Source organism: Balaenoptera borealis (assembly GCF_965194805.1).
Source record: "Balaenoptera borealis genome assembly, chromosome: 20".
Taxonomy (NCBI): Eukaryota; Metazoa; Chordata; class Mammalia; order Artiodactyla; family Balaenopteridae; genus Balaenoptera; species Balaenoptera borealis.
The window spans coordinates 35,412,038-35,950,899 of record NC_138879.1 but is presented as its reverse complement, the minus strand read 5'-3'; the positions used below and the strand labels follow the sequence as shown (position 1 = coordinate 35,950,899).

Sequence of the window (538,862 nt, the reverse complement as noted above, 5' to 3'; positions counted from 1 at the left end):
GAGTCTGACACTATTTTTTCCTGTCTCTGTGGCAGGGATTTCCCTGTTATTTGGGTCAAGTGGTTTCTCCTTTGTTATTGGGCTTCTGGTAGTTTTTCTACAGAGAGAAATTAATTTTAAAGAGGTTGAGTGACTTGACAAAGGTTAGACAATTTCATCTGATTTCTTAATGTCTCTCCTTCCTATGGCTTTTTCCTTAACAGACAGCATACCCTGGGATGACTTAGATGGCTCAGTTATTAAAGAAACCATAGTCCTGGGAAATTATTTAGAAGCTGATGTCAGGCTTCCGAAACCTTACTATGACATTGTTAAGTCAGGCATCCAGGTCAAGCAGAAAGACCGAACTATGAACCTTCAAGATATCCAGTATATTCTGAAAAATGACTTAAAGGTAAGCTGTGAAGTTGTTGGGAGTTTATTTCTGCTTACCTATCTCGGGATAGGGAGTTAGAGACCAAGAAGAAGCTAGAGACCAAGTTGTAGGATATTTTGGAAATCCTCATTTCATTACACCCTTTCTGTGTTCCCAAGAAAATTCTAACTGCCTAACTTGGTGAGGGCAGCAGGGAATTGCGGAGGGAGGCTGCGGAGTGTCAGTACGTAAAAGGGACACCCTGTTGGCACACAGTGCGATTCAGTGAATGACAGCTACTGACTTTTTAAAAATTTTTATTTTATTATTTTTTTTGTATTTTTGGCTGCATTGGGTCTTTGTTGCTGCACGCGGGCTTTCTCTAGTTGTGGCGAGTGGGGGCTACTCTTTGTTGCGGTGCACGGGCTTCTCATTGCGGTGGCTTCTCTTGTTGGGGAGCACGGGCTCTAGGGGCACGGGCTTCAGTAGTTGTGGCACACAGGCTCCGTAGTTGTGGCTCGCTGGCTCTAGAGTGCCTGCTCAGTAGTTGTGGTGCACGGGCTTAGTTGCTCCGTGGCATGTGGGATCTTGCCAGACCAGGGATTGAACCCGTGTCCCCTGCATTGGCAGGCAGATTCTTTTTAAATTTTTTTTTATTTTAACTTTGGGTTTATTTATTTATTTATTTTTATGGCTGAGTTGGGTCTTTGTTTCTGTGCGAGGGCTCTCTCCAGTTGCGGCAAGTGGGGGCCACTCTTCATCGCGGTGCGCGGGCCTCTCACTATCGCGGCCTCTCCTGTTGCGGAGCACAGGCTCCAGACGCGCAGGCTCAGCAATTGTGGCTCACGGGCCTAGCCGCTCCACGGCATGTGGGATCCTCCCAGACCAGGGCTCGAACCTGTATTCTCTGCATTGGCAGGCAGACTCCCAACCACTGCGCCACCAGGGAAGCCCCAGGCAGATTCTTAATCACTGTGCCACCAGGGAAGTCCCTGTTATTACTTTTAAATATTGGTAATTAACAGTTAATTCGTTTATTAGGACTACAGTCAGTCTACCCAACAGGAGTAACAGGGAGTTTATTTGACACCTAGATATGTTTCTAAAACACCAGTGACATTCAGATGATTGCAGATATGTCCTTGCCAGTACTTCCCTTGTTACAGGATTTTATTGGAGCCCAGAGAACTCAGCCAACCGGGAGCTCCAGGGTGCAGAGATATGAACTCCATCCTGATGTTAATGTCTGTTTAGGAGTGACTTCAGAACATCCAAAAGAGACCCCTGACTTGCAAATAAAAGAGCTGAAGAAAACAGGTATGGCCTTAACCCACAGGTTTTGACATGAATGTGTTCTGAGAGCTGCAACTAATCAACTCCTCCAAACTATACCCATAACTTATACTGGGAAAGATGGATGCCTTAGGGAAAAATCAAGATCCTTAAAATTATTAAGTTAAACTTTTTGAGCTCCATATACACATTGATTGGATCCAGAACTGTGCAGTAACAATCTGTTTCTTTCTAGTATGATTTAGGAATGTATTTAATTGTTTCACAAATAAAAATGGTGATTTTTAAAATTTAAAACTATTATCTGCTCATTATAGAAAATCCTAAACAATACAAAAAAGATTACTTAACATTTTAATTTGTTAACATTCTGATGTTTCCTTCCAACCTTTTCTCTAAAGCCTTACTGCTTTTTAGTATACTTGGAAACCTTAGAACTCTGAGCTGGAAAGGACCTTGCAATCATCTGGCTTGATGCCCTCATATTCCAGATGCGAAAACTAAGGTTCAGAGAGGTTGTGGCTTGCTCACAATTCCAGGTTTATTACACAGCTGGAACATAGGCCTTTGGATTCTAGCCAAGTGACTATTCTCTGACTCTTTGGACAGGCCTGGAAGCCTCCAGAATGGCAGTCCAAGCTCTTATTACTTTGGCTCCTCTGACCCATTCTCTGCGAGCTGTACACCATCAACCAGGGGTGGTGGGTAGTCAGTCCTGGAGTTATTTTTTGAGGTATTATCTCTCTCAGTGCAGTGGCTTCTTGGGCAGTGTCTCAGCTTCTTTTATCAGATGTTCACAAAGAGCACAACTTGAACTGACATGAATATTCAAACACCTTTTGTGTAAAGTATGAATTTAGTCCTAAGACTCAGGGGCCTGTAATTTGCTTGTCCTGAAGTTATGTATGTTTTGAACATACTATAACTTAAGCTTAGAACATTTCCTCCCGGGTTTGATCTTTCCCAAATTTTCTTTTTTTTTCTTTTACATATATATATATATATATATATATATATTTATTTATTTATTTATTTAGTTGGTTGCACTGGGTCTTAGATGCAGCAGGTGGGCTCCTTAGTTGTGGCAGGTGGACTCCTTAGTTGCGGCATGCATGTGGGATTTAGTTCCCTGACCAGGGATTGAACCTGGGCCCCCTGCATTGGGAGCACCCAGTCTTAACCACTTCGCCACCAGGGAAGTCCCCCAAATTTTCTATCTCAACCCACGTCAGAATAGTTCGAAATACCCTCTCACCCTCTGTGTGTGTATCTGGTAGTCTTCCTAACTGGAAAGGGAGTGGGAAGAAAAAAACTTTTTTCTGTGTTCTCATGCCACTTGAGCAACAAGCCAAGGCTGCTGAGCTGCTGCAATCACTTTAATCAGCTGCATGTTGCTACTCTTTTCAGCAGGTGGTCAGCTTCATTCACCAAGGGGTCACTCTGCTCCCACCGAGAAAGCAACACCAGAGCCTCTGGTCCCAGACCCAAGTCTGGAGGCCCAGGAGACACAGAACCAAGGCGCTGCTTCTCCTGCTTGCTCTGTGGGGGAAGAGGCCAGGAGCCCCAGCCCAGGTCAGGCAAGCCTCTGCAGCTTCGAAATCAACGAAATCTACTCAGGCTGCCTGGACATGGGAGATGACAAAGAGGAAGAGCCCCCAGGAACTGGTTCATCTCTTGAGGGGGCCAGACAAAACCAGGTAGATGAACTGAAGTCCATGGAAGAAGAGTTGGAAAAGATGGAGAGAGAGGCGTGCTGTTTTTGCCATGAGGACAGCAGCTCTTCGGAAGCTGACACGGAGCTCTCCTTTGAGGACTGGGACCGGCAGGATGGGTCACTTAGCTCACCCAGCCTGCCTGAGCCAGCCAGAGGAGCCAAGGGCGACGTGAGCAACAGGTCCATGACCGAGGAGTACATCAGTAAGTGTGTGCTGAATCTGAAGATCTCACAGACCTTAATGCACCAGAATGCCAGTTTCCTGAGGAATATTCAGCAGAAGCTAGATAAGCTTGAGATGACACAGAAGGAGCAGGAGGAGCGCTGGTCTCTGTGGGCCTCTTCAAGAGAGTTTGCAGACGTCTGTGACTTACCTTCAGCCCTGGGCCCCCCAGCTTCAAGCTATGTTCCTCCTGCCATGCAGCTGCCAGGGGACCTGCAGCCGGATACTGAAGGCAACTGCCCGACCCTAGCAGAGTCTCCAAGAACAATGAGGGACTTTCAAGGAGGACATTTTGGCAAAAGGTCCAAGAAAAGAAGCAGCTGTGGCTGGACACCTTTCACCCCTTTCCCCCGAGTCACTGAAGAAAGCACTAGGGATCAGTTGGAGAAGGGCCAACAGGTAAGGCCGAGAAGGGGGGCAGGGCAGCATAAGCAGGACCTGGAGCCGGGGTCAGCATCGCCCCTCACCTGCCAGCAAGGACTGACGTCAGCGCAGCCAACTCACAGCAGGGTCCTCTTGGCTTTGGGAAGTAAGGCCTCTAGGTTGGAATTCCAAGATAGATAACTCTTCACCTCCTGTTCCAAACCCAGCACACGGCCCGTGTCCTTCTCCGTAAATTCAGAGAAGTTTGAACCATATGAAATTGTTGTTTTATAGGTTAAAATAATCAAGTATTGACACTTTTATAGAGTTCAGCTCACCAAATATGGTATCTTGGGCAGGTATTAATCCCCATTCTAAATTGCTTATTAATTCATTCATTCACTCATTCAACAAACATTTATAGAGCCAGAGGCTATTTATTAGACCCTGGGATATTATGATGAATGAACCACAAGCTCTACTATGAGTATCTCAGACACCAGTGAGGGACAGAAAGACTCGATAGTCAAAGAAGATGCCTCAGAGGATGTGAGAAACCAAGGGTTGAAGAGTGGTTCCTCCATGAGCTTCTTAAGGACAGCTCTTACTCATGCTGTGTCCCCACACCTAGAAGGGGGCCTAGCACGTAGAAGGTACTTGATAAACGGTCATTGAGGGAAGGACTAAACGAGTGAATTTGAACAAGTTCACACATACAGAGCTGGCTGCCTCTTGAATCAGAATTTTAGAGGTGGATCGAGCCCATCCTTTTACAGAGTGTGAAGCTCAAGCTCAGAGACTTAAACTTTCCAAGATCCACTGGTGTGACTGAGAGCGGGGTGGAGTAGGAGAGGTCAGCACCACTGGAAGGAAGATCTTATTACTAAAATTATTTAGAGTTGCTGGCTCATGGTAATAAAAAGCAGGCTTTTGGTGAGTTTTATTATTGTTTTAAAATCCTCCACCTGCAGTGCACCCGCTTAGGCCTGCACAGGGCAGATGACTCCTACTTAACCCCCATGCCTTGCTGCGCTACTGCCAAGGCCCACAGCTGGTCAGGGGCAGGTTTCTGACTCCCAGTCTAGTGCTGTTTCACTGTTCCTTGCTGAATTTCAGTGAGGCTTCAGTCCTCACTTAGAACATTTGGAAAAGCCTTGGCATTTGTTTTTATGTAAAGAGGAGACACAAAGAATTTACTTAGATTCTTAATTTTTCTGTTTCTATTGGAAGTTAGAGTTTGCTAGAAAACCATTAGAAATACTTTTATTGTATACTGTGTTTTGATTACCTATTGCTGTCCGACAACAACAACAAAAGCCCAAACTTAGTGAGTTAAAATAACAATGTTTTATTATTTCTCATAATTCTGTGGGTCAGGAATATGACAGGGCTTAACTGAGTGATTCTTCCATTCCATGTGGCACCGGCTGGGATCACCCCCTCGACTGCATTCAGCTGGAGGCTGGGCTGGGCAAGAAGGTCCAAGAAGGCTTCACTTACCTGTCTGGTGCCTTAGGCTCCCCCAGATGGCCTCTCTCCGCACTTGGCTTTTCATTCACCCAAGCTGCTCTGCAGCATGGCAGCTGGCTTCCCAAGTGAAAGCTGAAGCTGCCAGGCCTCTTAAAAACTAGGACAATGTCACTTCTGCTGTTTTTCTGTTGGTCAAAGTCATGAAGCCAGCACAGATTCAAGGGGAGGGAAGTAGATTCCAGCTCCCAAATGGCAGGGAGGGAAGGAATTGATGACAGCCATTGTTGGAAGCCATCTACTAGTACATAAGACTATGTGGAAAACAATTATACCATATTTCAATTGTTCTTTAAAAAGTGTACCCTGGTTTTCTAGCATAATCAAGGAATAAGGCATTTTCACCTAAATGAATTTTTCAGACAATTGAAATTCATTCTTTTAATTTCTCCATTCTCAAATTTTTAATCATACTGAATGAAAACATTACAAACTTCCCATTATTCTAAATACCTATTTTGGATATATTCTAAATATATTCTGGCCTTTCCTTGGTGACCGTGACATTTTTCTGAACATCTATTATTGTGATGTTCCATGATACAATGCTGCCGCCACACAAAAGCCTGTGGAGGTTGTATTCCAGAGAGATTATGATCATTTTTACGTATCTTCTCACCTTTAGGCATCCTACTACCATCCCCAAATCTCACATTTGTTGCCTTAATAGATTAGGAAATATAATTAACTAAGTTTGTTAAAATTGGAGTAAGCAGATCCCAAAGTCTTTCTTTTGGATAAAGGGCATAGGCTTTAATTTATTTTACTTCTACTATTTCCGAAGTATTGTGGCCTTTTTTTGTTGTTGTGTTTTATTTTCATAGCATCCCCCTGGTGGATTTAGGTAGATATTATTGTCCCTGTTTTATGGATGAGGAAACTGAAACATAAGGCTCTCTTAGGTTAGTCTGAGCAAAGATCAGACTAGAGCCCAGGGCCTGGGGCTCCTGCCACAAAACCTGCTGCCTTAATATAGGGGAAAGTTTTGGGATTTTTTTTTTTTTATAAATATATTTATTTATGTATGTATGTATTTATTTTTATTTTTGGCTGCGTTGGGTCTTTGTTGCTGCGCATGGGCTTTCTCTAGTTGCGGCGAGCAGGGGCTACCCTTCGTTGCGGTGCACGGGCTTCTAATTGCAGTGTCTTCTCTTGTTGTGGAGCACAGGCTCTAGGCGCACGGGCTTCAGTAGTTGTGGCACTCGGGCTCAGTGGTTGTGGCACATGGGCTCCAGAGCGCGGGCTCGGCAGTTGTGGTGCACGGGCTTAGCTGCTCCGCAGCATGTGGGATCCTCCTGGACCAGGGCTCGAACCCGTGTCCCTTGCATTGGCAGGCGGATTCTTAACCACTGAGCCACCAGGGAAGTCCAAGTTTGGGGATTTTTGATGTCTATTTTGTCTGCTCCTTCTCCACTTGTGCCCTGTTCAGCCTGGAGTCCTGGGGACCAACATTTCTATGTAGAGGCCTCCAGCTAAGAGATGTGTTACTAGATGTGAAACATGCAAAATGAAATTGTCTTGAGGGGTCTGGTTAGTTCTACACACTTAGCGAGAATGGCTTTAAAAATAGAATGTGAAGGGACTTCCCTGGTGGCGCAGTGGTTAAGAATCTGCCTGCCAATGCAGGGGACACGGGTTCGAGCCCTGGTCCGGGAAGATCCCACATGCTGCGGAGCAACTAAGCCCATGCGCGCCACAACTACTGAAGCCCGTGTGCCTAGAGCCCATGCTCCACAACAAGAGAAGCCACTGTAATGAGAAGCCCGTGCACCGCAACGAAGAGTAGCCCCTGCTCGCCACAACTAGAGAAACCCCACACATGGCAACGAAGACCCAATGCAGACAAAAAAAAAAAAAAATAGAATGTGGGAGTGAAGGGAAGAGGAATTCCTTCATCAAAGCACTGAAACATGTCTACTGATTTTTAAGCTGCCATCTCTTTGTGGTCCTGGAAAACAGAGCAGAGGTGAACAGTTTCAGCCTACTCACGGAGCCAAGGACAGTTTGGAAAGAAACAGGAACCAAAATACCAGCAGGTGGGTTAACATTGTATTGTTCTTTGTGTCACCATGTCTTTAGACTCCCATGTGACCCTGAGGCCACTTAATGATCTTCATATGTCTAGTGACAAAGAGATTGTGAGAGATGAGGCATAGTAACACAGAAACAGATCTTGGCAAGTTCTCTCCGTTGCGTAAGTGAGAAGAGTGGTATAATGGAGACTTGCAGGGGACATCAAGTGGCTGGCAGGTTAGCCAGACAGAACTCATCTGTTGTCAAAAGCAAAGCATCCTGCCTTTCTGAAACTGCCCAGATTGTGGGGTGTTTTTTTTTTTTTGGTCATACTGCGCAGCATGTGGTATCTTAGTTCCCCAACCAGGTACTGAACCTGCACCCCCTGCATTGGAAGCACAGATTCTTAACCACTGGACCGCCAGGGAAGTCCCCAGATTGTTTTTCTTATAAAAAGAATTGCCAAGTTATTCCATGCACCAGTGCTACAGAGATCAAACTATGTGAAAACCAGTGTTGTTCAAAATAAGCATCACTGACTCTGGGGGACAGAAGGAGGGGGTTGAACGGTATCATTGTTACCTTGCGGCCTCTGATTTTTAGCCAGATCAACGAAATGAATTGGTTTCAGCACAAATCACTAGAAGGAGAGCGTATGCATACGCTGGGTTTTTAAGAACTTAGGTAAAACAAATTTTATTTTGCATAAGAGGAATTATTGTTATTTTTAAATTTATTTATTTATTTTTTAAATTTTTTATTTTATTTGTTTATTTATGGCTGTGTTGGGTCCTCGTTTCTGTGCGAGGGCTTTCTCTAATTGCGGCAAGTGGGGGCCACTCTTCATCGCGGTGCACGGGCCTCTCGCTATCGCGGCCTCTCTTGTTGCGGAGCACAGGCTCCAGACGCGCAGGCTCAGCAATCGTGGCTCACAGGCCCATTTGCTCCGCGGCATGTGGGATCCTCCCAGACCAAGGCTCGAACCCGTGTCCCCTGCATTGGGAGGCAGATTCTCAACCACTGCGCCACCAGGGAAGCCCTATTTATTTATTTATTTATTTTGGCTGCACTGGGTCTTAGTTGCGGCATGTGGACTCTTAGTTGCATCATGTGGACACTTAGTTGTGGCATGCCGGCTTCTTAGTTGTGGCATGAGAACTCTTGGTTGTGGCGTGTGGACTCTTAGTTGTGGCATGCATGCAGGATCTATTTCCCGATCAGGGATCGAACCCAGGCCCCCTGCACTGGAAGCACGGAGTCTTACCCACTGGACCACCAGGGAAGTCCCTGCATAGGAGGAATTATTAATGGAGCAATAAATGTTTTTCAAGGTAGAGTATTATATCAATTTAGTTTTCCTTTTCTGTGGTTAAATGGCAACATTAATCCACAGCCTGAAGTTAGTCCTCCTGGAAAAAAAATTTTGTTCCTACCCCCAGTGGTGACTAAAACTAATGACAAATTTGCTGTTCCATTCATTTTGGTTAAATATGTACATTAAGAGAGAATCAAGGAAAATGCCCAGACATTTTAGACGAGTGTATTTTACCTTTACAAAGGAAATTAACTGAAGAACCACCTAACTGGCATCAGAGAGTTTAGCAGTCACATCACTGACAGAGGCAGATGGAGTGACAGTATAGCCACTGGATGACAAAGCAACAGCTGTAGTTGTGGCTTCCCCTGCCCAGCTCCACCCTCTTCCCCCAGGAGAACAAAAAACTGACCAAAGAAAAGTTTAACACTTTGCTACCAATCCACCTAGTCTTTTTGTATGCTTAAAAAAATTGTAATTGTATACGTGTAGGCAATTTTGTATCCTCAGTTTTTGCTTTATATTAGAACATGGTTATCCCTTGTTATTAAAAACATCCTGTAAACTTACTTTGAAATTGTTGAATTTACCCCATTGTTGAATTTTAGATTGTTTTATTCTTTTTTTGTTGTTGTTTTCCTGTTAAGAATAGGGCTACAGTGACTTGTCAGTAAATCTTTTTTTTTTGCATTTTGGGTTATGTCCTTGATAGATTCCCAGAAGCAGAGTTACTAGGTCAGAGGGTTTGAACATTTTAAAGATTCTTGATAGCTATTGCCAAATTGCTCTTCAAAGAAACTGATTAGATGTGACCTTTCCAATTCAACAGCCTCTCTTCTCTCTGATCCAGTGGGAGAGTGGGGTATTCTGGATAAAAGGGAATTCACATATATGCCATAGATCACACATTTGCAAAGAGTTAGTTTAATAGGTGATAACATATATATACTCATGGAATATTTAAAGGAAAAAGAAACTCCCTTGTTTTGCAGATGAGGAAACCTTGGCCCAGAGAGATTGAAGTTTGCCAGAGTCAGACAGCTAGCCATTGGCAGGACATGGTCTCGAACTCAGTGAAACTAGGCTGAAGATCTCTGAATGTTCTTCAGAGCCCCTGGTGCCTCAAGACCATCTTTACAAATGCTAGCTAGCTATTGTGCTATCACTGATATGCAGGTGTGCATATTACCAGAGGATTCTGATCAAAGGGCAGGAACAGCTACTGAACCTTCACCTATGTTCTGTGGCATTGTGGCAGGGCTCTGCTACAGCCCAAGGACCAGGATTCTGTCTGGTGCAGCTGTGTTTCAGTTGTGGGTCTTCTACCTCGAGATCTTCTAACCCACTCCTTTTATTTCTTAGCCAGGGAAGGCCTAGAGAGTCCAGTGCCCGAACCAGAACGACACAGCTCAGTAGTGCACTCCTCACTGTGCCAAGGCACCCACAGGGACCACTCACGTCATCCAGCCCTGGCTGGGGCTCTTCCAGGTAAAGCCTTGTGGGCTGAACGTTGGGAAGTCTAGTGCTCCCTGGTGGTGGGTAGGAGTCGGTGAAATCTCAGGAACGGCTCAGAGAATAGGGGACAGTCCTCTGGGTGGGCTGATGGGCTTGGGGTTGTGCCAAGAACTTGAGCAAACTGATGTGTTTGTGTCCACTCGCCCCCTTCCCCCAAATCTATGCAATTCAGGATCAGTATGGAATCTGTGTCTTCTAAAATCTATAACACAAAGTCAAGAAATAATGAAGATGCTGGAGAGAGACACTTAAAATGGAAAAGTGAGTATAAAGTCATGGATTCTGTTGAACAAAATGAAATTTAAAGTATCTTTCTAACCTGGTTGTTATCTGTAAGTACACAGCCTATATTGCATTGTTCTCCCATATTCTTTTCTTTTTAGATCATTCCATTTTAAAAGCAAGACCTTTCTGATTACAAACCGCAGAAGAGAAGTGCTTTTTTCATTTCTATACTGTATAGGAAATAACTTCTATTCTACATGTGTATACATATATATATGTATGTATGTTATGTAACACATGTAGTAAAAATACATGATATAGATGTTTAATATATAACATTATTAAGGTAGAGAGCTTGCAGTGTCACTTTCACATATTCTATGGGCATTATCCTTTTGTATCAGTTTAATCTTGTAAGCTTAAAAGGATACAGCGTCTATGTTTTTTGATACTAATGCTAAGTGACATTGCAAAAGTATAGAAAATTGTAGTGAAAACACACATGAACACATACATATGTACTCCCAAAATAATGAGCTCAGTGTGGTCTAGAAAGGCTAGACAAACTCAAATAGAATTCCTTCTGTTAGTCTCTACAGACTAGGGGCTTCAGATGTCATTTTCTTTTTTTTTTTTTTTTTTTTTGTTGTTGTAACTTCTCCTTTTTCATTTCTGATTTTATTGATTTGAGTCCTCTCCCTCTTTTTCTTGATGAGTCTGGCTAATGGCTTATCAATTTTGTTTATCTTCTCAAAGAACCAGCTTTTAGTTTTATTGATCTTTGCTATTGTTTTCTTTGTTTCTATTTCATTTATTTCTGTTCTGATCTTTATGATTTCTTTCCTTCTGCTAACTTTGGGTTTTGTTTGTTCTTCTTTCTCTAGTTTCTTTAGGTGTAAGGTTAGATTGTTTACTTGAGATTTTTCTTGTTTCTTTAGGTAGGCTTGTATAGCTATAAACTTCCCTCTTAGAACTGCTTTTGCTGCATCCCATAGGTTTTGGGTCGTCGTGTTTTCATTGTCATTTGTCTCTAGGTAATTTTTGATTTCCTCTTTGATTTCTTCAGTGATCTCTTGTTTATTTAGTAACGTATTGTTTAGCCTCCATGTGTTTGTCTTTTTTACGTTTTTTTCCCTGTAATTGATTTCTAATCTCATAGTGTTGTGGTCAGAAAAGATGCTTGATATGATTTCAATTTTCTTAAATTTACTGAGGCTTGATTTGTGACCCAAGATGTGATCTATCCTGGAGAATGTTCCGTGCGCACTTGAGAAGACCGTGTAATCTGCTGTTTTTGGATGGAATGTCCTATAAATATCAATTAAATCTATCTGGTCTATTGTGTCATTTAAAGCTTCTGTTTCCTTATTTATTTTCATTTTGGATGATCTGTCCATTGGTGTAAGTGAGGTGTTAAAGTCCCCCACTATTATTGTGTTACTGTCAATTTCCTCTTTTATGGCTGTTAGCAGTTGCCTTATGTATTGAGGTGCTCCTATGTTGGGTGTATATATATTTATAATTGTTATATCTTCTTCTTGGATTGATCCCTTGATCATTATGTAGTGTCCTTCCTTGTCTCTTGTAACATTCTTTATTTTAAAGTCTATTTTATCTGATATGAGTATAGCTACTCCAGCTTTCTTTTGATTTCCATTTGCATGGAATATCTTTTTCCATCCCCTCACTTTCAGTCTGTATGTGTCCCTAGGTCTAAAGTGGGTCTCTTGTAGACAGCATATATATGAGTCTTGTTTTTGTATCCATTCAGCAAGCCTGTGTCTTTTGGTTGGAGCATTTAATCCATTCACGTTTAAGGTAATTATCGCTATGTATGTTCCTATGACCATTTTCTTCATTGTTTTGGGTTTGTTTTTGTAGGTCCTTTTCTTCTCTTGTGTTTCCCACTTAGAGAAGTTCCTTTAGCATTTGTTGTAGAGCGGGTTTGGTGGTGCTGAATTCTCTTAGCTTTTGCTTGTCTGTAAAGCTTTTGATTTCTCCATCAAATCTAAATGAGATCCTTGCCGGGTAGAGTAATCTTGGTTGTACGTTCTTTCCTTTCATCACTTTAAGTATATCATGCCACTCCCTTCTGGCTTGTAGAGTTTCTGCTGAGAAATCAGCTGTTAACCTTATGGGAGTTCCCTTGTATGCTATTTGTCGTTTTTCCCTTGCTGCTTTCAATAATTTTTCTTTGTCTTTAATTTTTGCCATTTTGATTACTATGTGTCTCAGTGTGTTTCTCCTTGGGTTTATCCTGTATGGGACTCTCTGCGCTTCCTGGGCTTGGGTGGCTATTTCCTTTCCCATGTTAGGGAAATTTTCGACTATAATCTCTTCAAATATTTTCTCTGGTCCTTTCTCTCTCTCTTCTCCTTCTGGGACCCCTATTATGCGAATGTTGTTGCGTTTAATGTTGTCCCAGAGGTCTCTTAGGCTGTCTTCATTTCTTTTCATTCTTTTTTCTTTAGTCTGTTCCGCAGCAGTGAATTCCACCATTCTGTCTTCCAGGTCACTTATCCGTTCTTCTGCCTCAGTTATTCTGCTATTGATTCCTTCTAGTGTAGTTTTCATTTCAGTTATTGTATTGGTCATCTCTGTTTGTTTGTTCTTTAATTCTTCTAGGTCTTTGTTAATCATTTCTTGCATCTTCTCAATCTTTGCCTCCATTCTTATTCCGAGGTCCTGGATCATCTTCACTATCATTATTCTGAATTCTTTTTCTGGAAGGTTGCCTATCTCCACTTCATTTAGTTGTTTTTCTGGGTTTTTTTCTTGTTCCTTCATCTGGTATATAGCCCTCTGCCTTTTCATCTTGTCTATCTTCCTGTAACTGTGGTTTTTGGTCCACAGGCTGCAGGATTGTAGTTTTTCTTGCTTCCGCTGTCTGTCCTCTGGTGGTTGAGGCTATCTAAGAGGCTTGATGGGAGGCTCTGGTGGTGGGTCGTCATTTTCTTATAAAACCTTCACAACAAGAAGGTCCATCTACAAGTTTCCTGTTACTTTGTACTCTAATTCAGCAAAAAGGGCTGTAACTAACTGAAATTCTGCCTTTCCCTTACTCTATCATCAATTCTCTCCTCTCCTCTGCTTCAGGCCAAGCAGGGCAAGCTAAGGATGATGCAATTCCAAAAAAGCAATCATTGTGACAATATGAGCTATAAAATATGACATAACTCTTTAAGAATCTAAAGCTTTTGTTTCCAGCATTCACAGTGATCTTTTAAATACTGCTTTCTCTTACATCCAGCGGAGGTGAAAGAAATGGCAGAGAAAGCAGCTACTGGGCAGCTGGCAGTACCTCCTTGGCATCCTCAGAGTAGTGTGACTTTAGAAAATGAGGCTGAAAACAGGCCTGATCCCCTGCTGCAGCCCCTCATTAGGGTCCCTGAGCACGTGGATTGGCGGCAAGCTGTAGAGCATCCCAAGAAAAATGATGAGCCAGGAGGAAATGGCAAGTGTGACAAAACAGACAGCAGTGACCACAACAGTGACCAGCATGGCAGACAGCCAGGGCCTCGAAGTTTCACCGGTAAGTTCAGTTGGACGAGTCAGGGTAGGTGAGCTCTATCAAGCTGTCAGCTCTCAAAAATAAGTAAACCTCCTAGAATATTTCCTTTGGTCTTCTCTCCTTTCCTACCTGTCTGGGAATCCTGAATTCCAGGGGAAAGCAGCATACCCTTCTAATCCCACTGTCCTTCAGACAGGTAAAGAAGTCCAGAGATTCGTGAGTTTTTCTATTACTGGAGCAGATTCCTTTGTCCAAAGGAAGTAAAATAATCTCCATGCACTGACCCTGGATCTGGGTCTAACCTCACAAAGAATTGAACCTTTTACCTGAGGGCGTTGATGGAAGGCCACTCCCTATTGCCCACTTCTTTGCGTTGCATTTTAAGCCAGAAAAATTCCACTGGCTCTCAGAGAGTCTATGCCTGAGGAACTTAGAGACAAATGACATTTACTGTCATCACTTTTAGAGATTTGTAGGTGAAAACTGAAGACTGTGTATTTCCACCTGGTAATTTGCTTGCAATCAGGGCATGGGATATCGTTTCACAGTTGTTTGCAAATCAAAGGAAGGTACATCTAAAATTATTATTTACCTTAGGTAGAAAATCTATTGGTTTGGATTTTTTTGGTATTTAAAATCTGTTCCTTGTCAAGCATCGCTCTTGAATGGGTAGGCAAAAGGGTGGCTGATCCAGGGCCACGTGCTGGGACCAGGCTAGCCTAACAGTCTCCACTTTGATTTGATATATGAAACATGGCCACTCTTGGCAGAATATGCATACATCTCTTCTCTTATGCCACCCTTTGCCCCTTCCATGCCATTTGAATATCACCGAATGACAATGATTGTGTTATAATTATTAGGTATCAGGCACCTGCCCCCCAGAAAATATGAGCAGCCAGAGCATAGTGAAGTCTTTCAAGCAAAGTCTGATGCACCTGTGGTTGTTGAGAAGTCTTACAGCGTAAGTCATACTGCCTGGAGAGCCAACTTGAACCCAAAGACCTACTAGAACTGAGTTGTTATGTATTATGACATTGAAATAATATCTATAGTAGTTCTTTTTTGTTGGAGCATGTGCCCTCATGTCTCTGACATGAACGAAGAAGTCTTTCCTCCCTGCCTGATACTTTTTGAGTTAGTTCAACTCAAAGCATTGTGTATATTGGAGCTTGGGGAAAACACAGACAAGTGTTAGATTCAGCTCTGACCCTTGAGCTTTCTGTCGAGTTGGCTAGACGAGACCAACTCTTTTTTTTTCTAATCAATTAATTTATTTATTTTTGGCTGCGCTGGGTCTTTGTTGCTGCGTGTGGGCTTCCTCTAGTTGTGGCGAGAGCGGGGGCTACTCTTCGTTGCGGTGTGAGGGCTTCTCAGTGCGGTGGCTTCTCTTGTTGCAGAGCACGGGCTCTAGGCGTGTGGGCTTCAGTAGTTGTGGCTTGCGGGCTCTAGAGCACAGTCTCAGTAGTTGTGGCGCACGGACTTAGTTGCTCCACGGCATGTGGGATCTTCCTGGACCAGGGATCGAACCTGTGTCCCCTGCATTGGCAGGCGGATCCTTAACCACTGCGCCACTAGGGAAGTCCCAAGACCAACTCTTAAAGCACGGTCAGTTACCAAAGCTCGTGACTCAGGTCAGATTGAAGTAGGAAAAGCAAGGCCAGGGTTGCGATGAGAGTACCTTCACCTGGAATGTCACCCAAGACCCAAATTCAGCTTTCAACTCAGTGGAAGGAATGTGTTCATGCCTGAAACCTCTGCCTCAGCAAGATCCCTGGGATACAGTCATTTCCTAGCATTTGCATTGGGGTTACAGCCTTGCTTCAGGGATTTAATGCATTTTTCAAGCATGCAGTTGGGCTATAGTCCAGCCAGAGCAAGGAACCAAAATTTTTGTAATCACCATTGACGTGGGATCAGGATCATTTAAAGAATATAAACAGCAGCTGAGAATGAAACAATGTAAAAAGCCAAGTGTGATAACATTTGAGGTCTTTCTCGAAGAACATACTATTGTATTAATCATAGCACACAAACCGCTCACAGGACAATTTATTCTTTCTCTCATGTGAGGGCTGGAAGGATGTGCCACATTCAGCATACTGGCTTGGCTGGAGAAGCAGCTCTGTCAGGGAAGTGGGGAAGGTATGGGAGGCCAGGCTTGTCTGAGAAATTTCAGTTTGACATGAGAGGTTAAGGAAAGCAGCTGCTAAGTGCACAGAGGAGGAAGTATGGCAAAAGCAATGTCCAAGGAAATAAACCACAAAACCTCTGCAAAGGGATGACTGAAGGTGAGGGAAGGAGCCAGTTGTCTGGCCATGTGGTGATCAGGGCCTGAACGTAGAGAAAGAGCAAAAAAGGAAGGGGTAGAGTGGAGATGCTGAAGAAATAACTTACTTTATTTTATTTTATTTTTATTTTTGAGATTGCATTGCTATTTTAAAAATTATGCTTCTTTTTTTTATTTATAAATTTATTTATTTTATTTATTTATTTTTGGCTGTGTTGGGTCTTTGTTGCTGTACACGGGCTTTCTCTAGTTGCAGAGAGCAGGGGCTACTCTTCGTTGTGGTGCGCGGGCTTCTCATTGCGGTGGCTTCTCTTGTTGCGGAGCACGGGCTCCAGGCACGCAAGCTCAGTAGTTGTGGCTCACGGGCTCTAGAGCGCAGGCTCAGTAGTTGTGGTGCACGGGCTTAGTTGCTCCGCGGCATGTGGGATCTTCCTGGACCAGGGCTCGAACCTGTGTCCCCTGCATTGGCAGGCGGATTCTTAACCACTGCGCCACCAGGGAAGCCCCAAAATCATGCTTCTTCGCTTGCCTTTAAACGGGAATACCTGAGGGAGTCCTAGTTCTGAGCAGCCTCAGCCTGGAGGACAACACCAACACATGGACTGTATCTAGGCTCTTGAGGATCAGGGTGTTTAAATTCAGTCCCCAGCTTGAGTTGTCTAGGGACTTTTTTCTTCCTGTGAATTTTAGAGCAAAAAGGTCACCCAGCCTCCCCCCACTTCCACTGTGCAGGTAAGGATGTTGAGATTCAGGACTGTCATTTGTCACATTTGCTCCAGGGGGTTCACAGCTCACTGTGGGGAAAGAGGGCCAGAGGTGCAAGTAGGCAGGAAGGTCTCAGAGAGTGTCACCCCGACCACAGAGTAATTTTTGATACCCCATCATTAACACTGCATCCAACTATAAAGGGATTTGTTTACAATAAACACCAACTTAAAAGTGATTTCTTACCTTATTAATAGGATCAGTCCGTGCAATCAACTTGTTCACCAGAGTTTTCTGAAGACGTAACAGATGAATTTTTAACTCCAGACCATGAATATTTTTACTCCTCAACTGCTCAAGAAAACTTGGCTCTAGAGGTAAAAAAATTTTTTTTTAATAAATTTATTTATTTCTTTGTTTTTTATTTTTGGCTGCATTGGGTCTTCGTTGCTGTGCTTGGGCTTTCTCTAGTTGAGGTGAGCGGGGGCTACCCTTCATTGCGATGCGCAGGCTTCTCATTGCGGTGGCTTCTCTTGTTGCGGAGCATGGGCTCTAGGTTCACAGGCTTCAGTAGTTGTGGCACGTGGGCTCAGTAGTTGTGGCTTGTGGGCTCTTGAGTGCAGGCTCACTAGTTGTGGTGCACGGGCTTAGCTGCTCCACGGCACGTGGGATCTTCCCGGACCAGGGCTCGAACCTGTGTCCCTTGCATTGGCAGGCGGATTCTCAACCACTGCACCACCAGGGAAGCCCCTAGAGGTAAAAATTCACAGTTCAGGATAAAGTACATCTTCAGCTTTCTCCGTTGCCTTATTCCTTTAAAATTATTTTTATTAAGAAAAATAGCTTACACGTAAAAGTATATAATGTCAATTTATCAGTGTTTTTGTGTGTTTTGAAAAAACATGTGAAAAATAAGATTTTTGATAATGAAGGTCATAAGCAATTTCTCCCAAAATTGTGGTTCCTGCATTTGTACAGCACTTTGTACTTCTTTTTTCAAAATACTTTCCTTCATGTTACCCAATTCACACATCCTTCCTGAAGGGAAGAGAAGGCAGCCTGCTGTTATTCCTCTGTGTGAAGAAGAACTGGTGAACGCAGATGTAGGCAATTAGCCCTGGCCTGGCCAGCTTTAGTGGTGAGACAGAGCCAGGAATAGAGGCACAGTGTCAGCAGTGAATGTGAGGCTGTCCAGTACACAGGGCTTTGTCTGGGATCTGCCTAGCTTTTGCAAGAACCTGTTTGTACAGAGTATTTTCATTTATAAAATGAAACTTATTGGATTCTCTTATTTACTTATGTTATTTTCACCTCACCTGTCCCCTAACCTGCCACTTTTTGAGGTTCTTTTACTAATATGGAAGGTACGGTAGAGGAAAGAGAGGATTGTACATGTCAATCACAACATTTGACTGACAAGAAGAATTCAGTGATGCATCAAAAAGCGTAGTTTCCACTTGTTGGCACTTCTGAAAACTCAATTAGAGCAATTTTCCATTATTAATCCTTTAAACATTCTTGGTTTTACGGTGGACTGGGATATTAAGAAAATCTTTAATAAAAATATATAAAGTATATATACATACATATGTATATACATGTAACATGTAGATGTATATAAAAAGTATAACCGAGAAAACTACACACATCTTTAGTGTACAGCTCATGAATTTTTACATGCTGAACACACTCATGTAGCCAGCACCCAAATCAAGAAATAGACCATTCTTGATCCCCCAAAAGACCTCCTTGTGTTTCCTCCCACTCCCTGCCTCCCCTCAAAGGAACCAGTGTTCTGACTTCTCACCCCATAGAGTAGCTTTCCAGTCTGGGCCTTTTTTCCTACCCTCTTTGGCTTTTCTGATAAAGCTCCCAGGAATCAGAACATCTTTGTTGGAAGGTTGTGGTGAGGAGGGGATGATGAAGGGAAAAGTCACCCGATTCCACCTCAAAATGGGAGGTGGGGGAAGGCTTGTTGTTGAGGAAGAACACATAGTACAAATAAGTTCTTAATGTCTGTGATGAAGGTTTGTTCTTTTTCTATAGAAGATGTAGGAACCTTATGAAGATTTTCAAGGTTTAAGAACATCAAGAAATTCTCTCTCCACCTTCTGATGATATGTCTGCCTCCAGTGACCCTCCTTTCTTTGCTCTTTCATTCTTTTGTAGACCTCAAGTCCCATTGAAGAAGACTTTGAAGGAATACAACATGCTTGTGCTCGACCTCAAGCCTCTGGTAATAAGCCCTCAGGGCAGATTCCTTTGAGAGTCCCTCATCTTTACTTTCTGTCAGATCACACATGTTTAGAGCTGGAAAGGTCCTTAGAAATAACCTTCCAGGCCTTCCATTTTACAAATGAGAAAACTTAGGCTCAGTGATTTCCCCTGCCCCTCACTAGTCTCATGACATCCATACATCATGTTATTTATACCTCCCCTTGCATTCTTATAGCATACGTTATAGCAGTTGCTTCTTCTTCTATTTTCCCCCTGTAGTCTCTTTCCCTAGATTTCAGGCTCTTTTGTGGCACACAGCAGGTGTTCAGTTATCTTTGCTGAGCTGACCTAAGGGATTGACCTAGGCCACACAGCTAGTTATTGACACAGTGACAGCCAGAACTAGGTTTCTGTGTCCTTCTCTACCCCAAAAGGCAGAGTTTCACCATCATTTTCCTCTGGTTGCTTGGCATCTTAGCAAAGGGTTAATAATAGCTAATAGTACAGTCAACGTAACATCCTTCCCTTGGGAGGCCTTGGGTTCTATATAACTTAGCAACTGCTTCCCGTTACATGGAAAGTTAAACTTGGATCAGCAGCTGGGGTGTGACACAAGACAAGATACAAGTGAACTACAGGTTCTGATACAGGCATTTTAAAAATTGTGCACTTTAGCTCTTTTAAGGTATGCAACATCCATTTTTAAAACCAGGGTTATCCACCTACCAAGCCATGTAGCTCGGTCCAGGGTCGTGTCTCAACAGTCTGAACCTGGGCTGGGTGGGTTTAGGTTCTGACCATACTCCCTTCCTCCTGCTGCATACTCCAGCTTCCATCTCTAAACTGATTCAGGTCCCCATCACAGGCACAAGCATTTTAAGAAGCTGTAAGCTTTTAGATGAACAGTTAAATTCTCAGGACAATATGTATTTAAAGTTCCCAAACCTGGGTCTCTGGCCACCCAGCTCTTTCTGTGGCGCCTCTGCCCATGATCACTCTCTGTGTGAGCCTGACCTGTACATGGCCACTTCACTAGTGTTTGGAAGAGAGTTGAGTAGGATAGAGAAGTTATGGGGCAGGCAGGTCAGAAAACCAGGGCTAGTTGGATACAAACATCTAAAGTACATGTAGAAGCCTCTGATTTCTACTCTGTTTCCTCCTTTTAGCCCTTCTCCTCCCCCTTTTTCGCTAGGGCTCTGATATATCAATATATCCTCTCCATACCAGGCAATACAACAGGGGTAAAAGTTGCATACATGCTGGGTTCCAAGCCCAGTTCTGCCACTGATTTTTTTTCTGCATTACCTTGGGCATGTCACTCCACCTGAGAGCCCCACTTTCCCTCCATGTAAAGTAAAGGAGAAAGTTAGACTCTAAAATCTCTAAGTTCCCCTCCAGGTCTAAATTGTGCTTATTAGGAATTCATTTATGCTTTCCAGGTGTTTACGCTTTCTAGGCATTTGAAAAGGGGTGGAAAGAAGAAGAACCCCTATGCTTCTCCACTGGTGGGGTTTCAGAGTAGCTTGGCTTCTGCTGAAGGTGGCACTTTTATAGTGGGCCTCCCATTGCCTACCAGACTACCTCCTGGACCTGAAGAATGGCAGGGGGATCATGAGCATTTGCCAACAGGGCAGGCTGGTCTGTCTGTCCTCTTCTCTATAAACCAGAGCTATGTAATGGTGGGAAGGAAAATGGATACTGGCCCCGTGTGTCCAGAGACCTTACTGAGAGTTGGGGAGGAGTGACTTCAGATGCTTGAGGCCAACGAGAACAGAAGACGGTTGAATTAGCTCCTTAGTACTCAAGACCCCATCCCCACTCTTTAAGTGGTGTTTGGTGGCCAAGAGACACAGTTAATGTTCTGGGAATGCCCAGCTAATGGTCTTTTCTTTTCTTTTTTTAAAAAAATTTTTATTTATTTATTTAATTTTATTTATTTTTGGCTGCATTGGGTCTTTGTTGCTGCACGCAGGCTTTTCTCTAGTTGTGGCGAGCGGGGGCTACTCTTCCTTGCGGTGCACGGGCTTCTCATTGCAGTGGCTTCTCTTGTTGCAGAGCACGGGCTCTAGGCATGCGGGCTTCCGTAGTTGTGGCACGGGAGCTCAGTAGTTGTGGCTCACGGGCTCTAGAGCGCAGGCTCAGTAGTTGTGGCGCATGGGCTTAGTTGCTCTGCAGCATGTGGGATCTTCCTGGACCAGGGCTCTACAGTGCTCACTCCAAACCCAGTTAGGAAGCACTTTGTTTATACAGATTATTTCTTATTCTGGACCAGACCAAGGAAAATTCTAGAGAATGAAAATAATAATCTGGGTTGGCAAAAATTCACTAAAAAATGCATGTACTTTATTCTTTCAGGTGAAGAAAAGTTCCCAATGAGAAAAAACCTTGGAAAGAATGCTGAAATTTTGACCAGGTCTCAATTCCAACCTATACGAAGGTATATGCTATTATTTTATTCACAGTTTCAGACTCATAGAAGTAATGTTAATTGATGGTAATGCCCCATATTTATATGTTGCTCTTCTTCAAATATAATAGCCACCATGTTATAACAGTAAGCTTTGGGCAGCTTAGCTTTGTTAGGACTTGTTCAGCAGAATTGTGAGGGGTCGTGAAAAGGAGTTGTTATCTGTATTCAGATCCTGACTCTGCTTTTCTAACTTGGTCAGATTTCTCAACCCCTCTCTTCTAGCTCCCCATTTGTAAAATAGCGATAAGAATCATCGCTGGACATATTGTTAATTGAAAAAAATGCATAACAATGTATGTAATTTAATAACATCTGTGTAAAAATGAGAGGGAAGGGAGATACCTCTAATCCTTGTAGCGTGTCGACATTTCTGGAAGTCTATACAGTGGTTAACTCTGGAGAGAGAGTCCAGAGGTTTTGCTTTTTATCTTATAACCTTCTTTGCTGTTGGAATGTTCTACCATAGGCGCATACTATTTTTGAAAGAAAAAGCTACTTTGTTTTTTTTTTACTTTTACAAATGAAAAAGAGAAATTCCGTCTGGTTGAGGAAAGTTTCTGTAGACAACATTGAGTTTTATTTTTTCACCTCTCTTAAATAATATATTTTCAATTCTATTGAATAAATGGAAGATTCTAAATTCAAAAAAAAAAGAATTCTTACTGGGAATGTTGACATAGAGATTAAAAGTAATAATATGACTTCTGGGCATTTACCCAGAGAAATGAAGAATTATATTTACCCGAAAACACATACATGGGACTTCCCTGGTGGTCCAGTGGTAAAGAATCCGCCTTCCAACGCAGGGAACACGGGTTCCATCCCTGGTCAGGGAACTAAGATCCCACATGCGGCGGGGCAACTAAGCCCATGTGCCACAACTACTGAGCTTGTGCACCTCAACGAGAGAGCCCGCGTGCTGCAAACTACAGAGCCCATACGCTCTGGAGCCCGCGCACCACAACTAGAGAGAGAAAAACCGCATGCCACAACTAGAGAGAAGCCCGCACACTGCAATGAAGAGCCTGCACTGCAATGAAAGATCCTGCATGCCGCAACTAAGACCCGATGCAGCCAAAAAAATTTATTTATTTAATAATAAATAAATATTAAAAAAAACCAACACATACACGAACGTTTATAGCAACTTTATTCATAATAGCCAAAATCTGGAAACCCAGATGTTGTCTAACAAGTGAATGGTTTAACAGAGTGTGGTACATCCATACCATGGAATGCTCCTCAGCAGTAAAAAAAGAATGAACTATTGATACATGCAACAACCGGGATAAGTCTCCAGAGAATTGTGCTGAGTGGAAAAAGCAACCCCTGCAAAGTTATTTACTATATGATTCCACATTTATAACATTCTTGAAATGATAAAATTGTAGAAATAAAGAATAAATGAGTGGTTTCTAGGGGTTAGGAAAGAGATGGGAGTGGGGGGGAAATAGACATGGCTATAAAAGGGCAACGTGAGGGGTACCTGTGGTGGAAATGTCCTGTATCTTGACTGTATCAATGTCGATATCTTGGTTATGATATTGCTGAATAGATTTGCAAGATGTCACCATTGAGGGAAACTGGGTAAGGTGTATTTCTTAAAACTGCATGTGGACTTTCCTGGTGGTGTGGTGGTTAAGAATCCGCCTGCCAGTGCAGGCGACATGGGTTCGAGCCCTGGTCTGGGAAGATCCCACATGCCACGCAGCAACTAAGCCCGTGCGCTACAACTACTGAGCCTGCGCTCTAGAGCCCGTGCTCCGCAGCAAGAGAAGCCACTGCAATGAGAAGTCCGTGCACTGTAAGGAAGAGTAGCCCCCGCTCGCTGCAACTAGAGAAAGCCAGCGCGCAGCAACAAAGATCCAACGCAGCCATAAATTAAAAAAAAAAAAAAAAAAAAAGAACTGCATGTGAATATATATACAGTTATTTCAAAATAAAAAGATTAATTAAAAAACTAATAATAGAGGCGAAGTGCCTGGTACAGTAGCATTCAATTTACTTTCTCTTTTCTGGACCTCAATTTCCTTATCTATAATAATGATAGCTAGTATTTCCTAAGCAGTGACAATATGCCAGGTACTCTGTTTTGTCAAATTTAATTCATATAACAACCCTCTGATTTCACCAATACAGGAAGCAGAGGGTTTTTTCCTTAGGTTGTACAGTTAGTAAGCAGCTGTATCATTAGGATAGGCTAGATTATGTTATGTAACACACGACCCCCGGATTTTAGGGGCTTTAAAACAACAGAAACTTGTTTTGTGCTCATGCTCCACGTCCATCACCAGGAGTGATCTGTGCTGTATTACCTTCCGTCAGAAATCCACACGGAGGGAGACTCCATCTTTGTGCTTCTTCTCTTACTGAGGCAGGAGAAAAGGGAACATGGTGAATTGTGCACTGGGCTTTTAAAGTTTCTGCCCCAAAGTGAATCACATCACTTTCACTTGCATTTCACTGGTTAAAACAAGTCATATGGCCATTTATGTAAATTAGGAGGGCCAAAAAGTACTGTCCTACATTGTGCTCAGCAGGAGAAACAAATATTTAGTGAACAGAATTAATAGTCACAACTCAATCCAAAATCCATGCTCTTTCCTTTATACCATTGGTCTCACAGGATTGTGCAAAGATTAAAAACGTGGAAACATTTGGAAGGATTTAGCGTGGGATCTGGCTTATAGTTTGTGTTTGAATATTGAAAATGAATCTTAAATATTGGTTAAAGTAGAAGCAGGTCAAGTTTGTCTTCAGAATTCTTTTCTGGCCATTTTTTGGCACAAGCCTCCCTTGGCCTCCCCTGATACTCCATGCCAAGAAGCTGTTTCACAGTTGGTAAGGCCCCATGGCTGTGCCCTTTGCTCCATCATCCATCCACAGCAAAGTTCCCGTGCTCCGTTGATTTCCTCAGGAGCTTGCTCAGCCAGTAGCATCGTTGGCTGGTTTCAGATGGGCTGACCCTTAGAGAGTATTTATTCAGCCTCTGAAGAGGAAACAGAGGCCCAGACATCCCTGAGAACATGTGGCTAGTCAGTAGCAGAGCCGGGATCAGAACCCTCACTTTCCACCTTGAGCTTAGTGCCCTTCCAGCTGCCTCTCGCACTGGGCCAGTAACTGGTGCCTTGTACCACGTTATTGCACTCTGCTGACAGGGGATTTATATAATTTTCTCACTTTCTCTCTTACAGTACTGAAGATGAACAAGAGGAGACATTAAAGGAGTCACCAAAGGAAATGAAAGAGAAAGACATGTATGGCCACCAAAAGTTGCCTAAGTATTCTGTGCAAAGTCTTGGTTTTAGGGGAATAGTATTTCCTTGTTTGTAAGAGTCTGTGTTCTTCCCATTTTTATGTATACATTTAATGTGAGCCTGTTTCTTTTTTCACCTAAAAACTGTTGTGATGAGTGATCTAAATTAATAGCATCTTAATCAAGGAAACACAGTGATAAGAAGAATAGAAGTTTATACTTGTAGATTAAATCTGTTTGCCACATAAATAGACTTTCACGTATGTAATTTATTTTTGACTACTGAGATATGTTTAAAGTTAGTATCTCTTTTTAAGATATTCTCTAATATTCTCTCTAAGATATCTTAAATATCTTATAGATAACTTATGGATATTCTAAGATAGTCTCTGATTTTGGCCACTTGCCAAATAAAGACTTTTGTGAAGAGCATCTTTAAAAAGTACCTCTTAGGAATATAGTGTTTGATTTTTGTAAACATCTCCCAATTACTCTGTGCTTTTAATTCTTTAGATCATTGACAGACATTCAAGACCTGTCTAGTATCTCCTATGAACAAGATGGTTCTTTTAAGGAAGTCTCATGCAAAACACCCAAAATAAACCACGCGCCTACTAGCGTCAGCACTCCGCTCAGCCCGGGTAATCACTAGCAGACGATGTTCTGGGAAAGGGACTAACAGCCCCTGCCTCGCTGGCTATGGGAAGCCAGGCTGCAGGGGCAGACCCGCAGTGTTTTCTCACAGTACAGAGGAGTTTCTTTAGGGCCAGGGCTGAAGGGGATAATCCCATGGGAGGCCAGGTAGCTGTGGTGGTGGTGATTAACCAGCTATAAGGAGATTTTTAAACTCTAGCAATAGAGACATGCAAATGCAGAGTCTACTTTGTACTTGAAGCACTGTTGAATTTAGTGCAGATACATTGGATTCTCTAGAGTTTGTAACTTAAAATAGTACCTTGTGCTTAAACATACATAGTTCTGGGTCCTGCAACTGCCTACAGCCAGCATCAAATATCCTCTCTCTAGTGCCCTTTTTTCCAGTATATTTGTGGTTCAAATAATCTCCCTTTAGTCTCTCCCAAGTTTAGAGACTATCATCAGTGATCAGTGATTATTTCAGTTATTGACAATTTGGAAAATCCTTGTTCCAGGTATAGAGTTTTGTGGGGACTTCTTTTTGTTGTTTTTAAATAATGTAAAGGATTCAGACACTAACTGCCCTCTTTTCTACAACAGGGTCAATTTCTTCAGCTGCTAGTCAGTATAAGGACTGTCTTGAAAGTATCACACTTCAGGTTCAAACAGGGTCTACCTCATTCTGGAACAGTCAAGAATCTATTCAAACTTTGTCTGATAAATTTACAACTGTCCGAGAGAAAGCAAAGAGCCTAGATTCCCATCTTACTTCCTCTGGAACTCTTCCTTCAAGACTGACTAATCTCGTAAGTATACCGACTCTGCGTTGCACACTCTTGGAGTGAGTCCAAAGGCGTCAGTGATCCAAAAGGCCAAGATTTCTCCATATCTGTTTTACAAAGAAAGCAAGAAATAAGCTGGATCCTCTCCAGGCTTCCCTGGGGCTCCTCTCTGAGTCTGTATTGTAGAATGGATCCTGGGTTTTTGTGCCCTTTTTTTTCCCCCAGAGGTAATGTTTGTCGATTTCTCGAAAGATCCATCCTCTGCGATAGCTTATGATGCATTGTTCATCTGCATTGTTCTTTCTACCTAACCATATCTTACATACTAAGAGGAGGCTCGAGTTCTGCTTCCTTCTTGACGCCGCCTCTGGTTAGTTCTCTGAGAGTTTCGATTGATCTCTACCTTCTCTGAATTCCTAAACCAATAATCTGCAGCAAAAACACTTAATGGTACCTTCTCCTTGCTTCCTTCGCCTCCCCGTGCTGTTTGTTTGTTGGTTTCCTTTCTCTCTCTCCCTCATACTTCATATGTGTAGTCTCTTCAAGAACACTAAAAGTTCCTTACTTGGTTCTGCTCATTAAAAACCTGTTGACTGACCTTTCTGTAGGCAGATTGATTACTTGTTTGGGCCTCAATGAAAAATCGACTGTCATCTTCTCTGGGCATTTGACTCACAAAAGGTCTCACTCTGAAGTAGGGAAATAAAGAATTTTATGCTCTTGTTCAACAAACTGTTAATGGGGCAGGTTCTAAGTGCCAGGCACTATGCCAGGCCCTTTTCTAGGCATCCAGAAGTGAATGGGAAAGTCCACGCCCTGAAGGAGCTCACTGCCTATTGAGAAAGACTGGCAGGATGTAACACAGAGGTAAAAACTGAGTGCTGTGGAGGCAGAGAGGGGTGGGAAGGCTTCCAAGAGGAGATAACATTTGAATGTTTGACTCAGTCACCAAAAAAGTAGCTTCTTCCATCAATGATACACAAGATTAATCTTGGAAATGATTGAGCTTAACGGGCCTTTTTAGCTTAATACATGTGTCAGTTACCATGTTTATGTCTTAACTTGTAGAAAAGATTGCCTACATTTACTGGGGCTGGTTCCTCCAGCATTGCTAAGGCACCTGACACATCATCCCGTGCCACTCAGAGGAGGAGCCTGCAGAAAGGTACCCTGTGTTTAATATTAAAATACAAGTTCATAACAGTAAACCAATTTAAGGGAGACTTCATCTCCTCTTTGATGCTATAGTAGATTCAAACAAAAATGCTAATTTCCCCTGACTTCCCCTGAAGTAAAACATACTCATTATAGAAAACTTAGAGAATACAGAAGAGCTTAAAAGAGAAAACCACGACCATTCTACCATCATTTATTTTTTAAAGTTTTTTTTGATGTGGACCATTTTTAAAGTCTTTATTGAATTTGTTACAATATGGCTTCTGTTTTATGTTTTGGTTTTTTGGCCATGAGGCATGTGGGATCTTAGCTCCCCAACCAGGGATTGAACCTGCACCCCCTGCATTAGAAGGCAAAGTCTTAACCACTGGACTGCCAGGGAAGTCCCTCTACCATCATTTTTTAACCTCTTGTAGTATTTTGATGCATATCTTTTTTATATTTTTAGAAATATACCCCCAAATATCTATATATATATCTATAGATATATATATATATTCTTTTTTTTGGCATAGTTGAGATCATATAGTGTATCAGCTCTGGCCTGCTTCTTTTTCTTTAATGATATATTTTAGGATTTCCACTTGTCAGTAAAAATTATTCATAGATACATGTGATGGCTGCATAGTAGTCCAGTCTACATATGTTGCTTAACCATGTGCCCCAATGTTGAAGATTTATGTTGTCTTCCAACTTTTGCTCTTTGTACAGAAATCTTTATCTGAACCTCTGATCTTTTCCTTAGGATAGCGTCTTAGAAGGCAATTTCCAGCTCAAAGGGTATGAGAGCCTTAACAGCTCTTGAGGTGTAATTGCCTTTGCTCCATTAATCTTATTGTCTTGTGTCTTTGGTACAACTCTTAGAATTTCGCTCAGGGGGATAGAGATATTGTGAACTATGCTGAGGGGTTTTGGTTAACGTTATAATTGAGCCCTTAGGTGAAGGCCCAAAGTATGGTCTCCCATATCCCCTGGCCTGATAATCTGTAGAGAAAGGCCTCCCACCTTTTTTTCATTTTGACGGGTCTAGAGCTTCTATATCCCTCCAGCAGTCTTGGTCCAAATTGGACCCCCAGCCTCTTAGTAAGAATTTATACCTCACCTACCTCACATATCCTTGGGGAGGGGCACAGATCAAGTGGTGCTGAGGTGAGGTGTGATGTAGGAAAGGGTTTAGAATAAAAGGGAGAGTAAAACCTTTCACATATGAAGTCTCAATTAGGACCGTTAATATAAGAGGCTTTCTCCCCGTCTTAGCTTGTTTCATCATTGAGAAATCCTAAGTCAAATCCACGTCGAAGCCTCGAAAACCTAGTTCAGGTCTAGGAAGGCAGTAAGTCACTTTCTCCTTTATCTTTTTGAAGAACTAGTAGAAGCCATCTCGCAACATCACACTGATGAACTACCACCACCATCTCAGGAGCTGCTTGACGAAATTGGTAAGGCATGCTCGATACAGAATATACTCCATGGCCCTGCTTCTTACGGTCACTGACCACATACGGTTCTTTGTCTCAGGTGAGCGCACTAGTACCGAAGGCCCTATAAAGGTTTGATGGAAAGTACAGAATTCTGGAAGAGCCAGTTTTCCAATAAAATGGGCCTCAGACTACTACTGAAGCCTGGCCAGGATAATTGGTCTGTGTCTGTTGTCATTTTGTTACTTAAAGGGTCTACGGTAATGATTCTAAGAGGAAATAACAACATTCAAGTGGTTTATTATGATGAACTTGTTTTATTAGAAGAATTCTTATCTCCTTTTTGAACCAAACTAGCCATACTTCAGCCATACTGAAGTCTGGCAACTTGGGCCAAAACACCCCATGCTTTCTGTGTTGCCATTAGCAGGAGATATTAAAGGTAGTGGCATTGTGGATGAATCCCTTTCCTGAGGGCAGGGAAGTCAGTGGCACAAGACCTAATGAGACCAGCATTTTCCATTTCAGGCAGAGACTGAGGGATACCTGCTCAATTTTAGTTGCAGCTGATCAGCTGGCCTGCCCAGCTGAGCTGATGCTGAAAGTAAATGGAGCATGGTGATAGAAACATTTGGGGCAGGTGGTTTGCTTCTCCAGGGAGGACTGACTGCTCTCTTCTTGACAGCCTGGCTGACCAGCCCCTCACTCTGAGAGGGCACATCTCATCAGAGCTCTGATGGTACAGTTCTTGGTATGGGAACACTGGGGTCTTTCCTGAGGGGCATCTCTTGATTTTCAGGGTCTCCGAGGTTTTGTGTCTCATCAGGAAGAACGAGTTGAATGACTCAATGGACAGATATGGTCTAGGCTACCCAACCCCTAGCCCCTGGCTGTTGGCCTTACGAACTTGGGTGGAGCCGGTCAGAGCTGCCAAAGCCTCCCTTGGTTTCTTTCTTTTCTGTAGTCATAGGCCCTTCTTGCCTCACCACACCCCTCGCCCAGTGCCACAGGGTTGTGCAGGTCACAGGGTTGTTGGCTCTTAGGGCTCCCACCCCCGCACCAGCTTGCCTCCCCTGGAACCCCCTAGGGAGTCCCTGCAAATTCCTCCTCTCCAGTTGCTCTCCTTCACATACTCATGGAACTACTGCTTGTGAGAGTAGAGGTCAGCTCCTTGTGTCCCGCTCAGGTAGATTCTCAGTGCCGTCTGTTTTTTGGTCACGGCTTAGGACAGTACTTGTAGGCTCCTTGGCAGTTTGACCTTAGCGATACTTTTCCTCTGGATCCTGCTCTCCTCTCTCTGCAGTCACAATGTGGACCCCCCCCACCCCATCTCAGCAGCTGTCACCAGGCTTCTGCAGCTGGCCTCTTGGCACTGCTGTACCCCAGTGTGCTCTGCAGAAACTCTTCCTCATTTCACTTACGGGAATTATCTGGGCCAGGTTTCTAGGCGATGTCTTGTACTTTGAGATGGGTCAGTAATTTTCCAGAAAGATAAAGGGCAGAGGGCACCTGAGTAGTTTCTCCTAATAATGGGTGTGCCTACCTGATTATTGTTTATCATCACTCTCGTTGTTTCCTCTCAGGAGAGCTTTGGGGAGTGACCTGGAGCTGACACCTACTCTTTTGAAGGGCACACATCCACAACTCCAGGCTTCCGTCCAGGGCCTAAAGGGGAGGGTCCTTTAGAATCTTGTAAGATCAACAAGGGACTACCTCTAACAAAGATAAAAGTGGATTTTAAAATTTCAGATTATATTAAATGACCTTATGGGGCCCCTTGATGCCCAGGGGCTGCCAGGGAGGGCTTGCTTCCTGACCTGCTAGAAGGGAAAGACCTGTGCCTGCACGCAACAGGCCCGTGCCGGTGAGCCCAGGGGTCCCGTCTGTGCTGCCTCCCAGCTGGCTCTCTGATGGGCTCTGGGGAGCGCTTTGAGGAAACTGAGCACCTAACACACGTGAAGCAGTGTACTGAGTTTAGTAGACGCTTGTCTTAATCTAATGATCAATTTGTTAGGAACTGGAAATTTTATTCTTTGCCTTTTGTCTCTCCACAGACCAAATAAAAAATGTGTAATTTAGGTCAGTAGAGATAGGGAGAGATTTGGACTACTCTGAATTTACCAACTTTTTGAGAGAGTATATAAAATAGAGATTAAGCGCATAAGCCTTAGAGCTAGACTGCCTGAATTCAAATTCCAGTTACACCTCTTAGTATCTGTGTGATTCTAGGCAAGTTCCTTAGCCTTTCTTTTTTTAAAAAAATATTTATTTATCTTGGCTGCCCTGGGTCTTCATTGTGGCACGCGGGATCTTTGTTGCGGCACGCGTGCAGGATCTAGTTCTACTGACCAGGGATTGAACCCAGGCCCCCCTGCATTGGGAGCGTGGAGTCTTACCCACTGGACCACCAGGGAAGTCCCTCCTTAACCTTTCTTTACCTTAATTTCCTCATCTGTTAAACAGGAATGACAATAATGTGATCAATCTCATAGGGTATTGTGAAGATTAATTGTGAATATTAATCTTGAATTAATGTATGCAAATTAGAAATAGTACCTGCCACTTAGAGCTCTGCAAGTGTCACCTATCATCATCATTATTTTTACTTTTATTTTTAGTGTTATATGGGATTGGATGCCTAAGGCAGTGGTTCTCAAACTTCATCAGGCATCAGAACCACCTGGAGGGCTTGCTACACCATCCCCACCCCCAGAGTTTCTGATTCAGTAAGTCTGAGATGTGGCCTGAGAATTTGCATACCTAACAAGTTCTCAGGTTATACTGAGGCTGCTGGTCTGAGGAGTACTCTTTGAGAACCACTGCCCTAGAGGATAATGTGACATGCAAAAGAAGAAATAAGTTGCTTTCTGCTCTATGTTGTGACAGAGCACCTGAAGCGGCAGCAGTCCTCATCCACAGTGTTGGATGAGAACACAGCAAGTCACCTGGGCATCGCTGCAAGTGGTAAGCCAAATCCCTAGTTCTTTTTCATCAGATTTTGCTCTAACTGTCCTTGCAAGCACAGTGGTACATTTGGGTGAGTGTGGACCTTGAGGTCAGGCACACTCCACCTCAATTCTGACTCCACTGCTTACTTTGGTATGACAAACTGTTTAATGTCTCTCAGCTTCAGTTATCCTCATCTGTAAAATGAGAATGTTAACTCCTACCTAATGATGTTCATGCATAGTGCCTGGTACGTTGTGAGATACTTAACAAATGTTAGTCTCCTTCCCTTCATAGGACTGCTGGCAGGATGAAATGAGATAGCATATGTAAAATGCCTGGCATACATTAAAGGGCACTACCCTTCCCCACCCAAATTCCTTCCCTGGCTCCAATCTGGAAACATCTAACAAGTGGGAAGAGGGTGGCCCCCCAGAATAAATCTGTACAATTTGTTTTCAGGGACTCTTGCCTCCTCTTTTATGTGCCATTTCTTTCCTCTGTCTCTCTCGAGCCTTGGCACAGGCACGGCTTCCTGCCGTTTCACCTGGCAAAGAGCTCCCCAGACCTCAGAAGCAGCTTCTGTGGATACAGGCGCCCTGCAGATTGCCACCTGGCCCCCTGCTCTTCTGGGAAGAGGGGAACTTGTGCACTGCAGACTTCAGGGTCCACTGATTAGCCTTAATTTTTTGCACTCCATTTTTTTTTTTTTGGCTGCGTTGGGTCTCCGTTGCTGCACACGGGCTTTCTCTAGTAGCGGCGAGCGAGGGGCTACTCTTCATTGTGATGTGCGGGCTTCTCACTGCGGTGGCTTCTCTTGTTGCAGAGCACAGGCTCTAGGCGCACGGGCTTTGGTAGTTGCAGCGCGTAGGCTCAGTAGTTGTGGCCCGCGGGCTTTAGACCACAGGCTCAGTAGTTGTGGCACACAGGCCTAGTTGCTCTGCGGCATGTGGGATCTTCCCGAACCAGGGACTGAACCCGTGTCCCCTGCATTGACAGGCAGATTCCTAACCACTGCACCACCAGGGAAGTCATGCACTCCATTTTAAGGCAGGTTTTCTCAAAATTTTTTTTGTTCTAAAGTTAAGTCTTTCAACTGTTTTTAGATCAAAGGCATTTAGAAGAACAAGAAACTAACAGTAATAAAGAAGACAGCAGTATGCTTTGGACTAAAGAAACTCAGCATCTAGAAGAGGATACAGAGAGGTAACAGAAAAAGCTGGATTTTTTTTTTAAAGTGTTTGAAAAAACTATAGTGTTAGTTTATATTAGTTTTTCTTCTGATATTGACAAATAAGGAAATAATGGTCTTTTGTCATACTATCCTTATAGCCCCTATTCCTAAAAGGTTTTTTTTTGTTTTTTTCTTAAAAAGTCCTTAATTGTGATAAAATACACATAACACAAAATTTTTAAGTGTACAGTTCAGTAGTGCTACGTATATTCACATTGTTGTGCAACTGATCTCCAGAACTTTTTCATCTTGCAAAACTGAAACTCTATACCCATTAAACAACAACTCCCCATTTCCCCCTCCCCTCAGTCCCCAGCAACCACAGTTCTATTCTCTGTTTCTCTGAGTTTCACTATTCTTTTTTTTTTTTTTAACATCTTTATTGGAGTATAATTGCTTTACAATGGTGTGTTAGTTTCTGCTGTATAACAAAGTGTATCAGCTATACGTATACATATATCCCCATATCCTCTCCCTCTTGCGTCTCCCTCCGGTGTTTGTTGTTTTGTCACTGGCTTATTTCACTCAGCATAATGTCTTCAGGGTTCATCCATGTAGCATGCATCAGAATTTCCTTCCTTCTTAAGGCTGAATTCCATTGTGTGTGTGTGTGTGTGTGTGTGTGTATCACATTTTGTTTATCCATTCATCTGTTAGTGGTCACTAGGTTGCTTCCACCTTTTGACTACTGTAATGCTGCTCTGAGTGTGAGTGCGCAAATAGCTCTTCAACACACCCTGCTTTCATTTCTTTTGGATGTATACCCAGAAGTGGTATTGCTGGATCATATGGTAAATCTATTTTTATTTTTTTGAGGAAATGCCATCCTGTTTTCCACAGCAGCTGCACCATTTTACATTCCCACGAACAGTACACAAGGGTTCCACTTTCTCCAGATCCTTGCCAATATTTGTTATTTTCTGTTTTGTTTTTTTTTTTTTTGGCTGTGCCAAGCGGCATGCGGGATCTTAGTTCCCCGACCAGGGATCGAACCCGCGCCCCCTGCAGTGGAAGCGCAGAGTTTTAACCACTGGACCACCAGGGTGGGGGTGTCTCTGTTTTTTTGATAGTAGCCATCCTAATAGGTGCGAGGTGATATCTCATTGTGGTTTTGATTTGCATTTCCCTAATGATTAGCGATGTTGGGCATCTTTTCATATGCAGAAGGCCATTTGTATATCTTCTTTGGAGAAATATCTTAGTCCTTTGCCCATTTTTTAATAGGATTATTTGTTTTTTTCTTGTAAAGTTGTTGTTTTTTGTTTTTGTTTTTACTTCATTTTGTGAGGCAAACATCGGTTTCAGTTTCTTTCAAAACATTTTAGTTAAAGAGAATTTTTAGATCTTTCTAGCCAAATAAGAGAAGATGGAGGCAATCATCCAGACAATTCAGTCTGAAAACACAAGTTTGCCTCAAGAAACCCGATTCCGTTCTTGACTTGGAACTCTCCTTTGACCTGTGTTGTAAGGTAAACCACTTCAGATCACCTCCTTTGCCTCCTAACATTTCTTGCTTTGTCTGAACTGTCATTCAGGGCCAGGACTGGAGGGAGGTGAGCGCAGCACACTCCTTGGGCACAAAATTGAAGGGGGCACCAAAAAACTCAGAAGTCAAGAAAAGTACTATTTTGATGCCATATTTTAAAAAATCAATACTAATGCAAAAAAAATCCATGATGAACAAAACATTTACGTTTTAAAGAAAGAGAGGCTATGAATCTACACTTACACCACTTGCCTCATCCTTATCCTGGACCAGCAAATCCTTAGGGAAGCCCTGCCGAATACTTTCAGCTGCAAACGTTAGAAAACCCCACCATCGTGTTTAAATGAGTTTGTCTCACACGACATGAAGCCCGGAGGTTGGCAGGCCACGGCTGGTGTAGCAGCTCAGTGATGCTACCAAGGACTTCGGCTCTTTTGATCTGTCTGCTCTGCCAGACATAGCATGTTGGCCTTTGTTTTCAGGCTTGTCAACTCCTGGACACGGTGCCTGCTCTCCCTACTCCAGGCAGAAATAAGAGGGTGGGGCAAAGGAATAGTCGAGCCAACCTTATGCCTTTTTATCTGGAAAGCAGAAGCTTTCCTAGAAGCCCTTCTCAGCAGATGCCTGCTTATATCTCCTTGGCCAAATGTGACGCATGGCCACCCTTGGTTGCCAGGGAGACTGGAAATTGCGTTTTTAGCTTTCAGCTGCTATAGGAGAGGAAGGTAAGGGAGGACAGTGTGATGAATAACTTTTGGGTAGTGAATCCCGTTTCTGTCACACTCTTCAAGGACTAAACTATTCTCCACAAGGAAGGAAAAGAGAGAGACCTGGACAGGAAGTGAGGAGACTAGAGCCCTGGGACCTGAGAGGAAGTGGGGAGAGGCTTTTTTTTGGGGGGGGGGGCGAGACAAAGAAAAAGAGGCAAAGGGGGAGGAAGGTAAACTTCTTAAAGTTTTATAAACCTTTTGTCTATAATGTATGATGTAACTCCATTCATTCCATCTCCCCAAAACACCTTCGGTAAATATCTAGCCATTATTTAAGGCAAAAGAAGAGTAGCTCAAGAAGGCCAAATTACATTTGGTTATACAAATATAAAGTGCTTTGCACATTATCAAAAGTTAGCTACTATTATCATTGTCTCTTCCTTTTTCAAAAGGGCTGGCTATGCTAGACACAGGTAGCTGCCCACAGATGCTCAGTCATCTCAGTCCTTGGCACCAAGCCAGAGTGGGAGATATTTTTTCAGATGGTTGGGACTTTTCAGGCCTTCTGAAAACACATTCTCTGCATCCAGTAGCCTCAGAGGCAGTTCTTAATCTGAAAAATTTGTGGGAATGAGTGTGCATTTCTAGCCTCAGGTGGAAGTTGATGTAATGACCTAGAATTGAGACAGAGTCTCATATCACACTTTGGGCTTTTTTGTCAAGAGGCTAAAGGAGGGTTCTGGTGCACATTTAAATCGGATCTAAGTGACCACTACAACTCCAGGTACAGTCTCACGGAGCTCTCACTTTCTCACGCGTACAGTGAAAGCAGGAGTTTGAAGGTCCTTTCCCGCTCTAGAGTGCTATGCCTCCTTGTCAAGGGAGAAGGGGGATGATTGCTGTCTCAATTCTCTTCACTTGCCCTTGGACAGAGCTCACTCTACGCTTGATGAGGACCTGGAAAGATGGCTGCAGCCACCTGAGGACAGCACGGAGCTACAGGGTCTCCCCAAGTGCTCGGCAAGGTTATTGTTCTCCATCAGGGGATCATTTTTTTCTTTTTCGGGAAGGGGGACTAGACTTTAGTTCAGTTTTTTGAAATAAATAGATTTTAGTTTTTTAGAAAGTACATGGACTCCTTGGAGAAAGAATGTTTGGTGATAGCATTACATTGCTCTAGATAAGCCAGCCCCGACTTCTGTCTCCCCCTCTTCCTCCAGCCACCCACAGTGCTCAAGATACTGACTAGCAGACTGATATCAGTATAGAGAGAGGCCTCTAAGATTGCTGTGTCTAGGCCCTGTCACCTTCAACATTTTCGTCAGTCATTCAAATTAAATCAGAAGAGGCATGCTTATCAAATTTTTAGATAACACAAATCTAAGGATAAATGCTAATGTGATGGGTAGATAGACTGTGGCTTCAAAATGGTCTTGACAGGTGGAAGTGTTAGATTTCTCTGAAAGATAAAGGTGAGCATTTAGATCCAAAAGTATAGAATGTGAGAGATCTGACCTAATGGAGCATTTTTTGATCGGAAACTCCTACTCTACTGTAATTTCATTGAAGACGGGAAGTACATCTTATTTTTATATGCCCAGCATTTAGCATGCATTTTGAGATGTGGTAAGAATTCAAGAAATTCCCCTTGAAGAAGACGTGGACAGCGACTCCATGAGACCTCAGTTTGATGCAGTTGCTGAAAAGGTCAATGCAGCACTGACGCTGAACAGACAGAAATGTGCAGTCCAGGCCAAGGTGATGTCTCAGGCTAGCTAGAGGACTTCTAGAACTCATGTGGGGCTCCTTTTGGGGTGTCACATTTTAAAAGGGGACCGTCAACAAATAGAAGAGGGTGGCCACAGAACAGCTAGAAGTCTGGAAACCTTGTCATGTGAGAACAGCTGACGGAGCTGGGGAGGCTCAGTCTGAGAAGAGCAAATGGAGTAGAGAATTTGATAGCTGCCCCCAAATACCTGAAATATTGTAAAGTGAAGAGAGTCGGCTTACTCTCTTCCGCCCCAAAGGACAGAGCCACTGACTAGAAACTGCAGAGTAAGAGATTTTTATTCAGTAAAGCACAAGCTTTCTAATGGCCACAGCAATCTGATAGAGAAGCAGCTGCCTCTACACTAACTTTAACAGCAGCTCCTCCCACCCAAGCGTAGGCGGCACGACTCTCTGGTCCAGGGCATTTGGACGGAGGTAATAGATAACCTCCTCCAACTTTAGAGCCTGTGATTCTATTAGTGATGAGAGGTTAGGAGGAAAAAAAATCCTTTTCACCCTAGCTGGCTTTATTTTCTCTCTCACTTTGCATATTTTATTTTGAATACCCACCAGATGAAAACAGAAGAAAAAACCCCTAAACCATGTCAGTCTGAGTCATCCATCATCTGTTGAGCACTGTCAGTGAGCTGAGCACGGTGCTAGGGGCTAGAGATGCAGAGGGATAGCATGTCTCTGCCCTTAGGGAGCTTATCGTTGAGTGCGGGAGTTGGTTTCTGCTTACTGGTTTGACAAATGTGGTCTTCAGTTATTAGATACTGCAGTTAGATATTGAGAGTTTTAGGAAATGAAGATAAGGTAATAAAAATACATGTGGTTGTAAAAAGGACACCAATTACAACATAAGTGAAATGCTTTTTTCCTTTGGGACAATACAGCCTAGTGGTTGAGAGCAGTGTCCGAGTCAGGCTTCCTGGGTTCATCCCAGCTCTAGGACTTACTGGGCATGTAATTTAACTTCTCTGTGCCTCAGTTTTCTCATCACTTAACTACCTTATATCGTTGTGATGAGAATTAAATGAGTTAGTATACATTACAGCACTTGAACTGTTCCATAGGGAAGGCACAGTTAGCTCTAGTTATTATTATATTTCCTTGGGAGCACAGTCCTGTTCCCCTGGCCATTGTGCACATGGTTTAATGACCAAAATCATTGTCATTGAAGGGAGACAAATACTAAAGATCAAGAAGTTGGTGAAAAGAAGAGAAAAGGGGAAGAAAGCATCACGCCAGAGAGAAGGAAGTCAGAGAGCTTTTTAGGGACTTCTGAAGAAGGTATGAATGGATGTTCATTTACAATGTAGCCTAGCCTGGAGTCCTTGGGCTTCCATGAGCATCAAAGTTATTTAGAACTGTTTCCCAGATGCTATACATAATCCTCCTACACTTTCCCCCTGTAGTTCAGCCCAGGTTTTCTGTTAATTCCCAATTATGTCTTTATCACAAAACAGTAACTACAGCCAATTCTATTTCTAAAGCAAGCCTTCAGCCAGGCTCATATTGTCTGGAAAGGTGTTTTCCTTCTAATGTGTCTTCAAAAGATAAGAAATCATAAATTGTGGAATTTAGGTGGAGTCTACAAGTAATGTGAAAAGTACAAACCTTAATTTCAAAACTGTTTTGATAGAGCTTTAAGGCGCCATTCACAAATGATGCCCTCCTATATTTAAGTTCCTCCTACTCAGGAAGTTAGCGTCATTAACTCTTTCAGATCATCTGGTATCCCTTTTATCCCTTCCCCAGTCCATTCTCATTCTTCTCCTTTTTCTGCCCTGCTTTGTGCCCCAGTATGCTGACCCTTGTGAACTGAATCTGCTGGGCTTCCTGGCCAGCCGGCTTCCTGTTGGCCAATGGGAGACCCCAGCAGAAGATCAGATAATTGGGCTATTACTTGCCTGACTGCCTACCTCAGCACTTCATCTCTGTGTGGAAGTGATGTCCCTCAACAAGCACAGCTTCTATAGCGCAGCCCATCCTTCCCAGTTCTAGCTCTCACTGGGTTCCAGTAACTGTTCTGCCCCACCTGTCCTCCACCCCCACCCCAGTCCCTTCAGGCTTAGGGGTGATAATGGCTTCCCACTGCTGCTAGTCGCTGGATGCTTTGCCATACCTTGTTTGCTCCCTTAATTCTGACAACACCTCTGTAAGTAGTCACTTCATTAAAGGGCCTGGGGGTGCATTCTGTTTCCTCCAGGACCCTGACTGGCACAAGGCCCAGAGTGTGTGAGCATTCAGATAGTATTGAATTCACTGAGAACATAATGCAGGGACTTTGTGAAATTAGCATCATTCGTGTCCATTGCTATGACAGGGAGCTGCAGGATGTTAGGAGTGGAAGCCCAGTATCTGTGTTTTTAGAAAGATTCTATCTCTGTAGAAGAAAACAATTGATGGAGAGAAAACAGTCCACCCTAAACTAGAGAGAGTACTAATGTGACTTCTGAATGCTCTCACCCTTTGACCCAGAAAGTAATCAAGTTGTTTTTTCTTCCTCCTATCAAGAGGAACTAAAACCCTGTTTTTGGAAGCGACTGGGTTGGTCCAAACCATCCAGGTAATGAGATGTCAGATGTTTGTAAGTCAAAATCCACTGTTTATGGACAACATGAATAGACTTTAAACATGTACCAGTATCTAAATAAACATTAATGACAAAGACTTGAATTCAGAGTTGCTCAGTTTTAAAAATGCTAATGTTTATAGTTAATTAAAATACGAGAGGAAATTAATGCCAACTTTGATTACATAATTGGTAGACAGCACAAGAATGGTTTTTTTTTTTTTTGGCTGCGGGTCTTTGTTGCTACACGTGGGCTTTCTCTAGTTGCAGCGAGCGGGGCCTACTCTTCATTGCGGTGAGCGGGCTTCTCATTGCAGTGGCTTCTCTTGTTGCGGAGCACGGGCTCTAGGCACGCGGGCTTCAGTAGTTGCAGCACGCGGGCTCAGTAGTTACAGCACACAGGCCCTAGAGTGCGCGGGCTTCAGTAGTTGTGGCGTGTGTGCTCAGTAGTTGTGGCACACAGGCTCAGTAGTTGTGGCGCATGGACTTAATTGCTCTGCGGCATGTGGGATCTTCCCAGACCAGGGATCGAACCCGTGTTCCCTGCATTGGCAGGCGGATTCTTAACCACTGCGCCACCAGGGAGGTCCCACAAGAATGGTTTTAGATGGAGGGAGTACAGAAGATGCTGCTCTCGAAATGCTTTGCATTTCCACGATGCACTAGCTTATCATAATCTCGCTTGATTACTTTGAATTCAGTTGAATAAAAAGAGGCTGTTGTTTGTGTCTTTAAGAAACATCACACCAACTCGAAACTCCCTTTTTTGTTCAGGATAATCGTGCTGGATCAGAGTGACTTGTCAGACTGACCGGAAGTGGACCATAGATGGACTCCTGGCCTGCGTTTGAGTGTCCTGCTCGTGAGCTCCCTTCTTCCCTCATCTGCTTCAGTCACCATTAGGGCAGTGGTTCCATTGCTCACACTTTGTTCAGCCGCCACAATAGACAGAACGACTTGTTTGTTTGCAGCACATTTAACCATTTGTTTTCAGTCAGATTTCTGAAAAGTAAACGGTAGTTTTGATTGTAAAGCTTTCTCATTGTGCCCAGAATGGCGTTTGGTTTTTTTATATAAATGTTCAAACACTTCAACTCCTGTTATATAATAAAATGTTTCCTTTTAATACCAGTTAGGTTTCAGCTGTAAGATATATTTCTGTGTTTTAGTTGTTGGGAGAGGACCCGCCACCCAAAGAAGTTTTGATTTCTGTTATAAAGTTTGACAAGTAAATAACTACTGCTACCACCCATCGTACAAACTGGCACCAGTCATCCATGTTTTATTACAGAAATATTGCCCTCCTCTTCACCGGGATTGCCATATTCCCGTTCCAGCTACAATTGACTTACATGATAAAAGTGTGGGTAGGAATAAAAGCCCAAAATATTTTGAACTCTTTAAGGTGAACAAACATCATCTCTGTATATTTCAGTTTACACCTCACATCCTTAGTGTCTTAGAAGAAACTATGGTAAGAAAGATCACAATATTTTCTCTAACTTAGCCTCTTGTGCGGTGCTAGCCAGCTAACATTTTATCTGTAAGTAGTAGGTCTTTGTTTGTGAAAACCGGAGAGTTCCTATTGTGGACGGTCATATTCATACAGTTCTTAGCTCCCCAAAATTTTACTCTGCACAAATAAAACAGGAAGGTACAAGTTTATTTGACCATTTTAAAGCAAGGAAACAGTTGCTTGCCATTGTAACCAGAGGAAACCCATGACAAATTACTTTACAAATAATACAAAACTTTGAGGGATACAGTGACTTAGTAACATGCAGTACTTCCTCTCAAAAAACTTTATATGGTGAGAAAAAAACCAACATACATAAAAATGTAAGAACTAATAGCAGACATATCATGATAAATGGTAAGATATGAAATTACAGCATTATCTATTAGTATTCATAAAGGCTACAAGTCCTACAAGGCTACAGACTCGCACTGATGTGGTTTGTAATCCTTTGTCTACAGAGTAGACTCTTCTCTCTGGCCAGTGACTATGTAATATTGGCCAATATTAACAATAATAATGTTGATAGATATTGTTTATTGGTTATGGAGCACCTGTAATGTGCCAGGTACTTTATATACTTGGTACTTTTCCTGCACATGGCACTCTCACTGTATTTCTTTAGCATGCTGCTTTTCCTACTCTTCAGCAGCTGTTATTTCAAACTTTTATTCTTCACTTCCCATCAACATTTAACAGATGAATTACCTCCAACTTTACAGAGAAATTAGCCATCAGATGGGAACAAATCAGCTTCCCACCACCAAAACTACTAACAAGACCACATCTGTCTCTGTGACTAGAACAGCTGTAGGTAAAGCAGTCTACCCTAAACTAGAGGTGGACCTGTTCTACATGTACTCTTTCTGTTGATACTTTCCTCCATGTTACACTGAAGGAGGTGTCTCTCTTCCTGTCCAAGGCCAGTCTCATCTCCTGTCTGCTCAGAGTTATCCTTTCAAGTTATTATCTCCCTTCTTAGTATCTCCAACCCCTTCTTTATTAGCTTGTTTTCATCACTTGACGCACTTGGATTTTTCCCATTGTTAAAAAGTATTCCCTGGATTTTCCTGGCAATCCGGCGGTTAAGACTCTGTGCTTCCATTGCTGGGGGCACTGGTTCGATCCCTGGTCGGGGAACTAAGATCCCTCATGCCGTATGGTGCGGCCAAAAAAAAAAAAAGTATTCCCTGGATCCCACGTCCCTTTCCAGCCACTGCCCCATCTCTTTCCTCCCACTGCAGTTAGAGTTCTTAAAAGAGTTGTCTACACCTGCTGTCTTTAGTGCCTCACCTCCGACTCACTCTTCAACCCACTATAATCTGAATTCTGCTCCTTCCGTTCTCAGGCAATCCTAAGGTTACCCATGACTTCCATATTCCTAAATCCCAGGGACACCCTTCTGACCTCGTTGTCCAGTTTGCTCTCTCAGACTATTCCCTTGACTCCCTTATGTTACAATCTGGTTTTCCTTCTATTTCTCTGGTTATTCCATCTTAGCCTCCTTTGGGGCCTGCCTTTACCTTTTCTTTTTATTTTTAAAATTTATTTTATTAAAGTATAGCTGAGTTACAATGTTGTGTTAATTTCTGCTGAACAGCAAAATGATTCAGTTATACATATACATACATCCTTTTTCATATTCTTTTTCATTGTGTTTTATCACAGGATATTGAATATAATTTCCTGTGCTATACAGTAGGACCTTATTGTTTACCTATTTTATATATAGTAGTTTGTATCTGCTAATCCCAAACTCCCAATCCATCCCTTCCCCACCCCCCTCCCTCTTGGTAACCACAAGTCTGTTATCAATACCTGTGAGTCTGTTTCTGTTTTGCAGATAAGTTCATTTGTGTCATATTTTAGATTCCACATATAAGTGATATCATATGGTATTTGTCTTTCTCTGTCTGACTTCACTTAGTATGATAATGTCTAGGTCCATCCATGTTGCTGCAAATGGCATTCTTTCTTTCTTTCTTTTTTATGGCTGAGTAGTATTCCATTGTATATATGTACCGCATCTTCTTAATCCATTCATCTGTTGAGACATTTAGGTTGTTTCCATGTTTTGGCTCTTCTGAATAGTGCTGCTGTGAACATAGGGGTGCATGTATCTTTTAAATTACAGTTTTGTCCAGATATATGCCCAGGAGTGGGATTTGTGGATCATATGACAACTCTATTTTTAGTTTTTTAAGGAACTTCCATACTGTTCTCCATACTAGCTGCACCAATTTACATTCCCACCAACAGTGTAGGAGGGTTTCCTTTTCTCCACACCCTCTCCAGTATTTGCTATTTGTAGACTTTTTAATGATGGCCATTCTGACCGATGTGAAGTGGTGCCTCATTGTAGTTTTGATTTGCATTTCTCTAATAATTAGCAACGTTGAGCATCTTTTCACGTGCCTGTTGGCACTCTGTATGTCTTCTTTGGAGAAATGTCTGTTTAGGTCTTCTGCCCATTTTGCAATTAGGTTTTTTTTTTTTTGTTATTGAGTTGTATGAGCTGTTTGTATATTGAAATTAAGCCCTTGTTGGTCACATCATTTACAAATATTTTCTCCCAGTCTTTAAGTTGGCTTTTCATTTTGTTTATGGTTTCCTTTGCTGTACAAAAGCTTGTAAGTTTGATTAGGTCCCATTTGCTTATTTTTGCTTTTATTTCTATTGCCTTGGGAGACTGACCTAAGAAAACATTGGTACGATTTTATTTTTGTCAGAGAATGTTTTGCCTATGTTCTCTTTTAGGAGTTTTATGGTGTCATGTCTTACATTTAAGTCTGTAAGCGATTTTGAATTTATTTTTGTGTATGGTGTTAGGGAGTGTTCTAATTTAATTGATTTACATGCGGCTGTCCAACTTTCCCAACACCACTTGCTGAAGAGACTGTCTTTTCTCCCATTGTATATTCTTGCCTCCTTTGTCGAAGATTAATTGACCATAGGTGTGCGGGTTTGTTTTGGGGCTCTCTATTCTGTTCCATTGATCCATATGTCTGTTTTTGTGCCAATACCAGTCTGCTTTGATTACTGTAGCTTAGTAGTATTGTCTGATGTCTGGGAGGGTTATGCCTCCTGCTTTGTTCTTTTTCCTCAGGATTGCTTTGGCAATTATGGGTCTTTTATGGTTCCATATGAATTTTAGGATTATTTGTTCTACTTCTGTGAAACATGTCATGGGTAATTTGATAGGGATCACATTAAAGCTATAGATTGCTTTGGGTGGTATGGCCATTTTAACAATATTAATTCTTCCAATCCAGGAGCATGGGATACCTTTCCATCTCTTTGAATCATCTTTAGTTTCCTTTATTAATGTTTTATAGTTCTCAGCATATATATCTTTCACCTCCTTGGTCAGGTTTATTCCTAAGTTATTTTTTTTTTTTGATGTGATTTTAAAAGGGATTGTTTTTTTACATTCCTTTCACCTCTACCTTTTCTTTTCTTTTTTTTTCACACACACACACACACACACACACACACACACACACACACACTGTATTTTATTTTTACAAGAGATAAATAGACTGACACCAAGCATTGTACATGGATGACCACAACAAAAGCAACAATGATTGCAATTACCAAACATGAAACACACTCATACTATGTCATAATATTGACATTCAGTCCAGTAATCGTCCACTGTAACAGCTCCTTTACTTTGCAGTGAAAATTGATTTGTATATACTTTGCCTCTGAGTCCTTGTGGGATTTTTTTTTTTTAATTCAAACAGAAAGTCACAAAAATTATACTCATCCTCATCAGTTCACTCAGTCCCATGTAATTAATTTTTTTTTATCTTGATCTTTTGTTAGCACTTTTATGAGTTTATCAGTTCTTCATTAGAGTTCTGAAAATGCTTATTCATTCAGTTCAGCAGTACAGTCAGTTACCAGAAACCTGTGCTTGTCAGAGTCTTTTCCCTGAATTTCTTGAAGATGAAACCCTTTTATAGGAACATATTTGCAAAAGCATCAGAGTACACCCAGAACTGTCTGTAAATGACAAAAGACTTAAAAATGACCACGGTTAAAGATTTGATGAAAGTTCATAATAATGCAGTTGATAAGAAAATTAGTTATTTCTGAGATATACATTTTAAAGTAATAACTAGGATTATGACTTATAACATTATACCAGAACATATAAGATTTTTAGAAATTTCATGTAATGTCTGAAACATTTATATTAACATATTTCCATACAAATAACGCAATGAAAGTTTAGTATTAGTTGTTTTGTTTGTTTGTTTTTTTATACTGCAGGTTCTTATTAGTCATGAATTTTATACACATCAGTGTATACATGTCAATCCCAATCTCCCAATTCATCACATCACCACCACCCCACCCCCGCTGCTTTCCCCCGCTTTGGTGTCCATACGTTTGTTCTCAAAGAGAAAATCTTGAAAGCAGTAAGAGAGAGACAAATAGTCATATAAAGGAATCCTCAATAAGATTATCAGAAGATAATTTCTCATCAGAAAATTTTAAGGTCAGAAGACAGTGGGTTGGTATATTCAAATTGCTAGAATAGTAAAACTGTCAACCAGGAATTCTATATATGACAAAACTGTCCTTCAAAAGTGAGGGAGAGATTAATATATTCCCAGATAAACAAAAGCTGAGAATTTGTAAGCACCAGACCTGCCCTGTAAGAAATGAATAAGGGAGTCCTGCAAGGTGAAATGAAAGGATACTAGACAGTAACTCAAAGACACATGGAGAAATAAAGATCTCAATAAAGGTAAATGCATGGGTAATTATAAAAGCTAGTATTATTGTAACAATGGTTTGTAAATGCACTTTTTGTTTTCTGCATAATTTAAGAGACTAATACGTTTAAGGGAAAAAAGAGCAGTTATTAGTGTAAATGCTAGTATTATTGTAACTATGGTTTGTTAACTCCACATCTTGTTTTCTACATAATTTGAGGGACTAATGCATTTAAAAGAATTATTAGTTTATTTTTTTGGTTTTTAAACTAAAAATTAGTTTAAAAAAATTTTTTTTTTGTAAATTATTAGTTTATAATTTTGTGTCATCAACAGCTGAAAGGAGTGGGGATGGAGCTGTAAAGGAGCAGAGTTTTAGTATGTTATTGAAGTTAAACTGGTATAAATTCAACTTAGAGAGTGTTACAACTTTAGGATGCTAAATGTAATCCCCATGGTTACCACAAAGAAAATAGCTATAGAAAATACACAAAAGGAGAAGAGAAAGGAATTTAAACATTTCACTACAGAAAATCAACTAAACACAAAAGACAGTAATGCAGGAAATTTGGGACAAAAAGCTATAAGGTGTACAGAAAACAAATAGCATAATGACAGAAATAAGACCCTCCTTATCAGGAATTATTTCAAATGTAAATGAATCAAGCTCTCCAATCAAAAGACAGAGATTGGCAGAATGGATAAAAACACATGATCATAGAGGAAAACATAGGCAGAACACTCTATAACATAAATCACAGCAAGATCCTTTTTGACCCACCTCCTAGAGAAATGGAAATAAAAACAAAAATAAACAAATGGGACCTAATGAAACTTAAAAGCTTTTGCACAGCAAAGGAAACCATAAACAAGATGAAAAGACAACCCTCATAATGGGAGAAAACATTTGCAAATGAAGCAACTGACAGAGAATTAATCTCCAAAATTTACAAGCAGCTCATGCAGCTCAATATCAAAAAAACAAACAACCCAATCCAAAAATGGGCAGAAGACCTAAATAGACATTTCTCCAAAGAAGAGATACAGATTGTCAACAAACACATGAAAGAATGCTCAACATCACTAATCATTAGAGAAATGCAAATCAAAACTACAGTGAGATATCTCACACCAGTCAGAACGGCCATCACAAAAAATCTACAAACAATAAATGCTGGAGATGGTGTGGAGAAAAGGGAACCCTCCTGCACTGTTGGTGGGAATGTAAATTAATACAGCCACTATGGAGAACAGTATGGAGGTTCCTTAAAAAACTAAAAATAGAACTACCATACGACCCAGCAATCCCACTACTGGGCGTGTACCCTGAGAAAAACATAATTCAAAAAGAGTCATGTACCACAATGTTCATTGCAGCACTATTTACAATAGCCAGGACACGGAAGCAACCTAAGTGTCCATCGACAGATGAATGGATAAAGAAGATGTGGCACATATATACAACGGAATATTACTCAGCCATAAAAAGAAATGAAATTGAGTTATTTGTAGTGAGGTGTGGATGGACTTAGAGTCTGTCATACAGAGTGAAGTAAGTCAGAAAGAGAAAAACAAATACCATATGCTAACACATATATATGGAATCTAAAAAAAAAAAAAGGTCATGAAGAACCTAGGGGCAGGACAGGAATAAAGACGCAGACCTACTAGAGAATGGACTTGAGGACATGGGGAGGGGGAAGGGTAAGCTGGGACAAAGTGAGAGAATGGCATGGACATATATACACTACCAAATGTAAAACCGATAGCTAGTCGAGAGCAGCCGCATAGCACAGGGAGATCAGCTCAGTGCTTTGTGACCACCTAGAGGGGTGGGTTAGGGAGGGTGGGAGGGAGATGCAAGAGGGAGGCGATATGGGGATGTATGTATATGTATGGCTGATTCACTTTGTTATAAAGCAGAAACTAACACACCATTGTAAAGCAATTATACTCCAATAAAGATGTTAAAAAAAAAAAAAAAGCACATGATCCAACTCTATGTTGTCTACAGGAGACTCACTTGAGATCCAAAGACACAAACAGGTTGAAAGTGAAAGGATGGAAAACGGTATTCCATGCAAATAATAACCAAAAGAGAGCAGGGGTGGCTATACTATCAGACAGTTGACTATACCAAAGTTTACAGGGGACAAAGAAGGACATTATATATTAATAAAAGGTTCAATGCAGAAAGAAGACATAATAATGATAAATATTTATGTGCCTAATGATATACTTTCAAAATATATAAAGCAAAAACTGACAGAACTGCAGGGAGAAATAGACAATTCTATAATAATAATTGGAGACTTCAAAAACCCACTCACGGTTACGGATAGAACAACCAGACGGAAGATTAGTAAGGAAACAGAGGACTTAAACAACACAACGAGCCAAGTAGATTTATAGACATATACAAAACACTCTACCCAACAACAATAACAGAATACACACTCTTCTTAAGTACCCATGGGACATTTTCCAGGATAGATCATATGTTAGGCCACAAATTAAATCTCAATAAATTTTAAAAGATAGATATACAAAGTATCTTCTTTGACCACATTGGGATGAAGTTAGAAATCAATAACAAAAGGGAAACTGGAAAATTCAAAAACTCATGGAAATTAACACACTTTTAAACAACCAATGGATCAAAGAAGAAATCACAAGAAATTAGAAAATGCTATGAGATGAATTAAAACAAAAATAACATACCAACACTTATGGGGCACAGCAAAAACTGTACTAAGTGGGAAAATTATAGCTATAAATGTTTATATTAAAAAATAAAGATCTCAAGTTAACTATGTAACTTTGTAACTTAAGGAACTAGAAAAAGAAAAACAAACTAAACCCAAAGCTAGCAGAAGAAAGGAAATAATAAAGATTAGAGCAAAGATAAATGAAATAGAGAATATAAAACAATACAGAACACCAATGAAACCAAAAGTTGGTTCTTCAAAAAGATCAACAAAATTGACAAATCTTTAGCTAGATGGACTAAGAAAAAAAAGTCTCAAATTGCTAAAATCAGAAATTAAAGTGAGAATATTTCTACTGATTCTACAGAAATAAAAAGGATTATAAGAGAATACTATGAACAATTATATGCAACGAAGAAAATTTTGTACAACCTAGATGAATGGACAAATTCCTAGAAACAGAAAACCTACCAAGACTAGATCACAAAGAAATAGAAAATCTGAGTAGACCTACAGCTAGTAAGGAGACTGAATCAGTATTGAAAAATCTCTCAACAAAGAAAAGTCCTGGGGACTTCCCTGGTGGTCCAGTGGTAAAGAATTCACCTTCCAATGCAGAGGATGCCGGTTCAACCCCTGGTAGGGGAACTAAGATCCAACATGCCACGGAGCAACTAAGCCCATGCACTACAACTACTGAGCTTGTGCACCTCAACGAGAGAACCTGCGTGCCACAAACTACAGAGCCCATGAGCCCTGGAGCCTGCGTGCAATGACTAGAGAGAGAAAACCTGCACACCACAACTAGAGAGAAGCCCATGTGTCACAATGAAAGATCCCGCATGCCTCAACGAAGATCCCACATGCTGCAACTAAGAGCAAACACAGCCAAGAAAATTAAGAACATAAATTTCTTTTAAAAAGTAAATGTTAAGGGACTTCCCTGGTGGTCCAGTGGTTAAGATTCCGTGCTCCCAATGTAGGGGGCCAGGGTTCGATCCCTGGTCAGGGAACTAGATCCCGCATGCTGCGACTAAGACCTGGTGCAGCCAAGTAAATAAATAAATAAATTTAAAAAAGTAAATGTTAAAAAAAAAAAGTCCTGGGCCTGATGGCTTCATTGGTGAATTTTACCAAAAAAATTTTTTTTGTATTTTATTTTATTATTTTTTTTGTGACCATGTTGTGCAGCATGCGGGATCTTAGTTCCCCAACGAGGGTTCAAACCCATGCCCCCTGCATTGGGAGTGTGAAATCTTAACCACTGGACTGCCTACCAAAAATTTAAAGAAGAGGGACTTCCCTGGTGGTCCAGTGGCTAAGACTCCACACTCCCATTGCAGAGGGCCTGGGTTCGGTCTCTGGTTGGGGAACTAGATCCTGCATGCTGCTACTATAGGAGCCCACATGCTGCAACAAAGATCCTGCATGCTGCACCTAAGACCCGGCACAGCCAAATAAATAAATTTATATTAAAAAAAAATTAAAGAAGAACTAATACCAAATCCTTCTCAAACTTTTCTAAAAAATTAAAGAGTAGGGAGCACTTCCTAACTCATTCTGAGGCCAGTTTTACCCTGATACCAAAGCCAGACAAAGACACTACAAGAAAAGAAAAATACAAACCAATATCCTTTATGAACATTGGTGGAAAAATCCTCAACAAAATACTAGCAGACAGGATTCAGCAGCATACTGAAAAGATTATACACCATGACCAACTGGGAATTATTCCTGGAATGCAAGGATGTTTCAATATATAAAAATCAATCAATGTAATATGCCGTGTCAATATAATGAAAGAAAAAAACACGTGACCATCTCAATCGATGCAGAAAAAGCATTTGACAAAATCCAACAGCCTTCGTGATAAAAACACTCAACAAACTAGGAATAGAAGGAAATTACCTCAATATAATAGCCATATATGAAAGCCCATGGCAAACATCATACTCAATGGTATGGAAAGACTGAAAGCTTTTCCTCAAAGATTAGGAAGAAAAGAAGGATTCTTGCTTTCACCACTTCTATTCAACATAATTCTTGAAGTTCTAGCCAGAGCAATTGGGCAAGAAAAAGAAAAGGCATACAAATTGGAAAGGAAGAAGTAAAATTATCTCTGCAGATGATATGAGCTTGTATGTGGAAAACCCTAAAGAGTCCACAAAAAAAAAAACAACATTAGAACTAATCAATGAATTCACTAAGTAGCAGGATACAAAGGCAACATACCAAAATATGTTGCATTTCCATATATGAACAATGAACCATCTGAAAGGGAAATTATAAAAACAATTCCATTTATAATAGCATCAAAGAGAATAAAATACTTAGGAATTAACCAAGAAGGTGAAACACTTGCACTATGTACTACAAAAACTATGTACTACAAAACTTTGCTGCTCTTCCCTGAGTCTGGGGTGCAGGTGGGAATCAGGGAGCAGAAGTGAGAGAAGGACCTGGGACTCGGGAGCGAGAGAAGGCCAAATAGGCCCTTGGGTCCCCACCACCAGGGACCTGGCTGGCCTGAGGGCCAGTATTTTATATATTTAAGACCTGTGTCAGTAGCTCATAGTTTCTCAATCTATTGAGATTCCTGATACATAAAAATGTGGGTTTTCTGGGAATTCCCTGGTGGTCCAGTGATTAGGACTTGGCACGTTCACTGCCGGTGCCTGGGTTCAATCCCTGGTCGGGGAACTAAGATCCTGCAAGCCACACAGTGCATCCAAAAAAAAAAAGTGGATTTTTAAAAATTTTAACTTTATGTCTCTAATCAAGGCTGAATATAAAGATCCAGAAACAGCGATTCTGAACATCCCATAACTGCCATGACCCTTCAGAGTCAACAGTGAAATGCTGGATACGGTAGGGTCTGTGTCAGAGAGTGAGAGAGAGAACCAGTGTGTGAAAGGGAGAGAAAGATGACAGTGTCTCTCTCTTATCCAAAATGGTCATCCACGTTGGAAAGTCACTCTTCAAATCAAGAAAGAACTGGAGTCCAGCTGATCATGATAGCTGAGAGGAGGGAATCATGAGAAAGGACACTAACATTTATTGTGGGACATGCACCTACCAGGCAATGGTTTCCAGATGAAGAAACCAAGTCTCAAGCAAGTCAAGTAACTTGTCCAAGGTACACAAATAGCCATTTGTGATTGAAACCAATGACTGACTCCAAATCCCTTCTACAGTCCTACACTCACTCCTGGGCCAAGAATGTGTGAGAATTTATGATTTGAGCAACCTGGATTTTCACCCCAGGACCAACCAAATCACCCATGAAACCTGTAAAAAGCTGGAGTTCTATTTTTTTGACTTATATACAGTGCAGTTCCAAACCAAATTGGGACAATTTTGTACCTTGCACCTTATTAAAACTGGGGCTAACACAGTGTGATTGATTTAAGTAGCCTTGCCTTAGTAGCATATTCAGGCTGATTCCTTCTCTCTGGATGAGTCTCTGGGAATTTCTAGAATCTGGGGAGAGTAAGGGGGGATCTAGAGCCTTCGTTATACACACCAGGAAATCCTTGTTTTGCTGAGAACTTGGTCAAAGCTTTGGTGGTGTCAGCTCCAAAGACAAATCCAGTTTCCTTGCAGTTACTGCGTAAGAGTATCTGAAGAATTGTGGGTGTATGCCAGAATATTTAACAGGAGGCTCCTTCCTTTATGACATCACCAGGCAGGTAGCTAAGGGGACTATTTGAGACACTTGGAGAACAACAGCCAGTTCTGTGGGAGTGCAAGAACAGCAGGTTTTAAAACTGAGGGTAAATATTCAGACTTCATTAGGACCCTGAATACAAGCCAGCCGGTAAAATATGGGCTCTACCCACAGAGGCACAATCTATAATATGGTCAAGACAAATAAAGTTGGGTCCAAGGTAGCAGTTTCAGCACAGAAAGGGGCCGAGGTTACTAACACAACCCCTCAGCGAGGACATGCATACGATCTTGCCTCAAGCCAGCGGAGTGGCACGGCCTCCATGATCCCTTCAGCCCATCGAAGATCAGAAGCTGGGCATTCCACCATTCCCCATTTAGCATCAGACTACCCTCGATCTAGCTCCCCCCACTCAGGGCCAGGCGTCTCTGGAGCACCCAGCTGTCGAACCGAGACCCGATCAAAATCTGAAGCATACCGCCATGCTGTCCAGATGCAGCGGAATGTTAGTACATCCAGAGAGGAAGCAACTAGAAGAGGGGGTGAGAGCAAACCAGGGCGTGATATCAATAATCGCTACTCATTAATTCCAGATGCCAAATCCTCTCGCCGGTTGAGTTTTGTCGACCAGAAAGACAACTTCACAATCTTAGAAGAAGACCCACCCTCCAAGGTCCAGTACCCACAAGGGATCAGAGTTCCCCGTAGGCCTTTGGTTTATCCAAAGGATGAAGCAGTCCAAACTGAGCCCACTCGAAAGAGTTTGACTGCTGCTGATATCAGATCTCCAAGGAGACCCTCTAGCCCAGAATGCAGCGACAGCCGCATCTGTACAGACTCTCGACCAACCCAGAGAAGGATCCCTGGCCAAGAATCTGAAATGGGCTGTCAAAACTCAATTTACACAGAACCTAAGGCCTTGCATAGAAGTATGAACTTGGAATCATCCCTCAGACTCTCCTTCCTTAAAGATTTGGATGGTGGACATAAAGTTTCTATGAGCCCAGAGCCTGAGTCTATCCGCAAGCATTCTGTCTACACCGAAACCAAGTCCTTCCCAAAGGTCTTAATATCATCAGAAGTGGAGCCCAACGTGAAGTCCTCAATCCGAGGAGACAGTGAGGGTGGCCGAAGGGTCACCATCTCCCCCGGGGGACAGTCAGCTTCCCGTGTGACATCTCGAGCCGTGTCTGAGAGCCCCCGCAAATCTTCCACGTTTGTCAGTCCAGAGCCCATCTATAAGCAGCATACCACAAGACCCTCAAAAAGTACTTATGTGTCCTCAGAACCCACACTTAGGCATCCAGAGCCCTCTGGAAAGCCCTCTGTCCATGCAGAACTGGAACTGACCCCTCGGCCCTTACCCCCTCGGTCCTTACCGAGATATGGGCCAGACTCCTCATGGTGGGCCTTACTCAACCCTGAAGTTGAAATGCCCCAAAGCCGGCCAATAACACTTGATTCCGAGCCTAAGTCCCCTTCTCCCGTAGACCTTTCAATGCCCTTTTTTGAAATGGAATCAAGCCCTTTCTGTGAGGATCTGATGTTCCAGAGAAGGAAGGCAAGTCCATCACCACCACCATCACCAAAGGAGTCTCCAAGCCCGGAACCACGGAGGGAAGTGCCACAGGTCCCCAAGCACACCTCCAAACAACCCATTCAAAGGTTTAGTGCTTTCTTCTTGGGTATGTGAAGAAGCGGACTACCCAGGTGCAGCCCCGATTTAGTGAGGTGGGATGCTGGGGTGGGCAAGAAGTTCCCCCTCTGTATTCTGGGCCTCAGAGCTGCCCTCCTGCCAGAGCCAAAGTTAGACCCATCCTTGAGCCCATTGCTCCATTCCTTCCCCACCAGCTTCTCTGAGCTCCAAGCTAATGACATCGATGACGATGCTTGGGCCAGCGTCAGGCATTGACTCTTCCAGGCAAGGCTGCTTAGCCTTTCAATGGAGGGTAGTAGAGAGTGGTTTGCAGGGTGGGAAGCTACTTCCCGAGAGTGGAGATAAAGAACTGAGCTGGTTGAGGGCTGGTAAAGAGAATAAGGCCCTCAGGTAAATATTCTGGCAACAAAGTGGGGCATAAATGAGCTGGGACTTAGACTTCCAAGCGGGGAAAGGCATTAACAGTGGCACAAAGAGAGGGTGGGGAAAAAGGGAGAGGGAGAGTGGGAATGTGACATTTAGTCTCAGGCTGGAGGAGCTTCTTGGAGACATCAAGGGCTGAGGGCACCTTTGTGTGGAGAAATGTGGAGCTAGAAAGGGAGATGTTATGTAGTGAGGGGAGGGGGCGTGTATCCCACAGAGAGAAAAAAAAAGCAACAATCTCTGTTACTTTCAGATGTCTCTGAGGAAATGTACAATCGTGTCATCTGGTGGCTAAAAGGTCTGTGCTTTTCCCTCCTGTGGGTCCACTCTGGGGGGCTGGGAGGCAGGAGGACAGTTGGGAGGGTGGCCTCTGTATCCACAGAGCTAGATCTGTTAGGATGGTACATGCTGGGATTTTGACTTGAAGGGGTAGAGGAACTTCTCATCTTGCCTAAAATTCTACCATTAGAGTCATTCCTTTGGGACTTGGAAACTTTTTTCATTTTTAAGAGTCTCCTTTTGATGGGAAGGAGTCACTTTTGGAATGGAGAACGATTTAAGCCCATGGCCTTTCAGATTAGCTGGTCTTTACCTACCATGTGATAAAAAGCAGACATCAAAAGCCCCGTTAACACAAGCTACCTACTTCATGGTCTTACTCAGGGCTAACTCCAAACTTATTCAGGTTGAGGGGGTCTCCCCATGTGTCCCTCTGCTTCCTCAGAACCCTCTTCAAGCCCCCATCCCAGGATCTGGGAGGTACTTATTGGCTGCTGCCCTGGCAGGCTCTCCAGGGATGTCTAGGTGAGGACATCAGTGGGTCCTGCAGCCAGCCAACTTGAGAATCCCCAGGGTCTGACCCCCCCCCCCCCACTCACTTTGTGCTCTTGACCTCTCTGATAGGAGGGAAGGTGGGAACCAGTCCTAATACAGAGCATCTTAGTGGCAAGGAATTCCTGCTTCAAGCGTTATGGACCAAAACATGCTCCAGCCCTGTGAGCACAAAAGAGGCCAGGGCTCTAGATGAGGACATTCCTAGAGAGGAGAGAGCCCTGGGAATGCAATCCAGTCCCCACCAGCAGTCCTGCCCCTCAGGAGAGCAAAGATCCATAAAGGAGAGGTTTTTAGAATAAGGACTCTGGAGTTATATCATTGGGTTTGAGCGCTGTGTCCACTGTTTTCTGACTGTGACCTTGGGTAAGTTATTTTACCTCTCCAATCATTAGTTTCCCCATCTGTTGTTAGGAACAATGGATTCCTCTTAAGGTTCTTGCGAGGACTCGCCGAGCTATTACATGTAACGCACTTAGCATGGTGCCTGGCAACAGTGAGCATACAGTAAATGCTAGCCGTTGTTATTTGGGCCACTTTGGACTAGGAAGGAATTTGGGCCAGGTTGTGCCCAAGTCCACTGGACATCTTTAGTAAAATTCTCTTTTTCCCCTCCTGTTGGCACTCTCTGAATTCCATTTGCTGCCCCCCTGGGAATGCCTGGCTTCTACTCTCTCCATTATGACAGATGAGGAGGTAAGAACGCCCCTGGGAAGTTACTTCCCATCTTTCCGTGCTCCCCCTTATCCAAGTGCCTCTCTCACCCTTTAATGGAAGCAGATGTGAAAGGAGACAGACAGAGGTGCTCCCTATGGTTGGGCAGGTTGTTCACTGCACAAGGGCACCTGGCAGAGAAGCAGGGGCTGACATCTAGCCTGTGTTCCACTTGCCAAGCTGTGCACCTATGGGGCTGCATCTCCCCAGAGGGGCATTTACATGAAGGTACCAGAGCTAGTTGCAACGCTGGAGAGAAAGAGTAGAGACCTTTTGGCAAACGATGAATCCTGCCAAGTGCTCTGTGGGAAGGCTGTCTGGGAAGCCATAGGTTGGATCCATCCCCGCTTGGCTCTCCCCTCTCCAGCCTAGGGCGCTCCAGAAAGGGGACACTTTTCTGGGTTACACACTATTTGAGTCCTCAACTTGGAAAGGCACAAGGTGAACTCTGCTCTCGGCAGCCCTGTGTCCTGAATTTGGCAAAGAGTGTCCTGATTTCACAGTGCGTTGTTCCTATAAGTACTTTCATTCTTCTTGGTCCATGTTTGATAAGATAGTCCAAGCTCTTTTGCCTTCGTTCTTTCTCTTGCCATATCTCTCCCTTACCCAAAGTCCAGCATGGCCTCTAATGGACTAGCCCATTCATGGACTAGCCCAGGATGGGCAGTTGACTACAGATGGAAAACAAATGAGATGTGTGCGTGGCAGGGGAGGACAGCCTGAACTCAGATAACAGAACAGCTGCAGGGGATGTGCCACAAATGCGGCTGCCACCCCCTCTGCCATGGCCGCTTATCTAGCCCTGTGCCCTGAGCTCAGCTGTGGGTGGGAGCAGCTACTTTTAGAGATTACCTCGATGCAGGACAGTAAATCCTTCTCTCCCTCCTGCCCTTCTCTCTTCTTTACTTTCTCCTCTCCTCCCTTCCTTCCATAAACAGTTTTTATGCAGATGCTTAGCACTCTGCTAGGTACTACTGAGGAAACCATTCAAGCCTCACAGCACACACATTCTTTGGCCTGGAGAAACTTACCATCTGGATGGGGAGATAAGACATATGGGCAGGAAACATTTAAACAACAATATGAAATAGTCTGTGCTCAAATGTTCAAGTGAATGCAACAGACTGAATAAGTGCTCTCGGAGGGTCTTAGGAGAGAGGGAGTCAGCAGGGAATTTGCGGGGAGGCGGTCAGGTTACCCGCTGCTTCCCGAAGCCAGGGGGATATCTTAGCCAGCCTCTTGCTCACCCCTTGATGCAAACCTATACCTTTGGGAAGGGATTAGTATTTCCCCTCATTCAGGATATGATGCTTTTGACAGAGCAAGTTCCTCCCTGTTTTTCTCCAGCTTGCCCTCTTTCTTTATGCATCTTGTTTTAGTTTAGGAAGTCAAAAGCCTTGGCAGCAGGACGGCTCCTTCTCAAAATAGCTCTTATCCTGTCTTGATAATTGCAGCTCTCCAGCCTGTTCAGCAGCAGAGCTGCTCCCCAGAAGCTGGGAAGAGAAGACTCCCAGGCGGCGGGGCCTGCTGGTCTTCTCTGGATCTCTGGAAGTGGGTGGCATGGAGGTGGGCGCGGTACTCTCCCCACAGGGTGTGCAAGAGCTAGGCCTTCCTCAGACTGTTCCCTAGGCTGCATGGCCCACAGGCAGTCCCAGGATGAAGACTCTGTGGTGCTGGTGTCCAAGGCCTCTGGTTCCTCTCATCTAGGAATGGTTGGCTGTGGAGTCTGGTGCAGATTCCATTCCCGGCAGGAATTCTCTGGTGGCCCAGCCACGGCGCCTGGCTCGTGGATGGCAGCCTGTTTGTCGCTGAGCTTCACAAGCCCTTCTGGGTCCACAGCTGGGGACGGAGTGTGATTCAGCCTCCTCCCAGGCGGCCCCTCAAGACCTTTCTGTCTAAGGAGCAGGGTAGACGGATGCTTCTCATCCTTGGATTGGGACATTAGGGACTGGAGTCTTTCCGGAGGAGGTTATGCTGGACTGAGGGAAACATTCCTGGTGGGGTTTTTTTTGGTATCAGAACTAGCAGAAGCTCAATAGGAAGGTCCTGAGGGTGCCCTATGCGGTCAGCGGGGGCTGTCTTCTCACACAACCCTGGGGAATTCCCTGGAATAAAGCAGCTCTTGTTGGGAGGGGCTGCCCTGGTCCCAAGATCCTGTGTCCTCAAGGCACCTAACCTACTCACCCTTAGATGTGCTGTCAGGGAACAAGGTGGTCTACTCCCTGCTGTATCAATTATGCACGGAATCAACTCTGGAAAACAGCAGGAACAAGAAGAGGCTGTTTCAGTGATGCCTAAGCAGACTTCAGTATCTTAAGGGTGACATGTCATTTGTCCCTGGGGGATGGGATGGCCAGCCTCTTCTTGGCTCCTGAGTCACAGGGAAGTTTTGCTCAGGTAGACTAACCTGGCAAGGAAGAACCCAGAGCCTCGGAGCAGCACAGGGAGACTCCGCATTCCTGGGGATGTTAACAGAATCCTAGGATATGGGCTGTCTGGAGGGAACCCCAGAATCATTTTCCTACCCCCTCATTTTCTCTTGCTTTGTACAGAGGCTCATAGTTGAAAGGGAAGAGGTTCTTTGAAAGGATGGAGCAGAGCTGCTGAAAATGGGGCAGGGCACCTTGGGAGGCTTTTCATAGCAGCCTGACCCTCGCTACCCCGCTGCTTTTCCTGTCAGATGGTGCCTTGTTCACTGCAGCTATCATGGGCAGTCAAGCCCAGAGCAGGATGGGAGGCTGGAGACCTCTGGCCCAGACTTGCTATTCTGGGGACAGGCTAGGTTGACCAACTCATCAGGGTTTGCCCCGGGTGTTCCTGACTTTAACATTGAAAGTCTTGCATCCTGGGAACTCCCTGAGTCCTGAGCAAACCGGGACAGTTGGTCAGCCTAGGACAGATGGTGTGGTATGCCTCAGCAAGAGCCTCTGGAAGCACAGGGCAGGGGGGTAATGTCCTACCTCCACCGGGAGACGTGGGCAGATTACTCCCTCTGTCCGTACAATGAGGGCAGGAAAATGCTATGCCTTCTTCCCGAGCTTGATGGCAGAATCCCTTCATTTTTTTGTTCTGCCCAGAATGAGCACACATAGGGAAGAATCAGCCACATCCATTTTGGACTTTCTAGTGTATTTCCAGAAGCTACTTGGTTCCCTGCCTGGAACCCATCTCCAACATTACACATTTCTATCAGAGTAGTTTGGTGCTGTTTAAAATGGTGGGTTTTTCAGGTAAGAAGAGAGACAGTGGGCCTGAGTAGACTAGGGAGCTTGGCTTCAGAGGGTAGGTGCATACTCAAATGAGGAAGCCAATCTGTAACGCAGAAGCCATCTGACAGCTGCTCAGCCAGAAGAAGGCTGTCCTGAGTGACAGAAATGATCATGTCCCTTCACCCTCCTCTGCTCAGCTGCCTTTGGCCCAGCTGCCATGAGGGGAGAAGCAAGAGACAGCTGCACCTTGGGGGCTGAATGCAGGCCTGGAGGAGGGGGACAGAATGCAAGGCAGCTCCTGAGGGAAGCTCAGACTCTGACACTGTAGATGGAAGGACTGGATCAGCCAAAGTCATTTCCTTGGCACACCTACCACAGGCAAAGTCATCTAGCTCCAGGGGTCTCAACAGTGGCTGTTTTGGGGAATTGGGTTCAGTAAGTCTGAAACCAAGACCTGTTTTCTGGAGATAGAGTGGTGTCTAGCTGGAGAAGCTGACTCCACAGTTGGTGGCAGCATGGTCATTCCAGTGTCACTTTAGACTAAGGCTTTTCTCCCATCCCTCTACACCCATTACACGTGCACATGCTCATTCTTTGGAGGGAAGGCATTTGAAATAGTCACAGTTGACAGTTGCTAGTTTGGTGTTGATAATTTCGGTGTTAGCTGAGATAATAGCCGCCATTCATTTCAGTGATTATACCAGCGCTAAGTGTATTGCCTTAGTGAATCTTCACAGCAAACCTACGAGGTAGACTTTTTCTCCCTATTTCACAGATGAAGACACCGAGGCCCAGAGCTTGCTCATCAATGCCTGGAGCGCTCTAGGGAGCATCTTGCCCCAGGGGTTCGTATGTGGTGTATAAACCCTTTTTCTGTAGTCACATATTCCTGGAAGATAACTTCGTGATATTTCAGTAGCACCGTTAGATATCAAGAATTGTGAGAGGAAAGGTTGTAGTGGGGGTAACATCTGGGTCTCTGCGTTTGAACTGAGAGGCTGGGAGGTCAGCGTGAGCTGGTAAACAGCCAGAATGAAGGGCAGGTTATGGGTCAGCGAAGCCCATAGCCTCAAGGCTCGTCTGTACTCCAAAATCAGAGTGGAAACTAAGCAATGATTCCTCTCGGTCAATCCATATTGATCAGACATCTCTTGGGGGCAGAGGCCTGATCACCCAGGCAGACATCGCGTGACAGATTCACTGAGTTGAAGTGAGTAGAGGTTAAAATAGAAAACATACTCCCTGTCCTTGAGGGGCTTGTGGTTAATTTGGAGAGAAAAGTATACAGATGGGTCACTTGAAAGGAAGTGAATATCAAAGGGCAAACAAAGTCCAGGGTAACGAGTCAGCAAAGCTTCCAGCATGGAGGCACTTGGAGGGTAAACACCAGGGGGAGACAGATTTGGGCTCAGTATAGTGAAGACCTTGGTAACTCACCACCCAAAGATTGAAGGGCAGCTGTTAGAGTCAGTGAGTTTTTGGCCATGGAAGATATTCGAGCAGAAGCTGGAAGGTCAAGGGAGGGGGACTTGAAGGGAGTCAGACATGCAGGGGGTAGTGGTATTAGGAGGTGTGTAAGTCCCTTCCATCCCTGAGCCTCCTGTGCCCTGCCCTGCCGCAGAGAGGATGTTGGAAGGGCCCTCTGGCTGGCTTCTATCACCCTGCTGGCTCTGGAACTGTCCCTTGCTGCGGCCGTTCAGCAGGTGCCAGGAAACTGCGTTCCCTGACCTTGCCACCCACATCTCATGCCTGCCCCAGAATCATGGGACACTGGGGAGCAATAAGGGAAGGCTTAGGATATTTTGGTTTCTTGCCTCTGCACAGACCTTGCTGGACAGACTGACTAAGGTTTCCTTGAAAGACACAAGCCAGTGATAGATAGACGTTTGGCTCCACCAGGGCTCTCTGACTGTATCATCACTGACTCAACACCTCTGGGGCAGAGGTACTATTAGCTCTTGCACCGCTTAAGGGGAACTGCTACCGAGAGGCAAATGTGGCCTTTGCTAGTCAGGCAGATCTGAAATCCTGATTTCTGGTGGTAATTACTCTTTATTCTTGACTTTGAACCTGGGTCCTGGCTTGGCCCAAGTGCAGCATCCTTGTTTGCCATCACTGTGCCATATACCCTTCACCCATGGGTGGGCAGGAAAGATCCAGTGGAGCGGGGGCCAGGAGGTTTTCCGTAAAGACCATGTTAGCCTGATCTAAGTAGAGGGAGCCCAGGACAGCAGACTGGGGCCGTGGTTGCTGATATGAGTTTCCCAGAAGAATCACCCTCTGTGCAAGGTATGTGTCGACTCTCCAGACGCTTGGCTTGAATACCCCACCCCAGCAGTGCCCCGGAAATTGTACCCTAGTCAAGGACATCGATGCCTGGTGGGATGTTGAATTTCTTCCTTCCTTCCTTCCTCCCTCCCTCCCTTCCTTTCTTTTCTGCCTGCATGGCTTGCGGGATCTCAGTTCCCCAACCAGGGACTGAACCCAGGCCCCAGCAGTGAAAGCCTGGAATCCTAACCACTAGGCCACCAGGGAACTCCCGGGATGTTGAATTTCAAGAGAGAACCAGAGCTCCAAGAGCTGAGGGGCACTGAGGCAAGGTTGGCCAGACAACCTGCTGGCTGGAGGTGGCACAGAGCACACAGTGACCAGTGATTCACACAAGGGCTGCTATATCTCAGCCCTGCTTCTGACCAAGTGTCAGACTCTACCTGTCCCAATATAGAACATGAGAGCTGGAGTTGAGGGTAGAACAATCCTCTCTTTCAACGGGGGAAACAGAAGCACAGGGAGGGGAAGGGACTTTCAGGCAGTGAGATAATTGCCAGAGCTGGCATGGGGACTTACTCCCAGGCCAAGTTCTCATGGAGACCCCTGAATTGCTGCAGGGCTAGCATGCGGGGTTGTATAGGTAGAGTCACCCAGAGTCTACCTTAGGCTTTTATTTTGCCCAGCCCATGCTTCATGTTGGGCCTGTGACCATCAAGACCACAAGATTCTTGGCTTGGAGATGAGTTCCATGGTCCCTTCCTCTTTTGGGGCCTCACTTCCTTCAAAGCAAGCTGGCACCAACATGCCTTAGGAAACACAGGGCTCTCTGGGGTCCGGGCAGCAGGTGCCAGAGCAGAGCTGGGATTCCAGCTGCAGCTGAGGATGAGCTGCTAGCTGAGATGTGTTTGTGTCTACACTTGAGCAGCAGCCAGAACTGGGGGAAGGAGGGACATTATGATTGTGGAAAACAAGGCTTTGTGATAGGGCCTGTCTTCCTTGACATAGGCTTTCTCCCTTGGGCCCAGCACCCACAGTCCAGGCCTTGCAGACTGAAGCATCCAAGAGGTATTCTTTTTTTTTTTAAATTAATTTATTTATTATTTATTTTGGCTGCGCTTGGTCTTAGTTGCGGCACGCAGGATCTTTGTTGCGGCATGCGGACTTCTTAGTTGCAGCATGCGTGCTTCTTAGTTGTGGCATGCGAACTCCTAGTTGCAGCATGCCTGCGGGATCTAGTTCCCCAACCAGGGATCGAACCTGGGCTCCCTGCACTTCTTTAAGCAATGACACCCTTTCTATCCTCCAGCCCACCATTGCCAAATATTCAATAGCAGCCCCATGTTTTCTGAACCTGATCTCACCTGTGGTACCCAGGCCCCCTCCCTCTCTCTGCTGAGTTTTGACGGATCCCAACCAAGACCACTGGGTCACGGATCAGACTGAAATAGTGTAGGCAGGCCTCTGGCACTTCTACCAATAGAGGGAGGGGCCCATGCCTGTGGCCTCAGTTTTGTCTAAAGTGTATTCAAGCCAGTCAGTCTGCCCTGGAAGAGGACTCTTGGAAGCCAGGGAGGGGCATGCTGCTGGAAACTTCCGCAGAAGCCTGACCAGCTCAGACCTGTATTAGCTCAGGAAATCCCCACCAACTCCCCACCCCCTAAGCATCTATCTTCTCCTAGCTGCTGCTGACCCTTCTGAGCCTCTAATGCCTCTAAAGCTGCTGGGGCATCTGTTCCCACAGCATCTCACCTGCTTGCCCAGCATGGCCTCCCCTGAGGCCCTCGCCACCTTCCACAGCCACAGGCAAGGCTTCACTGCCCCGGAAAGGCCACTCAGCCTCTCCCTTCCATTCTTCCAACAGATGATCCCAGCATAACTTATGCAGCAAATCCTCTTTAATCTTTAATCTAGGGTCCTGCACGAAGGGAACCTCCTGTCTCTTCTTCACAGCTTGGCTGGAGGTGGAGATTGTCTGACATTCCACCTTAGGAGGTGTACAGAGGGTATGGACAATCGGTAACTTGGACATCAGCTGGGTTCAACTCCCACAAACCTTGTGGGCTCTCCGGGGTAACTGATCGGTTCTCTCCAACCTGTGAGGCAAACTCCCCTCTCCTTCCAAAGGTTTCTTCTCCTGGGGATACCAGGTGGGCCCTTCCTTTTTCTTTGGGGACTGGCTCAAGCCCCCACGGTGCTGCGCTGCCTGTGCAGGCCACTCTTTAGGGGCTGAGTAAGGAAGAGCCAAGTGACCAGCGAAGCCGTCCCGAGCGCCTCTCCGCACCCTGTCTCCGGGGGTCGAGAGCTGCAAAGCCCCACGGCGGGCCGGCCGCCCCTTGCCCAGCCGCACCTTGCCCAGCCTGCGCCGGCTCCCCGCGCCGCGGAGGTGCAGGCCCCGCCCCGGGGCCGCCCAGCCCAGCCCCGCCCCCGCCGCCGGGCCCCGCCCCCGGCCGGTCCGCTCTCGGGGCGGCGGGCGGGGGCAGGCGGTGTGGCGAGGTCGGCACGCAGCTCCGGCCGCGGGTCGCTCGGGCGCTGTCCAGGCGGAGCCGGCCCGGCCCGGGCTGCAGCCATGGTAAGGCTGGCGGGCGCGGGGCGGGGCCGGGCGCGCAGGGCCCGCCGCTCCCGGGCGGCTTCGCCGAGACCCGCGGCGCCGCAGTCCAGGCTGTGCGGGGCGGGAGGCGCTGTCGCCTGCCGCGGGCACAGGCAGGCTGGCGGACGGCGCTGCGTCGCTGCTCCCAAGTTTCTTCTTCTGATGCGAGCAGACATGGAGTGGGCCCCGGCCACCGGGGTGCTGCCCCATTCTTGGACGAAGGGGTGGGTCCGTGCTGGGTGGGGAGGGGCGCCGGCTGAGACGCGCTGGTGGGCTGGGGTGAGTGAGTCAGGCAGGGGCGGAGGTGAGAGTCCCCACCCTTGCCTGGGTCAGCTGTTACCTGGGTGACTCTTCCTCGCCCACCTACCCTGGGCTCAGGGACCAGCACCAACTTCCTTGGAAAACACACACAGGAGGCCCGCAAACACTGCCTGACTCCCTAGGAGGGATGGTGAGACGCTTGGGCCCTCCCTTCCCACAACACCGTCTGCCCAGGGACCTCGGAGAGAGGGAGGCCCAGCCACCATCCTACCCCGTGGGATCAGCTATATCCCTCTGCCTCTGAGACAGGAACCATGGGGAATCTTCCTCCTGCTGCATCCTACCCCCTCCCCCGAAACCAGGTCCCTCTGCAGTGATGCAGGGTGGAGGGAACTCATTCCTGCCACCTGCCTGTGGTGGGAGGAGAAACAGTAACCCCAGCCAACCTCCCTGAAGACCCCCCAGGTAGGAAGTTTTGATGTTTGGCTGTGAGAGTGCAAGCTCTTTTCCTGCCATCATTGCTAGAGCCTGCCACAAACACATTATGCTGAGTGTCAGGGCCTCCAGGCCCTATGCCAGCTTCTCCTCCCAGTCTGGAAGCCCCCTAGCCTTTGCCCTCTGCATTGGGAAGCACAGGCTGTTTACAGCAGGAGGAGATCCGTGACCAGCCTGTGGGGCAGGATGTTGGCTGTGGGCAGCCTCCAGAAAGGAACTCCCTGGGCCCTGTGGAATCAGAAGCTTCCAGGTCTAGAAAGGCCAACCTTTTGGGCTCTTCTCTCTCAAGCTGTGTCCAGGCCGAGGCCCAAGTCTTGGCCAGGAAGTCTTGGTGACACTGTGACCTTCCCCAAAGTGGGGTTTCCTGGGAGAGGCCAAGTGGTGCCTGCCTTTATCCCTGCCCCCATCCTTCTCCTCACATGGGGACGGACAGACTGATTGTACCAGGGATGGAAGCCTGGGGGAGCACTGATTGTTCTTAGTGCCAAGTGTCCCTAGTGCAGGGGCCGAGAGGGGCTTTTTCTGCCACACACTAAGTTCAGTTCAGCTGAGGTCTTGGTGCTTCAACTTGGCTGAGGCCACCCTGTTCCTCTGTATTTAAAGGCACCCCGTCACCACCAGAGTCCTCAGCCTCAGGCCCCTGCCTCAAGCCAGCCCAGTCCTTAAGCTGACTGGGTTCATGTCAAGCCAGACTTCTCTATGAGGGTCACTTTGTGAAAGGAGATCAGGCACCCAGCTGCTTCAGAGATCAGTGGGGAGAGCTCCCCAGCCCAGGAGCCCCAGGGGTTTTTAATTGGCATGCAGAAAGAATGACTTGGCTAACATTAATAACCATCCTGTGACTTGAGATGTACCTTCTCTCCCCAGGTTCAAAGCAGCTTGAGGTATCTGTCATCTGGGAGTGCTTTCTTTCCCCAGCCTTCCTGGGAGGCAAGGAAGGGCCATTCACAACTGGACATTAAGGCCCTGGAATTAAGACACTATTCAAAATCACAAAGGGTATTTCTAGCCAAACCAGAAACACTGGCCTCCTGACTCCTAGTCAAGTGCTCCATCTGCACACTCCCAGTTAGGTCCCTCAATTTGTCTCCCACCTAATCGGCAACTTTGAAGCCTCTGGGATCCCAGTCTCTCCTTGACCTGAACTCATGCCCCTCAGAGACCAAGTGTTAGCAGCTCCCCTGCTGACTCTCTGAAAGTGATGGGGTGATGAAAGTGATACAGGTCCCCATGAGTCAGAGGTCAGGTATCCTAGGATGGGAGGAGTCCCTGCAGCAAAGGCCTCTCCGTGGCTGGGACTCTCTGCAGGGAAATCTAGGGGCAGATTTCTGAAGGCAGTGAGGTTCTCCAATGAGAGGACACAGAGGGACACTGGGAAGAAAAGTGGGGCCATTCCTAAGAGAACATACACCCAGGGGATTATAGGACACCCCCCACTACTTCAGCACTGCTTGAAGTTAAGGTGAAAGAGATTGGAATCCTTTGGGACTGGAGTCTCCTGGGTAGCTGCCCCATGTACTGATGGACCAGCTCACCTTGGGGACAGGTCTCAACCCTCTGTGTCCTTGGGGGTTACAGGAGAGGCCAAGTGGATCAAGAGCCTGTGTTGCAGACAGACTTGGGAAGCTGGTGCTGTGCCCATCGGGGTAGGCAGCGGGCAGGCATCATGGGGCAGCCAATCAGAGGAGGAGGGGACTGCAGAAAAAACGAGTGATCCTGCTGCAGCTGAGCTGTCCGTGGAGGGTGGGAGCCAAGGGAAGGGAGGAGGAGGGGTTGGGGAAGGACATTCCACAGGCTTTTTTGGCCCCTGACAGAGACAGGGGGGTCAGAGAGAAAGGGAAAGGAGCAAGTCAGGACGCTGGATTACAACAAGAGCATCAAGACCAGGCTGTTTCTGTGTGTGAGGAACTTTTCTTGGGAGATAAAATTAGACCTAGAGCTTGCTGACAGGGAGTCTGAAGCGTGGGACATGGACCGTTCACTGGGATGGCAAGGCAGTTCTGTCCCTGAGGACAGAACTGAAGCTGGGGTAAGGTGCTGCTCTGGGAGATGGGTGGACCTGCCCTGTCTTCCCCCTGCATTGGCTGGGATTGGGGGTCAAAGTCAGAAAATGATTTGGTCACTGGCGGAGCCGGGGGCAGGGAAGGACAGACAGGAGGTGAGGCCCCTCGTGTCCTGACTCCTTGTCTAGAGCCCCTGTGGGCCCCTCCGTGCTGATGAGCAGCTCCCTGGCATGGAGAGTGGTGCTGGGTTCCTGGTGACGCTACTTGAAGATTGCAAGGGCTGGGGGTCTCCATCAGTGCCTTCCCTTCTCCCTTGCTGCCCTGCTGCTCAGTGCCCCTGGGGAAAACCAGGCGGAGTGCAGTCCTCTCTCTCCCACCCTCAGCCTGACCCCCAGACCGACTGCTGGGTCACTGTGGGGTTGTGCAGAGGGGCAGGATTTCCCCGAATTCCCTAGACTCTTCAGCTGCCAGTAAACAAGACCTGCCATCCCCAGCCCCATCCCTTCTCTGTTGCCATATAATTAATCGTCCAAGCTGGGACACTTTGCAGAGTGAAAAGGGGCAATTATGCCAGAACAACAAACATAAATTGGGATGTATGGTCACCCCACCGGCCCCCACAAATACTGTGGGTAAGAAAAAGCCTGTTGGGTCAGGCTTGCCTCAGGACGGTCTCTTCTGGCCACTTGGCCCCTACCTGCTGGTTCCAGTTTCCATCTAAAAGACCCCTTTTCCTGTCTAGGCAAGCCCTGGAGACTACGGCTATCAGCAGGTATGGGGACTTGAGAGGCCACAGCCTGGAAGTAGCTCTTAGGGGACTTTCCCCTCTAGCCTCCCCCTCCAGTCCCTTCCCTCTGCATAAACCTGGCAGCGTGACTGCATCCCTCAGTTCTTCCCTTTGTAAAACGGGGGCCTGCAGGAAGGCCGCGGCCATGTTATCTCCCCTCACCCTGGCTGGGACTCCGCAGTGGCCTGGGGTAGCCCCCGCTGGCTTGGCTGATTCCCAGAGGGTGAGTCAGACTGTGAAGCCGGCCCTTGTCCGTTGTCTGGGGGAGGCACGTGGGTTTTGTGAGGCCGAGCTGAGCCCAGCACCGCCAGGCACTCCGCAACGGGGGCTGGCCCCAAAGGGAGAGAGAGGAGGCATTAGGGTCTGGAGCTGAGGGTCAGAGCAGGGGTGGGGGTGGCCTGTCTTCCCAGCTGGAGATGGAGTGGAGCAGGTCTCCACAGAGGAGCCAGCCCCCCCCACCCCCGGCCTACCACCCGTGTGGTTCACAGTTGAGACCAGACCCTCTCCTGCACTGCAGGCTAAAGCCTATCTCTGGGCACAGCGGGCAAGGGGCAGCTGCGGGTGCTTCCCTCTACACATCCCTCACAGTTGGGGGCTGTCAGAAGTGTCCTTCTGTCCTCCCTCACCTGGTCCCTCCCAGCTCCCCTTCACCCACACCCAGCATCCACTGGCAGGTTTCCCCTTCGCTCCTGGGGCCCAGGCTCAGGCTCTGTGTGGCTCAGTGTCTGGAATAAGGGGGGTCAGGTCAGCTGTACTGAGTTCTGGGCAGTGAGTCCTGGGGAGTGAGCACCTCCAGTAGAGTCTGCACCTCAGTCCCAGAGCTCAGCGGCTGCAGTGACAGGAGGCGAAGAGACCCCTGCTGGCTCCTGATTTGCCTGGGGCTGGCAGCTCCCTTCTCCCCCGCCCTCACTCCTTCCTGCCCCTACCCCATTCTGGCTGTCTGCACTCTCCTTGAGTCCTGAGCCTCATTCTCCTCTCGGCTCTAATGCCTCTGTCTGCTCCCCCTCATTCGGCCTGACTTCCTGGCCTTTGGGGCAGTCCCTGGTCCTGGCTCAAAAGGGCAGCCTCAAAAAGCACCCTGTTGAGAGGGAGCATTGGGGCTGGAGCTACTCAGTTCCCCAGAGCACTTTGCAAGGGCTCTGGGGGCTGCCCAGGGCTGCTGCGGGACCCAGGGCCTTTCCTGACGTCTTGGACTCTTGGACCCTTGGACCAGGGAGGCGTGTGAGCAGTTGCGGGAGGGATGGTGAGCGCTTCCTCTGGCTTGGCCGCCTGTGCAGTTTCTTTCCTTTCTAACCATAAGTGCTTTCCTTTCTCCCTCTTGCCTTCTCCTGTCTTCCTCCTTCATTCTTCCCTTCCTGCCACCTGCCCGCCTACCCCCCCCCCACCCCGAACCCTCAGATTAAGCGCTTTCTGGAGGACGCGGATGATGCAGAACTGAACAAGTTCGTGAAGGATTTCCCAGGAAGCGAGACCTACCACCAACCAGAGGCCAAGACCTGGGTGTCCAGGCCCCAAATCCTGGAGCCGAGGCCCCAGGCCTCGGACCTCTGCCAGGATGACCTGGAGTTCAGACCCCCTTCGTGGCCCCAGCCCTCTGACAGCCAGCAGTACATCTCTGCCTCAGCCCCTCTCAGCCCCTCAGCCCGGCCCCGCAGCCCGTGGGGCAAGCTCGATCCCTATGACTCCTCTGAGGTAGAGCCTCCAGCCCTGCCCTTGCCTTTCAGTGGGCTGGTGCAGGAGGACCCAGGGAGGGAGCAGAGGGAGCCCGAGTGTGTGTGGACGTGTACGTGTGTGTGTGTGTGTGTGTGTGTGTGTGTGCACGCACGCATGTGCGTGCTGAGCTGGAGCCCCTCTCTGTCCTGTGTTGGCCCCAACTCTGTAGTGTCACCCCCCAGGTACGTTGGAAACTGACAATATCAGCAGGGACAGGAACCCAGCTGGTAGCCCCAGATGGGGCCTCAAAGGAGCCTGGCACTGCTCTTTCAGGCTGGCGTTGGGTCCTGGGGTTCTTCTGCCTCCACCCTGATGCACTCTGCCTTCTCGTCCACTAGGATGACAAGGAGTATGTGGGCTTTGCGACCCTCCCCAATCAAGTCCATCGAAAGTCCGTGAAGAAAGGTTTTGACTTTACCCTCATGGTGGCAGGTAGAGCAGGGGCGGGGCAGGGCAGGGCTGGGCAAGAGGTGTTTCAAGTGGGGATGGTCTATATGTGGGGAGTGGGTATGGGTAGGGCAGGAGAAAGCCAGGGGCTGTGCCTTTTTTGCAAAATAGCTGGGAGACATGGGTGGCCAAAAGTATGTATACGTTGCAGGGGAGGGGGTGGTGACGAAGTACAAAGAACATTTAACCCTCAGTTTTCTAGTAGTTGCCTTTCTCTGTGTGACCTTGGGCAATCTCTTATCCTCTCTGGGCCTCATCCAAATGAGAAGGCTGGACGAGCTCTTGCCTCTGCTTCCTTCCAGCTCTGCTGTGGTTTAGTTAGTCTCTTCCCAATTAGGTAAGAGAGCAGCTGCCCCCGCAACCCCGCCACCTTGGTCTGGTGGGGTTGCCTCTTGGTTACAGATCTGATTTGGTGCCTCTGTCCTCTCTCCCCTGTCAGGAGAGTCTGGTCTGGGGAAATCCACTCTCGTCAATAGCCTCTTCCTCACTGATCTGTACCGGGACCGGAAACTCCTCAGTGCTGAAGGTGAGGAAAGGAGAGGAGCGTGGAGACAGGCAGGCAGAGCTGACTTGGGAAATCGAACTGACTGCAGGCTCTGAGGGATGGGGCCTTCCCCAGCAAGCAGGGAGCTGTGGCTTCCTAGAGAGACTGCCGGCATCTCTCTGTAGGCCTATTTAGCCTGGCAGCCCACCAGCCAGCTCCCTAAAGATTTGGGTGCCGAAGCAGGGCAGGGACCAGAATCCTGCTCTTGGAGTGAGTCTCTGACCCCCAAAGGATTCCAGGAATCCGAGAAAAGAGCCGGGAGCAGAGAAGAGGCTGGGGCCAGAGCCAACAGCCACCGGCATTTCCTGTGTTGGGAAATGTGCTCCTTGCTGGTTCCCAGAGAACAGGCCCCCAGGCAGCCCCCGGGGGCGGGAAGGGGGGCAGTGTGGGTGAGGCAGTCTGGGCAGCACTGGCTGGGGTGGGTGGTGTGTCCTGACTGGGCAGGTCCTTGCCCTTGCCCTGGCCTCAGTTTCCCCCTTCTCCAGAGCGGATCATGCAAACAGTGGAGATCACTAAACATGCAGTGGACATAGAAGAGAAGGGTGTGAAGCTGCGGCTCACCATTGTGGACACACCGGGTTTTGGGGATGCGGTCAACAACACAGAGTGGTATGTCTGACCAAGCACAGACCCTGCCCCGACCCCTACCAACTCCGTACACACACACAGGGGCGCACATAGGCTCAGACACACCCACAATTGTCAAGAGGAAGGGGTTTGTGCCCTCGAGCGTGCCACTGCCCTTTACCGGACAGCTGTCTCCTCTGTAAAGTGAGAGGGAAGGCCTTGGAACAGATGATCTCTAATGTTCCGTTGACTTGACCCACAATTCTAGAATGGGGTTGAGGACACAGATAGGAAAGAAGAGCCTCAAGAAAGCAAACACATGTGAAAACGTGTAGCACAGAGCCTGACATATAGTAGGTGGTCAGTAGTTGTCACCGTCCCTCCTTCCATTCCTTTCACCAGCAACATTTTAGTTGCTACAAGCAAGTTATTAAAGGCGTGAGAGTGCGTGGAGGGAGGGGTGAGGGGAGAAATAAGAGGCAAAGGGTGGAACTTTGTTTAAACTCCCGGGACCCTCTAGGCCACCTGCCAAAATAAAAGGTGGCTTGCCAGCCCCACCGCAATCATCCCTGACATTTTTTTCAGGAACTAGAAGGATGCTTAGATAATGGTCAGTCAGACAGACCTGAGTAGATGAGGAGGAGAATGGGTGATAAGGACAGGAGAAAAGGTGATGCCTTTGATGAGGGAGTTAGGCAGGGCGGTGCTGAGACACCTAGACTGAGAGTTCAGATCTTGATTCAGCATTTAGGAACTGCGTGATCTTGAGCAAATGACCACATTCCCATTTCTTCAACTGAAAAATGCTGGCCTTACCACCTCACCCAGTTGATCTGAAAATCAACCCAGAAAGATGCATGTGAATATGCATTAAAGATGTACAGTTTTTACAGGGCTGTGTACATTATACTCATGAATATTAAGATGATAATGTCAGGATCAGTGAAACATAAAAGTGTGGGGTCCCCTGTTCAAAATGATTAAGAATTTCAGCATGGCCACAGCAGAGAATAAACCAAATGTGGGCCTCTCTGAGCGCAGGGCCCCAGTATGACTGCACGGGTCACACGCCCAGGAAGCTGACCCTGTATAATTGCCTCACAGACTGATCAGACCCTTACGGACCTTTCTGTGCTCTGAACCACTACCCCCTCCATTTGTGCTTGATCATTACAACACGTGACTTTCGGCTCAGCACACTGGTTCATCTTCAACTTCATGATCGAAGCCTTGAGGGGAAGGCCACTTCTTACATTCTTGCCACACACTGTGCTGGTACATGGTGCATGGTCTCTGTAAGTAGTCCTGCTGGATTGAGGTGGTCTCCAGTCATCACCACCCTTCCGGATCTGGGACTACGTCTCAGCAAACTGGGCTCGCCCTGAAACTCGAGCCCCAACCGGCACCTGCTTCCTACTTTAGCAAGTATCACTCTCTCCTTCAATCAGTCTTACCTCCTCTTGCCTTCCATAATAATAATAATTTCACTTGCCTGGCACCTCACAGTTTACAGTGTACCACCACATATACTCATTTAGTCAACCAGCAGGAATTTATTGAGCACAGACGAGGTGTCCAGCCTGTGCTGGACGTGTTAAGGGATGCAGAACAAGTGTGAATAATCCTTGTCACTGGGAGGCTTACAGTCTAGTGGCAGTGGGAGTGGGGGAGTGGGGGGGGCAGCAGGTCTCTAACGTGTGTCAATCAGGTAAAAACTTAGGTTAGTAAATGAGTTGGGCTTTGTGGTGGCAAACACACTGAACTAGGAGTCAGAAGGCCAGGGGCTTGAGTGGGTAGAGAATTTGCTAGCTAAAGTGATCTGGATTAAGTCTCTTAGCAGCTCTAGATTTAGCTTCTTCATGTATAAAATGAGAATAATGATGCTCATAATGTCCACCCATCAGGGCACCTATCAGTGAGGATGAAACTCAATAACAGAAGAGCAAGAGACTTGAAAATTGAGGTTGTTGAATATATATATATATATATATATATATATATATATATATATATATATATATATATATATACCTCTGTGTGTGGTGAAGGGAAGGGGAGAGCAGTGTGCATTGCTGTAGTCACAGGAGCCTTCATGGAAGAGATGGTTCTTGGATATGGCTTTGAAGGATGGAGGGGGCTTGGAGAGGTGGAGGAGAGGATGGAACCACATGAACAAAGGCTCTGAGGCTGAACTGTGAACCTGACTTAGGGCTGCCCTGGCCTCCAGTTGGTTTTCACCTGCCGGCACCTTGCTAGTCTTATTGCTTTGTTTGGTCACCTGGGCTCTTTTCCGTTCATCAAGCTAGTATTTATTGACCTCTGTCTGTGTGCTTAGTCTGATTTTCTATCAGGATGTTTGAGATGCACCCCTGTCCCACCCAGGTACCTCCCTGAAGATGTAATAAAGCAAGTCGGGGAGTAGCAAAGTCTTGAAAAGACTGCTCGGGGCGTGGGCTCCTTGCAGTCCCAGAGCTCACCAGGCAGCCCTCAATCCCAGTTTCTCTGCTTGTCTGTCCCTGCCCCAGCTGGAAGCCTGTGGCAGAATACATCGACCAGCAGTTTGAGCAGTATTTCCGAGATGAGAGTGGCCTGAACCGCAAGAACATCCAAGACAACAGGGTGCACTGCTGCCTGTACTTCATCTCGCCCTTCGGCCACGGGTATGGTCTGAGCCTGAGGCTCCTGACACCACCGGGTGTTGCCAAGGGAACAGGCCAAGAGCACCAGGGGCAGGGCTGCCACTAGCAGGTGGTCACAGTTTCCTGTTCCCCAGGCTCCGGCCATTGGATGTTGAATTTATGAAGGCCCTGCATCAGCGGGTCAACATCGTGCCTATCTTGGCAAAGGCGGACACACTGACACCTCCAGAAGTGGAGCGCAAGAAACGCAAAGTGAGGGAAGCTGGTGGGGGAGGGGAGCAGGTGGGCTTCTGGAAAGGATGGGGTCCCCAGAACTATGGGCCCCTCATGTGTTTGCCAGATCCGGGAGGAGATTGAGCACTTTGGAATCAAGGTCTACCAATTCCCAGACTGTGACTCTGACGAGGATGAGGACTTCAAATTACAGGACCAAGCCCTAAAGGTGGGGCCACCCCAGGGCATCCCTTTCTCATCTTGTTTCTTCTGGGCAGAAAAGGGAAGTAGAATTCTATATAAGGGTGGGCTATTGGGGTGGAAGAGGACCCTGGTTTCCTAGAATGAACCAGAGAAGATGAAGATAAAGGTGGAAAGGAACAGGTGAGAATGGGGGTGTTGACAGACACCCCTAACTTCTTCCAGGAAAGCATCCCATTTGCTGTAATTGGGAGCAACACTGTGGTAGAGGCCAGAGGGCGGCGAGTTCGGGGCCGGCTCTACCCCTGGGGCATTGTGGAAGGTAAAGCACTGAGCTTGTGACCAGGGTATCTCCTTGCCCTCAGTGGTTCTCCTCTACCCATGCCCCTGGCTGACCCCTAGCCTTGCTGTGCAGTGGAAAACCCAGGGCACTGCGACTTTGTGAAGCTGCGGACCATGCTGGTGCGTACTCACATGCAGGACCTGAAGGACGTGACACGGGAGACACATTATGAGAACTACCGGGCACAGTGCATCCAGAGCATGACCCGCCTGGTGGTGAAAGAACGGAATCGCAAGTATGGCCAAAGGCCAGGACAGAGCTGGCAGGGGTGGGGTCCCAAGCACAGCCTTGGGTGAGACAAAGCCCTTCCTTTGTTCTATAGGCTCTGGGCTCAATCCAAGCAGGTGCTGGGGTCTCCCTAGCCTTACCAACCCCCCTTTCCCCTCCCCCTCAGCAAACTGACTCGAGAGAGTGGCACCGACTTCCCCATTCCTGCTGTCCCACCAGGGACAGATCCAGAAACCGAGAGGCTGATCCGAGAGAAAGATGAGGAGGTGAGAGTTGGGTGGGACGGTAGGGGTTGCCAGCCTGAGAGGACCCCTGCTTAATCATAACCCTCAGTATCTCTTGGTTTGGGAATAGGAATATCCCTGGCCCTGGTACATATCTGGATCCTGGATTGGTAGCTTAGTGGTTCTACCCAGAGACTCCATCACACCTCAGGGCTACCAAGGCCCTGGCTGAAGGGATTAGAGGTTGGGGGCACTTCTCTAAATCTATAGGACTCTCTGAAAGGCCCAACTTTGATTCATGTGCCTGTTCCAGCTGCGACGGATGCAGGAGATGCTGCACAAAATCCAAAGACAGATGAAGGAGACCCATTAGCTGGCTTTCAGCCCTGAATATTTAAACGCTGCCTCTTTGTCCCACCTATGCCGGCCCCTCCCAGCACCAGCTCTGCTCAGGCCCCTGCAGCTGCTGCCACTTCGCCTTACATCCCTGCTGCCTCCCCAGAGACTCAGAGGAAATAAAGTTTAACAAATCTGTAGGTGGCTTCTGGTGTCACTGTCTGTATCTTTATAAATTTATTTATTTTATTTATTTATTTTTGGCTGCGTTGGGTCTTCATTGCTGTGGGCGGGCTTTCTCTAGTTGCGGTGAGCAGGGGCTACTCTTCGTTGTGGTGCACGGGCTTCTCATTGCAGTGGCTTCTCGTTGCGGAGCACAGGCTCTAGGCATGCGGGCTTCAGTAGTTGTGGCACGGGGCTCAGTAGTTGTGGCTTGTGGGCTCTAGAACGCAGGCTCAGTAGTTATGGCGCACGGGCCTGGTTGCTCCATGGCATGTGGGATCTTCCCGGACCAGGGCTCGAACCCATGTCCCCTGCATTGGCAGGCGGATTCTTAACCATTGTGCCACCAGCGAAGCCCACTGTCTGTATCTTTACCATCTCATGGAAACCAAGAAGATCCTAGGACCCAGTTTTGAAAGGTTGCTGGAAGAGGGTGCTGGCTTCTGACTTTTAGTAGGGAAGGGAGAGTGAGGAAAACTTTCCCCTCCCATGACAGGGTTCAGTCCGTGCCCAGAATCCAGCCTGGCCTGTCCATCCTCCTGACTGTATCTTTCCTGACTCTGTTATCTGGAGCCCCTCTCATCTTTACCACATACAGTACTGACAACCCCACAGAAGTTTAGGATTTGATATCTCCCCCGAGAAAACATCGTATTAATTGCATGCAGCCTTCGTATTTCCCCTGATTTGGGGAAAGGGATATGTAGTACGAATTAAGTTCTGTACTCTAGGAAGCCTGTGATAGAGCACAGAACAAATGCTGAAACCCCTGTAATCACCAAACACTATAGTAAGTGCTGGGAATGGATAGAGTACAATCATCGTCCTGGAAGAATTCAGTATTCATTTAACAAATATTTATTAAGCATCTGCTAGGCTGAAGACACTGTTTTATTTTTATTTTTATTTTTTTAAAAATTTTAAAATTTGTTACATGTGTTTAATCTCCTCCTCCACCACTTTAAATTTATTTATTTATTTATTTATGGCTGTGTTGGGTCTTCGTTTCTGTTCGAGGGCTTTCTCTAGTTGTGGCAAGTGGGGGCCACTCTTCATCGCGGTGCGCGGGCCTCTCACTATCGCGGCCTCTCGTTGCGGAGCACAGGCTCCAGACATGCAGGCTCAGTAGTTGTAGCTCACGGGCCTAGTTGCTCTGTGGCATGTGGGATCTTCCCAGACCAGGGCTCGAACCCGTGTGCCCTGCATTGGCAGGCAGATTCTCAACCACTGCGCCACGAGGGAAGCCCCTGTTTTATTTTTTTTAATTTTTATATTATTTATTTATTTATTTTTTAATTTTATTTTTGGCTGCGTTGGGTCTTCCTTGCTGCACGCGGGCTTTCTCTAGTTGAAGCGAGAGGGGGCTGCTCTTCATTGCGGTGCGTGGGCTTCTCATTGCAGTGGTTTCTCTTGTTGCAGAGCACAGGCTCTAGGCGCGCGGGCTTCAGTAGTTGTGGCACATGGGCTCAGTGGTTGTGGCTTGCAGGCTCTAGAGCGCAGGCCCAGTAGTTGTGGCACACGGGCTTAGTTGCTCTGCGGCATGTGGGATCTTCCCAGACCAGGGCTCGAACCGTGTCCCCTGCATTGGCAGGCAGATTCTTAACCACTGCACCACCGGGGACGTCCCAACAAACACTGTTTTAAAACTTGGAGTTAAAGCACTGAACACAGGTAAGGTTCCAGTTTTCCTGGAATTTACTAAATGTAGTAAAAGTCCCAGTGTCCTGTAAGAGACACGTGAGGACATAATGGCCCTGGGGCCTGCTATTAAAGCATTCAGGCCCACTCCTGAACTGAAGCTATCGGTTAAGAATCTGAATCAACTGTTCTCCATTTCTGTCGGGTTGGTGGTATCTCGGGGCCACGGCGACCTCCAGCGGCCACCCACCGCCCTGCTGCCTGCTCTGGCTCCCCGTGAGAGAGAGGAAGGGAGGAGCGAAGAGCTAGATCCTCGGGAGAGTCCTATTCCTCACACCCTTTATGGACCAGAAGGTCGCAGCTAGCTCGTGGCAGTCTCAGTCCTATTTCTCAGGTGAGAGATCTTCTCAAAACTGAAGGCACCGTTCATTCAGGTCACGGAGAGCAGGGTCGGATCGCGGATGAAAAGTGAAGGTTGGAGGAACACGTCAAGGTGCGGAAGAAGGGAAACCCTCCCCCCCGCGCCAGTCGAAGACCCAGACGGAGCCTCAGGCCCAGCCCTCCCTCCTCTCTTAGCGTTCGGGGTCTTTCTCTCCCTTCTGGCTTTGGGACGGATGACCGCGGCAAAACCAAAACGGAAAATGGATGAACTAAGGTGCCACCGGAGATCTACTTGAGAAGTAACCCGGGGGCGGGGTGGTCACCGGAAGCGGCTGTAAGGTCTCTGTCCCTACAAGGCCCCGCCTTCAATTGCGCTACCAGTAGGCGACAGACCGCCCCCACTTCCGGCCCCTGGAGCCTTAGCCAGCGGCCCCCCTTTTACTGTTCTCCCATTGGCTACCGCAGGGACGCGCTGTGATTTCCCATTGGTCGCGTCTTCTCTCCCGCGCCTCGCCTCCTCCCTCCAGGTACAGTTTCGTCTTCCGGCACCCGATAGGCTAAAGGCTGGGAGGGCGTCTGCCCCATTTGACCAATGAGCGGCGTGAAGAGTGAGGGCGGTGGCTGCGTGGTGGGGGGCGGGGCGGGACTTGGTGTGGCTATTGGCCAGGGTGGGCACAGGCCAGAGATAGGATTGGCTGGGGCGAGGGGCACCGTGGTGGGGTCGAAGCTGAGCGGCCTCCGCAGCTGCGGGAGACGGAAGTAGTGAGAGCGCGGCCTCGGAGGGTCGGGCGGACGCCACTTGGGTGAGTCACCGTGCCCCGTGCACTGCTAGTTTGGGAGCCACAACGACCGCGTCTTGCCCGGCCCCGCCCCGGCCCCACCGGCTTTCGTGAGACCCGCCTTCTGTCATTCGGGGCTCCGCCTCCGAGTCTTTAGGCTCCGCCTCTAGAACCTGGGTACCTGGGCTCCCCTGTCAGCCTGACCCGCCCCCCCCCCCCGGCCCCGTGGCCAGACCACCTGGGTCCGGAAACCCTGGGCCTCCCAGGCCTGTCCTTGTCTCTCCCTCTCTCCGTTTCCCTGAGGCTGCTTGCCAGTGGGCGGTGAGGTAGCACCTTTGGCTTGCCGCTTGCTGGCTCCCCCATGGGGAGGGTGGGCTGTGATTACGGAGGCGGGTAGGGCCACAGATGGAGACTTTTATCCCCACAGCCTTCTGCGGGGCACTGCTGGACTGCCCCTGAGCTCGGATAGCAGGCATAAAGAAAAATGTCAGTGAAACCTGGGCCTGGTTCCCTAAGTGGTTCCCTAAGTGGGCCAAGGAGGCCCATCCTGACATTCCTGTTGCTTGGGCCCATTTGACAGGTACTGACTCTGAGGCCTGCACTGGCCTGATTCTGTCCCCGTTGTGTGGCCTCCTCCCACTAACCTGCACCCCACTTGGTGTCAAGTACACTCAGCAAGGCATGTCCAGCCCTGCTGCCTTCTGATCATAGGTTGTGGTCCCCTCCCTCTTGTCCTCTGCTCTGGACTCTGCCCCCAGCAAACAGGTCAGGTGGGTGCTACTCCCAGACTCAGAGGCTGGCAGAGCGCTCTTGTGGATTCATGTTCCCACCAGGGCCAGAAGTGAGCCCTGGTTGGGCAGTCTCTGTCTCTTCAGAGTTGCAGTTCTTTTGCTCTCCCACAAAGGACAGGGTTTGGAGTGTTTTACTTCTCTTTCTGGGACTGGGAATCAGGACTCTTGAGTCCTGCTCCAGAACTTGATGGCTGCCTTCAGGCCCTGCAGAGTCGCTTGTTGCCTTCTCCTTATGTAGCTCCCATTGCCTCTGTCTAGCATGGTGACTTGTGGAGAGGCTGGAGAATCCAGCCTGCGAGGAAGGCAGATAAGAATTGTGGGGAAGTTCAGGAGGAGATGTGTGGCCTTTGTTGTTTCTATGGTGATGTTAATGTTGCTCTTTGTGCTCATGTTTCTCGGTCTCTTTACAGTGAGAAGCAGGTAGCCAGGACCCTCACCACGGTAGAATGGTGAGTACTCTTTCCTCAGACCACTGTGTTTTCTGTAATCCTTGTGTCTTTCTCCATGAAGCTGCCCGCCCCTCCTGGACCTTGAGCTCCAGGCTACTCTGTTCAGCAACTAAACAGGTTCATCTGCCCTGGAGATAAATTAGGGCTTCTTTAGGTTGCAAAACATCAGCCGATATACAGCACTGGGACGGGAAGCCTCTAGACGTCTTTTTCGGCCTGTGCTATGCCGTGCTTTCCCCACACTACCACTGGCTCCCTTAGCTCTTCATAACGGCCCTTCTCTTGCTTCTCCTGGTCCCTGGGTGAAGCTCTCTGTTCTGGTCTGAAAAGCCAGGGCTCCTTTATATCAAGATCCTTGTACTTCCTACTGGGCCCCTTGAATATTGTGGGTGCTGTATCAGGAGTGACTCCACTGAAACTGTGGGGCTCCTCTAGCTCCAAGGTCCTGCTGTCTGTTAAGCTACTGTAGGCAACAGCTGACTGAATATATAGCAGGAGAGCACCCTCAAGGTGCCCAGAATATCACTGGGGGCGGTGTGTATGTGTGTGTGTGTGTTATAATGATCCCATAAATTTTCCACTAACTGTAACTGCCTTTCTTTCACCCCAAGTTCAGGGAACCCCTTAACCCCTGAGAGCTCGGAGGAGGAAGCAGTGAGATGAGAAGGGAGTGGGGAGCTACAAGCCTGGGTCCAGACCAGGTCCTTGCTCTGGCTGTATCTCTTTAGTTCTTTCACGTGTCCCCTGTGCTTAGGGACAGGTCAAGGCATTCAGTTGGTGAGAGGACTCGCTCTTTTCCTCCACAGACACGTGGGTATTTGGGGTGTGCGATATTGTTCTGGTCTCTTCTCAGAAAGCCTGCTGGTCCTGACCCCCACCAACTGATAGCCCCTTTCCTTTTTCTCTTCTGTGATACACTGAAAAGAGTCAGCCTGGTCTAATTTTGAATTCTAGCACCACCACTTAAATACTTTAGGTGAATTGCATACTTTCTCTGTAAGCCTGAAGTCTCATTTCTTTGGGAGTTGAATGGTTTTAGTGAGATAATGTTTGAAACATGTCCGGCTCATAGTAGGCGCTTAATAAAATGTCAGGTTTTTCTCCTATTCCTCCCTTCCCCCAAGACCAAAACCGAAACAAAAGCAATGGTTTCTGAAAGTTACCAGGGACAGGGAGTGTGGGGTTCCAAACGGTTCCTTCTGTGACTCTTGGTGACATTTTGAGCCTCTTATCACTGCCCCTTATTCTTTGGCTCTCTACCCAACTCTCTCCCTCCTCCATGAGTTTTGTTTTTGCATAGCTTCTGTGGTCCATAGTTCTAGCTCTTCTCTTTGCCAGCCTAAGAAATTCTTTCTCCTCCAAGAAGGACTTTCTTACCCAGAAGACACAGGATGTGAAACAAGGGGAGAGGTGGAGCTGAAGAAGTAGGGCTGGGTGGGGGCCTCGGAATAAAAAACCCAGAGAATTTCCCTGTCAGGAGTGTGTAATGACCAAACTGGCACTAGACCAGTGTCCATTCTAAGGGGCAAAAAGGGAGTGGGATTAGTGAGGTCAGGGGATTGGAGGACACTGATGGACCGGGGAATGGTGAGTGGTGGTTTTGGAGGGAAAGGAGGAAGCCTAGAAACTAGAAAGGACCTCGGGTGGAGGGAGGTGAGCTTCATCCTGGGAATCCGAGCAGGCACTGGGGGGACTCAAAGAGGAGGGGAGGGCGTGGGGACCGACGTCTGCAAGAGTGGTGTGGGGTGGCTCACGTGGGAAGATGGGAAATGAAAAGATGTAGGCGGTCCTGCCGCCCCCTCCCACGCCGTGGCGGGGGCGGGGCAGTCCCGCAGCCCAGGCTCCTGAGAGCCCCTAGGAGTCCGCGGAGGACGCGCGCCCACGCCGCGGAGGGGTGGTGGGGAGGGAGGAGTAGGGGGCTGTGGGCGGGGCCCGGGAACCCGCCCCGCCCCCGCCTTGCCGGCGCGGCGAGGTCGGGGAGCTCCCCTCGCCTGGGCGGAGCTGGGCTCGCTCCATTGTGGAGAGGAGGGGAGAGGCGCGGGCCGAGCACCGCCGCCCGCGCTCGCCTCCTGGCCGCAGCGGCTGCACCTGGCCGGCCCCGCAGCCGGGATGCGGCGGACGCCCGAGACTGGCGGGCAGCGCAGCGGCTCCGGGGACATGTGTGCTGGCCCAGACCGCCCGCGACCATGAGCCTGACCGCCCGCGTCTCCTGCTCCATGCTCAGCTGCTTCGTAAGTGCCGGCCCCGCCTGCGGCGGGCCGGGGACCCCGACGCTGGCTGCACCCGCCGCCCTGCCCAGGGCTGGCCCTTGAGATTCCGAATTTCAGCCCATCCCCCTTACCAAGGGCCCTGGCAGGGGAAGGGACATAATCCCTTTTCTTTCTTGGACTTGCTTTAATCTTCGGGTGCCGGGGATTGTCGAAGGCCGGGGATTGGAATTCTGTGACCCATCATGTTAGCCCTGAAGCCGCTGCCCTTGACTGCAGATCTTCAGGCTCCGCCCTGCAGGGGTACATCTCTTTACCTCCGCCTCTCCATCTTGGGCCCACCCGCTGCATCCTTGCTTGGGGATGTGGGATGTGGCTAGTAGGCCGTCTGGGACGTTAGGGGGCTGGTCGGGGAGCACAGGATGTCTGAGCTGTTTCCCTGGCTCCAGTCCCCTCCCCCTTCCACCACTCCATCCCTCACCTGACACGCCAGTCTTTTCTCCTTGACTGTCCCCCAGCCAGCCTCTCTTCTCCATCTTCCCTGCCTCTCTGCCTCTGCAGGCCTCCGTACCTCTGCATCATTCCCAGGCCCCCCCTCCTCCCTCTCTGGCTTAATGCTCCTCCCCAGCTTCCCCCATCTGTCCTCTCAGATATCCCTACCTATCCCCTTCCCGCCCGCCTCCCCCCCCAATATCTGCCAGGCCTCCCCTCTCTCTCTCCCCTGGCTGTCCTGGGTCCCCTGGTTCCTCCCAGGCACGTGGATCCCCTCTTCTCCCCTCCCTCCCTGGTGGCTGGGAAAGGAGTTACTTCTGCTTGCTGTGGGTATTCCTGAGGAATTCCCCTCAGATCAGCAGGCAGGGCAGGTTGCTTGGCAGGTGGCAGGAGCTTGTTAGCAGTGTGGGCCTAACTGGAAGAGAAGCTCAGCTCCAAAACGCATCCTCTTTTTGAAAGCATCCGTGAAGGCCCTCTAGAGGCATGGGACTGAATCCCATGACCCACTCCTCTTTGTCTCCTTCACCCACCAGATTGAAGCCTCAGTGGGGTGGCCTCAGGGGCCTGCGTCCCCTCCTGTCTCTGTGACCAACTGCACACCTGGTTCCTATTTCTCAGGGCAGCACTTCCCATTCCCACTTCTGTCTTACCCGTACATTCGCCTTTCTTTTCCTTCATTTTCTCTCCTTCATTTGGGAAATTTGGCTCTACAGGAGATTCCCTCTTTGAGGAGTGCAGATTCCCAGTTACTCTGTGGACCTTACTCTTGTCTTAGGCTTAAGAGGATTGAGTTCTCCCTCCACTTCACCCCTCCCACCAAACCAGGTCTCTCTTCCATTCTCCGGTGACCAGAACCTTTATAAGTGTGTATGGGGTGTATGTGGGTTTATTGAGGGGTGGGGAGCAGAATGAGGCCTAATGGGCCAGGCAGAGCCTGGTGACTTAGGGCTGAGGCCTTCCCCACAGGGTGAGGAGGGGCCCCCCAGCCTGGAGTACATCCAAGCCAAGGATCTGTTCCCCCCCAAGGAACTAGTGAAAGAGGAGGAGAATCTGCAGGTAAGGAAGAGTTGGGGGCCCAGGGTGGGTAGAGCTCCCTGCCTGGTTAAAAAACACCCTCCCTTCCCTCCCCCAACCCAAATATCTCCAAGGGCATCTAGTGTGGGAGCTCTGGCTTCCTGCTCCTCGGTCTCTGGAGGGAGGGGAGCCTGTCTGTATGTGCATTATGAAGCCTTTGGCCCCAGGGAAGGAAAGGCAGCTTTCTTGTATAGCTGTTGTCTGGTGCTGTTACCATGGAGAGAACTTTTGTCCTGCCTTGGCCCAGCTTTTCCAGAGGAGATCCTACAGATCAGGGGTTGGAGAGGGGATGGAGGGGTGACTGACTTCTGGACTGAGGGCCCCTCTGCCCCTCGGCAGGTGCCCTTCACAGTGCTGCAGGGTGAGGGAGTGGAGTTCCTGGGCCGCGCAGCCGATGCCCTCATTGCCATCTCCAACTACCGGCTGCACATCAAGTTCAAGGATTCTGTCATCAACGTGAGTTTCTGTCTTGTTCTCCCACACCCAAGCCAGAATCCCTGTGAAATTCAAGGTGGGATTGCTCTAATGCTCTACTTGATCATGTTTCCAAAGAGTTGGGGTTCCCTTCTTTTTCTTACTATCCTTCTTCTAACGGCTGGTCTATCTTTCTGTCTCTCTCACTTAATTTTCCCTTCCCCTCTTCTGTCTTTCCCTCACTCTGTTGCTGGCCCTTCTAGGGGCACAGTGGCTTTGTTGGAAGAGTGCCACTTACCAACTGTGTGACCTTGGTCAATCACCCAGCTGAGGTGCAATTTCCTCCTTAATAATATGGTGTGAAAACACCTGCCTTGTGGTTTCTTGTGATTATTAATTGGGGTCACATATGTAGAGGACCCAGCACCGTTACCAGGCACCTAGGAGGCCCTCAGTAAATGTCGGTTTCCTTTCTTCTATTGATACATCATCTGGGCAGGGGCGGGGATGAGGAGTGATGTGGAGTGGGGGGATCTGAGCGCCAGTCTGCCTTTCCTCTCCAGGTCCCCCTCCGGATGATTGACAGCGTGGAGAGCCGTGATATGTTCCAGTTGCACATCTCCTGCAAGGACTCCAAAGTGGTGAGGTGAGAACGACAGGGCCTCGCTCAGGTCCTCTGGCCCTAGTCTTGTCCAGACCTCTCTGCTGCAGGGTTTCTCTGGAGCAAGAAAGGAAAAATACTACCTCCCTTTCCCCATTTGGAAGAAACAGAAAACCCTGTCTGGGTTGGGGGGGTCAATTTCTGATCCACAGTGTCTTGACCTAAAGAAATGGGGATAATGCTTACGGGGTTTTCATAAGGATCAAATGAGAAGATGCATCTGAGAGCCCATAGGGTGATATCTGGTGCAGAGTGCTCACATTGTTGTTGGTTCATTTATTTATTCATGTAACATGTATTTATCGAGCACTCTACTCTATGCCAGACTGTTCTAAGCTCTGGGGATACAGCAGGGAACAAACAGACAAAATTTTCTGCCCTCATGGAGCTTATATTCCAGTGGGGAGGTAGGAGTGGTAAATAGTAAGTAAGTAAAATATGTTAAATCATGGTAATGTAAAGTTAAAAAATAAAGCAGGGAAAGGGGATACGGAGTGCTATGGGGGTGAAGGTTGTAGGTTTAAACAAAGTGATCAGAGAAGCCTGCACTGAAAAGGTGACATTTGAGTCAAGGCTTGAAGAAAGTGACCATGTGGGTATTTGGGGGAAGAGTGTGGCAGACAGGGAACAGTGCCTGCAAAGGCCCTGAGGTGGGTATGAGCCTGGCCCAATGGAAGAATGGCAAGGAGGCTAGTGTGGCTGGAGTGGAGGGCAAGTGGGTCAGGATAGTGGGATACAAGATCTGAGAGGTAAGAGGGGTGTCACGCTGTCATAATGACTGGCTTTTACTTTGAGGGAAGTGAGAAAACCACTGGAGGGTTTTGAGCAAAGGAGTGACGTGGTCTGTTGTAGAATCACTCTGGCTGCTGTATTGAGAAAAGATGGAAGAGGGATGGGGGCAAAAGCTGGGGCAGAAGCTGGGAGACTAATTAAGAAGCTATTGCAGTTACCCAGGTGAGAAATCATGGTGGCTGGTCCAGGTTGGTAGCAATCAAAATGGTGAGAAGTGGTCAGATTTTTGAAGGTAGAGATGATAGGGTTTGCTGACACATTGGATATGAGAGAAAGAGGAATCACTCCAAGGATTATTGAAAGGATGCCCAGACTAATAAGAACCTACTGTATAGCACAGGGAACTCTACTCAATATTCTGTAATGACCTATATGGGAATAGAATCTAAAAAAGAAGTGGATATATGTATATGCATAACTGATTCACTTTGCTGTACACCTGAAACTAACACAATGTTGTAAATCAACTATACGCCAATAAAAATTAATTAAAAAAAAAAAAGATGCCTAGTTTAGAGCCTGCTGTGCACTCGGGACTGTAGGCATTAAGAACAGGAATCCGCATTGCCCTTCCCTTCAAGGAGATTAAAGTCTAGTTGCTAAAGGAAGACTTAACCTGTGGCAATATGCTCTGGGAAAACTTAGGGTTTAATACTCCCAGCATACTAAGAATAACAGAGGAAGGGGTCTGTGGAATGGGTTAGGCTCGGAAGGCCTCAAGGAAGAGGTGGGACTGCAACTTTCTTCAGAGTATCAGTAGGACATGGCTAGGCTGAGAGGAGACATTATTAAGCAGAAGTGAAAAAACAAGGAGACAGGAATGACATGGGCAGGACTTTCCTCCCTGAAACAGAAGGTTTGTGCGGTCGGGCCCCATTAGAGGGGATCCTTACGTCTCAAGGACAAGAGTTCTTGGGAAGAGAATTGTCACAAAGACAATGTCCTTTGGGTGTTGCCCAGTCTCCCTGGTCCTCCCCAGGGTCCCCATGCCTTACCTCCTGCTTTGCAGTCTCCCCTCCGCATAGCCTTTTTGTGGCTGGGTCTTTGACCCTTATGGCCCCAGTGCTCACTCACCTCTTGCCTCACTTCGTGGCTTCTTGCCTGGCAGGTGCCACTTCTCCACTTTCAAGCAGTGCCAAGAGTGGCTCTCGCGGCTAAGTCGGGCCACAGCGAGACCTGCGAAGCCTGAGGACCTGTTTGCCTTTGCCTACCACGCCTGGTGCCTGGGGCTGACTGAGGAGGACCAGCACACCCACCTGTGTCAGCCAGGTGAGGCCAGGCTGCTCTCTTTAGGAGACTTCTTTTTGTCTCTTGCTTCTCACCCCTCCTCTGCCCTGGACCTCGTGCTCTTGGATGCTGACAGCCATGGGGGCTGTGTTGCAGGAGAGCACATACGATGTCGGCAGGAGGCTGAGCTTGCGAGGATGGGCTTTGACCTGCAGAACGTCTGGAGAGTCTCGCATATCAACAGCAACTACAAGTGAGAGGGTTTTGGGTGGGGAACCAAAACACCTGTCCAGATCCAGACTTCCTCCCTGTGTGGATAAAGCACGGTGGGCACAGCTCCTGGCTCTGTGAGGGGAGGAGGGCTCCTGGTCCCTCTTCCCACAGAGCCATCCCTGGGGATCTTGTGATCACAGGTCTTTAATCAAGCTCCATGACCCCATCTGGTCTCTTCTCAGATTGTGCCCCAGTTACCCCCAGAAGCTGCTGGTTCCCGTGTGGATCACAGATAAAGAGCTGCAGAATGTAGCTTCCTTCCGCTCCTGGAAGCGGGTCCCTGTGGTTGTGTATAGGTGAGGCGGTGGGGGCCGGGGAAGTAGGGAGATGCTTTTTATGCAGTGAGGAGAGTCAGAAGTGGAGGTCTGCGGCAGTGTGGTTGACTGGGAATTGACACTCTTCAGGGAAGTGGCTATGAAATAATTTTAAAAGAAAAACTGCTTCAGTTTTTTTTCTCCTGAGGACGAGGCTTTTGGGGAGTTTACACACTTTTCTTTCTTCCTTCCTTCCTTCCACCCTCCCTCCCTCCCTTCCTCCCTTCCTTCCTTCTTTCCTTTCTTTCTTTCTCTCTCGCTCTCTCTTTCTCTCTTTTCTTTCTTTCTTTTTAGGACCTCTGTGTGTGTGTGTGTGTGTGTATGTGAGAAACATTGCTTTAGAACAGGGGTTGGCAAACCATGGCCTGTGAACCAAATCCGGCCTGTATCCTGTTCTATGTATAGCCTGTGAGCTGTGAATGGTTTTTACATTTTTTAAAAAAATTTATTTATTTTTGGCTGCGTTGGGTCTTCATTGCTGCACGGGCTTTCTCTAGTTGCGGCGAGCAGGGGCTACTCTTCATTGCAGTGCACAGGCTTCTCATTGTGGTGGCTTCTCTTGTGGCAGAGCACGGGCTCTAGGCGCGTGGGCTTCAGTAGTTGCGGCATGTGGGCTCAGTAGTTGTGGCTCACGGGCTTAGTTGCTCTGTGGCATGTGGGATCTTCCCGGACCAGGGCTCTAACCTGTGTCCCCTGCATTGACAGGCGGATTCTTAACCACTGCGCCACAAGGGAAGTCCTCGTTTTTACATTTTTAAAAGGTTATTTAGGGCTTCCCTGGTGGTGCAGTGGTTGAGAATCTGCCTGCCAACGCAGGGGACACGGGTTCGAGCCCTGGTCTGGGAGGATCCCACATGCCGCGGAGCAACTAGGCCCGTGAGCCACAACTACTGAGCCTGCACGTCTGGAGCCTGTGCTCCGCAACAAGAGAGGCCGCGATAGTGAAAGGCCCGCGCACGGCGATAAAGAGTGGCCTCCGCTTGCCACAACTAGAGAAAGCCCTCGCATAGAGACGAAGACCCAACACAGCCAAAAATAAATAAATAAATAAATAAATAAAATTAAAAAAACAAGACAAAAAACCCCCACAAAGTCAAAAAGTGCTAGAGCAGGTCTCTGGGTCCTGCTAACAGAGTCACAGATTCTAGGACCCAAATCTTTAAAAAAAAAAAAAAAAAAAAAAGGTTATTTAAAAAAAGAAAACACAGAGAGAAGAATGTGCAACAGAGACTGGCTGTGACTCCCAAAGCTGAAAATTTATTACCTGGTTCTTTACAAAAAAACGTTTGTGCGGCAGGTAGTAAGTAGCCATGAGGTTTGGAGTTGTTCATGCTCTGGGCCCAGGCTTGTTCTCCTGCTGGGTGTCTGTACCTGGAGCAGGTGCTGTGCAGATTTGATGAGTCAAGGTCACCTTGGGAATACACAGCCCATTTGAGAAATATGTGTGACAGTGCTTTGTAAACTGTAAAGCCGTCTCGAGATGTTAAGGGCTTTTGGTTGCTATTATCATAGCCTGGATGATCTGGTGGCCCCTTTTGGCTCTGGAGATCTTGGTCTGGCCCCCTGGGGTCTCAGCAGTAGGCCTCTGGGGACTGTGAATGCCAAGGGCCTGATGGTTTCTTCTGTTTTGTCAGACACCTACGCAACGGGGCTGCCATCGCCCGCTGCAGCCAGCCCGAGATCAGCTGGTGGGGCTGGCGCAATGCCGATGATGAGTACTTAGTCACGTCCATTGCTAAAGCCTGTGCCCTGGACCCAGGGACAAGGACCACTGGGGGCTCTGTCAGCACCGGGAATAGTGATGCCACCGAGGCATGTGACACTGACTTCGGTAAGGTGTGGGTGGTGTCGGCCCCCTGGGGACTAGGCTCCCACCTTGGCCTCCTGGGCTCCCAGGGAGTCCCCAGTGAGAGGGTGGGAAGAAGACGACAACACACAGGGTGTCTGGGTCCCTGTCTTTTGTTGGGGACGAAAAGGTGATGGGGTGTGAGGGGTCTCATCGAAGGGAGTGCCCCAGGGTGGGGTGCGCCTGGGCAGCTGGCCGACCCAGGGTCTTCTCCCTGCTGTGCGTGTGTTTAGATTCCTCCCTGACTGCATGCTCTGGAGTGGAGAGCACAGCTGCCCCCCAGAAGCTGCTGATCCTGGATGCCCGATCCTACACGGCGGCGGTGGCCAACCGGGCCAAGGGTGGAGGTTGTGAATGTGAAGGTATTGCTGTTACCTCAGTGTCTGCAGCCAGCCTGTGCTCTGGTGGCTTTGGGGACAGCTTGTGTAGCGGAAAGAGCCAAACAAACCTGGCCTGGGATCAGGGCTCTGCCACTCAGTGGCTGTGACTATGCTTAAATTGCTTAATCTGTCTGAGTTTTACTTTCTCATCTGTAAAATGGAGATGAAACATGCCTTGCAAAGTTGTTGGACGATAGAGGTTACATATATAAAGTTACTGGCACAGAGCAGCTACTGTTTGTTGAGGATTTACTATATATTGTCACTACTAGTAGTACTCGAGCATCATTGTCATTAATGTTATTGTTATCACTATTAGTATATGGCACTTGAGCATCCAGAGGTAAAAGGGTATTTAGATTTCCAGGGTATATTGAGTTCCCATCCTGGAGTGTTCTGCCCTGCTGGGGAAGCTTTGCCCACTGGACTGCTCTTGTCCTGGATGCCTGTTTCCAGGACGTGCTCTTACGCTCCACTCTCCTCTTGTGTGTGCAGAGTACTACCCCAACTGTGAGGTCGTATTCATGGGAATGGCCAACATCCACGCCATCCGGAACAGCTTCCAGTACCTCCGCGCTGTGTGTAGCCAGATGCCCGATCCCAGCAAGTAGGTGTTCCCTGTTCTGATTCCATCCACCCTCCAGTTTCATCCCTTACCCAGTACTTCTCGTGCTTGGAAGGTCTGGTGGGGAGATGGGGAGTGTGAGACACAGGAAACCTGAGGGCCTAGGTGCAGTGGGCCAGTTGCAAGAACACTTCTTCCACTTCTCAGCCAACGCTTTGGAACGGCCACAGGACACTGGGTTCCTTTTGTTTGGATGAGCTGTCCTCAAGGACACAGAGAACTGGGGAGAGAAAGTGGCTACTAGATGTGCGTGTGATGCTTCCAAGTTCCTCTGTTGATACGAAGAGTGTCTTGTCCACCTCAGGTCCCATTTTCCCTACCTTCTTGCTAGACACCTCTTGGCAGAAAGGCCATGGGCTGGGCCTCTTAGCTTCAGCTCTCACTGGGAACTTCGTTAAGGTGTGGCTGGCCGTAGCTGGCGGAGAGGCTGTTGTAGCCTCGGCGCCCTTAGTGACAGACGTGACCTCTGCTCCCTTGTAGCTGGTTGTCGGCTCTGGAGAGCACCAGATGGCTGCAGCACCTGTCGGTGATGCTGAAGGCAGCTGTGCTCGTGGCTAATACAGTAGACCGGGAGGGCCGGCCTGTGCTGGTGCACTGCTCAGATGGCTGGGACCGGACGCCGCAGATCGTAGCCCTGGCCAAAATACTGCTGGACCCGTATTACAGGACGTTGGAGGTATTCGGAGGGGTTGGGTGGGAAAGAGCAGAGGGAAAGGGGCATTTGGGGAAGGTACTGGGCCCTCTGGATCCATTTGGGGGATATTTCCGTAGAGGACACGGGTGGCTTTGAGTCCTCTTCTAGGTTTGGGCGTGTTCTCTGCAGCTGCCAGCCCCCTGCTTCGGGCATCCCTGGGAGGAGCACAGTAGCCTTCCCAGAGAGGCCCTACACTGGAACCTCCTCTTTGTCGCAGGGTTTCCAAGTGTTAGTAGAATCTGACTGGCTGGATTTTGGGCACAAGTTCGGAGACCGCTGCGGCCACCAGGAGAACGCAGAGGACCAGAACGAGCAGTGCCCTGTGTTCCTCCAGTGGCTCGATTCTGTTCACCAGTTGCTCAAGCAGTTTCCCTGCCTGTTTGAGTTTAACGAAGCGTTCCTGGTAAGTCCATGAGCCTGAGGCTAGGGTGGGGGCCGGCGGCCCAGGCCCGGTGCAAGCTGTCTTGGCCGTCTAGGTAAAGCTGGTGCAGCATACGTACTCCTGTCTCTACGGCACGTTCCTGGCCAACAACCCCTGTGAGCGAGAGAAGCGCAACATCTACAAGCGGACCTGCTCCGTGTGGGCCCTTTTGCGAGCTGGCAACAAGAACTTCCACAACTTCCTCTACACATCAGGCTCAGAAATGGTAAGTCCGCACCCTTATCCCGTAGGTGCGTCTTGGGGACCTACAGGGAGAAAAGGCCGAGTCAGCGGGAAGGACTCGGGCCCAGAGGCTTAGGAAGGAAGGGGGCCCCCGAAACATCTCACAGAACCCACGTACGGGGCTGCTTCCCTAGGTCCTGCACCCTGTGTGTCACGTCCGGGCGCTGCACCTCTGGACAGCTGTTTACTTGCCAGCGTCATCTCCATGCACACTCGGGGAGGAGAGCATGGACCTCTACCTTTCCCCGGTGGCTCAGAGCCAGGAGTTCTCTGGCCGCTCTCTGGACAGGTAAGAAGAGCCCTTTTTGCTCTCTCCTCTCTCCCCTAGGAGGCAGCAACTGCTTTGTGTCTTGCCTAAATGCTGTTCTTTTCCTTTGATGAGATATTTTAAAGGAACCTCTTGAGCCAGTTGAAGGCCAAACTTGGCTCAAGACTCGTAGCTAGCTTGGAGGGCACTCTGTATTGTTCCCAAGGTCCTTTCTTAAGATAAGTGTGGTTACCTTTTTTCCAAGCTGCTGTCACCCTTTGTGACAGACCCAGGGGAGAGGAGAACAGAACAGAAAGGACTGTTTCAGGAAGGCTTGTGGGAATGGTCTTGATTGATGTTCACTGATAGAAGGCATGGGGAGCTTGCTATCTTAGTAATAACCTTTGCTATGTCCAGCATTAGCTTCCAGAAGCATCTGGCTGTCAGAGAAATGGGTTCCCAGAAGGGGAACGGCCTTCACATTACTCCCTCAGAATTTAAAGGGAGACATAAAAATTAAAGTTATATTCTGGCTGAATATTTGGGGGGAAGTAGAATGGAGATTGGTTAAGTTATAAGAGTAATATCTGTTCTTTGGTTTTAAAAAAAGCCAAGCAATATAACAGTAGAAAATGGCAGTCCTGCCTCCCTGATCCCTGTCCCCACAGGTGTCCACAGCTGGCACTTTGGTGCGTGCACTTCCAGATGTTTATCTCTACATTGATATAGCCACACTCTCACAATCTCATATAGAAACATTTTTAAAATACAAAAACAATCATTTTGCGTACCATTCTGCAAATTGTTTTCCCCACTGTGTGTCAGGATGTCACCCATGACAGCACACATAAAGCTGCTTTATTGTTTTTAGCGGCTGCATAATAGTCCAAAATTAGAGTGCATCAAAATTTATATAACCAGTTTTCAGTTGGTCATTTAAGGTTTATCCCATTTTTTAATCATTATAGGGGGTGTTTTAGTTAACATCCTTATATGTATATATTTAAAAAATTTTTTGGTAAAATACATACAATATTTACCATCAAAACCATTTTTTAAAAAAAAATTTGTTTATTTTTGGCTGTGTTGGGTCTTCATTGCTGCATGCGGGCTTTCTCTAGTTGCGGCGAGCGGGGGCCACTCTTCGTTGCGGTGTGCGGGCTTCTCATTGCGGTGGCTTCTCTTGTTGCGGAGCACGGGGCTCTAGGTGTGCAGGCTTAAGTAGTTGTGGCGCGTGGGCTCAGTAGTTGCGGCGCATGGGCTTAGTTGCTCTGCAGCATGTGGGATCTTCTTGGACCAGGGATCGAACCCGTGTCCCCCGCATTGGCAGGTGAATTCTTAACCACTGTGCCACCAGGGAAGTCCCCTAAACCATTTTTAAGTATACAGTTCAGTAGTGTTAGTGTATATGTATACCTTTGCTTTTGTGCTAGTGTTTCTGCCAGATAAATTCTCAGAAATGAAAATGCTGGGTTCAAAGCATATGTGCATTTCTAATTTTGATCTTTGTTTACTGGTGGAAGGTTTTTAAAATTAAAATATAACTTACATAATTGGTTGAATATTATAAAGGAAAACAAAAAACCCCCAACCCCCAAGTTACTGGTTTTAGGGTCTTTGGAGCTGCGTCCATTGTCAGAGGCCTATGGATAGGCTTCAGGAATTCTGTGATTTTTCTCTTTCCACAAACTATGCAGAATTTGGGTATAGGTTCATAAGTTTGCTTTTCTATGGAGAGGGGCCATAACTTTTTATCAGATTCTCAATAAGTTCTGTGACCCATTTAACAACCATTGCCTTAAATCAGTATCTAAGTTTTCAAACCAATAAATGTCTCTTAAATACCTACAAGTTGCCTAGTACTGTAATAGGTTTTATGGGCTGTACCAAAGACATAGAAGATATTGATCCTATAAGATACCTTTAAAAAGCTGTAAGATCAGGCAGAGGATAATTAGAGAACAATTCTAAGTTAGCATCTAAGCGAATAAGAATGTGTCTTGTTCAAAGCTACTAGAGAAATGAGAAGTAAGAAAGGGGTCATAGGGCTTCCCTGGTGGCGCAGTGGTTGGGAATCCGCCTGCCCAATGCTGGGGACACGGGTTCGGGCCCTGGTCTGGGAAGATCCCACATGCTGCGGAGCAACTGGGCCCGTGAGCCACAACTACTGAGCCTGCGCGTCTGGAGCCTGTGCGCCGCAACAAGAGAGGCCGTGACAGTGAGAGGCCCGCGCACCGCGATGAAGAGTGGCCCCCGCTCGCCGCAACTAGAGAAAGCCCTCACACAGAAACGAAGACACAACACAGCCATAAATAAATAAATAAATTATAAAAAAAAAAAAAAATAGAAAGGGGTCATAGGGTGACTGTTTACTCAGAGATGTTTTCGTGGAAGACCAGGCAGGAACCATGGCTTTTTAGTGTCCCCAGTGCCTGGCTCAGGGCCTGGCACATAACAGGTGATTTAGTAAATGCTTAAATGAACAAACGAATGGAATAAAGGGAGTTATGAGCTTGGTAACAAGGTTAGTGGAGAGGGGTCCAAAAGAATTAGAAGCATGAGAGAGTTTCTAATTTTTTTAAAAAGAAGAACCACCTCTCTGGAGCTGGCAGGGTTTGGGAAGAGGTATTTTGAGGAATAGAAGGAAATAAACAGGATAGTTCATTGAGGGCTTTTATACTGAGGAGTTTATTTTGTTTTTTTGTTTTTTATAAATTTATTTAATTAATTAATTTATTTTTGGCTGCGTTGGGTCTTCGTTGCTGCGCGCGGGCTTTCTCTAGTTGTGAGCGGGGGCTACTCTTCGTTGCGGTGTGCGGGCTTCTCACTGTGGTGGCTTCTCTTGTTGAGGAGTATGGGCTCTAGGCACGCGGGCTTCAGTAGTTGTGGCGCATGGGCTCAGTAGTTGTGGCTCACGGGCTCTAGAGCGCAGGCTCAGTAGTTGTGGCGCACGGGCTTAGTTGCTCCGCGGCATGTGGGATCTTCCTGGACCAGGGCTCGAACCTGTGTCCCCTGCGTTGGCAGGCGGACTCTTAACCACTGCGCCACCAGAGAAGCCCCTGAGGAGTTTATTTTGATTCAGTTGTCAATAGTAAGTCATCGTGACCTGGTAACAATGGGATTTTTCAAGAATTAATCAGTGAGCAGTGTAGTTGGAGGCACAGAGACCAGCCAGCACTGTTGTAATTCAGATATGAAAGGAAGAGTCCTTGGAAAAGAGAAAGGATTAAATTCAGATGTTGTTGAGAAGTCATTAGCAGTCTGTGGAGTTGCCTGAACATTGAAGGGTGGAAGTGAAGAGTAAAGAGGCCAGTCAAAGACAGGTCCCAAGTCTCTGAGCTTAGAAACCAGGAGGATATTAGTACCACCTATAGACACTGGAAAGTTGAGAAGATGCGTCAGTTCGGGGAGAAGGAGGAGATACAGGCAGGTTGGGATTGAAATATTTTGACAGCACACAGGAGGTGTGCTGCAGGCAGCTCGAGATGGGGTTGGATTTAGAGGAGTAGTTGTATAAGGGTTTTAAAGGAAATGGTTTCTCTAACAGCTGACCGGACTCACCTTCGGTTCTACCTTTCCCTAGATCAGAAACGTCCTGCTCTCTTTCCTCTTCTTCCATTAAAGTGCAACAACACATTCTTCTCTCCCCAGCTCAGATCCTACCCTGTCTGTGTAGCCTTCCCTGACCACGTTAGCTGGATGAGCTCTCTTCATGGTTCCAAACTCCTCAGGCATTATTGTCTCTACCAGCATTATTAATTAGACCTTTGGTGTACATAGGAGTCAGCTGTGGGGGACTGCAGGCTGTTGCTATTGGTGAATCTGGATAAAGAGTACATTGGATTTCTTCACACTCTTCTCTCTACTTCTTTTGTATGTTTGAAATTTCTATAATAAAAAGTAAAAAAAAAAAAAAAAAAAGAAAAAAAAATTAACAAGTTGCTAAGCTGTGAGATTCAAGCTGTGGCTGTGGGACTCCAGAAACAGTAATTGTAACTGTCGTTATTGTCTTCCTGGAATTTGTTAGCACACAAACACACATTGATCACGAAAGCAAAATCAAACACAAGAATACTTTTAAAGAAGTATTAATAAGTTTCAAAAACCAAACACTTAAAAAAAATCAGCTAGCTCTATTGTAACTCCACCTTTGAGGGATTTTTCAGTGTGGGCTGGGCTGACTGAGGCATCTGAAAATAGGAGTCCAGCGAAGTCTCCACTGTTTCCTGGCAAATTTCCCTCAAGTTTTGTTGCTCCGGGGACTTTAGAACTGTGTTAAAAATTAGGGCGGTCATTCTTGAAAATGTCTGTTACCCATTTGGTGTACCAGAATGCCTCTAGAACTTTGAGTGCTGTATACTAGGGGAAGTTTCTGTGGTGACTTGGGACTCAGAGGAGCACGCTGCCACTAAGTGGTTGTAAAAAGCTGTGCTGGTTACTCCTGTGATGGAGGGATAATTTATAATAAGGAAAGCTGTAAAAATGAGGAGTCGTGAGTGTAGTCTTTATGTATTTATTTATTTTGGCCGCGCCCTGCGGCATGTGGGATCTTAGTTCCCCAACCAGAGATCGAACTTGGGCCCCTGCAATGGAAGCGCAGAGTCTTAACCACTGGGCCACTGGGGAAGTCCTGTGAGTGTAGTCTTAATAAGTTTGCGGTTGGTTGCCTATATTTTGAATCCTTGTAGCATCTCTGCAAGGTAATTTATTGTCATTTTATGGAGGAGAGAAACCAAGTGTCTGAGAGGTTAAATAGCTTACTTGTAGACACATAGCTAATCAGTGTCAGAGCCAGCATCGTCAAGCTCCAGAACCCACCTTATTTCTGTCTTGCCATGTGCGATAGAGGCAGTTAGACATTAGGTGTGAGGCCGAGGTGTAGCCCTGGCCTGAAGGGTAGATTTGGAAGGCATCAGCTTAGAAGGCAGTTGAAGCCACGGGAGTGGTTGAGATTGCCAGGGAGACTGTGTGGGGTGAGACTGATGAAAGCTGAGGACAGAGCCTGGGTTCTGGAGTTCATGTCCTCCACTTTTTGCAGAGCAGACTTTTTGCAGTGAACATTGGTCATCTGTAATCTTAAATGTTGTTATTTCTTGTGAACTCTGGCTTTGATTGCTTTGATGACCCAATTCCTGTATATGGGAGGTAGCTCAGTTCCTGACCTGGAGGTGGTGTGTTGTCATTCCAGATTACCTAAAACGAGATCTATGGATGATCTTCTTTCTGCCTGTGACACAAGCAGCCCCCTGACGCGCACGTCCAGTGACCCTAACCTGAATAACCACTGTCAGGAGGCCAGAGTAGGCCTGGAGCCCTGGCACGGCAATCCTGAGGGATCCGAGACAACCGTCGTGGAATCTGGGGTAGGAGGTCTTCAGCAGACTGTAGGAGAAATGGCTCTTCCTCCATCTCTGCCCAGCAGCCAGAAAGACTACTTGAGCAATAAACCTGTCAAGAGTCACAGAAGCTCTTCTCCAAGTTACAGACTGCTTAATGCTGCGGTGCCCCAGGAAGCGAAGGGCGGCACCTCTGATCCTGAGACCAAAGTCCTAGAAGAGACTAAGGCACCAGCTCCCGACCCTCCTGCCCAGGATGAGCTGGGTAGGACTTTAGATGGCACAGAGGAGCCACCTGAACATTGTCCTGAAAAAGCAGCCGTCCGAGCACTCTCTAAAGTTGTTTCCAGCAAGCGTGATGGAGCTTGTGATTTTCCTGAGTCTTCCCAGGACTCCCTCACAGGTGCCCCCGAGCAGGCCCAGCTAGACTCTGTGCTAGGTGTGCCCTCCAGAGGTGCTCCAGCTCACGGGCTGGGCACCCTTTGCAACCCACCGAGCGCTACCTGCCAAATTCCTCCAGACCCAAGCACTGACTTTCTCAACCAAGACCTGCCAGGGTCTGTGGCAAGTGTCTCCCACCAGGAACAGCCCAGTTCTGTGCCAGATCTGATTCAGGGGGAAGAAGACATGGGCAAAAGAGAGAATAATAGGAATGGGCAGTTATTGGAAAACCCTCGCTTTGGAAAGGTGCCATTGGAATTGGCCCGAAAGCCAATTTCTCAGAGCCAGATCAGTGAGTTCTCTTTCTTAGGGTCCAACTGGGACAGCTTCCAAGGGATGGTGACTTCATTCCCGAGTGGGGAGACCACCCCTCGGCGGCTGCTTTCCTATGGCTGTTGTAGCAAGAGGTCGAGCAGTAAGCAGATGCGGGCAACAGGGTCCTACTTTGGGGGACAGTGGGCTCAGAGAGAAGGGGTGAGGTCACCGGTCTGTTCTAGTCATTCCAATGGACACTGTACTGGTCCAGGAGGAAAAAACAACCAGATGTGGTTGTCTGGTCACCCAAAGCAGGTCTCCAGCACGAAGCCCGTTCCCCTGAGCTGCCCTTCTCCAGTGCCTCCTCTCTACCTGGATGACGATGGACTCCCCTTTCCCACGGATGTGATCCAGCATAGATTACGGCAGATTGAAGCAGGGTACAAGCAAGAGGTGGAACAGCTACGTCGACAGGTGCGTGAGCTGCAGATGAGGCTGGATATCCGCCACTGCTGCGCCCCTCCAGCAGAGCCCCCCATGGACTATGAGGATGATTTTGTAAGTACTCACCTACTGCCACCCAGCCACTCGTTCTGTCCATCCGTCCAGCCTTTCGCCCATTCCATATCCATTCACTGGGTACTTGCTGTGTGCCAGAGTTAGGGGGTTGGGCTGTCGGATGAAAGACATAGTCCCTGCTCGCAAGGAGCTCACAGTCTATTGGGAGAGACAAGGAGACAGTTAGAATGCTGTTCTTAAGTGTTGAGGGAAGCATCAGGTGTTGGGGGCCTGGGTGGAGTCAAAGGTCGGGGAAGGCTCTCCTGAGAAGCTAATGCTTGAGCCGAGTGCTGAAGATTGTGTCGCTTTTAGCCATGTAGAGAGTGAAAAAGAAATACCATTTGCAGAAGCATGGAGGCAATAGGTACTCCAGCGGTATGGCTTGAATAAAGGGGTGTGTGTGTGTTCGCACACGTGTGTGTGCATGCGTGCACACTTGTGCTGGGACTGTGAGGGAGGGAGTTGGTAGTGCGGCGGGAGGTGACCTTGGGAAGTGGAAAGGGATGAGAAAGGTCAGCTTGAGTGCCTGTGTTGTGTGGATTCTACCCTCAAGGCAATAAAAGTTTTGGCTAGTGAGTCACATGATCAGATTTGCATTTAAGAGTACTACCCTAGAGGGACTTCCCTGGTGGTCCAGTGGTTTAGACTCCGCGCTGCCAACGCAGGGGGCATGGGTTCGATCCCTCATCGGGGAACTAAGATCCTGCATGCCGAATGGCACGGCCAAAAAAAAAAAATTGAGTACTAAAAAGAGTGCTACTACCCTCGCAACAGTGTGTCAAGCGGATGAAACCCAGGTGGGGAGGCTGGTTAGGACGTTTTGGAATAAGCCAGGTGAGAGATTATGAGGACCATCTAGGCTTCGCTGGGTCGGGAGGCCTTGGGTTCTGGCACAGCAGTCCTCAGGGAGCTTCTAGAAGCCAGCTCTAGGACATTCCCCCTTGCCTGCTGCCCACTTCTCTGCTGGTGGGGTGGTCAGGGCTAACAACTTCTTACTATTCAGGGTGATGGTTTAGAACAGGAGTCAGCAAATTTGTTTGGTAAAGAGCCAGATAGTAAATACTTCAGGCTTTGTGAGACATATAATCTCTTTTGCAGCTACTAGGCTCTTCTGTCGTGGCACAGAAGCAGCCATAATGACCATGTGTAAATGAATTGAGTGTGGCTGTCTTCCAACTTGACTTACAAAAACAGGCAGTGGGCCAAATTGGCCTGTGGGCCGTAGTTTGCGAACTCCTGATTTAGAATGTAACAGGAGAAATATTCTTTCCTTGCTGTGATGGAGCATATTGGTTAAGAGCACGGGTCTGAAGCTGGAACACTAGGTCCAAATCCCACGTTTACTACCTATTATCAGCTCTTAACTCTCTCTATGGCTTAGTTTCCATATTTGTAAAATGGGGATAATAATAGCATACATAAGATTGTTGTGAGGAATTAAATAAGTTCACGCATGTGATGCACTTAGGAACAGTGCCTGATGCATAGTAAACAATAAATGTTAGCGATGATGAAGATGATGGTGGTGATGCCTTTGCTTTTCCTTTAGACGTGTTTGAAGGAGTCAGATGGCAGTGATACAGAAGATTTTGGTTCTGATCACAGTGAAGACTGCCTTTCAGAAGCAAGCTGGGAACCTGTTGATAAGAAAGAGACTGAGGTATGTCCAGGCAAATATGTGGCAGGTACTTCTGCAAGCCAGTGAGTTCTCATACTTCTCAGAGATGAGTGACATGTTCTTCCCCAGATGAGTCTCTCTGTAGGGAAGTAGTAGCTGCCTAGGCCTTGTCATTTTCTTCTGGGGTGCTTTCCTTGTTGCAGTGTTGCTTTTCCACTCTGTTGACAAGGACCTGGGATTTTTCCTTGTGCCTTCTGTTAGGTGACTCGCTGGGTTCCAGACCATATGGCATCACATTGCTATAATTGTGACTGTGAATTCTGGTTGGCCAAACGCAGACACCATTGCAGGTAAGATGTTGCCTATGATTCAGTATGGCTCGTAAAACCTGCTGAGGGACATAGTTATGAACTAAACTGAATTAACCTGAAAATGGAGATATCTTAATAGGAACTATTTTTGTTTTCTCCCAACTTTTTCTTTACTCATGTAAGGCCTTTTAGAGTATCATTCATTCCCAGTATATCGGCATTTCTGATGAACTCTCCCCTCTTTGTGCTTTGGCAGAAATTGTGGGAATGTATTTTGTGCTGGCTGCTGCCACCTGAAGTTGCCCATTCCTGATCAACAACTCTATGATCCAGTTCTCGTCTGTAACTCATGTTACGAACATATCCAAGTATCTCGGGCCAGGGAACTCATGAGCCAACATCTGAAGAAACCCATTGCTACAGCTTCCAGTTGAATGCCAGAGGAGAAGACCTGTACAGTTTTAGCAGGTTTGAAGGGAGGATCTGCTTCAGGTGTAGTTTTGAAGGTTCCTTGGTGTGGCTCATGAAATCACAGAGCTCAAAGATACAGTCTTGAGAAATCCTCCTTGGTACCATGAGACTGGAGCAGAGGAATTCCAATTTGGCAGGAGGTCCTCTACTGGTGAGACCCTTACCTTGGGGTAATGGTCCTGATCCAGACCCAGAGTCTGGAAGCTTAACGTTGAGTTGGTGGCTCCAGTTTCTTTCTCCTGGGGTCACAAGATGATGATTTCATAGATACTGCCTGGTGATGTGTGTGCCCCAAACAGCAATAGAAAGGCATATGTATAACCAAACTCCAAATGATAACCAGATCCATCTCTCCTCCACCTTGAAAAAGGCAGATTATAGTATATAAGATAGGAATTCCTATCCTATTTGAAATGAACTATACCCTGTACCTCTGTGCTCTGTGTCTGTGCATGAAGGCTCAGTCTTTAGAGGCACTCCCTCTAGTTGCATTAGTTCTGTCTTTCTGTGGAGTTTGGTTTAAAGACTGGTTCAGCAAGTGGAGGTTTTGCTGTATTTTTCACTTGGCTCCTCAGCCAGCATCAGTGATTATTCAGTTTAGGGGGACAGTTTTAGGGAGTGAGACCTTTTTGGGAGCAGAGGAAAACTCTGCTGATGTTCAGTCCTGGCAGAAATCAGTTATTTTGAGCTGTGAAGGCAGGAGTCTTTGTTACTCAGTGGCAGCTCTCGAGGTATGCACTGTGAAGAATGAGAAGGGAAAAGCAGAAATTATCCTTGTGAAATATTTGCTGATTGTGCCCTACCCTTTGCGCCTGACTTTTCCTAGTTGTCCTGGTGCTAACACGGGAGCTACACCTTGATCCTCTCCTGGCATGAAAATAAAACACTGTTTTTTTTTGGTTGTTGTTCCATTGCCCACTTCCCACATGTCCTCTTTCCCTTGGCTGCTGCCTCCTCTGGGTCACACTGCTTCTTATCCTGAACACTTGACACCTTGAGGGTAGAATCTAGTGTTTGGTTTTTACCTCCTATAATACGCTGTTTGGTATGTGAGGGTTTCAGTACAAATGCTGCTGTCTATTTCTGTGCACTTAACAATGGAACCCAAACAGAAGAGAATTTAGCCTCGATACCAAAATTGGGAGAGAAAATGTGTCCATTTGGACCAAACGGTTTTTTTTTGTTTTTGTTTTTTCATCTTAATATGTACCAGTGGCACTTAACCAAAAGATACAGTGATATAGCCATGTACTGTGGTTGGGACAGATACAGTCTCCTTGACCTATAATGAAACCACTAGGATTTTCTTATATATTTTCCTTAATTCGTTGGTGTATAAAAGGTAAATTACCCTTAGGCTTAGCCTGTTTTAAAATTATGGTAGCCGTCTAACTGCTACTTGTTCATGTTTCTTCCTAGAAAAAAAATTTTCATTCGAAAATAACTAGGATCTGCATTTAGAACAAGAACTGTTATTTGTCCTGACCTTTTCTTCAGCCCTACTGAGAAGCATCTGTGCTTTTATACTTGCCATGGATGTAACCTAAAAAGTTTTGGCGTATCTAGGTCAGTCTAGCGGAACTTTTTTTCGTTTAAATGGAGTTGAATAATGGAGATTTTGTGTCCAGGAAATTCCTGAGATCATTGAAAAAATAACAAACTATTCCTTGTCTTGATACATAAAATTCTTCTAAGCATTTTCTCAGTCATTAAAATTTATTGCCAGTTGTGAGTGGCTTTTTAATTAACTTGACTTTCACTGCACTTCGATTGGCAACGTTTGAGAAGACTGTATCTGTCTACTTTGTGTGGCTGTTTTGAGGGGCTGTCCCGTCAGTGAACATACTGCATGGCCTTGGAGAGAGACTCTGGGCTCTCAGCTCAGATGTATTCATCAAATACTCCTTTCAGAGCTCTTGTGGGTGTAAGTGACACGATGTGGCCAAAAATCCAAACTGTGCAGTTGCGTTGTGACAAACATGCAATGTGCTGTAAAAACTCGATACAATTTAAATAAAATCTCTATATTAGTGCTGCTTTGTTGGGTCTTTTTCTTCATTTTCAGTTTCTAAGAAAACTTAATACTCATTTTTTCTTTGACCATGAGAAAGGACTGAAACAGTACACCCCTTCCTCCCAACCATTTCCATTTTTAAAATGGCCCTCTCTTTTTATCAGCACAACTCCTGCTATATTCTTAGTTATTGATCAGATAGGGGAGTTATGCTTACGGATCCTGTAGGGTTCTAGCCCATCTCATGTGAGGTTTATTTCTCTTTAATGTCTAAAATTTCACCAGCTGGTTGATCAGGCAACCCTGCTTCCTGCTTCCCTCCTCACAGGCTCCCTCCGTTTTCTTTCCACTTTGGGTAAACGGTCTTGGGCAAAATATTGGCTGAAGACAGTGTATTTCAAAACATGTAAAATGCTACTCTCTGAAAGGTGGATTTGTGTACTCAGGATACTATACCACCATCACCATTTTTATTTGGAGAGACAAGCAAGTCAACTGTTAGGACTAAGGTTATAGAGTTGTGCCCTTTGCTGTCGAGAAACGTCCGATTTTGTACTGCCCCACTGCACACTTGCTGAATTCTAAAGTCCCACAGGTCCGCCGGCCGCGGGGAAATATGGGTCTCAGCATTCCACCGGGGATAACCGGGCCGATCTCTTTGCAGGACGTAACACTACCTGGCGGGTGGCTGTTCCCAGCCCGTCCGGCGGGTTTAGGACGCCAAGAGAGCGCGACTTCCCGGCCACTGCACGTGGCCGGGCCGCTGGGGCTCAGGGGGCGGATCCGGCTCACGGCGCGTCCCGCCGCGCGGCGGGAACTCGAGGCCCCATTGGCCGCGCCGGCGGGCGCCGCGGGGGCTCGTGCGCCAACGGTCCCCGGGTCGTCGGCGGCGGCCTGGTGCTGGCAGGAGGGGGCAGGGCGAAGCGAAGGCCGGGGGGGATCGAGAACGGGGTGTGAGAGCCAGGCTCGGCGGGGCGAGGCCCAGGGCCCGGGCGGGGCGATGGAGGAGGCGCTGCTCTCCACCCCCATCAACCCCAACAACTTCCCCGCCAAACTGTGGCGGCTGGTGAACAGCCCCCGGTACCGCTCGATCCGCTGGGACGGCCAAGGCGAGGGGCTGCTCATCGACCAGCCGCTCTTCGAGGCCGAGCTGCTCAGCCCGACCGTGGCGGGGGTCGGCGGCTGCAGCGGCGGCGTCGGGGGCGCCGGAGCCGAGCCCGAGCTCTTCAAAACCACCAACTTCACCAGCTTCATCCGCCAGCTCAACCTCTACGGCTTCCGCAAGGTGGTGCTGGGCGGGCCAGGCGCGGCGGGGCCCGTGCCGGGGGGCGGCGGGCCGGCGGGCGACGGGCCCCTGCACCACTTCCACAGCCCACACTTCCGCCGCGACCAGCCGCAGCTGCTCGTGCACCTCAAGAGGCTCACCAGCGCCAACAAGGCCAAACTGGCGGCCGGCCTGGAGGTGCCCTGCCGGCCGCCCAACCGCTTCCAGAGGCTCCTCATCACGTCGGCCTCCGCCTCGGCCTCGGCCTCGGCCTCCGCCGCCACCTCCCCGCTGCCACACCAGGAGCCGCCGCCGCCCGCGGGGTCCCGGCCCGAGCCGCACGGTGAGTCACACCCCGCCTTCGCGGCCCTCGCCCGGCGCCGGGCGCACTGCCGTCAGGGGGCAACCGCCACTTCCGAGGGCATTTCCGCATCCTCTCCTTTGCTGTGTCGGGAATGCGCCCGGGAGCCGCTTCCCGCGGTGCTTTTGCCCGGAATCGGCTGCGGCACCGGCAGCGTCCTCGCCCGTGCCGGCGCCCCTCCCCGCCGGCACCGCCTCTGCGCAGAGCCCTCCGTAAACATTGAGGCCCTTCTGTGTCCACTAGCGACCACAGGGACCTCTGCGTTAGGCTTGCTTTCTAGTCCTCCCGGAACCCTTTGGGCCCCAAACCTGTATAGCCATTTACCTTCTCGAGACGCCGTCTCTCCAAGGCGAGCACCTCAAATAAGTAGGCCTTTGTTGGAGCCCAGGTTCTGGAAGAAACACAGAAGGGGCTCCTCTGTTCTGATGGGAAGCGGAACAGAGTTCCTATACAGGGTGAGGATATGGCAAAGGTCGAGGTAGGAGGGAACAGTCACAGCCAAGAGAACTTAGAACATTTCTGCCAACCAAGGGAAAGTGAACAAGGTGCCTCGAGTGGAAGTTTGTCCTTGAAGAGACATGCCATCTTCCACCCATTGACACATCTAAGAAATCTTGGAAGACGTGTTCTGACAATAATCATATTGTAGGTTCTGGAGTAAGGTGTAGAACAATAGGCGTTGTTTATATATCTTAAAAGCAAAAATATAATAATATATTTTGTTGTTTACCAGATACTGTTCCTATGTAGAATGAATTGGCTAAACAGTTCTTTCATTGTAGCTGATTAGACCTGATGCTTATTTAGGTGTTATGGTTAGACAAATGTAAGGCAAAAATGGTTTTCTTTACAACTGTCAAGTTCTAGTTAAACAGGATTTTAGAAAGCTCACATTTGCAGCCTTTGAATTTTTCACTGTTGCCTTTAGTCTTTCAGTTTTGGAAAAATTTTCTATGTATAAGTTTGTATTTACTCAAAGTTCCAAAACTCTCTGTGATAGAAATTTATTTTATAAACTTGGTTTCTGATGCCCTTCCCCCTCTTCCAGGAAGGTGAGGGTGGCAATATTCCCTTTTGTTGTTTAAAGGGTCCGTGACACGAAGCAGCATACCAAGAAAGCAACAGGATATGATAACGAGAATTCATTCTTTACCTTCAACTAAAAGAGTAATAGAGACATTTTCATCATGTTAACATGGATTTAACATAAAAGTTGTCGTGGTCTGAGCGCGGGTTGGAAAAGAATTTGGAGACACAAGGCAGAATGTTAAGGAAGGTAGAGTTTATTAAAGAGAAGGGTCGCTGCAAGAACAGTGGGCCGACTTCCTGGTAGCCAGGGAAAGTCGACGATGAGCATGGGTTGCTTGTCTGTTTTTATAGCCAGGGAACCTGCAAGTCATCTGCTGACTGGGCAGAGTACGTATGCTTTCAGTGTGCTGAGCGGGAGAAAAATGGGGCAAATGTCTTTCCTTATGTGGGATGGGAAAGGGACAGGGCATGCTGCTTGGGGGGGCTCTGGGACATTGCAGTGGTCACATTGTGACAGAGTGATAGGAGTCCTGTAACTTTTTGTTGTGGCAGTATTGACCATTTGAGTTTATCTTGTTCTTTGTCCTTGGAGCTCACCACAAAAGTGTCTGGGTTACTTCTCAGTTATGGAAAAACTTTAGATATACGAATAAAAGTAATACTATGTTCAGTTTAACCTAGGCCCAGGGTTATGAATGAAGCAATGTTCATTTGGAATTTAGAAGATAAGGGATTAGGTTGTGTATCTGTGCAGTTTAGAAGATAAGAGATTAGGTTAGAGTTCTAGTAACCAGTTGGAAAAATAGCAGTGGCATAGGAATGTTCTAAAGGAGTATTAAGCCGCTTACTTCCGTATAATGGTCATTGAGTTTGGTGGGGAATCAAATGGGGAAAGGCAGTGGAGACAATACCTTGGCATTCATTTGGTAGAATCTCTGACATGGATATTTGTTTTTCAGATTGCGTGTCTGGTGGGCATAAAGAGAAAAGACTGAAAATGTGTCCCTGGGAAAAATAGGATAACCACTTCAAAGAAAGAAACAAAGAAGGAAACATACATACATACAAGCCAACTCTTGCTCACTTTTTTTCCTTCTCCGATTTTCTCTTTCTCTCCCCTATCTTAAACCCAGTTGTATTCTAAGGATAGAGTTCATTTTAGTTGAAGAAATAACAGGGACTACATAGGATCTGATTTTCTTCACTTACAGTTCAGTTGGTCAGCATTTTAAAGATTATTTGTTGAAAAACATAAATTTAATTCATACTTTTTCAGTATAGATAATACATCAATCCATATATACCTAAATTATTGTAGTTTTCATGCATTTCCTGTTTTTTACCATTCTATCTATTGGTGTGTGCAGAAGCTATGTCAGGTGTGGATTGTCTACACCACAGGCTTGGTTCACTAGGCAACTGTGTTACTGGTTTGGGTGGAATGTAATTCTAAGTTCAAGAATACCAGCCCAACTTTGTTTTGCTTTAATTCCATGTTCTAAGCCCTTGGCTCTTCTATTTTTCCTCACCTAATTTTTATTCTGCTTGATTCTTGCCTTGGTTATATGCCTGACTACACTGCTCCTTCCCAGTTTCCTTTCTGTTTTCTGTGTTCTACTGCAGCTTCTGGTTTAAATACTTCTCTTTTACAGTAGAATCCTCTGTTTCCGGACCTAGTTGTCTTACCTAGATCCACTGAGCCAGCTGTCCTGTTCACCTTTTGAGAATGTACTTGATAAGAAATGTGAGGATCACATGTTTTTCCCTTTTTTGTTTGCCCACTATTGTTATTTTGTTTTTAGTGGCAGTTTATTTTACACTACTTGTTAAAGTTTTCTAAACTAAGTAGCAAGTCTGAGCAGTAGATAATCTGTTTTTGCCTGGGGTTAACAAGCTCTCAAGAGGCAAGTTTTGGGAAGGAGGCAAATTCTTTCCTGGGGATTGATTAGCTCACGTTCACTTTTATGGACGGAATAGAAAATTTAAGAACAGAAATTCAGCCTGCCTTACAGTTGCAGGATTCTGGATTTAATCTTTACCAAATATATCTTAGATGTTCTGAAGACATGTAGGTGATGTTCCATAAAGTTGGTCAGAATAGAACCCTATGAAGTAACCCTTAACAAAAGAATAAATAAGAGCTGAGCATGTTTTAGTTCTTTATTTAAAAAAAACAAACAAATTGAAAGGAATGTCCTTCGAATCCTAACGGTGTCTTTACGTTAGCAGCATCTAAAGAATATAAATATTTGGCCATCACTCAGAATTTATCGTAGTATAAGTAGAATTATATTTTAATTCAGATCTAAACCAGTATTATATTTTAATTCAGATCTAAACCAGAATTTGAGAAATCAGGGTAGAGCATTCTTTAATTATCTGCTTAAGTTATTGACAGTCTGAAAATTCATCAACAACTTAACCCTAAAGAGAGTAAAGAAGGGCACACTGTAGCAACATGAAGTTTTAGCATCCAAGAAAAAATCAGGTGGTGGGTAGTTTGGGTCCTCAGAAACACCTGTTTGTGAAGAGCAAAAAAATGTTTCTTTAGGTCTTAAAACAAAGGATTCTCAGTGGTAGTTCAAAGTGTGTATACATGTGGAATTGCTAGTCAAGTAGCATAAAAACTATTTTTGTATTTTAAAGGAGAAAAGGAAAAGTAGTTTTTAAGAGGTGTATCATTTAAATACATTTAATCTTCTGAGCTAATATTTTTTTTTTTCCCATTAGATTTAGAGCTCTTGATTTCCAGGTTCCAGAATTGTTTATATATATGTATGCGTATATTTGTTTATTTTTGGCATTAATGCTTTATTCTTTTTAAATTTTATTTTAAGAGTTTATTTGAGCCAAAATCAATTTGAATCAGGCAGCGGCAAACCAGAAGTGGTTAAGAGCACTCCCTAATGCTTTATTCTTTAGAGGAAATTAAACACTATAGAAATACTAGAACAAAGGAAGTGTAACATGTAGAATGGTTTTACAGTTTAAATATTTGGAAAAGTAGGTATTTGAGTGCCATCTTTAGCAGATGAGTAGCACATAAATTAGATTTCCCTCTGTTTTATGGATTAGTTTAATAAAACAAATTGAAAAGACTTTGTGAACTACATAATTTAGTGCATAAAGCCCTTCCTAAGAATATATTAGGCTAGCTATATGTTCAAGAACCACAGTCTTTAAAATAAGTTCAGCTTGCAACATTTATATTTTCCTTTTCCTCATTACGTAGTATTGGCCTTTTTCTCTCTTCCTCATCTCCACTTTTTAATTCCTTTCTACTTTGCTAGATAAGAAAAAGCAAATATTGGAATCTCTTGGCCTGAGTGTGTGGATTTTTAACAAACTCTCCAGGTGATTCAAATGTAAATCAGTGTTTGAGAGCCATTGATATCTAGGAAGGGGGGTGACTAGAGATACTCTGAAGAAAAAAAGACCATGGAAAATTATTGATTGACTTAAGGAATGAACAAGTCAGAGTTTTCAAGCTTGACTTTTCTGCAAAGATTGTTATTAAAATTTTAAAAAATTGAAAGGGAGCAAAGAACATTAAATTAGTTTTTGGTTTGTGTTACAATTTTTATTTCTTCCATACTTATATCTTTTATATATATGGTTGAGGGCTTATTTTTTTGCCAATTGTTAAGGTTCCTACATGCTTTGAAAGACTAGAATTTCTAAAACTTCTAGGAAGTAGTTTACAGATTGGAAAAATCTGGGTCAGTCAGTTGAGGTGAAAGGTAAGATGACATTTAACATTTGATTTAATGTTAGAGTTTGGCTACTTTGTCTCTTTATGACAGTCATATTGAGAACCAGACAAAAGTTATTTGATTATTTTTTCAGCATTATATGTGTAATCTCATATTCTGGATTGTGAACAACTTGTTTTTACCAATAAATTTCTGTTGTGTTAAAAATGGCTGAGAACTCAACATACCCACAAGTGAAGAGTAGTGCATATTTTGTGACTTTTGGTTTACTACGTCTGGTGGTGTAAGATTAGTAAATGTGCTCCTCCTCTTTTATGCAGGACCAGTGACTGTAGGACAATTCCACCGGTCGTTCCAGCGAGATAGTTTGTCTCCTTACTCCTACGTATCAGCTTCATCCCACAACCACGGTACTTTCCCTGTGAAAGGTTTAGATCGGACCCCGATTCCTCCTAGAACTTGGCAGAACTCTCTTGGAATGCACCCAGGACAAGTGGAAACGTCTCCCACTTTTTCAGATAAAGGGGTTCCATTTCCTGTACTACAGAGGTTTCCAACTGAGGTTACATATACCCTGCAGCCCAGTGCCACATCCGTACATGTTCAGCAAGGTCCTCAAACAATGGTCAGCTCCTCCCAAAAATATAGTAACTACACACCCTCAGCGCAGTACTCCCAAGCCTACTATCCAACAGGTATGAGAAATTCAAGTTCAGTGGCTTCTCTTAAGGTACTTTTAATGAGAATTTATATTTTTTTAATGTGTTTCTGTATGCCTAAACAAAAATAGGAATATGCACTTAAGAAATGTCAAAGATTTCTCATGAGTACACATGATTTAGCAATATTTAAAATTTCATTGATTCTTAAAGGTTGTGAAAATTCTGTTCGTGCATAAAGGTGTATGTTTTTAGTGAAACTTTTATATCCTCAAAATATGTCCTAGTAATAAAATTAAGACTTAGTACATCAGACCTTGGTATAACTCCTGCTCTTGGTGTAGTCGTTTTTTGTTTTTTGTGGGTTTCTTTTCTTTTAGAAAACATGCTTATATACATATTACATTGTTTATTTTTTAGTTATGTAGGTGAGACTACCTCATAACGAAATCATGTTAGTATCTCAGTAACGAAGTTTACTAAAAGAGCAACTCACCATCTCTTAAGACTAAATTATATTCTTACAGTAAAAATGTGATGGTGTGGTTTGGCAGTGCAGTCCCTGCAGTGTTAATCCCAGCCAGTGAAGAACTGGGAGTAGCAGAGAGAAGAGCCTGACAATGGCAACTGACCCAGAGCTCAGCCGAGGGCATGCAAGGCCTGCTAGTAGATCTCAAGCCACTCATTGGGAATCCTTAAGATAGTGACCCTCTATTTAGCTTCTTGGGGCTAGGGAGTGTCTTTTTTTGGGGGGGGTGGTACATTTTTGCAAAATAATAGCATTACCATTTAATTCAGAACAATTTCATTGTTTTGCAGAAGCACCACAGAGGTGATCTGTGTTTTCATGTAGTGTTTACACAGAGTGATGAAGTGGGGCAATAGAAACAAGTCAAGGGTCAAGGCTTTCAGAAAAGACCGGGAAGAGAAGAAAGGGGGCAATCCTTTGCCCTATGAATTAAGGCTCTAGGCATATTAATTAAGTACATCTGGAAGCAATTTCTAGAGGTATTTTGTTCGACCATTTTTCCCAGGCAGGACGAAATCAAAAGCTAAAATAAGTGGAAGGCATGTAAATTAGATAAGGGGGTAAATAATTTGTTGCCTTTTAAAAGTTGTAAATTTGGGAACTGTTCCATTTGTAATAGTACTCACTATTTTCTAGCTGGTAGCATCCAACCATATTGTTTTATTATTGGCTCATTGCGTTCTACCTAAATATGGCCAGTAAAAGGGATTGCTTTATTTTCTCAAAGCACTTAAGTTTAGTAATATTAAAATAATAAAACCAGAGTTTAAATTAGATTGGCTTGTATAGATTTTTGGAGCTGCTACTGTTTTGGAGGATGGAGTTGAGAAGGAAAAGGGGAAGGAATTATATGGAGTAAGATGATATGGCACTTCTAATCATTTACCTATTAGAGATAAAAAAAATTTGTTTTACCTTATTATATAAAAAAAAGTTGAGGCCTAGTTCTTTTTTCCAGATTTGCAGCTACTTCTTTGAAGAACAGAAATATCTGGGTGATCTTTAAAAACAGAAGATGACTAATTTCATGTTATAAGTTGTATATCTTATGTATAGCAACAAATAGTATCAGATTTTTATTGAGGAGTTTAATCCAATATTTTAATAAACAAATTAGGCATTTCTATCTAAATTATAATTTTGGCTGCATTCCATATATGCATAGAATATATATATGTATACACAGAGAGACAGTCTGTGCCTTTCTTACACTTGCTTTATGTTCTGTAGCCCGTCAACTGGACAATACCCCTACTTCCCCTCCTTTTACCAATAAATGTTGCTCTTTCTTTTCCGAACCTCCCTCCAAACCCCCCTCCTCACACTACTAAAGACTCAGAAAGCTTCTGGGGAGTTGAAATTTAGAAGGACTGCAACAGAGAGATGTGGAAATGTTCTTGGCCTTCTAATTTGGAATTTTGGAGAAATTTTCCTATGGATATATTAGACATAGTGGTTAGGTTCTATATTACTGTTGGTCCTTCTGTTAAGGTACAGATGGTTATAGTCTGGCTTAGGAGCCAGACTAGCCTATATGATGATGTTTCTATGGGAAAATGTATTCCAAGTTCCAGACAATCCTCTTGGAAACTCCTAGTTCTAAATTTTATAAGAACTAGTTATATAGTATTTACTAGAAAACACTGTAAATAGTTACTATGATTCCTCATTATGGAAATACTATTTGTTAAATTATTGTGATTTAAGGATATATGTTATTTTAAAATGTTTTATGTTAGCTTGGATTTAAATTTATAAATAAATTTATTAATTTGATAATTACACTGAAAATTGTCTCCAAGGGTCCAAGGTAAGGACTAGGAAAGAGACACATTAAAAGAACAAGTAAGTGCTGCTGATGTTTTGATAATGTAGAGTGCATATGAAATAGAATCTGGGGTTATCTGAATTTTTGTTTTGTCTTCTTTGATATGGATAATTGAAATGACTATGAAGGTTCTGAGGTTATGAGAAAGAGAAATCTCATGATTTCATGATGACTTCGAATATATGGAGTAGTTCTATGATACAATGTAGGCAAAATTGCTTTGAACATTCTGAAGTACTATATAAATAAAAAAATAAAAAGTTGTATTGTTAAATGCAAAAGACCTGCTATGGAAAAGAAAGTGCTAGAGAAATACTGTACAAGTACTTAATTCCTCCAAATTTTAGGTGAAAGAAGCAAAAAGTAGTGAGCAATTTAACCATTATTTAGTGAGTACCTGTTTATGAAGGGCTTTACAAATGACTTTCCCAGCGTTAAGTAAAATACTATTCTCAGAGGCAGGATGATAATCACTCCCAAATCCAGCTCTCCAAATCCTAATAAAGTAATCTTGGAATAATGGTCATACTTGAATCCTTTCAAAGTGAACTATATGACTTGAAGTTCGGATCAAATTTTAGTAAAAAACAATACTCAACTTCATTTAAAAATTAGTTATATTGAAAATAAACTTGGACCTGGTCTTCAAATGGTATACCCAGTAAAGTTTGAATTTTGTAATATTTCATAAATTATTAATTTTTCTAGTAAAGCGAAACATTGAGACTAAAAAACTGCTATCAGACTGACTCATAAATTGGCTCACCTGAATTATTTCTTACATTTGTCATTCCTCTCTTGAAGCATCTGTTTTCTTTTTTAATTAATCAATTATTTATTTATTTACTTTTTTGGGCTGCGTAGGGTCTTAGTTGTGGCACGCGGGGTCTTCATTGCGGCGCGGGCTCTTCATTGTGGTGCGTGGGCTTCTGTCTAGGTGTGGCGTACAGGTTTTCTCTCTCTAGTTGTGGCGCGCAGGCTTAATTGCCCTGCGGTATGTGGGATCTTAGTTCTAGCGACCAGGGATTGAACCCGTGTCCGCTGCATTGGAAGGCAGATTCTTTACCACTGGACCACCAAGGAAGTCCCGAAGCATCTGTTTTCTTTGCCTAGCTCGTTTATGTGTTTTCCAGTCTTATCACTTCTTCAAAGACAAAATGTTGTAGATCCAGTGCTAGTTGACTCTTTTTAGTCTTACCCTATCTTGAATTCAGTTTTTTTCCTCTAATACTATTTTCACAATGTGCTACTATAATTTAATGTCCCTTTTTTATAAAAAACTTCATTTTAGACCTTTTTATTTTACTCATTCTCTCTATATTTGAACATACATAAGAATATTAATATATTCATATTTATATATAGAGTCCTGTATTGAGGAATTGTTTTCCTTTGACTCATGTTGTAATGCTGAATTGACTCAAAATCAACTTCGATTTTTTTTCCGCATTAAGTTTTAAGCTCACAGCAGTGATTAGCAATTTGTAGCTGCCCTTTATCTCATATTTTAATTAACAAATACTTGTATAACAATCACTGTGACCAGGTACTATTCTGAGCACTTTCCAAATATTAATTCATTTAATCCTCACAACAACCTTATAAGATAGGGAATGTAGTTATCCTCATTTTATAGATTAGAAACTGAAGCACAGCCAGGCACAGGCAGGGCTGGAGAACAAATCTGGGCAAACTGACTCAAGGGTTCATTATTTTGGCCACTGTGCTCTGCTGCCTGCCTGCCTGTCATACAAAGAGGGACCTTTGTTTTGTTTTTCTTTTGCGAGAGACTGTTTCCTGGTATATCTCTTCCCCAGAGTTAGTTACTTCCAGATAGGGTAGATGACAGAGGTTGGTGGGGGGACGTCCCCTTCTGTGCTGCCGGTGGCAGCGGGACTGACCCTGGGCTATTGACTCACCCTGCTCAAGCAGAGAGAACACACTCCAGCTGCTGGAGTTGGGGGTCCGGTTTGGGGCCTCTGAGGAGTGGGGCTGTGTCTAATTCATTTCTGTGTCCCCCTGCACCTAGCATAGTGCTTGGCCATAATGGGCCCTTAGTAAATAATTTATTGAATGAATGAAATAATTCTAGTCTCAGCTTTGCAGTGAATCATCTGATGGACATTGTGACACTCTGTGGATTATTTCATGTCACTCAGCCTCAATTTCCCTTTCTGTAAAGTGGCAATAATATTTTGGGTCAGGGATTAAATGAATTAATGTATGTGAATAGACTATAAAACTTAAAACACTGTTTACATATAAAGGATAACATTTTAAAAACTGTATTTCAAGTGAGCCTAGATACTAATACTTTAAAGCCTAACTAAAGTGATTTGTAAGAACATAGCCTTCCCCTGAAGGTACATATGTTTATTGAAAAACATATTTTGTATCATTATTTAAAAGTTTTTCTGAATTGACTCTTGGGCAAAGAAGTTTGCTTATTATTGTTTTAAAGTACATTAATTAATTAATTTTAAAGATTTGATCTTTAGGCTTCTAAGCCTACATAACGTACATAAACAAGTATGGAATCTCAAGTTATAGGAGCTTTCTGATGCTCAGGTAGCCTGTATTGTCAGTTTCTCTGAAAAGGGCTGATTTTGTTCTTATGGAAAGAGGGACTTGGCATAGATACACCAGGAGGTTTTCTTTAGCTGCCAGAAGAAACTAAGCAAAAGCACAATTATATTTTCCTTTCTCTTTATTGAGGTAAAATATATGTAACATAGAATTTACCATTTTAACCATTTTTAAGTGTATAGCTCTGTGGCATTAAATACGTTCACATTATTGTAGTAGCATCACCACCATCCATTTCCAGAACTTTTTCGTCTTCCCCCAGCTGAAATCTGTATCCATTAAACACTAACTTCACATTCCCCTCTCGCCATCTTTTGGCAACCACCATTCTACTTTCTGTCTTGAAGAATCTGATAACTCTAGGGACTTCGTATAAGAGCAAACATATATTTGTCCTTTTGTGATTGGCTTATTTCACTTATTTCAAGAGTCCTTGATACTGTGGCATGAGTCAACATTTCCTTCCTTTTTATTTTTTTATTTTTTATATATTTATTTATTTATTTATTTTTGGCTACATTGGTTCTTTTTTTTTAACATCTTTATTGGAGTATAATTGCTTTACAATGGTGTGTTAGTTTCTGCTTTATAACAAAGTAGATCAGTTATACGTATGTCCCCATATCTCTTCCCTCTTGCATCTCCCTCCCTGCTGCATTGGTTCTTCGTTGCTGTGCGTGGGCTTTCTCTAGTTGCGGTGAGCGGGGGCTACTCTTCGTTGCGGTGCGTGGGCTTCTCATTGCGGTGGCTTCTCTTGTTGCGGAGCACAGGCTCCAGGCACGCGGGCTTCAGTAGTTGTGGCACGCGGGCTCTAGAGCACAGGCTCAGTAGTTGTGGCTCATGGGCTTAGTTGCTGTGTGGCATGTGGGATCTTCCTGGACCAGGAATCGAACCCCTGTCCCCTGCATTGGCAGGTGGATTCTTAACCACTGTGCTAACAGGGAAGTCCCTCCTTCCTTTTTAATGCTGAATAATTTTCTATAAATTTCCATAGGTATGGACCACATTTTGTTTATCCGTTCACCTGTTGATAGACACTGGGTTGCTTCCACCTTTTGGCTACTGTGAATAATGCTGCTATGAACTTGGTTGTACAATAATCTGTTCTGCTCTCACTTCTTTTGGGTATAGGCTAGAGCACCATTTCTTTTTTAATTTAATTAATTAATTAATTAATTTGGCTGCGTTGGGTCTTGGTTGTGGTGCGCGGGCTTTCTCTAGTTGTGAGCAGCGGCTACTCTTCGTTGCAGTGCGTGGGCTTCTCATTGCGGTGGCTTCTCTTGTTGTGGAGCACGGGGCTCTAGGCATGTGGGCTTCAGTAGCTGTGTCACGCGGGCTGAGCAGTTGTGGCTCGCGGGCTCTAGAGCACAGGCTCAGAAGTTGTGGCGCATGGGCTCAGTCGCTCCGTGGCATGTGGGATCTTCCGGACCAGGGCTCGAACCTGTGTCCCCTGCATTGGCAGGCAGATTCTTAACCACTGAGCTGCCAGGGAAGTCCCTAGAAAGCCATTTCTTTACCTCACTGTAGATGAGGAGATGTTGGGGTTCTAGTTGCTGTAGTAACTTATCTTGAAATTAAATTTACTATTTATTAGGATGTTTTTCCTTTTGAGTATTTATATTGGGTATTTCCTTACTGTTGACACTGTACTATTTGAGAGTAGATTCACGTCCAAAACATTTTAATTATAGATTTGAATTACCTCCATAGGATAAAGTATGTGAACCTGTTTTCCTAACCTATAGTGGATGTGAAAATTTTTACCTTTAGATAAATTTTTAGTAATCCTGGCTTTATTTCATTACTAGAATTGTTTTTTTAAATGTCATCACCTCTGATATTTATATATGAAATAGAAATTGTTCATTATTTCCAGTTTTTTATTCTATATGCAATTTAATGCCTTAAGTGAACACTGCCTTCAGGAAAATACTGGAAGATCTTTATGCAGATGAACGTGTCTTAGGACATAGCGATAAACTCAGTTTTATAAATGTTAGTGCTTTCACAGTGCTTTCATAATACACGCTAGATGAATTTGTCATGTATTAAGCACACAGTTGCATTTTTATAGCTAGGTTTTCATATTCAGTAAACTTATTAATACTTTGTTTTGTTCTATTTTGTTGATTATACGAAGTAGCACTGCACTGGTAAGGAAATAGCCATTTGAGGAATCTTTTTGGATTATCTGTTCAAGTCCTCCCTTTCTTCATGCAGGTACCTTTCTACTTTCCATTTGTAACTGGACACTTTAAAGGACATTCACTATTTTGCTGTTTCCTTAGATACCAAATCAGCTATCAACTATCTATTATATTCTCTGTTATATATTCTATTTCTCCAAGAAATTTATTTTAAAGTACACTTTAACAACTATTCAAAATGTGTAAACAATGGAGTCAGATCATAGCAATATCAGAAAAATAAAGCTAATACCTTTCACTGATTTATTTGTAACAGAACACTTTAATGGTGCCCTGATGGGTGAAAACCTGCAGCCCCTGACTGAGTCCTTTACTGCCACTAGGGGGCTAAGTTTTCCTTAGCTGTTAAAACTAAAGATCCCAGTTTTTTTCAGTTTTGGTGAACCCCGCAGACCCCTCCTTGCTGTATTGCTTTTTGGATTTAACTTATGTCCCAGGATATTTGTGCCTTTAAATATTCTGGGAAACCAAATTCAAATCCAAAACATTTTAATTGTGTATTTGAATAATCTCCAAGGATATTGGAAATGACAACAGCTTGAATTTTATGTGGCCATTCTAGTAATAGCTGGCTTTTTTAACCACTGGACTTGTTAAAATTATGTAATTCAGAAAACCTCAACCCTTATGTTTGTACTTGAACTAGAATTCTATCCATTATTTTAATTTTTTACTTCTGTGTGCAAAATGTAATGCCTTAAAATGCACATGATAAAATAAAATATTTATTTCTTGTATACCTTTATGAACTTCTGACATTTAAAAAATCAGTAATGAGTAATGGAGAAATAGGGAAGCATTTTAATGAATTTTTACAATCCTTAGGCTAATTTACTTCAAAGGTTACCAAATAAGATTATTTAGTAATTTTATTAGCACACTCAAAATATGAAAAATGTGGACTAAAAAAGAGAAAGTTGCCACCTTATAAAAAAGATACCTTAAAAATATTCAGCAAGTGGAGTTCTAGTAAAATTAAAATATTACATTTAGGAAGAAGGAAAGATTAGGGAAGTATTGTGACATATTAAAGAGCATGTACTTTGGAGTTTGCCTCTGTCACTCTCGGCGTTGTGACTTTCGGCACATTTTTTAACATCCCTGAGCTTTAGCTTACTTATTTCTGTAAAGTAATGTTAATACCTCATTCAATTGTTGTTTGGATTAAATGAGGCCATATATGTAAAGGACCTAGGACTGTGCCTGGAATATGGTAGGTGTTCAACAAATGTCATCCTCTGTTTAATCCAAAGATGTGATGTTATAACTGATTCTCAGTCGTTCTGGAGGGTCTGTCTCCGGAAAAGAGGAGACTCAACCTCTTATTAAGGCTACATCTGTAAGTATGACTCTACCAGTAGAAAGAGTTCAGCCTTTTCATGGTATCCTAACTATAAAGAGAAAGTTTGGAAAATGTATTTCCTTAGCTAAAATAATAGCATCGTTAGCTATTTGTTTATTGATTGCTTACTGTATGCCAGTACTGTTCTTAGTGCTTTGTGCATATTAACTCATTCACTCCTCACAACAAACACGTTAGGTAGGTACTATTATTATCCCTATTCTAACAGAATGCAGAAACTGAGGCCCAAAGGGATTAACGTTGCTCAAGTTTATACAGCTATTACAATTTTGGAGCTGGGCTCCAAAGCCAGGCAGTCTGGCTCTAGAATCTGAATTCCTAACCACTTGTCTAAATGGTTAAAACATTTTTTTCATAGATTTCACTGGATGCATGGTATAACAGTAGGAGTGTTTGGAGAGTACGTATACTTATTTTATCCTTAAAAACCTTCCTCCAAATGTTTGTTACTATTAAAATGATTGAAATAATTATTTTAGAATTCTGAATATGTTCTGATATTTTCAATAAAAGGAAATTACTACTTTCAGTAAGAATAAATGTTTGGTTAGAAGGGCAACAAAATGTTTAGGTGCTAAAGAAATCATTTATAAAAGTAGACATGACCCTTTTCAATGACTTTTAAAATTGCCTTATTACCATTTGTTTTCAACAAATAAGGGCACCTAATTGGACTAAATATATTTTATTGCACCCACAAAGGAAAACTTTTGGAATTTTTTGTTCCAGGTTGAAAGAGAGGAGTGCCTTTAATGCTGTAGAGGTTTATTTGGGTTGACGGCTTTTCTGTGTTTGGATTTGTTCCAGCTGTGCTGCAGTGCTGCTCTCCTTCTACCCACATGGACGCGCTCAGTAGTTGTGTGACTCCCACTGCCCCTTCCTATGCACATTGCAATTACTTCCAGGTAAGATGCTGGGAACAATGGACATACCCTGTGTCAGGTACAATACGATTGGCCTTGCACAATTCCAAAGTGTAATTTTATCTTAATGAGTAGCCAGAGGTAAGCTGTGGATGATGGCCTTAGTTTTTCTCAATTCTAAAAAAAAAAGAGTTGATGTAAATGACGTCTGAGGATTCTTCTAGGCCTACACTGTCTTCTTGGCCTACTCTTAGGCACTAGCCACATGTAGCTATTTAAATTTAAATGAATTAAAGTTAAATAAAATTTAAAAATCATTCCTCAGTGGGGAGGGTGGGAGGGAGGGAGACACAAGAGGGAAGAGGTATGGGGATATATGTATATGTATAGCTGATTCACTTTGTTATGAAGCAGAAACTAACACACCATTGTAACCAATTATACTCCAATAAAGATATTAAAACAAAAAAAATCATTCCTCAGTCACACTAGCCACATTTCAGGTGCTTAATAGTTTCGTATGGCTAGTGGTTACCAAATTGTATAGTACAGATAGAGAACATTTTCATCATTGCTGACAGTTAGTTGGAACAGTGTTCAACTAATTGTCAGCAGTGGTAAAATTGAATACCATGGTAAAATGAATGCCAGATAAACTCTAAAAGTATATAAATCACCAAATGCCAGATCCTTCCAAGATGATACAATTACTTTTTTTTTAAAAGAGAAAGGAAAATGATGTCAAAAACGAGAAAGCCCCCATGTTGTAAACACTGCACTTCAATTTTTTTCTCATATTTGTTAGGAAGCAATTGCTTTGATTTAAATGTTGTAGACTGCTACTTCTAGGATAAGATTAAATCCCATGTTTGTATTTTTATGCTATAGTTGCTTAAAGATTGGAATTGTTTTCCTTTGATACAATGTAGTCACGATAGCTTCTGTTCTTTAGAGAATATCTTACTATTGGCATTCCAGTACTCAAAAGAACATTCCTTTCTTCTTTTTTGTCTTTTTTCTTTCTTTCTTTTCTTTTTTTGAGGAGTATAGAATCAGATCAAGGGGACTTAGCTGGACATTTTTAATGGCAGCTGTCATCAAGCATGTTAGTCTAGCCGATTTCATCTTCACTGGAAGGACATATCTATCTCACAAATTAGATGCTCTTGTCTGTAGATCCAGGCATTCTCTCCCCTGGATCATACTGGAGATACTCTGTTGGTATTATATCTTGATTATATTTATGTTTTAAATAAATCATTTAAAACATCTTTGAAGACCTTTGATTAGTACAAAGACAATACATGTCCACTGTAGGAAAATAGAGATAAGTAGACACAAAATTTTTAAATGGAAAAAAGGGAAGTATTTCAAATATTCTGAAAATAAATGCAGTTAGTTTTGTTGGCCTGTAGATATGGTGAGAGTGTGCATGAATGGTCAGTATACTGCAGTGGTTAAGAGCAAGAACTCTGGAGTCAGGCACACCTAGGTTTGAAACCTGACTCTGTCAGTTACTTCTTTGTGACTTTGTATAAATTATGAAGTTTCTCTGAACTTCAGTTCCGTCCTTTGGAAATGGAGATTATCACATTTCATAGGCCTCTTGTGAGGAGTAAATGAAATAATGTATGTAAAGCACTTTGTATGTGCTTGGCACATAGTAAGAACTCAATAAGTTGGGCTATCAGCTATAGTAAAGTAGCTTGATGCTTAAACCACTTAGATTTACATTATTTGGCATTAGTGGCCTTCAAATCATTAACGCGATCTTTGTCAATGTGTTTGGCAATATTGACTCACTACATGTTTTATTTAATAGTAACGCTTCCATATCTTATGTTTATAACCTGAGATATTCAGCAAACGTTTATTGAATGCCTGCTCTGTGCAAAGTACTATGTATAAGAGAACACATCTTGAAGATATCAGTCTAAAAGTGACAGCTATTTTAATCTATTGTTTTATTATTAAAATAAATAATCTCAGGACCAAAGGACATTTGATATTCCATCCATTTTTTCCCAGATCATTTGGAACAGAATATCAGTACCTCCCCCCTGAATCTATAGAAGCACTGGTGGACTTGTGAGCATCCTGTGTTTAACATTTCCTTACTACATTCCTAAAACAGTATATTACAGATACAAGTGATGTTTTTGTCTGTCAACCTTTATGGAAGAATTTGGTATATAGACATTTTATCAACAAATAGGTATTTGGGTACTATGGCTTTTTTGATTTTGTGTACTTTAACCCTGAGAATTATTAGTCCATTCCAGTATTAAACTTAATATAGTGGTTGACATATAATAGTTCCTGTGTAAGTGTTAACAATAGAATCGAAGCTACCACTGCTGAAAAGCTGATTGGCATTCAAGTTTTCTTAGTGAGCTTTAAGTTTAATTTGTTTATATTTAGCGTTCATCAGCCTGAATGTTGTTGCTTTCCTCCTTAATCTCATATTTGGTTTTCTATCCAAACAGTCCTATTTTCTCTTTTCCCAGAATCCTCCAGTGCAATCTTCCTATCCAGTTGAATTTCTGCCTTCTAATTGGCCTTGCAGTGCTACTGATGAAAATAAAAAGACAGAAGTAAACCTAGAGGCTGTTTTTCAGATAGTAGATGAGTTGCATTCCTCCCCTAAATTGGAGATGGTAAAGGTGGAGCCTGTTGAGAATCAGTGTTCAACATCTCAGTCTAACAGAAGCCAACATATCCTAGCTAATTCAAACAACAGCAATCCATCTTCCACAAGTCAGGCTAGCCAGCTGGAGCCACTTACTGCTGTAGGCTCAGATATTACATCTTTTGTGGTCGGCACAGAACAAGCAATTACTTGCTCTCTACCACAGTCACCTGAGTACATCTATGCCATCCACACAGCTCAGCCTGTTGAAAATACTACAATGCAGGAGTCTGAAGCCAACCAGCAAGCTCATGTCAAACTGAAGGAGCAGCTAAGTCATAATCCATCTCCGTCTTCAGTAGTATTTGTGCAGGAAGGGCTACCGTTCAGCACACACCAGGTAAGAGGCAAAGAAAAAATCCTAATAGAGCTCAAAGGTACCTAGTGCTTCTTGCTGAAGACTGTTCTAGTGGAGACTTTGTCCAGGTTTTATTTGGGTTTAATACCAGTTCATTATGTTCTCCAGAAGGATCGTGCCCCAGTGGTTCTGCACAAAGGATTCAGAAAGAAGTAACCTTAACCCTCAGGCATCCTCTCACTACATTGTGGTCTGAAGTCAGCCTCTAGAGAGGCAGTCTGAATGAGCATTGTGGTATGACTTATTTTCATGTTAAAAGCATCCCTTGAGTTTTGCTTCCTAACTTAGTTTGGATGGACTAGGTGTGCCTGGCTGATTAAATTCCACTCCTCAGAAGGGATGGTTTACCTCATATATAATATCAGGACTTTCCTGGCCATTTGTAGCATGGAGGTAAGGAGATGGTTGGAGGTGTTTTCATACTTTCTTACAGCATCATTGAATTCTAAATTTTTAAAAAAGATTTATTTATTTATTTAATTTATTTTTGGCTGTGTTGGGTCTTAGCTGCAGCAGGCTGGATCTTCGTTGAGGCATATGGGATCTTTCGTTGAGGCATGCAGGATCTTTCGTTGAGGCATGGGGGATCTTGCGTTGTGGCATGCAGGTTTCCTCTCTCTAGTTGTGGTGCTCAGGCTCCAAGGCGTGTGGGCTCTGTAGTTTGTGGCACGCCGGCTCTTTCATTGAGGCGCGCGGGCTCAGTAGTTGTGGCGTGAGGGTTTAGTTGCCCCATGGCACGTGGGATCTTAGTTCCCTGACCAGGGATTGAACCCGCATCCCCTGCATTGTAAGGTGGATTCTTTACCACTGGACCACCAGGGAAGTCCCTACAGAATTCTAATTTGACTTGACAGCATACTGTGTTTGAATTTCCCTACTAACATTCTCATTCCTAAAGCAGAATTATGACTCTAGTTTGAGAGATATATTCTGAAGGTAGAGACTAATTCCTTTATTGCTGCTAGCTTATGACCGGGAAATGAATAAACTTTGATTCTAAAAAATAAAAGGACATCCAAATTAAAATCACTTTTGTGATTAAGTATTTTTTTTCCTACTAATTTTTTTTCTTGATCTTAGCCTGATGCATATGTATTTCATTTTGGATTTTTTTTCTTTAATGGAACTGAAAATGTCTTCATTGTTAGAGATTCCCAAGATAACTTTTTGGCAGTTTGCGTGTGTGTGGGGGGGTGGGGTGGGGTGGGGGGGGGCGGGTTCTGGCCGCACCGCATGGTTTGTGGGATTTTAGTTTCCCGACCAGTGGTCAAACCCAGGCCCTCAGCAGTGAGAGCGCAGAGTCCTAACCAAGGACCACCAGGGAATTTCTGGCAGTTTTTAAAATGCATTCTTTTCTAGCTCTAACTTTAGATCCAAATGTATTACGGCTTTTTTGGGTTTATTTATTTATTTAATTTATTTTTGGCTGTGTTCCGTCTTCGTTGCTGCGCATGGGCTTTCTCTGGTTGCGGCAAGTGAGGGATACTCTTCACTGCGGTGCGCGGGCTTCTCATCGCGGTGGCTTCTCTTGTTGTGGAGCACCGGCTCTAGGCACGCGGGCTTCAGTAGCTGTGGCCCGCGGGCTCTAGAGCGCAGGCTCAGTAGTTGTGGCGCATGGGCTTAGTTGCTCCGCGGCATGTGGAATCTTCCTGGACCAGGGCTCGAACCCGGTCCCCTGCATTGGCAGGCGGATTCTTAACCACTGCACCACCAGGGAAGCCCTATCTTAGGGTTTTTATCAACTCATTGTCCTTCTTGAGCCCAACTGTTGAGACCCGGTATACTATGTATTAATATTATAAATTCAATAGACCAAAGATAGTCCCATTATGTTTCAAATACGCCTATGAAAAGAACATGAAATTTGCCTTTATTCCTTCATAGTCACATCCAAAAGATTAGATTTCGTACCTTAAAATTGCATTCACACAGTTATTTTTTCTTCAAAAAAATTTGGATATCACAGCTTTTGAAAGCTATATTTTGAACTCCTAGCTCTACATCATATATTGTTTTATTTTAAAATAAATTCATAAACAAATAGAGTATTTGAGAAGTTGGTCAGCTTGACAAAGGGATTTGATATCCTAAAGAAAACATAGGAACTCCAAGAGAGAAATTCATATGTCATAAGCAGGGCAGATCTAGATTTTATAGGGGGTGAAGCTTATACAAATTTGAGGTCCTCATTAAGCCAAATAATACAAAATTAATAGAATAAAGTGTTTACAACCCCTCTGACATCATCCAACAGGATCATGCCTATGGCCATTCCAGTATCACCAAGAGAGGCAGGCAATCTGATGGAAGGGATGTTAGAGTGGGAAAAGATAGTGGTATTAAGCAATTGTGAATTTGTGTGATGTGAATTTTACCAAAAAAAATGAAACCTCACGGTGAATCTTCCTCTGATCATAAGTAAATATTTTAGCTCCATAGACATTTCAGTAGTTTGTGTATGGGGAAATATACACCTTACTACCGAATATTCAGATTAGCTTAACAAAATTGGGTGGTATCATTCTTAAGGATGAAAAGCCTTACTATCTTATTTGTTGGATCATGTTTCTATAGTAGAACTCCTCTGATAAAATATCTTAACTTTTAGTAGATATTTGGGGGAAACTTGGAATAATGAGTGGGTTTAATATTTTAGGTGGATGCCAGTATAAAATGCCAGATCAAAACACCTGAGAGTATCTTGCCTTCAGAACAGATGGGATTCCTTATTTCAGAAATGGGGCCTGCTAGCAAGCCTAGTACAGACGCAGGTTTATCCACTCCAACCAGATACAGAGAGCGAAGAAGCAACTCACAGCAAGGAAAGTCCCCTGGTAAGGATTATTGTGCTCTAGAATGCTAGCAGTAGAATCATAGTGTAGAATTAATATATGAGTGATAATTTTTCTGGTCTTCATTTATTATTCATAATTGTAATATACTAATCACATTGCTGTTTCATACAACTGCAATTTTAACTCTTTATTTTTTCCTTAATCATCCTTTTAAAGTATGTAAAAGTTATATTCCAGTATTGCATGTAAGAATATGAGCTTTTGAAAAGAGAACATGGTAAGTAAAAGCAAAGGAATTTGGATTATTTAACTTGGAGAATGCAAGGATGAAGGGTGATTCAATAACTGCTTCAGATGCCAAAGACTTTGTAATTACAGAAGTACTTGTTCTCTTATTAGCAGAGTATAGTACAAGAGGGAATGTGCTTAAATTGTGGCAGGAAAAAATTAGATGGACATTAAAGACATTATCCTGAGCATATTATAAAGATACTCTAAAGTATGACTCTGTATCAATGGGATTTTTCTTGTGGTTTGTAGGAGCCCGAGTGATTGTTTTAGTACAGTTGCTGCTACTCTTTCTAGGGAAATTGGAAAGAATCATTTTTTTTAAGAAAATGGTGACATCCAATAAAACATGTTTCTTGTATGATCCAAAACCAAGTCATCAAAGTCTTCAGTGGACAACTTGAATATTCTCAAATTATATGCATGTCAGAGGCATGCAATTCAGTGAATTAATGAATCAGGTTAAACAATCATTTTAACCTATAAAAATTGGAAAAATCTTGGGAACTTATGTGAGAATTTCTCCAAAAAGTACACTAATAGTAATATGATCGAGATGTTGTTTAGACTCATTGGGTTCTTTCTGCAAAATGCCTTTTAGACTAAAAGCTATCTTGATCACTCATCTTATTTGTTAAACTTAGCTTACACAGTTGCTTTTAGTTGAGTATATGATCCAATCTACGATCAAAGATTAAGATTTCTTACCACTGAAGATGTTCAAAGCAATGGCATAGACTTTGAAGGCAATTTAGAAAAGGACAGTAGCAAATATTTACTACACACTCACTTTTATGACATACAGCAAACTTGATGAAACTGGTATTATCGTCTTAAAGATCGGGAAACTCAGTCTTGGAGAGGATAAGTAACTTGTTCAAGATCACATTAATTTAGCTAATATTCTACTCACAGTCCTTCTGTTGACTGTGTCCTTTGATGCACCAAAGTTTTAAGTTTTATGTAGTCCCATTTGTCTACTTTTCCTTTTGTTGCCTGTGCTTTTGGTGTCGTATCCAAGAAAGCATTGCCAAGTCCAGTGTCATGAAGTTTTTCCACTATGTTTTCTTCCAGGAGTTTTATAGTTTTAGGTCTTTAGTCCATTTTGAGTTAATATTTGTAGACAGTGTAAGATAAGGGTCCAACTTTATTCTTTTGCATGTGGACATCCAGTTTTCCGAGCACCATTTGTTGAAGAGACCTTTCGCCATTGAATGGCCTTGGCATCCTTGTTGAAAGTCATCTGACCATATATGTGAGGGTTTATTTCTGGTCTCTATTCCAGTCCACTGGTCTATTTTTCTGTCGTTATGCCAGTACCATATGATCTCTGTTTAACCAATCAATTCTGCCATTGTAGCACAAAAGCAGTCATAGATAATACATAAATGAATGGTTGTGGCTATGCTCCAGTAAAACTATTTACAAAAACAGTTGCTGGGCCCAATTTGACCCAAAGGTCATAATTTGCCAACCCCTGAGTTAGACTAACAGTTTATTTCTGAAAAGCAACAGTGGAAGCCAGAAAGGTGTAGGATCATATTTTTAACATATTAAAAGAAATCTGCAGTCTTGGAAATCTCTACCCAGCCAAAAGATCCTTCAATAATGATGGCAAAAATGAAGACATTTTCAGATAAACACCAAATAGAGAGCATGTGCCACAGCAGATAAACAGTAAAGGAAATTCTACAGGGTGGTCTTCAGGCAGCAGGAAACAAGGAGACATACTGTAGCTTCTAGGGTAATCACCAAAATTGGTATAGAAATAATCCAAAAAAAGGCAGGAAAGGAGGAAGCAAGGAATTAAAAATAAGGAAGACAAAGAGAAAACAAAAAATGGTTGACCCAAATTTAGCCAATACAACTATTATATGTAAATGGTCTTAAAATCTCAAAGACAGAGATTGCTAGAGTAGATAAAAGGGCAAACTCCTACTATAGGCTGGCTATGGGAGACATGTAGGTTGAAAGTAAGTAGATAGAAAAAGATACAACATGCAAACAGGAAGAATGAGAAGGCTGGTATGGTTATTTTTAAATATCAGAAAAAATAGACTTTAAGACAAAGAGTGTTATAAAGAGGGCCACTTCATAATGATGAACAATTCATCAGGGAGGTGTACCAACTGTAAATGTGTTTTTTGTAGTAATAGAGCTTCAAAATACATGAAGCAAAAACTGACAAAAATTAAAGGGGGAAACACAATTCCTCAATGTACTAGGATATTTTAACACTTCTGTCTAAGCAATTGATAGAATAACTAGACAAAATATCAGTAAAGACATAGAAGATCTGAACAACATAAACACCTTGATCTAATTGGCATTTATAGTACACTGAGCATCCAACAACTGCAGAATATACATTGTTCTCAAGTGCATATAGTACATTTACCAGGATAGGTCATTCATTGGGCCATAAGACAAGTCCTAATACATTTAAAAGAACTGAAGTCATACAAAGTGTACTCTCTGAATATAACAGGATTAAATTAGAAATCAGTAACAGAGTAATTAGGAGAACCTCAAATATCTGGAAATAAAGTGACATACTTCTAAATAATTTGTGAATCAAAGACAAAATCACAAGGAAAATTAGAAAATATTTTGACAATGAAAATACAACATCACACTTTGTGGGATGCAGCTAAAGCAGTGTTAGAATGAAATGTGTAGCTTTAAATGCTAATATTAGAAAAGAAGTAAGATCTAAAATCAATGACCTGAGGTTTTACCATACGAAACTAGAAAAAGAAGAGGAAAGTAAACCCAAAGTAAATATAAAAATAAAAATAGAAATCAGTGATACGGAAAACAGACAATTGAGAAGACTAACAAATATAAAACTGGCTTTTTGAAAAGATCAACAAAATTGACAAACTCCTAGCTACACTGATCAGGAAAAAGAGAACACAAATCATAACTACCAAGAATGAAAAGAGATTAACACCTCAGAATCTGTGAATAGTAAAAGGGTAGTAAGAGAATACTATGAACAGTCTTATGTTAATGAACACAACCATGTAAATGGAATAGCCACAGTGCTTAAAAAATACACCTTGTCAAAATTCACACAAGAAGAGCCAATGAATAGCCCTATATAGATTAAAGAAGTGGGTTATCAAACATTTTCCTCAAAAGAAGAAAGAAAACTACAGACTAATAATCCTCATGAATATAGATGCAAAAATAATTAACAAAATGTAAGTACATTGAATGCAACAATATGTAAAAAGGATGATAGACGAACCAAGTAGAGTTTGTCTCAAGAATGCAAGCCTTGATTGAATTTCAAATGCTAATATTATTCACCATATTAACAGAGTAAAGGAGAAAAAACTCTATGATGATTTCCATAGATTGAAGGAGAGCACTTGACAAACTTCAGCACTTATTCGTAATAAAAACTCTCAGCAAAGTAAGAATAGTAGAACATTTCTCAAACTGATAAAGAGTATCTATAAAATATGTATAGTGAGGATCATGATTAATAGTGAAAAACTAAACTGTTTACTCCAGAGATTGGGAGCAAGGCAAGGATGCCCACTTTACCACTTGTATTCAGTATTGTACTGGTGGACCTAGCCATTGCAATAGGCAAGAAAAAGAAGTAAAAGGCGTAAAGATTGGAAAGCACACAATTGGAAAATGACATTTAAAAAAAAGTCAAACATTTATGGTAGGCCCCAAATCATAAGATACCTAGGAATAAGTTGAACAAAAGATGTCTAAGGCCTGTACACTGAAAACTACAAATTTTGCTGAAAGAAATTAAAGAAGACAAATAAATGGAAAGATGTGCCATGTTCATGGATAAGAATACCCAATATTGTTACAGTGACAGTTCTCCCCAAGTTGATGTATAAATTCAATGCAATCCTAATCAAAATTCTAGTAGACTTTTTTTTTCTTTAATGACAAGCTGATTCTAAAATTTAAAAGAAAATGCAAAGGACAGAGATTAACCAAAGCAATTTTTAAAAATAAAAAATTGGAGGAGACTTTACCAGATTTCAAGACTTACCATAAAGCTAAAATAATCAAAATAGTTTGGTATTGGTGAAAAGAGGGACCTATAGATGAATGAAACAAAATAGAGAGTCCAGAAATAGATCCGCACATATGTGGTCAATTGATTTTCAACAGGTGCAATGGGGAAAGGAAAGTGTTTTCAACAAAAATTAACATTGAGCAATACCTCGGCCCGAAGGAGCAAGATGGCGGAGTAGAAGGACATGCGCTCACTCCCCCTTGCAAGAGCACTAGAATCACAACTAACTGCTGAACAGTCATCGACAGGAAGATGCTGGAACTCACCAAAAAAGATACCCCACATCCAAAGACAAAGGAGAAGCCACAGTGAGACGGTAGGAGGGGCGCAATCACAATGAAATCAAATCCCATAACTGCTAGGTGGGTGACTCACAGACTGGAGAACACTTATACCACAGAAGTCCACCCACTGGAGTGAAGGTTCTGAGCCCCACCTCAGGCTTCCCAACCTGGGGGTCTGGCAACGGGAGGAGGAATTTCTAGAGAATCAGACTTTGAAGGCTAGAGGGATTTGATTGCAGGACTTTGACAGGACTGGGGGAAACAGAGACTCCATTCTTGGACGGCACACACAAAGTAGTATGTGCATCAGGACCCAGGGGAAGGAGCAGTGACCGCCATAGGAGACTGAACCAGACCTACCTGCTAGTGTTGGAGGGTCTCCTGCAGAGGCAGGGGGTGGCTGTGGCTCAACGTGAGGACAAGGACACTGACAGCAGAAGTTCTGGGAAGTACTCCTTGGCATGAGCCCTACCGGAGTCCGCCATTAGCCCCACCAAAGAGCCAGGTAGGCTCCAGTGTTGGGTCGCCTCAGGCCAAACAACCAACAGGGAGGGAACCCAGCCCCACCCATCAGCAGACAAGCAGATTAAAGTTTTACTGAGCTCTGCCCACCACCAGTCCCTCCCATCAGGAAACTTCCACAAGCCTCTTAGATAGCCTCATCCACCAGAGGGCAGACAGCACAAGCAAGAAGAACTACAGTCCTGCAGGCTGTGGAACAAAAACCACATTCACAGAAAGATAGACAAGATGAAAAGACAGAGGCCTATGTGCCAGATGAAGGAACAAGATAAAACCCCAGAAGAACAACTAAATGAAGTGGAGATAGGCAACCTTCCAGAAAAAGAATTCAGAATAATGATAGTGAAGATGATCCAGGACCTCGGAAGAAGAATGGAGGTAAAGATCGAGACGATGCAAGAAATGTTTAACAAAGACCTAGAAGAATTAAAGAACAAACAAATGGAGATGAACAATACAATAACTGAAATGAAAAATACAATAGAAGGAATCAATAGCAGAATAACTGAGGCAGAAGAACAGATAAGTGACCTGGGAGACAGAATGGTGGAATTCACTGCCACAGAACAGAATAAAGAAAAAAGAATGAAAAGAAATGATGATCTTTTGACAAAATTCAACACCCATTTTTGATAAAAACTCTCCAGAAAGTGGGCACAGAGGGAACCTACCTCAACATAATAAAGGCCATATACGACAAACCCACAGCAAACATCATTCTCAATGGTGAAAAACTGAAAGCATTTCCTCTAAGTTCAGGAACAAGACAAGGATGTCCACTCTCGCCCCTATTATTCAACATAGTTTTGGAAGTCCTAGCCATGGCAATCAGAGAAGAAAAAGAAATAAAAGGAATACAAATTGGAAAAGAAGAAGTAAAACTGTCACTGTTTGCAGATGACATGATACTATACATAGAGAATCCTAACAATGCCACCAGAAAACTACTAGAGCTAATCAGTGAATTTGGTGAAGTTGCAAGATACAAAATTAATGCACAGAAATCTCTTGCATTCGTATACACTAATGATGAAAAATCTGAAAGAGAAATTAAGGAAACACTCCCATTTACCATTGCAACAAAATGAATAAAGTACCTAGGAATAAACCTACCTAGGGAGATAAAAGACCTGTATGCAGAAAACTATAAGACCCTGCTGAAAGCAATTAAAGATGATACAAACAGATGGAGAGATATACCATGTTCTTGGATTGGAAGAATCAACATTGTGAAAATGACTATATTACCCAAAGCAATCTACAGATCCAATGCAATCCCTATCAAACTACCAATGACATTTTTACAGAACTAGAACAAAAAATCTTAAAATTTGTATGGAGACACAAAAGACCTGAAATAGCCAAAGCAGTCTTGAGGGAAAAAAACGGAGCTGGAGGAATCAGACTCCCTGACATCAGACTATACTACAGAGCTACAGTAATCAAGACAATATGGTACTGGCACAAAAACAGAAATATAGATCAATGGAACAGGATAGAAAACCCAGAGATAAACCCACATACCTGTGGTCAACTAATCTATGACAAAAGAGTCAAGAATATACAATGGAGAAAAGACAGTCTCTTCAATAAGTGGTGCTGGGAAAACTGAACAGCTACATGTAAAAGAATGAAATTAGAACACTCCCTAACACCATACACAAAAATAAACTCAAAATGGATTAGAGACCTAAATGTAAGACCGGACACTATAAAACTCTTAGAGGAAAACATAGGAAGAACACTCTCTGACATAAATCCCAGCAAGATCTTTTTTTGATCCACCTCCTAGAGTAATGGATATAAAAACAAAAATAAACAAATGGGACCTAATGAAACTTAAAAACTTTTGCAAAACAAAGGAAACTACAAACAAGACGAAAAGACAGCCCTCAGAATGGGAGAAAATATTTGCAAACAAATCAGTGGACAAAGGATTAATCTCCAAAATATATAAACAGCTCATGCAGCTCGATATTAAAAAAACAAACAACCCAATCAGAAAATGGGCAGAAGACCTAAATAGACATTTCTCCAAAGAAGACATACAGATGGCCAAGAAGCACATGAAAAGCTGCTCAACATCACTAATTATTAGAGAAATGCAAATCAAAACTACAATGAGTTATCACCTCACACCAGTTAGAATGGGCATCATCAGAAAATCTACAAACAACAAATGCTGGTGAGGGTGTGAAGAAAAGGGAACCCTCTTGCACTGTTGGTGGGAATGTAAATTGATATAGCCACTATGGAGAACAGTATGGAGGTTCCTTAAAAAACTAAAAATAGAATTACCATATGACCCAGCAATCCCACTACTGGGCATATACCCATAGAAAACCATAATTCAAAAAGACGCATGCACCCCAATGTTCATTGCAGCACTATTTACAATAGCCAGGTCATGGAAGCAACCTAAATGCCCACCCACAGACGAATGGATAAAGAAGATGTGGTAAATATATACAGTGGACTATTACTCAACCATAAAAAGGAACAAAATTGGGTCATTTGCAGAGACGTGGATGGATCTAGAGACTGTCTGTCATACTGAGTGAAGTAAGTCAGAAAGAGAAAAACAAATATCATATATTAACGCGTATATGTGGAACCTAGAAAAATGGTACATGTGAACCGGTTTGCAGGGCAGAAATAGAGACACAGATTTAGAGGACAAACGTATGGACACCAAGGGGGGAAAGGGGGGGTGGGGGATGAACTCGGCGATTGGGATTGACATGTACACACTGATATGTATAAAATGGATAACTAATAAGAACCTGCTGTATAAAAAAATAAATGAAATTCTAAAATTAAAAAAAAAATTGACCCATACCTCGCACCATACATAAAAATTAACTAAAAAAGGAATTAAAAAAAAGAAAAAAAATTAAATGAAATGAATCACAGACCTAAATATAAAACCTAAAACTATAAAACTTTTTGAAAAAAAATAAGAGACAAGCTTTGCTACTTTGGGCAAAGATTTCTTAGAACACAAAAAGTATGATCAATCAAGAAAAAAATGATAAATTGGATTTCATCAAAATTTAAAACTTATGCTCTTTGATAGATATCATTCAGAAAATGAAAAGGCAAGCCAAAGGCTAGGAGAAAATATTGACAGCACATATATCAAAACAAAGACATATCTAGAATATAAAAACTCTTACAGTGCAGTTCAAAAGTGGGGTACAATATGAACAGACATTTCACAAAAGATACACAAATGGCCAGTAAGCACATGAATAGATGTTTAATCATCAGAGAAGTCAGGTTAAAACTGCAATGAGATATCGGTACACACCAATTAGAATGGCTAAAATTTTTTAAAAAGGAAAAAAAACATGACCATACCAGGTGTTGATAGGGCACTGGAACTCTCATACACTGCTAGTGGGAATTTAAAATAGCATAACCACTTTTGGAAACAGTTTGGCAGTTTCTTAAAAATTAAGTTAAATATATAAAATCAAGTTAAACTTTGCCCATCCTCTTCTCTCAACCTAATGGCACCTATATTGAGATCATCTGAAAAAGAGGGTTTGATTGGGAAGATAACACCCTTAATCTCACCTTTGCCATAGTCTATCAGAGATACTTGAGAAAAGCTTGAGGCCCTCTTTAGAGGTACCTCCTACTACCGTTTCAAGTTGGGATAGTAAAGTACTTCGATGCACACCCCAAATTACTGAAAGCTAGTCAGTTGGTTTTCAACCACAGACAGAGGAATATTCCCTTCCGTCTCTGCTTGCACACTGGCTACCTCTAGCCTGAGTTCATCTCTTATTTTAGGGCTTTGCTGAATGTGTCAAGAAAACAGCCAACACATTGTGAATTTTGTCAGCCTTTCCTCGTATGGTTACATGCTCTCTTGGCATGTGGTCTGCTTTCCAGGGTATCACAGGCAATGATTTTACCAAATGTTTTGACATAGATTTCAAAGATCGCCAATGTTCTAGCCTGATGTGTCTTAACCACCTGTTGTCTGACTGCTAAGCCAGTACAACATACTTTAATTTGAATTACAGCAGCACCTCACTTATAGATTGCAAATTCCATATTAGTCCACATATAAGTTAGGCTACTGTAAAAAACAAAATAAAAAAACCAGTGTCTTAAACAATTTAGAAGTTTATTTTTTCCTCATGACACAGTCCAGAGCTGATGTGGCAGCTTCGCTTTTCTCTGCTAGCCCTCAGGTGTCACATGGTTAAAGATGGCCCACCACTCTGTCCTCATGTCAGCCAGCAGGGTGCTATAAATATCCCTTCCTTTTATGAGCATGATCATTGCTTATGCTCACATCAGTTTGACTAGAACTTAGTCACAGGAACAGGCTGCAGGGGAACTGGGCAATGTGGTCTGTAGCTGTGTCCATTTGCCTGTGTAAGCAATACAATGATTTAAAAGAAGAATAAATATTAGGAGACAACTAGCAGTCTCTGTTACATGGACTAAGAGAAAATATTTACAGCACAAAATATAAAGCATTGTATTCATAATACATAAAAGCTTCTACAAATCATTAAGAAATAAAGCAATCCAATAAAAAGAAATAAAATAATGTGTAGTTCAACTGAAGAAATACACATGACCAATAAGTGTATAGAAAGATGTTGAACCACTCAGATAAATCAGTAATCAGAGAAATGCAAGTTATAAATCAACCAAAAAAAATTTTTTTTGGCCAATCTGACAAAACTTTAAATTATTGGTAATATCCAGGTTGTTAAAGGCGTAGCGAAAAAGGAACCTTCTATACACTGTAATTGGAATGTAAATTTGTAGAGCCATTTGGAGGGCAATTTGGCATGATCTGTAAATAACTAAAATGCTTCTGTGCTTTGACTCAGAAATCCCATTCCCAGGGATCTCTCCTACAGAGTTCAGTGTAGTGTGTTATTTATAATAGCAAACATTTGGAAAAAAGCATAAACGCCTGACAGTGGAGTATTAGACAAACTATGATAAATTCATGTAATGAAACACTGTGCAACCATTTAACAAAGTAGCTTGATATGTTGTTACTTGGAAAGATAGAAAGTGTTCGTAATATGTTAAGTGAATGAAGCAAGTTGCAGCATACTGTGTCTAGTACAACCCCCTTTCTAGAACAAAAAATATATATATACTGTAAAATTATAGAAAAAGTCCGGAAGTAAATAAAACTGATACATATAACAGTGGTCACCTCCGGGAAAGTAGAATTGGAGGTGTAGAGAGGTGTTTTTTTTACTTGTAAATTTGTGTATGAGTGTACACAATGGTGGGATTATGGGGAAATCTCCCTTTTTGTATTTTTCTAGATTTTTAAAATTGAAAAAAATTTTAAAATAGTTTAAATACTGTAAAGAGTTTCCATAGTATGAATATAAAAGCCTCAAAATAATAGGAATGAGCAATTTAATGTTTTGAAAAAAAATTTATATCCCAGATACTAACCTACTTTTGAGATTTAGATATGATTGACTCAAGCTAACCTTATCTCACACCAAAAATGCTTTTCTAAGATTTCTGAGAATTTCTAGGGCTTACAGTGGCTTTTATTTTGGAGTTTCTGCTTTTGCTTAATTCTAGATTCATCCATTTCTCACCTCCTGTAGGTGTTCTGTCTGCTCCTTGCCAGACCAGATGCAGAGCTCAGCCCCCTTACTTTGATTTCTCCCCTCCCCTGAGCATTTACATTAGGTATTTGTATGTGTAGCACACTTTTCTGAAGATTTGGTGAGGTAGAAAGTGTTTGCATTTAAAATATTGCAAATAATTTAAAATGGAATGTTAGCCATTGTTCTTTTTAAAAGGCCTTCAGTCAGTTTACCGCTTTCTCACCTTTCCTTGTCAGTAGTCAGTGTGGCCTCCTGTCATGTTGTCCTCTTTCCTTGTACTAGAACCATACCTTCTCTTCTCTGATATCTTTTTTTTTTTTTTTCATGTTCTTTAACCAGGCCCTGTATTTTGTGTCTTAGGCAGAGAAGGTTAGGAATCTCTTCTGTTTCCTAATGAGGCCTTGGGACCTCATCTTGCCCAACCAAAACAACCTGTCAAGATATATTCCTCAACAGACAGTTACCTCCCCAAGAGGAACTCTGGTGCCTGCTGTTAAAATAATTTCCTCTCTTATGGTTGTAAGTGTAACTGATAAAGTAGTTAGCACATTAATTATCTTTTTTAACTCTCCTTTTTTTTTTTTTTTTTTGCTAATTAAGCCTAATCCTTTGGTCAGTGGTGTTGACAGGTGAGTCTTAATTGACCTTGGCTTCCTGCTGTGAAACAGAGGAGTTGTGAAATGTTGGCATTATTATGACATCAAATCACATTTTCATTTTATTAGGGGCAGGGAGCAAATAACTTATGCTTAAACTAGAACCTGTTTGCTAAAAAGTTAGCTTTTGTAATGAAAGTGTAAGGAGAAGTACAATTCATGAAGTTGCAAATTATTCTTCCTTGATAGAACTTAGCCTAACAAACAGTTGGTCTATGAAAACATGGCTACACATAAGGTCCTGTGGCATTAAAAGATTTTAATCAAAATTTATATTTTATAAATATAAATATATATAAAATATATACTGGTTATATTTTAACCAGTATAAAATTTATATACTATCTATTAGAGGCTGTACAGCACAGTCAATAGGAAGAAAGCTTCTGGTATTAGAAAAAACTAAATTAAAATCTGGATTCTGCTATTTACTTAACTTCACTGAGCCTCAGTTTCTTCATCTGTAAAATGAAGATAATAATAAAACATATGTTTATATAAAACATGTAACTGGCTTAGTATGGTGCCTGGCACATAGTAAGTACATGGTAGCAACAGAATTTTAGCAAAATTATTATTTTCATAATACGTACTATTTTGATGTTTATTACTGTCAAATGCTTTTCAAATGACTGGTCTCACTTTAAATTCATGTGGGCTCTTAGTGTTGCTAGCAGTTCTATAATATTTCCCTAGTCAGTACACTCCCCATTTTCCAAAGCCACTTTATCATATCTTCTCTCTGCTCCAACTTCCAACACAACTCCTCTCTTTTCATTCTCAGCTATGACCTTGTTTCTTACTGAGAAAATAGAAGCAGCTAGAAGAGAACTTTCATATCTTTCCACCAACAAATTTATCAGTCTACCGCTTGTGTAACTCTACACTCTGCCTTTCTTCCTATTATAATGGAAGAAAGCCAGTCCTCCCATATGTGTACACAGTCCCCTTTTGTGTGCTCACAGACTTAGCCCTGAACAGTTATCCCCCCTTACTCTTCAATAATTACATCTGACCTTTTATGTTAGATAATTCCCATCAGCATACAAACATGCCATCATAGGTTCTACGTTAAAAGAAATTCCTCTCACCTTCCCTTCATTCATATTTTCATCCAGCTACTCCTCCTTTTTTCTCTCCCTCTTAGAGAAAAGCTCTTTGAAAGCCTATCCTTATCTCAACCAGGTTTTCCAATCAGGTTTTCATTCTGGCTACTCAGCTGAAACTGCTCTTGTCAAGGTTTCCAATTACCGCCATGTTGCCAAATCCAGTGGTCCATTCTCAGTCCCACTTGACTGTACCTCAGCAGCATTTGAACAGACTACCTCAACCTTCCTGAAATACTTTCTTCACTTGGCTTCTGGAACATCACCCTTTCCTGGTTTTCCTTCAACCTCACTGGCCACTCCGTAGTTTCTTTTACTGAATCTTCTTTATCTTCCCTGACTTCTAAATATTGATGAGTCCCAGAGCGCAATTCTTGGACCCCTTTCCTTCTCTCTCTATTCAATTCCTAGGTTATATCAACAAGTCTCATTGCTTCATAGTGATGACTCCTAAATTTATATCTAAGCCTCTGTCTTCTCTGAACTCCAGATGTGCATACTTTTTTTCCCTTGCCACTTCTTTGTTTGGATGTCCAGTAGTGTCCCAAATACATTATAATGCCACCCTTTCCCCAGTTTTACTTATTTCAGGAAATAATACTTCTAGTCACCTCTAGTCAACCAAAAGTCTTAGAATCTTCCTTGACTCTCTTCTCTCACATCCCACATCCAACCCATCAGCAAATTCTGTCAGCTCTATCTCAGTGTAGATCCAGAATCTGACCATTTCTTATCACCTTTACATGCTATCACCATGGTCCAAGCCACTACATCTCTTGCCTAGATCTTTCTGCTTCCACTGTGTGCCCCTACAGTTTTTTCTCCACACAGCAATCAGAGTGATACTTTAAAATTATTTCCCTGTTTAAATTTTTCCAGTGGTTTTCCATCACATTTAGAATAAAATCTAAAAATCCTTACTATGATTTGGCTCCTGGCAACCGCTCTGACTTTATCTCCTACCACCTTCTATCTCTTTCATCTATTCCAGCCATAGCAGCGTCTTCACTATTGTTTGAATGCACCAAGCATGGTCCTGCCTTCACACTTGCTGTTCCTTCTGCCCGAAATGTTCTTCACCCAGGTATTCACATGGCTTGCTCCTTCATTTCATTCAGTTCTCTACTCAAATGCCAGCTCATTATAGGAACCTTCCTGATCCTACTGTCTGTAATAGCACCCTATTCTCCATGTCCTGCCCTCCTTCAGTCCCTATTCTTTTTTCCTTGGTTTTCTTCTATAATGTTCATCACTACTTGACATTTTATATTTATTATTTTTCTCCCCCTCTACAAGGTTAGATCCATGAGGGCAAGGATTTTGTTTTGTTCATTGCTGTATCTCCAGCACCTGGAGTATTACCTGTGGCACTCAATGTTTATACACTGTTATGTTACTAATATACTTTTTTAAAAAGATCCTTGGAAAAAAGCAATTTTAAAAAAAATTGTAGTAAAATACACATAACATAAAGTTTACCATCTTAACCATTTTTAAGTGTATAGTTCAGTGGCATTAAGTACATCAACATTGTTCTGCTACCATCACCACCATCCATCTCCAGAACTCTTTTCATCTTGCAAAACTGAAACTCTGTACTCACTAAACAATTCCTATTCCTCTCCTCCCCCCAGACCCTGGAAAACCTATTTTACTTTCTGTCTCAATGAACAATCTTTAATTAGCCAGTGAAAGATAAGTTTTGAACATCTGGGGAGTCAAATTCAACCCATAGGCTGCTTTTAATGAGTGCTTATTAACAACTACTCTGGGGTTGCTACAGTGCTAGGTACACTAGGGATACAAAAGTAGTGTCCTGTACAGTTCTATTCTGCTGGAACTAAGAATTGCATATGTCTTACTAAAGATAACCATCCTATGTCTCGTTACTATGCTCTGACATTGAAAACTGAGATATGTTTGGTTATGAGTTTTATTTTCTTATGGCCATTTTCTACTTTCCCCTTCTTTTTGTCCCATCATTTCAAACTGATAGGAAAGTATACATTTTTAGGGGAAATTCACATAACAGAAAATTAACCACTTTAAAGTGAAAAGTTCCATGGCATTTAGGACATTCACAATGTTCATGCAACCTCTATCTAGTTCCAAAACATTTGCATCACTCCAAGAGAAAACCCCATATTCATTAAGCAGTTGCTGTTCGTTCTGTCCTCCCCCAAGCCCTTGGCAACCACCAATCTGTGTTCCGTCTCTATGGATTTACCTATTCTGGATATTTTGTATAAATGAAATCATGCAATGTGTGACCTTTTATGTCTGGTTTATTTCACTTGGCATGATGTTTTCAAAGTTCATCCACAAGGTAACATGTTTATCAGAACTTCATTCCTTCTTATGGCTAAATAGTATTACGTTGTATGTATATATGACAATTTTTTATCCACTCATCTGCTGATGGGCATTTGGGCTGTTTCTACCTTTTGGCTATGGTGAATAGTGCTGCTATAAACATTGTACATGTATTTGAGTATCTGATATCAATTCTTTTGGGGATATACCTAGGAGTGGAATTGCTGGATCATTTGGTAATTCTATGTTTAACTACTGAGGAACTGCCAAGCTATTTTCCATAATGGCTGAACCGTTTTACATTCCCACCAGCAATGTACAAGACTCCCCATTTCTCCACATCCTCCCTAGCACTTGTTATTTTCCGCTTTTTATTATTACTATAGTCATCCTAAGTAGGTGTGAAGTGGTATCTATCTTATTGTGGGTTTGATTGCATTTCCCTCATGACTAATGATGTTAAGCATCTTTTCATGTGCTTGTTGGACATTTGTAGATCTTCTTTGGAGAAAAGATAATTTTTTGGACAACTGTATAATAATATTCGATTTGATGAAATATTCTCCTATTTTGGTTAAGTTTCTCTTGGTTAAAGCTGTGGTGTGTGCTATTAGAGCAGGAGTTGGTAAACTATGGCCTATGGGCCAAATCTAACTCACTGGTTGTTTTTATATGGCCTGCAAGCTAAGCATGTAGCTAAGCTAAGTAAATTTTTTTACATTTTAAATGGTTGGGGGGGATCAAAAGAAGAAGATTTCATGACACATGAAAATGATTCAAATTTCAGTGTCCATAAATAAAGTTGAATTGGAACACACGACCATACCATACATTTACGTATTATCTGTGGTTTCATACTGCATCAGCAGAGTTGAGTAGTTGCAATAGAGGTCATGTGGCCCATAAAGCCTAAAGTATTTGCTATCTGGCTCCTTACAGAAAAAGTTTGCCTACTCTGTGTCTTACTTCATTCTGCTGCTATGACAAAAATACCATAGACTAGGTGGCTTATAAATAACAGAATTTTTTTTCTCACAGTTCTTGAGGCTGGGAAATCCAGGATCAAGGTGGCAACAGATTCAGTGTCTGGTGAGAGCCTGTTTCCTGGCTCATAGACTGCCGTCTTCTTGCTGTGTCCTCACATGGCAGAAGGGACAGAGGAGCTCTCTGGGGTCTCTATTATAAGGACACTAATCTCATTCATAAGAGCTCCACCCTCAGGACCTAAATCACCTCCCCAGAGTCCCACTTTCTAACACCATCACATTGGGGGTTCGGTTTTAATACATGAATTTTGAGGAGATATAAACATTCAGTCTGTTGCACCCTGTATTAGAAAGTACTCATTCTTAGCTTCTAATTTTTCACAGTCCTGATCATTGATGGCCAGAGAAGCCATTAAGAGTCAGGAGGGGTCCCTGGTTTGTTCCCGGGTTTCAGCACTGAAAAAAAAAAAAAAAAAAAAAGAGTCAGTGGATACTTGTGGGAGGACTCAAAATGAACTAGTATTCAGTTTAGTTTTTGTAGATGACTAAATATTTTTTATTTTGATGTATACTAAATCCAAGTTTAAAGTATTAAAGATAGGAACTAAATGTAAAATTTCTAAAGTATCACTTAAATTTCAACTGTCACTATCATTAGGAGTACCTCCCCTCAATAAAGTTCCAACTCTCACATTATTTATGGTAAAAATAAGAGAATTTCTTGAAATCACCTCTAAAGACTCCTTTGGCCCCAAATTCTGAAGTACTATGATTCTACCGTTAACTGTTGGAATGTCATTATGTTGCTCAATATCCCATTGAACAGGGGTTTCCTGTATCCCAGAACTTATCAGTGCCCTTCTGTAACTGAATTATTTTGAAAATTTGTCTTCCCTAGGGCATCTTCTTACACTTTAAGCTTTCTTTGAATTTTTTTTCAAGTAGGAGACTTCAAGTTGGTTAGGTATCCAGATTGTACTGATTTTAATAGATGTGCGTTTTGTTAGAAGGAGGTTGTTAATCAGTCATTGCCATGCTATGTGTAGGCCTTTTGAACACGTGTTGATTTAAGAAAATACCTTTTGGATAAAAAAAACATCAAAAGGTGCAGAAAATTAGACTCAATAATGCTGCTCCAATTTCTACAATGATATTACCCTAAACCGAGATAGGGTAATATCAGCCAGATATTAATCACCCTAATAACACCCAGATATCAGTCTTATTGTGCAAGCTACACTCTCTTATGTTCTGATAGGTTACTTTATAGTTAAGGGAAACTGAATGTTTAAGAGCAAAGTTCAATCCATTCCTGAAGAAAGGACTTCTCATTTTGTAGCTATTGGATTATGGATGAGATTTCATTAAGGCAATAGCCTCCAAATCCTAGAGAGTGCTCTTAGTAGGAGTTAACATTCCCAAGGAATTTCCTGGCCATCCAGTGGTTAGGTCTCCGAGCTCTCATTGCCAAGGGCCTGGGTTCGATCCGTGGGCGGGGAACTAAAATCCCACAAGCTGGAACAAGATAGAAAGCCCAGAGATAAACCCACGCACCTGTGGTCAACTAATCTATGACAAAGGAGGCAAAGATATACAATGGAGAAAAGACAGTCTCTTCAATAAGTGGTGCTGGGAAAACTGGACAGCTACATGTAAAAGAATGAAATTAGGACACTCCCTAACACCATACACAAAAATAAACTCAAAATGGATTCGAGACCTAAATGTAAGACCAGACACTATAAAACTCTTAGAGGAAAACATAGGAAGAACACTCTTTGACATAAATCACAGCAAGATCTTTTTTGATCCACCTCCTAGAGTAATGGAAATAAAAACAAAAATAAGCAAATGGGACCTAATGAAACTTCAAAGCTTTTGCACAGCAAAGGAAACCATAAACAAGACAAAAAGACAACCCTCAGAATGGGAGAAAATATTTGCAAACGAATCAACGGACAAAGGATTAATCTCCAAAATATATAAACAGCTCATGCAGCTCAATATTAAAGAAACAAACACCCCAATCCAAAAATGGGCAGAAGACCTAAATAGACATTTCTCCAAAGAAGACATACAGATGACCAAGAAGCACATGAAAAGATGCTCAACATCACTAATTATTAGAGAAATGCAAATCAAAACTACAATGAGGTATCACCTCACACCAGTTAGAATGGGCATCATCAGAAAATCTACAAACAACAAATGCTGGAGAGGGTGTGGAGAAAAGGGAACGCTCTTGCACTGTTGGTGGGAATGTAAATTGATATAGCCACTATGGAGAACATTATGGAGGTTCCTTAAAGAACTAAAAATAGAATTACCTTATGACCCAGCAATCTCACTACTGGGCATATACCCATAGAAAACCGTAATTCAAAAAGACGCATGCACCCCAATGTTCATTGCAGCACTATTTACAATAGCCAGGTCATGGAAGCAACCTAAATGCCCATCAACGGATGAATGGATAAAGAAGATGTGGTACATATATACAATGGAATATTACTCAGCCATAAAAAGGAACGAAATTGAGTCATTTGTTGAGACGTGGAGGGATCTAGAGACTGTCATACAGAGTGAAGTAAGTCAGAAAGAGAAAAACAAATATCGTATATTAACGCATGTATGTGGAACCTAGAAAAATGGTACAGATGAGCCTGTTTGCAGGGCAGAAGTTGAGACACAGATGTAGAGAACAGACATATGGACACCAAGGGGGTAAAACTGCGGTGGGGTGGGGATGGTGGTGTGCTGAATTAGGCGATTGGGATTGACATGTATACACTGATTTGTATAAAACTGATGAAAAAAAAAAAAATCCCACAAGCTGCGTGGTGCGGCCAAAAAAAAAAAAATCCCAAATGAGTAGATGCAATGCTTCTGTCCCTGTAGGCCTTTCAGCTCTCAAATCAACTCAGCCACTGATTCTCAAACACTTGTCTTCTCTGATGAGTATACAAGGTTCTCTTCTTTTTTTAATTTTTTTTTCTCTCTCTATGTATTTTATTTTATTTTTTTATTGGGGTGTAGTTGTTTTACAATGTTGTGTTAGTTTCTACTGTACAGCAAAGTGGAGTTCCCTGTGCTATACAGCAGGTTCTTATTAGCTATCTATTTTATACATATTAGTGTATCTATGTCAATCCCAATCTCCTAATTCTCCCCCCCTCCACTTCCCCCCCTTGGTGTCCATACATTTGTTCTTTACATCTGTGTCTCTTGTTTCTGCCTAGCAAATCAGTTCATCTGTACCATTTTTCTAGACTCCACATATATGCGTTAATATACAATATTTGTTTTTCTCTTTCTGACTTCACTCTGTATGACAGTCTCTAGATCCCTCCACGTCTCTACAAATGACCCAGTTTCATTCCTTTTTATGGCTGAGCAATATTCCGTTGTGAATATGTATCACATCTGCTTTATCCATTCATCAGTCGATGGACATTTAGGTTGCTTCCATGACCTGGCTATTGTAAATAGTGCTGCAATGAACATTGGGGTGCATGTGTCTTTTTGAGTTATGGTGTTCTCTGGGTATATGCCCAGTAGTGGGATTGCTGGGTCATATGGTAATTCTATTTTTAGGTTTTTAAGGAACCGCCACACTGTTCTCCATAGTGGCTGTATCAATTTACATTCCCACCAACAATGCAAGAGGGTTCCCTTTTCTCCACACCCTCTCCAGCATTTATTGTTTGTAGATTTTCTGATGATGCCCATTCTAACTGGTGTGAGGTGATACCTCATTGTAGTTTTGATTTGCATTTCTCTAATAATTAGTGACGTTGAGCAGCTTTTCATGTGCTTCTTGGCCATCTGTATGTCTTCTTTGGAGAAATGTCTATTTAGGTCTTCTGCCCATTTTCTGATTGGGATGTTTGTTTCTTTAATATTGAGCTGCATGAGCTCTTTATATATTTTGGAGATTAATCCTTTGTCTGTTGCTTCGTTTGCAAATATTTTCTCCCATTCTGAGACTTGTCTTTTTGTTTTGTTTATAGTTTCCTTTGCTGTGCAAAAGCTTTTAAGTTTCATTAGGTCCCATTTGTTTATTTTTGTTTTTATATCCATTACTCTAGGAGGTGGGTCAAAAAAGATCTTGCTGTGATTTATGTCAGAGAGTGTTCTTCCTATGTTTTCCTCTAAGAGTTATATAGTGTTCAGTCTTACCTTTAGGTCTCGAATCCATTTTGAGTTTATTTTTGTGTATGGTGTTAGGGAGTGTTCTAATTTCATTCTTTTACATGTAGCTGTCCAGTTTTCCCAGCACCACTTATTGAAGAGACTGTCTTTTCTCCATTGTATATCCTTGACTCCTTTGTCATAGATTAGTTGACCACAGGTGCGTGGGTTTATCTCTGGGCTTTCTATCCTGTTCCATTGATCTATATTTCTGTTTTTGTGCCAGTACCATATTGTCTTGATTACTGTAGCTTTGTAGTATAGTCTGAAGTCAGGGAGTCTGATTCCTCCAACTCCGTGTTTTTCCCTCAATATTGCTTTGGCTATTTGGGGTCTTTTGTGTCTCTGTACAAATTGTGAAATTTTTTGTTCTAGTTCTGTGAAAAATGCCATTGGTAGTTTGATAGGGATTGCACTGAATCTGTAGATTGCTTTGGGTAGTATAGTCATTTTTACAATGTTGATTCTTCCAATCCAAAAACATGGTATATCTCTCCATCTGTTTGTGTCATCTTTGATTTCTTTCATCAGTGTCTTACAGTTTTCTGAGTACAGGTCTTTTGTCTCCTTAGGTAGGTTTATTCCTAGGTATTTTATTCTTTTTGTTGCAGTGGTGAATGGGACTGTTTCCTTAGTTTCTTCTTCTGATCATTCATTGTTAGTGTATAGGAATGCAAGAGATTTCTGTGCATTAATTTTGTATCTTGCAGCTTTACCAAATTCATTGAATAGCTCTAGTAGTTTTCTGGTAGCATCTTTAGGATTCTCTATGTATGGTATCATGTCATCTGCAAACAGTGACAGTTTTACTTCTTCTTTTCCAATTTGTATTCCTTTTATTTCTTTTTCTTCTCTGATTGCCATGGCTAAGACTTCCAAAACTATGTTGAATAATAGTGGTGAGAGTGGACATCCTTGTCTTTTTCCTAATCTTAGAGGAAATGCTTTCAGTCTTTCATCATTGAGAATGATGTTTGCTGTGGGTTTGTCGTATATGGCCTTTATTATGTTGAGGGAGGTTCCTCTATGCCTACTTTCTGGAGAGTTTTTATCATAAATGGGTGTTGAATTTTGTCAAAAGCTCTTTCTGCATCTATTGAGATGATCATATGGTTTTTATCATTCAATTTGCTAATATGGTGTATCACATTGATTGATTTGCATATACTGTAGAATCCTTACATCCTTGGGATAAATCCCAGTTGATCATGGTGTATGATCCTATTAATGTGTTGTTGGATTCTGTTTGCTAGTATTTTGTTGAGGATTTTGCATCTATATTCATCAGTGATATTGGTCTGTAATTTTCTTTTTTTGTAGTATCTTTGTCTGGTTTTGGTATCAGGGTGATGGTGACCTCATAGAATGAGTTTGGGAGTGTTCCTTCCTCTGCAGTTTTTTGGAAGAGTTTGAGAAGGATGGTTGTTAGCTCTTCTCTAAATGTTTGGTAGAATTCACCTGTGAAGCCATCTGGTCCTGGACTTTTGTTTGTTGGAAGATTTTTAATCACAGTTCCAATTTCATTACTTGTGATTGGTCTGTTCATATTTTCTATTTCTTCCTGGTTCAGTCTTGGAAGGTTATACCTTTCTAAGAATTTGTTCATTTCTTCCAGGTTGTCCATTTTATTGGCATAGAGTTGCTTGTAGTAGTCTCTTATGATGCTTTGTATTTCTGCGGTGTCTGTTGTAACTTCTCCTTTTTCATTTCTAATTTTATTGATTTGAGTCCTCTCCCTCTTTTTCTTGATGAGTCTGGCTAATGGTTTATCAATTTTGTTTATCTTCTCAAAGAACCAGCTTTCAGTTTTATTGATCTTTGCTATTGTTTTCTTTGTTTCTATTTCATTTATTTCTGCTCTGATCTTTATGATTTCTTTCCTTCTCCTAACTTCAGGTTTTGTTTGTTCTTTCTCTAGTTCCTTTAGGTGTAAGGTTAGATTGTTTGAGATTTTTCTTGTTTCTTGAGGTAGGATTGTATTGCTATAAACTTCCCTCTTAGAACTGCTTTTGCTGCATCCCATACGTTTTGGATCGTCGTGTTTTCATTGTCATTTGTCTCTAGGTATTTTTTGATTTCCTCTTTGATTTCTTCAGTGATCTCTTGGTTATTTAGTAGTGTATTGTTTAGCCTCCATGTGTTTGTGTTTTTTACGTTTTTTTTCTGTAATTTATTTCTAATCTCATAGCATTGTGGTCAGAAAAGGTGCTTGATACAATTTCAATTTTCTTAAATTTGCTGAGGCTTGTTTTGTGACCCAAGATGTGATCTATCCTGGAGAATGTTCCATGAGCACTTGAGAAGAAAGTGTAATCTGCTGTTTTCAGATGGAATGTCCTATAAATATCAATGAAATCTATCTGGTCTATTGTGTCATTTAAAGCTTGTGTTTCCTTATTAATTTTCTGTCTGGCTGATCTGTCCATTGTTGTAAGTGAGGTGTTAAAGTCCCTCGCTATTATTGTGTTACTGTCGATTTCCTCTTTTATAGATGTTAGCATTTACCTTATGTATTGAGGTGCTCCTATGTTGGGTGCATTTGCCTTATGTATTGAGGTGCTCCTATGTTGCGTGCATATATATTTAAAATTGTTATATCTTCTTCTTGGATTGATCCCTTGATCATTATGTAGTGTCCTTCCTTGTCTCTTGTAACATTATTTTAAAGTCTGTTTTATCTGTTATGAGTATTGCTACTCCAGCTTTCTTTTGACTTCCATTTGCATGGAATATCTTTTTCCATCCCCTCACTTTCAGTCTGTATGCGTCCCTAGGTCTGAAGTGGGTCTCTTGTAGACAGCATATGTATGGGTCTTGTTTTTGTATCCATTCAGCGAGCCTGTGTCTTTTGGTTGGAGCATTTAATCCATTCACGTTTAAGGTAATTATTGATATGTATGTTCCTATTACCATTTTCTTAATTGTTATGGGTTTGTTTTTGTAGGTCCTTTTCTTCTCTTGTGTTTCTCACTTAGAGGAGTTCCTTTAGCATTTGTTGTAGAGCTGGTTTGGTGGTGCTGAATTCTCTTAGCTTTTGCTTGTTTGTAAAGCTTTTGATTTCTCCGTTGAATCTGAATTAGATCCTTGCTGGGTAGAGTATTCTTGGTTGTAGGTTCTTCCCTTTCATCACTTAAAATGTATCATGCCACTCCCTTCTGGCTTGCAGAGTTTCTGCTGAGAAATCAGCTGTTAACCTTGTGGAGATTCCTTTGTATATTATTTGTCATTTTTCCCTTGTTGCTTCTAATAATTTTTCTTTGTCTTTAATTTTTGTCTGTTTGATTACTGTGTGTCTCGGTGTATTTCTCCTTGGGTTTATCCTGCCTGGGACTGTCTGCACTTCCTGGACTTGGGAGGCTCTTTCCTTTCCCATGTTAGGGAAGTTTTCAACTATAATCTCTTCAAATACTTTCTTGTGTCCTTTCTCTCTCTCTTCTCCTTCTGGGACCCCTATAATGTGAATGTTGGTGTGTTTAATGTTGTCCCTGAGGTCTCTTAGGCTGTCTTCATTTCTTTTCATTCTTTTTTCTTTATTCTGTTCTGCAGCAGTGATTTCCACCATTCTGTCTTCCAGGTCACTTAACCGTTCTTCTGCCTCAGTTATTCTGCTATTGATTCCTTCTAGTGTATTTTTCATTTCAGTTATTGTATAGTTCATCTCTGTTTGTTTGTTCTTTAATTCTTCTAGGTGTTTGTTCTTTAATTCTTCTAGGTGTTTGTTCTTTAATTCTTCTAGGTCTTTGTTAAACATTTCTTGCATCTTCTCCATCTTTGCTTCCATTCTTTTTCCAAGGTCCTGGGTCATCTTCACTATCATTATTCTGAATTCTTTTTCTGGAAAGTTGCCTATCTCCACTTCATTTAGTTGTTTTTCTGGGATTTTATCTCGTTCCTTCATCTGGGATGTAGTCTTCTGCTTTTTCATTTTGTCTATCTTTCTGTGGTTGTGGCTTTCATTCCACAGGCTGCAGGATTGTAGTTCTTCTTGCTTCTGCTGTCTGCCCTCTGGTGGATCATGGTTCTCTTCTGAATGAAGTCCTAGAAACCTCTAGTAACATCAGGCTAGTCTGTCTTTTTGCATTTTTATTGGTTTCTATACTTGAATTCCTTGATTGGCAGCTTTGTTAATGAAGAAAGCTCACTTTAACAAAATTATTGTGTTTAGATGCTTGTTATTAGAAGCTGTGTGCCAAATGCTTTTTTTAAAAACATGTTTATTTATTTGGCTGCACTGGTTCTTAGTTGTGGCACACAGGATCTTTGTTGCAGCCTGCGGGGTCTAGCTCCCTGAGCAGGGATTGAACCCGGGCCCCTTGCATTGGGAGTGCAGAGTCTTAACCACTGGAGCACCAGGGAAGTACCGACAAATGCTTTTTTAAAGCCCAATCATTAAGGCTAAGAGGGTTTGTTGCTCACACTACGTAACTCATTCTGAGACTATTATAGAGCCATACAGACTATTGTTTCTTTAAACATGCCTATTTGTGATGTGCTGTTGTCCATTATTTGAATCTATCAATACAATAAAGTCTCAATTAAATAAATGACATTTGTTCACTGAAAAAAAGAGGATTTGTTGTTGTTGTTCTTCAGTCTGCCTCCCCATAAGAGATCTGTAGTTGCTTTATAGTCTTTACCTTTGTCATTATCAAGAATTCCTACTCTGCTTTCAAAGTAGGGTTGCAGTTGGGTCTATTCATATTCCAAATTCTTATTTTAGTATTTTCTATCACCATATGGCCTCTCCTTCTTATTCTGATATGGAGTCGAAGTGTTTAGAGAATGATCATAATTAGGTATTACTCATTCTGTATCCTTTGGTCAGCTTTTAAAAATCCTGATGCCTAGGTTGTACTCTATACCAATTAAATCAGAATGTATGGGGGTAGAAGCCCTCAATCTCAGTATTTTTTTAAAGCTCCCCAGGTGATTCCAATGTGCAGCAAGATTTAGAAACCATTGACTTTGCTTATTAGTCATATAGTGTAGAGGTTCTTTCAGTCATCTCTTCACTCCTCAGGATTAATTAGATGACCTTCTAATAATTCATTTTAGTTACTTGAAAAAAAGATGTTATATAAATTAAGATATTACTGTAATCATTGTCACTGTTCTTTAGACTGTAAAGAAGCCATTTTTGTGGTAAAATATACATAACATAAAATTTACCTTTTTAACCGTTTTTAAGTGTACAATTCAGTGGCATTAAGTACATTCACATTATGTACTACCATCACCACCATCCATCTCCAGAACTTTTCTCATCTTCCCAAAATGAAACTCCATATCCATTCCATCCTTCCCTGCAGCCCCTGGCAACCACCATTCTACTTTCTGTCTCTATGAATTTGACAACCCTAGCTACCTCATATGAATGAGTAGAATCATACAGTATTTATCCTTTTGTGACTAACTTATTTCAATTAGCGTGATATCTTCAAGGCTCATTCATGTTGTAGCATTTGTCAGAATTTCCTTCCTTTTTAACGCTAAATAATATTCCGTTATATGTAGCTACCACATTTTGTTTTTCCATTCATCCATCGATGGATACTTGGATTGCTTTCACTTTTTGGCTATTGTAAATAATGCTGCCATGATCATGGATGTACAAGAAGCCAGTTTTAAGTGATAAACTGATGTCTGTTCTCCCTCTACAAGATGCTTATCTGGATAGATCGCTTGTTCTTTTTTTTTTTTTTTTTTTTAATTTTTTTGGCCTCACAGCACAGCATGCAGGATCTCAGTTCCCCAACCAGGGACTGACCCCTTCCCCCTGCAGTGGAAGCTTGGAGCCCTAACCACTGGACTGCCAGGGAATTCTGAAATTGCTTGTTCTTTATGGATAGGTTGTAGTGTTGTTCACCAAATGAGCTAGTACCTTCTCCTAGTGATTGGTCTTCCTTTCACAAAATATGGCAAAAAGTAGATATTGTTCCAAATGCCCTCTAGATTTACTCATAGATGGTAGTAGAATTATTTTATTGTATCAGCTGTCTTGCCCAGGCTGTTGATCAATCCTACAGAGGCTGTGTTCTACAAATATAGTAACAAAAGTCTCTATGTCTAGTAGGAAATAAAGGACTCATTCTGTATAATTTAGTTTAACTCCAAAATGCTACTAGGACAAAATTGTAAGCCTAAAAATCAACCTGAAAAAGGCTCCCTGGTCATGTTGCTCTAGAAATTGTAAACTAATTAGACTGAATCTAGAAGCCACATTAGGATTCCTTCATTTCTGCCTATGTTATTCAGATAGGCCATTTAACTCTATTTCTTTTTTTTTTTTTTAACATCTTTATTGGAGTATAATTGCTTTACAATGGTGTGTTAGTTTCTGCTTTATAACAAAGTGAATCAGGTATACATATACCTATATCCCCATATCTCCTCCCCTCCCAGCCTCCCTATCCCACCCCTCTAGGTGGTCACAAAGCACCGAGCTGATCTCCCTGTGCTATGCAGCTGCTTCCCACTAGCTATCTATTTTACATGTGGTAGTGTATATATGTCAGTGCCACTCTCTCACTTTGTCCCAGCTTACCTTTCCCCCTCCCTGTGTCCTCAAGTCCATTCTCTACATCTGGGTCTTTATTCCTGTCCTACCCCTAGGTTCTTCAGAACCATTTTTTTTTGTTTTTTGTTTTAGATTCCATATATATGTGTTAGCATACGGTGTTTGTTTTTCTCTTTCTGACTTACTTCACTCTGTATGACAGACTCTAGGTCCATCCACCTCACTACAAATAACTCAATTTCGTTTCTTTTTATGGCTGAGTAATATTCCATTGTATATATGTACCACATCTTTTTTTTTTTTTTAACATCTTTATTGGAGTATAATTGCTTTACAATGGTGTGTCAGTATCTGCTTTATAACAAAGTGAATCAGTTATACATATACATATATCCCCATATCTCTTCCCTCTTACGTCTCCCTCCCTCCCACCCTCCCTATCCCACCCCTCTAGGTGGTCACAAAGCACCGAGCTGATCTCCCTGTGCTATGCAGCTGCTTCCCACTAGCTATCTATTTTACATTTGATAATGTATATATGTCCATGCCACTCTCTCACTTTGTCCCAGCTTACCCTTCCCCCTCCCCATATCCTCAAGTCCATTCTCTAGTAGGTCTGCGTCTTTATTCCCATCTTGCCCCTAGGTTCTTCATGACCACTTTTTTTTTTTTTAGATTCCATATATATGTGTTAGCATACGGTATTTGTTTTTCTCTTTCTGACTTACTTCACTCTGTATGACAGACTCTAGGTCCATCCACCTCACTACAAATAACTCAATTTCGTTTCTTTTTATGGCTGAGTAAATAGTCCGTTGTATATATGTGCCACATCTTCTTTACCCATTCGTCTGTCGATGGACACTTAGGTTGCTAAAAACGGTGGTTAGATGCCATGAAGTAGGTGGCAATGCCTTAACCATATGCGTGTTGTCAGGCCCGAAGGCCTTTTCCATCCTTGTCAAGGGGAGTGCTAACCTTCTCTCTCCTTTCATACAACACTTAACTCTATTTCTGTACATGGTCTTAGCTTTTTATGTTAAAGAACCTAGTGCCTGAGCTGAGAGCTCACTTTTTTACTTCTTTCCATTCTTAATGACCACTCTTTGTTTCTTGACCTCCTTGAAGGGTATACTTTATTTTATTTTATTTTTTTTAAAGATCAAATTTATAGAGAGAATGTTTTGCTTATCTCTTTTAAATTTTATTTATTTGTTTATTTATGGCTGTGTTGGGTCTTCATTTCTGTGCAAGGGCTTTCTCCAGTTGTGGCAAGTGGGGGCCACTCTTCATCGCAGTGCACGGGCCTCTCACCATCGCGGCCTCTCCTGTTGCGGAGCACAGGCTCCAGACGCTCAGGCTCAGTAATTGTGGCTCACGGGCCCAGCTGCTCCGCGGCATGTGGGATCCTCCGGGACCAGGGCTCGAACCCGTGTCCCCCGCATTGGCAGGCGGACTCTCAACCACTGCGCCACCAGCGAAGCCCCGTATACTTTATTTTTTACAGACAATTCAGGTAGACATTTTTATAAGAGAATCAGCTGTGTTAGTCAATAAGTGGAAATTTTTTGGAGGCAATCAACTTTGGAAAGGTAGTGATTACTTACTTTAACATTGTATTTCTGAAGGCATTACTTTTTCATATTCCCAAAACCCACCTATCTATTTTTATAGCATCGAAGAAATGAATTTTCATTTGTGTGTGTTTATTTCACTTTGATCTTTTTGACACTTTTCCTTAATTTTTCACTTATAATAAAAGTCAGTTGAAAAGAGGCTTATCCACATCACTAAAAGGAGAGAAACTTTAAACTTTGTTAGTCTCTTTGGGTTAACAACTGGGCTGCATCTGTGTGCTTTAGAGGTACAGGAATGCCCCCCAAATTGAGAATCTGATGAGATAATGTGATTTTAGAGCCCATTCTACAGGTGAAACATAGCAACTTGTTCTTCTTGTCTAAAGACTTGTCTATCAAACTCTCCAGTTCGAGAAGCTAAGAGTGAGTAAACAAATCTTTTTTCTTTCTAGATCTTCATCTGCTGGTGGATGTGGCCTGCAAGCAGGAGCACTTTCCACAGGAGGAAGAATTAAAAGAGTGAGAATGGATGACAAACGTGACATTGTGCACTGGCTGTAGCTGGAGGCAGACTAGCCTTGCACATGACACACTGTTGGGGCCCTTTCAGTTCTTTAAGGAAAAAAAGTATTTTTGTTTTGTTAATTGAGAATTTTGTTAATTGAGAATTGGGAATTTGGTATTTACTACAGCTGTTCAGTTCAGATTGTTTACCTTGACACACTACCAAACATCTAGAAGCCTTTTTTTTTTTTTTGCTGCCCAGATCCCTTTCAAATGAAAGTTCCTGGTCTTCTGTTACAGTCAAAAAGCATCTAAAAACAGCTGCATCTATGGTACCGGAGAATAATCTGTGTGGGTGTGCTGATTTGTCGTCTTGCCACTCTCAAAAGTAGTCAGCACAACTCCAATGGGGAGTTCAGTCTATCTGTTTCAAGTCGCAGTGTGATCCTTTTAGAGGAAATTGTGTGAGAAACAAAGGCATGTGAGGTAACCAAGATCACAGGTCTAAATGGGTCAGGAATTCCAGGGAGAAACTCTGGGAAAGAGTTAATTTTCTAAGTGATTAACCAGGAAATGCTCTTACTTCCTAACCCAGCATTCTGTTTCAAAAGCAAGGCATCCGGACTTGGACCATCCATCACACTTAACAGCCCCTGATTCTTTTATATTTACGGGAGCATTCTTCTATTTTCATATCTTTCTTTAATTTTAATGATACATTATCATAAATGGTAAGAAGGTTTTGTTAATATATCACTTACTTAATATATCTTCTAAAGAAAAGTATTTAGCTTGTTGAATATAATTGTATTTATAAATGCTGGTAGATTTTAAAGTTTTAAAGCTTTATATTTTTATTAATATTGAGGGATAGAGGGATAAAGGATGCATATATAATATTTTTATTTTGAAATGGGAATGTACAATGTGAACAAAACCATTAAGAGATTTAACACAGTGTTTTCTGATTTTAGATTTTTACATTCAGTAAGTATAAATTCTCATCTATAAAAGATACTGTGTGCAAAGTTTGGGAGAAACTGATTAGTAGTCACCTAACAGAAGCTATACCTCTGATATTTTTAATAGTTTATGTATGGTTTAAGCTTCTGAGAGAAGTTTGGATAGTGGGATAGACTATAATATTTTTATCTTATCCCCTCTTTAGGATCCTAAATTCAAATAGTAGGATTATGGGACTGGCTTTTAGGAGAGGTATCTTGGATGTCCACTTTCTGTGGTTGATTCCTCACTTGCTCATCCAATGACAGCAGAAAATTTCTGATTTAAAGTCTTTTAAATTGACTAGAACTTTCTTATTGGATTCTGCCTCAGTTTTCCTAATAAGCACTGCAGAAACAAAAGGAAAGCCTAGGAATATGAAACTAGTGCAAAAGGAAAGGCCCTTAGTGATATAAGTACTATTCAAGCCATGGTGGATGTAGCAATTCATTTCTTAAATTGCATTGTGCCTTCCCAATGATGTACTTCCCCAGAAGTATTACAGAGATAGTAGTTTTTTGGAAAAGGATGAGCTCTGTATTGGTCTGCAGTGACTCAGTTTAGATATGAAAATAGGTTCTGAAAAGTGACCTGTTTGGTCCATCTGATTAGACTAGACGATGTCCATGTGATGAACATTTATTCATCTTTATTAGCAAGGTTTAAAAGAAGAACAGATTATCAAGACTCCTACATCTTTTGGTCAGACTGTGTATTTTGGCAGAGTATGTGAAGAGGAGACCCAGTTTCTAAATGAAGGAACTTTGCCTTTTCTCTGTCAGGTTGAAAAGCTGATATACTATGTAGGTGATATTCCTTCCCTTAAATATGCCTTTCTTGGCTTTGTATATGTTGAAAGAGATAATATCTTTTGAGGAACATGTGTCAAGCAGGAACCTTGGCATGGATTTGGTTTCAATTGTTTTAAGGCTTAATTAATGAAATGCCTTTATCAGCTTTCCAAACTTTTTTTTATATATGAATACAACAGACCAAGGAGCTGGACCTACTGCTATACTCACATGCCTGCTACCTATCAGCTAAAGCTATCATTACTGTCTTGGACAAAGTGGCAAAAGATAAAATAAAATCTTTGTGTGAATTAGTTGGTAGGGTCTGACACATGCTAACAAGGTTCCTGACTAGTGCCTCAGTATTTCAGCACCTTAAGCATGATAAATTTCAGTCAGTCAACAATAAAGTGTTTCAACTAGACTTGTTGTCTTGTTTGTTTTTACTGTTTGGTGATCAATAGAAACCTCAGTCATTATAACTATTAATCATAATCGTGAAGTTCAGAAGAAAATGTGCTCTGTTTTCCAAAGAATCTGACTTTTTAAAAAATATCCTGAGTTTTTTTCATTTACACTTGAATAGAGATTGAATCCTTAAAATGCCATTAAGGATAAGGACAATTCTTGGACATGTTTATAGAAACCTAGTTTTTTGGAAAAGGATCAAGGTCTTCAGTAACTTTAGTCAATGCAGGTGTGAAAGTAGATCCTGAAGTGTGATCTGTCTCGTGTAAAGTTAGGTAGTAGGTGTCAGTGAGATGGGCGATTCATTACCATAGTGATGGCATCTTTATGACATCTCTGTGGTAGTTGTGGTCTGTCAATCCCTGAGGGATAATGCCAAAACTTTGAAGCCAGAGAATAATTTCTCTTGCTTATTAATTCTGGTGACTTTGCTTGTCAATACTGTGTAAATAAACACAATATGTCAGTGAATTAAGCTATATAGAGCTGTTTGGTTTGATCCTAAGTAGCTCAAGGTACCCAGACTCATGACACCTATTATCGTCATGCTCAGATCTCAGAGTTTCCTCAAGAGAGGGCAACCACATCTGTATTCTTTTCCTTTCAACTAAGTATCTGTATTAAGTCTTAGGTTTGTGTGTCTTAATTCCTTTGCAAGTTTCAAGCAGGAATAGGTGAGGCAAAGTCAATTAGTAGGTTACTTTTTGTTTAGTTTAACATTAAAGATATTTTTACATATATCAGATATATAATAATGTATATTTTACACATTTTATGCTATACTTTTACATGGCGTACATAAAATAAAAATGTAAAACCAGGGACTTCCCTGGTGGTCTAGTGGTTAAGAATCCGTCTTGCTGGGACTTCCCTGGTGGTCCAGTGGTAAAGAATCCACCTTGTAATGCAGGGGACATGGGTTCGATCCCTGGTCAGGGAACTAAGATCCCACATGCCGCGGGGCAACTAAGCCCGTGTGCCACAACTACTGAGCTCGCGCACCTCAACTAGAGCCCGCCTGCCCCAAACTACAGAGCCCACGCACTCTGGAACCTGAGCGCCACAACTACAGAGCCCATGTACCCTGGAGCCTGTGTGCCACAACTAGAGGGGAGCCTGTGCACCACAATGAAGATCCCACATGCCTCAACAAAGATCCCGCATGCTGCAACTAAGACCCGATGCAGCCAAAAATAAATAAAATAAATTAATTAAAAACAAATCTTTAATTAAAAAAAAAAAAGAATCTGTCTTGCAATGCAGGGGACGCTGGTTCAATCCCTGGTCGGGGAACTAAGATCCCATGTGCTGCCAGGAAACTAAGCCTGCGTGCGGCAACTACTGAGCGCTCACACCACAACTAGAGAGCCCACGCGCTCTGGAGCCCGGGCGCCACAACTAGAGAGAAGCCTGTGCACTGCAACGAAGAGACTGCATGCTGCAAAGAAAGATCCCGCATGCCACAACTAAGACCCGATGCAGCCAATAAATAGATAAATAAATAAATAAATAAATAAATAAATAAATAAATAAATTTAAATAAATGTAAAACCACAGCAGAATTTTTAAAAATTCTCTCCAGAAGAATTAGAGCCACTCCTATTCTTTAGGAAAGGAGCTATAAAAGGTCTATACTTGCATTATGTTCTTAAGGTCCAACCAATAAAGAAAAAGTGCTAAATTAAGAATTTACTTTAGAATTTCTCTCTCTGTTCTAGGTGTTATTAGGCCTAAAATGCCAAAACTATCCCCATAAACCCTCTTTAAAATTTTTTTTATTAATTTTTTTAAACTGAAGTATAGCTGAATTACAATGCTGTATTAGTTTTAGTGTACAACAAAGTGATTCAGATATACCGATACATATATATTTTTTTCAGATTCTTTTCCATTATAGTTTATTACAAGATACTGAATATAGTTCCTGTGCTATGCAGTAGGTCCTTGTTGTTTATCTATTTTACATATAGTAGTATGTCTCTGTTAATCCCATACTCCTAATTTATTCCTCTGCCACCCACTTTCCCCTTTGGTATCCATAAGTTTGTTTTCGATGTCTGTGAGTCTTTCTGTTTCATAAATAAGTTCATTTGTGTCATATTTTAGATTCCACATATAAGTGATATCATATGATATTTTTCTATCTCTGACTTTCTTCACTTAGTATGATAATCTCTAGGTCTATCCATGTTGCTGCAAATGGCATTATTTCATTTTTTAAAAATATTTATTTATTTGGCTGTGCCAGGTCTTAGTTGCAACATGCGGGATCTAGATCCCTGACCAGGGATTGAACCTAGGCCCCCTGCATTGGGAACGTGGAGTCTTAACCACTGGACCACCAGGGAAGTCCCTCATTCCTTTTTATGGCTGAGTGATATTCAATTGTATATATGTACCACATGTTCTTTATCCATTCATCTGTCGATGCATGTTTAGGTTGCTTTCATGTCTTGGCTATTGTAAATAGTGCTGCTGTGAACATTGGGGTACATGTATCTTTTCGAATTGGGCTGTAGACCCTCTTTAGGGATGAAATTCTCAAGGTGACTAGGTCACTCATACTTTTTGCCTTCAGAGGCATTATGTCCTTTAATCTTTACAACAAACCTACAATGCAATTATTATTCTCCACATTTTACAAGTGATCAATTTGTACAATTCTTTTGTACAAACTAAAAATTGTTTTAAATTTTGTTATGTGCTTTTTACCACAATAAGCATGTAACATAAATCTTAACCATTATCAAGTGCAGTGTTAACCATATCCACATCATTGTTCATTTGTACAGTTTGGAAAGACTATTGGCAGCAGGTCAAAATTAAGTGTCTGGGCACAGTCAAATATAATCTGGTCGACTTGAAAATGCAAATTTTAGAAACATATATTAGAAACTTCTGCATTATTTCTAAAGAAAGTGTTACTAGAAGGGTTATTGTTCATGAGTGTGGTAATTAACCAAAAATTAGTTTTCTTTTTGCCTATATTCTTCTCATTAAGCATATATATTTTCCCCCTTTGTTTGTATTTATGATATAGACTTACTTGCAGTCTCACATTGAAGGCCCAGGTCTGATCCATAGTATATTTCACCTCCCAGGGATGTGAGAAGAAAATAACAGATTCCAGACCTCTGACATCACCTAATCTAAAAGCTTGGTACAGGCACAGTTTAGAAAAGAGCTACTGAATTTAAATTTGTAAGGGCTGAAGAAAAACTATGCATAAAATGGACAGAGTTCTTGCCAGGGTAGCAGACTTAAGACAGCAATAAATCAGAACTATAGCACAGGATCACTTTATTCTGGCTTTGTGGCATTTACAGACACTAAAACCCGAAAGAGCAGAAATGCCTTTTAACTTATATTTGCAAAACCTTGTGTCCATTATTTTATCTTCTGGGTTTCCTTCTTTTTTGTCTTTATTTCCTTATATCACCATCTATGTCTCTTGGGTGCAGAAGCTGCTTACATGTCTGTTTGTGTGGCCCTGATTTACATGTGGTAGCTTGCTTACCCAGAGAAAGGTACTGAAGATTGAATTGGATGCAGTTTGGCTGTGGCTCAATAGAGGGAGTCGAGGAGCCGAGAGAGGCTCTCTTCTCAGCACAGGAACGTGTCTGGTGAAGTGTGCGCGCACCGGGCCCCAGCCAGCCAGGAGGAGGAGGGGCGGGATGGGGGTGGTTGCCTCTAGCTGCTCCACCCTCACTTTGTGTCAGCAGGTAGAGAGCGTGATTGCAGTCCCAGGGGAGGGAGTCAGAGCTAGAACACCAGTTACAAACCACAGGCTTCCTCCTCTAGGGAGCTGATCCAGAATTGTCTTTCTGGAAGGGAAGCACTCGAATCCTTCCGAACTTTCCAAGTCTATCCATGATGCAGAGACATTGCCCTCTGGGATTTTCTATGTTCCTGGTAGTGAATCGTTGCTGATGTATTTGCTACTTTGCTTCTTTTCTCTTTCAAGATTTGATCATTTTTATATGCTGTTCGGGGAGAAAAAGGACTTTTGTTAGAAAAGAGATTTCAGAGATGGTTTTGGATCCTCTAGAAGTGTTTTTAGAGTTCTTGGGGACAGTAGCTCTAACCTTGGAGTAAGTTTCTGCCTTTGACCTGCATGGATTATTTTTTCGGGCTGCGGAATTTCTCGGCACCTAGCTGCAGTGTGGGGCACTTGGTTTGGTTGCAGAGTAAGAAGGTGGAAGAATGAGCTGTACTTGGTTAAGCAGTTGAAACCTTTTTTTTTGAGCAGGATCTATAAAAGCATAATTGAATTTGTTTCACCCCCGTGGATTCCAGTGGGCCTGACAGCACAACAGGTTTGCAGATTTCTTTCGAAATTCTTTTTTTTTTCTCCCTCTGCCTCAGCGAAAGAAAAGAATCTATATCACAGGTTCATGTTCCATTGCTTGGCTTTTCAGCACTTATTCTGAAGACTTAATAAGATTTTTTAACTTGACCTCTGAACACAGTGGGCTTTGTGGTTGAAGTGCATTTGTATTTACTTAAGGGTGCACATTTTGAAATCTTAGAATTAAGACTTTGTTTGTACAAAGACCCAAATTCTCAAGTGTGCCTAGAAATAGCACAGATCTACTCTACTCAGGTTTATTTTTACTTTTTCAGGGTGTTCTACTTAGAGCTTGTAGACTAATCACCTCCTTACTCCCCCTTTTATTCCCCACCCCCTCAAGGAATTTGAAAGCGTGTTAGGAATAGTCCTTTGTTTTACTTATGAACCTAGAAAATTACAGATTATAAGATCTGGATAATAAAGTAGCTTCCAAAAGCATCTCATGGGAAATCAAAGTGCTTGGCATTCTCAAGCAGGAGCATAAAAGCTGGAATCCCTAAGAGAGAAGGGAAAATAAAGATAGAAATATGAATGTCAACTGGGAAAAATAATTGGAAAGCCAACCTTTTCAAATATTCTTCTAATTATGAAAGTTGGAAAAACTTGTGATGCTCAGGTTTATCCTGTGACTATGTGAAGACATATAAATTCGCACCTAGTTTACAGGCAAATCTAGGTAGAAAATCTAAAAATCGTAGTATATTTAAGTTCATGAAAAGTATTGTAAGTTCAGTGGGCCTGGAACTTTGGCTACAATGAAATACAGTTTAATGTTGAAACTTTTATGAATACATGTTGTAGCATCTTTGGACATCTCTCAAGGTGTGGCCTGAAATATTATTTCCTCTCCTTCCCCATTTTTTAAGAAAAAATTCTCCTGTGATCTTTAGTCTTTTACCGTTGACGAATTTTGTGGCTTTAAAGGACCATCTCTTCGTTTTCTGAGCTGGAGTTTTTCACTCTCACCTTTGATGCATGGCCTCAGTCTTTTACTTTGCCTTGTTTTGTTCATTAACATTGGGTTTAGTGGCTCGAGAACTTGATGCATATGGAAGACCAGCACCAAGTGATCTGACATAATTAAAATTCAGGATGTGACATTCACCCTCAAGCAAAATTGAAAATTCCAAAGAGAAGCGGCAATATCTTTACTAATCATAGTGAAGATGGGAGAAAATGACATACCTGAAGCAGAAGTAGGCTGAAAATACCTTCTTCCCTGCCAGATCAGGAATACCACCTGTTCTTGGGAATATACTTTAGAGAAAGGAAGGGCCAAAACCACGACTCAGCTTTCTGGAACTGAAGCATAAGTTTCTTTTCCTCCGTTTGTCTGGATCTAGGAACCTGTGTTCGGTGTTAGCTAGTGGAAGCAGTATGTATGGCCGAAGTGCATTGCTGCAGCTGGTAGCATGAGTGGTGGCCACCAGCTACAGCTGGCTGCCCTCTGGCCCTGGCTGCTGATGGCTACCCTGCAGGCAGGCTTTGGACGCACAGGACTGGTCCTGGCAGCAGCAGTGGAGTCTGAAAGATCAGCTGAGCAGAAAGCTATTATCAGAGTGATCCCCTTGAAAATGGACCCCACAGGAAAACTGAATCTCACTTTGGAAGGTGTGTTTGCTGGTGTTGCTGACATAACTCCAGCAGAAGGAAAATTAATGCAGGTAAGGATGACTTTATTATTTTTCACTTTCCATCTGTTTGAAATATGCCTTTCTTCTTCTGTCTGCCAAACCAAATTCCATACAAGGGCTCTGCTGCTTAGCTTTCTGTTTGTTTCATCTTGTTAAGCATATTACCTTATTGGCCTTCTAAAGCAAATTCTTATTTTAAACTAGAGAAGAAACATATAAATCCTGTATTTTGTAAGATCATCTGCTTATTTTTAACTCTCGTACTACACTGCATTACATAATAAGACCTTTCTTTGCAAGTGATATATTCTGGACACTATTTTTTTTATAGATGAAATATATGGGCTTGTATTTAATTAACTCAAGGATTGTACTTTACATCATGTTTAGATTTGAAGTGAGCACCGAGGAGGTTGATTTTAATGGTCAGTAGCACCCTGAAATTCTAGAATGTCCTTGGAACAGATTTGATCAGTGTGTCACTTTTAAAATTCAGTCAAGCTTGAATGCTACGGCTGGCCTTATACCACGTGTGGCACCCTATTGCTAAACCCAAAATGGAGAGGGCTAGATTACAAAATGGACACAAGGTGTAAACTTGCCTCCTGATCACTTTGGTCTTGTATACACATAATTTTATTATTTTCAAAAATTTTAAATTTAACATCTGTTTTTTATTGACCCACAGAGTTTTTCAGACACAGTTTCTTAGGCTTTCAGGTTGTGAATTTTGCCTATAACTCATTCATAGCCTACTCTTTATGTGTTTAGTGTATGAACTGACTGAGGCCATAGCATTTCATAGATGACTTGCTCATTCCCCATGGTGAAGATAGAGCCTTGAGGGTTCTACCTTTTTCATGTGGCATTCTAGTATCTTACTCTATAAAATTATGTTGCTTATTGATTAAAATTCCTTTTATAAAAGGACATTTCTTGCTGTAGCTCTTAGTCACAGGTGAAAAATGTTAAATATCATTCATCTCAGCATCTAAGCTCAGATTTTTATTTTGTGACATAAACAGAACCAAAATATTGTATGAATTTTAATTTTTGTCCACTGACAGGAAAAAGATGAGAAAATTTAACAAATTATAGAACTCTCTTTGCCAAACACGGATTTTTACATATATGACTTAGTGGCTCTTCATGATCACTTCTTAGGCAATGTTTTGAAGCTGGGATAAGTGAAGTGGAAGAAGAATTGGGTGAAAAGGAAGGCTCTGCTATTTAGAAAAATAAACAGGCAAAAAGAGTATATCTGGAAAAAATAGTGTAAGAATTTTTGGATAAGAGTCTATTCACTTAATTTGAACTTTAGGATAGAATTAGGAATATTTAAAAGTTGAAACCATAAATCATTTTGAATACAACAATTGGAAAGGAAACTTCCATCCTGACCTTGCCTAGTTTATACCTTGAGGCATGAGGTATGTGCTCCATTATAATTTTTTGCCCTAAGTAATTTTACTATAGAACCATATTCTGGAGGCTCTGAGGTCTTTGGGAACCATGCTAAGCTTTGTGTCTTATTAATGTCCTGTGGCAGCATGTTCAATGGGTTAATTATATGCTGCATAAAATAGTGTCTTTTATTTTAAATGTTTTGTCTTCTATTATCATAAAACTCCACATAAAGTTTCTGTGTATTCATAAAGGAAAAGGTATATAAGAGCTACTAGCTGGCATTCTCTGCCATTTATTACCTTGTCAGTCTGTATCATATCTTCTCTTATTTTGCCCTTTTTCTCACTCTGGTAAGTGTTGCTTAATCTTTTTTTTTTTTTTTTAACCTATTAACTTTGAATCTATCAGTGTACTTTAAGTATTGATTCTTTACTTTGTGAAGAGGGAATTTCATTGTATCTATTATTTAGCAAGGCCTTTCCAGGCTTTCCAATAGATAGTTTGCATCATTGGCAATTTTCAGTCTTTCTTCACCTTTTCTCTCCATACAAGCTTCTTCTAGGTCATTAATAAATTTGTACACTAGCCTAGTATTAATCTCTGGAGACTTTCAGTATTGGTCCTGGTTTATTTTCTATTAATCAATTTTTAATTTACAGTAATTACTAAATTTTCTTAATAACCTCTTATGAGAGACTCTATTTAAAAAAAAAAAAAACTTTTGGCTGCTATGTCTCAGTTCATTTTTATCCACTATTTGATTAACTCTTTCAAAGAAGTCTAGCATGTTAGGGACACATGGTTTACACTTCTAGAATCCATGCTGTTTGTTCCTTATCAGATTACACTGCAACGCAGGTTTACTCAACTGTGGTTAACCAAGCCTTCCACTCAACTGAAGTTCTGTTTAAATGTCCTAGAGCTGTGCTTTGCTGCACTTTAGCTTTCTTGATGGATATCTGTCCCCTGGTGTCACAGAACTAAAGGCAATCTTCTCTGTTGGCTTTGCAGAATTTTGGATAATTCTGTGTATCCTTCTACCTATGAATTATTCTAGCTGCCTGTTAAGTTTGATTATCTTCAAAGATGCAGTCAGGTCTTTGTAAAATTGGGCATGCTATGCATTGGGAAATGTAAAGTTATGAGAACAGCGATTTAAAAACATCATAATGACCTTGTTGTGGTTTCTGGAATTTCCAGAGAGTTTCAGAAAATCTGACATTTCTTTACACTTTGTTCAACTATTTCAGGGTATGTACTTTTTCATAAGGACCAAATTAACTGGATTTTCATTTGTATTACAATTTTAATTTTCCATAGACAAAGAGAAACATCCCATGACAATGTGCCCCGAATTTGCTTAATAATAAAATAGGCCATAGAAGTGTCTCTAAAATAATTTTGCTTGTCTCAGCTTCATCTGATGGCTGTATATACAAGGCCAGGCCTTGGTGAATTTTTGTCCTGATTCTTATTCCTCACTCCTTGTACTTAGGTTTCTCTTTACCAACAGTTACATCCATTGTACAAGATATGTTCAGAGTCTTAAATTATAATATTCTCTTTAAAGTACTAGAAGAAAGTCAAAATAGAAGAGGAAATGTTGCCTTGGCTGTATTCCTTTCATTTCTCAAGTCTTCTCTTTTCCATTTCAAAACTCCCCATCTTAGCCCTGACCAAATTATATTTCTTTCCTTTCTATTTTGCCCAAGAGCTGCTTCTTTGCACTACCATATCATTTCACATCCCTGTGCGGCTTTGCCATTGTCTTTAAAGTGTCTACTTCTTAGGTTTCCCCTACATTTGCCAAAATCCTGTCTCTCCCTCTCCTCTGATTTCTTTCTACTTTCTAAATCTTTGTTTCCCATTGAATTTTTATATTTAGGATAACCTTCCACCACTGTTCTGCCTCAGTATTTCCCTAACTAGCCCTCAAAAATCCATGTCCAAAAATTTTTTTTGTAATTATGAGTAATGATGGATGTTAACTAAGCTTATTGTGGTGATCATTTCACTATATATATAGTATATATATATATATATATATATATATATATATCAAATATATATATCAAATCATGTTATATACCTAAAACTAATACAGTGTTATATGTCAATTATATCTCAATAAGAAAAAAAAGAGAGAATGTGGGAGACACACACAAAAAAATCCATGAAGGAAAATGAGCTGGAGCTTATGCATTGTCTCATTGTCCAGTTTTCTGGTTTGTTTACCTCTTATCAACATTTGTTTATATTATTTCTAAGTGATATTGTTGCTACCACTTCTAAAAATGATTACAGTCCTATTTTCTTTCTCAATTCTTGTTCTTTATTAATAAGTGTTACTTAGAGGGACAACTCAAATTAATCTTCCTTCTTCTCGAAGCAAAAGAGCAAGAGGATCTTTGCGTAGCGCAGGAGAGGTCACCGATTCTTTATCACACTCTTCCTGCTCAGCTGGTTGTCCTGGATTTTCTTAGACTCCAGGTTAAAGTTATGATCAAGATTAGAATGTGCTGCCCTGAGGCTTCAGACCTACAATGGGAGCTGTGGTAGTGCAGCGTTTGGCCAGTAGCAGTGAACACCTCCTGGACAAATTCCCCCTTGCACAGTGTCTCTGCTTGCCCCTTCATTTACCTATTAGTCAACACATAGTTATCCCATCTTTCCATTTTCACTTTATTTGTAGTCAGGGCCTGAAATTAATTATTTCGGGAGGAAGAGAAAACTTTATAATTAAAGTGTTGGCCAAAGCCAGAGAGACAATGCTTTATAGCAAACTGCAGTTGACAAAGTGACTACACTGTGACTAAAGGGACTTGACTTTGAGCTTTGACTCTGCCACTAAGTAGTTGGGTGATTTGGGACAAAATAGTTTTTTACCTTTCTAGGCTTTAGATTTCCCATCTGTAAAACTGAACTTGTGCTATGCACTTCACATGTATTAACTCATTGAATCCTTGTAATACCTTCATGAGAGAAATACAGTACTTTTTTTTTTTAAGATTAGGGCAGATGTTTTTTAATTGAAGTATAGTTAATGTACAATATTATATAAGTTACAAGTATACAATATAGTGATTCACAATTTTTGAAGGTTATACTCCATTTATAGTTATTATAAAATATTGGCTATATTCCCTGTGTTGTACAATATATCCTTGTAGCTTATTTTATAATACATAGCAGTTTGTACCTCTTAATCCCCTACCCCTATTCTGCCCCTCCCCCCTTCCCTCTCCCCACTGGTAGCCACTAGTTTGTTCTCTGTATCTGTGAGTCTGCTTCTTTTTTTTTTTGTTATATTCACTAGTTTGTTGTATTTTTTTAGATTCCACATATAAGTGATATCATACAGTAGAAATACAGTACTTTTATTTTTACATATTATAGGTAAAGAAACTGAGGCTCAAAGTGAGGCTCAAAGCTATTTTCCAAGATCTAATAGTAGGGGGCATAGCTGGAACTTGAACCCCAGAGCTCATGCTTTTCTAACTCTAAAATTCTGTACAGGGACTTCCCTGGTGGTCTAGTGGTTAAGACTTTGCCTTCCAACGAAGTTGGTGTGGGTTTGATCCCTGGTCGGGGAGCTAAGATCCCACATGCCTCGTGGCCAAAAAAACCAGAACATAAAACAGAAGCAATATTGTAATAAATTCAATAAAGACTTTAAAAAAATAAAATTCTGTACATCTATGAATGCCAAAGATGAACAAAACACCAGTGTAGGCTTTGTCTAAATGATGAATTTATTTCCAGAATAGAAAGGAATGAAACTGATGAGTACTATTCTCTGCAATTGATCCAAACTATATAATATATAGTTAACTTCTAATAATCTGCTAACTTCTAATAATCTCTGTTTCTTCTATTTCTCTCATTTGTGTTTCATTTACGAAGATATTTACAAATCAGAATGTTTATTTACTTAGTATTTCCCTTTGAGTGGAACAACTTTCATTACCTTTCTTTTCATTTTATAACAGTCTGTGGTAAGTTATCTTATATGGGAACCTGAAATAATAAACTTTGAAATAGTATGCATCTAACTGTCATAGTATGCATCTAACTGTTAGAGTTCCTTGGAAGCAGAGATTTCAAAGATTTTGTGATTTTGCTTTGAGGCCAGCCTTTAAAAGAAGTATAAATATTCAAGGTACAGTCAACCCTTGGTTATTTATGTTAATGGCGGTGCAGAAAATTCAGCTAATTTATAATTGACTTTGGAATGTAGTCAGAAGTACACCATCAGATGTAAATCCTCTGTGCACACAAGCAATCTTAGGTGCTTGCCTTCTACGATCCCAGCTCAGAGCCTTCTTGATATGGCTTTGTTGTTAGAAGCATGGCACCCAGAAGAGAGGAGGAAGCTGCAGAATATTTTTAATGATAATTTTTCAAGTTAAGGAGATATCTCATTTATATAAAAGTACCTATCAGACAAATTTGTATATATAATAGGTCCATACTTCATGTGGAAATCCAGCAAAATTGTTGTAAGTTCAAATTCATTAATCTCTGTGGTTAATAGGAGGTAATGAATGAGCTGTGCCCTTGGTTATTGCCCCTATCAGGCTATTTAGTGTCCTTTGAGCTGATTCTAGGGGTATGCATTTCCTTGGTTTTTGTGGTAAACTGTGTGTGTGTGTGTGTGTGTGTGTGTGTGTGTGTGTGTGTGTGTGTGTGTTGTAATTTTCTTTATCTACAAATTAGCCATAGTTAGCTTTTTATACAGTTTTAAAGATATCCCTGGGGCTCAGGGTTTTGTTTTTGTTTTTAATAAAAAGGCTTTACATTTCATTCACTGGAAAGTGTTTATTGGAACTTTTGTGTGCTTTTTTCCCCTCCTCTTAACTCCCTTCAAATTACAAAGTACAGCAGAGGAAAAAAGATGTTATAAATGAGCAATGTACTATTATAAATGTTCTGTCAGGAACCAGAATTGGTAGCAGGGTATTGTCAGAGAAGTGTGTGATGATGATGTTCCATCGAATTTATGTAGCAATGTTCTTCCAAGAAGCTTAAAATGATTCACAAATACTTGCAAACCAAATACAGGTGATACTCCATTTTATAGAAAAGGAAACTTAATGGGAGAGAGAAAGCAAGTTAATTATCTTAGAAGAAAGTTGCATAGAGATGGACCCAGTGTGCTTTGCAGGAGATAGACTAGTAATCCACTTTTTAAGTTATCCAAGGATGTGGATTTCTCAGGGAAATCCTCAAAAGCTAAAATATTGTCAGTGGCTGAGATATCCTCTATTTGGACCGATGTTGCTCAGTTTGACAATTCAGTTTAAAAGCTATTGGTGAAGCAGTTTGCCAACTTTATGTCTCAAAAAGCCCTCTGAGCTAACTCTCTGACCTGCATTCATTGTTCTTTTGAGAATTGTTAGAGAACAAGCCAGGGTCTTTACAGTGACCTATAACGCCCTTCAGGATCTGGCCTGGCACCTGCACCTTTTACCTCCTCTCCCCTCACTCTACTCCAGTCACCCTGACCTCCTTGTTGTCCTTCAGTTAAACCAAGACTATTACCACCTCAGGGCCTTTCCACTTACTAGTCCCACTTATACCCTGGGTATTTTCTTCTCTCAGTCTCAAATGTCAACCCCGTGTCAAATATACCTTCTCAGTGAGGCCTTCTTAGACCATCCAATTCTGAAGGACCCTTCCTATTCCCCCTAGGGCTCATATTCTCCTTCCCTGCTTTATTTTTCTTTATAAACTTACTGCCATGTGACATACTTTTATAGTTGTCTGCCTCCCCTCAGTAGACTATGAGCTCTGTGAAAGCAGGGATTTTGTCTCTTTAGTTCAGAGCTTTTTGGGAATAGGGCTTTAGTATTACTTAGATAGTGCCTTTGACACAGTAGGTACTCAATAAATATTTATAGAATGAATATAAGGAACATTATGGTGGTGCTGAGTGGCTGTGATAGGTTGGACATAACTCTAGGATGAAGCAGATTTATTTATATCTCATCACATTTTTTAAAGTATATTGTGAAGTCAATTATTTTGAGTGCTTTGGGTTTGATAGAGCATGCTGTATTCCTTTATTTCTCTGACTTACTGACAGCATAGTGTCTCCTTGATTGTCATTTTCAAATTGTAAATATGGCTATAATCAATATGTTTGAGGCGCTCCTTTACCCAGCACTTAATTAGTTTAGTAACTAGCCCAACCCCTACTTTTTAGAAAATTCTAAAGACGCAGACATAGAGAATGGACTTGAGGACACAGGGATGGGGAAGGGTAAGCTGGGACGAAGTGAGAGAGTGGCATGGACATATATACACTACCAAATGTAAAATAGATAGCTAGTGGGAAGCAGCCACGTAGCACAGGGAGATCAGCTTGGTGCTTTGTGTCCACCAAGAAGGGTGGGATAGGGAGGGTGGGAGGGAGAAGCAAGAGGGAGGAGATATGGGGATATATGTATATGCTGATTCACTTTGTTACACAGCAGAAACTAACACACCATTGCAAAGCAATTATACTCCAATAAAGATGTTAAAAAACAAAGAAAATTCTGATTTTCCAAGAAAAATGGATTGGGGTACCGATTTAAAATCTGTGATTATAAGATATTAGCATGTATCCAAAGGACCTCACCTTCTTAGTCCTTAGGCCTGTGATTCCCAATTCTAATTTTGAGATACCCTAACACAGTGGTTTTCAATCTTTTTTCTTCCATTCTTTTTTCCCCTAAACTATTTGGTGGGGCGGGGGGGGTCACTGGCCCCTTTGAGAATGTGCTGAACGTTACTGACCATATGTACTTAATGTACAATTTTGCATAAAATCTCAGTGAGTTGAGAGAATCTCTGAGACACATGTAGGAATCTAAGGACTCCAGATTAAGAGCTGTTATCCTAGAATAATCCCAATTATTTCAAGAAATTGAAACCAAATTCTCAAAACTAATTTACCCTCAGTTTACTTAATTTAAAAAGTATTTGTGTACATTACTAGAAGTCAAACAGACAACAATATTACAGTGCAATTACAAGAAGGTTAGCCTGACCTAAGATGACCTTAGATATAAAAATTGGTATCTGACAAAGCTCTGCTTATATATAGTGTAGTAAAGGGATTGTGCTCTCCAAATATTAGGTGAAACTGCATCAACTCAAGAAATGCTTACAGCCCTTCATCATGGTGGTTTCACTGAAAGGCCCACAAGAATAAAAGATATTTTCCTAATTTGTTTTGACGTAAGTAGAACAATTGTGGCTTTATGTGTTTATATGGTTACTGAAGTCAGAGAACAGAGGCTGTAAAATGAGCTAACTTTGGTTACTTTCCATCAGTTTGTCTTCTGTCCTTTAGACTCCATTGCTTCTCCTAAGGTGTAGGAGTCCTTGGGCCCTTCAACTTCTATTTGCTATAATAGAAAACTTTGAATCTCTTTTAAAAAGTTCATTGTTTCTTGCTTGTTTGTTTTTAAAAAGCAGATAAGCTACTTTACATACTCTTATTTTTATCTGGGTTTTAAACATTAGAGTTCATTTTGTTTTGTTTGATACTTTTTAATATATTAGAGTTTGTGTTTAAATTGCATATTCAAAAACACCAAAATAATCAAAGTGATTTAAATTAGGGTTTTTAAAATTGTAAACACAATGTATCACATTTTTCCTGGATAATAATTAGATTATTTAGATACTCTGATCCCTAAATCTAAAGCAGTGGTCCTTGTTCAAGATGGCAGCGTAACTATCTTCAAGACCCCTGTTCGTTTTTTAAAAATTTAGAGTACTTCTGTTATGATGGAAATCAACCATATACTACTGTAATTTTAAATAGCATATTCAGTTATCATGTACCTATCAATTTTGTGCATGCTATTATATCAAAAGGGTACTATTGTGCATATATAAATATATGATAATTGAGAAGCACTGTTGCTATTGTTATTTCTGTAGAATAATTTGGATGAGACTGAAGGCCTTATGTTTTATGCCTACTGATCTTGCTATTTCCTAAAAAATGATTACAGATTTCCATTCTTTTTTCACCTAAACTATTTTCTACAGTCTTATGAATTATCCACTCTTAAAAAGAAATCTTTTACATGGTTCAGGTTTCATGTTCTTTCACTTTTATATCTTCTACTTAGAATCATATTGGTTATCTGACTTTAAGAATCTTGTGGCCAAGTTCTTTTTAACTTTGTGAAGGACTTTATTGGCCTTTTACTGGAATTAGGTCCTCTTCAGTTTTCCATACCTGGGGTAAAATATAGTTTTGGGTGGGAGGGCAGAGGCACAGGCTATTCCGTTTGTAAAATATAATCATCAAGTTTCAAGCTAGGAAAAACACCTAATCCAATCATTTCATTTTACAGATGAAGAAGTAAACCCAGAGAGATTAGTGGTTTGCCAGTCAAAGAACTGCCAATCTACTACCATATCTTACTGGCCAGCATTTTTAGCAAACCTTATTTATTTATTAAAAATTTTTTTTGGTCATTGCAGGAAGATTAAAAAGAAGATGTTGGCAGAGATTTTCCCCCTGAACATTCCATTAAGAAGATATGGAGTGCCGTAGGGTCTCTCTCCTCTTTGATCCCTAGTCAACTAGAAGGCATACTTTAAAACAAAGGAACAAACAAAAAAATACCTTACTGCAATTTAGCATTACTTTACATGGTGCATATGCATAAAGTAATTTACGCCATAGACTCACTGCACCAGGTGGCCTTTTGTCCTGGATTGTCTCCTCAAAGCAACAGAGGCTCTTTATAAAGTCTAGGCCAGGAAACTTACCGAGATTGGGGGGTGCACTGGAGTCTCTCCATGTCTTATACTGCGGGTCTCCTACTGTGTACCAAATGCTGTGGCAGGTCCTGTGGGAATACAAAGAACAGCATCCTAGCCTAGTCCAACTGAGGAGATATACCTTCAACAGCGGAAATCAGTATGTGATGAATGCCAAACAAGAAGTGCAGGCATAAATGCATTAGAGTGCCAATTTTCATTTTCTCAGGAGTCATTCAAATGACTGTGGTGATTCTGTCTCAAGATCCCCTATGACTGAAGAAAAAATAAACAAAAACCGTAAAATTTTAACCCAGGCAACTTCAAGGAGCTTAAATCTAGAGGACAGCTACAACCCAAACAGTCATACCTTCTAATTTTCACTTTTATCAGTTAAGTATAGGTTATAATGTTGCCAGTAAAAATATTCCTGTATGTATAATACTCATCAGTAGCATTTTCTGTAGAAGTCCAAATAACTAATCACCATGGCTTTCTTTTGAAATTGCAAACTGACTTTCTAAAATGTACGAGAAGTTTCTGTTAAGTTGTAGTAAAATTAAAACAGAAAATTTAGCTTTAAACAGAATTGAACACATTGGGAGTTCTGTTTGAATTGATAATCTAACTGGCTTGTTTTAATTCTTTGTAAACTGCATAAAGGAAGAAATAAATACTAAGACTATGTAGAAGGTGAAAAGTATTTGAATATCTTCTCTATTTAGAAAACTTATTTCAGTACCAAGGTTTTTATTATTATTATTATTATTATTGACTTTAGTCATTATTATCTGTTGTTCCCGTTCTCTTGGGTTGGTTATAGTATAATATGAGGGCTATAGAGACCAACTCAAGAAGAATATACCTGTCTGCTATGAGAAAAACATTAGATTATTACCTGCTGTGAAGTTAGTAAACTGTATGGTATACGTCACATATTTTTATTGTCATTGGACATTATTTGAAATTTAGTTGTCTCCCTTTGGATATATGAAAAGTCCATAGGTGCCTCATGACCATTTAAAAGGTAAAAGCAAGTCACTTAACCTTTCATCTGTTGGGGTAGGGTTGGTGGGGTAAGTAAATGATCTTTAAGTTCCTTTCCAGCTGTAGACATTTAGAGGTTATACTTATTTCAGAAATAGACTTATTATACAAAAGGGACATGTAACTTGCTTATTTATTTCTTTTCCCTGAGATAAAATTGATTTGGTAGGTGGTACAAAAAATCTGACCAAATTCCTTAAAGTCACACAACAAATTAGTAGGAAAACTAAGCACCAGACTCAGTTGCACTTCTAGTCCTTTGGTCCTATACTATGTTTACATTCGATTAACACACACAAAAAGGACTTTTTCTCTGGAGTTTTATATTTTAAAATATGTGTAGTGGATTGAGGACCCTTATTCTAAATCCTTCATCAAGGCTGTCCGTCCCAGTGACCAAACCACACTGACTTCCATCACGAACCTACATCTAAGTGAATCTGAACCTTTGGAAAGGCTTGAAGAAGCCAGAGGTAACCTAGAGCTGTAGTAGTAGAAGGAGGATGATGAATCTGATCCTAAAATAATTTGTAAAGTTGAATTATTAGAAATAAGTTGAATAGTTACATTAGAAATAAGATTTCAGAAAAGCTGATAGGTGTTCATGTGTGGAGTTGAGGGTTAGAGCTTCAGTAAGTAAGCATCTGGAGGCATCTGGGAAGAGTGGAAATGGGGCCATCTGATTAGTAACTGTGCCTTGTTATTAAACCGTGACTTTCTGCATTGTGTATCCCCAGAGTTGGAAAACTTCCGCTGGCAAAAAAAAAGAGAAGGGCTGCCGTGCTGTTGCTGAGGGCCATACAGTAGACACAAAAGCGCCTTCTTAGAGGCCTGCAGCAGAGGCAGCTTGTACAGGCAGGCCCATTCCTCTCAAAGACTGGGAATCAGATTCTTTCCCCAGGGGGTTTCCAACTAGTTTGCACTTCAGAAAAATCTTTTCTTTCTCCTGCTGTTCACGCCCTGCAAAGAATTTTCTTCCAACCAAAGAAATTGTTTTATAATCAAAGATCCTTGTCCTTAGTTGTTGGACATCAAAGAAAGTTTGGAGGAGACTGGGGGATTATGTGGGTGCCTAGAATTTATTTTGAATGCAAACTTGCAACATTAGCAAGTCCCCCAAAGAATATACTTATTTCAGAGCTGGGAGAGAGCCTAATATAACTAAGTCTCTATTTTTCCTTGGTTGCATATACCCCAGTAAGATACAAATGAGTTGAGCAGCTCTATCTGGACTTAACTCCTGTTGTTTGGTTCTTGAGGTTCTTACCAAGGGAAGAGGTACCTGTACTCCACCTACCCTTTTAAAACCTGATATTAGGGAACATCAAAATCTATTGAAACAAACAAAAACCCTCTTTTTTAACCTTCAATACTTCAACTCTTGGGAATTTGGGGCTTCTCCCAGGGCAGTTGATAATATATAACCAATGTTGGGAGCCACATTCCCTACATTCCCTACTGTCTCCGAGGTGCTGTTGGTGTCATTTTCTCCCATGAAGGAAACCCTCAGCACCCTGAGGGCCTGAACTCAGGTCTTGGCAGGTAAATGAAGGAGGAACTTACTTCTGGATTTAAACTGTTTGGTTGAGTCAGGCGTAAAAAGGCACAACCATGTTAAGTACCAGCTTCATAGTCTTATCTCTTGGGCCTGAATAGGAAGAATTTATCAGTTAGGGAGAATTAAGACTGTAACTTCAAAAAGTTATTTTCTGGGTAAGAACAATGATTCACTTGATACTTTGGTTCTCGCACTTCGGGACATTTATAGGGCCTTGTTCTCAGATTATGGCTCCTTCTTAAATATCCTTCTCTGAATCCACGAATTTTTTCAAGTTTTTCTGGAATCCATTTATACATTAACTTTCCTTCCTAGGGCAGATTAACAACAACAAAAACAAGAATTAGGAAAAATAAAGTGATGGATAGGGCAGATTTAGGCAGAATTATGCCCTGGGCAAAGAACATTCTTATTTTGATCTTGGCTCTGTGGTTATGAACAGAAAAGAGTATGTGCTCTAGAAGACTTCCAATCTCTTTCTATCCCTTCATAGCAACCACAAAGTAGTGGTTGGAAATACAATTCCAGGAACACCAAAAATGCTCATAGTTTCAATAGTGGCAGCTACAGTGCCCCCGCAAGGATTCTCTGAGTACTCTTCCTCGGAGCCTTCCTGTGGTGTCCTTGCGGTTAGGAGCCTACATCATCAATCACAAAGGCTTGTCCTGAAGACAAACCTGGTAAAAATATCAGTTCTCTGTCCTTGCCACCAGAAACAATCCTTTATATTTGACCATGTTCTGAACTAACACGCTATAGTTTTTTTAGAGAAATACAGTCTCTTTGATGGACTCATCAACGGGTGATGCTCACAAAACTTTAAGCGCACTTGTTTATAGTGCTAGGAAAGTAAGTCAGGATCGTGTGGGGTAGGCAGGATTTGCCAAAGGTTTTTATTCCACTCAGTAGTACTAACTTGCCTGTGCTACTCCTATGCAAATATTAGATTGTAATTTTCAGGTTTTTTAAACACTAAGAGTATATGGAGAAAATTCACTGAAATGTAAGCGTGTCCCTTTAACTTATATACGGGAATAAATAGGAACTTGAACTATAAGGGAAGAGCACAACCTGAAACTGACCTTTCATTCTAGTCATCTCCTTTCTCCTGAGTTGGTGTATGCTTGAACCAAATTAACATTATTAAAGAAAATGCCCTAGTTTTTCAAGCAAGAGCAATCTTCAAGGTATGGAACAGGATTTGGCATTTTGCTTCCATTTTTATTGTTTTGTTTTCTAAAGGGAATTTTGAATTGGAGCCTGTCTGGCAGGATTCCATACTTCTACCAAACCACCTGTCCTGACAGAGACAATGGAATCCAAAGTCAAGTTCTTTATGACTGCACCTGCCTTGTAAGTGCTGCCAGAAGATCTGATTTTCTCCTGTTGCCAACCTCTACCCTGAAACTATAGTAGTTGGCACTCGAACAGTGGGTGCATACAACCCAAATTGGGACTTGGATGTCCCAATTCAGTACTAGTTCAGTACTAGTACTAGTTCTCCCATTGACTTTTTTTTTTTTAATTTATAAATTTATTTATTTATTTATTTTTGGCTGCCTTGGGTCTGTGTTGCTGCACGTGGGCTTTCTCTAGTTGCGGTGCACGGACTTCTCATTGCAGTGGCTTCTCTTGTTGCAGAGCGTGGGCTCTAGGCCCACGGGCTTCAGTAGTTGTGGCATGCAGGCTCAATAGTTGTGGCTCGTGGGCCCTAGAGAGCAGGCTCAGTAGTTGTGGCGCATGGGCTTAGTTGCTCCATGGCATGTGAGATCTTCACAGACCAGGGCTCGAACCCGTGTCCCCTGCATTGGCAGGCGGATTCTTAACCACTGTGCCACCAGGGAAACCCTCCCATTGACTTCAAAGGTAGTCTTTTGCATCGCATTCAATGATTATTTTACTATTTATCAAATGGAGGAGATGAAACTTTCTGGTCCACTTGGTTATCAAGATTTTTGTGATACTCTGTTAATGATGATGAATCATTTGTTATTTTATTATTTGGAAATTGTCCTGTGCAGTTATGCACCTAGTATGCATGAAGGAGAGCATGATCTACCTAAAGGAGATCAGGAGCATGTCTCTGAAGTCGACACCAGGCAGCGTTTCCAGGAGTGAGAAGCCACCATTGTTCCTCCTTCTTTTTCCTTTTCCCAGAAATGTAAGTTACCCTATGGGCTACCAGTTGAATGCTCTCTGATTAGGCAGCTGTTGTGGAAGCAATCTAACTTCCTGGATGAGGACTTTTCTCCTTTTGAATTATCAGAGTGTTTCTTGGGTTCCCTTAGGGTAGAGTTACTTCATTATCTTCTAACTTTATGTATAGCTGGAGGCCTTCTGGCCTAAGCACATAATTTTTATCACCAATCAGGTAATTGAAGATAATATGCCCACCAAATAGTGCTCTCTGTACAGTATCCACATATGATGATATGATAATAAGGCACAAAATGCATTCTAAAATGAGTGGCAGCATCCTACAGTGAAAAGAGCTCTCAGTAGTCCTGTGTTTCAGTCTCAGCTCTGATCCTTCTTAGCTTTGTGACCTTAAGGAAAATTGCTTAACCTCTTTGAGTCTGTGTCCTCATGAGTAAAATGGGGATAATAGTAACAAATAGCCTGCCTACCTGAAATGAAATAATGTATGAGAACTGTCTTTGAAAATTGCAAATGTAAGGTAGTATTGTTATTAATGGTAATTGGACTTGAGCTCTTTCTTTTTTTTTTTTTAAAGATTTTTTTTGATGTGGACCACTTTTAATGTCTTTATTGAATTTGTTACAATATTGCTTCTGTTTTATGTTTTGGTTTTTTGGCCACGAGGCATGTGGGATCTTAGCTCCCCGACCAGGGTTAAAACCCGCACCCCTGCATTGGAAGGCGAAGTCTTAACCACTGGATGGCCAGGGAAGTCCCTTACGCTCTTTCTTATTTATTTATTTATTTATTTGTTTGTTTGTTTACGGCTGTGTTGGGTCTTCGTTGCTGCATATGGGCTTTCTCTAGTTGCAGTGAGCGGGGGCTACTCTTCGTTTCAGTGAGCCGACTTCTCATTGCGGTGGCTTCTCTTGTTGCGGAACATGGGCTCTAGGCGCATGGGCTCAGTAGTTGTGGCTCGCTGGCTCTAAAGCCTGGGCTCAATAGTTGTGGCACACGGGCTTAGTTGCTCTGCGGCATGTGGAATCTTCCCAGACCAGGGCTCAAACCCATGTCCCCTCCAGTGGCAGGCAGATTCTTAACCACTGTACCACCAGGGAAGTCCCAAGCTCTTTCTTATTCACCTAATTACTGTAAGAAATATTATTAGGTTTGAGGGTTGTTGATTTAGGCTCAGTTAACCTGTTTGAATTCAATTTGACATTATCCTAAAATAACTAAGCAAGGCTATTTGTTTTTTTATGTAGCTAAGAAGACAATGCTTTAGATTAAAAATTTTGTGGGCCAAAAAAGCTGATTAAATTAACCATAATGTAATAACAGGTAGCCTTGGTGACTTAGAGAATGACTAATAGTGTAGAGGTTCTAGGGTGGGAACTTAAGTTCTGTAACTGCCTTGTTTGTGCTGTGGTGAATCACTTGCCCTCCCTGGACCTTTGCACATTGGTAAGCCCATTACCTTCCTTCCATGGTCAATGAGGTAATAATCACCGACACAGCGCAAAACAGCTACTTTCTAAGTTTTTACTTCTCAGAGTCAGAGGGATCCTAGAGCCATGTTACACATCACTTTTACATTTTCATTTTTTGAAATTTTGGAGTGTTTCTTTAATGGCTGCTACCCTGAAACAATTGCTCAGAATGCTGAAGCTTCAGCTGTCCAGCTTTGCAGCAATTTTCCAAGGGCTAGAAGGGAAGGAGTTCGGGATTATCAGGGAAACTAATTCACCCAGTTCATTATACTTGTATTGTGCTGGTCTCAACATGTTGTTCTTTGAAGCTCAGCAGATGAGGTTCTGTAGCCTGCTTGGAAATTATCCCACAAGTCCCCGAGACTCCCAGTTCCCCATCTGAGAAGTATTAGATCAAAATGAGAATAAATAGTTTCAGTCATAGCACCTATCAAATATTTGTGGCCTGGGAATCATTTTCAGGTAAAGATCATCATTGAGTCATCTCAGGGACTAATATTATGCTGTATGGAAAATCTGTATTCCATACTGTAACTTTACCAATTTGAAGCCTTCCCCCAAAAAAGGTAAATAATGGGATAAAGGTAATTATGGGTTTTCTCATCTTTTCTACTTACCTGTTCCCTGTTATGATTAAACACACATAGCTTATAACTCTTTTAGAAACAAACTCAATTACCATTATTATCCTTTCAACAGTTGCATGGTATTATAATCCATTTCAGTCACAGTGGGACATAGTGGGAGTCAGGAGGCAAGTGCATATGGGGAAAGATGGAGAGAGGCAAATGTTTTCCCTTCTATTGGTTTTGGGAAACATCCTTCTTCTCTGAAGGTACTTCTTGGGGAAAACTATTTTCTTCTCAAGGCCTAATAAAAATTAGTGAGAGATGTCTGCAAAGCATTTGAAGCTCTTTGAAATAAAGACATGGATAAACATTCAGTATCACTGTCATTATCATTAAAAAGGAAAGCCCAGCATGTGATGTTTTGGGTCACTTCCAGCGGTCTTGTTTGATGTTCTTAGTTCCTTTTTTGACCTTTACCTCTTGATATCTTTATACATTTATTGAGGCTGTTGGACAAAGTCTTGAGATCCTAAGCAATATGGTGTTAAGAATGAATGACTGCTAGCCTCCATTGTTCATGGATGGAATGCCTGAAAATGTGTTTAAAATGAACAGATGAGGTTTCTATCTTTGGATACCTGTTGTTCAAGTTTGGCAATGTTGGTGGCAAACTTAATTTAGTATCTGATCATTTGATTTTTTTTTTTCCAATTCTATTCCCTACCTTGGAACCAGAGTTTTAAAGGAAATTTTTCATTAAATAGAATAAATGCCAAATTAACTAGGATTTTTTTCTGTACTGTGCTTATGAATTAGAGATAAATTGAAAGAATGAAGCAGATATAAAGGATCTAAAAAACAAATACTGTAAGAACTTCTGGAAATAATATAGGTACTTCCTGGGGACACGATAAGTTCCAGCTTCTTGTACATCAGAATGTAAATTATTTCATGCTAAAAATGACCATAATGATATCCTTGTAGTGTTACAAGATACCAAAGATACTAAATAAAGGCTAAATTATGTTCAGTATAATGTATTTAAGTGATAGTGTGTACCAATACATTTTACTTATGTGCACCTTGGCCTGCAGGATCTTAGTTCCCCAACCAGGGATTGAACCTGGGCCCCGGCTGTGAAAGCGCCGAGTCCTAACCACTGGACCACCAGGGAATTCCCAGTACCAATACATTTTAGAAAGGGTTTCAATAGTACAGATTGAATTTAAAAGGACTTCCTTCTGGTCTTTGGAAGTCTGAATAAATCACAACGTTTTATTTTGTGCCTTCTATATTCAAGGACTTGTGCTAATCAGAATATCCTGTCCCCTGACTGGCAGTTCTATTTGAGAATTGAGTAGAATTATCACTCTTTTTTTTTTTTTTTTTTTGAGTTTGTGGGGTTACTGTGCTGTTTTGTAAAAAAAAAAAGTGGGCACATTCTTCATAACTCTAGTTAATGAATTGTTTATTTGTTTTAGATTTTAAATGCTTATCCTACAGTCAAATTTGCTCATACACACATATATTTTTCCCCTCTAGGTTTTCAATTGAGTTTGTTTTTTTCAGTTCCTACCCCAATTTCAGCATCTATACGTAGACACACAGATTTTTTAATTTCTCAGCTTAGATGTCACCAAATAAATGTAAAGTAGGAAAAAAAATTGAAATTTTCCATCAGAACCAAAGGAACTCAACAGAAATTGAAGATGAGGGTGGTATATATCATGTTAACCATGAATAGAAAATTATTTGACATTAACATCATGTTTAGCTTTATGCAAAAGCAACCACCCTGAAACTACTATGGTAATGTATATGTTTGTATGATATACACATAAACACTCATTTTCAGTCCTTTAGGGGAAACTACTTCCTTTAAGCAAACCTTGGATCAATCTCTGAAAACAGCTGCCTTTGGAGACCCTTAAGCCAAATTAATTATCTGGCCTTTGAAATTTTGCCTATTGCGAGGACGGTCACATGCAAAATGCATAACTTTAGGACAGTCCCCCCTCTGTATTCTCTTCCCAGAAGCTTCCTCTTCCACTTATAATTTTAGTTAATATCACTTAGCAGAAAAAAATTAGGTCTGATCTCTTCACAAACTTTCTGTTTCAGACTTGTCTCAAATTTAGCATGTTGGAGCTGAGTTTCTTCTCTTTTGTGTTCTGCTCACTCATCTCACCTCAGTTGTGTTGGCTGTCTCTCTCCTTAAGAATTTTAACCTACATGATGTTCCTTCTGTTTTCTTTCTCTCATTTTCATTTTGGGACCACCAAAAAAATCTGTGCCCACTGTCAGATAAAATGCCTCTTCTCACTATGAAAGATTACCACTTTTGTATCCTCCATATTACGTTGGTCTTATTCAGTTGGGATTTTGATGACCAGGTCTGTTCCCTTCTATGTCATGTACTGCACCAGGTTCACTGTATGTGTTCAGTGAATGCCATCAAATAGCCATCATTTCATTGAACAAGTTGGTGTGTTGCTGCCATTGTTCATCTGTTTTCTGCAGGCTGCATTAACAGGCAACTGCATGCCAGATTACATGCTGACAGCTGTGTCTTCCCATCAGAAAATGATCCTTTTTCCCTGCCTATCAAACGAAAGCTTAGTTTTTAGAGAAAATTACAAAATACAGAAAATGAAAGAGAAGAACTGAAATCACAGCATCTGCGGTTTTCTCTATCCTTAATGGTAAGGCAGCTTCCTAGACGATTTTATTGTAATATGTTGATGAAATGTTTATAGTCATCCCTTTGCAGTTTGTTTAGAAAGTAGTTTCTAAGCAGCAGTTCCTGCATCATCTAGAAAACTTTTAGCTAGAGAAACCACATTTCTTTTCTTTCTCAAGCTGCAAAACCAGTCTCATCTTTTTATTTTTTGAGTTTAACACTTGGTCTTTATGGTGAGAGACTAGTTACATGATCTTCCTTGCAAAAGGATGTTTCTCAGATTTTTGTGTTTTATAGCTTTCTGATTTCACTGCCATGGTCGATTTACTTATCAGGGAACTGTGACTATGTAGAAGTTCAAGTGTACACTGTAATAAACTGTCCCTCAAAAGGAGAAATAATTTCATAGCTGTTGCTATGATGGTAGGTTTGGATGCATCTTACCACGGATCCAGACCTCTGAAATAACTGAGTCATGTGTATGTTTAAAGCTAGGGAACTTACTATCACGTATTGCCTCACATTGACAATACCCTTTCCATAATCTTTGGATAGGTAGGTCACGCCCTGACAGACTATTTGGTTCCCTCAGAGCCATTACTTTATATTTTTCCCCAAAGGAATTTCAGTTCCTGTTTAATATTTGCTAGTTTTACTAGGTACTGAGGCAGAGAGGTAGTAGTAGTATTCTCATGAAGAAGGAAATCAGTGTTTCTTATCTATTTTCCATATATTGTCAGTCTGTCCAAACAAACCTACTATATGGAAACCTGATAAGGAACATTGTTTTCCTCTTGCTATACTTGCCTGCTCAGCACCGTGCCCCACTTTGGAGAACACTGTGGTAGAGTTTCAGCTCTCTAGATAAGGTGGAATATCTGTAAAATAGCTGAACCATTGAGCCTCCATAGATTTTCAAAACCCTGAAGGCGAGAGGAATTGGGAAGATGAAAGGGGGCCGTTTCCTCAAAGAGTCCTGAAGTTCAAAGGTGCAGCTGGGGTTCCAGGGAACCAGTGCATCTGGAGCGGCCCAGTGACTGCGGAGGTGACTGTTGCACTGTAGCCTTCCTGTTGTTACCCTCTAAGGTATTCGTCTAGGTGGCCCTGGCCCTTCCACTGTGAATCATCTCCTCAAGTCCTTCTTTCCTTTTGTTGGCTGCTTTGAACTTCTTGTGTATTAATCTCCTTTACGAAGTAAGGGCTCTAAGCAGGGGATAGTAAACACTCTAGGTAGACTTTCACCTATGCTGTGTGAGAAGGATTGTTGAACTGTCGTGTTCTGCATATTTCAGAACTGCAAAAGAACTCTAAGTTCTTGCTCACTTGATTTCTTCTGTTTCTCTAATAACTTTGTAAATGATTTCTCTCCATTTGTATAATATCCGATGCATTATTTTTCTTCATTCTACCTGATGTCAAGTCTTTGATAACCATCAATACAGAGAGGCTAGAGACATGTTTTCTTCCCTCTTGAAGCTATTTTTCTAGAAGTGTTTGGGGCTAGATTCTAAGGGATTGTCTGGAGTTTCTTCATAAAATTCACCATCAATTGAGAGGATATACTTTTGTAGTGTTACCTCTCAAGATTACTACTGACTCATATTCTTTCTACAATTTCAGTGCAACCAAGATTTCGATTTGTATTTTAAAAGTCAAAATGAACTCTAATCTTTCCCTAGGAGAGAAGGGTATCCCCAGTAGGTAGGAGCAACCCAACAATATCCAATTGTGTTTCTATTCAAGGCATGGTGCCAGTAAATGCACATGGGTTGTGGTCTTGTAGAAAATGTAAAACGTTACAATGAATCTCAAAAATCAAATCAGTCAGTTTCCTGACCTACACTGTAATCAAAATAGTAATGTCAAGTTTATCTCCACCTCAAGGTAGGTAGTCTGAAGAATAGTCTTTGAACATGAAGGCCTGTCCTCCACTACACAGGGCGGGTCACTCGTTGCTCCATAATAGCAACATTACCAGCAAGTTAGGACAGAAGAAGAAAACAGCCATAGCCAACAGAAGCAGCAAAGGAATTCAAGGAAACACAATGTAATAATGATTTCATATATCTACGTGTATATATATATGTATATATAATATTGTTATAATATTATACATGGAAAAAAGAGCACGAATTGCATCCACTGTCCCCAAATTTTCTCGTGAGAGCATTTTGTGATAAGTTTTATGTTGTCTGTTCCCTCAGTGTCAGACCACGTGTGGAAATAAAAAACCCATATAACCCCTCCTTAGATTTTGAAGACAGGTATTCCTCTTTGAGAGAGTTGTAGTAATGATAATAGGTTTGGGGTGAATGGGCAACTATCATATATTGGCTTTAGACTTCTAGGTCTTAGTTGCCATTTATTCTACTTTCAAATGTATTCAGAGGCCAACAGGTACTTAATAAAGAAATAGGGACTTCCCTGGTGGCGCAGTAGTTAAGAATCCGCCTGCCAATGCAGGGGACACGGGTTCAGGCCCTGGTCTGGGAAGATCCCACATGCAGCGGAGCAACTAAGCCCGTGAGCCACAACTACTGAGCCTACACTCTAGAGCCTGCAAACCACAACTACTGAGCCCTCGAGCCACAACTACTGAGCCCACGTGCCACAACTCCTGAAGCCCGTGCGCCTAGAGCCTGTGCTCCGCAACAAGAGAAGCCACTGCAGTAAGAAGCCTATGCACCGCAACGAAGAGTAGCCCCTGCTCACCGCAACTAGAGAAAGCCCTCACGCAGCAACGAAGACCCAACACAGCCATAAATTAAAAAAAAAAAAAAAAGAGTCAAGGGGCTTCCCTGGTGGAGCAGTGGTTAAGAATCCGCCTGCCAATGCAGGAGACACAGGTTTGAGCCCTGGTCCGGGAAGATCTCACATGCCGCAGAGCAACTAAGCCCGTGTGCCACAACTACCGAGCCTGTGCTCTAGAGCCTGCGAGCCACAACTACTGAGCCCATGTGCCACAACTAGTGAAGCCCATGCACCTAGAGCCTGTGCTCCACAACAAAAGAAGCCACCACAATGAGAAGCCCGCGCAACACAACTAGAGAAAGCCCGCGCGCAGCAAAGAAGACCCAACGCAGCCAAAAATAAATAAATAAATAAATTTATTTATAATAAAAAAAAGAAATAGTCAAAACTTCTACTCTCTTCCTTTGGAATCCATAAGTTAACATATAATTAAATAATAATTAGACTCAATGTTCCCTGGTTTGAGTGCTCTTTAATATATGCTGACCCCAAAAAGCTTTTCTGGCATTATTGGTGTTAAGTCTATTTCTCTATCGTAAGCTAGCTGGTTTCCCATTGTATTTTATGATTAATACTCATATTGAAACTCATACGTACTTGTGTGAAAAACATTTTGATAATGTTCAAACAGACGCCAGTCTCTTGGGAGTCACCCTAATAACGAGGGTCACCCTTAGCTCCCCCTAACTTTATTTACTATCATTTTTGAAGTCTCTCATTCTATCTTAGTCTCTAGGTGATGTTCTTTTTCAAGTTGTACATTGCTCTCAGAAAAAAAACAATATACTGTCCTCCCTCCTCTGTGTGCTACCCCATAATAATAAATCCAGCCTTATAAGATCTTCTGTCTTCGAGGCTTCTGTATCGTGTGGTAGTGCAGATTTCTGCTTCATCTCAAGGCCTTGTTTCCCTACGGCATTATCCTCTAGCTGTCAGCTGTACACCTCCTAAACTGCTTAGAAAAGAATCTGTTTCTCCTGGCCCCAGAGCTGACCTTGACCCTTTCCCAGTCCTGAGCACTCCTGGAAACTCAGCCCCCTCAGTACCTAATTCACGTCTGATACTCTTAACTTTCTTGCTCTGGCCTCAGGAGAGAGAGCACATTCTGAACACTCCTGCTTTTGTGTCGGCATCTCTGTGAGGTGATTTGGAAGGACTCCAACCAGGCATGGAAGGGCTCTTTGATAATATCTGATGGGTGGGTAACAAATTCGGGCACCTAGCCAAGACACACATTGCCTGTAATCGTTAACTCAGTCTGTAAACAGTTCAAACGGCACTGAGAGGCCGTCAGTTATTATATTAGAAGAAGCCTTTCATCTCTCTTGCTTAGCAGCCAGGCGTCCAGCACCGGCCCCCACTGGGGCCACTGGAGCCACGGTGCTCTGTGCACAGCCACCGAGGCCTAGGCCACACCGGGATGGGCAGTGGAACCTGCTCCAGTGACTGCCTTTCAAACTTTCAACATTGGAGCAATAACTAAATCATTCATTTCCTTTTGTCCCGCACCTGGAAGATGCTGGAAGGAAAAAAAAAAAAAAGAAGAAGAAAACCCAACAAACCTTGACCAGGAATAAATAGTGGGGAAGGAATTATATCACCTGGGATCGGAAATTTCATTTTTCAGCTCAATTTTCCTACCCACATTCATGTTTTGAAAGCTTTACAACCTAACCATTCACCTTTTTGTTGTCCCTTTACTCCAAATTGATTTTAAGATTGGTCCTCAGTGTACCTCATGCCTCCAACTAGCTTTAAAGTTATTCAGTATTACTAGACCCTAAGTGCAAGACACAATGCTGAGCCCAAAGGAACGTAAAGATTACAAACATTCCTGCCCTCAAGGTACTTACTAATTGAGACTTTTAAGATAATACCAGGCATATACTAGAGATAAGTACCACCATGAGCATTTATAAGTGCCAAATATGGTATACACTGAGTTTCTACTGGAGTTCACAGCAGTGTGGACAAGGCTGATCAGGGAAACTCCTTTCCAATTCTGTGAGAAAACTTTTTTCAGTAACTTTTTAAAAAATTGACCTCTTTTCCTTCATGTTTCTCATCCATTGTCTTTTGCCTTTTTCATTCAATTGCTAATTTTGCTAGGCACATACTGAGTGTTCTAGGTGTTTGGTGAATGAAATCAGTAAGTCTCTTTTAGAATTATTCTGGTAAGTAGAATTTTGCAGAGGTGGAGATATGGACCTGTCTTCCCTTTGAGCGTTCTGGTACCAGAAGATGGTGCAGGAAAACCAAGCACAACTTATTCTAAGCATCTTAATTGCAGAGGACCCTTTATTGACGAATATATTTTAAGTTGTTCAGATTAGTTTTAAGGCTACTATTGCTGAAGTGGTTTATTCCACATAGCACTGGAGCAAAATTTAGATTAGGCTGTAGTTTTAAATAAACAAGTGAAATAAAATCCTATACTCACCATAATCAAGGTGAGCATCAAAGCCCCAGGTTATGCCCCTTACACCAGAATCCTAAGTATAAAGGAGCTAGATTCTTTTCCTCTACAAAGCAATATCTTAACACTTGCCCCACTTCCTTCAACTGAAGGAAAATGATAGAGCCATAAGACATTCTTCCAGAAAAAAAAAGGGGTTTTGAGGGGTGAGAGGGAGCTGTCTTATATAATTAACTTGACTGGGGTCCTCATGATTTATGAGAAACCTCTGATCTCATGCCTCTTATTTTCTTTGTTTCATTTTCCATTTTGCTCAGCTTTCTGGGTCAGTTTTCATCCCCTTTTCATATTTTGGATTTGGGGTTTGCCTCTATCCTACCATCCAAGTTTTTTGTGCTGATTCTGAATGTAGCTTTGGAAGAGCATGGATAAAATAAAAAAGAAGGCATGGCTTGAGGATGTGCAAGCTTGAACTCCATCCTGTGTTCTGCTTCTGATTTACCAGTCTGCTGAGGATGAACTCCACTAAATCCTTTCTTTTACCTAGGATGACAATACTTTCCCATACTTCATAGAAAAAAGCAGCTCAATCTTAAAGAAAGAAATGAAATCCTTTAGAAGAAAAGAGGCACTAGAGCAAACAAAATCAAGTTTTTTTACCAATTGCTCAGCATTGTTATTTGTTCATGGTAAACATAGTGGTTATTTGAAAGGATGTGTTAAATCACATTTATACAGTAGAATTGTAGAAGTGCAGAATTTATAAGGTACTTATACAAGGAAGCTTTGAGGCATGCTATCTGATCCACTCAATTCAATGCCTTGGTTCATTTTGAGGTCGTTTACAGGTTTAATATGATGGAGAATAATAGAGGAAGCCCCTGCTCTTCCACCTGAATATAGCCTGTCTTTTGGGAAATGATCAGTCTTAAATTCTGGCTCCCCACCCTCATTCCTTTCCTTGTACCTGTTAGTAAGGAAGCTGCCTACAATTATTTTGGTCCCTCTAGATCAATGGTTCACAAATTTTAATGTGTATCAGAATCAGTTTTAGAAAGCTTCCTAAGACACAGATTGCTGGGCCCTGTCCCCAGAGTTTCTGATACAGTGTGACTGAGGTGAGCCCTGAATATTTGCATTTTTAACAAATTCCCAGGTGATGTTGATGTAGCTGGGTCTTTGGGACCACATTTTGAGATCCAGTGCTTGAGGTTACTGCCTACTTTATAACCATGATGACTTTAACAGGTACCGACCATCTTCACAGGGCCAGAGCATCCAACTTGTTTTGAAGTGACTGAGGCTTTACTGTCTGAAAGTGGGCAGTTAGGTACAAGAGATTTTGTCCTCCTTGCAGAGATTAAATGGCCAGAAGGCTAGGTCATCTACCTACAGGCACCTGGCAAATGGCTTACAAACTCTTTTAAGCAGCAGGTAGCAGGTAGCAGGTGGGAGCTCGCTTTTGGAAAACCTATTAGCTGGGCTACAGAACTAATAATATGACATAAGGAGAGTAAAACCAATGCTTTTGATTAGTTTCTGTGTCATCCTCAAAGAGAAGATCCAAGGTTGCCTTGCCTTTAGGAATTCTCATTTTTCTTCCTTCCACTTCCCTGAACTACAGAACCTCTTAGGTTGTACATTAGATCATTTTAGCAGCTAAGTGATTCGAGTTTCACTCTAGTGTAGCAGCCTGCACAGCTCCTTCCCTTCTGGGTTTATTGCAGTGGGACCTGCTCAAGTGAACCAACAGCCACAAACTCTACTTTTAATAGGATTCATTTATGCAGCCATTTTAACCTTAAGTATTTTCATGCATTAAACTTAACATTTAATGTGTTACATCAATAGTACTATATCTGAAGATATAAACAGTGTTTGGCAAATCTGTAGCTCCAGCCCTGTCTTTTCACTCAGACTCCAATTCTTATTTCAAATTGCCTATAGGATTTAAATGTTCATCTTGAATTCGGCCTTCCCAAGACTGAATTAAATTTTCCCTGCTCAAAATTAACATCTTTTTCCTATATTCCTCTTTTGGTTGATGCAACATTTCCCCCCAGTTCTCCAGGTTTAGAAACTTTAACTCCTTCATCCCTATAGTTCAATCTGTCAGCAAGTACTTTCAACACTTCCTTCATAATTTCTGTGATTCATCCCTTTGCCTTTTAACTGTTACCACCAGAGTTCACGCTCTCATCATGCCAGTAATAGGTTACTGGAACAGCTCTCGTATTGGTTTTCCTACCCCCAGTTTTCCTTTCATTCCACTGTAGTTTTTACTCTGATACTATATTGTTCTGCTTAAAATACTGTTTTGATCATGAGCTCCCCTTGCTTCAGAATTTAGGATGATTCCTTTTTCACAGATGGCCAAAAAGGTCTAACTCCTATCCTGTCATTCAGTGGCCTTCACAGGTACACCCTACCTCAGCTATCCAAACTGTCTCTGCAGATCTGTTTTTTAGTCATACAAGTCATGTACCTTGAAGACTTGAGAAAAACTGGTCAGGAACCCCACTTTTCCTCTCACTTGGGCCCTTGTTTTTTTCTCAAGGCTGTAGCTGGGAAGTTCCCCAAATCCATTTGACAGATGCGAATGGACCAGATCCTGCTTATTTTACTTACGTAGTTATTTTTCTCCTATTCGAAGGGCTGGCTTAAGATCTGTCTCCTCCGCAAAGCCCACAGGACCTATTGGCTGTACCACACCATGTGACACTCGATAATAAATCATTTTTTACCACCATTTAGTTTGTGTATATGTGTGTATTATCTCCCCAATAAAACTGTGACTCCTGGGAAGGACCTAACACAATTTTGGGAGGGAGATAGGTGTTTACAAATACTTGCCAACTAAGAGGCCGTATTTCAGGCCCATTCTGAAGTGCCCATGGGGAAAATCTCCATGAGTCCCCATCTAGCCTCCTACTCAATAGTGACATCGCGTGACTCTCTATATCTTGACAAGGAACATTGGGGAGCTATTGATCTTCCCTGTTATAAAGGGTTTTGGGGGAAATTGTAGCAGTTGCTATATTTTAGGGAGAAAGATGGCTCCAGAAACAGGCTTGATAATGTCCAGGCTAAGAATAAACTTAGTGACAGACAGCAACTCCGCTAGTTAGGTATTTGGCTAGGAAGGGAGTTCAGCATCTGAAGCGTTTCGGGTGGGTGTGGGCTTAGCAATTAGATATGCTGCTACTTTCTGAGGTAAGCCTACCTAAGGGCAAAAGCATGGCCCGATGACTGGGGGCCCGATGACTCCTGCACTGTAAGAACTCATTTATAGGCATCTGCCCAGAGGTACCCACCCGAGCAGACACTAAGAAGAAGCAAAGGAAAGTGCCCAGGACCTCAGTGTAGTCACTGTGTCAACAGCAATATCAGATAAGGTGGTTTTTTTATGTGGGGGGGGGGTGGTGAGGGGAAGAGCTGATGCACCTGTGGTTAGTGATTCAGAAACTTGGTGCCACATTATATGGCACCGTGAAGCCACCTTATGTTCCAGCCACCCCATGGTGGCTGATGTTTTATAATTACCTATTTACTAACTGAGCCAAGAGGAAATGGACTGGATGGAAGCCAGAGTAAGGTATAGTTATCTCTTAGCTGAGCCACATTCGAAACCTATGAAGCCAAATGGCTCTTTGGGACTCCTTTCTATACCAGTGGAGCGATTGTCATTGTCAACCTAAGAGTGTTTGCTTTTTATAGGTATCACGCATTTCTGCTTGCCTCTTCCTAAAACAAATGTATGTTTCCATTTAAATGTATTCAAATGAGCCCCTATGGCTCACACGGGTTGCCAAATTATGATATCTCAAGCAGGAACAGGGTCCAGACAATTCCTGTTGGCTGAACTAGGACTGAACTTAATCCTAGACTGACTCAGCTTCTCTGTTAAAGTTGTTTGGAATTCTGATATCCCGCCAGAGATTGTTTCTAAAGAGTTCTCAGTGTGAAGTATGAATCACAGATGAATGGAGTCTCGGGAGACCAAAAGCTCAAGCTCAAGTAATAATTCAATACACATTTATTGATTGCCTGTTATGTTAGGGCACTGGGTTATGTGGGATATAAAGAAACCCCTTGACCTCAATGTAGTAGATGAGAATATAAAGCAGAAGATGAAAAGTGCCTTACAATAAATACAAACAAGTTGATTGGGATATTTCAGTTGAAGAAGAGATTCTTCATGAAAGAGGTGGCGTATAAACTTGTCCTTGAAAGATAAGTAGGATGTTTTAAAGTGACAGGATAGGAGTAAGAGGCATTCCAAGAGAATGTAAGAGAATAGTGAGTAATACAATTTGGTTGGACAAGTAGTATAGTATATTTAGGAGGGAAATGGAGATGAAGCTGAAAAGGGAGAGGGGAAGAGAAAGGAATTAGTACTTTTTGAGTGCCTACTATGTGCAGGAATGGCTGGTACTTTAATTGCGTTTATTTCATTTAATCTGTACAATGATTTTCTTGGGTGGGTGGTGGTACCCTCATTTTTTTACCCATAAGGAAACCAAGACTCAAGAGGTTAGGCCACCCTTCAAAGTCACACACATCTTGTACGTGACAGAGTTGAAATGTGAAACCAAGTTGTCTGATTCCAAAGCCCTGATTTGATAGGCTGAGTTTGAGTTTAATTCAGAAGGCAGTGGAGAGTCATGGTATTTGAACAGGACAGTGATATGATCAGTGCTATCTTTAGGAGATTGTTCTTGCAGAGATATACAGAGATTTAGAATAGTGAGAGATTGGAGGCTAGTTAGAAGCCTATTGTAATTGTTCAGACTCCAGAGACATAGAGAAGGTTGGTTTCCAAATAGGAGTTTAAGTGATTGGATACAGGGAGGAGGAATCATAATGACTCTGAGATGCTCAGGCTAGATCTCTAGGAAAATGATGTCCCCATTAACAAAAATGGGTAAGGTAAGAGGGCTTATTGGTTTAGGGTAGAGTAGAGGACGAAGATGGTCTATAGGTTTGCAATATTTGAGTTTGAGGTACCAGTAAGATGACAAAGAAATAATGTCCAATAGGCCTTTTGAAGTGCAGGAGAATTTGACTTTGGAGACAAATTTGGGAATTATCATCAAAGATATTGGGGTGATAAGAATACCAGAGAGAAATAATAGAAATCAGAGAATATGTCTTTATATTTAAATGAGAGGAAGAAGAGAAGAAAAAGAAAGAGGCAACAGATGAGGGACAGTCAGAGAAGTAGCATTATGTCATGAACCGCAGGTGAGGAGGGTGTCAAGAATGGGTATTCAACAAATCAGAAGGAATTTAGGAATATTTGTCTTCCTTTAGCCTCAGTCCCTTTTCTTAGGAAACAACTGGCACCATTAAGTTCAGATATGTCCTTTTTTTTTTTCCCCCTGCTTTTAACTCTGTTATGGAGGAAATCAGGAAATCAAGAGAACTGTCTATTAGAAATGTGTTTGGTGGTCACATTTTTTAATTTAAGCTAGTGAAAGCTCTCAATTTTTGTGCTAGCAAAATAAAGTAAAAATTTTCAAGTCTTGCGCTAAATCATTGGAGGTTTAGTTCCCAAGGAGGCTCTTATAATTTTGGTGCTTCTGTTCTTTGACTCTGTGATTCTTCCTGTGGTCCATGCAGTCTCCTTTCATTATATTTAGTACATGAAATCCACGCCCAGAATTCAGGATTCCTGGTTGCAAGCCCAATATGCATTGCGTTGTTTCTTCAACCTAATGTGTGATATGGGTGGTACTAATAAAGGAGAATAAAATAGCTAATGAAGGATTATAAAGCACTTTGCTAATATAAACTGCAACATCAAAGCTGAATAATAGTCTTAATTTAGGGTGAAGGGTTCCATTAGCAGAGTAAAAATAAAAAGGACAAAGGGTAGTGTTGCTTTGTACCTTGATAACAGTGTACAAATCAAAAGTGCTGCTATTGATCCTTATTGCCCTGTGAACTCTCAACCCAGGAATTTGGCTCCTCTCCCTAACTCTCTAAGTACTTCCCTCACCCACTAAGTCTGATGATGACACCTCCCTGAATCTCCTGACAAATGCAAACAGGAACTTCTATTCAGCAGAACTAACTTGGTAACTGAGAAGATTCCTCTTCCATTTATCAGCACTTTGATTATCTTTTAGTATCTCTTACCATCTGCACTTAGCAAGAAAAATAAAGGGGTTTGGGCAATTAGGAAGTAACAAAGAACTCATAGTTCACAAAGAGCAAGTCAAGGGATGTTTGGAATATTTGAGCATACAGTCACATTTGGCGTGAGGTAGCCTCCCTACCATCCTACTCAGGGCAGAGTAAGCTGGCGAGCTGATCAGGCTGCCGGGGAACCTGAAACAAAAGCAAGGGGATGATATCAAATGGCCCCTCAACTGAAGTCTTTAAATTCTGGGCTTCAGACACATCAACTTTTTAGGGTATAAAGCATGGAGAAAAGAAATATAATTCATCGCTCACTCCACTAAAGGTAAGTTAAAAGAACACACTCAGAAAAAGCATGGAATACTGTTGGGAGTAAATCAGCTCTGAATTGTTCCGTGCAGATCACTGGTCCAAGTCCTCATAACATCTTGGTAGGGACTGAAGTTCACCTGAGACACTCAGCCAACGCTATGGCCTAAAGCCAGTGGGGAGCAAGACTTTCTTTGAGTCAATTCTATAGGGATGATAAATAAATAAAATTGTTTTAATAGTCTCTAAATGACTCCTGCCCTGAAGGAGCTCCCCATCAGATCTAGGAGATAGACTAAAGGACCCAAAGTGACAAGAGAGCACTTCCAAAGCGACATAGCAAGAGTAAGTTAGTCTACCCGTTCATTCCATGTTCTCCTAGTATGTATGTGCTGTGCTTTGTGAACTTGCATTCCCCATGTCTTGTTTCACAGATGGTCTTAGGACTGTTTTACATGAGCGGGTGTATGCATGAGTATAGATCTACTGTTAGATTCTAGTCTCTTGAGAGCAGGAGCTATTCCCTTTTTTTTTTGGCAGGGAAATGTGTTATGGGTTATGCTCGACTCTGCACATTGATACTGAGGAAAGACAACAAATAAGAGTATCTGGGGATGGGTTATTAAGTAGGAAGTTCCTCCTAAAATAAGTGAGTTTTGTTCAGGGTTGTGGAGAAGATTTAGGCGTCATGTAAAAGGGAAGGAAGAGACCTCTCCCTTGCTAAGAGGTCAAAATACTATAAAGCTGACTTTAAAACTTATAGGGAATATACAGATTTCTGAAGAGAAAGCAGAAATCTGAAAATATTCATATCCTGATCAAATAACAAGGCAACCACCAAACTTATTTATCTCAGATCTGTTCATTAAAACAGATAAGTCAACATGCATATTTTTCTTAACATCTACCATGTACTAAGGGATGAATAGTACCTAGTCCCTGACTTGAAGGAGCTCAGGATCTACTTTACAGGAAGGAGGAAAGGACTAGTGTTCTGTTGAACATCTATTAAGAACCAGGCGTTCTCCTGCAGGAAATGGGTAAGAGAGTGGGTCACAGTGGAACACTGAAACAACTAACTGTAAAAGGTAAGTGGCATCTAAGGCTTTTGAATATATCACTTTAAGAGACTATATGGGGGAAAGCATTTAATTTGGGGGACTGAAGGCTGGTGAGAGGATTAGAAAAGGACCCAGTTCGGGCTGGGCTGGGAGGTCAAGGGCAAAAAGGGGTGGGGAGCTGTAGGACTTAGATCTTGGAGTCTCTGGCTCACAGGGGAAGGGGAGGTGCCACTTTTATCTCTGTAGAGCCAAGGAGATAGGGGAAAGGTTCATAGGAAGAGAAAGTAAAAGGAATATAGCAGCGAACCAAACTAGCTTCCCATCTTATACACTTCCTGTAAAAGATTTCTTAAGAGCAAAGACAGTGTTTTTCTGGTCTCATTCTCTTTAATGCCTAGAACTCTGCCATAGGAGGCCACTTCGATGTCTTACTTTTTAGTTCCTAGGAGCTCAAGAGTTGCTGCTATTGGGAATTGCTAAAGTATTCAGAGGATGGAAATAGCAATGGCACAAATGCCAAGATATCCAGGCACCATCCACAGAGAGCCAGTGAAATGCTGAGCCCAAAATGGTAGTACCTCCTAGGTTCTCACAACACCAACTCTTACTTTTTCTTTTATCCCCTGCCTAGAAGGCTGCACCATGGGTGGGAATAAAAATCTACTCTCCTGTTGCATCCAGGCAGCTGCCAGCAGTCTGTTTGCCTTGTTCTTTGCTGGCAAATCATTAAACAGCGCCCCCAAAGCAGGCCTCTTCCCCAGGGCCACCCCATGGACAGGGGTTCAGACCTGTGGTCAAAGGGCTGTCAGCAGTCAGGCTGGAGCCCTTGGGCCGTCTCCAGCACAAGCCTCCCCTGACAGTTGCCTCTTCTGAACAGAAGCCTCCTTGGCCTGATCTCAAACCCCAGTGGCTTTTGAGGAGACACTCTGGGCATCTGTGTTGGCTGTGGCTTGAATCATTTTGTCCTCCTCCTCCTGATGTAATTTCTAAGTGCAGCTATCCCTGTATTTCCTCCGTTGTTTCTGTATTGAAGCACAGGCCCATGCTCCGTATTTTTTTCCACTTTGCAATGTAAATGGAATAGTATGTTACTGCCCAGGAGATGGGGATTGTGATCAGCCAAGCAAACTCTATAGCTTCACCCCATGCCCACTCACAATGTGACGGTTAAAACCTGGGCATCGATTTGGTTGCGCTGGCCCATTTGGATACAGTGTCTGCCCTCCAAGGGCTTCTGAGCCAGTCGTGGAAGACAGCAGTATGGAGCCGAGTTTGCAGGGCAACTTGAAATCCCTACAGCCTCTGAGCAGGAGACTAGGCCAGAAAGACATGGAATGTGTGTGTGAAACCACCAGGTTAATGTAGCCATTTCACACTCTTGCACTGAAATCACCAAACTTAGCAATGCTTGAGCAGCTCTGCTGATAGTCCTGATACACCTCTGGCATATTTAAGTGAATAATCTGATTTCCTCAAGTTTCATTTCTTTGGTCTTTTTCACAAGGACTGTCTGGTTTTAGTCTTTGGCCTTTTCAGCAATAAAATCTGAACCTAAATAATTACTTAAAAACAAACAGTCCCTGCTTCCAGCAGGTTTCTAAATTCCTACCATCTCTGGCATGAGTTTGGCTAGAACAAGAATAACAAAATAATAAAGCAAACTGTGTCAAGGCTGTTTGCAAACAGCACATTGGGTTAAATGTGAGAGTTCAGTGAACCCTCTCACTGTGGTAAGAGTGAAGGCCATGCCTGGGAAGGGCCCTGTCCAAAGCCTCCTTAGACCCTTAGCCTGGAAGTGTGAGGAGCAGGTATCACCCCTCGCGATGCTGCCACCTGTGTGAAGACCTCAGCCTTTCTGCAGGGGCCTCTTTGAACGAGACCCGGCTAAATGAGGGGCCTCAAAAGTGGTGCCTCCAATAGGATGGAGGTCAGGGCGGGCGTCAGAATCTCCCACGACAGTGGTCACTAACTGAGGGCAGAACTCAGCTGACATTTCAGGACCTCTTGGTAGGATTCTTAGCAGTTTGAGGCAAGGTGAATGCCTCACCTGGTGGAGGGAGAGAGTCCAAACCACGTGACTGGCGTGTCTTCTAAGGTCTCGACGTTTGTGGGCCTCAGAGCCTTGGTATTCTATTTCACAGCCTTCCTTCCAAAGTGTGCTGATGTAACTAAAATGGTATTTGATGGGCTCCTCCCTCTCCTTTGCTCCTAACTTCATGAGTAGCTTCTTGGTGCCCCTGTAACTAGAGGTCATTCTGGACTGAGTCAGGGCAAAACCTGTTTCTATATGGGAAGATAGTGGACAAAAGGTCTACCTCTTGGGTAGTTGTGATTTTTCTCCTTCTCTCTCTCTGGTTACTGCCAAATAAGGTTTCTTCTCTGATATCAATTTATTTCAAAAACAGCTCAGATGGTTAGCTTTCTCTTCTTTCTCCACCCTTTCTTCTTCCTGCTTGTGGCTCTGCTTATGACCCTCTGACCCACCCTTACAAAGACGCCAGGCAGAGTGTGCGGTCAGGAAAGCCCCACCACGGGGCCATCATAGGGTAAAGAGGCCCAGTTCCATCACGGAGCCTGGACACGATCTGAGACAAGCAGAGGTGAATTTTTAACTTGAAGAATGGAGGCTCTAATGTGGGGGGGAGACAGTGAGAGAGATGGCAGTCTAGCTGAATGTCCATTATCTGGGTCTGAGCTTCTGTGACCTCTAATTTTAGGACACACCTTTCTTATCCTAGACAAACACAGACTATTCACTGGGAAAGCGCCTCTGAGCAGTGTCTGGGTCTGGCTGCCTTGCTGTGGCTAGAAGAGATGAGATAAGCCCTAGGGGAGAGGAAGGGAGCTGAGGATGCCGGGCAGAGAGGGCCTAGGCCCAGAGGGAGAAGGAGCAGACAGACTTGGCTCTGTCTTGTTGCTAAGACTGATTCAAGTTTGAAAATTCTAGAAATGTAGGCCCTCCTGAAGCCTTCTGTTCAGGCATTGTAGTACTCGGCTGATGTTTGCTGTACCACACAGAATACTTCCCGACACGTAGACCTGGAGGTGGCGTGGTGGAGTAGTCAGGGAGCTGGGATTGAATTTAGGAGAACTCAGCTTCCTTTGAGTGCCTCCGTATGTAACCATGGTCCATCTGTAAGGTGAGGCTCGCGTTCCTCATCTGTGTAAAGCAAGTTTTAAAGGTCCCTTACAGGTCTGGACCAGGCTCAGCTGTTAGCAATTCACATCTCTTTTATAAACTGTATGACAATTGGATTCAAGTTGAGCCTTATTCATTCTTTCACCAAATACTAAGGGCCTACAACATGCAAAGCCCCCTGACTGGACCCTTGGTGGGCTCAGCTCCTCCACTCAGACGGTTGCCCTGCCTTCTCTTGGAAGCTGGCGGGTCCTTTCAGCTCTTCTGTTAACAGCCCTCTTGCTCACCAGCGCCCCTGACCCCAGAAAGCTTTTCCGGATCAAGTTAGAAATACTGGAGGCCTCTGTCATCCATCCTCTCTCTTGCTAGTCCCTTTCCATCAGGGTTATGCTTCTCTCATCCCACCAACATTATTTTCTTTTGTACCTTAAAAAAATTACACAGTTAAGCAGGAATATATTTTCCTTGTAAAAGCATTTTAACAAAATCGATGAAGGGAAACTTTTCTTGACAATTCCCCAGCCTCCCAACTTAATTGATTAAGAAACTCAGCCATCCCAAAGAGGTAGAGATGCAGGCTAAGGTATGGATGGGAATGAGGTCTAGAAGCTTCCAAATCCTAAACAATTCCAAAGCCTAAACTATTGCCATTAGGATCTAACCTGTAGATGTGAGCATTGACCTCTTTAACTAAAGGGCAAGATGACCAAACTGGACCTCAGAGACTGTTCTGGTACTGGGAGCCAGAAGCAGCAACTCCAGGCCTGTCTGCTTTTCCCAACCCTCCAGCTACAGGAGCTTGACTTTATGAAGCTGGTGTGTCCTGCCACCTGAGATAAAAGTCAGGTAGTTCCAAGTTCAGGTAATGGAGGTTGCACAGGAGAGGATGATTATAAAATCTGAAAAGAGGAAATGGGTAGAAGGTGCCTTTGATGCCTGGCCAATGTTCCTGATTACAAAAGCAAAATTGTAGCAGGAAGTAAAGTTACCTGTCCAAGGCCTGGGTGAAGGTCTGTAAGTGGAATCAGAGAAGTGAGAGATTACTGCGGCAGAGCTGGGCTGGGAAACAGGAGACAGTAAAGAATTGCTTGCAAATGCACACACCCCAAGAGGAGGAGATGCCACGGATAAAATAAGACCAGCGTTAAGTTCGGGGCTCAGTTGAGCCCTGGAATGCCCTTTGTGAGGAGGTAATGAGATCACATGGCCTCCTTCATGGGAAGGAGGCAGGCTGAGAACTGGAAGAGCTTGTTCAGTGGGGTTTGGAGGGCTGAGCCCAGGAGGGAAGTGACCGTGGATAATGAGCTGTCCCAGACTGTGCCTTGTGGAACACTGGCATTCAGAGGCGCTGTGACGACTGCCAAGGGAGAAGTAGTCAGAAAGGGCTTTGTCCCTTCCAGGAATAAGGAGGGATTTTACCATTGCAGATGCAATAATAAAAACAGCTACCATTTTAATGAGCACCTACTGAGTGTTGGGCTCTGGGCTAGGCGCTTATGGCCATTATCTCTAGTCTTCGTGATAATCAGGAGGCATTTTTTTAATCCCATTCTGAAGATGAGGAGTATGAGGCTGAGAAAAGCTAAGTAACAACCTGCCCCAGGTCACATGGGTAAACGATGGAGTCAGAAAATGTACGTAAGGTCTGTTTGGGGAGGGAAGGGAAAAATCAGAACAAATAAGTTTAAGGAGGAGGACAGAGACATAGAGAACAGACACAAGAGCGTGAAATACAACACACACCACTAAAGACCTACATCTTTACATAGGTGTTTAAAATGTGTGCGCAAAGCGGAGTTCTCAGCCAGAGTGGCCTGGACACTGTGAGCAAGTCCTCTTAATCTGCTTCTCATAGCAGCATCTGGAACAGGGTGTCGGGGTGTCGCATCTCCTGGCCTTTTAGGAATATGCAAATAACCAATCCTTAAGCTCACCAACTTTCCAGGAACGCTCCCCAGCCACATCCACCCCAAATCCTGCAAGCCCATTTCTCTTGGCCCTCTCCTAGTGTCACTGAGGGGACGGGTGGCCGATGTAGAAATCATGTTTGCACCTTTGTTATTAGGACATCTTGCATCCCAAGGAGGCAGATGCATTTAGATCTGTTTTCTTCTCAGGAGCGCTCTTTCCAGCTGAAAACTCCCTGGAGGAGGGGGCAAAGACAGCCCCTGTGTTACACCCCAGGGAGACTAACACTGCCTTGCTAGGTAATGAACAGCACCCTGGTTCAATGGCCTTTTCTTGGCTTTTGCTTTTAATCTGAGAATATGTACTTGAGAAACTCTCATTGTAAAAGAAACCATACAGAAGTATAGTGAGCATGATTTTCATGCCACAAATATGACTATACAAGAAATACCATGGTACTTTATTACTTTTTTAATTGAATTAAACCTGACTTCAAGGTCCTATCCCACTAGGTCAATGGAAATTTGTTTTCATGGGAACTCCCCTCATAGAGCAGCCAAACTGAAATAGCTAAGGGACATCTCTGATACTTGTTCACACTGGTCTCCACAAATATGCCCATTGTCCGAGCACAATCCAGGTGGACACAGCATCTTTGCCGGGGTCCAGCCTCCTGGGGTCCACCCCTTTTGGGGCACAGGCTGTAGCTTCTGACAACTTGGCACATCTCCAGGCTGCTCCCACCCCCACCCCCCTCAAGATTCCAGGGACTCTGACCACCTGCGCCGCTCCCCACCCCCAACCCCAAGCCACCTCTCCTTTCTGCCTTCAGGACACTCACATTTCCTCAATGAGTTCAGTCTTTCATGGAAGTCAGGAAGATAGGTCTTTAGCAACATTTGCTTTTGGCCAATGCCCCTGAGGCAAGGAAATAGAAGGCGAGCCTCTCTTCTTGGAATGGGAGGAGGGAAAAGACAGGAACAACATATAAATAGCTGTCATTCTTTTTTAGTCTTCCACAACAGCACAAAATGAAACTCAAATTAATATCTCCACATATTAGCCTATGATCGAAGTACTCAAAGCAAAACACCAAAGTCTCTTCACCATTTCCTCTGTAATTCCTCTCCCAAAGCCACGGTTGTCGGGATTTGGTGGGCATTGTGCTGTCTTTATAGGTATTTGGTTGTAGACGTTCAATATTTAATTTTAAAACCTATGTAGCAGGCACTGGAGGGGCAGTGGAGGTCTGTCAAGGCTGGGGGAGAGAGGGAGGGATGTACACAGACAACTGAAACACGCTGGGGTGAGTAAAGGACTGGGGAAATACAGCGTACTAAGGGGGGCCCAGATGAGGGCCTCCAACCACGCTGACAGAGCAGCAAGCACCAGAGTGTTTGGGGACATGAAACAAGGTCTTTCTGGAGCGTGGGTTGCCGGGGGAAGAGGTATTGACAGGGATGGTAAGCCGTGAGGCGGGGCGTGAAGGCACTGGAGCAGGCAGGGCCTTTTAAGCTGTGTTTAAAAGTGCGGACTTCACTCTAAGAGCTATGAGGAGCCTTTTCAGTGCTTAGAGAGGAAGAGTGACACTCCCAAATTAGCATCTTAGACCACTCTGTCTTCAGTGTAGGGAACTGGGGGCGGGGGTGGGGGTGGGGGGAGGCTGGGGAGTGAGTTGACCCTAGTTAAGCGGTTATTTCAGTAAATTGGGATAGCAGTGATGGTGACCTGTGTCAGAGTAGCCGTGGTAGGAATGGCAGAAGGAGGACAAATAAGAGAAATGTTTAGGAGATAGAATTGTTAGAATTTGGTGCTTGGTTGTTGGTGGTAGTGGTAGGGCGTGAAGGAGATAGAGGAGAGGAGGAAGGTAACATCTGACTTGGGTGATAGGTGGGTGGTGGTTCCAGCCCCTCAAACAGGGAACACTGGAGGAACAGTTTTGAGGGATAAAATGATTAGTTCAATTTTGAACATGCTGAGTTTGAGGCGTCTCATTTAAGGTTCTTCAGGCAGAAGCATCCAGGCCCCTCCTGGGGTCTGGAACTCAAGAGAGGTCTGGGCTGCACATATGTAATTAACCACCTCTACGTGGAAACCAAAGCCATGGGATTGGCTGGGGTCACCCGGGGGACCATGGAAAGTAAAAAGAGAAGAGGGCCTAGGACATTCCTGGAAGTTACCACCGATATTTCGGGGACTTGTGTTTGGGCTTGTATGCTTTAGGAATGTATAATCAAGAAGGCAAATTTTCTTGGTTATGAATTGGGGGAAGGTATCATGTTTTCAAAGTCAAATGGAGATTGTTCTTAATTATTTATTTATTTATTTATTTATTTATTTATTTATTTATTTATTTTTAAAGTTTTAATTTATTGATTGATTGCTTGACTGCTATGTTGGGTCTTCGTTTCTGTGCTAGGGCTTTCTCTAGTTGCGGCAAGCGGGGGCCACTCTTCATCGCGGTGCGCGGGCCTCTCACTATCGTGGCCTCTCTTGTTGCGGAGCACGGGCTCCAGACGCGCAGGCTCAGTAGTTGTGGCTCACGGGTCTAGTTGCTCCGCGGCATGTGGGATCTTCCCAGACCAGGGCTCGAACCCGTGTCCCCTGCATTAGCAGGCAGATTCTCAACCACTGCGCCACCAGGGAAGCCCTATTTATTTATTTTTATTTTATCCTACTTCTTTCCATTTCCTCTGATCTTCTGCTCTCAGCTGTGTAATCCTGGGCGTGTTACTTAACTGTTCAGTGCCTCAGTTTCCTCTTTTTTAAAATGGAGACAATTATAGGGTTGTTATGAGGATAAAAAGAGGTAGTACACAAAAGCGCTTAGAACGCTCACTGGCCCACCATATTTACTCAATAAATGTACACGCTCATCGTCATCATCAGCATTAGCATGGACAGTGGCGGGTTTGCTCTGTGTTTCATTTGGAGTTGCATAACTCCAGAGGGTGGAGTCAGAGCTGGGTTCTAATCTTGTGTGACCTTAATTTCTCTGAGGCTCAAGCTTCTTCCTCTTCTTTAAGTGGGGATGAGCACACCTACCTCACAGTGAGATAACATCTACAGGCTCTGGCCTGCCAAAGGCATTTACTAATGGTTCATTTCCTCCTCTTCCTTCTTCCACAGTAGTTAGTTCAGGACCACGGAAGTCTGGTGACTCTGCACCACGTTTTTTCCCCTCTATCTCAGCATCCTACCATGTGGCACTACAGCACAGTACACGTTGGTTCCCCCGCGAAGGCCTGGGGGCAGCGTGGTGGTTAAGTATTTGAAAATCCTTCTCTAAAGACTACTCTTCTCCAAAGTGACTTTCTCCTGTCTCCATTGACCCTCTGGTCAGTGAGAGGCATCTTGGAGTTATCTTGAGAAAGCTGGACCGTGGGTAGGGTGTGGGAGCAAGCAAAGCAGTGGACTTCTGTGGCTGCTCCTGAAGGGAGGTCTCACATCTTTTGTTCTGCTGGAGCAGCTGCCTCCTGACTTCTCACCACACCGGTCTGTCCTCTGCCGTCACCAGGAGATCCTTCTCAGACACAGATCTGTGGTCCCTGCTCTTGCCGACTTTTCATGCCGGACCTAACTGCCCCTCCCAACCCTCAGCACAGGCCGCTTCCTCTGCCAGGAACCTACCCTCCCCCCTGGTTGTGGGTCCACTGGGTGAACACACACCTATTTAGTCCCCAAGGAAGCACTGAGGTCACTCTGCCCTCCTGCATGGGATTGTTGGGCCCCCTCCTCAGGCCCTCCCCCAAGCTCTTGAATGAACCTGCATCGTAACATCACAATACACAGTGTTTGCACGCTTGTCTTCTGAGCTTCTTTAAGGCAAGGAGCCTGTCTTATTCATTGTTGATTCCTTGCTGCATTGAACAGTGCCTGGCACCAAGAGAGCCTTCAGTGTTGGTAGAATGAAGAAATGAACGGGCAGGTGGACAGACTAATGGAGCTTGTTGAGATGGGGGCTACAGCTTCACTACAGCCCCCAACCTCATGCCCCAGCCCACTTCTGGGGGTTAGGGGGATATATAACCTTTCTCCCACACTAAACCTCGATCACCACCAGACTAATAGTCCTTAATTTCTGTGAGCAAGAATGGACATCCCTCCCATCTCATCACCCCCTGCCCAAAGATTTTTATTCACAAGGATACAATTCAAAGTGAGGTAGTGCATATGTATTGAGAACCTACTATGTTCAAGGGACTGCAGTGATACAGTGAGAGGAAATAGCCTGAAAGTGCCTTCAAAAAGTGACCGTGCTTTTATTTATTTTATTTTATTTTTTTGGCCGCGTTGGGTCTTCGTTGCTGTGTGCCGGCTTTCTCTAGTTGCAGAGAGCAGGGGCTACTCTTCGTTGCGGTGCGCGGGCTTCTCATTGCGGTGGCCTCTCTTGTTGCGGAGCACGGGCTCTAGAGCGCAGGCTCAGTAGTTGTGGCGAACGGGCTTAGCTGCTCCACGGCATGTGGGATCTTCCCGGACCAGGGCTCGAACCTGTGCCCCCTGCATTGGCAGGTGGATTCTTAACCACTGCGCCACAAGGGAAGCCCTGACTCTGCTTTTAAGTCCATCATTGACATTATCATGTTCATAAACATCTTCATAAATTCAAAATTCTCTCTGGTTCCTCTGATGGTTCTTTCTGGAAGTCCTTTAGTCTAACAGCAGTAGCCAGGGAATCATGGGCAGCTCCCTAGTAGGAAGTTCCCTTTCTTGCCAGAATACACTGGGTTTTCACCATGTGGGAACCCCTGGCCCATAGGATTATCCTTTGTTCTCACAGTACTCTAGGAAAATTAGATTCAAGGGGGTATTAGAATCACCCTGAAGGAGAAGAGCGTGTATAGAAGGGCAGTCTCATCCCTTTGATGAGGGGCCCTCTGGTCCCTGTTAGCATGGATAAGGCCCACTTCCCCTTAGTCGTTGCTCAGCACCAGCCGGGCTAGAGGCGCAGGGTCTCGGACTGGACCTGCCATACCCTCAGAGCAGGTGGGCTGAGCAGGCCGCATCATTCCTGGGGACAGAACGAGCTCCTAGGAATTGTGCTATTCAAGGCTTAACTCTTAGCCAAGCCTCACCCCAAAACAGTTCTTCTCCCTATCAGCACCCTGCTTAATCCCAGGATAAGCAAAGGGGGATGTTGAGAGGAGCAAGATGGCACCAAGTGAGAAGACCCAAGCCACAGGAGAGATGGGAATCTCCATGGCAACAGCTGCCGAGGAGACAGGAGGCTCCAGCAGCACCCAGCACTGCCCTGGGGGAGCAAGGAGGGAAGGCAGGATTCTGAAGGCACTGATATAGGCTCGCAGCCTGGGATTTTTGGAGCAGAATTAGGAGGTGAGAGAGGCTGGCGCCAGGAGAAGAGCCCTTTGCGGCTGACCAGTTTGGAAAAGCAGGGCCTGAGGACTGTTGGAACGGCTTTGCAGCAGGCTCTTCATTTACACACCTCTTGCTCCTATCTGCTCCCACCGCCATGTGTCCTTGGCCCTGGCACCCCTGAAATGACAGCTGGTGGCTCCTAGCTTACCATGAGGCCATCTGATAAGAAGGCCCCCTCTTTCATGGCACCAGGAGACCTGCCAGGTACCTGTGAGAACAGTGGGGACATGCTTGGCTCTCGAGTTATGCCTTCTGCCCCCTAGAGCCCCCTAACCTGTCTCTCTCTCTCTCTGCAGTCCCACCCCCTGTACCTGTGCAACGCCAGCGACGACGACAATCTGGAGCCTGGATTCATCAGCATTGTCAAGCTGGAGAGTCCCCAGCGGGCCCCTCGCCCCTGCCTGTCACTGGCCAGCAAGGTAGATTCGCACTTGACCCCCGCACACCCTGAACCCCTGTGCGCCCAGCTCTGGGCTGTGAGAGGTCCTGTGCTCTTTGTCTGCTTGTTTCCTGAGAGTGATGTGCTTAATTCAGGTTTTTATAACCCATGACTGGTCTGAGAGACATGGAAATTCAGGCCGCTGTCCTCTCCCCACCAGCCATGTGCCAGCAGAACGTTTTGGCTGTCATCTAGGGCATGTGCCCCATCCTAGCTCTTCCCCCATCACCTGGAAATTCCTACACCCCTTCCCCTGCCTAGCATCAGAGCAAAGAGGGGGTCAGCTGGAGGGCTTTTCCATCTTTCAGAAATATTCTCTGAGCACTATGCAAGAAGAGTGGAAACAGAAGCCATTAAAACACTCTTCCTCCGAGATTGCAAACCGTCAGCCCCGCACTTCCTCAGGGCACCTTTGGCTGGAGCTGGCAGCAGCTGCCACCTTTCCACTGTCATGGGCTTTCTGGTTTGCCATGCTCCCCACTGGCCTGCTACCTCATAGAGCCTGTAAACATTTGCATTCGTGACCCCTGCTTTAACATTAGTTACTATTTTCTTTGTGCTTGTCATGTGCCAGGTGGGACATGGGATAGATACTTCTTATATATATTAATTCTCATTTGCTTTTCACAACAATCAGGAAAACTAGACATTGTTATTCTCTAGTTGACATATAAGACAAATGAGGATCAGAAAACTTAAGTAGCTTGCCAGGGTGGCAGGGATAGGAAGGGGCGGAGCTGAGATCTGAACCGAGGCTTGTCCACTTCTCAAACCTGAGCTTTTAATCTCTGTGCTGTTACCTCCCATTCTGGCTGGAAAAACTGAACATAGGTGAAAAGAGTCTCGTGGTGAGCCAAGCCAGAGTGTAGTTAGACTGTGGGTAGCATGGTCAGGCAGACTTGGGGGAGGGGGTCCTGCTCCCAGGGGTGGTGGGAGAGGACGGTGACAGTCCCGCCCTATGCGCCTGCTCCTTGAACTCTGGCCCAGGGGATTTGTGATCCTCCCGAGGGCTGTTTCCTGGGCCATGAGTCTCAAGGAAACAGCCTGGGTTCTTACGTGATCCCCCAGGGGGCAGGGACTCGGGCAGGACTCGGAATGTGGTGCCCACAGATAGGGGAAGATATTCTCCCAGCCTGGTGCTGATGCAGAAGGGGCCCTGGGGAGGTGGGAGCTGGGGTCCAGGACACACCTGAGGAGCTGGAGGGTGTGGTGTCTCTGCAGGACGGTAAGTGTCCTACTGGCAGCAGCATTTTGTTAGGCTGAAGCTACCCTACCTCTGACTATTTCATTTCCATTGCTTGACAAAATATGGGCAAATGCCATTCATTTATTCATTTGGTAGATGAGTGCCCAGTGTGAGGTAGGTGAGTGTGAGTTAGAGAGAGGGGAGGGAGACAGACAGATGGAGGAGGACGGGTTCTGAGAGCTCTGCTGTCCCTCTGAAGCAGCGTATGATTTCACATGCGTGTGGGCCCTCGGCAACCCGCCGGGATGTGTCCACATAGGAGGTTTTCTTCTCGCCCCTAGAGGACCACTCTCCTGTAGGAGAAATGAGCCATGTGAACAGACACTGGGTGACAAGGAACATGTGGTCAGTGCTCTTTGAGGTACTTAATTAACCTTGCTGGGCCTTTGTTTCCACTACCATAAAATGGGACTTTTATTTCCTACCCCAGTGATCATTGTGAGGATGAAAATAGTGTACGTCAAGTGCCAAATAGTCCCTGAGCTAAATAAAACACAAAATCAAAAAGCCATTAGGAGTTCAGAAGAAGCACCTTGGCTGCTGCCCTGTGACCTTTTTTCTTTCTGAGGTCACTGCCTGAGCTTCCCGTGCCCACCCCCCCACCCCCCGCACCATACTCACCCCGCTTCCCCTCGCCCGTCTTCTCCCCCCATCACTCTGCGGAACTGCTCTGGCCCCAAGCTCTCCCGCGGGTCAGGTCCAAGGCATCCCTCGGATCTCTCATCCTTTGACCTGACCAAGTAGCTCCTACCTGGGGTCCCCTGGCCCAAAGGAGGTCTGTGAAGGTAGTAATGTGGATCTTTGGGCTACTTCCAATATTTTAGACTTCCCACAGGCTTAACTAAACTCTTCATTTTTTTTTGCTTTTGGTTGAATTCTATCAGTTCAATGTGTTAATACAAGTTATCTCATAGGAAAATGAATTGTGTGTAATAAATGCAGTTAGTTTGGTAAAACATATTTAAATATAGGGCTTGTGGGAGGCATAAGGGAAAGGTGGGTCTTTGGTGAGGAAATTCGAAAACCACTGACCTCAGTCAGCTCTGCTCTGGCAAATCAATTAGTGTCAGTGGTGCTGTCCCCATCCCCGGAACTGGGGCTCTTGAGCCAGGCAGCCCCAGGTCTGGGGCCTGGCTTCTCCACTGCCCCTCAGTGTGACCTGGACATGTGCGCTCAGCTCTCGGAGCCTCTGTTTCCCCATCTGTGAAAGGGGAACAATAACAGGGCTCATATCTTATAGTAGTTATGAGGAGTTGAGGAGACAGTACAGATGTCAAGCGCACAGCAATCACTCAATAAATGACTGCAGCTGTCACTGCTGTCCTTGTCATTGGCATCATCATCCTATGCTTTCATAGTTAACAAGGTTGGCCTTTTTCTGTCACGGTTCTCTCTTTTGATCTCTGACCCTCACTGTAGTTCTTCTGGACTCTCATTCTTGTCAGCATACCACCTTCCTCCCCCTACCTAGTCACCCAGATTGGTTTCTGTTTCTTTATTAGCACCTCCACAGCCATCCTTGTGATCCCCCAGGCCCTTAGCACCTCATGCCTGGACTGGAGCAGTGGCCTTTTGCCTGGTGGAAGGAGCTGGCTCTGGAGGCAAAAAAGTTGGGTACAAGGCCTGCCTCTCTTACCACAGAGAACACTCCCTGCTAACCAGGTACTCAGAAGGCTGAAGTCCTGGGTGGGAATTCTGCCTTCACTGCTTATCAGCTGTGTGACCCCGGGCAAGTTGTTCAGCCTCTCTGAGCCTCTGTCTTTTCCTCAATTCAAAAGTGGAGCTGATGCCTGTCTTATAGAATTGTTGTGAGGAGTAAATGAAATCATGTACGCAAAGCACATGGCGATAGATGTTATGATAATAACTAATACTTAAGAGTGGCTTAATGACAGATACAAATAAATAAATAAATAAATAAATAAATAAATACTTAAGGAACACTTACTATGTTCCAGGCGCATATTACAAGGCTTTACATGGAGTAACTTATATAGTCCTCAGAACAACCCTGTGAAGTAGGTCCTGTTATTATCCCTAGTTTATAGAAAGGAAAACTGTGGCACAGAGCAGTTAAGTGACTTGCCCAAAGTCTCACAGCTAATGGTTGATGGCAGATTTAGTACTCAAACCTAAACAGTCTGGGCAGAGTTGGTCTCAATAACGGTTATATCCCCTCTCCTTCCTCCTCCCCTTGCTTTCAAGCCTAGGTGAATCCCACCTCTTGTATTGAGTCTTTCCTAACTGGCTCAGCCCAGCTCGGCTACTAGGAGCAGAAATCCTTCCCTCCTGGCATGCTGCCAGGGTCTCTGGCCATGCTTTTCACACCAGGTTTCATGGAGATGCCTTGGCAGGGGCTGGGGTTGAGGGGAAGCCAAGGGTCCTTCTTACCCCTAATCCCACCCTCAACCTCAGCTCACTTTTATCTGTTTTGTATTGAAGATTTGTGTCAGTCTCTGTGTGTGTGTGTGTGTGTGTGTGTGTGTGTGTGTGTGTGCGCGTGCGTGTGTGTGTGTATTGTGGGGGGCACAATGGAGGGAAGGGCTTTCTGCAGTGAAAAAAGGGTTTGGAAACGACTGGTCTATTTCATTCATTTGTACTCTAGAATGTTATCAGCATTATAATCGTACGTATATGCTTTGTCTCCGCAGCTAGATTGAGTTGTTCTGGAGGGCTTGGCCTTCCCTGGCTTGGTGCCCTGAGCACAGTGGGTGCTCAGTCAATCTTTGATGAGGAGGAGATACACAGTGACTGTCACTGTGTCTGGAGAGGAAAATCTAAGGTGCAGGGAAGTGCAGAGTGTGGAAGTGCAGAAGTCCTGGAACGTATTGGCTTCCACTGCTAAAGGCCATGGACAGCCTGTTGGCTGCTCTTAGAGGGCTGGCTGAATCTTTGCAGCTCCCAAAGAGGTCTCTGGGTTGTCTTTCTAAAGCCCATTCTTCCTGTCTGGAGGGCCTGCCCGTCCTCTCTGTCTTCCAGGTTCTGGTCTGGAAGAAGTGGCTTCTCTCTCTCCCTCCCTCCCTCTTGCTTGGGTGCGGGCGGACGGCAGGGCAGCATGGGTAGCCCCTGAGTGGGCTGCCATCTGGCCCCAAATCTTGCCTTTTGAGTCCTAGAACTCTGCACACAGGCACCCACTGTCTGAAAGGCCTGTTTGTTTCCCCTGTTGGCCAACCCTCTCTCTTTGATCACTTTTACAACTTTGTAATTATGGGCTGTAATCGGCTGGGGTGTTTGAACGTCAGGGTAATTACTTTCCACTGTTCCTACCCCAACCCTTCAAAAAGAGAGGGGTAGGGAAGTAAGAACATCTCCAGAGAAGGAAGTCTCTGCCCTTCCCTCCTGCTCTTCCAGGCTGGGCTGGGTTCAAGGTCTCATTCTGGGGATGAGAAACATGAGGCCCTGGTAGCACTGAGGATCCAGGAGTCTCAGTTCTGTGACTACTGGGGTGACCTCCCCACCCCTTGGTTAAGTCAGGGACTATGAGATTAGCAGAAGGAGTCCTTCTCCTTTTCCCCTAGGGCTGCTCCCATGCCCTGGTTTGGAGGGCTCTGAGGACTGGACAACTTCTTTTTGCCTGGGGTCGCCTCGGTGGGGGAGACTTCCTGGGAATAAACAGGCTAGAGGAGGATGAAGGCTGTGACCTCCACTTCTTCAGCAGTTCCATTCTCGAGTCCTGTGAATTTCCAGTCAATTAGCCTGGCGAGCCTGGGCCTGGGCTGGGCCTGGGTGCTGGTAGAGGGCCTAGCCCAGCTCCTCAGGGAAGGAGGAAGGGAAGAGGGAAGGTGCCCTCCTGGCCGCAAAGGCCCCACTTGAGGGTCTCCACCACCCTCCCGGGGCTCTCCTGCCTGCAGGCTGCCTGTTCTGAGGGGCCCCCTGCCCCCTGCGGCCGCCTGGGGAGTAGGGATCTGGGAGGGGAGCAGGAGCCGCTCCCCTGGCCTGCCTGGCAGGAGACCTGCCCCAACAGGCTCTCGCCAGGAAGGGAAGCAGAGATCAAAGCGCTCGGAGTGTAAGCCCCAGCACGGGCTGCTCTTCCTGACTGCACTACTTGCAGAAGGGTTAACTCCTTCAGTGCCTGCAGGAAGGCCCGAAAGGATCAGCAGTCCCCAGGGGCCTGAGGTCCCAGCCCAATGCCTTCGCAAGGTGAGCCTTTGCTCTAGGGAGGAGCGCTGGAGAGCATCGGCGCCCGGGAGAGAGGTGACAGTGAGGCCGGAACAGGGTCTGTCTGTCGGTCCTTTGCCCTTGTGCCTCCACCCCCCCTCAGCTCTTATCTCCCTGGTCTTACCCCACACCCAGAGCCCCTAGATTCCTGCTTTTTGTTCTCTTTCTGGCTCTGCTCTCTGCTTTGCCTGGTTGGCTAGATCCTCTCAGAGCCTTGGCGAGCACGCATGTGCATGTGCTTGTGCACGTGTGCACACTTGCATCCTTGTGGGAACAGCCCTTTGGGTCCCTCCCAACCCGAGTCTCTACTGCCACCCTCAGGGAGGGGGTGAAGGGATAAAGCACCAGACAGGGACTCCAGTAAGTCCTTGAATTGGAGCCAGAGAAAGAGTTGGCAGACTAGAGTGTGGCAGGGAGAGAGAGCCGTGAGATGGGCTGAGCCTGGGGCTGTCATAGATGCCTTGGGTGAGAGCGGCGTCCCAGGCTCCTGGAACTTGGCCTGAGGCGGGGGGCGGGAGGCTCTGCAGGCTCCTCTTGTCAGGCAGGGCTGGCCCCTGGAAAGCCCAGTTCTGTTCTGCAGGAGCTGTCCCCCTCTCTGTACTGGGGACTGGTCACCCCCCCGGGCCCTGGGGGTGCTGGTCGCTCCCTGCTCTCGGTCCTCACACTTCTTAGTGAAGGCGGACTGGGGGCACCTTGACGGCGGGGGCTGTGTCTTATTCATCCTTAGGCCAAGAGCCTAGTCTACCCCCTGGCACCTACTAAGCCCGGTTAGGGGTTTGTCCCATTACGAAAGGAAGGACTGAAGGTTGTCCTGGAAGGCAGTGGACCTGGGTGAGCCTGGGGCGGGGCAGGGGATCCTAACCCCACTGACCCCTTGCATGTGTTATATGTGGGAGTGTACAGAGGTGTGGTGTGTGCAAGATCCTAGGAAGGGATGTGAGGGGGCGAGGCCAGGGCGTGGATGGGCTGTGTGTCTGACCCCTGCGGGACCTCTGCTGTGTGTCTCTGCAGGCCCGGATGGCGGGGGAGCGGGGAGCCAGCGCCGTCCTCTTTGACATCACGGAGGATCGCGCTGCTGCTGAACAGGTACCCGGGACGTGGGGTGTTTGAGGAGGGGGCTGGACGGAGGAAGAGAAATGTGCCGGGGAAGAAGTCAGGACACAGCCACCCTTGTGGGCACTTTCCCTCCTGCAGCTGCAGCAGCCCCTGGGGCTGACGCGGCCAGTGGTGTTGATCTGGGGTAATGATGCCGAGAAGCTGATGGAGTTTGTGTACAAGAACCGAAAGGCCTACGTGAGGATTGAGCTGAAGGAGCCCCCAACGTGGGTAAGCACGCCAGGTCTCCAGCCCCGGCCCCAGCACCTGCTGTCACCCGCACCTTTTCCTGCGGTGTCTCTCACCAAAAGCCCTTAGACTCCTGGAGCTAAAGAGACCTTGGAAACCCTCTAGCGCAACTCTGTCCACCAGCTGTGCACCTCTAGGCAAGTTTCTTCCCCTCTCTGAGCTTCATCTGCAGAATGAACAGATTGGGCCAGCTGAGCTCTAAAGTTGTTTTTCAGCATCGTGGTTTCATGGCACAGAGTAGCAGAGCCAGAATGAAACCCTGGTCCCCAGGCCCCCTGACGCCTGGCTGGTATTTCTCCATCGACTGGGAAGCTCGGCCAGCTGCTCGCTGGGTAGCTTCCGCCTTGTAGAGGGGTCCCTGTCCCCTTTTTCCCAAGCACGCAGGTCTCGAGATAGTACCTCTCACAGCAGACGTTTGGAGGAGTGCCCGTGGGCAGAGGGACCACCTCAGCCCACCTGCAACCTCATCCCCTCTGCTGGAAGACTCAAGGGGCCCTCCAGTTCTCCCTGTGTCTCCTGGGCTCCTGTGTTTCTCCCGGGTTGGCCCCACTCCTTCCAGAAGTGTGACACTTTCCCTCTCTGCTCGCTCCCCCAGCCAGATTATGACGTGTGGATCCTCCTGACGGTGGTGGGCACCATCTTTGTGGTCATCCTGGCCTCGGTGCTGCGCATCCGGTGCCGCCCCCGTCACAGCAGACCGGTGAGCCGGGTGGGCTCCCTGGTGGAGGTGGGCGAGTGCATGTGTGGGGGAAGGTGGGGAGCAGGAAGGGAAAAGTGAGGAAAGAAGGTGCTCTTACGCCTGTGAAACAGTTTACACCTAAATACCCCGGCAAATGACTTTGCTGATTTCCAGCAGCCTCTCTCCACAAGAGTCCTCATTTGTTAATTCATTCAACAAATAAAGTGAGCTCCTGTTCTGTGCCAGGCACTGTTCCAGGTGTTGGGGATAGTGCAGTGAACGAAAAGACAAAAGATTCCTCCCTTCGGGGAACTTTCATTCTCGTAGAAAGAGACAGACAATAAATAGGTAAAATGAATGAGTAAATAAATAAGTAAAATATACAATAATTTAGATGGTGGCATGTGCCAGGGAGAAAAATAAAATAGAAAAGGGGAGGGAATGGAAAGGGGACAGGGTTAATTTTTAAAAGCAAGGCCAGGGAAGGCCTCATTGAGAGGATGACATTACAGGTAAGACCCTCAATGGGTGAGGGGGTGATCTGTGCAGATACCTGGGGAGAAAGTGATTGAGGCGAGAAAACAGGAAGTGCCAAGGCCTTGAGGCAGAAGTGTGCCCGGTATGTCTGAGGAACAGCAAGACGGTCCTGTGGCTGGAATCCAGTGAGTGAGAGGGCAGAGCAGGCGGTGGGGACAGAGAGTTCATGGGGGCCCAGTGGTATGGGACTGTTAAGGCCGTTGTCAGGATTTTTTTTTCACTCATGGGAGGGTTTTGAGCGGAAGGAGAGCCATGATCTGACCTCACCTGATCTGTGGTGAGAAACCAGCTCAGAGGCTATTACAGGAATCCAGGGGACAGTAGTGGTAGCTTGGATTAGGGAGGTAGCAGTGAAAGTGGTGAGGATTAGTTGGACTCTCCATACACTTTGAAGGCAAAGCTGACAGGTTTCTAATGGACTGATCATGGAGTGCAAGAGAAGGGTCAAGAATGGCAACAAGATTTTTGGCCTGAGCAATTAAAAGAATGGAATTGCCTTTACTGAGGTGGGGAAGACCGCGGGAGGACAGGTGTGCGGTTGGGCGGTTCATGGGATTAGGAGTTCAGCGTGGGGCCTGTCAAGTTTGACATGCCTGTTAGATATCCAAGTTGAGATGTCAAGCAGGCAGTTGGATAAAAAGTTGCTCTCATGGGTCATCGAGGGAAGGAAAATCAGTAGTATGAGTGGGGCATGGGATCAGTAGTGTGAGTGGGGAATGGGATCAGTAGTATGAGTGGGGAACGGGATCAGTAGTGTGAGTGGGGCATGGGATCAGTAGTGTGAGTGGGGCATGGGATCAGTAGTGTGAGTGGGGAACGGGATCAGTAGTGTGAGTGGGGCATGGGATCAGTAGTATGAGTGGGGAATGGGATCAGTAGTGTGAGTGGGGAAGGGGATCAGTAGCGTGAGTGGGGAATGGGATCAGTAGCGTGAGTGGGGAACGGGATCAGTAGCGTGAGTGGGGAATGGGATCAGTAGCGTGAGTGGGGAACGGGATCAGTAGCGTGAGTGGGGAACGGGATCAGTAGTGTGAGTGGGGAACGGGATCAGTAGTGTGAGTGGGGAATGGGATCAGTAGCGTGAGTGGGGAATGGGATCAGTAGCCTGAGTGGGGAATGGGATCAGTAGTGTGAGTGGGGAATGGGATGAATAGTATGGGTGGGGAATGGGATCAGTAGTGTGGGTGGGGAACGGGATCAGTAGTGTGAGTGGGGAACGGGATCAGTAGTGTGAGTGGGGAATGGGATCAATAGTGTGAGTGGAGGAATGGGATCAATGGTATGAGTGGGGAAGGGGATCAGTCGTATGAGTGGGGGAATGGGATGGGAGGGCTTAGCCTGCTTGGCAGAGCCATGTATGAACTCTGAGGATACAGACGCCTCAGAGTGGTCAAGTGGTCACGGGATCTAACTGGGTGGCTGGGAACCGAGTACAAGCTGGAGTCCAGGGCTGGGGGAAGAGGAGCCCTTGCCCCATTCTGGCCCCACCCTCTTCCCAGGATCCCCTTCAGCAGCGAACAGCCTGGGCCATCAGCCAGCTGGCCACCAGGAGGTACCAGCCCGGCTGCAGGAGGGCCCGGGCCGAGTGGCCAGACTCAGGTAGCAGCTGCAGTTCAGCCCCTGTGTGTGCCATCTGCCTGGAGGAGTTCTCGGAGGGCCAGGTAAGGCAGGGCCGTGGTTTGCCTCCGTGACCAGGCTCGGGAGGGAGGCTGGAGCTTGGGGGAGGAAGCACTTAAGGCTGGTGTGAGTGCTCGAGCTGCATCTATGTCCTGTGTATCCTGCACAGACAGCCCTGAGGTTGGGTTATTTTCCTGGCTTTCCAGGGAAAGAGAACTACTGTTTGTTGAGTGTGTACCACGTGCCAGGCTCTGCAGTGGGTGCTTTAGAGGCATCGTCTCGTTTTAGTCTCGTGACAGTGAGGGGTGGGGGTAGATTAGTTTTTTAGCCTCATTTTACAGCAGAAAACTGTCTGTTAAGAAACTTGCCCAAGGTCATGCAGCTAAGTGGCAAAAGCCAGGTCTACTTGATATCAAAGCCCATACCGTTTCTGTCCTACTGTGAGGTCTTTGAAAGCAGATGGCGGCAGTAAGGAGAGGCCAGAGGGAGTCGGGGATGCCCTGCTTCCTGGCCACGGCTGTAGCTACAGACAGCTCTGGTTCAGACCCCTTGTTTTCTCCAGGAGCTACGGGTCATTTCCTGCCTCCATGAGTTCCATCGTACCTGTGTGGACCCCTGGCTGCATCAGCATCGCACTTGCCCCCTCTGCATGTTCAACATCGTAGGTAGGAGGTGGGCCAAGGACTCCCCTGTGTGCAGGCAGATGGGTCTAGAAGGGGCTTCCCTCTGGGCAAGTGTTTTGCCTTGAAGCTGAGGAGAAGGCAGGACTGTGCACTGCTCGAAGGGGCCTCATTTGAGGGGGCGGCCATTCCATTGCAGGCATCTTTATGACGTATTTTCATGACAACTTTGTTGATTTTAAATCTGACTGATTTGTTTGTTTGTTTATCTATTTATTTATTTTTGGCTGCGTTGGGTCTTTGTTGCTGCGCGCGGGCTTTTCTCTACTTGCGGTGAGCGGGGGCTACTCTTTGTTGCGCTGCGCGGGCTTCTCATTGCGGTGCGTGGGCTTCTCACTGCGGTGGCTTCTCTTGTTGCGGAGCACAGGCTCTAGGTGCACGGGCTTCAGTAGTTGCGGCGCGAGCTCAGTAGTTGTGGCTCGCGGGCTCTAGAGCTCAGGCTCAGTAGTTGTGGTGCACAGGCTTAGTTGCTCCGCGGCATGTGGGATCTTCCCGGACCAGGGCTCAAACCCGTGTCCCCTGCATTGTCAGGCGGATTCTTAACCACTGCGCCACCTGGGAAGTCCAAGATTTGTATATTTATTATTTCACTTTTCTGGCAATAAAGTATCCTGTTTGAACAAAACCAGGATATTATGACAATCTTCTAAAAGATGAAAGTGAAGTATCTTGAGGAAAGAGAGCCTTTTTCTAATTCACCCAAAGGTGCAGTGTGGGCTAGCAGTGGCCCTGGGTGAAAGTCCCCAAAGGGCTGCTGGGAGGAGCAGGGCTTGCCATGCACAGTGGGACTCCCAAGGAGACAACTGGCTGGAGGGAGCAAGGGCATCCCAGGGCCCAGGCAGGGTAGGAGCATCCTTGGTCGTCCAAACTCTGATGGAGCTTGCGGGCGATGCAGGCTCAATAAGTAGGCTATAGCCTCTCTTTTCTGAATGTACCTCCTTCCGTTTGTGGAGTCGAACACCTGTGCTCTTGGTTCTCTCTTCCAGAGGGAGACTCGCTTTCTCAGTCCCTGGGACCGTCTAGATCTTACCAAGAACCAGGCCGAAGACTTCACCTCATTCGCCAGCATCCCGGCCATGCCCACTACCACCTGCCTGCTGCCTACCTGTCGGGCCCTTCCCGGAGTGCAGCGGCTCGGCCCACACGGCCTGGTCCCTTCCTACCATCCCAGGAGCCAGGCGTGGGCCCTCGGCACCACCGCCTCCCCAGAAGCGCACATCCCCGGGCTCCAGGTGAGCCACAGCGCCTGGCAGTGGCCCAGAGCCCCTCTGCGCAGGGCTGGGGGCTGAGCCACCTGCGGTGCACTTTGCAGCACCCTGCCACCTGCCCCATGCCCCCACGCCGGGCCAGGCCTCACGACAGCAGCGGGTCTGGAGAAAGCTACTGCACGGAGCACAGCGGCTACCTGGCAGACGGGCCAGCCAGCGACTCCAGCTCAGGGCCCTGTCACGGCTCTTCGAGTGACTCGGTGGTCAGCTGCACGGACGTCAGCCTGCAGGGCGCCCACGGCAGCGGCTCTACCTTCCGCAGCTCCCTGAGCAGTGACTTTGACCCCCTGGTGTACTGCAGCCCCGAAGGGGAGCGCCGGGCGGAGGAGGCTCAGCCTAGCATGGCCTCTCGGCCTCGTTCTTTGGACTCAGTGGTGCCCACAGGGGAAACCCAGGTTTCCAGCCATGTCCACTACCACCGCCACCGGCACCACCACTACAAAAAGCGTTTCCAGTGGCACGGCAGGAAGTCTGGCCCAGAAACTGGAGTCCCGCAGTCCAGGCCTGCCATTCCTCGGACACAACTCCAGCCAGAGCTGCCTTCACCCGATCCGCAAGCAGCCAGACCCAACCCAGCAGCCCTGTCAGGACAGCTCCCCAACCCACAACGGCCCAGGGCCCTCACCAAGCCAGCCCCTGGGCCAGCTGACGCCTCCAGCCCCAGCCCTGGTCCCAGCAGCCTCTTCCACTTGCAGAAGTCCAGCCTCTCTGTCCGACACACACAGAGGAAACGGCGGGGGAGTCCCTCAGAGCCCTCCCCAGCCTCTCGACCCCAGGACTTGACTGCACACCGAGTGTGCCAGATTCTTCCCCATTATGGCCCCAGCCTGGCATATCCTTGGTCCTCAGAGGCCCACCCATTGATCTTTGGACCTCCGGGCCCGGACAGGAGGCTGCTACCAGAAACCTCAGGCCCTACTTACCCAAGTTCACAGCCGGTGTGGTTGTGTCTGACTACACGCCAGCCCCCAGGACCATACCCATCTGGGGAGGGGCCTTCCGAATGGAGTTCTGGCACCCCAGAGGGTAGGCCATGCCCTTACCCACACTGCCAGGTGCTGCCAGCCCAGCCTGGTGAGTTTTCAGGGGAAATGGGTCTGGTGGGGACAGGAGACTAGAGCTGGATATGGCAGAACGGGTGAAGTCATCCAAAGGGTTGATGGAAGCTGAGAAGGGTCCAACAGGGGTGACATTCAAAATAGTGGACAAGTGGCATAGCGTGGGACGCTGGCCCTGCCAGGTGTTGATCCTTTAGTTGCCAGGTCCTAGGGAGGTCTCAGGTGAGGTACCAGTGTGGCTGAGACACCAGAAAGTACTTGGGGTGGCTTGGGGCAGCAGCTCAATCGTGAGCGTTTCAATATTTTAAAAATTGGTACAGCTGAGCATATAGCTCAGTATTAGCTGTAAATACAAAGAAGCCAAGAACTGTTCCTTGCTCTTGAGGAGAGCATGGACAAATAGTTACCGAAAACCATAATCCCAGGCCACATGAGATCTTATAGGAGAAATAACTACAGATAACCATAATTCTGGGCTATATGAGAAGAGCTATGTGAATGATGCAAAAAGTTGTTCCCTTCTATGCATCTTTGTTAATAAGACTGACTTCATTTTCTTGGGGACTCAGTGCATCCCTATTACTGTATTGCAGCCAATGGTGATAATGTAAATCCTTGACTTTAACTGGGTGTTTATTTGCTCAAATCCTCCTCTTCCTCTTCCGGATCCCCCAACCCCTACTCTTCCCCATCTTTTCCCATTGGGTGGATGACACAGCTCTTTGCCTACAGCCATCACTAGGAGGACCCCTCTCTCTTCAAAGGTCCTGAAATATAAGACTTCGGGGTCTGGGAATCCTACAGGCAGGACCTGAGAGCTGCTATCATCCATCCATTCATTTCTTCCTTCCATTTTTCTTTCTGCGTTGTATGCTTGCTGTGTGCTAGGTTCCAGGCTCTGAGGACATGGAACTTGTCAACCAGGAGACCCAGGTCTGTGGAGAGATAGGCATGCAAGCTGTTATAGTATAGAAAACAATTGCTTCCATAGGGCCATGTAATGCAGATCTGCCCACGTGTTTTATGGTTCCTTTTGAATCCTGTCACGTGTATACTTCCATTGCTGCTGGTGCCAGACTGCTACCTCCCCTCTCTCTCTCAAACTCGTAACTGGTTTCAGTGCCTCCCTTTCCCCTGCTCTTCGGATCTAATCCACGCCAGGTTCTGTTAACCATGTCTCCGCTAGCTTTACCATATTCTCCTCCAGTACTGATGGCCCCTGTCCATGTCTTAGGTGCAGCCTACAGATCGGGGCGGAAGCCTCCTGGCTCCTCTCTTCCCTCTCACAGGGCCTGAAGGCCGCGCACTGCACGTCAGGGTCGTGTCCTGCAGGGCCACGCAGCACCGTGATCCTGCTCACCTACCCTCCATTCTGCTGCCGGCGTCATCCTCCTCAAACAAACTCTCTAGACATCTTCAAATGTTCTGTTTTGTTCAGAGTAAAGAAAAATCCAACCTGGTTTGGCCTTCAAGGCCCTAGTACCAGCTAGCCTCCATCTTCCTTCCCAACCTTATTTTCCATTCTTCACCTTCCCTTCCCCTGCTCCAAGCTTTAGCCAAACTAGGTAAACACTTCCTGCAGTTTCTGCAGCCCAGAAGGTTTTGCTGCCTTCCTGTTCCCATAAATCTAATTCTTCCCTATTCCTGCAGGACCAGCTCATTTATCTCCACTTTCAGGAAGCCCTTCTTGATGCTCCACTTGGACATGATCTTTCTCCTTCCGTGATTCATCTCTTATGACCCCAGGCCTGCCCCCAGTGGCATAATTGCCACTTACGTGCACACCTTTTCTCCTACAAGGTTGTCAGGTCCCTGCTTAGTCTTTTTGGTCTTCTGTTTGGCACATGGTAGCAGGCCAGATCCACAAGTGCTTAATAAATATTTACTGGGCGAATGAATGAATAGTAAGTATTGGTAACACACTGGTTGCTATCTATGTATCTCTTTCTCTAGATTCGTTTTTCTCTCCCCTGTGTCCCAACGGGGGCCCCTCTCAGCTTTCAGTCTGATCACCCTTCTGGACCCATTCCCTGCTCCTGCCTCTCTGTAGTTCCCTCCCAGCCATACTCTCTTGCCGGTGGAACAAGCAGAAGACTGGCCTGACCCTCAGTGACCTCTTTCCTCCTCTCTCTCTAAATGCAGGCTCAGAAGAGGAGCTCGAGGAGCTGTGTGAACAGGCCGTGTGAGGTGTTCAGGCCAAGCTCCAACCAAGAGTGCTCGCCAGACGACTCAGGACCCTACCTGGCACAGAGTCCTGCTCCGGAGAAGAGAAAGGACCTCAGAAAACACCCCTCTTCTTTGCCATACTTCCTGGAGCCACTGGCAGAGGGGTGGTGATGGTGGGCGGCAGGAGGTGCTGTCTCCTGCTCCCAGCTCCAGACCTTGTCTGCAGAACCATCCGCAGTGCAGCAAGCCTGTGTCCAGCCAGGCAACGAGCTACCACTTGTGCGGGTTGCCTCCCCTGCAGGCTGGGACCTCCTGCGAGCAGGAAGCTAGGGACGGGTAGATAGGCAGGTGTTATGAAGGTGGTGCTCCTTCCCCAGCCCCAGCAGGTCTCCGCTCCCTCATTCCAAGCCTCATGTTCATACCAGCAAACGGGGCCAGCTGAATGCATGACCCTTCTCACCTCCTTCCTTGGGAGAGTCCTGCACACCGGCTTTGGCTCCTCCTTGGTAAGGCTGCTGCATCAGCGGCAACCCTGGTTTTTATCATTTTCCTTCTTTGCGAAAAGATCAGGAGCATAGGTGAGCCCTGAGCCCTAAAAAGGGGGGCTTTGCAGCTTCACCAGGCAGGGCCTCCCCTGGTGCATAAGGGAGGATGTTTTTCCCTCCTTGTCCGTACTTGTCAGATCCACTATATTAAGTCAGAGGGGAAGCCAGGGTGTGCAGTTCTGTCCCTGAGGTGGTACAGCACCTTGAAGAAACTGGGTCGAAGCCTCTGATCGTCAAACTCCCTTGTCACTCCAGCAGCCTCAGTTCCTCTGGGGGTCGGGGTGAGGGTAGCGGGAAGGGAATAGCTCTTCCTTGGGGACGGCCTATCTCAAAGTCCCAAAGTAGGCGGAAAGAAGAGGATTTCTGCTGGACTATATTTAGGAAGAGGAAGGAAGGAATGAAGGTAGAAAAGGCAAAATTACAGCTGAACAAGGAAGTTTTCTCTGGGCGTTTTCTCTCAGACCAGGGATAGGGAACGGGAGAACAAAGGAGAGGTAATATGGGGCCCTTGGGATTAGATGGCCCAGAGGCCCGGCTTCCCAGTATAAGCCATGCAGGCCAGAGACACACAGGAAGGAGTGGAGTTGGAGCAGGAAGCCTGGCCTGGGCAGCTGGTATCGAGTGGGCAAGGGCTGAGGGGCCTCCTCAGGGTGACATGCACCCCAGGGCAGTTGGACCATTGCTGGCCCCTCAGGCATTATCCCATTTGGAATGTGAATGTGGGAGCAAAGTGGGCACAGGACCCCACCTGGGAATCTTCTTCCCTCAAAGTCAGTGGGGAACTAGCACCTAGGCACCCACGTGGGTATTTATATCTAAACAGACAGAAAGACGCTTGAATCAGGCACTATGTTGAGAAATGTATTTATTTGCTAATATATTTATCCATAAATTCGATCTGGTCTCGTCGTTTTCTTCTGTCATGACTGTCACTCAGGCAACAACTTTGTGTTCTACGTGGGCAAAGATAAATTATTCCTGATATCAGAGGCTAGGCTCTGATTTATGAAAGGACAGAGTACAGTGGTGGGCTTGGCTTGTAAGCCCCTAAAAGCGTGGTTTAGTGAGATCAGGGAAAGAGAAAGCATGACTGGATTCTCATTGTGGTTCAGTGCGTTATCTGTACTATTATTGTACTGTTTACTTCACACTCTATAATGCTTCAGTGACTTTCTTTGTGACCCTGGGCAAATACTCAGATATATTTGAGTATACTCAAATACCCTGGTGCCTTTTTCCACCCATGAAATGGGCCCACTTCACAGAGTTGTTAAGAGAGCTCCCGTGAGACAACAGAGTGAACTGTGTTCCAAGGTAGAAAGTATGCAGTGATAGAGAACATGCTAACCCCAGTCACAGAGCCCATCTGAGCACGACATGGCACGGGCACCAGCAGCAGACCGGTCTTGAAGAAGCTCAGTTTCAATTTAGGAGGCCTGCTTGGGAAGATAGAGCAGCAGGGCCTGGAACTATTTATATCCCAAAGCTCCAATTCAGATAAACACAAATGACTGTCCTCTGCCTACACACGGGGCTATTGTGAGGATCAACAGACCTGGTGCTACTGTAGGTATGAAGAATTCCACAGGGCCTGGAGAGGACTTTGCTCTCCTCCTCACAAAGCACATTTTCCCTTTCTGCTTCTCCAGGAAAGGTATGTTAGAGGTGGTCGTTGTCTGGTGCCCAGTTCTGAACCAGAGAGAAAGGCATTTAGCATCCCATAGGGTGAAATTTAAAAAAAAAACAAAAACGACACAATCTCCTACAGATGATCTGAAGTAAAGGAACTGTATCTAAATGCTAAAAGCTGCACAAAGCGTAAATTATCAGCTGGAACGTGGAAACATACATAAAGAGCTTTTAGAAATAATTAAATATGCATTTTTCTGGCCTTCCGCTCACCGGCCAGCGTTCCTGTGGACGCAAATGGAAACCCAATCACGCTCCCTCCCTGTTAAGGAGGGGGGCGGCCCCTGGATTTCTTTTCGTCTCTGCAGAGATAATCCACAGGGAGACAGTGGACTCGCTGGCCCTGCGCTTTTAAGACGGGAAGACAAAAAAGAATCTCCGCTGTCATCCAGGTTCCTCCAGGGGACCGGCGGCCCGGTGCCAGCGGCCTAGATCAAATGGTCCGCGCGCCGTGATTCCGCCCGGGCCGCGGCGCGCTCCCGCGCAGGCGCCAACCGCGCCGCACCTCCCCCACGGGCCCCGCCCACAGGCCCAACGGCCGCCCAGCCTCGCCCTCGCGCCGGCCCAGGTGGCGGGGGCGCGCGCCGGCCCAGGTGACTCCCGGCCGGCCCCGCCTCCTGGCGGGAGAAACCATCTCCTAAGGCGGGGGGAGAGGCGGGGCCGGCGGCCTCCCGCGCCGGAAGAGGAAGTCTGGGACACCGGAAGTGCGGGCATTCTGGGTAATTTGCTATTTACTTCCTGCGAGAGAAGGTTGTGGCTCCTTCATTCGCTGTTCTTCCGTGGGAGAAGATGGCCCTGGAGACGGTGCCGAAAGACCTGCGGCATCTGCGGGCTTGTTTGCTGTGTTCGCTGGTCAAGGTGTCTGTGGGGGACCTGGTTGTACGGGCGATGGGGGACCAAGCTGGGGGAAAGTTGGGTGGAACAGGGCTACGGGAAGAGTGAAGAGAGAAGTCAGGTCCAGGACACAGGGGGTGGCAGGGGAACGTGGGAAGCAGCAGGAGGCCATGGTTTAAGTCGGTAGGAACGCAGGCAAGTCTTGCAGCCGTGGGCATGGGCGTTCTCACATGCCTTTGCAACTTCAGCTCTCAGCACAGGCCTGACCCTTTACAGACGTTCAGTGAACTTCTGTTGGAGCCGAAGGACATTAGGAATTGGAGGAGGGTGGGGATCTGCAGCTGAGGGAAGGACATTAGGAATTGGAGGAGGGTGGGGATCTGCAGCTGAGGGAGTAGTCGGAGAAGGTACCTGACCCCAAGGAGATTTAGGGAAAGGAATAGGTAAAACGCAATTGGGAACAAGAGAAGAAGGATTGTGAGAGTGGAACTTAGGAAAGGGGCTGTAGGAATGGTGGGTGGGGGACCTGATGAGACAGAACCAACATAGGGAGTCTTGTACTTGACCAGGTAAAAGTATGGAGAAAGCTGTTTTTTCTTTTCGCCTTGTTCATGCTCACCTCTCTCCTTTTTTCCCCCTCCCAGACTATAGACCAGTTTGAATATGATGGCTGTGACAATTGTGATGCATACCTTCAGATGAAGGGTAACCGAGAGATGGTATATGACTGCACCAGCTCTTCCTTTGATGGGTAAGCCCTTTAGATTGCTGCATTCATTCTTTTACATTACCCGCATCCCACCAAGTAAATGTGGACAGACTCTTGAGACCCTAATCCTAGTTGGTCTCAAAGTTATTTTGAGACACACTAGTCCTATGCTGTCCAGTACAGTAGCCACTAGCCATGTGTGGCATTGAGTACCTGAAATGTGGCTAGTCCAAATTGAGATATGCTTACCTGTAATATGTACACTGGATTTCAAAGACTCAGCACAAGGAAAAAGAATGTAAAATGTCTTGACTTTTTTTGTTTTAATCACATGCCAGAATAATAATACTTTGAATATGTTGGGTTAAATGAAATATATTATTGAAGTTAATTTCACCTTTTGTCTTTACTCCTTTAACATGGCTACAGAAAATTTTAAAAATGACTTGCATGGCTTTCATTATATTTCCACTGGACAGGTCTTCACTAGACTATTAGCTCATTGCTGATAGGGACTGTTTATGTCATGCACCATGACCTGGCATAGGGCCTGGAAGGTGGTGGATACTTAATACACATTTGTTGAATGTATGAAGATCCTTTTTGAAAATGAAGGGTAAATTTTGGCCCCAAAGCTGATGCTTTTAGATATCTCTAAGAGGCCCTAAGAGAAAAGTTTTCCCTTGGTGAGATTGCCCAGTGGGGGGAAGGGGAATGAGAGAAGTGTAAGTGGCTAGGTCTCAATTTTCCTTCCCCAAGGGAGGAGCTAGAGGGCAGTATTCTTCGGGGGTTAAGTTTCTTTTGGTTTCTAGGCCAATTAAGGGTCTACATGCAAACTGGGCCCAAACCAGTGCTTGCTAAAGTTCCTTCAAGGTGGACCAACTTCATTCCTCCTTTGTTTGCCTTTAAGGAAGAGTAAAGGATTGAGCAAAACAGATGTTGTCATGGAACCTTTACTTTGTACATATGTACACATGCGTGTGCACACTCAGATACTCCAGTTCTTTCATTCGTTAGCACTGTTACCATCCAGTGCTAACAAATGAATGGACTCCCATCTGTGGCTGCTGTGAGAGACGGCAAGAGTTACACAATGAGATACTTACAAGTAAGAGAGACACTGTGTAAAGTTTCATATGTTAGGATTTTGGTTTTTTTTTGTTTAAAATCTGGTAAAATATACATAAAATTTTTTTGCCATTTTTAAGTGTAGAATTCATTCAACGGCATTAAATATATTCATATTTTTGTGCAACTATTACCACCATCTATCTCCAGAACTTTTTTTTTTTTTTTTGCCACACTAGGGATCAAACTTGCGCCCCCTGCATTGGAAGGGTGGAATGTTAACCACTGGACCGCCAGGGAAGTCCCTCTGGAACTTTTTTCATCTTCTCATTTCCTCCTCCCCGCAGCCCCTGGCAACCACCATTTTACTTTCCCTGTGAATTTGATTAGTCTAGGTACTTCCTGTAAGTGGAATTGTACAATATTTGTCCTTTTGTGATTGGCTCATTTCACGTAGCATAATGTCTTAAAGGTTTATCCATATTGTAGCATGTGTCAGAATTTCCTTTTTAAGCTTAATAATATCCCATTTTATGTATATACCAAATTTTATTTATCTGTGCATCTATTGATGGACACGTGGATTGCTTCTACCTTTTGGCTGTTAGGAATAATGCTACCATGAACATGGCTTTACAAATACCTGTTCAGGTCCCTGCTTTCACGTCTTTGGGGTATATATCCAGAAGTGGAATTGCTGGATTATTCTCTGTTTAACATTTTGAGGAACTGCGATACTGTTTTCTATAGCAGCAGCATTTTACATTCCCACCAGCAGAGTACAAGGGTTCCAGTTTCGCCACATCCTTGTCAGCACTTGTTACTTTCTTTTTTGTTTTGTTTTTGATAATAGCTGCCCTGTTGGGTGTGAAGTGGTATCTTATTATGGTTTTGATTTGCATTTCCTTAATGATTAATGATGTTGAGCATTTTTTATGTGCTTATTGGCCATTTATATATCTTCTTTGGAAAAAAGTCTCTTCAAATATAATTCAGTTATAAAAACTTGGAAATAACTACAGCTTCTAAGCAAGAAGTGTCTGAGGACTCCATCTTTGGGCCACGGTTCTGGGTTTTACGTTAAGTGACAACTCTGATATTGTTAGTGTCTTACTAAAGGATTGTCAGAGTGTTCTGAAGCATGCTATGTTCAATTAAAAAACAAAAGGTTATGACCATTTATCAGAGTCTGGGCATAATAGCTGCACGTGTCCAGGTTAAGCTGTCATTGTCTTCGAGTTCCTTAAGAGTTGAGTTGATGATGAGAACTGAGCAAGTAGAGTTTTTTGCCCATTTTTGAATGAGGTTTTTGGTTTTTTGTTGTTGAGCTGTAGGAGTTATTTATGTATTCTGGTGCATATTAGGATTTGAAGAGTGAGTATATCAAAGGCTAAAGGAGATCAGAGGAGGGCTTGATGAACTCAGCCAGAAGTGGAGGAGATAGCATATGAGTCAGGCTCTTAATTAAGGAAAGAAGTACAGGATTTTTGAGGAGGTTGAGATGAGAGAAAGGTAGAAAAAGCATTCTAAACAAAGGGACTGACCTGAGCAAAGGCATGGGGTGGGAAAACCAGGGTATGTTTGGAGAATGGTGGGAATTCTGTTTAGGTTAAATCATAAGGTTGGATAACAGACACTGTAAGGCTGGAAGGATAGATTGTGAAGGACAGAGGAGAATATACTTTTGGTGAGGAGAACAGCCTGCATACGTGCCTACCCCAGGTTGGTCTGCCGGGCCAGGGCAAGTATTACCCTACCTGCCACCCCTGGAGGTGGGGTCAGTTCCACTCAAAGCATATGGCTGAGAATGTAGGATTTGGATGGGGAGGGAGGCTTCCCAAATAAGAATCCAGGATTGCTACCAAGAGAAGGGGGAATGGATACTGAGGAGGCAGTCAACAAACACCAGTGCCTAGTACAGATCTGTCACAGGAGGCAATCAGTAAGTATTTGATCGAATGGGGGAATGACAAAAGTGACCTCTGTAGCTTCTTTTTTTCTTTTTTTTTTTTAATTGGGGTATAGTGACCTCTGTAGCTTCTGAAAGCACCTGAAGCTTACCTGTCATGCTCAGTAGCAGGCTCTGGCCCTTGCGTAGCCTCTGTTGCCTGTGCTCTGGGATTAGAGCTACCCTGAGAAGAATGATTAGGATAATAAAGGAGAGCTAATGTTTACTTAGCACCTACTCTGTGCTAGGGTTTTTCATGTATTAGCTCAACCTTCTAGTTTCACCTTATTGATGAAATTCTGAGGGAGGTCTCCATACGTGTGTCAGGCTGTACAGCTCATTAAAGGCAGAGCTTGCTTAAGTCTAACTTGTTTCTAGTAAGAGGACCCATTGTTTTGACTCACCCTCCCCTTTGCACTAGGCTCCAGCGCTCAGTGGTTGTGTTGGTCGTAATCAGTAATGCTATCTACCTCAAAAGCTGTCCCATTTCCCAGGGAATCGGTAGGCGAAGGATGCTTTTGAGCATGGCGAGATGGTCTTTGGGGGATGATGACTGACCTGTGAGTGGTGGGCCAGGGACATAAGTGCAAAGGACCTTTGTCAGTACTAGCTCTGAGTCAGTCCCTTCCCAGCACTAGAAGTTAGTTTCCCCAGCTTTCTGGTAGAAACTCAATACTTGGCTTTTTCCTAGGTTTCCTCTCCCAGAACTGTTGTGCTGGCTGGGAACAGAGTAAAGCAGGGGAGGGGGCAGTTCCCTTGGTCTCTCTGTTCTCTAGTAGAGGCAACTCAGGCTGACTCTCTGTTTCTTTCCCCTTTCTAGAATCATTGCGATGATGAGTCCAGAGGACAGCTGGGTCTCCAAGTGGCAGCGAGTCAGTAAGTGTCTCCCTGTCTCTTTATCTTGGCCTGGTTGTGTTGTCAGGGCCAGGGTGTGGGTGGGGGAGTCTTCAATCAGTGGGTAGGTGGCCCCAGAGTGAGAACGATGGGGTTGGAGGAAAGCCAAGGAAAGTGTCCTGTGTCCTGTCATTTAACACTTAGAGCCAAAAGAAGTGATTGCTCTTCTCTAGGAGTTGGCGGCATTTCTTTCATTTTTAGCTTAAGCTTCCATTTGGTCTTTAGTTGTAACTCACTCTTAAACTGCAGTCTCTTTTCTTCTCTTTCAGGTAACTTTAAGCCAGGTGTGTATGCAGTGTCAGTCACTGGTCGCCTGCCCCAAGGTAATAATAATCATAGTAATGGCCAGTGTTCATTTACTGCGCCAAGCTCTATGGAAGTTTCTTATGTGAATTAATGCCAGTCCTCACAACTCTGTGAGGGAAAGCAAATCTCAGAGAGGCTAAATAACTTGTCCAAGGTCACCCAGCTAGTAAGTAATGACCCAGAATTTGGGGACCCAGGCATCCTGGCTCTAGAACCCTTGCTTTTGACAACTACAATGTGTCTCTCTTTTTCTTCTCATTCTTAACCAAGTCATTGCCAAGCACTTGCCTGGATCTTCAAGGGTGACAAGTCAACCACGCAGTTCGGTTGATGAGCAGTCCAGGAACTCCAGTTTGCTTAGAGCACGCCACCCCTTCCCCTCACCAAGTGGTACCCGAGGGACCTTTCTTATCTTCTGGAGTCTTCCTCCCTCACAGAGCTGTTTCTTTTCATGCTGCAGGAATTGTGCGGGAGCTGAAGAGTCGAGGAGTGGCCTACAAATCCAGAGACACAGCCATAAAGACCTAGCAAGATGCACGGCCGCCAGCGTCTTTGCTCCTCGTCTCTGCCTCTGCTTATTTTTTGTTGTGAAACTAAATGGGCAGAACTTCAAATATGTGCCGCCCTCCGATTCTGAGATTCAGCAGACTGTTGAGAGAGCAGCACAGTGTGTCCCTGGGCCATTTTACCTTCTCTGGACTGCTGTGGGGTGGGAGTGGTTTGGGTTGGTGGATTAGCGGAGACTGAATTCATGGGGAGTAGGATGCTGGCCTTGCTACCCACAGCCCGGGGCTGCGCCCTTGCGCATGGGCAGGACTCTTGGTCAGATGCCAGCAAACATGAACCCCTAGGAATGCTCTGAAGCCCGTAACAGATGCCTTGCCTCCCTCTTCCTTTGTCTTAACTGGGCACAGTAAGAACTCGTTGCCCAGTAAGCATCTTCCCAGAGCAGCAGAGGCCCTTCTGCTCCTCTTTATCTGTCTCTGAGCCGCCAGGATTGTAGCCTTTCTAGTGAGCTTCCCTGGGTCTCAGCGGTCTGCTGTCCTGAGTCTAGGCAACCCCGTCAGCCTGGTAGTCCTGGTGTCTGGTGGTTGCAGCCTGCTGCCCTCTAGACCTGGCGCAGCAGGTGTCCCTTGAAGAAATCCTGAGGCTTCTTCGTATTACTTGCCCTTGACCATGTTTAAAACCTTTTTTTTCCTTCTTTGTTTTCTTCTTTTTTCTATTCTTCCTATACCTTAGGCCCACCAGTGACGCCCATGACCCGCCCCTCCCCTACTTTCCTGCGTTTCCCTAACTGGAGACCCTCAGGTTGCTGCTGGGTCTTGGTCTGGCTAGTTCGTGCCTCTCCTTTTCTCTCTGGCCTAGTAAGAGGGCCTTGAGTGATGTCACGGTATTGGCCAAGGTGAGTTATTTGTTTTGGAATTAAATATTTACCATAAATTCTCATTTACTTAAATTTCCACAGAAATTCCTGTTAAGTGTCCCCATTTTTATTTCCCTAAGTTTCTTGTTCCCCATCTGCAAAACGAAAGTGATTACATCCTGTTTACCTCAGGATTTTTGTGATTATAAAAATAAAGCAATGTGAAAATTCTGTAACTTAAGTTTTATGAAAGGTAAAACTCATTTGCTCTCCTTTATCAGTCATTCTTCAGTATATGCAGCACGTATACATACAATCCGCCGAAACAGTGGGGGAAGTGCCTGGAACGGCGCGCAGGCGGAGCTCTGACTCGGGCGCGGGCGCCTGCGCTGGGCTTCTGGCGTCTTAGCCGCCTGGTGTTGCTAGCGAGTCAGTGTCTCCTGTTACCTGTGACCTGGACGGTGTGGGAAGGAGGCAGAGACGCTGCCCCTCCGGTGACCCTCCCAGGCCCAGGGGAGGAAGCTGGGACTGGCGCAGGCGCTCGTGTCACCACTCACCGGTCCTGTCAGTCAAACCAGAACCGTTGTCTCTGACGCCTTCAAGCCCAGGGAGGGTCTGTTAACCCCAGTCCCAGCTGAGCTTTTCCAGGACTTTCCCAGCCCGGCACGCTGAGCTCCAGGGGTGGCGGTTTGTGTCGTTCAGTTTCAATCCGAAAGGAGCCTTGGGAAACAACCCCACCGGGCCAGAGTTTACGTCCCGGAGGGAAGACGTGGGTGTTAGCAAGAGTGCCGGGGCCCCGCAGCCGACACCCAACTTTCACTGGCTTCCTCAGAAAGCCCCTTGGAAATCCCCAGCCGCCGTCCCGCGCGTCTGACCCGGACGTGGCTGCTCGGCGACAATGGAAACAGTTGCGGGGGGCGGGGACAAGAGGGGCTGTGCGCAGATAACCACACTCAGGCCGCCTCAGCCCCACACCCGGCGGCGCCCCAACTGTCAGCCTCGCCGGAAGCGGAAGACAGGCTCTGGCGGCTGTGGGGGAGGGCGGCCGGCCGCAGTGCCCGGGTCTCAGGCTCCGTGCGCCCCGCCGCCTCTGCCGGGCGCTCGGCGGACCAGACGGCCGCCGAGGCGCTGGAGTCCTGTCCCCTGCGGGGAACCCTGAGAAGCTGAAGCACGGACCGTTGCCTCTCTCCCCGCGAGTGAGCGGCGCTGTGGGCGAGGGGAGGTTTCGGGCGCCGGCGTCCCCGTGCATGAGGGCTGCGCCCCGCCTGGGAGCCCGTCGAAGTCTCAGCCCCATTGTGACTGCTGAGGTCCCACATCTGCCCGAAGCTCTCAGTCTCCTGCGTAGTAGTCTGGCTTCTCTCCTTGAGCAAGGCGAGGCTCTCCCCGGTTCAACAAGGGCAGACTCAAGTCACAAACAGTAGTGGCCCGGCTGCCTTCCCCCTGCCTGCCTGTTCCTCATTCTTCACCCGCTGCCCACCACAGGCCGTGGGGTTAGGGTCTCCCCAAAACGGAGGGGCTAACCGGCAGTGCGTGCAGCCTCCAGCCCAAAGCAGGGGTTGGTAGCTGATAGAACAAGGGTCAGAACATTCTGGTCTTGGAGGGAGCGGTTCTCCCAAGAGTAATGGGACGGGCTGGTGAGGGCCTAAACTCAGGCTGGGCTCTTCAGGTTTACGGACTGAGGCCTCACTCCTCCGGCATGGCCATTGCCTTCATGGTGCCAGCCTGTCTATAACCTGCTGTTAATTCTCAAGTCCCCTTCCTGACACCTGGGGTGTGTGTGTGTAAAAGGGACAGGTAGAAAATGTTTAAGAACAGACTAATAACATCTCACTTTGTCTGGAAGTCTGGTTCATGCTTGGTATCCGTAAAGCCTTTCATTTAAATAGCATTTTACAAGTTGACAAGGGGGCTTTCACATCCATTATCTTATTTGATCCCCAAAAGCCCCTGTGCCAAAGTTAACATCCTTAGGTAATGATGCAGAGGCTGAGGCTCAAAGAGTTAAAGCGACTTGGCCATGATCAAGTAGTGGAGGCTTAGCTCAAGACATGCCTTGCCCACCCCCGGTTTAGGGCTGCGTTCTGACATAGTTCTCCCCAAACGCAGCAGCTTTGCTCCCTTCATGATTTTTCCACAGAACCAGCAAGCTGCATGTGCCTGCGCACTGAGCCGCCCCAACCCCCCTACTCCCACCACCTACAATCGCTAGGTCTCAAGTCTAAAACTAGCCGGAGAGGGGGAGGCAGAGTGGGGAAATGGCCAGAGAGGAGAAACTCGGGATTTACTCAAGGATCCCTGTGCAGAGCATCGGGAAACTGGTCCAGTCCTCCAATTCCTGCCTGGCTGCATCTTCTGTTCCATTCCATCAGCTCTTGGGTACCTGCTGGCCTGTGCCAGGTCTCTCCAACCTCTCCTGCTTTTTTTCTACTCGCCACCTTCCTCCACCTGCAGCCCAGTTATGGCCCCTTCACACTCCGCTGGAACTAGCGGCAGTGTCCCTGCCTCTCAGCCCTGCTGCTTCCACCACCCACTAGCCCTGACTTTTCTAAGTCACTTTACTTCTCTAAAAGAAGTTTCCTCTTCAAAAAAAATGCAGTTGACAAAACTCTGGTGTTAGTTGACAGGATAGTGGTTACTTGTGAAAGGTGGGGTGGAGAAGGGCATGAGGGGCCCCTGGTTATGGTCTGCTTTTGATCTGGATGCTAGTTACATAGGTCGATTCACTTTCTGGAGATTTACTGAGTTATACACTCACGATTTGTTCCCTTTTCTGTTTGTCCGTTATACCTGAAATAAAAAGTTCGCTTAAAAATGCAGTTGGCAGTTCTTGTCTTAGGATAGTTTTGAGAATCAAATACAGTCATTTAGGTAAAAGCAGTTTGAAAGCTGTAAACTACTAAGTCTATCTAAGAGATTGTCATTCAAAGTTGTCCCCGTCTAGATAAGTTCTAGGTAAGAAGGTCATCACTCTAGCCTTCTTGGGCAATAGATGTTCAAATGTATCTATCATTGGCAAATATATCAAAACTGAAACATTTTTCTTCAAGCACCATGGCTTTTTATCTTAATCTCTCTTTCTGTTCTTTCATTTTTATGACCTAAGTTTTATTTATTTTTTTAATATATACTTCCTTTCTATTCGGCTATGAGATTGTGAATGCGATTTAACCTCTACTTGGCTTAAAGTCATTGTTATAAAACCTCCATTTTTGTATCATGTGGTGAAATGGTTCTGGGACTAATTATTTCTCTACCTCTTAGATTCATGTCAGCCTGTCAGCTGTCACTTCTGCTGCTCATGTGTGGCTGTCCCCCTTCCGGTCTTGTCTGAACCAGGAGATTAGCCATGCTGGTAAAAACTGCTGTTGGGTGAGCCAGTAAGTCTTGGACTGAGGAAGAAAGCACATGGCTGTCTGCCTGGGCCTTGGGGCTCAGAGGCCTTCACCATTGGGAGGGGAAGGTCTGGAGTGTCGGGGCAGAGGAAAGACCCTGCAGAGAAGGCAAGGGCTGGGAGAGTCATGACTTAAGCCAGCCCCTCACTTGATGGGTGAGAAAACTGAGCCCCAGAGTCAGGGGTCAGCCTGCCCTCAAGAGGGGGTCACTGCTACTTTGTATGTCCTCCACTGCCTGGCTCAGCGCCTTTTGCCTACAGATGCTTGTGTTTCTGTTTGCTTTTAGACCCCAGGAAGCAGGAACTGAGTGCAGAGAAAACTCTGCCCTGGGCTGCTGGCTCCTACATGCCAGATCCTCTGAGAATATGAGAGAAAACATCTCCCCTCTAGACCTTGGCATTCGTAGTCTCAACACTCCCCCCGAAGTGGAGGGCAGGCATTACGGGGTCACGGACAGAGGACTTGAGGCCCAGGGGTCCGTCCCACAGCAGAGGGAGGCTTGTGCCTCTTAGAAGTCAGGGAGCCGGAAGGCCCCGTTTCAAGACCCTGTGCTGCTTCCTGCCTGTGCTCTCTCCTTCCTCTATACTGAGTCTCATGCTCCAGAGAGAACTTGGGGGAAGATAAGGAACAGCTTCAGATGCCAGGGTGGGGAGACCCCAGCTTCCATCCAAAATGGAGCCCTCATTCCTTCTTCCCCAAACCCAGCAACTGCCACCCTTTCAACCCCTCCTCCAAGCCCGGAAAATACCTGGAAGGAAGTGAGTGCTCTGGGCCACTAGCCGGAAGAGGGGGTTTAACTGTCACCTGGTCCCTGGGGGCTTGAGTGGCGGAGGGCAGAGGGGAAAATGCAAATCCATGCTTGGGAGAGAGAAGAACTGCACGGAGAGGAAGAGGGTGGCAGCCAAGGCCCAGCCTTCCTCTGGGGCTTGTGGGCCCAACAGGCGCTGGGGAGGCCTGAGGCAAGGGAGTGATCACAGGCCCTGGGAGAAGCCAGCAGCTGCCCCCCCCCCCGCCCCCGCCCCATGCAGGCAGCTGCCGTCGTCGGGGCACTGGCACTTTCTCTGGGCAGCCGAGTAGACTCACTTCCTCAGCCCTGCACCTCCGGGGAGCAGGGAGATGGGGCGGGGTCTGGAGTTCCGTGGAGCCAGGTGGGAAGATGAGGAGATGGGGGAGGTCGAGGTGGGCGCTTTGCATCACATTTCCATGACTGAGTCTGAGGAAAGCGTGTCTGTTGCTTCTGCAGCAGGAGGGACTAAGCTTAGACTGGAAGGACCCCTCTGGCCTCCGCACCGCTCCTCCCCCTACCAGAGGCCAGAACTGGGAACCACGTGGTGTCCCTGCAAAGGGATCTTTCACAGCCACTGGGAGGCAAGAGTAGAGCGAGAAGCAGCCCTTGGGCTAGTGCTTCCACGATAATAATTTGTTATATCAGTATGACAATTACCAGGTTCAAAAACTGGCCACCTCCATTATTGCATCTGATCCTCAGTGCCATCCTGTGGGGCATTATTTCCCTTTCACAGATGAGAAAACTGAGTTTCAGTTACATCATTTGCCCAAGGTCAGCGGCCAGGCAAGTCTGGACTGGTGCTTCGGCCCAGCCATCCCTTATGGCGTCCCTTCGGTTCCGCTGTGGCAGCTGGGGATCCAGGGCCCATAACTGGGGCAGGGGTGAGAGCTAGTTCTTCCTTTTGCCCCCTTGACCCCCGCCTGCAGGTGGGGCTCTTGGGGGTTGGGTCTGCCATCTGCAGCGCTAAGGACTTTGGGGATGAAGGTCTCAGCAACTCCTCGTGCTCACTCACCCTTGGACCCTTCCTGGAGGACCTGGGCCTCTGGCCCCGTCCCCTCTCCTGTTTTGCCCCCGGACTCTCACCAGCACCAACCCCCCAGCCGCAGCCCCAGGATGCAGCTGCCCGTGCCCCATTGGCCGGCCTGGGAGCATTTGCCCTTATTTGGCCAGGCCGCTCCAGGCCGCCTCCACCCCCAGCCCAGCCCAGGCAGGCTTGTCTCTCTCACTTCGTCTTTTTGAGGTTTGGCTATGGGGCCCTGGCGGGCATCGCTTCAAACGCACTTTCTGGTTGAGTCACTTTTTAACGGCTCCAGTGCTGGGAGCTGCTGCGGCTGCTGCTGCACAAGTGGCCCCCAGCCTTCGTGGCCCCAGCCTTCGTGGCCTCCAGCCTTCCTGGCCACCTCCCCCACCTGACTGCCTTAATGGACTCCGAGGGAAGGAGCTGGGGCGGCCCTTCACTGCTGGGTTCTGCAGACCACTTGGTTACCCATTTAGACACCTCTGCTGCCCCCACCCACAAGCCTGGGGCCTGGGAAGTCTGCCCTGAGCTCCTCCCACTGCTTTTTCCAACCCCCTTCTCCAACTGGGCTTGTGAGCAGACAAGGCTGCATCTCCACTGTCTGCTGAGTATCCACAATGAGGTCCGCCAGGCCTGGTCCTCTGGGGGACTTTGGACTGAGTCCCTTAGGGAAAAAGAAATGGGTTGCAGGCTGTTGGCTGATTTTCAGGAGGGTGAAACTTAACCTCACTGAGTTTCCGTTTCCTCATCTCTGAGATGGGGATACCATCGTTTACATCACTGGGTCAGCATGATGATCAAACGAGGTTTTATAAAGTCCTCTAGACGCCTTGGCTTCTGTCCTTCCCCACCCCACCCCAGCTCAGCATGTAGAACATGGAGGTGAATAAAGAAACAGCTCAGGGTAGTTCACGGAGCAGTCCTCACGTTGCTCTCTGTTCTTTCCACCCCTCACCTTCTGCTTTTCCAGGTGCCCCTGGGATGTGAGGACTGCTGTGGAGGGCAGGATGCAGCAGGATGCTGGCAGATAGACAGAGGCGTCCCCCAGCCCTTTGTCCCTGTTCCCAGCCAAGATGAGGGGCAGATTCTACTGGAGATCTCTTCCCAGCCACCTGCCTTCTCTGAGCTGTGGGAGGTCTGCCCTTGAGCCCGCTGGGGAAATCCATGGGAAGGTCTTGGAACATAGGCCTTGCTGCTTCCTCCTCCAAGATGCTTGCTCTTGGGGACTTCCTGACTACAAACAGGTCCTTTGGTCAAACTCCTCTTCAGTTTTATAGATGAAGAAGTAAGGGCTGGGAGCTGGGGGAGCAGATCCAAAGTTACACTGTAAATAGCCGTAGGGTGGGGACTGGACTCCTAGTCTCCTACCTCCTAGTTTTGCCCTCTGTTTCGTGGTCCTGATGTTGGGGGTAGGTAGTTAGGCTGATGAGAGATCATAGTGGGTTCCAGGCAGGGATGACCTGACTTGGTCCCACTCTTGGGGGACACACACACACACACACACACACAGTTTATTTGTAGCAGTTAAAACTGGAGCAGGTGCAGCTCTGCAACTTAAACCAGGCAAATTTGTACCTTTGTGTGGAGGGAGCCAAGAGGGAGTTTTCTCTCATTTCCTTCCTGTGTCCCTAGGAGATCCCAGTGGAGGACGCCTCTGGTTTCATGGCCACTCCCACAGCAGTGGTCGGGGTGGTCTTCTTCCTCACACCCACACCCCCTTTCCTACCCAGCCCACCCTGCCTCTTTCTAGATGCTGTGGACAAAACCCTGAACCTGGCCCTAACTTGCTTTGTGACCTCAGGCTGCCTTGTGCCTCTCTCTGGTCTTGCAGCTCAGCTTCCTGACTCAGGTCAGTTTGCTGCCTGATCTTGCTGCTTAAAAGGCCTTGGATACTATGAACCAGAGAGCTGAGCCAGACCCCATGCCAGAGCAGAGCTGGCCTCCCAGGGTGCGCTGCAGCTGCCTCTTGCCGGGGTAGCACAGGAGAGCATGAGGTTCAACTTGGAGCGTGTCTGGGCAGTGCAGGCAGGACTGAGGGCAGAGCGTGCCCACCCTCCTTGTCTGGAGGCCTCTCAGCATTCCTGGGGCCCACCCCACAACCACCCCCCAGGCTCTGGGATGAGGCAGGGGCCTTCCTCGGTGCCGACATGACCTCTGCCAGGGACACAGGCTGTCTTAGGTTCTTGAGGCGCTTCCATTTCTCAGCACCTGCTTCCCTCGGTGGCCCCCCCTCCCAGGGAGGGCGGCCAAAGGTCCTAACGTTTGGGGCTATCGACTCCCATTGTCCTTAGCCCCGTTGTGTAGTGCTGGGGGCTCAATTTACCTCCTTTGTGGCCAGGCCCGTCCCCCAGCCTTGCTCGCTGCAGGGCGGGCCGCTCTGCCTCTGACTTCCTGTTTGTGCGCGGTGGGCCCTGCGGCTTCTCTCTTGTTGTCTCCACACCAGGCAGGTTATCTGGGCTGCCATCTTCGCCTGCCTGCCGAGTACGGGCCCCAGGCCTGTGCAGCTGGAGGGGAGGCTTCGTTTTCTTCTCCACCTTCCTGTGCAGACGAGACCCTCGCCTTTCTCCCATCCTCTGGGCCTGCTCTCCCTTGCAGGTGTTAGGCCTCCAAAAGACCATTTGCTCCCCGTTTCTCCTCCTTGCCCGGTCAGCTTCCGCCCTCTCTATCTCCTCTCCTTCAAAACCCTCTTCCATCCGTACTCCAGGAAGCCCTCTCTGATGGACCCCTGTGACTCTGAGGCCACCACTGCAGCATCTGTTAGTCTAGCCCCATAGGCCCCTCAACCCCACCCAGGACTACTATGCTCTTATTGCTACAGTTTTGTGAGCTGTCGGGATGTATGGAGGTGTAGGCATGTGCTCTGCATCACCTGTCTGATCCAGGGCTCGCTCCAGTAAGAACCCCCGTCCCCATTAGGCCTGAAGCCTTGCACCTGCTTTAGGTACGCGCTGCTCACTCACACCAGCCAACGAAGCTCCCATGCCCTGCATGTGTATCTGTGTCTTGCCTATCAGACTGGGGGGCCCTGAAGACAGGGCTGTGTCCTTTTCTCCTCAGGTTCACCTTTACCTGCCCACAGCCCCAGCTTGGCACACAAAGGTGGCTGTCCCCAAGGTCGGTGAGGTGGGGTGAGGCTGGGGATTAGGAGCCCGGAGCCCTCCCGGAGGCCAAGCCCAGGCCCAGCAGCCTCAGCCCCCTGCTCTGGTCCCACTTTGTTTCTGACGCCAGCTGCCCCACCGCTACTCCTTCTTAGCGTGGCCCCTACCGCTTCTCCCCTTTGGCTGTCTCTGAGCAGCTACGAGGAGTGTCAGAACTGGAAAGGACCACGGAGGACACTTTCTAGCAGAGTCCAAGTGAGCCCAGGCTGCCCACTGAGTGCCTGGCTGAGCCCAGACCTGCCACCAAGGGGCAGAGTTTGAAGAATGGACTTGAACTCCTCTCTCCTCCACAAAGAGAGGCCTCCTGTCTCAGGCGCCTCCTCGCTCAGTGACCGGCCATCATCAAGGTTTAGTTTCTCTCATCCTGGGGAACTCTGGAAGCAGGAGTGGGAGCCGTGTCTCTCTCAGGGGCGCCTGTGTTCCGAAGCCACTCCCACCTGCCCCCAGTCACCCCCCCAAGCACGGGCCTCAGATTCCCAAGTGAGCCTTCCTGGGCGTTTCCGGGGAAGAGGCAGGGGGGTCCAGGCGTGTGCAGCGGGCCTTCCTCAAAGCGTATCTGTAGGCCTGAGCTGGGGCGTCGCCCCCAGTGTGTGTGTATGGCTCTGGGCCTGCTGTGCCTCTCTAGAATGGGGACTGTGAGTCCTCTGGGCTCGTCACGCTGCGTGTGTGTGTATGTGTGTGTATGTGTGTGTGTGTATGTGTATCTGTGTGTATGTATGTGTGTGTGCCTGTGTGTATGTATGTGTGTGTGTATGTGTGTCTGTATGTGTGTGTGTGTATCTGTGTGTATGTATGTGTGTGTCTGTGTGTGTATGTGTCTGTGTGTATGTGTGTGTGTGTATCTGTGTGTATGTGTGTGTGTGTCTGTGTGTATGTGTATCTGTGTGTCTGTGTGTATGCATGTGTGTGTGTATGTGTGTGTGTGTCTGTGTGTACGCACGTGTGTGTGTCTGTGTGTATGTGTATCTGTGTGTATGTGTGTCTGTGTGTATGCACATGTGTGTATGTGTGTGTGTGTCTGTGTGTACGCACGTGTGTGTGTCTGTGTGTATGTGTATCTGTGTGTATGTGTGTCTGTGTGTATGCACATGTGTGTATGTGTGTGTGTGTCTGTGTGTACGCACGTGTGTGTGTCTGTGTGTATGCACCTGTGTGTGTCTGTGTGTATGCACGTGCGTGTGGGGGGGGCATGCCCGCGCACAGGCATCCACTGCTCGTCCCTCAGGTTCCCGTTGCTCAGTCACCCAGGCCACGCCTATGGGTCATGCAGCCCCGAGCAGGGCTTCTAGTCCAGTGCTCCTGTTCCACTCACCTGGTGGTTCTTACTGTCTCTGTGTCCTCATCTCAGACCCTGCCCCTTCCTCGTCCTTGATTTTGTTTCTAGTGTCCCTGTTCTCTTGGTTTGAGGCCCAGCAGGGCTGGGGGACAAGTCCAGGGTACGGAGGCCCTGACCCGCCCCCCTCCCCCCCACCCCAACCACCGGCCCCCGGTCCCCGGTCCCTGCCCCAGTTCCACCCTTCCTCAACCCCAGCGTCAGGGTGGAACGAGTGAAAGCCCCAGCCCTTCCAGAAACCGCCTGACCCTGGAAGCTCTGTGGATGGAGAGGCTGGGCCTCAATCTCTCTCCTAGGGGGGAAAAAAAAAATCAGTGTTGGTCTTGGCCTAGGGCATTGAGGACAAACAGAGGAAAAGCAGCCTGTGATGTCACAGAGGAGCAGGCCTCATGGATGGCCCCACCCTGCTCAGGACAGGAGAGAGGCCTGGTTGGGGCTGGTGACTGTTGAGGGACAAGTGCGTCTCTCAGAAGGAAGCTCAGGTCTGACTTGCCGCAGGTCACATGCTGAGGGAGCCTGTGGCAGAGCTGGGCCCCAAAGCCAGGCCCCCTGGCTTCCAGCCTGTGACTCTTGTTTGCTGGGACAAAACACGTCTGCGGTGGTGACTCTAGGGGTGCTTTAGACAGAAGGTCGGGGTGGGGAGGGCGGGCAAGATGCTCACGGAGGAGGGGCCCTGAAGGGTGAGGGTCCAGGAACCCAGGTTACTGCACGACTTTGATATCCTTATCTTCTTATCGCCTAGGGCAGCCACTTCCCCTGCACCCAGGGTCTGGAGCAGTGGTCTGTTAAAGGAGCACTGTCCCATTTCTGGCCAGCTCGCCTTCCTCACCACTGTCTCTTCAGACCCTGCAGGCGAAGGACCCTGTTCCCCGTTCTCTGTCCCATTTAGGGGCCGGGAGATGGATAACAATTTTCCAGGTTGAGGGCTGCTGGTCCTGAAAGAAAGGATGCAGGGAGATTTTCCTCCCTGCTGCTTCCCCCCGATGCCAATCGTCTTCTGGGCCTCTGAATCTGAGAGTTCCCACAGTCTCTGTGGGCCTGACCCGGAATGGGGGACCCAGAGAAGATGCCCGTGGCCTTCTGGGAAGGAGTCACTGGGTGATTCTCGTCCACTCCTCACCGCTTCCCCACCTCCTTACCCCTGGCTCAATCCATTCGTCTTGATTCCAGAGCCAAGCCCACTGAGGGGCTTGGAGAGCCTTGGGGAAAATGTGTGACCCGGACCCAGTTCACCCCAGCCCCCCACCCAGGCCCACACCCTGTTTCCCACCCCCCCAGCTAGGGGCCCTGGGATGGGCAGCTTCCTGCCTTCCCCATGGGGAAAGCGGGGGCGGCATGCAGGTGGGCGGGCCCCGTGCCCACATCCGGTAGCTGCTTAGAACCCCACCTCGGAGCCTCCTTCCCTCCAGTCCTCCAAGCCCCATGGCACCCAGGCCCTGCCCGAGACCCTAGATCTCACCACTGCTCTGCCCTGCCCCCGTATCCCTACAGGCCCTGAGGGAAGCATGAACATCGAGTCTAGTGCCAACGGGCCCACCGGGCCCAAGTGTGACCCCCTGACCGTGCTGAGGGCGCAGACCTGGTCTCCTGCGGGTGGTGCTGGGCGGAGGGGTGACTTTGCGGGGTGCTGAGGACAACCGACTGCCTGGAGGGTACTGTGATGTGCGGGCCCAGAGCCCCGTCAAACATCTGCACCTCTGTGGCCTCTCTGGGCAGCACATTTAGAGGAGCCACGGCCTGGTCTGAATGCCACTGCCGTCCCGAAGGGAAGGGAGTCTTCTGGGCTGGGGTCAGCGGGGTAGGGCTCCAAGAGAGGGTTCTTTTCTTGTGCTGGAATTCAGGCCTCTGTCTTGGGTCCTCACCGAAGGGCCTGGCAGGGAGCCCTTACGTCCTGGGGTCACCCCTGTGGTAGTCCCAGACTCCTAAACTATCCCTGGAGCTGGTGCCATGGGGGAAGGGCAGGCCTGGGGTCCCGGAAGCCACCTGCCCAGGGTGTGTGCGATGTCTCCTCAGCCCCCCTCCCGCCAATACCCAGCCTCGTCTCTGGTTTCCTGTCGGTCTGTCCTCCCCAGGGAGGGGAGGGGCGGCTAATCGGCACCGCGGTGTGGAGGCGGGCTCCAGGACCGTTGGGCGCCCTGAGATCTGACCCACGTGGCCTCGGGGTTATAAGCCCTGCCCGCCCTGAAGGGAACCCCACTTGGGAGCCTGGAGCACAGGGCTTGCTCCCTTCAGCCCGGCAGCGTCAGGTAAGGATCTGAACCTTCACTTCAGCCCCAGCTGGGGCTCCTTGACTCTGGGCCTCAACGGCCGATGAGGGGCTGGGGCCGCAGGCCCTGGGTGGAGATGTGCTCGGGAGGGGCTTCGGAAGCTTGGGTGCCAAAGCTTACTAGCAGAGCTCTAGGCAAAGAGGTGCAAGAGCCCTCAGCTCTATGACTTCTGTGGTGGGCCAGCCCCTCAGGATGCCGGGCCTTGACTTCCCTCTAGACAAGGAGGGTAAAAGGGCTCCTGGCCCCCAGTGAAGAAAGAGGGGTCCAAGGTTTCAAGGGACAAGGGCCGGAGAGTAGGGTGGGGATGGCAGAGGCTGAAAAGTGGGACTCGCTGTCATTGAAAGGTGCTAAGCGCCTCCCTCCACTCAACGTGGTCTCCATCTCTGTCAGGAGAGCCTTGGGCTCCTGGCTGGGGAGCCTCGGGGGTGGGTGGTGAGGGAGTCGGGCCCTGGGCTGCGGAGGAGGCTGGGGCCCCAGGCCTCGGGTCTGACTCTGGAGCGCAGGGCGGGTATGGCTGGAAGGGGTCACCCAGGGGGTCAGAACTGGGGACTAGGGTGAGGCCTCCAGAGTAGCCGTGGTCTCTACCTGATCGTCCCCGAAAGTGGGGGGATGGGGTGGAGCCCGGGGTGGAGCCCGGGGTGGGGGTGGGGAGGGGAGGGAAGAGGGAACCAAAGAGGAAGTGGGGGGAGGGAGGTAGAGGAGGCCGGGTCTGGCGCCATGCTGAGTCACCGCCCACAGGGCCCAGGGCGGGCCCTCGGGGCCACGGGCCGGGCGGGCAGGGCGGCGGGGTCTCAGGGAGCCACGGGCAGGGCTGGGGGCCCTCGAAGCAGGAGTCAGGAGGAGGAGCGGGCGGCCTGAAGAGTACCTGCCGACGGACAGACAGACAGTGCAGTCACCCATAAAGTAGAAAGCACTACTAACAGCACTGGAGGGTGTAGTGTTTCCTACTTTATGGATGAGTGTACTGTGGGCTTCAGAGACCACACCGCCGCCGCCCGCCACCGAATTCCTCCGCGGGACCGCGTGTGACAGGTGAGCCCCTCAGGTGCCCTCCCCACCCCTCCCAGACCCCCGAAAGATCGCCACTGCCCCCCATGGCCTGCCCCTCCTGGTTCCGGCCAACCCGGGAAATGCCGCGTCAGCTCCTCGGCTGCCCCGAGGGCTGGCAGGGTGGACGTCTGGACCTGATGCAGCTGGGGAGAGGCCCCAGTGCAGGCCCAGCCACCAGAGGACAGATGCCAGGATGAGGAAGAGGCGGGAAAGGAGGGGAGATGGAGGGGAGCGGGGGGGGGCGTGCCTGGGACCCCAACACTAATAAAGAATGGACTCTGCTGCTGTTTTGTCTGAGACTCTGTTGCTGGAGTTGCGGGTGGGATGAATGGGCTTAGCAGGCACATGGATGCGGTGGGTACACAGAAGGGCTGGGGGGGGAAACCACTCTCTCTCCTGAGAGAAATGGGTTTGGCTCTGCCTATGAGACCAGAAGAGGGCTCTGGGCCTGGTGGGGCCTCAGCCTGAGGAGGAAGGGCATGCCTGGGCCGAGGACCTCCCTGCAAACCGAGGAAAGTGGGCAGGACTTCGAGGGGCAGGGCTATGAGGGGCCCTCCCGCCTTTTACCCTAGCTCTGGCCCTGCCCTGCTCTCCCCCTGCTTTTCACACCCCCAAACCGAAGGCTGCCTACCTCTAAGTTCTAATCTTAGGAAGTCTAGGGGGTCCTGTTTTTTTTTTTTTTTTTTTTAAACATCTTTATTGGAGTGTAATTGCTTTACAACGGTGTGTTAGTTTCTGCTGTATAACAAAGTGAATCAGCTATACATATACATACATCCCCACATCTCCTCCCTCCTGTGTCTCCCGCCCACCCTCCCTATCCCTAGGGGGTCCTGTTAGTATAAGAATTGGGCACAAACTCACCGTGGCTCGCACAAAAAGCATCTTATATGTAGACAAGGGCACAGCTGCTAATACACAAAGCATACACCAGCACATGAGTGCATTTACACAGAGGACCCCATACACATAAGCTATCAACACATGTATAGGGAATTCCCTGGTGGTCCGTTGGTTAGGACTCTGCGCTTCCACTGCTGGGGGCCCAGGTTCGATCCCCAGTCGGAGAACCAAGATCCCACAGGCTGCGTGGTGCGGCCAAGAGAAAACACACACACACACACACACACATTTACAGTGGTATATATACACGTGACATGGCCGGCATGTCACACAATGACACCCAGGATATACCCACACTCAGGACACATACATCTTCAATAGTACACACACACGCAGTGATATAAACACATATGATGTGTGTCACAGATAAAAGAGCATACGAATACACACATGGTGACATTCACATAATAAACACATTGGTTCCGTACACATACGCATATAATGACATGTTCATACACGATAAATATACAATAGAGACATGGTGATATATATATCTAGATATATAGATATCAGTAAAACCATGTCATTTATGTCATTACATATTCTCATGACTGTATGAGAGTGTGCCATTATATATTGTGTAATGTCATCCATATACATTTATCATGACATACGTGTTGTAATTTATACACTCACACAATCATAGCCTCACATATACATCCCAGCACATGGCACTGTGGCAAGGAGATATATACACAATGGCACATACACAGAAACATGCATACCTATATACCCAATGAGACCCATAGACACATAATAGCACACACGCATACATACAAGTATCTGTGTGAGTATGTATGTAAAATAATACAGTGTCCTTCCACATATATAAAGACAAATTTATGTCTATCCTGTATATGTGTACTATACACACACATGCACCCTGACATAAACATCAGCGACACACATCATGCAGTGGTGCACATATTGATCTGTACACTGATTTAGGGAAGTGAGGAGGTCACCTCTTTCTCATGCCCCGCCCCCCTGCCCCCCAACGGTTCCATCAGCTCTGGCCTGGGTGGAGCCCACCGTCCGTGGCTCTGTGGCTCAGTGTGGCTGGTGCTATTCCACAGGGGCACCACACGGGGGCCCCCGACCTTAGGCAAGACTGGCTTGAGTCTCAGGTTCAGGTGGACTGAGTCTCAGGTTCAGAGGCCTGAGACCCTTGCCGACATCTGTGTCTCTGGGGACTCCACCTAGGCCTCTGCCCCCATATAGAGGCTGGCTTACGGGTCTGGGAGTTCCACATCCTTGTCCCCAAATGCCATTTTCCCATAGCAAAAAGGCCCAAGACTAGACAGAAGATGAGCTTCCTGACAGTCTGGGGCTAAGCCAGCCCAACAGGCCGCGTGGCCTTCCCTGCTGGCCCGAGATGGCCAGGTTGCCCCCAAAATGCAACCTACCAGGAGGAAGCGAAAGCAATTCCCTCAGCCTATTTCTACCTCCGTCTCTTTGCTCCTATCTTCTTGTTGTCATTACCTTGATTTCCCTGTCTCTCTCTTTGTTTCATCTCAAATCCCATCTTTTCTATTCCTGCCATTCTCCATGGCTGGATCCCTTGTCTATCTGTCATACCAACTCCTGTCTCTGTCTCTACCTGGCTTGGGCTGGGACTGATGTGGGGAGAACTGTCTGCAGCCCCCCTGTCTCTGTACCCTGGAAAATGTGGGTGTGTGTGTGGGAGGGGTGGGAGGTCACATGTTGGGGGCACTGGGCCGAGATCCTGTAAGGAACCTGCTCTTCCTTCTGTCCGACACTGCCTGCCGGTCCAGCCCACCAGTCCAGCGCCATCACCATGGAAACCAGCAGCCGACTTCCTATTGGTGGGCAGGAGGGGAGGGGGGAGGGGAGGGCTGGCTCTCCCTCGCTCACCCCCTTATTCTGAGGCTCAGCCCTCCTCGGCGCCCACCATTTCGGGGCTCCGGGACTGTAGGGGACCCTTCCAGTCCCCAGAGCCGAGGCCAGCAGGAACAGAGACTATGAGGCAAGCAGCCCACCGACCCAGACCTCCTTAAGACCAGCCCAGCCGCCTAGCAAGCTGGCGAGCAGCAGCGGGGAGAGGAGCAGGAGATAAAGGACCACGGCAGACCTTTGGGGATCACCCCAGCAGCTCCTGTGGACCCTAGCCAGGCTGAGGGGTCCTGATGGGTGGTCAGACTCACAGACGCTGACGGACACACCATGACAGCGATGCACCCAGCAGCACAGCACTGAGACACTCAGATACAACCGGTGACAGCATCACACACTGCCACAGCCCTGCAATACAGACAGCCACACACACAGAAACAACTGGTAACTCTGAAACAGGCACACACAGTGACACACAGAACCACTACCCCCGGCACGCACAAGTGGGGGCACCCATCCTCCAAACACACACACAGCAGCGCTGACCGGCACAGGCAGACCTGGAGACACACGCACACCCTCACCCGGGCACTGCTGTCGGTGGCCTCCGCACATCTTCCCCACCCCCACGGGGACACCCTTGCTCCTCCACACACTTGCACGCACACACAGCCACGAACAAACACAGCTCACATACCCCCAGCTCAGCTCTGGCAGCCCCGACTCCTGCAGCCTCCTTTGTGGGTGAGGAAGAACTCAGTCAACCTTGGATGGAGCTGCGGTGAAGCCAAGAGCTCAGAGAGGAAAGGGTCTGGCCTGGCGTGACCCTCACCAGCCCCTCCACCTGGCTGGGTGATGTCCCCCTGCCCGGGTCCTGGGGACCCTTGGCAGAACCATGGAGCAACTGACACCCCTCCCACGGCCGGGGGACCCCGGAAACATGGAGCCATGGGCACTGCCCGCCTGGCAGAGCTGGACTCCAGGCCAGGGGGGCGAACCTGGAGGTGCATCCCCAAGCATGGCCGATACTCTGGCAGCTCTGCGTGTTGGAGAACCGAGGCCTGAGGAGAGCTCCGAGCCCGAGGGAGCCCGAAGCCCCGGGCCTGTGGGTGGCATCCAGCCTGAAAGAACAGAAACTGGGCTGCCCAGCCCCGGGCCGGGAGCATTGAGCTCTGGACCCAGCTGCCAGAGGCTGGAGGACAAGGAGGTGGAGGCTTTCTCTAAGGTAAGGACGCTGTGGACGGTTGGGGTCTGCGAGGTCAGGGATCTCACCATGCCCTCCAGCATGGGCATGACACGCAACTTCATGGCCCACCTCTCTTCTCTGGGCCCATCTCTGTCTGTGGGCTTGTCTCTGTGACTGTCTGTCCTCCCTTTGGTCAGGAATCTCACTGGCTCCGTTTTTCGCCATCTGTCTGTCCTTCTGACTCTGCCTTCTCTGTCTACCTCTGGCCCTCCCCCTTCCTTCTCCCTCTGTGAGTCTCTCTCTGACCGTCTGTCTGTCTATGTCTGTCTATCTCCTCTGCAAGTCTCTGTCCTTGGGGGCTGGAGGATACCGGGGGCGTGTGGAGGTGTGTGATGGAATCAGACTCCAGAGGAAGCAGATTCAGGGGAGGGGGCTCAGTGCTGGGCTGAGCCAGGGAGGACAAGTTTTGGGGTCGGTACGAGCAGTCTCCTGTAGAAGATGGAGGGACCAGGACTTTGGGGAATCAGGGGTCCTGAGGAGCCTGGAGGAGTGGGGATGGGAGCTCGAGCTGGCATTTCCTAAGAGGGGAAGATGGGCAGGGATGGGAAGAATTGAGGACTAGCAGACAGGGTCCCAGGGTTGGGGGATGCTAGTGCCGGCAGGCAGGACTAAACAAGCCCTTCTCCTGGGCCTCCTGTGCTCCCCCCGAAGGCCTGAACTGTGTGGGAGAACCTTCTCGTCTCCATGTCTCCTTGGACTGTGGAGGGGGAATGCTTCCCTATGGAGGGCTCTGATTTCCACAGGTAGGGTGGGTTCCTGAGTCGCTGTGCCCTGTCCTTTCCCATGCCAGGGCAAGCTGAAAATGGGCTTTGGGGACAGGCCCAATCTGGAGCTGCTGAGGGCCGTGGGGGAGCTGCAGCAGCGCTGTGCCATCCTTAAGGAGGAGAACCAGATGCTGGTGAGGCTTGGAAAGCGAGTCCTGGGTCCTGGTTGGTGCTGGGGGGAGGCAGACTCAGACACCCCGGGCCTCTGCCTCGGCTTCCTTCTCGTCCCATGAGCATCGCTCCAAGTGGGAGCTCCATGGAGCTGATATGACCCCAAGACCCGGAAAGGGTGAACCCCTACCTAGAGTTGCCAAGGACCCCACTGTGAGCCCAGGACTCTAGCCCAAGGCCCGGGCTGTTTAGGATTGGGTCTGGGGGGTGCTCCCCACATGCCCCAATTCTGGCTGACCCCTTGTCAGAGGAAGAGCAGCTTCCCCGAGACGGAGGAGAAGGTGCGGAGGCTGAAGCGGAAGAACGCAGAGCTGGCGGTCATTGCCAAGCGCCTGGAGGAGAGAGCCCGGAAGCTGCAGGAGACTAACCTGCGGGTGGTGAGGATGGGAGGCCACTGGATGGAGGCTGGGCGACCAGGGAAGAGGGGCGCCAGGGCTGGGCCGGAGGGGGTGAGGCTTGGGAGTCACGGGCTCTTAGCGCCTAGGAAAGCAGGAACCCAGGGGCTGAGGTGTAGGAAGGGCAAATGCCAGCCAGGCTAGGAGGCTGAGGGTTTCTGGAGCTACAGGAGGGAGGGAAGGGCTGGGCGGGGAGTTCCTGAGCAGGCAGGGAGCGAGATTCTGGATTACCACGTGCTGGTGCTGGCTGCAGCCTCCAGCTGAGCTCATCTCTGGGTGCAGATCTGGTGGGGGCAGGGATGAAAACCCATCACAGTGGCAGCCCTCAACTAGCAGCATGCTTTGGGCCTCAACTAGGATGTGCAGTTAACCCTTTCACTCCCGCTTGAGGATTGCAGGGATTGGGTCAAAGGGAGGCTGTTGGTCTCCTGAGGGTAGATCCAGGGTAGAAGCAGGAGGCCACACTTCTAGGTTTTCATCCTAACCCCTCCTGTGAGAGGAGCTGAGGATTGGGAGGAGGGCCCCAGCCCTCAGATGACCGTTGGCCTTACCCCTCCTCTGGCCAGGTGAGTGCTCCCATGCCCAGTCCAGGGGCCAGCTTGGAGTTGTGCCGGAAGGCCCTGGCCCGCCAGCGAGCCCGGGACCTCAGTGAGACAGCCAGTGCCCTGCTGGCCAAGGACAAGCAGATTGCTGCCTTGCAGCGGGAGTGCAGGGAGCTGCAGGCCAGGCTCACCCTGGCTGGCAAGGTGCGAGGAGGCCTTGGTCACCCCTTCCAGCTCAGCCCTACACAAGGCCGCCTGCTCGGCAGTGTGGGATGTGGACTGAGATGTTAATGAGATGCAAATAAAGCGAGAAGGTGGAGGCTGCTGGGGAGTAGGTTCCCCTGGCAACGGCCCAGGTGGGAGCGGGGAGAAGGAGCCTGAACCGAAGGGGGTGGAGCCATGAGTCCCAGACCTGGGAATGTCTGTGCTCCAGCCTTCAGGCTGCATGCCAGTGGGTCTGACTGTATGAATGCACACATACCTCACACTGGTGTGAAGAGGTGTTCTCAAGGCATTTAGCACAGTGCCGGGTACGCCGTGAGTGCCCAGTAAACGAGTTCCTGGGAATATTTGCACACGGGCTAGCGGAAGCATGTGGCTCTGTAAGCATGCATCTATGAGCAGGCATGTATGCATGGGGGGATGTGTACTTTCCCCCGCGCCGGAGCCCCTCCAGTCAGGCGGAGGGCGGGCTCTGCTGGGCATGGCGTGGGGCGGGCAGGGGTTAGGCCCGACTCCCCTCCTTGTCCCGCGACTCCAGGAGGGCCCCCAGTGGCTCCACGTGCGGGACTTCGACCGGCTGCTGCGGGAGTCCCAACGGGAGGTGCTGCGGCTGCAGAGGCAGATCGCCCTGCGCAACCAAAGGGAGCCGCCCCCGCCGCCTCGGCCCCCAGGCCGGGCCGCCCCGGCCAGAGCAGGGGCGCCCGCCCCCGGGGCCCCGGGAGAGGTGAGCGCCGGCGCATGGGCAGGTGTGTGGGTGTGCGGAGATGGGGGTGGGAGCGGCTCGGGGGATCTCCCCCTGTACCGCGCTCAGGGCCCCGACGACGCGGTGGTGGCGTGCGCACTGCAAGGGCTTGGGGGACTGTCCCCAGCTGGGAGCAGGGTCCTCTGCCCGGCCTCCCGGGGCTCGTACCTGCGCCGCGCCCGCCCCCGGGGGCTCGGGGTCTGCCCTCCGCAGGCCTGAGGCCCGCGGCCCGCCCCGCCGCCCCTGCCGTGCCGCCAGTGGTACGGCCCGGCTGCAAATCCCCGGTTGCCCTGGCAGCCACCCGGGGCCCAGCCCGCGCCGCTGCCTCCCGCCGCAGCCGCCGCAGCGCGGGGACGCCCCCTTCAGCGCCCGCCTGGTCCGTCCGGCCCGGCCCGGCTACTCGGGGGCGGCAGTGTGTCCGCCCCCAGCTCCAGGTACGGGCGGCCCTCACTGGGCGCCGGGCTGAGGTGGCCCCTGGTCCGAGGGCTAGGGACTCCGCTCCGGACCCCCAGAACTTAGAGGTCTGGCTCCTCTCCATCCTCTGTACTGGGCAGCACTTAGGTCCACCTCCTTCCGGGAAGAGGGGAGGGAGAAGGGACCTCCTGGCGACCAAGGCCTCAGGGTGTGGGATGCTTCTTGCTCAGATTTTGCCCCTCTGCCTGGCCCAGAGAGGGAGATGCATCGCCCATCAAGACCTGTCCTCCTCCGGAGTTTGCACGGATAACTGGGACGTGCAATAGGGTGGGCTTGGTGGAAGCTGGGAGGAGGGTCTGGCCAGGTCTGCAGGCTCTGGGCCGAGCCCAGATTCTATGGATCCATAACCCTTAGCTCTGGGGACACCACATCCCTGGGGGCCCAGGCAGCCTCCTACTTATCTGCCAGTCGCTGAAGGACACCCAGGACAGTTATTGAGTGCAGAGCAGGGCTGGAAGCTAAAAAGGGAAAGCTTTGGCCTGGATAAGGGACCCATCTCCCAGGGCACGCATGGGTCTCAGGATCTCAAAGCACTATGTCTGGAGGACACAGGGGTGCAGCCTCTGCTCTTCCACGTCAGCTGGAGATGAGGGGATGCGGTGGGGGGCAGACAGCACCCCTACTTCCCGGGCAGGGATCTCTTTGCTGAGCGTGAGATGGGGTGGGAACCTCCCTGAGACAGGCGGGGCTGGGGGTAAGCTGCCCTGAGGCCCTCTTCTCAGGTGCCAGCCCTCTGCCCCTGGCCATTTCCAGGCCACGCCCCAGGAGGATGTGGAAAACCCACCCGTGGTCCTAGGGGAGCCAGAGAAACAGCAGAGGGTGCAGCGGCTGGTAAGTCCCAGGTCGAGGGCTGGAGGAGACCCATTCTGGGTGGATCTGCCTTCCCACATGAGGAGCTCCATTCTGACCTCACAGGAATCAGAGCTCAGCAAGAAGCGGAAGAAATGCGAGAGCCTGGAGCAGGAAGCCCGGAAAAAGCAGAGGCGATGTGAGGAGCTGGTGAGCGCCCAGCCGGGCGGGCCTCCCGGGGGGCCAGCTCCTCCCTTCCCTCAGGCCAGCCAGGTGGTGGGCTCCCCTCAGCTCTGCTTCCTTCCCTCCTGCCCAGAGAGTGCTTTTCCTCCCGTTCTGCGGGGCTCCCCTTTCCTGGCTGATGCAGGGTCCAGGTCGGGGAGGGCAGTGTCCTCTGTGTGGGGAGAGGAGGAAGGTGGGCGCTGGGACCCTCCCCAGAGGTCCTCTGGTCTCGCAGGAACTGCAGCTGAGGGAAGCCCAGAGTGAGAATGCCCGCCTCGTGGAGGAGAACTGTCGGCTCAGTGGGAGTGCCACGGAGAAGGAGCAGGTAGCAGCTCTGCCCAGGTCCTGCTAGGCCCCTGGTCTCCAGGTGAAGGGCTGTCTCCTCCACCCGCCCACCCCGGACTGGGCTAGAGTATGAAGCGTACTCTTACCCCTGGTGAGGATGCCGGGGGTTGAGGCTCACACCCTGAGCTCCCTGGCCCTGCCCGCTCTCCAGGTGGAATGGGAAAATGTGGAGCTGAGGGGCCAGCTCCTGGGAGTGACGCAGGAGAGGGACTCGGCCCTTCTCAAGAGCCGGGGCCTGCAGAGCAAGCTGGAGAGCCTGGAGCAGGTGCTGAAGGTGAGGGGACTGTCCGGGGCGGGGTGGGGGGGCATCGGTCCCTGGCACAGGGAGAGAGTGGGACAGTGGCACTCTGTGGGGCACTGGGGTGTAGGCCGAGTCCTGGTGCCGCTGGCCCTTCCCTCCTGTAGCCTCAGTTTCCTTTTCGACAGAGAGTATGTGGAACACACGGTGTCTGAGGCACCCTCATCTTAGATCTTCTGTAGGAACAGCAGAGCAGGGCTTGGGCCTTGACGCGGGCTCTTGCGTTTCAGCACATGCGGGAGGTGGCCCAGCGGAGGCAGCAGCTGGAGGTGGAGCACGAACAGGCCCGGCTGAGCCTGCAGGAGAAGCAGGAGGAGGTCCGGAGGCTGCAGCAGGTGTGGGCAGGGGTGGGGCGGGGACGGAGTGGGGGAAAGGTGGTAGGTTGCCGGACCCCAGCTTTATCGTCACTCATCCAGTGGGTGTTTACTGAGAACCCATTGTGTGCCAGGCACCGTGCCGGGCACTGGAGGGACCGGGAGGGGGCAAAGATCAGGTCCCTGACGGATCAGCAAGTAAACAGATCCCAGAGTGCCGCGGGGGAGGTGACTGGCGTGATGTGACACAGAGTGGCTGGGATGGGGTGAGTGGCCTCTTTAGAGAGCTCGGCAAGGAAGGCCTCTAATACCTCAGGGCCCAGAAGGAGCCAGCTGATGAGCACTCCAGGGAAGGGGAATAGAAGTGCCAATGCCCTGCGGCAGGAAGGAGCTTGGGGGTGCAGACCAGTGCGGCTAGAATGTAGTAGGATGGACAGAACAGCCGGAGTGGGCAAGAGCCAGATCACATCAGGCCTCAAAGGTCAGGGGAAGAGTTTGCATATTTTGCTCTCTGAGTAGTGAGAAGCTGTTGAAAGGTCCTGAGCAGGGGAGTGGCATGATCTGATTCATCATTTTAGAGGATCACACTGGCAGCCCTGCAGAGGATGGACGGGGGAGTGGGCACGGAAGCAGGGCAGTCAGGTGTCGGGTGGCTGCAGGGGTCCAGGTGGGAGATGATGGCTGTCTGGATTAGGGTGTAGGCAACACAGCTGGAAAGAAGTGGATAGATTTGAAATATTATTTTGGGCATAGAACTGACAGGATTCACCATGGGATTCCAGTTGAATGCCTGTTCTTTCACCCATTTGCTGACTAAATGGAGGGCGAGGCTTTTCACTCCCCAGGAGTGAGGGATGAAGGGCCTCAGATTTGAGAGGCAGGGAATCCTGAGTTCTGTTTTGGCGAAGTTTGGGTTGTGTGTTAAACACTCAAGTGGAGATGTCCATAGACTGCGGGATTTATGAGTCTTGAGTCCTGGGGACGCTGGTCTTGGAGACAGGTTTTGGAGCATTCAGTGTGTCTAGTCGTGTGGCTAGAGGGGACCCTTTGGGAGAGAGTAAAAGCAGGCCCAGCACTGTGCCCTGCGGCGCCCTAACACTCCAGAGGGGTAGAAGATGAGCCGGCAGGAGAGGCTGAGAAAGAGCGTCAAGAGAGACAGGAGGGAAACCCTGAGGCAGGAGGTCCCTCTCCTTGACCCTGTTGCCTTCTGACTCCATTCAGGGTGGGAGTCAGAGGGAGGAACCCTCAGCCCCTTCCCAGCCCCCTTCCCTCTTTCTCCCCCCTCCTCTCCCCTCCTCCCCTTTCTTCTCTCCCTTCGCCCTCCCTACCCTCCTCCCTTCCATCACACTCTATCCCACCCCCATTCCTCATCCTTCTCCTCTAGCATTTTGCCTCCTCCCACCTGTAGGCCCAGGCAGAAGCCCAGAGGGAACACGAAGGGGCCGTGCAGCTGCTGGAGGTGGGTCCCTGGGGGCGGCCATGAGCTCTGCCCGCTTCGGGGAGGCTGGGGAGGTTCAGCGAGCGCTGGAATGGGTGGCGTGGGTGTGTGGGGAGTGGGCTCCCAGGAAGGGCCCTTAAGTGCTCTGGGGCCTGGGGGCATCCCCTCCCCCTTTGGCCCTGAAATATCCTTCCCTTTAGCAATTGCTTAGTCAGTCTAGGGGGCTGACTGGGCGGGGTCCGCTTGGGTCCCTCGTTCCTTCCCTCCCTCTCTGGGCAATGACCTACAGGGCAAGGGTTCTAACCTTTCCTCTGTGCTTTCCTCCTGCCACAGTCTACCCTGGATTCCATGCAGGTATGTCCTCCTGATTCCCCACCTCCCTGCGGGGGGGCCTCCCCAACACCTCTCCAGGCTGGCCGAGCTGCGTCTCCTCCCTTAGGTCTAAGTGGTTCCAACCCTCATGTCCAACGACGGGGGTGCGACTGGTAGCAGACCTGAGACTCTGTAGATGGGCTGGGATTCTCACAGGATATGTGGGCCACTCCCTCGTCCCAGATCTGCCACTGTGCTTGGCAGAAACAGGCCCTGCCCTCCTCTAAAACCTAGCCGCTGAGACCTTGAGAAAGTTCCTCACCAGTCTAACCCATGATCCCCTTGACGGGGACTCTCCTGATCCTTGAGAAAAATTCCTGGGAATTGGCTCATTCCTGTCACAAAGATGTCCCTGGCTCCTGTGTGGGATCTCTCTGGGGACTTCTCTGAGGCCAGGGATTTGGGTCACTGACTGTGGCAGGGTGACAAGCCACGGAGCTGAGAAAACTCCTGAAGTGATACTGTGGTGGTGATGGGGGTAGGGCGACCCCTTTTGGCCTAGAAAGCAGCCACAAGCAGGAAGTGCCGCTGCCTGGGGCACGAGGCCATGCTGCAAGAGGCAGGGCTGGGAGTGAAGCTGGCCCACAGCTCCCGGTCTTTACCCTCAGCAGCACACTATTCGGGGCAGTGGGGCAGCCAGGCTGAGGGTTGGTGCCCAGGCCTAGGGGCTGGGCAGATGTGATCTGAAGCCTAGTGCGGGGCTGTGTGGAGATGGCACAGTTTGGATCTGGCAGCTTTGGTGGGTCTTGTGGCTTATCGTGCGTCTTGGCCCAGGTCCGGGTTCGAGAACTGGAGGAGCAGTGCCGCAGCCAGACTGAGCGCTTCAGCCTCCTGGCGCAGGAGCTCCAGGCCTTCCGCCTGCACCCGGGCCCCTTGGATCTGCTCACCTCCGCCCTGGGCTACAGTACCCTTGGGGACCGCCCGCCACCCCCATGCTGCTGCTCTACCCCCCAGCCCTGCCGGGGGTCTGGCCCCAAAGGTGAGGTAGACCCCAGTGACATTAGCCTGGAATCCCCAGGTCTGGGCTTTTTTGTATATAGCAGAACTCAGGGTCAGAGAAGGCTAGCAACGCACCCAAAATCACACAGCAAGTTAGAGCCAGGTCTGGCTTGAACCAGGCTCCAATGGGGAAAAAAACAAGCCCGCAGGAGCATCTCGACCTGCTGCTCCTCCCCCTTCAACAAGATCTCTGTGGCCATGGCTGGGAGGTGGGCACTAGGAGTCAGTAGCAGGCAGTATGGGCTGGTGAAGAGCCAGCTGGGCTTCAGTCAGATCTCGTGGTCCCAGCTCCACTCACTTAACAGTTCACGATGCTGCTAACGCTCTGTGGGCCGTGTGTTCTAAGCTGTAAGACAGGAGCACCCAATGCACCTCATCAAGCTGCTCTGAGGAGCCTATGAAATAATATATGTAAATCACCTCCACCACCACTTAGTAAGTCCCCCCACCACCCAGTATTTCCCTTCTTGTAAGGAAACTTGGCCGTGGAGGGCCTGACCCCTAGATCCAAGAGGACCCTTGGTCCCTGGTCGCTCCTCAGGCCACAGACCCCAAGGCTACATGTCATCTTTTCTTTAGACCTTGACCTCCCGCCAGGCTCCCCAGGGCACTGCACCCCAAAGTCTTCCGAGCCTGCCCCTGCCACCCTTGCTGGGGGCCCTCGAAGGACGGCCAGGAAGGCAGAGTCTCTCTCCAACTCCTCTCGTTCCGAGTCCATCCACAACAGCCCCAAGTCATGCCCTACGCCCGAGGTCAGTGCTGGGGCGGGGCTGGGGGGAGGGGGGTGGGGAGGTGACCCAGGAGTTGGGTGGCCGCTGGCCCGTGTGGGGTCCCAAGTGGAGCCAGGCTGCGGGAGAGAGGGGCCCGTGGATTCCTCCCGGTGGGCGGGGAGCTCAGGTGGGGCCCATCCCACCCTCCTGCAAGCCCTCCCTTGGGGCCGCCCAGCCCCACCCCTCTGGGGCCCAGAGAGGCCCTAGAGTCCTGGGCTGGATGGAGGCAGACACTTTGGCGCCAGGATCCACCTAATGAGGCTGGTCCTGAGTGTCTGTGGCTGAAGCAGGCGGTCGTGTGAGGAGGAGCACAGGTTCCGGGATTCAGGTCCCAGCTTTGTCCTAGGCAAGTCGCTGCCTCTTTCTTGGGCTTCGGTTTCCTTGTCTGCATTTGGAACTAATAACCCTGCCACGTGAGGCTGCTGTGAGGATTACGTGAAAAAATACAAGGGTGGTACCTCCCTCAGTGCCGGGCACACCGTAGATGCTTAACGTGTGGCAGCTGTTATTACTACCAAATTCTTTGGTATCACTCACAACCCCTCCGATCACCTCATCCCTCTCTCTACCTTCCAAACCCCAGAAAGTGCGTGGGGTGGGAGGGTGGTCAGGAGCAGCCCTGCCGTCCCGGGTGGTTTCAAGGGGTAGAACCCGGCCACGGCCTCTACTGCCCCCTTGTGGGATGGAGCGGTGGTGCTGGCTTTGGATGCCCCAGTTTCCGCTCCCAGTACCCTCGTCACGGACTTCTCAGCCCCGTCTGCCTCCTGGCCTCCAGCTCTTCACCATCGGAGTGCTTGGCGGCGTTTTTTTAAAAAAAATTTATTTATTTATGGCTGGGTTGGGTCTTCGTTTCTGTGCGAGGGCTTTCTCTAGTTGCGGTGAGCGGGGGGCCACTCTTCATCGCGGTGCGCGGGCCTCTCACTATCGCGGCCTCTCTTGCTACGGAGCGCAGGCTCCAGACGCGCAGGCTCCAGACGCGCAGGCTCAGTAATTGTGGCTCACGGGCCCAGCTGCTCCGCGGCATATGGGATCTTCCCAGACCAGGGCTCGAACCCGTGTCCCCTGCATTGGCAGGCAGATTCTTAACCACTGCACCACCAGGGAAGCCCTTGGCAGCGTTTTTACCTTAAAGAGACAGACTGTCGTGGGACACCCTCCCCCGCCCCTACCCCACCGGTGTGGCTGGCCCTCTCGCCGATGGGGAAAGTGGTCTTATTTACTGGGCTGGTGCAGAAAAGAGGCCGGGGCTCAGGGAGGGATCCAGTTTACCCCGCCCCCCCCCCCACCCCGTCCCTTGAGCCAGGGCATCTGGGCTCCGCCAGGCCCTGCCAGCTCAGGTGCTGAGTTAGAAAACATCGGGGCCCGTCGCTGCCGGCCTTGCCCAGCATCTGCTCAGTTTCTCTTCTCAAAACGGTGGGTCCTCCTCTGCCTGCTTTGCCTTTGGCCCCTGGGTCCTGGAGGGGACTGGCCCTTTCTGCGTGTCCGCAGGTGGACACAGCCAGTGAGGTGGAGGAGCTGGAGGCAGACAGCGTCTCCCTGCCCCCAGCAGCACTGGAGGGCAGCCGGGGGGGATCCAGGATCCAAGTCTTCCTCGCTCGCTACAGGTGGGCCCTCACCCCTGCTCCCCATTTCCCCAGCACTTGGGCTGTAAGGGAGGAGGGGCCGCTGAAGAGCGCGGCCTCTGGAGACGGTGGGGGTGGGGCAGGGACCCCAGCGGGACATGTCCTCTTAGCCTCGTTGGGCTGGGGTGGGCGCAGTGGGTGCTCCACGTGGTTAAAGGGGGACAACCAAGTCTCCGTAGAGGCCGAGTGCACTGGGGGAGAGGACACAGGACACGGAGAGGAACGTCAGTCGCTGTCCTTCTCTTTCTCCTCCTCTGCACCTCCCCCAACAGCTACAACCCCTTCGAGGGCCCCAATGAGAACCCAGAGGCAGAGCTTCCGCTTACCGCTGGCGAGTACATCTACATCTATGGCAACATGGACGAGGATGGCTTCTTTGAAGGTAGGAAGGTAGTGGGGATCATTCTGTCCATTCGCCTGCTTTTAAGCTCCTCTTCCCGAAGACCTCCACCCATCTGTATCCTCTAAGCCCACTGTAACTTCTCAGACTCAGCTGAAAGGCATCTAGAGACCCGGCAGCCCACGGGGAAAGGGAAAGGGAAAGGAAGGGCTGTGGGAGCAGCTGGTCTGACTCCAGACCTGCCCAGAGCAAGACAGGGCCTATGACGGTCCAGGTGGCAGACAGAATGTCACAGGGAATTTCGGCTAAGTTCACTCTTGTGCTGGCAGACAGGGCATGGCAGCGCTTAGCACTAGTGACCTCGAGGTCAGCCATGTGGCATAGATCTGATGCTGGACCCCAATCAGTGTGGGGAGGAGGAATCAGGGTCCAGAGCCCAGGAAAGGGTGTTAACGAGTGGTTAGCAGGTGTCAGGGCCCAGGCAGGGCGTGAGCTTCAAGGCAGTTCTACAGTGCCCGTGGGATGGGGCAACCGCGGCAGATGCCCCATTACTGAGACTGGGCAACTCCTCCTTGGGCCCCTCGCCTGCTGTTTGAGTAGGGGATGATGGTAAACAGCTAAATTCTCTATAAGGATGGATAATGGAGAGCAGGATTAAATAGCTCCCGGGAAAACGCTTTTTTTAATAAAAAAATAAAAATAAAAACAGCAACACCTTTTTTTGGAGGGGGGCAGCTAAAACATAAATATTAACTAACCACAGGTTACTAGAATTTGAACTATGCAATTTGGGATAGATTGAAAGGCATGTAGACAACTGGGTGTAGGATGCCCTATTCCTCCTCCCCATGCTTCAGCTAAGTGACTGCTTCATCTGTGTCTGGTCCCACCTGGGCTGCTCTCAGTGGCTCAAGCTTCAGGAGCACGAGACTGACTCTGGCCCAGGCTCCAGCACCAGCCTCTCAGGGCTGTGGATCTGCTTAGTGTGATGGTTCCTACCGTTAACCTCACACCCCATAGTGTTAGTGCTTATATTAATCTCCTAGGGCTTCCGTAACAAATTTCCACTAACTGGGTGGCTTAAAACAACAGAAATGTGTTCTCTTACAATTCTGGAGGCCAGAAGTCCGAAATCAAGTTGTTGGCAGGGCCACACTCCCCCTGGAGGCTCTAGGGGAGAGTCTGTTCCTTGTCCCTTTCAGTTTCTGGTGGGTCCAGGTGTCCCTTGCTTGTGGCCACATCACTCCAGTCTCTGCATCTGTGGTCACATTTCCTCCTCTTCTTCTCTCAGTGTCTCTCCCTATGTGTCTCTTATAAGGACACTTGTCATTGGATTTAGGACCCACCCAGATAATCCGGGATGATCTCATCTCAAGCTCCTTCACTTAATTGCATTTGCAAAGACACTTTTCCCAAATATGGTCATATTCGTAGGATCCAGGGTTTAGGATGTGGACATATTTTGGGGAGGCCACCTTTCAACCCACTGCAGTGCTCATGTTATCTAATTTATTGAAAGTCCCTTTTGTTTCTTCTTCAAGTTTCCTTACTTTTTGTTTTTCCCTCCTAGAATAAGTAGAGAGAGAGGGTGTTGGGGAAACTTACACGCCTTCCTGCAGCTCAGGCCTGCCTACACCCCCCTAAACCCTGGCCCTTGCTCCTCCTTCCTCCCAGTAAGGCACACCAGCCGCCTGCTCATCTGTTCCCCAGGAATCTTTCTCCTTTTCCCAAATTAGCTGTGGCGCGACAAACTGTGTGTCCGATTTCTTGTTTTTCTGATGTCTCACAAACAAAAAACAAACGCTTTATGATACTCTGTTGCCAAGTGTTCAGGGGAACTGGCACAGGGTAACAGAACTTACCTTCAGTCGCTGTCTGAACTGACTGCCAGTATGCTTCTGGACCCAGGCCTGCTGTGGGTCTCAACCCCTTCTAGAACCCACAGGGGATTCTTTTCTCTGGCAGGTATGTCTTTTGTGTCTAAAGATTCCTTCCCTTACTCTGACCAGATGGGCGTCCCTCTCCCTTTGAGGATGTCTGTTTTCCACCCAGGGAAGTTGAGGGGCACCCCCGCCCTCACTCCTCAGGCCTGTGTAAAATGACAGTTTTCAAACATACGGAAAAATTAAATAGTACAGTGAATACCTATGTACTCACCACCTAGGTTCAACAGTTAACATTTTGCCATAATTGCCTTTTCTGTATGCAGGTTAAAAAGATGATTGAAAAGCAAGTTGTAGACAGATGGTATTTTACCCAGACATACTTCAACATGCATCTCCTTCTAAGGACGTTTTTCTACATCTTTGCAGCATCACCTGGGAGCTCGTTAGAAATGCAAAATCTCAGCCCCATCCAGACCTAGCTGAGTTAGAATCCGTATTTTAACAAATCTGCAGGTGATTCATATGCACATTAAAATTTAAGATGCCTGTCCTATGTGTCTACAATACTGTTAATCACACCAATGAGAATTAACAGTAACTCCCTAATCCAGACCTTGACTGCTCCTGTCTTTTAAAAAGCGGTGACAGGTAAATGTGGATCTGAATCAGATGCTTAAGATCACCCACTAACCATTGCTCAAATGCATTTATTGGACTGCTTTTTCTCTACCTCCTCTCTGTCTTCCCCTCCCCTGCCCTCCCTCCACCAGGGGAGCTCATGGATGGCCGAAGGGGCCTGGTCCCTTCCAATTTTGTAGAGCGTGTGTCCGACGACGACCTCCTGACCTCCCTGCCTCCAGAGCTGGCTGATCTGTCCCACGGTTCAGGCCCTGAACTCAGTTTCCTGAGTGGAGGCGCGGGCGGCAGCAGTAGCGGCGGCCAGAGCAGCGGGGGACGCAGCCAGCCCAGAGCAGAGGAAGAGGCTGCAGGGGACGAGCTCAGTCTGAGCCCCTCGCCCGAGGGCCTGGGTGAGCCCCCGGCCGCGCCTTACCCCCGCTGTCTGGCTGTCCTCAAGCAGCTGGCCCACAGCGTGGTGCTGGCCTGGGAGCCACCTCCTGAACGCGTGCAGCTGTGCGGCTACCACGTCTGTGTGAATGGGGAGCTGCGGCAGGCCCTGGGGCCCGGGGCACCCCCCACGGCTGTGCTTGAGAATCTGGACCTGCAGACCGGGTCCCTCCGTGTCTCTGTTCAGGCCCTGACCAGCTGGGGCGGCTCTGACCCTCTGCGCTGTTGCTTGGTGCTAGGGGCCCGGGCCGGGGTGGCACCTAGCCAGCTGCGGGTCCGTCGACTGACAGCCACGTCCGCTGAGATCACCTGGGCGCCCGGCAATAGCAACTTGGCCCATGCCATCTACCTCAATGGGGAAGAGTGCCCCTCTGCCTGCCCTAGCACCTACTGGGCCACCTTCTGCCACCTGCGACCTGGTACAGTCTATCAGGCCCGAGTGGAGGCTCAGCTCCCGTCTCGAGGGTCCTGGGAACCAGGCTTGGAGAGGCCAGAGCAGCGGGCTGCCACCCTGCAGTTCACCACACTCCCAGCAGGTAGGTGAGCTTGGGCACCTGGTGTCTTTAACACCTGGGAGGTCAGGCCACGGAGGGCGGCCGAAGGGGAGGCTGTTGCTACTTGCGTTTTTAGAGAAATGGCGAAGTGGTCTGTTACGTCTGGCAGTGAGTGTGCTGCATTATTGGGTCTTGTGCCCCCTCCCCCTAGGCCCACCTGATGCCCCCCTGGATGTGCAGATTGGGCCAGGGCCCTCCCCTGGAATCTTGATCATCAGCTGGCTCCCGGTAACAATTGATGCTGCTGGCACCTCCAACGGCGTCCGGGTCACAGGCTATGCCATTTATGCTGATGGGCAGAAGGTATGGCCTGGGGACTGCCCACCTGTACCCTGGGATCGAGATGTGGGTCTCTCCTCGCCATGCGCAGAGGCCTAGTCTCCCCAACCTGGCACAGAGGCTGCCTGGCCCTGGCATTTGGGCACTAAGTAGCAGATTGGTTAAGAGCATGGGCTCTGGTAGCAGATGACTGGGATTCCACCACTGAAAGCACGTGGCCAGGAGGCTTAGATGAGATGTGGCATGCCAAGGGCGCCGTGCCTGGCATGATGCCAGTCACTGTGGTGGTCGTGGAGTCCTCACACCTGGCCACCTCAGCCTCCCTTTCCTGTGCTGTGCTCCTTCCACCCTGCAGATCATGGAGGTGGCCTCCCCTACGGCAGGCAGCGTGCTGGTGGAGTTGTCGCAGCTGCAGCTGCTGCAGGCGTGCCGCGCGGTGGCCGTGCGCACCATGTCGCCCCACGGCGAGTCGGCCGACTCCATCCCGGCTCCAGTCGCCCCCGCCCTGGCTGCAGCCTCCTCGCCAGCCAGGGTCTCCTGCCCCTCCCCACAACTGGGCTCGGAGGCCAGACCGCCCCTTGCTCCAGCCTCCCCGGGGCCTGGAGACCCCAGCTCTCCCTTCCGGTGCCCCAACCCCCGTGGAACTCGAGAGCCCCCCGGGGGGTCCCCGGCAAGCTCTCCCGGAGAGACACCAAAAGGATCCTCAGAGGAGCCCCCAGTGCCTGGCTCTCAGGTACCCTGCTGGGGAGAAGGGGAGCAGGTGGAGACTGGGAGAAGGGTCTGGCGCTTGGGCCCTTCCTCAGTGCCTGCCGTTCCAGGAGGAGGCTGGGCCAGCTGTGCTGGGTGCCCCAGGGGACAGCAAGGCCAGTGAGCCAGCCTTGGGAGAGCGAGTTCCTGGCCCTGCAGCTTCCTCCCTGGCCGAGGAGGAGGCTGAGTGGACCGCGGGAGAGGCCTGCCCGGCCCCTGGCTCCACCCAGGGAACACTGGCCCAGAGGCTGCCCTGTGCTGAGGCCTGCCGTGGAGGAGACACAGGGCCTGGGCTGAGGCCCAGGGCTGAGGTACGGGGTTGGGGACACTGGGCCGCCTCAAGGAATCGAGGCCCCCCTCCCTGCCCTCTGCCAGCCCAGATCTGGCTGTCCTCTCTGCTTGTTCTCTGCTCTGCTCTGGCTCTGTGCTGTATGTCTGGCCAGCTCTTTGTCACTTTGTCTTCCAGGTTTCTTTCCTTTTTGGCTGCCATCCTTCTTCTTCCCCACCCCCTACTATGCACACCCCCCGTTTGGGGCATGACCCTGTCTCCCTCTGCCAAGGGACCCCGTTCATTCTGGCTGAGGCTGACCCTGCCAAAGCCCCCCCGCACCCCCCCACCCCCCGCATTCCCTCCCTCACCTCCCTGTTCTCCTCCTTTGTCTGGCCTCTTGCAGAGAGAGGACACGGCCGAGCTTGGGGTCCGTCTGGGGAACTCTCTTGTGGACCATGGCCGCAACTCAGATCTGTCAGACATCCAAGAGGAGGAGGAGGAAGAGGAAGAGGAGCTGGGTGTCAGGACTTGCTCTTTCCAGAAGCAGGTTGCTGGCAACAGCCTCAGGGACGATGGGGCCAAGGTAACGGGGTGAGGAGGGACTGGTGGGCCCTAGACCTCGGGTTCTGGGGGCCTCTGCCCCACGTGTCAGCAGCTGCTCCAATGCCACCGAGTGCCAGCAACATTCTAGGTGTGTGGCCTGGGCCCTGTCCTGAGCAGCAGATAGGAAGTGGCTCAGGCTTGGCCTCTGCCCTCCTGGAAAGAAAGGGAAGAATGAGGCTCTCTTTTCTGTAACTTCTCCCCATCAAACCCACCAGACGCAGCGCCCTGGCCATCTGAGAGCTCGTGATGGGAGCTTCCAAGGAGGGGGTGGGAGGCCTCCCTGCTGTTACAGGCATGGCCTGTTCCCTGACACTTCTGCCCCTCGGGATCCCAGCATCTGGGCAGCCCGTTCTTAGGTGTGCTCCCTAATCCTTCCTCTGGCTCTGCACCGGACATGCTGTGTGGCTTTGGGCCAGCCTCTCTCTCTGGTCTTTCCTCTTGGAGGAAGCTGAGAGAGGGCTATGGGTTACCTGAAACCCCTGCCCTCATTTGAGGGCAAAGGTCACAACTCTGTCCTTTTCCCACGGACCTCTCTTCCCTGCCGCCCTCCCCCACCTCCCCCCAGCCCCAGCCCGACCCCTTCTGTGAGACTGACAGCGACGAGGAGATCTTGGAGCAGATTCTGGAGCTGCCTCTCCAGCAGTTCTGCAGCAAGAAGCTCTTTAGCATCCCTGAGGAGGAGGAAGGAGAGGACGAGGAGGACGAGGAGGACGGGAAGAGGCCAGGGGCGGGCTCTTCTTCCCGAGACCCCGACCCACCTGAGCCTGCCTTCCTGGGGCTGGGCTGTGACAGCGGTCGGCCCCGAGGACCTGGCCTTTGTCCTTTGTCTCCCGAGCCCTCCAGGGCTGGGGACCGCCTGGAGGACATGCCTGGACTAGTTGGCGGAAGCAGCTGGAGAAAAGGAAGTGGCTCTCCCGAGAAGCCCCCCAACCGCAGGCGGTCCCCAGATCCCCGTGAACACTGCAGCCGACTTCTCAGCAACGGCGGGTCCCAGGCCTCTGGACGACCAGGCCCCGCCCGGGAGAGGGGCGGCCCCCCCGTGGGCGAGGGCACCAGGGCTGGACCAGAGGCTGGTGGGAGAGGGCGGCCGGCCCCTTCGAGGAGGTGCCCCCGTGGCCCAGCCCCAGAATCAGGCCTGGCCAGCTGCCTCTCCCCCAAGTGCTTGGAAATCAGCATCGAATATGATTCTGAGGATGAGCAAGAGACGGGCGGCGGGGGCATCAGCGTCACCAGCTCCTGCTACCTTGGAGATGGGGAGGCGTGGGGCGCAGCACCCACGGGAAGGCTCAGGGGGCCTCCGAAGGCCAATTCAGGCCCCAACCCCTCCCCACGCCTCCCGGCCTGGGAGAGAGGGGAGCCAGAGCGGAGAGGCCGCAGTGCAACTGGCAGAGCCAAGGAGCCACCCTCCCGGGTCCGTGCCCTCTCCCCACCCTGGGCCGCCCCCTGCCTGCTGCCGCCTGGTGGCCCTGCTTGCTGCCCACCGGCCGCTCCCATTCCACGCTGCCGTCTCCATCAGCAGAGGTGGGGCTGGGCCTCCGGGCTCCCTCACCTGCCTCTTCCCACCCACATTCCACTGCTTTGCTGCTGCTTCTGCCAGTCGGAACTGGGACGCACAATATTCTGTGGCCATAAGTCGCCAATTGCCGCCAGCCAGCCCCCTGCCTCTGGGCCGGGGGGCCCCTTCCTCTGCTTAGCTAGTTACATCTTCAGGACACTGACCGTGATGTCCGGCCTCATCCAGCCCTGCCACCGAGAAGAGGCACTCCTCTCCCACGCTCCTCGGCCAACTCTCAGATCTAACCTTAGTCCCTCTACTGCACTCCTCTACTAAGGTGGCCAGAGCTGGGCCTCCCCTCCTGCCCTTCCTCCCCACGTGGGGGTGTCTGATGCCTCCAGTGAGGTTGGGCCACGGCTCCAGGAGAGGAACGTGTGTCCCTGCTCTGCTGTGCCGCTTTCGCTGACGGGGCAGAGCTGGGGGAGCGCTTGCGGGGTCCTGCCCCTGCTGAGGTGCCCGCCAGAGGGGCGGTGTGTCACTTCCGCCGTCTGTTGCCCTCTCTTTGCAGGCAACAGAGACTGGGGAGCCCAGAGGGCAGGATGGCTCTGGGCGGAGGGGCCCCCAGCGGAGAGGGGGCCGGGCCCCCAGGCCAGGCTCCGCGGAGCTGGGTGAGCACCTGTGGGGGGCTGGGCCAGGCTGAGGGGGCTTTCCTGCCCCCTTGGCCAGAGCTTATTGCCACTGCTCTCCCCAACAGCCCCTCTGAGGAGCCCTCCAGAAGAAGCACTGGCTTACCAGGACCTACCTGTCAGGGTCTTTGTGGCTCTGTTTGACTATGACCCCGTGTCGATGTCTCCCAACCCTGATGCCGGGGAAGAGGAGCTCCCCTTCCAGGAGGGCCAGATCCTGAAGGTGACTGACTCACTGTCTGGTCCTCCTTTCTCCCTCCTTTCCTGCGCTGGGGGTATGGTAGCCACGCGTGGGTGAGAACCAGGTGATGGTTCTAGAGCCAGGTGATGTGGGGTTGGGTCCTGATTCTGCCACATCTAGCTGTGAAACCTTGAGTAGATTAGCTAACTCCTCTGGGCCTCATTGGTAAAATGGGGATAATGTTAAGTGTCTACCTCACAGGGTTGTTTGAGGATGAAATGATTCAGTACCCATAGAGCCCTGAAACTGCCTGGCACATATCACAATGTGACAACTGCTGCTGTTAGCATTGTAACTTTTATTGTGCCTCCAAGTATTTATTGAAGGCTTTCGGCTATTGCTCTGAGGTCAGGGAGATCTAGTCTGGGCCGGACTGGGGGGATGGATGTGCAGATAGTGGGTGACGACCACACGGAAAGGGCTATCTTCTGTCATCCCTCTGATCCGTATTCTTGGCTATTTCCCCCTATCTCCTGTTCCACAAAAGGTAGAGCATTCTTCTGCAGTCCCAAGTGTGGTGCTGTGAGCTCGGGGCCTCGGGTGCAGGGAGCAAGCTGAACTGGCCTCCTGACACAACCGATCTTCTTCGCGTCCAGGTGTTTGGGGACAAGGATGCCGATGGCTTCTATCGGGGTGAAGGCGGGGGCCGGATGGGCTACATTCCCTGCAACATGGTGTCCGAGGTGACTGCGGACAGTCCTGCAGGGAGACAGCAGCTGCTCCAGCGGGGCTGTTTGTCCCCAGATGTTCTCGTTGAGGGTTCAGGTATGACCTGCTCCTGTCCCCCACCCACTTCCTGCCACCACAGTGCCAACTCCAACACCACCCGCGCCCAGAGCAGTTGGTATGTCTGGAGTGGCTGAGGTGCCTGCTTGGTCCAGAGTCTGGCAGAGCCACTGGGGCCCTCAGAGACCGAGGCCAGTGTGGCCGCGGCAGTGAGCTTGCCGCCTGGAATGGGGGTTCACTGCCGAGGGGACTGGCCCTGTATTTTGGATCCGGGAGGTGGGGGATGAGAGAGGAACGCCCTTAGACGCTCTAGTGCAGGAGCCCTGGTACAGCCCCGAGAGAAGACTGAAGTCTGTCCATCTCCCTCCCTCGCCTGGGTTTCTCTCTAACATCTGCTTGCCTTCCTGGACCAGGGAATGGTCCCTTTGTCTACTCCACAGCTCGCACAGCTGGGCCTCCCCCCAAGCCCCGCCGCTCCAAGAAAGGTGGGTGAGACCCCCTTCTCCCTCGGGGGCCTGTGAAGACGGGAGGGTGGGGACACTACGTGGCTCCCTGGGGAGACACATGGGAGGTCTTGAGCAGGTTCAGGAAATCGGGCCAGACCTTCATCCCCAGCCACCCCTCCAGTGGGCAGCTTCATTCTAATGGAGATGCGGAGTGGTTTGCTGGGACCGCTGTTCCAGAAAGCACCCGACTATAAATTCTATGCCAGCTGGAGCGAGTCACTTACCCTTTCTGGGCCTTAGTTCACTACGAAAACCGAAGGGCTGGGCTGATGTGCTCTCCGAGCGTCCTTCTCCTGCATCCCTTGTGTGAGGCTGAGCATCCTGCCTGCCCTGCGCCAGCACCCCCTCCCCCGCCCCCAAAGAAGAGGGATGTGAGGGGCGGGGCTCACAGTCATATTCTCTCCACAGCTGAGTCGGAAGGCCCTGCCCAGCCCTGTGCAGGTGAGGGGCCATCCCTGTGCAGTGGAGACTGGGGAGAGAGGTGGGGTGGGGCAGCCCCTCTGACCTCTCCCCAGGGGCTACAACTAGCGGGGAGGTGGTGAATAGGGGTCAGCAGGCCTCCAGTGCCAAGGATAGTAGGGGGGTGGGGGAGGGTCTAGAGAGAGTCCTGAGTCTTCTCCCCCTCCCCCTCCAGGCGCCCCCCAGCCGGTCTCCTCTACTGGCCTGAAAGCTCCCCGCTCCATGGTGGCTGCATTTGACTACAACCCCCGGGAGAGCTCCCCCAACATGGACGTGGAGGTGAGGACCCTCAGATAGAGCCCAGCCAAGCTGGGTGGTGGCAGGGCCTCCCTGGGCCTGACACGTGCCTCTTGGTCTCTCCATAGGCAGAGCTGCCCTTCCGGGCAGGGGACGTCATCACTGTGTTCGGGGGCATGGACGATGATGGTTTCTACTATGTGAGAACATGGGGGTGGGGGGGTGTGCCCAAGAGGGCTCTCCCAGAGCCAGGGAGGGGGATGAGCAAGGGTTCCTGATGGAAGCCCGGAGGGATGGACCAGGTAGCCTCCCATGATAGTGACGTTGACCCCAGGCCGTCCCCTGGGGCTTCAGGGTCAAGGGGGTGGGGGTGAGGCCTCTCGTGGTCTTAGTCTCAGCATCTCCTCCCCAGGGGGAACTGAATGGACAGCGGGGCCTGGTTCCATCCAACTTCTTGGAGGGCCCTGGGCCTGAGGCAGGCGGCTCAGACAGGGAGCCCGGGACACCCCAGGCCGAGGGGCAGGTCAGTGAGGACCTGGGCTCCCGGTTCAGCAGTTGGGTCTCTATGCTGCTGGTGTGGTTGGAGGGGGGCAGGGGTGGGCAGGACGGCATCGTGCGAGGAGTGCAGCCGGGCAGTGGTCCAGGTGCGCACTGCGCCCAGGGCGGGGCTGTGAGCTGCCGCCAGAGGGAGCCCAGCCGGGGTGGCTCCCTCCCGGTGTGCGCCCCTCTGTGCAGTGGGGTGAGGCCGAGACCTTGACCCCAGCTGCCCACACCCCCGGCCAGTGCGGGTGAGGGGCCCTGTGGAAAAGGACCCTCAAGCCTCCCACACCTCTAGCCGTCATAGCCCCTGGTACAGGGACCCTCCCCACCCCTCTGCTGCATCTCTCTGTCTCCCAGGTGCCTTTTAAAGCCAGATGCCCAGCAAGGCCCAGCTTCCTGGGTGGGTGGAGTACAATTAAGCTCCAGGTTCACGGGGCAGGGAGAGGGTGAGGAGGCCAGGCGCCAACGGGAAAGCCCTGGGTCTCCATGTGCAATCGTTCCACAGGCAGGGGCTCTGCAAAGCAGGACCTGCCCCTAAGGCCTGGTGACCTGGGTGACCTGGTGACCAGGTGGAGAGCGTATGGTCTGGCCGTAACCCATCTCCTCTCTTTGTTCCCTGTTCTTCAGAGAACGAGGAGGAGAAGAGTCCAGTGCTAGATGGAGATAGATATATGTAGAGAAAGCGACATGTAAGTGGGGACTGACCCCCTATGTCCATGTCACCCTACTCCTCGTGTCAACATAATCAGACGGTGCTCCTTTGTCTCAGACACCGGAGCTGACCTGGCTTTTCCACCTTCTTCCAGGGAACGGGGAGGGAGCTCTTGCCGTGAGCCAGATTTGGGCCTAGGATCAGGCCCTCCCCTTGCCTTACTCTGGGCAATGCCAGCTGCCACATGAATACATGTCATCCTAGGATATAATGTCCCATATTAGCTGAGTCATCATATTCTATAGCACATGCAGCTTATAGAATATTATGTGACATTCATATGGCTCATCAGTATATTATGATACTATATGACTATGGTATTATAATATTGTGATTATTATTGGTGACAGAAGGATGACACTAATGCCACCAGTAATAACAGTCTTCCCCACACAGTCTCCTCTGTATCATGACCTGTTAGGGAATCAGATGCATGATTTTCTGTCCAACTCTCCATTTTCTCCGCTGGGGGGGCATAAAACGGGAGGCTTAAACAGTTGGAGTTCGTAGATAACCCCAGACCATTCATGTCTGGGGCTCAGAGACTCCCTCCATTTGTTTCCCCAGCAACCCCTCCCTCCTGGGAGCCCTGGGAGCGCGTGGGAAGGGCCTACCCCCCTCCGCCCCACCCCAGCCAGCCATCAGCCCTGGCTAGTTGGCAAGAGACTCTTTGACCTCTGGGTGCTAGCAGAGCTCTTTGTGGGCGGCCCTGCCACATCACCAGGGTCTTAGGTGAGGGCGGGCCCCAGGCTGGGCACCCAGCACCTGCCAGCAGACTGCCAGGCTCTGGTGGAAGAGGGGGTTTGAGGAAGGGAGTAGGGGGCAGGGGATGGAGAACACACAGGCTGGCAGGAGCTGGCGGGGCTGTACCAGGCACAGGAGGTCGCAGAGTGGATGTGGGAATTTGGCAGGTAGCGGGGAGGCTTGCTCGTGGCTCTCTTGTTTGCCCAGCCGCTGTTCTTAGGCCACTAACAGCACAGTCTGGGTGGGCCTGTGGCAGAGGGAGCCATTCACGGTGGCAAAGAGAGCGAGAAGGAGATTCTGCAAGGGAGACGTGCTAAGGGAGGGGCAGCAGCCTCCAGAGCTGTGGTGGGCGCTGAGCGCCGCCCGACCGTGAGTCCCCTCTGGCCCCGGGCTCCCTGCAGCCCTCTCAGGGGCCATTCAAGGAAGAGTCTCCATCTCCTCCCCATGGGGTGGGCACTCCTCCACTCCCTGAAGGCCCTCGGACACCGCGTCTGCTGGCCTGTGCGGACCTGCTCCTTCCGTCTGTGCGCTGGTGCAGGAACCATCGTTCCTGGAGTGTATGGCTCCCTCCAGCGTCCCTGTCCCCGCTCTCCCTTCGGTTGGGAGGGGATGACGTGGGGGATTTGGAGCACCCAACCCGAGGGTCAAGTCCAAGGACTCTTGAGCCCAGCATCCTACAGAGAAACCCAGAGAAGGGGAGGGGCTTGCCCAGGTCCAAGTGAGCAGAGCAGAAATGAGACTCCACGTCTGTCCCTTCTGACTCCCAGCTTAGTGCTCCCTCAGCATCATCGCGCCCATTTGCCTCTCTGTGCTCTGTGTGGGGCACTAGCCAGGCGGTGGGTTTTGGTTCGCGACTGTGGGTCCGTGACCTGGGGTCTGCAGGCCCCTGAGGTTGTGGCGGAACGGAGGCGGGTTGGGTTGGGGGTCAGGCCCTGACCTTGCCCCTTTTCTCTCCCATTCTAGCACTGGGCCAGCTCAACACAAGGGCCCCCAGCGCCCCCAGGCTGGCCCTGTGCTCCTGGCCCTGGCCGCTTCGCCGGGATTGAATGGGGGGTGCCACAGGGCCCGAGCAAGAAGGTGTGGGATCTCCTCTCCAAGGGGAGGCAGCTCCTCAGGAAACTGGGCTCTGGGAAGAAGGAGTGACGCTGCGGCCCGTCCTGCAGGCCCGAGGCCCCGGCGCACTGTCCTGGCTGCTTGGGGAAGGCCCTGGACTCGTTCTCCCGAGCCAGCGCGCTGGCACTTGGAAGGGAATTATACTCGGTGAAGGTCAGAGCTAGATGAGCCCTTGCGGATGAATCCTCTGGATGGGCATCTTCCTCTGACAGGAGGGCAGCCTGAGCCACAGCGTGCAGAAGCGAGTCGGCCACAGGGCTGAGCACCTGGGTCACAGAGCCAGGCCTGGGTGTGGACTCGTGACTCCTGGTTCTCCCACCTCCGCCTGGTGTCCAGCATGCAATGCTAGTCCCTTCTTGGCCTCCACACACCTGGCCCGGGGACCCTGTTCCCTCCACGGCGCTGGCCATCCTCATCAAGTCTTCCCTCCGTGTAGGAGAGTTTACACTGGATTCTGCCGAGCCCCCCAGCCCCGGGGCGGGCAGAGGGGTGGAGCCGTGTATATATGTACATACTCAGTGCCTCAGCCCAGCTTCCTCCATCTCCCTTCCACTGCACAGGCCCAGGAAGGAGAAGGGCCAAGCCAAAGCGGGCCTGACCCCGCCCCATAGCGCTCCCCTCCTGCCAGCTGCCCTCCTGGCCTGAGACCCGGGCCAGTGGGCAGAAAGCAGGAGTTGGGTTTGCCTTATTTTGCTCATCAGATTCAACTTCTCTTTTGCATCGTTTTCCTCTGGCCCCTGTTGGAGTCGGGGGCCTGCGGAAGAGGATGGATTTATGCAGCTATTTTCATACATTCCCTGTTCAGATTGGGGTGGGGGGCTCTCCCCCCTTACCCTAGCCACCTCCCTCCCCCTCCCCCTCCGGCTGGGTGAGTGTCTCTGCATGTTTCCTTTGCTGTGGTGGGAGATTGTTCGACTGAATGCCCCCCCCACCTTGGTCCCCAGGGGTGTGGAATGGTGGGGGCATTTGTTTAAAGAGACATTTTATTATAATAAAGTCTATTTTCACAACACCCATGCTGGGCTCTACCTGGGATGAAGGACTCCTGAGGGGCGGGTCATGGTCGGCTTTGGACTCCACTTTAGACCCCAGAGGTTAACGTCTGAGGGTGACTGGGGTAAAACTAATGAACACCAAGAAGACCAAGCAGAAGCAGCTCTGGAATTCTCTTCCTAGGAAGGTTTGGCAGCTTCCTGAGTTCCTGGTTGCAGGGCCAAGTGTTTGGAGTTGGGTCAGGGTCCTGGAGGAGGAAAGTGACCTGGGAAGGGGGTGGGGAGACAGGAAGAGAGAAGGCACCTGTTTCAAGGTGGTGGACTGAACTGATGACATACTGCAATCTTGATTCTCCTGGGGCAAATTCATAGGAATAATAGAGGTAAAAAAACCCAGCCAAACATGCAAATAAACAACATACATAGTTCCATTTGAAGAAGGGGGACACCCAATAGACTAGAAACAGCAGGATTTCAGAAAAGACAGAAAACAGATGGGAGATCGCACTCAGAAACATCAAAGCAGGACACCTGTGGGAGAATTCTGCACAGAGCTCCATGCCCAGAGGTGGCACAAACAGCAGAAGGACCACAGGGGCCGTGACAGCGTGATTAGTTGGGGTTCTATGTGGGGAACCACCAGGCCGATGGTTGCACATTCTCCTTTTCTCCATGGGCCAAGGGGCAAAGGTGAGGATGGCTGCCCTTAGATGAGAACATTGGGAGTGGCAGCTTGGATCAGAGACCAGGTGGTACTTTAAATGGCTGGCAACACCTGGCAAAAGCAAAAAGCATCACTGCCCGGGTGAGGAGCCGTCAAAGTGCAACACAGCGTGCCCCCATCCCTCTCTTACTGAAACCCTCCAAGTCAGCAGCAGTACCCACCCAGCTGTTTTGCAGGGACTCTCAACTACTAAGGCAAGGAGACAAGACTCAACAAACAGATCAATTTGGGAAGAATTGACATTTGAACCATGTGGACCTATGAACAAAGTCCATCTCTCCATTTACTTGTGTCTTTAATTTCTCTTAGCCATGTTTTGTAGTTTTCAGTACAGATCTTGTACATCTTTTGTCAGATTTATCCCTAACTAGTTCATATTTTTGATACTATTATAAATGGTATTATTACTTTAAATTTCAATTTCTGATTCTTTGTCATTAGAATATAGAAACACAACTGATTTTTTTTTCTTTTTTAAATTAATTAATTTTTGGCTGCGTTGGGTCTCTGTTGCTGTGCGCGGGCTTTCTCTAGTTGTGGTGAGCGGGGGCTACTCTTCGTTTCGGTGCGCGGGCTTCTCATTGCAGTGGCTTCTCTTGTTGCAGACGGGCTCTAGGCGCAAGGGCTTCAGTAGTTGTGGCACGCAGGCTCAGTAGTTGTGGATCATGGGCTTAGTTGCTCCGCGGCATGTGGAATCTTCCCGGGCCAGGGCTCGAACCCATGTCCCCTGCGCTGGCAGGCGGATTCTTAACCACTGTGCCACCAGGGAAGTCCCACAAACACAACTGTTTTTTGTATTTTGGCCTTGTATGCTGCAACCTTACTAAACTCACTTATTAGTTCTAGTAGCTTTTTTATGGATTCCTTAGAATTCTCTACGTATGTGGTCATATTGTATATGAACAAAGACAGTTTTACTTCTTCCTTTCAAATTTTGATGCCTTTAATTTCTTTTTCTTGCCTCACTGCACCAGTAGAACTTCCAGTACAATGCTTAATAGAAATAACAGGAAAGGACACACTTGCTTTGTTCCTGGTCTTAGGGAGAAAGCATTCGGTCTTTCACTGTTATGATGTCAGTGATAGGGTTTTTTTGGTAGATGCCCTTTGCTGGGTTTGAGGAAGTTCTCTTCTATCCCTCGTTTGTAGAGAGGTTTTTTTTTTTTTTTTTTTAAAGAGAATCAGCATTAAATCAAAACTACAATGAAGTATCACCTTACATCGGTCAGACTGGCCATCAAAATGTCTGCAAATAATAAATGCTGCAGAGGGTGTGGAGAAAAGGGAACCTTCCTACACTGTCGGGAATGTAAATTGGTGCAGCCACTATGGAGAACAGTATGGAGGTTCCTTAAAAAACGAAAATAGAGTTACCACGTGATCCTGCAATCCCACTCCTGGGCATACATCCAGAGAAAACCATAATTCAAAAAGATACATGCACCCCAATGTTCACAGCAGCACTATTTACAGTAGCCAAGACATGGAAGCAACCTAAATGTCCATCAACAGATGAATGGATAAAGAAGATGGGGTACACATACACAATGGAATATTGGTCATAAAAATGAATGAGATAATGCCATTTGCAGCAACATGGATAGACGTAGAGATTATTATTCTAAGCCTGAAGTAAGTCAGACAAAGACAAATATCATATGGTATCACTTATATGCCGAATCTAAAATTTGATACAAATGAATTTATTTGCAAAACAGAAACAGACTCACAGACGTAGAAAACAAACTTATGGGGACTTCCCTGTTGGCGCAGTGGTTAAGAATCCGCCTGCCATGCAGGAGACACGAGTTCAAGCCATGGTCTGGGAAGATCCCACATGCCGCGGAACAACTAAGCCCGTGCACCACAACTACTGATCCTGCGCTCTAGAGCCTGCGAGCCACAACTACTGAAGTCCGCATGCCAAGAGCCTGTTCTCCGCGACAAGAGAAGCCACCGCAGTGAGAAGACCGCGCACTGCAATGAAGAGTAGCCCCCGCTCCTCGCAGCTAGAGAAAGCCCGTACGCAGCAACAAAGACCCAACGCAGCCAAAAATAAATAAATATATTAAAAAAAAAAACAAAGAAAGAAAACATACTTGTGGTTACCAAAGGGGAAAGGGGAGAGAAGGATAAATTAGGAGTTTGGGATTAACTTATACACACTACTATACATAAAATAGATAATCAATTACAACCTACTGTATAGCACAGGGAACTCTACTCAATATTTTGTAATAACCTATAAGGGAAAAGAATCTGAAAAAAATAGATATATATGTATGTATAACTGAATCACTTTGCTGTACACCTGAAACTATTACGACATTGTAAATCAACTATACTTCAATAAAAATAAATAAATTTTAAAAAAGAATCAGCATTAATTTATTTTTAATTGAAGTATAGTTGATTTACAATGTCGTAATAGTTTCTGGTGTATAGCAAAGTGATTCAGTTACATATATATATACATATATATACACACATATATATACATTCTTTTTTGGATTCTTTTCCATTATGGTTTATTACAATATATTAAATATAGTTCCCTGTGCTATACAGTAAGACCTTGTTGGTTATCTATTTTATATATAGTAGTGTGTATAGGTTAATCCCAAACTCCTAATTTATCCCTCTCTTCCCTTTCCCCTTTGGTAACCATAAGTTTGTTTTCTATGTCTGTGGGTCTGTTTCTGTTTTGCAAATAAATTCATTTGTATCAGATTTTAGATTCAGCATATAAATGATATCATATGATATTTGTCTTTCTCTGTCTGACTTACTTCAGGCTTAGTATGATAATCCCTAGATCTATCCATGTTGCTGCAAATGGCATTATTTCATTCTTTTTTATGACTAATATTCCGTGGTGTATTTATACCACATCGTCTTTATCCATTCATCTGTCGATGGACATCTAGGTTGCTTCCATGTCTTGTCTATTGTAAATAGTGCTGCAATGTACATTGGGGTGCATGTAACTTTTTGAATTATGGTTTTCTCTGGATGTATGCCCAGGAGTGGAATTGCTGGATCATATGGTAACTCTATTTTTAGTTGCTGTTGTTGTTTTTGGCTGCACTTTGAGGCTCGCAGGATCTTAGTTCCCTGACCCAGGATTGAACTGGGCTCCGGCAGTGAAAGTGCCGAGTCCTAACCACTGGACTGCCAGGGAATTCCCTATTCTTCGTTTTTTAAGGACCCTCCATACTGTTTTCCGTAGTGGCTGCACCAGTTTACATCCCCCTCACCCCCCAACAGTGTTGGAGGGTTCCCTTTTCTCCACATTTTTTTTTTTTAAATAATCAATCAATAATGGAGGTTGGATTTTGTCAGATGATCTTTCTGCATGTAATGAGAGATCATACCATTTTTCTTAGTTATGGCAAATTTCATTGATTGATTTTGGAGTATTAAACCAACTTGACTTTCCTGGGATAAATTCTACTTGGTCATGACCTGGGAGGAGGATGAAAGCCTATTCCCCAGGATGTGCCCCTTTTGTTGAGTTAAGGGGTGTGTACCGGCCAAAGATAAGGGGGCGGTGGGGATGGTGGGAGACTCATACCTTAGTGAGAGAGACTCCGGCGTTAAAATCTGGACTCATCCATTCTCTGTTTCCTACCTACCCTCAACCGTGGGTCCTTACCCATTAGGGAGTCTCCATGTTCCTCTGTCAAGGCAGGAACTTCCCCTTAGGTCATAGTACTCTGGTCCTCAGGGCAGAGGAAAGAACCTGTTGTTTCCACTTCCAAACCTGGCCAGGGTCCAGCACCACTCTCGAAAACTTCTGTTGGCCTTGAGGGGCTGTTTTCCTGCCTGCAGTCCCTGCAGAGAGGACGGCATAAGTAGAAAATTCTCCCTAGCCCCACCCCCTACTGAAGATGCCTGGCCCTCATCCCCGCTTAGTCTGTCTTCCTGTCACCAGGTTCCAGGCTCCTTCTGTCTCACTGGGGGTTTCCCACAACTCTTGTTATTTTCTGCTCTCCAACAATTTCACTTCTATGTCTCAGTTCTGTGACATCCTCACCGTCGTTTGGCCGATGGATCCTGTAGCCCATGTTAATTCTGCTTCGCCTGAAACCAGGATTAACGTCGTATTTCAGGAGCTGGAAGTCTACTTGTAACAGATAATTTAACTGTAATACTAGATGCATAAAAATAATAGAGCAATATCTTCCAAGTGCCGAAGAGAAAGAAATTTGGACTTGAATTCTATATTTAGCCAAATTATCGGTCACACTACTGAAGTCTCCCACAGGGGAAGCACTTAATCCTGAATGCCACGTGTATCAAGGTCATCATTGCAATCTTTGGTAACGTTTGACCTCATATTAATAAATCGAAGTAAAAGTAATCCAAAACCACGGATTATGTAAAACAAATCAAAGTTTGCTACTTTGCGGGGGGGTTGAGGTGGAGGGAGAGATTATTAATTCTATTGTGAAAAAATTATATTTTCCTGGTAAAACTCTCAAACAGAGGGGCATTGATTTTAAAGTAAAGCCTCCACCTCCTCAGCCTTTTCCGTTCCATTCCTCAAAGGTAACCACTGTTAATAGGCTTCTGCGTCTGCTTCTAGAATGTTCTATCTATATTTAAAATACGCGTGTGCATGTGCGTGGTGTGTGTGTGTATGTGTGCTTTGCGCAAATTGCATTATGCTGTATATAATGTTTTGTAACTAGCCCTTTTCCTTCAGCTACGTATTTTTCTTTATTGCTACGTATAGACCTCCCTCCTTAGTCTTAAAGCCTGCATAAAACACCATTATGTGGATGTACCACAGTATGGCAAAAATTTTTGGATGGACATTTGGCTTGTTTCTACTCTTTTCGTTGTTGCAAATGAGGCTGAAATGAAGACCCTTGTGCTTTCTGTTTTCCTAAGAATGCATCTGAAGGATAAATTCCTTCCTGGAAGTAGAATTGCTGAGTCAGAGCAAGTGTACATTTTGGATTTTAACTGACATTGCCAAATTGCCATCCCATGGCATGGAGCCAATCTACATGTATCTTTTCACATGCTGACTGGCACTGGCTTTATCAGCCCTTTTAAATTTTAACTAGTCTTTCCGATGGATAAAGATGCTGTTGAATTCTTTTACTTTGAGTTTCATTGCTTCTTATTTTTAGTGTTATTTTGTAGAACTTTGACTCATGGAAGCTTACCACCCATACCACCCCCACCACCAATAACCACAAGTATAAAGGGGGTTAACTGAATAACCATTAAACATTTGCATAGTCATGTAACTTAACTGTCTTTACCTTTACCATACTACCCTAAACAAATTTGGGAACCATTATTTGAAACTATCAAAAGCTTGAATGTTCACTCTTTAAAATGTTTTAATCTTGTTCAGTAAATAGGAAGTGCAACCTCTCTAGAGCGGAGGGTTAAAAATGCCCAACGCTTTTCAGCTCTATGAATTTACCTTCTAAAGAGAACCAAAAGAAGCATACTAAATTTTTTTCTTTAAAAATACTTACCTTGGAACTTCCCTGGTGGCGCAGTGGTTAAGAATCCACCTGCCAATGCAGGGGACACGTGTTCAAGCCCTGGTCCGGGAAGATCCCACATGCCGTGGAGCAACTAAGCCCATGCACCGTAACTACTGAGCCTGCACTCTAGAGCCCGCGAGCCACAACTACTGAGCCCGAGTGCCACAACTACTGAAGCCTGTGCTCTAGAGCCCACGAGCCACAACTACTGAAGCCCGCATGCCTAGAGCCCGTGCTCCGCAACAAGAGAAGCCACTACAATGAGAAGCCCGCGCATCGCAACGAAGAGTAGCCCCCACCCACCACAACTAGAGAAAGCCGCGCGCAGCAATGAAGACCCAACGCAGTCAAAAACAAATAAATAATTAATAATAATAAAAAAAAAATCCTTACCTTGAAAGCTTTTAAGGGAAAGAGAATATTTATAAGATTTTACAAGTTCTGTGGAGAAACTCAAAGGCTAAATGTATATACATTTTTCAAAAAGAAAGTACTTAGGAATAAACCTAACAAGAGGGTAAAACAATAACACTTCAATGAAGACTATAAAAGTAGACAAAACGGTATATTGTATTACTCAAGAATGTAAGCTCCGTGAGACCAAGTAATTTGTTAATTGCTATATCCCCAGTGCCAAGAACAGTGCTGGCACAGAGGTGCTCAGTAAATACATGTTGAATGGATGAATGTGCATGGATAGGAAGATTTAATATCATAAGATACCAATTGTCACCAAATTTGTGTATAAATTGAATACAATATCAATAAAAATCTCAACTGGATTTCTCATGGAACTAGACACTCAAAAATTCACAAGAGAGAGAAAATATGTTAGAATGTTGAAGATTCTTTTGAAAAAGAAGAAGGAGGAAGGAGAATTTATCTCACGAGAAATCAAAATATATTAGAAAGTTGTGGCAACTGCAATGATTAGGTATCGACATCGGAATTGATAGCTAGACTAGTAGATCAGTAGAATAGAATAATCTAGAAACACACACACATTTATGGTGAGTGATAAAAGTAGCATCTCAGCTCAGTGCAGAAATGACAGATTATTCAGTTAAAGGCACTGGGACAACTGGTTTTCCATTTGGAAAGAAATGAAGGTAGCTTGCTTTCTTACACTGTTCACACACAAAAATTCCAGATGGTTTAGTGATCTAAATGTGAAAAATCAAAGTATTAAGGTTTTAGAAGAATATACATATGATTTTTGAAAAAGGGAAGATCCTCTTAAACAAGTCTGAAAAGGAAGATCCATTGAGGAAAAGATTGATAAATTTGACCACCTCAAAATTAAGACCCTATAAAAAACATAAATGAAAAGTGACAAGACTGGAAAAAATTATTAGCAATGTACATGACAGCTGACAGATGACTGTTCATCCAGAACATATAATAACTTTTGCACTTCAATGAAAAGAGTGGTAATCAATAGGAAACTGGACAAAACCAAGCACAGGAAATTTACAGAGGAGATAATATGAATACAATGATGCACAATCTCACTCTTAATAAAATAAGTAAAAATTGAACCAATAATGTGATTCTAATCTTTGCCTACGAGAATTTTACCATTTGGAGGACAGTTTGGTAATATCTATTAGAAATTTAAAATGCACAAAACCTATGACTGACTTCTTAATCTTTACCCAGGATAACACGTGTGTGTGCACAAAGAGGCTCTTGCTGCATTGTTTTTAATAGTGAAAAGTGGAAAAATGTCAGCTTCCATCAATAGAGGAAGGGTGGCATAGTGGAGGTATACCTCATCTGAAGAATACTGGGTAACATTTAAAAAAGTGAGATAGTTCTCTAAGTAGCACATGATAACAGATCTGCGAGAGGTATTATTGAGTGAGAGAAGCATGCTGCTGAGCAATGTGTATAATGTGATAATCATTTATGGAAAAATAAGGAAGACTATTTCCCACAGATCCACATGTATAAATGAATGTAAAGTAAAAAGATTTGGAAGGACAAACACAAAAATGACAACAGTGTTTATGTCTCAGGATTGGGGGAAAGGGACTGTAATTGGAAATGGTGTAATAACCTAATCTAGAGGGAGCTTGAAACTGACCTGTAATATTTTAATTTTATTCAAAAGATATCCAGGTATTAATTACCTGCCTAATTCTAAATTAACTTTTAAAACTTTAAAGAGAGAGAAAACAAGGACTTTGGACTGGGTGCAGTTGGGGTGTTTGAGGAGTCACTGCCGCCGTCCCCTCCCCAGCTTCCATAAGCCCCCTTCGCTCCAACCACACACACACACAGGAAATCTGGCTGTAATCCCAACTTAACTGTTTCCTAAACAGCATTAAGAAAGAACAAGCTGTTTTGCAAGCAGTAGCAGAGAGAGCCTGTTACCCCATAGACAGTTGGATTTCACCCTAGGAGTGGGGATGTTTGGGAAGGCAAATGGAGAGAAGGAGGGCAGTAAGTGTGGGTGGGTGGAGAGGTTCCCTTAAAGGACTATAGTCATGAGATGCAGCAGTCTCAGCAGTGCCCTCCAGAGGCCACCCCCGGGATAGGGAGCTGGGGGTAAGTCGTGGGACAAGGCTTGTCTGAAATATCTCCTCTGGCAGACATATTCTCCTTCTGGTTATTCTGCATGCTGAGAAGCCCTCTGAGCCTCAGTTACACCTGAGCCAGACAAATAGGGCCTAGATGAGGGATCAACAGAGATACAGACTGGGCGGCCTTACAGGGATCCCACCTGGGCCATTATTAATTGGTTGGAAACATCATAAAGAGCATCTCACATCATCACAGAGCATCTCAAACCTCTGCACACAAATGGAGGCCCACAGCCCCTGCCCTGAGCCAAAGGCAGGTGGTTTGGGGATTATAAATCTTGAGAATTCTACCCCCTCCACATGGATAGAGAGTGAAGGGCATTTTAACGTCATCCTTTGAAAAGGCTTTAGTTTTTCATTCATTGCCTCATCACCGCCCGTGAGAAATCAGGGCAGGTCTCTTGACGCCCATGAATCACTGCAACGCCTCCTGCCTGGCACTTGGCCTCTGGGCCTGTCCCCTCAGTGCACCTTCCACTTGGCAGCCCAAGTGAGCTTTCTAAAATGAACTCTGACCATGCACTTCAGGGCCTTCATGGCTCCCTGGAGCCTTCAGGACAAGAACTTCTCAGGAGGTCAGCAAGAGCGTTGTGTCCTGGGCCTCTGCCTGCCTTATCAGCCTCATCCTGCCCCACCCTGTCGCCATGTTGGAACTGTCTGGACGAAGCCCACCTGTGTCAGGGCTTTTGCTGTGTCATCCTCTGGGTCCAGAATGCTCTTCCTCCCTGTGTCCAACTTATAAACATTCTTCAAGACAGTCTCAAGCACCAATTCCTCAAAAAAGCCTTCTTCGATTCTCCCAAAGAACCCTGCCCAAGGTTGTTGGGCTGCCATCGGTCTGCATCCCCCTGTGCTCACTGAGGAAAAGACCTTTGCTCAATGGAGGGCACCCAATGGCCAGCACAGTACCTGTCATGTGCGGAGCTCGGTACCTACTCAGTGCATAAATGCCTGAGCGAAAGGTCAGGAATAAACCTGCAGAGGCCACTGGGTAAAAAGCACTCATTTGTAAGTCAAGAGACCTGACAACTAGATTTTTCTGAGCTGTGCCACACTGCTGCCCTAGGCAAAGTTATTTCCTTCCCAGACCTCCATCTTTCTCATCTGTGCTATGAGGAACTTGTATTAAATGTCTCTTACCTCTTGGGCTCTGACAATTCCCTTAAAAGAGTAAAGGAACACTAATTGTCAGTTGATGAGGGCGATGGGAAACAGGTGCTCCCACGCATGGCTGATGGGAGGGTGAAAGCCTTAAAAATGTGGATACCCAAATATGCAGCAATTTTACTTCTAGGACTTTTTGCCTAAGGAAATAACTGAAGATGCGACTAGAGATTTAACTCCATGGAAAATGACCCTAGTACTGCTTATAACAGTGAAAATAGGAAATGACCCAAGTATCTAACAAGAGAGGATTAGTGAATAAAACATAGTATTTCATACCAAATATTATGCAGATATAGAAATGAAATAAATCTCTTTTTATTGACAGAGAGATGTCCAGGCTAAATTATTAAAAGTAGATTGTAGGGGCTTCCCTGGTGGCACAGTGGTTAAGAATCTGGCTGCCAATGCAGGAGACACGGGTTCGAGCCCTGGTCTGGGAAGATCCCACATGCCGCGGAGCAACTAAGTCCTTGTGCCACAACTACTGAGCCTGCACTCTAGAGCCCGTGAGCCACAACTACCGAAGCCTGCGCGCCTAGAGCCCGTGCTCTGCAACGGAGAGTAGCCCCCGCTTGCTGCAACTAGAGAAAGCCTGTGTGCAGCAATGAAGACCCAACGCAGCCAAAAATAAATAAATAAAAAATTTAAAAAAGTAGTTTGTAAAATAATATTTAAAGTAATATTAAATATTAAAAATAATATATATTTTTTGGCCTCACCACGTGACTTGTGGGATCTTAGTTCCCCGACCAGGGATTGAACCCGGGCCATGGCATTAAAGTGCCAAGTCCTAACCATTGGACTGCCAGGGAACTCCCCTAAAGTATGTTCTTATCACAGTTTAAAATACATATTATATCTACATATAGGATATCAAATTATGAAATGGGGTTATTGGTGAGTGGTGGGATTATGGGAAATTATTTTCCTTCCTGCTTCTTATTTATGTGAAAGATGGCAAACCTGGAAAGAAAAAAAAATTACCCATAACCTCACCTGATTGTAAATATTTTACAATATTATTTACTTATTCTATAACATTTCATGTATGGAAATATATGTTACTTACAGGATGAAAAAAAAAGTATTTTCAAAAGCCTATAAAATTCTAGAACCTGATTCACAAAGAGCCATTCGTCCAAGTTCACACATAGCAAGTCCCTGGCAGAACAAGGCTGGAAGAATGGCCTCCTCTCTCATGGGCCCCTGGACTCTGCTTCCTGGCAGATGACAGGATCACTGGGCACATTTGGAAGATGTCGCTGTCCCTTGTTCCTTGGCCAAGATGTGGTCTGGGCATAGAAGGCGAGAGTGAGTGCAGGAGGGTATCTGAAGGTAGGAGGTGTGGGTAGACCAAACAGGACATGGGGGCCACGGCTGGCACGTGCCCAGCCTGACGAGGGCACAGGGAGGTGGACAGACAGTCATTAGTTGTAGGGTACCTTTCCTGCTGCGGAATGGCAGTCCCTTTGCCAGTCTTCCCCAGGGCTTCTCCCTCTTCTATTTCAAAAGTTTAATGCAAATCCTAACGACACTGATCTTGTCCCTGGGAGGCACTGGGCTGTGTCACCCAACTGACCACTAACCACAACCAGCTCACTTCTCTCCTGGTTCCTGAAATCTGGGGGCAGATAGTGGGGATGTTGGAGACAGCCCCCTACCAAAAGCCAAGAGGAAAGGGGATGAAGAGAGGGATAGAGGAAGTTAACCTTGGTCCTCAGCCCACGGCCCCCAGGGTCTTCTTTCCTGTGAAGCCCAACGGTCCCCAGCCAGATTTCCTGTCTCTTTAGCCTTCTCCAAGAATGGAGGGCTGCCCATCAAGGTTGGCCACAGGGGCCAGGTTACTGTTGGGGGTGGGGCATGGTGCCCCGAGGCAGATCGGGCCATCATCACTCCACGTCTCTCCTTCACCTTCTGTTTCCCATAATTCCTTAGGTTGTCAGTTCCTAACTTTTGTCCCTTTCAAAGGAACCTTGGATACTCAGTTGAACCAGAATTTTGGAGGGGGGCGGTTAGTTGTCTGCGCCCCCTGGGGACAGCACTGGTCTAGGCACACAATGGGGAGCTGAGAAACTCTGGGGGTACTAAGTTCAAAGGCTGGAGACAGTTCTGATCCCTCCTCTCCTGCCCGTCTCACCCATATCAGAGAACTCTTTCTAGGCACCCCAGGCCCAGGCGGGGAGGAGAGAGAGTTCAGCCTCCAGGGGCGGGCCTCATCTGCCCCGCCCCTCCCCCAGCTTGGAGGACATAAAAGCCCAGATTTAGCTAAGAGGTGATGCCAATGCCAGGTGGAGCGCTGGAACTTTGGAGGTAGGGTCCTGGACTCCGTCTGTAGGCAGAACCCACTGAGGGGGCACTGGGGGGGTGAAGGTGGGAGTGAGGGGCCTGGGAGGAGAGGGACGTGGGGCTCTCTTCTCCCTAAATGCCCTGTGGGCTTTGGACGCTTACTGGGCTTGGGGTCTTGCTGCAGAGATGAAGCTGCCCCTGGGCCTAGCAGGACTCCTGGTCATTCTAGCCACGCCCCAGCCTTCTGAGGGTGCCGCTCCAGGTAACAGTTCAGAAGGAAGGGAAAAGGTGGTGTGTTGGGGGTGGTTCTGAGTCCCCGGGATGCCTTTCCTCAGTGTAAGCCACCCGGGCTCTAGGGCCTGATGGGGGCTTTGGCCCCATTCCTGACCTCGTGACCCCTGTTCTGAGCAGCTGTCCCGGGGGAAGTGGAGACCTCGGTGGTGCTGACCTGCATGGAGGAGGCCAAGCGGCTAGTGGACAAAGCCTACAAGGAGCGGCGGGAAAGGTGGGGCACCGGGGTACGGCCTGGCTCTGGGCAAGGCTGTCCCAGGCCTTTCAGAGAAGGAACAGGCAGTGGGGAATTTGTGGCTGGGCGTGGGGCCCTCTGTCTGTCAGTCTTTTTATCTCTGGGTGTGAGAACATTTTCCAAACCGTGCCTCCCATGGCCTGGCCTCTGGGCACCCAGGTCCAAACCCTGTTTAAAAAGAGAAACCTGCTTCCTAACTGTGGGTCTGTCTACACTGTCCTCTGTGCCCAGAACCCTGGGCTGGGGCTCTGCTGAGTGTCTCTGCCTCCCTCCTCTGGCCCTCCCTCCTCCCTCCCCCAAGCAGCATCAAGCAGCGGCTTCGCAGTGGCTCGGCCAGCCCCATGGAACTCCTGTCCTACTTCAAGCAGCCGGTGGCAGCCACCAGGACAGCTGTGAGGGCTGCTGACTACCTGCACGTGGCCCTAGGCCTGCTGGAGAGGAAGCTGCGGCCCCTGTGGCCAGGCCGCTTCAATGTCACAGGTACCGTGCCCTCTACATCCCAGACCCTCGCTCAGTCCCAGTGGTTCCCCCAACCCCTCTTTCCAGAGAGTCTCAGGGGGCATCCTAGCGTCCCCTCCATGTCCTCAGACCACACCCCCCAACCGAGGCTCCCCAGCAGAGGATAGAAAATAGGGTCTCAGCTCCCACTCGCCCCCTACTTTCCCGGCCCCGCAGACGTGCTGACACCTGCCCAGCTGGATCTGCTGTCCAAGACTAGCGGCTGCGCCTACCAGGACCTGGGGGTGAGGTGCCCAGAGGAGGACAAGTACCGAACCATCACCGGGCAGTGCAACAACAGGTGCGGCCGCTGGGGACCGCCCCTCGGCGGGCGGGCGGTGGCTAGAGGGGGTTGGTCCCGGCCACATGGCGTCAGCGCCCTGTTCCCCCACCCCTGCAGGCGCAGCCCCACGCTAGGGGCCTCCAACCGCGCCTTTGCGCGCTGGCTGCCGGCGGAGTATGAGGATGGCTTCTCCCTGCCCTTCGGCTGGACGCCCGGGGTCAAGCGCAACGGCTTCCCGGTGCCCCTGGTGAGCCCTGGCCCGCGGAGTGGGAGAGGCCCGGCCGAGGCCAGAGCCCTTGACTCCCCGTGTCCCGCAGGCTCGCGCCGTCTCCAACGCCATCGTGCGCTTCCCCACGGAGAACCTGACCCCGGACCAGGAGCGCTCGCTCATGTTCATGCAGTGGGGCCAGCTGCTGGACCACGACCTCGACTTCACCCCCGAGCCAGCCGCCCGCGTCTCCTTCCTCACTGGCCTCAACTGCGAGACCAGCTGCCTGCAGCAGCCTCCCTGCTTCCCGCTCAAGGTACAACCTCCTTGCCCCACCGGCCAGCTTGCCGGGTCGCGGGAGGGGCAGCGTTCCCGGAAGGGAACACCTCCCTCCGTGCCCAGCCTTCCTTCCCTGGCTCCCAGCAAGGCTGGCCCTGAGCCCCCACCTCCCGCCGCTCTGGGCTAGGGACCTTCCCACCGTCCCTCAAACCTCTGTGTGCAGGTGCCGGGGGCTCAGTCCTCCTCCCTCCCCACTCACGGGCTCCCTCTCCCCAAGCCCACATCACACAGAGGCTGGCTTTTGGGGTTGGAGCAGGACTGAGAGTGGGCTGGTTGGTTGAGGCAGGTGCAGAGTAGGTAGACGAGGGGAGAAAGAAGGAAGGAGGATCCGAGAGAGAGAGAGAGAGAGAGAGAGAGAGAGAGAGAGACAGGGGCCAGAGTGAGAGAGAGGAAAGGGACAGGGAAGAGACAGGAGAGGAAGGCAAAAGGAAGAGGAGGCCCCCGGAGAGTGTAGAGACCAGATCTAGAGAACAGAGGAGGGAGGAGCAGAGACAGAAAAGAGGAGAGAAAGGAGGTTTGAGGGGAGGGGTCAGAGGACTGGCCACACCCCCTCCAGGGAGCCCCACATCCCCCACGCCAGCATCCTACTTGACACCCCTCCAGCTCGGAGGCGCTCTGCTGGTGGAACCTCAGGCTGATCCCCTGGGGGCCTTGAGACGCCTTCCTGCCGGCCGAGGGGGTCGAGGAGCTCCGTTTTAGTGTCTGGGTTGCCCCCTCTGGTCCTGGGCTCTAGGCTGCTTCTGAGGTGGGAATTAAGGCCTTCAGGAGGGTGGACGGGGGAGAGCCACTCCTGATCTCTGTCCCTGCCCTCGGCGAGCCCGCCGGGCCTCTCTCTGTGCCGCAGATCCCGCCCGACGACCCGCGCATCAAGAACCAACGTGACTGCATCCCCTTCTTCCGCTCCAGCCCGGCCTGCAAAGGGAGCAACATCACCATCCGCAACCAGATCAACGCGCTCACCTCCTTCGTGGACGCCAGCATGGTGTACGGCAGTGAGGACGCCCTCGCCCTGCGGCTCCGCAACCAGACCAACCAGCTGGGGCTGCTGGCCGTCAACACCCGCTTCCAAGACAACGGCCGGGCCCTACTGCCCTTTGACAACCTGCACGATGACCCCTGCCTCCTCACCAACCGCTCGGCGCACATCCCCTGCTTCCTGGCAGGTCAGTCCTGGGCAGGGACCTGGGCTGACGCAGGGGTGCCCCCTACCGGAGCCACAGCGGGCCTGTTTGAGAGCCCCTTGTGGGTTTGCATTTAGAAAGACTGTCCTCACCAACTTCATGATATTAATCCAGTTGCCTTGGTAACAAGTTGGTTGGAGCCAGAAAGGCGAAACAAAAACAAAACCCCAAACCGACAAAAACAATAACCCCAAACCTAAGAAGGAGACTCAGGGATGGCCAAGGAGCGAGCCTCTGTCCATCTGTTCAGCCCTTTCTCTGTCGCTCTCTTTCCCTCTGGACTCTGGGAGAGAGGAAAGTTGAGTCCTCCAGGAACAGGGAACTGAAGGGACAGAGAGCAACATGGCACCCTCACCCTCTAGAATCACAGTATCCAATATGGTAGCCACTAGCCACACATGGCTATTTTCATTTACGTGTAAGTTAATTTAAATTAACTTAAATTAAAAACAAGATTCCTCCACTGCGCTAGCTACATTTCAAGTGCTCAATAGCCTCGTAGGCTAGTGGCTTCCATATAGGACAGCTCAAACGTAGAACATTTCCATCTTCATGTTCTATTGGGCAGAGCTGCTCCAGAACATCCCACCTATCCACCTTGATTCCCTGTAATAAGAGAGGGTGGGATTTTCGATTTAAACAACTGGCACTCCTGGGGATATGGTTGGGGCAATGATGGTGGTAGTGCCCAGAAATTTTATGCTTTTACCTTTAAACCCAACAGTGGGTCTGAGGCCTTTCTCTCTGGCCTCCCAACCTCACCTCCTGGTGGCTCCTGATGGCTGGGCCCTGGGGAGGAGAATCAAGGTCAGCACCAGGGTGGGCTTTTCTGGGCTAGCGGGGGAAGAGCAGCGCTCCTTGGCCTCCACATTGGTGTTGAGCCACATGTTCCCAGCCCGGATGGTCATGACCTCTGTCAGGTTGTGGGAAGGAAAAGCTGCTCTCAGAGAATATCCTTCTCAACAAACTTGAGAGCTGTGGAGGACTGAACCCAGTGTCCTGCAGAAATGGGCCTGGCCCTAACCCTCTGGTACTTCCAGAGCAGGTTTAGGAGAGGACTAGAGGATCAGAGGGTCACACTTCGTTCTTTCGCACAGTCTCAAGGGTGGACTTCACACATCCTGTGCCCTGGTTCCCTGCCCTGAGCAGGCTGCACAATTAGCATGCAGTAAGGTGTGGATGGCAGTTCTGAGCAGATGGTACTGGCTTTCTAGAGTCCTGTGTTAAGAAGGATTCTGAGGTTGCATCCAATTTTAGTAGGAGAGAGGGCTGTGATCATTCACTGTGTCTCACATGGACAGGAAAATAGGGAGAGCCAACGTGCATGCTACTTTTTGGCCTTCCCTGAATCAAGAGAATAAGTCAATCAAGCTGTATTCATGGATCTCCTATTTTGTACCAGGCACTGTGTTAAACCCCATGGGTCTATGTATACATTGGGTGGGAGGGTCAGATACAAAAAGGCACAAGCCACGGTCCTTGTCCTCAAGGTGCTACCAGTCTCAGGTGTGGGAAGGTGGCAAGTCTTGTGTCAGATCTGGTGCTTAGTGAATGAGCACCTCTGACCAGCAGTGCCACTAAAGAGAGGAAGAGCTATTATGGTGGACCAGGGCATCAAGGCAGGCTTCCTAGAGGAGGTGTAAACTGAGCATGGCGTGGAAAGATGGGTGGAGAGGAGGGCTGGGTAAGGGGCATTTGAGGCCTTGGCTTGGGAGAGGGTTTCAGTGGAGCAAGTCCTTTCTGGGAGGGGGGTCTTAGGAATGACAGTAGCTTTTGCTTCCCCAAGGGGACACCCGCTCAAGTGAGATGCCTGAGCTCACCTCCATGCACACACTCTTTTTGCGGGAGCACAACCGGCTGGCCACAGAGCTCAAGCGCCTGAACCCCTGCTGGAATGGAGAGAAGCTCTATCAGGAAGCCCGAAAGATCGTGGGAGCCATGGTCCAGGTAGGCAGTCCTGTGCATCAGTGATGCCAGGGGTCTGCAGACTTGGGATCCAGACATGCCTCTGCCACATCTTAGCAGTGCAAATTAACCATCATGAGCTTCAGTTTCTTCATCCATGATACTGTAAGGATTAAAGGACACATATGAAAACACCTGGCAGATACTATATGCCTGACAAGGGTCACTTACCTTCCATCCCCTCTTTCCCAGGCTTGCTGACCTTTCTACCGATACTTTCCTGTCCACCGGGAATGGTACTGGGAGGTTTAAACAGGTGGTTCTAAAGTGCCTGGCGCACAGTAGCTGTTCAGTAAATGCTTCTCCTTTCCTTCATCTCATCATCACCCTTGGCTCCTTTGCACACTCCCTCTTCTGTATAGCTCTATCACAGCTCACCTGCTCTCCTTATCCTCGCTTATCCATGGGGGGTGTTCTCTCAACTTTTTTTGAAATGTTTTAATGCTTTATTTATTTATTTATTGGCCGCACTACGTGGCTTGCAGAATCTTAGTTCCCTGACCAGGGATGGAACCCGTGCCCCCTGCAGTGAAAGCACAGAGTCCTAACCACTGGACCACCAGGGGATTTCCCTTCTCCCAACTTTTGATGCTCCAGCATCCCCATTGTCTCCCCAAGACACACACACACACACACACACACACACACACACACACACGCATGCACATGCACAACCCTTGTTAATACTCCTTGACCCTGGAGGGGAGAGAGTTGCTGGTGCTGAGGATGAGTTTTCAATTTGCACTAAGAAAGTAAGTGAGATTCATTTAAACCTCAGAGGAAATTCCAGAGTCTAGAATCTAGAGTGGGACTGTTCCATCTCTTCTCTTTTCACTGGGAGAAAGCATCTAAGGTGGCCCTTTTCCATTTTGCTGCCCCCTCCTCCTACAGGCAATATATTGAACCCTACTGTGAGCCAGGCACTTGCTGGGCACTGAGTAATTTCAAGAGAAATGAGATACAACCCTTGCCCTCAAGGAGCTAATAAGTTTGTAGGAGAAATGGGACCATGGGTAACAAGGGCAAGGGAGCTATTGCAAGGACTAACAAAGCCCTTTTTTTATGTAATACTTTAGGGCAGAGAGCAGCATAATTACCCGTAATTTACATTTGAGGAACTGGGGCTCAGAGAGGTTAATAACTGGCCCAAGGGCACACAGCAGGCAAGCACTAGAGCTCTGTTTATGCCACTCGGTGCCACTCTGTGAGACTCAGCTCCAGTGCTGTGGGAGGCAAATCCCTGGCCATATACAAGGGAGGGATCCCCCGAGTCAGGAGCAGGTGAAGAATCTGCTGGGCGGGGTGAGTGGAGAGGCTGCTCTGCGTGACTTTTCTTTAGATCATCACTTACCGGGATTACTTGCCCCTGGTGCTGGGGCCGGTGGCCATGAGGAAGTACCTGCCCAAGTACCGCGCCTACAATGACTCGGTGGACCCACGCATCGCCAACGTCTTCACCAACGCCTTCCGCTATGGCCACACCCTCATCCAACCCTTCATGTTCCGCCTGAACAATCAGTACCAGCCTATGCAACCCAACCCTCGTGTTCCACTCAGCAAGGTCTTTTTTGCCAGCTGGAGGGTTGTGCTGGAAGGTGAGCGGGACCTAGGCCAAGAGTGAGTTAGCTGGCAGCCGAGGGTGGGATGGGGGTGGGCTTGGTCACAGGGAGCTAGGGTGGAACAAATCCTCTTTCCTTCCATCTTTGGGGATCAGATCTGACTTTCCAGCCTCAGTTCACCTGACTCTGCTTGCACATCTGATAACAAAGAGTGGGGTGGAGATGGCTTGTAAGGAGCTGGCTCCTTCCTGTGTGTTGTATTGAATAATTCTCAGTGACCCGGGAGGCCAGGGGCTGGGAGCACCTGAGCCTTGCCAGTCTGAATGGCATTACCCCCCGAGACCTCAAAGCCTCAGTGAGGACCTGCCCGCTGGGGACACCTTGGCACCAGAAGCCGCATGTGCCCGGCCCTCTTCTGCAATCCCCCCGGTTCTACCTGACTCTGGTCTGAGCTCTGATACTGAGCCAGATCCTTCCCCCAACCTTGCTCCTCTTGCCCCAGGTGGCATCGACCCCATCCTCCGGGGCCTCATGGCCACCCCTGCGAAGCTGAATCGCCAGAACCAAATCGCGGTGGATGAGATCCGGGAGCGGTTGTTTGAGCAGGTCATGAGGATCGGGCTGGATCTGCCCGCTCTAAACATGCAGCGCAGCCGGGACCACGGCCTCCCAGGTGAGGGGCTGTAGGAGTCTCCCCGGCCCCACCCCTCCCCACCTCCCACTCCAGGGCCTGCCCTCTCCAGTGCCCCCAGCTGCCCAGGGCTCCCCCAAACCCCCAGAACCTTGCTCTTAGGATGCGGTCTGAGGTCAGGCCCCTACCTCTCCCTGGGTCCATCTGCCCCATTTCCAACACCTCCCGCCTCCTTTGTGTTGCTGTAACCCTCCAACTTAGAGCATTGTCGTAATAACCACAAGCCCCCGCCCACAGTCTGAAAATCTGTCTCCATCTCATTTCACTTTGCTTCATTTTACATGAATTCTGAGGGGAAGAGACTATTATCACTTCCATTTTACTGATGAGGAAACCGAGGCTTGGAGAAATTCAGAATCTGCCCAGGTTCTCCAGCCAAGTCCATGACAGAGCTGGAACTGGAGCCCAGATCAGCCTCACGCCAGGCCCGTGCCCGTGTTACAGGACAGCTGGTGTGGCTGATCCTTCTAGACACACTGCGCCCATCACGGGTCTGAGATCTCCACAGGGGGCCCGGAGATGCTCCTATTCTTTGACCCAGCAGGAGTTATGGCAATTTAGGATTTACCTTAGGGTGGGAGGGCAAGGGGAAGACAGAGAGGCTCCTGGAGAGACCCAGCTGTCCCCAGGCCCCTGGAGAGGCCGGAGGGTTCCCTGGGGGTTTTATAGCCTGGTAGCAGCCCCTCTGTGTCCTCCCCTCCCTCAGGTACCTCAGTACGTGGCCTCGCTGTGTTGGGAAGGTGGCCTTTCTGGGACCCACCCACAGGCCTCTCTCCCCTCCCCCCATACAGGGTACAATGCCTGGAGGCGCTTCTGCGGGCTTCCGCAGCCCAGCACGGTGGGCGAGCTGGGCACGGTCCTGAAGAACCTGGACCTAGCGAGGAAGCTGATGGCCCAGTACGGCACGCCCAACAACATCGACATCTGGATGGGTGCTGTGGCCGAGCCCTTGAACAGCGAAGGCCGCGTAGGCCTGCTCCTCGCCTGCCTCATCGGGACCCAGTTCAGGAAGCTCCGCGACGGCGATCGGTGAGGACGGAGGCCGAGCGGCTCAGGCCCGCTGCGTGGTGGTGGGCCTGTCCCCGACCCTCGGGGGCCCCAGCTTCCTCCTGCTAGAAGGAGTGTGCTCTGGGGAGCCTCAGGGTCATCCCTAATGTGCCCTGAATCTGTTGGGGGCGCAGCAAGGAGCGACCTGGACCCTTGGTTGTAGAGGAGGGAAGAGAGAAAATGCCACTCGTAGTCACTTCTCCGGGTCCCGGGCTGCCGCCACGGCACCGCCAGTCTCTGTTGAGAGGTCCCATCCTTGCTTTCCCATGGCTGCTCCTACTGTCATTTCCCTGGGGGCCTGACATCTATCACACCCAGTTCTACCCTAGCCTGAATCGCGCCTTTGGGATCATTTTTAAAAGGTGTCCCACTCCGGGTGGACAAATGATAAACCACCCCCAAGAGCCTTTCTCCCCACGTGGATGTAGCCCTGGCTACGTTGTGAATGAGTGTGGGCCTGGCTCCCGGTCTGTCATCAGCGGTGCCCGGAAGCTGCTGGGGCATGGGCGGGGGAGGCAGCTGGGCAGCTGTGAGTGGGGTTCTATTTGTTTGAACCCCCCTGGGCTGCCTGAGGGCCTGGAGCTCCCCCGTGCTGTGGGGCCGGTGTCTGCCGTGGTCCTCTGTCATCTGGGAGCAGCTCCAGCCAGCGGACGCCCTCCCGGCCCAGGAGGGCCTCAGGCACAGTGGCCAGGTGTGTTCCCGTGCAGGTTTTGGTGGCAGAACAAGGGCGTGTTCAGCCCGCAGCAACAGCAGGCCCTGGCCAAGATCTCCTTGCCCCGCATCATCTGCGACAACACAGGCATCACCGTCGTGTCCAAGAACAACATCTTCGCATCCAACACGTTCCCTCGGGACTTTGTCAACTGCAGTGCCCTCCCTGCGTTGGACTTGGCTTCCTGGAGGGACACGGACTAGAGGCTGGGTAAGGGGGTGCAGTGGTGAGGGGCAGGTTGGGCATACCTGGGCTGGCCAGCTGGAACCACAGAGATCTCCCTTCCCTAGGTGAGCCCATCCCAGTTCTGGGCGCCAGCCAGAAAAACCAATGACTGGACATTCATTCATGTGTGTGTGTGTGTGTGTGTGTGTGTGTGTGTGTGTGTGTACGTGCGCAATGAATATAAATTGCATTTTGTGTGTGTGTGTGAACATGGGTAGTATTTTGTGTGCTGTGTATGTGTGAGTGTGTGTTTGCTGTTTATGTACTAAGTATGGAAGGCAGCAGAGTAGATTGGTGTGAGGAGCACAGGCTCAGGAGCCAGACTGCTTGGGTTCAAATCCTGCCTCTGCAGCTCACCAGCTGTGTGACCTTGGACAAGTTCCTCAACCTTGCTAAGCCTGAGTTTTCTTCTCTGTAAATAACAGCTATCGCGGCTCCTTAGAAGGTCCATTTGCATTCTCTAGTACTCGGTTTATTGAGCACTTACTACCTGCCAGGCACTGTGCTAGGCATGGGAAACATACAGAAAAAGTCAGACACTGTTTCTGCCCTCACGGAGCTTATACCTTGAGAGTGTCCGGGGAGCAGAGGTGAACCAGCGACCCCAGAGGAGTGGCTAGTAGCAGTTGGGCTGTGGGTGGCGGTTGAGTTATGGGCCCGTGCGAGCCAGGCTCAGTCCCTGGCTGCCCTTTTTCTTGCTTACTCTCTTCTCTTGCTTTTTCACAGGATCCTGCCTGGAGAGGGACTGGGGCCCATTGGCCCTTTTGTACCATTTGTTTGTACCTGATGATTATGATAATAAAAATCACTGATGGGGATCTTTGCTCTGTCTGCAGTGGGGCTGGACCCTCAGCATGAGGCTTGCTCTGGGCTCTGAACTTGAACCAGGGTGGTCAGTGCTTCTGGGCCCTTTCTGAACTGGGGGTCAGGACATCCAGGAGTCCTCCTTTGGCTGATTCATACATGGAAGGCAGTCAGTTCTTAGAAGTCTAGGGGCCAGGCCAAACCAAGCAGACCCTCTTCCCTCACCTTCCCCAGGGAACAGGAATTGTGGTCACCAAGCCCTTCTGTTCGTGCGTTGCTCTGGGAAGTATTTGCTACGTGCTCACTCTGTGTCAGGCTGGGAAATAGAGGGGACACACACTTTTCCTGCAGGAGAGGAAGAGCGGAGGGGTGATGGGAAGGTAGTTCCCTCCCCAGATAACAAGGCATCTCTGGATCCTGCATCCCTGCAGCTGGCACACTGGTTCGGAGGCCTTAGGACAGTAGACTCCTTCTCACTCCTGCCTTCACGGGGCCAGGTTCCCAGACCGGGACAGCAGGCTGGGCTGAGGGAGGGGAAGAAGCATACTTCCCTAATAAACTTGCCTGGAACTTAATCCCTCTGACTGGTGGATTCCCTCCCTGTTCCCTCCCTTCTTCCCACATTTGGGGAGGGACACCCACAGCTGGAACCTGAAAGTATGCAGGATGCTGGGGCTCCCATGCGCATAGGAGCCCCCGGCACTTCAGCCTAGCAGGATAAATACTACTCAGCTCCATTTCACTGATGACGAGAGGGGTGTTCAGAGAGGTCAAGGGCCTCATCTGAGGCCTCAGAGAAGAGGGTGCCAGAGTCAGGGCTGCAGCCCAGGCGTGCTGGCTCCTGGGCTTTTCCCACAGGATGGCTAAGGGCCTCCCACCCCTGCCCCGCCAGTCAGGGGATCTGGAGGCCCCGGCTGGGCTGACCTTACCCAGGAAGGTCATTTTAAAAGAACTCATGAATATGTATTGGGCGGCAGCACTAGCAATACTCTGGAGCTGCCCGTCAAAGGCCTCGCAGGCTCCAAGGACTGGCCTAGAAGAAGAGGGTATTTCCCTGAAGGGCCCCTGGAAGGGAAATTAACTTTAGCTCTGGGGGAATCCAGGCTTGGATTTCCTCCCTCTTTGACCCCATGGCACTGAGTGCTCTCTTGCCACCCCACTGCCATGGCTTCTTTTCCCAGGAGCCCCTTGCCTCCTCTTTTTCTTTGAGAGCACTTTGAAATCCCACCAGACCGTGCCCTCTCACCCCATAGACTCGTGCACACGACCTGTTAGTGGTGAGACATGTCTGAACTGTAAACATCCAGTTAGTCATTTGGCAGTGATTCCAAGGCCTGCCTTGGGAGGGGAACAAGGTCATTGCCAGCACCTGTAGTCAATCACCAGATGTTTACTGAGCACTTACTGTGTGCTGAGCACCATGCTGGGGGCCACGGGACACACCTGGAAGTGGGCTGAAGTCCCCGGCTCAAGGAGTTTACAAGCTCGTTCACGGGGAGGAGAGATAAGGGCGTAAAGGCCTTGACTTGTTCAAGGGAGAGGATGGCTGACATCTGGCAAGCTAGACTGGAAGGTATCTCAGAGGGTATCTCGGAGTCTTGACAGAAAGGAGGGGTTCCGCAGGCAGAGAATATGGATTCAAGAGGAAGGGCTAGAGAGGCCAAGGGGGCTGGCCTCGGGCTTGAGTGAGGTGTGCATCCAGGGCGTGTAGAGAGACCCGGCTGGAAAGAAGGGCTGGGACTGGGTATGGAGCTCTAAGGGACCGGGTCACTGAGCTTGCTTGAAATGGCATCGTGGACCAAGGGGAGCTTTACTGCACAGTTTGGGAGGCCGTGGAGTCCAGGCCCCTAATTCTCCTCGGAGGCCCATGGTGAGAGGTCCAGCTTATCGATGGCTGAGCAATCCACAAAGCCGTGGGGGTAGCTGTTGGCTTGGAAGGGGTGCAGCGGGACCTTGGTGATGTGGGTGTTGTCACAGACAAGGCGTGACAAGGACATTTTCTGTAGAGAGTTCCGCTGCTCCTCAGTGAAGACCCCAGGGTTCTCCCACCAGAACCTGCAGAGACAGAAGCAGGGTCTCTCCATACAGCCCAGCTGTTGCACCCTCCCCAGTCTGCCAGAGGGGGAGGGAGGAGGTCACCGGAACATGCCAAGGTCTGGCGTCAGTCCTCCTGTAGGACGCCCACGGCCCACCTCCGAGAAGGGGTGCCCTCCGCGCCCTCCCCGCTGAGGTCTCACTCGCCTGTCTCCATCACGGATCTGCTGGAACTGCCTTCCCAGGAGGCAGGCCAGGAGAGGCCCCACCTGGCCCCTTTCTACCAGGGGCTCAGCGATGGCCCCTATCCAGATGTCAATGTTGGCAGGGGTCCCGTAGAGAACCAGTAACTTCTCAGCCAGCACCTTGTTCTTCAGCACGGCGTGCAGCTCCTTCAGCGTTTGGGGCTGTGAGAGGCCACAGAAGCCTCTCCAGGAGTTGTACCCTAGGGCAGAGAGGCTGGAGCTGTCTCATCCCCCTTGCAGACGTGCCCACTCCAGCTCCATCAGCCCCAGAAAGTCTGTGTTCACAGCCCTTGGGATAGGGGAGTCAGTGAGCCATTGTTTTATACTGTGGCACTTAAGCTTCGAGGGGGCTAGGAGGTTATATGGTGCTTACTATGGGTCCAGGAACTATTCTAAGCCCTGTACACAAATGTAAATTGACGAACAGAGATGTCAAGTAACTTGCCTAATGTCACATAAGTAGAAAGGGCATAGCTGGAATTTGAACCCAGGCAGTCTGGCTCTTAAGTACTACATTTAGGAAGATCCGATAGTCGTTGTTTTCCCTCTGTTATCCTTTTCTTAATATTTTCTGGACTTTAAACTGGTTTTACAAGTCAGTTGTTGATTTCTTCCATTTGAGGAGCTCAAAGAAAGTACCAGATGTGTTCTCTGGTCTCTGCATTAAGGAGAATGGAAGATTCCATTTCACAGATGAGCAAAGTGAGTTTTAAAAATGGACATCTCTGGACTTCCATGGTGGTCCAGTGGTTAAGACTCTGTGCTTCCACTGCAGGGGGCACGGGTTCGATCCCTGGTCGGGGAACTAAGATCCCACATGCTGCGTGGCACAGTCAAAAAAAAAAAAAGGGCATCTCTGCCTTCTGTTTTAGAAGTGATCAGCTCCTCAGGGCTACAGACAAGAGTCCCTTGGAACCCCAGAAAGTAGCTAAAAGTTCCCCAGGCCTGGCAGGACCCTAGGCCCACTCACCAGGCATCCCATGGTCCCGGCAACGCTGTATGTTGATGGCAGCCAGGTCAAAGCCGTGGATCGTGTGAGTGGGTTGGAAAAGCTTGTTGCGCAGCTCGCCCGTCATCATTTTATTCTGATTCATCGATTTGGACTTCTTGGCCAGCAGGCCCCGCACCAGAGGGTCAATTCCACCTGCAAGGGAGACCCAGAGGCCATGTTGGGGATGGGGGCAGCTGGGGACATCTTCCACTGCTGGCTCCTCTCTCCACCAGACATTTTCTCTTTCTCAGGTGAAAGAAGGGCCAACTGCACCTCTCGGGCTGGAAGTGGGGAGAGAAGAGCACAATGCAGCCCGCAGGGTATGCTGGGGGCTGGGGGTCAGTCCAGACCACCTGCCGTCCTGGGGTGATGGCATCAGCATAAGCTTAGGGTTTCTTTCAAGCTCCAGTTCAGAGAGTTGGCTCCTTCTCCTCCATATGTTCCCGCAATGAACTGTGCAGCTTGGGAAGAGATGGCAGAAATCTCTGGAAAATGCCCTGACTTGTCAGGCCTTAAGTAAAGCCAGTTTCAACACAGCCCACTTCAGGATAAAGGGGAGCTGGGTTCAACCTTTGGCACTTAATGTAGGTGGAAAGCCATACAGGAGAGCAGAAAAGAGCAATTATTTTTTTTTTTTTTTTACCAGACCCAGGAATTATTTCTGTAGGGATCAGAGAAGCCTGAGGCAGGGAAAGGAAACAGGGAAAACTCGACATCTTAAAGGCCAGTGGAAGAAAGAAAGAATAATAACTAATATTTAGTGACCACCTCCTGTGTGTCAAGAACCATTGTAGGGTGCTTTATACATATATTTCTATTTTTTTTATATCCTATGAGATAGGTATTATTACTGTCCCCATTTTACAAATGAAGAAACTGAGGCTCAGTGAGGTGAATTCACTTGCCCAAGGTCACACAGGAAGTGCCTGGAGTCTGACTTCCAAGCCAGGTTTCCCTAGAAGCAGGCTACAGAGTGAGACAGCCTAGTGACAGTGCTTCCCTGAAAGGACATACCATCTTTGACTATCCTCCAGGTGTTGAAGAAGAGGGTATGCAGGGGGAGCTCTGCTTCCAGACCCCATGGCTGATAATTCTCATCCAGGCGGAACACAGTGGAGGGGACCTCCAAGTGGCCAAAGCGGAAGGCGAAGGTGAAGACATTGGAAATTCGGGGATCTACAGATTTGTTATAGCCTTGGTATGGAGGGATCCACTTTTGCATCTCATCACCTAGCACAATAGGTAGGTAGTCCCTAAAGGTGATAATCTGGAAGGAGAAACAAGTCATGAGAAAAGGGTGTGAGAAGCCCTACCTCTGGCCACAGTGGACGGGCCCAGCTGTGGCACCAGACTATGCTGGTTAGTCAGATTCTCTCTCTCAGGGACTTAGATTTCAGATGCAGCTATTCAAGACTGTTTCTGGCGGCGCTCTATCTGAGGGGACAGATGGGGTGATATGGGTTGTCATTTTCTATCATGTGCAGAAAAGCAGAGAAAACCCATCTGTAGAGAAAGAGAGTGGAGAAGTGAAGAGAGGAGCAGAGAGGAGGGAGAGACAGAGTGAGAGTAGCTGCCCTAATTCCAGATGATTTCCAGTCTCTGGCTCTCACCCTAGTTGAGGCCCAACTACACTCCCTGCCTGGGGGTTCCGGGAGAAACCCTTACTAGCTTCCAGTTGATACATGTATAGGGTGAACCAGTACTGAACATCTGAACTAGCTTGCGTGGGTTTCTTTTTCTTGTAGTCCAAGAAGCCTTATTATGGATGAAAATCCATATGTTGAAGCTCTAACCCTCTCATTTGACTGTTTTTGAAGATAGGGCCTGTAAAGAGGTAATTAAGGTTAAATGATGTCATAAGGGTGGAGCCCTAAACCAAAAAGACTAGTGTCCTGATAAGATGAGAGAGACGCAGGCACAGGGGAAAGACGTGTGACCTCCAGAAAGGAAAGAAGAATGATGTACTGGGTAACACTACACCCATCAACAGCAGAATACAAATACTTCCTAAGGACCTATGGAACATTCAACAAGATAACCATACCAGGGTTATAAAATAAACCTTAACAAATTTGAAAGAATTGAGATCATAAGAGTATATTCTCTGACCATGATGGAATCAAATTAGAAATCAGTAACAGAAAGGCAGCAGAAAAATCTCTAAACACTTGGAAAAAAAACAATATACTTCTCAATAACCCATAGGTCAAAGAGAAAGTCTGAAAAGAAGAAACAACAACAACAGAACATACACAGTGAATTAAAATGAAAATACAACATATCAATATTTGTGGGATACAACTAACAGTGCTAAGAGGGAAATTTATATCACTTGTAATACTTATGTTAGAAAAGAAGAAAGCTCTCAAATCACTAATCTAAGTTCCTACCTCAATAAACTAGCAGGAAGAGCAAAGTAAACTTAAAGCAAGCAGAATAAACTAAAGAAGAAAAGTCATATGATTATCTAAGTAAGTGAAGAAAAACCATTTGACAAAATTCCACATCTATTCATGATAAAAACTCTCAGTACGCTAGGAATAGAGCAGAACGTCCTCAACTTCATATAGAGCATGTACAAAAAAAATCACAACTAACATTATACTTAATGGTGAAACCTTGAATGCTTTTCTTTTACTATTGGGAAGACAAGAATGTCTGCTCTCATCACTCTTATTCAGTATAGTGCTGAAAGTTGTAGCCACTGTAATAAGGCAAGAAAAAGAAGTGAAAAACATACAAATTAGAAAAGAAGGAATATAACTGTCATTATTTGTAGATGACATGACTATCTATGTAGAAAATCCCAAGGAATCTACAGAACTCCTGGAACTAATTGCGTTCAACAAGGTCATAGGATACAGAATCAACACATAAAAATCAATTATATTTTTATACACTGATAATGAATAAGTGAAAACTGAAATAAGAGATGTAATACCACTTACAATTCCTCCAAAGGAAATGAAATACTCAGGTATAAATGTAATAAGCATGTATAGGATATGTATGATTAAAATTATAAAATGCTGATGAAATAAATCAAAGAAAATCTAAATACTTGGAGAGACATACTATGTTTATATAGTGGAAAACTCAACATTGTAAAGATGTCAATTGTCCCTAAATTGATCTATAGTTTTAATACAATTCTTATCAAAATCTCAGCAAGATTTCTTTGTAGACATAGATAAGCATGTTTTAAAATATTTATGGAAAGGTAAAGACCTTACAATAGCCAAAATAATTTTGAAAAAGAATAAAGTGAGGAGTCATTCTTCCTAATGTTGTCTTATTGTATAGGTACAGTTATTAAACACTGTGGTACTGCTGTAGGAATAGACACGTAGATTAGTGGAATATAATGGACAACCTAGAAATAGATTGACATAAATATGCCCAAATAGTTTTTTTTAAACTTTTTATTTTACATTGGAGTATAGCCGCTTAACAATGTTGTGATAGTTTCAGGTGCACAGCAAAGCGACTCAGCCATACATATACATGTATCCATTCTCCCCCAGACTTCCCTCCCATCCAGGCTGCCACATAATGCCCAAATAATTTTTGACAATGGAGCAAAAGCAATTCAAAAGGAGAAAGACAGCCTTTCAATAAGTGGTGCTGGAGCAATTAGACAACCATACCCCCCACCCCAAATGAACCCTGACCTAAACCTTATGCTTTATACAAAAATTAACCTCAAATGGATCATGGACTTAAATGTAAAAGATAAAACTATAAAATGTCTAGAAAAATAAAACCAGGAGAAAAATCTCTGGGACCTAAGACTAGGGAAAGAATTGAAACTTGACACCAAAACACAATCTATGAAAGGAAAAAACTGATAAATTTGGCCTCATCAAAATTAAAAACTCTTACTCTGCAGAAGACCCTATTAAGAAAATGAAAAGACAAAGTACAGACTGGGAGAAAATATTTACAGTCACATATCTGACAAAGGATTCATATCTAGAATATATAAAGAACTCTCAAAAGTCAACAAAAAGACAAAATCCATTTTGAAAATTGGCAAAATATATGAACAGATGTTTTATTGAAGAGGATATCCAGCTGGCAAAAAAGCACATGAAAAGAAGTTCAATATGATCAGCCATCAGATAAATGCAAAGTAAAACCACAATGCAATATCACTACATACCTATCAGAAAGGGTAAAAAAAAAAGAGTGATGACACCAAATAATGACCAGAATGCAGAGAAACTGCATCATTCATACATTGCTGGTGGGAATGTAAAAAACAGTACAGCCACTCTGAAAAATACTTTGGCAGTTCCTTTTAAAACTAAAAATGGACTTAGCGTATAACCCAGCAATTGCACTCTTGGGCATATATCCCAGAGAAATAAAAGCTTATTTTCATGCAGACACTTATCCACGAATGTTCATAGCAGCTTTATTCATAATAGCCCCAAATTGGAAGCTATGCAAATGTCATTCAATAGGTGAATGGTTAAACAAAACATGGAATACTACTCAACAACAAAAAGAAATGAACAATTGATGTATGTAACAAGTTGGATGAACCTCAAGGAAATTATGCTGAAAGTAAAAAGCCAGTCTCAAAAGAATACATACTGCATGATTTCATTTCTATAATACTCGTGAAATAACATAACTGTACAGATGGAGAACAGATTAGTGGTTGCCGGGGGTTAGGGATGTGGGAAGGGGGAGGGTGGATGTGGCTATAAAAACGTAGCACAAGGGAGTCTGTGGTGATGGTAGAGGTAAGTGTTGTTATTGTGGTGGTGGTTACATGAAACTACATATGTGATACACTTACATGGAGCTACACACACACACACACACGAATTGACTGCACTTATAACTGGTGAAATCTGAATAAACTTTATGGTTCGTATCTATGTTAACTTCTGGCTTTTGATATTGTACCATAGTTATGCAAACTGTTAGCACTGGGGGAGACTGGGTGCATGTGCTTTTTTTTTTTTTTTTTTTTGATACAACTTCCTGAGCATCTACAATTATTTTTAAATAAAATGTTTAAAAAATATGTGTATGGTTAATATCAACATATCAACTTTTCTAAGTCTCTTCTAGTTAGTCAATCAGTCAATCAACAATAGCAATTGGCTATGCCTGTGACGTGTGGCTTAGGTGTGGAAAATTTTAGAAGATAATCCAATCAAAACAATCAAAATAACTGTGATGTAACAGTCCCAGGAGTGATGGAGCCTGTGGTCCCAGTGATGGCCCCTGGGCGGGCATACTGAGTGACTGACATATGAATGACTCTCCAACACCCTGAATCCAGGGATTCATTTTGGGGCTGAGAAGCTGAAGAAACAAAAGGGAGGGTTTAAAAGAATGAGACAGTGGGAAAGAAGCAGCAGAGGAGAGGAAGGGGGAAATGGAGGTGTGGAAAGCCGAGGAAGTCACTGGACGCGTGGCCGCGGGCAGGGGGCAGAGCCAGGAGCGGAAGCGAGGCTGGCACATGAGGCAGTTCTCCTGAGCCTATTACCTGTATGAAGGCTCCTAGGATCTTCCGGGCTTCCTGGTAGAGCTTCTCTCCATCCCAATGAGGGTTGAGTCTCTTTAGTTCTCTGGCCAGCCGGTTGTGCTCTCGGAGAAGGAGGGTGTGGGAAATGGCCAGCAGGATCTGCTCCGAGGCTCGTGGATCTCCTGAAAGCCCAGAAGGCAGAAGGGTGGGTCCCCCCTGAGCAGCCCCAGAACCCAGTAACCTGCACAAAGAATAAATGTGGTGCCCCAGAGGGAAGCTCTCCTAAGCCCCTCCTTCCTGTTAGTTTAAGGTGGAAAGAGATTGGGGTTGCGATTCATAGATTTGAATCCCAGCTCTCCACACACACTTTTTAGTTCTGTGACTTTGGACAAGTTACTTAACATTTCTAAGCCTCAGTCTTCATATCTGTGAAAATGGGGATAATAAGGTCGAACCCACAAGACTGTGGTAAAGAAAGACTACATACAGGTGACATTAAAAAGTAAAATTTTGCTAACTAAATCCCAACTGCCTTCTAAGACGGGACCTACAAATAAACGAGGGGCTTTTTATTGTGCAGAGCAATTTGGATGGTTTTAGGAATGCAAGTTTGAGGGTAAGAGCTTGGGTAGGGTTGAATTCCTCTGTGTAATAAGGGAGAAGAATCTAGAGATGGGGGCTATCGGGAGGAGAGGGTCATATAGATGGTAAAAGACCAGCTGTTTCATAAGGGGACTTCTCCTTGTGTCCTCTAATCTTCAGGAAAGTCTATTAAATTCATGAATGCTTGGTCTTACTGGATATTTTAATGGAAAACAGGAAGGGCTTAGTTTTGTGTCTGGACTGATGTGAGATGTGTATGGACACAGAATCCAAGAGATCTGGGTCTTCTGCCATGTCTGGGTGGGCTGGGGGTTTGTCCTGGGAGACTGGATTTTTGGAAGCGAGAAGGCCTCCAGAAGCCAAAGGCAGAGAAGACCAGGAGGGCATGAGCCCCCCGAATGAGGAGAATTGGAGGGCTTTGGCTGCGTACAGGCTACGTGGAGTGGGGACTTTGTGCCAAGTTTATGGAAAGCCTTAAAAATATACATTCCTCTTAATCTAGAACGTCCTCCTCTAGGAAGTTATCTTAGTAAAATTATGAAAAATGAGCACAAGAATTCATCAACAAGGATGCTCAGGACCTTAACAAAAACGAACAAACAAAAAAATCACAGAAAAACTAGAAATGACACAAATGTCTCCAAGTAAGGTTGATAAAATAAATTATGATAAATATATGTCATGGAATACCAGGCAGCCATTAAAGATCATGATGTAGAAGAATATTTAAAGACGTGATACATTAAGAGAAGACATCAGGTTACAGAGAATTACTTCTAGTATGACCCCAATTGTGTAAAACAAGGTAGAACTAGATCTGTGATAGAAAAAAACTGGAAACATAGGCATTAAAATGCTAACAATGATTATCTGTGAGTGGTGGGATTTTGTGGATTTTCTTATTTTCTTTGTGCTTTACTGGACTTCCTTAATTTTTTTTTTTTTATACAGTGAACACATGTTCTTAGATTCTGTATTCATCTGTGCCCTTCTGCCAGTCCTGGACCACTGCCCATGGCAGTGGTGGCCTGGTGTGTGTTTTTCCAGAAGACAATGAGAAGAAGCAATGGTAAAGCCTCCCTGGAAGCCGCCCAGTGGCCTCGAGAAACTTTTCTGGCCTTCCTCTGCTCTCAGGCCCCAGGATAATCCCCTTGTCCTTTGGCCCCTCTGTTGCCAGCCTAGACTCACCTGTCAGGAAGCAGGGCACACAGGCAGTGGTGTTGATGAACTCACAGGGGCTCGGCTTCTTGTTGTCAAAGGGCGGGTAGGCCAGCCCGTGGTCCTGGGCCTCCTGGTTGATGGCCATGAGGCCCAGTGGGCTGCTGAGATCCCGGAGGCGGCCGGCCAGGCTGGGCTCAGGGCTGTACACTAAACTGGCATCCAGGAAGGAGGTCAGAGCATTGATCTGCTCTCGGGCCAATGACTGGTAAGGTGGAGTGGGGCAGACAAACCCAGCTCGGAAGAAAGGCATGCATTTCCCTTGAGTCTTCACCTTGGGGTCGTTGCACGGGAACTGCAGAGAGATCGGGGTGGGTGACTGGGCAGAGGTGGTACAGCTGGCAACCTCTCCCCAGGGTAGGTCTGGATGCAGCTGGCAAAGATGCTGATGGTGCCCTCCTGGGACCCTGGTACCAGACAATGGCTCCAGATGCCTCCTGCTGATGCTATAAATCCTGGGCCCCCAACGCCCTGAAGGTCACTACGTCCGCTGGGTAAAAGGGCTGAGGGGGAATCATTCAATCTTTCATAGCAAAAGCTCCAAATTTTTGGTTGAGAGGGAGTCCTGAGATCCCGGCACAAGGAAGCAGGACATGAGGCAGGAAAGGGTTTGTTAATAATTACTACTAACAACAGCTACCATTTATTTATTCTGGACCTACCATGTTTTTGGCATTATGCATACTTTAACTCACTTTGGTCCTCATAAAACCCTGTAAGGTAGATAATTCTGTCCCATTTTACACGTGAGAAAACGGAGGCTCAGAAAGGTTAAGCAATTTGCCCAAGAGCTTACAAACTGAAAGGGAAAGATGTGGGATTCAGATCTAGGCTGACCTTACTTCACAGCTTATGTTCTTTACACCACAACACATAGCCCCGATTTGTTTGAGTGAATAAATCATTCTCTAACTGTAAAATCATGAGTAAGAAGAAAAGTGCACCACTGCAAGTTCCTTTCCCTTCCTGCTGGAAATTCCCACAAATGCCTGCCACTCATCCTGACTCATCCATTCTGGGAGTAGACTTCCCGACTCTGAGATGACTTACGATAGCATTCCACAAACTTTGCTGTCTATAAAATGAGTCTCCTGAGGATTCCGATAAAATGTAGATTCTGCTTCCCAATGTCTGGGATGAGGTTTGAGATTTTACATTTCTAATAAGACCCCAGGTGACATCAGTGCTGCTGGGCCAGGGATGAAGACAACACGCCCCAGAGCTTCCCAATTTTGCCGTTAGTGATTACTTGTCCATTTCCCACACAGGTCCTTTGTCCTTGAGGGAAGGGACAGTGTCTTGTTCACCTTTGAATTCTAAGTGTTTAGCGTACTGTCTGGCACAGAGTTGATGATTAATGTCTATTTGCTAAATAAATGGGTGAGTGAATGAATAGATGTGTGAGGCTTGGGAAGCTGTCAAATCAACATTCAAGATCTCCAGGAGGTCCTGGCTGACAGGCTGGGAATGTCTGCCACATCAGGGAGGCAAGGGGTTTGCCAGGGACCCGCAGCTGCAGGGCCTACCATGATGGGGAAACAGTTGTCTCCCTGGATACAGTGTTCATCACACTGCACTTTGGAGTACTCGCTGCTCCCCAGTTCCGTGTCGGGGGCAAAATCCAGGTCGTGGTCCACAATTTGACCCCACTGCATGAAGAGCAGGGACCTGTTTTGGTCCAGAGCACCCTCTTCATTTAGGTAGCCTACAATCTTGTTGGATACCTCGCGGGCCTACAGGTGGAGAGAGAAGGAGAGGGAGGAAAAGGTGCTTTGAGGATTCAGATTCAACTGCAGTTTATAGAGTACCTATGATGTAACAGGTACACTTCATCCTCATGACAAGCTTGTGAGGTAGGTGCCATACCCCCATTTTGTAGATGAGGAGACTGAGGACTAGACAGGTGAGGTCAACTCGCCAAGGTCCTGCCGCTACCAAGGGCCAGGTCTGTATGACTTGCTGGCTTCAAGGCCAGTGCTCTTTCCACTCAAAGAGGGAAAACAAAGACAGGCTGTCCCTGAAGTAAGTGCCACGGAGGTGCCAGGTGTCTGGGAATAGAAGAGGGCCTCTGGGGAGGGCCCGCCAACTCAGATGAGGCCAACAGATAGGACGTCCCGGCAAGCACCAGCTGATGCACTCCAGGGGCTGGGGCAGGGAAAGCACGAGCAGGATGGGGCAGGGAAGCCATCTGCCTGGGAGACCCCAGGGTACTTGGCCTGAAGGCAGCTGGGACGTGACCATCTCGTGGCTGGGCTCCGGGACCCGGACTCTGCTGCTCTCTAGTGGCATTTTCCGGAACACCACCAGGGAGGAAGTCCAAATCTCCATCTCTCTCCGAATGCGGTTCTACCGCGCGTCTGTCCTCCCACCTATTTCTTCTTCCTTTCCTTGTGTGTTTGTGGGAGGGCATCCCTTCCCCTCCGACTCCCGTCTTTCACCCGCCTGCTCGGGGCTCGCCCCCACCCCGTGTCCGCCCTCACCAGCGGGAGAGGGAAGCCGTTCCGCGTCTTCCTCGGCGTCCAGCCGAAGGGCAGGGAGAGCCCGTCCTCGTACTCCGCCGGCAGCCAGCGCGCCAGCGCCCTGTTGGACGCGCCCAGCGCGGGGTTCCTCCTGAAACAGCAAGACCGGCTCTCAGCCTAGGCGGCGGGTTCGCTCCGGGGTCCGCTTCTCCGCAAACCCCACGGGGATCCCCTGGGGAAGGACCCGGAGCCTCTGCCCAAGGGAAAGGGGGCGCGGAGGAGGGGCCTCGGCAATGTGGGGTGTCGGAACTACTGCCACCTCCGAAGGCGCGGGGCTCCTCTGCCCTGGGGAAAGGTGCTTCTTCCAGTGGGATGCAGTGGCGAAGTTAGCGGGGTTCCAACAGAACAGATTCCAGTGGGAGGCTAGTCCAGGAGGGTGAGGCGGTGGGAGTTATGCCTGTAATGCCCACGTGGCAAAGCCCCTGGCCGGGCTGAGCAGGGCAGGTGGGCTGGGCAGATGGGTCGGCTGTGGTGATTGGGAGAACCTGCCTCCTAAACCCACCCACTGGCCACTCACCTGTTATTACAGTCTCCCGTGATGGTGCGGTAAGGGCTGTTCTCATCACATTTCACCAAAGGAACTGGGACGCCACAGCCCACCTCCTGAGAGAGTGCAGTCAAGTCCAGGCTAGGGTCTGAAAGAGAAGGGACGCCAAAAGGGCTGAGTTCTTTCTCCATTCTGAGGCCCTGAGGGGAGGTTCATTTTCTGAACTTGATTTTTGGGGGAGTACATTTTACGTTCTAAGTAAGCATTTCTCAGGGGGTTTCTCATTGAATCCTGACAACTCATTAAGGTAAGAATTTAAATTCTCATTTTACGAGAGAAGAAACTGAGACCATAGTGCCCACGAGACTTGCCCAAGGCCACACAGATAGTAACGGTCTCCAGAATTGTTAGTAGTTCTTTGTCTATCAGACCCTTTGAATCAACAGATCTTTCTTTTAGAACAATACCCCTGAGAGGTTAGGTACATGTTAGTATGAGTTAGTTTGAGAAGATTGCTTTTCTTCTAAAGCCCAACTGACGTCTAAAGTCCCAAGCACGCAGGAATCTAGATAGGAAAGACGTTGGGAAGGGACAGGCCATTTTTACGTGAGGGGCGCTGTGATCTCGGCGGGAGTAACAGAGTGGGGAGCTTTAGGCATCAGAGACCTCCACGTGGGCACAGAATGGAAAGAGCCGCCAACGTCCTAATGCAGCCTGAAGGGAATCCGGCTCTGGGGGCCTTCTTTGGGGGCTCATCTGCGGAAGTTGGCAGGGTCCGAGGTTCAAGCCCCAGCACCTTTTGAGTCTCAGAGTCCAAAGTGCTCCCTACTTCTCCCTACCTTGTCCTGGTTTCGTCCTTTTGGAACTTTGGAATTTGCCCAAGTCCTAGGCCAGGTATCTTCCCCCACTTGATGTTTCCCCAGGGAGAACCTGCAGCCTCTTCCTCCCTTCAGGACCAATCCCCTTCCTCCGTGACCCACCGTGAACAGTGACATTTGGTAGGGGGTGGGGTGGAGGGGTGGAGGAGGTCACGATCAATCCATCGGCTCATTGTTTCAACTCCACGGTACCCAGGACAGGAGAGACACTCATCACCTGTGACATAATCCCAGTAAAGCCCCCCGACACAGGTGGCTGAAATGTCCCCTCCACAGGCGGAAGTGGTGACACTGTGGTTTGGGACAGGGAGCCCGTGTGTACTAACTTTAGTCCTTCCTCTGGACAGAGGCCTTACAGATGGTGTTATAACAAAAGGCACAAATGTCCCCTCATTTGGAGTTGGCAATGTGATCTTGCTGGGCCCAAGTTCCTTTCTCTGCAAAAAGAGCATTGGCCTGGCTGCCCTCCCAGCCCCTCCTTGCTCTGCGGTCCACGACTCTGACGGAGAGAGAGGCGATGGCTCCCAGTCGGAACTGCGGCTTTTGGTGGCTTGTGTTCTCTCCTGCGGGGAGATGACCGCTTCCTGCCATCAGAGGGCTGGTGGGTTTTCTGTACCTGTGACATTGGTCAGGGTCGCTTTGTGCCTCAGTCTCTTTAAGGACTCCTCCCACACCTGCCCGTTGCGGATGGCCATGCGGGTCCAGCCCTTGGCGTGCTTGAGGTATTCGGAGAGCTGTCGGGTGGTGGGCGCCTCAGAGCTCATGGCCGTCTTCAGCCTACAATGGAGAGCAACGGGGGAGTCATGACCGGGCCCTCGGCTCCGACCGTGTAGCAGGGGTGTGAGGTGCCGTGTGTGTACAGAGGAGCCGCGGGGGTGTGGGCAGCACGCAGGAGACCCCCACCTCTGTGCTCTCAGGATCTTTTCTTAGCTCTCCTCTGATGCCTCTGGAAAATCTCCTCTGGGAAATGAGGAAGCTACAGTGTGTCTTTAAGCTTCATTAAGTCTGGTTCTGAAGGAAGGCAGACAGATGGACGTGAGCACTTCCTGAATTAGAGTCAGAGGGTTGCAGCTGTGCTGGCTGCTTCTGAATCAGTTGGGGAACCCTAAAAACCCCTAAGTCCCAGGATGTACCGATTCAGACCGAGGAACCCCTGACCATGGAGCTGGCCTCGTGCACCGAGAATTCTGGAAATAACATGCCTATGGGCCCCAGTTCTGCCCATGAAAGCATCCTTCATCCCATCTGGCCCTAGAATTAGTGTGGAGTTCGTTTAGTTGTGGCTGTAGCATCTAGCCTCTTGTTGACCATTTCTTGGGCCAGATGTTCGGGCTTTTTCTTAATTACCTGTCTATAAAAAGAAAAGCCAAAAACCTTTCTACTACTAAGAAGTTGGTGACCAAGGGCAAGGTGGTGTCAGAAAAGTCCCTGCATGAGAACCCTCTCCCCCTTCCTGTGCCTCAGTTTCTTGTGTGTGAGATGAGGGGTCCTATGAGATGATCTTTACGGCTCTAAGACTGAAATTTTGGAAGTGGCTCAGATTCTCACAAAGGCAGCCCTGCTTTGGGGATATGCGTCACAGGATGTAACTCCTGGCCTGTCCCTGTGGATCAGGTTATCGATTCTGCTTCAAGCATGAGGGGGCCTGGTGCTCAGCCTGAGGGGCGACATGGGCGAGCGGGCGAGCATGGATGATGACTGAGCTGTAATCACCAGGCCTGACCCCTTCCAACCTCCCCCCAACCTCGGTAAGAAAGGACCCAAGAAGATAAGCCAGACTGCTTTTTGTTGCTGTTACAAGAGACATCATGGCCCAGTGGCCCAGACTGCTGCGTGGCATGTCCAATACGGTAACCGCTAGCCACATGTGGCTGTTTAAATGGAAATTCATTAAAATTAAATACAATTAAAAATTCAGTTCCTCAGTGTCACCAGCCACATTTCAAGGGCTCCGTAGCCACATGTAGTCAGTGGCTCCTGTATTGGACAGCACTGACCTAGAGTTTGAACCCTGGTTCCCCCAGGATTGGTTTACAGACATGACTTCTGAGGGAGCTAGGACTCACTGTGTTACTTACATCAGGGCCTTTGGAACACGCTGGCTGGGTTTGACTCCTGCTGCCCCTTAGTAGCTGTGTGCCTTTGAGCAAGTTACTCAACATCTCTGTACCCAATTTCCTTATCCATAAAATGAGGATAATGATGGTAATCACGTTATTTGATCATTCTGACTTCAAAAACAGCTGTTTCACATAGTTGGATCGAGCATGTTCTAGCATTTGGGGGAGGAAGGCGTGTGAAGCGCTGAGAACTGTCTCTGGCACAGAGTAAACACACGTGTTAGCACCAGCGCCATCACCATCATCATGGGTCCCAAAGGGCCCCCCACCCAACAGAGAAGGTGTGTTGCTGGGCCTCCCAGGGCTCCACCCAGAGGTCCCATGCAAGGCCCTACCTGTTCCTGCCTTTCTCTCCCGGCTGGCATTCTGCGCGGTCTCCTGCCTGACCTTGACGCACCAGGGACTTACCTCCTGCTCTGCCTCAAGGCCGGGCTCTACGGGAGCAGGCAGGGCCCTGGAGGAACTCTTATTCCATCTCCAGGCCCACCCCCTTGTCCTAGCCCCCATCCTCTCCCATCTGGATGGCCACAGCAGACTCCTAACGGGACTCATGCCACCTCTCCTGTCCTTCTCCCATCCGTTCTCCATCCGGCTGCAGGAAGGCGCTTTTTTGAATGAAAAGCAGACCAGGCCACTCTGACTGAAGCACTTTCTTGGCTCTCCCTGTGACGTGCATGAATCCACGGGCTTACTGTGTACGTGCTTGTGACGTTGTGGGATCTTTGCCTCTATGTAGTTCCTGAACATTTTCATCCCCTCAAAGGAGACCCCACACCCATGAACAGCCAGCCCAGTCCCTCCCCTTCTCCCCCAGCCCCTGTCAGCCACTGCTGTGCCTCTGACTATCTGGCCCTCAGGCTCCACCTGTGTGTCCTCTTCTCCTACTGCCGCCACCAGCGTGGGCCTTCTTTCTGTTTCCTGGGCACCCTAAGCTCTTTCCTGCCTCAGGACCTTTGCCTTTGCTGCTCCCAGACCCTGGAATGCCATCCCCCTGGCTCTCTACATGGCTGGCTCCTTCTCATCTTCCATCAGGCTTCCCTGCTCCCCGCACCTAGAGTAGCAGCCACTGCCCCGTTTATTTCCTTCATTGTCCTTATCACAGATTGTGGGTCACTGGATTGTTCGTGTGCTTGTGAACAAGATGTTTAAATGTGATTCTTTATGTCTCCATGAGACCCCTAAATCCAAGAACTACTCGGTGGGGATGAGTTCCAAGGCAGGGCTGGGTTGTCCTGTGCAGCACGACTTGCAAAGGAGGTGATGGAAACCGAGTGTGTGGCTTTTATTCTACCCCGACCTTGGGCTATAAAAGGATTGACGTTAAGGAGGGAGAGAGAATGTTCATCTGGAGGTAGTTGCTGAAATACCAGGCATTTCCCTCCTGCCACCGTGGGGCTTCTTCTTCGCACTCAGTCTAGTGACAAGGGCCTTGAGAGGAGGGCCCTGCTGTGTGTCCTGGAGCTATGGCTGCTGGTTGACCCCTGCCCAAAGAGCCTAAAGAAAACAAGAAAAGAAGAGGTGGCTCGTGCTGTGCACCTAACAGCAGAGTAAGCCGGACAGGGCAGCCCTCGGCCCCAGATCGGCACATCCTCCAGCAGCAGGGCAAAGCTTTTAGTCTTCTGGAGCATCTTTAAAGGGGACCTGGCTCAAGATGGTGTGGGGAGGGGTGAGGGAGGGAGCCGCAAGCTCCAGGGCTGAGGGGTGGAGCTGTGAGCTACTAGTCAGAAACTTCTCTGGGTCAGAGAGTTGGCAACAGAATCTCTGAGAGCTGAAAAGCGCCCAAGGAGGGAAAGAGCTTCTGACCCAACCCCCAACCCCCAGGCACTAAGCTGTCCAGGCGACTTAGACTTTGCCATCCTGTATCTCTCCCACCTCCCCCAGCTTGACCCCTAAGAGTGACAATCCTGGGCTGGGGGATGAGGAGAAGCTCGGGAAAGTGGGACGGGCGGACCACGCGCCCTTCTCTCACTATGAGAGCCTAAAGCAGCTCCGAGTGGAGGAAAGCGAGAGGCTCTGGGCTTTGTCTTCTTCTGCTCCCATTTGAGTTCCTGAAAGGACTAGAAGTGATCAGAGCACATCTTGTCATCTAAAAGTAAGCAAAAAAGTTATGGGACCTCTTGAGAGTTTATGCAAGGGCCAGGGAGGAATGAAACCCCAAGTCCAGTAAAGGGGCAGCAAGAGGAACGAGCAAGGTTGTTTTCTGCTCAGTGAAGTGGTTACTCTTGTTTTTCTGCCTCTCTAGCTCCAGCATGGGCTTCTTGAGGGCAGGGACCCAGTCTGCATTGCTTATTTCAGAAAACCCAGGCCCTACACCTGGTCGGGAGGTGACTGACTCTGCCGGTGTCCTGCACGTTTCTCAAGTTGCTTTGGGCCCATTTATAGAACTTGGCGTGCCCCTCCCCTAGCCGCTGATGGCTCACTCCCGTAACTTTCTTGGGCAATTGCTTCTGAGTCAGGGTGGCTTCCTGGCTGGAGGTGCCTGGGAGTCACACAGTGTGCTACACCGCGCACCACCCCCCCCACACCCAGTGCCAAGCTTTCAGCACGTCTGGCTGATATCAAGGACCCCTTTGGCAGGTGAAAGCTCTGCTCCCTTGCTTGGGGTAGGACAGACTCTGAGGTGCAGCCTACACTCCAGATCTCCCTGTGGGGTCAGCTGGGGCTAGACCTTAAACCACATCCCTGCTTAACCCCTTCTTTTTACCTATCTGGCCTCACTCCTTCACTCCGCTACAGCTTTCCTGAGAGCGTTCCCCAGTAAGCCACCCGCATGTGAATCCAGGTCTCAGGTTCTGCCTCAAGGGGATCTGACCTAAGACATGTTGAATGAATGGAGAACTTCTAGGGACAGGCTTTCTGAGACTCTGCAATGCATGACCTAAGGAATCACTCAGCCACGTGGAAGAAAGTGCTTATAGGATCAGATGAGACATCCCCTTCAAGGTAACTTAGAGGCTGAGGATTTTAGGAGTTGTTGGCTTTTACTCATACTTGCCCCATACTCGCAGGTAGGCAGGGGCTGGGGGTGGAAGGGCAGGTTGTATCATTGCTTTGGCTCATTGGCTTGTCAGGACTGGCCTAGATGCACTCGTCAGCCTAGGAAGAGAAGCATGTGGTATGTGTGTCTCACCTACCTGGTCCGGGAATCCAGGAAGGCCTTGTTGACCTGGATCTTGACCTGACTCACAGCATCAGAGATGGTGAAGGTGCGGGTGGCCTGCTCTTGGAGGGGTAAGAAGCAAGGAGCAGGGTATCAGACACCACTCTTTGGAGAAGCCCTTTGCTCTGTCTCCCTCTTTCTCCACCATTATCCCCACCACTCAAACCTGAGCAGGCAGAAGATCAAGATTAGGAAACATTCGACAGGAGGAAAAGCCCAGAATGGGAAGAATACTCTCTGATCCTCAATAAGGTGTCAATATCACTCTTTAGGAGTCCAGTAGAATACATTCGTCCCTCAGTATCCACAGGGGATTGGTTCCAGGACCCCCCAGGATGCTCAAGTCCCTTAGGTAAAAGGGCATAGTATTTGTATATAACCTATGCGCATCTTCCTGTATACTTTGAATCACCTCTAGATTACTTATAACACTTAATGCAATGTAAATGTCATGTAAATAGTTGCCAGAGTGGGTTTTTTTGGGGGGGAGGGGGAGCTTTCTGGAATCTTTTAAAAAAATATTTTCAATCCACTGCTTGTTGAATCTGCTGATGCAGAACCTGTGGATACCGAGGCCTGACTGGACCCAGAGATGGGATTAAGAAGGTGTGTGACCACTCAGGTTGGCTCTTGGCTCTGGGCTGTGGGGATTTTTTTTTTGGTTCTTGGTGAGGTGGACCTGAAAACAAGTCCCTCAAAGGGCTTAGCTGATCACCAGGACCCTGAGGTAGGGAAGGGGATGGTGTAGAGTAGAGGTGGGGTTCCTTGTTTTACTCGAATTGGGGTCTGGAATGGTGAGGGGATCAGGATGCAGTCTTTGAACAAGGGGAGTGTAGTGGCTTGAATAGTGTCCCTCCAAAATCCTTGTCCAACTAGCACCTGAGAATGTGACCTTATTTGGAAATAGGGTCTTTGCAGATGTAGCTAATTAAGAAGAAGTCATACAGGTACGGGATTAGAGTGGGCTCTAAATCCAATGACTTGTGGTCTTATAACAAGAGGAGAGGACACACAGAGGACACCACAGAGAAGAAGGCCATGTGAAGATGGAGGCAGAGATTGGAGTGATGCACATATAAGCCAAGGGTTGCTGGGAGCTACCAGAGGCTGGAAGGGGCAAGGAATGATTCTCCCCTAGAGCCTTCAGAGGAGCATGACCAGCCAACACCTTGATTTTGGACTTCCAGCCTCCTGAACTGTAGGAGAATAAATTTCTGTTGTCTTAAGCCGCCCAGTTTGTGGTCCTCTGTTACAGCAGCCCCAGGAAACCAATACAAGGTGGTACTTACCATTTGTGTCAGATTCTGCAACCTGGAACAAGCTCAGGGAAGCCAAAAGGACTGGGAGATGGAAAAGGACCCTCATCGCTGAAATGAGACCAGGATCAGGCTGTGAGCTTTGTAGAGTCCCCATGGGTAGGACTGAATCACAGAAAGGGGGTGGTAAAGCAGAGAAAGCCCAGAGAACACGAGACACCCTAACATTAGAACAGAGGAGGGGAAACCACAGTAACTAACTAAGCATCTACCATATGTGCAGGCCCATGTTAGGTCCTGGGAGATGGAAAGAGGCAGTGGTGGAAGGGAAAGAACACAGGCTTTGTGGTCAGAAGGTCCTGAGTTGTAGTTATGCATTTGCTCTAACTAGCTCTGTGACATTGAGCAGGTTACTTGACATCTCTGGGCCCCCGGCCTTATTGAGTGAGAGGGTAGGACCAAGTGATCCAGGATGTCTGATTCTGACCTGACACCCTGTGACCCAAGTTCCTGTACCTGTCTTGTCACCGGTGACAAATGCTCTTACCAAACCCAAAACACAACTTTGAAGTTCCCCTTCCTTTTCCCCCTCAGGATGTATTGCTCCCTGAAAGCCATCCTCCTCTAGCCCAGCACCAGGGGAGTGTGCCTGAGAAGCAGACACTCAGTTCCTCCTTTGGGAACTGGCAAGGGACTCCACCCTCCCTCAAAGAGTCGACATGATGGGAAAACACGAATGAAAATTGTGGCAAAGCTCAGAGCTCTCCAGAGCTCGCAGCTGTGTCCCAGGTTGCCTGAAGAGATTCCTGCTTTTAGATCAACGCCTTTATCATGAGCTTTAACTCTGAACCTAAATCATCAGATTAAAATTGTGCAGCTTTGTTTGCTGACGAGGGGCTTTGGGGCTCAGAGTGTTCATTAGGATTGGTGGAATAGACCCAAAATGTCTTTTGAGGAGATTCTAGTTCCAGCCCAAGAGGCACCCATGCTGTACAGATGGAACGATCGTGCGTCTAGATCATGTTCTTCACAAGAGGGCACAGGTTCTCCCCATAGTGTGCATTCACTGGTTGGACCCCAGAAACATCCTCAGATTGGCTGCCCCCTCTGTATCTACTCAAAGCTCCCTAAGAGAAATCGTGGTTCTAGAGTTTTGTCCAAGAGACCACCCAGGAGGTCTTCCAGACACTCTCCAGATAATCTCCAGAAAAGGAGAACTGTGTATCTGGACAGGTAATTTCAGCTTCCCTTGCACTCCCCCAATCTTTTCCTCTGACCTTTGATGATCCCCCTAATAATTTTTATCTTGTTGAATGTACTTCTTGTAAGCTAACTGTAGAAAAAAAAAAAGCAAAGTGTGAATAAATACCTCTCTGGCCAAGATTCTCCCTGGCACTTTTTTTTTCCCCCAAGAGGAAAACAGCTTGACCCCTCAGTGGGCTCCTGTCCTTACACCTCTATGGCCCTGAGTAGTCCTCCTCTTTGTGCTTCGAGGAGACCACTGAGCCAGCAGAAATCTGCCCTTTTAGGCAAAGAAATATGATGGTTTTGGAGTAAAAAGCAACACTGGTATTATTTTAAGTTGTGGTAAAAACACACAGGATAAAATTTACTACCTTAACCATTTTAACCAGACAGTACAGTAGTGATAAGTACATTCACATTGATGTACAACAGATCTTTAGAACTATCTCATCTTGCAAAACTGAAACTCTCTACCCACTAAGCACCAACTCCCCCTTCCTCCCTCCTCCCAGCCCCTGACAACCACCATATCATTGATTTTTAAGAGAGCTGATGGGCACACAAGTATTCATTATATTATTCTTTCAATGACTAGTGTTTCATGATAAATCAAAAACAAAAAGTGAAAGGCTAGTCTATGAAAATAGGCATCATCTGAAATAGATTGAGGTAGAAAAATATCGTAGCCGAAGAAATAAAAGTTGAGAAATCTGAACAGGAAAAAGTCCTTAGATACTCATTTCTCCTCTCCTTTCCTTGGAACCTCCTTAATACTCCCCATCACTGGAAAGTGGTGGGAGGGAACCTCAAGGCCAAAGCTAAATTATTTTCCTTGTCTCGGCCATCTTTCCTGGTGGGTGTGAAGGAAGCACGTGGGACAGAAAGCAGAGAAAAGCAAACACGAGGTCATGCTGCTGGGAAAGGGGTGTTCAGAAAGATCCTGGAGGAATACTATGTGCAGCCAGAGCCAAGAGGCTTCTGGGATGTTTGGATATTTACCCGCATTCTTATCATCATGCTCAGTGCAGAAACCCTTTCCCAAGCCCTTTGGTTTGCATCAAAGCTTGGAGCCTTCCCTGAGACATGAAGCATTATCTGGAGACAGAACCACAGCCTCTGCCTCTCAAATGCCAGTCTGGTCCACAATCCCCTGCCTCTTACTCACACTCTCCTATGCAATGCTCTCTTGGCCCAGTGAACTCCTATTCATTCTTTAAAACCCAGGCCAAATGCCACCTTCTCGGTGAAGTGTACCAGATCTAGGCAAAATTAGGTCATTCTTTTTTCTCTCTTCCCACAGTACTTTACTCACATCTCGTATCACTGTTTTCATGTCTGTTTCCCCGTCAGATCATAAGCTCCTCAAGAGCTACGTCCTATTTTTGTTTTTTCCGCTGCCCAAGCCTAGTGTTGGTACATAATAGGTGCTGGGTACGTGCTGAATGAATGAAACGCCCACGGTAGAGAAGTTCAGCATCCAGATGGTGCAGAGGGAGAGGGTGGTGATGGTCCCTTAACAGACTTCTCCCACCTTAATGTGGCTAAATCACCGGGGGACCTTGTTAAATGCAGATTCTAACTCAGAAGGTTATAGAAGGGGCCGGAGAGCCTGCACTTCCAACAAGTTCCAGGTGACGCCTATGCTGCAGGTCTACAGACCACACTGAGTACCACGATCTCCCAGAGTCCGGCTCTCAGACTTGCTGAGAAGTCACCAAGGGGGCTGCAGGAAGGCCTGAGAAGGGAAGGCATCAGTAGGATTCGTTTCCATGAATGGTGAACGCTCTGTTGAGGGTAGTGGGATGAGCCAGAAAGAAAACCAATGAACTGACCATCACCCCCAAGAATGTTCTATTTGATCTTTTGAGCAGTTCCCGTATCAAGAGGAAAATAGAGAAGAGACAAGCTCTCTACAGCAGAAAAAATTCCCCTTAGCCACAGGGTTTGGGATATGCAATTTCATAAAAAAACAATATGATTCAATCACTCAATTTTCCCAAGATGAAACCCATTTAAATATTGATGCAATTCATAAATCTGATTGAGAACATAGTGCCCACAGGACATTGGAGACACCTGGGACTAGACATTCAGGGCTAACTAGATGTTCAGGTCTGCTGTAGATAGCATGAGACACTAAAAACAGGTTGAAGATCTGAGAGCCCTGGCTTAGGGAGCCCCTTAAACACTGCAAAATTTTCACTGGAATGAATTTTCATTAGCGTTCATATCATAATTGCATCAGTCTCAAGAACACCACACGGAGCATCATTCTGTTACTATTTTCCCCCAACTTTCTGTGTGACCTGGACACATGATACCTCTTAGACCTTAGTTCCTAAACAGGATGGATGAGAGGAATATGGTACCTTCCAGCCTTAAGAATTTATGATTCTATGGCTCAGTGTTCAGACTCAGAAAAGCCTCTTTGCCCCACAATGGATTCAATCACATTGTCCCTTATGGATTCAATCACATTCTCCCAAACAGGGATGACCTGCCAGGTTGGCAGCCAAATCTGGCACCAGAAAATGCCTGAAGAAGACAAGTCCAAATGCAGTACCAAGCTTTCTGAGAAGCCTTTAGGAAATTTCATCGTCAACTTTGCAGATTCCAGTTAATGAGTCTTACCTGCCAAGTGCCTTGGCCTCCTGTGGCAGCCAGGGGAGTTTCTCTCCTTGGAGGAGCTGGTCTTTTATACCATCTATCAAGAATTAATTTCAGGGAAAGGCCCAGAAAGAAAGATTATGAGGGGCTGACGTGGCTTGGAGGAGGATCTCAGGTTCAGCGGGAAATACCCTGTGACTCTGGGCAGATGCACGAGGAAACTGCCAAATGGCAGGGATTGGTTGATACACTATCACTGATCCTGGATGAAGCAAGTCCTCTTCTTCCTATTTTTCAGGTGAACTATGTGGTCCCGCTGTAGTCATGGAAGGCAGAACTCCAACCTTTGAGCAGGCTTGTCCCTTTTATGCTCTTAATGGGATCTGAATAGCTCTTAAAATTAGGAACAATTAAATGGCTTTCTTCCCCATTCGTTTATTCAGTGCCCTTTGATCCCTCCCTTACCTTTCACCCAATCATTGTGGAAGCCACTAGATTTATCTTTGGGATTTGCAGTAGTTTTCAAATGTTCCCTTTTGAGGGGGGTCAAAATTTCAAAATACTGCCCCTTTTTGGCCACCAGGGAAGTGAGAAGAGCCCTGGACTTGTTGTCAAGGGGTAGGTTAGATCCCTGCCTCTGTCACTGTGTGACTCAGGACAAGTCACTCCACCTTCTGTTTCCTCGTATACTCTAGTTGCAAAGCCAATGGTTGGCTTAGATGATTACTAGGATTCTATGACTTCATACCTTCTATAGGGTGAGCCATTAAAAAAAAAAAACACCACTATCCAGGAACTTATTGACTTAAAGCCCAAGTATAATGTTATATACCATCAAGTTCATTAGATCCATACAGGAAGGAAATAAGAAGGTTTAAAGAAAATGAAATTTCATGAGAGTGTATTTTACAGACAGGCAAATTAAAACATAAACCTCTTTATAAAATTATACTTTGGGTTGAAAATACTCTGGGGGACTGTCAGAACTTCATCATCCCAAAACCAGCCCCCTGAATTTACCTTCCAAAATGTAATATTCCTTTTCTCTGGCTGATGGAAGGTAGTTAGAATCTGCTTCTCTTGCGATGAATCCAGGCAAATGAGCTGGGCATCTCAAAAGAAGGCAGCTGTCCAGGAAAGGTAAGTGAAAGACATCAAGCTCTTCTTGTTTTCTTTGAAAGACATTTCCGCTTGTCAGCCAAGGTTTTCTTTGTCTGACCACTCCTTGAACTTTGGAGCATGCTTCTCAAGGCTCTCACCTCTGGGTTTTGTGCTTTACGAGTTAATGAAGCTGTGTCTTTAGGTGGATCTTGACCTAGTTGGTTCTGAATACTTGTATTTTCAGAGCTTTGCTGATGTGTGATGACATGTATTCATGGACTTATCTCAGTTTAGTTAAATCTGTTTAGCACAGTTAGATGTCGCCCCATGAGGGAACTGGCCCGAGAAATGGAGACTGGAAGACAGGTAGCCCAGGAGAAAGCTAAAAAGGACAACAGCTTCTCATATATCAGCACAGAGAGTCCAAGATATTTTAGTAATAGTGGCAGCAGGAAATACCCAATGAAGATGAAGTCTGCCACTGGCACATGGCATTGCACGTGCGCGTGCACACACACACACACACACACATACACTTTCCAAGAAATCATAGTTTATAAGCAAGGCTGACCTCAGACATGGTTGGCTTTCCTCCTTTACTCCTGGAAGTACAATTCTGCATGCTGATCAAGGGACATTCATGGTCAGTGAGTGACAAAGTGACCACTGTGTATGAGGTGACCGTATCTCTCGCACTGGGCCCTGGCCTTCCAGCCATCTCCACCGTTTCAGGTGAGCGCAGCCAGTCCCTTTCTCAGCTGTCTGTTTTCGCCCACCTTCCACTGGCTTGGCTGTCATTCACAGCTGGGCACGTTAATTTTTTTCTTTCCTGGTTAAAATGCATTTCCTCTTGTTGGTTCTCAGAACACCAAACAAACGGACTTCTTGTCCCCAGTATGGCTCCACATGTCAATGTTTACCCTCTTTGGGACACATCCGCTGTTCACCCCAGAGAAGGAAGGAACCCAGGTGTTCTGGCGTCAGCCATCCTGGCCTTGGGAGAGGTGTGGAGATAGCAAAGTTTCTCTGAATGGTGTCCCTGGCAGCACAGGGCCTTGGGAGGGATGGGAACATTGCCAGGCAGCCCCCTTCAGGAGGAAGAGGGGTTTGTGGAAGAGAAAAGTGTCTGGGATGGTTTGTGTGTCTTCCTCAGCAGGCAAGAAGAGGCCTTCTGTCTCCTGTAAGTATTTTTTAGTGGGAGGATTCATTGGATATTTGGTGGCTTCTGAGATTGGCATAACATCAGGGTTCTGACTGGTAAACCAAGTATCAGTGAGTTTTTCCAATTAGCCACAGAATGTTGGGAGCGGAAGGGCTGGGTCTTGTTCAGGGTTCCTCCAGGGACCACTCTGGTGGGGCGGGCAGAGGGAATAACCAAGAACCTCTCTGCTGGAGTGGGCAGAATGTTCTTCCTTCTCTCCATTAATCTAAAGTCCTTTTTGGTCAAGGCCATTCTCCTATTTTCCATCAGTGTTCCATCTCTCCTTCCTTTCTTTTATCTCCCTCTTAGATGTTCAGTGAGCACCCCGTATTATGTGTTCTTGTTTTTTCCTTTTCTTACCCCCAACCCTCCTTCTTCCCAATTAACTTACAAATGATGCATTTTGATAAAGTTGGCTTCAAATGAAAAAGATGTCATATCTGTTCCATGCCTTGGTAGAATTGTGTAGGGACAGAACTGGGAAAGGTGACAGACAGATCTTAGAGCTCAGCTGAGACCATTTGACCTAAAATAGATCCAGAGATGGGTGGGGTAGAGATGGGAAGAGAAACCAACTCTCATATAAGTCACAAACTCAGGATTTTAAACAAAAGCCAATCTTGAATTATTATTGTTATTACATGAGAAGTCAGGTGAGGTATGTTTTGTGGTAAATCCACAGAGAAAATATCATTCCAATAAAATACCTCCTGTCACTCAGCAAGCATGTGCACACCACAGACAGACAGACACACACAGAGATAAAACACTAAGCAACAAGTGGAAATGCAAGGAACTCTGGATTAAGATTCAGGAAGCCAGATGGCTTACCTTGCCATCTACTGGTTGTGTGACCTTGGGGAAGTCATTCTTCATTTGCAGGCCTCAATTTATCTGTAAAGAGAAGTGGGTCCACTAAATAATCGTGGTGGTTCCCCGAGGCTCTGGTGTTTAGGATTCTCCTGTGAATCATCAGATCTAGGAGCTCCTAGTACCTGTCTGCTTCTGCCCCACCTGTTCAATCTTGTACGAGTCACATATCCTCAGGTTCTCTTTATACAAAAAGGGCATCAGAATCCTATGTTATTCTCTGTTAGGACCAGCTGGAATGGAGTTTCCTTTAGTTCTGAGGGACAACCAGAATAAAAGAACGAGAGGAATCTTGTTGAGAAACAGGAAGAAAAATTCTTCTGGGAATGTGATCATTCCCTCAGTCACTCAAGTTTGGCAACCAGGGAGTCATCCCAAGTACTTTTGCTCTTCTTTTTTCCCTTCTTTTCTCTTCCTCTGCCTTCCTCCCATCTCCTATCTTAGTCACTGATTCCCACCCATTTGCTCTTCATCAGTCACTTGCATTGGTCACTTCCTTGCCTTCCCCACATTCTGGTTCTGCTCTGACTCACCTCAGTTTTGCTCCAAGATCACATCCTTCTCATTGGTCTCCCTGCCACCAATCCGCTCCACCCCTTCCTCCTCTATACTAAGGTTTTCACTCCTGAGCTCCCTACTACCCAGAGGACAAAGTCTCAAGTTTTAGCCAAAGTTCTAGCCTGCTTACCCTCCCATCTCTCCCAGCCCCTCAGACATCACTCCTCTACCCAATCTCTTTATTCCAGCCAAACTAACCTACTCTTTCTTCCCTAACATGCCAGGCACTGTCCTGCTTCTGTGCCTTTCCCACTGCTGTCCTCCATGTCTGGCTGGCTCTCTCCCTTCTTGTCTGACCAGTATCTCAAGCCCTATCTTGTCCATGGAGATTTCCCTTTCTGCCAACCTCCAGGGAGCATCAGATATTGCTTCTCTTTTTCTCTCCTTTTCTTTTCCTATCTATTATCTCTTTATGCATCTTTCCTGATGCCCAAATTAGATCATAAATTCCTTAAGAGCTCCAGATTGTATTGGGCAATCAATGATATTTGTTTGGTTGATAAAGATGATGATATCGGTGTAAAAATGACCTTGCCTTAACTCAGTCATTCAAGTCCAAGGTCTTGGCTGTTGGTCCTAAAGCTGTTTCTGTAAATCACTTCTGGCTTAACTAAAACACAGTGGCTATTCAAAGTGTAACTAGAGGGTATAATTTCTGAATTTTTCTCTTCTCTTTCGTTTTCCCCAACTTAGAGCCCCACTGCCCATCTTAAGCTGCACAAAAGCAGAGAGAGCCAGGAGATTGTGAGGAACATCTGGATCTTGGTCCTTTTACAGTTGGATGAAGACAGCAGCTAGACCCCCTTTTCCAACCTGAAGGTGGAACTTCAATGCCTATTTTACAGATGGCGGAAGAATCTCTCAGAAGCAGCAGAACCCACATGCCCTAGTCTTGTGAAGTTCCATCTTTAGGTCTCTTTGCCAGATGGAGGCTGGAATTCTGCATGGACATTCCGGAGAAGGCACCCCCTTCCCCTGCGGACTAGCCCTGGAACTAGTGAATTGTGCCCACTAGGTGCCAGGGTGTGCAGGCTCTGGGACTTACCGTAAATGGCTGAGATCTCGCTACTTCTTCCTAGGGCTCCACCCAGATAATTTGGGGCTGTGCAAAGATAATTATCTCTGGAAGATTGTGGTGGAGGCTGGAATGGGGTGAGGTGCTGGAGCGGACTTGCTGTAAGAGAATCCCTTCTGCTCTCCTGGGAACCTGGGAAGGGCTAAGTGATTATTTGCCTCTCACTCTTCTCATAGCGCGAAGAAGGGGGCAGAGGCCAGGGGAGGAGAGTGAATGAGCCCTTATTGTCCTGCTTTCTTGTTCTTCTCTTAAGAAATGCGGGGTTTTCAAGATGCTGTAGAATGTCCTTCTACTCTGTGAACGACAGGGCATGGGCAATGCTCTTTATTTATTTATTAAAAAATTTGTTATTTTATATTGGAGTAGAGTTGGTTAACACTGTTGTGCTAGTTTCAGGTGTACAGCAAAGTGATTCAGTTATACACGTACATGTATCCATTGTTTTTCAAATGCTTTTCCCATTTAGGTTATTACAGAGTATTCAGCAGAGGTCCCTGTGGTATACAGTGGGTCCTTGTTGGTTATCTATTTTAAATATAGCAGTGTGTATGTGGCAATCCCAAACTCCCAGTCTATCCACCATACCATTACCCCCAGTAACCATAAGTTCTCTAAGTCTGTGATCTGTTTTTGCTTTGTAAATAAGTTCATTTGTATCATTTTTTAAAGATTCTGCATATAAGTGATATCACATGATATTTGTCTGTCTGACTTACTTCACTTAGTATGATAACCTCCAGGTCCATCCATGTTGCCGCAAATGGCATTATTTCATTCTTTTTAATGACTGAGTAATATTCCTTTGTATATGTGTACCACATCTTCTTTATCCATTCATCTGTCGATAAACATTTAGGTTGCTTCCATGTCTTGGCTATTGTAAATAGCACTGCAGTGAACATTGGGATGCACGTATCCTTTCAAACCATGTTTTTCTCCAGATATGTGCCCAGGAGTGGGATTGCAGGATCATATGTTAGCTCTATTTTTAGTTTCTTAAGGAACCTCCATACTGTTCTCCATAGTGGCTGCACCAATTTACATTCCCACCAACAGTGTAGGAGGGTTCCTGCCAATGCTTTTTAAACACGGCTTCTGATATACCTTCAACAAAAGAGGAGTGTGACCAGGTACTCCTGGAGGAAACTGAGATTGTACAATTTCTTTGATATCTCACATTTTTAAAAATAAAATTTTTATTTTAGAACAGCTTTATTTTTTAAAATTTTTATTTCTTTATTTCACCACGTTGGGTCTTCGTTGCTGCGCACGGGCTTTCTCTAGTTGCAGTGAGCGGGGGATAGTCTTCGTTGCGGTGCGCAGGCTTCTCACTGCGGTGGCTTCTCTTGTTTTGGAGCGCGGGCTCTAGGCGCATGGGCTCCAGTAGTTGCAGCGCGCGGGCTCTAGTCGCATGGGCTCCAGTAGTTGCAGCACGCGGGCTCTAGGCGCATGGGCTCCAGTAGTTGCAGCATGCGGGCTCTAGAGCGCAGGCTCAGCAGTTGTGGCGCATGGGCTTAGTTGCTCCGCAGCATGTGGGATCTTTCCAGACCAGGGATCAAACCCATGTCCCCTGCATTGGCAGGCGGATTCTTAAACACTGAGCCACCAGGGAAGTCCCTTTAGAACAATTTTAGATTTACAATATTATTACTAAGATAGTACAGAGAATTCTCATATACCCACCCCCGGTTTTTCCTATTGTTACCATCTTACATCACTGTGGTACGTTTGTCACAATTAATGAACCAATATTGTTACGTTATTATCAACTAAAAGTTCGAGATCTCACATTTTAACTTAACAAGTCACACTTTTGTGTGCTACTCCAGAACTCATCTGTGTGTGTTTTACTAAATAAAAAATTTAAATTTACTTAACATCAGGCTAAAGTGGACACTGCAAGGAATATGAGCCATGTTTAGCCAGTGCTCTGTGTTCTCTGGGTTACTCCTGCTCCCCCAGGCAGGTGTCCAGCCAGCTTGGGCAGCATGAGTTGCGGAGAGTGAGCTTGGAATGGGGTCAGATCATCTCCCTGGGTCCTGATAACCCTGCTCAGTCGCTGTGTGACCCCAGGCAGTCACTCAGTCTCTGAGTCTCGGCTTCCTTTTCTGGCCAATGGGAACAATATCCCCAGCCTGTATCACAGGGCTCTGTCAGGGCCACTTGAGGTCCTGTATGCAGACATGGAAAGCATGAATCACAGGTAAGAGATGAGTATGGAGATGAGTTCTTAGTCATGGGAGGTGAGCAGCTACTTCAGCATGAACTTGTTCTTGAGACATCACACTGTCTGCTCTCAGCCTCGTCTGAGTCTCTAGTTACTGAGGAGGCCAGAAACTAAAACTAAGGCCCATGTTCTCCTTGCTGGGTTGCATTTCACAGGGTGGGAGAGGAGGGGGCAGTAATGGAAAGTTTCCTTTTTGGCTTCTGCTGCTGGACTCAGCTCAAATTGGCTTAACTAATAGGGAAATTTTCAAGTTGGATACTGAAATATCCAAATATACAGTATAGGTGGTCATTATACTATTTCTCCATATTTTTATTGTCATTTTTGTAATGTTTTTTAAAAATTGTGGTAAAATACACAACATAAAATTTAACACCTTAACCATTTTTAAGTGTACAGTTCAGTATTAAGTATATTCACATTGTTGTGCAATCTCTGTTCCATATTTTTGATCATCTGAAATATTAAAAACAAAAAGAACACTCTAACAAGAAGTCCAGAGATAAGGGTTGATTTAATTCGGTGGTTCTGCATTTCTTTACCCTGCAGTTCTCCCTGCCAAGCCTCCTCCAAGCTGCTTTGGAGGCAAGATGGCACACAACCACCTTCGTAGGAAGGCAGAGAATCTCACAGAAGAGAAAGAACAGTTTTCCCAGAAATCCTGGCGAATCTTTTCTCACATTTCACAGGCGTGAATTGGATAACATGCTAGTTCCTTAACTGGCAAAGAAATTTTAAGCCTCATCAGATTATTGCCTTAGAAAGGTCACTTTGGTATCAGTATGGACAACAGTTAGAGGGGACAAGACTGGAGACAGAGAGATCAGGTGGGGACCTGTTGCAATCATTTAGGTAAGAAATAACAGTAACCTGGAACAAGGTAGTGACTGGTGGTCCTGGAGATGGAGAGCCTGGAGAAGACTCCAGAGATGTTTATGTGGTAGATTAACCTGATTGAGATCTTAACTCATTTTCTTCTGTTGAAAGGATAAAAATACTTTTCCCCCCACCCTCCATCAAGACAGCAGTTAAAAGCTTTGTGTCCTGGAGGGCTGGATTTTCCTTGCCTCCCAGGAAATTAATAAGCCTTTGCTTTAAACAACCAAGAAATAATAAACCAAACAACCAACCAACCAACCAACCAACCAGCCAACCAGCCTACCACCACCACCAACAGCATAACTGACAAACAAACCTAGCTCACAGGGGCTGGGGAGCTCCGTTGAGGTATTGGGGGGTGAGGAATGGAAGTATACCTCCAAAATCCCCTTTTGTTCTTCTTGGACCTGGACATTCAGCTCCTGCCCTGAACTGAATTGGGAGCCTTTGCCTCCTGCTCTGTGTATCCTGGCTTACCTTTCATTCCTTGCACACTTGCTAGCAGCTGGTAAGGTCTTCACACCCTGATTCTTCAATTTTCTGCCTGGTGACACTAAGTAGTAGCGGGGACAGTCCATACCAGGACACCCTGGAGTGTGCCCCCTCTTGGCTACAGGCAGGCCCTAATTCACTGTCCCTTTGGAGTTGAGGTGTCTTTCTTTTTTCAGTTCTTATATTCTAAGCATTAGTACAAATAAACATTTTTACACAGGAAAAAAATGTAAATTTCATGAGGTCAGAGACTATTTCGTGTACAACATATCCCCAGGGCTTAAGACAGGAGACTAGTAGTTTGATTCCTGAAGCCTGTGTTGATGGAGGGATTGCTCCAAGATGTAGGGCCAAGAAGCAGGGAACTTCAGCTCCCATATAGCATTCCTAGACGGGGCAGGACCTCTGATGGGGTGGCACATGCATATCGGGGACTGATCCCTGAGGCTACAGTCTTGGGGGGCCAAGTTGGTCATGAGGAAGATGGGTGTGATGAGCAGAGAGCAGCTTACTCTGCAGTGAGCTCAGGCCATGACCATTCCAGCAATGACCACAGTGGACTGGAGGCCCCTTTCCAGGGCACAGGGACTCTTCTCTGAGTCTAGGGAGTGGGAAGGACCCTCAATAATGACTGACACTGGACATCTCATCAGCTTTGCTGAGTGGAAGCTTGGAGTTAGTTTTAATTTAGCAATATCTATTACTATAATTATTCACATAAATTATAATACAGTTGAGAATAAATATAATGTACACCCATGCCCCACGACCCTGCTTTGTAATGGCTGAATCCTCTGCCTGGAACGCTCACTCTCCAGATCTCCACATGCCTTGCTTCCTCATCATCTTCAGGTGTTTGCTTAAATATCACAATCTCATTGAGTGTTTCCTGATTTCCCTTTAAAAAAATTCAAACTCTTCTCCTCCCACAATTCTTATTATCCTTCCTTGTTTTATTTTTCTTCATGGAACTGACCACCAAATATTGTACCATGTTTTACTTTTTTATTTGTTTACTGTCTATCTATCTACCTAGAATGTAAATTTCATGAGGTCAGAGAATGTTTAGTATATATCACATATCTGCAGGACTTACACAGTGACCCCCACACAGAAGACCAGCAATAAATATTTGTTGAACTAAGTGAATTAATTAATAAATTGTGGAGCAACTCATAACTACCATATCTTAGTATGGTAGGGGCTCAGACAGGATTGCTGAGAATCCTTACTCAAAATACTTTCTATGCCACTTAATGTCAACCCTAATAGCTGTAGCCAAATGATTCTTTTGAAGCAATAGCCAAAAACTTGATTCATAATTATTGTGTAGATATAGATATAGACTTTCAAAATGTCGTTGCTGATTTGGGGAAAGTCAATGGACATTAATGAGATTAAACTTGAAAGAATCTTGTAGTTGGCAGAAAATGCTGGCATTTATTAGAATTTTTTTTAAAAATAAATTTATTTATTTATTTATTTATTTTTGGCTGTGTTGGGTCTTTGTTTCTGTGCGAGGGCTTTCTCTAGTTGCTGCGAGCAGGGGCCACTCTTCATCGCGGTGCGCGGGCCTCTCACTGTCGCGGCCTCTCTTGTTGCGGAGCACAGGTTCCAGACGCGCAGGCTCAGTAGTTGTGGTTCACGGGCCTAGTTGCTCCGTGGCATGTGGGATCTTCCCAGACCAGGGCTCTAACCCGTGTCCCCTGCATTGGCAGGCAGATTCTCAACCACTACGCCACCAGGGAAGCCCTAGAATTTACTGAAGAGATAAATTTCTTCATATTTCCAGGAGAATACCAAGAAAGGGAGGAGTATGGAAGGTAAATTTTAAAGTCCCCGTGTTTCCAAAAATTGAAACCTCTTCTTGGAGGAGGAGGGACCATAGGAGCCAATGTCATCAGAGTCCTACCATTTAGAACACTCCTACTGCTCCAAGTCTTGAGATGTCACTGAAGACCTGGGCTAACTTGTTGGGACACATTGTAGGGAAAATGGGGCTGCCCAAGATAAAAGCAATTAATTATCAAAAACTGAGTATGTTTCTTGAGAAAAGGCATTTGAGATCTGGTTAGGACATACAAATCAACTGCTTCAGAGGCTGAGTTTCTGGGTACTGCTGACCTGTTTTATTCTCCTACTGATTCTGGTAATGTTCGTGTGGTAATACCCATGTGGTCCCACCTGTTCTACCTGTTGACATACTGCCTGGAAGGGGCTGGGGAAAGGTGAGGATGCTTATGCTCTTTGTGCCCTGAGTAAGCTGGCCTGTAAACAACACTCTTTTACAAGTATTTCCTGGGATCACCTCTCCAAAGGATACTTGCAGCAGATGCTGTCGGTGCCCTGCCCAGGTCCCCTTGATGGGCTGCTGAGCATGTTGACTGTTAACAGCGCATAGGTGCACCCATCTCAGGATTGCCCTTGGCTAACGGAAGCTAGCTAGCCCAGCGGTTCCTAAGAGGTTCCATTCTGTTTCTTCCAGGAAATAAAACAATTCCTCAAGGAGCCTGATCCCTTATAATGAAGGAAGATATTTACAAACCAAGTCTGGGTACTGGGAATGCTCATTTCTCCTGGAAAGTGACTGCTTCTGGACTCTCTTGGTGGACAGAGCTGGGAACTGTATGTATGGATAGTACTCACGCATACATACACACATACTTACATACCTCTATTCATGTCTGACTCTGTCTTTGTACATATTTTAAAAAACACCCAGGAGTTTTACCATTAACTCCAACTCTGATCCAGCACCACGGGGTTCATTCTCACCTTTACCTCCTTTCCTTTTTGTAACTTTTTTCTCAGACAGTGAGAAACATTGCTCTTGTTCTCTACAGTATGATTACTTATTTCTTCAACCCTAGTATACATATAAAGTAGTTTCAGAATTGCTAATCCATATGCCTCTGAGAAGTGAATTTACCAACCAGAGTACAGTGTTTGTGGACAGTTCTTTTTGTCTTTAGCTTTCAGTTTCCATCAAAACACTGCTTTCAAGAGTTATTTCTGTTGGCTCCTTACGTTCTCAATCCCTTCAGTGTGGTTATGTAAATTATTTTTTAACACAGTTAGATTCCTTTGTCATAGTCTGCATTCTGGTCTTGGTGCTCTGGCCGGGTGTCAAGCCTGAGCCTCTGAGGTGGGAGAGCCGTGTTCAGGACATTGATCGACCAGAGGCCTCCCAGCCCCACGTAATATCAAATGGTGAAAGCTCTCCCAGAGATCTCCATCTCAATGCTAAGACACACCTCCACTCAACGACCAGCAAGCTACAGTGCTGGACACCCTATGCCAAGCAACTAGCAAGACAGGAACACAACCCCACCCATTAGCAGAGAGACTGCTTAAAATCATAATAAGTTCACAGACACCCCAAAACACACCACCAGACGTGGTCCTGCCCAGCAGAAAGACAAGATCCAGCCTCATCCACCAGAACACAGGCACCAGTCCCCTCCACCAGGAAGCCTACACAACCCACTGAACCACCTTACCCATTGGGAGCAGACACCAAAAACAACGGGAACTACGAACCCACAGCCTGCAAAAAGGAGACCCCAAACACAGTAAGTTAAGCAAAATGAGAAGACAGAGAAATACACAGCAGATGAAGGAGCAAGTTAAAAACCCACCAGACCAAACAAATGAAGAGGAAATAGGCAGTCTACCTGAAAAAGAATTCAGAGTAATGATAGTAAAGATGATCCAATGTCTTGGAAATAGAATGGAGAAAATACAAGAAACTTTTAACAAGGACATAGAAGAACTAAAGAGCAACCAAACAATGATGAACACCACGATAATTGAAATTAAAAATTCTCTAGAAGGAATCAATAGCAGAAAAACTGAGGCAGAAGAATGGATAAGTGACCTAGAAGATAAAATAGTGGAAATAACTACCACAGAGCAGAATAAAGAAAAAAGAATGAAAAGAATTGAGGACAATCTCAGAGAGCTCTGGGACAACATTAAATGCACCAACATTCGAATTATAGGGGTCCCAGAAGAAGAGGGAAAAAAAGGGACTGAGAAAGTATTTGAAGAGATTACAGTTGAAAACATCCCTAATATGGGAAAAGAAATAGTCAATCAAGTCCAGGAAGCACAGAGAATCCCATACAGGATAAATCCAAGGAGAAACATGCCAAGACACATACTCATCAAACTATCAAAAATTAAACACAAAGAAAAAATATTAAAAGTGGCAAGGGAAAAGCAACAAATAAAATACAAGGGAATCCCCATAAGGTTAACAGCTGACCTTTCAGCAGAAACTCTGCAACCCAGAAGGGAGTGGCAGGACATATTTAAAGTGATGAAAGGGAAAAACCTACAACCAAGATTACTCTGCCCAGCAAGGATCTCATTCCGATTCGATGGAGAAATTAAAACCTTTACAGACAAGCAAAAGCCAAGAGAATTCAGCACCACCAAACCAGCTTTACAACAAATGCTAAAGGAACTTCACTAGGCAGGAAACACAGGAGAAGGAAAAGATTACAATTACAAACCCAAAACAATTAAGAAAATGGTAATAGGAACATACATATCGATAACTACCTTAAATGTAAATGGATTAAATGCTCCAACCAAAAGACATAGACAGGCTGAGTGGATACAAAAACAAACCCATATATATGTTGTCTACAAGAGACCCACTTCAGACCTAGGGACACATACAGACTGAAAGTGGGGGGGATGGAAAAAGATATTCCATGCAAATGGAAATCAAAAGAAAGCTGGAGTAGCAATTCTCATATCAGACAAAATAGACTTTAAAATAAAGACTATTACAAGAGACAAAGAAGGACACTACATAATGATCAAGGGGTCAATCCAAGAAGAAGCTATAACAATAGTAAATATTTATGCACCCTACATAGGAGCACCTCAATAAAGCAAATGCTAACAGCCATAAAAGGGGAAATCGACAGTAACACAATCATAGTAGGGGAATTTAACACCCCACTTTCACCAATGGACAGATCATCCAAAATGAAAATAAATAAGGAAACACAAGCTTTAAATGATACATTCAACAAGGTGGACTTAATTGATATTTATAGGACATTCCATCGAAAAACAGCATATTACACTTTCTTCTCAAGTGCTCTTGGAACATTCTCCAGGATAGATCATATCTTGGGTCACAAGTCAAGCCTTGGTAAATTTAAGAAAATTGAAATCGTATCAAGTATCTTTTGCGACCACAACGCTATGAGACTAGATATCAATTACAGGAAAAAATCTGTAAAAAATACAAACGCATGGAGGCTAAGCAATACACTAGCAAATAACCAAGAGATCACTGAAGAAATCAAAAAGGAAAACAAAAAATACCTAGAAACAAGTGACAATGAAAACACAACTACCCAAAACCTATGGGATGCAGCAAGAACAGTTCTAAGAGGGAAGTTTACAGCAATACAATCCTACCTTAAGAAACAAGAAACATCTCAAATAAACAACCTAACCTTACATCTAAAGCAATTAGAGAAAGAAGAACAAAAAAACCGCAAAGTTAGTAGAAGGAAAGAAATCATAAAGATCAGATCAGAAATAAATGAAAAAGAAATGAAGGAAACGATAGCAAAGATCAACAAAACTAAAAGCTGGTTCTTTGAGAAGATAAACAAAATCGTTAAACCATTAGCCAGACTCATCAAGAAAAAAAGAGAGAAGACTCAATCAATAGAATTAGAAATGAAAAAGGAGAAGTAACAACTGACACTTCAGAAATACAAAGGATCATGAGAGATTACTACACGCAACTATATGCCAATAAATTGGACAACCTGGAAGAAATGGACAAATTCTTAGAAAAGCACAACCTGCCGAGACTGAACCAGGAAGAAATAGAAAATATAAACAGACCAATCACAAGCACTGAAATTGAATCTGTGATTAAAAATCTTCCAACATGGGGGCTTCCCTGGTGGCGCAGTGGTTGAGAATCTGCCTGCCAATGCAGGGGACACGGGTTCGAGCCCTGGTCTGGGAAGATCCCACATGCCGCGGAGCAACTAGGCCCGTGAGCCACAACTGCTGAGCCTGCGCGTCTGGAGCCCGTGCTCCGCAACAGGAGAGGCTGCGATAGTGAGAGGCCCGTGCACCGCGATGAAGAGTGGCCCCCGCTTGCCGCAACTAGAGAAAGCCCTCGCACAGAAACGAAGACCCAACACAGCCAAAAATTAATTAATTAAAAAAAAATTAAAAAAAAAATCTTCCAACAAACAAAAGCCCAGGACCAGATGGCTTGCTTCACAGGTGAATTCTATCAAACTTTAGAGAAGAGCTAACACCTATCTTTCTCAAACTCTTCCAAAATATAGCAGAGGGAGAAACACTCCCAAACTCATTCTACGAGGCCACCATCACCGTGATACCAAAACCAGGCAAAGATGTCACAGAGAAAGAAAACTACAGGCCAATATCACTGATGAACACAGATGCAAAAATCCTCAACAAAATACTAGCAAACAGAATCCAACAGCACATTAAAAGGATGAAGGGGTTTATCCCAGGAATGCAAGCATTCTTCGATATACACAAATCAATCAATGTGATGCACCGTGTTAACAAACTGAAGGAGAAAAACCATATGATCATCTCAATAGATGCAGAAAAACTTTCGACAAAATTCAACACCCATTTATGATAAAAACCCTCCAGAAAGTAGGCATAGAGGGAACTTACCTCAACATAAAAAAGGCCATACATGACAAACCCACAGCCAACATCATTCTCAATGGTGAAAAACTGAAATCATGTCCACTAAGATCAGGAACAAGACAAGGTTGTCCACTCTCACCACTATTATTCAACATAGGTTTGGAAGTTTTAGCCACAGCAATCAGAGACAAAAAAGAAATAAAAGGAATGCAAATCGGAAAAGAAGAAGGAAAACTGTCACTGTTTGCAGGTGACATGATAGTATACATAGAGAATCCTAAAGATGCTACCAGAAAACTACTAGAGCTAATCAATGAATTTGGTAAAGTAGCAGGATACAAAATTAATACACAGAAATCACTTGCATTCCTATACACTAATGATGAAAAATCTGAAAGAGAAATTAAGGAAACACTCCCATTTACCATTGCAACAAAAAGAATAAAATATCTAGGAATAAACCTACCTAAGGAGACAAAAGACCTGTATGCAGAAAACTATAAGACACTGATGAAAGAAATTAAAGATGATACAAACAGGTGGAGAGATATACCGTGTTCTTGGATTGGAAGAACCAACATTGTGAAAATGACTATACTACCCAAAGCAATCTACAGATTCAATGCAATTCCTATCAAACTACCAATGACATTTTTCACAGAAATGAACCCAAAATTTCACAATTTGTATGGAAACACAAAAGACCCCGAATAGCCAAAGCGATCTTGAGAAAGAAAAACGGAGTTGGAGGAATCAGGCTCCCTGACTTCAGTCTATACTGCAAAGCTACAATAATCAAGACAGTATGGTACTGGCACAAAAACAGAAATATAGATCAATGGAATAGGATAGAAAGCCCAGAGATAAACCCACGCACATATGGTCACCTTATCTTTGATAAAGGAGGCAAGAATACACAATGGAGAAAAGACAGCCTCTTCAATAAGTGGTGCTGGGAACACTGGCCAGCTACATGTCAAAGATGAAATTAGAACACTCCCTAATACCATACACAAAAATAAACTCAAAATGGATTAAAGACCTATATGTAAGGCCAGACACTATAAAACTCTTAGAGGAGAACATAGGCAGAACGCTCTATGACATAAATCACAGCAAGATCCTTTTTGGCCCACCTTCTAGAGAAATGGAAATAAAAACAGAAATAAACAAATGGGACCTAATGGAACTTAAAAGCTTTTACACAGGAAAGGAAACCATAAATAAGACAAAAAGACAACCCTCAGAATGGGAGAAAGTATTTGCAAGTGAAGCAACTGACAAAGGATTAATCTCCAAAATTTACAAGCAGCTCATGCAGCTCAATATCAAAAAAACAAGCAACCCAATCCAAAAATGGGCAGAAGACCTAAAGAGACATTTCTCCAAAGAAGACATACAGATTGCCAACAAACACATGAAAGGATGCTCATCATCACTAATCATTAGAGAAATGCAAATCAAAACGACAATGAGGTATCATCTCACACCAGTCAGAATGGCCATCATCAAAAAATCTACAAACAATAAATGCTGGAGAGGGTGTGGAGAAAAGGGAAACCTCTTGCACTGTTGGTGGGAATGTAAATTGATACAGCCACTATGGAGAACAGTATGGAGGTTCCTTAAAAAACTAAAAATAGAACTACCATACGGCCCAGCAATCCCACTACTGGGCATATACCCTGAGAAAACCATAATTCAAAAAGAGTCATGTACCACAATGTTCATTGCAACTCTATTTACAATAGCCAGGGCATGGAAGCAACCTAAGTGTCCATCGACAGATGAATGGATAAAGAAGATGTGGCACATATATACAATGGAATATACTCAGCCATGAAAAGAAACGAAATTGAGTTACTTGTAGTGAGATGGATGGACCTAGAGTCTGTCATACTGAGTGAAGTAAGTCAGAAAGAGAAAAACAAATACCATATGCTAACACATATATATGGAATCTAAAAAAAAGAAAGGTTCTGAAGAACCTAGGGGCAGGACAGGAATAAAGACGCAGATGTAGAGAATGGACTTGAGAACACGGGGAGGGGGAAGGATAAGCTGGGACAAAGTGAGAGAGTGGCATCCACGTATATACACTACCAAATGTAAAATAGATAGCTAGTGGGAAGCAGCCGCATAGCACAGGGAGATCAGCTTGGTGCTTTGTGACCACCTAGAGGGGTGGGATAGGGAGGGTGGGAGGGAGACGCAAGAGGAGGAGATATGAGGATATATGTATATGTATAGCTGATTCACTTTGTTATACAGCAGAAACTAACACACCATTGTAAAGCAATTATATTCCAATAAAGATGTTAAAAAAATGTAAGATTGATGATTCTGAGTTGTAAAAATTCTTTGTTTTTCTGGATATAAGTCCAGTGTTTTGCAAATACTTTTTTTTCCAGTCTGGTTCTTTGTGTGTGTGTGTGTAAATGTTTTGCTTTTATAAGTGTCCATTTTTCCAAAGCAGCTGTACCATTTTGTACTCCTACTAGTAATTTCATGAGTCCCAGTTTATCTATCTATCTATCTATCTATCTAACATTTATATATGTTATATATATATATACGTTTTATACATATATATATATATATATATATATATATATATATATATATATATATATATAACGTATTCTTTATCCATTAATCTGTTTTGGACATTTAGGCTGCTTCCATGTCTTGGCTATTGTAAATAGTGCTGCTGTGAACATTGGAGTGCATGTATCTTTTTGAATTAGAGTTTTCATCTTTTCTGGATATATACCCAGGAGTGGGAGTGCTGGATCATATGGTAACTCTATTTTTAATTTTTTAAGGAACTTCCATTCTCTTTTCCATATGGCTGCACCAATTTACGTTCCCACCAACAGTGTAGGAGGGTTCCCTTTTCCCCACACTCTCTCCAGCATTTGTTATTTGTGGATTTTTAAATAATGGCCATCCTGACTGGTGTGAGGTGATACTTCATTGTAGTTTTGATTTGCATTTCTCTAATAATTAGCGATGTTCGAGCATCTTTTTATGTACCTATTGGCAATCCATATGCCTTCTATGGAGAAATGTCTATTTAGGTCCTCTGCCCATTTTTTGATTGTGTTGTTTGCTTTTTTGATATTTAGTTGTATGGGCTCTTTGTATATTTTGGAAATTAAGCCCTTGTCGGTCACATCATTTGCAAATATTTTCTCCCAGTCTGTAGGTTGTCTTTTCATTTTGTTTATGGTTTCCTTTGCTGTGAAAAACTTATAAGTTTGATTAGGTTCAATTTGTTTATTTTTGTTTTTATTTCTAGATAAGGATAGTTTTACTTCTTCCTGTCAAATTATGCTTCTCATTTTTGTTTTTTTGACTTATTTCACTGGACAGGCCTTCTAGTATAAAGTTAAATAGAAGTTGTGATAGCAAATATTCTTCTTGATTTCCAATCTTCAGGAAAGTGTTCAATATTTTATCACCAAGTATGAAGTTAGCTGTTTTTATGTGGACATATGTTTTCAATTCTCCATGTAAATACCAAAGAGTGGAAGTTCTGCATCATATGGTAACTTTATGCTTAACATTTTGATGATATTCCACTGTTTTCCAAAGCAGTTGCACCATTTTATATTCCCACCAGCAGTGTATGAGTGTCCCAATTTCTTCATATCGTTGCCAACACTATTATCTGTCTTTTTATTATAAACATCTTAGTGGGGTGAAATTTGCACTTTGTGGTTTTGATTTGCCCTTCCTTTATGATCAATGATGTTGAACATCTTTCCATGTGCTCATTGGCCATTTGTATATCTTCTGTGGAGAAATGTATACTCAGATCTTTGCCCATTTTTTTACTTGAGTTGTGTATCTTTTAATACATATGATTTGTAGGAGTTATGTGTATATTCCAGAAACAGGTCTTTTGTCAGATATATGGTTTGAAAATACGTTCTCTCATTTTGTAAGTCGTATTTTCACTTTCTTGATATTGTCTTTTGAAGTGCAGAAGTTTTGAATTTTGATGGCATCCAATTTACTTTTTCTTTAGTTGCTTGTATTTTTGGTGTTGTATCTAAGAAGGCTTTGTAGAAGTCATTCTAACAGGTATGAAGTGATATCTCCTTGTGATTTTGATTTGCATTTCCCTGATAATAACTGACGTTGAGCATCATGTACCTGTTGGCCTCTGTATGTCTTCTCTAGAAATGTCTATTCAAATCTTCTGCCCATTTTTAAGTTGGATTGTGTGTTAGGGAAGAATTTTTTAAATTAACAATTCAATCTGATATAGGTCTTCTCAGATTTTTTATTTATCCTTTAGTAAGATTTAGTTTTTGTTTTTCTAGGAATTTGTCCATTTCATTGAAACTGTTTAATTTACCGACATATAATTTTTCATAGCACTCCCTTATTATCCTTTTTATTTCTGTAAGGTCAGTAGTAATGTTCCTTACTTCATTCTTGAATTTAGGAATTGTTATGTCTGCTTGATGGAGTGACACTTTTATCATCGTAAAATGTCCTTTTTCTCTATAACAATGTTTGTCTTAAAGTTTACTTTGCCTAATATTATTAGTTGAACCATTCTAGCTCTCTTTTGGTTACTGCTTGCATGGTGTATCTTCTCCTATCAATTTACTTTCAACCTATTTGCGTCTTTGAATCTAAAGTGTCTATTATCGATAGCATATGATTGGATCATGTATTTCCAACCCATTATGCCAGTCTGCCCTTTGATCAGTGTGTTTAATCCATTCACATTTAATATAGTTACAGACAAGGTAGAATGTACATATGCCATTTTGCTATTTGTTTTCTGTATGTATTCTGTCTTTTTGTTTTCTGTTCCTCTATTACAGCCTTATTTTATATTAGATATTTTCTAGTGTACCCTTATCATTTCCCTTTCTTTCTTTCTCTGTCTCTCTCTCTCTCTTTCTTTCTCTCTTTCTTTCTTTCTTTCTTTTTTTCTTTCGAGTTATTTTCTTAGTGGTTGCCCTAAGGATTACAATTAACATATTAAAATCTTAACAATTAACAACTTAAATTAATCTAGTTCAGATTAATTCCAGCTTAATTTCAAGAGCCTTGCTCCTATATAGCTCTTTTCTCTGCCCCCTCTTTTATACTATTAGTCATACAAATTGCATCTTTATTTATTATAAGATCATTAACACAGTTTTAAATTCTCACTTTTAGGAATTGTCATTTAAATCATATATGAGAAAAAAATTACACTTTCTTATATTTCTCTATGTAGTTACCTTTACTGGTGTTCTTTATTTTCATGTGACTTTGAGTTACAGTCTTGTGTCCTTTTCTTTCAACCTGAAGGTCTCCCTTTTAGGGAAGATCTGCTAGTGACATATTCTCTCAGTTTTTGGGTTTTTTTGGAGTATGCCTTAATTTCTCTGTCATTTTTAAAGGATGGTTTTGCTGGTATAGTATTTTTGGTTGACAATATTTTTCTTTCAGCACCTGAAATATGTCATACCACTGCCTTCTAGTCTCCATATTTTCTGATGAGAAATCAGCTGTTAATCTTATTGAGAATTCCTTGTACATGAAAATTGCTTCTCTCATGCTGCTTTCCAGATTCTCATTTGAGTTTATACTACTTGGAGTTCATTAAGCTTTTTGGGAATGTAGATTAATAGTTTTTACATCAAATTTGGGAAAATTTCAGCCATTATTTCTTCAAATATTTTTTCTAATCCTTTCTCTCTCTCCCCTCCTTTTGGGACTCCCATTATTTAATTGTTGGTATACTTGATTGTGTCCTATAGGTCTGTGAGGCTCTGTTCATTTTTGTTCATTCTATTTTTCTCTCTGTTCCTCAGAATGAATTATTTAAATCAGCCTGTCTTCAAGTTTACTGATTCTTTCTTCTGCCAGTGTTCATGTGCTGTTGAGCCTCTCTAGTGAATTTTTCATTTCATTTATTAATCTTCCCAACTCCAGAATTTATATTTGTTTCTTGTTAAAAAATAAGTTATATTTCTTGACTGATATTCTATACTTGGTGCAACATCATTCTCATATGTTCCTTTAGTTCTTTAGATATGGTTTCCTTGAGTTCTTTGGACATATTTATATAAAAATTACTAGATGCACATAAATATTCCAACTATCTGTGCTCTCTCAGAGACTATTTCTATGGACTGCTTTTCTTCCTGTGTAGGGACAATACTTTCCTTGTCTTGTAAGTTTTAGTTGAAAACTGGACATTTAAAATAATATAAAGTGGCAACTCCCTCCCTCCTCTCCAGGGCTTCTTGTTGCTCTTTGTTGGTGGTGATGCTGCTGCTTATTTGTTTAATGACTTTTCTGAAGTAATTCTGTAAAGTCTATTTTCTTTGTCATGTGTGCCAACTGAAGTCTGCTTGGTTGGTTAGCTTGTTGGTCAGCTAATGACTGGATAGAGAGTTCCTTAAATCCCCTAAACCAGTAAGTCTCTCAGCCTTTGTCTAAGGCTCTCTGAACATGTTGAGGTACACTGTCAATTTTTTGGCAGACAGTTTATAACTCTGTCTTAGCCTTCACATCATGATTGTCAGAGCCTCAAGATCAGCCAGAGATGAGAGATTCAGTCATCTCATATCTTTCCTGGGCATACACACCTCCCCGCACATGTGCATGACCTAGATTCCCAAGAATATATTAGAGCTTTTGAAAACTCCCATGAACTTATCAGTCCCCAGTTTTTCCTTTCAAGTTTTTTTTTTTTGATAGTTTCTTGTTTATCTCAGGTATTATCATCACCTGAAGCAGCTGCAATATTAAACAATTGCCACTCATTCTTTTTGACATTACCCTCAGGGGAAAAGGCTAGTCACAATGAGTTTATGCTGGGGAGAGGAGAGAAGGAATAGGACAGCTAAAATTCCACAAAACTCACTGTTCTTACTGAAATTTGGCTCTCTTTTTTTGATAGATGTTCCTTGGATTGTTTCAAGAATTTGGTCAATTTGTAGAGTTTTGAAAAAGTTGAGTTTGATAATTTTTGCCAGGGTTCTTGTTGCTTTATGGAAGAGTGAATTTTTAAAGGCCTTTCCTTCACCACTACAGAAGTGCCTTTTTAAAAAATTTGTTTTTATGTTTTTGTCTTTGGGTTTTTTTTGGCTGTGCCACATGGCATGCAGGATCCCAGTTGCCTAACCAGGGATCGAAACCTGTGTCCCCTGCAGTGGAAGCACAGAGTCCTAACCACTGGACTACCAGGGAAGTCCCAGTTTTTATGTTTTTAAATTGTATTTCATAAATTTATGCTCTTATGTTTATTATTTTTCCCCTACTTCTTACTTAGTTTTGATTTTCTCCTCCTAGTTTATTAAAATTGAAATTTAGATCACTGATTTGAGAGCTTTTTTTTCTTACAGAAGCACTTCATGCTATAAATTTCCCTCCAAGCGCTGCTTTAGCTGCATGCCCAACATTTTGATATATCATGTTTTCATTTTCACTCAACTCATTTCCTAATTTCCATTATGATTCCTCTCTTGAAAAATGGATTATTTAGAAGTTTGTTGTTATAAACCAAATACTTGGGAATTTTCCAGATACCTTTCTGTTTTTGATTTCTAGTTTAATTCTGTTGTGTTCTGGGAATTTATTTCATATGATTTCAGTCCTTTTAAATTTATTAGGATTTGTTTTATAGCCCAGAAATGGTCTATCTTAGTATTCCTTGTGCACTTGAAAAGAATATGCTTTCTGTTGTAGAGAATGTCTGTTGACATTCTACAAATGTCAATTTGGTCAAATTTGTTGATAATGTTGTTCAGGTCTATATACTTACTGATTTTCTGTCCATGTGTTTCATCATGTACTAAGAAAAAGTGTTGAGAAAGAGAGATCAAGATGGCAGAGTAGGAAGAGCTGGAGCCCACCTCCTCCCACATTCACACCAAAACTACAACTACATGTAGAACAACTCTCTTTGAGAATGACCTCAAGACTAACAGGACAGCACTTCTACAATTAAAGATATAAAGAGAAAAAAAAACACATAAAAATGGGTAAGAGGGACAGAGACACAATCTAGTCAGGGCCCACACCCACACCAGGCAACCCAAAAGCAGAAGGGGATATCACAAACTCAGAGATCCTCCCCAAGGAGTGAGGGGTTTGAGCCTCACTCAGGAACCCCAGCCATGGGAACTGGCACCAGGAAAATGAGCCCCCTTAACTGGTTTTGAAAACAAGTGGAACTTATGACCAGGAGAGCTGGAGGGCTGTAGGAAAGCAAGACTCCACTTTTAAAGGGATCACATATAAACTCACTCAATCCAAGTCCCAGTACAGAGGCAGCAGATTGAAACGCACCTGGCTCTCTGCTGGCCTGTCAAGAATACACCAGCTTCTCCTGCAGCCTGCACTTGGCTCCAGCTCCAACATCTCCACCTTAACTGTCAAGGCAGTGGCCCCTGGCATGCACCAGGAGAAGCCCCAGCCTTTGCAGGGCTCTGGCCCCAGCCCCCTGCCCTCTGCCCCCTGCCAAGGTTGCAGCTTCCAGCACACCCCAGAGAAAGCCCTGGCCCATACCTGCTTCAGTTCCAGCCCTCCCACCAAAGTCACCAGTCACACACAGTCTGCAAAGGGATGCTCCTACACAAAGACATGCCTTCAAGACTGGTAGAGGTAACTGTTTCACCTAATTCATAGAGATAAAAACACAGAAAGTTAAACAAAATGAGAAGACAGAGATATATGTTCTAAATGGAAAGACAAGATAAAAGCCCAGGAAAAAATCCTAATAAATAGAGGTAAGTAGTTTACCTGATAAAGAGTTCAAAGCAATGGTCATAAAAATGCTCACTGAACTCAGGAAAAGAACAGAGGAACACAGTGAGAACTTCAACAAAGAATTAGAAAATACAAAAAAGAACCAAATCAGAGGTGAAAAATACAGTAACTGAAACGAAAAATACACTAGGGGGAATCAACAGCAGATTAGGTGATACAGAAGAATGCATAAGGACCCTGGAAGAGAGAATGGTGGAAATTACCTGATCAGAACAGCATAAATAAATAAACAAATGTGTTTTTAAAAAAATGAGGATAGCTTAAAGGACATCAAGAAAATTAACACTTACATTATAGCAGTACCAAAAGGAGAGGAGAGACAGAGAAGGGGGCAGGAAATGTATTTGATGAAATAATGGCTGTAAATTTCCTTAACTTGGAAACAGATACTTATTTCCAGTAATCATAGAGAGTCTCACACAAGATGAACCCAAAGAGATACACACCAAGACATATCATAATTAAAATACCAAAAGTTAAAGATAAAGAGAGAATTTTAAAGGCAGAAAGAGAAAAACAAAGAGTCACATTCAAGGGAACCCTCATAAGGGTATCAACTGATTTTTCAGTGAAAAGTTTGCAGGTCAGAAGGGAGTGGCATGATATATTTAAAGTGTTGAAAGGAAAAAACCTACAACCAAGGGTACTCTACCCAGTAAGGTTATCATTCAGAATTGAAGGAGAGGTAGTTTCCCAGACAAGCAAAAACTAAAGAGTTCATCTACCAAACTGGCCTTAAAAGAAATGTTAAATTGTCTTCTTTAAGTGAAAAAGAAAAGGCAATAACAAGAAATAACAAAATACATGAAGAAAAAAAAATCTCACTGGTAAAGGGAAATATATATAAAGGCAGTGGATTAACCACTTAAAAACCTAGGATGAAGATTAAAACACAAAAGTCATAAAATCAACTATTTCTACAATATGTAGTTAAGGGATACACAAAAAAATGTAAAATATGACATCAAAACATAAAACGTAGAGGGAGGAATAAAAAATATAGATCTTTTAGAATGTATTCAAACTTAAACAACTATCAACTAAAACAAACAGATACATGTAGAAGTCAATATACATGAAACTCATGGTAACCAGAAACCAAAAACTTTCAATAAATGCCAAAGAACCCCCAACAACAACAAAGAGGAGCCCAAACGTAACACTAAAAAAAAAAAAAAAAATCATCAAATCACAAGAGAAGAGACTAAAAGAAGAAGAAAAAAAACAGAGAACTACAAAAACAACCAGAAAACAAGTAACAAAATAGCAATAAGTACATACCTATCAATAATCACTGTAAATGTAAATGGACTAAATACCCCAATCAAAAGACAGAGTGGCTGAATGGGTAAAAAAAGAAAAGCAAGACCCATATATATGCTGCCTATAAGAGACTCACTTCAGAGCTAAAGACACACACAGACTGAAAGAGAAGGGATGGAAAAAAGACGTTCCATGCAAATAGAAATGAAAAAAACAAAAACCAAAACCCGGGGTAGCAATATTCATATCAGACAAAGTAAACTTTAAAACAAAGACTATAAGAAAATACAAAGAGGTGCATTACATACTGAATAAGGTGTCAGTAGAAGAAGAGGATATAACATTTGTAAACATATATACACATAGGGGCACCTAAATATATTAAGCAAATATTAACAGGTATAAAGGGAGACATTGACAGTAATACAATAATAATAGAGAACTTTAATGCCCTATTTACATCAATGGATGTATCATGCAGACAGAAAATCAATAAAGAAACATTGGCCTTGGGACTTCCCTGGTGGCACAGTGGTTAAGAATCTGCCTGCCAATGCAGGGGACGTGGGTTGGATCCCTGGTCCGGGAAGATCCCACATGCCATGGAGCAACTAAGCCCGGGAGCCACAACTAGTGAGCCTGTGTGCCACAACTACTGAAGCCCGCAAGCCTAGAGCCTGTGCTCTGCAACAAGAGAAGCCACTCAATGAGAAGCCTGCACACCGCAACGAAGAGTAGTCTCCAGTCGCCACAAGAAGAGAAAGCCCGCACGCAGCAACAAAGACCCAACACAGCCATAAATAAATAAGTAAATAAATAATAAATAAATAAAATAAAAAAGAAACATTGGCCTTAAACAATAAATTAAACCAGATGGACTTAATAGACATTGCTAGAACATTCCATCCACAAACAGCAGACTACACATTCTTTTCAAGTGCACATGAAACATTCTCCAGGATAGATCACGTGCTAGGCCACAAAACAAGTCTCAATATATTTAAGAAGATTGGAATCCTATCAGTCATATTTTCCAACCACAATGGTATGAAACTAGAAATCAGTTACAGGAAGAAAACTGGAAAAAATACAGACAGATGGAAACTAAACCACATGCTACTAAAAAGCCAATGGATCACTGAAGAAATTAAAGATGAAATTTTAAAAATTCTGTGAGATGAATGAAAATAGAAACACAACTTTCCGAAATCTATGGGACACAGCAAAAGCTGTTCTAAGAGGGAAGTTCATAGCAATTCAGGCCTACCTCAAGAAACAAGAAAAATCTCAAATAAAGAACCCAACTTTATACCTAAAGGAATTAGAAAAAGAACAAACAAAGACCAAAGTTAGTAGAATGAAAGAAATAATAGCGATCAGAGCAGAAATAAATGAAAGAGACTGAAAAAACAAAACAATAGAAAAATTCAGCAAATCTAAGAGCTCTCTTTTGAAAAGATAAACAAAATTGATAAACCTTTAGCCAGACTCATTGAGAAAAATAGAGAGCCCAAGTAAAATCAGAAATGAAGAAAAAGAAGTTATAATCAATAACACAGAAATACAAACAATCATAAGACAATATTATGAACAACTATATGCCAACAAATTGGACAACCTAGAAGAAATGGATAAATTTCTGGAAACATATAGTCTTCCAAGAAGAGGGAATGCTTTCAAATGCATTCTATGAAGCCAGCATTACACTGATATCAAAACCAAAGACACTACCAAAAAAAAAATTATGGGCCAATATCCCTGATGAACACAGTCACAAAAATCCTCAACAAAGTATTAGCAAACCAAATTCAATGATACATTAAAAGAATCATACATCATGATCAAGTGAGATTTATTCCAGGGACAATAGGATGGTTCAATATCCACAAATCAATCAATGGGGAAAAGATAGTCTCTCCAGTAAGTGGTGTTGGGAAAACTGATCAGCTACATGTAAAAGAATGAAACTAGACCATTTTCTCACACCATATACAAAAATAAGCTCAAATTGGATTAAAGACATAAATATAAGACCTGAAACCATAAAGCTCCCATGAAAACATAGGCAGTACATTCTTTGACATTGGTCTTAACAATATTTTTTTGGATCTGATTTCTCAGGCCAGGGCAACAAAAGCAAAAATAAACAAATGAGACCACATCAAATCGAAAACCTTTTGCACAGTGAAGGAAATCATCAACAAAATGAAAAGACAGCATATTGAATGGGAGAATATATTTGCAAATGATACATCTAAAAAGAGGTTAACAGTAAATATCCAAAATATATAAAGAATTCATACAACTCAATATATAAAAAAAAATCTGATTTAAATATGGGCAAAGGACCTGAATTGGCAGTTTTCCAAAGAAAACATGCAGATTGTCAACAGACACATGAAAAGATACTTAACATCACTAATCATCAGGGAAATGCAAATCAAAACCACAATGAAACATCACCTAACACCTTTCAGAATGGCTATTATCAAAAAGAGAACAAATAACAAGTGTTGGTGAGGATGTGGTAAAAAGGGAACCCTAATGCACTTTTGGTGGGAATGTAAATTGGTATAGCCGGTGTGGAAAATAATATGGAGGGTCCTCAAAAAATTAAATATAGAACTACCGTATGATTCAGCAATTCCACTCCTGGGTATTTATCTGAAGAAAATGAAAACACTAATTCAAAAAGATATATGCACTGCAATGTTCATTGCAGCATTATTTACAATAGCCAAGGTATGGAAGCAACCTAAGCGTTCACTGATAGATGAATGGATAAAGAAGATGTGGTATATTATACACAATGGAATATTAGCCATAAAAAGAATGAAATCTTGCCATATGCAACAGCATGCATGGACTTACAGGGTATTATGCTAAGTGAAATAAGTTAGAGAAAGTCAAATACTGAACATTTTCACTTATATGTGGGACCTAAAAAACAAACAAAAAAGTATAATAAAACAGAAAAAAACAGAAACAGACTCACAGATACAGAGAACAAACTTGTGGCTGCCAGAAGGGAGGAGTGTGCAGGGATGGGCAAAATAGGTGAAGGGGATTAAGAGGTACAAACTACCACTTAAAAAATAAAAGTCACAGGGATAAATGTCCAGCACAAGTAGTATGGTCAATAATATTGTAATAACTTTGTATGGTGTATAATCTATAAAAATATTGAGTCACTATGTTGTACACCTGAAGTTAATATAATATTGTAGTATTATTTTTAAAAAAGAAAATAAATAAATGCTTGTATTACAAACAAAAAGAAAAAAGAAAAAGTGTTGATATCTCCAACTATAATTGTGGATTTCTTTCATTTCTACCAATTTTTGCTTTATGTATTTTGAAGTTCTGTTATTAACTGCATAAATATTTAGGTTTCTTATGTCCTCTTGATGAATTGATGCATTTATCATTACAAAATATACCTCTTTATTCTTGATAATATCCCTTGTTTTGAAGTCTATTTTGTCTGTTTTTAATATAGCCACTCTAGCTTTCTTTTGATTAGTGTTTGTTTGGTATATCTTCTTCCATCCTTTAACTTTTAAAAACATTTTTTTTCTTTTCCTGCTTTTTCTTTTTCTACTTTTGTTTTCTTCCAGTTTTATTGAGATATAATTGACATACAGCACTGTGTAAGTTTAAAGTGTATAGCATAATGATTTGACTTATGTATGTCATGAAATGATTATCACAATAAGTTTAGTGAACATCCATAATCTCATACAAAATTACAGAATACAAAAATACGCATACAAAATTAAAGAAATAGAAAAACATAATTTTCCTTGCGATGAGAATGCTTAGGATTTACCTTCTTAATAACTTTCACGTGTAACGTACAGCAGTGTTAATTATATTTATCATGTTGTACCTTACATACCTAGTACTTATTTTTATTATAACTGGAAATTTGCACCTTTTGACTGTCTTCGTCCAATTCCCTCTGCCCCCACCCCCCACTTCTGGTAACCACAAATCTGATCTTTTTTCTATGAGTTTGTTTGTTTTTGGAGTATAACTGACCTACAACATTATGTTAGTTCCTGTTATACAACATAGTGATGTGATATTTCTATACATTTCAAAATGATCACCATGGTAAGTCTAGTTTTGATCTGTCACCATACAATGATATTACAAAATTATTTACTATATTCTCCACAAAGTACATTTCATACCCATGACATTTATTTTGCAACTAGAAGTTTGTACTTCTTAATCTCCCTCATCTATTTCTTTCCTCTCCCCACCTCCCTCCCCTCTGGCCACCTCCTATTTGTTCTCTGTATCTATATCTCTGTTTCGTTGTTTGTTCACTTGTTTTATTTTTTAGATTTCACATATAAATGAAATCATGAAGTATTTGTCTTTCTCTGACTTTTTTCACTTAGCATAATACACTCTATATCCATCCTGTTGTCACAAATGGCAAGATTTCATTCCATTTTTTTAACTTTTAAAGTATCAATGTCTTTATATTTAAAGTGAGCTTCTTGTGGACAGCATATAGTTGGATCTTGCTTTTTATCCAATCTGACAATTTCTGCTTTATGGTGTATTTATGGCCCCTTCCTCCGTCTTCAAAGTCAGGGAGAGAGAGAGAAAAGCAAGAGTCAAGTCTATTATTCCTCATAAGATTGTTCCATTTCAGTAGGATCTCTTCTCTGGACCAAGGTGAATTCAAGGGATTGTTATTAGGCATAAAGCATAGACACTGTGGGACCCAGAAGAATTTTTGAAGAACTGTAGTGATATTCTTCTGCTTTCCTAAAGTCTTGTAGTGGGGAGAGCCCAAGTAAGTTATAAAGTACCAACTGGAGAGGGGAAAGAGAGAGCGATTGGACTGTTATGATATAGCTCAGATGTGGCTGGTTTAAGAAAGAAAAAATTGGGGTTGGGGGTGGGAGTAGATGTAAGGAGGCAGCACAGTTCAAAGGAGAGCCCATAGGTTTGAGTCAAAATATCCTGAACATAAGACCAGGCTCTATACTTCTTGGTCATAAGACTGAGAAATACAATTAATGTCTTGGTTTATAAATATGTGAAATGGAGGCAATATCTACGCTTTGTGATGGTTTGTGTAAGTGTTTTCTAGCCAAAAAAACAAAAAACAAAAAGCCTCCAAATAATGGTTCTATTTTAGGGAGAACACATTAAATGTCAACTCTGAACCTTCCTGACTGGGGATGGGGGAGGAAGGGTTGCTGGGGGTGGTACAAGGGATTTTGGCCTTTATGCTATATAATCCAAACTTTTGATGTTTAACAAGATGTCAGTATATAAATGTAGTGGGGATCAGGCTACTCTTGATATCAGGGTACAAACTCCTTCCAGAATCTGATAAAAGCCATGAACTCTTTCCAGAAAATGGCCCCCACAAAAATCTAGGGAGGTTTTTTTTAATTGACGTAGAGTTGATTTAGAACATATTAGTTCAGGTGTACAACATAGGCATTCAATATTTTTTATAGATACTCCATTTAAAGTTATTACAAAATAATGGCTATATTTCCCTGTGCTGTAAAATATATCTCTGCTGCTTATTTATTTTATACATAGTAGATTGTATCTCTTAATCTCATATTGGTATCCCCTACTGGTAAGGGAAAGAGTCAATAGACCCTTTGAACTCTGCTCATGGATCCCAATTTTAAGAATACTGACTTATACCAGTAAATATAAGGAGAATAAAAATCTAGTTTACCTGTATAAAAATAATTCACCTATGGTTAGACAAATAACTTATATTTCCATACCATGTGGTACAGTACCTATTTTGTCTATAATTATGTCAGATTGACTTTGCTATAAGTTTGATTTCGTATAAAACTAAACTGTTGGTACAGGCTCCACCTTTATCATTTGTTGTTCATGTGGCACAGTGTTGCCTATTCACAACTTAAAAAGAAAAAATTAGAGTGGCTTTTCTCTTAAAAGCTAATATTCTGCCTCCGTGGTTTCACCTGTTGAAATAATTATTTCCCAGATTGGCAACTGTGTGCTTTTATAGAATAAATTGGTAGGTAAGAGGTCGTGAAGCAGAGTGGAAGGTGTTCAGGCTTCAAAAGACAGACCTGGGCTGGAATCTCAGCTCCTTCACCACTTACTAGAGTTCAACCTTCAAGCTCTGGCCTTCAATAACTTCATTGATTAAATGAGAATAACAAATACCTACTTAAGGGGTTTCTAGGAGGATTAAGGACAATACAAACAAAGCGCCCAGGCTGTATCAGATCTTAAATAAATAGGGCTATTGTTACGGTGAGTCCTTAGTGTTACACAACAGCAGCTTTATTGCTTAGGGCTCCCAATGCCATATAATGAAACTGGCATGAGATTCTTGAGTTCAGGGGACTATTGCCTACCCTGTTGAGGAAGCAGCAAATGTCAAAGGCTGAAAATTGTTGACATCCCCAAGGTGTCAGGGAGCTAGACTCAAGGTTATGGTGTGTCCTGCCTTTGGCAGTCCAGTGAAGCACGTCTTCATAATGGCATTTTGTTGACTTTTCCCAAGGCCAGTGAGGTATCTAAGGTGGCTTAAAAATCCGGAAATAACACACGCAGGGGAAAAACCAGTGCAATACTGACATCTTTTCCTTCCTTACTGTTAGCTTCCTTGTTTCTTCTTTCTCTGGTTCAGTGAATGCCAACACAAGGATTAATACATCTTGACACTTTTTTGCCTTCTTCCAAGAATATATTTTCATGTCTGAGTAACCGTCATCACCTCCCCTGACTCCTTTGGGAAGAATGGGTGCATTCTGTGAGTCACGTCCACCGATCAGGAGGCCAAAGTTTCCCAGGATTCAGTGGAAGGCTGTGTCGTGTGGTGGAAAAAGTAGTAGTTGAGAATTCAGGACGCTTGGGTTTGGTGTCCATCACCATTTCTGTCTGAATCTGTATAGAAGGGGCCTATAGCGCTGCTTTAGTTCCCTCATTTGTAAAGTGCATCAAGTCTGGCCTTGGCTGTGAGCGAGCTTTGTTCCCACTCAGGATTAGCGGCAAACCCCCGCAGATCCCCCAGCCGAAGCGTGCGCTTGCACCAACTGGCCTGGGCCTGCAACGGGCGGGGCTCTGCAGCGCCGCGTAGGGAACCGGGTTCCCGCCTCCCTAACCCAGCGTTTCCGTTGCCAGGGGAACTGGGGCGGCGCGCTTTCCGGCGCAGTCGCGCGCAGCGCAGCTGTCATGGCGGAGACCGTCTGGAGCACTGACACCGGAGAGGCCGTGTATCGCTCTTGGGACCCCGTGCGCAACCTCCGCCTCCGGTAGTCGCATCACCCCAGAGCCCCGTGCTTTTATGCTGTCAGATAATTAGAGCCTGAACTTCACTTCTTGTTTGCTGGGACCCCCACTTGCGTTTGCAGTCCTGACCGCTGTCACCTCGTCTCCCCGCGTCTCCCTCACTACCCGGCACCCTCTTCACTCACAACTTCCAGACCCACCCTTTCAGGACCCTGCCCCTCCCAAGTTTCTCGAGGCCCTGTGTCTCCAGTACACTCTCCCATCGTCTTCTTCTTAGGGCCCCGTGCCCCACTCACATCCCCTCTGTCGCCTACACCCAGCCACATTCTTGGTAGCCGTACCCTCTTCTGAGTTTTGTTTCCCCATCTTTGCTCTGCGTTCATCTCCTGGTTGAGTGTTTTGTAACGAGTACTTTGGGCTTCTCTTTTCCTGGCAGAGTCCACCTGCAAAGAATCACATCAAGCAACTACCTCCATTACCAGCCTGCTGCCCAGCCCGGGAAGGACCTCATAGACTTGGCCACTTTTAGGCCTCACCCATCCGCCAGTGGGTGAATGGTGGTGATGTGGCCGCTTGGGGATCTGGGGAAGGACCTAGGGCGGAGGTTACCTCTTAAGACAGAGTAGACCCAGGTCTGTAGTCTGAGAAAAGGTATAGAGAGGTTGGGTTTATTGTCCAAGGTCACAGGGCTGGTAAATGTTGAAGCCAGGATTTGATCCCAGGCAATTTTAACTACTACATTATGTTGTGTAAAATTGAATAAGGCTTGATTCCTGCCATCAAGATGCTGATCCGAATTGTGGTCAAATGTAGGGAAATAGCAAATACCATACTTCAGATATGTTATAAATTTGCCTGTCAACCTAAATACCATTTGTGGCATTTTTTTTCTGAGAGAAAATACTGCTCCAAGCTTGAAACATACAACTAAACACTTTTTAAAACAACTTAAAAATTGGGGTCTGCTTGGAAAATGTACATATTAACACCATCTGTGATCTAGCAGTTTTCCTTATCTGGGAAGCCAGAAAAGTGAGGAAGAGAGGACAGTGTGTTTGTGTTAGGTCACTGGTCTCTCTGCTTTTGTTGTTTCTGTTCAAAAATATTCCTGGGCAAGAGTGTGAGCTGGCAGGTTGTGAAGCATGTGTCTTTGAAAAAGACTTACTTAGCTAGGAGTGTGTATATTAGATTTGGTTCTTTAAAAAAAAAATCAGTTATATGTCTTTCCTTTTCTCTCCTGATACTTGGTCTCTTAAGGTTATAGTGTTTGTGATTCTAGATATATGGCTTCAGGAATAGTGAAGATAAAAATGCCACAGTTCCTGTCTAGCAAATGTAGGCAATTGGGATTGAGGAAGAGCTATTCAGCCTATATCTAATAACTTTCAGCTCTTGACACTGAATTAGATCAAATAATTCCTGGAAAGCATGACTTCCTTTTATTCAAATCAGAGTAGTGATGAAGACTTCTTGGGTCCTAATCTTGGCTTCTGCACATATCCACAGCCTCTATAGAGTAAGTCTAGAGTGAGTGCTTCATAGATCAGTGAACTCCAACTGGTTTTGTGGCAAATATAAGAGCAGGGACTTTGGTTATAACCAACCACGGAGCAAGAAGTGGTGCTAGTTTGGCTCAAACATTTGACTCACTCTGTTGTCTTTGGAGGTGGACACCGCCCGGAGGTAGATGAAGAGGAGGAGGTCGTGATTGGATGGCAAGAGAAGCTCTTCAGCCAGGTGAGCCAGTGTCCCTTGTCTGCTCGGTCTGCCTTCCCCCGGTCCACCTCCACCTGACTAGTCACAGAGAAGGATTCTTGATGCATATTGCTGAACTGATTTCCAGAAAGCTTATAACAGTTTCTACTTTCCACGGTTGTGCTTATGGGGTCAATGGAATATAGTGCCTGCCACTACCCAGTTTTATAATCCCGGGTAAGACACTTTTCATCTCTGGGCCACATACCAAAACAGCAGAATTACTGTTTTGGTATGTCAGTTCTGTAATAGCAGAATTGAATTAGACTGTCACTGTGGTTCCTTTCAGCTCTAACATTCGTTGGCTCTCCTGTCCTCCATTAGTTTAGATAAACGACAGTTGGCTATGAGAACATGTCAAAGTGCATCAGCTCTATAGAACTAATTTGACCAAACTGTTATAGGAACAAAATTTGACATATTCTCAGTAGAACTCTGTTTCCTTGTGACCTCAGTTTGAAGTAGATCTGTACCAAAATGAAGCAGCCTGTCAGAGCCCTTTGGATCATCAGTACCGCCAAGAGATTCTGAAGCTGGAGCATTTGGATGGCAGGAAGAACCGACGAATCTTTACCTACACTGACTCTGATAGATGCACCAATTTGGAGGAGGTAGCATTCTTTCCCAAGCACCGTAGCTCCCTTCACCTTTGTCTCCCTTAGCTTTCTGGCCTCTCTGTGTGTTAACTCAGAAACCTGTTAAGGGGACACAGAGCTTCTGGCAGCCAAGCTGGGGTAGGTGGGCACAGTCTGCAGGGGGTGTGGCTGCTGTTCCCTGCTCCCTCTGCTGGAGGGCCTGGGGGAGCCGGCAGTGTCTCTAATGATAGGCTTGCAGACCACAAACTGGGAGAAGCAGCCACTGGGTTTGACTTCCTCCGTGCATCATGAGGTCAGACAGGTGGATGGAGTCTAGAACCATCTAGATAAAATTCATCATGGATTCAGCCAAAACTGAATATATGGGTTTGAAGAAGAATTCAGTACTGCGTAGGGAATGGCTTATATCCTCAATTTGCCTCTGACAGCACACCCTCATGGACTTGTTTTACATTTTCTTCTGCATATTCTGTCTTCTTAGTGAGATTTTAAACTCCTTGAGGGAGGGGAGTGCCTATATTTTCTGATTTTTGTCTATGACCTTGTAGATCTCTGCAAGGAGCCAGGTGTTAAGTGAATGTTTTTGAAAGGTTGATGCTTATATCAGGAAAGCTGTGGGTTGGTAGCATATAAAATTTGGGTTGTCTGTTTTGGTAAAGAAAAGGAAATTACAGGTAGTGTTCAGTTACCCGTGGGAGGGTTTTCCACAGAATACTTATGCCACACTTCACACCTGCCAGCCACCTAGTGATGTCAACATCTGCCAGGCAGACTCACCAAACTTTTTGTTGGTATGTGTTTAGAGATGGCAGGCTCATTTTAAGATTAGCATAAATAAATTCATTTCTCAAGGATAATGTGCCGCTACAACCTTCGGGCAAACCAAGGCTTGGTTGGGCTCTTCTTTGGGCTGTTTGTGCCACTGTGCCCTCCGTCAGCGTGATTGTGAGGTTCAGGTTCTGTGTGAGGTTTCGGAAGGAAGACTTCCCTCCGGGTCCTTGGTCCCACATGGCCCTGAGCAGGCTTACACTGGGCTGCTCTGTTTTCCCAGCACTGTCAGAAAATGACCACCGCAGCCAGCGAAATGCCGTCATTCTTGGTCGAGCGAATGGCAAATGTCAGGCGGCGACGGCAGGACAGGCGAGGGATGTGAGTGCAAGTGTGTACAGGGCCGTGGCGGCCTCTGTGGTCCGTCCATGCCTGTGTTCTCGGTATGCCCACCACCTCGAGCGTCCCGTCCTGCAGCGGGCCTCCACCTTCGCGTGCTCCCCTGAGCTCCTCCTTCAGGCTCTTCGGGGGGTGCCAGGGAAGTGACCCTTCCTGTGGTGTCTCCCAGGGAGGGTGGCATCCTTAAGCCACGCATCGTCACCTGGGAACCCTCAGAAGAGTTCATCAGGAACAACCATGTCATCAACACCGCTCTTCAGACAATGTACATCATGGCGGACCTGGGGCCCTATGGAAAGTGAGTGAAGCTTCTTACTGCCCAGCTCAGACCTTCATTCTCTTCTCCTGTCACTAACCATCACTCTCCTGTTATAGTCATCCCAGGTATATGGGAGGGAGGGATTTTTTCCTTCTTCTTTTTCTTTGGAAGAGAGTATTTTACCGTGACAATTCTCACTCCAGCCTCTGTCCTCTCCCCTGATGTGTCCCGAATACCTCTTCCTCCTTCCCTGGAGGTGGGGCAGCAATCTTGAACCCTGGTGTTAATTCCCTGGTTTCTAGGCTTGGCTATAAGAAGTATGAACATGTCCTCTGTACTCTGAAGGTGGACAGTAATGGTGTGATCACAGTAAAACCTGACTTCACTGGCTCCAGAGGACCCTACAGGTGAGAAGAGGAAGAAAGGGATGGCGGAGACTGGCATTCCTTTCCTTGGCTTCACTTCTTGCCCCAAGTTGAGGAGATTCTCTGAAAGCCCTTCGTCTGTTCTAACTTTTAAATTCCCAGCAGTGGTTCATATTCTGCTCCAGGTCATAGACCCTTAGGGCATCCTGTTCTCAGAAAATATGCACCTACACTGATTTGAAAGTGATACCTCTATCAGTGTAGTTAAGTGAAAATAATGCTCTGTGCTGCTGCATGTAGGGACTAATCAAAACTGGGAGAGATGAACTAGCCAGGTCTTCTCCTCTGGGTTGACTGTTCCTCCTCTTACGTCTTAGAATAACGGAACTGTAAATCGGCTCATCCCTGGGCTGGGGCTGGAGGGCCCATCTCCTGTTTTCTGAGTCAGTCCCTTTGTGGCTTTGACCTTACAGAATCGAGACGGACGGGGAGAAGCAGGAGCTGTGGAAGTATACGATTGACAACGTGTCCTCCCTTGCACAGCCTGAGGAGGAGGAGCGGGAACAGCGTGTGTTCAAGGACGTAAGCGCTGGTTCATTCCGAGAACCAGAGAGCTGGGAGCTGAGGCCGCAGTCGAGGTTGGGTCAGCAGGTGCAAGGCCTTGCTCTTAGTGGCCTCCCCTGACTTGGGAAGCACTGCTGACATATCAGATATAAGCTTTCGATCCTATTATAAGATCATGATAATAATGGCCATTTGTTTGAGCATTTACCATGCTCTGTGCTAGGCCCTGCACATACTTTATTTCATTTAGACTGTACCACAAGCCTTTGAGGTGAATATTTTTATTATTACCACTTTATAAATGAGGAAATGGAGATCCAGAAGCTAAGCAGTCTGCCCAGGGTCACGTAAGTGCGAGAGCCAGGTTGGTCCCAGACCGGGGGCTCCAGAGCCTCTGTGCTTCACTGTCAGATGTCAGTGTCTGGGCTGCTTAGGCCTCCAGCTTTCTGTGGCACTTCCCACTCCTGCTGCTTTTCTCCCTCCCGTGCAGATCCGAACCCTGGTCTGGCTGGGGTCGCACCTTGAGTTTCAGTGTGGTTTGTTTCCTCAGCTCTATGGCCGGCACAAGGAGTATCTCAACAGCCTCGTGGGCACTGACTTTGAGACGGTGAGTAGCTGGGTTTCTGTAGCCAGAGCGTTCTGACTGCAACTGAGTGACAGTTCTCTCCTCAAGGTCCCAAAGACATACTCTTCAGTGGACAAAAGTAACAAATAACATTTAGAGTATAGCCCTTGTTATGTTTTTGAAGCGTTGCATATTGATATAGAAGTGTTAATGCATAGGAAAAGGTCTCAGAGGGCACACACCCTATGGGTGGCTTTCTCTGGGGAGGGGGTGGGATTGGGAAATGGTAGATGGCTATTGGGTGGTGAGAGGGACATGTCAGGAATGTTTACTTTTTATTCTCTAAACTTAGGTGGTTTTGAATTTTTATCAGTGGGAGTGCATTCATGTATTACTTTGTAATTAATTTTAAATAAATATAAAGATGAAAAGTGTCTTCCTTACACTTCATGTAGATATTTCTCCTAATGCCCCATAGAGAGGGAGGGGTGTCATTTCTGTTTGTCAAATAGTTTGGCTCTTAAAACAAAACAAAAGAGTTTAAGTCTTTACGGACTTAACTTTGTCTTCTCTTATTCCAGGAGTTCCATTTCTAGATCTGGAAACAAGGAGAGAGTTACCTGGTGGTCTCCCTCTCTCTCTCTAAAAAATTAACTTTCGCTATTTTTGTGTTGTATTAGCAACAGATTTTCGGTGTTAAAAAAGTTAGATAAGATAGATACACAAATAATTTAAAAAGGAAACTTCCTCGTTTCTTGACCTCCCTCTAGAGCGAGCAGGGGTCTCTAGCCTCTTGCTGTACGGCAGCAGGCGGCTGTGGAAGCTTCTCTTGGCCATTCTTGTAAATTCCCCACACTTTGTCGCCTTCCCCACCATTTAAATTAGGTGCTTTTCCCCTTACGTTACACACTTTTAGAAATGAAGGAAACAGATTTGTGCAGAAGTGGCAGGTGGGGAGGAAGCGGGATTAGTCACACACCTGGGTCTGACGTCCAGCGTCAGGTCCTCTGGGGATTTACGGGCAGGCTGGAGGAGAGGGGTCGCTTCCCTCAGACCTCCTGATCTGTCCCCCCTTCTCTCTACCTCAGACGGTACCAGGTGCCCTCCGGCTCTTTGTAAATGGAGAGGTAGGTAAGTGTCTTACCAGACAGAAGTCCCCTGATGCTTGGCAAGTGCCAGATTTAGCTGTGGAGTAATCCTCCCCGCCCTAGTAGAGGCCTTGGGTTGTCCGCAGCACTCGGGAGACTCAGGCATGTGTCTCTCCTGGAAACACAGAGAGTTCCTGGCCCGTGAGGGACTTGCTTCCACACGTGGGTGGGCCCTTCAGGACTGGGGCGGGTGTTAAGGGTGATAGGAGGATAAGCTGAAACAGTTTCCTGTTTTCTTAGTTTCAGCCCAAGGCTATGAGTTTGACAATCTTTACGTCCACTTCTTCGTGGAATTGCCGACTACTAGTAAGTAATATTCATAAGTCTCTCTTTTTACCCATTCTGACAGTTTTCCAGAGGCATTCGGACTTCCTTCCCCACTCCTCCACTGAAATTGTTACTGTTCTTTTCAAGGTCATAGATCACTTCCAAGATGTGAAATCCTGTGGTGACGTCTCTGCCTTCACCCTACTTGGCCTCTCAGAAGCATTCACCACAGCTCACTTTCCTCACTGAAACTCTCCTCTTGGCTTCTGGCTCTGTGCTCCTCTCTTCTCTCTCATTGGTGGCTCAGCGGCCTTCTTGGCTGTTTCCTCATCTTCTGTTGATCTAAAACTATTAGAGTACCCAAGGCTGGGCTTGGCCTTCTGTGACTCTCTCTCCACGGTCTTTCTAGGTGGCCTCATACATCCTGTGGCTTCAGTACTGTTTGTATGTCTCAGACTCCCAGATTTCTCTCTCTAGCCTTAGCCTCTCCCCTGAACGCCACACTCATGTCCACTTACCTCTTTGTCATTCCTGTTTAACGTGACCAAAAGCTTCTTGATTCCCCCTCTTGCCTCAAACCTGCCCTCACGGTCTTTCCCATCTTAGCAGAATGGCAACGTCATCTACTTAGTTTCTGATACCGGAAACCTAAGAGACATCCTTGATTCCTCACTTTCCCTAGCTCCCTACCGCCATTCATTCTATCAGCAGTTCTTGTCAGTTCTGTCTCCAAAAGATGTCTTGAATCCTCTATTCTCTCGAGGACCCTGGGCCAAGCCACCGTCATCTCTTGCTTAGGCCAAAGCATTAGGTTTCTAATTTATCCTCTCGCCTCCTGTCTTGCTCCCTCTTACGTTTCATTTGCCACGTACACCACAGCCTAACTGAGCCTTTAAAATGTAAACCAGTTGTGTCTCTTTTGAACTTAAAGCCCCAACAGCTTCCCTTCCCACTTAGAGCAAAATCCAAACTCCATTCCCTGAACGAGCTGGCCCCTGCCTATCCATCCCTTACAACATTGCAGTTGTAATTTCTGTTCTTGAACAGGCCAAGTTCATCCCCACCTCAGGGCCTTTTCAGGGCCATTTCCTTTGTCTGAAAGCTTTTGTGTCCTGTCTTTGCACGACTCGTTCTGCTTTAGTTTAGGTCTCAGCCTAAGTGTCACCTCTGAGTGGTGTTCCCTCACCACCCCGTCTAAATGAGCCTCCAAGCCACTCAGTGTCTTCACCCTGTTTTATTTTTACTTTAGCATTTATTACTACTTGATAGTGTTTTGTTGGTTGGTTTGTTGTCTATTCCCCCCTCCCACCCCCAACTGGAGTGGTAGCCCCATGAGAGACAGGAAGCTTTTCTATCTGGTCACCAAGATGTCCCCAGTGATCGGTCATAGCACATAGCAGACACACAGTGAATGTGAAATGAATGATTGATTGCATGAATGAGTGAGTGAATGGAGAAAGGAACTTTGTCTTTTTCTCAACTGCTTGCCTTCCTCCCCGTTGACTTACTATATGTGGTCTTTGGTTTTCAGGCTGGTCAAGCCCAGCATTCCAGCAGCTCTCAGGAATAACACAGACCTGTGCCACCAAGTCCCTGGGAATGGTAGGGCAACGAGAAGGGGCACCTAGAAGGGAACAGGACTGCTCGGGGGAAGGCATCTGAAGATTATCAGGCTAACGTCCTGGGGAAGATTCCAGAGCTGGGTCCGGCCCTTCACTGTGGGCTCTGCAGGGATGCCTGGTCCAAGGGTTCTCTCTGCCTTTTTGAGAGTGGTAGCAGCTCGGGTTTGGGTGTCCCTTCACCTGTCAGCCTTTTATTTCCTACCTGGGGTGATAGTTTTTCTTTTTCCCTTGGGACGGTGACCTTGTCGTTGGCTACAGGGAAAACAGATTCCAAGTGGGCCCTTGTCCACCCCATGGCACTGAGTATAAAATAGCATTCCTCTTTTTTAGGATAATGTGGCTTACTTCTCCTACCCGTTCACGTTTGAGGCCTTCTTCCTCCACGAGGATGAATCTGCCGGTGAGTGGCCCGGCAGGTGCTCGGCCTTGGGGCTCCTCAGACAGGCCCTGTCCTGGTGAAGGCCCCCCCCCGACCTGGCCGCTTGTCCCCCTTGGTGCAGGTGCTCTCCCGGCATGGCCTGTGCTCTACTGCGAGGTCCTCTCGCTGGACTTCTGGCAGAGGTGCCGCGTGGAAGGCTACGGGGCTGTGGTGCTGCCTGCCACCCCAGGTGACCTCTCATCCCTGCCCTTCCTGTGGCCCATGTGCCCTAGCTCCTAGAAACAAGACTAACACTTCAGAAGATTGGACCACTTCCTGTGAGGAGTAGGGATGATGGGGGATTAGAAGCACTTAACTTGCAAGATTCCTTGCTCCTTTTGAGGAAATGTTCCCCCTCTGTTAGAGACAGCTGGGTGAAATGACCGCTAACTGGGAAGTCGAGCAGCTCTGGGCTCTGCTTCCGGCTCCTCTGATCTGACTCGTGGCCTTGAGGGAGCAGCCACGCGGCAAGACGGGCTCTCGGTGGGTGTGTATCGAGTGGATCAGCGTTCCTTTTGAAATAATAGCCGCTGTCTTCTGTTGTGCGCCAGGCAGTGTGCTAAGTGCTTCTCATTTAATTCTCCCCACCACTCTGTGAGGCGTAGGTGTCGTTATTAGATGAGGAGAATGGGGCTCAGAGAGGTTGAGAAACTTGTCCTGGTGCCCGGGTAATAACTGGCAGAGCTGAGATCTGAATTTCCATGGGATTGATTTTCAAGTGGGTACCCTAAACCATGATGATGACCTTCACCAGAGGTCAGGCCATCACCAGACCAGGTGTTTTGGTGGTGGCGAGGCCCGTGTCATTGCCGGGCAGTCAGCAAGGGACCACGTGCCGCTTCCGGCCCCATTCTCCTCTTCCTGCGCAGGCTCACACACCCTGACGGTCTCTACGTGGAGGCCCCTGGAGCTGGGCCCGGTGGCTGAGCTGAGGAGGGTTTTCATCGGCGGCTCTCTGGAGCTGGAGGACCTCTCCTACGTGCGGGTACCAGCAACCTTCAAGGTGACTTTCGTCTTTGGGGAGACTTCATGCTGGGAACTTATGTCCCTGTCTCTTCTGGAATAGGTGGAATCTGGCTTAAGGCCTCTTAATTGTTCATTGCTTCATCATTGCTTAGTCCCTTCCTTCCTGTGGCTTAAGCGGGAAGTCTCAGCCACATCTTGCACCAGGTACAAACATCACTGCTATCCTAGGAGAGCTCTGGAAAATAGTACACTTAGAGGTCTCCCCTGGTCCCTGTCGGAATAACTGGCCCCTCCTTCCAGCCCATCGCTGAGTCCTCAGGAATCAGAGGATTGGCAGGCAGCTTATAAGACTGCTGATTCTCGAATGAGGTTGGAATGTTCCGTGATTTACAGTTGGGAGGTGATGGAATCTGGGTGTTGGGATGAAGTTTCCCCAACAGAACTGTTCTCCCCAAGAATGGGAATAAGAATGGGAGTGAGGCCACTGTGGCGCCTGGGGTGTAGGAACCAACAGAAGCCTGACGTTAACCGGATGCCGCAGGGGGAGCGTCTGAGCCGCTTTGGACTCCGCACGGAGACCACAGGCAGTGTCACCTTCCGCCTGCATTGTCTGCAGCAGTCCCGGTGAGTGGGCCTGGCCCCCCGCCTCGCGGCTCCTGACCCTGAGGGCTGCAAGAGCAGCCATGGCCATGTGGCGGGCTCCCCCGCAGGGCCTTCCTGGAGTCCAGTTCTCTCCGGAAGAGGCTGAGGAGCGTGTTGGACCGTCTGGAGGGGTTCAGCCAGCAAAGTTCCATTCACGGTGTGCTAGGTAGGCTCCCCCCACCCAGTCCCAGCCACCCCCCCCTCCAGCATCCACGTGGGCCCCATTTGCCCCACACCATGGCAGCTGACTCCTGTGTCTGCTTCCCTCACAGAAGCCTTCCGTCGAGCCCGGCGCCGCATGCAGGAGGCCCGAGAAAGCCTTCCCCGGGACCTCGGGAGCCCCTCGGGGGCCACGGTCTCCTAGCTCGCTGCAGTCCTGGCCCGCCGTGCACGAGGACAAGACGAGTGATAGCCAAGGCCTGGGCCCTCTTCGTCTTTCTGATTAGAGACCCTGCTGACCTGCTGAGAACCGGAAGAGCTGAGAATCCCGGGCTGGCCCCCCTGCCTGATCTTCAGCTGCTGGGTGGCAACAAAGCCAAAGACCCTGTGGCCCCCATATGGTCCCTGTCTTCATATGTCAGCCACTGCAAGTGACCATCGCAACAAGACAGGCTTTTTGGTTTGAGACCAGTTTTGGGGGGAAGCCCAAAGTTAGTTCTGTCCTTGACACAGCCTCCTTTCCAGCCTGTCTCACGGTCTCAGTGGCAGAGAGCAGCAGTACCTCCTGCTCCACACCTGCTTTACACATGGAGGCCTGAGAAAGAAGGCAGGCAAGAGAGATCTTACATTCCTGGCCCAGGAACCCAGCCTCCTCTTCCCAGGGTGGCTTCCCCTTCCTGCTGGGGGCTTGTTTCTGTAGTAAATGAAGGCTGAAGGCAGTGCCCAGTTCTTTCTGCTAGCTAGCTGTCATCTTTTATTGTGTTTTTTGTACATAAAAACTTTTTATACTGACTGACGTTCTGTCGGCTGGTTTTCTGCTCGGGTCGCTTGCATGGCCAAGGTATTCTCCTTAATGTCGGGGCCCCTAACGCTGCTGCCCTCCCCTGCCTTTTCCTACTCCACAGTGTCTCGATGCTCTAAACTCAGCCCCCAGGAGAGGCTTTAAGGTTAGTGCCAGCTGTGTCTTAGCAGCACTCCTCTTAAACATCTGGAGCAAAGAATGGGACTGAGGTCCAGCCCCCCCCGCCCCCCCTCCCCGAGCCCAATGCAGAAACCAGCTTCCGCCCTCACGGGTGCTTTATTGGTAGAAGCAGAGTGTGCTGTGCAGCCTGAAGGCTCCAGAGAAAGACCATGGGGCGGCTGGAGGCTGGGACTCTGGCCTTCCAGTCATAGGCAGGGGTCAGGGACAGGGTGGGAAATAGATGAAAGTGGCTGGAGACGAAGATGACTCTTCTTGCCTGGGCCTCAGGACCCCCTTGCTTGGCTCACGAGCCCTTGCACCTGGAGCTGACATGTGACCTAATACATAAGAGGCTCGCATGGCAGGAGGGTTCATTGCTGCTGGGAGCCCTGGCCGTCACTCCCAGCCAGAGAACCAGCTCTGAGCTATAGCCAGCAAAAGCATCAGCAGGAAGCAGTTGCTCCAGGGGAGGAGGTAGCCTTGTGGTCTTCCCCAGGTTTCCTTGTCTCCAAGGTCTCCAAGGTCAGAGGCTTGGGATGGACTCCTGTGGAAGCAGCACAAGTGGGCAAGTGAGGAACTTGCTGGATGTCCAGAGATTGAGCTGTTCTTAGGGTGTTGATGACCAAGCTGAGGCTAGTTGGATACTTCCTAATTGCCCCTCAAAGTCCTGGGCCCTGGGATTAACTATCAACCCAGAGGCTAGCATACTGGGAAGCCACTGTGAGAGCATGATCTGTTGCTAGAGACAAGTTCTGTTGTTTCTGCTTAGGGGCCTGAGAGGACTCAGCGGTCCTGTCCAGGGAAGGAAGTGAGGGCCTGACCCAGCCCAGGGCTGTTGGAGGAGGTCCCCCTTACCTGCAGAAGCCTCATCTGCCTCTCCAGGCTGACAGGTTCAGCCTGGGGATGCAGGTGCAGGGCACAAAGCCCTGGGGGTAGATGTTGGCCCTGAAGATGTCCCTCGGAACGGTGGTGATACCAGTGTTGTCACACACAATTCGAGACAAGGAGATGCGGCTCAGGGCCCTGCGCTGTGTCTTGGTGAAAACACCCTGTTTCTGCCACCAGAACCTACCAAGACAGTGGAGAGATGTGGGTGAAGTTTGGCAGGGATGAACAGGAATGAGCACCTGCTGTGTGTGAGGTACTTTACATACATTATTTCATTCAATTCTCCAGAATCCCTGCAAAATAGGTATGATTCCCATTTTATAAAGGAAGAAACAAGTTCAGCAGTCTAGTAAATTGCCCGGTATTAATTGCACAGTAATTTAAGTAGCCAGGACTGGATTTGAACCCAGGTAAATGCCAAATCCAAATAAGAAGTCAAGTCTTAAACCACAAGCTTATTGGAGGGAAACCAGATTTAGCTTTGGTGCCCATGTTTTCTGGGATCCTTAAGCCTGGAACAGTGAGGCTGAGAAGTCTCTCTCCTGAGTTAAAGGTGCCTCCAACTCAGGCAAGTGCTCTCTCTGCCTCTTACCAAGCTCTCCAGGGAGGAGCTCCTGGTCTCGGATCCTGTGTACTTGGAAGGGATGAAGCTAAAAAGAGTACTTTCTCTCATTTCTGAGTCTTGAAATTCTAGTGCTTTTCTGCCCTGCCTCTGGGGCTGGTCCCTTTAGGGTAGGGGCACTTACCTGTCTCCATTTCGGGCTCTTCTGAACTGGTTCTCAAAAAGGCAAGCCAGAAGAGGCCCCACTCGGGCCCCTGGCAAAAGAGGCTCTGCGATGGCCCCAGTCCAGATGTCAATGTTGTCAGGTGTTCCATAGAGATTCAGGAACTTCCTTGCCAAACCCTGGTTTTTCAGAACCCGGCTAAGCTGTGCCAGATTCCGGGGCTGGGAGAGCCTGCAGAAGCGCCTCCAAGCATTGTACCCTGTAGGGAAAGGGGACAGGAGCAGTTTAGTCTTACCCCCTGCAGATTCCCATTAACTTCTGCTCGCCGCGATTTCTCCTGATGGAGCTCTGTGGTCAGGCAATATTGGGCAGAACAAAATCCCTGCTGGCAGAAGAGGCCTTGAACCTTCCAAAGACCAAACCACTGCCCTCTTAATTTTCAGTGCGAGCAGACAGCCATGCTTTGTGCACACACTGAAGAGTGTCCTAATGTAAGAAGCTGTCGTAACCCAACACTCACAATCACAATGATATTATCGTGGCATTAATCAGGCACAAGTAAGACATTACCTAGAACAGAAAAGACTCTCAGATTTGTAGAATGCCCGAATGAATAAATGAGTGAATGAACCAAGAAATGAAAATCATGGATAAAATTTATCTACTCAGAAGAGGACCACATGCTGTATGATTCCATTTATATGAAAGGTCCAGAATAGGCAAATATGTAGAGATAGAAGATTAGTAATTGTCAGGGGCTGGAGTGGGGATGGGGAGTGACTATTATTACTAGGTTTCTTTTGTGAGTGATGAAAATGTTCTGATATTAGATATGATGCACAACTCTAAATATACTAAAATCATTGAATTATATACTTTACATTGGTAAATTTTGTGATATGTTAATTATATCTCAATATAATTTAAAATTAAAATTTTAACTAAAATTAAAAATTTTTTTTTCACCTACTCAGAAACTAACAAAGACCACACTGATTTTTCAGCCATCAGGATCCCACACCAGGACAAGTCACATGATATGATGGGGACCATTAAGATAGGAGGAAGATAGCTTTGCCATGACTCAAAGAAACACCAGCCCAACGTTGTCCATTGAACTACAACTCCCAAACACCATCCCCCAAGCTGAACAAAGGAAAACCATATAATGTTTCACCATTACTGAGCACTGCTGTGTGGAGATCTCTCAGGATCCTCACATTTTTGTGAGGTACTTTGTAATCCCCATGTTATCAATGGATATTCGCTGAGCTTGAGCAACTGTGACTTTTCCAAGGTCACCCCACCGTTAAGTGGAGTTCAAACCAGGCCTTCCAATTCCAAATTTGGGAAGGGATTGGAGGAGACTGCAAGAGCTATGATCAGTACACTATTTCTGGGACAGTTTAGAGGGTACAGAAACTCACTGTGTGGCAACTTGGGCAGCTAGCAATATCAGATCTCCAGCAGGGGGCACCCACGACACTAGCTGTCAGGAGCACCCAAGCGTAGGGAAGGAAAGAAACGCAGGTTCTTGAGTGCCTGCTGTGTGCCAGCCAGGGGCTGTGTTAGGTGCAGTAGAAATTGCCCACCCTTTATTATTCACGGCCAAAAATTAGCAGAGGCAGATGGGGCTTCGGGTTGTATTTAGACAGGGAAGTAGGAGATGGGGAGAGGGAGAGATGAGCGAGGCTGTGGCCAAAGCCTTCCCCTAACATCGTGGATTGAACAGGGGGACGAAAGGAGAAATTTTGAAACTGATTCGAATTTTACTACTTCCTAGTTATGTGGGCTTGGGCCAATTACTAGATGTCTCTGAGTTTATTTCCTCATTTATAAAAATGTCTGTCACAGCTGCTTTTCAAGGTCATTGGGAGGACTAAAAGAGTTAATATCCACTAAAGATCCTAGCAAAGTGCCTAATTTTTCTTATTTCCTGGGATAAAGTCTTTCTGTGGCCTCACCAAACAACCAAGGCAGTCTTACCTTTACTCCACCTGTTCCCTGCCTCTCAGGCTCTTTGCCCAGTTAGAGCCAAGAGCCAGTTTCTATGTCCCTGGAACTGCCTCCCTGGATCTTGCCAGGGTGGTGGGGCATGGAGCAGCTCTTCCCTGCCTTTTAAAGCCACTGTTTTCCTCTACTTGGAAAGTCCTGATCTCCTTTGTGCCCTGTGTCCTTCAGCTCCTGCGTCCAAGTCCTGGTCCTGTTGTGACCCTAAAGCTAGAGACCCTGTGGAGGATGGAGAAGATGTGGCAGAACAGCAACAACGAGGTCCCGGGCATGCTTCGCTGCATCAGCCTCAGCACATCCTACAGACAGTCCCAGTCAGAAAGGAGGCGCCAAGGGTCTTCTCTGACCCCTCCCCCCAACCAACCATCACCAGCAACCCTGCTCTGGGGAAGTCTGGGAAGGGGCGGGCAGCCCCCTCACCTGGGAGGCCATGGTCCCGGCTGCGTTGCATGTTGAGAGCTGCCAGGTCCAGCCCGATCCTTCTCACTTGCTGAAACAGCCGTTCCCGGAGCTCATCCACTAACATGGAATCTTGACGGTTCAGCTTGGCAGGGGTGGCCATGAGGCCTCGGAGGATGGGGTCGATGCCACCTGGTGGCGGGGAATATGAGCAGCACAGATTGGACCAGCCTCCTGGAAGCCCCTAGGGTCATCACATGATGCCAAGCTAGCTCAGAGCTGGACAAGCCAGTCACTTACATTCTATAATGTTTGTGTCCGGAAACAGTGGCCTGGGTGGACATGAAGGGAGCTGGAGCCGGCAAGAAAAGCAATCACCCCCACTTCTCCGAGAAGGAGTGGAAGGCAAGCTCCTTTCAGGACCACAACCACCAGTCTCCTCCCCTTTTAGAAATCCTCTAATCGTGGAGGGGATGGGAGGCCCGTGACTGAGGGTCTTGGTGGCACCTGCCTTGTTTTCACTTGCTTGGGGAGATGATTAGCAGTAGCCTGAGCAGTAGCCTGGCCTCCGGCACTAAGCTGGGCCCCACCCCCTCGCCCTGTCTGCCTCTGGAAAACCTGGTCACCTTCGTGCACGATTCGCCAGCTGGCGAAGAAGGCGGAGCTCAGTGGGACCCGCGAGTTGGGTGCTGAGGCCTGGTACTGGCAGTCCAGGCGGAACATGACGGGCTGGATCATGGTGTGGCCGAAGCGGAAGGCCAGGGTGAAGACGTTGGCCACACGGGGGTCTACATTGGAAGAGTACCCCTGGTAGGGCCGCAGGGTTTTCCTGGCCCTGGCCTTGCCCAGAACCAAGGGCAGAAAGTCCCGGTAGGTGATGATCTGGAAGAAAAGACGGAGGAGGAACGTTACCTTAGTGGCCACCCACACCACTCCCTTGCCTTTGGACAGACCTTTTGCTTTTCGAAGGGCTGCTCAGACATATTGATTCTTTATTGGCAGTATGTCAAATGTGGTGATGTTAATTTCGCATTGTCTGATGGAGATACTGAGGCCCAGAGAGGCTGGGTGACATGAACGGGGTCAGAGAGAGAGTTAGTGGCAGTGTTGGGGATACAGGTCGGATCTCAGGACCACTCCCAATCACCCAGACCTAGCTGACTTGAGGCACATCCCCCAGGATGGCTTCTCACGCCAGATTGCCTTCTAAGGGATGCTGGGACCCAGGGCCCCCTACCTGGACCATGGCCCCCACGATCTTCCGAGCCTCCTGGTACAGCTTGTCACTGGTCCACTGAGGATTCAGGTGTCTCAGCTCAGTTGCCAGCCGGTTGTGCTCTCGCACAAAGAGGGTGTGCATGGCTGCCAGTTTCGGGGTTTCGGTTGACCGGCTGTCACCTTGAAAACCCCAAGTTCAGAGTCACCATAGTCCTTCCCAGAGCAATGTCTTTCTGCTAAGGCAGACAGAGCTCTGGGGACTAGAAAGAGGTGGTGGGATTTTGTGACCTGGGCCAAATTCCTGGCCCTCATGGACCTCCATCTCCTCAGCTGTGCTGTGAGGCTCCACTGACAAACACAATGGGCCAGGAGTGGGAGGACAGTGGAGTCTCGGGTCCCTAAGTTACTGGAATGAGCTTGCGTGAGGTGGCCCAGGGCAGCTGCTGGTCTTAGGCAGGAACCCTTTTGCCTAATGATTCTGCTCTGCAGGATTACCAGATCCACAGCTGGTGGAGGGTCCTGGGTGACTCTAGGAACCTGTCCTGTGGGTTGCATCCTTCTGCACATTCTCTTCCAGGGGCTGGACCTCTCCCCAGCTTTGGGCTTGGTGTCATGCTACCCTCCCCAGGGAGCCCCATGGAAGGAGAAAGAAGGAAGGTTGGGCAGAGCCTGTTCCTGTAGCCAGACCTTCTCCTAGAGGCCGGGAAGGAAAGTACATTCCTGAAGGTGGCCTTACACACAGTCATTTGCTGGCTTTGAACTAAGCCCTTGTATGTGGTCTTATTCAATCTACTCTTAAGTAAACCTCTGGTGAAGGTGCATGCCGCTCTTGCCAGGAGCAAAGAAACATACAATCCTTAGAAAAGGGGCTGGAGCTGACTCCCTGCAAAGGAGGTGGTGGACCAGAGTGGAGAGAGCCCAGACCTGGCCACTACACTGACTTAAGTCCTCACCGTGGACTCTGCCATCTGACACTCTGCTCTGGAGCGCATTAGTTATCTTCCCTGAGTGTCTCATCTGCAAAACGAGGGCGCTAATAATGCTCTCCTTTCAGGGCTGCTGTAAGGATTAGAGATGGCACATTTAAATATATTAAATAACCAGAAGCAATGACCATCGTTATGATAACCAGCATGGGGGGGCAGGGGCAAAGACCCCCCAGGAGAGTTCAGATTATGCATCCAGAAGAAGGTACCAGGTGACAGTGTCTAGCAAGAGCAGGGGGGAAACTGAAGATTCTAAGGGAATTTAGCCCAGAGAAGAAAAAAATATTTGGTGGAAGTGAAAGCTACTTTCAGGTAATTAAAGAGGCTATTACTGTGTGAAAGATAGAGCTTTTTCTCTGAGGTTCTAGAAGCATGATGAAGAGCCACAGATGGGCATTGGATCAAAATGGGGGGGGGGAGGGGCTTTCTGCAGTCAGCGCCGCTCCAGATGAACAGCAGAGGGGGTGAGTCCCTTTTCACCGAAGAGAGTCAAGTGGTGATCTCCGGCCACACACCGGGTTCACAAAGGGACTCCTTCCAACTTACTGATTCTGGGAAGACTGTGCACAGATCTGTGTGTCTAATATTGAGGTCTGAAGCCATGCACCCCCATCGAGTCCCACCAGGCTTTCCCAACCCAGAACCCAGGGACTGGGTGTTTCCTCCTTCCGACCCCCGAGTCTGACCTGCCAGGAAGCAGGGGATGTTCGCGGTGCGGTTGGTGAGCAGGCAGGGGTCTTCGTGCAGATTGTCGAAGGGCAGCAGTGCCCGGCCGTTGTCATGGAAGCGGGTGTTGACGGCCAGCAGCCCCAGCTGGTTGGTCTGGTTGCGGAGCCGCAGGGCAAGGGCGACCTCGCTGCCGTACACCATGCTGGCATCCACGAAGGAGGTGAGTGCGTTGATCTGGTTGCGGACTTTGTTCTTGTTTTGGGGGCACGAGGGTGCCGAACGGAAGAAGGGGATGCAGTCACACTGGTTCATGATGCGGGGGTCATTGGGCGGGATCTGAGGTGGAAGAGGAGCCAGTGACACTGGGGCCCCTCCCGAGCAAGCTCACTCCTCCTGGTCATCCCCCACCTGCTTCAAAACCTTGCTCAAAACTCCCTTTTTCCAGGAAGCCCTCCTTGACTCATCCAGACTCACGCTGCTCACCAGGTCATCTGAGCATCCTTAGCACGTTGTGTCATAGAGTCATGAAAAGTTAGAAATGGACGAGGCCTTAGATCCTCATTTTACAGGTGGGGAAACAGGCTCAGAGAGGGGAAGTGACAACTCGTTAGCGGGAGAGGAGGGATTAGAACCTAGTTCTCCTGACATGAGGCTTGTGCTCCTTTCATTCCATTCAATTCAACAGACATTTCCTAAGCCCCTTTCTGTGCCGGGTGCCTCGGAGACTGTGAAGGTCGAGGAACCCAGGACAAGTTGCAGGAAGCTGGCAATTCAGTGAAAACAGACCTGCACATAGAGTAATGTAACTCTAAATTGAGGTGGCATTTGCTATGCTTGGTTTAAAAGTCAAGAGCTAGGGAGACCTTCAAGATGGCGGAGGAGTAAGAGGCGGAGATCACCTTCCCACAAATACATCAGAAATACATCTACATGTGGAACAGCTCCTACGGAACACCTACTGAACGCTGGCAGAAGACCTCAGACCTCCCGAAAGGCAAGAAACTCCCCCACGTACTTGGGTAGGGCAAAAGAAATAAGAAATAACAGAGACAAAAGAATAGGCACAGGACCTGCACCAGTGGGAGGCAGCTGTGAAGGAGGAAAGGTTTCCACACACTAGGAAGCCCCTTCGCGGGCCGAGACTGCGGGTGGTGGAGGGGGGGAGCTACGGAGCCATGGAGGAGAGCCCAGCCACAGGGGTGCGGAGGGCAAAGTGGAGAGATTCCCGCACAGAGGATCGGCGCCGAGCAGCACTCAACAGCCCGAGAGGCTTGTCTGCTCACCCGCCGGGGCGGGCGGGGCTGGGAGCTGAGGCTCGGGCTTCGGAGGTTGGATCCCAGGGAGAGGACTGGGGTTGGCGGCGTGAACACAGCCTGAAGGGGCTAGTGTGCCACAGCTAGCCGGGAGGGAGTCCGGGAAAAAGTCTGGAGCTGCCGAAGAGGCAAGAGACTTTTTCTTGCCTCTTTGTTTCCTGGTGCGCGAGGAGAGGGGATTCAGAGCGCCACCTAAAGGAGCTCCAGAGATGGGCGCGAGCTGCGACTATCAGCGCGGACCCCAGAGACGGGCATGAAACGCTAAGGCTGCTGCTGCCGCCACCAAGAAGCCTATGTGCGAGCACAGGTCACTATCCACACCGCCCCTCCCGGGAGGCTGTGCAGCCCGCCACTGCCAGGGTCTCGTGATCCAGGGACAACTTCCCTGGGAGAACACACGCGCCTTAGGCTGCTGCAATGTCACGCCGGCCTCTGCCGTCGCAGGCTCGCCCCGCATCTGTACCCCTCCCTCCACCCCACCCTCCGCCTGAGTGAGCCAGAGCCCCCGAATCAGCTGCTCCTTTAACCCCATCCTGTCTGAGTGAAGAACAGATGCCAGAGTGCGACCTACACGTAGAGGTGGGGCCAAATCCAAAGCTGAACCCTGGGAGCTGTGCGAACAAAGAAAAGAAAGGGAAATCTCTCCCAGCAGCCTCAGGAGCAGCGGATTAAATCTCCACAGTCAACTTGATGTACCTGCATCTGTGGAATACCTGAATAGACAACGAATCATCCCAAAACTGAGGCGGTGGACTTTGGGAGCAACTGTAGATTTGCGGTTTGCTTTTGACATCTAATTTATTTCTGGTTTTATGTTTATCTTACTTTAGTATTTAGAGTTTATTATCATTGGTAGATTTGTTTATTGATTTAATTGCTCTCTTCCATTTTTTTTATATATAGATATATATATATATATTTCCTTTTTCTCTGTTTGTGAGTGTGTATGTGTATGCTTCTTTGTGTGAGTTTGTCTGTATAGCCTTGCTTTTACCATTTGTCTTAGGGTTCTGTCTGTTTTTTGTTGTTGTTGTTGTTGTTTTTACTATAGTTTTAAGCGCTTGTTATCATTGGTGGATTTGTTTTTTGGTTTGTTGCTCTCTTCTGTCTTTCTTTTTTTTTATTACTTAAGATTTTTTTAATTTTTAATAAATTTTTTATTTTAATAACTTTATTTTACTTTATTTTTTTTCTCTCTTTCTTTCTTTCTCTCTTTCTTTCTTTCTTTTTTTCCTCCCTTTTCTTCTGAGCCATGTGGCTGACATGGTCTTGGTGCTCTGGCTGGGTGTCAGGCCTGTGCCTCTGAGGTGGGAGAGCTGAGTTCAAGACATTGGTCCACCAGAGACCTCCCAGCTCCACATAATATCAAACGGTTAAAGCTCTCCCAGAGATCTCCATCTCAATGCTAAGACCCAGCTCCACTCAACGACAGGCAAGCTACAGTGCTGGACACCCTATGCCAAACAACTAGCAAGACAGGAACGCAAACCCACCCATTAGCAGAGAGGCTGTCTAAAATCTTAATAAGGTCACAGACACTCCAAAACACACCACTGGATGTGGTCCTGCACACCAGAAAGACAAGATCCAGCCTCATCCACCAGAACACAGGCACTAGTCCCCTCCACCAGGAAGCCTACACAACCCACTGAATCAAACTTACCCAATGTGGGCAGACACCAAAAACAATGGGAACTACGAACCTGCAGCCTGCGAAAAGGAGGCCCCAAACACTGTAAGTTAAGCAAAATGAGAAGACAGAGAAACAGAAACACACAGCAGATGAAGGAGCAAGACAAAAACCCACCAGACCAAACAATGAAGAGGAAATAGGCAGTCTACCTGAAAAAGAATTCAGAGTAATGATAGTAAAGATGATGCAAAATCTTGGAAATAGAATGGAGAAAATACAAGAAACGTTTAACAAGGACATAGAAGAACTAAAGAGCAAACAAACAATGATGAACAACATGATAAATGAAATTAAAAATTCTCTAGAAGGAATCAATAGCAGAATAACTGAGGCGGAAGAACGGATAAGTGACCTAGAAGATAAGATAGTGGGAATAACTACCGCAGAGCAGAATAAAGAAAAAAGAATGAAAAGAATTGAGGACAATCTCAGAGAGCTCTGGGACAACATTAAATGCACCAACATTCAAACTATAGGGGTCCCAGAAGAAGAAGAGGGGAAAAAAAGGGACTGAGAAAGTATTTGAAGAGATTACAGTTGAAAACTTCCCTAATATGGGTAAGGAAATAGTCAAAATGGCCATCATCAAAAAATCTACAAACAATAAATGCTGGAGAGGGTGTGGAGAAAAGGGAACCCTCTTGCACTGTTGGTGGGAATGTAACTTGATACCTATGGAGAACAGTATGGAGGTTCCTTAAAAAACTAAAAACAGAACTACCATATAACCCAACAATCCCACTACGGGGTATATACCCTGAGAAAACCATAATTCAAAAGGAGTCATGTACCACAATATTCATTGCAGCTCTATTTACAATAGCCGGGACAAGGAAGCAACCTAAGTGTCCATTGACAGATGAATGGATAAAGAAGATGTGACACATATATACAATGGAATATTACTCAGCCATAAAAAGAAACGAAACTGAGTTATTTGTAGTGAGGTGGATGGACCTAGAGTCTGTCATACAGAGTGAAGTAAGTCAGAAAGAGAAAAACAAATATCGTATGCTAACACATATATATGGAATCTAAAAAAAAAAAAAAAAAAAAAAAGGAACCTAGGGTCAGGACAGGAATAAAGACGCAGATGTAGAGAATGGACTTGAGGACACAGGGAGGGGGAAGGATAAGCTGGGATGAAGTGAGAGAGTGGCGTGGACATATATACACTACCAAATGTAAAATAGATAGCTAGTGGGAAGCAGCTGCATAGCACAGGGAGATCAGCTCAATGCTTTGTGACCACCTAGAGGGGTGGGATAGGGAGGGTGGGAGGGAGATGCAAGAGGGAGGAGATATGGGGATGTATGTGTATGTATGGCTGATTCACTTTGTTATAAAGCAGAAACTAACACACCATTGTAAAGCAATTATATGCCAATAAAGATGTTAAAAATTAAATAAATAAATAAAAGTCAAGAGCTAAAGGTATAATAGGAAGATAGGGGACAGTTCCCCAGAGGAGATTGAGGAAGGAGCCAGCCAGGGGCCCTCACATGTCACGTCGCGAGAACGTTGCCCTACCCAGTAGGGGCGAGTGAATGTGTGTGTGTGTGTGTGTCTGTGTGTGTGTGTGTGTGTGTGTGCACAGAGGGTCCCCTCTGTCCCCAGCTGAGGCTGTGCTCCCTGGAGCCCGTCTTTTCTTCCCTAGTGTCCCGCACCATCCTTGTCTCTCAGCTGAAGGAGAGCACCGTGCTCACAACCCAATCCCAGGAAATGGTGAGAACTGCAGGGCCCTCAGACCACCCCAGGAGGGAGAGAAGGGCAAGAGCTAAGAGACCCTAAAGACTTCCCCTGTTGGAAAGGGACCCAGGGGTCAAGGCTAGTCTCAACTTCTTCCCCTTCCGTTAGGCCAGCACCAGGACCTCCTGGCAGGTTGCCCCCCACCCCCCCACCCCCAAACACACACAGAACCAGGCGTCTGTGCCGGACTGTGCATCTTGTCTCTGTCTGATACTCCAGCGTCACAGGCAGCTCCTTAAGGCAGGTGCACTAGGTGCCAGATGCCCAGCCCCAGCTCTCGGCCAGAGGTGGAGGCCACATCAGGAGCCTGGGAGTCGGGGGTAAGTACCTTGATGGGGAAGCAGGGGGGCACCTGGGCACAGGTCCTCTCACAGTCGACGCCCACAGTGAAGGCCACTCTGGCTGGGGACTCAGGGACGAAGTCCAAGTCGTGGTCAATGAACTGGCCCCACTGCATGAACATGAGGGACCGGCCCTGGTCGGAGGTTAGCCTGTTGCTGGGGAAGCGCACGATCTGGTTGGAGACGGCTCGGACCTGGTGGGGAGATAGATCAGCGTGGGGCGCTGACTCTGCAGGGTGTCAGAGCCAACCCAGGACTCAGGGGGTGGCAGGTTGTCCCTGCTGGAGTTAGTGCAGTCTCTCCTCCTCCCCTGCCCTCCCCTCCTCTCTCCTGCTTTGTCCCACTTCCTATGTGGCTGTCATTCCTACACGGATGCTCTCCAGCCCAGCTCCTGAGGATTCCAGGAGTAATTCCAGGAAGGGGACGGGCCAGGTTGGCTGGCTCAGACCCCACCAGCTTCTCCAGAGAGATAAATAGATCAAACTGATAGATCAATTTATAGACTAATGGATAATTAGATGGTAGAACTGATTGATAGATGCAAGGATTGGTTGCTAGGCGACGGATAATAAATAGAGAATTGGATAGATGGAAAGACCAACGGAAGAAAAATTGATAAATAGATGTTGATAGATGGGTAGATGACAGATTGTTATTTTGGCATATGAATAGAAGATTGATAAATTGTTAAATATGAAATAGTTTAGGTCAATAGATAGAACTACATTAAGATGTATTGCTCCTTATATTTAGCAAGGTACTTTGACATGAATTCTTTCAGAAAAAACAATATTGTAATGGCTAGCATTAATATATCACATCCTACATGGATGTTTATATCCAGGACTTTATTTAATAGTCACAACAGTAATATTAAGTGGGTTTTACTGCCATTTTACAGCTGAGGAAACTGATTCAGCTGGAGTCCTTGCCCAGAGTCATCAGCCAGCCTGTGGGAGAGCCTGGTTCGAGCCCTGTCTGACTCCGGGCTGAGCTTTTATTCCCCATGTTTAGAAGAGATGGAACGTCCTCCAGCCCCTCAGCCCTGACTCACAAGGGGGAGGAGGAAGCCGTTGCGCCTCTTGCCGGGGGTCCAGCCGAAGGGGAGAGACAGCCTGTCCTCATACTCGGCTGGCAGCCAGCGCGCCAGGGCCTGGTTGGAGGCCCCCAGCCAGGGTCTCTTCCTGCAGTGATGGGTGGGCTGGGGTCAGCAGGGTTGGGAAAGAGAGGAGGGAACTGGGCCCCACCAGGTCAGGTGCCGCCCCAGCACCCACTTGTTGTTGCATCTCCCAGTGATGGTGCGGTACTTGTCACTGCACTTCTCGGCTTCATCCTGGGCTGCACAGCCACTGGCCTGGGACAGCAGCCTCATTTGGGATTTCGTTAGCACATCTGGGGGTGGGACAGTGGGCAGGGTTCTAGCTTCTTCTAGAGCTGGTCTGTTCTGTACCTCCCATCCCTTTCCCCTCTCCCCTCCCAACACCCCAAGGCATGCACCCTGCAACCCCCTCCTGGCTTCCTTCCACTCCACAGTACCAGTGACATTGAAGGATCTGGACCCCTGGAGTTGTAACTTCTCTTCCAGCAGTCCCAAGGCCACATGCATATAATCGGCAGCCTGAATGACTCTCCTGGTGGACGCTACCGGTTGTTTGAAGTAGGACAGGAGGTCCATGGGGCTGGCCAAGCCACTGTGAAGGCGCTGCTTGATGCTGCCCAGAAGAGGAGAAGTGAGGGCTGGAGAGAGGAAGCAGACACACCCAGCAGAGCCCCAACCTGGGCAGTAGACAGTCAGCACAGTGTGAACAGACAGAAGGATGGATAGAAGGGAGGCTCTCTACCGACATGGCACTGCCCCAAGGTGCCCAGGGGCAGGTGTTGGGTGAGATGACCTTGGCTGGAGTCCATCCATCCCCCATCGTCAACCCTTCCAGGCCCACGCAGTCCCCAGACCCAGGCCCAGGCCCACCTCCTCTCAGTCTGATTGTAGGCGGCATCCACTAGCAACTTGGCCTCTGTTATGCAGCTCTGGACGACCGAGGTCTCCACCACCCTAGGGGAGGCTGTTCAGGGGGAAGGAGGCTTAGGGTCCAGGGCAGCCACAGGTCCCTCAGACCCAAGTGCTTCCCCCTCCATTGCCCTCCTCCTTGGCTGTCCAAGGGGCTATTACCTGGGGTGGTGCCCTCAGAGAGCCGGGCCAGGATGAGGGTGGCTAGGAGCCCCACCAGGGCCAGGAGCAACTTCATCTCTGCAGTGAGACCCCAGCCACAGGGGGGTAAGCGATCACACGGGTGGGTGTCCCCTAATGCCTTCTCACCGAGAGAGGATGCTGAGCTGACCTCTCACCTCCTCCTGCTCTTCTGCGGAAGTAGCTGGGAAGGGACTTTTATAGCCTGTCCTGGGGGAGGGAGGGGAGCTCTGGGCCTCAGAAGCCCAGCCTCTTGAGGTGGAGCTCTGGAACTTCCCTCTCATTTTGGGGAGAGTTGTGACACTGCAACACCCCACTTTACCCCTCACCAACATGAAGACGTTCTTTCATCTTCTCACTCCATCCCCAGCCTCTTTGCTATCGAGTTCACTGATATATTTCTCCCAGGGCCCAGAGCAGTGCCTAGAACACAGATGTCGCTCAGTGAATACTTGCTGGGTGTGCCTCAGAAGAGCGCTGCGCCTGGTCCTGCCCCTAACTATTTGTATGGTCCTGGGCAAGTCACTTCCCCTCTCTGAGCCTCAGTTTCCACATTCCTAAAATGGGACTTGGGCTAAATCATAGGGAAGGCCCCTCTCCTCCTCCAACAGGGCAGAAGCCGGGTCTGCCTTACTGTCATATCTCCCCAGCCCCCAGCACAAGGCCTAGTATTCAGTAGGTGCTCAGTAAGTTGATTGAGGGGATGAATGATGTGAGATCAATGATTCGGTCCCTCCCCCTTGCTCCAGCTCTCTCCAAGATGCAGGGGAAGGTGAGGTGATGGTGGAAGCAGGGCCTAGCAGTGAAAATTAAGGTGCTGCCTCATGGGCCATTTGGGGGACACAGTGCGATGTCACCGGGAAGCACCCCGCAGAGTGACGGCAGCAGGCTTCTGTGCAAGCTGAGGACCTGCCTCAGGCTTAGCGCTTCTCTGCGTGCTTCTTCAGTGCATGTCAGTAGCAGGTTTGCACCCCGTGCTGGGTGTAAATTCTGACCTTCTATGTGCTTGGTCAGCAGTGGCTTCCCTAGAGGAGGCAGTGGGCTCCGACCCACCTGGGTTTGGACCCCACTCTGCCACGGCCTGCACCACCTTGGCTGGGCCTCCATTTCTGCATCTGAAGGGTAGAACGCCCCAAGTCGGCGCTCCCCCCAGGACCCAGGCCTTCACACCCCCTGGCCTTTCCTCCCGGTTTCCGCCACTGGATGAGCCCAAGCTCATCCTTTGCTCCGACCCCATCCTGGTCTGCCTGGAGAGCGCTCACCCCGCCCTCAGCGCTCAGCGCTCAGCCCCAGAGTCACCCCCGCTGCACCCTGCAGCCTGCCTGTGCTCGCCCCTTCTTCAGGTGCACGTGTCCATCCCTTCCTCGGAGCAGTCCCTGTGCCTCCTGCCCTCTGAGCCCCGCCCCGCCCAACGCAGCCGCCACGCCCTCCGCAGCCTCTTCCCACAGCAGCAGCACCGGCCCGCCCGTTGCTCTTGAAACAGCCCGTTCAGCAACCCCTTTCACAAGCCCCAGTTGAGGGCCTGGGCCTGCTGATCTTATCTCCTTGTCTTCAGCGGGGACCCCTCTCCTGCATAACGGTCAGGATGGACCGTCACCGTGCAGTTGCATCAAGCCCACCGAGTTCCTTGCTGCTGATCTCCCGGGTGACCGGGGGAGACCGCACCGCTCCCTGGACCTCAGCTTCCAGGCCTGTGAGAGTGGGACAGTGACCCTCAGGAAGGAGAGAGATTGCAAAAGATGTGGAGTGCTCCCCAAATGTGCTCACCTCCCCTGCCCTCAGGAGCCCAGATGCTCCCAGGAGATTGGAAGTTGGGGCAGGGCGTATGGAACCGAGGTCGCTCTCCTTCCAGGGTCCCCCCCGGAGAGGACTCAGACTGAGCTCTGCTCTCCCTCCGAGAGGACTCTCATTCTTCAGCAGTAGTGAGGTGTGCACGGGTTTTGCCGCAGCTGCGGGCCACCATGGTCCCTGGGACAAGCTTGAGACAGAACCCGGGCTCTAGGCCCATCCCTGCCATGTTGGCCCATCTCTGGGGGGTTTTGGCGTGCTGACGGCTCCAGGTGGTGATGAGAGGAAAGCAGATAGGAAGGAGCCGCCAAGAGACCCTGCACAAGCGGTCTATGGAGGGCGGGTTCCCAGGGCTGCAGGGCTGGACAGGCAGGCAGTGTTCGGGCAAGGGACCCTGCCCTTCCTCTGCAACCGCCTCGACCCTCTTGTCTGCTCCCAGGCTTCTGCTGATGCCGTACGAAGGCTCCCTCTGGGAGCCACAGCACTTAGCACCCAGGAGCTTGTTGAGGGCAGTATAGAGAGGTGGTAGAGAACTGGCCTGGGTCCAAATCCCAGCGCCGCCATTCACCTGGCTCAGCTGCTCTGCCTCAGAGCCTGCCTCCTCACTGTCTAACAGAAGGCCTTTCTCTGTTTACTTTGCAGAGCTGTTATGGAATAAAGGTGACACGCTACCAGGGCCAGGCATGCAGCAGGTGCTGGATGGTGTTCGTCTGACAAGCCTTGTCGTCCCGTCCTATTGCTGCTTCCTTTGCTGAGCCTACTCCAGCAGTTACCATGAGGTGGAAAGGTGGGGGGCAGTGAGTGCAAGAGCTTTGCAGGCCATCCAGGCCCCGGTGCCTGGGAAGAAGGAGGGCAGGAAGAAAGGAAGGGAGGCCTCCAAAGTCAGGGTTGTTCAGATCCTGGTCTCCGACCACCCTCCCGTCGGAGTGGGCGTGCCAGCTGCTCAACTCAGGCCACTGGAAACTGAGTGGAGAGACAGTGATGGAGGGAGAAGCCCTCCTGGGGGTCTCCAGTTTGGGGATCCGCCCCCTCTCCCGCTTTGACCTTCCCTGGGGGGCAGGCCTGGACATGCGTGGCCCTCGCCAGGTCTCACAGTGGTCAGCTGTGTCACGTGCTTTTTTTCTGTGGTCAGGGTCAACCACACAGAGACAACAGGAGAGGAGTGTGGGCAAGGGCCACAGGCCCCTCAGATGCCCCCATGGGCTTTTCATGATGCCCACTGGGACCTCACAGGAGAGATTTTCCTCGGGGCTAAGTGTTGCCCAGTGGCGACCTGGAGTGTCTGATATGGGAGCAGATTCGTTTTTGATACCTTCTCCTCTCCACCACAAAATTATTTTCAGTAACACTCATTAAATGAAAAAAAGTAATAATAATGGCTAGAAAGGAAATGTGTGGAAATTCTCACTTATTAAATTTGGACATAATCATCCCAGTAATGAAATAAAAATAGAATACTACAACATAAAAAGGAAAAGAGTAGTGGATTAATACTTTTTAATTACATGAATGTGTTTAAATAAAGGGAAAAAACTACCTACATATTGGTGGTTTTAATACTTAATGTATCATTACAGTTTCTGTTTTCTTGATGTGTTTTTTTAGTTTTAAAATAAACAATTGAAAAAATTTTAAAGAACAGATCTCAATGTTAACGATATTCAAATTCAGTAAAATATTCACATACTAATTTAAATTTGCACTTTAAAAATATTATACTGCCCAATTTGCACTCTGTTTCACTGTTTTAAATCTTAAACACAAATTCTCATTCCAAATGGTCACAAAGAGTGACAGAATGGAAGAAAGTCAAGTTCTGTCTCTTCATTCTTTGCAGTCCCAGTAGTTAACACTGTTTATGTTAAGCCAACCGTTTAAAAGCAAGAATACGTGATGCTACAGGGGATGAGGGGCACAAAGCATAGCGAGAGCCAGCTTGGATGGTTCTGAACCCTTAGAACTTACTCTCGAAGCAAATGCAGGTAACTGAGGGAGCCACCGTATAACTGGGAATTCTCCAAATTGACTTCCACGTGGAACACAGTACATATTAAAGGATAAGCAATAAAAATGCATTCATTTGAAGCTTACACATAGAACTGTTAAAGCAACAGTAATTGCAGCAATTGTTTAGAATCTAGACCAATGAAAGATGTCTTTGGGGAGGAGCGTTTCATCACTGACGTTGTTCAGAATTGCTGACGCGTGAGGAGAATAGGAAGCAGTCCAACACTTCATCTGTGCTATTGGTACTTTTAAATCCCCTACAGACAAGGCCCCCCTATAGCCTGCTCGTCCTCTGCCCTGGCCTTGGCACTGGCATTTTGCCCCTTCCTCTTGCCCTCACTAAATGACAAGTCAGGAAGCTTTCAAGACCTTCCACACACATCCCAAGTTTGGGTCCCTGGGGAGGGGGTCGAGGGGGAGCACCGGGCTCTGAGTGCCTGGGAGTGGGGAAGGGGCTGCTCAGGTGCTGAACCGGGGAGGAGCCCGGGCCCTTCCGGGATCCTGGTGTGCACAGTCATGGTCTGCAGGGCCTATGCACGATGTCCCTTCAGCAGCAGCCCAGGGACCCCCCCCCAAAACCTTCCACGCTCCCAGGTCCCATAGGACCTCTCCAGCCTCCACTCACCCCTCCCCACTGCCCAGCCACTCCAGCCTGGACTTCCCAGAAGCTTTCTGAATGCACCATGTTCTCCCTCGCCTCTGGGCCCTCCTACACTTTCCCTTTGCCTGACTCACCTCTACTCATCTTCACAACCCAGCTGAGACACCACTTCGTCCAGGAAGCCTTCCCTCATCCCTTTCCTGTTCACCCCTCAACATGGTCTGTGTTCTGTCTGCAGAGCAACCTATGCTGATGCTTCTGTCAGCACAAAATGGGCTGTACTGAAGGCATGCTGTCACCATGTCCCCCTCCCGGACTGACCACGGGGACCCCAGGCCCGATCTTGTTTGCAGCTGTGGGCCCAACACACGGGGCCTGGCCAGTGCTCAGAAATGTTTGTGGAACATGAGTGAACCGTGTCATGTCCTGATTTAGCTCCACGAATCCACACGCCTTTTTTTCACCCTGCAAAGGAGGACACGTCCCTTCCCCCACCAGCTGCGATTTTCTCTTCCTTTTCCAGATGACAGTTTGGAGCTCCCAGGGTCCTGACCCCAATAGGCCAGGTAGGTGGAGTGGAGCAGGGGGTTGAGGGCCACCATGGTGGTGACTTGGAGCCTTCGGGTGGGCACTAGGTGGGCCCCATGACTATTCCCGGTGCAAGGCCAAGAGGGCAGGAGCTGGAGCTGCAGGCGGTTGAAGTGGGTGCTGCCCGAAGGATGTGAGAATGGGCAGCCCACTGAGCATGGAAGCCAGGGGGGGATGCCCCCCTGGGTTGGGTGTCTGAGAAGCTCAGCTCCCTGCGAGGCCTGCGTGAGCTCCTGCCTCTATATGTGGAGTCAAGAACCCGCTGCTGGGGATGAACCAGGCTCCTTACAGGCTGGGGGCCTGGTTGGACCTCAGCGGTTAGGGAGTTGTGCGGGAGAGCTCTTCCTCTGAAAGAGAAATGGGCAAAATAAGGGTCCAAGATGGAGCCACACAGGAGGAAAAGATTTGTAGTGAAACCCATCAAAAAGACCACTTGGGGTGACAGGAGATGAGGCCACTAGGAATAAGGGGGCCATAAGAAGGGTTGGGAACACCTGGGGACTGGGGCCCTGACCAGCCAGCTCCTCAACTGTGTTCCGCCAGCTCCCTCCCTGATGACCATGGGAGTATGAGGCCCTGGGGGACTTGGCACACTGGTCCCAGCATGCCGTCCCCTCTGGGACTCATCTTGGCCCTCCAAGCAGCGTCTCCTAAGGAGCCAGACTGGGCGAGCCAGCCCCTCTCTCCAGAGCCCTGTCTCCTCTCTCTGTTCCTCTGCCCTCTAACCCCGCTGGCTTCAACTCCTGAGACAGGCCTCCCGCCACCTGCGATGGGTCTCAACCACAAAGGCCCCTCTCCTTTGTGCCTGGTGACTCCTGCTGACCCTCCAGGCCCCATCCACACGGAGCCTTTCCTGTCCCGGCCCCACTGGCCATGACTCGGGTGGCCAGGTCTTCCCGTTCCTTACTCCTGCAGCTGCGTTCCTAGAGCTTAGCATCGTTGTGATTATACATGTATTTCTGTGCTTGACTTTTATTAAGCCCCAGCTCCCTGCAGGTCTGTGAGAGCCACACAGAGAAGATACGTGCCTGCTCTGCTGCTCACCGTAGCCTCAGCATCTAACCCACCGCCTGGCGGGGCTTTAATACACATGCGTGGAATGGATGCATCTATGGCCTCGCCTGTCACAGCTCTCGGGTCAGGGGGTGGATTTGTGCCTGTACGTCTATTAGGACCTGTGCCTCTGGTCGGGTGTGTTGCTGTCCCTGGGCCAGGCAAGCCCTGGGTCAGTGGATACTGTTGCAGGCCTGGCCCTACCAGGCTGACGCCCAGACCCTGGACCACGAGGGAGCCTTCCAACCCTGGCATCTTTCGGCTGCCAATACCCAAGAAACTTCCTTCCTGCCCTCCTCTGGCCATCTTGAAACCTCAAGATTCTGCAACCGCTTTCACAAGAACCGTCTGCCAGCCACGGTGGAGCTGCTGGCCACAGGCCTGATTGGATCTCTTTATTTGCTCAGCTCCAACGGCCCCCGTGGAGACAGGTGCAGTGGCGCGGGGCTCAGGGCCTGCTCCTGTTCCCAGGGCTTCCTGGAAATGGGGCCCTTGGCTCTGTTCTCATAACAAGAACACTGAGGTCTGCAGGGAGACTAAGGGGCTTGGCTCAAACGACAGTGGCTGCACCCCGTGCCAGAGGCCGGGGCAGGCCAAGGGTGTGTGCACGTGTGGTCCTGTGTGTATGGATGTGCACCAGAGTTGAGGGCTCCCAGAGGGAGGCAGCTCAGAGTGTTCTGTTGTTTGCGAAGCCAGGAAAAACACCGTGGGGCCTTGGCCAGCTGGCCTGGGAGCCCAGTGCCACCCTGGCTGCTTGACCTCTCTGATCAGCTGGTAAAATCAGCGAAGGGCAGGGCTGTTCAGGAGGCAGGAGTGGTCCCTGGTGAGCACTTGAGATGTGCAGGTCCAGGCTGGGGGTGGGGGCAGCTGAGGGCCATCCCTTCCCCTCCCGCCTGCCTTGGCCTTACCTGAGAGCTGTACCTCGCCTCCTCCATCAGACTGGGGACTCCCAGGGGCAGGGACGGGGCTAGGGGAGGAGGACCGTGGGCTTGCACACCAGGCAGACCGTGTTTTGCCTGAGCGACGTCATGAGTGAGAGGACTCAGTGGGACATATGAGCCTCCGGGCGCTGCTGCTTGTAGGGTAACAGGCCGGGAGGTGCGGGTTCCAGCAGGGGCGGGGGTGGGGCACTGCGGCTGGCTCGGGGTGATCCATCGCCCTTGCTGTTCGCCAGCCTGTGCTCTGTGCTTTACTACACTCATCTGAGTTCTCACAACACCCCTACAAGGCAGCTGCTGCCGCCTGGGACCTCAGTTTTATTGTTGGGGTACAGAGGGAAGAAGGTGTCACCATCTTGGAGCCAGGAAGGGATCTCAACCTGGGTCTGACTCTACAAGCTGCTTCCTTCTCCCCCAGGCTCCCAAGGGCATGGGTGTGACCTGGTGAGAGAAGCCTCCTCACACAGGCTGGAAGGTGCCACAGGCCTGAGAAGGTTGCCCCACGGGTGCGACTGGAGGAGAGCCTGACAGGCCGCCCTGGCTGCTCCGATTGTCCCCCCTCAGCTCCCAACCTCTAGGGTGGCCGCTGCAGCACGGTGATGGGAGCCAGTCTGGAGCAAGGGGGGTGGGCGGGGTCCCAGAGCCTGAGAGGGACGGCTGCACAGTTTCTCCACCAGGAAGAGCCCACACGCATCCATTTTTGCCTCCTGGCATCTCAATGCATCCAGAAGGAATGAAGGCCTGAAAGCTGTAGGAATTTAGACACCCTGTTGAATGCAATAGTCTCTTGCCTGGGGCACTTACAATTTAGAAGGTTCAAAAATGCAAACAATGACTTCAAAGATTGTGCAGGTTTTATCCCCATCCCGCCAGCCACAGCCTCCTCAGCTTCTCACTGGTGAGGTAATGAGTCTGTGGGTCTGTGGTCCCAGCCCCTTGGCAGCACTGGAGGTGGCCGGAGCCAGCATCCAGTGTCAAGGACAGAAAGTCCACTAGCCAGAGCCCTTTGTGCTAAGTGAGGGCTCCTCTCTCTCGCCCCTCCTCCCGTGCTACGCCCCCAGTACCATCTTCTGAGACGGTCACGGGAAGGAACAAGGCTCTGCCCTGCTCCTCCCCCTCGTCCCAGGAATGCACCATGACTGGATGCCAGAGTGGGCTATCCTGGGTCTGCCACTTGCGCTGGGCTCTGGGGCAAGGGCAGGTCTTGGCTCTCTTTGTGCCTATCTAGGCAGTGGTAATGGTTCTGAATGGAATCAGGCCTCACATCCAGAATGCGTACAGGGTTATCCCAGAAGAGATGGAGTCAGGTGCTCCCCCGATACTTCTCCCAGTTGCTAAAGGCTTACTGGGTTGGTGGATACTGTCTTCAAGGACTAATGTGGGGTTTACAATATTATTTGTTTGTTTATGCTTTCAACAAAACTTTATGAAGAGCCTTTACGATCCAGGGCCTGCTCTGGGTACTAGGGCTATGGTGGTGAACAAAAACAGGCATCTAACAGAGGCGAGGCATGAAACAAACATGCCCCTGTAGGTCTGAGGGAGGAAAAACCTCTACGTAAATCCATATAAATGTAAAAGCGTACTCCTACCCTCCACTGTTAGGAGACTTGCCCAAGGTAACAGCTGATTAGTGCAGGAACTTGAACTTGAATCCAAGTCGAGTTCTTAACCCACTCCACCAGGTTTGACCTCTGTAACCATTCTCTGCCTAGCAGCCAACATGACCTTTTTAAATTATAAATTATATCATGCCACTACTCCCTTCTACACCCAAACCCTCCAAAGACTTTCACTGCAGTTAGAATAAAATTCAAACGCTTTCATGATCTGGTTCCTATCAACATCGTTGGTAATTTAAAGGTATGCCCACAAATTCTTTGACTCTCCCCATCTAAAAGATGGAGTCTAATTCCCCTCCCTTGAATGCTCACTTCTGTCTAATAGAATGTGGTAGAAGTGAGGCTATGGGACATCTGAGGCTAGATGTAGAAAGGATTCAGCTCCCACCTCCCTCTCTCTCTTAGGACACTTGTTCTTGGAAACTACCATGTGGTGAGGAACCCCAGGCTACATGGAGAAACTAGTCAATAGTCTCACGTAGGCATCCAGTTGACACCAACATCAACAGCCAGACATGTGAGTGAATGAAAGTCAAACGATTCCATCCCTGGCCTTTGAGTCTTCCAGCTGAGGCTCCAGACATCTGGAAGCAAGGACGAGCTGTCTCCCGCATGCCCTGTCAGAATTCCTGGCCCACAGAACCTGTGACAGAGAATACATGATCGCTGTGTTTTAAGCTGTTAGGTTTGAGGTTGATTTGTTACGCAGTAGTAGATAACTAACATAACACCTCAGACCTCACCTCCTACCAAGATCATTTTTGTTCATAACACTCCAGTTACACTGTCCTCTGTTCTTTTTCCTCTGGGCAAAAAGTTCATTCTAACCTCCAGGACCTTTGCACTTGCTGTTTCTTCTTTCTGAAATGCTTGCCCATCACCTGGATCTTTGTGTGACTGTCTCCTTCTCATGGTCCAGGTCTTTGCTGAAATATACCCTCCTCAAAGATCGCTTCCCCAGCCACATTTTACAATGCTGCCCATCCTATCTGTCACACTACCCCATGCATTTCCTTCACAGCTTTTATTCTATGAAATTATTTATTTATTTGTCCATTTGTTACTTGTGTATCTCCTCACGCTTCTTCCTTCCTCTTTCCAGTCCCTCCCGTCTGGTATTGAGGTGGGGAGGATGAGAGGGGGAAACAACATGTCCTTTCCCCATGAGAGTTCTCAGTGCAGAGCAGCAGGTCTCCCGGCCATCGTGGCTTCTCTGTCTGTTCACACTGCGGGGTTAGCCCAAGGCCCATGGCCCCGTGTCCAGGTTCTTCGGAGAGCTATACAGGGACTCTTGGGGCACATTCTCTGTCATGGAAGACAGGCTCCAGCTTACCCTCCTCCCTCCCCCAAGCCTTCACCTCAGCGGCCACCCCACAGCCTTGCTGCTTTATTGACACCTGTGCAGAATCTAAGGACGCCCGTGATCCCCTCTTTCAACTGCTCACACTCCTCCCTCATAAGGCCCCTGCTCTTCCCTCTCTAATTCTAATTCTCCCACTTTCTCGGGATCCTGTCTGTCTGTCTGTCTGTCTGTCTGTCTCTCTCACACACACACACACACGCACACACACACACACACGCACCAGGTTTATGACGAGTAGGGAGCGACCCACCTGGCAGGCAGGAGTATTTTAGCACTGACATTATTTAGTGAGCATGGCAATTATAAAAGCACCTTTAGTCAGTTTTCCTGTTGTTTTAAAACTCAACAGAGAAAAAGAAAACCCTTATGGCCTGCACAGGCACCTTCTGCCCTGTCCTTGGTATGTCCCTGTGTCAATGCAGTGTAGGAGACACGGCCATAGGTGGAGATCCAGGCAGGCATCATTGTCCTTGGGTGCCCCAGCTGCCTCTTCTCCTGCTTTTAGCTCTCTCTCTATTCCAGCTCCCTCAGAAATTGCTGATGGCTCCTCCTGGGTCAGCCACTGCCACAGCCACCTGTGTCCTCTCAGAATGCCCTGCTTCCTCAGGCTCCTGTCCTTTCTTTCTTTGTTTCAGACAAAACAAATTCAGGAACTTTTCCAAGAACTTAGGGGTAAAAAAAACCAAAGTAGGACAGGAGTAAATTGTAGACACAATAAATACTTAATGAATGAATAAAAACATGAATGTCTAGACATAACTAATGACAAGTTTCTTGGATAGTGCCAATTAAGAGGTGTGTTACTTGTTCCTTTCATGCCAGACATGTTTGGGGGGAGTCTGTCCACCCACACGCTCCTTCTCTGGGGACAACCCTCACCCACAATCCCTGCTGAAGGAGTGAGCTTGGATGGCCACACTTATGTCACACGACCTGCACATCCCTCAGTCACATGGGATATGTGGTCCCACCTCAGCCAATCAGATTATTCTCATAGAACTTTAGAATTTGAATCCAGAGACACTGAGCTAGCTGACTGTGGAAGGAGCATGAAAAGGTCAGGTTTTGGGGCAGAGGTTCCCATGTGAGCCATGTACAAGGCGACTGCATAGGCAGGGACTGATGAATGGAGTGGGGGAGAAGGAGGGACCAGCTGCTGTGTCAGACCTCACACACAGTTGCTTATTCCCGTAATACCCGACTTCACTTTATTTCAAGGAGAGCTTTATATCTTTAGAATAAACACCCTCTTTTTATTTAAACTTGTTGGGTTTGCAGCCCCTTGCAACTCTAACCATAGCCTATTTCTTCTCTTCAACTCTGCTTAACCCCAAAGCCCCAGTTTGATAGTGGAGGAGAGAAATGATGGGTGTGTGGCATGGAGGTCCAGGCAAAGAGCAAGCAAGGCACACCAGTGAATTGGGGGGAAAAGGCCCAGATGGATGTAAGGAAGACTAAACTGGCAGAAATCAATGTAGGGAAGGAAAGAGGGAAAGAGGAAGGGGAATGGGGGTATATATAGAGATAGATAGTCAACAAACCATTATAGAGCACTTGCTATGGATAAGTAATGCATTAAGCCCCAAATGAATGCTGGAATATATGAATAAATGAATGAGGAAATGAGTGGATATTCCCATTCCTGTTTGCAAGAAGTGTTGAGTCTGAAAATGGGGGTGGGTGGGGGGATAGCAGTAAGTAGTCAGAGTCTTGCAGACATGGCCCTGAATTTTTTTTTTAACATCTTTATTGGAGTATAATTGCTTAACAATGGTGTGTTAGTTTCTGCTTTATAACAAACTGAATCAGCTCTACATATATATATATATATATATATATCCCCATATCTCTTCCCTCCTACGTCTCCCTCCCTCCCACCCTCCCGATCCCACCCCTCTAGGTGGTCACAAAGCACCGAGCTAATCTCCCTGTGCTATACAGCTGCTTCCCACTAGCTATCTATTTTACATTTGGTAGTGTATATATGTCCATGCCACTCTCTCACTTTGTCTCAGCTTACCCTTCCCCCTCCCTGTGTCCTCAAGTCCATTCTCTAGTAGGTCTGTGTCTTTATTCCCGTCTTGCCCCTAGGTTCTTCATCACCATTTTTTTTTTTTTTAGATTCCATATATATGTGTTAGCATATGGTATTTGTTTTTCTCTTTCTGACTTACTTCTCTCTGTATGACAGACTCTAGGTCCAACCACCTCACTACAAATAACTCAATTTCATTTCTTTTTATGACTGAGTAATATTCCATTATATATATGTGCCACATCTTCTTTATCCATTCATCTGTCGATGGACACTTAGGTTGCTTCCATGTTCTGGTTATTGTAAATAGAGCTGCAATGAACATTGTGGTACATGACTCTTTTTGAATTATGGTTTTCTCAGGGTATATGCCCAGTAGTGGGATTGCTGGGTCGTATGGTAGTTCTATTTTTAGTTTTTTAAGGAACCTCCATACTGTTCTCTACAGTGGCTGTATCAATTTACATTCCCACCAACAGTTCAAGAGGGTTCTCTTTTCTCCACACCCTCTCCAGCATTTATTTTTTGTAGATTTTTTGATGATGGCCATTCTGACTGGTGTGAGACGATATCTCATTGTAGTTTTGATTTGCATTTCTCTAATGATTAATGATGTTGAGCATTCTTTCATGTGTTTGTTGGCAATCTGTATATCTTCTTTGGAGAAATGTCTATTTAGGTCTTCTGCCTATTTTGGGATTGGGTTGTTTGTTTGTTTGTTTTTTGATATTGACCTGCATGAGTTGATTGTATGTTTTGGAGATTAATCTTTTGTCAGTTGCTTCATTTGCAAATATTTTCTCCCATTCTGAGGGTTGTCTTTTTGTCTTGTTTATTGTTTCCTTTGCTGTGCAAAAGCTTTTAAGTTTCATTAGGTCCCATTTGTTTATTTTTGTTTTTATTTCCATTCTCTAGGAGGTGGGTCAAAAAGGATCTTGCTGTGATTTATGTCATAGAGTGTTCTGCCTATGTTTTCCTCTAAGAGTTTGATGGTGTCTGGCCTTACATTTAGGTCTTTTATCCATTTTGAGTTTATTTTTGTGTATGGTGTTAGGGAGTGTTCTAATTTCATTCTTTTACATGTAGCTGGCCAGTTTTCCCAGCACCACTTATTGAAGAGGCTGTCTTCTCCACTGTATATTCTTGCCTCCTTTATCAAAGATAAAGTGACCATATTGCGTGGGTTTATCATCTCTGGGCTTTCTATCCTGTTCCATTGATCTATATTTCTGTTTTTGTGCCAGTACCATAATGTCTTGATTATTGTAGCTTTCTAGTATAGACTGAAGTCAGGGAGCCTGATTCCTCCAACTCCGTTTTTCTTTTTCAAGATTGCTTTGGCTATTCGGGGTCTTTTGTGTTTCCATACAAATTGTGAAATTTTTTCTTCTAGTTTTGTGAAAAATGCCATTGGTAGTTTGATAGGGATTGCATTGAATCTGTAGATTGCTTTGGGTAGTATAGTCATTTACACAATGTTGGTTCTTCCAATCCAAGAACATGGTATATCTCTCCATCTATTTGTATCATCTTTAATTTCTTTCATCAGTGTCTTATAATTTTCTGCATATAGGTCTTTTGTCTCCTTTGGTAGGTTTATTCTTTTTGTTGCAATGGTAAATGGGAGTGTTTTCTTAATTTCACTTTCAGATTTTTCATCATTAGTGTATAAGAATGCAAGAGATTTCTGTGCATTAATTTTGTATCCTGCTACTTTACCAAATTCATTGATTAGCTCTAGTAGTTTTCTGGTAGCATCTTTAGGATTCTCTATGTATAGTATCATGTTATCTGTGAACAGTGACAGCTTTACTTCTTCTTTTCCAATTTGGATTCCTTTTATTCCTTTTTTTTTTTTTCACTATATAAAACGTTTTTAATGTGTAAAATGTTTACAGACTTAAAGTGGTATTGAAAGATACAGGAAGACCAACATAATTTCAGAAAATATTAGATTTGCAAAATAACCAAATATGACCTATTCAATTAAAAATATGATTAAAAATTAAACAGATGGATTAGACATTAGATGAAGAGAATTAATGAACTACAATATATGCATATGCACGTGATAATATACATATATAAAACAGAAAATATATGTAACAAAAATAATAAGTTGTTAAGTATATAAACATAATGTCTATGTGTATATATTTGTGTATTTATATATTTCAGAAAAATGACTGATATATTTCAGAAAATATTTCAGAAAAATTATCCAAAAAGGGTAATAAGGGATAGAGACCAGAATGAGAAGGGATAAGTAAATTTAATCTGAGATACAGAAAGAGAAGCCAGAAATAATAAGGTGGCCTTTTATTTCTTTTTCTTCTCTGATTGCTGTGGCTAAAACTTCCAAAACTATGTTGAATAATAGTGGTGAGAGTGGGCAACCTTGTCTTGTCCCTGATCTAAGTGGAAATGGTTTCAGTTTTTCACCATTGAGGATGATGTTGGCTGTGGGTTTGTCATATACGGCCTTTATTATGTTGAGGAAAGTTCCCTCTATGCCTACTTTCTGGAGGGTTTTTATCATAAATGGGTGTTGAATTTTCTCAAAAGCTTTCTCTGCATCTATTGAGTTGATCATATGGTTTTTCTCCTTCGATTTGTTAATATGGTGTATCACGTTGATTGATTTGCGTATACTGAAGAATCCTTGCATTCCTGGGATAAACCCTACTGGATCATAGTGTATGATCCCTTTAATGTGCTGTTGGATTCCGTTTGCTAGTATTTTGTTGAGGATTTTTGCATCTATGTTCATCAGTGTTATTGGCCTGTAGTTCTCCTTCTTTGTGACAACTTTGTCTGGTTTTGATATCAGAGTGATGGTGGCCTTGTAGAATGAGTTTGGGAGTGTTCCTCCCTCTGCTATATTTTGGAAGAGTTTGAGAAGGATAGGTGTTAGCTCTTCTCTAAATGTTTGATAGAATTCACCTGTGAAGCCATCTGGTCCTGGGCTTTTGTTGGAAGATTTTTAATCACAGTTTCAATTTCAGTGCTTGTGATTGGTCTGTTCATTTTTCTATTTCTTCCTGGTTCAGTCTTGGAATGTTGTGCATTTCTAAGGATTTGTCCATTTCTTCCAGGTTGTCCATTTTATTTGCATATAGTTGCTTGTAGTAATCTCTCATAATCGTTTGTATTTCTGAAGTGTCAGTTGTTACTTCTCCTTTTTCATTTCTAATTCTATTGGTTTGAGTCTTCTCCTTTTATTTCGTGATGAGTCTGGCTAATGGTTTATCAATTTTGTTTATCTTCTCAAAGAACCAGCTTTTAGTTTTATTGATCTTTGCTATCGTTTCCTTCATTTCTTTTTCATTTATTTCTGATCTGATCTTTATGATTTCTTTCCTTCTGCTAACTTTGGCGTTTTTTGTTCTTCTTTCTCTAATTGCTTTAGGTGTAAGGTTAGGTTGTTTATTTGAGATGTTTCTTGTTTCTTAAGGTAGGATTGTATTGCTGTAAACTCCCCTCTTAGAACTGCTTTTGCTGCATCCCATAGGTTTTGGGTCATTGTGTTTTCATTGTCATTTTTTTCTAGATATTTTTTGATTTCCTCTTTGATTTCTTCAGTGATCTCTTGGTTATTAAGTAGTGTGTTGTTTAGCCTCCATGTGTTTGTATTTCTTACAGATTTTTTCCTGTAATTGATATCTAGTCTCATAGCGTTGTGGTCGCAAAAGATACTTGATACGATTTCAATTTTCTTAAATAACCAAGGCTTGATTTGTGACCCAAGATATGATCTATCCTGGAGAATGTTCCATGAGCACTTGAGAAGAATGTGTATTCTGTTGTTTTTGGATGAAATGTCCTATAAATATCAATTAAGTCCATCTTGTTGAATGTATCATTTAAAGCTTGTGTTTCCTTATTTATTTTCATTTTGGATGATCTGTCCATTGGTGAAAGTGGGGTGGTAAAGTCCCCTACTATGATTGTGTTACTGTTGATTTCCCCTTTTATGGCTGTTAGTATTTGCCTTATGTATTGAGGTGCTTCTTAGGTGCATAAATATTTACAATTGTTATATCTTCTTCTTGGATTGATCCCTTGATCATTATGTAGTGTCCTTCTTTGTCTCTTGTAAGTCTTTGTTTTAAAGTCTATTTTGTCTGATATGAGAAGTGCTACTCCAGCTTTCTTTTGATTTCCATTTGCATGGAATATCTTTTTCCATCCCCTCACTTTCAGTCTGTGTGTGTCCCTAGGTCTGAAGTGGATCTCTTGTAGACAGCATATATATGGGTCTTGTTTTTGTATCCATTCAGCCAGTCTGTGTCTTTTGGTTGGAGCATTTAATCCATTTACATTTAAGGTAATTATCTATATGTATGTTCCTGTTACCATTTTCTTAATTGTTTTGGGTTTGTTATTGTAGGTCTTTTCCTTCTCTTGTGTTTCCTGCCTAGAGAAGTTCCTTTAGCATTTGTTGTAAAGCTGGTTTGGTGGTGCTGAATTCTCTTAGCTTTTGCTTGTCTGTAAAGGTTTTACTTTCTCCATCAAGTCTGAATGAGATCCTTGCTGGGTAGAGTAATCTTGGTTGTAGATTTTTCTCCTTCATCACTTTAATTATGTCCTGCCACTCCCTTCTGGCTTGCAGAGTTTCTGCTGAAAGATCAGCTGTTAACCTTATGGGGATTCCCTTATGTGTTATTTGTTGTTTTTCCCTTGCTGCTTTCAATACTTGATCTTTGTATTTAATTTTTGATAGTTTGATTAATATGTGTCTTGGTGTGTTTGTCCTTGGATTTATCCTGTATGGGGCTCTCTGTTCTTCCTGGACTTGATTAACTATTTCCTTTCCCACATTAGGGAAGTTTTCGGCTATAATCTCTTCAAATATTTTCTCAGTCCCTTTCTTTTTCTCTTCTTCTTCTGGGACCCCTATAATACGAATGTTGGTGCATTTAATGTTGTCCCAGAGGTCTCTGAGACTGTCCTCAATTCTTTTCATTCTTTTTTCTTTATTCTGCTCTGCAGTAGTTATTTCCACTATTATATCTTCCAGGTCACTTATCCGTTCTTCTGCCTCAGTTATTCTGCTATTGATCCCTTCTGGAAAATTTTTAATTTCATTTATTGTGTTGTTCATCACTGTTTGTTTGCTCTTTAGTTCTTCTAGGTCCTTGTTAAACGTTTCTTGTATTTTCTGCATTCTATTTCCAAGATTTTGCATCATCTTTACTATCATTATTCTGAATTCTTTTTCAGGTAGACTGCCTATTTCCTCTTCATTTGTTAAGTGGGTTTTTGCCTTGCTCCTTCATCCACTGTGTGTTTCTCTGTCTTCTCATTTTGCTTAGCTTACTGTGTTTGGGGTCTCCTTTCCGTAGGCTGCAGGTTCGTAGCTCCCATTGTTTTTGGTGTCTGTCCCCAGTGGCTAATGTTGGTTCAGTGGGTTGTGTAGGCTTCCTGGTGGAGGGGACTGGTGCCTGTGTTCTGGTGGATGAGGCTGGATCTTGTCTTTCTGGTGGGCAGGTCCATGTCTGGAGGTGTGTTTTGGGGTGTCTGTGGCTTTAGTATGATTTTAGGCAGCCTCTGTGCTAATGGATGGTGTTGTGTTCCTGTCTTGCTAGTTGTTTGGAATAGGGTGTCCTGCACTGTAGCTTGCTGGTCGTTGAGTGGAGCTGGGTCTTGGCGTTGAGATGGAGATCTCTGGGAGATTTTCACCGTTTGACGTTATGTGGAGCTGGGAGGTCTCTTGTGGACCAGTGTCCTGAACTTGGCTGTTCCACCTCAGTGGCACAGCCCTGACGCCTGGCTGGAGCACCAAGAGCCTGTCCTCCACATGGCTCTGTCTGAGCATCTATTTCAACAGCAACAATGGGACTCTGGACGGTGTGGGCCACTTTTTTCGCCAATTGACTGAGGAGAAGTGTGAGGATGCCCAGCATCTCTTGAAAATGCAAAACCAGTGCTGCGGGCGCACCCTCTACCAGGATGCGCAGAAGCCTTCTCAAGATGAGTGGAGTAAAACCCAGGACGCTGTGGAAGTCGCCATTATTAGGGAGAAGAACCTGAACCAGGCACTATTGGATCTGCGTGCCCTGGGTTCTGCCCGTGCAGACTGCCACCTCTGTCGGATTGGGTTGTTTGTTTTTTTGATATTGAGCTGCATGAGCTGCTTGTAAATTTTGAAGATTAACCCTTTGTCACTTGTTTCATTTGCAAATATTTTCTCCCATTCTGAAGGTTGTCTTTTCATCTTGTTTATGGTTTCCTTTGCTGTGCAAAAGCTTTTAAGTTTCATTAGGTCCCATTTGTTTATTTCTGGTTTTATTTCCATTTCTCTAGGAGGTGGGTCAAAAAGGATCTTGCTGTGATTTATGTCATAGGGTGTTCTGCCTATGTTTTCCTCTAAGAGTCTGATAGTGTCTGCATGCCCCTGAATTTATGTCACTTTCTAGGCTCAGTTTCACCCTCGGGCATGTTGCATGGCCCCTCTGGAGTTCAGCCCCCACCCTCTCCATGCCTCCCTCACTGCACTTAGGAATATCTGCCGTACTTCCAAAACACTACTCAACTGATGGAAGAATAAATGTTAGGAATAATGACAACAACAATAATCCTTATGTAGGTTCTATGGTTTACAAAATATTCAAATTTTGTTCTATGGTTTACAAAATATTTAAAATTTGAATCTTATAACAAAAATGAGATTATTGAGACAGATATTGTTTTATGCTAGTTTGGTGAGGAAGAATCCATGAATGCAAGAGAGGCCAGGTGGCTCATTCAAGGTTACTAGTTTGGTAAGTAATGGGACAAAGGCTCCCAGTTTAGGGCCAAGTCTCCAAGTTCTGCACTTTCTCTATCACTCTGGACAAAGAACAAAAGGGTTATTGGGAAAAGAGATCAAAAGGCAGAAAACAGAACTGCTCTTCTGGGGAAATGCTGTCATCCTAAGGGGAAACTGTCCACCAGAGGCAGAAAGGAGGGTGTGGCTTTCCAACATATTTCCAAGAGAACATATCTTACTGTCATAGGAGTGTTCAAATCAACCTTCACACACACAAAAAATAAGGATATTTTCCTTTTTCCTAAAAAACTGAGTTGCTTAATTTCAAAATTATTAAGTTCTAAGATGAACGTCACAACATTTCCAAAGCTATGAAGAGGTAAACAGTGGCTGTCGCTCCACCTTATAAATGGAAAACAAAGCCAAAGAGAAGTGATAAGTGACTCCCTTTTATAAACCAGCTGGTACCTCCTTAATCTTTTCACTGCTGCCTGCATCTCCTTGTTTCTCAGGGTGTAGATCATGGGGTTGAACATGGGGGTCATGACAGTTTGGCTAATGGACACAGCCTTGTCAATGGAGAAGGAGGTAAAGGACTGGGTGTAGAGGTAAATGCTTGGAACAAAGACCATAGACACCACGACGATGTGAGTGGTGCAGGTAGAAGCTGCCTTCCTCCTCACTTGCCCTGAATGAGACCTGAGGATCACCAGGATGACTGAGTACGCGGTCAGGAGAAGGAGGAACCAGATGAGGACCAGCACCCCACTATTGGAAATGATAAGGAACTCCAGGAGGGAAGTGTCCGTGCTGGCAATTCTCAGCATTTGTGGAACATCACAGTAGAAATTATCTAGGACGGGGCCACAGAAAGGCAGGGGGAGCATCAGAGCCAGTTGGGAAATGGAATGGATGAAGCCTCCCACCCAGCTAGTCACCACCAGCCCCACACAGACCTGAGTGTTCATGATGGTGACATAGTGGAGGGGCCGGGAGATGGCAACAAGGCAATCATAGGCCATAAGTGAGAGGAAGAAGACCATGGACCCTCCCACAAAGTGGAAGGAGAAGATCTGGGCCATGCAGCCCTGATAGGAGATGGCCTTCTTCTCAGCGAGGAGGTCCACCAGCATCTTTGGGGCAGTGATTGTGGAGAAACAGAGCTCTAACACAGCCAGATTTCAGAGCAGAAAATACATGGGTGTTTGGAGTGGGAATCAAAGGTCACTGTGACCATGATGAAGAGGTTTCCCATGACAGTGGAGGTGGAGACAAACAGGAACACCAGAAACAAGAAGAGCTGGAGCTCCTGAGTCTGTGAGAGCCCCAGGAAGACAAATTCTGATACTCACATGAGGTTCCCTGATTCCATGGTGTCTTCTCCATACACCTAAAAAACACAAACCACAGACAGAGATGCATGAAGTCACTACTTGCCCGTTTAGTGCTTTCAGTGTCCAGGTCTAGGTGATGGAAATTTATGTGCAGATCATAATACCAGTTCTGATTAAATGGCCTTGTCTCTGGAGAGTTCACTAGTTGGTGCTGGAATACACATTCTTGAGATAGCTTAAAGCCATCCAGAGACACATGCAACCTGCCTTTCAAAGATTCCGTGTAATATAGTGGTGGGAAGACTCTTGGAGTCCAACGGACCTGCAGTCAAATTTCGAAGCCTCTATTTCCTTGAGATTTGGCCTTGATCTAGTTACTTAATCTCTCTGAATCTCAGTTTCCACATCTATAAGAAAAATGTTTTCTTTATAGAAATTGTCTAGGGGATTAAATAAAATAATACATAAGATTCCTAGAACAGTGCCTGGAATAATAAATGGTAATCACTCTCCTCTGTGTAGTCTTCTGCTCTAAAGAACTCCTCCCCTTTCCAGTCTCTAATACGTTTTTGTACCAATCATTTTTCATGCAACAGTTAGCACATCATAATGTTAATGAACTTTTCATGTGTCTATATTTTTCCTCCACAATTCATAACGTGCTACAGACATAAGTCTTGATTCATAATTTATTTGTGCCCTGCAGTACCCATCCTTGCTCATAGTCAGTACTTAATAAATAGCTGGTGTTAACTGCTGAGTGGGTGAAAAGCTATTGTGTGTGAAGGTCCATGCAGGGGAGCCTCTGGACACAGCTGGACACCTGGGGCATTCCATTTCTTTCCATCCTTCACAGTAGGTGGTCCCTTACTAGGTGAGGCTCCCCAGATCAGAGGTGGAGACAAGAGGCAGAGGGGTAACTATCATTAGTGAAGAAATAGATGATGAATATATTGTTTGAAGGAGACTTAGAGCTCTTCTGAAAGGACAGCAATTTCATAAGATGTTATTGAATCCAAGAGTAGAAGAGAAAAAAATATTGACAGGGAAGAAATGGAAATAGATGAAGAATTAAAGGGAGGAAGGAAATTATAAGGAAGAAAAATGGGGGAATAGAATGAGTGAAGGAAGAAGAGATGGAAAGCTGGTGGGCAGGGGAGGGAATGGGAACAAAGGTGAAGAAAGACATAGAGGTTGAGAGATAGAGGTGACAGGTGAGGGTTAAATGCCCTCCCTACTCACCCCGCCTCGGCTCATCTCCCACCCTGACCTCATGCAATCCATTATCTATCAGAGACCACTCCCTTATTTTTTTAAGTTAATTTTTATTGGAGTACAGTTGCTTTACAATGTTGTGTTAGTTTCCACTGTACAGCAAAGTGAATCAGCCATATGTATACACATATCCCCTCTTTCCTGGATTTCCCTCCCATCTAGGTCACCACAGAGCACCAAGTAGAGTTTCCTGTGCTACACAGTAGGTTCTCACCAGTTATCTATCTTATACACAGCAGTGTATATATTTCAATCCCAATCTCCCAATTCATCCCACCACCCCCTTGGCATCCATACATTTATTCTCTATGTCTGAGAGATCACTCCCTTCTTATTTTTCACTTCAATTTTTTTTCACTCCAGTCCACTTTCTACACAGCTGTCCATGAGACCTTTCTAAATGCTGAAATGATCACATCCCCTCTCACTTCTATCGTTGTAGTGATGCTCACCAGAGCCCCTTAGGAGCCACAGCCAATACTTTGTGGATCAAGTCAGGGTGGATACACATATACATGCATGCAACACAGCATGTCATACAGGGCTGTAAAACGTAAGCTCCATCTGCCTTTTTAATCTGTATCTCCGCCTCTGATGAACCACTAGCTCTTTAATGGATTAAAGTCTTAAACACGCTCCATATTTATTTATTTCCATGTTGGTTCCCTGGAATTCTGTTCATACCTTCTCAACCCTAGAAAAGGCCCACTCAAACATCACCCTGTCTGTCATTCCTGTCACCATTTCTCCCATACAGAACAAATTCCCCATTTTTCAGTGTTCTTAAACATTGAAAACATACTCTGCTATAGGTTTATCATCATCCATTTTTTTTTCAGCTTCTCTCCTCAACTTACTACATCGTAATTTCAAGATCTTGGCAACCCCAGAATTTGGAACAGACGCTCTGATACAGCACATGCTCAGTAAATATTGTCAAGTTAATGTATTAAGGAGGTAATTGATTATGTGGAGATTTTTAAAGTGAATTTACTTATCCTCTGTTCCCTATCTCATAAGGCCAGATCTATAAGTGGTTGTTAAAATTACCGGGTTTTACATGCAACTTAAAGCAGCTGCTTAAAAGCACATCCCTTCAATTACTTCCCGAGGCTCTCCTCCAACTTTAAACTTAGTACCATCAAGTCTATATCACTTGTTTATTCTCTCCAGCCTCCAGCAGTTGTTTTCAAGAACCTAGCTACCATTGACCTATCCGGAAGTGTGGAAACCCTCAGGCGCTCACCTTCCTTCAGCCCCGAATGGGGGAAGAGAGTTCAGGTCTTACATCTTTCTGAGAGGTCCTCTCTATGCAGCTTCACAGCTTCCTGATCTCTGCCCATACCTCACACACGCAACTCATCGGCATGACCCTGAGGACGAAGGGATATCCTTAGGGAGAAATTATTGGACTGGGCACAGGAAGCAGAGCTGGAATGAGTCTTGCTGGGGACAAGGGAACAGTGGGAGTTGTTAAAAAGTTTCTAAGTCTTTCAGAAACACTTGCTATTTGACCATACTCCCCAAGGCAACCTACAGATTCAATGCAATCCCTATCAAAATACCAAAGGCATTTTTCACAGTACTAGAACAAATAATTTAAAAATTTGTATGGAACCACAAAAGACCCCAAATAGCCAAAACAATCTTGAGGATGAAGATCAGGGTTGGAGGAATTATGCACTCTGACTCCAGACTATACTATAAAGCTATAGTAATCAATACAGAATGGTACGGGCACAAAAACAGACACACAGATCAATGGAACAGGATAGACAGCCAGAAATAAACCCATGCACTTATAGTCAATTAATCTCCAACAAAGGAGGCAATACAATGGAGGAAAGACAGGCTCTTCAATAATTGGTGCTGGGAAAACCGGACAGCTACATATAAAAGAAAGAAATTAGGATATTCTCTAACACTATATAGAAAAATAAACACAAAATGGATTAAAAACATAAATGTACAACTGTATACTATAACATAGGCAGAACACTCTTTCACATAAATTGCCACAATATTTTTTGAGATATGTCTCCTAAAGTAAAGAAAATAAAAGCAAAAATAAACAAATGGGACCTAATTAAACTTAACAGCTTTTGTAGAGCAAAGGAAACCCTCGATAAAAGGAAAAGACAACCTACTGAATGGGAGAAAATATTTGCAAATGATAGGACCAATAATGGGTTAATAGCCAACATATATAAACAGCTCGTACAACTCAACATCAATAAAACAAAAAAACCAATTAAAAATTGGCAGAACTTAATAGACATTTTTCCAAAGAGGAAATGCAGATGGCCAACACGTACTTGAAAAGATTCTCAGCAACGCTAATCATCATGGAAATGCAAATCAAAACCACAATGAGACATTGCCTCACACCTGTCAGAATGGTTATCATCAAAAAGAACACAAATAACAAATGTTGGCCAGAATGTGGAGAAAAGGGAGCCCTTGTACACTATTGGGACTGTAAATTGGTGCAGCCATGTGGAAAACAGCATGCAGATTTCTCAAAAAACTAAGAATAGAACTACCATATGACCAAGCAATTCCACCCTTAGGTGTATATCCGGAAAAAACAAAAGCACTAATTTGAAAAAAATACATGCACCCCAATGTTCCTAGCAGCATTATTTACAATTGCCAAAGTATGAAAGCAACCTAAGTGCCCATCAACAGATGAATGGATAAAGATGCAGTATATAGATATGACAGAATACTAATCAGCCATAAAAAGAATGAAATATTACCATTTGCAGTAACATGGATGGACTTCGAGGACATTACGCTGAGTGAAATAAGTCAGACAGAGAAAGACAAATGCTATATGATATCACTTGTATGTGCAATCTAAAAAAGTATAACAAATTAGTGAATAAAGCAAAAAAAGAAGCAGATTCACAGACATAGAGAACAAACTAGTGGTTATCAGTGGGAAGGGGGGTGAGGGGTGATATAGAGATAGGGAGTGGGAGGTACAAACTATTGGGTGTAAGATAGGATACAGGGATGTATTGTACAACACGAGGAATATAGCCAATATTTTGTAAATATAACTGTAAAGGGAGTGTAACCTTTAAAACTTGTATAAAAAATAAAATTAAAAAAATTACAAACTCCCTTCCCCCCCAAAAAAGAATACCTGGAACATATTGGAAGCTTAATGAATATTAACTGAGTTAACGCATGAACAAATAATTTAACACATGGACACTATAACCAAACTACCTTCTGTAATGCATCTGCTTAAGTGCAAATAAAATAATTCTATATGAAAACTCCAAAACCAAAAAACAAAACAACACAACAACAAAAAATAACACTTACTATTTGGAACGTCTGCCTTGAGGGCAAAAAGCAAGCAAACAAACAAAAATTTTTTTAAAAACCACAAAAAACAACAAAACAAAAATCCACCAATGACAATGAAAATTGTAGAGATTCATGACATGTAAGATTAGGAGATCAAGATTAGAAAGGCCAGAATCTCTCAAAATTTCTGGGATTTTTGGAAGGACCCATTTCATAGACAAGTGGTTCACACACTTAAACATGCATTAGAATCACCTGGAGGGAATGTTAAAACTCAGAAACTCCCACGCAGAATTTTTGATTTAGTAGATTTGGGTGGAGCCTGAGAATTCACATTTCTAACAAGTTTTCAGGTGATGCTGATGCTGCTTATCTGGGGCCACAGTTTGAGAACCACTGACTTTGAGTTTCACTGCTCTTGTCAGCAGAATGAACAGATCTTTCTCACAGCATCATCAAGGCAACTGGTTTAATAGTTTACTTTTTTAAAAAGAATTAATTGACCTTGACTTGGACAACATTATAGGTGGGAAAATATTTGTATACCACATTGGAAACAAAACCTATGACTCTGTCTTTTATTTTGTCAACCGGATCCCAAGGTTGATTCCCCATCCATATCCAATTCTATTGCACCATCTATAACATTCTAGTACCCTTTATATATGAATTATTACTCAGTAAGATCCTTCCTTTCATACAAGGACTAGTACAGGAAGTGCATATGTTTTCTTATTATGATGAACCAGTCAGAATTGGAATTTCTAATCTTGGTGTGCAGTAGCTTTCCTTTCTACATGAGATTTCCAGGATGATCTGAGTTCTTTTGTTACAAATATTTATACTTAGCAAGAACATAGAAAAACACTATCTGAAGCTCTGGTTTCGTCCAAATACAAGAGATATAGATTTCAAAAACATGAATTCTTCCCAATATTTAGAGCTTTATTCCACTTAAAAACCAACCACTCGTTAAAATAGCCTGGGTTGATGCTGGGGAAGGGACTAGGTCTTATCAATCTCCTTGACTGTCAGATGTCACTAATGGTAACATGATTAACAATAACTAATTAAATTACCTGGACTAATTAATTATAATTCTGATTTGGTTTTCAATAAGAAAGCCATTATATCTTCTACTTTATATATATTCTCCTCTCAAGTCACATAAATGTTTGTAAACACATTTCAACCCCAAAGTTGATTCCTCAAAGCATGATTGTGGACGAGTTATCTGTTTTAGAAATTGATTACAATGTGGCTTATTGATTTGGAGTTATTGTACTTGGGCCGTTGTGAACATTCAATAAATGTGTAAAAATTAATAAACAGAAACTTCAATTAAATAGAGTTGAGAGACCAGAAGGGGGAGCTCTCAAACCTTGTGACAATAGCAGAGCCCAACAGGAAAAAGAAAGATTCTACTTCTTTCCTGGCAAGGACTCAGCCAAAGAAAAGCCATGGGCTCTTTTTTTACTACAGCCTGCCACCTTCCTTTTTCTCTCTAAAGAAAGAAGTTCCCTTCCCACTGGGGACTTGCACGTGGCTCACTATGGGTGCAGACACTGAATTGCAATTCTCTGCTGATCCTGAATAAACCCATCTTTGCTGGGAAATATTTGGCAGTCTATTTGTTAGCATAACTGAAAGTTATCCTTTTTTAAGAATAGGAGAGCAGTAAAAGGCAGGTTGGGTACACCTCAATGCACAATGTTGCGGATACAAAAATAAGAAATCCATTCTCCTCTCAAGGAACTCACAGGTTGATGAGAAAAACAGACCCAAGAACACATAAAGGCACTTCAGAGAGGAGATACCTCTACTAGCGGAATGGCCAATGGTTAAAAGGCTGAGCAGCTAACCATGACTGGGAGAGAAGGAAGACTTCGGAGAGGACATGACATTTAAACAGAGGTAAAATTCAAATGTGTTAGGCAGACAAGGAGGGAAAGTGTGTTTCTGACAGGAAGAACAGTGGTTCAGGGATGAACTGACACAGCATACACTCCAAGAACCCTCAGGGCCTTGACAAGGTTGGAGCACAGGGGAAGTGAAGGGACATTAGGGTAGAGAGGAGGCAGGGATCACTGTGAATAGTGTTAAGAGACCAGGCTCATACACTTAAGTTTTACCTTGAGGGAGGTGAGAAGCCAGTGGAGGACGTTCTGCAGAAGAATGACCTACAAATGAGGGCCTGTCTGGCAGCAGGGAGGAGGAGAGATGGGAGAGTTGAGAGGATGAACATAGCGGTGCAGCTCCTCTGTTTATTCATACCCCATCCTGTTTCAGAAGAGACTTCATGAGGGCAGTTAAGGGCTTATAAGTGTTCTGTGTTCGTGACCCAGCCCATCTCAGCTTCAAAATCATTAAAGGTGTGAGGAGGGTGAAGAGCTAGAGGAGAAAGTGAAAAGGAGATGGGAGCTAAGAAGAGAAGGAGGAGGATAAATAGGTAATTAAGAAAAATCAGAGTGTGAAAGCCGACGAGCCAACAAGGACCCATGGCTCAGTGATATCAAGACCCTAATTCAGTGAGTCTGTGGTGCCCTTGGCCTCTCCCTCATGAGCCGAGATGGCCTCCATGCTTCTTATGGTGTATGCCCTCACACATCTCATTCAAAGGCTGGTGGTGAGGAAACGGGTGAAGGGCAGTTTCTTTCTCCTTCTGCATCTCTTGCCTCTATTCCTGGAGGAGAAATCCTTCCCAGAATCTCCTAGGCTAACACACTGTTTGTTGTGATCACATGAACCGGATCACATGAACACATGAGCACTCCTGGCTTCTAAGTGTTCTGGGAAATTGAACACTTATGATAGGGGACAAGCAAGGGGGAGGTGGTTGGGAATGGCTTTGGGTAGACACACGAGAACAAGGCTATCTTCTTATAAAGCACCTGGAAACGGGGATGAACATGATGGACCAGAGGCAAGAGAATACTGACAGGAATGCAATGTCTGTCTAATGCAGGAAAACTCTTCTAACAGCGGAGGTCATGAACTCAGATGTGAGTAATGTAAATAAGAGAAGGTGCTCAGTAGGAATTTCTCTATCTAAAGAGGTACTGAGGATCATCACTCTCCCCACCCCAGCACAAAATTTGAGCATCTAAGCCAAAGACCGGAAATCAAGATTTTTCTTTGCCAAAACAACAACTCTAGAAAAATAGACCTCAAGGTATTGGCATTTGAGGGCCCTCCAGTAAACAGCTGATTTCCTCCAGAACCCCTAAGGTAAAGTCTAAAAGCTTCAATACATCAAGGTACCAATTAGTATTTTATTACCTTGCTCTTAAATGTAGATAGCCAAGGATCAAAAGGAGTTTAAGGATGGCTACTAATACAAATGGGAAAAACAAAATAAATAGAAAAATGAATGAGAAAAAACCCCAAAAGACATAGGAAACAGAAGAAAAGTTTATACAACTAACATCCTTTGAGAGAAGAAAATATGTATTTCTGTCCTCTGAGTAAGAAGCAATTTTTAAAAATTAAATCTCAATAAAACTAATACTAAAATGAAAGATTGATAAAGCTGACTACATGAAAACTAACACCAAAAATAAAGGAGACAAACTATAAAATGGGAGCAGGAATTATAATAAATATAGATCGTATTATAATGAATACTGACAATAGACCAGTAACCAAATTATATAAGAACTCCTATATTAAAAAGGAAAAGCCAATAGAAAAGCAAACAAAAGACATTCATGGGAAACCTGAAGGCAATAAAAATATGGAAAGCAATGTTAGAGAAATGCAAATCAAGACTACAGTGAAATACCATTTTTTACTCACTTAAGTGGCAATAATTAACAAGTCAGACAATATCAACTGTTAGGAGGATGTGAATCAATGGGAACACTTCAGCGCTGCTGATGACCATGTAATTTGGTACAACAACTTTGGAAAACAATTTGGCGCTACTATGTAAAGGTACATCTTTGAAGATCTCATGAGTCAGCAATTCCATCTCAAGGTATATAACTTATAGCTCCTCAACATAACAACTGGAGACAAGTAGAAGAATATTCAAAAGAGCAGAATCTGGGAACAATCCAAATAAGCTTTGTCTCACAATGGAATATCACACAGCAGTGCAAATGAATGAACTTCAGCCAAACAAAACAATATGGGCATTTAAAAACATAATGTTGAGTGAAAAAAAGCAAATTTCAGAATATTATGTGCAGTATTTTATTTGTATAAAGCTCAAAAAAAAACCAAAACAATATACTGATTATGTTAAAATGTGATGAAACTGTTTTTATAAGCAATGGAATGATAAACACCAAATTCAAGAAATTGGTTTCATCTGGGGAGAAGTGATGTGATGGAGAGCCGCTATAGGTAGCTACAAGTTATTGGTAACTTCTGGTTCTTGAACTGAGTAGTATATACATGAATGTTCATACAATGTAATATAGTCTTTTATAACTTAGAGGCATTTTACATGTAATCTTTTGCTTGTTATAATTATTATACCTTATTAAATTGTAAAGCAAAAAAACTGAACATTCATGATGATTTCAAACTTGAAAATTAGATAAAATATAGTTATACTGTTCTCTCAATATTTTCTCACAAGTTTTGGATTTGGTTCTAGCAATAAAGCTGGGAGGCTTGGGTCAGATATCAATTTTAACAAATGTGTTGAGGAAGATGTCATGAGGCCAAGAGAGGCCAGGTGTCTCATTCAATGTCATTCATTTAAGTGATGTGTTAGAATCTCTAATTCAAGGCTTAAGATTCTAAATATTGTGCAGTTTCCAACAATCCAGACTCACACCAAAATGGGGTACTGGGAAAAGAGGTCAAAATACAGAAAACAGAACTGCTCTTCTGGGGAAAAGCTATCATCCTAAGAGGAAACTATCCACCAAGAAGGCAGAAAGGAGGGTGTGGGTTTCCAGAATGTTTCCATGACAACACATCTCATTGTCATAGGAGTGTTCAAATCACCATCAAAAACAAAAATAAGGATATTATCCATTTTCCTAAAAATCCGAGTAGGCTACTTAGGTTCACTATGCATTCACCTCCATGATAATCCTCACAACACATCCACAAGTAATGAACAGGGCAGATACAGCAGCTCACTCTCCACTTTACGAATGGAAAACAAAGCCTAAGAGAAGTGACTCACCCACCGGATGCCTCCTTAATATCTTCACTGCTGCCTGCATCTCCTGGTTCCTCAGGGTGTAGATCATGGGGTTGAGCATGGGGGTCATGACCCTGTGGCTGATGGACACAGCCTTGTCCACGGAGAAGGAGGTGAAGGGCCGGGCATAGAGGTAAATGCTTGGAACAGAGACCGTAGACACCACGACAATGTGGGTGGTGCAGATGGAAGCTGCCTTCCTCCTCACCCGCCCCGAGCGGGACCTCAGCATCACCAGGATGACTGAGGAGATCAGGAGAAAAAGGAACCTGATGACATCCAGCAACCCACTATTGCATGAGGAACTCTAAGACAGAAGTGTCAGTGCAGGCGAGTCTCGGTACCTGTGGAACATCACAGTAGAAATTACCTAGGACATTTGGGCCACAGAAAGACAGTGAGAGCATCAGAGCCCGTTGGTAAATGGAATGTATGAAGCCTCCCACACAGCTAGCCACCGCCAACCCCACACAGAGCTGAATGTTCATGATGGTGACATAGTGGAGGGGCCGGGAGATGGCAACACGTTGGTCATAGGCCATCACTGAAATGAAGAAGACCATGGCACCTCCCAGAAAGTGAAAGAAGAAGACCTGAGCCATGCAGCCCTGGTAGTAGATGGTCTTCTTCTCAGTGAGGAAATTCACCAGTATCTTTGGGGAAGTGACTGGGGAATAGCAGAGGTCTATGACAGCCAGGTTTCAGAGTAGAAAATACATGGGTGTGTGGAGCCGGGAATCAGAGCTCACCATGATCATGATGAGGAGGTTTCCTATGACACTGGTGGTGTAGACAAACAGGAACACCAGAAACAAGAAAAGATGGAGCTCCTGAGTCTGTAGGAGTCCCAGGAAGACAAATTCCGACACCCATGTGAGGTTCCCTGATTCCGTGGTGTCTTCTGCATACACGTAAAGAACACAAACCACAGACAGAGATGCATTAGTTCTCAGAGACTCAAATTGATATGTCCAGGTCTAGATGATGGACATTGATAATATCATAATATCAGTTCTGATTAAATGGCCTTGTCTCTGGAGAGTTCACTAGTTGCTGCTGGAATATACATTCATGAGATATCTTAAAGCCATCCAGAAACACACGCACCCTGGCTTTCAAAGATTCAGTGTAATATAGTGACGGGAAGACTCTTGGGGTCCAACAGACCTGCAGTCAAATTTCTATTTCCTTGAGATTTGACCCTGAGGAAATTACTTCATCTCTCTGAATCTCAGTTTCCACATTTGTAAGGTGGGAATAAAAATGTTTTCTTACAAAAAAAAAATGGTCATGAAGAACCTAGGGGCAAGACAGGAATAAAGATGCAGAACTACTAGACAATGGACTTGAGGATACGGGGAGGGGGAAGGGTAAGCTGGGACAAAGTGAGAGAGTGGCATGGACATATATACACTACCAAACGTAAAATAGATAGCTAGTGGGAAGCAGCCACATAGCACAGGGAGATCAGCTCGGTGCTTTGTGACCACCTAGAGGGGTGGGATAGGGAGGGTGGGATGGAGGGAGATGCAAGAGGGAAGAGATATGGGGACATATGTATATATATCACTGATTCACTTTGTTATAAAGCAGAAACTAACACACCATTGTAAAGCAATTATACTCCAATAAAGATGTTTAAAAAAATGTTTTCTTTATAGAATTGTCTAGAGGATTAAGTAAAATAACACATAAGTTTCCCAGAACAGTGTCTGGAATAATAAATGGTAATCACTCTCCTCTGTGTAGTCTCCTGCTCTAAAGACACCCTCCCTTCCTCGAATCTCTAATACATTTTTGTACCAATCATTTTTCATGCAAGAGTGAACACATCATAATGTCAATTAACTTTTCATGTGTCTATGTTTTTCCCTCCATAATTCAACTCTAAACTCCAGAGGTATAAATATGTATCTTATAATTTATTTCTACCCTGCAGTGCCCATCTTTGCTAACAGTCAATATTCAAAAAACATGTGGTGTTGACTGCTGGGTGGGTGAACAGCTATAGGGAGTGCCTCCCTCATTGATGTAGGTGGTCTCTTACTGGATGAGGTAATGGGATATATGGTGTGAGTGCTGAGACAAGAGAAGGGGGAGAGAGATTCTCTGGATTAAGAAATGAGTGAGGGCTATTGTATGAAGGGGGCTGGAAGAGCTCTTCTGAAAGAAACAAGAATTTTAGAAGATGTTACTGAATACAAGGATAGAAGAGAAAGGAAGATGTTGAAACAAGAGAAATAGAATAGACAAGGGAATAAAGAGGGCAGATTAAGAGAAAGGGAGAGGAAGGAAGGGGAATGGAGAGGTGGGGGGGCGGGGAAGGGAATGGGAACAAAGGTGAAGGACACGGAGGGTGAGAGACAGAGGTGACAGGTGAGGGCTAAGTGGCCTCCACACCCCCCTTCCTTGCCTCACTCCCCCCCCCCACTTGCCTCCTGCAATCTATTGTCCATCAGAGGTCATTTTAATCGCATCCTTCTGCTTCCATCTGCTTCCACGCCAGGCCATCGTCTATACCACTGTCAGAGAGACCTTTCTAAACTCATATCTGATCGTCTTCCTCCCCATTATAATCTTTTAATGACTATCAAAGGCCCACAGCTTAAAACTCAAACTCTTAGAAGCTGCTTTGTGGGTTAATTCAGGGTTGAAACACACGCTTCCATACACGCATGCAACTCCTTCTCAGTATGTCATATCAAGCTCTATAATGTAGCCTCCATCTACCTTTCTAACCAGGAACTGACTCCTGTTCAAGGAATTCATAGCCTCTCACATATGTCATATGCCTGGTTATTTCTGGAGCTTTGGAAATGAATTCTGTTTCCTGAAATACCTTCTACTACCTTCTCAACCTAGAAGTCCTCAGATATCACCTTCTCTGTGACTCCTTCTCCATTTCTCCCATGCAGAATTAATCCCTCATTTCTCTGGGTTCCAATAACATTTTATAAGTACCTCTGATACAGCATTTATCATTTTTTTGGTTGTCCCTTTGAACGAGATTTTAAATTCAAAACGTAGTTGCCCTAGCACCTATAATAGCAGCTCTGATTTAGCAGTTGCTCAAAAAAAGTTTGCTAACCTAATGTGTTATTTAGTAGGTAATTATGTGATCTTTTTCAATGTGACCATGTGGAGAATTTTGTGATGTATTTCCTTATCTTTTGCTCTCAGTATCCTCCCTCTAAACCACAGGACCAAGTTTTCACTTGGTTGTGAAAAGCCTGGTTTTCCTCATGCAACTTGAGGAATCTGTTTTCAATACTTTGCTTCCCCTGCATTAATTTCTGAGGCTCTCCTCTCACTTCAGACTTACTACCATCAAGCCTGTGTCACTTGTTTATTCTCTGCACCCTCCAGCAAGTGTTTCTTGATCCTTTTTACTTTATCTACAGGTGAGGAAACCCTGATCTCTCACCTTCCTTCAACAAGAATGGGAGAGAGCCTTCAGGTCTTCCATCTTCTTGGAAATCCTTTTCTGCAGCTTTAGCTTCCCAGCCACTGCCCATACATCACCTATACAACAATGGGTGTGACCCTTGGGGAAGAGGGTATATCCCTGGGGAGAACCTACTGGACTCGGCTCAGGAAGCAGGGCTGGGCTGATTACCACTGGGGGCAAGGAAGCAATAGGAGTTGTTAAAAAGTTTCAAAATGTCTCAAAAACACATAATCATTAAGAGTTATTCCTTGAGGGCCAAAAGGACCAAGGACAATACAATTTTATAGATTTGTAGAATGTAGGATTCTCAGGCCAAGATCCAAAAGGATGAAAGTCTCTTCAAAAGAAATAGACTCTCTGGGAGTTCTGGAAGAAAGCATTTCTTAGATCAGTGATTCTTACCCTTGAGACAATCACCTGGAGAACTTGTTAAAGGACAAATTAGTGTGCCCCAGCCCCAGACTTTCAGCTGGTCAATGGTATGGCCAAGAATTTGCATTTGTAACAAGTTCTCAGATGATACTGATGCCCCTGTTCTGGGGACCACACTTTGAGAACCACAGACTTGCTCCTCAACACAGGGACTATTCTCTCTCTCCTGGAATCTTCCAGATAACTGGCTTGATTTGTTTCCTTTTTCTTCTCCTTCTTCTCCTCCTTCCTCCCTTTCTCCTTTTCTTCTACTTTTAAGCCTAGTTGATTTTTACCTAGAGAAAGTCATAGATGGGCAAATGTATACTACAAGGGAAACTTCCTGCCCTGTAAACCTTGTCCTTTATTTTCTCAGCCGAATCCCCAATATTGACTCACCACCAGTACCCAAGTCTATTACATCATCTATAAAATGCAGCATTCTTTACCTGTGAACTCTTACTATCTCTAATACAAGGATTGGTACAGGAAACCTTTATATTTCTCATTATGATGAACGGATCAACACTGGAATTAATTGGCATTATAACCTTGATGTGCTGTAACAACTGTCTGATTTCTTAGACACAGCTCTCTGATCTACATAAGACTTCCAGGTTGGTCTGAATTATTTCAGAAATGTTTACTCTTGGCAAAATAGAGTATCTGCCTGTGGCAGATAAGAGTACAATGTGGGGCTTCCCTGGTGGCGCAGTGATTGAGAGTCTGCCTGCCAATGCAGGGGACACGGGTTCGAGCCCTGGTCTGGGAGGATCCCATATGCCGCGGAGTGGCTGGGCCCGTGAGCCACAATTACTGAGCCTGTGCGTCTGGGGCCTGTGCTCCGCAACAAGAGAGGCCGCGACAGTGAGAGGCCGGCGCACCGCGATGAAGAGTGGCCCCCGCTCGCCGCAACTAGAGAAAGCCCTCGCACAGAAATGAAGACCCAACACAGCCATAAATAAATAAAAATTAAAAAAAAAAAGAGTACAATGTGAAGCTCTTCCACCTACAAGAGATGTAGATTTAAAAAGATACTTATTTAGAGCTTTAGTCCATTTAAAAATTGAGTCACTAAGGAAAAAAATAAAATAATAAAATTGCGTCACTTAGAAAAGTAGCCTTGATTGATTCTGGGGAAGGGGACAGGACTTGTCCATCTTTTTGACTACGATGTGGCTGATTTTAGTTTATGATTCTGATTTAGCTTTCAATAAGAGAAACCTGATATGTTCCAGTTTACATATTCCCCTGTCAGGGCACATGTGATTCTGTAAATTGTTCACCAAACCTCATCTGTTTACTGCATCCACTAGTCAACGTAATAACTTCCAAAGCCCAGAATGGCTGGAATGGAGTAATTATGTTAAAGACCCAGTCATGTACAGAGCTGAGAAAATGATTTCTCTATAAGCCACATATCTAAGAAAATATATATTTGTCAGACTTAACTTCAAACTGCTAAATGGATGCAGGATACATTTAGAAGGAACTTCTTTTACATCCTCATTGAGGGAGCTCAGCATCACTGATGATTAATGATTCTCCCCTTGTGATGGTCAGTTTTACGTGTCAACTTGACTAGTCTATAATTCTCAGTTATTCAAACATGAATCTAGGTGTTGCTGTGTAGATATTTTGTAGATGTGATTGATTCTATAATCAGTTGATTTTATTTTTTAATAATCAGTTGATTTTAAGTAAAGGAGATTATCCTAGCTAATCTCCTGATGGAGATTGGATGTGCCTGATTCAGTAAGTTAAAAGGTCTTGAAGAAAGTGAAATTCTGGACTGCAGCTTCATGCCTAAGATTCCAGCCTGCCCTTCCTGTTGGCCTGCCCTACAGATGTTTTACTTGCCTAGCCAGTCTCACAATCATGTAAGCCAATAACAATATCTTGCAATAAATCTCTCTCTCTCTCTCCAGATATATATATGTGCAAAATTTGCCACCCCAAAATGTCTCTTTGTTTCTTTGGCATGTGGATTATTTTGAGCTGATAACAACCAAGGCCCAAAAAGACTCAGGAAGAAACTTTGACCTTATCCTTTAGCTACAAAAAGAATTTAGATAGAGGACCTGTTCCCAGAATGGAACTATCACCAGAGACACCTGCAAAGAATGTGGGCTAGGTGTGTGTGTGTGAGTGGGGGGAACATGACCTAGAGATCTGTGTCCCATTGTCTCTACCTGGCCCAGCAAGTATTAATTTACCAAAAACATTTGCTTTTCCATCTCCATGTCAATTTTCTTTCTCTTTTGGAGGTCCACAGCCCTACCTCCAAGACCTTCTCTTGTCTTTAGCTGAAGATGGTATTTAAGGAGAAGGTTTCAGCCATTTTGGTGAGTTATTCAGTTTGCCTGAGTCTCTCTCACACATGTATGTTCTCAAACTTTGTTTGATTCTCTCCTGTTAATGTGTCAGGTCAATTTCATTCTAAGACCAACCAGAAGAACTTAGAATTGTAGAGGAAGATTTCTTCCTTCCAAACATTTCCATATCATATTGGTCCTGTTTCTCTGGTGGAACACTGACTGATACACCATTTTTAATGTATCATATATGAAGTAAATTTCTTAGGCAAGGAGTATTGAGGTCTTTCTCTCCTTACACTTAAATCATCCTGGAGCTTGATTATAAGTGCACGCAGAATGGCAAGATCAAGTGATTAATGATGCTGAGGAGAAGTGAAGTAATCTCTGGACCAAAATTAATCTGCTGTCACTGGAATGATATACAGCCTTCCCTCAACAACTTCTAAAAGAGCTGTTTTCACTGATCATATAAATAAAATGACTGGAGACCATTACTTAACATGATTGTTCAGATTCTAAGGAATCAGATGCCTAACTATCTTGGCTTAATTTTAAAATATTGATGGCAAGTTACAAAAAAAAAAGATAAATGGAAATCTGTGAAGGAACTAACATTAATTGAACACCTACTATGTGCCAAGTGTAGCTAAAGATGTTGAGGTTCAAAGATATCTAAAAGGAGCACAACCAAGAGGAGGAAGAGCCGGGATCTGAGTCCCACGGCTTCAAAGCCTATTATTATCCCACTATACTAGTCAAGACAGCATGGATATAGCTGTATTCATTGAGGCTTCTGTTTAGGAAGATCAGGTCCGTTGTTCTGTCAGAAGATCCTAGAATATCAGTTTGGGAAGATGGCCTGGACTGTTCGTCTGGGGCTGTTTAGTATCTCTAAATAAAATCCTTCTGATTGTTCTGTAAGGATTTAGATATTGGAGCTCTGCATGAGGATGGAGAAGAGCACTAGGAGTGGGACTTGCCCTCTGGCCTGGATATGCACCCTCTAGTTCACCTTAGTCTTAACTGGGCTCACTTAACTTATTCATGCTCACTGTCAGCTCCTCTAGGCTTTTGATTTTATGACCCTGTCTGTGACAAACTTTGCTCATTGTCAACCAAGATTTCTGACTCAGGCCAATCATGTCTCTACAATCCTGCTACCATGGGCTTATATCTATGTGGCAGACACTGTCAATTGCCATTTCCAACCTCCTTCTTTCTGGCTGATACAGCCAGCCATGCACTTTCTATCCTCCTTTGCAGAGTGGGGTGAATATATGACCCAGTTTCTGGCCAATGAGTCATAAGGAAATTCTGCTGCAATGGTTCTAGAAAAATTTTTCTCCCCTGGTTAAAAAAAAAGCACATGAATACCTCTCCTCTTCCTTCTTGCTGAATTATTTGGATATAAAGATATGATGACTGGAGCATTGGCAGCCATATTGCCATCATGAGGGGAAAGACAAGGAATTATAGAGCAGCCAACCCAGAGCCTTAAAATGTTGGAGCTGCTGAATTAACCAACTCTGGAATTGCCTATCCTCTAGTCTTTTTAAGTGAGATAATTTCCTCATTCTTTAAGCCACTGTGATTTGGTTATGCTGCTACTTGCAACCAAAAGCATCCTTATGGTTATATATTTCAAAGAGGACCATCATTGTTTTCTAAAGAGCTCACATTCCCTGTGCAGCTGTGTGTCATATGGTGAGCATCACATTTTAAGAGGATGTTGTCATTTGAGGGCAAATACAGAGGAGATGGCAAGGATGGTGGAATCAGGAAATTTGTCACAATGGGAACAATTGAAGGAATACAGATGCTGCATCTGGAAAGAGCTCAATTAGAGGATGAGAAAAATATCAGATATTTAAAGGACTTTGGTGTGAAAGGGGAAAACACTTTTGTGAGGGACACTCAGATCAAACATGACACAGTTCATTTTCTCTCCCCTCATCTCCAAAGACCCACCGTGAATGGGGAGAAATGTGTGAAATGGGGCAGGGAGGTAGAGGTGGAGAAAGGATAAACTCAGAGCTGCCATGATGGCTTGAAGAGCCTATAACTTTTATTTCTTGGATGGGATGGTTGCTGGGAGGGAAGAGGAAACAAAAGAGCTTTTGTGTTACCTTCTTAACTTTGGAGCAACATTATACATTAACCAAGACTTTTATAAAGTGAAGCATACTTCAAAGGAGATGTAAACAAATATAAGTTCTACAGAGAAAAATTAAAAGTACATCTGAACTTGCCAGGGAAAGAAAAGGGTGCAAGAAAATGTAGAAATGCTTCTCTGAACAAGATACTGTACTATGTACTGAGAGGAATTTTAAATGAATAAAGCACAGCCCCCGCCCTCAAGCAGCCCTCATTCCAGGGCAGGAAGACAAAGAGAAAGGCAGAAACCCATGAGGTGGCAGCCTTGGACTGAACCCATACCTCATATCTGGACCACTAATAGACATGGCCCTGCCCTCTGGCCTTGGTTCCCAAACCATACTACAGCATCTTCTTCTCAGCCACATCCTCTATCCAGATTATCCAAGGAGTATTTGGTAGAATTCAGATTATCCAAGGAGTATTTGGTAGAAGAGGAACAAGTCCAAAAGGCAAATACCCTTATGGGAAATATTTAAACAATGTTACAAGTGAGACCACTTCCAAAATACCACAGTGGGGATGAGGTAGAGAGGCAGGGAGCAGAACAAATGTGATTGTTTCAGAGTTGGGATGAAAGTGTTGAGCATTCATCACAGATATTCATCCATAGATGAGGAACTCTCTAAGTTTCCCCTTGTGATTGTGGGAGACCCTGAGTTTCAAATCCCACCCATATCTCCTGCCTCGAAACTTGGAGTCAGAGGAACAATCTCATGGCCAAGCTATGCCCCTTCCTTGCTGTTCATCATTGAGCAGGTCACTTCTCTCTGAGTTTTCTCATTTGTAAAACTGTTTACTCTAATAAGAACATATCCACTGTCAGTTTTGTGAGAATGAGATAAAAGTGCAAAAATGCCTAACACAATACCTGCCACAGGAGTAGGTCCATAGAAATATTAGTTTAATCTCAACTGCTACACTCCATAAAGACTTTCCTCCACTTCTCACATGGGAAAACCAAAGTTCTGAGAGAAGACTTGTCATTTGAAGTCAACCTATTTTAAGTTCACTCCCTGCTGAAAATCACTGGGCGCTTACCTAATCTCTTCATGGCCGCCTGCATCTCCTGGTTCCTCAGGGTGTAGATGATGGGGTTGAGCATGGGGGTCAAGACCGTGTAGCTGACGGACACTGCCTTGTACATGGGGAAGGAGGAGAATGGCCGGGTGTAGATATAGATACCAGGAATGAAGCTCATAGACATGACAATGATGTGGGTCGTGCAGGTGGAAGCTGCCTTCCTCCTCGCCTGCCCTGAGTGGGACCTCAGCGTCACCAGGATGAGAGTGTAAGAGGTCAGAAGGAGCAGGAACCAGATGAGGACCAGCACCCCACTGTTGGAGATCATAAGGAACTCCAGGAGGGAGGTGTCCGTGCAGGCAAGTCTTAGCACTTGTGGAACGTCACAGTAGAAGCTATCCAGGATGTTGGGGCCACAAAAAGGCAATGGGAGCATCAGAACCAGCTGGACAACAGAGTGGACAAAGCCCCCTACCCAGGCACCCACCACCAGCCCCACACACATTCGAGTGTTCATGATGATGGCATAATGGAGGGGTCGGGAGATGGCTATGTAGCGGTCATAAGCCATCACTGAGAGAAGGAAGACAGTCCCACCTCCCAAGAGGTGAAAAAAGAAGATCTGGGCCATGCAGCCCTGGTAGGAGATGGTCTTGGTCTCATGAAAGAAGTCCACCAGCATCTTTGGGGCAGTGACTGTGGAATAGCAGAGATCTATGACAGCCAGGTTTTGGAGCAGAAAATACATGGGTGTCTGAAGCCGGGGATCAGAGGTCACCATGACCATGATGAGGAGGTTTGCCATGACAGTGGTGGTGTAGACAAACAGGAACACCAGAAACAAGAAAAGATAGAGCGCCTGAGTCTGTGAGAGCCCCAGGAAGACAAATTCTGATACCCACGTGAGGTTCCTTGAATCCATGGCGTCTTCTCCGTACACCTCAAGAAAACACACCACAGACAGAGATGCATGAAGTTACTATGTGCCATTTTAGTGCTCAATGGCTCAAAGCAATTGTCCAAGTCCAGATAATGGGCATCCTCATGTGCAGATCATAATACATGTGCTGATATAAATGGCCTTGTCTTTGGAGATTTCACTAGTTGATGCTGGAATACACAATCAGAAGGTATCTTTAAGCCATCCAGAGACACATGCAATCTGCTTTTCAAGGAATCAGTGTAATATAGTGGTGAGAAGACACTTAGAATCCAACAGAACCAGAGTCAAATTTCAGAACTTTATATTTCCTTGAGATTTGACCTTAAGTAAGTTACTTATCTGAGTCTCAGGTTCCACATCTCTAAGAAAATGTTTTGCCTATAAATTTGTCAAGGGGATTGAATGAAATAACACATAAAGTTCCTAGAACAGTGTCTGGAATAATAAACGGTAATCACTCTCTTCTGTGTAGTCTCCTGCTCTAAAGACCTCCTCCCTTTTCCAGTCTCTAATACATTTTTATATCAATCATTTTTCTTTCATGCAACAGTTAACACATCATAATATTAATGAACTTTTCATGTGTCTGTGTTTTCTTTCCACAATTCAACAATAAAGTGCTACACACATAGTCTTGACTTCACAATTTGTTTGTGCCCTGCAGTGCCCATCCTTGCACATGGTCAGTAATTAATAAGTACCTGGTGTTAACTCCAGGGTGGGTGAAACGCTTCTGGGTGTGCATGTCCATGCAGGCCCATGCGGGGGAGCCTCTGGCCAGAGCTGCATACCTGGGAAATTCCATTTTTTCCCCATCCCCTAGGGTAGGTGGCCCCTTACTTGGTAAGGCTCCCCTCACCCAGATCATATGTGGAGTCAAGTGGCAGAAATAGATGAATACATTCTTTGAAGGAGACTTAGAGCTCTTCTGAAAGGACAGCAATTTCAGAAGATGGTATTGAATCCAAGGGTAGAAGAGAAAAAAATGTTGAAGGAAGAGAAATGGAAATAGATGAAGAATTAAAGGGAGAAAGGAAATTACAAGGAAGGAAAATGGGGGGATAGAATGAATGAAGGAAAGGGAACGGAAAAGTGGTTGGGCAGGAGAGGGAATGGGAACAAAGGTGAAGACTCGGAGGGTGAGAGATAGAGGTGACAGGTGAAGGTTAAGTAGCTTCCCCACTCCCCACCCCCACTTCCTCTCAGTCTCCACCTGCCCTCACATGACCTCCCGAAATCCATCATCTCTTAAAGATCACTCCGTTTTTATTTTTCACTTTCACCTTCTTTCACTCCAGTACACCTTCTACACAACTGTACTTGAGACCTTTCTAAATGCTGAAATGATCACGTTCCCGTCTCACGTCTATTCCTGTAGTGATGCTCACCAGATCCCCTTAGGAGCCACATCCAATACTTGGTGGATCAAGTCAGGGTAGAAACACATACACATGTACATGCAACACAGCTTGTCATACAGGGCTGTAAAATGTAAGCTCCACCTGTCTTTCTAGTCAGTATCTTCCCCTCTGATGAACCACTAGCTCTTTAATAGATTATGGTCTTAAACATGCCATATATTTATTTCCATGTTGGTTTCCTGGAATTCTTTTCATACCTTCTCAACCCTAGAAAAGGCCCACTCAAATCTCACCCTCTTTGTCACTCCTGTCACCATTTCTCCCATGCAAAATAAATTCCCCAGTTCTCAGGATTCTTATAATATTTAAAAATACCTCTGTTATAGATTTAACATCATTCATTTTTTCAGCTTCTCCCCTCATCCAACTACATCATAATTTCAGTATCTTGGTAACCCCAGAACTTGGAACAGCAACAGTGATATAGCACATGCTCAGTAAATGTTGTCAAAATAAGGTATTAAGTAGGTAATTGATTATGTGGAAAATTTTTAAAAATTTTAAATTTTACTTATCCTCTGTTCCCTATCTCAAAAGGCCAGTTCTATACTTGGTTGCTAAAAGTACAGGGTTTTACATGTAACCTGAAGCACCTGTGTTTTGTTTTGTTGTTTTAACATCTTAATTGGAGTATAACTGTTTTACAATGTTGTGTTAGTTTCTGCTTTATAACAAAGTGAATCAGCTATATGTATACATATATCCCCATATCCCCTCCTTCTTGTGTCTCCCTCCCACCATCCTTATCCCACCCCTCTAGGTTGTCACAGAGCACCGAGCTGATCTCCCTGTGCTATGTGGCTGCTTCCCACTAGCTATCTAGTTTACATTTGGTAGTGTATATATGTCCATGCCACTCTCTCACTTCATCCCAGCTTACCCTTCCCCCTCCCCATGTCCTCAAGTCCATTCTCTACGTCTGCATCTTTATTCCTGTCCTGTCCCTATGTTCTTCAGAACCTCTTTTTTTTTTTTTTTAGATTCTGTATATATGTGTTAGAATACGGTATTTGTTTTTCTCTTTCTGACTTACTTCACTCTATAGGACAGACTCTAGGTCCATCCACCTCACTACAAATAACACAATTTCGTTTCTTTTTATGGTTGAGTAATATTCCATTGTATATATGTGCCACATCTTCTTTATCCATTCATCTGTCGATAGACACTTAGGTTGCTTCCATGTCCTGGGTATTGTAAACAGTGCTGCAATGAACATTGTGGTGCATGTCTCTTTTTGAATTATGGTTTTCTCAGGGTATATGCCCAGGAGTGGAATTGCTGGGTCGTATGGTAGTTCTAGTTTTAGCTTTTTAAGGAACCTCCATACTGTTCTCCATAGCGGCAGTATCAATTTACATTCCCACCAACAGTGAAGCACCTGTTTTAACAGCACACTGACTCCCGATTACTTCCCGAGGCTCTCCTCCAACATTAGACTTAGTACCATCAAGTCTATGTCACTTATTTATTCTCCCCACCCTCCAGCAGGTGTTTCCAAGAACGTAATTACAATTGACCTAACGGGAGGTATGGAAACCCTCAGGCTCTCACCTTCCTTCAGCCCCAAATGGGGGAAGAGAGTTCAGGTCTTACAGCTTTCTGGGAGGTCCTCTCCATACAGCTTCACAGCTTCCTGTTCTTTGCCCATACCTCACACACACGACTCATGGTCACGACCCTGGGGAAGAGGGATTATCCTCAGGGAAAAATTAATGAACTGGGCTCAGGAAGCAGAGCTGGAATGAGTCCTGCTGGGGACATGGGAACAATGGGAGTTGTTAAAAAAGTTTCTAAGTCTCACAAAAACACTTACTATTGGAAAGGTCACCTTGAGGCCAAAAACCAAAGGAACAAACAAAAATCAAAAACAGCAACAAAAAACCCTCACGAAACAACAAAAGAAAAGAAAAACCCACCAAGGATATTGAAAACTGTAGAGATTCATGACCTGTAGGATTAGGAGATGAGAATCGGAAAGGACAGTCTCTCCAAAAGAAACAAAATTTCTGGGATTTTTGGAAGGACCCCTTTCATAGTTCACTGGATCAGACACTTGAGCATCCATTAGAATTATCTGGAGTGGATGTTAAAACTCAGAAACACCCACGTAGAATTCTTGATTCAGTAGGTCTTTGGTCGAGCCAGAGAAGTTGCATTTCTAAGTTTTCAGGTGATGCTGACACTGCTTCTCTGGGGCCACAGTTTGAGAACCACTGACTTTGAGTTTCCCTGCTCTTGCTGAGTTTCACAACGAACAGTTCTTTCTCACAGCATCATCAAGACAACTGTTTGATAGCTTACTTAAAAAGAATTATTTAATCTTAACGTGGACAACATCAGAGGTAGGAAAATGTTTGTATACTACATTGGAAAAAACCCTGTAAACTCTGTCTTTTATTTTGTCAACCAAATCGATTTGGAGGTGGATTTCCCATCCATATCCAATTCTATTGACCCATCTTTAACATCCTAGTACTCTTTATACATGAATTATTACTCAATAAGGTCCTTCCTTTCATAAAAGGATGAGTACAGGAAGTGTATATGCCATCTTATTATGATGAACTGTTCAGAATCGTAATTAATTGTCTTTAGAATTTTGGAGTACAATAAAAACTGTGATTCTTACAGTTTTCATTTCTACATGAGATTTCCAGGTTGGTCTGAATTCTTTCATTACAAATATTTATAGCTAGCAAAATGTAATCTCTCAGGTTTATAAAAAACGATGTTAAGCTCTGGTTTTATCTACATAATAAGAGATTCTAAAAACACTAATTCTTCCCAATATTTAGAGCTTTAGCTGATTTTAAACTCCAGCCTCTTGTCAAAAGAGCCTGGGTTGATGCTAGGGAAGGAAATAGGTCTTATCAATCTCCTTGACTGTCAGATGTCACTAACAGTAACATTAACAGTAACTAAATTACCTGGATTAATTCATTATTATTCTGATTTGGTTTTCAATAAGAAAGTCCTTGTATCTTCTAGTTTATATATTTCTCCTCTCAAGGAGTATACTCTCATAAATGAGAATGAAATGTCTACTAAACCACATCTTAACCCCAAAGTTGATCCCTTAGAGCAGGATTGTGGATAATTTATTTGTTTTAAAAATTGATTAAAAAGTTTCATATTGTTTTGGAGTTATTGTACTTGGCCCATTGTGAAAGTTCAATAAATGTGTGTAAAGTTAATAAACAGAAATCTCAATTAAGTAGAATTGACTCCTCTTCTTTCCTGGCAAGGACTCAGCCAATGAAAAGCCATGGGCTCTTTTCTTACTGCACCCTGCCACCCTCCTTTTTCTCTCTAAATGCATTCCTTTCCCTTTCCACGGGGGATTTCCACATGGCTCACCCTGGGTGCAGACACTGAATTGCAGTTCTCTGCTGATCCCGAATAAACCTGTCTTTGCTGGGGAAATATTTGGCAGTCTGTTTTAGATCAAAATTTGTTAACATAACTGAAAATTATCCTTTTTTAAGAGTAGGAGAGCAGTGAAAGGCAGGTTGGGTACACCTCAATGCTCAATGCTGAGGATACAAAAATAAAACATACATTCTCCTCTCAAGGAAATAAGAGGCTGATGGGGAAAACAGACCCAGAAGCATATAAAATCACTTCAGAAAGGAGATAGCTCTACCAGGGGAATGCTCAAAGGTTAAAAGGCTGAGCAAATAACCATGACTGGGAGAGAAGGAAGACTTCGGAGAGGACATGACATTTAAACAGAGGTGATGTTCAAGTGTGTTAGGCAGACAAAGGAGGGAAAGTGTGTTTCTGGCAGGGAGAACAGAGGTCCAGAGATGAAATGGCACGGCATACACTCCAAGAACCCTCAGGGCCTTGACAATGTTGGAGCACAGGGGAAGTGATGGGACATTAGGGGGGAGAAGAGGCAGGGATCACTGTGAATAGTGTTAAGAGACCAGGCTCATACACTTAAGTTTTACCTTGAGGGAGGTGAGAAGCCGGTGGAGGACGTTATGCAGAAGAATGACCTACAGATGCAGGCCTGTCTGGCAGCAGGGAGGAGGAGAGATGGGAGAGTTGAGAGGATGAACATAGCGGTGCAGCTCCTCTGTTTATTCATACCCCATCCTGTTTCAGAAGAGACTTCATGAGGGCAGTTAAGGGCTTATAAGTGTTCTGTGTTCGTGACCCAGCCCATCTCAGCTTCAAAATCATTAAAGATGTGAGGAGGGTGAAGAGCTAGAGGAGAAAGCGAAAAGGAGATGGGAGCTAAGAAGAGAAGGAGGAGGATAAATAGGTAATTAAGAAAAATCAGAGTGTGAAAGCCGACGAGCCAACAAGGACCCATGGCTCAGTGATATCAAGACCCTAATTCAGTGAGTCTGTGGTGCCCTTGGCCTCTCCCTCATGAGCCGAGATGGCCTCCATGCTTCCTTAGGGTGTATGTCCTCACACATCTCATTCAAAGGCTGGTGGTGAGGAAACGCGTGGAGGGCAGTTTTTTTCTCCTCCTGCATCTCTTGCCTCTACTTCTGGAAGAGAAATCTTTCCCAGAATCTCCTAGGCTAACACACTGTTTGTTGTGATCACATGAACTGAATCACATGAACACATGAGCACTCCTGGCTTCTAAGTGTTCTGGGAAAGTGAATATGATAGGGGACAAGCAAGGCGGAGGCGGTTGGGAATGGCTTTGGGTAGACACCCAAGAACAAGGCTATCTTCTTATCAAGCACCTGCAATACAGATGGAACATGATGGACCAGAGGCAAGAGAATACTGACAGGGATGCAAAGTCTGTCTTACGTAGGAAAACTCTTCTAACAGCAGAGGTCACAAACTCAAATAAGAAAAGGAGGTCAGCAGTAATTTCTCTGTCTAAGAGGTACTGAGGATCATCACTCTCCTCACCCCAGCACAAAATTTGAGCATCTAAGCCAAAGACAGGAAATCAAGATTTTTCTTTGTAGAAGCAACAACTCCTGAAAAATAGACCTCCATGTATTGGCACTTGGGTGTCCTCCAGTAAAGAGCTGATTTCCACCTGAACCCCTAAGGTAAAGTTTAAAAGCTTTAATACATAGAGGTACAAATTCATATTTCATTCCCTTACTCTTAAATGTAGATAGCCAAGGATCAACAGGAAGACCACTAATACAAAAGGGAAAAAAATAAATAGAAAAATAAATGAGAAGCAAACAGAAATGACATAGGAAATAGAAGAAAAGTTTATATGATTAACATCCTTTCAGAGAAACAAGAAGATATAGAATCCATAAATAAGAACAAGGTAGTATTAAAAATCATAGAACAAAAAAGGGTTCTTGGATATTAAAATATGTTGACAGAAATGAAAACTTTAATAGAGAGATTGGAAGGTAGAGTTGAGAAAATCCTCCTAGTGTAGAATAAAAACATAGTTTGAATAGAGTTTCCACAGGATGGGGCCCAGCATGGGTTGTCAGAGCCTGGATATCCCTTTTGGGAGCCACCAATTGTGAACGTTAAAGCACAGTGAGAAGAATATTCCCATAGTGGGATGACTCATTGTGGGGAGCAAAGCTCCAAATGGATGAGAAGGGTGTCTATGCAGAGGTGCACCCTGATGTCAGGCGTCAGAGCCCAAGCAGGGTGAGGATGGTTTCCACATGGGGGATGTTCTGATGGGGGTGTTGGAGCATGAGTAGGGGAAGGAAAGTGTCTGAGCAGGGGGCTGGTCTGCTGTGTGATACCAAAGTCCAACTGGAGTGAGGAAAGCATCAGGGGAGAGAGTGGAAACATGGACAGAACTGCTATGGGAGATGGTTATATTCAGGGGGATGAATGAAGCAAGTTAATAAATTAAGGATAGAGTGATGTCAGAGAAAATGGCAGAGTAGGGAACTCCAAGGGCCCATCCCTACACAGAATAGAATTGAGAGTCCAGAAATAAACCATATTTTTATGGTCAATTGATTTTCACCAAGAGTGCCAAGACTATTCAATGGGGAAAGAATTGTCTCTTCATTAATTGTGCTGGGACAACTGTGTATCCACATGCAAAAGAATAAAGTTGGACCACTACCTCATACCATCTACAAAAAATTAACTCAAAATGGATCAAAGTCCTAAATGTAGGAGACAAAACTATAAAAATCTTAGAAGCAAACATAGAGGTAAATCTTTATGAACTTGGATTTTTAAGGCATACTTAAGTATGATAACAAGAACACAAGCAACAAAAGAAATAATGATAAATTGGACTTCACCCTAATTTAAAAATTTGTGCATCAAAGACCCTTATGAAAAAAGTGAAAAGATTTCTTCCAAAGAATGGGAGAAAATATTTGCAAATCAAAATTTGACAAGGATCTATTATCCAAAATATGTAATGAACTTCTACAACTTGACAACAAAAAAGACAAACAACCCAATTTTTAAAAAATAGGCAATGGATTTGAATATACATTTCTGCAAAGAAGATATACAAATGTCCAACAAGGAAAAATGCTCAACATGAAAAGATGCTCAATATCATTAGTAATTAGGGAAATGAAAATCAAAATCATAATGAGATACCACTTCATACATGATAGGATGGTAATAATAATAATAACAATAGAAAATTACAAGTGTTAGAGAAGATGTGAGGAATTTAGAAGCCTCATAATTGCTAGTGGGAACAAAAAAGGGTACTGTTGCTGTGCAAAACGCTTCGGCAATTCTTCAACAAGTTACACATAGAATTAACCATATGACCTAGCAATTCTACTCCTAGGTATATACTTGAAAGTCCTGAAAACAGGTACTCAAATACTTATAAACAAAGGCTAACAGCAGCACTACACACAATAGGCAAAAGATGTAAACAACTAAAATGTCATTCAACAGATGAATGGGTAAACAAAATGTGCTGTATCCAGACAGTGGGATAGTATTCAGCCATAAAAAAGAACGGAGAACAGGGAATTCCCTTGCTGTCCAGTGGTTAGGACTCCACACTTTCACTGCTGAGGGCGCAGATTCAGTCCTTGATGGGGGAACTAAGATCCCTCAAGCCGTGCATCATGGCCAAAAAAGAATGAAGTATTAATACATACTACAGTGTAAACTAACCTTATTAAACATTGTGCTAAGTGAAAGAAGCCAGACACAAATATTTTATCATTCTACTTATATGAAATGTCCAGAATAGGTAAGTCCATAAAGCGGATTAGTGGTTTCCAGGAGCTAAGGAGAAGGGAGAGAATGGGGAATGACTGCTTAGTGGGTATGGGAAATCCTTTTGGGGGGATGAAATGTTCTGGAACAAGATAGAGGTGATGGCTGCACAACACTGTGAAAATACTAAATGCCACTAAATTGTACACTTGAAAAAGTTAATTTTATGTGAAGTGAATTTCATATATTTATATAAAGGATTATGAGAGCCAGGTTCCTCAGCAGAGAAAATAGTTATAAGTGTGGAAAGGGAAAAACAGAATAAGTTCTAAGTTCTGTGATGCTGGATTAGGAATGGAGAAATATATATATATATGAAACAATAAGCACACCTAGCACCCAAATTTGCCTTCTAAATACCATTCTCCACTCGAAGGAAGCAGGACTGTTTACTGAAATAGTTGATTCCAGAGCTGGAGCACAGAAAGTACAAGATAAGCATGGGGCGTTTCACTGGGCCAGTAAGAAAGGAAGTGCTCAAAGAATAGAAAGAACATATGGGACTTCCCTGGTGGTCCAGTGGTTAAGAATCCACCTTCGTAGGGGACACATGTTCAATCCCTGGTCAGGGAACTAAGATCCCATATGCATGCCGCAGCTAAGCCTGCGTGCTCTAGAGCCCACGTGCCACAATGATGCAGCCAAATAAATAAATAAATATTAAAAAAAAAAAAAAAAAGAACATAGAAGCCAGCCTGAAGAGACTGACTGGCCAAATCTGGGGTAAAATGAGCATCAAAGTAAGTAATGATAATAATGGATTATAACTTAATGAATAAAAAAAGGAAAATACAAGTTCACACAGATAATAAATAAATAAATAAATTGGAAGTTTGATAAGAAACCAGATATTGACATAGTCTCAAAGTACCTTTCCACAAAATATTTACTAATTTCCAAGGGAAAATGAATAACTTAGGTGAGAAGCCTAATGAACACTTCTTAGTCAGGTAATCAAAGTGATGGGGCAACAACAACAAAAAAGTGATGGGACATTAGTAAAGAGACAAAGCAAAATCACTCATCCCTCATAGGCTGTAATAGGAACACTGCATGACTTCTGCGATATTCCTGGCAAACCAACAAAGATGCATCACCTGAGTCTAATCATCATGAAACATCTGACAAATCCAAACTGAAGGACATTCTACAAAATAATTGGCCGATAATTTTTTAAAGTTCCAAGATAGTCAAAATCAAGGAGCAACTCTTCCAGATCAAAAGAGCCTAAAGACACATGACGACTAAATGCAACACATGGTCTTTTTGTTTGTTTGTTTGTTTAAGATTTTTTTGATGTGGATCATGATTGAATTTGTTACAATATTGCTTCTGTTTTATGTTTGGGGTTTTTTTTCGGCCACGAAGCATGTGGAATCTTAGCTCCCCATCCAGGGATCGAACTGGCACCCCCTGCATTGGAAGGCGAAGTCTTAACCACTGGACCACCAGGGAAGTCCCGCAACACATGTTTTTGAAGCAGATTCTCTTTCTATGAGACTTTATTGGGACATATGGCAAAACTTGAGTAGAGGCTAAAGATTTGATTCTAACAATGTATTGATGTGTATCAATTTTAGTGACTGTATGGCAGTATTGTAGGGAATGTCTTTGTAGAAAATACACACAAATATTAAGGTGGGTATCAGGTTGGCAACTTACCCAGTTTCCTCAAACCATCAGGGGAAAAAAAGTCGTTTATACTATGCTTGCAACTTTAGTGTAAGTTTGAGATTTTTCAAAAAGTTAAAAAGGTGTTTAAAGTTAAATTTTTTAAAAAGTTAAAATAGAAGAACTATTATATGGGGCTTCCCTGGTGGTGCAGTGGTTAAGAATCCGCCTGCCAATGCAGGGGACATGGGTTCGAGCCCTGGCCCAGGAAGATCCCAAGTGCCGCGGAGCAACTAAGCCCGTGCACCACAACTACTGAGCCTGTGCTCTAGAGCCCGCATGCCACAACTACTGAAGCCCGCGCGCCTAGAGCCCGTGCTCTGCAATAAGAGAAGCCACTGCACTGAGAAGCCCATGAACTGCAACGAAGAGTAGCCCCCCTTGCTGCAACCAGAGAAAGCCCACACACAGCAAAGAAAACCCAATGCAGCCCAAATAAAAATAAGTAAATAAATAAACTTTATATTTAAAAAAAGAACTATTATATGTAGCAGAATATCTTTTTGTCCTCTGGATAAAAAGCAATTTTTAAAAATTAGATCTCAGTAAGAGCTAATACCAAAATAAAAGATTGATATACCTGACTACATGAACACTAACACCAAAAATAAAGAAGACAAACCACAAACTAGGAGAAGGTATTGTAATAAATATAGCTGACAATAGATCAGCAAATTATGTAAGAACTCCTACATTAACTAGAAAAAGTCAGTAGAAAAGTGAACAAAAGGCATTCATGGGAAACCTGAATGCAATAAAAAATATGGAAAGAAATGTTAGAGGAATGCAAATTGACTACAGTGAAATATCATTTTTTACCCATAAACCGGCAAAAATGAAGATTTCTGACAATAACAACTGTTAGGAGGATGTGAATCAGTAGGAACACTTCAACGCTGCTGATGAACATGTAATGTGGTACAACTTTGGAAAACAATTTGGCACTATTTTGTAAAGGTAAGTCTTTGAAGATCTCATGACTCAGTAATTCCACTTCAAGGTAATGACCCATGCATAACAACTGGAGACAAGCAGGAAAATATCCAAAAGAGCACTGTTTGCTAGAGCAAAAACTGGGAACAACCTCAATAACTTATTCTCACAATGGAATATAATATAGCAGTGCAAATGAATGAACCACAGTCAAACAGAGCAATACGGGTGTTTAGAAACATAATGTTGAGTGAAAAACACCCCCAGAATATTAAGTACAGTCTGATATGTTTATAAAGTTCAAAAAAAGCAAAACAAAATAATACACTGATTATGTAAAAATGTGATGAAATTATTTTTATAAGCAATGAAATGATAAACACAAAATTCAAGAACATAGTTTCATCTGGAGAGAAGTGATGTGATGGAGAGTACCTACAGGCAGGTATAAGCTGTTGGTGCCATATGGTTCTTGAACTGAGTAGTGTGTACATGAGTGTTCATACAATATAGTGTTTTATAACTTACATGCATTTTACACATAATCTTTTGCTTGTAATAATTATTATACTATATTAAAATGTACAGCAAAAAAATCTGAATATTCATGATAATTTCCAATTTGAAAATAAAATAAAATATAGTTATATGGTTCACTCAATGTTTTCTCACAATTTTGGGGGTTTGACTTTTATAATACACCTGGGAGGCTTGGGGTCAGATATTAATTTCAGCAAGTTTGTTGAGGAAGAAGTTACAAGTTCAAGAGAGGCCAGGTGTCTCATTCAAGGTCATCTGTTTGGTAAGTGTTGGGTTAGGGTCTCTAATTTAAGGATTAATACTCTGAATTCCGTGCAGTTTCCAACAATCCAGATTCACACCAAAATGGGGTACTGGGAAAATAGGTCAAAATACAGAAAACAGAACTACTCTTCTGGGGAAATGCTGACATCTTAAGAGGAAACTGTCCACCAAGAAGGCAGAAAGGAGGGTATGGCTTTCCAGAATGTTTCCATGACAACACATCTTGTCCTAGGAGTGTTCAAATCATCCACCACAAAAAAAGGATATTTTCCTTTTTTCTAAAAATCTGAGTAAGTTGTTTAGTTTCAAACTCATTCACTTCTACAATGACCCTCACAACACATCCACGGGTATGAAGAGGGCAGATACTCTCTCTCCACCTTATAAATGGAAAACAAAGCCAAAGAAAAGTGACCCATTGTCACCCCTTTTACAAACCACCCAGTGCCTCCCTAATCTCTTCACTGCTGCCTGCATCTCCTGGTTCCTCAGGGTGTAGATCATGGGGTTGAGCATGGGGGTCATGATCCTGTGGCTGATGGACACAGCCTTGTCCATGGAGAAGGAGGTGAAGGGCCAGGCATAATGGTAAATGCTTGGAATGAAGACCATAGGCACGGCGATGATGTGGGTGGTGCAAGTGGAAGCTGCCTTCCTCCTTATCTTCCCTGAGTGGGACCTCAGCATCACCAGGAAGACTGAGTAGGAGATCAGGAGGAGGAGGAACAAGATGACATCGAGCATCCCACTGTTGCAGATCATGAGGAACTCTAAGACAGAAGTGTCTGTGCAGGCAAGTCTCAGTACTTGTGGAACATCACAGTAAAAGTTACCTAAGATGTTGGGGCCACAGAAAGGCAGTGGAAGCATCAGAGCCAGTTGGGAAATGGAATGAACAAAACCTACCATCCAGGCTGTCACCACCAGCCCCACACAGAGCTGAGTGTTCATGATGGTGACATAGTGGAGGGGCTGGGAGATGGCAGCAAGGTGGTCATAGGCTGTCATTGAGAGGAAGAAGACCATGGCACCTCCCAGAAAGTGGAAGAAGAAGACCTGGGCCATGCAGCCCTGGTAGGAGATGATCTTCTCAGCGAGGAAGTCCACAAGCATCTTTAGGGAAGTGACTGAGGAGAAACAGAGGTCTAAGATAGCCAGGTTTTGGAACAGAAAATACATGGGTGTCTGGAGCCGGGAATCAGAGATCACTGTGACCATGACGAGGAGGTTTCCTGTGAGAGTGGTGGTGTAGACAAACAGGAATATCAGAAACAAGAAGAGCTGGAGCTCCTGAGTCTGTGAGAGCCCCAGGAAGACAAATTCTGATACCCATGTGAGGTTCCCTGATTCCATGGTGTCTTCTCTATACACCTAAAGAAAACACATCATAGACAGAGATGCATGAAGTTACTATGTGCCCTTCTAGTGCTCAGTGGCTCAAAGCAATTGTCCAAGTCCAGATGATGGACATCTTCATGTGCAGATCATAATACCAGGTGCTGATTAAATGGCCTTGTCTTTGGAGATTTCACTAGTCAGTGCTGGAATACACATTCAAGCGATATCTTAAAGCCATCCAGAGACACATAGAGCCTGCCTTTCAATGATTCAGTGTAATATAGTGATGGGGAGACAACTTAGAATCCAACAAACGAGAGTCAAATTTCAGAGCTTCTATTTCCTTGAATTTGACCTTGAGTAAGTTACTTAATCTGGGTCTTAGTTTCCACATCTCTAAGAAGAATGTTTCCTTTATAGAAATTGCCTAGGGAATTAAATAACACGTAAGGTTCCTAGAACAGTGTCTGGAATAATAAATGGTAATCACTCTCCTCTGTGTAGTCTCCTGCTCTAAAGATACCCTCCCTTTTCCAGTCTCTAATACTTTTTTGTACCAATCATTTTTCATGCAACAATGAACACATCATAATGTTAATGAACTTTTCATGGTTCATTAACATTTCTAGGTTTTCCCTCCATAATTCAACTCTAAGTTCCCAGAGATATAAATATGTATCTTATAATTTATTTCTGCCCTGCAGTGCTCATCTTTGCTGACAGTCAATACTCAAAAACACGTGGTGTTGACTGCTGTGTGGGTGAACAACTATAGGGAGTGCCTCCCTCATTGATGTAGGTGGTCTCTTACTGGATGAGGTAATGGGATATATGGTGTGAGTGCTGAGACAAGAGAAGGGGGAGAGAGATTCTCTGGATTAAGAAATGAGTGAGGGCTATTGTATGAAGGGGACTGGAAGAGCTCTTCTGAACGGAACAAGAATTTTAGAAGATGTTACTGAATACAAGGATAGAAGACAAAGGAAGATGTTGAAACAAGAGAAATAGAATAGACAAAGGAATAAAGAGGGCAGATTAAGAGAAAGGGGGAGGAAGGAAGGGGAATGGAAAGGTGGGGTGGGCGGGGAAGGGAATGGGAACAAAGGTGAAGAAGGACACAGAGGGTGAGAGACAGAGGTGACAGGTGAGGGTTAAGTGGCCCCCACACTCCCCTGCTTTGTCTCACTCCCCCCCCACCTGCCTCCTGCAATCTATTGTCCATCAGAGGTCATTTTAATCGCATCCTTCTGCTTCCATCTGCTTCCACGCCAGTCCATCTTCTATACCACTGTCAGAGAGACCTTTCTAAACTCATATCTGATCGTCTTCCTCCCTCATTATGATCTTTTAATGACTATCAAGGGCCCACAGCTTAAAACTCAAACTCTTAGAAGCTGCCTAACATGCTTTGTAGATTAATTCAGGGTTGAAAAACATACTTCCATATGTGCAACCCCCTCTCAGTATGTCATACCGAACTGTAAAATGTAGACTCTATCTACCTTTCTAATCAGTATCCCTGTTATCCAGGAACTGATTGCTGTTCAAGGAATTCATAACCTCTCACATATGCCATATGCTTGGTTATTTCTGTAGCTTTGGGAATGAATTCTGTTTCCTGAAATACCTTCTACTACCTTCTCAACCTAGAAGTCCTCAGATACCACCTTCTCTGTGACTCCTTCTCCATTTCTCCCACGCAGAATTAATCCCTTATTTCTCTGGGTTCCAATAATGTTTTTATAAGTACCTCTGTTATAGTATTTATCATTTTTTTCTATTGTCCCTTTTAACTAGATTTTCAATTCAACGACTTAGTAGCCCCAGCACCTATATTAAGTCTGATTTAGCAGTTGCTCAAAAAATGCTTGTGAACATAATGTATTAATAGGTAATTATGTGATCCATGTGGAGAATTTTGTGTTGTATTCCCTTATCCTTTACTCTTAGCGTCCTCCCTCTAAATCACAGAACCAAGCTTTCACTTGGTTGTAAAAAGACTGGTTTTGCACATGCAACTTGAGGAATCTGTTTTCAACACCTCGTTTTCCATGCATTACTTTCTGAGGCTCTCCTCACACGTAAGAATTACTACTATCAAGCCTATGTCACTTGTTTATTATCTCCACGTCCAGCAAGTGTTTCTGGATGCCTCTTACAGCTGCTCTATCTATAGGTGAGGAAACTCTGGTCTCTCACCTTTCTTCAGCCCAGAATGGGAGAGAGCCTTCAGGTCTTCCATCTTCTTGGAAATCCTTTTCTGCAGCTTTAGCTTCCCAGCCACTGCCCATACATCACCTATACAACAATGGGTGTGACCCTTGGGGAAGAGGGTATATCCCTGGGGAGAACTTACTGGACTCAGCTCAGGAAGCAGGGCTGGGTTGATTACCACTGGGGGCAAAGGAGCAATGGGAGTTGTTAAAAAGTTTCAAAATGTCTCAAAAACACATAATTATTAAGAGTTATTCCTTGGGGGCCAAAAGGACCAAGGACAATATAATTTTATAGATTTGTAGAATGTAGAATTCTCAGGCCAACATCTAAAAGGACAAGAGTCTCTTCAAAAGAAACAGACTCTCTGGGAGTTTTGGAAGAACCCATTTCTTAGACCAGTGATTCTTACCCTTGAGACAATCACCTGGAGAACTTGTTAAAAGACAAATTAGTGTGCCCCAACCCCAGGCTTTCTCATTCAGTTGGTCAATGGTAAGGCCAAGAATTTGCATTTGTAACAAGTTCTCAGATGATACTGATGCCCCTGTTCTGGGGACCACACTTTGAGCATCACGGACTTGCTCATCAGCACAGGGACTATTCTCTCTCTCCTGGAATCGTCCAGATAACTGGCTTGATTTCTTTCCTTCTTCTTCTCCTCCTTCTTCTCTTTGTCCTTTCTTCTACTTTTAAGCCTAATTGATCTTCACTTTGGGAAATTCATAGGTGGGAAAATGTTTGTAGACTACAGTGGAAACTTACTGCCCTGTAAACCGTGTCCTTTATTTTGCCAACCAAAGTCCCAATATTGATTAACCAACTGTCCCAAGTCTACTACATCATCTATAAAATGCCAACATTCTTTACATGTGAATTCTTATCACCTCTAACACAAGAATTGGTACAGGAAACCCATATATATCCCATTATGAGGAATTGCTCAAAACTGGAATTAATTGGCATTGTAACCTTGATGTGCTGTAAAAACTGTCTGACTTCTTACACAGAGCTCTCTGATCTGCATAGGATTTCCAGATTGGTCTGAATTCTTTCATTGCAAATGTTTATACTTGGCAAAATAAAGTATCTGCCTGTGGCAGATAAGAATATAATGTGAAGCTCTTCCACATACAAGAGATATAGATTTTTTTAAGTTATTTTTTAAAAATTGACTTATAGTTGCTGTACTATATTATATAAGTTACAGGTGTACAATATACTGACTGACAATTTTTAAAGGTTATACTCCATTTACAGTTATTATAAAAAATTGGCTATATTCCCTGTGTTGTACAATATATCCTTGTAGTTTATTTTATTTCATTTTTTTATTGGAGTACAATTGCTTTACAATGTTGTGTTAGTTTCTGCTGTACAATGAAATGAATCAGCTATATGTATACATATATCCCTTCCCTCTTGGACCTCCCTCCCACCCAATCCCTCATCCCACCCATCTAGATCATCACAGAGCCCCAAGCTGAGCTTCCTATGCTTTGTAACAGTTTCTCACTAGCTATCTATTTTACACATGGTAGTGTATATATGTCAATCCTAATCTCCCAATTCGTCCCACCTTCCCCTTCCCCCACTGTGTCCACATATCCATTCTCTACGTCTGTGACTCTATTCCTGCCCTGGAAATAGGTTCATCTGTACCATTTTTCTAGATTCCGTATGTATGCATTAATATACGGTATTTGTTTTTCTCTTTCTGACTTACTGCACTCTGTATGACAGACTCGAAGTCCATCCACATCTCTGCAAATGACCCAATTTCATTCCTTTTTATGGCTGGGTCATATTCCATTGTATATATGTACCACATCTTCTTTATCCATTCCTCTGTCGTTGGACATTTAGGTTGTTTCCATGTCCTGGCTATTGTAAACAGTGCTGCAGTGGACATTGGGGTACAGTCCTTTTGAATTATGGTTTTCTCAGGGTATATATCCGGTAGTGGGATTGCTGGGTCATATGGTAGTTCTATTTTTCGTTTTTTAAGAACCTAAAAATACTGTTCTCCACATGGCTATATCAATTCACATTCCCACCAACAGTGCAAGAGGGCTCCCTTTTCTCCACACCCTCTCCAGCATTTATTGTTTGTAGATATTTTGATGATGGCCATTCTTTTTTTTTTTTTTAAAGTTAGCTTCCCATTCTTTTTTTTTTAATAGTAATCTTTTATTTATTTATTTATTTATTTTTATATTTATTTTTGGCTGTGTTGGGTCTTCGTTTCTGTGCGAGGGCTTTCTCTAGTTGTGGCAAGCGGGGGCCACTCTTCATCGCAGTGTGCGGGCCTCTTCACTATCGCGGCCTCTCTTGTTGCGGAGCACAGGCTCCAGACGCGCAGGCTCAGTAGTTGTGGCTCACGGGCCCAGTTGCTCCGTGGCATGTGGGATCTTCCCAGACCAGGGCTCGAACCCATGTCCCCTGCATTAGCAGGCTGATTCTCAACCACTGCACCACCAGGGAAGCCCAATGATAGCCATTCTGACCACTGTGAGGTGACACGTCATTGTAGTAGTTTTTAATTGCATTTCTCTAATAATTAGTGATGTTGAGCATCTTTTCATGAGCTTCTTGGCCATCTGTATGTCTTCTATGGAGAGATGTCTATTTAGGTCTTCTGCCCATTTTTTTTTTTATAAATGTATTTAGTTATATTTAGTTATACTTTCCCCCCTTGGTGTCCATACATTTGTTCTCTACATCTGAGTCTCAATTTCTGCCCTGCAAACTGGTTCATCTGTACCATTTTTCTAGGTTCCACATATATGTGTTAATATACAATATTTGTTTTTCTCTTTCTGACTTACTTCACTCTGTATGACAGTCTTTAGATCCATCCACGTCTCTACAAATGACCCAATTACGTTCCTTTTTATGGCTAAGTAATATTCCATTGTATATATGTACCACATCTTCTTTATCCATTCGTCTGTCGATGGGCATTTAGGTTGCTTCTATGACCTGGCTATTGTAAATAGTGCTGCAATGAACATTGGTTTGCATGTGTCTTTTTGAATTATGATTTTCTCAGGGTATATGCCCAGTAGTGGGATTGCTGGGTCATATGGTAATTCGATTTTTAGTTTTTTAAGGAACCTCCATACTGTTCTCCATAGTGGCTGTATCAATTTACATTCCCACCAACAGTGCAAGAGGGTTCCCTTTTCTCCACACCCTCTCCAGCATTTGTTGTTTGTAGATTTTCTGATGATGCCCATTCTAACCTCATGGGTGTGAGGTGATACCTCATTGTAGTTTTGATTTGCATTTCTCTAATAATTAGTGATGTTGAGGAGCTTTTCATGTGCTTCTTGGCCATCTGTATGCTTTCTTTGGAGAAATGTCTATTTAGGTCTTCTGCCCATTTTTTGATTGGGATGTTTGTTTTTTTAATATTGAGCTGTTTATATATTTTGGAGATTAATCCTTTGTCCGTTAATTCGTTTGCAAATATTTTCTCCCATTCTTAGGGTTGTCTTTTCATCTTGTTTGTAGTTTCCTTTACTGTGCAAAAGCTTTTAAGTTTCATTAGGTCCCATTTGTTTATTTTTGTTTTTATTTCCATTACTAGGAGGTGGATCAAAGAAGATCTTGCTGTGATTTATGTCAAAGAGTGTTCTTCCTATGTTTTCCTCTAACAGTTTTATAGTGTCCAGTCTTACATTTAGGTCTGGAATCCATTTTGAGTTTATTTTTGTGTATGGTGTTAGGGTGTGTTCTAATTTCATTCTTTTACATGTAGCTGTCCAGCTTTCCCAGCAACACTCATGGAAGAGACTGTCTTTTCTCCATTGTATATCCTTGCCTCCTTTGTCATAGATTAGTTGACCATAGGTGCATGGGTTTATCTCTGGGCTTTCTATCCTGTTCCATTGATCTATATTTCTGTTTTTGTGCCAGTACCATACTGTCTTGATTACTGTAGCTTTGTAGTGTAGTTTGAAGTTGGGGCGTCTGATTCCTCCAGCTCCGTTTTTTTCCCTCAATGTTGCTTTGGCTATTCAGGGTCTTTTGTGTCTCCATACAAATTTTAAGATTTTTTGTTCTAGTTCTGTAAAAAATGCCATTGGTAGTTTGATAGGTATTGCATTGAATCTGTAGGTTGCTTTGGATAGTATAACCATTTTCACAATATTGATTCTTCCAATCCAAGAACATGGTATATCTCTCCATCTGTTTGTATCATCTTTAATTTCTTTCATCAGTGTCTTATAGTTTTAAGCATACAGGTCTTTTGTCTCCTTAGGTAGGTTTATTCCTAGGTATTTTATTCTTTTTGTTGCAATGGTAAATGGGATTGTTTCCTTAATTTTGCTTTCTGATCTTTGTTGTTAGTGTATAGTAATGCAAGAGATTTCTGTGCATTAATTTTGTATCCTGCAACTTTACCAAATTCATTGATAAGTTCTAGTAGTTTTCTGGTGGCATCTTTAGGATTTTGTATGTATAGTATCATGTCATCTGTGAACAGTGACAGTTTTACTTCTTCTTTTCCAATTTGCATTCCTTTTATTTCTTTTTATTCTCTGAAAAGAAGTCTTAGACATGGCTAGGACTTCCAAAACTATGTTGAATGAGAGTGGCGAGAGTGGACATCCCTGTATTGTTCCTGATCTTAGAGGAAATGTTTTCAGTTTTTCACCATTTCACCATTGCTGTGGGTTTGTTGTATATGGCCTTTATTATGTCGAGATAGGTTCCCTCTATGCCCATTTTCTGGAGAGCTTTTATCACAAATGGGTGTTAACTTTTGTCAAAAGCTTTTTCTGCATCTTTTGAGATGATCATATGGTTTTTATTCTTTAATTTGTTAATAGGGTGTATCACATTGATTGTTTTGCATATGCTGAAAAATCCTTGCATTCCTGGGATAAATCCCACTTGATCATGGTGTATGATCCTTTTAATGTTTTGTTGGATTCTGTTTGCTAGTATTTTGTTGAGGATCTTTGCATCCATGTTCATCAGTGAATTGGTCTGTAATTTTCTTTTTTTGTGATATCTTTGTCTGGTTTTGGTATCAGGGTGATGGTGGCCTTGTAGAATAAATTTAGCAGTGTTCCTCCCTCTGCAATTTTTTGGAAGAGGTTGAGAAGGATAGCTGTTAGCTCTTCTCTAAATGTTTGATAGAATTCACCTGTGAAGCCATCTGGTCCTGGGCTTTTGTTTGTTGGAAGATTTTTAATTACAGTTTCAATTTCATTACTTGTGATTTGTCTGTTTATATTTTCTAATTCTTCCTGGTTCAATTTTGGAAAATTGTACCTTTCCAAGAATTTGTCCATTTCTCTGAGGTTGTCCATTTTATTGGCATGTAGTTGCTTTTGGTAGTCTCTTATGATCCTTTATATTTCTGCAGCGTCAGTTGTAATTTCTCCTTTTTCATTTCTAATTTTATTGATTTGAGTTCTCTCCCTTCTTTTCTTGGAATCTGGCTAAATGTTTATCAATTTTGTTTATCTTCTCAAATAACCAACTTTTAGTTTTACTGATCTTTGCTATTGTTTCCTTTGTTTCTATTTCATTTATTTCTGCTCTGACCTTTATGATTTCTTTCCTTCTACTGACTTTGGGTTTTCTTTGTTCTTCTTTCTCTAGTTGCTTTAGCTGTGAGTTTAGATTGTTTATTTGAGATTTTTCTTGTTTCTTGAAGTGATATTGAATTGCTATGAACTTCCCTTTTAGAACTGATTTTGCTGCATCCCATAGGTTTTGGGTCGTCGTGTTTTTGTTGTCATTTGTTTCTAGGTATTTTTTTATTTCCTCTCTGATATCGTCAGTGATCTGGTTATTTAGCAGTGCACTGTTTAGCCTCCCGTGTTTGTGTTTTTACAGGTTTTTTCCTGTAATTGATTTCTAATCTCATAGCATGGTCAGAAAAGATGCTTGATATGATTTCAATTTTCTTAAATTTTCCGGGGGTTGCTTTGTGACCCAAGGTGTGATCTATCCTGGAGAATATTTCATGTGCACTTGAGAAGGAAGTGTATTCAGATGCTTTCAGGTGAAATGTTTTATAAGTATCCAGTAAATCCATCTGGTCTATTGTGTCATGTAAAGCTTGTGTTTCCTGGGACTTCCCTGGTGGTGCAGTGGTTAGGAATCCACCTGCCAATGCAGGGGACATGGGTTTCAGCCCTGGTCTGGGAAGATCCCACATGCTACAGAGCAACTAAACCCATGTGCCACAGCTAATGAGCCTGCATTCTAAAGCCTGTGAGCCACAATCACTGAGCCCACTTACCACAACTACTGAAGCCTGCAGGCCTAGAGCTCATGCTCTGCAACAAGAGAAGCCACAGCAATGAGATGCCCACGCACCACAACAAAGTGTAGGCCCCACTCGCTGCAACTAGAGAACGCCCGTGTGCAGCAACAAAGACCCAAAGTAGCCAAAAATAAATTAATTAATTAAAAAGCTTGTGTTTCCTTATTTATTTCTGTCTGGATGATCTGTCCATTGGTGTAAGTGGGGAGTTAAAGTCCCCCACTATTATTTTGCTATGGTCGATTTCCCCTTTTATGGGTGTCAGCATTTGCCTTATGGATTGAGGTGCTCGTATGTTGGGTGCATAAATATTTACAATTTTTCAATCTCTTCTTGGAATGGATCCCTTGATCATTATGTAGTGTCCTTCCTTATCTCTGTAAGAGTCTTTATTTATTTATTTATTTATTTATTTATTATTTATTTATTTATTTGTGGCTGTGTTGGGTCTTTGCTGTTGCATGCCGTCTTTCTCTAGTTGCGGTGAGTGGGGGCTACTCTTCGTTGCAGTGTGCAGGCTTCTCTTGTTGTTGAGCATGGGCTCTAGGTGTGCGGGCTTCAGTAGTTATGGCACATGGGCTCAGCAGTTTTGGCTCACAGGCTCTACAGCACAGGCTCAGTAGTTGTGGCACACAAGCTTAGTTGCTCCGCAGCATGTTAGATCTTCCCAGACCAGGGATCAAACCCATGTCTCCTGCATTGGCAGGCAGATTCTCAGTCTCTGCACCACCAGGGAAGTCCAACAGTCTTTATTTTAAAGTCTATTTTATCTGATATGAGTATTGCTACTCCAGCTTCCTTTTGATTTCCATTTGCATGGAATATCTTTTTCCATACCCTCACTTTCAGTCTGTATGTTTCCCTAGGTCTGAAGCGGGTCTCTTGTAGACAGCATATATACAGGTCTTGTTTTTGTATCCATTCAGCCAGTCTGTGTCTTTTGGTTGGAGCATTTAATGCACTTACATTTAAGGTAATTATAGACATGTATGTTCCTATTACCATTTTCTTAATTGCTCTGGGTTTGTTTTTGTGGGTCTTTTTCTTCTCTTGTGTTTCCTGCCTAGAGATGTTCCTTCAGCATTTGTTGAAGAGCTGGTTTGGTGGTGCTGAATTCTCTTAGCTTTTGCTTGTCTGTAAAGTTTTTGATTTCTCTGTTGAATCTGAATGAGATCCTTGCTGGGTAGAGTAATCTTGGTTGAAGTTTTTTCCCATTCATCACTTTAAATACATCCTGCCACCCTCTTCTGGCCTGCAGAATTTCTACTGATAAATCAGCTGATAACCTTGTAGAGATTCCTTTGTATGTTATTTGTTGCTTTTCCCTTGCTGCTTTTAATATGTTTTCTTTGAATTTAATTTTTGTTAGTTTGATTAATATGTGTTTTGGTGTGTCTCTCCTGTGGTTTATCCTGTATGGGACTCTGCACTTCCTGGACTTGGGTGGCTATTTCCTTTCCCATGTTAGGGAAGTTTTCAACTATAATCTCTTCAAATATTTTCTCAGACCCTTTCTTTTTCTCTTCTTCTTCTTCCTATAATTCTAATGTTGTTGCATTTAGTGCTGTCCCAGATGTCCCTGAGACTGTCCTCAATTCTTTTCATTCTTTTTTTTTTTATTCTGCTCCTTGACAGTTATTTCCACCTTTCTATCTTCCAGCTCACTTATTCATTCTTCTGCCTCAGTTATTCTGTTATTGATTCCTTCTAGCATATTTGTCATTTTAGTTTTTGTGTTGTTCATCTCTGTTGTTTTTTAGTTCTTCTAGATCTTTGTTAACATTTCTTGTATTTCCTCAATCTGTGCCTCTATTCTAGTTCTGAGATTTTGAATCATCTTTACTATCATTACTCTGAATTCTTTTTCAGGTAGGTTGCCTATTTCATCTTCATTTATTTGGTCTTGTAGGTTTTTACCCTGTTCCTTCGTCTGTAACATATTTTTTGTCATCTCATTTTTTTTGATGTGTGGAACTGTGTTCCTGTCTTACTGGTTGTTTGGCCTGAGGCTTCCAGCACTGGAGTTTGCAGGCAGTTGGGTAGAGCTGGGTCTTGGTGCCAAGATGAGGACCTCTGGGAGACCTCACTCCAATTAATATTCCCTGGGGTCTGAGGCTTTCTGTTAGTCCAGTGATTTGGACTTGGTGTTCCCACCACATGAGCTCAGGCCCAACCCCCTGCTTGTGAACCAAGATCCTGCAAGCCACAAGGCATGGCAAAAAAAAAAAAAAAAAAAAAAAAAAGGAGCAGACAATAACAAAGAATAAAAAATAATATTAGAAAACTAACAAATATATTAGAAAAAATAAAAATATAAATGAAACAACAACTGGAAGGTAAAACAGAGCTACAATAGCAAAAAAAAAAAAAAAAAAAAAAGGCCAGAAAAAGGCCTTGGCTGTGTGGGACCGTGGCTTAGGCAGTGATGGAGTCTAGGCTCAGGACCCACAGGGCTGGAAAAGGCTCTGGAGGGCTGGCGGAGTGAGGCTTAGGCTTAGCCGGCCAGAGAGGGGCCCAGAGTGCCTCCAGCCTAGGAACGCAGAGGATCAGGCCTGGGACCTCAGCAGGCTTGCCAGAGCCTGAGTCGGTGAGGAAAACAGTAACCACATTTCCCCACCCCATCGTCCAATCCCTGGGGGTCCCTCCCCATTCGCCTCTACTCTTCCTCCCCACCTTTCTCCCACACCACCAGGACCCACACGGCTGGAGGAGGCCTCAGAGGGTGAAGGACCAGACCCAAAACCCCAGCAGGCTCCCCAGAGCCCGAGTGGGCAGGGAAAACACTAGCTGCATTCCCCTCCAATCCTCCAAACTCCCGAGGGTCTCTCCCCATCCCCGTTGATCTCCTCACGGTGAGTGGGCCTCTCCAGACATGGGAACTCCTCCCCTCCCCCAGCTGCCCCTCAGGGGCACCAATCCCATCCTGCCTTCACTTCTCTTCCCCTCTTGTTCCCCCACCCCATGTCCTACTCAGTAGCTCAGGGGTTCCTCCCATCCCCTTGGTGTTGAGGGTCCCCACCAGCATATGTTAGGTTCCCTACTTGTGAGGATGCACAAACTCCACATACTCCTACTCTGCCACCTTGACTCTGCCCCCCTTGTAGTTTATTTTATATCTAAAATATATATATTTATATTAGGTATAACTATTATACCTGATAGTTTGTACCTCTTAAATACCCTACCCTTATATTACCCCTCTCCCTTGCCTCTTCCCATTGGTAACTGCATTTGTACTCTATAACTGTGAGTCTGCTTCTTTATTGTTTTTTCACAAGTTTGTTGTATTTTTTAGATTCCACATATAAGTGATATCATATGATATTTGTCTTTCTCTGTCTGAGTTATTTCATTTAGCAGGATGCTCTCCAAGCCCATTCATGTTGCTGCAAATGGCAGATTTTCATTCTTTTTTATGGCTGAGTAGTATTCCACTGTATATATGTATACATTGGTGTATATATATATATATATATATATATATATATATATATATATCTCCCACATCTTCTTTATCCATTCATCTGTTGATGGATACTTTGGTTGTTTCCATATCTTTGCAATTGTACATAATGCTGCTATGAACATTGGGGTGCATGTATCTTTCACATTAGTGTTTTTGGTTTTGGGGGGTATATACTGAGAAATGGAATTGCTGGGTCATATGGTAGTTCTATTTTTAATTTTTTCAGAAACCTCTATACTGTGGCTGCACCAGTCTACATTCCCACCAACAGTGTACAAGTTCCCTTTTCTCCACATCCTTGCCAACATTTGTTATTTGTGTTCTTTTTGATGATAGCCATTCTGACAGGTGTGAGGTGATATCTCATTGTGGTTTTCATTTGAATTTCCCTGATGATTAGCAGTGTAGAGCATCTTTTCACATGCCTGTTGGCTATCTGTGTTTCTCCTGGAAAAATGTCTATTCAATTCTTCTGCCCATTTTTTAAATTGGGTTTTTTGTTTTTTTGATGTTCAGTTGTATGAACTGTTTATATATGTTGGTTATAAATCCCTTATTGGTCCTATAATTTGAAAATATTTCCTCTCATTCACTAGGTTGTCTTCATTTTGTTGATGGTTTCCTTTGCTATGCAAAAGTTGTTAAATTTAATCAGGGCCCATTTGTTTATTTTTGCTTTTGTTTCCTTTACTTTAGGAAACAGATCCAAAAATATATATATTGTGGCAATTTATGTCAAAGAGTGTTCTATGTTTCCTCTAGGAGTTTTATAATATTTAGTTGTACATTTAGGTCTATAATCCATTTTGAGTTTACTTTTGAGTGTGGTGTTACAGAATGTTCTAATTTCATACAGCTGTCCAGTTTTCCCAGCACCACTTATTGAAGAGACTGTCTTTTCTCCATTGTATATTCTTGCCTCCTTTGTTGTAGAGTAATTGACCATAAGTGCATGAGTTTATTTCTAGGCTCTCTATTCTGTTCCATCGATTTATGTGTTGGTTTTCATGCCAGTGCCATACTGTTTTGATTACTGTAACTTCATAGTGTAGTCTGAAGTCAGGGAGCATGATTCTTCCTGTTTCATTCTTCTTCCTCAAAATTGTTTTGGCTATTTGGGGTCTTTTGTGTTTCCATAAAAATTTTAAATTATTTGTTCTAGGTCAGTGAAAAATGCCATTGGTATTTTGATAGGGATTGCCAGAGTCTATAGATTGCCTTAGGTAGTATGGTAATTTTAACAATATTGATTCTTCCAGTCTAAGAACATGGAATATCTTTCCATCTGTTTCTGTCATCTTCAATTTCTTTCATCAGTGTCTTACAGTTTTCCAAGTACATGTTTTTACCTTCTTAGGTAGGTTTATTCCTAGGTATTTTATTCCTTTTGATGTGATAGTTAAATGGGATTGTTTCCTTAATTTCTCTTTCTGATAGTTTGTTGTTAGTTTAAAGAAATGCAAGAGATTTCTGTATATTAATTTTGTATGCTGCAATTTTACCAAATTCATTGATGAGCTCTGATAGTTTTCTGGTGGTGTCTTTAGGATTTTCTATGTACAGCATCACGTCATCTGCAAAGAGTGACACTTTCACTTCTTCCTTTCAAATTTGGATTCCTCTTATTTCATTTTCTTGTCTGATTGCTGTGTCTAGGACTTGCAAAATTATGCTGAATGAAAGAGGTGAGAGTGGATATCCTTGTCTTGTTCCTGATCTTAGAGGAAATGCTTTCAGTTTTTCACTATTGAGTATGTTAGCTATGGGGGGAAAACTACTTATTTAGAGCTTTAGAATACTTTAAAATTGAGTCACTTGAAAAAGTACCCTGGATTGATTCTGGGTGAGGGGACAGGACTTGTCCATCTCACTGACTGTAATATGGGTGATTTTGTTTCTGATTTACCTTTCAATAAAAGAAACCTGATATGTTCCAGTTTATATATTCCCCTGTCAGGGCACATTTGAGTCTGTAAACTGTCCACCAGACCTCATTTGCTCACTGCATCCACTAGTCAACATAATGATTTTGAAAGCCCAGAATGGCCAGAATGGAGGAATTATTCTAAAGACCCAATTATGGACACTGAGCTGAGAAAATGATTTCTCTATGTACCATACATCTAAGAAAATACATATTTTTCAGACTTAACTTCAAATTGTTAAATGGATGCAGGATACATATAAAAGGAACTTCATTTACATCCTCATTGAGGGAGCTCAGCATCACTGATGATTAATAATTGTCCCCTTGTGATGGTCAGTTTTATGTGATAACTTGACTAGTCTATAGTTCTCAGTTATGTAAACATTAATCTAGGTGTTGCTGAGAAGGTATTTTGTAGATGCAGTTGATTCTATAATCAGTTTTATTTTTCATTTATTTATTTTTAAAATTTATTTATTTTATTTATTTATTTTTGGCTGTGTTGGGTCTTCATTGCTGTGCGCAGGCTTTCTCTAGTTGCGGTGGGTGGGGACTACTCTTCGCTGTGGTGTGTGGGCTTCTTATCGCGTTGGCTTCTCTTGTTGCACGGGCTCTAGGCATGCGGGCTTCAGTAGTTGTGGCATGCAGGCTCAGTAGTTGTGGCTCACGGGCTTAGGTGCTCCGCGGCATGTGGGATCTTCCCAGACCAGGGATCGAACATGTGTCCCCTGCATTGGCAGGTGGATTCTCAACCACTGCACCACCAGGGAAGCCCTATTTTATATTTTTTTATAAGTAAAAATTTTAAGTAAAGGAGATTATCCTAGCTAATCTGAATGTGCCTCTACTCAATAAGTTAAAAGGGCTTAAGAGCAGAACTGAAGTTTCGTTGAAGAAGGTGAAATTCTGGACTGCAGTTTCATGCCTAAGAGTTCCAGCCTGCCCTTCCTGTTGGCCTGCCCTACAGATTTCATACTTACCTATCCAGTCTCACAATCCGATAAAGAATTCCTTACAAAAAATCTCTCTCTCTCTCTCTGTCTCCTTGACATGTGGATTATTTTGAGGTGAAAACAATCAAGGCCCAAAAGACTCAGGAAGAAACTTTGACCTTCCCCTTTAGGTGCAAAAAGAATTTAGATAGAGAACCTGTTCCCAGAATGGAACTATCACCAGAGACACCTGCAAAGAATGTGGGCTAGGTGTGTATGTGTAGGGGGACAGGGCCTAGATAGTGTCCACTCTGTGTTCCATTGTCTCTACATGGCCCAGCAAGTATTAATTTACCAAACATTTGCTTTTCCATCTCCATGTCAATTTTCTTCCTCTTTTGCAGTTCCACACACGTACCTCAAATACCTATGTCTTTAGTTGAAGATGGTATTTAAGGTGAAAGTTCCAGCCATTTTAGTGAGTTACTCAGTTTGCCTGGGTCTCTCCCATGTTTACATGTTCTTAAACTCTGATTTTCTCATGTTAATCTGTCTCATGTCATTTTCATTCTTAGACCAGTGAGAAGAACCTGCAAGGGTAGAGGAAAATTTCTTCTCCCCAACATTTCCATATCATACTGGTCCTGTTTCTCTGGTGAAACCCTAACTGATACACCACTTTTAATGGATCATATGTGAAGTAAATTTCATAGGCAAGGTTTACTGAGGTCTTTCTCTCCTTACACTTAAATCATCCCCAAGCTTGATTATAAGTACAGGTGGAATGGCAAGATCAAGAGATTAATGAGCCTGAGAAGAATTGAAGTATTCTCTGGACCATAATTAATCTACTATTACTGGAATGACTCACAGCCTTCCCTCAACAACTTTTTAAAAAATATTTATTTATTTATTCATTCATTTGGCTGCACCAGGTCTTAGTTGCAGCACGCGGGACCTTCGTTGCCACATGCGAGATCTTCGTTGCGTCATGCAGGATCTTTTTAGTTGCAGCATGCAGGCTCTTTTAGTTGTGGCATGAGGGATCTAGTTCCCTGACCAGGGATTGAACCAGGGATTGAACCCCGGCCCCCTGCATTGGGAGCAAGAGTCTTAACCACTGGTCCACCAGGGAAGTCCCCCTTCAACAACTTTTAAGAGAGCTGCTTTCACTAATCATATCAACAAAATAACTGAAGAGCATTACTTGACCTGATTGTTCAGATCCTAAGGAAACAGATGCTTAATTTTAAAATATTGATGGAATTTTTAAAAATGGTAAATGGGAACATGTGAAGAAACTAACATTAATTGAACACCTACTATGTGCTAAGTGCTGTGCTGGGTGTTTTACATTTACCTCATTGATCCACACCACACTGTGAGGTGAATATTATGTAAATTTTACAGCTAAAAAGGTTGAGGTTCAATGGTCTCCAAAAAGAACACAACCAAGAGGAGGAAGAGCTGGGATATGAGTCCCATGGCTTCAAAGACTGTTATTGTCCCACTATACTCTTCAAGAATAGGGAACATTCTTAATTTAAGCCACATATGAACAATTTATTTTTAATTTTTCCTCTAAAACCTTTATAGGGTTAATAAATTTTGGGTTGAGTCAAATCTTGAGAGGATATAGAGATTAATGATTTTAGATAAACAAATAGAGACTTCTTTTCAGTGAACATTTGAGGGGCTGCCTATGTTTCATTGCTGAAGAAAGAGAGATGTGTATTAGAAGAAATTGTCATGTACAAATTCAGAGGGAAATGTGAAGAAAAACAAGCAGATGATTTTGGCTGTAGTGAAACTGGGATGATTAGAGCTTCTGAAACCTTTCCACATAAATACTTCTTGAATGGCATTTGTTGCCATGGGGCCATCTGCAGGGGTAACTCAAAGCAGCCCAGGACAAATGCAAAATCTCCTTGAACTCTCATGTTTTATATTTTAAAACTTATGTGAATTTTCTATTAAACACGTATCTCTAGACAATCTTTGGGAGGCTTAAAATTTAAGTATTGTGGCTTGTAAAACTTTGTAAGACCAAGGTGTTAAAGAAAATATAGAATAGGGGAGGGAGGGGGATCAAGATGGCAGAGGAGTAGGATGTGGAGTTCACCTTCTCCCACAAAAACATTGAATATACATCTACAAGTGGAACGATTCACACAGAACAGCTATTGAACGCTGAAAGAAGACCTCAGACATCCGAAAAGGCAAGAAAACCTCTACGTAACCAGTAAATGATATTCGATTAATAAATACAAACTGGAAATCACAATTGTCAAGAACATTTAAAAATATGTATTTATAAATAACACTCTACGAGAAAAAGGACAAAGGACAAAGACAAAAGGTGAAGTATCATTGACTGATACATTAAAAATAAATAATGCATATTCTCTAGTAATGAAAGAAATTTAAATTCAAATTCAAATCAGCTTTAAAAATCCACTTGTAAAGGATTATTGAGATAGGCCTTCTCACACCCTGGTGGTAAAAGTATAAATTAATATAATTTATCTAGAATGCAACTTATTAACCTATGTCTGAATTTTAAAAATATGTATTGTGACTTCAGGAACTTGAGCCTGTAAATATACTATAAAATGTAAACAAGCACTTATGAAAACAGATGTATAGTTCAGTTATTTCTAGAAAAAATAGGAAATAATCTAAAATCTAACAATAGAAGAAATAGAAGAGTCCACAATAATTAATAGTTTCCATTTATTGAGTTTTCATAACATGTTCAATTTTGTCAAGGGCTTTGCAGGTGTGATCCTATTTTGTCTTTATAATGACACAGGGAAGTAGAGACTCTTCACATTTTATATTTGAGAGATTTCTATCAGAGAGAGTAGGGACATAGTGGACATTACCAAACTCACACGTGGTAAGGTTTGTATTCATGTGATTAAAAAGTGAATGTTCTTCAATATTACATACTTCTTTCCTCTATAGTAATAGTATGCATCCTTTTAAATGAGCTGTTCATTTTGTTGAATCATCACTGAATTGACCTAGAAATAATGCTGGTGAAGCATAAATGATATTTCATTAAAGTTTGGTTGTTGATATCGAAAATATATATGACAAGGAAGAAACATGGTTCTTTAGTTCAGTAAGTTAAAGTTCTAGAAGACATCCACTTGAAAAATAAACTGAGTTCTTTGGTGTTAAAATCCATTCCCTCACAAGAATATACAGTGGAGAAAAGACAACCTCTTCAATAAGTGGTGCTGGGAAAACTGGACAGGTACATGTAAAAGTGTGAAATTAGAACACTCCCTAACACCATACACAAAAATAAACTCAAAATGGATTAAAGACCTAAATGTAAGGCCAGACACTATAAAACTCTTAGAGGAGAACATAGGCAGAACGCTCTATGACATAAGTCACAGCAAGATCCTTTTTGACCCACCTCCTAGAGAAATGGAAATAAAAACAAAAATAAACAAATGAGACCTAATGAAAATTAAAACCTTTGCACAGCAAAGGAAACCATAAACAAGACCAGAAGACAACCCTCAGAATGGGAGAAAATATTTGCAAATGAAACAACTGACAAAGGATTAATCTCCAAAATTTACAAGCAGCACATGCAGCTCAATATCAAAAAAACAAACAACCCAATCCAAAAATGGGCAGAAGACCTAAATAGACATTTCTCCAAAGAAGATATACAGATTGCCAACAAACGCATGAAAGAATGCTCAACATCACTAATCATTAGAGAAATGCAAATCAAAACTACAATGAGATATCATCTCACACTGGTCAGAATGGCCCTCATCAAAAAATCTACAAACAATAAATGCTGGAGAGAGTGTGGAGAAAAGGGAACCCTCTTCCACGGTTGGTGGGAATGTAAATTGATACAGCCACTATGGAGAACAGTATGGAGGTTCCTTAAAAAACTAAAAATAGAACTACCATACGACCCAGCAATCCCACTACTGGGCATATACCCTTAGAAAACCATAATTCAAAAAAGGTCATGTACCAAAATGTTCATTGCAGCTCTATTTACAATACCCAGGACATGGAAGCAACCTAAGTGTCCATCGGCAGATGAATGGATAAAGAAGATGTGGCACATATATACAATGGAATATTACTCAGCCATAAAAAGAAATGAAATGGAGTTATTTGTAGTGAGGTGGATGGACCTAGAGTCTGTCATACAGAGTGAAGTAAGTCAGAAAGAGAAAAACAAATACCGTATGCTAACACATGTATATGGAATCTAAGAAAAACAAAAGGTCATGAAGAACCTAGGGGCAAGACGGGAATAAAGACACAGACCTACTAGAGAATGGACTTGAGGATATGGGGAGGGGGAAGGGTAAGTTGTGACAAAGTGAGAGAGTGGCATGGACATATATACACTACCAAACATAAAATAGATAGATAGCGGGAAGCAGCCACATAGCACAGGAAGATCAGCTCGGTGCTTTGTGACCACCTAGAGGGGTGGGATAGGGAGAGTGGGAGGGAGACACAAGAAGGAGGGGATATGGGGATATATGTATACATATAGCTGATTCACTTTGTTATAAAGCAGAAACTGACACACCTTGTAAAGCAATTATACTCCAATAAAGATGTTTTAAAAAAAAATCCATTCCCTCAGATTACACTTTTCCAGAATTGTTTTCTCTAATCGTTCAGGAAATTTTGCCCTGAGGCCCCACCCTGCGAAGATGATAGAACATAGAAAGATCCCCACCTGAAATATGGGAAGGGCAGCATCAAATGCACCGAAGTTCTTCTTACAAGGGAACTGAAAGAATATATGTAAAAAGATTTCTATCAACTTCTGTAGACAAATATAAAACAATTCTCTCTAAAAGTATCTGTGAGATATTACAGTACTCAAAATATTACCAGGTTTATCTCATCTAAAACTCACATTTATCCTCAAATATTTGTGTAAAAATGATGTTCCGGGAAGATGCCCTTTATTGTTTATTCAGGCTGCATCTACTCTCAGAATAGTAGCATTGGAAAAGCGTCCCCATGGGCCATTGAGACCCCTGGAAGACTTTTGGAGGGAAATGATGTGATGAAACAGCGTTAAAATAGGTTTATCCTAGCACAGTAGGGCAGGAAGCCCTGAGACAGGCAAGAGCAGAACAGCACTTCCTGGGGGATTGTCAAAGCAACCCCTACAAAGGGTAATACGCTTTAGTCTGGCTTTGTGTCTTTGCTCCTCTACATGGTGTCAAGGTCAGACTGGGTAGGCAGCAGCTTCAAAAGCATGGTTTGGCCTCTCTGAGAAAGCCCCTGACAACTAACCCTTCATTTTCAACTCTCCCACCTGACCATTGATTCCTAAAATGCCAACGGCATAGCTTGATTATCTCTACTTTTTTTCTTTACCCCCATTATGTTGACAATTACACGCTTTTATACGCTTTTATCAGTCAGAGATGCACCCTGTGCAACGTTATACGTAAGTCAACTTCCTAAAAAATATTTTCCCTCTCCTTCAAAGTTTTTTCAAAAAATTTCCATGGTTCTTCATTGTCTACAGGAAAAAATTCAGGGTTTTCAGATGGATTTTCAAGGGTTTCCACACAAACTGGCTCCTACCTTTCCTTCCAGACCCACCTGCCACTTAATAGTAGTAGAAGTAGTAAACATTCATTGTAGCAGTAGTGGTAATGATTGTTAACATTTACTGTGTGTTTATTATGTGCTAGGCACTATGCTAAGCATTTTATAAGCATTATCCTGTTTAATTCTCATATATTATTCTCATGCTTATAAAGTATAGTAAGTACTATTATCCCCACTTTACAGATAAGTAAACTGAGGCTTAAAAGGGTTAAATAATTTGCCCCAGGTCACACAGAGAATGAGTAGCAGAGCTGGGACTCTGAACCAGATTCTGATTAGCCCCAGAATCTGCACTCCTAACTGTTATTCTCTTCTTATTTGCTCCCCTCTAAGAATCCTTGGCTTCAAACAAACTGATCTCCTCCTTGGTTCCTCAGGCTTCAGTGCCTTTCATCAGGCTAGTGCCCCACCTAGATTGCCTTCCCATCCCGTTCACCTATCTGAATTTTACCTCTCCTTCAATTCCCGAGAGTAATTAGCTCTTCCATATATTGCCATGTACTGGTATTTTTCCATAAGGATGGTTCTGTCACCTTACATGTGTTTGTAATTTCAGTGCAAATCTGACATATTGCGTGCCATACAGTTCTTAGGCACACAAAACCTTTCTCATAGATGGTCCCCAAATGAATGCTTGATTGCTTGATAGTGGGTGGAGAGATGGGCAGACCTCTGTGAGAGGTGAGGAGAGAGAGTAGCCACTGAACAGAGGGGTTCAGTTTAAGGGACCTTAAAGGGCATCCAGGCATCCTAGTTCCCAGCAACACCAGGTTTACAATCCTAGAAGCATCAGCTTAGCATGGCCAGAATTCTTTCTACAGACTCATAAATTATTTTTGGAAATGATTGTTTCACCTGCATGCCTAGAGAATAGATTTAGAGGGAAAGAAAATAAAGAGACATGAAGGAGGGACATGGACATGTGTGGGGTAAGGCAAGGATTCCAGACCCTTTTCTGTTATTACTCAGTCCTCTCTCCCATCTGTCTTGCTCTCAGGAAATTAGTTTACACAGGACAAAGAGAGGAGGGGAGGAGATATAAGTGGTTCCAAAAATGAGGGTGAATCTACTCTGTGGTCATCTTGGAAACATTAAGAGTTTTTATTAAACACAAGATTTAAGAGAAAGGAAAACATGGAGGAATAGCAACAGAGAAGGAATAAAAACCTGAAGTGAGTGGGAGAGGCATCAAGCAGGAGGAGGAGGGAGAAAAAAGGATTAAAAGGGAAACATTAGAGGGTGGGAAGGGAGAGAGAAAGCCCTGGTTTGTTTTCTCTTAGGTGTGGGAAGAAGCTGTAGTACATGTGTGGGAGGTGGAGGAGAAACCATTCGCATCTATATACTGCTCTCCCTCCCACTCTCTGTCCTAAATTCCACCCAACACATACACCAGTAGAGACAAAAGTCTTAGTTCCAGATAAAATCAACTGTTCCTCAAATTCCATTCCCCAGCATTCTTCCCAAAGACTTCCCCATAGCTTCCCTCCACCCCATGCTTGTGTTACAATGGGCTTTGGCAAGAACCTTCTCAAGGCTGACTTGTCCGTGGGAAGGACCCTGGAGCCATCACCCACCTCCAGCCCAAAGAGGCCAAGGGGACTTAGAGCTTCCCATCATCCAGGCCAGCCTTCTCCTGCAGCTCCATTTTTCTCTTGGCCTCTCTCAGACCAGGAACACATATAGGATTGGTCTTAAGGGGAGGAACATTCCTCGGGGGACAAAACTCAAGCTTAATTCGTGAAATAAACCTGGGCTCAGGCTGCTGAGGGCAAGAGCAATGGGAATTATTAAAAAGTATGTGAACTATTACATCAGATGTACATTATCATTGAGAAACTGTCTTAGGACAAAATACTTCAGGGGCTCTGATCATAGGACCAAGATGAAGAAGGATAAGAGTGCTTAAAGGAAATAAATTCCCAGGGAGGTTTACAAGAACCGAATTCCCTGAGGTCAGCACCATGGGCAGCGCAAGGCCTCCACCCTCTCCTACCACCAGTCAGTGAAAAAGTGAGCTAGGTCCTAGGACCTGGTCCAGGTCACACCCTCTAGAGAGTAAACTCTGAAACATTTTTCACATGTACAACTGTTTAGGTATCTCTCACCCCAGCCTCTGATCTGCTGTCCTTTCAGCCAGAGTGAATTTCTCAATATAAATCAACTAAGTTTACTCTCAAGATAGAATTCACATACCATAAAATTCACCATTTTAAAATGCACAGTTCAGTGGGTTTTAGTATATTCACAAACTTGTGTAACCATCACCATTGACTCCAAAATATTTTCATCACTCCAAAATGAAACTTTGTACACTTCAGCAGTCACTACCCATTCTGTTCTCTCCTCGGTCCCGGGCAACCACTAATCTACTTTTTGTTCCTATGTATTTACCTATTCTGGACATTTCATATAAATGGAATCATATGATATGTTGTCTTTTATGTCTTGCTTCTTTCACTTAGCATAATGTTTTCAAGTTTCATCCATATTGTAGCATGTACTTCATTCCTTTTTATGACCAAATAATATTCTATTGCATGGATACCACTTTCGTTTATCCAGTAATCAGTTCTTGGACATTTGGGTTGTTTCTGCTTTTTTGGTTATTATGAATAATGCTGCTATAACATCTGTACACAAGTTTTTGTATGGACATATGTTTTCACTTATCTTGGGTATATACCTAGGAGTAGAAGTACTGGCTCATGGTAACTCTATGTTTAACCTTTTAAAGAACTGCCAGTGGCTGCACTATTTTATATTCCCACCAGTAGTGTATGAGCAGTGATGATTTCTCCATATCATTGTCAACACTTATAATCTGTCTTTTTATTTTAGCCACCTTTGTAGGAGTAAAGTGGTGTCTTATTGTGGTTTTGATTTGCATTTCCTTAATGATCAGTGGTATTGAACGTCTTTTCATTGTTGGCCATTTGTATATCTTCTTGGGAGAAAAGTCTATTCAAGTCCTTTGTCCATTTTTAAATTGAGCTGTCTTTTTGTTGTTGAGTTTTGAGTTCTTTTCAAATTCTGGATATTAAACTCTTATAAGATGTGTGATTTACAGATATTTTCTCCTACTCTGTAGGTTGTCTTTTCACATTCTTGATAAGTGCTTTGATGCACAAAGGTTTTTTATTTTTATGAAGTCTAATATATTTATTTTTTCATTTTTTGCTCGTGCTTTTGGTGTCAAATTTTAAAAATCTGTTGCCAAATTTGAGCTCAGGAAGATTTACTTCTTCTAAGAGTTATATAGTTTTTTAGCTCTTATATTTAGGTAGTTGATTCATGTTGAATTCATTTTTATATAGAGAGTGAAGTAGGGGCCCAACTTTACTGTTTTGCATGTGGTTATCCAGTTGTCCCATTTTTTGAAGAGACTATTCTTTCTCCATTGAATGGTCTTGGCACCATTATAAAACAAATCAATTGACCATAGATGCTTTGGTTAATTTCTGGACACTCAATTCTATTCCACTGCTCTATAAGTTTATCCTTATTCTGACACAACACTGTTTCGGTTAACTGTAGCTTTATAGTAAGTTTTGAAATTAGGAAGTGTGAGTCCTTCAACTTTGTTTTTCCTTTTCAAAGTTGTTTTGGCTGTTTGGGACCCCTTGTAAGTGCACATGAATTTGAGGATTGGCTATTCCATTTCTGCAAAAAAGATATTTGAAATTTTGATAGGGATTGTACTGAATCTATAGATCACTTTGGGGAGTATTGCCATCTTAACAACATTAAGCCTTCCAATCTATGAACACAGGATGTCCTTTCATTTATTTAGGTCTTCATTAATTTCTTTTTTTTTTAATTTATTTATTTTATTTTTGGCTGCTTTGGGTCTTCGTTGCTGAATGTGGGCTTTCTTTAGTTGCAGTGAGCGGGGGCTACTCTTCGTTGTGGTGCGTGGGCTTCTCATTGTGGTGGCTTCTCTTTGTTTCAGAGCATGGGCTCTAGGTGCGTGGGCTTCAATAGCTGTTGTGCATGGGCTCAGTAGTTGTGCCTCGCAGGCTCTAGAGCACAGGCTCAGTAGTTGTGGCGCACGGGCTTAGTTGCTTCGCGGCATGTGAGATCTTCCCGGACCAGGGCTCAAACCCATGTCCCCTGCATTGGCCGGTGGATCCTTAACCAGTGTGCCGCCAGGGAAGCCCAGGTCTTCATTAATTTCTTTCAGCAATGTTTTGTAGTTTTCAGTACATAAGTCTTTCATCTTTTTGGTTAAATCTTTCCTACGTATTTTATTCTTTTGGATGCTATTGTAAATAGAATTGTTTTCTTAACTTCTTTTTTTGATTGTTTACCAGTTTATAGACGCACAACCTACATTTGTATGTTGATCTTGGACCCTGCTTTGCCAAATTTGTTCATTAGCTCTAATAGTTTTTTGTGGATTCTATGGGATTTTCTGTATATATAGAATCATGTCATCTGAAGATAGAAATAGTTTTACTTCTTTCTGTCTGATGTAGATGCCTGTTATTTCTTTTTCTTACCTAAATGCTATGGCCAGAACTTCCAATATAATATTGAATAGCAGTGGTGAAAGTGGTCTTCTTTTTCTTGATCTTAGTGGGGGGAACGTTTTCAGTTTTTCACCATTGAGTATGACATTAGCTGTGGGTTTTTCATAAATGTCCCCCTTGTATTCCTAATTTGCTGAGTGTATTTATGATGAAACTGTGTTGAATTTTTTCAAATGCTCCTTCTGCATCTATTGAGATATTATGTGGGTTTTACCTTTGTTTTATTAATATGTTGTATTACATTGATGATTTTTTCTTATGTTGAATCATATTTGCATTTATGGGATAAATCCTACTTGGTCATGGCGTATAATCCTTTTAATGTGCCTTTGGATTTGGTTTGTTAGTATTTTATTGATTTTTGCATCTATATTTATAAGGAATATTGGTCTATAGTTTTCTTTCCTTGTGGTATCTTTGTTTGACTTCAGTATCAGGGTAATGTTGACCTTGTAGAATATGTTAGAAAGTGTTCTCTTTGCTTCTGTTTCTTGGGAACATTTGAGTAGTATTGGTGTTACTTCTCCTTTAAATGATAGAACTCACCAGCGAAGCCATTTGGTCCTCCACTTTTCTTTGTTGGGAGGCTTCTAAATACAATTTTTACTTGCTATAGGTCTATTGAGATTTTCTATTACTTCTTGAGTAATTTCTTTGGTAATTTGTGTTTTTCTAGGAATTTGTCCATTTAATCTAGATTATCTAATTTGTTGGTATGTAATTGCTTGTATTATTCCATTATAACCTTTTCATTTCTATACGGTTGGTAGTAACCTTCCCACTTTCATTTCTGATTTTGTTCATTTGTGTCTTCTCTCTTTTTTTCTTAGTCAGTTTAGTTAAAGCCTTGTAAATTTTGTTCATTTTTTCTTTTCTTTTTTTTTAAAGAAGGTACTATGCTGAATTTGTACAAATTCCTCAGTCTGCTGCAGTTTTCAATCTCTATTATCTTGAAAACATTCTAAATATATTTTTTTATAAATTTATTTATTTATTTTTGTCTGTGTTGGGTCTTTGTTGCTGCAAGCGGGATTTCTCTAGTTGCAGCGAGCTGGGGCTACTCTTCCTTGTGGGGCACAGGCTTCCATTGCAATGGCTTGTCTTTGCTGCGGAGCACAGACTCTAGGTGTGTGGGCTTCAGTAGTTGTGGCACGCAGGCTCAGTAGTTGTGCCTCGCAGGCTCTAGATTGCAGGCTCAGTAGTTGTGGCACACAGGCTTAGTTGCTCCACAGCATGTGGGATCTTCCCAGACCAGGCTTGAACCTGTGTCCCATGCATTAGCAGGCAGATTCTTAACTACTGCACCACCATTAAGTCCCTGTTCATTTTTCAAAGAATCAATTTTTGGTTTTGTTGATTCTCTCTATTATTTTTCTACTCTTTATTTCATTTATTTCTGCTCTAATCTATATTATTTCCTTTTTTCTGCTGACTTTGTATTTAGTTTTTCTTCTTTTTGTAGTTCCTTGCAGAGTAAAGTTAGATTGTTGATTTGAGACCTTTCTTCTTTTTTAATGTAGACATTTAGAGCAATAAACTTCCCTATAAGTACTGCTTTCAATGCATCCCATAAGTTTTGGTTGTTATGTTTTTGTTTTCACTTATCTCAAAGTATTTTCTAATTTCCCGAGTGATTTCCTCTTTGATTCATTTGTTGTTTAAGAATGTGTGGTTTAGTTTCCACATATTTGCAAATTTTCCAGTTTTCCTTTTGTTATAGATTTCTAGCCTCATTCCATTGTAGTCAGAGAAGAGCAAGCTTTTTAAATTTATTGGTAATTGTTTTGTGGCCTAACATATACTCTATCCAAAGAAATTCTCCATGTGCACTTGAGAAAAAATGTATACTTTGCCATTCTTGGGTGTTCTGTATGTGTTTTAAGTCTAGTTGGTTTATAATATTATTAGCCCCTTATTTCCTTATTGGTTACTATTTGCATGGAATAGTAAATAGCTCTCTTTTGGTTACTATTTGCATGGAATATCTTTTTCCATCCTTTCACTTTCAATCTATTTTTGACTTTGGTTCTAAAGTGAGCCTATTGTGAGCAGCATGCTATGGTCTGAATGTTTGTGTTCCCCCATTCATATGTTGAAACCTAACCCCTAATGTGATGGTATTAGGATGTGAGGCCTTTGGAGGTGATTAAGTCACGAGGGCTCTGCCCCTATGAAAAAAGCTCAAGGAGCTCTCTCACCCCTTCCTCCATGTAAGAACACAGTGAAAAGTTGCTGTCTACAAACCAGGAAGTAGGACCAGACACCTAATATGCCAGCATCTTGATCTTAGACTTCCCAGCCTCGAGAACTGTGACAAATAAATGTTTCTTGTCTGATAGCTATGGCTAGGGCTTCCACTACTATGTTGAATAAAAGTGGTGAAAGTGGGCATCCTTGTCTTGTTCTTGGTCTTAGAGAAAATGCTTTCAGCTTTTCACTGTTGAGAATGATGTTAGCTGTGGGCTTGTCATATATGGTCTTTATTGTGTCAAGGTATGTTCCCTCTATACTCACTTTGTTGAGAGTTTTCAATCACAAGTGGATGTTGACTTTTACATTTCTTATTAAGCTGGCAGTGGTGTTGAACTCTTTTAGCTTTTACTTGTCTGTAAAACTTTTGATATCTCCATCAAATCTGAATGAAAATCTTACTGGTTAGAGTATTCTTGGTCATAGATTTTTTCCCCCCTTTTATCACTTTAAATATATTGGGTCACCCAATTCTGGCCTGCAAAGTTTCTGCTGAAAAGTCAGCTGATAGCCTTATGAGAGTTCCCTTGTATATAGCTTGTTGCTGCTTTTAATATTCTCTCTTTATGTTTAATTTTTGCCATTTTAATTACAATGTGTCTTAGTGTGGCCCTTTTGGGGTTGATCCTGTTTGGGATTCTCTGTGCTTCCTGGACCTAGATGTCTTAGGGAAGGTTTCAACTATTATGGAAGGGAAGTTTTCAGTTATTATGTCTTCAAATATGTTCTCTGCCCCTTTCTTCTCCCTCTGGAACCCCTACAATGCAAATGTTAGTATGTTTGATGTTGTCCCAGAGGTCTCTTAAACTGTCCTAATTTCTTTTTATTCTTTTTTTCTTTTTGCTGTTCAGCTTCAGTGATTTCCAGTACTCTGTCTTCCAGCTTGCTGATCCATTATTATGTATCATCTAATCTACTGTTTATTCCTTCTAGTGTATTTTTTATATCAGTTATTGTATTCTTCGTCTCTGTTAGGTTCTTCTTTATATTTTCTAACTCTTTGTTAGACCTCTCACTGTGTTTGTCTATTCTTCTCCTGAGTTCTTTGAGCATGTTTATGATCATTACCTTGAACTCTTCATCGGGTAGACTGGTTATCTCCACTTCCCTTAGTTCTTCTGGGGTTTTATCTTGTTCTTTTGTTTGAAACATATTCCTCTGTTGCCACATTTTGCCCTATTCACTGTTTTTATTTCTATGTATTTGGTAAGTTTGTTAAATTTCCCAGTCTTGGAGAGGTGGGCTTTTGCAGGACATAGGACATAGAAGTCCTATGTGTCTCAGCAGCTCATTCCCCTCTGGTCACCAGAACTATATGCTCTGTGTGCTGTGTGGGTCCTTCTGTTATGGTGGGCTGACTATTGTGGGTGGTCTAGTAGGCATGGCTGGCCCCCATCCAGTTGGTTGCCAGGCCATGCTTTGTGTGGAGACTGCCAGCCCCTGATGGGTGGGACTGGATCACAAAGGAGCTGGCTGTGGAAACTTGGTGGTGGTGGGGGGGCGGGTCCCTGGGCTAGAGCTGGCCGACTGGTGGGCAGAGTCAAATTCCAGGGTGGGTGGTTGCAGGGCCAGGGGTACCAGATTTAGTGTCAACCTGGTGAGTGGGGCCAGTTCCTGACATGTCTGGCTGCAGGGTCCAGGGTGTCCCAAAGCTGGTGTGAGCCTGCTGGTGAGTGGGGCTGGATCCCAGGGTGGCTGGCTGAGGGGTCCAAAGTTTCTCAGAGCTGGTGTCAGACTGCTGGTGGGCAGGGCTAGTTGGGTGGGGTCCCAGGGCTAGTGTTAGCCCACTGGTGGGGGGGTCAAGGCCCAGGGGGTCCCAGGACTAGGAGGCTCAGTGGTGCGTGGTGCTAGGTCCTGAGGTCTCTAGCTGCAGGACACTGGGGGTTCTGGAATTGGTATGTTGGCCTACTGGTGGGAAGGGTCAGGGCCCAGGGGGTCCCAGGGCTGGCCTGATGGTGGTTGGGCTGGGTCCTGACATAAAGGCCATGGGGCTGTAGTGGTCCTGGAGCTGGTGCTTGCCAGCTTGTGGGGGGTGAGGGCTGGGGTCTAGGGGATTCCAGAGCTGGTACCTGCCCACTGGTGGGTGAGGCTGGTCCCAGGGTTTGTTCTGGCCCACTGGTGGGCTGGTCTGGATCTGGATGGCTGGCTGCAGGGCCCTGGTTGTCCTGGGCTAGTGCAGGCACACTGGTGTGTGGAGCTGGGTCCCAGGGTGGCTGTGGACTCAGGGGGTCTTAAGCCAGCCTGTTGTTGGGTAGGACTGTGTCCATACCCAGCTAGCTGCTTGACTTGAGGCATCCCAGTACTGGTGCCATGAGGCTGGTGGGTGTGGCTATCCCAGCTTTAATAAGCTAGAGGGAGGATTCCAACATGGTGCTTGCCAGCACCAGTGTCCTCATGGTAGAAAGAGCTCCCCAAAATGGGCTTCTGCCATTGTATATGTCCCCAGGGTGAGCTCCATTTGCCTCCTGACTCTCCAGGAGGCTCTCCGAGATCAGCAGGTGGTTCTGACCCAGACTCATTCCAAATCACTGCTTCTGCCCTGGGTCCCAGAGCATGTGAGATTTTGTGTGGGTCCTTTAAGAGTGGAGTCTCTTATTTCCCACAGCCCTCTGGCGCTCCTGAAAGCAAGCCCTGCTGGCCATCAAAGCCAAACGCTCTGGGGGTTTGTCTTTCCAGTGCAGGACCCCTGGGCTGGGGATCCCAATGTGGGGCTTGGACGCCTCACTCCTTGGGGAGAATTTCTACAATTGTAACTATCCTCACCCACCCGGGGGTATGAGTCTTGACAATACTGCATCTCCGCCCCTCCTATCCATCTCTTTGTGGTTCCTTCTTTATATCTTTAGTTGTAGATCTTTTCTGCTAGTCTTCCAGTCTTTCTCATCAGTAGTTGCTCTGTAAATAGTTGTAATTTTGGTGTGCCCATGGGAGGAGGTGAGCTCAGGGTCTTCCTAATCTGCCATCTTGGCCACTCCTCCATATTTGGTTATATCATTTTATTTAATGATAACTTCTCTATTTTTAATGACTCTTTTGTATTTTATTTTTATAATATGATATGTTTTTCTTTTTCTTTTTATTTGTTATCTATTTATATACAAATAAATACACACACATATAAAATTCTTACCAACTTTAGACAATATCTATTGACTATTCATATTAAAATATAAGGAAATTGATATATCCCACTCTCCCAGGTCCCTTCCCCCTTCTGTTTTATTTCTCAATTTTAGTTGTGCATACTATCTTTCTTAGTTGGTGTAGTGTTACTATTCATTCTTTATCAAATGTAAATTAAACTCATATGTCCATTACTTGATTTATCAGCTTTAAACAATGAAAAAGAAAGAAACTAGTATGCTTAGATTACTTCCTATTATTCTTTTCCACTTCTATTTCCACTTCTTTGTGGTCTATAACATCACTATGTTGTATACCTGAAACTTATATGACATTGTACATCAACTATACCTCAATAAATAAATAAATAAATATATTTTTTTAAAGAAAATACCTGAAATCTGAAATCCATCAATCAATAAATAAAATAAAAACATCTGTTTCCTTTATATTTGAATGATGGTGTATCTGGATATGAGTATAGCATCAGACTCTCTTTTCCTTAGGACCACATAGACATTGCCTCATTGCCTCATAAAATTAAGTATTGTTCTGGAAAAGCCTAAGCCAGTCTGATTTTTTTCCTTACAGATGGTTTGATTCTTTTTCCTACGTATCATAAAAGTCTGTCATTACCTTTGAACTTCTATAACTTTACTAGCATTTGTTTCATTGTTGATCCATCTGCATCACATTTCCCTGGGATGACTTTGAGGAAAAAGCAGTGGTGGCAGCAGCACTATTTTTAATTTTCCCAGAATCCCCATACTAAAACAGCAGAGCAGCAATATCATGGGGGTGATCTTACACTATAATTTTACAAGACATTACCATTGGAGGAAATTGTACAAAATGTAAAAGAGATTTCTCTTTATTATTTTTTACAACAACTGCATGTCAATCTACATTAATTTCAATTAACAAAAAAGCAAAACAAAACAAAAACAACACTGGACCAGGATTCAGAGGGCATGTGCACTACTGTCAGCTCGACTACAAATCAACTGTATGTTCTTTGGAATGTCACTCAAGTTTTCTCAACTTCTATTCCAAAATCTCTAAAATAAAAGAGTTAGAAAAAAAAAAACCCGCAGAGCATTAGATAGGAAAGTAAACATCCATGGACAACATTTACAGTAAAACTAGATAACGAGCTATCCCATGGACTCCAATAAGTGAATGAAGAAAATCCACGCACGGTATCAGCATCTGTGAAGGAGGAAGCAGAGGAAAGCAATGAGGTACCTAATGGACCTGAAAAGAATGAAAATTAAAAATAGCCAAGAGGTATTCTCTGGAAAGTATGGCAGACCAATTCAAAAATAGAACTGAGATCAGTGGATAGTGAATGCAAAAAGCCTAGAGTCACAAGCCAAGGGATGGAATGGTCTCAGTCACAGAAACTGTCAGAACCAACAAGCCAGAGCCTCCTTCCAGCACACATCCCACATGGAAGAGAAACTGTTGGGAGTGGGATCAAAGCCGATTCAGATGGGACAACAGAGACAAAGAAAATAGAAGGTACAGACAAAACTGGTGGAGGGAGGAGGGGGACAGAGCTAGCTCTAACAGAATTACTAAACCCAGAAAGCAAGAAACCACATTTTTTTGAATACTACATGAAAAGAACAGAAGAGGGGAATGCATGAATCCTGTTCCCTTCTAAAAGTTCAGCAAAACTACTTTCACACAAAAATGAGCCACAGAAAAATATCAAGGGAAAATCCAATACAAAGTTGTTATAAGAAATGAAAGACTGCAGAGTACAATAATAGCTCAAGAACAATGAGATCACAGCAGAAAGACATTTCCATCACACAAGTCAAAACTATAACCTAGGAATTCTAAGGCTCATCCAAATGTTCCCATTCATTGCAAATAAAAACTGAAATCTGCGGGCTCTGAGAAGAGAACAGCAGCAGGCAGTCTGGGGAGGGAAGTCAAACCTTGAAGAACAACCAACATAGTGGTTGGCTCCCTGATTATTTTTTCCTTCCATAGCTATTGCTTAGACTCTAGAGCCCCAGAAGTGTAAACATCGACATGGACAAAAAAGTCCAAGAAAAGCCTTCTCTTTGTGGCCAGAAGACTGGGAAAGGGGGCCCCTGCAGGACTGAGAATATGTGGGGAAATACCCATTTTTTTCCCTTTCTTTCTCTTCTCCTGGTCCTATCCCAACTAAAGCCCAGTCATGGAGTGACAATCCTGTACCTGCTGCACAAGCACTTAAAATTCTGAACAAAAATCCTCTTTTGCCAGAGGACCTGGCTAAACAGGCTCCTGGAGTCCAAATAGAGTGAGGGGAATCCTCGTATTTTTTCTCTCTTTAGTTTCACCACTTTGCCCCAAGGCAAACACAGTCATGGGAAGTTCATGACAACACAGGGAGGCTAAAACCCTGACTTTGTAGCCAGAACACCGGGGAAAAGGGCCCCTAGGACCTAGGAGGCATAAATCACAGAGAGAAAGAAATCCTTAAGTCTGTGTATGGATGGAACTGACTTGAAGCAGCACAGCAAAGGCTTTGAGAACTGAAGTAGAGTGTAGACCACTAGCCAAGTCCCAGACTGGCCACTAGGTGGCGCCCACCTGGCGCGTACTGAATAGCACTGCAAAGGCTTTGAAAAGCCACTGACCTTGGAACTACACCTCACACTAGACAGGTCAAGACTTACAGGGTTAACTGACAGCTAAAACAGACAAAAAAAACAAACAAAATAAACGTTCTCCAGAGGATGCTGGCAGGACTCAAAGTCTTACAAAATATTTCCAGGATGCAATCCAAAATTTTCAACTTTAAAAAAAAAAAAAGGACAACTTCAATAACTTACAAGGAAAAGACAACGAACAAACATCAACTCTAACGTGATGCCAGTGTTGAAATTATCAAAGACTTTAAAGTAGCTATTGTTACCATGCTTCCTGCAATAAAATTGAACACTTGAAACACATGGAAAGATAGCAGCTCTCAGCAAAGAAATGAAAGTTGTAAAAAGAATCAAATGGAAATATTAGAACTGAAAAAATACAACAATGGAAAAAAAATTCTCTGAAGGCATTTAATGGAGATGACAGAGAGAAGAGTCAGTGAACTTGAAGATAGAGCAATACAAATTATCCAGTCTGACAACAGAGAGACAAAAGATCACAGTCATGGTTGAGTTCACACGTGGTCAGAGTTCACCTTGGAGATGATGTATCTGGGCCTGATGATCTAGACTCACCACCTTCCCACCACTCCAGGGTCTCATTTCCTTGTGTGTGTGTGTGTGTGTGTGTGTGTGTGTGTGTGTGTGTCCCCTTTTCTGCTTTAAATGTCACCCATTGCTGGAAAAAATTGAAGTTAACAGGAGCTCAAAAGCTCTGAGGTTTCTCAGCTTCCCTGGGCAACTGCCCTGGGTTACTTTTCTTTATCCAAAGGCTTAGCTCATTCCTGCTTTAACCCTGAGGCTATTTTACAGATTCACAAAACTTTTGCATCTGCCCTTGGACAGGTGCCTCTCCTGTCTCCCTGCCATACATTATCTTTCAGAGATTGTCTCTGTTCATGAAATCAGACTTATTCTTATCTCACTCTTTTAAAATCTGCCTTACTCAATGACCAAGTTTCATTCCTTTCCCCAAAAAGTGATTTGGCCACTTTCTTCCCAAGATTTCTACCACTTATACCCTGGATCATGCTTCCTTACAGCCCAGATTTAAGTGCAAAGTGTTATAGCTCTGTTCTTTTTTTTAAATAAATTTATTTATTTATTTATGGCTGTGCTGGGTCTTCGTTTCTGCGCGAGGGCTTTCTCTAGTTGCGGCAAGCGGGGGCCACTCTTCATCGCGGTGCGCAGGCATCTCACTATTGCGGCCTCTCTTGTTGCGGAGCACAGGCTCCAGACGCGCAGGCTCAGCAATTGTGGCTCAGGGGCCTAGTCGCTTCGCGGCATGTGGGATCTTCCCAGACCAGGGCTTGAACCCGTGTCCCCTGCATTGGCAGGCAGATTCTCAACCACTGCGCCACCAGGGAAGCCCTGCTCTGTTCTTTTTTTTAACCCACCCTCCCATCCCGCCCAGCCCATCCCTTTTCCTTCCCTCCAGCCAAGTCCTTCTATCCCAGTGATGGACAAGGAAGAAAGAGGTAAAAGCCACAGCATCCAGTCATTCTGGAGGAAATTCTCATGGAAGAACTCAGATTTTTTGTGGTGTGATCAAATAAGCGTTGGACCAGGAGCCAAAAAACCTGGATTCTTGCCATGGTTCTTCCACAAACAAGCCATGTAACCTTGAACAGGACATAAAGTCATGGAATTTTGAAGTTCTATGAAGCCTTAAGAGGTCATCTAATTCAACTTTCTACTTTCACATATGCAGAAACTGAGGCCTAGAAACATGATATAACCTACTCCAAGTCACATGATTGGCTAATGGCATAGCTGGGTCTTACACACAGGACTGTTACATCAATACTCTTTCCATCACCCCTTACTGAGTGTCTCCACTCCTCAGCTGCACGACGGGCAAGATGAGCATTACAGATGAGAACAAATGAGCTAATGCTGCTGTAAGAATATGGAAAACAGAAAATAGTATTCAGATGAGAGGTTATTAACTTCATTGACAATCCCCACTGGAAACTGACTCACTACTGTACCCCAGAGGAAGGTCAGAACCCAAGGGAGGTCTAAGCTGGCTTGTCCACTTCCCCTGGGGCCTGTAAAATTTTAATGGAAACAGTGGGCAGAGAGCCACGGCCACTGCAGCTAATAAGGCTCACTGGAACCACTTTAAAAGTTTTGTTCTAAAATATCTGTAGTAAGTACCCAGATCTTAACAACAAATGTGTTAAAGGATGTGGGGTTATGGATGGTTTATCCTCTTCCTTTTTCTGTTTTACAAATTGATTACAATGTGATTTATTGTTTTGGCATAATCATGCCTGGTCTATTATAGGCATTCAGCAAACTTTTGTTAAGTTAGGTATTAATAATTTGAAATTAAATTTCTTGAAGAGTTGAAAAGCAGTGTGAGGCAGTTCTGGGTACGCCTCTATGCTCAATGCTGAGGATACAAAAATAAGACATACGTTCTGCTCTCAAGGAACTCACAGGCTGATGGGGAAAACAGATCCAGAAATATATAAATGTACCTCAGAGAGGAAATAGTTCGACTAGAGGAATGCTCACAGGCTAAATGGCTGAGCAACTAACCACGCCTGGGAGAGAGAGGAAGCCTTCCCAGAGGAGGAGACATTTAAACAAAGGGGAAGTTTATGCATGTAGGCAGAAGTGTGTCTCTGGCAGGGAGAAGAGAGGTCCAGAGACGTAATGGCATAGCATACACTCCAGGAACCCCCCTGAGTCTCAGCAAGGCTGGAGCACAGGAGACGTGGTAGAAGATGTGTGTAGAGAGGAGGCAGGGGCCAGACTCTGGAGAGCTTTGAGGGACCAGGTTAATGAGTTTAGATTTTATCTTGTGGGACATGAGAAGCCAGTGGAGGATGTCATACAGAAGAATGACCTACAGACGAGGGTCTCTCTGGCAGCAGGGAGAAGGAGAGAGGGGAGAGTTGAGAGGATAGACATAGTGGGTGCAGCTCCTTTGTTTATTCATATCTCATCCTGTTTCAGAAAAGACTTGGTGAAAGCAGTTGAGGGTCTATAACTTTTCCTGTGTCTGTGACTCAGCCCATCACAGCTTCAAAACTCTTAAAGATGTGAGAAGGGTGAAGAGCTAAAGGAGAAAGGGAAAAGGAGATGGGAGCTAAGAACAGAAGGAGGAGGATAAATAGGTAATTAAGAAAAATCAGAGTGTGAAAGCCGACGAGCCAACAGGGACCCATGGCTCAGTGATATCAAGACCCTGATTCAGTGAGTCTGTGGTGCCCTTGGCCTCTCCCTTATGAGCCTAGATGGCTTTCATAGCTTCAATCATCATACATGTTTCCAAACAACCTCATTCAAAAGCTGGAGGTGAGGAAAGGGGAGTGGGACAAGATCTTTCTCTTTCTGAATCTCTTGCCTTTAATCATGGAAGAGAAATCTTTCCCCAGAACTCCCCAGTGAACACCCCTATGTCTTATTGGCCAATACTAAATTGATCACATGACTACTAGCTACCAAGTGGTTTGGGGACATAAATACCTGGCTTTTTTAGCTGCTTTGGTAGGAGGCAGGCAAGAAAGAGGGATTTGGAATGGAAGTGCTGGGTAGGCAATTTGTAGTGTCTGCCATGTTGTTGTAAAGTACCTTGCAACAAGAATGAACATGATGGGCCAAAAGCAAGAGAATCTTGAGAATGACACGAAGTCTATCTTGTGCAAAAGAATTCTTATAATATCAGGGGTCACAAACTCAAATGTAGGCAATATAAATGAGAGGATGTAGGTGGGAACTTCCCTGACTAAAAGAGGACTTAGTTTCATCTCTTTCCTTAACCCAGTGTAAAACTTTAGCATCTAATGTAAAGGCAAGAAACCGAGATTTTTCTTTGGAGAAACAACAGCCTCAGAAAAATTGGCCTTAACATGCTGGCACTTGGAAGTCTTCCTGTGAAGTACTGATTTGGCCACCTGATTCCCTAAAGTAAAATATATCAGTATAAAAGTCCTGCCTATACACAGAGGTTCCAATCAGCATTTTAGTGCCTTATTCGTAAATGGATATAGACAATCAAGGATCAACTGGCATTTAAGAAAGTCTTCAATAAAAGAGTGAAAAAAATAGAAAAATTAATGGGAAGTCTCTTCATGAAAGAGTGAAAACAAAATAAATAGAAAAATTAATGGGAAGAAAACAAAAATGATGCAGGGAACATAAGAAACCTTTAAAAAAAATCTCTAGTTCATATAATTAGTATCTTTGGAGAGAGGCAAGGAGATATAATATCTATAAAATGAGAATAGGAAAAAATAGAAAGCAAGAAATAACTCTTAGAAATTCAAATGTATTTACAAATGTAAAAACTTCAAAAGAGGGATTAGATGATAAAGTTGAAATTATTTCTCACTGTAGAATAAAAAATTAAGAAGTGGTAAACAACTGGAGAGAAAACATAAGAGGCTTAGAAATTAATTCACTAGGAATTCCCAAAAGAATGGCAATTACAGAAGTGAAAAATGTCAAAGTAATAATACAAGAAGTTTCCAAATATTAAAACAGTCCACCAAATATAGCAGAAGAAATAAAACCCATATCAAACACTTCATTGTAAAATTTCAAAACACTAAGGACAAAAAGGAAGTCCTAAAAGCCTCCAGAGATAAGGAAGAGGCCACCCACAAAAGAACAAGAAGCAGAACAGCTTCAGACTTCTCAAGAGCAAACTGAATGCTAGAGGAAAATCAAGAAATGACTTTAACATTCGGGGGAAATTATTTTCAATCTACTATTCCAATCTCAGCCAAAACATCAATTAAGGGACTGATGAAAGCACTCTGCAATGGAATTTGACTTCCCCAAAATTATTATGTTGAAATTCTAAACCCAATGTGATGGTATTAGAAGGTAGGACTTTTGGAAAGTAATTAGGTCATGAGAGTGGAGCACTCATGAATGGGATTAGTGCCCTTATAAAAGGGACCCTGGAGAGTTCTCTACCCTGCTTCCACCATGTAAGGACACAGAAGATGGTCATCTGTGAACCAGGAAGTGGACTTCACCAGACACTGAATCTGCTGGCACCATAATCTTGGACTCCCAGGAGTCCAAGAACTGTGAGAAATAAATTTCTGTTGTTTATAAGCCACTCAATCTATAGTACTCATGTGTAAGAAGCTGTGAGAATTGATAAAAGCAAGGATGCCTACTCTCACTGCTTCTATTCAACATCATACTGGAAATCCCAGCCAGTAAATTAAAGCAATAAAAAGAAATTAAAAGTATACAGGTTGGGACTTCCATCGTGTTGCAGTGGTTAAGAGTCTGCCTGCCAATGCAGGGGACATGGGTTTGATCCCTGATCCGGGAAGATCCCACATGCCGCGGAGCAACTGGGCCCATGCACCACAGCTACTGAGCCTGCACTCTAGAGCCCATGAACCACAACTACTGAGCCTATGTGCCACAACTACTGAAGCCTGCATTCCTAGAGCCTGTGCTCCACAACAAGAGAAGCCACTACAATGAGAAGCCCGCACACCCCAAGGAAGAGTAGCCCCCACTCGCCGCAACTAGAGAAAGCCCACACACAGCAATGAAGACCCAATGCAGCCAAAATAATTAAATAATTATTTAATTAATTTTTTAAAAAAGGTATACAGGTTATCCTTATTCTCAGAAAACATGATTTTCTATATAGAAATTTGGAAGGAATCTACAAAAATACTCCAAAACTTAATAAGTGAGTTTAGCAAGATGGCAGATACTAGCAATAAATAATTGAATGCCAAAATGTAAAGAAGAACATTTTAAATAGCTCTAAAAATGAAGAGCTTATGTATAAATCTTACAAAATGTGTACAGGCTTTGTATGCTGAAAATTACAAAACGTTGATCAAAGAAATGAAAGAAAACCTAAATAAATGGAGAGACATACTGTGTTCAAGGACTAGAAGACTCATATTGTTAAGATGTCAATTCTACCCAAATGGTGTATAGATTCAATGCAAACACAATCAAAATCCCAGCAGGTTTTTTTGGTAGATATTGACAAGATGATTCTAAAATGTATGGGAAAGGCAAAAGAACTGAAACAGCCAAAACAACTTTGAAAAGAATAAGGCTGGAGTAGCAAAATCATCTATATCCACAAGAGTAGTTAAGGGAAATGCAAAACAAAAAGATGTGAAATCTTTCAAAAACATTAAACATGAAGGAGGAATAAAAATGCATTCAAACTTAAGAGATCACCAACTTAAAATAATCCCATTTTTATATATATATATATATATATCCCACAAATCAAAAACCTATAATAGATACACACACACAAAAAGAGAAAGGAATCCAAACATAACACTAAAGATAGTCATCAAATCACAAGGGAAGAGAGCAAAAGAAGAAAAAAGGAACAAAAAAGAACTACAAAACAACTCTAAAACATTAGCAGAATGGCAATAAGTACATACCCATCAATAATTACTTTAAATGCAAATGGACCAAATGGTCCAATCAAAAGACATATACATATGGATTAAAAAATATATATATGTGTATATATATATATACACATATATATATGCTACTTACAAGAGACTCACTTCAGATCTAAAGACACACAACTGAAAGTGAGGGAATGGAAAAAGGAATTCCATGCAAATGGAAACAAAAAGAAAGTTGGGGTAGCTATATTTATATCAGACAAAATAGATTTTAAAACAAAGACTGTAATAAGAGACAAAGAAGGACATTACAGGGCTTCCCTGGTGGCGCAGTGGTTGAGAATCTGCCTGCTAATGCAGGAGACACGGGTTCGAGCCCTGGTCTGGGAAGATCCCACATGCCTCGGAGCAACTAGGCCCGTGAGGCACAACTACTGAGCCTGCGCGTCTGGAGCCTGTGCCCCGCAACGGGAGGGGCCGCCATGGTGAAAGGCCCGTGCACCGCGATGAAGAGCGGCCCCTGCACTGCAGTGAAGAGTGGCCCCCGCTTGCTGCAACTCGAGAAAGCCCTCGCACGAAACCAAGACCCAACACAGCCAAAAATAAATAAATAAATAAATAAAGTAGCTATTAATTTAAAAAAAAAAAAAAAAGAAGGACATTACATAATGATCAAGGGATCAACCCAACAAGAAGATATAACAATTGTAAGTATATATGCATGCAACATAGGAGTACCTAAATACATAAAGCAAATATTAACAAATATAAAGGGAAAAATCGACAGTAACACAATAATAGTAAGGTACTTTAACACCCCACTTACATCAATGGACAGATGGCACATTAAACCAAATGACTTCATAGATATATGTATAACATTCCATCGAAAAGCAGAAGAACACACATTCTTTTAAAGTCCACATGGAACCATCTCAGGATAAATCACATGGTAGGACACAAAACAAGTCTCATTAAATTAAAGAAAACTGAAGTCATATCAAGCATATTTTCCAAACACGATGGTATGAGACTAGAAATTAACTACAAGAAAAATCTGCAAAAAACACAAACACATGAAGGCTAAACAATATGCTACTAAACAACCAATGGGTCACTGAAGAAATCAAAGAGGAAAATTTTAAATACTTGGATACAAATAAAAACAAAAACACAGCAAACCAAAATCTATGGGATGCAGCAAAAGCAGTTCTAAAAGGGAAGTCTATAGTAATACAAGCCTACCTCAGGAAACAAGAAAAATCTCAAATAAGTAATCTAAACTTGGATCTAAAGAAACCACAAGAAGGTGAAAAAACAAAACCCAAAGTTAGAAGAAGGAAAGAAATAATAAAGATCAGAGCAGAAATAAATGGAATAGAGACTTAAAAAATAGAAAAGGGGCTTCCCTGGTGGCGCAGTGGTTGGGAGTCCGCCTGCCAATGCAGGGGACACGGGTTCGAGCCCTGGTCTGGGAAGATCCCACATGCCGCAGAGCAGCTGGGCCCGTGAGCCACAATTACTGAGCCTGCGCGTCTGGAGCCTGTGCTCCGTGGCAAGAGAGGCCACGATAGTGAGAGGCCCATGCACTGCGATGAAGAGTGGGCCCCACTTGCCACAACTGGAGAAAGTCCTTGCACAGAAATGAAGACCCAACACAGCCATAAATAAATAAATAAATAAAATTTAAAAGAATAAGGCTTTAAAAAAAAAAAAGAAACGATCAATGAAACTAAGAGCTGGTTCTTTAAAAAGGTAAACAAAATTGATAAACCTTAAGCCAGACTCATCAAGAAAAAAAGAGAGAGGGTCCAGACAAATAAAATCAGAAATGAAAGAGAAGTTTCAATCAACACCACAGAAGTACAAAGGATCTTTGGGATTAACATATACATACTACTATATATAAAATAGATAACCAACAAGGACCTACTGTATAGCACAGGGAACTATACTCATTATCTTGTAATAACCTATAATGGAAAATAATCTGAAAAAGAATATATATATATATATGTAACTGAATCACTTTGCTGTACACTTGAAACTAACACAACATTGTAAATTAACTATACTTCAATAAAAAAAGAAATACAAAGGATCATAAAAGATTACTATAAACAATTATGCACCAATAAATTTGTCAATCTAAAAGAAATGGATAAATTCCTAGAAACATACAATCTCCCAAGTCTGAATCAGGAAGAAATAGAAAATATGAACAGGCCAATTACCAGTAGCAAAATTGAATCAGTATTATAAAAAAATCTACCCCCCTAATAAAGAAAAACTTCCTAAAAGCAAAAGTCCAGGACCAGATGGCTTCACTGGTGAATTCTACCAAACATTTAAAGAAGAGTTAACACCTACCTTTCTCAAACTATTCCCAAAAAACTGAAGAGGAAGGAATAATTCCAAAGTCATTCTACAAAGGCAGCATCACCCTGATACCAAAAGCAGTCAAAGATACCACAAGAAAAGAAAATTACAGGCCAATATCACTGATGAACATGGATGCAAAAATCCTCAATAAAATATTAGCAAACTGAATTCAACAAGGATCATACACCATGATCAAGTGGGATTTATCCCAGGGATACAAGGATGGTTCAATATCTGCAAACTGATCAATGCGATACACAACATTAACAAATTGAAGAATAAAAATCATATGATCATCTTAATAGATGCAGAAAAAGCTTTTGACAAAACTCATCATCCACTTATGATAAAAACTTTCAACAAAGTGGGTATAGAGGGAACAAACCTCAACATAATAAAGGCCATTTATGACAAACCTATGGTCAACATCATACCCAGTGATGAAAAGCAGGAAGCGTCCTCTGAGATCAGGAAAAGACCAGGATACCCACTCTCATAATTTTATTAGACATAGTATTGGACGATCTAGCCACAGTAATCAGATAAGAAAGAGAAATAATATGAATTTAAATTGTAAAGGGAGAAGTAAAATTGTCACTGTTTGTAGATGACATGATACTGTATCTAGAAAATCCTAAAGATGCCACCAAAAAACTATTAGAACTAATAAATGAATTCTGTAAAGTTGCAGGGTGCAAAATTAATATACAGAAATCTGTTGCATTTCTATACACTAACAACAACCTATCAGAAAGAGAAATTAGGAAAACAATCCAATTTCAATTGCATCAAAAAGAATAAAATACCCAGGAATGAATCTAACCAAAGAGATAAAAGACTTGTACTCAGAAAACTATGAACATCGATGAAAGAAATTGAACACAACACAAATTGGAAGATATAACATACTCATGGATTGGAAAAACTAATATCATTAAAATGACCATATTATCCAAGGCAGTCCACAGATTCAATGCAGTCCCCATCAAAATACCAATGGCATTTTTCACAGAACTAGAATAGAAGTCTAAAATTTGTATGGAAACACAGAAGACCCCAAATAGCCAAAACGATCTTGAGAAAGAACAAAGCTGGAGGCACCATGCTCCCTGATTTCAAACTATACTACAGAGCTACAGTAATCAGTATGGTACTGGCACAAAAACAGACAGATCAATGGAACAGAATAGAGAGCCAAGAATTAAACCCACACTTATATGTTCAAAGGAGGCAAGAATATACCTTGGGGAAAATACAGCCTCTTCAATAAAAGGGGTTGGGAAAACTGGACAGCTACATGCAAAGGAATCGAACTGTACTACTTTCTCACATCATACACAAAAACAAACTCAAAATGGATTAAATAATTAAATTTAAGAGCTAAAACCATAAAACTCCTAGAAGAAAACATAGGCAGTATCCTTTTTGACATTGGTCTTAGCAATATTTTTTGAATCTGTCTCTTCAGGCAAGGGAAACAAAAGCAAAAATAAATGAGGGACTTCCCTGGTGGTGCAGTGGTTAAGGATCCACCTGCCAATGCAGGGGACACGAGTTCGATCCCTGGTCTGGGAAGATCCCACATACCACAGAGCAATTAAGCCCATGTGCTGCAACTACTGAGCCTGAGCTCTAAAGCCCACGAGCCACAACTACTGAGCCCATGTGCCACAACTACTGAAGTCCGAGTGCCTAGAGCCCGTGTTCCACAACAAGAGAAGCCACCGCAATGAGAAACCCGCACGGCACAATGAAAAGTAGCCCCCACTCACCACAACTAGAGAAAGCCCGCACGCAGCAACAAAGACCCTATGCAGCCAAAAATAAATAAAAAATAAAAAATAAATGGGACAACAACTTCAAACTAAAAGCCTTTTGTACAATGAAGGAAACTATCAACAAAATGAAAAGGCAGCCTACTGAATGGGAAAGATATTTTCAAACAATATATCCGATAAGGAGCCAAAATATACAAAGAATTCATACAACTCAACACCAAAAAAAAAAAAACCCGAACAATCTGATTAAACATGGACAGAGAACCTTAATAGACACTATTCCATAAAAGATATACATATGGTCAACAGACACATGAAAAGATACTAAACATCACTAACCATCAAGTAAATGCAAATCAAAACCACAATGAGACACCACCTCACACCTGTCAGAATGGTTATTACCAAAAGAACATAAAAACCAAGTGTTGAGGAGGATGTAGAGAAAAGGGAACACTTGTGCCTCGTGCACGGTTGGTGGGAATGTAAATTGATGCAGCCGCTCTGGAAAACAGTACAGAGTTTCCTCAAAAAATTAAAAATACAATTGCCATATGATCCAACACTTTTACTTCTGGGTATTTAGTCAAATAAAACAAAAATAGCAATTAGAAAAGGTATATTCACTCCAGTATTCATTGCAGCATTATTTACAATAGCCAAGACATGGAAGCAACCTAAGTGTCCGTATATAGGTGAATGGATAAAGAAGATGTGGTATATATACACAATGGAATATTACTCAGCCACCAAAAAATGAAAATTTGCCATTTGTGACAACATGGATGGATCTAGAGGGTATTATGCTAAGTGAGATGTCAGATAGACAAATACCAAATGATCTCACTTATATGTGGAATCTGAAAAACAAAACAAACAAACAAAACAGAACAAAAACAGATTCAGAGATACAGGGAACAAATGGGTGGTTGCCAAAAAGGAGGGGCATGGGGGTAAAATAGATGTAGGGGATTAAAAGGTACAAATTTCCAGTTATATAATAAATAAGTAGAGAGATGTAATATACAGCATAAGGAATATGGTCAATAAAATTGTAATAACTTTTTATGGGGACAGATGGTTACTAGACTTACCATGGTGATCATTTCATAATGTATGCAAATGTCAAATCATGATGTAGTACACTTGAAACTAACATAATATTGTCAACTGTATTTCAAGAAAAATTCTATTAGGTAGACATAAAAACTCTTAGATAAATAGTTGTGTTTTTTTGTCCTGCAGGAACTTGGAAGAACTTGCAGTCATTTGTAGTATTGTTGTGAAACCAGCAACTGATTCAGTTTGTAATTATTTTGAATTTCATAAAGATACTTGAAGTGTGGTATGCATACTAACATGAAACAATGTTAATCCAGTGGAGTTTAATAAGGAAAATGTAAAAGAGCAATGTATGGGTCTATTTTGAAATATGTAAGCCTTCAACATTGCATAAAGTTAATTTTAAAAATCTTAAGAAGTACAAGTTGGTGTATCCATAGCACCTATACCAGAAACAACACAAGATTCAAGTGATGGGGCTTCCCTGGTGGCACAGTGGTTAAGAATCTTCCTGCCAATGCAGGGGACATGGGTTTGATCCCTGGCCCAGGAAGATCCCACATGCTGTGGAGCAACTAAGCCCATGCACCACAACTACTGAGCCTGCACTCTAGAGACCACGAGCCACAACTACTGAGCCCATGTGCAACAACTATTGAAGCCCGCGTGCCTACAGCCCATGCTCCGCAACAAGAGAAGCCACCACAATGAGAAGCCCGCGCACCGCAACAAAGAGTAGCCCCCCGCTCGCCACAACTAGAGAAAAGCCCGTGCGCAGGGAAGACCCAACGCAACCAAAAATAAAATAAATAAATTTATTTTAAAAAAAGATTAAAGTGATTATTTTTTCTTTTTTGTACTTAAATTTTTTTACTGGCATTATACATAAATACGAAGTTCAATAAAAGAAAATTTTTACTCTGTGTTTCTTTTCAAACCCTTATTATTATTTATTTTGTTTCATGATTTTTACTGTAAATAAAGTTGTCATACAGAGGAGTGTCAAAAAATGATCCTTGGGGGACTTCCCTGGTGGCGCAGTGGTTAAGAGTCTGCCTGCCAGTGCAGGGGACTTGGGTTCAAGCCCTGGTCCAGGAAGATCCGACATGCCGCGGAGCAACTAAGCCCGTGTGCCACAACTACTGAGCCTGCGCTCTAGAGCCCGCGAGCCACAACTACTGAGCCCATGTGCTGCAACTACTAAAGCCCACGCACCTAGAGCCCATGCTCTGCAACAAGAGAAGCCACCGCAATGTGAGAAGCCCTCGAACCACAACGAAAAGCAGCCCCCTCTCTCCACAGCTAGAGAAAGCCCGCACGCAGCAACGGAGACCTAACGCAGCCATAAATCAATAAATCAATAAATTAAAAAAAAAAAAGGTCCATGGGAATTCCCTGGTGGTCCAGTGGTTAGGACTCCATGATTTCACTGCCAAGGGTCTGGGTTCAATCCCTGGTCGGGGAACTAAGATCCCACAAGTCGCATGGCCAAAAAAAAAAAAAAAAAAAATCCAATCCACCTGTCATATATGCAATGTGGATATTGATTCAATGGAAAATGAATGATAATTATATATATTTGGAGTATGAGAAGAAGTTGAGTGTATGCATATGTGTTAGGATGAGGGTCAAGTAAATTATCTAGAGCCTCAACTGCCTCAACAGCAGGAAGTCAATGCTTTGCAGTGTGAATGTGATAGCAAAGGAGATTGCTGTAGGAGGTAGGGATTTGGAGCAGTGAGATTTGGGTGGGTGAAGACATGAAGCAGAGAAATGCTGTTTCATTTAGAGCCAAGTGGTAAAATTTGACTTTTTAATTATGTGCACATATTACTTTGAAAAACAATTATAAAATCAAAAGAATTTAAGGATGGAGAAGGCAGTATAAAAAAGACCAACCCTATTATTATTTCTTTTATTTCATGATTATTAAAGCAATCAGCTTTAGATACATTTATTTATATAATGTGGAACTCATGATTACTGAATGCAATATAAATAATATAAACCCCAGTGAAAGGAAAAGCAACAGAAGTAACAAATTAGGAGGTTGATAGCGGGAGGAGGAAGTATAGTGTGCTAACCACCTCAGCTTTTAGAGCAGGGAATCAATCAATACTGTCTAAAACTGAACCATGAGGTTCGAAAATCAATGACTGTAACCTCCTTATGGTTTTATGGTTTTCATAATCATTTTTCTTTATCCTGGGGGGGTAATCTTTTAGTAATTAATATCTCCTGTGAGGGAAAAATATTTAAAGTACAGCATTTTCTTCAGATCTACTTCAATTTCTTGTGTTGAATTTTATTACAATTAAGCTTAAATAGTGATAAAATGTAGAGTAGGGACCAATTTTACAATATCATTTCTGTCTAACCTTATCTAAACTTTTCTCTCACTTCTCTGCTCATTCTTCTTTTTGTATATAAGCACAGAAAGATATTTGAAGTCATGTTTATCAGAGTTTCTGTTTCATCCATTCTAAAATGCAGATTTATTTTTTCGCATATAAGCAACTTTGAAATCTAGTAAGTTCATGCAATGGCTGCTGGACAGGTGCCAGAAGTGAAGTACAATAGTTGACATTGGTGACACCTTCTGGTAAGATGAAGAAAGTGCCAGCATCAAAATGCATAACTGTGTATCAGTGCTTTGGAAGAAAAGTCCAGAGACTTTTGAGCACTCTTTTAAGAAATGCTGCATCCCCCACATTCTTTAAGCACAAAGGATAACCCCCCCACACACACACACACATACACACACGACTTGGAGTCAAAAAGTGATTCAGAAAAGTTGAACTCTAAATGTGAAGATGGGGATTTCCCTGGTGGTCCAGGGATTAAGACTCTGTGCTTTCACTGCAGGGGCTTGGGTTCAGTCCCTGGTCTGGGAACTAAGATCCCGCATGCCACACGATGTGGCCAAAGGGGGGGAAAATGTGAAGATGGTTTAGGAATATATTGCTCAATTTATTTCACATATATTTTCATTTTCATGTTTGCATAAGAATAATATAAGGGACTTCCCTGGTGGCGCAGTGGTTAAGAATCCACCTGCCAATGTAGGGGACACGGGTTCAATCCCTGGTCCGGGAAGATCCCACATGCCTCGGAGCAACTAAGCCCGTGCACCACAACTACTGAGCCCACACCCCCTAGACCCCGTGCGCCGCAAATACTGAGGCCCGCGTGCTCTAGGGCCTGCGTGCTGCAACTACTGAAGCCCATGTGCCTAGAGCCCATGTTCCACAACAAGAGAAGCCACTGCAACGAGAAGCCTGCGCACCGCAAGGAAGAGTAGCCCCTTCTTGCCGCAACTAGAGAAAGCCCGCACGCAGCAACAAAGGCCCAGTGCAGCCAAAAAAACAAAACAAAACAAAAAAAACAATATAAAACGTATGTTTAAATAAGTCTAAAAGAGTTTTTCAATAAAAATTCTAAGTGATAAAAAGCATTGTGTCATGGTTTAATCGGCAGCATTTTTATATGATACAAAAAATGATTTGTCAGAATCAAAACGTGGATTTGATGAAATATGGTATTTCTGAGTGATATAACTGGATGGTTTGTTGCTTTCATCTTTAAATTTTTTCTATATGGCTTAACTTTATAATGAATATATAATAAGGAATATTACATATTACATATCTTAATTACATATCATTTATAATATATTTTAGGTATAATATACATTATAAATCTTAATATATTATATAGTATGTATTAAACATATGTAATATTTCATATTATAAATACACAAAATACATAATAATATGCAATGAATATGTAAATTTTCATATGGCTTGATTTTATAATGAGTATGTGATAAGAAAATAAAAACTATGGGCTCTTTAGTATAATAACTGATATAATTTCACTTGAACCATCTTGATATTGCTCTCTCAGTCTTATCCATACTCACCCACATTTGCTTAAGCTGGTGTACGAATTTCTCCATATTCTTCAGCTTTTCAGTATTTTGGACATTGTGCAAGTCTAAGGTGATTTCTTTCACGGTGGAAACAAATATTTCAAAACCAAAACTCTTTGGCACTCTTTTGGGACTGTGCCTTTCTAACAGCCTCTATATTTTCTCTCTCACTCGATCTTGCTCTCTCTCGCTCGATCTTGCTCTCTCCCTCGACTTCTTCTCTTTTCCTCCACCTTCTTATTCCTTTCCTATTTCCAGATCTCTGAGCGATGTTCCACAGGAGTCATTAGTGTCCCTGGGTTACAAGAATCAGTCATATCCTAAAGAGCAATGATGATATTCAGAACCACGGACAGTAACATGCAGCCACAGCTCCCAACCCTCACCCTGCAAGTTCCTCCAAGGAGACCAGTCAAGGCTAGCAATGGGTCAAATTCATATTCTTAGCAGGTCAAATTCATGCTCTTCTTCCAAGAAGGTCAAATTCATGCTCTTCTTCCAAGTCAGGCTTAGAAAACCCTCCTGAGCAAGATATCATATAGTAAGTATTTGAGGAACAACAAGAGCCCAGTGTAGCTGTGGCACTGAGAGTGGAAGAGCATGCTAGGAAATTAAGTCAGTGAAGCCATGTTGATTATTTACATGTTAATTTATAGACCAGCTCTGAACCACATGGAAAAATGCAAAGAGTATAAAAAGGTATATACAGTCAAGTCTTCCTCATCCATGTCCTCCAGTCACTCAGTTCCCTTCCTAATAGGAACCTAATGTCATTGGTTTCTTGCATATCCTGTGCATATATAAGTAAATGCATACATTCATATAATAATTTCCTCCTGTTACAGAAATGGTAATGTGCTATACATTGTTCTTTACTGTGCCCTGTTCCCTTAATTATATATCTGAAAATCTTCCTAAATACTTTGCTTATGGCTACATATATTGAGAGGATGTCCTGTAACTTGTTTAACCAATTTCCAACCAGTGGATGTTTATATTTTCAATCTTTTGATGTAATAAAAACCATCACAGCCTCTAGACATAAGGCCAAGGCTCAGAGTAAGTTCAACCAAGGTTTAAATTATGCTTTTATTTACAAGCTAAGTGACTTTGCACCAGCTATTTGGGCTCTCTGTGCCTCTCTTTCCTCACCTGCAAAATGAGGATAATAATACTATCATGACATCCTTTTGGGAAGGGTCAAAGGAGAAAATGTATGTAAAGTGCTTAACACAATACCTGGCCCAAGAGAGTAATAATACTAACAATAGTCACCAAGTATTGAGTACTTAATATGAACTACACTCTGCTAAGAATTCACATATTATCTCTTTCCATCCTCACATCAACCCTAAAAGGTAGAGACCACTGTTTCCACTTTTACGAAAGGATAGCAGAGAGGTTAACCAATATGCCCCTCAACTCAGGTATAAGTAGAACAGGATTCAAACTCAGGCTTTCCTAACATCAGAGCCCTGTTCTGAACCATTACATCCATCTGCTGGTGCTCAACAAATGTAGCTGTTGTCATCCTCCCCACCATCATCATCCCCATCCGCATCACTACCATCACTACCACCACCACCACCATCCCCATCACTACCATCACCACCACCACCACCATCCTCATCACTATCATCACCACCACCACCACCATCTCCATCACTACCATCACCACCACCACCACCATCCTCATCACTATCATCACCATCATCACCACCATCCCCACCACTACCATCACCACCACCACCACCATCCTCATCACTATCATCACCATCATCACCACCATCCTCATCACTACCATCACCACCACCACCATCCTCATCACTATCATCACCATCATCACCACCATCCTCATCACTATCATCACCACCACCACCACCATCACTGTCATTACTATCACCTGATTTAGGCCTGTTGCTCTCTGAATTGGCCTGTGCCTACCTTTGCCTTCAGGCTCCCCAGCAGCTGGTACAAGTTTTTCCAGAAACAATTGTTTTTTGCTGATTTCAGGTTATCACTTCCTCTGATCTCTCCTTCCTGTGCACGCATGTGTATGCATGCGTGCACACGCACACACACTCAGGCAGATCTAGGGATCTTTATTACAATACAACATCTGTTTGAGATGGTCCATATTTCATGATTGCATTTGGCCAACATCACTAGCACAGGCAGCTGAGCAAAGCGAAGTAGAATTTTGAGGTGGATACGGAGGGTAGTCTGAAATGGTTGTGGCCCGTCCTCTCCCCTACCCATCCACCACCTCCAGGGATAGAAGATAGAGGAAAAGAAAAAAAAAATCAGCAGCCATTAAATGACTGTCTACTACATGACAAGAGGTGTGCTTTATGTGTGTTACCTCTAAGCCTCAAGGTAGGTACTCTTCACTCCATTTTACAAATAAAGAAACAGAAATTCACAAGAGGTAAAGTGAGTTGCCAAAGGCCAAAGCTAGTGAGTACCTGAGCCAAGATTCTAATCCAGGTCTGTGGAGACAGAGCAGGTTTGCATTCTGGAGGAATAGTCAGTGTGTCACCATCCCCAAAATCCAGGGAATCAGGGTCAGCTGGAGAGAGGCAGAGCCCCTAAAAGTGGCCTCTGTCTTCTTAGACCCCTCCCCTGCAGGCCTTCTCTGAGGCTGACACACATGCCAGGAAACAAACTGAAGCTGTCTCTCCACCTTCCTTAAACATCTAAAATCCTCGCTCCTCTGTTGTACCTTCAGGACAGTTTAGGTTATGCTGCTGTAACTAATAAACCCCAAATCTCATGGTCAGCATGGGAGAGTGGGCAGATATGCTCATCATCATTACTCAGGAATCCAGGCTAATGAGACTTATCCATCTTGACCACAGCGCATGGGCAAGGGGATGTGGCAACTCAAGCACTGGCTTTTAAAGCTTCCACCTTGGGACTTCCCTGGTGGCACAGTGGTTAACAATCCACCTGCCAATGCAGGGGACACTGGTTAGAGCCCTGGTCTGGGAAGATCCCACAGGCCGCAGAGCAACTAAGCCCGTGCTCCACAACTACTGAGCCTGCGCTCTGGAGTCTGCGAGCCGCAACTACTGAAGCCTGCGCACCTAGAGCCCGTGCTCTGCAACAAGAGAAGCGACCGCAATGAGAAGCCCGCGCACCACAATGAAGAGTAGCCCCCACTCGCTGCAACTAGAGAAAGTCCATGCGCAGCAACGAAGACCCAATGCAGCCCAAAATAAATAAATAAATACTCAATGTGATTTTTAAAAAAAAGCTTCCACCTGGAAGGAACATATGTCACTTTCACTCACATTTCATTAGCCACAGCAAGTCTCATGGTCTACCTACCTCAAAGTGTACCTGAGGGGAGAACAGAAGTGTCTGATGGCCAGCACCGTGGGTATCCCAGCCAGAGGCACTGCCCCCCTAGCCTGCCCACTTCTCTGCCACCCCACTGGTGCATTCACACAGCCTTTTTTGTACTCTCTTCCCCTCCCCCAAGGTCATGAGGGGCACTTGACCTTGCTCTAGAGTCCACAAGATTTTATTCAGCCACTGGAGCTCCACTTGCTTTGTCAGGGTCTCAGTCTTGGGCTGGAATTGCAGGGGTTCCTGGGAAAGGCTCTCTGTGCCTGTCTCCGGGCTGAAAGCACCACACAAAGACAGAGAATTCTCCCAATCCCCTCCCAGGGCCTGGGCTTTCTCCTGCAGCACTAGCTGCTTTTGTCACAATAAGGCAGAGCTTAGGTCCAAACTGGAAACCAAGGCTGTAGACAAGTGGTCACAGAAGCAATGTCCCTCAGAGTGTAATTCAAGGAGAGCCAGGAATCTACCAAATGGGGAGCCGACTGGCGGTCTCCTGAGGCCTCTGCCACAACTACCCCTCGGAGACACCTCCCCGCTCCTGTCCCTGAACCAGCTACACATACAGTCAGAGGAGCTGTCCCCTGAGGGCTGGGATCTGAGCAGCAGCAAAGCACACCCTTCTGATGCCCAAATACAATATCTTCTCTTCTTAACTGCCTCTACTCCCTGAGGTTTCCACCACTAAAGATCACCTTTGTGTTTAAGGCTTCCAAGATTCCAATAAATATTATCCAGGAAAGCTAAAACACCACACATTCTTCCTCTCCTGACCAAGATTCTCTTGATTTCCAGTAACAGGAGCTCATCTAAACTATTTTGGGCAGAGAAGGGAAATTTACTGTGAGGACACAGGTCAGTCTCACAGAACTCGACAGCGGGGCCTCCCAGGGGTGGAGAGTAAGGCAGTGTGTCTCTCAGATTGTCTTTCTCTGGGGCACTTCACTGAACACGAGTCGGGTACCAGGCACCACAGAAAGCTCTGCGACCAGTCAAACACAAATGAGACAAGGTCTGTTCCCTCAGGAAGTTACAGCCTGAATGGAATGATCAGACACGACACATAAACTAGAGCAAGGAGGTGTTACAAGGGAGTAGGCGCTGGCCATGCAGAAATGGAGGACAATCCAGGGGCCAGACCCAGAGGGGGCAAAGCCACGGTGTTCTTGGCTAAATTATGGAGGCAGTGGACACGAGCAGTGAGAAACAGGATGGGAAAATAGGTTAGGATGAGATCATGGAGGTCTTCGATGCCAGGAAAATAAATATAGCTTTCATCTAGGAAAAAAAATCAGAAGACACTGAAGGTCTGATGACAGTAGAGTGGTGGGATCAGACATGGGCCCATCTGTCTTTGGCCTGAGGGAAAGATGGGGACAAAGGAGACCATGGAGGTAAGGAGGCTTGTGAAGCAGCACAGAGAGGAAGGGCCAACCAACTGAGAAGCAAGCTGGTTGGGAAGAGAGGTCAACAGCACCTGCGAGCTCCTGCACGCAGACACCGACACACAGCTGTCCCTTCCAAGCATCCATCAGCCCAGAGGGCCTGAGAGGAGGGTCCCAGGCCAGGGCCTTCTGTTTGGGGAGGGAGGGTGGGAGTATCAGGAAAGATCCAGAGCATGGGCAGCTCCACAGGGCAGCAGGGACCAGGGTGGGGGGATGAACAACTGACGGTGGTGAACACAGATGTACCTAATCAGAATCACACACGCATGCACATACGCCACACCAAGCACATGAGGCAGTGACTACAGGAAGAGCTCAGAGTCAAGCAGACCCTGGTTCAAGTCCTGGCTCTGCCTTTTGCCAGCTGTGAGATCGTATGCAACTCTCTAAATGTCTCTGAGCCTCAGTTTTCTTCTCATCTGTAAAACGTCAATAGTAAGATCTACCTCCTGGCTTGCTGTGAGGAGTAAAGTGAAGTAATAATGGCTATTGATAGACTAATCCTAAAAAATCATACACATTCTTGCCCTCCTGTATTTATGCCCTTGCAATGTGACCTCGTAGCTCCTCTTAACAAGAGGTGGAGTCTATTTCTTAAGCCCATGAATCTGAGTTTGTGACTTGCTTTGGCCAAAGGGACAATAGCAAAAGTGATGCTAGAATAGACTTGAATCGTGGAGCCTTGCTTTCTCATGCTCTTAGAACCGAGAGACCGTGTGAAGAAGGCCAGGCTAGCCTGCTGGATGATGAGACACGTGGCCCAGTTGACCCCATCACTCCAGTCAACAGCTAGCAAATGCCCAGGAAACAGAGTCACCTGGCTGACTCACAGCTGACTGCAGGCCCATGGGTCAGCCCAGCCAAGACAGCAGAACTGCCCAGTCCAAATTGCCGAGCTGCCAAATCATGAGCAATTAAATGCTTGTTTTAAGCCACTATGTCTTGGGTGGTTTGTTATGCAGTAAAATCTAATTGATAGACTTATGTTCCTGCCCAAGATGAAGTAACAGGGATCAGATTTATCTTCCTGCCTGAAAAAACCAAAATACTCAAGCAAGACTCTGGACATTGGGTGGGTACTGAAGGATGGCAATCCCCAAAAGACAGGAAAACAAATGATGTGAGCCCTAAGATCACCCCAGCTTACTGTCCAGGCTTCAGTGCAGATGAGGGGACCCAGACGGAGTCTGAGCTAAGAAGACGTAGCTGAGAGCCTGGGGAGACCAAGGTGGGTGGTGTTCTCAGGACAGAGTGCTGGAGAGGAGAGAGCTGCTCCCAGAGAGAACCCTGGAGACCTGCAAGTCCTCGCCTTGAGTATTCAGCAGGGTACTTAGCACATGCGTGTCAGTAAACTACCTGAGGCCAGGGAAAGACCCATTTGAAAGGATGAGAGAACAGTGCCCCACACTCACCCAGAGCCAGAAATGGGGGCTGCTGTCTCCAGCCATACTGTAAAAACTCAATCTACAGGGCATTGAGTGGAATACTCAGGAAGGTCATGCTTCAGTAGTGGGGGTATAACTAGTCCTAAACAGAACACTCCTCCAGACCTGCCTAATAAAAACAAGATCTCAAATGATCAGACTGTGTCTAAGTAACTTCACTGCATCTCAGAAAATCTAACTGATACGAAACCTAAAACTTAAGGAGTGTTTATCATGTTCCAGCAACTTTACATATACGTAAACATTTTACATATATTACTACACTGCTATTACTTTATTTATTAAAACCCTTTCAAATAGGTTTTTATCCCCATTGTACAGATGGTAAAGTCTAAGATAACACATATAAAGTGCTGGCACGTTCAATAAATGCTATTTCTCTTAACTCCTCACCCTCACTCCCTGCCTGCAACCATGAGCAACCAAATGTTTTTTCCCAAGTTGCACATGTACTTCAAAGAAATTATGGCTTTTAAAACCCAAATCCTCCAGACTTCAGGAGGAAAGTGTTCTCTGGCTGGGGTCCTGGGGAAAGTCCTGAATGAAGAGTTAGGAGTGCTAGTTCCAGTCTGGGTACTGCCACTATCTTTCAAGGTGACCTTGAGCCAGCCTTCACCTCTCAGATCCTGATTCACCCACCTGTGATGGGGAGGAGGTGATTCCTCAAAGCAATCCTCTCATTCCAGAAGCCAGGATGCCTCAATCATACTTTGGCTAATGTTCTGATGTGACGGATGGCAGAGTTGGAAAAGCAGAGTGGTATCTACCACAGTTGGGATGCACACACACACACACACACACACACACACACACATGCGCGCGCGCGCACGGAGCTTCTTGTTGAGCCTCTCTCCAAAGGTTTCTTGCACATCGAACTAGCTCTCCCTCACCCGCCCTAGTGCAGCATTACCGCCTTAGGCCAGAAGGTGGTGTTGCTTCTCCGTGTGCGTTCAACCGCACGTTCTCCGTGTGCGTTCAACCGGTTTGTGCGCAAACCGAGCTGGGCACAGAGCGAGTGCAGAGGGTAACCGTGTGTCCCTTCCTTTCCAGAACACTCGAATCACAAGCACCAAGGACAATTCGAAATTAGAAGGGAATTGGGACTTTTCTGGAAAGACACTAAATATTACCGGAACGTGCCAGGTACTGTGCCAGCTACTTTACAACCCTTCTTTTAAAAACCAGGTCCGCCAATGCTCAGAGATGATAAAAGGAAGAAGTAGGTGCTTAGTAAATGTTGATTTGATTTCCCCATCTTTGTAGCCTTCATAGCATAGGGCATTTGATTGATGATCAATAAGTATTGATTGACTGATTGACTGATTGATTGAGTTGTAACTGCAGATAGAAAACCAAAGGCTGAGCTAGTGTAGCAGGACCAAAGAGAGTATTCAGTCCAAAACTACAGTTTCTAGATATACAATGAAGGCCAGAGGGAAACAGAAAGAAAACTATGTGCCTGGCACAAAGCAGGTTCTCACCAAACATCTGCTGAATTATTAGATGAAGTGCTTTTGCCCACATCATCCCTTACTCCATTAGGCAATAGATTTTATCCCCACTTTACAGATGGAAAAACTGAGGCTGTCACAAGGGACCCGGCGAAGTCACAAGGTGACTTCGAAGCACATTGAGCCCTGCCCCTAAGAATAATATTTGTAAGCTATTTCTATTGATCTTGATAAGTTGTCAAGCACTTTCATATGCACTCTTTCATTCATTTTAATCCTCATAGGAACAGTGAAGAGTATGTATTACTATTTCTATTTTGCAGATGAGGAAACTGAGGCTTAGCAAGGTTGTCTGCCCAGTACACACAGCTGCTGAGGGGCAGATCTGAAGACGAGGTCCCGAGCCTCTGAGTCTGCCCTTCATCCCCTACACCAGTGCATTTTTAACTCGAGTGTTTATGGGGGTACAAGAACTCACTAGAATACTTTTTCAATTTGTGTTTTCATTGTTCACTTTTTCCCCAGCTTTACTGAGATATAATTGACACATAACATTGTGTGAGTTTAAGGTGCACAATGTGATGATTTGACACCAGTATATATTGTGAAACGTTTACCACAGTAAGGTTAGTTACCACATCCTCCACCTCTCCTAGTTACAAGTTTGTTGTTGTTGTTGTTATGGTGAGAACGTTAAAGCTTTACCGTCATAGCAACTTTCAAGTATGCAATACAGTGTTGTTAACTGTAGTCACTAAGCTGTACCTTAGACCCCCAGAACTTACTCATCTTATAATTGGAAGTTTGTACCCTCTGACCAACATATCCCCATTTCCCCCACCCCCCAAGCCCCTGACCACCTTCATCCTACTCACTGTTTCCATGAGTTCAGTGTTTTTAGATTCCACACCGAAGTGAGCTCATCAAGTATTTGGTTTTCTCTGTCTGACATTTCACTTAGCACAATGTCCTCAAGGGCTATTCATATTGTCAAAATGATAACTTTTTTTTTTTTTTTTTTTAATGAATGGCCGCTTTAAAACTAACAGCTGCCTCCCAATTTCAGTGTCCTCTTTTGTATTTTCCGGTAGCTTCGGCTACTTTAATTATTCAGCGCCAATGAGAGTTAGACCTAATACCTAAATGATGCACTCATACCATGTGAAAGTCAAATGACCCCAAGATACATTGTTAGAAGGGAAGATTTATAGGGGTTTAAATCAAGGAGGAGAAGTGAGTGATCTGCCTGGCACACCCAGGGCAGCATGCCAGGCGAACCTGTGCTGTGTCTGGTGGACACTCGTTCCCAGCGGGAAGTGTGACTTAGATATAGAAAGAAAAAATAGCATTAGTGTCATTCATTTGAATTTTAGAAATTTTGTAATTTTGCTTGTATTTAACTTGTAAATTTGTTTCTGGTTTCATAGTTGTCACGTAAGAGCTATAAGCATACATGTATACCTAGTTTTATGCTTCTACACACTTAAGTAATATTATAATGAAATTAATTTGTCAACACCGAGAGACCCTGGGAATGTTTTTCCCTTTAAAAGGATTGTGCACACAGTCAGGTTAGAGAAACACTTCCTAACCTGACCATACTTCCTTCCCTCAAAGAAGGGGCTGTAGCCACAGATATTTTTTTCTCTGGCTGGGAAGGAGCTCTCTCCCTAGAGAACAGGGAAGAGTTCACTCCCAGGCCAGATGCAGGGCCGTGGGGAGGCAATCCCTTCCCTCATCCCCAGTCCTGCCCGGACAGGGAGAGTTTTTGTTTTTTGTTTTTTGGGTTTTTTTATTATTATTATTTTTTCATCTTTATTGGAGTATAATTGCTTTACAATGGTGTGTTAGTTTCTGCTTTATAACAAAGTGAATCAGTTATACATATACATATGTTCCCATATCTCTTCCCTCTTGCGTCTCCCTCCCTCCCACCCTCCCTATCCCACCTCTCTAGGTGGTCACAAAGCACCAAGCTGATCTCCCTGTGCTATGAGGCTGCTTCCCACTAGCTAGCTATCTAAGTGTCCATCAACAGACGAATGGATAAAGATGTGCCACATATATACAATGGAATATTACTCAGCCATAAAAAGAAACGAAATTGAGTTATTTGCAGTGAGGTGGATGGACCTAGAGTCTGTCATACAGAGTGAAGTCAGAAAGAGAAAAACAAATACCATATGCTAATACATATATATGGAATCTTTTTTAAAAAAAAAGGTCATGAAGAACCTAGAGAGTTTGGTTTATTTATTTATTTATTTATTTGGCTGTGTTGGGTCTTCGTTTCTGTGCGAGGGCTTTCTCCAGTTGCGGCAAGCGGGGGCCACTCTTCATCGCGGTGCGCGGGCCTCTCATTGTCGTGGCCTCTCTTGTTGCGGCGCACAGGCTCCAGATGCGCAGGCTCAGTAGTTGTGGCTCACGGGCTTAGTTGCTCCACGGCATGTGGGATCTTCCCAGACCAGGGCTCGAACCCGTGTCCCCTGCATTGGCAGGCGGATTCTCAACCACTGCGCCACCAGGGAAGCCCTGAGAGTTTGTTTTGAGGCTAAGAGGAGGTTCCCTGTAGAAGAGGGGCAACTCTCGCCTGGTTCAGTCAGGAAGGCAAGAGGGGGGTGCACCTTAAAATTGAGGGTGAAGTGGATCCATCTTCCTCTCACCTGACTCATTAATAGAACATCCGGGATCCACCTCCAGGCACATGAGAGTGGCAACAGTTAGGTCCAAGATCTTGCCATTGGTTTCCTTTAGAATTTTACTAAACTTTTCAAAAATCACAAAAATAACTTATGTTTATTGCTTCCAATGAGACAATTGTATGTATAATACCCCCCCCAAAAAGGAATGTGATTAAACTCTTCCCCACCCCCTCAATATTAGCTGCTCGGATGTGACTCTCTACCCACGTCTCCATACTCACACAGCCGTGTCCAAACACACACATCCTATTTAGACGGTGCTTTGGTCATCCCTTGACAACAGAGGATAATTCCACTTGCTTATCTCAACTAACATCATCTTAACTTTTCAGGTCAATGGGTAGACCCTCAACTCATTCTTTCTGAAGAGCTGCATGACATTGCAGAATACGGATGGGACACAATTTACTCACCCACTCTCCTAAGGATGGACAGTCAGGTTGTTTCCAAGTTTTCCTTCCTGACCGTTTCAAGCAAGGCTGCAATACCCATCCTTGGACATATGGCTTCCTTCCTCACACCCCTTTCTAATGGATCCTAGAAGTGAGCTAGGTCAATATATGTGGGTCATTCTTTTTTAGTTCAACAGCTATTCCCCACGTGATTGTTCATGTGTTCTTTTCACAGATCTGCACTGAGTGTCTGCTGTGTGCAGAGCACTGTGTTGGACGTGCAGAAGTCAATGAGGCAAGGCTTTGCCCTCAGGCACATGAATACTAAAGATTATTTACATAGCTGGTATATATTAGTTATATAGGTAATTATTAATTATATGCTAGTTGTTATAGAGTGTATAACTAGTATTTATAGAACTCTATTCAACAGACGAAGTGATAGCACCCTAAGGGAGGTAGATATAGATTAAGGGGTGAAGGAGTGTATGTGTATCCATGTCCTTTTTCTCCAGGGCAGGCAGAGAGTGACCTGAGGAGGCTCTGCCCAGCTGGGGCCGGTGCTGAGGCCCTGCCCCTGGGCCCACCCTTCTCCTCATCCCTGGTTGCCCACAAGAGACAACCTCTGGAGCTGGATGGCATTTTTCCCACTCGTACCAGCCACCATTCATCATGGTGGCCTTTTTCTTTCTTTCTTTTTTTTTTTTTTTTGGCTGCGTTGGGTCTTTGTTGCTGCGCACAGGCTTTTCTCTAGTTGTGGCGATCGGGGGCTATTCTTGCGGTGTGCAGGCTTCTCATTGCAGTGGCTTCTCTTGTTGCAGAGCACGAGCTCTAGGTGTGTGGGCTTCAGTAGTTGCAGCATGCAGGCTCAGTAGTTGCAGCATGTGGGCCCTAGAGCACGCAGGCTTCAGTACTTACAGTGCATGGGCTCTAGGGCAGCCGGGCTTCAGTAGCTGTGACGCACGGGCTTAGTTGCTCCGCGGCATGTGGGATCTTCCCGGACCAGGGATTGAACCCATGTTCCCTACATTGGCACCACCGCGCCACCAGGGAAGTCCATGGTGGCCTTCTATATGTTAAACATCTCACATATATTCCCTTATTCACACTAATCCTTACAAACCCACTGAATTCATTATCTATTGCTATGTAACAAATTACCCCCAAATTTAGTGACCTAAAACAATAAACTTCTGTTATCTCACAGGTTTTATGTGGTCTTTTGTGTCCGACTTCTTTTGCTCAGCATAACATTTTCAAGGTTCATCCACGTTATATACATGAATCCACACTCCATTCCTCTTCATGGCCCAAAAAATTCCATGGTATGAATATACCACTTTCCTTCGTCTATACATCAGTTAATGGACATTCTTTTAAAGTTGCCTTAGAGATTATCATACTAAGTGAAGTAAGTCAGACAAAGACAAATATCATATAATATCACTTATATGCAGAATCTAAAAAAATGATACAAATGAACTTATTTACAAAACAGAAACAGACTCACAGACATAGAAAACAAACTTATGGTTACCAAAGGGGAAAGGTGGAGGAGAGGGATAAATTAGTAGTTTGGGATTAACATATACACACTACTATATATAAAGTAGATAATCAACAAGGACCTACTGTACAGCACAGGGAACTCTACTCAATATTCTGTAATAACCTATATGGGAAAAGATTCTGAAAAAGGATGGATATATGTATATGTATAACTGAACCACTTTGCTGTACACCTGAAACTAACACAACATTGTAAATCAACTATACCCCAATATAAAATAAAAATTAAATTTAAAAAAAAGAAAAAGAAAAGAAAAATTTAAACAAGCAAAACACCTAAAAATATTCCAAAAAAGGATAATGGCAGCTAACGATCTCTGCTAGATAATAAAACATTTTTTAAAATCTATGATAATGTTGACACATTAAATAAATATATAAATGCAACAGAATAAAAATTCTACATTATTTCCATAAAAAAACAGTACTATTACAATAGCACAGAAAAAGGAAACACTTAGATATAAACTAATAAAATAGGTGCAGAATCTGTACACTGAAAATTACAGAACAGTTATGGGAAACAATCAAAGAAGACCAGAAAAAAGAGAAATACCAGGTTCATGGATCAGAAAACTCAATATTGTTAAGATGTCAGTTGTCTCCAAATTGATCTATAAATTCAGTGCAATCCAAACAAAAATCCCAGAAAGATATTTTACAAATATTGATAGCATGATTTGTAAATTTATATGCAAAGAGACTAGAATACCCAAATTAATTTTGAAAAAGAATAACCTTGGAGGATTTACATTACCGAAGTTCAAGACTTACTATAAAACTACAGTACAATGTTGGCAGACAGATAGACAAGTAGATGGATGGGACAGAACACAAAGTCCAGAAATAAAGATATGGGCAATTGAATCTTTACAAAGGTGCAAAGGCAATTTAATGGAGAACGGAGAGTGTTTTCAAAAATGATGATAAAACCATTGGAAGGGAAACAATATGCAAAGGGAGGGGAGGAAGGGAGGGAGGAACAGATGAGAAGAGAAATAAACCACGATCCATACATACCTCATATCATATACAAAGTTAATTCCAAATGGATTATAGATCTATATGTAAAACTCTAAAACTTTTAGAAAAAAAAAATAGGAGAAAACCTTTGTTACCTCGGGTCATGCAAAGTGTCCTTAGATAGACCAAAAGCACTATGAAAAAAAGAAAAAAAAATTAGACTTATCAAAATGCTTTAAACGTTTTCTCTGTGAAAGACAATTAAGAGAATGAAAAGACAAGTCATAGATCAAGAGAAAATATTTGCAAATCTTATATTTGATAATGGACTTCTTTCCAGAACATATAAGAAATTTTGAAAACTCAACAATGAGAAAACAAACAGCACAATAAAAAGATGAGCAAAGATATACAGGTAGTAAATAAGCACATGAAAATATGCTCAACATCATTTGTCATTTGGGAAATGTAAATCAAAACCACAATGATGGGGCTTCCCTGGTGGCGCAGTGGTTGAGAACCTGCCTGCCAATGCGGGGAACACGGGTTCGAGCCCTGGTCTGGGAAGATCCCACATGCCATGGAGCAACTAAGCCCGTGCGCCACAACTACTGAGCCTGCGCTCTAGAGCCTGCGAGCCACAACTACTGAGCCCACGTGCTGCAACTACTGAAGCCCTCACGGCCTAGAGCCCGTGCTCCACAACAAGAGAAGTCACCACGATGAGAAGCCTGTGCACCACAATGAAGAGTAGCCCCCGCTCACCACAACTAGAGAAAACCCGCGTGCAGCAACAAAGACTCAGTGCAAACAAATATAACTAATAAATTAATTAATAAAAAACAAAACAAACAAACAAAAAACACAATGAGATATCACTATATACCTATCTGAAAAGTTAAAATTAAAAAAGAAAAACTGACAATAGCTAGTGTTAACAAGATGGAAGCCAATGAAACTCTCATACATTGCTGGTGGGAATGTAAAATGGTGTGGCCACTCTGGAAAATAGTTTGGCAGTTTCTTTTAACGTAAACAAACACTTACCATAAAATCCAGCAATCCCACTCTTATTTATCCAAATGAAATAAAACCCGACATTAATATAAAACTTATACACAAATGTTTATAGCAACTTTATTCATAATCACCAAATGGAAACCCAAGTGTCCTTCAGTTAGGGAATGGATTAATACATCTTATATATCCATACACTGGAATACTACTCACCAACAAAAAAGAATAAACTATGATACACAGAAGAACGACATGGATGAATCTCAAAATAATTATGCTGAGTGAAAGAAACCAGACCCAGAAAGAGTAACATTGTATGATTCCATTTTTATAAAATTCTGGAAAATGCAAACTAATCTATAGGGACAAAAAGTAGATCAGTGGTTGTCTGGTGACAGGGGCTGCAAGGGAGGCAAGGAAGGGAGAGGGTGGGATTACAAGGGGTTATGAGGAGACTTTTGGGTGTGATGGGAATGTTTCCTATCTTAATTGTGGTGATAGTTTTAATGGTATATACATGTGTCAAAACTTATTAAATTGTACACTTTAAATCCATGCAATTTATTGTATGTCAATTACACTACAATAAAACTGTTTTTAAAAATGACCTGCCTCTTTGAACATGTTTGGGTTCCTCTATGAGAAGTTACAACTTTCTCAGTTTATAAATTCTGTCAGTTGTTTTATGTGTCAACTTGGCTAGGCTATGGTACCAAATTATTCAATCAAATACTAATCTAGGTGTTTCTGTGAAGGTGTTTTGTAGATGAGATTAATATCTACAATCAGTTGAAAGAAAGAAGGAAAGGAGATTATCCTGGATAATATGGGTGGGCCTGATCCACTCAGTTGAAGGGCATTAAGAACAGAATTGAGGGCTTCCCTGGTGGCGCAGTGGTTAAGAATCCGCCTGCCAATGCAGGGGACACAGGTTCCATCCCTGGTCCAGGAAGGTCCCACATGCCACGGAGCAACTAAGCCCGTGCACCACAACTACTGAGCCTGTGCTCTTGAGCCCGCAAGCCACAACTACTGAGTCCATATGCCACAACTACTGAAGCCCGCGTGCCTAGAGCCTGTGCTCTACAACAAGAGAAGCCACTGCAATGAGAAGCCTGTGCACTGCAACGAAGAGTGGCCCCCACTCTCTGCAACCAGAGAAAAGCCCACGCGCAGGAACGAAGACCCAACACAGCCAAATAAATAAATAAATAAGAACAGAATTGAGGTTTCCCTGAGGAAGAAGAAATTCTGCTTGTGGACTGGAGCTTCCCTATCAGAGTCCCAGCCTGCCAGTCTACAGATTTCAAACTTGCCTAGCCAGCCTCCACAAACACATAAGCCAAGTACTTACAGTAAATCTCTTTACACAGAGAGAATATATACTTACAGTAAATCTCTTTACACAGAGAGAATATATCATATATTAATATATTATATATCCTAACATACCTATCAGAATCATATACTGATATTATCTTATTGCTCATATATTATCAATGGTATAATATATGTATGAATGTATATTATATATGGTGTAGGGATTTATACACATATATATAAATATCTATATCTCAGTTCTTTTTCTTTGGTATGAAGTGGCCCAAACACCCATAGTCCCTACTCCTGCCACATTGCCTTTTCTCTCCCAGCCTGCCCCTATGGCCTCATGGGGAGTTCCCTATAACCAGCTGACTGAGGAAGAGAAAACTCAGGACTGGTTTACAGATGGTTCTGCACGATATGTAGGCATCCCCCAAAAGTGGATAGCTACAGCACTGCAGCCCTTTCTAGTGCATCCTATAGGACAGCGGTGAAGGTAAATCTTCCCTGAGGGCAGAACTCTGATCAGGGCACCTGGCTGTTCATTTTGAAAAGAAATGGCCAGAGGCATAAGTTTGGTTCATGAGCTGTGGCCAATGATTTGACTAGATAGCCAGGGACTTGGAAGGAACGTGATTGGAAAATTGGTGACAAGGAATCTAGGTCATAGGCCTCTCTGAATGGGCAAGGAATGTGAAGATATTTATGTCCCATGTGAATGCTCACCAAAGGGTGACCTCCACAGAGGACTTTAGTAATCAGGGGGATAGGGTGACCAGCCGCCCCGTCATTGCCCATTGGCTTATAAGCAAAGCAGCCAGATGGCAGGGATGGAGGCTATGCGTGGGCTCAGCCACGTGGGCGTCCACTCACCGAGGCCAAGCTGGCTACAGCCAGTGCTGAGGGCCCAGTCTGCCAGCAGCAAAGACCAACCCTGAGACCCGGCACCATTCCCTGGGGTGATCAGCCCGCTGCCTCATGGCAGATTGATTACATTGGATTGCTTCCATCATGGAAGGGATAGTGCTTTGTTCTTACTCTGGATATGGATTTGCTTTCCCTGCATGTAATGCTTCTGCAAAAACTGCCATCTGTGGACTTCCAGAATGCCTTATCCACCATCATGGTATTCCACACAGCATTGCTTCTAGTCAAGGAACTCACTTCACAGCAAATGAAGTGCAGTAATGGGCTCATGTTCGTGGACTTTACTGGTCTTACTATATTGCCCGCCATCCTGAAGTAGCTGGCTTGATAGAAAGGTTGAATGGCCTTTTGAAGATCCAGTTACAGAACTAGCTAGGTGGCAACACCTTGCAGGGCTGGGGCAACGTCAAATCAGCATTCCATGCATGGTGTTATTTCTCCCACAGCTAGGATTCATGGTTCCAGGAATCAAGGAGTGGAAATGGCATGGCAGCATTCAATATTAACCCTAGTGATTGATAAGAAAAATTTTGCTTCCTGTCTACAACCATATGCTTGCTGATATAGACATCTTCATTCCAAAGGGAGGAACACTTCCACCTGGAAACACAACAATGATTCCATTGAATTGGAAGTTAAGACTGCTACCTCTATTTTGGACTCCTCATCCTTCTAAATAAACAGACAAAGATGGGAGTTACTGGACTGGCTGGGGTGATTGATTCTGCCTGCCAAGGGGAAAGTGGGCTGCTACTACATAATGGAGGTAAGGAAAAGTATGTCTGGAATACAGGAGATCCCTTAGGGCATCTCTTAGTACTATCATAGCCCGTGACTAAAGCCAATGAAATACTATAACAACACAATTCAGGCAAGACTTCTAATGGCACAGACCCTTCAAGAATGGATGTTTGGGGGCATCCCACCAGGAAAAGAACCACAACCAGCACTGAGGTGCTTGCTGAGGGTAAAGGAAATATGGAATGGGTAGTAGAAGAAGGTAGTTATAAATACCAGCTATGACCACCTGACCAATTTCAGAACTGAAGGCTGTATTATTATGAGTATTTATTCCTTATTTTATTGTGAGAATGTTTGTGTATTTTTTCTTCCCTCTCTTATCCCCTTGTCATCTAACATAAAACATACCAATAAAAACTAAGTTTACATTATTGAAGTTATAGGATTATCAAGGAGGGGAGTGAACATCATCCAAAGACTTTGCCTCCTCTTCTGGGGAAAGGGTTAGCACATTTTCAATTGTACACAGAATAATTGTATCATGTTAGGTGGAAATATGACTTTGTTATTGTCTTTATTTGGAGATTAAGTATGGTTTAGGAGATGTGTATTGGTGCCAGGTTGACCAGATGTGGTCTGTGATGATCAGTTTTATGTGTCAAGTTGGCTACTCTCTAGTACCTAGATATTCAAACACTAACATAGGTGTTGCTGTGAAGGTATTTTGTAAATGTGATAACATCTACAATCAGTTAACTTTACGTAAAGGAAATTTCCTGGATAATCTGGGTGGACCTGATCCAACCAATTGAAAGGCCTGAGGTTTCCCTCAAGAAATTCCACCTGTGTACTGCAGCGTCAGCGCCTGCCTGAGAGTTTCCAGCCTGACCTTCCTCATGGCATGCACTACAGATTCCAGACTTGCCTACCTGATCCCTAGAGTGGCAAAAGCCAATTCCTCGCAATAAATATAGATGGATAGATAGATAGATATAAATAGATAAATTGATTGATAGATAATTGAAAGATAGAGGATGGATGGATAGATGGAATAGGTAGGATAGATATCCACAGCTTGCATCTCTCTATCTCTGTGGTGCAACTGACTGCCACAAATACCACCTAAGAAAATCTTGCATCCCTTGAGAGTCAGAGCTTGTTTTTGATCCAAAAGGGATCACTCAACATATTCATCAGGCATGCCCCCCAAAACTCCTGGGCAAATCCCAGGAGTTCAAAGGATTATTCTAATGGAGGAATCAACTGGGCAGGTCAGGGCGACACTCCTAGAATAGTGTTCTGTCTTTCAGGGCATGCCTTCGGATATGTTAGTCCTTTCATATTTATTAAACTATCTGTAACGCAGTGGAATGCTACACGACCACTTAAAAATATGCTCTTTATAGGGCTTCCCTGGTGGCGCAGTGGTTAAGAATCCACCTGCCAATGCAGGGGACACGGGTTCGAGCCCTGGTCCGGGAAGATCCCACATGCCAAGGAGCAACTGGGCCCATGCGCCACAACTACTGAGCCTGCGCTCTAGAGCCCGCGAGCCACAACTACTGAGCCCATGTGCCACTACTACTGAAGCCCACGCGCATAGAGCCCGAGCTCCGCAACAAGAGAAGCCACCGCAATGAGAGGCCTGCACACCACAACAAGGAGTGGCCCCCGCTCGCTGCAACTGGAGAGAGCCGTGCATCAGCAAAGACCCAATGCAGACAAAAATAAATTAATTAATTAATTTTTAAAAATATGCTCTTTATCAACTGCCCCTGAAAGGGGATACAAAATCTCATAATATTAATTGCTTCTAAGGAGGGGAGCCCCGGGGCTCTGGGACAGAAGTAGGAGGGAGGATTTTCACTGTTTGTACTTTTGGAATGTTGGATTATGTGAGTCTATCATCTAAATTAGGGATTGACAAACTGTAATCCACAGGCCAAATCTAACCCACTGCCTGTTTAAAGTTTTACTGGAACATATTCATGCTTATTTGTTTACATACTGGCTATGGCTGCTTGCAAGCTGCAATGGCAGAGTTCAGTAATTGGAACAACTACATACACAACATACACAATGTCATATGGCCCACAAAGCCTAAAATATTTACTATCAGACCCTTCACAGAAAAAAATTTGCCGATATCTATCTAGATTTTTTAAAAATAGAAAAGTAAACTGACATTAAAAAAAAAAAATGACCCAAGAGAATTGAAAACATCTGTCCACACAAAAACTTATACATTAATGTTCATAGCAGCACTAGTCACAATAGGCAAAAAGTGGAACCAACCCAAAAGTCACTCAAATGATACATAAACAGAATGATAAAATGTGATATATCCATACAGTGGAACATTACTTGGCCAGAAAAAGGAATGAAGTACTGATAAATATTACAACACAGATGAACCTTGAAAACGTTATGCTAAGTGAAAGAAGCCAGACACAAAAGGCCACATATTGTATGATTCCATTTATATGAAATGTCCAGACTAGGCAAATTCACAGTGATAGAAAATACATTAGTGGTTTACAGGGGCTAGAGAGAAGGAAGAATGAGGAGTGACTGCAAATGGGTGCAAGGTTTCTTTGAGGAGTGATGAAAATGTTCTGGAATTAGATAGTGGTGATGGTTGCACAACTCTCTGAATATACTAAAAACCACTGAATTGTACACCATCACCAAGTACAAGGCATTTCAGAGTTCAGTTAGGGGGCTTAGCGCCGAGTGATAAGATAGTCCCCTCTACCACCTCAGGATCAGACCAGCCAGGGAGTTAGGGGGCCAAGTTCTACATCCCAATTATCCCAAACATCCATGAGATCTTAGGTAAGTTTCTTTCCCTGTCCAGTTCTTAATTTCCTTCTCTATAATATGATACAATTGGACAACGCGGGAGAAGGCCAGTACAATGAGACATGAGGGGAGATTCAGGGAGGCCTGACTTCCCAGAATCCTTTATTCTTTCCCCAAGATTTATCATCACCGACCCTAATCACCAGCATCTTCATCATCATCATCCTGTTCCAATTTCAAAGCACTTTCACATACATGATGTCATTTGATCCTCATAACCACCCTTTAGGGTAGATAGGTATCATCCCCATTTTACAGATGAAGAAATTAAACTTCAGAGTCAAATGACTTGCCCAACTTCATACAGTGGTTAAGTGTAGGAGCTGGGACTCAACCCCAGTTCTGTCCACAACACCACACTGTTTTTGCATGTTTGGCCTCTCTCTAAAGCCCAAGACAGCAATGTCCAGCAGCCTCACTATAAACACATCTTTGTTTGGACAAAGCAAGGGAGGAGAGGCACAAGGACTTGGGTCCTCCTTGACCTTTTCTTATCAACCCTTCTATACTGGTACAGCAGCAGTCTGTGCATAGGAGTATGCACGTACACTGGTGTGGACACCAAGCCCATTGTGTCACAAAGATACACACACCGGTACACATGACCTCAACAGATGAGAGGTCACTCCTTGTTACCAGAGTGGTAGGGAAGCTATGCCTTTAGGTCAGGGGAGTCCTGAGTCAGAACTCTGGGAGTCTGCTCTCTCCTAAATCCAGAAGACTCATTACCCCTTTCATGAAGCTTCAAGAAGGAAGAGGCACTTCCTCAATGTTTAGTAGACAAGAGTAGTGAGGAGAAGAGAAGGCCTGGGAATTATCCTCATTGCCTTTGCTGAAGCAGAGCCCAGGAAAGGGAACGTCAGTGAACAGGGCATTCACTCCCAAGCTCAGGGAGCTGGGCCTAAATCTCAAGGAGTATCAGCGAGACCACTGCTGTCAAACCCAGGTCAGCCCTTATAAGTCACAGTGCCTGGGCACTAGTAACACTACCAGCTATGTGTGCTTTGGCAAGTCACCCACCCTCTCTGATTCAGTTTGTTTATCCAAAAACACGGCTAATGACTGCCTGGGGTCTAGCTCAGAGGGGTGCTTGGAGGTTTCAGGGACATAAACTGAAATGCTTTAAAAATAAAATGTACTTTATGAACACACTCTTTCATTCTCCCTTAGCTGACAATGAAGAAGGGCTGAGGCATGAACACACTTGCGGAGTGACCCACTGACGCCTTTCCAGGGCTTGGCCAGCAAGCGGAAGTCAAGCCAAAAGCAAAAGTGTCTTCGGGAAAAGCCGGGTTGCCCATGCTTGCTTGCACTCTTTTTTCATTTGGCCAATCAACATTTATCAAGCATTCCTTACAGCACAGATGCTGTTCTGGGGGCTTGAAGATAAAGCAGTGAAGAAAAGAGACAATGGCTCTGCTCTCAAGCTTACGTTCTACTTGTGAAAGATCAATAAGTAAACGAATGTCAAGCATTGGCAGGCGCTATGCTGAATTAAACTGGGTAAGGTTAACAGTGATGGGGGAGTGGTACTATTTTCTGTAGGGTGTCAGCAGGCCCCTCTTATAAGAGGATGTTTGAGGAAAGACCTGAAGGAAGTAAGGGGATAGTTTAGGAGACGGCCACACCTTCCGTCTAGGCGAGAGGTCACTAGAGTTCTGGGGAGAGACAGACACGTTGCCCACGGCAACAGAGAATTTCCTACCATGCTGGTTTGGTTTGCCCCTCTTAGATTCATTCTCCTGCTATGTTCCCTGGGGGGAGGGGGGCTGACCCCTACAGACTGCATCCCTGGGTCAGCCTTGTCCTCTGCCTGACTTTTGTTAGGTTCAGCCAAAAGGAGGTCCCCAGAAGACTGGAGAACAGGATGAAAGAGAGGTGGGATACTGAAGCTCCTGCTTCCTCTGCCTGGCCACAGTTCCGACAGTGGCTGCGTTCCTCTTTGCCACAGTTCCCATCTGCCTTCCACAGCCCCTTCTGTAGTCGATCCTCCCGTGGTGCCCCTCCTGGGCCCCATGGGGTGGGGGCTCATCAGGAAGCCTTGCAGGATTAACCTCCTAGATGAGCACCATGTACCTACCCGTGCAGGAGTGTGCTGTCCACAGATGCTACCTGGACTGCCTCTCCCATCAGGACAGGATGAGTTTTGACCCTAGAGGCACCCATTGCAGATAAAATGTGGACCGTGGCCCCCTCTCCTCCTCCAAAGCTCCAGCTCTGTCAAATCATTCATACCAGCAAACGTGGGAACAGAAGTTGAGGTTCTAGAGCCCCTCGTCTTACTCCCTTAGGACCTCACTGCCCTGGAGGTTTTTCTCCCCAGGATCCAGCCCACCAACTTTCAACTATGTGGAGGAACCGGATCCACCTACCTCCAACACCGATAGCTCATTGCCCAGTTTATTTCCTTGATAGTATTTGTCACTACTGGCTTTTTAATGTGTACGTCTGCTCTGTCCACTAGAATGTACGTGCCATGAAAGAACAGAACTTCCCTGTCCTGTTCTCCTATGTGAACAGCATCCTAGGCCCAAGTATAAAACTCAGAAATGTTTTTCAGTGAATAACTGACAACAGAAATGAGTATAAAGCACCTCTGCTCCCAAACACCCTCCACAAGAATTGTAGCCATAAGCCCAGACACCAGTGGCTTAGGGTCACACGGGTGGGCAGATACTTCTCAGAAGCGTCTCGGTACTGCTGACTTCTCCAGGTGTGTGTGGGCAGGAGCCCCAAGTGGGACAACCAGGATAACCCAAGAGTCAGAGAACCACTCAGCTTCCACCTTTCTGAAGACCCTCAGCTTCTCCGTTCCTGAGTGGCTAGAGCTAAGAGAAACAGCCTCCAGGTCTCAGCATCTATTATATGGAAGACTCAAAATGCGGCTCACCAGACCACCTCCACCAATGACCCAAGAAATCTTGTGGGTGAGTGCTGCTGGTTATTTTCCTCCACTTAAGGGGCCCAAGCCTAGGCCCTCTAACTAAGACCTGATTCAGTATCTCTTTGGCCCCCATTCTACTCCACCCTAGATACCCACCCCACCCATGTGTGGCACCACCGCCACCAGGCCATCCCCTTTACCCCCAAAGAAACCCAAACAGCTCAGAAGTGCATCAATCGACCTTTAATGTCCAAAAGAGGCGTGGATGCAGAGCACAGGAGATGTGGCGGGGTCTCAGCCCCTGCTCCAGAAACGAGGGAGAGAGGAACACAAACCAGACGTTTCCAACTGGCCACACAAGTCTGGGAGGGCAGGGGGAAACGGATCTGGACATTCATAAAAAAATAAACCTAAACTCAAGCACTCAGTCTCATGCCCACCAAAGGGTTTGATACAGGGAACTCACTCACCATCCCAGTCCCCACCCTCCCCTGTTAGCATCAAAAAGAAAGCTCAGCACACACTAAAGGCTTGAGAAGGGGGCATTCTCCTGCCTCCCCACCAACCTCTAGGATGGACTTGGGAAAAAAAAAAGAGAGAATGAGCTGGATCCCAAACCCCCTCCACAGCATCAACCCTACACATGAGAGTGTTTAATGCGATTCACAAGAATCAACAGCTCAATCAGTAATGACTCCCCCCACCCCATCCCCCACCCCATCCCCGTTTGATCCACAGACAAGATTTCCCGAGCACTCCCCTTGGAATCTCCTCCCACTAGCGGTCCTGCTCCATCCCCTAATTCCTGGCTTCACCACTGCAAGACTGACCTCCTCCAAAGTTCCCCCAAAGCCCCTCAACAGCCCTTTATCACACTTCCACCCCTGCCTCCCACAAGAGGCTGCCACCATTCACAAAGTCACTTTCCCTCTCCACTGAGACCCAGCTCCAGGATGGATGGTAGCATGACCTCATCCTGGACTATCCTCCTAAAGCCTTCCTGGGAGCAGACAGCCATAGGGCAAGCAGTGTCTAGGCCAGATGGCTGAGGCGGGGTAGGGGGATACCCGTCTTCACCCCCAAAACAGAGGCCCCCAGAGGTTTTTAACATAAAGGCCTACTCTTCTACGCATACACCCTAGAGATTCCACAGTCCTGCCCCTCCCTCCCCTCTACCCCAAACCAAGATATACACACACTCAACACACATATACACAGAGGAAAATCAAGGGACACATTGATTTGGTTTGATTGCTAAGACCTAACTAAGAACTAGTCACCAGAAATTCCCTTGCCAGCCAACTACCAGGGGCTGCTCTAAGAGAACTCCGGAGGAATGAGAAAACAGAGAGCTAAGCAGGGAGCAGACAGAAGGAGAGAAGAATGAAAAGAAAAAAAATCAAGCTAATCCTACCCTCAACATCCTCCTAGCATGAGCTCTGGCAGGAAGAATAAAAGAATAAAAGACACAGCCCTCACTTAGAAATTCTTCTGACAAAGACAGCAAGATAAGTCTGCTCCCCACTCCCACACACCACAGACAAACACGTCTCAGGGCCCCTTAAAGAATCCAGCCCCTGCCCCACCCTCTGCCCCAAGCCGTGGAATCACAGTTCAGTGGAATATTCTCCCTGGTACTAGATCAATCCCCCTACCCTCCTTCCTATCCCTCTCTCCTGGTCAATCCTAACACTGCAGCCTCCCTGGCCCTCCCAAAGCAGCATCCACCACCAGGAAGAGGCAGCTGCACAGTTTTAGTTCCACCTCCAGAAACCTATTTCTTTTCCCCAGCCCTCCTAGTCTTACAGGCTTAGTTGAGGGCTCTTTATTTGTATAGGGAGAGAAAGAGAAAAGAGAGGGGTGGGAGAGATTTCCTAGTGCAATACAACCAAAAAAAAAAATTTAAGTCTTGAAAAATAAACATAAAGCAGCCTTCTTCCCCAGGCAACTAAACAGAAAGAAGTTTGGTTTTGTTTACTGCGACATACACATGAAATCGAGTATACAGTCCATGCAGTAGCACAGCCATTGGAGAGGACATCCTGATGCTGGCCCCAGTGCAAAACAGTCCCAGCAACGCCGCCTGCTTGCCATCACTGCCGCCGCCACTGACACCTTCACTGCGGCCACCTAGCCTGACTTGAAGAGGAGGATTGCAACTTGACCCAAGTAAAAATAGATGAAGTGCTTTGTCTCGTGTGTAACGTAGCTGCCAAAATTTCGGCCCACAATACAATGCCAGGTAGGGTTATATTTCTTGTCAAATTCCTAAAAGAAGAATAAAAAAGAGAACAAAGGTGATTAGGACAGCTGGAGGATGAGAAATCAGAATGAGAGTCTGATTAGTTTAGCTGTCAGCCCCACCCCGCCCCCAGTCCACGGCCTCGGTCCTCTGAACCTCAGGAGCTCAGGTTCTAAGGTTGGCTAGGACACGCCTTCGTTAATAATGGAACACCACAAAGGCTCCATTATTTCCCTCTAGCACTTTACACCCTGATCATCTCTCATTCCTCTAGCTACCCTGCTTTTCAAAAGCCCACCCCACAATTCTTCAGCAAGGGAATCAGAAAAGCCAGTGGAATAAATGACCACTCCAGTGTCACGCAGCATTGAGCAAAAGAGGAGCAAGCCTCCCTGCCTTGCCACTTGCTACCTCTCACGTTACTAGACCAGCATTTTCCAAATGCCAAAAACCAAGACACTAGAGCAAAACGGGGAACAAAAGTACCCGGAGTACTTGCAGGAGTACCAGGAAGCAATTCTGTGTAAGCCAACATTAAAGACACCCCAGGGTGCCAGGCACTATGTGGGCTGTAAGCACCAGAAAAAGGACCTCAACCATGAGATCAAGGCAATTCCCTCACTTCTCTCAGGGGTAGAACAAGTTCAGCACCAAAGCCAGCTCAGAAATCCTCACGACCTTATTAGACAGACCTTCCCACTCTGTGGACCCAGCAGGAAGCAGATGGCTCAGTTCTAGATGCATCCTGCCATGGCTGTGAAAGGACAGCAGCCCTCCGCCGTGGGCCCAGCAATGCTGCCAACCTTGGGGCTCGGGCCCCTAGGGGCTCAACCTGCAACTTGTTTAGCCTCCTCACAGCCCCCATACCACGTAACTCCAAAAGGTATAGGAAACAGTGGAAAGGGCGTGGGTCACCACACTCAGCTTTATTCCTGACTGAAGACCCTGTGTAACGTAGGAGAGCCATAGTTGCTTCCCCATTTCCCCCATCAGCAAAACGAGAAAGCGATTCTTCTGGCCCTAAGAGTCCATGATTCTACATTCTCTCCCTGAATAGAACAGAAAAACCATCACTCAACAAGGAACCAGCACGCCTAGCAGCCTTGCCAGCTCTGCACCCCCTGGCTACACACACAGAAAGAGAAAGTCTCTCAGGACCCCAGTTTCCTCTTCTCATACCACCCATACAGAAAGGAAAGAGTTCTGTAAAACTCAAGGACACTCTACCACCTGTATGGACCAGAATGCCATGGCTCTTAGGCATCCTTGGGATACCAGAATTAAGAGTATCAAAGACTGGGACTATGCCACCAATGGACATGGACCCTGACTGGGAATCAGGGACCCTGGGGACCACCTTTCACCTCTAGCTCAGCAGCTTCCTCACTATATATATGTTAACTATATCCATTCACCCAGGAATTCTTCAGGGACTAAACCTATTGCCCCAGTAATGCTCATCTATTAAAAATATATATATATATTCAAGCCCACCCTTTCCTCAAGAAGGTAGGGAGAAAGGGACGATTTAGTACGTGAGTCCCTTTTTTTTTGGCCGCGCAGCTCGGCTTGTGGGATCTTAGTTCCCTGACCAGGGACTGAACCCGGCCCATGACAGTGGAAGCACCAAGTCTTAACCACTGGACGGCCAGGGAACTCCCCACCTGAGTCCTTTTAAAGAAAAGGAAACCTCCTACATAATGAGAATTACTTATAGGGCTATCCCACTTTAAATGATGCAGCTCCCTCCCTGAAAATTTGTATATGATCTTATGTTATCCATTCAAACATCCTTGATCTTCATTTTAAACAGTTCTGAATTGGGACAGTTATATTTAATCCTGAAGCTTCACTCCCCATTGCTTTTGCAGTCACATAACTATCTGTAAACATACACACAACCCCGGCAGAGTTCCTATTAAGAACTCTTAAGGTAAATGCTTTAATAAATAAGAATCATCCCCTAATTTATCTCCTTTGCAAGTTCGTAGGGTTCTGTTTGCATGGAATATACCTACTTTCCTATGCCCCCAGCTCCAGCCCTCCCTGGGGCATAGCTCAGCTATCCATCCCTACCCCTGACCACCAACCACAGCTCTCCCAGCACACCTTCTTGATATAGGCAGCAATGTCCTTCTCTATGTTGTACTTCTCCATAGCCTGCGTGGCGCAGTCAACGGCATCTTGTTGCATGTCCTCAGACATGTCTGCGTTCTTGATCACTGCCTTCCGGTCAGACATCGTGACACTGCAGAAGAAGCAGAGAGGTGAGGCTGCAATCCCATGCTCTGGGCAATGAACACTAACAGCTGGGTGTGGGGCTGGGAGAGGAGAGCACAGAAGATGAGGCCAATAGAAAACACAGATATGAGGCATTAGAAAAGGGAGCTCCTAAGATTTTAGCAGAGACATGGTCGCCAAGTCTGGGAAACACAAGGTAAATAATTAAAAAAACATAATAAGCCATCAGTTTTTATCACATGTAAAATGAGGCTTTTCCAACTCTAAATTTATCTATTTCCAATATTTTGAATAGCACCAATAGCCAAGATGTTACAATATACCATCTACCAGCTGTGTCCTTGGGCAAGTTGCTTAAACTTTGTGCTCTCATTCATCATCTTAAAATGCGGACTTGAGTTAACCTCAGGGTAAACCCGGTGGTGCAACACCTGAATATAATAAGCCCTTGATTTAATGACCATTATTGTATCATTGGTATCAAAGTGGAAAGATGAATTAGGTCTGACTTCTGGTCCGTGGACAAGTTACTTAGCCCTTCTGCATTTGATTACCTCTATTTTAGCAATGAGGATATCTCTATCAAGAGTTGTTGTAAGGATTAATTAAGGTTATATGAGAACACTGCAAACAAGGACAGTCTATACAATGGTCTCGCCCGTTAGCCAGATTCAGCCTGCTTTTGTAAACAGTTTCATAGGAACACACTACAACGGCAGAGTTGAATAGTTGTAAGAAACTATATGGCCTGTAAAGCCTAAAATATTTACTATCTGGCCCTTCACAGAAAAAGACTGTCAAGCCCTAGGCTACCAATGCCCAGTGGTGACAGAGACAACAAAAGGTAAAGAATTATTATTTTAACAGTACTGTTTCACATCCCCACTATCTAAGACACTGCATTCATCCTATAGCAACCAGAGTTCCAGGGCTCACCTTGCATGGTCCCCTCCTAGGATGACAGGAATTCCAAGAGGGCTGGCCACGGCCTGCCTAGCAGTCTATGGCGTGTGAGGTGCTTTGCAGGAAAAGAGATGAGCTGCAAAATCCTACCCTCTGTCCTTGACCACAGTCCCATCACAGAGAGCAGTAACAATCCACCCCCCACCTCATGTGCTACTCCCCCAAAGCGCCACTCTGTGGCCTGCCCAGTGGATAAAAGATGTTGTCGTTGCAGCCCTATCTGATACAAAGCTACACAGGGACCTGACTGCTCAAGGAGAGATCCCTGGTATCATTCCAGGCCACCCTGATCTGAGTCCACGCTAGCCTGTGGGCTGGGTGGGCTGAAAAGGGAAGCAGAATTCATGACTACTTCTTCAGCCTGCACTAGATGCAAAGGAGGCATGCGTGCCAGTTGCTAGCCAGGCAACCCTTTACTGCATCCGGGGCACCTTTGTCTCACACTGGCAAATTAAGCAGGGCTGGTTCCACTTCTGCAAAGGCTGGCAGAGCAAAGGCTTAGTGCCCCAGCACCCTGTGCTCCCGTACGCCCGAGAGGGAAAGTCAGAGCCTCAAGAGGAGTCTGCGAGCACCAGCTGGGGCTGAGGAAAGGGTCAGGAACACCCTGTTCAAGGCCTAGTTGTCTATAGGACCTGGGGCAAACCAACGTCTTCTTTGTAAAAAACAATGGCTAAAATAAGATAAATGTGGCAACTTCAATGGGTTTGCACAAAGGTACAACAGCAGCAGCACAGGGAGAATGTTCTATTACAAGGCTCGCTAAGTGTGAAGAAAACTAGTGTCACCTGGTGGCCTATCCCAGGTTACCACTCGGAAGGGGGCACTGTTTACAAATCCAAGGGTGGGGTGGGGCCTGATTAAAGTATGAAATCAGCACCCGTTTTCCCAGCAAGCTCACCTGCCCCACTGCCTCATTCCCAAAGTCCAAAGAAACAACTTTGTCACAGTAATTAAAACCACCTCACCCTCCAGGAGAGCCTGCAGTTACATAACGTTCGTCTTGTGACTACAATGCCACGATTCTTCACCCCGGACCCCCCAGGCGTCTGAGAAGTGAGGCCTAGCCCCAGTCTCCCCCGTCCAAGGTGCCAATGAGAAAAGGAAAGGGAGGGGCCAACGTAGCCCCTCCCCCCCGGGGAAGGAAAAAAAAAAAAAGAAAAAAAAGCAAGGGACCTGGGCCTCCAGATTGAAGGATGACCACAGGGCCCCAGGCCAGCTGCCTCGGTCACGAGCCAGGGGCTCCTCTGAAAAGCGAAAAGGGCACTCCAGGACAGCTCACTCTCCTCTATCCCCGGCCCTGCGACAAAAAGACCAAGCCTCCGAACGAAACGACCCGCCCTCCCCAGCCCCCAACACGCACAAACGCTTGTATTTCCTCCCTTCGGATCCCCAAGGGGCCGTCTCCCTCCACCACCCCATCCTCCAGTGGGCTGCGATCCCGAAGGCCGGCACCTGGGCCAGGAGAAAGCCTCCTCCCCCCGGACCTCCGCCCGGCCGGCCGCCCTCCCCCGTCCGGCCTAGAGCAGCGCCGGAGTGACTGGGCGTCCTCGCTGCAGGAAGGACGCCCCAGAGGGTGGCGACGGCGGGACGAACCGCGTCACGCCCGAGCCCGCTCCGCGGCTCTCCCTCGGCCCAGACAGCAAGGGCCTCCGAGCGCGCAGGGAGATTCCGGGGGGCGGGAGGCCTCACCTCTGCAGCCGGGGGCCCCAGGGTCGGGAGGGCACAGGGTGGCGCAGCCCTGAGCAGGAGAGGCGCCGGGGGCGTCACGCCGAGGCCAGCACTGCCCTGGGCCGCCGCCCCGGGGCAGCCTCCACCCACCGCTCACCTTTACGGAGGCGAGTCCGCGCGGGGTCCCGGGGGAGCAGGGATGGCTTGAGGCAGAGCGCGGGCAGGGCGGTGTCCCCTCGGCTCCTCTGGCAGCAGCCACCGCCGCCGCCGCGGTCTCCGGCTCCCGCAGGCCCGGGCCGAGCACTCGCGCCGCCGCCCTCCGCCCTCGAGTTTCTCCCGCCGCCCGCGCTCCGCCTCGCGCCCGCCGGCCCGCCTGCCAGCTAGCCAGCTCCGCGCTTGCACGTCGCAGCTCTGCTCCGCTCTGCCTCGAGCTCGGCAGATGCACGACCCCCCGACTGAAATAGCGCCCCGCCCCGCCCCCCCGCCGCGCGCGCCGCCGTCCGCGCTCCCCATTGGCTGGGCCCTTTCGGCCCCGCACTGCGGGCTTCTCCCCGCGCCGCTCTCGCCCCACATCTTGTTTCCTCCCACAATGCCTCGGGACGGAGGGAGGGGGTGGGGAGGGGGAGCTGGGAAAGGTTGGGGGAGGGAGACGTGGCCTTCAGAAGAGAAAAAAAAAGTATATAGACCCCTCAATCCAGGGCTGGAGAGGCCAGGCCTAAAAAGGAATAAAGAGGCCGGGTTCAAGGAGAGAGAAAAAGAGGGAGGGGCGTAAAGACTCCAATTCGAAGAAGAATAAAGGAAGAGAGTGGGATGGGGATTTCAGATCCTGGGAGCCCATGGGGAAGGAGTAGAGATCCTAACCTTAGAAAGAGGAAGGGGAAGGAGGTGAAGTCATCAGCTTTAGAGGAAAAGACAGGACCCCTTCCAGCCCCCCAAAACTGTGGGAAGGAGAGGACAGCCAGCCCTACGGAGAGGTAAAGCCATAAACAGCCCCAGGGCTCCCCTCTCCTCTCACTTTCTGGGAAGGCCCCTTCCCCTTCCTGCTCTGCCTTTGTTCGGAGTCTCAAGGCCACAGGACCTAAACTCCCAGCTGGGGCCCCAGATGCTGTTTATCTTCAAGAGCAATGGAGGCAAACCCTAAGCGCGATTGTGAGAGGGGAGGTTTGTCTTTGATACACAGGCCCCTGGAAGAGAGATGAGAGTAAGCCATTTCCAGTCAGTCTACCCGTCTGGTTAGACAGGACTAGAGGGGGAGTGAATAGCATCCCCTAGAGGTACAAACCAAAGCATGTGTGTACAGCCAGGAGCCTTAAAATTCACCCCATCCGTATTCCTCACCTTATAAAGGAGAGAAACAAGGAACAGAGAGCGGGGAGCCCTTGCCAGACCACCACAGGTCAGGCCTGGACCTGGCTTCTAGGCTGAAAAGAGGTGCTTCTAGGCAGCAGTCCCCCTGGGGTTTGTGGGTGTGTGTGTAAATGCCTGTGCACACTGGGGGAGTGCCTGCCCTCCATGCCACACCGCCCACCTCCTAAGGAGAACAGGAAGAAGCTGCTCTTTTCTTTCCAAAGGAAGTGTCTACCTGAAGGGGTGGCGAGGGTCTTTATGGGGAGCCAAGCATTTGGGCCACACAGTAAGGATTAAGAAGCTTCCACTCATCCTATAACCCTAACCCTAACCCTTCATTGCCCCAAACCATGGTCAGGAAGTCAGGCTTGTTCTGGCCCTGACCTGCTCTGATTTGGAGCATCATAATTTAGTGTTCATTATGAGTCAGGGGAAACCTAGAAAATCATCCCCTCCCACTTATGCTTTCCCAACCTGCTCTATCATCTTCAACCTCAATCAGGAGATGTGAAAGAAACAGGCAAGGCTTGTGGTATCCCCTCACACCAAGGGTATTCTGATGTCAGCCTCAGTGTGAATGAATGGGGGGCGGGGCACGTGTGGGGAGGAGGAAACTACCTCTTAGAGAATTTCAGTAACTTGCCCCAAATTCCCCAGCTTGTCAGCAGCAGTATTTAATTCCCAGCGCCTACACTTTTAGCCTTTCCACTATCCTCCTGACAGAGAAAAAATAAAACTGTAAACTAGGTGTTGGGTGCCCTATCTAAATTATACCAGCATTTCCTAAGCTTATCTGACTCCAAAGACCTTTTTTATCCAAACATTTATTAACATCTCCAGGAACTACCGTTCCACAGGACACAGTTTGGGAAACTTGTGCTATGCTAATTACTACTATTTATGTAAACTGCTTACTGTTTAGGATAATTACTATGCAACATAGTAACTGTTATAATTAATATGTCTGCTTAACTTGGTGGACATTTCTATTTGATGCCACTACATGTTCATGATTGTCCAGTTTTCTGTTGCCCAGATAGCAGAGCCATGTCTTCAGATATAAAAATCCGATGGGACTTTTGTTTTTGTCTCATCTGTGAGCCTCTTACCCACTGGCTACTTCTTTAACTTAAGGGTTCCCCAGGGCACTGTGGTCAACTTAAGTAGTTTGTACCATGATCTGAGCCTTGATGGCCTCCCTAAATTCCAGACCTCCACTGTGGAGGTGGCCCGGGAGCCAGAATGCCTGGATTTTAACCTCTTTCCACCACTCAACCAGCTGTGCAGATCTGGCCAACCTATTCAACATCTCAAAGTTTCATTTTCCTCATCTATAAGTTGAGACCAATAATATCTACTTTATAGAGTTATGAGAAAAATGCACGAAAAACTCTTGGCAAAATGTGTGGTCCATATAAGTGATTAATAAATGTTAGCTACATCAACATCTCTCTTCCAGACTTATTTTCCTTACCTGCATTTCTTACCTCAGTTCCTCGCCCCATTATCCACCCAGGTACCAAGTCAGAAACCTGCGGTCCCCTCTGGATTTGTGTCTCTCCCTTCCCTACCACATTTCTATTATCACTCACCTCCCGGCCATGTCTCCAGTCCATACCCCTCTCATTAGGAGTGCCTCATTCTCATTGTGAATACCTTGCATCTAGTACTCATCATCACTTCCAGTAGGCTCCCTGCCCCATTCTTAACTCCTCCTCCCCAAATCCACACTGCTGTGATCTATCTAAAATGCAAACCTCCCAGGCACTTCCCTCTTCCCTGCTCAGAAAAAAGACCCATGCTCTTTCCCATAACTTACTTCCCCTCTCAGCCACACACAGCCCAGCCTCTCTGCCTTATCTCCCCACACTTCCCATCTCCCTCTTCAGGCTCTAGTAACACCATCAACTGTTGCCTGTGGTCCCCCCGCCCGCCCCCCACCCCGCACCCAGATTCCACACCTTTGTTTATGTGGTTCTCTTGCCTGTGAGACTTGTGGCTTTCTTTCCTGGCTCTTTGTCCTCTAGGAAGCCTTCCCTGAATCCCAGGTGGGAAGCATACCCCTCCTCTATGTTTTGGTAACATCCAGGGCTTATCACCCACCGCATTTTATTAAACTTGTTGGTCTTATGTTTGTCTGTAGTTCCTTGCATACAGGGATCACATCTTATTTATGTGTGGGCTGCAGAACCTGACACAGTTCTTGGGACATGGGAAATTCTCTGTAAGTATTCGTTAAACCGATCATGCCCATTAATGGCTGAAAAATACATTTTGGAAGGACACATTTCATCTCTTCTCCACCCAAAGAACCTTGTCTAGGCTCTTCTGTCTCTTTTCCTAGAACCAGCAATGCACACACTATTTACACTGAGCCCTTCCTGCCCAGTGCAAGTTGCTAACTAAGGTAAATCATTGTCAGCCCTGGGGAAAGTCCAGGCCTGATTTCTGAATTGATTTCCTTCTCACACTCTCTGGTTATTTGCCTGATATCCTTACACCTTACAGGTAAAGACTAGCAAGGCTCTCCCACCCCAGCTGACTAGGTCACCTACAGAAAAGAGACCATGGCAGTGACAGAGGTCATTTCACCAAGCCCTTTGGCTACTGACTTGCTTCAAGAGCTCCAGGAGGATGGAAAAGGGTGGGAAACACACACATTGACACACTGCAGTGCATACCCTGGTATCAGTCCCTTCTGCCAAGTCCCCACTGGGGAAACTTAAGGAAGAAACAGTGTGACTATAGAACTACTGGAATTTGCTCCAGTTCATTGCTGATTTCTTGGGTGGCCTTGCAAGACATACTTCCCTAGGCAACCATTTACCAAGCCCCAAATATTGCCCCTCCTCCTCCCCAATCCCCTGAAACTTAGAGGAGCCAGCCAAGGTCAACCACATGACTGGGAGCTAGTAAGGTGAGCACTGGACTGGGAGTCAAAGGAGAAGTCTTTTTTTTTTTTAAATTATTCTATTTTATTTATTTATTTATTTATTTATTTATTTATTTATGGCTGTGTTGGGTCTTCATTTCTGTGCGAGGGCTTTCTCTAGTTGTGGCAAGCGGGGGTCACTCTTCATCGTGGTGCACGGACCTCTCACTATCGCGGCCTCTCTTGTTGCAGAGCACAGGCTCCAGACGTGCAGGCTCAGTAACTGTGGCTCACGGGCCTAGTTGCTCTGCAGCATGTGGGATCTTCCCAGACCAGGGCTCGAACCCGTGTCCCCTGCATTGGCAGGAAGACTCTCAACCACTGCGCCACCAGGGAAGCCCCAAAGGAGAAGTCTTAAGCCCAATTTGGCTCTAGTCAAGTCATTTCTATAAGGTCCCTGTCAGCCCCAAAGTCTATGATTCTCTTATTTCAATACCCCATCCCAAAGGGCACATTCCATGTGGATGGGAGAAATTTCTCAGGCTAGGAGCCTCTACCTCAGGCCAACTTTAAATGCCCCTTTTCTGTTCTTTCTGTCTGTCCATGTGGTCAGAATTCAAAGAGCATTTCTCTACACTCACACCACCCACCGAAGCTGGGAGATAATTCTGTTCATCTTTTACTCCCTCAACTAACAAAGCAACTTGACATAGTTAAGATTCAATTAATGTTTAGAGCTTCAATTAAAATATTAAAGCAAATGGTCATGGGACTTCCTGGTGGCACAGTGGTTAAGAATCCGCCTGCCAGTGCAGGGGACGTGGGTTCCAGCCCTAGTCCAGGAAGATCCCACATGCCTCGGAGCAACTAAGCCCATGCGCCACAACTCCTGAGCCTGTGCCCTAGAGCCCGCGAGCCACAACTACTGAGCCCACGCGCCACAACTACTGAAGCCTGTGCGCCTAGAGCCAGTGCTCAGCAACGAGAGAAGCCACCGCAATGAGAAGCCCACGCACCGCAATGAAGAGTATCCCCCACTCAGCGCAACTAGAGAAAGCCCAAGTGCAGCAACGAAGACCCAATGCAGCCCCAAATAAATAAACACATAAATTTATAAAGCAAATGGTCACCAAGAAGGAGCCGAAGAAAAGATGTTCCAATGGAGCTGGTGGTTTCTAGGTCATGACTCCTTAGGATTTAGGAGTCTTCCTCCTTCGTTGTATGGACAGCTCTGAGGAACCCTGCCCCTGCTGCGGGAGAACCAAGACAATGACATGGGATGTGTCAGCCCTTGAATATCCAAAAGACCAAGTTAAGTTCTTGGGTGCAAGAAACACCTGAGGAAGAAAACAGGACCTGAATAGCTCCCCTGACTCCAGGGAGCAGGAACCCTGGAACAGTTTCCACAGGGCATCCCAGTGTGGCAAATCACTGGTTTTTTCTTTGAGTCACCCCACTCTCAATTCAAATTCCCAAAGAAGGGCATCTGATTGGACAAACTGGGTAATGAGTCCACATTTTGGCCATGGAAATAAAGGGCAGCCAGACTGGTAGACCTTCTGAGATGGAGGGGTTGGATAGCTGACAGAAGGAAAATCTACATGCAGTTACAAGAAGCCAGAGAGTGGGTACTGGGCGGGCAGAAACCACAGATATCTACCTTGGAGAGCCTCAAGAGTGGGAGCCAAGGTTATTTATGAGGGAGATCCTCATCTACACGATCATAAAAACACTCTGCTGTCTCACCCTCAGTCCCTTAGGGTGAGGTGGGAAATGATGAGAGGAGCTCTAAAAAATGAGGTCTGCACAACTTTGCCGTCCTTTCAGAGGAAAATTTTGGAGGAAAACCTTGCCTTGTCAGGTATATTGTGATATACTCCAGTTGGCAAAAAAAAAATTATCTTCCCACTAGGAAATGGAGGCCCACCTTACATTTCAACATAATTATATATATTTATACACATATATAACTACTTTATTGAGATATTGTTCACATATAAATCTCACCTTTTTAAAGTACACAATTTAGTGGTTTTTAGTATATTCACAGAGCTGTGCAACCATCACCACCATCTTTTAGAGTATTTTCACCACCCCAAAAATAAACTCCATACTCATTGTCAGTCATTCTTCCATTTCCCTGCAAACCCCACTAATTTACTTTCTGTCTCTATGTATTTGCCTATTCTGGACATTTCATATATATGGAATCATAAAATATATGGTTATGGTCTTTTGCAACTGTCTTATTGCACTACGTATAATATTTTCAAGATTCATCCATGGTGTAGCATGACTCTGTACTTCATTCCTTTGTATGGCTGGTTAATATTTCATTGTATGAGCATACCATATTTTGTTTATCCATTCATCAGCTGGTGAACATTTGGATTGTCTCCACTTTTTAGCTATTATGGATAATGCCTCTATAAACATTCACGTACAAGTTTTGTATGGATATATACTTTCAATTCTCTTAGATATACACCTAGGTGTGGAGTTGCTGGGATTTATGGTAACTCTATGCTTAACTTTTTGAGGAATGGTCAGACTGTTTTCCAAAGCAGCTGCACCATTCTACATTCCTACCAGCAGTGTGTGAGGGTTGCGATTTCTCCACATATTCACCAACACCTGTTATTATCTGTCTTTTTTTTTTTTTTATAAATTTATTTATTTTATTTTTTATTTTTTTTCACTGTGTTAGGTCTTCGTTGCTGCACAGGGGCTTCCTCTAGTTGTGGTGAGCGGGGGCTACTCCTCACTGCGGTGCGCAGGCTTCTCAGGGCGGTGGCTTCTCTTGTTGTGGAGCACCGGCTCTAGGCGCGTGGGCTTCAGCGGTTGTGGCACGTGGGCTCAGTAGTTGTGGCTCGCGGGGTCCAGAGCACAGGCTCAGCAGTTGTGGCGCACAGGCTTAGCTGCTCTGCGGCATGTGGGATCTTCCCGGACCAAGGATTGAACCCGTGTCCCCTGCACTGGCAGACAGAATCCTAACCACTGCACCACCAGGAAAGTCCCCTATCTGTCTTTTTGATTACAGCCAGCCTAGTGTGTGTGAAGTGGTATCTCACTGTGGTTTTCATTTGTATTTCCTTGGTAGCTAATGATGTTGAGCATCTTTTCATGTGTTTATTAGCAATTTGTGTATTTTCTTTTTTTTAAATATTTATTTATTTATTTTTGGCTGCGTCGGGTCTTGGTTGTGGCACACGGGGTCTTTGTTGAGGCGTGCGGGATCTTTCGTTGCGGCAGCTCTTCGTTGTGGCACACGGGCTTCTCTCTAGTTGCGGCATGTGGGTTTTCTCTCTCTAGTTGTGGCGCACAGGCTCCAGAGCGCGTGGGCTCTGTAGTTTGCAGCACATGGGCTCAGTAGTTGTGGCACGCTGGCTTAGTTGCCCTGTGGCATGTGGGATCTTAGTTCCCTGACCAGGGATCGAACCCATGTCACCTGCATTGGAAGGCAGATTCTTTAACACTGGACCACCAGGGAAGTCCCAATTTGTGTACTTTCTTTGGAGAAATGTCTATTCAGATCTTTTCATTTTTAAAATTAAGTTGTCTTTTTATTATTGAGTTGTAAGAGTTCTTTATATATTCTGGATAACAGACCCTCATCAGAGGCATGGTTCAGAAGTATTTTCTTCCACACTATGGATTGTATTTTCACTTTCTTGATAGTGACCTTTGAAGCACTAAAGTTTTCAATTTTGATGAAGACCAATTTGCCTATTTTTCCTTTTGTCCCTTGTGCTTGTGATGTCACATCCAAGAAATCATTGCCTAACCCAAGATCACAAAGATGTGTCCTATGCTTTCTTCTAAGAGTTTTAGCTCTTGCTAAATAATCCATTTTGTGTTAATTTTTGTGTTTGGGTCTGACTTCATTGTTTTGCATGTAGATATCCAATTGTCCTACGCCTTTTGTTGAAAAGACTTTTTTCATCAATAAATGGTCAAAGATCAGTTGACCATAAATAGAAGAGCTTATTTCTGGACTGTCAATTCTTTTCCACTGGTCTATATATCCTTATGCCAGTACCACACTGTCTTCATTACTGTACCTTAGCAGTAAGTTGTGAAATCTGGAAGTGTGAGTCTTCCAACTTTGTCTTTTTCAAGATTCTTTGTCTAATCTGGGTCCCTTCCATTTCCATATGACTTTTAGGACCAGATTACCAATTTCTGTTAAAAAAAAAAAATCAGCTGGGATTTTGATAGAGATTATGTTGTATCATAGATCAATTTGGGAAGTATTGCTATCTTAACAGTATTAAGTTTTCTGGTCCATGAACATGGAATTTCTTTCCATTTATTAGGTCTTCTTTAGTTTCTTTCAATAATGTGAAATAATTTTCAGTGTACATGTCTTGCACTTCTTTTTGTAAATATATTGTTAAGTATTTCATTCTTTTTGATGTTATTGTAAATTGAATTATTCTCTTAATTTCATGTTCAGGTTGTTCATTGCTAGTGTATAGAAATACAATTGATTTCTGTATATTATATTTTGTATTCTGCAACCTTGCTGATCTCATTCATTAACCCCTAATAGTTTGCGTGTGTGTGTGTGTGTGTGTGTATGTGTGTGTATTCTTTAGAATTTTCTATATGCAAGACCATATTATCTATGAATAGAGATAGTATTACTTCTTTCTGTCCAACCTGAGTGCCTTTTTTTCCTTTTTCTTGCCAATTGTCCTAGCTAGAACTTTCAGTACAGTGTTGAATAGAATTGGTGAGAGCAGACATCCTTGTCTTGTTCCTGATCTCAGGGAGAAAGCTTTCAGTCTTTCACCATTAAGTCTAATGTTAGATGTGGAGTTTTCGTAGATGCTCTTTATCAAGTTGAGGAAGTTCACTTCTATTCCTAGGTTGTTGAGTGTTTTTATCATGAAAAGATAGTGAGTTTTTTCAAATACTTGTTCTGCATCTATTGAGAGGATCATATGGCTTGGTTCCTTTAACCTATCAATATGGTGCATTACATTGGTTTTCAAATATTAAACCAGTATTTCATTCCTGGGATAAATCCCACTTGGCCATGGTGTATAATCCTTTTTATATGTTGCTGGGTTCATTTTGCTAGTATTTTGTTGAGGATTTTTGTATCTATATTCGTAAGTGATATTGATATATAGTTTTCTTGTGGTGTCTTTGTCTGGTTTTGGTATCTGAGTAATATTGGACTCATGGAATGAGTTGGAAGTGTTCCCTCCTAATCTATTTTTTTGGAAGAGTGTGAAGGATTGACATTAATTCTTTAAACATTTGGTAGAATTCACCAGTGAAGCCATCTAGGCCTGGATTTTTCTTTGTGGGAGGTTTTGAAAATACTAGTGCAATCTCTTTACTTCTTTTAGGTCTATTCAGATTATCTATTGAAGTAGTTTCAGTAGTTTGTGTCTTTCTGAGAATTTGTCCATTTTATCTAGGTTTTCTAATTTCATAGCATATACTTGTTCATAGTATTCCTGTATAATCCTTTTTATTTCTTTAAGATCCCTTCTTTCATTCCTGATTTTAATAACTTGAGTCTTCTCTTGTTTCTTAGTCTGTCTAGCTAAAAGATTTGTCAATTCTGTCCATCTCTTCCAAGAACCAACTTTTAATTTCACTAACTGTTTTCTATTGCCTTTCTGTTAATAAGGTGTTTCTTGAGCACTCAGATGATACAAGCTGCTCAGGTCAGGGGAAGCTCAGACTGGGACTATTCCTTTGAGCAGCTAGATTCAAACTCACCTCCTTGTCTATTTCCCTCTAAAACAGGGTTCTCTCTATTTTAGTGTCTCCCTCATCCCCCCGGAGTAATATGACAAAAAAGACAGAGACCACATTGTTACTTGGGGGCTGTGAGGGACAACAGTTCCATTAAATCCATAAACATTTCTTAAACATCTGTTACAAGCTATGTGGAAGGCACCAAGGACAGGGCTGAGTAGCCAGAAGCAGCCTCAGACTGTCCAACCTCACGGTCTAGCTGGGGAGGCACACAGGTACACAGCCAACTTTAACACAGGCTGGATTACAATGAGGGCTGTGATTGAGAGTGAGAAAAATGCTTGTGGGGGGCTGGGGTTGGGGGGTCTTCTGTCTGGAAGAGTCAGAGAACAGAAGAGCTGGCATTTGAGGTAAGTCTTGAAGCATGGCAGGATTGGGGGAGGAAAAGGGAAGGAGGGAAGGTTCTTCTGTCAGAGAGAAGCACACAAGCCAAGGCAGGGAGTGGTAGGAAGCCAGGCCTGGCAGGGACAGAGTGTGCTGGGGAAAGGACAGGCTGGACAGAAGAGCTAGGGCCAGACTTTGGAGGAGCCTAAAGGATGTGCTAAGGAACTAGAACTTTGTCCTTAAAACATTTGGAGCCCACTGAAGGGCACTGAGCTGGAGGATGACATGACCAGCCTTTGCTGGAGTTTGGGGCCACAACAGAAGCCTAGGTTGATTTATTCAGGCTCCCTGGTGGCCTCCTCATGCTTAGAAGCAAGCAGAGACAGCAGTCTTTACCGCTGTTGGTCACCACGTCCTTGAGACTCTCTCCTCCCTATGCCTCCGCGGAGAAGCACGTCCCTGATTTCCTTCCTACCTCTCTGGCTGCTCCTCTGCCGTCTCCTCGGCAGGCTCCTCTTCCTCTGCCCATCCTAAGTGTTGGTGTTCCTCAGAGTTCTGTTCTAGAGCCTTCCTCTCCTCACTAGAACATTCTCCTTTGGAGATCTCATATGTTGCCATGGCTTCAAGGACCAAATATGGATTGGGAACTCCCAAATCTCTCTGTGGCTTTCTCAGACCTCTCTGCTTATTTAGACCTATCAGATCTAACTGTCCATTGGACATCTCCATTTAGGTGCTATTTTCATTAAAATTAGGTCCAGCCACGAGTAGAGGGGAAACCCCAAGTAAAATGGCCCAAACAAGATTTCTCTTTCAGATAAAAGGAGTTCAGAGGTATTAAGTCCAAGCCTGGGATGACAACCTGGGGCTCATATCTCTGAAATCTGTCACTTTGTCTCTATCCCCAGGCCACCATCCTCCTCCTGGTCACCTGCAACAACTTCACCATTCCTGCTCCTCTCAAATGCACTCTCTATATCTACACTGTCCGACATGTTAGCCCCCAAACACATGTGGCCACTGAGTACTCAGAAGGCGGCTAGTCCAAACTGAGATGCAATGTAAGTGCAAAATACACACTGGATTTCAAAGGCTTAATATGAAAAAAATGTAAAATACCTTAAGTTTTCTGTTAAATGATAATAGCTTTGATATATAGGATTAAATAAAATATATTATTTAAAATTAATTTCACCTGTTTTCACATTTTTAATGTGGCTACTGGAAAATTTTAAACTACATTTGCGGGACTTCCCTGGTGGCACAGTGGTTAAGAATCCACCTGCCAAGGCAGGGGACACAGGTTCAGTCCCTGGTCCGGGAAGATCCCACATGCCACGAAGCAACTGAGCCTGCGTGCCACAACTACTGAGCCCGTGTGCCACAACTACTGAAGCCAGAGAAGCCACCACAATGAGAAGCCCACTCACCACAACGAAGAGTAGCCCCTGCTCTCTGTAGCTGGAGAAAGCCCATGCGCAGCACAAAGACCCAACACAGCCAAAAATAAATAAATAATAAATTTCGTTTAAAAAAAATAAAATAAAAAATAAAACTACATTTGTGGCTCTCATTATATATCTATCAAACAGCACTGCTCGGGCTTCCCTGGTGGCGCAGTGGTTGAGAGTCTGCCTGCCAATGCAGGGGACACGGGTTCGAGCCCTGGTCTGGGAAGATCCCACGTGCCGCGGAGCAGCTGGGCCCGTGAGCCACAATTACTGAGCCTGTGCGTCTGGAGCCTGTGCTCCGCAACAAGAGAGGCCGCGATAGTGAGAGGCCCACGCACCGCGATGAAGAGTGGTCCCCGCTTGCCACAACTAGAGAAAGCCCTCGCACAGAAACGAAGACCCAACACAGCCATAAATAAATAAATAAACAAATACTTTTAAAAAAAATAGCACTGCTCCACACAAAAGCAAAAAGCATCTTTCTGAAACACAAATCTGAACATGTCACGCATCTTCTGAAAACCTTTCATTGTCTTTAGGCTAAAGCTCCTTCCACTCAATATGGCTTTCAAGCCCTCCACGGCCCAGCCCCTGCCTTGCCCTCCAGCCTCATCTTTCACCACCTCCTCCTTCCTCCACCTTCCCCTTGCACTCCTTTCAGTTTCTTAAACGTACCAGGTGCTCTCTAGCCTCTGGGCCCTGTGTCTGGTACGCTCTCTCCCCTCTTGGGTGGCTTAATGCTCCACTCATGTCTCCAGCCTTGGCTTAGATGCATCTCTTCCCAGCTACCCTGATTCTCTGAGCTCCCATTACTTCTCTATCCTGACCTCACCCCACCCACCCCCAAATGACTGTGCCCTCTAACTGTGTCCTTTTCCAGACTGATCAGAAATGTGCCTGTCATGTTCACTGTAGTATCCCCAGCACCTAGAGCTGGCACGTGGTCAGTAGGCAACAAGCGTGTGCTGAATCAATGAATGACTCACTCCAAAGCCAGATAAAGTTTCAGGGTAGGGCCAGACTAGATGACTTCTAAGTCTCACCACCCAGTGACCATTAAGCTCCCAGTTTGGGAGGTGAGGCAAAGGGAAACTTGTAACATGTGGCCTGGTCTTCGGTTCTGTTCCAGGCCTGCACAGGCCCATTTGTGGAGACCCAGGCCACCACTGTCCCGTCCTCCATCCCAGCAAGGGCAAACAGCACTGCCTCTCCTCCCAGGAAAGCTCCCTGGCATGTCCCCAGCATTTTCAGAAGGAGCTATGCTGCGGATTCTCACAGAGATGAGCTTCCTCCCGGGCGGGGGTGAGGTGGGTAGGAATAGGGGGAGGCGGTGAGGAAGGTGTCTGTTTACCCAGCACCAGGAGAATCCATGTGCATGTTGCTAATGAAGTGTGAGCCTCTCAGGAGATTTCCAAGAGGTGAAGGAGATGGGGGATGGGGACCCAGAGCTTAAGACAAAAGTGGGTTTACGTGAAGGCAGAGTGGAAACCACCCTCCCAAGCCATGGCCCAGCAGCCTGATCTGCCTGTTCTAAACTTGGACCAGAAAAGCTGAGTCCTGAGCAGAACCTTGGAGAAAGTTTGCCCAGGTGATTCCCTAACCTTGGGGCCTGAAAGAAGCACAGTCCGATTTTGGGTTGCCTTGCTGCTTCTGACACACTCAGGAGAGAATGAACACACAGGCACACATGAACACACACCCTGCGTAGATGACGCCCACACTCCAGGTCCTCTGCCCAGCGCCTTGCACCCAAGAGCCTCTAGTTACCCCTTCTCAACTTAGAAGGACTCCCAGTGGATTGACCCTGCCCGTAACCCAGCCAGAGACAACCCTGCCCTGGGCTGTTCCATGTGGAGTCCCTGATCCCAAAAGAGTCTGGCACAGAAAGGGTGACTAGAGTCCCCTCTGCCCTGCCCAGTGGGTCTTGAAGGTGGGATGCACGCTGGAGGCCCTTTCTCTCGGGGCAGACCCTGCACCTGGCAAAGCCATCGCTCCCAGATTTTATTATCCTCTTCTCTCTTTTCCTTTCACAGCCATGTCAGCTCACACAAAGCAATTGGTAGTACCTGCAGTTCCCAACCTGGAGAACTAACTGAAAACATGTTCCCCAACGTGCTGCCAGCGGCAGCCGGCATGAAGAGGCTCTGTAATTACAGATATGCAGGGGTTTGCGTTCCTGTTCTCACTCATCTATGAAAAGCTTCCGTTCCCTTCATTTCCCCTGGTGCCTTTAAAAAGGAAATGTGAAGCTGGGGCCTTTAGAAAAGTTAGTTCCAACGCCCTGCTCCACCATGGGCAGACATTAGCCCTCACTATGATTCAAATCCATTTGGTCGTTTATTCATTCTTTCATGGGAAACAGATTGAATGGCCCCCTGCCATGTGCTAGCACTGAGCTTGATGCTGCGGACACACCAAATGTGACCCAGGCCCTACTTTTGAAGACTCACAGTCTAGTGAGAGAGTGAAAGCATATGATCTAAGTAGTTGCAGTCAAAAATCAAAAAGCGATGCGAGAAAAGGAAAATGCAGATAAAATCCTAGATAAGAGAAAGATAATTTTGGAAAAGGTTGCTGTTTCTTGAGAGGTAATAAAGTATAGTGGCTGAAAGTATAGACCCTGGAGACCACAGGCCTGGGTTCAAATCCTGACTTTGCCACTTGCCGTGTAACTTATGGAGAAATGGGGGGAATTTTGAGGTTATTGCGAAGATGAAGTGCAGGGTCCAGCACCTGGTAGAGCTCAATGGATGTCAGCTGCTAGAATCAGGGAAAGTGGCTTAGAACACGGGTTTTCTGCACGTGTGGAGCAGGAGGGTAGGGCATTCCAGAACAGTCAGGCCACAGGAAGAAAATGTGGTGCTTGTATGGAATTCCTTTTGGCTGCAGCCTGTGAGAAGGGAAGAAAGAAGAGATGAAGCCAGTAAATCGTGTTGGGGTTAAACCTTGGAACACTGAATGCCAGAATGAACCTAAGGAAAACTACAATAACATAGACAACCTTAAGAAGGCAGAGCGCCCACCTTGCCTCGAGCAATGGTCCTCATCTTTATTTATTTATTTATTTTTTAAATTTATTTATTTTATTTATTTATTTTTGGCTGTGTTGGGTCTTTGTTGCTGCGCGTTGGCTTTCTCTAGTTGTGGCGAGCAGGGGCTACTTTTCGTCGCGGTGCGTGGGCTTCTCATTGCAGTGTCTTCTCTTGTTGCAGAGCACAGACTCTAGGCTCCTGGCCTTCAGTAGTTGTGGCACGTGGGCTCAGTAGTTGTGGCTCGCAGGCTCAGTAGTTGTGGCACATGGGCTTAGTTGCTTCCCGGACCAGGGCTCAAACCCGTGTCCCCTGCACTGGCAGGCAGATTCTTAACCACTGCGCCACCAGGGAAGCCCTGGTGCTCATCTTTAGAGCTATGTTCAGTTGGGCCAAACTTCAGGGTGTCCAAAGATGGGGAGGCAGCCCCTGGGGCTTGGTGCAGTGTTGGCCTGTCTCCTGTATTCTACCCACCTAGAAAGGCTTATTTCTGGCTCTCTGGCAGACTGAGCTCTGGAATAAAGGCTGAGGGAGAAGAGCCATCTTCTTTCACAAGGATGAGTAGACGTGGGCATCTCGGCCCACCTGAAGGCTGATGTTGGGGCACAAAGGCTGGGAGAGGCCTCATGAAAGGTGGCCAGTAGGGAGGGAGGTGGGAATGTAGGGTGTTTAAGGCGAGGTGAGGCTGAGCAGAATCCGAGTCATTATCACCAGCCTCTACTTTCCTCTGTGGTTACATAGAACTTTTTCAATCCTATTTTGGAGTGGGGCAGACTGAGAGCAAAGAATCATCAAGTGCAAAACAAACTCAGGAGAAGCCCTGCTGGGAGACTGCAAAAGGGGGCAAAGGTCTCAGAGAGTGAGTCCCAGCTCAGGGGCATCCCCACCTCTGGGTTGAGGGGCCAGACTGGGAGGCAACGTGGCACAGCTCAAAGGACTCTCGTCAGGGGAATCAGGAGTCCTGGCCTCGTTCTTGTCCAGGTTGTGCCACTCTCTTTGCGCAACTTTGGGGAAATTACTTCCCCTTGGCCTCTGTTCCTTCTCAGTGAAACAAAAGGTTTTTGCTGGGAGGATCTCAGAGGTTTTTTACAGCTTGGAAATTTAACATCTATGCTTGAGTGAAGCAATGCCCTGTTGTTAGGATTTGGGGTGCTGGAGTGTGCCCTAAATATTGGAAGGAACCCAGAACAGCCAGACCTGAGAAAGAGAGGAAACTAGAAGGGCTGTCTGGGGCCCCCAACACTCAGGGCGCACAGGGGTGAAGGGCAGAAGGGGTGAAGGGAGGAGGAGGAATGAAGGGAGGGTGGGGGCAGCCTATCTGAGCGCCTGGTATCTAGAGGGCAAAGGAAGCTAACTGGTGAGAGGTTTCTTCTCCCAACTCCAGCGACCTCGGGATCCTGTGGAAAAGCTGCATTCAAATCGATAGCCTCATAAATAAATACAGAGTCAACGCATCCTGTCTCCAGCTCAGGGCTTCTTCAGGAAAATCAAACCTCAACCCACTTCTGCTCACCCATTCTGGATTTCTACAGAGGCCTCCAGAGGGAAGGAAACCTTACAGGCCATCTTGGGCATCTCCCTGCCTCCAGGCTGGCCTGCCATGTACCCCATCCAAGAAGGTCAAGGCTGGGACCTGTGCCCTCTGCCTGCCATCCCCCCCGGGGGGGAGGCCCTCCCTCTCCCGGCCGTAGTATCCCTCCTCCCAGCTCCCTGGGGCTCTTACCTTCATTCTCTCACCCCCAGTAAACTCTCCCTCTCTTTCAGCTCCAGCTCTTTGCTTCTCACCTCTCCTGACTTCCTACCGTTCTTCTGACTACTGCTTGTCACCAAATGGAATCAGCAGCAGGAGGAAGGGAGTGGCGCCCCACTCCTCTGGGGTCTCCCCTCTCTACCGCGCCCCGCCAGACTCTTTGTCATCCACTGTATATGAGCCTCTCAAGGTCGGACAGAGTAAATGCATCTCTGGAAGCAATGGATAAAGACCTTTGTAACTTTACAGAACAGATATATGTCAGCAAGCTGACTGTAAGGCAGCCCTTTCTCTCTCTGACTTCTGTTACAACAGAAGAATATTCTTCTCCTAGGAAGAAGCAAATCTCCAATAAAGCAAGTTCAATATTTTGGACCTCAGAGACCAAGACAGTGGTCAGCCCTGTGTGATGATGGGCGACTGCCTTCTGGGTGCACCTTGCAACACCTCAGGACCTGTCTTATGCTTCGGAGCCTTGGTCTCCCCTCCAGCTCCCTGGCCCAGGCCTAAAGGTGCCTAAGGGCTGCTGGGGTAGTTGGTGCAGAGGAGGGAGTTATAGGGTTGTGGCAGCCTCTCTGCTCATAATTCTTGGCCACGGTGCTCCAGCTGATCCCTGGGGACTGAACATTCCTTTAATTAAAGGTTTCCAACTAGCAGACATCATATCCCTGCTTTCTCTGTTCTAAGTATAAAATGTAGACTATCTCCTTTCCTCCTGAATTATCCATGGCAAAATTTCAGCCCCAGCTTCCCAACCCCACCTGGTCTCCTCCTGTCAGCAGTCATTGCGTGAAGGAAACAATTAGGATGTGAATCTGTAGCCAACGTACCCACAACGCTTCCCAGCACACATAAGCCGAAGAGTGTTGTTTTGAGACATCTGCTCTGCAGTTCTTTTCCCCCATGATGGCTGGGGTTTAATTGTCCCAGGGGGGAACTCAGGCCTGGGAAGCAGTCAGTAGTCCAGGCTCTTGGCTCTGGTTTGACTACGTCACAGCTGACTGACTGGAGGCGGATTTGGCTGCCCAGAAAGTGGCAAAGGTTTCATTCCCTGGTATCTCCTCAGAGGCAAGGGTGGCCGGTCGCACAGTTTAGTTGTCTTGGAAAGCTGGTTACAAATTTGCAAGGCGGCGCTAATGACCATCCTCCCCCCGGCAGTCAAGTATGGGAAACATGTTTATACAATGGACTTCCTACCCTAGGAAGAGGCTGTGAATGCAGCACACCAACCTTCAGGCATAGCTCTTAGAGCCAAGAGGGCCTCAAGAAATCATTTGGTCTGCCTTTCCCTTTGACCAGCCTCCAAGGCCCAGCCTTGAAGTGATTGGCCCAGGATCTCCTGCAGGAGACTGGGGTCCAGCTCCCGGCTCTACTCACAGCACAGGCTGGGGCTGGCGCTGAGCAAATGGGTTATGGCTGTCACCAGAGCCGAGCTGGCAGCAGACACAGCAGACTATGTTTTCTTTGCAGGCTGAGGGTAACTAGAAGCTGAGAATTCCTCTGCTACGCTCCGCTCCGCTCCGCTCAGCGTCGGGCGGGCAGGCGGCAGGCAGGCAGAAGGAGGGGAGACGGAAGGCCAGCGGCTCTCACGCCAAAGGAGGAATCTTCCCCCCTTGGATAAGCGAGGTAGTACGGACCAAAGATGGAAGGGAAGACAACCTTAGGGCCCCATGGAGTCCCTGTGGAGGATGTCAGGAGCCTGGATCCCCTGTCTGCAACGGCTCTCGGGGAGTCACAGTGAGAGCTCACATTTACAAACACTTGCTCTGTGCCAGGCACCGCGCTGAGAATTCTGTTGCACTATGAAGGCAGTTTTGTGTAAGGGCTGGGAACATGGCCTAAGTGACACAAGACTGGGCTGAAGCCCAACTTTGATACTCACCAGCTCTGTGACCTTGGGCAAGTCACTTAACCTCTCTGGGCCTCAGTTACTTCATTAATAAAATGGGAAAAATAATAGCACCCACCTGATGAAGTCATTGGAAGATTAAGTACATTCACAGACATACAGCTCTTCAAACAGTGTCTGCCATACAGTAAGCTGTAGGTAAGTTATTGCTATTACTGCTGTGTTGAAGCCTCACACAAAGCTCTGAAGTATATAGATACTCATCTCTGAGGCTCAAAGAAGTCAGATGACTTGCCCCAGGTCCATTTGATTGACAGCATGGGTACCCTCCTAAGGTCCTCTTTGGTAGGAGGCAGCTTCAGCTCCCCAGCTCCCCACCCCAGGTCCGTTTCTGTTTGGAAACTCCACAGCTGCTTCATCACAGCGGGAACAAAGGTGGATCTCTATCCTCCCTCTGGGGGCCAGGCTGGCTGGTGGCTTCGGGCCCAGCCAGAAGGTCCCTCCCACAGACTCTGGCAGCACCCACTCCTGGGAGCCTCCCAGATGCCTCACCCCGCACCACCGTCCCAGGCCTCCCCTGGGGCCTCCACCTTCTTCTGCAGTCTCCCCTCCTCGTGCAAGGTGCTGGCTGCCAGACTGGAGGGACCCCTTTCGATCTCAGGATAAACAAACTGTCTCACTGGCCCAGCCCTCCGCCGGCTTGCCGCTCCCCGCCCCCTCCATCCGCAGTGCACAGTCGCTCTGCTCTCCTGCCAACTTGGCAGCTCGGCTCTACTGTTACTATCAACACCTCCAAGGGAAAAGCGAGAGGACTCAGCTCTGATCGCCTGGCGCACGGAGCAGCAAATTCATGTCAGAGCCAGCGCTGGAATGTCTCCCAAGCTCCCAAGGCTCCTGGTGGGGAAGGGAAGGTGGGCCGATCGGAGCAGCCCTGATTGCAAACCAGCCTCCCAGCAGAGCTGCTAAGCCTGGCCAAAGCTGCAGGCCTCGGGGGTTGGGGGACGTGGGGAGCGGCAGCTCTGACAGAAAGGGCTGCAGGAGGATGCTTTGAGGCCATGCAGGTGCGCAGGAGAGGGCTGGGGGGTTTATCTCACCCCAGCTCTTGCCGCGGTCCAGGGTGGGGCAGGCTGTGGCCAGGATGGAAGAAACTGGTCTTTCTCTCTCCAGACTGTGAGCCCTTGGAATGTATGGACTGTGCCTTCTTTCCTCTGTCTCCCTTGGACTCCTCGTGTGCAGAGCTCTTGTTGTATTGGATTGGGGGCCCCTAAGGAATGACACTTTCCCCACCGAATGGAAACTTCCCCTAGGCAGAAGCCACCTTTTCCCTTTCCCAACCATCCTCACCACAGCCTCTCGGGTCCTGCCCATGGGCTCCCTAAAGCAGCTGATGGCTTTCTCTGGCTCCTGCCAGGACTCCTGGGGCCCAGCCTAAAAGAAGAAAGAGCCCTTATCTTCAGGGATCCAGTGCCCACAGCACAGGGTCTGTGGTCAGTCATCTACCCCTTGACAGACCCAAGGATGGTCTCTACACAGCCTCTCCCAGGAGGAATTGCCTTCCTAGCTTTCTCTCTGCTGTCAAGGGAGGGCCTTTGTGCCCTGCTCGAGGGCTTTGGCGTCAACAGAAGTGGTGGGTTCAGGGTCAGCTTCCTAATCCTTACACCACCCGGCCACCTAGTCTCCCCAAGGATGCAGGTGTAAGCTCCCACTCTGGGAGCTGCCAGCCTGTTTCCTTCCCTGTTACGTGGAAATAACATTTTATAACTGACTGGGTTATAGCTGGTGGTGATAAAGACATGAAGATGATGCTATAAGCTTCTGAGACTAGAAGTGCTTAGCATTTAGAGTCAGTATGTTTCCCTTCCCTCCTTCCTCCCCTCCTTCCTTTCTCTACTCCCTCCAGGAGCCCTTCTCCCAGATGTGAACCTGGTCCTAAGACCCCCTCAATTCCGTGCTCCAGAAGTCTGAATACCACCACCCAGAGAAACACAGCCACCTTTCTGGTAAGAAGCCCCCAGGTCCCTGAAGGCCAGCTGACTTTCCAGGGACCAGGAACCAGGAAAAGAGAATTCATTCAGTGTGCAGGGTTGTAAATAAGCCACGAGAGGCTGTGCCATTCCAAGCTGCACCTGTGAGCATCCTTCTGCTGAAGCCCTGTCGGCGTTTCCATGACAAACTCGTGTTTCTGCATGCCTCTCTTCCAGCTTCGAGAGGATGCCTTATGATGAGACTCAACACTGAAAATGCCTTCATAATTTTTTTTCCCTAAAAAAGGTTGCATGTTCTAAAAATCCACCTGCTTGTTACATGTGTTTGCTTTTTATTTTGAGAGTTTTGTGAGTACTATATTTGTACAGGATACATGCAAGCATATGATATACACGTGGGAGTTCTGTGGTGGAGAGCTGTCGTGGCAAATACACAACCACCGCACAGCGTGATAAGACATCTCTCCTCCTAAAACATCTCCCACATCCATTGGCCCGTCCCAAAGCCTGAAATGCCACCACTAGAGATTTACCACTTTTGAACTTGAGTGATTACTCATCCCTAAGAGTCTACTGTGACAATGTGCCAACCCCTAAAAGGGACTAAGTTACCATCTGATGAGGGGTTAGCAAAAGAACCGTGAGACATCGGGGAGGATGACCAAAGGGTTGGTAGAAGAGCCCTAAAAGAGGAGATGAGAGGCGTCCAAGACATATTACCTACTTTACAGGTTTGCAAGGCCTGCTTGTGGGAGGACACATGCGTGTACACACATACACACACATACATGCATGCACACATGCACACACACAGTGCTCTTTATAGAGAGCAATTCGTCCAAAAACCTAAGTCATGTTCAGATTCACCTGGGATGCTTCCAAAAATGCAGGTGCACAGGCCCTGCCCCATTCACACTGAATCAGAGTTTCTGGGGCTGGAGCCGAGCCCAAGACATTGGACATTGTAGGGGAGCATCCAGGTGCTGTTGCTGATTGGTCAGGTTTAGAAACCACTGCCGTAAAGGACAGAGCCCCAGGAGAGGAGACGGAACACCTGAATTTGGGTTGCAGCATCACCATTTATTGAAGAACCCTGGGCACTGCACTCTCTAAACCCCAGGGGGAAACATGTGAGACCTAGGTGCCATGATCTGTCTGAGGCAAGTGTTACGGAAATGCCCGTTAAAAGCCATCAGACAATGCAAATGCTGTTATCACATACACACACGTGGTGTGTGGCATGCGTGGGTACGTGTCACGTATATCCATGTACCTGGATTTCCTATCGAGAGGGCAGGACTGATCTTCATTGCTCTCCTTCACCTAAGCTCGTGGCTGTCTTCACATCCAAATAGACTTTCTCTCTTCAGGACTTGCCGCCTGCTCTCCTCTCCCAATAGCGTGGCACAGTCCCTGGTCGTTTTTTTTTTTTTTAATTTCTATCTAATAGGTTTATCTATCATCTATGATCCCTCCTGGAGAGTAAGAAGGAAGAGAAGTAGTCACTCCTGCTTTACAACAAGGGGAAACCCAGGCAGGGGGCGGTTAGAGGGCTTTATACCATTTAAACATAGAGCAGTGATACTTTCCTTTTGAAAACGTGGTGAACACGTACACACACAAAATTTCCCATACAGTTTCAGGGTTTCATGGACTTTCTGGCGCCTTTCCTAGGAGTCCAGTAACCCCAGGCAAAGAACATCTGCCCCACCTGGATCTGCCCTCTGAGCTTCCAGAGGGTCACGTTCAAGCACATGAGGCTTCCTTTCAGCTGTGTCTTTGCTGAGTGACTAACACATTACCCCCTCGCCCCGAGCTGCAAGATGAACTCGCCTGACCTTCCCTCCCTCCCCAAGAAAGAGGGTCAAAACCCAGGGATGCAGTGACACATCACTGCGTCAGGATAGGATCTCACACCAGACTGCGCCTTCCCATTCCTGAGCCTGCAGTACAAAGTCTGGGCTGCCATTAGGTATCAGGAGGATGGATGACCTTTATCTCAATAACAGAAGACACAGCTCAAACTGACTTAAACAATAAAAGGAATCTACGGTCCGTGACAGTAAAAAAAAGTTTGAGGTGGCTGGGCTTTATGCAAGGTCTGATTCATTTGCTCTGTGTTGTTTGCTTTTGTCTCTCCACCCTCCTCCACTGTGTCAACTTCATCCTAAGACTCTCAGCCTTCAAGGTTGCAACATGGTCGCCAGCAGCAACCAAAGCTCTATGCACCTTCATTCATTCTCGGAAGAGAGAGCAAGCTGCTTTTTTGATAGTTCCCATGAATGAAAGTGGAAGCTTCTTTCCAGAACCCCTCAGTCAATGTGTCCCCACATCTCATTAGCCCACGTTGGGAAACATCCCATCCTGATCAGACCCTCTGTCCTTGGAGTGCTGCCTGGCCTGGAAATTCAGAACATGGTACAGATGGCTTGCCTCAGTGCTCAGACCTCCAAGTCCTTGGGCTTAGCCTTCTCTGCAATTTAAACTGCTTTCAAGAAAGGAATGAAGGACTCAAAAGAAATGATTTTCTAAAAGCTCAGGCTCCGGTTTTGTCCCACACAGGCCCTGGGCAAAAGCCTGGGCCTTCTCAGAAAGGAAAGAGGAGATGGATTTTCACTTTCTAGAAAGGGAAGGCAACAGAATCTGCAGCCAGTCAGCTGAGTGGAATGTGGGCCACACAGGGAGTCAGAGAGCTGGGGTATGCCTCTTTCCTCCTTAGAAGGCTTGGATGATCATGAACAACGTGTTTATCCTCTCTGGCCTCTCTACAAAAAGAGTGAAATGGTCATCCCTTCACTTTTACAGTGATCCTGTGTAAGGTACGACAGCTTGGAATGAAGCTGAGTCCTCAGAAGTTTCCAGGATTCTGTGCTACATCACAGAGGATCGAGAATGTGGTATATGGAGTGGTTTTTGGCCAGTCCTCAATTGCCAGAACCATCCAGAAGGTCTGTTAGTGTAACTCCAAAACTTCAGGTCCCATGTGGCTCTGGCACTGTTTGGAGCTCATATAAAGAAACATGGGGACTTCCCTGGTGGTCCAGTGGCTAAGACTCCATGCTCCCAATGCAGGGGGCCTGGGTTTGATCCCTGGTCAGTGAACTAGATCCCACATGCTGCAACTAAGAGTTCGCAGGCCGCAACTAAGAGCCGGCACAGCCAAATAAATACATAAATAAAAATATTAAAAAAAAAGAAAGGAAGAAAGAAACATGGCTCAGCAACTGAAAGTGATTTTTTTTAATCCAATTATTTATTTAAATCTTTTGAAGAGATATAAACACTTTGCAAAGTTTTTCTAAAGCCCCCTTTTCTCCTCCCTAATTCTCTCACATCCCCAGCTACTCAAGGGCATTTTGCGTGTCAAAAGCTCCCATGCTCTCTCCAGCACCCAAATGTCTGCCCTCTTTTGGAGCTCTTTATTATTTTGTTTTAATTGATTTTTATTTATTTACTTATTTATTTTTGGCTGCGTTGGGTCTTCATTGCTGTGGGCTGGCTTTCTCTGGTTGCGGCTGGAGCGGGGGCTACGCTTTGTTGCGGTGCGCTGGCTTCTCATTGCGGTGGCTTCTCTTGCTGTGGAGCACGGGCTCTAGGCGTGCGGGCTTCAGTAGTTGTGGCTCATGGGCTCTAGAGCGCAGGCTCAGTAGTTGTGGCGCACGGGCTTAGTTGCTCCGCGGCATGTGGGATCTTCCTGGACCAAGGCTCGAACCTGTGTCTCCTGCATTGGCAGGCGGATTCTTAAACACTGCACCGCCAGGTAAGTCCCTGGAGCTTTTTATTATGGAGGGTGATTTAATCTCTTGTGTCAGGTCCTGTTCCATTTCCTCTGGGCTCTCTTCCCACTCATTCTCCCAGTTCTACATCCCAAAAGATCTTTATCAAAGTTGAGCCAGAACTCTTCTTAGAGTACTCACACACTTCAATAAACCTTGTCCCTGTCACATAAGCATCACTGGGGAAACAGACTTCCAGTCTCATATACATATAAATTATTCTAGTGCTATGTATTCCAGAGAAAGAGCCCATAGGATTTACTAGGATTTATATATATATATATATATATATATATATATATATATATATATATATATATATATATATATATATGAGATTTATTGTAGGAATTGGCTCACATGGTTATGGAGGCCAAGAAGTTGCATGATCTGCCGTCTGCAAGCTCAAAAACCAGGAAGGCTAGATGCTGGTATAATTCAGTCCAAGTCCAAAGGCCAGAGAATCCAGGGAGCCACTGGTATAAGTCCTGGAGTCCGAAGACCCAAGAACCAGGAATTCCTATGTCTGAGGGCAGGAGAAGATGGATGTCCCAGCTCAAGAAGAGAGGGGGGAATTCACCTTTCCTCCACCTTTTTGCTTTATTAGGGCCCTCCTTGGGTTGGATGATGCCTACCCACACTGATGAGGGCAGATCTTCTTTACTCAGTCTACTACTGATTCTAAATACTAATCTCTTCCAGAAACATCCTCACAGACACTCCCAGAAATAATGTTTTACTGGCTATCTGGGCACCCCTTATCCCAGTCAAGCTGACACAAAATCAACATCACATACCCCATCTGGAAGTAGGACATCAGCTTTAGTGGTTTTGGCTGTAGGGGATGGGGGGGGCGGTCATGAACCATCCACCTGGAGAACATTGCCTTCTCATACCTTCTCCTCTTGTGGTTGTTACTTGGAACAAGTCCAAGGGTATTCTCCACTGGTTCCTCCAGCTCCACTCTCCAGCCTTCTCGACCCTGCTCTGAGATCCAGGAGGCCGACCTGTGTGGTCTATACCTGGAGGCTCCCTCGCTGTCTGGCTCCTGATTGGGTTTGGCCAATGGGAGGCATTGACGAGAGATGGGAAGGAGGAGGTTGGGATGTTTATTCTGACAGCTCCCCAGCTGCTGGGCTGAGGGTTGGCCCAGACTCCTATCCCAGGCCCTCTCCTAGCTGCAGCTGCCCCTGGGCTGTGGTCACTACTCCCACTTTCCCCTTCAGCCTGGAGGCAGTAGCAAGTCCCTGTAGTTGTTGGTCCCTGGGACTCGTTACCACCTTCCCTGGCTTCCTCACCCTTGTCGCTTGTCTGAACCCTGTAAACAGCTCCTTCATCCAGCTCTCCTCACTGCCTGGAGTGACAGGATGTGGACTGATTCAGTGCCCCTGACTTTCACAGACTTGTTACCTCCTGGAGTGTCACCTTATCGTTGTGAAGTGGAGAGGGGAGGGAGGAAGGATTACATTCTTATTTATGGAGGTTCTGACATGTAAAATTTTCAACAATGATTCAGCCAAATGTCAAGGCCTAACTTGCATCTTTGATCTGGAATATCTACCATTTTTGACCAAGTTAAGGATTTAGTCAGTGGCTGAAGAACAGTGTCTCTCTGAAAAGCTCAGTGGAAAATGAATCCACAGCTTGTCACTACCGTGATCTAACTATGGGCCTACCCTAACCAGACAGGAACCACTAAAATTCGGGTGGGACTTTGTTGCACTCCCCAGCCAGTTTACCTTATCCTGACCACAACAAGACCAAAAAAGATAGAAGAATGCCAAGTACATGCCACAGAAAGACTGAGTCAGGGATCAACATGATCTGAGCTACTCTGAAAAAGCCTCTCACTCCAAAAAATCCACACACATCCCCCATTTCCATCCCAGCCCTGATTAGGATGAAACCATATCTGCCCGTATCTGAAATTTCATCAGTAAAGAGGTATAACTTCGCCTTTAGGCCAAATGTAAATATTGCCCTGAAGGGAGACACTTAGTTACATTTGATGAATATTTCCATCATGTGCAAGGCACTGCTGAACACTAGTTAATGTTTTAATCCTACCAGTTACCCTGGAGTAGGAATAAACTGAATATGAGGAGAAGAAAGCGAAACCACAGAGAGGTGGGGAGAAACATGCCAAAAAGGGAGGAAGTTGAAGACACACATTGCCTTTATTCATCCTGGGCTCAGGGGAGAGGCTCCGGATTAGAGCTATAAACAGGGGGTCTGCAGCATTATTGATGGTGCCTAAAGCCATGGGCTAGACAAGACACCCAGGAGGAAGGACTGAGAGGAGAAGAGGACAGGGCAGGAAAGAGAGGAGGGGTAAGGATAGACAAGAACTGAGCCCAGGGACACTCCAATCTTAGAGCTTGTGAAAGGGGGAAAAGTGAATCCAGGAAAGAACAGGGAAAAGGAACAGTTGGTGACGTAGGAGGAAGATTGGAAAACTCTGGTGTTTGGAAGCAACTGAGAAATTGTTTCATGAAGTGAGTGACCAAACGACTTAAATTGTTGCTGATGGGTCAGATAAGAACGGAGAATTGACCATTGAATCTGTCATCATAGAAGTCCCTGGAAACCTTGATAAATGTGGTTTTACTGTCATGATAGGGACACAAGCCTGATTGGAGGGTGTGTGACAAAGAATAGGAGGTGAGGAAATAGAAACAGTCCAGATAATGTTTTTAAATTTTGCTCTGAATGATTAGCAGACAAATGGTGAAGTAACTGGAGGGGAAAGTAGGGTCTAGGATTCTTTTTTTTAAAGATGAGTGTTATATCCCATTTAGTATGCTAATGGGTATGGTGCACTAGAGAGAGAAAATTTGACAATGCATATGAGAGAGCAGATAATTGCTGGAGTGATGCCTTTGAATAAGCAGGAAGGGAAGGGATCCAGTGCACAAGGGGAGGGCCTGGCCTCAGATAGATGCGTGGATGGTCCATCCATCAAAAGAGGATGGAGGCAGAGTAAAAGGACCTGGATACTGGAGGTTGGTATTTTTGGTGGTGGGATGGTAAGGATTTTTTTTTTTTTTCTGATTTCTTCTATTTTCTTAGTGAGGAAAAAAAGATGCTATCATTGGCTGAAAGTGAGAAGCAGGGATAGTTGTGTGAAGGCCTGGGAAGGGAGGAGTGTGATACAGTTATCACAAAAAGTAGGAGAGTGACTTGCCTGGGGAGAGATTGTAGGATTGCTGGGCAACAATATGGTCCTCCTGAGGTTAAAGGCCATGATTTTAAAGGGAGACCTTTCAGCACGGTCATGTGTTTTTCCCCAGCCACTTTCGGCAGCTGGAGTACAGGCGTGGGATAGGTGAAAGTTAGATTTGACTAGTGTTGGGGCTTTGTTAGGCCCACAGGTTGGGAGGGAAGAAGGTCAAGGTGGTTGTATTAGTTATCAATTGCTGTTAAAAAAATGTTCCCAACACTTAGTGGCTTAAAACAATAGACATTTATTATCTCACAGTTTTTGAGAGATAGAACTTAGAGTTTGGAAGCAGCATGGCTGGGCAGTTCCGGGGTCTGTCATGAGGATGCAGTCAAGATGTTATCAGGGCGACGGTCATCTGAAAGCTTGACTGGGACTGGAGACTCTGCTTCCACCATGGCTCACTTATGTGACTGGCAAACCAGAGGTGGTTGTTGGCAAACGGACTCAGTTCCTCTCCATGTGAGCCTCTGCACAGGGTGTTCATACGTCCTCACAACATGACATACAGCTTCTCACAGAGATAGCAATTCAAGAGGGGGAATAAACTGAAGCTATCTTTTTCTGACCTAGACTCAGGTCACAATGGATTGCTTGGCCACATTCTATTTGTTAGAAGCAAGTCACCAAGTTCAGCCCATGTTCAAGGGGAGGGGAATTAGACTCCACCTTATGAAGGGAGAAGTGTTGTTATGAACTGAACATTTGTGTCCCCCCAAAATTTGTATGTTGAAGCTTTAAACCTCCAGTATAGCTATATTAGGAGATGGGGCCTTGAAGGAAGTTATTAAGGTTATATGAGATCATGAAGATGGGACTGTGATCTGATAGGATTATGTCTTTTTAAGAAGAGACACAGCTGCTCAATACTGTATAATAACCTAAATGGGAAAAGAATTTGAAAAAGAGTAGATACACATATATGTATAACTGAATCACTCTGCTGTACACCTGAAACTAACACAACATTGTTAATCAACTATACTCCAGTACAAAATAAAAAAATTTTTTAAAGAAATATATTTAGAACTAAATTAACAATTAAAAAAAAAAAGGTTTAACATTTTCTTAGTGATTAAAAAAAAGAAAAAAAAAGAAGAGACTCAGCTCGCTGCTTCTTCAAGCTGAGAAGAGAGGCCTTACCAGAAATTGAATTGGCCAGAACTTTGACCTTAGACTTCTAGCCTCCAGAACAGTGAATAAATTAATTTCTGTTGTTTAAGCCACTCACTCTATGATATTTTGTTATGGCAGCCCAAGAAGACCAACACAAGTGTCAAAGAACTTGCAGACATATTTTAATGTCATTACAAAGGACAAAGATATATGCAAGTGAGTTTCTTGTGATGGACCATGAACTCTAAGCTGAGAAGGGAGAGAACTGATGGTCTAGAGGGATGAATGAATGGACTAGAGAATCACTGAATGGAAGAGAGGTCACTGAAGGTGTGGAAGAATCTCGGAGCAGGAAGCAAATTGAACAGATATGAGGTAGTGGCCAGAGAGAGCTGCTTGAAATGAAGATTTTTGGACTTGGCACAGTTGGTGCTGGTGACAAGATCTAGGATAAGATGACAGAAGTAGGTGACTGAGGTGGGAGGAGATTAATTAATGGAAAGGCAGATCATCTAATAGGCATTGAAGGGTGCAGGAATGATGCCAAGTGTATGGTTGCTAGAGTGACTCACGGAACTCAGGATAACACTGTACTTACATTTATTGAGTAAAGAACACAAATGAACAGCTGGATGAAGAGGTACACAGGATAGATCAGGAAGGGTCCTGATGCAAGAGCCTCTTTCCTGTGGAGTTGGGATGCATCACCCTTCCTGCATGTGGATGTATTATTCACCAACCCAGAAGCTCTTTAAATCTTGCTGTTCAAGAGTTTTTATCTTGAACAGTCTTGGGCCCTCCTCTTTCTCCAGAAATTGGGGGATGGGACTGAAAGTTCCCATCCTCTAAATTTACCTGTTAGGTCTTTCTTGTGGCCAACCTCCATCCTAAAGCTATCTAGGGGCTTCACCCTGAGTCATCTCATTAGCATAAACTCTGGTGTGGTCAAAAAGAGCTCATTATGGACAACAAAAGACACTACTACCACTCCAGAAATTCCATGAGTTTTAGGAGCTCTGTGCCAGAACCAAGGACAAAGACCAAATATATTTTATTATACCACAACCTGCCTCATAATAAGTGCTATGTAAGGTATTAATAATCCCTTGTTATAGATGAAGCCACTGAGGTACAGAGAGGTTAAGTAACTTGCTTATGGGCACACAGCTAGTAAGGGCCAGGGTGAGGGACTCAGACTCAGAGTCGTGTTAAATGAGAGAAAGAGCCGATCTCAGAAGATCTTAAGGCTCCATTGGTCAGTTTTGCCTGGGTCCCCCACATCTAACAATATCTGCTACCATTCTTTTCTTCTCCTTCTTCTTGAGACAATATGAGTTGGTTTCGGTTATTTAGAACCGAAAACATTCTGGGACAGGCTATGTGACCAGTGAAAGCCAAGAGTGGCTGGAAACAATATTTAAAGGGCCAATGGCAAAATTCCTCTTTGGAAAGAATTGTTTGAGTCTAAAATATAGGCTTTTAGGCATAACCTGAAAGTAGAGGGCAGAACAAAAGGAGAGTCGAATTGTTTTGCTTAAAAATCAAAAGGAGGGACTTCCCTGGCGTCGCAGTGGTTAAGACTACGCACTCCCCATGCAGGGGGCCCGGGTTCGATCCCTGGTCCAGGAACTAGATCCCACACGCATGCTGCAGCTAAGGAGCTGGTGAGTCGCAACTGAGGAGCCCGCATGCCGCAGCTAAGACCCGAAGCAACCAAATAAATAAATAAATATTAAAATATAAATAAATAAAAATCAAAAAGAATTTGTTTTTTTCATTTGGCCTCCCAAGGAGAAATTTTAGGTTGTCTTCAACCTGACTTTGTTATGAAGCTGTCATGAACAAATAAGTACTCAAACCTTGATCATATCTCTAATTATTTCCTTAAGACCATATTCTAAGAAATGCAATTATTTGGTCTAACGGCATGGACATCTTAAAAACATTTTTTAACAAATTGCCCTCCAGAAAGACTGAAACAGTTTGTATTTCCACCAACAGTGAATGAGTGTTGGCTTCCCAGTGTGTGTGTGTGTGTGTGTGTTTGTGTGTATGGCGGGGGGTGGGGGGTGGTTTGGCCGCACTGCGCAGCTTGCAGGATCTTAGTTCCCCGACCAGGAATTGAACCTGAGCCCTCCACAGTGAAAGCGCAGGGTCCTAACCACTGGACCGCCAGGGAATTCCCTATATATTTTTAAATCTTTGACAAATAGGTGAAAATTGCTTTAGTTTGTATTTTGATATTACCAGTAATTTCAAACTTTTAAAATGTGTTTATTGGCCATATCTATTTCTTCTTTTAAGAATTGCCTTCCCACAGGCCTCTGGAAAGATGCTTCCCATCTTTCTGCTGAACAAAATCTGACCAAGTCTTCTTTCCTTCCTACTTTGCCCACATGGGTTTACTCATCACCACCCCTTATAGGGTGATCAACCTGTCTGGTTTTAAAACTGAAAGTCCCATGTCATGGAAATCCCTCATTCCTGGGCAAACTGAGACAGTTTGTCACTCTACCTCTGGGCCTTAGGCCTTCACCTGGAAAATGAAGACCAGATGCCCTTTCATGTCCCTCCCAGCTTCTCACTCATTCACCCCGCAACTATGGACCATGTTCTACTCCTCTGAGCAGGCACTCTGCTAGGGAGGCATTAGGGATTCCTCAGTGATCCA

The 538,862-nt window shown here is 45.4% G+C and overlaps 14 protein-coding genes, 5 long non-coding RNA genes and 1 pseudogene across 61 annotated transcripts; 11 read left to right on the top strand and 9 right to left on the bottom strand.

The window, feature by feature from the left end:
- Positions 1-6: 6 nt before the first annotated feature.
- On the top strand, positions 7-47,058 carry TEX14 (testis expressed 14, intercellular bridge forming factor). 11 transcript variants are annotated; one of them, XM_082371989.1, is made up of 22 exons: positions 7-394; positions 1,522-1,672; positions 3,059-3,984; positions 7,405-7,511; positions 10,166-10,291; positions 10,491-10,579; positions 13,794-14,075; positions 14,918-15,018; positions 17,307-17,426; positions 19,219-19,285; positions 21,622-21,703; positions 24,931-24,993; positions 25,506-25,633; positions 26,229-26,434; positions 27,479-27,575; positions 28,951-29,025; positions 31,891-31,968; positions 33,057-33,156; positions 36,313-36,405; positions 38,334-38,443; positions 39,671-39,722; positions 40,503-47,058. In XM_082371989.1, the coding sequence occupies exons 1-22, from the start codon at positions 170-172 to the stop codon at positions 40,537-40,539; spliced, it is 3,315 nt and encodes a 1,104-aa protein (XP_082228115.1). In that variant the 5' UTR covers positions 7-169; the 3' UTR covers positions 40,540-47,058. The 11 variants fall into 11 exon arrangements, with proteins under 11 accessions (XP_082228115.1, XP_082228114.1, XP_082228112.1 ...); XM_082371988.1 differs by having other exon boundaries at positions 3,056-3,984; XM_082371986.1 differs by having other exon boundaries at positions 1,480-1,672.
- A 5,457-nt stretch (positions 47,059-52,515) lies between these two features.
- On the top strand, positions 52,516-75,242 carry SEPTIN4 (septin 4). 6 transcript variants are annotated; one of them, XM_082372056.1, is made up of 14 exons: positions 52,516-54,034; positions 54,683-54,727; positions 55,949-55,956; positions 68,986-69,279; positions 69,639-69,732; positions 70,187-70,273; positions 70,777-70,900; positions 73,384-73,518; positions 73,632-73,749; positions 73,838-73,939; positions 74,137-74,233; positions 74,327-74,489; positions 74,649-74,748; positions 75,020-75,242. In XM_082372056.1, exons 1-14 carry the CDS (start codon positions 52,540-52,542, stop codon positions 75,077-75,079), a joined length of 2,922 nt encoding a protein of 973 aa, XP_082228182.1. In that variant the 5' UTR covers positions 52,516-52,539; the 3' UTR covers positions 75,080-75,242. The 6 variants fall into 6 exon arrangements, with proteins under 6 accessions (XP_082228182.1, XP_082228180.1, XP_082228179.1 ...); XM_082372052.1 differs by lacking the exons at positions 52,516-54,034; positions 54,683-54,727; positions 55,949-55,956 and adding exons at positions 66,665-66,826; positions 67,543-67,572 and having other exon boundaries at positions 69,639-69,705; XM_082372051.1 differs by lacking the exons at positions 52,516-54,034; positions 54,683-54,727; positions 55,949-55,956 and adding exons at positions 66,667-66,826; positions 67,543-67,572.
- Positions 75,243-76,230: 988 nt separating this feature from the next.
- On the bottom strand, positions 76,231-77,556 carry LOC309618428. Its single transcript, XR_014238468.1, has 2 exons — positions 77,251-77,556; positions 76,231-76,843 (listed from the first exon to the last, which is right to left on the bottom strand). It is a non-coding gene; the product is annotated as an uncharacterized lncRNA (long non-coding RNA).
- A 45-nt stretch (positions 77,557-77,601) lies between these two features.
- MTMR4 (myotubularin related protein 4) lies at positions 77,602-102,234 on the top strand. Of its 8 annotated transcripts, none has more exons than XM_082371961.1 (20): positions 77,973-78,086; positions 78,490-78,642; positions 79,264-79,302; positions 82,968-83,057; positions 83,415-83,531; positions 84,053-84,135; positions 86,051-86,211; positions 86,326-86,422; positions 86,625-86,738; positions 88,391-88,587; positions 88,836-88,964; positions 89,478-89,589; positions 90,088-90,283; positions 90,519-90,704; positions 90,778-90,948; positions 91,100-91,254; positions 96,401-97,802; positions 99,352-99,462; positions 99,682-99,770; positions 99,988-102,234. In XM_082371961.1, the coding sequence occupies exons 3-20, from the start codon at positions 79,300-79,302 to the stop codon at positions 100,163-100,165; spliced, it is 3,591 nt and encodes a 1,196-aa protein (XP_082228087.1). In that variant the 5' UTR covers positions 77,973-78,086; positions 78,490-78,642; positions 79,264-79,299; the 3' UTR covers positions 100,166-102,234. The 8 variants fall into 8 exon arrangements, with proteins under 8 accessions (XP_082228088.1, XP_082228089.1, XP_082228086.1 ...); XM_082371959.1 differs by lacking the exons at positions 77,973-78,086; positions 78,490-78,642 and adding exons at positions 78,663-78,972; positions 79,914-81,533; XM_082371962.1 differs by lacking the exons at positions 77,973-78,086; positions 78,490-78,642 and adding an exon at positions 77,602-77,810.
- An 861-nt stretch (positions 102,235-103,095) lies between these two features.
- Positions 103,096-159,647, top strand: HSF5 (heat shock transcription factor 5). Its single transcript, XM_082372050.1, has 6 exons — positions 103,096-103,823; positions 108,904-109,278; positions 118,563-118,660; positions 121,126-121,647; positions 124,322-124,499; positions 153,019-159,647. Exons 1-6 carry the CDS (start codon positions 103,217-103,219, stop codon positions 153,087-153,089), a joined length of 1,851 nt encoding a protein of 616 aa, XP_082228176.1. The 5' UTR covers positions 103,096-103,216; the 3' UTR covers positions 153,090-159,647.
- Positions 159,471-219,419, top strand: RNF43 (ring finger protein 43). 3 transcript variants are annotated; one of them, XM_082372029.1, is made up of 9 exons: positions 159,471-159,647; positions 204,376-204,498; positions 210,934-211,008; positions 211,117-211,248; positions 211,862-211,966; positions 213,982-214,143; positions 214,662-214,764; positions 215,766-217,121; positions 219,248-219,419. In XM_082372029.1, the coding sequence occupies exons 3-9, from the start codon at positions 210,940-210,942 to the stop codon at positions 219,289-219,291; spliced, it is 1,971 nt and encodes a 656-aa protein (XP_082228155.1). In that variant the 5' UTR covers positions 159,471-159,647; positions 204,376-204,498; positions 210,934-210,939; the 3' UTR covers positions 219,292-219,419. The 3 variants fall into 3 exon arrangements, with proteins under 3 accessions (XP_082228155.1, XP_082228153.1, XP_082228154.1); XM_082372027.1 differs by lacking the exon at positions 159,471-159,647 and adding an exon at positions 161,094-161,346; XM_082372028.1 differs by lacking the exons at positions 159,471-159,647; positions 204,376-204,498 and adding an exon at positions 207,317-207,426.
- Positions 219,420-220,664: 1,245 nt separating this feature from the next.
- On the bottom strand, positions 220,665-222,113 carry LOC309618422. The gene is made up of 2 exons (XR_014238463.1): positions 221,719-222,113; positions 220,665-221,505 (listed from the first exon to the last, which is right to left on the bottom strand). It is a non-coding gene; the product is annotated as an uncharacterized lncRNA (long non-coding RNA).
- A 95-nt stretch (positions 222,114-222,208) lies between these two features.
- SUPT4H1 (SPT4 homolog, DSIF elongation factor subunit) lies at positions 222,209-228,890 on the top strand. Of its 4 annotated transcripts, none has more exons than XM_082372113.1 (5): positions 222,209-222,363; positions 222,984-223,090; positions 226,885-226,940; positions 227,228-227,242; positions 227,725-228,890. In XM_082372113.1, exons 1-5 carry the CDS (start codon positions 222,295-222,297, stop codon positions 227,790-227,792), a joined length of 315 nt encoding a protein of 104 aa, XP_082228239.1. In that variant the 5' UTR covers positions 222,209-222,294; the 3' UTR covers positions 227,793-228,890. The 4 variants fall into 4 exon arrangements, with proteins under 4 accessions (XP_082228239.1, XP_082228238.1, XP_082228240.1 ...); XM_082372112.1 differs by having other exon boundaries at positions 227,228-227,281; XM_082372114.1 differs by lacking the exon at positions 227,228-227,242.
- A 15,544-nt stretch (positions 228,891-244,434) lies between these two features.
- Positions 244,435-270,333, top strand: TSPOAP1 (TSPO associated protein 1). Of its 8 annotated transcripts, none has more exons than XM_082371944.1 (32): positions 244,435-245,617; positions 246,429-246,536; positions 246,822-246,950; positions 247,535-247,714; positions 248,271-248,456; positions 249,702-249,779; positions 249,864-249,947; positions 250,195-250,284; positions 250,456-250,578; positions 250,833-250,937; positions 252,325-252,375; positions 252,688-252,708; positions 253,501-253,705; positions 254,305-254,477; positions 255,984-256,099; positions 256,390-256,499; positions 259,114-259,944; positions 260,114-260,265; positions 260,597-260,974; positions 261,060-261,299; positions 261,663-261,842; positions 262,428-263,273; positions 263,926-264,025; positions 264,112-264,266; positions 264,881-265,049; positions 265,451-265,495; positions 265,925-265,957; positions 266,151-266,254; positions 266,341-266,412; positions 266,625-266,735; positions 267,380-267,441; positions 269,172-269,308. In XM_082371944.1, exons 1-31 carry the CDS (start codon positions 245,288-245,290, stop codon positions 267,407-267,409), a joined length of 5,535 nt encoding a protein of 1,844 aa, XP_082228070.1. In that variant the 5' UTR covers positions 244,435-245,287; the 3' UTR covers positions 267,410-267,441; positions 269,172-269,308. The 8 variants fall into 8 exon arrangements, with proteins under 8 accessions (XP_082228070.1, XP_082228069.1, XP_082228074.1 ...); XM_082371943.1 differs by having other exon boundaries at positions 265,424-265,495; XM_082371948.1 differs by lacking the exon at positions 267,380-267,441 and having other exon boundaries at positions 259,648-259,944; positions 265,424-265,495; positions 269,172-270,333.
- On the bottom strand, positions 270,296-282,735 carry LOC309618424. Its single transcript, XR_014238464.1, has 2 exons — positions 270,845-282,735; positions 270,296-270,579 (listed from the first exon to the last, which is right to left on the bottom strand). It is a non-coding gene; the product is annotated as an uncharacterized lncRNA (long non-coding RNA).
- Positions 282,666-292,635, top strand: MPO (myeloperoxidase). The gene is made up of 12 exons (XM_082372117.1): positions 282,666-282,847; positions 282,997-283,090; positions 283,416-283,591; positions 283,787-284,139; positions 284,210-284,416; positions 285,284-285,602; positions 287,407-287,567; positions 288,925-289,180; positions 289,647-289,817; positions 290,627-290,864; positions 291,590-291,804; positions 292,546-292,635. Exons 1-11 carry the CDS (start codon positions 282,772-282,774, stop codon positions 291,795-291,797), a joined length of 2,259 nt encoding a protein of 752 aa, XP_082228243.1. The 5' UTR covers positions 282,666-282,771; the 3' UTR covers positions 291,798-291,804; positions 292,546-292,635.
- Positions 292,636-292,673: 38 nt separating this feature from the next.
- Positions 292,674-323,664, bottom strand: LPO (lactoperoxidase). Its single transcript, XM_082372118.1, has 12 exons — positions 313,653-323,664; positions 312,338-312,425; positions 307,700-307,860; positions 306,236-306,353; positions 305,680-305,809; positions 304,726-304,932; positions 303,170-303,494; positions 301,400-301,560; positions 296,908-297,160; positions 295,873-296,046; positions 294,865-295,102; positions 292,674-294,678 (listed from the first exon to the last, which is right to left on the bottom strand). Exons 1-12 carry the CDS (start codon positions 313,774-313,776, stop codon positions 294,471-294,473), a joined length of 2,187 nt encoding a protein of 728 aa, XP_082228244.1. The 5' UTR covers positions 313,777-323,664; the 3' UTR covers positions 292,674-294,470.
- Positions 323,665-349,738: 26,074 nt separating this feature from the next.
- On the top strand, positions 349,739-361,151 carry MKS1 (MKS transition zone complex subunit 1). Of its 7 annotated transcripts, XM_082374448.1 has the most exons (18): positions 349,739-349,888; positions 350,302-350,411; positions 351,532-351,602; positions 352,076-352,231; positions 353,268-353,365; positions 353,553-353,681; positions 353,945-354,049; positions 354,481-354,589; positions 355,122-355,178; positions 356,225-356,267; positions 356,525-356,590; positions 358,083-358,153; positions 358,504-358,573; positions 358,674-358,781; positions 359,461-359,594; positions 360,099-360,181; positions 360,268-360,365; positions 360,472-361,151. In XM_082374448.1, the coding sequence occupies exons 1-18, from the start codon at positions 349,809-349,811 to the stop codon at positions 360,561-360,563; spliced, it is 1,680 nt and encodes a 559-aa protein (XP_082230574.1). In that variant the 5' UTR covers positions 349,739-349,808; the 3' UTR covers positions 360,564-361,151. The 7 variants fall into 7 exon arrangements, 6 of the variants coding, with proteins under 6 accessions (XP_082230574.1, XP_082230575.1, XP_082230576.1 ...); XM_082374449.1 differs by lacking the exon at positions 358,083-358,153 and having other exon boundaries at positions 356,225-356,263; XM_082374450.1 differs by lacking the exon at positions 358,674-358,781.
- An 81-nt stretch (positions 361,152-361,232) lies between these two features.
- Positions 361,233-375,571, bottom strand: EPX (eosinophil peroxidase). The gene is made up of 11 exons (XM_082374455.1): positions 375,481-375,571; positions 375,280-375,373; positions 374,585-375,022; positions 374,365-374,494; positions 373,298-373,504; positions 368,232-368,550; positions 366,579-366,739; positions 365,968-366,223; positions 365,363-365,533; positions 362,954-363,191; positions 361,233-362,387 (listed from the first exon to the last, which is right to left on the bottom strand). Exons 1-11 carry the CDS (start codon positions 375,554-375,556, stop codon positions 362,186-362,188), a joined length of 2,292 nt encoding a protein of 763 aa, XP_082230581.1. The 5' UTR covers positions 375,557-375,571; the 3' UTR covers positions 361,233-362,185.
- A 29,708-nt stretch (positions 375,572-405,279) lies between these two features.
- LOC309619345 (olfactory receptor 4D2-like) lies at positions 405,280-408,663 on the bottom strand (annotated as a pseudogene). The gene is made up of 2 exons: positions 408,658-408,663; positions 405,280-406,312 (listed from the first exon to the last, which is right to left on the bottom strand). The product of its transcript is annotated as an olfactory receptor 4D2-like (transcript).
- Positions 406,312-500,667, bottom strand: OR4D1 (olfactory receptor family 4 subfamily D member 1). Of its 2 annotated transcripts, XM_082372097.1 has the most exons (3): positions 490,982-500,667; positions 418,608-418,807; positions 406,312-415,799 (listed from the first exon to the last, which is right to left on the bottom strand). In XM_082372097.1, exon 3 carries the CDS (start codon positions 415,609-415,611, stop codon positions 414,676-414,678), a length of 936 nt encoding a protein of 311 aa, XP_082228223.1. In that variant the 5' UTR covers positions 415,612-415,799; positions 418,608-418,807; positions 490,982-500,667; the 3' UTR covers positions 406,312-414,675. The 2 variants fall into 2 exon arrangements, with proteins under 2 accessions (XP_082228223.1, XP_082228222.1); XM_082372096.1 differs by lacking the exon at positions 490,982-500,667 and having other exon boundaries at positions 418,608-421,670.
- Positions 426,920-438,698, bottom strand: LOC309618391 (olfactory receptor 4D2-like). The gene has a single exon (XM_082372093.1). It carries the CDS (start codon positions 428,988-428,990, stop codon positions 428,019-428,021), a length of 972 nt encoding a protein of 323 aa, XP_082228219.1. The 5' UTR covers positions 428,991-438,698; the 3' UTR covers positions 426,920-428,018.
- Positions 500,668-500,808: 141 nt separating the features above from the next.
- On the bottom strand, positions 500,809-508,143 carry DYNLL2 (dynein light chain LC8-type 2). Its single transcript, XM_082372116.1, has 3 exons — positions 507,852-508,143; positions 504,932-505,070; positions 500,809-502,848 (listed from the first exon to the last, which is right to left on the bottom strand). The coding sequence occupies exons 2-3, from the start codon at positions 505,061-505,063 to the stop codon at positions 502,711-502,713; spliced, it is 270 nt and encodes an 89-aa protein (XP_082228242.1). The 5' UTR covers positions 505,064-505,070; positions 507,852-508,143; the 3' UTR covers positions 500,809-502,710.
- Positions 508,144-510,256: 2,113 nt separating this feature from the next.
- LOC309618426 lies at positions 510,257-521,345 on the top strand. The gene is made up of 2 exons (XR_014238466.1): positions 510,257-514,549; positions 514,928-521,345. It is a non-coding gene; the product is annotated as an uncharacterized lncRNA (long non-coding RNA).
- Positions 521,346-526,632: 5,287 nt separating this feature from the next.
- LOC309618417 lies at positions 526,633-528,386 on the top strand. Its single transcript, XR_014238457.1, has 2 exons — positions 526,633-527,005; positions 527,995-528,386. It is a non-coding gene; the product is annotated as an uncharacterized lncRNA (long non-coding RNA).
- The last annotated feature ends 10,476 nt before the right edge of the window (positions 528,387-538,862 follow it).

Coding starts and splice junctions, on each gene's coding strand:
- OR4D1 (XM_082372097.1), bottom strand. CDS start 415,611: ATGGATTCAAGGAACCTCACGTGGGTATCAGAATTTGTCTTCCTGGGG.
- TEX14 (XM_082371983.1), top strand. CDS start 170: ATGTCTCTCCTTCCTATGGCTTTTTCCTTAACAGACAGCATACCCTGG. Junction 1,673..3,055: donor AAAAGAGCTGAAGAAAACAG/GTATGGCCTTAA, acceptor TACTCTTTTCAG/CAGGTGGTCAGCTTCATTCA. Junction 29,026..31,890: donor GGAGCTGCTTGACGAAATTG/GTAAGGCATGCT, acceptor ATGTTGTGACAG/AGCACCTGAAGCGGCAGCAG.
- LPO (XM_082372118.1), bottom strand. CDS start 313,776: ATGGGGACTCTACAAAGCTCACAGCCTGATCCTGGTCTCATTTCAGCG. Junction 312,426..313,652: donor TGCAGAATCTGACACAAATG/GTAAGTACCACC, acceptor TACCCCTCCAAG/AGCAGGCCACCCGCACCTTC. Junction 304,933..305,679: donor ACGGCTTCCCTCTCCCGCTG/GTGAGGGCGGAC, acceptor CTCCACCTGTAG/GCCCGCGAGGTATCCAACAA.
- RNF43 (XM_082372027.1), top strand. CDS start 161,095: ATGAGTGGTGGCCACCAGCTACAGCTGGCTGCCCTCTGGCCCTGGCTG. Junction 211,249..211,861: donor TGAAGGAGCCCCCAACGTGG/GTAAGCACGCCA, acceptor TCGCTCCCCCAG/CCAGATTATGACGTGTGGAT. Junction 214,144..214,661: donor AGGAGTTCTCGGAGGGCCAG/GTAAGGCAGGGC, acceptor TGTTTTCTCCAG/GAGCTACGGGTCATTTCCTG.
- MKS1 (XM_082374453.1), top strand. CDS start 349,809: ATGGCGGAGACCGTCTGGAGCACTGACACCGGAGAGGCCGTGTATCGC. Junction 353,366..353,552: donor CGGCAGGACAGGCGAGGGAT/GTGAGTGCAAGT, acceptor GGTGTCTCCCAG/GGAGGGTGGCATCCTTAAGC. Junction 354,590..355,121: donor AACAGCGTGTGTTCAAGGAC/GTAAGCGCTGGT, acceptor TTGTTTCCTCAG/CTCTATGGCCGGCACAAGGA.
- EPX (XM_082374455.1), bottom strand. CDS start 375,556: ATGAAGTTGCTCCTGGCCCTGGTGGGGCTCCTAGCCACCCTCATCCTG. Junction 368,551..373,297: donor CCCCCTGCTTCCCCATCAAG/GTACTTACCCCC, acceptor CTTCCACCTCAG/ATCCCGCCCAATGACCCCCG. Junction 365,534..365,967: donor CTGGCGAATCGTGCACGAAG/GTGACCAGGTTT, acceptor CCCCGCCACCAG/GTGGCATCGACCCCATCCTC.
- SEPTIN4 (XM_082372056.1), top strand. CDS start 52,540: ATGGTCAAGACAAATAAAGTTGGGTCCAAGGTAGCAGTTTCAGCACAG. Junction 73,940..74,136: donor TACAGGACCAAGCCCTAAAG/GTGGGGCCACCC, acceptor AACTTCTTCCAG/GAAAGCATCCCATTTGCTGT. Junction 74,234..74,326: donor CCCCTGGGGCATTGTGGAAG/GTAAAGCACTGA, acceptor CTTGCTGTGCAG/TGGAAAACCCAGGGCACTGC.
- TSPOAP1 (XM_082371942.1), top strand. CDS start 245,288: ATGGAGCAACTGACACCCCTCCCACGGCCGGGGGACCCCGGAAACATG. Junction 250,938..252,324: donor AGGTCCGGAGGCTGCAGCAG/GTGTGGGCAGGG, acceptor TCCCACCTGTAG/GCCCAGGCAGAAGCCCAGAG. Junction 266,255..266,340: donor CCCCCAACATGGACGTGGAG/GTGAGGACCCTC, acceptor GTCTCTCCATAG/GCAGAGCTGCCCTTCCGGGC.
- MPO (XM_082372117.1), top strand. CDS start 282,772: ATGAAGCTGCCCCTGGGCCTAGCAGGACTCCTGGTCATTCTAGCCACG. Junction 283,592..283,786: donor AGGCCGCTTCAATGTCACAG/GTACCGTGCCCT, acceptor CCGGCCCCGCAG/ACGTGCTGACACCTGCCCAG. Junction 284,417..285,283: donor CTCCCTGCTTCCCGCTCAAG/GTACAACCTCCT, acceptor TCTGTGCCGCAG/ATCCCGCCCGACGACCCGCG.
- HSF5 (XM_082372050.1), top strand. CDS start 103,217: ATGGAGGAGGCGCTGCTCTCCACCCCCATCAACCCCAACAACTTCCCC. Junction 118,661..121,125: donor CACATTGCAATTACTTCCAG/GTAAGATGCTGG, acceptor CTCTTTTCCCAG/AATCCTCCAGTGCAATCTTC. Junction 124,500..153,018: donor ACAGCAAGGAAAGTCCCCTG/GTAAGGATTATT, acceptor TTTTCTTTCTAG/ATCTTCATCTGCTGGTGGAT.
- SUPT4H1 (XM_082372111.1), top strand. CDS start 222,295: ATGGCCCTGGAGACGGTGCCGAAAGACCTGCGGCATCTGCGGGCTTGT. Junction 223,091..226,884: donor ACCAGCTCTTCCTTTGATGG/GTAAGCCCTTTA, acceptor TCCCCTTTCTAG/AATCATTGCGATGATGAGTC. Junction 226,941..227,227: donor CTCCAAGTGGCAGCGAGTCA/GTAAGTGTCTCC, acceptor CTTCTCTTTCAG/GTAACTTTAAGCCAGGTGTG.
- DYNLL2 (XM_082372116.1), bottom strand. CDS start 505,063: ATGTCTGACCGGAAGGCAGTGATCAAGAACGCAGACATGTCTGAGGAC. Junction 502,849..504,931: donor TTGCTGCCTATATCAAGAAG/GTGTGCTGGGAG, acceptor TTCTTCTTTTAG/GAATTTGACAAGAAATATAA.
- MTMR4 (XM_082371959.1), top strand. CDS start 81,072: ATGAAAAGATGTAGGCGGTCCTGCCGCCCCCTCCCACGCCGTGGCGGG. Junction 89,590..90,087: donor CAGATGCCCGATCCCAGCAA/GTAGGTGTTCCC, acceptor GCTCCCTTGTAG/CTGGTTGTCGGCTCTGGAGA. Junction 99,463..99,681: donor TTGATAAGAAAGAGACTGAG/GTATGTCCAGGC, acceptor GCCTTCTGTTAG/GTGACTCGCTGGGTTCCAGA.
- LOC309618391 (XM_082372093.1), bottom strand. CDS start 428,990: ATGGAATCAGGGAACCTCACATGGGTATCAGAATTTGTCTTCCTGGGG.